Below are 512,500 nucleotides of genomic sequence, written 5' to 3' on the forward strand. Positions count from 1 at the left end.
TGTGGTTCAGAGATTTGATTTGATAGAGCATCTGTCCTCAAGTGTCCAAGAACATGATTGAAAGGTGAATGGTGTGTAATCGCAGTCCACACACTACTGTGAGATTTTTAAAAGGGTCTACAACAGCTTTAATGATCACTATTGTGCACTTTGTTTAAGAATGTCTGCACTAACACAAGATGAATCAATACAGAAAGTTAAGTTTTGTTCAGTTTTGATGTTCACATACGCATAACCACACAGAAAAGACTCATGCTCATGCTTCTTCCAAACATTACACAACATTTAGCTCGAGATCACTGACAACATTACAGTACTAATAATAAATGAAGTACATCTTACCTGTCTCTGCTCTTCATTTTTACCTTACTTCCCCATGGTGTCCTTTAGCCAAAAAAGTCCCACTAGGAACGAAACACCATTTTAAAGGTTCCAGCTGATGCAACCATGTACCAAACAATCTGCATTCTCGTGGGCATAAGGATCATATTTGGTGAGTATCTTTTTTTTTCTTTTTCGTTTAGTGCAAATATGGTTTAATGGTTTGCTGAAAAAAAAAAATAACTTTTTTTTCTTTTTAAATGAGGCTGTTTAATTCAAGTCTCCCAGCTATAGATGCATCAAGAATTTCAGACTTCCGGTCATTGCGCAATGCATACTGGGAAAGATTTTCTGAAAAAGTGAGCATCAAACCGCCATGTTTGTTTTCCCAATGGGATGCGTCTATTGACTTGCCTTTTCAAGTCTTTTGAACCATATCATATTGTTTCTGATTCTGATATTGTCATATTTTAGTTTTGGGATTCGGACATCGTAATTGTGTGGTTGCTGGATACGGGACCCCGTTTGTTAAGTGAGAAGTCAGAAGACAAACAGACTGAGCTCGCACTTTCTTGTTCTTGTCGTTTTACAGCAACATCACGTCTTGGTCACTTTGCAGTGGAAGGTGTTTTTTGGCGAACAGCTGGTGCCTTTTGCTTTGGCGTTGACTTTTCAAATTCGTAACCAAGGTTGAGCGAGGGATCGGGATTTTGCTTTGATGGTGCTCCACCTACAAAATGTTCGCTGCAAACTCGGGGTGATTTAAGCAGTCAAAGGTTTCCTTTTTGGTCCTTCCTGTGGATCAAACCCTGCCCTTCGCTTTTCACTGTTTTTCAATTCCGTTGGGAAGAGAAACAGTTTGTACAGAGGTTTGCAGTCACACAGATCTGATTACCTTTTGCATTTATGGAGTTCGCAAACAAATTTCTCAAGCTGCTTTCCGGTGTTAGGACATCCAACATCCACACAATTACGATGTCTGAAGCCCAAAACTAAAATATGTATCAGAACCAGAAACAAAAGCGATATGATTCAAAAGACTAGAAAAGACTCAATAGACCCATCCCACTGGGAAAACAAACATGGCGGTTTGATGCTCACTTTTTCGGAAAATCCTTCCCAGTATGTATTGCGCGATGACCGGAAGTCCGAAATTCTTGATGCATCTATTAACCCAATGAATCTGACCTATTCAAAGTTGGAAATGCAAGTGCGTTAGTCATTTTAAATGACCCTTTCTTTTTTTATTATACTATCAGTTATATTTAGTGCTCCCCGCATTGTCATTGAGGCATACAAGTGGAATATAAAGGTCACCATGTTAACGGCACATAAGGTTAACCTATGAAACAAATGAGCAATAACCAAAAGCATTCCTCTTCCCCATTATAGCATCTAATCTTCCATGTCTGGCTTTTATTTAGCTCAATTCAAAATCCACCTTCACAAAAGAGCAAAGTCAATTCAAATGCCAAATAAAAGGATGAAAATACCCACTGCTACATGCACCACCAGCTTAGAGAAACAAGGCGTCTTCTAACACAAAAGCTAGCATACAAGTCACTGATTTATTGTTGTTGCTTGGTAAAAGTGTGGCTGGCTCTCACTATGGGGATTACAATTCAAAGTGGTTTCCTTCTTTAATCCGGTCATTAGTCAAGGTTTGGCCTGGACTTTCAATGGTCTCCACTGCGCTGAATGTAAATACAAGCAGGGAATAGGAGCTCGTGATCAGCACTTTGGGACAAGGGGCTGTTTTTGATTCAGAGGAGATGGTGTTGGTTATGTACGCAGAACAAAGGGTGAAGAGCAGAATTGTTTAGTGGTTCTACTGTAGGAGCTCCGCAGTCCCACCCGCTTCCACAAGTAAGTTTTTCATTCAGTTTTCCCATAGACTTAAAAAAAAAAAATAAATCATATCAACAGTTCAAAAACATCACAGTTGTTTTAGTTTTTTTCTGGGAGGTTCGTCAAATTCTTTTCTCCATGTCCATGTTGTTGCTTTGTCTGGAATGTTTCACAGTATCGCAAACCTTTCTTTCTTCATGGAGACCAAACCAGACCAAGTTACAGGTCAGATCTGCGGAGAGGTGACCCCTCTCACAGCCAGAATGCTTTTTTTTTTTTTTAGGTATTTTTGAGAACAAAAACCATCTGTAACTGAATAAATGTAAGGTAGAAGCTGGTAAACTTTTCTTCTTCCCTCTCCTTTTTGAGCAAAATAATAATAATAATAATAGTACATTTTTGTTGTTATTTTCATTTCTATCATGATTTCACTTATGTTATATGTTCCATTGTATATGAATGTAAATCTTTACTTGCCCAAAATAAATGCATAAAATAAAATAAAAAATAATGCCATACTGTGGAACATTCCAGGCATGGCAATGACATCTCCATAGAAACAACCAGGTGATGGACCCCCAGTGGAAAACTTGCTCCTTTAAAGCCAAAAAGCACATTTAAAAATCATGATTCTGATGTTTAATGTTTAATAACTTTATGGTTGATAAAGTTTCAGAAACAGACATTATAAAGGTACATTGTGTAACTTTTCTGGTGGAGGATCTGCTGCCTGTTTTTCTCCATGGAGATGTTATTGCTTTCTGGAATGTTTCACAGTACGACATTAAACCTTTCTTTCATTATGGAGACCAATGTGCACCAAGTTGCAGGTCAGATCTGTGGAGAGGCAGTCCCGCTCACAGCCAAAATGCCAGTTTTTCTAGGTATTTTTGAGAAATAAAATCACCTGTAAATGAATAAATGTAAGGTAGAGCTATGTATTTAATGTCATAATGTGGAACATTCCTGGCCTAGCAAGGATATCGCCGTAGAAACGGTGACGGACCCCCAGAAGAAAAGTTAGTGCTTTAAGGCCAAAACACACATTTAAAAATCATGATTCTGCAAAATATTTTAATAACTTTATGGTTGATAAAGATAAAGATGTCATTGCTTTCTGGAATGTTTCATAGTACGACATTAAACCTTTTTTATCATTATGGAGACCAGTGTACACCAAGTTACAGGTCAGATCTGTGGAGAGGCAGCCCCGCTCACACTCAAAATGATTTTTAGGTATTTTTGAACAGTAAAACCACTTGTAATTAATGTCATACTGTGGAACATTCCAAACAGAGCAATTACATATCCATAGAAACAAGAACTGAAAAGTTACACCGTGCACCTTTAAATAAAATTATACATGCCTGAGCAAACTTTCAATATTCAACATTCGTCTTGCTCAAAGAGTCTTTTCTCTCATGGATTACATAGAATAACACAGATGTTTTCATGAAATAAAACTGTAACTTTCTGGAGGTGGCACATCTATAGGAGACAGGTGGACCCTTCTCCAGGCCAAATAAGAGTTAGGTTTATGGAGACGCGAGCCCGCTCACAGTAAGAATGCATGATTTTATTTGAGCCATTTTGCTAAAAAAGTTACACACTAATGCTCTAAATTGTTTGTTATTTTACTTTCTATGCACTGGTTACGTCTTTCTCATGAGCATTTTACCTTCACCTTGACATATTTTAATAGTATGTTAATAGTGTCTTGTTTTCTTTTTTTTTTTTTTACTTTTTTGTCCTTCTATCACTTTGTTCCATGCACTACTGTACTATTGTTATACTCAAAACAATATATATGTTTACAAACTCCCTCATGAATATATTGTGTACTATGCAACTTTCTTTTCCGTTCACCCCAAGTTCACCCCGAGTTCACCCCGGTCCCATCTCCGTGACAAACCATCAGCATCCCAGACTCTCTGTGGCAGCCATCGAGCCCCTCTGGGTCTGCTTCCTGTTTTCTTACTGTCTTCCCTCTTTCTTACTATTCTGCATTATTCTCTCCCCCACTTTGCAGTCGTCTGTGTATGTGTCTCTCTCTCTCTTTCTCTCTATGTCTCTCTCTATTTTAGTTTATCTCTCTCCGCCACTTCTTTCCCTCTTCTCCCTCACACCGGCCTGTGTCTCTCTTTTTCTCTCTCTCCTTCCTCTCTCCTCCGTCACACCAGCCTATGTCTCCCTCTCTCTGTCTCTCTCTCTCCTCTCTCACACTGGCCTTTGTCTCTCTCTCACTCTCTGTCTATCTCTCTCTCCTCTCTCTCTCCCTGCCTATCTCTCTCTCCTCCCTGTCTCACACTGCCCTATGTCTCTCTCTCTCTCTGTGTCTCTCTCTCACCCCACTCTCCTCCATCATACTGGCCTATGTATCTCTCTCGTACTCTCTGTCTACCTCTCTCTCCTTCCTCTCTCCTCCATCACACTGGTCTATGCCTCTCTCTCCTCCCTCTTTCCTCTGTCACACCAGCCCATGTCTCTCTCTCTCTGTCTATCTGTCTTTCTCCCCTCTCTCTTCTCTCTCACACTGTCCTATGTCTCTCTTTCGCTCTCTGTCCACCTCTCTCTCCTCCCTCACACCTGTCTATGTCTCTCTCTCTCTGTCTACCTCTCTCCTCCCTCTCTCACACCGGTCTATGTCTCTATCTCTCTTTTTGTCTGTCTCTCTCCTCCCGCTCTCACACTCGGTCTACTGTCTCTATCTCTCTCTCTTTGTCTATCTCTCTCCTTCCACTCTCCTCCATCACACTGGAATATGGCTCTCTTTCTGTCTCTCTGTCTATCTCTCTCTCCTCTCTCACAACAACCTATGTCTCTCTCTCTCTCTCCTACCTCTCTCCTCTCTCACACCGGCCTATGTCTCTCTCTCTGTCTGTCTCTCTTCCCTTCCACTTTCCTCCATCACACCGGTCTATCTCTCTCTCTCTGTCTGTCTCTCTTCCCTTCCACTTTCCTCCATTACACCGGTCTATCTCTCTCTCTCTCTGTCTGTCTCTCTCTCCTCCCTCTCTCCTCTCTCACACTAGCCTATGTCTCTCTTTCTGTCTCTCTGTCTATCTCTCTTTCCTCTCTCACAACACCCTACGTCTCTGTCTCTCTCTCCTCCGTCTCTCTTCTGTCACACCAGCCTATGTTTCTCTCTCTATTTCTCTGTCCAACTCTCTCTTCTCCCGTGCTCCTCCCTCGCACCAGCCTGCATCTCTCTCTCTTTGTCTCTCTCTCACACACACTGAGTAATGTGTGTAACCTCTTCCTCGCCCCTTCTCTCCCTCTTCTACTCCTCCCTCACACTAGCCCTTCTCACTCTCTCTCTCTCTCTCTCCTCCCCATCTCTCCCCCTCTTCTCCTCCCTCACACTAGTCTCTCCCCGCTCCCCCCTCACGTTCCCATTGGCCGATGTGTATGCACGGCCCGTTGTTTATAACGTGAATACGACTCCTGCACTTATTGATTCTGTCCGAGAGATGAGCCCTAGGGGTTTTTCTGATGTTTATGCAGGCCAATGGTGATGCTTGCTAAGTGGAAAAGAGACAATAAATCAATAGCAAAAAGGTGGAGAGAGAGCGAGGGGGAAGGGAGGAGAGATAGTCTTTTCATACTTTGGGAGTTTGTTTTGAAATTTGCTCTCGTTTTCATAGACCCTGAGATTGAATGACTCTAGCTGAATGCTCATTTTAACAACCCGATATAGAGCACTTTTAGTATGGCTGGCTTTGACTGGATTTGCATATAAAAAGTAAGTTCAGACTTACATTTCCATCGCTGCTCTTCTGAACTCTTAACAACTTTCCCTGTACTTTTCCTTAAAGGGACAGTCTGGAATTTTGGACATAGGACCTCATTTCCTAGTGAGCCAGAGTGTTGGAGACGTGTGGAGACACTTTTTAAAATATTCCATCCAGTCCAATACCAGTTGTATTTGCAGAGGTCGCTGGTGCTAGGCTAGTGCATGTCAATGGCCATAGTTAGCCTGCCACTTAAAAACAGTCTTACCCACTCCACAAAACACCTGAAGCAAAACAGTTATTACGCCAGACTGTCAATGTGAATGTGTATGAAATAAAACTAACCTTGCATCGCATGAATCCTCACATATTGAGGGACTATTTTCTCAGCAGCAACGGAATTTTACTTTGCCGGTAAGATAGGTGCTATGTGATATCAGTCCGCCGCTGCCAAGCTTTCTATCAGGAAGTAAAACTCGCTGCTGCTGCTCAGACATAAATCCTTCAAATGCAAGGTTGGTTTTACTTCTAAAATTATCCTATCCACACAGACAGTCACATCGATAGTCTGACGTACTAATAGATTTGCCTTGAGTGTTTTGTGGAGTGGGTAAGACTGTTTTTAGAGGCAGATTATCTATGGCCATTGACATGTACTAGTTTAGCACCAGCACTGACTTATATTGGAATATTGTGGCTCCTCTCTCTGTGGCTGCTGCTGTGAGCCTCGTCATTTTGGTTTTGAAGTGTTTGCATTAACTTACTCTACAGGATCCTATTTTGCTCTTTTGTCCATCAGAAAATCATATTCATAATACAGAGCCTGGCTTCTTGCTTAGTGCACTTTTTTATACCGGGATTATCATTATGTGCTCATTATGAGCTACTGTCCTGTCTGGTATCGTGTCAGTGTCTTGTGGGATTTCAGCGGATTTCGGGCTCTCCCCAGAACATGGCTAGTGTCGATCAGGTATGGGTGTATATCAGCTGCTGAGGTTTGAGCCATTTCTTCTTGTGGTTTGTGTGCTCGCTGCATTTGACACAAGTGGGCCGTTGTGACGTATCCCACTCACTAGTCTTGATTTGGCATCATGAACGTTTTTGGTGCTCTGACGGCAGCGCATTGCAGCTTCATTTTAACTGCACAGACAGCGGCGCTTTCTGCACTCAGGCTGCGCGCACATCCGTCTTTAACATAGATATCTACAGTCTATGGTCTATACAGTCTATGCTGACACATTAGTTCCAGTGCCATTACGCTAAGAAGACGAGAGGAGTCAGTAAAGAGCGATAGAAGCCTTTTGACATTCAGTCTCTTTGTAGTAGAGAGAGAGAAAAGGAAAACAAACAAGCACACAAATAAAAATTATTGCATCCAGAAAAGTTTATCAAGCTTGTTAAAAGTTATGGTATGATTAATTGATTTAATGATTATCATTCCAGGCCTACCCTTGCTTTTTAAATGTGCTTTCTGCCCCTCAAGAACTACATTAGGGATATTAGTGACCACGTAGCTGGTTGGCCTCTGCGATGCCTTTGAACTCTTAATAAATGTCTGTGGGAAAAATGAATGAGAAATGTACTTCCAGAGCCAGAGCAGGCGGTCACTGTTGAACTCCACTGGTGACACCTCATACTCATCGACGAGATACATAAATATTATTTTAATGCATTTTGTAATTCCAAGATGGCGGCACCTGAGGTAATACAGATTGAAGTCCATTGAAACACTCGATAATGACATCTATCAGATTCAGTCCAGACAGGTGTAATTGAAAAGGCGGTGGGCCACATAGGTGAATATCAATACAGCAATTTAATACGAGTCCCCTAAAGACGCCCTCAGATCAATAGCCCGTGTGTCATTGGAGTCCTGTGTGCTACACGGTCGACAAAATGGCCGACACTTTGTGGAAATTACACTCTGTAATTAACTTGAGAGCAGGAGACGGAGATGGATGATTATAATAATTAGAATCAATAACGTCATGTGTGGCCATACCTCGACTCTGTTTTGCCAGCACACACAGGTTTGAGTGTACACAGTGGATCAGGTGACAGCAGAGGGGGAAACCTGCCCACAGGCTCAGTAATGTGAGAGAGGACTGCACACACGCTATGGTTTTACTCAGTGTTCATCTTAATAAATGTTAGAAAGAAAAAAACAACAACAAAGAGTTCAAATGCAAAAACAACAACAGGTGAGGCTTATCATTTGCTTTCTAGTTGGTATATTGTTTTCTACAGCTAATGTAATCCTTCCAACAAAGCAATTTAAAGTGAAACAATACTTTTGGAGCCTTAGAAAAGTTGAACCTAATCTAATTTGGACTAATCTAATTACACCGATTTAACTGTTGAACGTAGGGCCCATATGTCCTGATCTATGTTATAATGTTGATTCCACAAACATACCTGAAGTTGTGTTTTGTTTTATTCACACGTTAAACACTTAAATTCTGCATATTTAGGCTGAGTTCTTTTCTGAAACTGGAAACACTTTGTTCCACCTTGTGATGTCATACAGGAAGAGCTCCACTGTGTTTTTAAACTCCATACATTATCACTAGAATCATTTGGATCATTTCAGCCCTGGATTTACCCATCTCTAGCCTGATTCATTAGCCGGTTTCACTTTGTGGAAACCGTCTGACCTTGCAGCATTAGGATTTATTCACTGTGCTTTTTTTTTATTTAACCAATCACTGCTATGAATGCTGTTTGTATGATGTTTGTATTTTTTTCTGTTAGGCTTTATTTTTTATTTTCCTTGCTTGCTTTCTGAACATGTGTCCTTGTGTACATGCATCCTTAGTCTGAGCTGGCTTGCTTCTCCACAAATCTAACTCTTACTTAAGCCTCCTGCTGCTCGTTTCCATGGAAATGTTGTTTCTTTGGCAGTAAAATTCCACCATATGTGATAAGACTTCTCTCCAATCTCCAATGTGTGACTTTAACTTTCTCCATGGAATCAAGGTGACGTGCCGCCTCCAGAAAGTTCCACGGTGTTGTTTTAAATAGTTAATATTTGAGTTTTGTTTACTCCTCTGAACGCGCTGTAAACATGGTGTCCCTGAAGCCTTGCTGTTGCACCAAATCCTGTAGGAAGAAGGGCAATAACGTCTTTCCCCTTGATAAAATTCACCAAACATTTTTTTTGTTCCGGTTTTAAATCCTCGATCTTGGGAATCGTTGCCAACACAGAATGTATGTCTTCATCTACATCCATGTTGACCGTTTTGTTTACTGTTGTGCTGTACCAGAAAAAGGGACCCAGACAGGTGTTTGAGTTTGACGTTATGGCTTTACAGCTCTTCGCTGATTGGCCGGTGTGCGGTCTACAACTTCCGGGGTTCTTGCAAACCATCTAGTGTATTCCGATTCCTGACCTAGTCACTGGAGAGAAATTAAACTGAGCGGAGGCTCTAGGTGGCGCCCATCTCTACAGGGGTAACTGAAAAGGTAATGGAACAGAACATTTTAAATTTACATTTTAAGCAGATGTAGGTAGCCAAAAAAAAAAAAAAAAAAGCTCACAATAGTCCATTTTGCGGAATGTACTACCTTGAATCAGTGCATTTGTTTTTTATTGCATAGATCAGATATAATGATAATTTGGGCTATGCAATGACACACTCAGTGCCACAAAATATTTATCATGCAATCTTCATCATTTCATCTGGGGACACTGTACAAAAGAACAACAACAAAAAAAATTGAATTATTTGGAGCCATTCATTGTCACTCCAACATTGAAGCACAAACACAAAGAACCCAGCAAACGCACTTATCCACTTTTTGGAGAGTCCACTGAATGACAATTAGGGATAAAAACATTTTGTCCAGTACATCTCCAGTAGATCTGATCACAGGCTGGCACACAAACTCTCCCGTTGCCATGGTGATGGAGGTGAAGGAGGTGAAGAGCTGGGACAGACAGAGGAGAGCAAATTGACATTCCTGTGGCACTGATGCGGAGTCCTCCTCGGAAACATAATGGAGGGGGCGCGGCTTCCTGTACGCTGCAGGGGGTCCAAACTCTCCCATCAGCCATCTCTTCTTCTGATTTATGAGGAAAAGAAACTTCAATGGTGCAGTCGAAAAACAAAGCATTTTATTTTTAGTGGATTTAAAACATTAGCCACTAAATATAACAAATAAGGAACAACTATTTAAAGGTTGTATAGAGGATTTTTCAAGTAAGGACAAAACCAGCAATTGTTTGTCCTTTTTCAAATGTTGCACATGCGTGAAATCACCCCGTTCCTCCACAGCTATCTAAGTAAAAACACTTCCTCCCGCCTCCTCCTTATGCTATAAATCATACTTGTTTACCACCAGTGCGCCTTCAGAATTGCTGTTGAAGTTACCTGTCCAGAAGTCATTTAGCGACCATCGTGTCAGTCTTTAGATCCTTCGTCCGTTTCAGTGCACGCCATCGCTGGAAGGAATCTCCAAGAATCACCTTAGTTTGACTTCGCACCTTTTCCCCTTCTCTTCTTCTTTCTGCGACCACAAAAACTGACTTTCTTTTGCTTCTATCTAGTTGTGGATTCTTGCCCGCCATTGCAACAAACTTTGAGCCAACTGTGAGGAAGCCACAGTTCGAAAAAAACGCTAAGAACCACTTCGTTGGTTGAGTAAACAGCGTCTTGCATCTGTGGAAACCGTGAGAGGCGAACGTACACCATGTAGTCCCAGTGCGCCAGCGAGTCAGTTACACTGCTTGATTGACAACCTAACAACCAATATGTGAAGAATCCCTCAGTTCGTCCAGGTAGAATCCATGGCGAGGAGAAAATTCAGTTTGTGGACTGGACAAAAGTTAGTTTGGTTGAAGACGTTCGCAGCTCATCCAAGCTGCTTCTTCAGTTCTGGTCAGATGCTGGTGGACACTTCCTTATATCTGCAGGGAGGAGCTAACTAACTGAAACTAACACACACACTTGTTTACAGTTTCTGTTTGTTAGTTGGGCCTATTGACCTGTACAGGTTGTGGGGTCTAATTAGCATAACAATTCAAGGCCATAATGGAGCTTCCACACAGCATTCTGACCAGAACTGAAGAAGCAGCTTGGATGAGCTGCGAAACGTCTTCAACCAAACTAACTTTTGTCCAGTCGACAAACTGAATTTTCTCCTTGCTTAACAACCAATAGGTAATAAGGTAGCCTTGTTATCTAATGGCTGATGTTTATCTGGCCCACAACGTCCACAGTTGATGGATTTTCATTCTTTTTTTTTTTTTTTTTTGGTAACAAACAAACAAAAAGTCCTCCATACAACCTTTAATGAGGTTACTTAAATCATTTTCTTAAAGGTGCAGACTATACCACTTCTTTGTTTGAGGCTCCACCCCTTCTTGTCTCCATGGAGATTTGACCACTTTTTCCAACAATGTTCCACATTATAACTAGGGGTGTGCAAAAATATTGAAATATCAATATATCGTATTGTTTAATGTGATGATACAGTATTGATATCGTGAGCTGCTGTGTCGATATATCGCCAAGAATATTTTTTGGTATATTTTACTAAATTATTTTGTTACAGTTACAGTTTTGTTGCTTGTTTAGAGGAAGGAAACTCATTTATGTAACACATTTGACATTTTCACAGTTTTGATGATTAAAATTTGTGTGTTTCATATTCACTTTGCACAACAAGTGGTTTAACAAAGACTTTTAGTTTCACAGCCACGATTTAGCCACGAAAGATCACTGTATCGAGATATGTATCGTATCGTGGACTATGAATCGAGGTATGTATCGTATGTATCACAACTTCTGAATGATACCCAGCCCTAAGTATGACATTAAACATATCTATCTTTTTAAAATTATTGTTCAATTTCAGTTGTTTATTGTGTAAAAATGCCTTGGGAAACACTGAAGTGTGGCATCACCTGCTTATCTCCATGGACATATAGTAGCTTGACAGTTCAGAATTTTGGACATAGGACCTCATTTTCTAGTGAGCTGGAGTGCTGTAGATGTGTGGAGACACTCTGAAATATTCCATCCAGTCCTTGTATTTGGAGAGGTTGTTGGTGCATGTCAATGGCCACTGTTAGCCTGCCACTAAAGTCTTACCCACTCCACAAAGAATAATTTTAGTAAAGTAAAACTAACCTTGTATCGCATGAATCGCTACACGTTGAGGGACTATTTTCTCAGCAGCAGTGGAATTTTACTCTGCTCTAATTAGTTGTGAACGTGGCTGTAACTGGAACAGGCTTCTTCCTGTGCTCTATGTGTCAGTATGGCAGCTGGAAGTAGAGGTGAGATCGGGCCTAAAAATCCAGCCCGACCCGACCCGGCCCGCGGGTATAAAACCCGACCCGGCCGACCAATTAACTTGATTTGCAGGCCGAGCCCGAAGCAAACCCGAAATGTCATATTTTATTTGTGAGGACTCGGGAGGAGGAGCAGTGCTCAGCGTCGAGGTGCCAGTCTTTTTGCTCTCGTATGAAAGCAAAGCGCCACATTGAGACATTCAGCGAAGCCAACGCAAGTTTCTGTAGCATTTTACAATCAATTTGAAGCTTTTCCACACCTCACTCTTACCGGTGCGTGTTTGTCTTTTCAGTTCTCCTGCTTTAGTTTAACTTCTTGCTCCTCCATATTGGGGACACCAGTCAAAATAGATGCAGACTTGCGAGGGGAAGATTATTAAATTAAGAGGGGGCGTTCACTGGCAGGGCTCTGGTTCTGCGGATCCTGTTTAGTAGTTAAATAGCAATTACATTACATTACTTCTCCTGTTTTATCCATATTATTTATTTTATAACAAGTCTTCCTTAGTTTAGTATCCACACATCGTTTAGCATACATTTTATAAACATATATTTATTTGAAGCCCGAGCCCGACCCGACCCGAAGTAATGATTGACATTTTAGGCCCGACCCGAAATTCGGGTCGGTCGGGCTTGGGCTCGGTCTTAAGATCTTACCTCTAGCTGGAAGTAAACAGACTATTACAGAGCCAATAGGTGCTAGGTGATATCAATCCGCCGCTGCCAAGCTTTCTATCAGGAAGTACAACTCACTGCTGCTACTCAGACATAAATCCTTCAAATGCAAGGCTGGTTTTACTTCTAAAATCATTCTATCAACACAGACATTTACATGGACAGTCTGGTGTAATAATATATTTGTATCGGGTGCTTTGTGGAGTGGGTAAAACTGTTTTTAGTGGCAGGCTAACTATGGCCATTGACTTGCGCTAGCCTAGCAACTTCCCCAAATACAAGGACTGGATGGATTATTTTAAAAAGTGTCTCCACATATCTACAGTCCTCTGGCTCACTAGGAAATGAGGCCCTATGTCCAAAATTCCAAACTGTCCCTTTAGTGCCATATTGTGGAACATTCCAAAGTAATAACATCTCCATGGATACAAGCAGGAAGCAGAAATCACTAGTAATGTTACTTAATGCACCTTTAAATATTTTCTTACATTTCTCATTTATAAAAAATAGTACGCATTTGCAGTAGATAGAAATAAGCTTGCACACATACAATAAAGCTAGTGTTCTATTAAAAATAAATAAATCAATAAATAATCGGAACATTAATTAGACATTTGACGCGTCTGCAGTCGTGTTTACAATTCCACCATTCGTAACAATCCGGCTATAATTCACGACTCGAGTAAACCATCAATATGAATGGAGCGCTGCACCTGACGGTCTATTGTTAGTGTGTAGCCGGTCTCAGCGTGCTAAATGAGTTTCAGGCTTGAGTGGGCGGTTTGACGGAGCAAGGTCAACACACAGAGGAACGACTGGAACAAATGAACAGATGCTTGTCAAAGGTCCACTCTCCCACCCAAACTATCAACGCGAACCGGGAATAACCTTGGGCCAGTCATCAGTAATGCCATTGTGTTGTATTGTGTTATCGGTCAGTAAGTGCAGTTAGCAGATTTATATTGTGGTGAGCTTTAGACGAGTGATTTGAGTTTTAGCTGTGCAGTTGTTACACTCCACTCTGGATGATTTTTTTTTTTTTTTTAAAGCTCTGTTTCTTGTAAATTTCCTTCCTTCTCTTTTTTAGTTTATTCCGAGCAGTTTCTCGATAACAGCACTCTGCCATAACAAGTGGATTTCCCAACAATAAGAAACATTAACCATCTTTTCCATTCATTTAGCTTTGATAAGAATGAATAAAATGTTGAAATTTACGTCGTGGCACTCAGGGAAGTAGACAGAGGGGGACAAAGGGATCTGTTGTAGGCCCAGAATTTGACTCTCTTCATATTAATTTATATCAGAGTGGAGCCCATGTGATGCTTTCCGCCCCAGGCCTCCAAATTTCTGTCGACGGGCCTGGTGGTACTAATGTTGACTATAGTGCTCTTATAGACATTTCCACTATCATTCTGGTAAATGTTTAAACAGTAACAATTACCAAATCCAGCTACAAAAAAAAAGCAATCAAAGCAAATTTTAGCTAGACCTCAAAGTCAAACCTATAACTGTAAAGACAACTTACTGTAAATTTATTTTTTAATCTCTTGCTTCTTCCAAACCCGACTTGTTTCCCTTTAAATGTTATTCCATTGACTATAATATTCCACAGTAAGCCTTCAAATGTGTCTATCTCCTTGGGGAATGTTCTGAAGTATGATTTTAATATCACACCCACAAATATACTGACATTTAAAGGTCCTGTATTATGCAAAACTGACTCTTGTGAGTTTTAAGTCATGTTGGAATGCTGTTACCTCATCAAAAACATACCTGGAGTTGTGTTTTGTTTCCTTCACACATGGTTGAGTAAACCTTTGTGATGTGTGTGTTTGTGATGACAAAAATAAATAAGTGAGTAAATTAGAAAATAACGTAATATGGGCCCGTCTGTTCAAATACAATGTAGAAACAAAATATTGCTGTATGCATATAAGAGTTGACTCTATAACTACGTTTACACAACGGGTATGTTGAGAAACAAATATTTCCCTCCCTCCATTTTCCAAAATAACATCGTGCACATAGCATTGTTTTCAAAAAGTTCTGGTGCATAAATACGCCATCAAGCGGCATCATACTACGCCAAGCCTATGGATGGCACCTGGATTGGATTCATATCTGTAGCATTTATTTCATTAAAGTTGTAAGTATTACTCAAAAATACCTGGAAAAATGTGCATTACTGAGCGGGTTCACCTCTCCACAGATCTGTTAAAGAAGTGGCAAAATTGCTGACCTCCGAGCCTCATTCATCTCTGGTCATTGTTATGATCCATCAGCTGTGTGTGCAAACGAAAAATACATGAAAAGTGTTTGCACCAGAAGAAATGTGACTGCTGCTCTGAATGCTTCCACGATCATCATCATAGCAAAAGGTAAACATCGGTCGCACTTTTGGCACATCAGCTCCTAAAACTCCATTTATCTCATTTTACACGCAAACTTCAAACCATAGTTTTCCAGAATCTCCACTCTAGCTGGAGTTTAAGAAAAAATCGTTTTCAGAGGCGAATTTGCCATTTGCATGTAAAAGATTAGTTAAAATGAAGGGAAATGTCTGTTTTTAAAAAATAAAATTAACAGGGCCTATTAAAGTGAAATAAATAAAATGTTATATCAAATGTTATAACAGTTTATGCTATGCTAAAATCCTGAGTAGATGCCAGTTTGAAAGATGTTAGGATTACAGAATTGACCTTTATCTTCATAGGCAGACATGTCCAAGGTTGAAAATGTCACAATCCACAAATGTCAATGTTGGACAGATTTGCACATTAATATAGCTTACCTCATAATACAGGTTATCTCTTTCATCCTGTACAAAGGAAATAAAAAATACATAAAATGATAGAGATTGTATAAAAAAAAAAAAAAATAGATACAAGGTGGAAATAAGCCCCCTTTATTCAATATTGATTTACATTTTATATAAAAATTACTTACATTTAATACATTTCTTCAAAATACAAGCAGCCAAACGACATACAAATCAAATACAAAATTATAAAATTTCTTATATTTATCATCTTCCTTCGCTGTAACAGATGTGTTTTCATATACTCTGGTAAATCCTCTCTTGGCGCGGTGGCTAAATCTCTTTCTCCACGTTATTTCCATCTGTTGACACGTAAGACCTAGAAAAATATGGTTTTCAGTATCTGTCCTCTCAATGTACAGTACGGGGTGGGGAATCTGATCGCAGAACATTCAAGGTGGGCTTTAATCTCTTCACCAAAAGATAAGTTGGTTGCTATATCACCGTCATAACAGGTTGCTATGAAGGACGGACATGGAAAAGACGGGGGACCTATATGGAGATACATAGAGTGTCTTCAGTGGAAATACAGTAGGTCGTACAAAACCAGAAGTGCTTATATGAGCTCTATTGTCGTTAATGTAAATGTGGGACTAACTAATGTTTATAGCCTTGAGGACAACCATTGATACACACATTTCTGTAAAATTATCCAGTATCCTAATCCCTTCTTCTTATTACCAACCAATACACAATACCGTTAATCAATGTAAGAACAAGTAATGGGCAGGTAGAGTACTGCATTTCAGAGTACTTTGTGGCTTATTGTAGTACTCCAATGTATAGTACTGTGCAAAAGTTCAAGACATGTATAAAAACGCTATAGACAAAAAAAAAAAAAAAGAAGTATGAGTGTATAAGCAGAACGAATACAGAAAATACAGAGACCTATGCCAAGGCGCTGGTCTCTTCTCGCAATGGTAAATGTGTGGTGACCAGACCTGAATGCATAGGCTAGTTCAAATGTCAGTCAGAGCCACAGAGCCCTTCTATCCACTACCATAGACAGAAAGTTTTACAGTAAAATAGTGTTGCAGCTTCATTGTAAAAATCTATAAACACGTGAACAACTGGAAAATATCGTATGTTTTTCCAGAACACTAAAAGCTAAAAGCAACGGCCTTTTATGTTAATTGAGACACTGGTTATGTTTACATGCACATCAAAATCTGATTTTTGTCTGTATTCTGGAGATGTTTTTTCAGCTCTGGTACCGATATTAGTACTTTGACTTTAAGTATGAACTGATACCGAATCGATAACTCATTACAAAATGGTTTCGATTGTGAATCCATTAAAATTCCTGAAGCTTTGAATGAATACAAGTAAAAAAAACTTACATCAGCCATCAGATATTCTTATTACATCAGACCTAAGCAGGATATCAGCTGAACCGATATTATGGGACAATATTCGATCCAAATGAAACAGAAAATGTACACCAACGTTTTTGTAGAGGTGCAAATGTAAGGAACAGTAAATAAAAGTGAAAAAATGCATAGCATACTCAGATGGCCGATGTCCAAAAGCTTTTTAAAAATTTTAAGTAACGTTTCGGTAAAAAAGCTTTCGTCAGATCGTTTTTCTTGCTTTGGACCACAGTATGACCACCGATATCCGATCTAGCAACATTTTCTGGATCGGCACTGATATCTGATTATTGAAATGCTTGATATAAGTGTTCTGATTTATTTCTGATGTGTTCAAACCTGGTTTTAACAAGGCAAATTATGCAAAAGATGGAAAAAGAATGTGGCAACAACAACAACAAAAAAAGTTTATTAAGAAAGACTTGGTTTTAAAATTACAATTTAACTTTATAAAACTAAAGATTAAGTGACATCAGATGTTTTTGATCAGATTTTGTGCATGTAAACACACACCAAAACTCTGTAATTAGGTAATCTGATTATCCCAGTTATCTGATTTTTGATACCATTACAAGATTACACAAATGACAGCTGCTAACATTTGACTGTAATTTTACAATAATCCAAATGCACACCAAAATTGCACATTTTCCTTGGCCTATTACTGACCTTTTTCGCAATTTCTCACAACTAAAATTAAAAATATAAATGAAATGCTCTGCCTGTAACTTTCGCACAGTACTGTCTTTGCAAACCAGCAGCTTACGTGGCAAAATGACTGACGAAAACATACAAAAAAGCAACAGTCAAAGTGAATTCTCCGCACACCAACCACATGAGACGATATGCTGATGCTAAGTTAAACCTAAAGAGCTTCGTAGAGAATAGAAAACTCTGCTTGTCCTCTTTACGTACACTATATACATTGTACACTGTGGTATAAAAGAAGTAGAAAGTGTAAAGTTAGGCTATGCGGCGGTTTCATGAATTGTCCCCTCGAGTTTCTTTGGGAGTAGCTCTCTCCTCTCGTCAATACTGATGACCGGCTTTCGACAGTTTTGCCCGTCCAGGTAAATCTTTGCATACACTGGATTGGAGTAGTTCATGGGCTGTGGACAAAGACAGAGAAGTGTAAATATACGGGTGAAAACGTCAATAGACTAGACTACTGTACAGATGCAGTTCAGTTCTAAGTGAAATGCATCTTTGTCAAGCATGAAACATGGTAAATGAGTCAAACATAAATTTACATAAACAGGGATGGTTTGAAATCTAGGGTGAGAAGAAAGCGATGGTGAGAGTTGTGTAAGGAAGGGCATCTGAAGTAAAATCTTAATGCAGTTTACAAGGGCAGAAATGTTTGCTGTAATAACCAACGCAGCATTTAGTGATTTCACGAAGTTCCACATTTAAAAGTGCACTATGAACTACATGCAGTGGTGGATGGTCTGCCACCTGCTCCATGGACATGTGGCTGTTTTACTGTACTATAAGTAATAAAAAATATATATGTATATATAATTGAGTAAATGCCATACTGTCCTGACAAAGCACTAACATTTCCATGGAGTTAAGCAAGTGGGGTACCCTCCACCAGAAAAGTTCCATAGTTTCCTTTTGTATGTACCAGATGGAATACTGTACACACATTTCACTTATCATTTTAGTTGCAGCATTATCTCACTGAGCATACACAATTTTACCAAAGCACCTAATCAAGCATTTACAACTTTTCATTTGACCTTTCCTTTTTCAGAGTCATCACCATAGTAACTAATCTGCGAGCCCTAGTGCCTTCATTTGCATAATTATCGTTTGAGTCTTAATGCCCTTCCTTAACAAATGTGATGGCCAATTACTGTATTAGTTTAACTTTTGAGTTGAACTTCTAAAGCAACACCACTTTTCCACAGTATCATAACTTATTTACATGCCTCTATCTATTTATATGTTGTTTTTAAGGCCGTGACAGACTTAAAGCTGCATTAAAGGATTTGTAATAGTCTCCGGGGACAGAACAGACCATTGGAGAGGAGCCATTTTGAACACCACAAACAGCAGCATCATTACGAGGCTTTTAGCTCTATTTTGGGTCCGTGTAAATGGAACATAAATATATCAGACCCACTGGAGGTCTGCGCTGTGGTGACGTCAGGCTAATAAGAGCTGTTAGGCCCAGTGGGGAACAGTGGAGAAATATCAGTCACTGTGACACAGGCATGTAAGTCTACATGCACACACCATATTCACTCTGTATTTGTAAGAAATACTCTAAGAACTACATCGGAGGTGGATAGACTACATTAACTGTATGTCAAATACTTTTTGCCCTTGAATGAGGAAATGTAAAAAGCTACCTTCCAGGAGAAGACTTACAGCCTTATTACCCAATTTTTAAACCGCCAAAGAACCAAATGTGTATTTAAATCTATCAAACTCTAGCACCTCACAAACCCTTTGGCACATCACGAGTATTCACCGAAATGAATCTTTGGGCACAGGGACAGGTTCAGAACAGCTTTTTACAACAACAAAGTGAAGTAGGGGTGGATCGCTATTCACACAGCCAATCCTCTCTCAGCATTAGGCACTTTCATCGAGGTTTCAATCGATAAAAACACTTTATAATTAGATGCAGACATTGCACATCAGATTTGGTCACAAAGTGCTACTTTTATAATACACTCTCTGGGTGGGGAGTACTCATTTACAAGAATAACACTGGCTACACCACCCAAATGATGAAATGGATATTTGCCACAGGTACAAATAACAAACTAAATTGAACCCAAAGTCAGTGGTATCACTCTTATTTTATGCTTAAATTTCTATATTATAATATTTTGGTTAATTGTAACACAATACTGCAGATGCCACATACTGTAAAAATATAATGTGGTAAACTCTGTCTACATATTTACAGTCTGTGCTTTATTTTTACTGTTTAATTTGTTTGTATTGCCCCAGCATTAAAAACATGCACTTAAATAAACAGTCATGAAGCATTAAGACATGCTATGAAAAGACTACACCAAAACACATGACAAAAACACAGAATGAAACTTTATAGATGAACACACACACATGCATTTACAATACAAATACATACTAGACATGTCCTAATATGTATTCTCCATCATTAAACTAAAATCTACTGTGACCTTATCCAAAGATTGTATATGGACATACACTTGTTACACTTGATGTTTTCCAGTGCTCTCTGACTTTGCGGATAAACGGGGAGAGAGTGTAAATCACCTGTCCAGGGATTACCTCCTTGGGCACATTGTTCATGCCCAAGGCTCGCGGGTCACTGGACTTTACACACCAGCCCTGCAGGAGACAAAAGCTGCAGTGTTAGCATGCACAGAGGAAAGAAGGGAAGAAAGAGAGAAAGAGATAGATTACGTGCTTGTTAATATTGTGAATCTGGTTTGTCTGTTGATTTTCTAACTTTCTGTTGGTTAAATCATCAGTTTTGTTGAAGGTTCCACATTATGCAAAGTTTACTCCTCTGAGCTTGAAGTTGTGTTGTTACCTCATCAAAAACATACCTGGAGTTGTGTTTTGTTTCATTCACACATGTTTGAGTATTCCTTCATTATTAGTCTGTCTTCATCTCCAAAGCTCAAAATGCTCTGTTCCACCTTATGATGTCATGAAGTGGCAGTTTTTCAGTCAACAGGTACCTTTTACCATTTGTTCAGGGGAAAATGGCAATTCCAGGGCTGAAATGATCCAAATGATTCTAGTAAAGGTGTAGGGAGTTTAAAATCACAGTGGAGCACTTCCTGTATTACCAAATGACATAGTAAGTTGGAACAGAGTGTTTTCAGTTTGAGAAAAGAACTCAGCCTAAATATGCCAGGTGTATGTTTGTGTGTTAAACATGTGTGAATGAAACAAAACACAACTCCAGATATGTTTTTGATGAGGAAATAACATAATGACATAGATCGTAAATTTGCTTAACATGGGCCCTGTTCTAATGCGAGTGCTGCTGTAATTGAGGCTACAAAAAATACACTGAAATGGAAATGGTATTGGGTTATAAAGTACATTGATAATAATGCACTATGGTATGAGTGAATTATAAAATGTATTTATAAAAATGTATGGACTATAGTAGGTTGGATAATCAAAACATCACACATTTTTAAATTACTTCAGTATTTCAAGCTGTACGATTTAAAGGGACAGTCCGGAATTTTGGACATAGGACCTCATTTCCTAGTTAGCCACAGTGTTGGCAGACGTGTGGAGACACTATTTTATATTTTCCATCCAGTCCTTGTATTTGAAGAGATCGCTGGTGCTAGGCTAGTGCATGTCAGTGGGCATAGTTATCCTTCCACTAAAAACAGTCTTACCCACTCCACAAAGCACACGAAGCAAATCTATTATTACACCAGACTGTTGATGTGAATGTCTGTGTTGATAAAATAATGTTTGAAATAAAACTAACCTTGCATTGCATGAATCGTCACGTGTTGAGGGACTATTTTCTCAGCAGCAGCGGTAAGATAGGTGCTAGGTGATATCACTCCGCCGCTGCCAAGCTTTCTATCAGGACGTACAACTCGCTGCTGCTGCTCAGACATAAATCCTTCAAATGTAAGGTTGGTTTTACTTCTAAAATTATTATAATGACACAGACATTCACATTGACAGTCTGGCGTAGTAACTGTTTTGCTTCGGGTGTTTTGTGGAGTGGGTAAGTCTGTTTTTAGTGTCAGGCTAACTATGGCCATTGACATGCACTAGCCTAGCACCAGCAACCTCTGCAAATAGAAGGACTGAATGGGATATTTTAAAAAGTGTCCCCATGCGTCCCCAACACTCTGGCTCACTAGGAAATGAGGTCCTATGTCCAAAATTCTGGTGCACTATGTAACTTTTCTAATAGTGCATTCATCACTTTTGCTATTGCTTTACCTGGAATGTTCCATAAAAATTCATGGAGACAATAGGTCAAGTTACAGGTGAGATCTCTAAATGAAGGCCATGCTAGCAAAAGGAATGCATTTGTTTCAAGAAATGTTACTGTGTAAATGCATGAATATAGATTTTAGGGCCATAAAGAACATTCCAGGTGAAGCCTCAGTTGGCATGGACTGAAGCTGTGAAAACTAAAGTAGTTTGAATGAAGCCAAAAGCAATTATATAGAAGGACCTCAATAGAAAACTGTGCACTGAAGACACCTTTAGCCCTGCTGTGAACAATTCTGCCTTAAAAAGATAGAAGGTATAGTACAGGCTCAAGTCTATGTGTTAGAAGCAGCTCAAATAGGCCCTTATCTGTAGAGTTCAGATTCTCTCAGAAGTGGCACTACTACTGATGCTAGGTTATAGAATTGAGAATAGAGGAGCCAGTGTGATTTGATCCAACAAAGGAGCAACTACCACATATACTTTTAAAACTTAATAAAAAAATGGTCAGAATCGCCACAAATCATGATGAACTAATGTATAATATGTACCATTATAGTGTTACCAGTATTATGCCTGATCTGTTACTATGTTTAAGTACAGTAGAAACAGAGAAAGAGTGGTGGTAAAAGGAGAGAGACAAGAGAGGCAGGAGAAAACAGCATCATGTTGACATTCAATCCGAGTCTCAGTGTTGAAACTGGAGCCAGATTGGAGCGAGAGGCAGATGTCAGTATTGGCAGGGCAGCAGCAGCAGCAGCAGCAGCAGCATTAGACTGGAGCAGAGCTAGGTGAAGGGAGTGGGGCCCTATCATTCATCTGGGAGCCTCAAATTAGAAAAGGACTCAGGGGTATAAATGAAATGTGTCAAAACTATTTTAAAAAGTTCTTAAGATGTATACTACAAAGTGTACTCAAGAAAAGAAAAGTACTGAGATAAACTTAAAAGGAGCTTGTTTCACAGCAACAAAGTAAAATGGAACAAAAGTGGTTCAGGTGATGCTCATCCTGTAATTGGAGGGTTGGTGGTTCAAATCCCACTCTAACCAGTTCACATTGTTGTTGTTTTCTTGGGCAAGGCACTGGACTTGCCTAGCCCTAGATGGTTAGAAACTCCAAAATTACGGATTGTCACCACGATTGTCATTATTCTTAATATAAACAAAGTACCGTATTTTTCAGACTAGAAGTCGCACCGGACTATAAGTCGCACTTTTTGAGGAAATATATTTTATAAAATCAGAGACCAGGAAATGACATTTCATCTTGAAAGGCAAGGTATAGTAATAGAATAGAGAACAACAGGCTGAATAGGCGTTAATCTGTTAATGTAACATATGAACAGTTATTCAGATAATTATAGCATAAACAACATAACATAAGTTTACCAAACTCACGATCTCACTCCAAATCACTAAATCCATTGAATTCTTCCTCGGTGTCACTTCTGCGCAACCTCCACAGATAAACCATATATCCATGATGTAAACATCAGTTCCAGTTAGAATTATTCTGGCCTTTCTGAATCCTGACAGAATGGTTTCTGTTGTCATTAAAGTTCAGGCTTCGTCGATCCTATGACTTCCAGGAAACTTGCATGGCGCACCCGCCCGGTTGCCGTGAAGCTGTGTTCTCTCCATTCCCGCTTTCTGGCCGTCCCTCACAAGTTTCTCGCTCACTCCAAACTTTGTTTCTGCTGCTTGATTACCGTTTTCAGCTGCATATTTCACTATTTGCAGCAGAACGGCGGCTTTTTCTACAGGAGGCATGCGCAGTAGAATGCAAAGTGACAGTGGTACAGGAGTAATAGATACTGACACACAAGCCTAGAGCGCCCTCTCGCGGCTGTCAGTCTGAAAATTTTAATATATAAGTCGCATCGGAGTATAAGTCGCAGGACCACCCAAACCATGAAAAAAATGCGAATTATAGTCCGAAAAATACGGTAGTATTGAGTAATTTATTCTGCCTTTCAGCACTACTACTATTTTTATTTCACTTTTAACGATAAGTACAATTTCTACAACTATGAATACATTTTTAAACTGTGTAATTTGTCATAATACAGTTGCTATACACCTTTCTCTGAATAGCAACCAAAAAATTTTATTCTGTCAACTAGAAGTGTGAAACACCCCTGAGCCATATTTAGCATAATCATTCAGGCCCCTAATGTACTACCACTCTAATATATATAAATATATACTGTATATTGATCAATTACCACTAGAACTAGACATTTCTGTTACTTTCATGTCTTATATTGCATTGCATTATATTCACATACATACTTTAGTTATATGTGTTTATTTCAAGCATCCAGATATATTCCTACAGTAAATTGAACAGAATCTGCGCCATTTATCATATTAATGTTGCCACGGTCGCTTTGCATCTAATACAAATTATTGTACAGTTATTTTGAAAGCAGTAACTATTTCCGTTTCCTAAATTAATTACATTTTTGCCAGAAGTTCTCCAAGTTTGTGGTAAACACTCGTGAATGCTTATGTAATGAATGAGGAAGAGCTGATTGTTGCCCTCGGCCCGGGTGTGATGGATGCATGTTGTTCTCACAGATAAGAGGTACACTTTGCAGCACCCCAGTTTCATAATTAGTAAGTGCCATAATGGTGAAGTTAATCAAGGCCAAATGAATCAAATGAATTAGAGGCACTCTGGCAGAACACTGGCCTATTTAAAGTACCAGAGCTGAGTTAGGAGAGACAGTCGACTCTACGCATATGCCTAATTGGAATAATAGTGACAAATCAAATAATGAAAATAAAAGCCACAGGAGTTAATTTATTTTTAGGTGTGAACACCATTTACTCTGAGATACAGTTTGTCCATGATAAAGATTATGGTATTTCCTGATCTATGTCATCACAAATGTACCTGCAGTTGTGGTTTGTTTCATTCACTCATAATTAACACACAATTCCTGCATATTTAGGCTCTCAAACAGAAAACAGTCTGCTCCACCTTGTAATGTCATGTGTTAATACAGGAGGTGCTCCACAGTGTTTTTACTCCATACACCTTAGATTGAATCATTTAGTTGATTTCAGCCCTAGAATTGCCAATCTCGACTGAACAAAAGTTAAAAAGCAGCTGTTCACTTGAAAACTACCACGACTTGACATCACAGGGTGGACCAGAGCATTTTGAGCTTTGAAAATGTTGACATTCTAATAATAAAGGAATACTCAAATATGTGTGAATGAAACTGATTCTGATTATTAAATTAATATTAAACATCTCAGGTACTTTGATTACGAACATGTGTACTGTGTTGTTAATCAAATTCCATTAAAACATGCAGTTTTCAATAAAGAATAAACAAAGTACAGTTGCAGTAATATTGTGTACTTAAATACACGTTAAACTTTTATATAGCACCTTCATATTTTAGCTCTGTAATCTTTGTAGCTTGTTTATTTCAGTGTCAGTATGTCGTCTGCATTGATTGTTGTGCACTTTGAGCTTCTTGCATGTTTTCCAAAGTGTTTTTTAATTACTCATGACAAATGAATTAACCTAACCTAACCTAGCAAAGACAGTGAATCTTTCAAAAGTAACATGCAATAACATCTTCTGTCACCTGACTATTAACTAAGTGGCTGCCTGGCATAGTAAGTTGACAATCGATTACAATTTTCAATTACATCACTGAAAAGAGCACTGACAAAACACAGGCTAACTGAGTCCTGTTGGTTTGTCTGTGTCTCTATGCGATGCTTTGGAAGAATATTCCCTTGAAATGATATGTCTACAGACAAGTGTTATTGAATAGAGTATTTAGCATTAATTACATATATATTTATGCATTTCTTTTCTGAATCTCAAGTTGTTTTTCTCTTTGAATCATACTGGCCCTACATGAATGATGGATGTACATTCATATGTGTTTTAATTGGTTTTGTACACACAGCATGGACACTTGACATGTCTCAAGGGTAAATATCATTCATGGCTTTTCAATCGTATGATGCAATACAAGTCTTTGAAATCTCCTGAAAGCCCATTGGCAGATACGAAGAGTGTGTAATTTTATACACTATAATGAGTGTCTCTAGGTGATATATTTAGAGTGAGTCAAGCTCTTCTGTCTGTGGCGTCCAATGCAATTTCTATGACCAGCTGGCTCTATGCTATTATGTACTACTAAGTACTATGATTAAAACATTTTTTTTAATTAAGAAATGGTCCCCCTCTTCTGTGCAAACACTGTCGAGTTAACAGATAAATATGAATGTCAAGGGCTTCAATTATGTTAAAGTTTACATTTGATGGTACCTAGTTCATTATAACTACACGTTAATAAGCATCAATAAAGTTTATACGATTCAGACTTAATATATACTTAATTAAGGAGTTAGGAGTTAAGAGGGTATTAATTAAGTTACTAAACCTGATAATTATTAATAAACTATTTGTTCATTATGAATTAAGCCGAGTTCCTGCTGTATTAAAACTATTTAAACGGTAGTTAATCATGTGTTACTCATTTGACACTAATTATGAACAGCATTATACGAATGAAGTCACAAAAATGCAAAAAAATAAATAGTAAATAAATATATTTGTAGTCACAGTTTCACCTGAGTACACCTTGTGAATACTTTTCCAGATTTTATTATAATTTTCTTGTTTCTTAGAATCAGTTTTTGATATTTTTTTCATGGTTTATATATTGAAATGCAAAGCATCTTTCTATAATTAAATGAAACAAAATGGGATTCTTCGTACTATTCCCACACATACTTCTTCATACAAAACTCTTGATACTGCCTCTTCCTTCCCCAGCTCTTGTCCTCTTAACCCCCCCTGCCCACCTTATGAGGGTCCAGTGTGAAGTTGGGCCGTAGCAGGCTCCCGGCGTCTGCGTGGTTGTCATGGTCCACCTCATACATGTTGTACGAGGGGTTTCCGATCTCCACGTTGATGCCTCCGTTGGTCATGGGCTGCCTCTGGACGCGTTTTCCCCTGGGAGGCACAGGCACATATCATTATCATACAAATGCACTATACGCATGGCTCCACACAGCATCACTCACAGCACAGAGGACCACTGATCTTTGAAAGCACCTAAAAGCACATCTGATTGCATGCTGTTGCTAACATCCCCGCAAAGAAGGTCACCTTTTTATGATGTCATAAATATGCAGCATATGGTTTATTTGATGTGAGATTGAAATGTGTGTAGAAAAAAAAAGAGAGAATCTGTGGATAGGATTGTCATGCTTTCAGCTTGATCAAAAATAACTTCAAATGGATTGACTAAGAAACCAACAAGAATGAAATATCTAATCTTTGCCTTAGAAATCACTTTATGTTGTTCTAGTTTCAAATAACGTGGTTCAGGCTGAATAGATCACTCAAGTTTTTCTTCAGTCCATAGACTGTATATATGACGTAGCAAAAAGGCCCCTCTCTTTGTAAGTGCTGCTGTGAGCCTCTTCATTTGATCTTAAAATGTTCGTATATTGTAAATTCCTCTTCCTAATTTGGAACTAACTATGGAACTTGGCTCCAAATCCGCTCTTGTAACTGCTAGCCTCACAAGCTTCACTGACTGGAGCTGAGCATGATGGGTGACATCACACTCCCTTAGTCCACTTCTTAATACAGTCTGTGTTCAATGGCAGATCCCACCAGAGCACACTGCCATTGTGCCCTTACGCAAGACATCTCCCATCATGCAATAGTGTATAGAACTGGAAGACTGAAAGTCTGTAAGTGGGAATAGGTATTTCCTTGATAGAAAGTGCTTTGAATGCCCATTGAGGGAGAAACATCACTGTGAGTTACTAGTGAGTAGTAGATTTAGTTGTAATAGTACAATTGTGTACATAATAAAATATTATTCTTTGAAAGCAAAAACAGAGGTGTGCATTTTACATTCAACACATTATTTGTTGCTCTTTTTGTTTTTAAACCAATACATTTTTAACATAGCACAAAGGTGCATGTTGCTCGGAGCACGTTTAAACAAGCATCATTTTGTTTTAAAGCACAAACACATCCATTTATCTTCAAAAGCTCGGAGGTATCAGATCTCCTTTGTTGACTCATATAAAGGATTTTTCAGACCATAAAAAAAAAAAAAAAAAGACTGAGTTACCTTTGCCTTCGCTTGCACACGTAGACACCAGCGACCACCATCACAATCAGGATGACCAGCAGAACCAGAGGCACGATGATAGCTATGCTCCCTGCAGCCGCCACACAGGGAGAGATGGTGCGCACAGATGAGGCAAGATTGAATTGAAAACAGCTCAGATGGACTCAGATAGGCCTATATTGTATTCAGCCAGTGGTGTAACAAAAGCTTCAAAGCAAAAACACTTTCAGATAGTACAGAAAATATACTGTTAACAGAAATAGCTGACGGCAAAGTAAGTTTACATATAACTGCTCAGTGCGTAGAGTCCATAGATTAGAGGGAAAGCGGTATTGAGAGTGATTCAGCTGGGGATAATTCATGGATGTAAAATAGCTGGAATTTTGGAGTATTCTCAGAGCTTCTGCATGCAAAAATAACTGACAATAATTATGCCAATTGTAGCAACATAATGATGTGATGTGGGGCCTGAGCGAGCAATATTAAAGGTGCATTATGGAACTTTTCTGGTGGAGGATAATGTCAAATGCTTGTCTTTACAGAGATGTTTTTACTTTGCTTGTGATGTTCCACAGCATGGCATTACATGTGTTTGAATCTATTATATTAGCTATTTTTATCGCTAGAAAACATACTTTCTGACTGTGAACGGGATTGCCTCTCCACAGATCTGATTGATAACTTTGTCTGGTGACTTGGCAAGTGCTTGTAAGGTTTGTTAATGTCATACTCTAGAGCAGGGGTGTCCAGACTTTTTTCATCAAGGGCCATATATCTAAACACAGATGAAGCACAGGGCTGATCGAGGACCACAGACTGGTGCTCAGTACAGTGATCATGCTAAGATCCTTAAAAACTTGCAGTAAAAAGTTCATTTGGGCCAATTCACCTAGAAGCCTGAGGGCCAAAAAAAAATTGTCTGTGGGCTGCATTTGGCCCACAGGCCATAGTTTGGACAAGCTTGCTCTAGAGCATTCTGGGCAAAGCTATGACATCTCCACCGAAACATGAAGGTAGTCCACCCTCCACCAGAAAAGTTCCATAGTGCCCCTTTCAATAGATGCTGTAAGTTGGACGACAGCATAATGTTTTAGCTTACAAATGATTGATTCTAAATAAATAAGCTCAAATAAGCATTGTGCTATGACTCTACTGTATTTCAAATGTCATTTTTATATGATTAAACTTTTGGGTTCTATGTTGAGGAGTTAAACTTGCAAGAGGCATTTTCAGTGGAAGCCTATAAAATATTTTACAAATATTGCATTTAATACATTTCAACTCAACTCAACGCAATTTGCCTTAATGGTCTTAAAAAAAATCTCACACTTGAAACTTCTGCTATGTCTACTTGGGACTTGAAATCTTAAAGTTATAAATTATGACTCAAATATAGCTTTTAAAACTGGGTACTTAAAAACTGGCAGGTTCAATTATGTATTATTCAAACTGCCATTCACCAAGCTTTTTATTATAGACCAACTTGTAAGAACGGCAGTCTAAAATAGGTCTTTGATGTGAAATAAAAACACAGTGAGAAGTCCATAGTGCTGATTAGGAATTATTTATATTCACAGTACATACCTCCACTGGTATTGTCTGATTTACTGCTTTTGGGGGCAGGCCTCTCACACTGGGTCCCGGCCCAATTGGCGGAGCATCTGAAGAGGTCAAGAGACAGGGTAAATAAAACATACACCAGTGAACAATACTGCAGTGGTTACCAAACTGTAGCCCGGGGTATTTGATGGTCTTTGGCTCACCAGAAGTAAGATTGGATTTATTTCTTGGGTTGGGGATTAAATTTGAAGTGTACCACAGCGATGTCCTGGTTTATCATTGGTTTGGACTTTGAGTAGTTTTAAATTTAACTCTGAGACTAAACCAATCTCAGTCCTAGATTACACTAAAATGAAAAAAATAAATTAATTAATAAATAAATGAATTTGTTTGAAGAAGCCAAATGAATAAAAATACGAGGGACACACTGATCCAATAATGGTATCAGGCATCGGCTTCCAAATATTGGTTCAGTCGATATTTTGGTTAAGTTTATTTACTTTACTTGTATTTACACAAACCTCTTCTGTAGTGATACATTTGGATCTCTTTTATCTGATTTTATTTTTGTTTAAAGGAAATAAATTCCATTTTCTCTGCACTGGTATTGGTTAACATTGGGTACCGGCAAATACTTAAAGTATAACAATCAGTATCGGAAATGAAAAAGTTGGATCGATGCATCCCTAAAAATGTAAAAACTATTAAACCATAATTATCTTTATCATAAGGAATGACACTGAGAAAATATTAAGGGAAACCAATGAAATTAAAATTGTAATTTAGAATGCATGTGATTTCATCTATATAACTTTTTGTAGTGTTTTGTAGTTATAAAAGATATGGGTTTAAACTTCAGTCTTGGTTATAGTGACGTTTAGGCCAAAATCTAATTATTAAATAGATATTTAAAGTCCAGTCCTGTTATTCAACTGGTTTACAAAAGTACTGGTTTAGTCAGAGTAAGTGACATGATTTTCACTGTGGTTCAGCCCTGCAGTACATCAGCTATTCTCAAATCACATAAAAATGTTAATTTGAAAACCAAATATTTTCTGGGTTGGAGTTTTGGTTTGCACAGTTTGAGAACCACTACTGTGTCAGAGCTAGCAAACATATTGTGAATACAGAATAAAAACTAATCACTATGAACAAGAACATGATGTGACATGTTACACATTATGGTCCACTGTCACTATGGAGAGCTTTGATCCAACACAAAATAAACAGCACCTGCATGGAGCAACATTACCACGTCCAAACAGGTGTTCTCACAAAACAGCCCGTTGAATATTCAGTGTTAGAAAATCGGCAAACACATTGAAATTTGAAAACATGGCTAAAGAAATATTTGGATTTTCGATGTGCGTAATGAATGACCCGAGTTAGAGAAGGTGGAATTGGATTTTACATGATTAATGCTTAGTAACACAAGAGCAATCTAGTTAAGTAGATATTAAAATGGAATGACAAGATTACATGCACCACCAAGCTATCGGGACTTATTAGATGTGTCCAGGAAGCAATGAGAATAAGAGAGATGGTACATTTCTTATTCTATATTTATTATCTGCAGTGTGTTTCCTTCAATATATCCAGTGTATTGTTTCTCTGATATGAAAGTGGGTTATTTGGATGAGCATGGTGCCTTGTGAGGTTACTGGCTGGAGTCAAGTTTAGTCCTGGTGTAGACTTAGGTTTATTTCTGGTCTAGTCCTGGTCTAGTTCTGGTCTAGTTCTGGTCTAGTCCTGGTCTAGTCCTTGCATTGTCCTCTTTTAGTCTTGGCCTAGTCCTGGCCTAGCCCTGCTTTAGTTCTGGTCAAGTCCTGGTCTGATCCTGGTTTAGTCCTGGCCTAGTCCTCGTTTAGTCCTGCCTTTGTCTTGGCTTTGTCCTGGTTTAGTCCTGTCCTTGTCCTGGTTTAGTCCTAGCCTAGTTCTGGCCTAGTCCTGCTTTAGTTTTGGTCAAGTCCTGGTCTAGTCCTGGTTTAGTTCTAGTATAATCCTTGTATAGTTATGGTTTAGTTCTGATAGAGTCCAGGTCTAATCTTGGTTTAGTCCTGGTCTACTTCAGATCTAGTCCTGGTTTAGTCCAGATTTAGTCCTGGTTTAATTCTGGTTTAGTCCTGGTTTAGGCCTGGTTTTGGCCTGGTTTAGGCCTGGTTTAGGCCTGGTCTTGGCCTCGTCTATTCCTGGTTTCGTCTTGTTTTAATCCTGGATTAGTCTTATTTTAGTCCTGGTCTAGTCTTGTTTTAGTCCTTGGTCTAGTTCTGGTCTAGTCTTGGTTTAGTCCTGGTCTAGTTGTGGTTTAAGGCCAGGTTTAGTCCCAATGTATTACCCATTGTGATCTGTTTTGCACAAATGTAAAGGCACAAACTTTAATAATCCATAGGAAAAATGACTTTGACATGGTAACTCAAAATATTAAAATAATTTGATTAACAAAGAGAATTGTAAGAGTAATAGACATTGAAAATTTGCATAACAAAGAGGAAAATCTGGACCAGCATTATGTACATTCAAATTGTAAATTTTTTTGCTATAAAATGGAAATATATTTCTCACTCTCATCTCTTCCAGGACACACCTCACAACTACCGTCCCGTACATAGGCAAAATGAATCACATCTTCAAATGTCAAGATGTCATGAATTTAAATGTGAGCCAGGAGACCAGTGAGGAGTACGATCCCATGGTAGTCATCCTTAACCATAAAAGCCCTTACGATCATTACCTGTGTCAGAGGCATTAAAGAAACATGGCTGGTCAATACGGAAGATATTGAACTCCCATCATGCACCTGGGTTTGATAGGCGGAGATTGATGACCACAGCACAGAAAGCAAGTCACGTTTTATTATGTCCCTGTGTGTTGAGATGGGCAGAGCGCGAGGCCGTGCAGTAACCCATAATGTAATAAGTGCCATGGCAGCTAATCCCTCATTAAAATGCCATCAAATACGTGATTCCATGCAGTTACAATGCCAGTACTGCAAATATTAGCACTAGCAGCGAGGCTCTTTCAAACAAGATTGTTATCTGGAGATGATAGAGAAAGTAGCAGAGGAAATTAGGCAGAATGAGACAGTGTAACGGAAGTGAGGTGAGTGCAATTACAAGGCTAAATGCAGAGAGCGGAAAAAGACACGGAGGTAAGCGCTAGGTGACTGGTAAATAGTTATTTCAAAGGGTCAATTTTACACTATTTTTTGATCTATGTTATAATATTATTTCCTCATCATGAACATACTGTACCTGGAGTTTTGTTTTGCGTCATTCACACATGTTTAACACGCAAACCCTGCATGTATAGGTTGTGTTCTTCTCTCAAACGAAAACACTATGTTCCACCTTGTGATACAGGAAGTGTTTTAAAACTCCATACACCTTCACTAGAATCGTTTGGATAATTTCAGCCCTGGAATTGCCAATCTCTACTGAACTAAAGGTAAAAGAGGTAGCTGTTCACTTGAAAACTACTGCTACATGACATCACAGGTTGGAATAGAGCATTTTGAGCTTTGGAGATGTAAACAGACTAATAATAAGGGTTACTCAAACATGTGTGAATGAAACAAAACACAACTCCAGGTATGTTTTTGATTAGGTAAATACAATATAACATGCCTAAAAGCTCACAAGCTCCATTTTGCATAATGAAGGACCTTTAAATGTTATATGAAATCTTGCACATACAAAAATAGTCTCAATAGACTAAATTAATGAATAGTTACAAAAGCATATTAAACGTAAATTATTATTACTATCAACATTATATGCCAAGGGCGAGGCATATAATGTGGACATTGAGAAAATATGCTACTTAGAGATGTCATGCAATAAGATAAACAATCAAGACCCTGTAAGTACATGCACTATGAGCTCAAAATCCATACTGTGATTTAGAAACAAAGTAAACTACAAACAGAAGAATCTACATCTACAGCTAATGATATGGCTGCCAAATTTCCTTTTTTTTTTTTTCTACCCATCAGTGGCATTCTGTTCATTCCATGGTAACAGCTTGTACCAATGTGTTGATATACAGGAGCTTTTTATAGCAAATCACTTTTTTGTTAGCATGAAAATAAGATACAATTTTAAGATACAATTTTCTATCATAGACTGTATACATAAATGGACATAGCTAACCCACTAGGCGCATTCCAAATAGGAAGTGAGCATGGGGGCACTCCCGGCTCCATCAACTCTGGTTGCAATTGACTTGAATTGAAAAAAATGTCACCCCTCTCTCTGTAACTGTCTTAAAATGTTCGTATTCACCTACTGTACATGATCCCGATGTTTTTATTTCACTATTTTGTCCATAAATAAATTCTGGTTCCTAATATGAAACTTGCTTGGACTTACTTACTTGAAGCTTCATTTGACTGGAGCTGAACACTATGGGTAACATCACACCCCCTTGGTCCAATTCTTTATACAGTCTATGTTCTCTATACAACATTAAAAAGTTGGGCAAAACCAGATTTGAAAATGACTCAAATTTGACATCAAAATTCAATATTACTAGGTTTGTTTACGTCTGTTATTTCAATGAAATCGAAACTTAGGTTATCTTAGATTTTTTAGAAGTATGTTAATTGGTTTACAATCTGAAACATCACCAAATCTAACCAGAATACATTTGAATTGAAACGTAAAAGGTAATCCAAACTATCACATTTTTTATACAAACATGTCCTTTCACTTCTAACTCTACTGTTTCTAGGCACTTATTACATGATAGGTCTCTACACGGCAACACTTTGCTGTGGCTGGGATGAGTTTGAGCGGAAGACGAAGAGGAAGAAGAGGAGGTGGTTGGAGGAAGAGTGGTGATCGGGCTCTGAACAGCTGAAAAGTGTCCAGGCCGAGGGACCTACTTGCAGCGAGGTTTGTTAAGAGCGGTTAATGTGCAAATTCCTTCGTTTTGACAGAAGTAATCGCAGGGGTTGGCCAGCTCGTCGCAACGCTGATTCTTGAACCCTGATGTGCAGCTGCAAAAACAGGTGTATTGGGAGTGATGAAAAAGCCCACAGAATAACGTTTAACCTTAAGGACGATTGGAGAACAGAGACTGGTAAATTATAACGCTGTTTAGAGTAAGCTGTCAGGATTTATTACTAGCAAATACTGTATATACTTCCTTAGGGGTTTTTAATGTTGGACAGTAATACAAGGCTGTAAATGAATTTTTACTGAATTGAAATTTTACTAGCACACTGTTATTTGAATATCTCAGTACTACAGTTCTCAGTATTGCTATGAGCGGGAACAAATAAATAAATAAAATGAATAAACACAATAAATTAAAGGGCCCATATTACACTGTTTTTTGGTCTATATTAATGTTGTTTTCACACAGTTTGATCTACTATGCGGTAACACAGGAAGTGCTGACTGTGTTACATTACTCAAACAAAACACTACTCCAGATATGTTTTTGGTGAGGTAACAAGAGTCAATAATTTTGTGTAATATAAGACCTTCAATGAGCTAACTGTAAAAGAGTCCAACAATATATGCATTTAAATTGAATTACCAAAATAAATATTATTTTTCAGTTTCTCTGGTCAATCAGCGCGTCTTAAATTACATTGAATTTAACAGCTTTTTTCTCTCGTTTCAAAATACGGCACATACATATCTTTCAGAACCAAAGATTTACTGTCAGTTGTCAGTTGAAAAGATTCTGGAAAGTTTTAAACACGCTCCTGACAGTTGACGAAAACTAAAATGTTGTGAATGCTACTTTTGACATCTTTTCAAATCTAAAAGTTGAACTGGTGGCACCATGGTGACAGGCAAGCAAGAGACTTTTCCTTCCTTGTACCCAAGAAGATACATCGCAACAATTAAATGAAACAATCACAAAAAAAAGAACAACACTGGTGAATACACGGCCACATAATTGCTTTGCAGTTTTTGACAACAAAGGCAGAAAATGGGCGGACTCAACTCTTTTCCAATCTGTAAAAAAGGGAAGAAAGTGTAGCTAAAATATCTTCAAATAGAACTTTTGTGTTTTGATGAAAAAGCAAAACATTAATGGTATATGGAGTGACTCAAAGCACATTCTGAAGTGTTTCCAATGTGAGAAAGATACATCTGTCAAAACAAAGATCTAATGCAGCACAGATGTCAGTAAGAATCACCATAAAGTCCAAAGACAAGAAGGAAATTAGACTTTTGTTTGTGCCAAGGAAAGCAAACCTAAATTACTTGTCAACATCCTTATCTTGCTATGATGTTTCTAGAAGATTATAATGAAAGAGTAAAAATGCCCTTGTATTGTTTAGCTTTGGGGGAACATTTAGTTTTTCTAGTGAAGCTTAATGCACTTTCTACATAAATATATATATTTTTTGGATATTCCCATGGTAAAAACTGTATGCTCAATTATATGGTCCAGTATTTTTCAGCCCAAATTATAATTTTTTTTTCTTCTATTACTATGTCTCTTCCTTTTCAGTATTTAGTGAGGGTCTGGCAAATTGCTGTTATTGCTTTGCCTGGAAAGTTCCACACTATGGCATTAAAGGGCCCATATTTTGCTATTTTCTGATCTATGTTATAATGTTGTTTCCTTATCAAAAACATACCTGGATAAGTTTGTTTCATTCACACAACATGCAAACCCTGAATATTTACTTTGAGTTCTTCTCTAAAACAGAAAAAGCTCCGTTCCACCTGGTGATGTCAAGCGGTAATACAGGAAGTGCTCTGCTGTGTTTTTAAATTCCTTCCTACACTTTCACTAGAATCATTTGAATAATTTCAGAGCTGGAATTTCCGATCTTAACTGAACTAAACGTAAAAGGTAGCTGTTACTTTGAAAACTACCACTACATGACATCACAAGGTGGAACAGAGGATTTTGAGATTTGGGGACGTGGACAGCGTAATAACAAAGAATTACTCAAACATGTGTGAATGAAACAAAAAACAACTTAAGGAATATTTTTGAGGAGGTAACAATATTATAACATGACTAAAAGCTCACAAGAGTCAATTTTGTGTAATATAGGACCTTTGAACAAATGCAAGACTGGTTGAAAACTATACTGTGTAACATTCCAGGATAAACAACAACATCCACATGAGCAAGTGGCATACTCCTCACCAGAAAAGTTAAACAGTACACAGTCATCACTACTATTGCATTACTTCTGCTCTGCCACTTTCTGCACTGATGAACCTGGAGAAAATATACATTTACTTTGTGGCATTGAAGGCGAACCTTATGATTCCTTCACACAGACATATCCATCATCCCTGATAATCTCTGGTCTTTGCCGCGAATAATAAAGCGCATTATCGGGATCTGTTAACCTCATCGAATAAGATTGGATCATTTGCATAGAAATTGATTCTATCCCTGGGAATTTGTGAGTGATGACTGCAAGTTTCAATTTAACTACAGTGGACAATGGGCAGTGCAGAAAAAGCCGCACGAGTTGGCTTTAGAAATGGATTTCCAATTTCCGCACTGAGGTAGATTTTGAACGGCGGCGCGTGTGATTGCGGTCTGAGATGGTATTAATCTGTGTCATTTGCTCTTTCACAATCGTATGCCCGTGTCTGCCAGTCAAGCTTTGTCTGCACCCCCCATTGACTTTCTGTTGGCCACATGTACCTCTGCGGCACAGGTGGGTTCTATTTACACTGTTACATGTACTTGAGTAGCTACTGCCAATAAATTACACCTATAAGAAGAGTGTAATGTATGACTGAGGGGTTGTAAATGAAACAACCTCAAGGGAAAAAAATCTAGTTTTAAGGAAAATTCAAATTTCTCACCAAGAGAGTGCCTAATGTTTAAGGCTTTTAATACTTTTTATTCTTGTAGTAAAAATAATTTTAAGTAAAGATCTACCCTGGAGATTCAATGTGATGCGATGTTTCAAAAACTTAAAAATGTGGATTAGAATAGATCATTTTTTAAAAGCATTTTATCGCTTGATTTTGAATTTTGTAGAAATACAGTGCTCAACAAAATATTATATTTAATAATTTAAATTGAAATGCAAATAAAAAATAAAGTAGGCCTAAATAGTAAAGCATTTCTTGTATATTTTTCAGTAACTTCAATAAATTGTTTGGATTTTACTACTTTTACTTCTAGAGTAATATTATTTTGAAATAACTTAAAGTATGGCTTGAGTACAAATATTGCCTGCTAAATCCATCTCAATTTGGCTTCTTTCCTTTAATCTTTTACAAAATCCTAGCGTGTCTTAACTGCGAGGAGGAACAGTATGAACTCTCTAAATGGCATGATTTGAAATGGGCCGTGAACCTTCTCTTTTTGTGATATCTGCCTAAAACCTTAAGCCACGCGGAGGTGTCACACAGCATAACATGGTGCAGTGCTCCTCAACCTCCTGCTGTGCCTTGGCCTCCTCATAGCGACTTCAAACCGATTTTGCAATGGGGATTTCTCTCTTGAGGAAGACGTCTACGTGCTAGTGTTGCGCTGGAAATGGTACCCCGTGTAGATTTGTGACTCTGCTTTCTGGGGGCACAGTACCAGCGATTTGATGGGTAGAGTGAATAATAGTAGCGTGAAGTTTTTCTTCTTATCCCTCCGTCCGCCCACTCGCTGGAGCCATTACGCGGTGACTTACTGACAGAAAGGCAGGTTGGTGTCGGGGTCCAGGTGACAGGTGCCGCCATTGTAGCAATATCCGTCACAGAGTTGACAGCTGGGCGCGATTCTGCCATTTGTGCAACTGCAAGGTGAAGAAATAATGGAGCTAGTGACAAGTGCAGACTTTAATACAAGGAGCAACAAAGGCTCAGTGCTGCTTTGGTCAAACATGGAGGATAATACATGAAGAGAAATCATTACGGAACTATAGGTGTGGACTACATTTTCTGGTTGGGTGTCTCCATGGAGATGTAATTGCTTTGCTTAGAATGGTACACAGTATGGAGGGCCCACATTACGCTATTTTCTGATCTATGATGTAGTGTTGTTTCCTGATCACAAACAAACCTGGAGTTGTGTTTTGTTTCATTCACACAATGTTTCATTTCCGCCTTCTGATGTCATGCGATAATATAGGGAGTGCTCTGTTGTGTTTTTAAACTCCATACACCTTCAGTAGAACCATTAGGATAATTTCAGGCCTGGAATTTCCTATCTCTGAAAATAAAAGGGGTTACTCATATGTGTGAATGAAACAAATCACAACTACAGGTATTTTTTGAGGAGGTAACAGCATTCTAACATGAGTTAATATTGGACCTTTAAACCTATCTATCCACAGGGAGACATGCAGGCCAAAGCTGTGGAGAGGTAAGCCCACTTGCACTCATATATCTGAATAAATTCACAGTGGATAAGTGTGATACCATACTGTCGAACATTCAGATCAAAGCAATAACATCTCCATAGAGACGTGAAACTTACTGTGTACCTTTCATATAAAAAATAAATAAAAATAATATAAATGTTGTAAGTCAGTTTGTTCCTTTAAGCAAATATTATGCTTATTACTTGCAATAAATAGAGACATTTTATACAAGGAGCAAATCTGTGATACTTATAATTATTACCATTTTAATTAAACAGTAAGAATTATAAGCATCACAAGTGCAGTGTTTTACAAAATCTTACTTGCTGTTTGAACTGAGTATCTGACACAAATTAGTACCTCATTCTGATGCACTGCTAAACGTCTGTACGTGTGCACTATAGCTGTAGTGTTGGAGAAAATAAGGTGCTTGGACTAAGTGGACACGCGGTCGGCTAAGTGCGAGGAGTTGGAGAGGAGTTAGCGCTCACTTGCAGACCACATCGCCGGTGTCTTCGTTAATGAGACATGGAGCTCCGTGACAGCGCAGGCACTTGTCCACCTCACACTTGGTCCCCTCAAAGCGGGCAGGGCACACACACTCCACATACCCACTGCTGGACAACGTGCACGCCTTGGAGTTCACGCAGTAGTGGTGGCAAATGTCTGCGAGAACAAATGACAGACAGGAGTGCATTAAAATAGATAGGTCTTATCAAATGTGAATAAAGAGCAGAATAGACACATGACAATTTTGGATTATATCAGGTCTAATTTAAATCTAAAATCAGGTCAGCTACACTAAGACTGAACAAAGCCTAAACAACAATTCACCAGGTCTAGAAAAACAAACAGGATTAATATAAACCTAGAAGCTGAATGACTTGGGAACAATATCTAATTGCAATTTTTCTGACAAGCATTGCAGTTGCGATTTGAGATTTATGTTTTGATTATAGAATTCTGTTAAAATATTTTGAACGCATCTAGAAGAATAGACAAAAAGACTGAAATTTGAACTGACTCTAATACAATAAACACAAACTACAGGATTAGCAGTTTCTATGCAGAATAAGACAAGATGTTTTGTTGTTAGTGATTTTGGTTTAAATGCGAATAATATTGCAGTCTAAATAGAGCTAGGCATGGGCCAAACATCATTTAACATGCACTAATGTGGACTGAAGAGTGACCACAATCTAACACCAGAAACCAGAAAAAACAGGATTAAATAAGGGCTATTCAAAATGTCCTAAAAATAATAAAAAATGAAATACAATGAAAACGCACAATTTGAACTTATCTAGAACCAACCCAGGATATTGTACCCATACCACAGTTTAAGAAACCCATCTAGGATCAGGGGTGACTAGTTAGTCTGGGCTGTACCGGATCTTAATTTGAGCTAATTATTCACACTAAAATAGCATGTTAGTAACTTTCAAGCCCCGGGCACTGCTCTGTTTGACACAGCTAATGATGAGTGCCATTTGAAAAGCGTTGCAAAGGAAAATATGTTATCGCTCCAGCACAGAAACACCTAGAGGTTGTTTGACAGTACATTTTGAGTTTATTTATCTGCAAATGGAGCCAAATAAACGTGGGGTTTGTTGAAAGGGAAATACTTCAAGGGATTGTTTTTGTTGAGCTGAAAGTGTCTATACTACAAATGAAGTGGCTGGCATAATAGAAATAAACTGAATGCAAATGATTGTCGTTTTCATCAGGCTTCAAGTGCCAGTCATTCTGAGGTCAAGAGCGTCTTATTGCGATAAAAAAAAAAAAAAAAAAAAAAAAAAAAAAAGAAGAATAAAAGCAAAAAGCATAACGCAAGCTGTTTTCTGTGCAGAGATGGGGATTGTATCTTTACTTAGGCTAATGTTAAAGCTACCATTTGCCATTTGGAAATAGGTTGGTCAATCTACCCCTGTTGTATTCTCACACTTGACTGACAGAAGAAGAAGAACAGAGAGCACAAGTGAGACTGAACAAAGGTCAGGTGAGGTGAGGCAGGTTTTATATCTGTCATCTACCGGTGAAAAAAACAGTCAAATAAACTTGCAGATGGTAGCTTTAAACTATGCAAAATACAAAATACTTAATTAAAAAATATTCTTGAATATTAATTTACCTGTAATAATCGGGCAGTTCATCAGGCAGTTCCACAGCTCTTTTGTTTACTTTGTTATATTGTTTTGTTGCTAACCCTAACACTAGCTACTGTGTGTGTGAATGGTCATGTATGTTAGGACTACAAAAGCAGGGCTGGCGCCACCTAGTGTCACTGCTCAATTTTTTTTCTCTTCAGCGACTAGGTCAGGAATTGAAATACACTAGACAGTTTGCAAGAAATCCCGGAAGTGCGAGTTTGGGCATCAGCCAATTAGCGAAGAGCCATACATTCTGTGTTGGCAATGATTCCCGAGATCAAGGATTTAAAGCCAGAACAAAGAGAATGTTTGGTGAATTTTATCAAGGGGAAAGACATTATTGCCCTTCTTCCTACATGATTTGGGAAAAGTTTAATATAACAGTTATCCCCGTTAGCGGTACATTACATACAGTACGTCACAACCAAATATCAGCGATTGGTTAAATTAAAAAGAGTACCCGCCTACCTTCGAGTGAATGAATCCTAATGTTGCGAGGTCAGACAGTTTCCACAAAGTGAAACCGGCTGATGAATCAGGCTAGGACTACACACCTTCACTTCACAGTTTCAAATGGGCAAAACAAACACAACGGCTTATGTGCGAGAAAGTTTTCCTATAGTGTTCCTATTGATCCTCTTGATATCTTGATCTTGGTTTAGTCCTGTTCAAGTGCTGATTTAGTGCTGGTCTAGTGCCACTTTTATCACTATTTATATGTGGTCTGTGTGCATGTGTGGAGTAAATTAAAAGCATTTGATTACATTTTGACAAAAATTCTACAGCGTCAGTTCATAAGCTTCCATACACACTTTTGTCTGATTGTATTCCAGGTATATGAAAACACTCACGGTAAAGACAGCGCTCCCCGGTGTACTCGGCCATACAGCGGCACACTGGCTGGTTGCCCTGGGTTACGTCACAGGTACCTCCGTTCAGGCAGTAGTTGTCACAGATTCTTCGCTCACAGAAAGGACCGGAGAAGCCAATGGGGCAGCGGCATGTGGGTTTACCTGGATCAACAAGAAACACAACAATGAATCACTTTTACTGGTCTTAGGGTGTAGAGATAGCAGAGATGGTTTTCTGGGAGTTCCTACAACAGTTTATATAATGCCAATAATAATCTTAAAGCAACACTGTGTAACATTTTGGTGACGGTACATCCCCTGCATAGAAATACAAAGCAACAATACACACAACAATAATTTGGAAGATTCTCTGTGGAAATAAATATGTTTAATGCCATACAGCAGAGCATTTTATCCATGTGTTTTAGTGCAATAAAATATTCACAATTGAAATATTCTTTTATTTGAGTAATTTCTTGGCTAAAAAATTACACAATAGGGCTTTGACATACAAATAAATAATACAAAAAACAATATGAAGTGATTTAAGCATTTTTAAATTCATGAAAATGTGACTCTGTGTCTTGATCTGATTAGTGTTTATTAGGTAACTATTGTGAGATTTGTTCAGCCCATAGATAGCAACAACCTTGTTTACAACTTGACATTTTGATTTAAATGCCAAGTGCTACATTTAATTATTCTTTCTTTCCCTTTCCCAGTTCTCATAAAAAAGGGAAAAAAATGTGACTTTTTAAAATATGAATTGATTTTCCAGTCACACATTTAGGCCTATGGAGTATTCTGGGGCAGTCCATCGCCCACGGAGACCTATAACTGACTATGGTGTAAGAAGAGGAATGGCTAAAACTACAAGCATCCATCTAATCATAAAAAAACACAGCAACTTTTAGATGCAAGGGCAAAGATCGATAAGTCCCAAACATTTGTCACTGAGAGAAACTCGCATCCAACCAAGTCTGGGTCAAGGAGACAGAGGAGCAGCTAAAGTGCCTTTCCATCCACCACTATACTTCACTGTTATTAGTCATACCAAAAAAAAAGAAAAAAAAAAAGGAAAACCATTACTGTATAAATTGTAATTTTAAGATTATGATATATATTTAGGTTTTCAGGACATGCTCCATTGTGTTTTTAAAATCCATACACAAGAATCATTTAGATAATTTCAGCCGTGTAATATATGACATAACAAGTAGACAAATTCATAATAATAATAGTAATGTGTGAATGTAACAAAGCACAACTCCAGGTATTTTTTTTATGAGGTCATTACATTCTAATGTGGCTTAAAGCTCACAAGAGTCAATTCTGTATAATATAAGACCTTTAATACGTTAACATTTTTTTGTATCTATAATATTGCCATTAACCTTTAAGATACTATTAAAATGAACAGTCTGAATTGACATGAATAAGCCTTGCTCTAGGTACTACTTTTATGCTAATATCCCTCGGACACCATTCTCAGGTCTCAAAGTGCTGGTTTGAGGAGCTGCTGGCCACATCGAGAATTTTTACTGCAACACAGGGCACAAGTTGTAACTCATTTCACACCAAACACAGACAGATCCATTAAAGGTTTTCTCAAATTATTGATGAAAGTACAACGTGCTCCCATTCTCTTCTCTGTTAACAGGAATACCCACATATTTTCTGCTTTTGTACAAATAGCTGAAAGGATAAGAGCAAATCTTTTCATAGAGTCATGATAGTTGCTGTCAGAACAATGTTGAAATCATTTCCACCGGTTGCAGTACTGAATTTTATATGTGGTCACAAGAGCAAATATATATAAATATTGCCTTTTTCTTCCCTTGAGTGTTTTTTATTGCTTTGCTTTTGCCACTTGAGAGAAGCCTGGATATAGATAGTCACTCAAACCTTGACTTCAAATTTGAGGACGAATGTTCACTTGCTGTATATATACAAGTATATGCAACTATTTTCAGGTGCTGGTGCTGTATTGTGTGTAAATGATTGCTGAAAACCTTTAGATATATATATTCTGTTCTTGTAAATATAACAGCTCAGATTATTATTTCTCATTTTCTACACTAAAAGCTTAAACTTCATTATTGTCAATATGTTGAATCTATGCTTTGTTGAACATCAGCAGCACAAGGATTAGGGGATTACAGAATGTGATGATGGGATAGTCTCAGAAGGGAGGAGCAAGAGTCAGTTTTCCCTATTGATTTTGTTGTACTTTCCTGTGAAATATCTTAAAGGTAAATTTACAAATGCTGAACCTGATCATTTCTATAAAAACTACACCCTATAACTCCCCTTCTGTATTAAAGGTTCTATATTATGCTAAACTGACTGATTGTTAGCTCTTTAAGCCATGTTAGAATGCTGTTACCTCCTCAAAAACATACCTTGAGTTGTGTTTTGTTTCATTCACACATGTTTGATTCATTCTTTATTAGATTGTCTACTCTCCAAAGCTCACCATGTCATGAAGTGGTAGTTTTCAGCTACCTTTTATCTTTAGTTCAGTTGAAATGGGCTATTCCAAGGCTGAAATCATCCACATGATTCTAGTGAAGGTGTATGACGTTTAAAAAACACAGTGGAGCACTTCCTGTATTCACTACAGGGTGGAAAAGAGGATTTTTGAGTGTTTCAGCCTGAAAGAACTAAATATGCAGGGTTTGTGTGTTAAACGTGTGTGAATGAAAACATAACTCAAACATAACTCCAACACAATATCGGTAGAGTAGTAGAGAGTAGAAAATGTTCCCTTGGTTTTTAATGCGTGGCCCATTGGAGGTGATGTTCTGAGCATATCATGATAGGCCCGGTTCCTAATGGACAGGCAGGTTTTTGTGCGTTCAATTGTCACATCGAGGGCTCCACGGATGATGATGATGATGATCACATACGAGGAAAGTACTGCAAGTTGCTATGGATACAGGCCTCTCATGTGGGTCATAATACATGGGTAATTTTCACACAGTCCATAAAGCCGTGGAGAGATTAATCTGCTCTGAAAAACATCAACACCCTTAATAGTTGGGTGGAGACTCGTCTGAATTATGAAACTTGATTGATAGTTGTTTTCATATATTTTTATGTAATTATTTAGTGGTTTGAAAGGAAAAAAAATATGTTTGGAGAACATTTTCAGAAACACATGTAGCAAATGGCATAAAAAAGGAATAATATGTAACTTTGTTTTTGGTTTAGAGTCCAACACACACATTATTGTTGTTTTGTATGTTCAACAGTGTGGCATAAACTTGTCTGTCTTTATGGAGTTAAGCAGGTGATGTAACTAGGATGTTACAGGTCCAATCTGAGGAAAGTTAGAATGTATATTTTTTCAACACCTGTACAATACAAAAACAATACTATAATAACTATAATACTGTACTATAATTACTATAACAGACATTTTATTTATAATAGCATTTTCAATATTTTTATGTATTTGTGTATTGAAAAAAATGAAGTGAATAGTGTTGTTTCTTTTGGATTTCAATAGAATTTACTCATTTAGTTGAGGATAGTATGGCAGAAATTCAATGTTAATGGATGCTTAGATATTACTTTGCATAAACAAAATTACACATCCACTTAGATACCATTAGTTTTCTTCTTGTTACATTTGAAGCTCTCCCACTTCACCAAACTTTTGAAAGGCTTAATACATCCGTCTCTTTAGAGAATATTTACTTTTAATATGTCATCTTCTAATGAGCAAAATGAGAAAAATATGTATTTGAAGTATGGGCCTACGGCTGCCAAGAGTTCCATTAGGGCCCTGATAAAGCGGTCAGACGGACAACAGCGCGCTCGGCTCTGACACCTTGTTATTTTATAGATAAAACTGGAAAATATCCAGTGTCTAATTGATGATGAGGTTCTGTTCCTCCTCCTTTAATCACTGCAGCTGGGACACGCAGATACCCATTTCAGAGTCATTTCTTTGCTGCTAATCTTCGGTCTGTAAATCTAGTGTTTCTTTTGCCTGGAAGACATATGGCTGGCTTACAGTTGTGATATGTACTTTGTAAAAGGGTGGTGTAGGTGGATTTGTCCATATGATGCATTACTCGGCCAAAAAATATTAGCTGACAAATTATTTTAGATTTGTATGGACCACAGCAGAAAGGAGAACGCTTGGAGTGAGGCCTGGAGTAAGTTAGCTGGAGTTTTGGGAGTGACTGGACAGTTTAATCTGCCTTTTCACTTATGAACATGCTCTTTACCAGTACTTCTCACTATACAAAGATGTTTTTGAGCGAGATCTTTGTCATTTTCTCAGCTTTTGCTAACTCCACAGCAAGTCCATTTTAGTCAACTAATTAATGCAACTGGCACAACCTAGAATTTGTTTAATCGACTACAATATTAAAGTCTGTGGCTGTGCCTTCTTATTGGACTGGTGGAGGGTACACCACCAACTTATTTCTGTGTTCCCCGGTATGGTAATAAAACTGTATATCTTTATGAGACATGAAGGTGGTACCAGCAGATCAAGATACAGGTCTAATCTGTGGAATGGCAACATTGCTCACAGTAAGAATGCATGTTTTTCTAAATATTCTTGAGTAATAAAACAACTGTAATGAAATAAATGCAAGATGGATACGTTTGATGGCATAGCGTGGACATTCCATACAAAGCAATGACACTTCCATGGAGACTACAGGTTACATAGTGAATATTTAAATGGCTTATATTACATAATTTCACTTCCACATCTTTGAGTAAAGCTGCATTATTAGGCTGTCTACATCTCCCACGCTCATAATGCTTCGTTCCATCTAATAATGTCATGAAATGGTAGTTTTCACGTTAACAGCTACCTTTTGCCATTTGATTATCAGAGACTGGCTAATCCCAGGCTAAAATTATGAAGTATTTTTATGAATGATTCTTGTGAAGCTATATGAAGAGTAAAACACAATTAAGCACCCTGTATTACCACATGACAGCATAAGGTGAAACTGAAAATATAACCTAAATATGCAGAGTTTGTGTGTTAAACTTGCATGACGGAAACAAAACTCACCCCAGGTATGTTTTTGATGAGGAAACAACATTATAACACAGATCAAAAAATAGCATAATATGGGCCCTTTAAGGACACCACTTGAGTGAGTTACTATATCTCACCTCTTGCCAGTTGCAGTATCATGTAAATTAGTCATACATAGTCTAATGCCTAATATGCGTAACTGGTGCATATCCCATAACTCCCCCAAATGTTCCGATATCTAGTAATGATAAAGTTATATTTTGCCCCTTTCGATGCCCGTTGCTGGAACCCACATATTTGAAAGTATTTTGTTGTTGCTAATCTCCGTTCCATATCCGCAGACACTTTTGTTGCCTGGAGGACATTTGCCTGATGCACTGAAGCTGTTGCTCACATAAAAATGCCAGGTATGACTAAGACAGAGCTGCAGGCCCACGGTTAAATCTCAGCTTGTCCTGATTTCACGTCTGCGTCTCATTTCCAGCTGTGGTGAGTATTACGCTTTTTATGATGTACTGAAACTACCTCCCAGTGCTCTCAATGGTTTCCTCAAGCACTGGTGATTACCTCTCTGGGTTTCACAAAAAAGATGTACTTACAAAAATGCATGTGTTTTGGGTTTTAAATGATTGTGCCAGATCTAAAGGTAAAAAGAAACTATATACTGAGTTTGTCTTTCGGTATGTCCTGATTTCATTGTCTAAAATGTGTACGAGAGAAAAAATGTTGGTAATTAAAACATCTTTCACAGAGAATTGTTGATTTTTGGCAAAGATAGGCATTAAGATAAAGGACAGCTTGAAAACATTCTGTTGCTTTTTGAAAAGTAGAACTCAAGGTTATTTGATTTTGTTCATTGTTTGTCTAATAAATATAATTAAAAACATTTTTTAATCAGATCTTGAATCCTCTTCCCACTCTCTTCCAACACCCCTTTTGAACAAGCACTGTCTAATGTAATTCTTTAACCTTGTTTTTTTAAGAACCTACATTCTTGAAGGTGAACTATGTAACTCGTCACGCAAAGTAGCTTCATAAATAACTACACCAGCTTTGTAGTAGATTGTCAAAAAGTTGAAAGTACTATACACCAATGGTACCAATACAGATCTGATAATCGTAGCTTGCATCTTTTATGATATCAAATGTCATTCAGGACACAGGACTGTACATTAAATCTAATTGACACATACCGTACGCTGGGCACATTGATATTCATAACATAATGCTATACAGCCATGATTGCCCTCCTTTGCAGCCAATAGGGATGGAGATACTGTAGGTGATTGTGGTGATGGAGGCATGATGAACAGGCTCGTAAATCAAAGATCTCCATTTTAATAGAGCGGTACATCCTCGTTCAATTTCCCCACTGACATCTGCACATATGCATATAGGATGTCTATGGTGGCTCTGTATGCGATTGTCTCTGGAAGGCGTGAAGCGTGAGAGAGCACCTTGACTCTGAGAGAGGTGAGGAGCGCATTTGAGGCTTGTTTGATACGAGCAGCCGTGACGAAACTGCTGGAGTGGCAGATGGCAAGAGGTATTATGGGTAAGAGGATGTGGACATGTGGGGAAGAAAATGGCCAACTGACAATGAGAAGTGATAATGGGGTAGGCTGTCAATGGACTTGGGAGTAATGGAAAATCAGAAGCAAAAACTATTCAAAACAAAGGATTCTATCTTGTGAAAAATCCTCAAAATGATGGCCATATCTGGAAACAAAGACCCATGAATACAAGTGCATGTCAGTGTATTTCTTTGTAAATTTCTTCATGAATTATTTATATATTCCAAAGTAGAGATTGACCTTTTTTTTTTTCATGGGTGAAGCCGATTGTTTAGAATCTAGACTACAGCAACCAATGGTCGATAAACTCTGCCGATATTTTTGGCCTGATATGGAGGGATGATTTTAATATTTTTTTCCAAATTACATACTTTAATTTTACAATGAAAGCATCCACAGCCCTTTTTTACCACAAGCCTTTAAGAGAGCTGTGTAGTCACGTTTTGTGCAATGCTGTTGTGTGTAATCTTTAGGCAGTAGGTCGGCCAAAAAAATAAAAATCGACCTGTGCTGGAGATTTAAGGCCAATAGCGACACTCTGCAGACAAAAAGTGCAGACAAATCAATTTATAATCCAAAGCAAGACAAAATCTGTGGCAACAACCGGGTGGTTAGGAAAGGGTATAGATAAGGAGTTATGATACTACTACTCATTACAATACTGCCATGGATAAACAAACAAATAAACAAAAACTTAAAGACACTATTGGCATTTCATATTTTGTGTTATGAATACAATACCATAATGATTTTATGAGATACTGATTTTTTCCCCCATAATATTTACCTCCAAACACCCAATATGATAAAATGCCACCACAAAAAAAAAAAAAAAAAAAAAAGAAGTACACTGGCTTGTAACTTGAATACTGTGAACTTCAATAAACTTAGGAAAATGCAAACAAACTGAATGCAACATAACTTGTTGCATAATAGTATATACTTGATACTGTACTATAGCATCCTGCTCAATGATCTCAGAATAAAACGTTTTTCTTCCCTTGGTTGATTTTTCAGGGTTATTGCACATTAATGAACATTTCTGGAGATTGTAAAAACATTTCTCATTACAAGTTCAGAATACAAAAAAGTGCTTTGTGCATGTGTTTTTTCATAAATTCAGATTTCGTTTTTTCAAGGTTCGGTGAGCAACATTCTGAGAAATCTAATTATACGGCTGGGGGAAGTTAACTGTTGTTGTTTGCACTATGCTTTCAGTTAGTAGCGACAGACGCTTAGCACATTTTTAATAATGTTTTGGGGCCTTTTTAGTTGTTATTAAAGAGCAGAAGAGCATACGGACTGGAATATTCAGGGGGTGAAAGCACGTTTTGATTAGCTGTGTGAAATCTTAAGTGTGATATTTGCTCTACCAAATTTAGCAAAATATAACATTACAGCAAATACAAAAAATAAACAGCTTTTTACTTCATGTATTTTAAGTTGCTGACACCTCACTTACTCCGACATTATACTTACTGAGATTGGCATACTGTGTGCATATACTGTATATCTAAGCATACATTTACAAATCATGAATAAAACTGCAATGGGCATGGTTAGCAAGATAGCAAATACCAAAGAAATAAGTTAGGAACGTGTGTGTATAACTTATATACATCATCAACTGTCACTTTTTTGACATTCTCAAGACAGTACATGTAGTAATGTCATTATTCAAGACTGTTACAAATCACAGTGTTTATTTTCTTCAGTATTTGTGACACTGACATTCTACCTCAAAAACAAAGAAACATACCTAATATTTCTGTGTAATCCCTCAGTCGTACAGGCAGGTTTCACCACAAAATAAAATTTAATTAAGATTTTAAAGGGTGAATTCACACTATTACAATCACCACATAAAAATTGGAACTCAACTGGGACTAAACCTGTACTAGACCAAATTAAATCTTCATTAGAACTCAATCTGGGCCCAAGCCAGAACCAAATCAGAAGTACAAATGCACCCTATGAATTTCAGCACTGATCCAAGAGGCTTCTTCAATTCTGACAGGGTTCTGAAAGTCACTGCCTTACTGTATATCTGTCTGAAGGGAGGAGCTAAATACATTGGAACTACAGCCCATATTTGTTTTCAGTTAGGAGCATCTGTTATTAGTGAAGTCCAAATGATATGAAAAGACCAGTGCATTGTATTTAAAGTGCACTTACCCAGTAGTGAGCCCGTGCAGGTGCCCCCGTTGAGGCAGTAGTCGGTGCAGTGGTTGACCTCACAGCGCTCCCCTGAAAAGTCTGGCCAGCAGTAGCACCTCCAGTCTCCCTTCTCATTGGCCAGACAGCGCCCTCCGTTCTCACAGGGGGGACGGCACAGTTCACCTTCACACCCGCAAAAAAGCAAAGCATTTACTGCACTGGACCATGTACGAGCCTCTAATATCAAACTGTGAGGTGAATGCACAAGAGGGTGGAGGGTTTTCGATGCATGTATGTGCTCAAAGGATACCTTCATTTAAAGGTGCACTATGTAACTTTTCCGTTACGTTACAGTTCTACTTGGAATGTTTCACACTGGGGCATTAAACTTCTATTTTTGCACCAGGTCAATTTATAGGTCAGGTCTGTGTAAAGGCAAGCCCATTCATCGTAAGAATTAAACCGCTCTGGTAGGTATTTTTGAACAATTAGAAAACACATGTAATTACACAAATGCAAGATAGATTTTTCAGTTCAGTATTGCAGAACATTTCAGGCACTCCAACGACATCTCCATGGAGACTAACAGGTGGTTGAAACTCCATTAGTGCTCCTTTAAAGTGAAGTGCAAGCAGTTCTGGTAGAACTAGTAATTTTATTTGTTTATGCATCAATCATGCTTTGGAACTATTTTTGACAGCTTAGCATTAGTATGAATATTTCACATTTCAAATGCTAAAATAGTGTCCATGTACATATAGAAAACAAGTAACACTAATTCAGCCTCATTTCTGATCATATAAAGCACCTGATGAGGGCACAAGTACAGTCTATTGCTTACTGGCACAAAATAACTGCTAACTTCAAAGTTAAGATGCCTTCCACCATCATGTCATTATGATTTGCTAGTCTAACACTGACCATATAGATATGACCTAAATAGACCCCTCCACACAGAATTTATTATGTTTCATTTTTTGTATTTTATTTGTAAAGTTAAAATAATATTCTACCTGAGATGTTGATGTCCGCACAGGTTCCATTGACCAGCACCTTTCCCTCTGGGCAGGTGCATCTGGCCCCGGTCGGGTTGAGCAGACACATGAAATCACAGGACATCCTCAGACAAGGATTTGATGCTGTAAAACAAAGAAAGATCCAAGAGAATAATCTGTCAGTTTGGCCCAAAATGAATAAACAACAACACATTTTGTCTTCAAACAGTGTTCCAAGGAATATTTATTTATAACATTAAGTGGTTTCATTTAAGCCTTTGAAGAGTGGAATTTGTTCATTGCCCGGAGCATAGAATAAAGAAAAATAAGACGTCAGAAAGGCAGCATCTCTGAATTGAATAAACAAGGTTGGTGAACTGTGTTAAGATTGGCTTTGTCTGATTGGAGTAGCTGTGAAGTACTCTCATCACATACTGTACAGTGATTGGCCCAAATATCACATGTAATAATTATGTTTAGGCTCTACAGATGTTGCAATCAGGAAATCAACAGTGCAGTCCAAATTTCTGCCATGGTTGGCTGATATGACAAGAAATGATCCCTAATTATAATTTTAGTGACAACAAGTTGAAAGGATGATGACATTGACAAAAAATATGAATTTCAGTAACAATAATCAGTTGATTTTTTGCTTCTTCAGAAATGCCATGGCTGAGTTTCAAATTTTGTAGAAAAAGTAAAAAAAAAATAAATAAATAAAGTAAAATTAAGCACACACAAATGCACAGAATATGTCTTCATAATTTCCCACTTTTACTATAAAAATATTTCATTAGTGTGTCTTTTTAAAACAACAGTATGTCCTCTTTTTATACAAATAATACTAATTCTGCTACCACTACTGCTACTACTGTTTACTATTACTGCTACTTCCTACTACTTAATACTACTACTACTGCTGCTGCTGCTGCTGCTACTACTACTACTACTACTACTACTACTACTGATGCTGCTACTACTACTACTACTACTACTACTGATGCTGCTACTACTACTACTACTACTACTAATGCTACTGATGCTGCTACTACTACTACTACTACTACTACTACTACTACTACTACTACTACTGCTACTACTACTACTGCTACTCCTACTACTACTACTGCTACTACTATTACTACTGATGCTGCTGCTACTACTACTACAAGCATCTACTACTACTATCCATTTGAAATAAACAAAGAGTTGCTATGAGACTACGTGTGACGCTGCCCAAATTTCTTGCATAAGAAGCAGCATGAATAAAATGTAAATGATTTGGAAGCCAGCTCTGAAGACATCAAACCTCTGTGTCATGGCATTTTGCAAGCCCTGCACATCCCTCTGCCCATAACCTCCACACACAACATGGCCAAGCCTAATGAGTCTCCGAGGACCAAAAACAGCTGCCCTTTAAGTGAAAAACTGACCACGAGCAGCCCAGACCCAAGCTCCGCGCAGCCATTAAAGCACCCATGTAACAAATAACTAAAGTTGGTTTACTGCATGTAGGAGGAAGGGGGAAGAGGAGGATGGGGGAGATGTGTGTGTGTGTGTGTGTGTGTGTGTGTGCATCGATCGGCCATGTCTAGGGAGGGAGAGAGATGGGCTTTTTACTCCACACATGTGCACCACTGTAATGTTTGGAGAGCTGCTTCAAACCTACTCAATGTTAATGGCTATGGACCATTACGTGTTTACAAGATATACAGTAATCTATACGGTGCTTTATAATACCAAAGAGAGTAAGGAGGGTGAAAAAAGTAGTTTTGCTCCACGCTTCAGGGTTAAGATATACATTCTGGTATAGCGGCTTCCTGTTGTATGCTTGTGTGCATGCTCTTTCTTTTGCTTTCAATTAAATCTTACTACTTGCAAAACATGTTTTTTCATTATGTAAAAGCCATACTAAAATCAGCACACACAACTGAACTTGTGAAGTGGCTCACCAAACCTATTATTATGTTTCAATATTTTAAAAACAGATAATGTACCACCCTGAGTGAAATGACATACGTAGAAGTCCCATCCAGTTTGGTTTATATTAAAGGGAGCTGAGTTGATGTAATTAGCTCCACTGGAGGTAATTACTAGTTTAAATAATCTCAGTTATTAAGTTATAGTTAAGTTCTATCTATCCTCTTTATCCACATAGCAAGAAATAATTCAATACTATATTATTTTATACACTTAAGAATTCCATATTAGAATTAGCGTTTTTTGGTGTCTTCATTTATGACTGATATCTGTATAATTACTTATCTGAACCACATGACATAAAAATGTCCACAGAAACTGCCCAAAGCCTTCTCTGTCAGAAAAAAATAACTAAGGTGTACCATTTTTATATCAGATTTCAAAATATACTATTAAAATGAATCTCTGAATATGACAAACCAGGTTGAAATCACACAGCCTTTTTGTGTTGATTCTGTTTTGCCCTGTGGAATAGCACTGGTTAGCTGGTGTTATAACAGTGTTTGGAAGACCTACCGTCTTGTTGCTTGAATCGATGGGAGATCAAAACATTTGTGGGTTTCTCAACACCCAAACTGAGAAACTCAACCGACTGTTTGCCAAATTTGTGGATTTTGAAAACCTCATGTTTCAGTCCAGTCCCATAGATGTAGTCCTCAAATAGGTCTATTCTGTACGGCTGGGAGATGCCTGTAAAAACATGAACAGCTTTTTCAAACATATCATCTGATCTCAGCTGTACATGTTAGTGAACAAAAATGTCTGTGTGCAAAAGTTAGGATGAAAATAATCAATAAACATGTGCATGTGTGAGGAATATTATCAATATTGCTCAAACCCCACCTTTTAGTACTTTGTTTTTTTTTGTAAAGTATCTCTTAGTATCCAAAAAGAACTCTTTAAGTTTGATTTTTGAAATGTACTTCAATGCAAAAACATCATTTGTTGATGTGAGATACAGTACAAGCTAATATTTTTCTCATAAACTCAAAATAATACATTCATTAAATCAATTCACAAAGAAATAGATTATGTGGCATTATCAAGAGCTTTCAAAATGTCAATACACACAGTTGAATAACATTGACACATATACAGAATAATAATTAGAATTATTTTTTGCTATTTAGGATACTGACTTTCTCTTATAAAGGTTAAGGTTAAGGGTTATATACTTATCTAAGAAACAGTACATTTTTGTCCTTATCATTTCAAAACAGACATGTAGAAGCCACTGGCAAAGAATATTTCAACACAATATGAAATTCCAATAGCAGCAAATACAATATCCAAAATACATGAGCAAAAATAAAATCCAATTCTTTGTGTCTTGGCCTTACCGTGTCTATCACTGATTGTGACTAGAGGATCGGATCCGTCAAACCTCATGCTCCCGATATGAGACAGCTCGGGATCAGCCCAGTACAGCCTCTGATTGAAGAAATCAATGGCCAGCCCTGCAGCACAATGGAGATTTACTACAAAATTACACTAAGATTTGCAAAAATCCCATCTCCAAAAGTGGTTACATTTCATTTGAGCAGGATGTAGTGCTTCCTCCCATTTCCTCTTGGCTATTTAGATTTAAATATATTCACCAGACAAGTCAAGGTTTCTCTTATTTGAAAATAACACAGATCTGCTATCTTGTGCTTGGAGATTTTGTGTTTAACCCCGCGCGAGTACAAGTTGAAACCTGGATATTTCCTCTCTCCCTAAAGCTTTGGTTATTGAGCACCTGGCCGCGGCGTTTAAATAAGTTTGCGTTTTTCTCGGATGATGAATAATTCCTGTAGCGAGCAACCGAGGCACAGCATTTGTCCCTTGAACTAAAGCAGGCCAACGCATCTCCTCAAAAGTAGATCAGCCATGAATGTCTCCCTGTAGACTTGGGCACATCATAACGACGCTGTAGTTAGGTATCGCTCCTCTCTCTCATTTACCACTAAGGTCACTTGGTGTAAAATAAATGCATTATGTAAAGGGAGAATACTTAGTGCTCCCAGGGCTGCTATAGTAGAGTATGTCCAAGCATATCGCCCCCTGCACAAAGATATACCTACTGTGCTTAAGGTAATTATTTAAAGGTGCACTGTGTAGTTTTTCTGGTTGTCTCCATAGAGCTGCTGTTCTACAGTGGCATTAAGGTTACATTATATTAAATAATTTATTAAATTACAGGTGTTAAATAAATTGCTTAAGAATACATTGTAAAAACATGTAAACCTATCCACAGATTTGACCAGTCCGAAAGTGGTCACCTGACTGTATCCATGGAAAAAGAAAAGTCCCCTAAACTTGGACCGGTTTTGTCCTTCATTACTTCAGAATAATAATAATAATTTTTAGTTTAGACTTGACTTGATGTGGTTATATTATAAGTCTTCAAGCACAGGTTTAGAACATAGATTTGGATAGTCCTAATATTCACTTTGTTCTGCTCCATTTTCATCCTGGTTTAGACCTCATTTGGTATGGTCTGGTCCTGGTTTAGTCCTGGTCTGGTCCAGGTTGTTCAAGAAATAAAAAAATAGTTTCTTCCCCAGTTCAGATATATTGTGAAGAAAGCACTTTCACATGGGTAAAAATGAGACCTCAGTGTGCTGTCTCCATCTAACTGCAAAGAGCTTTTCTCAGCCACAGAGCAGTAAGTAAGGCTTGTACACTGTTAGCATGCTAGTTGTTGCTGGGATTGCTGTGACCAGTCTGGTCTCTGAAAGCTGTGAAACGTGCTTATAAACTCATGCTAGGAATGTGTTAGGAAAATGAGAATACGTTTGGACAGCAGTTTTCCCACGTTTTTACGACAATAGATAACAGGTCCAGCACCTTCAAGCAGAAGTCACGCACCTGTTGGCCTTCGGAGGTTCTTCTCCAGCAGAACCCTGCGCAGAGATCCGTCCATGGCCGACTCCTCGATGTGAGAGTGATCGCCAATTACACTCCAGTACATCATCCTGAAACACAACAAACACACTTTATATGTCTGAGTCCATATAGGTTAATGCAGTTGCACATTTGATTATCAGATTATTAAAGATTCACTATGTGACTTCTCCTGGTAGAGGGTCAGCGACATGCTATTCTCCATGGAAATGCTACTGTTTTGCCTAGAATGTTTCACAATAGGTCATTAAATGTATTCAACTTCAAGGAAAAAAGAAGGTGACACCATTGGGCCGAAATCACCCTGACCCCGTTCACAACAAGAATGTTTCTGAGCAAAGAAAACAAGTGTAATTTCTGAATGTACTGTACATATGTTAAGCAAAGCAATGGCATCTCTATAGAGGCAAAGTTACATAGTGCACCTTTAGTAGTAATGGCACAGTGAGTTGCTACACTTTACTAGTAAAACCATGTAGCATCCAAGGTCAAAATTAAATTGCTATAGGATACATAATGAAAGAAACTGTACTGATTAATAGTTCTTTTCACACAATGGCGATAACCACCTGCTGAATTTTCAAAAAGTGAAATAGCGGCATTCATTGTGTAGATCATTTGTTACCAAGGTCACTATGACGACCATTAGAGGGCATTAGCTGGACTGCAAAATGTTAGTGAAAGGGAGCCATGTCAGTGAAATCTATGTACATAAAACACTGGATTTAAGCTAATAAGATAACAGTGTTTGACATGTGCCAGATTAAAAACACTAGATGTATCTTAGTTGCAATAACTTTTTGTCCATGACATTTACAGACAACATAAGTTTAACAGTAATGTATTATTTTACAGTCAATAGCAATGGCTTGTTACTGCAACTGCTTATTTTTGCTGATTAGTTTAGTGTAGTCAAGGAATTCTATTTCATAGAGAAATGTTGTTTTAACCATATAAGATCTTAACTAAGGAAGAGAGAGAATATTTACAAACAAAATGTATAATTAATTCAAACTGTAAATCGTTTATTATTTCATGACTTTTTGATCTAGTAACGCATTTGTTTTTGTTATAACATGTCTTAAGGCACATGTTTTGATCCTTATGGTCCAGATAACGACAATTATTAAAATAGTCAATGATTATTTTAATAACCAACTAGCCAAAATGATTCTGATTATTCTGATTGCTGAAGTTCTTCTCATCATCACATTCTAGTTTCCCCTATATAACAGAGCTGTGCATATTACAGCCATGGAGTACAAGATGCTTATGTCAAAAGGGAGCACACCATAACTTACCCTCTGGCTGGGTTAACCGCGATAGCGTAGGGCTCTCCTGCGATGTCAGTGATCAAGCGTGTGCAGTTGGGCCCCTTTAGTTGGCCCACATTTATAGAGTAGCGTAGCTTAGTCCAGTGGGCTGTGTAATAGCTGAACCAGTGCATCCTCGAGTGATCCGTCCAATAAATATTCCCTGTGACCCAGTCTGCTGAGATGTCTCTAGGTCGACGGAAGTCTGAACACTGCAAAAAAAAAAAAAAAGAGGCAAGTTGTCTTTATATTTTGTATGCTTAAAGAAGTAGTGTGTAACATTTCTGATGGTAGGCTTGTTTAATTCATTGACATGTTCTTGCTTAGTTCCACAGTATCTTCATTGAGACAAGCAGGTGACAGCACCAGGCAAGTTACTCATCAGATCTGTGGAAAAGCATTCCTGCTGAGTAAGAAGGTTAGTAAAAAGTTTAATGTCAAGGTGTAAACATTCGAGGCATAGCAATAACATCTCCCTGGAAACCACCTTTAAAAACAAGAAAATGCAATAATCTTTAATAAAGTTTTTTGTGCTTTATTCTTTCACTCCAAAGTCACATTCATCGATGTAAACTACTTAACAAACTACATCTGCCCTGGCACAGTCTCAAGTGTGATTGTCTTTCTGCACTGCATTGACAAAATTACACTAATGGGTAAGATCAGTGCCAAGCCTAAAAGCACAACAACAATATGGTCTTTGTTAGAGAATCTTAATTTCTGTGCTGTACTGAGCTGGCAGTGAGGGCCCGCTAAATAAAAATGTTCTAATGCCTGTAGGTTTGAACCAGCAACCATCTTTAGACAGCTAGCCGCCACGATCCAAATAGGAGGTTAGCATGTGTGCGCTTCTGGGTAGTTCTGAGCCTGGCTCCCATTGATTTTCGTCAGAATATTGTGGCCTCTCGCTCTATAAATGCTGCGATGAGCCTCATCATTTTAGTCTTAAAATGTTTGTATTAACCTGCTGTACATGGTTTTGGTTTTTTTTCTCGCTGTTTTGTCCTGTAACTGCTTTATAGCGTTTTATTATTTTATTCTATGGGTATACCTGAAATTGAATTAAATCAAATAAATAAAAATGTAGGAAAAAACAGGAACAGGTTACGGCTCTATATGTATCAGATTCCCGGAACCCACTTTATAAAACCACACAAAGCACTTGTCACACACAGATTATATTATTGTGCTATAAGTTTAAGTGGGGTTTGAAGGGTTCCATACAGAAAGCTGTCACCGATGGTCTGCAACGTGAAATATGTAATTGTGTATTGAATGGAAGGGAACATGAATATGGTTTGTAGCCTGTTGATAAAGAAAACAGCTGTATAATATAAGACACTCACAGTGACCTTGACTATTGTACACCAAAAGAAACATGGCTCAGGCTAACAAAACATCATTCAATAGACAATTCTTTTGTGATTTAACAATACTTACAATATTTCTGACATTGCTCTTTGCCTGGCTCCTGTCCTGAGATTCTTTATAGAAAATCCCACCGGGGTTGAACTGCGTGGCCCAGATAAACTTTTGTTGGTGAAATAAAACGTCCATGCCGATAATGCGAGCATTCTCCTCGATGCGGGTGAGCAGCTTGTGTCCTTGGCTTTGGTTAAAGGGGTAAACAAAACTCCTGATCTCTGTGTCATTAGAGATGTAGAGGACGCGCTCCTCTGGCCCTGCAAGATAAGTGAGATCAATGTAAGATAGTTGGCTCGTAATTCACAATTGCGCGTCTAGGTTTAAAGCCCATAGTTAATAATGTAATAGTAATAGTCTAAACCAGTCAAATTGATATTGTCTTGGATAATTTCTTTTTTTTAAAATAAAGACCCAATTTTGAACCATGAGTGAGGATGGCACAGCTTGCTAGCTCTGTTAGCTCTCACTTAATGATAAACCATGTCAGAAATCCAACAGGTCTTAGTAGAAGATGCTACTGCCTGGTTCCTGTCCACCATGTCAACTTAAGGTGGTTACTTTGTGGTAAAATGCCTAATAATAGACACATTTTTAAAATTTTACTCTTTAAATGACCAATTACTATGGCATCTGTGATAATTTTCCATCAAAGAAACCCATGGATTAAAAAGCATAGATGATATCATCTTCTTCATACAGCTGCACATTCCATTCTGGACTAGCATAAAGCTATAGCATCCGATCCATTCCCACAGGGAATGTGAAAAATGTACTGTACTGCATTCATGAACATACATAATAGCACGATACCTTTTGCAAGGCAGTTTCCATTGATGTCTTTGTAATTTCTGTCACACGTGCATTTAAAGGCTCCTTTTGTGTTTGTGCAGTAATGTGGACATGCATCAAACTGAAGGCATTCATTTGTTTCTGAAAAGAGGAAATAGAAAATCATTACAGTTAATATTACATGATGTGAATGTGCCATACTTATATATGGGTTTCTTGTATAAATGTGTAGTGGTGACTCATAAAGCCAATACAAATGAGAGTATAAGTAAATTATATTGCCCCAGACAGTAATAAGTGCCTGCATGGTGACATGGTCCAGTCCCAATAGTAATATTGTAATATATAATATATACACATGTAACACTGAAAGTTTGTTTGTTTTGGACAATTCTTTCTACATTTACTGTTTGTTAGCACAGCATCTAAGGACTAACTTTAGACGAACAAAGGTTTTTGTTCAGTTCTGTTCAAAATTGCAGTTAGAGTCATGCAATATATTGCCAACAAAATAGTAATTAAATTGATGTTTTGAAGATATGGAATATTAGAAGACAGAGTCAAAAGTCAAAAAATTAAATGCATTTTTTTTGGTTAGTTTGTTCTGAATACTTTTTAAGGGGAATTATTTCTGAGGAAAATATCAAGTCAGTTTATCAATTTCCTCCATCCTACATGGAAACAAGACCTTCATTAGTTAGTAAAGCATTAAAAACTATAGTATATTAATCATTTATATTTGAGTTATGGTCAAAATGTCCTTACAGTGCAAAATGTTTCACATAAATTTCACATGACTAATAAAAATATCTACCAATGGAACAAGACTTTTTGTACTTAAAATGTTACTCAAGAGATAAGAAAAATAACAACTCTTTGCACTGAAAATGGGAAACTAAATATTATTTCACTTGAATTGCGAGAGAGAGAGAGAGAGAGAGAGAGAGAGAGAAAAACACATTCCATTGGTAGATAATTTTACTGGTCACGTCAAATCTACTGAAATCAAGTTAAATGTTCTTAGAGTAATTTGAACTTATTTAGATATTACTTTTTGTAGTGTGCTTATATGCTTACAAAAAAACACAACTTACAGTATAACACTACTTAATTGCTTCATTTCAAAATGCACTACACAATTGCACCATTATTTATTTATTTTTTTATTACCTTCGCACTGTCCTGTCTTCTGATTCCTCTTGAAGCCTGGTTTACACTGGCAGATAGCATTAGCATTGGTCTGGTTGCATATGGCATCTTCTCCACATGGATTAGTTTTCTTCCCACAAACATCTCCACTGGAATCTACAAATACAGACATGGACTTTGATTAGGGACCTCTACACGCGATCTTACTGCTCACCTGCTGTGTTTGTGCTTTTGATGTGCCAAACTACGAGGGCATTATCCGCTTTCTATATACCACCGTGCACACCTCAAACACGAGCGTCCATACATTAGCATAAATAACAAAACATCATACATAAAATTAGATTACAAAGGCTAGCGCTGCCGGTGACAGTAGACACTTTTTATCTCTGCTTTGATGTAGTTTGTTCAAGTCAATGGGAGGTGGTGGTGCGTACAGGCTTTGCAGTCCTGCTCGTCTGACCCTCCGTCTCCACAGTCGTTGAAGAGGTCACACTGGAGCTGGATCGGGATACAGCGGCGGTTGCTGCAGGTGAATTCGGTTTTGCCACAAGGACGGGGACGACCGGCAACAACTTCTGTAACAAAAGGAAAGCAAAATATTTAGTGATTTTGATTCAAGATTCAAGTGTGCAGGTTTGTACAGGTTTGTTCATGGGTTTCAGCAGAGTAAACTCTACATAGTCAGGTCTGGAAGAACAGAAGTGATCAAGTAGCTCTAGTTGTCACGGTAATGTGTAAATGTCTGTAGCTATGAACATGCTAGGAAATGTTATATTTTTGACTGTTTTATGTTTCATTTTATGTTGTGAGTTCAGATAAGGCTAGTAGGTGACAAATTTGTTTTTCCAAGGTATTTCTGGGAATATGTTTTCCTCACCTTAACTCCTAATCCTAAATCCAAATCCTAAATTCAACTAAACCCTAAGTTAAAGGGTCCATATTATGCTATTTTCTGATCTTTTATAATGCTGTTTCCTCATTAAAACCATAGTTGGAGTTCTGTTTTGTTTCATTCACAAATATTTAACACATAACCACTGCATATTTAGGCTGAGTTCTTCTCTCAAACAGAAAACACCTTGTGATGTCATGTGGTAATACAATAAGTTTTCCAGTGTGCTTTTCCACTTCATAGACCTTCACTATACATGCTGGTAATTACCAATCTCTACTGAAAAAAGGTAAAAGGAGGCTGTTAACTTGAAAACTACCACTTCATGACCTCACAAGGTGGAACTCAAAGTATGTTTTTGATGAGGTAACATAATTCTAACATGGATTAAAGCTCACAAGAGTCAATTTGGCATAATATAGAGCCTTTGTGTACTCTTTAAAACTATCCATGGCTTTCAGAATGATGATGATGATGATGATCATTTTAATGGGAAAAAGTGCTCACAATGTTGCATATTACAAGAAGCTGACACCTATGGATACTACAACACAGAGCCATACTGGTGTTGAAAGCAATTTAAGGAAGGCAATACTTGACTCACTACAGATTTCTAAACCAACACATTGAAAACACTAACATTTGTGGTAGCGTGCTAAAAAAAAATCAATTTGTGGAGTCAACCCAAGTATAGGATTTCTATTGATCCCAGTATGAAATTATATAAAGACAAAAAAATGGACTTTGACATCCAGCTGTAGTCGAACTGAATGAAGCAATAATAGAGAGCAAATTAAGTGCAGGGAGGATGGCTGGAGAAGGCTGGGATTAAGGAGAGATTGAGAGGGAAGATTGAAGGAGGAGTGGGACAAAGGAGGGGGTAATGGAGTAAGGGAGAGATGGATGGATGTTTCAATAAAAAGACAGAGAGAGGAGAGAGGAAAAGATGAATGGTCTGTCTGTCACTATGGGATCTACACACTGGTACTGCTGAAACATGGCAATACACTAGCATACAAATACAAGGCTGACAGTCATTATGGTCTTATACAATAGAAATCTGTTTACCAATATGTCTGTGTCTTTTCGTACTAGTTGAAAGCTTTTATAGATACAAACTTCCATATCAATATATTTTCCTTCCTCTTAAAGCTAGACATATTATCGCAGTGTGTCAAAAAAAGATATTTCTTTACATAACAAAGCAACAAAATGTCAGTGGTGGTGAGAACAGTGGTTGATCAGCAATATGGCATCTTGAAAAAAAGTGATTAAAGTTTGCTCAGAAATGCACAAATCACTCAATAAACAACTCAGAGGCTAAATGAGAAGGGGAAGAACTATAAAAAAAAATGTGTGTACATTTTGTACATTTTTGTGGCCATACCGCATTGTCAAAGCCTGATCTCGTCAAATCTCGGAAGCTAAGCAAGGTTGGGCCTGGTTAGTACTTGGATGGGAGACTGTTGGGAAAATCAGGTGCCACAGGGGGGCGCCAGTTGTAAAAACTGTCGTTGTGTCCTTAGGCAAGGCACTTCACCCACATTGCCTAGTATGTGGTGTGTGCATGAGTGATGGTGGTGGTCGGAGGGGCTGATGGTCCAGATTGGCAGCCTTATTTCCGTCAGTCTGCCCCAGGGCAGGCATGGCTACAATAGTAGCTTACCATCACTGGGTATGGAGTGAATGAATGCTCTGTAAAGCATCTGTCCAAAAAAGCATTATTATTATTTTGTTTACATATGGTTAAAATGCACGTATTAGCTGCATAGAACATACATCTGACCTCTGCATGTGACCTGCATTAAGTTGGTCCTCATCAAACGCACACATACACAAAAACTATGTCAATTGTTTGTGCTTCGTTTGTGCCGTTTTATGCTACAAAAGGTTTTGTTTGTGTTGCTTTAGGTTTTGAGATATTAATGATCTCAGGCTGTGGAAAAGTATTTATCAGTCCTTAATAAGTTGCTTTTCATTCATATTTTATATAATAATACTGAGATAATTTATCTTCACTAGTTTTGCGGAGTTTGCCACCTTCAGGTGAACGGAAATTACATCATATAATTTCTACAAAAATAATAATAAATAATTTTTAATAATTAATCATTTTAGAAATATACTCGCACAAATGGAAATTGTCACAGCACGGAACTTTTGTATAATTTTCTGCCTTTTTTGAGGCTATTTAACATTTGGAGGGGCTGGATGACATCATTGGCCAAAAATCAAACTGCTTATATCTAGAACCATAATAGGACAAATGAAACTACTTGCAGCACAAAACAGCACAAACAAAGTACAAACTAATGGCACCATTTTGGACAGTTTTAGAACATTTTTAAGTTTCCTGGGGGGCTGGCTGACCCCAATTTGACCTATGAAAGAATTGTTAATATCTCAAAAACTAAAACAGCACAACCAAAACTTTGTGCAGCACAAAACTGGAACAAACGGAGCACAAATGACTGACATAGTTTTTGATAGGTGTGCGTTTGATGGGGGGCCAACTTCACGGAGGCCTGCATTTGGGATGACATAACAGGGGCCTCATTTATAAAGCTTGCTTACGCAAAAATCCGTGCGCGCGCGCTTCCTACGCCAACCACGGTATTTATAAAACTCGCCTAAGGCGTGGCTCTTTGCTTAACTCTACGCCAACTCGGGACCTCCTGTAAGTTCTACGCAAAGTCTGGAGACACGGGGAAAAAGCGACACTCGTGAGCAGAAGTGAACAGAATTTGAGGAAGTGTTTGATCAGAAAATCCACGTATATAGAAGAATTACCTTCTGATTTGCGCATTTAAGTGTTTGGTTCGCTAAAATACGGAGAAGGGCTGTTTATTCCACTCATTATACTCCACAATATTATACATTTGACACTGGTGCACGAGCGCGGCCACGTCCCCGGACTCGGTGTAGCGCAGAGTCCCACAGTCCACACCGCGACCATAGACTTCTATAGAACACAGTCTGTGACCAACACAGAGGACGAAATAATGACCCAACCTGAGAGAAAAACTCTTCCCTTGGACGCAGCAGGAGCCAGGCTTTGATTTAATGAACGCAACTTTAACACTTTTACTTTAGTCTTTACGCACCGAGCGCCAGAGTGACCCGAGTCTGCGGACAACACGAAGCCTACTGCCCGAACCTGACCCCAACCAAAATCTTCCCTACATTTTTGTGTAATGGGGAACTCTTGCACATGAGAGCTCATGTTTAGGGAAATCTCATTCACGAGTCACTTTACATGCTCCTTTTACGGTGAGGTGGAGGTGTGGAGAGGGCGTGACGTGACGTAGGTTTACGTGTGCAAATTGTAGTTGCAGGTGGGATTTATAAAGCAAAGATTGCGTGGTTTGGTGCGTGCGGTGGGTTTTCTAAATACGGAGTTTGCGTGGCGCACGCCTTGTCGTAGCTACTAGACGTACGCACTAACTTACGACAACTCCTGCGCAGTTTTTATAAATGAGGCCCCAGGAAGGGAGCAATGCAGGGAATTCTTCTCCTAATTTTGTTCCAAATTCTTGGTCAGACGTTGATGTGGTTTAATTTGTAAAGGAGAGTATTTCCTACAACTTTACAAATGCATCCTGTTCTTTTTTTTTTTCTTTTTTTTTGTTATAGACAAGATTGGGCATTTAATCTGAAGAAATCTTGTAGTGCTAGTCAGAGGTCAGCAGAAGGTCAAGATTTCTGTCTAAAGTTAGAAACGCACTTCAATAAACTAAAGGAGCCCCATGTGACACACATTATACACTGCTGCTGTAGAAGAGGGTTTGTTGTGTAGAGAAAATAATATGTTCGTGTTTCAATAATATTTTGGACTGATAAGAGTTTTTACATTCAAAAGAAACAACAGTTGAAGCTCTGCATGTCAAAGGAATCAGGCAAGTCTGCTTATCAAATAATTGAAGTCGACTGTTCTGTGTATAATAAAAGAAATATTTTTGACCATGTTATAGTCACTTTGAGTTATTCGTGCATGTTTTATTCATGCATGTTTGAGTAATCTTATTTCTTAATGTCCTGCATTTGAGGCACTATTTCTCATTTTCACCTGTCACTATACACAAACATTGCCTTGTTCTTACTGTGTTTATTCATTTACATTCACTACACATGTTAGATAACTGTAGCCCTCTAATTACTAATCTCTATTTAATAAAAGGTAAAACGTAGCAGTAGAAAAACTACCACTTTATGACATTACAAGGTGGAACAAACCATTTTGAGATGTAGACAGACTAATAATAAAGGAACTCAAAAATGTGTTTATGAAACAAAATACAAACTTATTCAACGAGTCAATTTTGCATAATATAGGATCTTTAAATACTCATCATTAAAACTAATCATGGGTTTCAGAATGGTGATGATCGCTTGAATAGGAAAAAGTGTTCACAATGTTGCATACAACAGGAAGGCACCAAGTCATTTGAGGCACAATTTTTTGTTTCATCTACCACTGTACACAGCCATTGCCTTGTTTGTACTGTGTTGATTCAGTTACTTATTTTTATTTTTCAAAAAAACATGACGCATGTAGGATTCAGCAGCATCATATTTTGACACATAAACAAATCCACTGCTCACTACCAGCCTGGTACTTTGTTGTGATGACAGTTTGTTGTGATGACGTCTATGGCGATGTACCAAGAGGCAGCAGGAAATCAGTGCTGCAGTTCTGAGCCGGGTTTGAACTGATCTTTGATCTGTCTTTTTGTTTTAGATCAATATTGTAATCATGTATGATGTATGTATAATGCAAAATAATAATCTACAAGTGATGGATTATATCAGGAAAAATCATAATACATCTTCTGTAATGACATGTTTGTGTATAAAGTGAGTTTGTGAATGTAAATATGTAAGAGTCTCTCACCACACTCCTCTTCGTCAGAGCTGTCTCCACAGTCATCCACTTTGTTGCAAACTTGATCTGAGCGCAGACAGACCTGATCGTTTCTGCAGCGAAACGGCCGTGTGGGAGGGCAGGGGAGTTTAGCTACAGATGAGAAGACAAGACAAACTAATAGATATGTCTTTCAAAACACATCACAAAGACAATGGAATACTCCCCACTAAGAGAAGAGGCACAGTGCCTTTTTAATTATGCATCAGCAGCCTTCAAAGCAAAGGCTCGGAGTGACAAACCCACCACACATGTCTAAGTCACTATGTTTACATACACAGAGAACTCAGAGTGCACTATACAACTGAATTCAGATTGTCTTTGCCCCAAAATCAGTGAGAATAGGAGTGAATGAGGGGCAACGAGATGTTCAGGGGCGTCTAGTAATTTAACATTGGCACTAAAACTTCACAGCTATAATTTCTAATAAAAACAACTAGCATACATATAACCATACTTTTGGAAGAAATAGCAAATAAGCAATATCTAACAGCAATAACCAATATCTTATTTATTTTAATAATTTGATTTTCAAACATGTTGGGAAATGCATTACTCACATTTTATTTGCTTTCCACTGCAGAAATAAGCACACTGAGGCTCTAGTAGGTTTCACTTTCACTTATAGCTGACCAAAGCAAAACAAAATGTGCTCATCTGTGGTGGAGGAACATTGTTGCTGGTCTAAAATGAGTCAGTAAACATCCAAACACGTCTAATATTTGCCTGGCTGTTTCTTATCCAGAACAGTGAACACCTCTTAGTCCAGGGGTGGGCAAACTACGGCCCAGGGGCCGTATACGGTCCTTTAAAACTTTTAATCCGGCCCGCCGAACTGGAATAAATTACAATAATAAACCTTGTTGTTTTATTTGTCATGCATTTCCAGCGTTTCCCAGTAGATGGCGCACTATATATACATTGAGGTGTGGCGTATTATGTTGGCCGCAATGCTTTATGGGAAAGTGTTCTTACAGGAGTTATTCGGACCATGAATGAAGTAGTTGGTGCTTAAGATATAAGACTGCACTGCTTTCATTTTGAGTTGGTAAAAATCAATCAAATAAAACTATGGACTCTGAGTTGTAATTATTAAGGTGTACAACATTATGGAGTCAGATTTTATCACACCCACAGACGTATATCTATGGTTGAATGGTGTGAGCTTTGTTTTTGAGCTGTTACCAGCCATATTTGAAAACAGTCAACACACGATATACATTCACTTGTGGTGTGCAGTGGAACAGGTCTCAACAGCTTTATGTGTTCTGAATGTTTCACAGCAGTGATGAAACGTGTAGTGCGCGTCTGAAGTCCTAGATAAATGTGAATAAGAATGTAATGAATCTGAGCTCTTAACACGTTATGTCCTGTCTTCTGTCCGGCCCTTCAGTCAAACTTTAGGACCCTATGTGGCCCGCGAGCCAGAAAGTTTGCCCACCCCTGTCTTAGTCTGTGCCTTATCTAAATCGGACTGGCGGTTACATGCATCTGAGTACGAAATGGCTTCTCCAGGTGTGCCATTGGAATCTCTGTGATTAACGACACCTCAGTCGTAGTTCCCAGGTTTACGTGCATTTTGATAAATGTGTTTAAACTGGACTAGGCCAGTTGCAGTATCTGTTTTTCCTGGCGTGTATGTAAGTGTCGTGAGTAGCGAACCCACCACACATGTCTGGGTCCTCATCAGAGTTGTCTCCACAGTGGTCTTTGCCATCACACACCCACGTGTGCAGTTTACACAGAGTATTGTTACAGATGAACTCATCGGCACGGCAGAAGAACGCACCTGCAATTACATACAGCTCAGCTCAACTAGCAGCTGCACACAACAATTCAGACAGAGATATAGGACTAAAGGCTATATAATGATGGACAATTTTATCTTTCGATGTAAGATTTGAATCATTTCAGCTCTAGAAAGTTTGAAATAATGGTCTCATCATTTTCTATAACACATATATTTTTGAAACATTTAACTGGTGCTGATTGTTGCTGTCATATGTAAGTGCTGCATTTTGAATCATTTTACCTGTTCATACTGAAGCCTACACATTTTTACTTATATAACAATAAGAAAAACAATAAAAACTCACCTTTCATTCACTTAAAATGTTTTAAGTCACAAGAATAGATTAACTTCATATATGTAGAATAACTGTGAACTTTTTTGATCACTGGCCAATATGGCTCTTGGCTCAAATAATTTTACTAACAAAAATGTAATTGTATATATTTTGTACACGTAAACTTTCATTACATGTGTCTTCATCATATTACGTGACTTTTTTCTTGCGCTTCTTTTTAAAAAAAAGAAAATACAGCAATGGTAGCAAAAAAACTTCAGCAAAAACACAAAAACTTGAATGGTTTTAATATCAAAGACAGTTAATTTCATACTAATTATTGCTCCAAAAATTGGTGCCACATATACCTTGACTGCAGTTCTCCTCGTCGCTGTGATCCATGCAGTCGAAAACATCATCACAGCGCCATCGCCGTGGGATACAGTGAGCACGATTCAGACACAGAAACTCATCTTCTCTGCACTCCTTCACACAGCCAATCTGTCAACAACAACAACAACAACCTCAAATCAACAAAGTGCCCTGTTTACTGGAAGCACTAGTAAAAAAAAAAAAAAAAACTCTGCAAGAACCGTGATTTGACCTGAGAGAATTATATGTAAAATTATTACTGCATTGAAAATAAATTCATACTGTGGAACATTTTAAGTAATAACATATCTATGGAGACAAATAAATTGTCATTTTGGGGCTCCAATAATCTAGTATTGGAAAACATTTGCAATTAAAAAGTGTCTAGTACTAAAAGTTTATGAATGCAACTTACAGTTTACACATAATAAAACAGATGCAAATGAATAGAACAGTAGATGGTTCTATCAAAATCCAATCAGCAAATAATGATTATATGCTATAAGCTTTGCATTGCCAGAAAAAGTTATACAAAAGATACTTAAAATTATAATTTATAATGCTATACTTCAACATTTAATGAGAGCAGACTGACAGGAAGAAGCCAGAAAACGTCAAACATAGGATTTTTTTTGTGTGTGCAAATTACAGGTTACCCATTAAACTTTCTCTGGAAATCATTTGCATATTCATAGTATTATTTGTCATGCATTTCTTCCATCAGAAGGATTAAGTGTGTGTACAGCATGCATTTAAATGAGATGAAACATGAGGGAGCCCTGACCTCATCGGATCCATCCAGACAGTTGTCGTGTCCGTCACATCTGAGGCTGGCTGACACGCACCCCCCACTCGCACACACATACTCGTTTACAGAGCACGAGGGGGCTGCTGGGAAAAAGACAGAGTCAGACTAATCTAGAAATGTGCACTATAGGTTACAACGAATGCACTGATATTACTTAAAGTGGCTGTACCTGATGTCTGTCAATGTATTTGAGTAAAATCTGTTTTGCCCTAATACAGATATAGTGTAAAAGCAGCTCATAAGGTCAATATGAAGCTGGTGTGTACTATTTGCATCTAATTATAAAGTGTTTTTTTAATTTTCTGAGAACCAGGAAGTGTGCTGTTTGCATTATTTGTTGTTAGCTTTATCTTGACTTACCGCTCTGGCCTCTGAAAGTTGCGAGAAGTGTTTATAAACTTATTACAGTGGATATTGGGATTCCAGACAAGCGTAAGGAATAACTTTGGACCGCTTCAAACCATTTAAAATTAATAGCTTTTTTATTTTTGTTTGCAAGACAGTAAAATCAGGTACAGTGCCTTTGAGGAATAAATGTGCCACTTTGTTTTACTATGAGGTAAAATGAAGAGAACTGAAATGACCAAACTAAGGCAACATCAAACTGTGTCATATGAAGTGCAGATAATCTCATATTTATTTTCTACTTGTAACTTTATTACTTCATTATTTTTCCGGTATTTTTAAACTTCAGTCCACTCACCAAAAGCCTGATCTCTCCATGCATCAACACAGAACAGCAATGTAAACCCTATAAGTTGACCATTATCTCCCTGGGGGTTAAAAATCGCAGCATGACAAACAAGCCTTTAGTCAGAAATAACTGCCAAATTTCAGCATTTTTATGTATCTACAAAATGAACTCTTCTGAAACTGAATGCTTTGTTGAAGACTGGCAATTTGCATGAAAGTGCGAAATAAGTGAACAGTTATGAAAATCTAAATCTGAAGCAGGTACTAGTTCCCATTGTCACGAACACAATAGTAGCGCATGGGGGCGAGTGGACAAAGGAGTAATAATGCCTTTATATCTTGACAATTGCACAGGTTTTTCCTTACAAGTCGATAACTGGACACAGGAAAGATGTGCGGAAAGCAATAAGGGCCTTTAGCACTGACCAGCACCCCATTTTGTGTGTTATCTTCTGGTAAAAGGTATTTGTTTTTACCTGTTCCTTGGCAGTTTTTCTCATCTTCGCCCATCTTGCAGTCTTCCTGTCCGTCGCACACCCACTTTAGAGAGATGCAAAGGTTGTTGTGGCATTGGAACTGGTCTTCTGCACAGTGCGCCTCACAGCCTTTCTGCAAATGTAATACACACATATAGTAACAATAACAATGGTCATTAAAGGTGCACCATGTAACTTTTCTGGTAGATCTCATCTATGTTGCATTTATTCAATTACAGGTGTTTTGCTGCTCAAAAATTCCTACAGTGAATGAGCTCGCCCCTCCAGAGATCTGACCTGTAACTTGGCCTGGAGGCATTGCAGGCTTGTCTCCAGGGAAAAAGACACGTTTTACTGTCATACTGATGGACAATCGGAATTAAGCAATAACAAGAGGAGCAGGTGCCGGACTCTCTACCAGAAAGCTACACACTGAAGCTTTATGAGTGGGTGGATTAATGAAGGCTTTTAAAGTTGCATGGTTTGAAGGTTCGCCAATACTAATTGAACCCTCTTAACCCTATATTAATAATAAAAAAAAATTACTATCCTAGTTATTGTATTTTTTATTGCGTTGTATAGGACTTTGGACTTTAATGCACTTATGGAAATCAGTTTGGTCCAGTTGCTGCTGTTGTAAAGTGTTATACGAATAAAGTTTGATTGATATCAGGGTGCATTTCAACATGTAGATACAGAGGTGAAATTAACTGTGTCTGTAAAGCTACTGCTGAAACAGTAGACTCAAGTACCCACAACAAAGAGCTAATGTGGAGAGTGACTATGGCTCTACTTCATAAGCATATGAGATGAAATACAATGTCCAACATTTAAATATATATTTTTAAAAAGTCATTTTATAGCCGGGAGTGCACTAATTGCTTGTCCCTATGGAGATATTCATTTTTAACTGAGAATGTTCCACAGTATATCATGAAACCTATCTATATCCATGGAGAAAGCAGGTGATGCCACCAGCCCAGATCTGTGGAAAGGTAATAGGTAAAGGTTAAAAACACTTACAATTGAATAAATGCAAGGCATGTTAGATTAATTTCATACTGTGGAACATTCTGGAAGAGGAAAAGTTATTTAATGCATCTTTAAACTTTAATATCCTGGGACTAGGGACATATTAAGGACCTACATTTACTTTGTTTTTACAAGCTAGACTTTACAATTGTGATTTATTTGAACATATATTGCAATACATAGCAACAAGTAAATATATCACAATTTCCTGGGACAAAACTATTATTTTATACAAAGTACTTGCTTCATGGAGAGAAGAATATTACCATTAGAATATAGTGTAATTGAATGGCAACAAGTTGTGACTGCTGTGACCCAGAAATGCCGCAGCGTGGGAGCCATAATACTGGGTTAATAATGGTCATGGTGAGAAATTACATATAAAATGTTGAATAGCACGCCATAAATTAACCAGGAATAATGAATCCTAATAACAAGCCTTTGCCCTTGAATTATGCATCACAGTGCATCATTACCACTGATGGGCTATTCTCCACGAAATCTCTTTACACCATAGAATGCTAAATAAGGCACCAATGCGTTCATTTCTGCGCATATTGTGTAAAATTGTAGTACAAATTAGCTATGGAAAGGAAAAATTAAGACATCTAGTCACATTTGGATTCAAAACCAACTGTTGTTGTTTCAGTAAATGCTAAAGTGGATTAAGAGTCCCCACAGTGAGTGAATATAGGGTATTTCATGCACTAATATACTTTAACTATAATATGTCAAACAATGGAAGTTTGTGCCGAGGTTTGTTTTGAAACCAGGAATGGGAGATGTGTATCACGCTAATAAATTATGCCTTTAATGGGATTATTTTCTGAGCCAAAGCAATTTCATTTTCTCCAATTGTGCACTGAAGCTGGGAGCTCAGTGGAGAGTTAATTTATATAAAATTCACCAACCATGTATTGCTATATTATAGAAATGAGGGCATTCAAAGAGAGTATGACGTAATTTATTGTTCTCCTAGACTGAACCTAGAGTGCATTATAATACATAGTCAAAGCTATATATTGGCAAACACAATTCACACTATAAATTATATCATACCTATGTGCATTAGATTACACTATAAAAATCACTTGTAAGGTATACGTAATGTCTTAAGTATAAGTATAAACCTTTCATGCAAAATACCACCTCACAACTTAGACTAAAAATGTGAAACATTGGCCCTTTGAGCATAACTAAAAACTAAATTTTTCCATAACATGATAATTCAGTTCTTTACTCAGCTCGATTATGTTGAGATAGTAGATATTGTTGATTTTAGCAACTATGTGGCTTAGTCCAATAAGGTTATTGGACTAATAATTCATTTGGTCTTCCAGTAATTTGTGTGATTAGATTCTTTTTTGAGACCAAGAGTTCATTTTCATACCTGACAGTTTCAACTGCTCACTAGCGGTCTTCCTCAGACTGGTCACATGATGATGTCTAATCAGCTGATTTATACAAGTACTGCAAGTGAGCAGTCGAAACTGTCAGGTATGAAAACAAACCCTTGGTCTGAAAAAATAGCTTAGTAACATAAACTACGTGGCTTGGTTGGGTTAAATACACAGAGAAGTAACCTTTCATTGACACAGCATTTCCCTATTAGTCTTTTAGAAAGAGGTACAAGAAGAAATACATTTGTTTGGTTAATTCATACAATATAATCAATTTACTTACATTAAAATTTTCCCTAATTTTGAAAATCTTGAAATACAACACATGCTTATCCTCACTGAAATAAATGTTGGCTAGAAACCACTTTAATTGCATCCCATTACAAACCTCATCTGAGTTGTCTAGGCAGTCGTAGTCCCCATCACACCGAAACCTGGAGGAGATGCAGTCTCCGTTGGCACAGGCGAAGTCCTTGTGGTTACAGGTGACTGGCTCTGCAATACAAAAACACAAAACAGCTTCAAATGACGACAATCTCATCATTTCTCTACAATTAGACAGCAGACAAAAGCGCGGACATCCCCAGACATAGTGACAGAGCCAAAATATTGTGTGTTTAGATTCACACGGTAATACCTTGGCAGTCCCCTCGTTCGGGTTAATTAGAAGCATTTTGTTTGAGGAGTGGAGAAGCTGGCAGAGCACACAGGTGCACACAGGTGAATTTCTGCTCTCACAATGGACTTGGCGCAAGGGGCACACATGGTAAAAGCCAAAAATGCCATACCTGTAGTTTAGTGCAGGGCTCTACCCAAACCAGAGCTGGGTTAAATCTATTGTAGGAACTTTTTTTTTAAGACAATTTTAAGTTTTCTGTCACTATGCAGTACTTTTACTTAAGTATTATATTCGTATTTTAATATTATACTTGGTTAAAAGTAAGAATATCTGGCTAAGTGATTATTCAGGTCACAATATAATTCTAAGAACTAATATATAATTTGTGACAACTTTAGAAGTAAAAATAAAACATTTCAATTCAAGGTACTTCTACAAACTACAGAAGTAAAAATACACAAAAAAGTGTGTTTAATTCAACTGTTTATATAAGATTAGCTTTTTTATTCTGATGGTTTGACTTCATAAAACTGGTCACATACTACAGTTACTTAGTGTGTAGTATTATTTAACTAACTGTATTGTACTCTAGCACCTCTGCTTAGAGAGTGAATCCTGTTCACAGTTTCCTTGTTATCAGTGGCAGTTAGCTGTTATCCGTTAGCCGTTTCAGACCTGTGTTATGAGTTGTGCTTACAGGCGAGAGTTCCCAGCAGGCATAGGGGCACAATAAGATTTGCTGCCTCTGCTGCTGTCTTTGGGTCCACCTGCATAATTCTATTGCATCCAACAGTTGACTGGCTTTTATTTGCATTTTAAGTGACATTAATGGTTATGTGGAATAAGCAGTGAATAAATCACTTGAGTGGTGCATGTTCAGCATAAACACACAATAGGTCCAGACGTACAGTGTTATCAGGCAGGTAAGAGGGCTGGAATACAAGGAATCAGGTTGAATTAGTGGAGTCTGGACTGAAAGTTTGTGAAGTGGGAGTGTGAATTTTGCCCTTAAGGTGACAAGCTTATTTTTTCCATTTAGTTAAGCAAAATTTGTTTTTCTTTATATATTGTAATAACAGTTCTTAGGGTCAAAATTAGACTGCTGTGTACAGTCAGATAATCAGGGAGTGCACTGTTAGCATTTAGTGTGATCCTGTGAATAATTAGGGTTCTCGAAATACATCTGGAAAGTGAGGAATAACTTTGAGTCTCTGCAAACCGTTTAAAATAAACTAGTTATGTGTTTCACATTTTTAAGAGAGTAAAAATACCAGCAATCAAACCAACAAAAACAAATATATAATAATACTACTGTGATACAAATAACTACAACAATGAGATGCAATCTAATGTACAGTGAAAGTATAAAAAATAAAGAAATACACTGTTACTAAATAGATAATAAACTATATGCTTATATCTATGTACTGAGATGAATGTTCCTCTGCATTTGTGAATTTGTGTAACAGAACATGCAAATTTGTTACCAGAAACTTTATCATTATGGAAATGTGAGACAAACAAAACACAAGCCAAGAGTGATGCCAACTCCAATCTCTTCATGTTTACCAGAGGGGGCTTGTTCAGAGCGCCCCCTGGCCCTGAGCTCAGGCGCTGCTGTCAGACCTGTGTTCGACAAAGGCCTTGATAGGGTACTCACTGCAGTTCTGTTCGTCTGAGTTGTCTCCGCAGTCATTCTGGCTGTCACACCTCCAGTGGTCCGGGATGCAGTTGTTATTCTCACAGCGAAACTCATGAGGTCCGCACGTCTTTTCATCTTTGTACATGAGGAGCACAAACAAAAGCACACATGAGAATGGAGTCAAACTGCAGGAATATTAATAGTCTGCTCTACATCCAATTTTCTTGGTGCAATCATCGTTTCCTCCGGGTTACCCCCACAAGCAAGTCTGACGCTGGATTCAGGAGATGAACTCAGGGGAGGAGGGAGAGGAGGAAGAAATACCTGCCTCAGTGCTCACTAATCAACCTCAAAAACAAAACTACATGACAGTATTTTGTAAAAGTGAAATTTCGAGGAGCAACAGGGGAATTATAAGCAAGAAAACAAGTTATAGATTTATTTAGCAATGCATTGGACAGCCCTGTACCTCATTTTTTCCATGTATTTGAACTGAATTTTGTCCCTCAGGCTTTAACTAAAGTGTTCACCTGTCAAAGAATCAGGAAGTGCCTGGTTTGCATGCTTGTTGTTGTTAGCATTGCCATGATGGCAAAACCCAGCATTATTGCTACTTTAAAGTCATTTCTATACATTGACTGTAATGTACTGGTCAGTGTTTTTTTCTTGACAACTGGAACACAAAAACTTGGAAAAAATTTATACTGCAAACCTTTTAAAATTAACTACTTCTGTTTTCCACTTTTTTTCAGTAAAAATCAGGTAAAATTAAAAACATACCTGGAGTTGTTTTGTTTGATTCACACTGTTTAACACACAAACCCTGCATATTGAGGCTGAATTCTTCTCTCATAAAGAAAACACTCCACCTTGTGATGTCATTTGGAGATACAGAAGTGCTTTATTAAATCACACTATTAATGTGTAAAGTGCAATGAATTATTAATGTTCATGTGTTACATGCATGCCTTATAACTGAAGATAAGACCAACACAAGCAGAGTTCATGAAAGTGAATTTTACAGTGATGTTATGTTGATCAGTTTTTTTTCTTGTTTCAGAAGGTAGTGACTTCTGGTCAATCCAGCTCTCACAGCTGTGGCAACACGATCGACAAGAGGAAGATGAAGTCTTCCTCTAAGAAGAAAACTAACGATCATGCCTGCACAAAGACATACATCGTGTCAGATGATAAAAGAAGCGTTTCATGGCTCCTCTAATGAGGAAGAGCCGGAAAACATTTGAGCTTCTGCATTCTTCTTATATGAAGCACATCCCTATGGCTCCGCCTGCCCCATGGTGGTCAAGCCTCTAGCGGAGCTCAATGTGGGGCATTTGGCTCAAGTGTGCCACAAGATGAAGTCTAAAGTCCTGCTTCCCCCTAAGAAGGCAGTTCTGTTTTATGACGAAGCCAACTCCCTCAAGGTACACTGCTCTTTCTCTTGTTCTCTTGATAGTTTGTGAAGTTGTGTCTATAAGAATAACAGTGTGGTGCCATTTTTTTAAGAAACCTGCCCAGGACACTTGCGCTTCATCTTCAAAGGTGAAGGAGAGTGTCCTGGAGAAACACGTCTCCGCATGTTTCAGGAGCACACCGAGGCCTCTCAGCTCCACAGGATCGCAGAGCTCATACCTCTAAGGTAAAAAAAAAAAAAAAATATATATATATATATTCACTCAATTTGCAATTTGAATTTCAATTCAACTTGCACATTGTTTGAACAAAACAATAACCATTGTTCTCATTCAACTCAGACCAGTGCAACGCTTCCTTCAGCCTCGGCTCGTAAGCGTGCATATCCCACCGAGGAGAGTCCTGTCTATACACAGCAGCGCATAGCCCATTCTGCTAAACTTAAAGTTGCATATAAATGCAGTATTTCTTCTGACATCGCCTGCTAAATGTCCCACTGCAACACCGTGCGCACTGGAGCCTGCAACCCTCCTGGTCTCACAGTGATGAACAAGAAGACAATGGGCTCATGGAGGGTCTAGGGCTCAGAGGCATCTTTTACCATTGGATGACCGGACGCCAATGGTCCACATAGACACTATTTACTTTTATTAACTGCTGTTTGCTTCTGCAAAACAGAACAAAACTCAAAAAAAGTGTAATGTATTAAACTTACCTGGCCTTCAAATTTTGCGTTTTCACTTTTTGACAACAGAAAATATATCTACATCATATCAGTCCTTACTTTAAATATAATCATCTGGCACAACACATACACAGAAGCATTAAACAGGAAATCTCTATGTTATAATATTATCTGAGAGCCTTTCAAATACATGCACTCAATTATACATCACTTATAGTAACTTTCACTTTCTCATTTGAACCCACTGATTGCAAAGAGGTCATAGACAGTTTGTACAGAGATGAATTGCATGTACATTTATTATTGTTTATGCTTTCCGTTTTGTTCGGCATTTTCACAGTAAATATATATATATGCCTCCAGTGAGCAGTGATATGTGTTCTGTTTACCAGAGTAAATTATTCTTCAGTACACAGCCATCCACCTTAGCAATAAAAGCAGCTATAGGTGAAAACGGCAAACAGACTTCTCTTAAGTTTAATTCAAATAATTGTCACTCACTCCTGTCTGGTATTTTCTAACCAACTAATTTATACAATTTCAAACTATAATGTCATGAACTAAAAATCCTCAGACAGCTGTCAGTGTCCCTCCAATCATTCAAATGTATAGTATCAAAATCAATTGATTTGCCAATGCCAAGAAAATGGCAAACATAATGATTTATGGGAAGAAATAGAGGAGGTATTTCTAGTGTGTTCTGCTTTGTACTCTTACCATGTGAGCAAATGAAAATATGAATTGAATCTAAAATAAATAACGGTTATTGGTGCTATTTGTTACGGCATACAGTACAATACAATTTCTTTTACGAATACTACCACTATTTTACATCCTATTGCATATATAAGCAACAAATAACCACACAAACAAAAATAAATACAAAATAGTTTCTGTTGTATGATCTGTCAAGGTGATGTCATTACCATTCACACATTCTAATTCAAATGAAAAACATAGATTAAAAAACAACACCCGTAAAACAAAAAACAAAAAAAATAGATTTACGTTATTTATGTAAATTATCTGTTTTGTGGACATCTGTTCTTGGATTTCAGAATGATCAGAATCTACAACGGTTGCCAAGTTTGAAAACAAAACATCTTTTGAATTGGACAAACTCTTGAAAATGTTGCAGACAACAGAAAGCTCAAAATATAAGCCTATAGCATACACGCTGACTTACTAAGTGCAGACAAAGCATTTAACACATAAGGCTTTCTGTTGTAGTGTCATTCAACATTCTCCATTTGTGCCTGGCAGAAAGAGCATGAGATGGTTTGATACTCGCACTAGGCTACTCTGTCAGATGGCTTTTCAAAGTCGGGCTAAAAGCTCTCTGTAAAAATACCAGCAGACATCATCAGGGATAATGGCCAAGGTAGAGAGTGAGGGGGGATAGTGCATTTGGCCTGGCTGTCTTTCCAATGTGACAACAGGAGGCGCCGATCAGGAGGGAAAGAGTGAGTAGCACGGTCGGGGACATGAAGAAGAGATTCATTAGGAAGTAGCTCAGTCACTTAGAGCGTATAAAAGATGTGACGCAGCAAAGATGGACCTACTCTTCTCCCCTGTTAAGTCAGACCTCATTACGGCGCTAACACACACACACACACAAAAAAAACTTCCTCAAGGCTCTGTAGTAATTCAAAGTGGGAATTTCTGCAGTGAAGCTCCAACACTGTGTAAGGGAGTGGTTAGAATAATGCGGAAACAAAGTGCCAATATATACCAAGGTTAATCAGAAAAACAGAACAGAATAACAAAACAATTCAAGGACAACAGTAGTGCCAAGAGGGATCTAAACCAGCACTTATGCAATAGTCTGATATAGTATTTTTCCAGACGCTCAAAGTTGCATTACAATTTACTTCAATTATAGCCACAACTGACCAGAGGCAGACTCACACTTCACATTCATACTAGGCAAGGTCAATGAAGTGTCTTGCCTAAGGACACAGTGGCAGCTGGCAGAAGAGTCACTGCTGCCTCAGTGTCGTGTTTGGAATTCCAAGTACTAATTCCAAGATCTAACAAAATCGGTCATTGACAAAGTGGTACGCTGCTTTGTAAAACATATTTTTAGTTCAGTGTTTATCCTGGTGTAGTCCTTTGTCCCTTCTTAAGATGTAGGTTATATTTCTTTACAAAAAAAACCCAAAACTATTTAGCTATTTAGTTAAGATATTGTTTAGTCTTGGTTTGCAGTAGTTTTATTATTAAGTTCCAGCCTAGTGTTGTAGTAGCTGATTTTATAGCGACTTCATCCCTCAGCTCATGATTAGCATAACCAAAGTACAAAGGGATTTTTTTTTTGGAAAGTGAAACATCAGGCATCAAAGCAGATACTGTCTTTTAATGCCACTTAAAAGGCTGTTATATGCAAGGCACAGACTAATAACATCGCCAACAACCGCTATTATCCTTCCAGTGTCACTCACAACACCTGGCAGACAGTACTCAGGGAGTAGAGAGAAGAAAGCGCTTTTCTGGGCATTAACATAAACATGTAAACTGCAATTTAAATTTATTTTTCAGAAAAGTCTAGCTTATTTAGCCATAGGGAGTTTTTTATATTCTGTCTATCCTTGAAAATTACTTTAGCTTCAAATAAAGAAGTATTTGAAAATGTATAGCCACAAAATGTTCAATCCATGGTTTGTATTTAATAACACTGGACTGTAAAATTACTTTTACTATTTACCATTACTCCCTTCCTACTACTTACATTTAGCAGAAGATACAAGCTAGAATTGTTACCACTACTCCAACATACATACTGCAAATGCTAATAATATTACCTCTATACGTCTACTATGACTATTTGGAATAATTTGCTTATTATCTTGTAGAGATAATGGTGGTAGAAGCCTTCACCCCTTTAGTTGTACTGTGAGTAGTTTAATTTAAAGGTTAGGCAATTATGCTATAAGACAAGTCGCAGTATATTTTGATGTACCCTTCTTGTTACTGTTGTCTTTTCCTTGCATTTGCTACACACCGACTATGAGTTTCAGGGTGATTAAAGGTCCTATATCGGGGTCTCCAACCTTTTTCCACCGGCGAGCTACCTTTACAAAAAGAAAATGCCTAAGAGCTACTAGTTTTAACAGTAGGGTGACCAGATTCTAAACTCAAAATGTGGACACACCCGGGTTCCGATGTTTGGTATAAATAAAATTGTGAAAAGAGCGTGAAACATCATAATCTGAGGGGCTTCTGACACTGCATTTATTGCTTTGTTGTCATTTTCAAACACAGTTTTCAGTATTTTGGCACAACAAATGACAATTTCCGCTCCTCTTTACTGTTGGCAGGGATCAGATTAGATTAGATCAGAAATTGTGATAGTCCTGTTTTAGTCCTGGTTTAGACCCAATGTAGTCCTGCTTTAGTCTTAGTTTAGTTCTGGTTTAGATCAAATTGCTCAAAAACAGGGACACCTGGGACATCTCTTGTATAAAATTGGGACAAATCACTGGTTTTGTATAAATCTGATGGGACAGGGGACACAGGGCTCAAAACTGGCACTGTCCCAGGTAAATAGGGACGTCTGGTCACTTTATTTAGCGGTCACAAGAAATTGAGCATAGGAAAGCCTTAGATGGGAAACAGTTAGATATTTATACAGTATAAACCTTTATGCATTTATTAGTGCACAAACTTAGTCATTGATTAGTTAGTTTAATTAGTTGATTCAGAAATCCCTTGGCGAGCTACTTGGAAGGGGGTGGAGAGCTACTGGTGGTTCCCGAGCTACAGGTTAGAGACCCATGTCCTATAGTATGCAAAATTTACTATTGTGAGCTTTTACTCATTTTAGAACTTTGATACCTTTTCAAAAACATACCTGGAGTAGTGTTTTGTTTCATTCACACATGTTTGAGTAAACTTTTATTATTAGTCTGTTTACATCTCCAAAGCTCAAAATGCTCTGCTGTACCTTGTCATGTCATGTCCTTGTAGTTTTCAAGTTAACAATGACCTGTTACCTTTTGTTCAGTAGAGATTCACAATTCCAGGGCTGAAATTATCCATATGATTCTAGTGAAAGTGTCTGGAGTTTAAAAAAACAACAACAGTGGAGCGCTTCCTTTACCACATGACATCACAAGTTGGAGTGTTTTCTGTTTGAGAGAAGAACTCAGCAACAAAACACAACTCCAGAGATGTTTGTGATGAGGAAACATTACAGCATAGATCAGATATAGTGTAATATGGGCTCTTTAATATTTGCTCTAGTTTTGTCTATTAATGCAGCTATATAGATAAAGTAAGTGAGTAAACAGTCTTTTACAAACTTGCTGCCTTTCTCTGTCCCTAGCTGACCAACAAAGAGCGTTAACAGATGGAGCATGCCACGCTTTGGTCCACAACACAGCCAACATACACACACACACACACATTACAATTATCTATTTATCCGCCTGTCTAGGTTAGGAACGGAATCACAAAATATCTATTCAGGCCCGACGGCAAATTAAAAATTGAAGGCGTGATGAAAGGCAGCCATTCTCAGAAGAGGAAAAGAGACAGCTCGGAACCAGCTCTTTGAATTCAGACATTTTATTTTTTTCATTTTATGTTGTGAGCGATTTAAAGACAAAAGAGGAACCGACGAAAGGAACAATGGAACAGAGCACGGACGACAAAGCGCCTGGCAGACTAGATCCACATTTGGAGACATATCTGATGGCTGATAATAAGAGCCTAAATCAGACTAAAAGGCTTCAGTTTGATATGATGACTGACCACTGCATTGCTCTGACAACACAGGGCTTTGTAGCAGCGATGGAGACCGATTTTCATACAAATACTAGTACATACAAATAACTAAACTGGGTCTAAATCCTGTCTTTTAAATTGGGCTTTTAGGAGAATGTGGCTAACACAGGACGTGCAATGGTTTCTAGACCCTTCTGATCAGATACTTGAGGAAAATTAATTTACTTATCATATTGTTGTTTTTTTTTTAAGTATATCGCACTTTGAAATCATGAATCATGTTTTAAAGTGTTTGTTTTTCAGCCCATATGCAAGACATGTAACCTCAGTGGCACTGAGGATATTAACAGCACAGTGGTTGCATGAGTTGTAATACCAGCTGTAGTAGTAGTAGTAGTAGTAACCATAGTAATAGTCGTAGTAATAGTAGTAGTAGAAGAAGCAGTATCTCTAACAAAGGTAGTACATAGTGGTCACAGTAAACACTTGTAGTAGCAGCAGGTTTTCTTTGATTAAACTTTAGAATAAATCATTTGTTTACGTTTACTCAAGAACTTCATAAAATAGTACACTAATTAAAATTATAGTTTGTTTTTAGATTGTTGGAAAATGACATTGCAGAAGCAGTAGTAGACACATGAGCAGTAGCATCAGTATAAAGCAATACATGTAGTTAAAGAAGAGGTATTTACTTCACATTTGCATATGAATCTGAAATATTTCCTGCAAGCAGTGACTGAAAGTTCTCACCATCCCCTTAAACTGGAAAAAAGTCTCCAAGGTTGTTTATTTGCTACGGTAATAGTGTCTTTGACCTAAACTCAATTTGTTTGTGTGAGTCTGTGAGGGTGGGAGGCGCTGTGAGTGGTGGTGTGAGGGTCTCAAGTGCCTTTTTGAAGATTGGACTGTCATCCTCCTAAAATGCCAGAAACCTGAGATAATAATGCTAAGCTGTCCTTCAAAATATTCTGTTCTCCTCCTCCAAACACAAGGAATAAACTCTGTACATTTAGATGCAATGGGCTGAGTCTGAGACAAGCCAAGTGGAAAATGGCTGCAGAATAAATTAGGCGTTTTGTGCTTAAATTGAAAAGAACAGTGATGTCTAAACTGGGCTAATTTATGATTAATTAAGTGGCACAACTCACCACAGTTAGCCTCGTCGGAGCCGTCAGCGCAGTCTGGGTCTTCGTCACAGACCCACAGTTTGGAGATACAGTGCATGGATGCCTTACACTGGAACTGGTCTGGAGAACAGGTGCTCTCAGCTGCAAATACACAGGGATATTGCTGGGTTTCAGACATCACAATATAGGCAAGTGATTTTAATACAGATGGAGGCAGGAGAAATTTATGTTCAAATGCAGATTTTTGTAGTAACACAATGAGTTCTGTGTAGTTACTAACAGCCAGCATCAAGTTCAATATTTGTGAATTTGCCTTTTGAATATTTATTTTGAAAATACCGTGATATCAATAGGTAAAAAAGGTGCTTGCCCCCAATCTGAGAGTAATTGGAGACAGGAGAACATTGGGCTGACCCCGTATTAGCCACCGAGGTAAACAGCAGTGGCTCGCATCTACTGGTCCTCATTTAGGAAAATACACATTGATATCGGATTGATGATTTGGTCTGAGTACTCGCTAATACAACACCTGATAAATGTGCGCTATCGGAGCTTTTACAGATACTAGCACCAGTATCGGAACAATCCTATTTAAGATGAAACCAACAATTATCAAATTAAAACTCTTCACTAATAATAAATAAATGACTTTCAGATTTATAACATACAGTGTCAAAAAACAACAGATAAAAGCTGTACTGATTAAAGCTTTTGTCCTATATAAAGCACTTAAGATGTCCTCATATCCCATTAAGGTTTCATTAGACCGAGCCTCTGTGTCTGCTCATTGTAAAACCGCATTTTAATTTCAATGGTGAGGCGTTCATCATAAAGACCATTGTAAACTGTGTCCAATCAAAACCAGAAGTATTATAATGGCAGTAATTAAGCTACTATTTAATTAAACCATTTTCAAACATTTCTTTTTAAGGCTTGTCTTTCTTCTACTTACTTCCTTTGCACCGTGCTCCCTCTCTCTCTCTCTCTCTCTCCCTCTCTCTCTCTCTCTTACTCTGAGCTATTCTGCAATCACATGCAAGACAAATGCAGCTATCTTCACTGCTTGAATGGGGTGTGATATTCTGATGAGTTACATCATGGTACTGAAATCTGTTCTTATCCTGGCACTGATTCAATATCTAATCCCCATCCGACAAGAACAGGCTCCAACAAGGACTGCGGCTGCAATAGAGAGTGGTGTCTGTGTGCTGCTAATGGGCCCATGGTCAAAAGATACAGGTGACCCAGTTAAAATGAGTTTAAAAGTTGGTAATGAGATTTTAGGAGAAGAAGAAGAAGAGGAATCAAGTATAATGCATATAGATATAGAGGGTTATACATATTTAAATTCAAACTAATTGACTAATGCATTTTGACTCAAGAGATTTTGATTTGAGCGACATATTATGCTAGATTAAGGGGACAGGGGACAGGGGACAGACTCCAATCGCTTTCATACATCACTCTTCCTTCTTTCTTTTTATGTTATTTTTATTATTTTTATTTTATATTGCCAGCCTTTATTAGACAAAACAGTAATAGCTTGAAATGGCAGAGAAGAGTGGGGATATACATTCAGCAAATTGTTTTACTGAGGCTCACTGTACATAAACATTACGTAAGTTTGCTGATAAAGGGTCCACCAAATGTTTGTCTATGGAAATGTTATTACTCTGCCTTTCATGTTCCACTGTATGGCATTCATACTGTAACACTTCATAAATATGACTTGTAACTTAGCCCGCAGTCTCTGGAGTCTGGAGATAGAAACATTTAATGACCTACTGTTCCAGGGGGGAAAAAAAAGCATCTCCATGGACACTAAGACCACTAAGAACATGTTACATAGTGTATGGTTAAGTAGTATAGTATAGTATAGTATCTAGCCATCATTTCTTTTCAATTCATCCATTTTTGTCTAACCAAATTTCCTCACATCCTGAACTTCTCCATTTCTTGACTAAAAAGTTCTTGCGTCCTCATAAACCCCAACAGAAAAACAGACGCTATTATCAGGAGTATTACTGTGTATCTTTAACATAATACAGGATGCAGTAACATTAGACTATGCAGACAGTGTGGGCAACCTGATCAAAAGACACCATTCACATTCATACACAGCTAAAAGCCTAAAAGCCTCGAGCGGTGATGGCAAGAAGATGACTTACGGCAGTCGGTCTCGTCTTCTCCGTCTCCGCAGTCGTCCTGGCCGTTACAGCGCAGGTTAAGTGGGATACATTTCTGTTTTCTGGTGCACTTGAACTGACCCGACAGGCAGATGTAAGTCTCTGTGAAAGAAAAGCAGGGACCAGATCAATAGTGTGAAAATAAAGGCGTGCTAACACGTGGAGCTGGCACTGGCAGATTACTGACACTTCCTGGGTGGGATTTTGTGTCCATGTGTCTGCGATGATCTTATTGTCATTTTATACACTGGAAAAAAAACATGAACCTGTTTTTCTCATGTATTTGAGCAGTACATATATATTGTATTATCAGCTCTTGAGGATGCTATCAGCATATGATTTTTTTGTGTGTTTTATTGTCTGACAATCAGGAAGTGTCTCATCAGCATGCTAGTTCTTGTTAGCACTACCAGATGCTAGAAATGCATTGCGTAAGTAGGGAATAACTTTGGATCATTGCAAGCCATTTTAAAATTAACTAGTTCACTAGCACATTTTAAGACAGGAAAAATCGAGGACAGTGCCTTTGAAATGGATATGAATCTTGATTTGAGCAGTCTTGAACTGCCTTATTTTATCTAGGTTGTATGGCTAGATTTTTAACATTTCAAAGTACATTTTACTGATTTCTGTGTTTTTTTTCTAATTTCAAGCAAAAAATATCTTTACATGGAGGAAGAAGTATTGTAGTCATATGGTCCACTCAGACTAGACCAAATAAAACATTGAAGCGACTTGGTCCACTGATGGATTCACTTTCTTACTGATGAAAATACACTGAAAGTCCAAAGATCATTCTAGAACTAGTCAAATGACTTGAAATAATTTGAATTAACTCAAGATACATTGTAATGAAGTGTCATGGCAGCAATCTTGAATATTATCATATGTTTCTGTATGTGTTTCCATTTCATAGGAATGTACACCACAGTAAGCCCATTTTAAAAGTATCCTTCAGCTTGGTAGGTCTGAACCATGGGTAATTCTACAGTGAAAATAGTGGATGTTGCTCCTTGTTTTATTCAATGCCTTGACAAAGACATATTGGGTTACTTTGCTTGAATCTCAAAGAGGAAGCTGGTTTGTTCCAGGCATACTTATGTGGTGCAACAAACAAGAGAATGTTTATACTTGATATATTATCCATATGTTTAACAACAATGATCACATTCATCACTTAGATTACCTAAATGTCTGCATATTGATCTCTTAAGAATATCCGTACTTATATTACTAATGTTACATAGCTATTAAAGGGTTTCAAACAACACCGCAGTCACCACTGATATAGCAGTTACACAACTGAAATCAAAAGATTAAACAGTATATTTTAACACAAAAAATGGTTTGGATAAATACTTCTTTCACCATTTAAGATTATGCTATGTTTTTGATAAGTTTCCAATTGACTGTCAACTGTACATAATAATGCTTTTATTTAGTTCATATTTATATAGGAGATAAACCAATGCAATATACAGCAATATCAGTTGTCCAATGTAGTAAAGACTAATTAATGATTGCACAGTAATTGTGCTTATCAGTAAAAGTAAAAGGCATGGTTCGTACCACAGTTAGCTTCGTCTGAGTTGTCACCACAGTCGTTCTCTCCATCACAGATAAAAGGAGGCAAAGCACAGAGCCCTGTGCCGCACTGGAAACGGCCCGGCTGACATTTGAATTCAGCTGTAAAAAAGACAATCAAAATCACCACAGGAGCAAAGAACAGCCTGAACTTAACCCTTTCAAGAAGTACAAGTTAGGAGCTATTCAAGGCCCCATGTTTTGTGCCGAATCTGAATAGATCTGTCAATTAAAACAGAAGATTCCTGCTGGCAGACATACCACCTGCATACTGACATGGAGACGGATATGTTTTTGCCCATTCTTTGGAACATTCCAGGCAAAGCAATAGCATCACTATGGAGACGGGCAAGAGCCATGCTTTCTACCAGACTATTTTTGAAGTCATACTAAACATTACCTTGTGTAAAGGTCATATTCACAACAACGCATCACTCGTGGTTGACAAAATTATTCTGATAATTTAGATTAATTTCATCAACCTAGTCACATACTTCAGGAATGGTACCAGATTTTGTTGTTTGGTCATGGTTAAAAAAAATTAGTAATTGTGATATTTCTTCTCATAATAAATGAACACTAAAATTCTATATTATGTCATCTTCCCTCACATCAAGAAAACTCAATCTCGTGTCTACTGGGAATTGTGCCTCATCTCACCCTTATTTCTGACAGCAACCTTCTAAAACATAGAGCTATTTTTGAAATCATATTAAATGTGTAGCCTTATGTTTGTAAAGGGCATATTCACAACATCATAACACTCACGGCAGTCAGCGGGCTCGTCTGATCCGTCCCCACAGTCGTCCACCGTGTCACATTTCCACCAGAACGGGATGCATTCGTCAGTCCCACAGCGAAACTATTACAGAGAGAAAAACACATTTGAAGTCAACATAAACACACAGATTTTCAACCTCCTTCAAAGTCGAAATCAATGCACGAGGTTTCTCACAACTCGCAACATATGTCAGAAGAGAAAGCACAGTGTTAAAGACCAAAGCAATTTGTCTTAAGGAGAGAAAATGACTGACCGCAGGCAAAAGAGGAGCTGTATGTTTGAACTACAGCCAGCAGGCATAGCATTTTAACCATGGGGTATGGGCGAAAAGGTTTTTATACTATGTATAAGCATTTTATACCATTTGCATGTAGATTTGTATGTAAAATATAGTGCATTAACATTTGGGTGCAAAATATTAGCCTAATAACGGCCTCTAATATTACACTTACTTACAGATGCAGTGTGTAACTTTCTGAAGGTCTCACCTGCATGATTCCATGGACATAAAAATTGAAATTATACTTTGGAACTTCTCAGTGGAGACAGATTGACTTTATATTTATTCCCCAGTATGGCATAAAACCTATGGAACAACTTCTCCATGGAAACAAGCAGGAGGAGGCCCTCCTCTAAGCCAAATAGGAGTCAGGTTTGTGGAGATGCAAGCCTGCTCACAGTAACGATACATGTTTTTCAATGCCATGAACACAACCAAAAAAATGAAAAAAGTGGCAAAAGTTACATACTGTCCTTTTAAATATTATCTGTATATCTTTAGAACCACAATTATTTAAGTATAAGTAAGTAAGGTGGGGAAAAATAATTACTTCCTAAGATCTTTTTTACTGATGGGGATGTATGTATGACTATATTCAAAATAGAGTTCATATTTGTTTAGGATAAATACTGAAAGATTTAAAACTGATAAATAAATGCTAAAAAGTTTGTAACACTTTAAAGATTACCTTAATCTCCTCCCTGATGGTTCTAGACTTCACAGTAAAGCGCTGTCCCACTTACCTGGCTGGAAGTGCAGTTGGAGAGGCAGGTTTTATTGTCAGCGGCCAAGTAAAAATTAGTTGGACAGGCACATTTGTGTTCTCCACCGGGGGACAGCAGACACAGGTGGCTGCATCCTCCATTTGCGATCTGACATTGGTGTTTGGGAACTGCGGAGTAGGACAAAAAAGGACAAGCGGTGCAGCTCAGTACGCATTACACAAATCATTTGCTTCTTAGCGGGGTAAAGAGTAGCCAGGGTAACAGGATACAGTGGGGTAGGAAGGCGTGGGTCTGTACTGTGCCAGATGGGTCTCGTACCTTCGGGCTGGCGCAGGGAGTGGTAGACCTTGATGGATTTGATGGCCTGCCAGGAGTTGAGGAGCTCCATTCCCTGAGCACCAGTGGTCTTGTGAGCACGGCGCAGAGATTTGGACTTGCCATCGGTCCAGTAAACAAAGTCCTCAAACAGGGTCAGAGCCATGACCCCCTGGATGTGATCGTAAGACACTGAGGAGGGGCAAGTTTAAGAAGAGTTAGTATGATTGTGATAAAAGATGTCCAATTGCTATTTAACTCTCTGGATTAAATGTGACCTTTTCAGTACTACTGATGTTCATTTGACAATATTTGTGACAACAGATTGATTGATTTTAAGTCCTTTTTAGATATTGGGTTATTGCTGGATTACAGATGACATCACTATATTCAACTGGCCAATAACAATTTAACAAAGATGGGGCAAGCAAACATTGTTAAAATGCTGTTTTATTTGTTGAAATATAGCAAAATGTATGTTCTAGTAATCACTAAAGGAATTTTCCTTTTTCTCAAATTACAATGCATTTTAGTGATTAGGAGCAACTAGCTCTTGCCCCCCATTTAGCTGTATGACATCTTTGTGAGAAAATCCCATATTCAAGTAGCAAAATTACACATGATTTTCAAAAACATACATTTCCATAAACCTGTAACAACCTGATAAAGGCTTTTAAAAATAAAAACCTTACCACTATGATCATTTATCAAGTGAAACCAATGGAAGTAATGATCAGCAACAGACAACTGTAAATGTAGTATCACAAAAACAGCCCCAAAACAAATAGTTTAATAAAATATCCATATGCACTAAATTGCAATGAAAAACAAATGAACTGGACTAAATGTTATTAAATAAATTATATCAACTTGCTCAAAATTCAAATAGGCAGTATGTTAATAACAAGATGATCCTCAATACAACTTGCAGTATATGTCCAGACATAATACAATAAAAGTTCAAATGTAAGGACCGCCACTAAGTCACCTTTGTGTCTTTGGGATCCGTCCATGTTGGAGAAGAGGATGTGGTTGTCATCGGCCCAGTACAGCCTCTTGTTGGTGTAATCAATGGTGAGGGCAGTGGGGCTCAGCAGCTCTGAGTCAATGATAACCGTCTGGCCCCTTCCATCCATGCCAATGCGCCCAATGTAAGCAGGCTCGCAGCAGTCCACCCAGAAGACAAAGCTAGCACAAGGAGAGAGGAGATAAAGGTGTATAAGCATGGCAAGAATTCAAATGAACGCTGGTAGAAAGGTAGAATCCCTAAAATGAAAGCTGGCTTTAGGAATTTGAGAAGACATCCATGTTAAGCATTTTAAAATGGTTACTCTAGCCTCAAGCAGTGGAATAGTTGTATGGATTATGTTTTCATGTTACACTTTTTGTGAACTTCAAATGATTGCTGTTCTCAAACCTGGTAACACACTCACCTCCAAGTATGAGCCAATCAGCAGCCCCTACCTACAGATGATTATCAAATTGCTATTCAATTCATCATGTATTCATTGTGTCAATTTAAGTAGCTAGAATACTTTAGAGTATTATGGCCTACTTAAAAGTGTATTTTGTAACTTTTCATGTGGAGAGTTTATCACCTGTTTGTCTCCATGGTGATGTTACTTGAGCTGGGACATTCCCTTGTATGCCAATAAACTTACCTCTGCACAGTAAGATGAATAAACTAGGGCAAGGTGTGTTTTAAAGGTCAGATCTCTGAATGATTTTTAGCAATTAAACACCCATAACTGAAAAATAGATGAGTGAATGCAGTACTGTGGAACATTTCGGCAAAGTAACAACATCTGGAGACAAGCAGACTTTCAATAAATGCATATAACTAATGCAAAAGGGATAACTGATGTGAACTAAAGCTAATATCGATGGTAAAATCAATCATAATAGTAAAACTTGAAACTTAAAATATTTTGGAGTATTATGCATTTTGTTACTGCGATATGAGTGAAGACTGAGTACCCAGTCTGAGGGTCCAGGGAGAGGTCTGTGGGGTTTTTGAGCCCAGAGCTGATGAGCACTGTGGGGTAGAGACCATTAGCTTTGGACACCTCCAGAGTTTTCCTCTCAGCATCACACCAGTAAAGATTTTTCCCAATCCAGTCCACAGCCAACGCACTGGGAACCGAGGTCCTGTGTACAATCTGGAAAAACAAGAGACAAGAAACTCAGAGTGAAAAGCAAGGCATTTCAATTTATTCACAGGATGAATTTTCTCATTATAGGTGCCATTTTCAAGACTTTTAAAATTTTAACAGGGAAAATATTGTTAATTTTTATCATCATATCATTTTTATCACCTTGAGTAGTCACCTGTCAGACTTGCTCATGGTCACAAACACAAGTACTTAATAGTACTGTAAAAAGTCCCAATTACAGTCAGAGAAGTCTGTAAAAGCTATTATAAAGGAATATTTGTAAATGTATGTATTTTTATCTTCACTGAGGATAAAGTTAATGGCAGACTCATTGTACTTGATAACTTTGAAACTGGAATTGATAATTCATAGCTTCCTGTTGTGACATTTTGAATATTCACCATTCAAAAAGAAATACAATATTATATAGTTTTAAATTATATAATTTTAAATTGTTGATTTATATAACACTGGTAAATCTGAACCAATATATACTCTAGATAATTTGTTCTTTTGGCCAGCTTGGCTTTAACTATTATATTTTCCCCTCGGAATAAATAAATGCAATTCTGATTATAAGGTTTAAAAACGAAAACAGTATTTTGAACCATTTTGACAGCAGCTTTTATGTAAATGTCATAGTAAGAAAGAACTGCAAGGCAAAATGAATTCAGTGACTGTTTTACCTCGGTTGAATGTTAAAGTAACTCTAGCAAGGAGAGAGCTTGTAGCGTTTCTGATTGAAGTTGAATGATTGAAAATTTTATTTTGAATATAAATGTAATTCTAAGGTGTTTTTTTCAGAATTATGTAAAAACATTACAAAACCCTGTATGAAGTCTTCCTAAAGTCTCCAAAATGGTTAATCTCCAAGAACATAACATGGCGTGCAAAAACAAAATCCTCCTCATCTATATTCCTCGATGCGCACTTATTATGCCAGCTGGCAGAATAAAGCCAATCCTCTAAAAACACAACAACTTTGTCTGTAGTCCCAGTAGAGTCGCAATCTGTCATTAAAAGACATGATGGACTTTGAAATCCTTTCTGTCATCATTTGCAAAAAGTATAGTCTTGGCAAAAAGACCAGAGCCTTCCCTTATAAGCAGTAATTGGACCCGTACTTAGCCTCAAACTGTCACTGTTGTGTCACTCATTGTGAAGTATTTTCATCAAAACTGCCTCCTCGGGCAATAAAGACGATACAGGCTGCATAAGGCCTGTCCCAGTCTCAGTATCCAATAACATCTCCCCTTTCAGTCCATTTATCAGTGTAGGGGGATATCCGAAGACCGGACACAATTTATGGATAGGGCTATCATGGACACAGATAAAGTTGTAGCTCAACTTTGTGCTACTTTTTTGACATTTGAGTGACTATTTTTGATGTTCACTTTATTCAACCTAAGCTTTATAACCTAAGCCAACAGTGGTTCTGTTCAAGATTCTCGCTCAAGATCTGGAGATGGGTCACCGGGTACATTGTAATCCAACTGCTCCTGACAGTCCACACTTGTCCCAGTGGCATTGAAAGAGTCAAATGAAGGACAAATCCGTATGATACAAAGAGTCTACAAATACAAAAACATATTTAATTTCAAGTGACACAATAAATGTCTTAGTGCTATCTAATACATTATATAAGATTAAAGGGTTAAATATTCATGTATTTTTGATGAATTTTGTTTTTTGTTGAAATTATCGACAGAAACTGATTCGATTTTGCCTCCTCTTGCGTCTGGTGAAGATGATTATTAATATTATTATATAAAAGGATACGATCTAACCTCTTCTTTTTATACTGTTGATAATTATACACAAAACCCACTTGAAGCAATAATCAGTGCTATACTGTTAAGCATTCAAACCAAGGAACAACAAAAGAAATCTATACCCTTTTCTAAAACAAAACAAGGAGCTCACAAATAGAAAGAATAGAAAGCAGCCATACATCTTCAGTATGACAATTGAACAACAGACAATAACATTTCCGGAGGCAGAGACTAGCACAGCGCCGTATCTCCTTGTGTCCCTGCCATTCCCTGTTAGCCGTGAGAAGTGGCCCGGGCTGCTCTCGTATCAGCAGATATCAGTGCCTCATCTAATTAACACAACGTGAGAATCCCAGTCTCGCACAGTTTGTCCTCTCGCTAAGCAGTGGCATCGGCTCCAACTGTGCGGGCGCTGGAAGCAATTGAGCTGAATAAACCTAATGCTCTAACACAGACAACACAGCACTGGTAATGAAATATAGGACTATTGTATGGGCCTGTAGCACGTTCTGAAGTATGATGCATTTACGTAAAAAAAAAATTGAGATAAACAATCAGTACTGAAGAACATTACTAGGGATACTGTGTAACCCAAAACAATTACACACAGTTAAGCCTTTTCTAAATGACCATAATCATATCTCTCAAACAGTGCTGTAATGCAGAGTGTTTCTCCCCTCTCTCTCCCCCTTATTTAAACTACAGCTGTCCTGTGCAATAAAAGCTTTTAGGCTAGGAAAAAAAAAAAAGAAATAAATGCGTAAATAAATAAAAAGTATGAATAAACACTACTTAATTCATTAAAAAGCCTGTTCTCATTAGTCAGTGCTGTGCTGTGTAATAAGGGTTCTGAGAGTCACTGCCTTATATTTGTCTCAATGGAGGAGAGAACTACTATGAAAATAACAGGCGCAATTTTCTTTTGCAATAGGTCGATATTAAATTGAAGTTAATTATCTGAACCTAGACACCTATAATAAGATAAGAAAAAGTGCCTCATTAGTGTAAATAAGACAGAAAAATAGTGAGCAATGTTCACACTCATCATGATTCGATTGCAGTTTAAACGTGATGTAGACAATGTTTAGTCCTAGTCTAGTCCTGGATTTTACTGTAATGTGAGTGTGAACACAGCTTTAGTCGATATGATTATTATTGTGACAGTTCTGCAAATGTCCCTTAACGGTCATCCATGAGTCGGCGCTCCTCTCCCCTGACCCAGAAAAAACCTCAGAGACTTGAGTGTGTCATTACCGCTGCAACATTTATCTAAGCTGCTGGTAATACGGCCATTATCCCGAACATGCGCTAAAGATGGAGACTGTCTTTACACCTATAAAAGGCTTGCATCATCAGTGAATGACCAGTCATAATAAACCACTTAAACTCTACTTTTCACAGGCCGATTATTCATCTCAAACACAAGGAGAAGAACTACACAGCGCAGCCATTAAGGTTTTCTACTTATATATGCATTTTAAAAAGAAATATTACCAAGAGTTTCTGAAGATATACGGCTAAGACGTCATTTGGTAGACGCAGGCAATCTTCAACTAACTCAAAGTTGAATTTTTTTGACAAGGCAAAAGAAATATCAGTGTGGAGGTATTTTAGTACTTGTAGTAGAGTTGTATTTGTAGTTGCAGTGGGTGAAGCAGTAACGGTAGTAGGAAAAGAAGTAATTTTAGTAACAGCAGAAGTAGCAGCAGAAGATTCAAGATCGTATTGTCATTGTCATAGAGAGCATAATTTCATTCAGAGCATCGGACATAGTTTTGATGTAAAACGCAATACAAACATGCAAGAGCCAAACCAATAACCTCTGAGTAAACATTAGCACAATAATGACTCAGTCCAGGCACACACATCATAAACAGTAACAGACGTAGCAGCAGCAGGGGCATACAGTCAGGTCAGATAAGTGGAGTGCTTATGTCATTATGCAACAAGTCATAGTAGTAGTAGTAGTAGTAGTAGTAGTAGTAGTAATATGGCAGAATAAGTGACAGTGTTACCTTGAGGTCGCTCCCATTGAGGCGCATCCTGTTGATTTTGCGCCCGCTCGGCCTGGTCGAGTCAACCCAGTAGATAAACTCCTTCTTGTAGTCAAAGTCAATGTGGATGATGTTATTGAGACCCTGAAAAAGACAGAAATATACTGTATATAAGATGGCTGTCCTCCACTACTCAGGAAGAATGACAAATGCGTAAACTTTTGTATTTTAAACAGTGGATTTACACAAAGACTGGTATGTATTCTTCTTGCAGTCCTGTATATGTGACATGAATTTGTTTATGCTCTGAAGAGGCCTGCTTCTGCTTCTTTTGTAAAGAGTATTGATTTTGGATTTTCTCATATTTAAGGCAGTGAGTCAATCCTGCAGTGTGTATATAGTCAAGTTTTTCTTTTTTTCTTTATCTAACATATGTTTAAAGGTTAACCAAAATGACAGCTACAGAAACAAATGTAAACAAACCTAGGGTCAAATAAGAAACTATTACAAAATACTTACAGAAAAGTACATGGCAAGACAAAATCTATACTCCACTATAGCCTAATATTTCTAGGTTTTTTCACAGGGATTTCATCACCTCAGGAAGGGTTAAGGATTGCACTATCTAGTCCTTTTTTCAGAGATAACTCTAGACAAAATCAAGATAGCATAGGATAGCATGCTTACATAACATTTTATTATGCCACATGCATATGACATAACAAAAAAAGGTACTTCTGAACAACAAACAAACAAACAAAAAACCCTCCCCTCCCCTATTCTGCGAATGCAATCTCCGTGTGAACTGTGAAGGTGTGGGATTAATCTGACAGGAGAAATGAGATGTGTTCATCAGATCATCAGCCTCTTTACAGACAGGTGCCAAAATGTCCCCCGGGAGTCCCCTTCTGCTGGTGCTGTGATTCTGATAGCAGTTGTACACATGAGAATCACAGCACAGCGCTTCTATCCATGCCTCTATATCTGCTACCACCCTGTCAATTTGTCCTCCTTTAACACTTTGTGAAAACTAACCAGCCAAAAATGAATCAGCACTAAGAGGACATGAAAGTTACATATTAAAGGTCCTATATTATGTTATTTTCTGATCTATGTTACAATGCTGTTTAATCATCAAAAATAGTCTGTTGTTTCATTCACGTCTAACACAAAAACCCAGCACATCCGAAAACACTCGTTCCACCTTGTGATCTCATGTGGTAATACAGGAAGTGCTCCACTGTGTTTTTAAAATCCATACACCTTCACTAGAATCAACAGTAAAATGCAGCTGTTATCTTGAAAACTACCACAACATGACATCACAAGTTGGAACAGGGCATTTTGAGCTTTGCAGATGTACACAAACACACATAAGGGTTACTCAAACATGTGTGAGTGATATAAAACACAACTACATACATGTTTTTGAGGAGATAACAACATTATTTCATGGCTCAAAGCTGATAAGAGTCAATTCTGTGTAATATAGGACCTTTAATTTGATGTCCATGGAGATACCACTATGCCAAGTTACAGGTCAGATCTGTGGAGAGGAAACCATGCTCACACTAAGACTGCATTACTGTCTAGGTATTTCTGATAAAAAAAAAGCACATTAAAAAGATAAGTTAAATGCTATACCAAGGAACATTCATGGCAAAGCAATCGCCATGAAAACAAGCCAGTGTCGGACCCGCCACCGTAAAAGTTGCATAGTGTAATTGGAATATAGTAGTAAGTGTGTGTTTTTGTAAGGTAAAAGGCTTGTATCATTAGCACATTCAGTAGAGCAGTGCATGACAGATCTATATTTCTGTCTTTGAACTTTCGTATATTTTCTCAGTTTGTTTTGAGTTCGTTCTTTTTGCGCTTTCAAAGGCTTTTTTATGAATAAATATTGATTTTTAGTCAAAACACTAGATATGCTGAAGATGACGCACACTGACAAAATGTCCATAACAGAGTGAATCTGGGAAGAAACATTAAACAAACATGTTACGCCTCTGTGAAAGGTTCAAGAACAGGACTGAATTTAAACACGCAACTGCATTTTCCCCCTTTTACATTCACACTTTCAAAGGCCTTGTATAGATAGATATAGATTTTTGCACCAACATATTTATTACTTGCTGTACATTTAGTCCATTTGCTATAGATTCATAAACTATAGCTATACTGCAAAATGGCCCAAAACGTTATGTGAAGAATACCCTACCAATGTGTAGTACAGAGTCATAAAGTGTATAAAGTGGACCAAGAGACTGTGAGGTCACCCATAGCATTCAGCTCCACTCAAATGAACCTCATGAGGCTAACAATTATAGTAGTGAATTTGGAGCCAAGTTCCATATTTGGAATAGAAACTTATTTACTGATATAAAAGCATCAGGATCATGTAGAGCAGGTAAATACGAACATTTTAAGACCAAAATGACGAGACTCACTGCAGCAGTTACAGAGAGAGTGGTGACATTTTTTTCTTTTTTTTTTTTTGTCGGTTGGAGCCAGAAGGGTCCCGATGCTCACTTCCTATTTGGAACATGGCAGCTAGGGGTTTAGCTATACCCTTTTATATATACAACCCATAGGAAGAGCAGTAGATCATAAAATTTGAGAAAGGTTAATGAAAAGATTGAGAAGATAATAAGATAATAGTAATAGGAAATTCATGGCATGATTTGCTACAGTGAATGAGTGAGTAGTGGTTATACAGAAGAATTGCTTGCAGGAACAATGAGGTCCAGATTGACTCAAATGACTGACAATAGGGAAATGGTTTAATTTTGATGACAGGAGTGACAATTTCTAACAGTTGGATGATAGAATTCAATATGAAATATTTATTGTTTCTGAGTGCTTTAGATCCATTAGTTCTGAACTACCAGGTGGTAATATATCAAGTAGGATCTGAATCAGGGCAGGCACAATACCTTTTATTTATTATAACGCCTACGCTCTGGAACTCCCTCCTACCAGACTTCTGCGATATAGACTCACTATCCGTGTTCAAAACTAGACTAAAAACTAGCCTCTTCTCTCTGATTTTATTTTTAATTTTATTTTATGTGTTACCACTTGTATTTGTTCATGTCTTTTAAGCCTTTGTAATGAGTCCTTGAATGTCAAGAAAGGAACTAATAAATACATTTAATTATTATTATTAAGATGTTTCCAGTGAGTCTAGCTTTGATTACAAGTTACAAGATTTATGAATAGGGTAGGGTGACCAGATTTTCAAATTAAAAAAAAAAACTGGGACATCCCTGGTTTAGGTTGGTTGGTATAAATAAAATTGGAAAAAGAGTGTTGTAATTAAGGGAAATAGTTCTGCACTTTACCAATGTGAGTCAGCATAGTCACATTTTCTTTGTGTTTTGGTCATTTTTAAGCAGCTTTTCTGTATTTTACCGAAGCAAGTGACAATTTATGCCTCTCTTTACTGTTGGCGGGGATCAGATTAGTCAAAAAGAAATCACTGGTTTTGGATAAATCTGATGGGACAGGGGACACAGGGCTCAAAACTGGGACTGTACCAGATAAATGTGGACATCTGGTCACCCTAGTATAGTGTATACATTTTTTTTTGACCATCCTAATATCCAGAGACTTGCATGCTACATGTATGAAACTATTTACATGCTAGCATAAACTGTTTAGTATATCCAAGAGACTTCTTGGATACTATAGAAATGCTCTAATGGAACAAAATTAGAGATAATTACCTTGATTGACATGTGCTTGCATTGTATAGTCTGTACAAAGTAGTCAAGCTTTCCCTAACTTCTTCAACTAACAACATCAGATCTGTGGACAGAGCTCCAATGTGGGTCAATTAGGAAGTGACAAAACTGTTTCTCACCTGCTTCAAGATGGTGTAGTTGGAGCCATCCACACTCAGTTTGCGGATCTCATGATGGTCAGCCATAATGAGAAAAGGCTCCTCAGCTGTAATATGAATCACACTTTGGTAAGAGGACCTGCACAATCTCAATAATGAATGCATTTGGGTGCTGTGCTGTGTAATCTAATGAGGCCGACCTGACACAGCCTTGCAGATATTGGGGTTGCGCTCCAGGGCCTCGTAGCCGTCCACGCACAGACACTTGAAGGAGCCGTAGGTGTTGATGCAGCGCTGGCTACAAGGCAAAGTGGTGGAGCATTCATCAATATCTACACAGGTTTTACCATCGTCTTTCAAGTGGAAGCCTGGCCAGCATTTGCACTGCGGAGGACACAGAGAAGACAGAATGAAAAACAGAACAAGTTTGGTTAGAGAATGTTGATGACATCAGCTGCAAATAATGAATATATTGAATACAATTGTATTAATGCACACTATAACTTGTGAGAACCAAAACATGGACTTGCTCTGTAACAACTTTTAAGAACAAAAAACCTGAACCCCTTCAATGGCTGCAGACACAATCACAAGTGACAGCCTAACTGATCATCACCTGCAACAAGATGTAGTTATGATACTTATTTAACCAGTCCCATGCGCCAAGTCTGTTAGCCAGACTAGCAACTGATCTCCGATATGACTGTGTATTCAAACTTGGCAAATTAACTATTATGAAATACTAAAAGCAATAATGAATTCTTTTTTTTTTTTTTTTACTTTGGTTAACTTGTATCGAGTAAAGGCATGATCCAAGGAAAAGGCAAGACCCAATCCTACAAAAATATTTAAATGAACAATCATATAATTCTTAAAGAGGTTAATAAATAAAATTTTAAAATTCATTTTTAGAAGAAAAATTATACTTTATATTTAAAGGTGAAACCCAACTGTGCTGTGCTCTGTCTCATGCAATAAAATGCCAGTGTAGAGCCTTGGATTTGGTGGCTTCAATATTTCATCACACTTCAGTGACCAGGTCCAACCAAAAATAACTCTGGAGCGCTAGAATCAGCGGCCATGAACCTTTTCAAATCCCTCTCTTATCCACAGTTATAACCCTGGGCCCTTTGTGATGCCCGGTGCCCAACACCACAAACAGATGACGCAAGAGACTGCAGTGATGTGGACCTGTCCGTCTCAGCTTACCGTCAGGTGAGAACACTGAAACATGTCACTTTTTTTCTATGGCTTTACTTTGATTTGTGATTGAAATGCAACTTTATTGTCCATATTTAATCAACAATGGAAGTGCAATAGTGTTTGGAAAGTACCGTCTTGTTTAAAAAGAAAGCCAGAATTAGCATTAGCATGAGTAAGCCATATTGGCACTTACGTAAGATACACTGCTAATAGACTAACTTCACGCTTGTTCTTTCCTAAGCCATTTTTCTGTTAATTTGCATAAGATAACTAATGTTTTATGGTTTGTTAATTCTTACCATCTGTAACTTTGTTTTTTTGAGTAGAGTTGTAAAAGAAGGGTGGCTAATTTTTGAGTGCACAAAAAAATTAATAAATAAATAAAAAATTGCCAGGCTTGTTACCACTCTCAGTTCCTTTTTTTATTGACACTTTTCCCGGAAACTCCCAAATGAACCACTAGTCCACTTTCCATACATCATATCTGTTTGAACACCTTGGTGGAAATGCTAAACAAGTGACCATTTCTTTGACTAACTTTGAAAAGATTTGATTCAAATTTAAATGGGAAACCAGCTAGTGCCAGGGACCTACTTTGAGCCCCTTTTTGACCACAGCTCATCTTCAACCCTCAAAGACAAGAAAGCGTGTGATAAAGTATAACAGCCTGTCCGCACTGATAGCCACACTGAGTCCTGCCAATATGGCCTTGACCCCAGAATGCACCTCTTCATGGCATGCCATCACTGCCAGGCATGGCAGCATCGCCCCTCTCAGCAGGGAGCCGAGCATTTGTTGGCATATTATTAAACTCCTTACTTTGTGTTCAAGGTTATTTAGAAGAAAAGGCATAACATTTCCACCCATCTGTTCAATTTTACAGGCTAAATTTTAATTATTCTTTATGAATATTTTATTAAGGATGCTTTCAACAAATCACATATAAGGTGTCAATGGGAAACGGAAAAAGTTACTGCACCTTTTAAACCATAATAATTCGTTATCACTATTACTCAAAAGAGATGCTTGAGTATAATGTAAGTATGGATTAAAGTTTAAGAGCAAAGGTTACAATTTTATGTGTAATATTATTTATATCAAGAACACCAGTGGATTTTTTAAGTTCATATGACAATCCCCACAGAGCAGGCTTTAAGCAGGCTTGGGGCCAGCACAAACACAACACTTGTGGTTAGTTGTCTTTAAATTTCCTATGTTATACAAAATTGATTATAATCTAATTTCAAACATTGTTACCTCCTCAAATCTGGAGTTGTCTTCTTCACATGTTTGAGTTACTGTTAATTATTTATTCCGTCTACATTTCCAAATCTCAAAATGCTCTGTTCCATCTTGTGATGTCATGAAGCGGTAGTTTTCAAGATAGCATCTACCTTTTACCTTTAGTTCAGTAGTGATTGACAATTCTAGGGCTGAAATTATCCAAATTATTTTAGTGAAGAACTCAACCTAAATATGCAGGGTTTGTGTGTTTAACATGTGTGTATGAAATAGAACACAACTCCATGTATTTGTTTGTGATGAGGAAACTACACTTAACACTTATCCTGATATGGTGACCCATTTTTTTCTCCTCTCTATTTGCTGGTCTTGTACAATCATATAACTCCCATACTGCTACTTTTCCATTATTCTCGGTAGGTCTGCCATGATATATTTATACACAGTCGACCAGCTTCTGGGCTGCTCCCAAATGAATGGTAAAAGTGCTGAAGTGTCCAATATTTTACCCTGCACATCTAAAACATATAGACACACTTTAGTTTAGCCTGACTTCTGCTTTCTCTGCTCTTCTTTAACACAGCTTGTCTAGATGAATTAGCCTCATGGATTATCTGTAGTCAGCAGTAGTGTTTCTAATGGGATGGTTGATGTCATGTCATTCTACATAGCCCATAGTTTAAAAAAGGGCACATTAGATTTCTATGGTAGAATTTGTAATTAAAATCGTTGTACCGGTTTATTTCCCTCTCCTGTACAGATATATATTGTTAAACAGTGGTGTGTGGTGAGGGTTACACCTGAAGAGGCAAAGTGCAGTAGGCCCAAAAATGTCAATTGGCACGATACTGCTTATATTTTCATTACAAGCACATAATAATCACCTTTACTAATAAAAGTATTAAGCTTTAATGATTATTTGGTTTATACCTGAAAGGGGAAAATAAAAAAAAATAATAAAAAAAAAAATAATAATAATAATAATAAAATCTGACCCGAGTCTTGAACCCCACTTATCTGCACGACCAAATTAACCAAACAAACTAAACTCCATTATACCATTGCGAAGCTGGTTAATAATATAGCCTTCCTACAAATAACTAACAGCCAGCCTCACCGCAGCTCTGGTCAAACGTCGTTTAGTGTCAGATTAACTCACTAAACCTGCTCCTTCGTGCACAAGATTATTTGTCTTGAAGATAAGAAGACATTGTACTTGAAAATGTAAATGAAGAAACAGTGAGGGAGCACTGAATGAACACGCCCTGTGTATGTGGCCACTTTTTTTTTTTTGTATTAATTTATTCTTATTGACACTGAGAAGTTTTTTTTTATCCCCAAATGACCCCCTGACCGCACGCCGCTGTTGCAAAATTAAAAAGTAGCTCATGAGGTCTGTCTGCAGCCTTTTATAAAGCATTGTATCCTCCATGAAGTAATCCTAAAGTGCTGTTAGCTTGTTAGCTGTTTTAAGCTTGTTAGCCGTTTTTAGCTTGTTAGCCTGTTTGTAGCATTACTGTGAGGGCACTCCTGCCTCTGAAAATTGTGAAACATGCTCCTAAACTCATTACAATGAATAATTAGGATGCTGCAGCATTGGGAAAGAGGATTATTTTTTGATGGCTGCCAATAATTTTAAATGAATGAATTAATTTGTGTTTTTCATATTCTTAAGACAATAGCAATTAGGTACAGACTTTTTAACATGGTGTATGGTTAATATTTTTGTAATTAGTGTGAGTTTTCTACATGTATCCTGTGTGATATCTTCTTTGTCAGCAAAATGAACTATAAAGTTTGGACACTGGTCAAACAACTATTGTCAAACAAAGTCAAAAATGCGAACTGAAGCCCTGACAAAAAGTTTCATCATACATTAATTATTCCTCTCTAAAACAGTGAAAGGCCCCATAGAGTTGCTATAGCACTAACCTTGTATCCCACGGGCAGGTCCTGACAGTCCTGGGTGCACCCGCTCACTCGGCGGTTGAGGCACTCATTGACATTACAGTTCCTCTCGTCAGAGCCGTCCCCACAGTCGTCTCGCCCATCGCACAGGCTGCCCTCCGATATACAGCGGCCGTTTGAGCACATAAAGAAAGAGCCATTGCACAAGCTCCCTGGATGGGTAACAACATATAATACAGGTTAGTGATTGGGCAATACCTCAGTCCTTGTTATCTGGTGTACGTCATCAGAGGTTGTAATATTCCCTACAATAGACTTAAAATTGCAATACCAACATTATGAGCTGAGGGGGTCCCATACTGATGGTAAATAAACATTAGACATCCAGAGTCTCTTGTCTCGTTTTACAACTCTCAAGCTGCTTCAATTTATTCTACAACAGGTACAATGGCTTTTGATAGTGTCTATGTTTGTAACAATGTGTTCGAATGGAAATGGGAATTACTGTATATTATTTATATCACGATTGTGTGTGGGCACATCAGTAAAGGAGGACTGAGCCTAAATGAAACCCTTAAACCCTAAATGAACTTGTTTAAGTAAATATGTGCATTTACTTGTACTGGAAACATTGAAATTTTGGGAATGAGACGTTGGGAGTGAGACGTAAATTTGAGTCTCCAAAGATTCTCAGATCGCTAAAAGTTTAAAATACAGACGACATGGGAATTGCTTTTATAAAGTATTATATAATGATTATTTTTCTATAATATTATCTTTATTAACTATAAAACAATTAAATTTTTACTAATTAAACAGTAGCCTCTAAAGTAGGAAAGTAAAGGTTGGGTCTCCAGCGTGTGCACTGTTAAACTAGAGGACCTTGAGAGAAAAATGTTGGGACCCATTAATGTATTTTTAGAGACTTCTATTTCTAAAGTAGCTCCTTTGTAAAAAAACAAAAAAAAACAAAAAAAAAAACAAGCCGGTATTCTATAAACTACATGTGTATTGGCTGAACTGCTAAATCGCTCTGTCTGTTGTGCATAATATTGTTTCATCATTATAATAGTCTATTTTGGCATCATTTCTGCTCACTTTCTGACAGACTTGGCCGAGACTTTGAGCTTCGTGGTGGAGTGACAGACTAATTCCTATCAGAAACACTCTCTTCTCTTTTCTCCTCAGCCCATATGTCCCAGTAGATTTCCCAGTGACAATGATGAAGAGTTTCCAGCTGGGAGCCAAGCAGCCATCTTACCTGCGGCCAGACATTTGAGGTTGAGAGGCAGTTCGTCAGAGTGGTCGGGGCAGTCGGCGTAACCGTCACACTCCCACTGAGCACTGAGCAGGCAGCGCCCATCCCCACAGCGAAACTCCTCTGATCGGCACGAGCGATATTCTGCACACAAAGACCAGGCTCGCACTCATTAACTCACAGCACTCAGACTGCTGCTAGATATCTCTGCACGAAAGTTATAAGCCTATATCTTCTGTTCTAAGATGAGATGGAACCCTGTGAATACAGTGTGCTGGGAGGAGGCTTTGCTAAATGATATAGCAGTGATCAGATCCTGTGACGCTTTGCCAATTTGCAGAGACATTGATTCTTTGATGATGTTTTTCTGTTTAAATATGCACTATGTAGCTTATGGTGGAGAGTCTGCCACTTACTTGCTTGTCTCATGGAGATGTTCCACTATGGCATTATATTTATCCTGCATCCATTCAAATAGGCATGGCCAAAAGAAAATCAGAACAACTATTATAAAATTTTGTATATTTGTTAAAGGAGTGGAACAATTGCACAGAAAAACTTGAACTGTGCACCACTCTCTTTTACTTTAAAAAGAAGTTTAATGGTTGAACTGTTCCTTTTCTTTATAAGTAAGAATTATGCTATGACAGAGGAATAAAGGGTAAGCCTAATAATCTTAAACTTCAGTCTCAATCTTTTCAGTTTTCCTACATGTTTAAGATATTCTAGAATAATGTCAGAATATACCGATGACTGAAATAAACAAATCAATCAATCAAACAATAGAACCTTGAAAACATTTATTCTTATTGTGATTGACTTGGAGATAGATACATTTAATGTCATACTGTGGAACATTTCCGGCAAAACATTTACAACTCCATAGACACAAGCAGGCACCGTAACCTCCATCAGAAAAGTTACATAGAGCACCTTTAACGCAGCTGAGAGTTCAAAAATGAATATGCTTCCAAATCCGTATCTGTGACTGACAGGTGATGTGTCCAGTCACAATGAAAGGTAGACTGCTTTAGTTGCCAGTTCAAATCATTACAATCCAAAAAAAATCCTGAAAAAATTCTTGACATTGGCATGAGAAATTTGTGATTTGCCATATTGAGACTATTAAGATTAAACCAAATTTACATACAGGTATTTTCTTTATGTTTATTGGCATCCACACTCAACAGATAACAGATCAGCTAAGAGAACAGTATAGAATTATAATTAGATCACTAATAAATGTGTCTTGTTTTGTCTTGATCATGTTAAAACACAAAACACAATTACAAAGTCTATGTAAGAGTTAGCTAGAATTTCCTGTTTCTAGGTTTTTTTCTAACGAATCATGATCATCATATTCCTGGGTAAATGAAAAGTATCGCTTTCACATGTAGCCATCATTTTCCATACCACATTCTACGGACTCGTCAGACCCATCTCCACAGTCGTCATCGTGGTCACACACAAATCTCTGAGGGATGCAGGCTTTGTTGTGGCAGCGAAACGAGGCGTCATCACATGTGTTATTGGGTGCTAAGGAAAAAGGTGACAAACAGTGATTATTTTTCACTCAAAACATGGCATACCATATGGCTGCAACAACACCAGATAAAGAACAAACATGCAGATCCACATACTGTACATGTACATACATTGCATCAAGTCTATGACATTGTTGCTCAAACTATTGCTATTACTATAAAACTTGGCTTACTATTTGGGATAAAATTAACAAACATGCAGGTGATTATTGTTTAACATTTTATCAGCTATGTGTATTTTTTCGTGTTTCATCAGAACTACCTCTACTACTACACAACAACTCATTCAGTCTTGTTTTGCATATTCTTTTACAGATACACAATATTATGTGCAATATTATGCATGTTTTTATCAGGGTAGCCACGGGGTCTTGAAAGTCTTAAAAAGGTCTTAAATTTCATGTTCTCAAATTAAGTGTTAAATTATGTTGTCCAAGTCTTATTTTTTCACAAAGGTCTTAAATTCCATTAGCCTATTTTTTTGTATACTCAACTGGGCTGCAGTGCAATGTGAAACAGAATAAAACAACAATGTGAAATCATGTAACGTGAATGAACGTCTAATTTGGAGTATCTGCAAAAAATACTTTTGGTTTCTGGCATGAGTAAACAATCAGTACAGTGGAGGAAGATGTTGGATGGATCACGGAGAAGTGTAGGTTTAATCCACAGTGGCTCTTAGATTCTAAATCTAGTAGTTGGTTGGTCATTATTAGAATTGGATCTGGTGTTTTTTGCCCGCATAATGGATGCGATGTTGGTCTTAATTTTCATGTAAGTGGTCTTTAAAAGGTCTTAAATTTTTTTTTAAATCTGGGGTAGTCAAACCTGGCGATACCCTGTTTATGCATAGTTTGTGTGATTTACTATAATAACCACACCTTAACTGGCTTCAATAGGCGGACTATGTAACTTTCAACTCCTAGTTTCTATGGATATGCCATCGTATGACATTAAACACCTGTACCTTAGATTTATTAAATTATTTGCGGTTTTATTGCTCAAAAATACCTACAAAAACAGGCACTCTGACTGTGAGTACCATGAAACATTTCAGACAAAGCAATAGCAAAGCAAACATATCCATGTAGAAAAGTATTTGACAGACCCTCCACCAGCAAAGTTACACAGTGCACCTTTAATAAACCATGAACAAACAAAACTAACAAATAGTTTATTATGAATGATTCAGGTAAATATGTAATTATGGGTTAGGGTTTGAAGTTACAGTGAAGGTATTAATTAAATATTTTACCAAACCTGAATCATTCTTAATGAACTATGTATACATAATCATGTGTGTATTATGTGGTTATTATAAAGTGTTCCCCATATTAAATCAACTGATAATAGAAGTGCACACTCCGGTCAGTAAACATATCCCAGTGTGTTGCTGTGTGAGGTCGTGTTTACCACATCCAGCAGCAGAGAGCTCGTCACTACCATCAGGACAGTCCCTCTCCCCGTCACAGAGCCAGCGTTTGGGCACACAGGCGTACGACCCAGGACAGCTGAACAGGCCGGGCGCACAAGTCACTGATCCTGAGAGGGGACACACACAACACAACAAGACCACAAGTGTTAGAGGTGAAATACACAACGCAGAGGTTAAAGAAATGTTTACCAAGATGTTTTTTTTAGTTCTGGGGACTTTTGCAGTTTTTTCCTGTGTGCTTTGTGAAAGGAAGAATTCTGCTCTGAACTAAACCAACTACTACTACTGTACTACTACAACAACAACAACAAAAACAACAACTACTACTACTACTATCACCACTACTACCTACTACTACTACTACTACTACTATTGTACTACAACTACAACCACTACTACTATTGTACTACAACAACTACAACTACAACTACAACTACAACTACTACTACTACTACTACTACTACTGTACTACAACAGCAACAACAATTACTACTACTACTACAAACAACAACTACAAACAAAAGCAGCAACAATAACAACTACTACTACTACTACAAACTACTGCAAACTACTACTGCTACTACTACTACTAAAAACTACTACTACCACCTACTACTACAACTACTACCACCTCCTACTACTACTACTACTACCTACTACCACCTACTACTACTACTACTACTACTACCACTACCACTACCACTACTACTAACTACAACTACTACTGTTACTACTATTATATTAGTAATTAGCAAATGCTCTAGTGATTAAACAACATATTTTTTGTGTTAAGGAAATGTTTGACCTAATACACCAAACCACTAAAGTTACTTATCTCATCCTATATTATTTTATTCTTTTAGTTTACAATCTCATCAAAATGAAAGGAAAATACTTTTCCTATTGTTACCAAAGAGAATGGTATAAAGCTTAGTGACAGAAAAGCTTGTTCAGCCCTTGTAATGTATGTAATGTCCAATCGCATTAGGGACAATAAAATAAAACTTGTGCTGAGACTGATGTCCCCTTATGAAGCCAAGTCACATTTTCATTGTGCATCAGCTCCTTTTCAGTAAATGCTACAAACTTATGACTTATGTGTTTTGTGTACAGGCCAGCATTTCCGAGCAAATGAGCTGAAATCACAAAAAACAAAGAAACAATCATATCTCTTGGACTTGTAGTATAAATTGAACGTGTGTGTTTTTGCAGCAGAAGATGTCATTATTACCTCTTTGCCATTTTATTATAAGACACAATAGGCATTCACAGGACTATGAGAAAGCCAGACTACCTATTGAAATGTCATTATTGTATCTATTTTCTACAATATTCATGTGTAGGCAAAGGGAGGATATTATTGATATATTTTTATAATAGGAAAATTGTACAGGGATGTCTAATGAATAGCACTTTGATGGAACCCTTCGTCAAATCATGTTGGTGGAGTGAAACAATATTGTATACATTTTCTAATTAACACTGTGTTAGCCTTGAATTTGAGTTAAAATAGCATCTGATTCAATGCTTAAACTTTAATAACTACTATGACTTCTTGATGTGAAATGGATTTATTTACAGTATATCGATTCTACTTTTTAGTACATTCATATCTACAACTAATTACAACCTGTTTTATTGTTCACGAATCAGGAAGTTTGCTGGTAGCAGGCTAGCTGTTTGCATTGCCTGCTGAATTTTTGTGTTTTTAGACAGTAAAACAGCAGGTCCAGCATCTTTAAGTCTGGTTGAAAATGTCTACTTCTCCCACATTATTAGAATGTTACATAAGCCTCCTCCACTCTGCACTAAAGGGCCACTCTGAGCTGTCAAACTTGACCCAGTGGACTTGGTCCTCTGCTCTCATTGCAGCCTCACCCCGATGTCTTTGCTACTCACCACAGATCTGCATGCTCTCGTCCAGCCCATCCTCACAGTCATTCTCTCCATCACATAGCCACTGTTTTGCGATGCATTTGTTTTTGGAGCAGGCAAACTGGTTCCAGAGGCAAGAGGAGTCTGCAAAAGAGTGGTTTACATAATGGTAATTTATTTCATGTTCTGTACTTGCCTACGGATGACACATTTTTGCTATAATTTGGCATACAAGTATTTTTGTTGCAAGTGGTCATGAATATGCACTTTCTAAACTAAAAAGTAACAGTTACCTAACGACACAAGCCCTAAAACTGGGCTTACACTGTGCCATTTTCGGGCCCATTTTCATGAATTTTAACCTCATGAGAATTTAAAAAAATCAGGGTGAATTTTGGATCCTCCATGCGTGTCATGCAGTTTAAACAGGGTTAAGAGCTGTGATCACCTGCTTGTGATGAATGAACGACAACTGAATATGTGGTCATATGGAGATCATACATGTTTGATATTTGTTGTGAATGGAAGGGTCGGAGCCCTGCTATAGCCAGGTGAGAGTAGTGTGTGCACAGTAAAATACAGCTGCACGCAAGGTAAACACATCTCCAGTGTCCTGGAGCGAGGAGGAGGTAAGCTGGGGCACTTCTTAAGCCAATTTTAACCAACAAAATAAATAACAAAAACAAGAATTGGACAATGTTTTGGCTGAGACTAAAATAGAACTAAGGGTGTGTTTAGTCCTGATGCAGACTTGGTTTGGGTTTTGGGACTGTTGTTGGGAATTAGTTAGTCCTGGTTTATTCCAGGTTTATTTTTGGGTTCAATCCAGACATGGTCCTAATTTTGATCTAGGGTGTGCAAACTTTCATATTCTTTCGTTCATATATCTCTGTACCAGAACTAATGAACCAAAAATGTGTCCAAAATCTGAATCATCAAGGACAAAACCGAGACTAAAGCAGCAAAACAAGGTTGGACACTATGTAACAAATGGCCAACCCAGGTCTAGTGTGGTAATTTAAACAGGATTAATATGCATAGATTTCAGAACAATTTAAAATATAAATTCTATGTAGATGTAATATCTTTTTATTGGGTGCTTCATTGATCCCAGAGCTCCTCTTTCTTCAGAATTGCTCCATTTTGCTGCTCAAACTAATTGCCCCTGGTGGGATTAATAACGTCGTCTGAATCTGAAAAACAAAATATTCTATCTTTTGAATGGTGAAAAGTCCGTGTTGCCTATTACTGGAAGCTGGAATCCATGAATAGGTTATAGGGAATTTACGTTTATTTATTTTTGCAACAGCATACAATTTAAACCAAAACCAAACTAGATCTAAACCAGCATTAAAAAAGACTAAACCAAAACTAAACCAAAAGTACAAATTACTTGAGTAGCACTAGGAAACATCTGCATCCCAGCATTAGTACCTGCACCACAGATTGAGACCCACTGCCATAAATCAAACAAAACAAACATGTGAAATGGCATTGCCTATAGGAGCGTTTTTAATCACAACTCAACAAGAGGCTGCCTACCATTTGGCCCTCAGCTCCTGTCTGCTCTACTATGCCCAGGACTGCGCATGGATATTTCAGCTTGTGTTTTTCACTGGATATATTTGATGGATAGTTGTGGTTAGGGCATAAGGGGGAATAAAAGAAATGCTACTGTCGCTATTGCTTTATGAATTTTACAACAGAGCTATACTTTATTTATAAATGCAGTCAATGTACATATAATCTGTTTTATGTGGCTTTGATATTGAGAAAAATAAAGCAATGGACAGAGGTCACGCTGCAAACACAGATACATAAATAACAATGATTTCTGTTTTCATGTTGAGAGCTAATATCACCATGAATTTATTTGTAAAGGTCTCATATTACGCTACTTTCTGATCTACTGTATGTTATAATGTTTCCTCATCAAAAACCATATCCGGAGTTGTGTTTTGTTTCATTCACACATGTTTAACACACAAACCCTGCATATTAAGAATGACTTCTCTCAACGAAAAAAACACTCTGTTCCTCCTTGTGATGCCAATCTCTACTGTACAAAAGGTAAAAGGTAGCTGTTAAAGCAACCACTTGATGACATCACAAGGTGGAACAGAGCATTTTGAGTTTGAGGGTTACTCAAAGATGTGTGGATGAAAGAAAATACAACTTTGAGTATGTTTTTGATGAGGTAAAAACATTGTGACATGGCTAAAATGTTACATTCTGATAATATAGGACCTTTAAGTGTCGCATGTATCAGTATATCAGTATATCACATAACAGTCATATTAATTATATTCATGATGAACTACCATTTTATTCCCATATTATAACTACTAGTACATTACAACTTCCCCCAACAAAATTGTTGCCACATTTAAACCTACTTTTTAAACTATTAACTGTTTTTAATTATTTTATATTTCCTTCAAAATGTAATAACATGTATACCAGGGCTGGGACATATGACAATTTTTGCTCATATTGACTGCCAACAATTCAAAAGTGAATTTAATTTTTTATTATTAAAAAAATATAATAATTTCATGATTATAAACAAGACACTCTTTTAATCAGTGAGTCGTTTAGTACAAACAATTGTGAAATGTATTCCTCCAGTGTCTGAACTCTCAACAATATCCTTGATGATCTGACACGATTGGATCTCAACTTGATTAAGATTAATTGCACAGCCCTAATGTATACATTTAATTATGTATCAAGAAATGATCAATTACTTCAATATAAATCTATATACATACAGCTATTTTCCACAATTATTCAAGAATAACACAAACAGATCACATAATAATATAAACAACTATTATGACTCTCACTCTGTGATTGGTCAAACATTTGGCCAAGAACTTGAACCTAATTAATGCTGCTTAGCCAAGCTTTACACGGCGATGAGACAAAGATGACAGCTAACGAGGCGTGTTGCTGATGGTTCAAACAGCATTGTGCAAACTACGGATGTGCGTTCATATAATCCTGGCTGGGTTTGTGTCACCCAGCCACCCACTCTCCCCAGGGTGCTCTCGTGCGGTCGCTTTCTCTCCATGTCAGGCCTGGCAAATCTGACAGCCTTTAATGAGACGTGGAGAGAGGGGAGGTGTGGTGAGGAGGTTAGGCTATAACACAGGGAATTAGGGCTCCAGTGCAGTGTGTTTGTGTGTGTGTGTGTGTGCACGTGTGTGTGTCATGTGAGGGTCTATTACACTATGCACTGCTCTGCTCCATGTCAGGCTTTGAACATTTCACGCTGATACCGTCATGTAAGATAAGGAGGAAGAACTTAAAATAACTAAATGAAGGTGTAGAGTAAATTCAACCATGAAGACTGTCACCTATGCCTCTTGTCTGAACCAGTCACAGTTAGAGATGGGCTATATTGACAAAAAATGTGTTTTTTACTTATACATCAGTGAGTAATATATTATTTTTGACTTGACTTGACTTGTATTGTACTCGACATGCTTTCCAGAGTGCTAAGTAAACCATTACACATTTCCCCATTTTTTTACGTGTAAGCAGTAATATTTGTTTTTGATGCAAACAGACCACACATCTCTCTGATTGGTTAGTCCTCCTGTCAATCACACCCTCTGAAGACAGGATATGGCTCCAGATCCACTTGTCTTTGTAAAGTTTGGTCCGAGTATGTGGTTTTAGCTGGCCAGGTAACTAATTTTCATCCAAACTATCCATTGCATTTGTCCATATCTGTCATGGTTGAAATGTAAGAACCATGATTGTTCAAAGTCTGTGTTCTTGATAGTGGATTTACACTTCAAATGGGCACAGCTGCTTCAAGTGTAGAACAAATATCAGGTCTGAAGCATATTAACTGTATCACACCGAGTCTTTCATGTCGGCTTTTCAATAGTGTTTCAGTCTCTCAGTGGCACAGCGTGTCAGGCATTGTGAAGTGACAAATGACTATTGCATCTAATCAGATGTAGAATTTCAAATCCAAAAACGTAATGACATTTCAGTAAAACCACTTTGCGCATGCCGCCAGATTATCAAGGGATGGAGCTTTTTATATGATAATTAACCCTGAGAAATGGGAATATTGTCTATTTGTCCTGGAAAGCTATTCTGAATTTTGAATAATTCCTATGGTTTCTACTGATAGAGCTGCAATTGAAGTCAAGGATTTGTCGTTTTACACAGAAATGACATTCACAGATAAAGAATTTCAATGGCGTTCTTATGTTGTGCATCATGCTAACAACATTCACAAACATGATACATTCAGATACATTGCAAACATGAAAAACTGATTACGCTGCTGATTTGATCTGGTTAGAGGAGAAATGTAAATCTACCATGTTTAAATTATGCAGTGGAAATTATGACATCTTCCCCCACAGTAGACACATAGGCTTGTTATGCTTCTCCAGCCACGACCTAAAGGAGCTCCAAGAAAACTGATTGTAAAATGAACAGTAAGTAATAGGAGCATTAAAGTTGCATTATGCAAAGTTTCTGGTAGAGGAAATGTTTCACAGTATGGCATTACATCTATCTATCATGCATTTATTCAGTTGCAGGTGTTTTAACTGTAAATAAACGCCTTACCTCTGATCTGATTTGTAACTTAGTAGTTGTTGATGAACCCTGCATCACAAAACTTAAACAGTGCATCTTTTACATTTGATTGAAGACTATGAAATGAACAAAACTACTAACATGCCTTACTGAACATGTATAGAAGTTTAAATGACATTAGCTTAAACAAAGAATCACAGCAATTATCTTGCTCTTGCGGTTCTGAAACATTTCTAGTTTCGAAGTATGTACTGCCAGTATAAGCAGTATACTATTTTAATATAAGGTGAATGTCCAATGATTTGAAATGGCCATACAATTGTGGATACTTTTTGTTATTGCATTGCTTTGTAAGTTATTTAAAAGTTGCTTAGATTATCAGTAAGAGTATATAATATGTCTACATTTAGTTTTAGCGATTTTGTCAAAGTTGTTTCAAACTTCAGCAAAGTCAGCTCCTCACATACATCTTGTCACATTCGGCAAATTATTGTTGACAGCAGAGCAGATAATGTTGACAGTCTGGGATCGCACAAGTGAAATATATGCAAAAAACAAGACTGATTGCCAGAGACGCATGTTGAATATATATGCATATATTAACCAATTCACACTGATGGAGAAGTAAAAATATGTATATCGTCAAGTAAACTTAAAGGTTATTCCAATTTAAACATAAATATAGCAAAGAGGCAACAGACATTATGGGGTCCAGAGAACAGGCCAGACAAGCTGACACTTTGGACATGTTCACGCTCTCATAGGCCACATCAAATTTGAGACTAAATTGGTGCTAAATAAATCCAGGACAATGCAGGACTAAACCAAGACTAAACCAAGACTAAACCAGGACTAAACTGGGGCTGAACGATCTATCGTTTTGGACCAAAAATCACAAACTCAGACGACACGATTTTGGGAGTGTCAAAACCATGTTTTTTTGCAGTGCTCCTAAAGCCCAGTTTTAAGGGTGAAGTATAGTTCTGCATTAACTCAACGCACACTGCTGCTGTTGCCTTGTCGCCGTCATTTTTGATTTATGGGTCTGCGTCGAGGTGTATGCGCCGCAAAGTAATTCACCACCACAACGCTAGGAGGCGAGGATTTAAACCTGGCTACGGTGTAAAGTTTAACATGAACCATCAATGCACAGAACAGACTCATCATCAGCAGCACATCCTCTGTCACAGGAAGAACACCCATATTTCAATCTTGAATCATGAATCGTGCCCTTTAGTCCAACAGAAGGAGCGAGCTTATACTTTATGCAAATGAGCCATGTGGTTTTAAGTTTTGTTTCTGTAAAACATAAACAAATGTGCACAAATGGTCCAGTGTCAAACCGTTCGATGCAGGGCTCTGGTATGATCAAAGTTTCTGTGATATTTGCAAATGTTCATGTAAAAACCCCAAAAATATATATGTATGAAATCGCAATATCTGCCAGAAAAATCACAATTCAATTTTTTCTTAAAATCGTTCAGCTCTAGACTAAACCAGTATCCACTTGCAGGCATAAAAGCAACCATTCGCCATATTGTAACCTTAAAAAGTCTTCAAGCATCAAACCCACAACCTTCCCGAGTAGTGGCGGTGCCTCTAACCACTCTGCCACTACGCATCCCATAGAGGACAATTAACATCAAGAGAAAATGCATCACAAAAACACCAACTTCAAAGCTCAGAGACCAAAAGGCTGAGCAAATCTCTAGAAAGACTTTGTTAGTTTACAAAGCTCAGGCCTATGTATCAGCACTACACTACTATATATATATTTTTTTTATATATTTAAATTAACATAGAAAATTTTAATTAACATAGAAAATGAAAAGTTTGATATTTTTAAATAGGGTCAACAGTTCACTTTTTCAGTGCAAGGGCTTATACAATTTATTCTAATGTTAAATCTACTTGTCAGTTCTCATTATGTATAGTACCACCAGAAAACTTAACTTCAGTCAACTGTCAAATATGGGCTCCATCAAAACTCATGCACGTCAACATAGTGCTACTTATTAGGCTCTGACCACCTCGACCCCCCTCTCCCTACCCCCCTCCTTTCTCTCTTTCTCTCTCTCCTTCTCTCTGCTTTGATGCCAGGAGCAATGACTTGAGAAGTGTTGGTTTTTCAGCGCAACTTCTATTAATCCATACCATGACTTAATTAGGGCCCTGCTAGTTAATTGGACAGATCTCGACTTTGTCATGGTGAACCGCAAATGCATTAGCACGCATCAAAGCACAAAACGCTCCCTGCCTCTTGTAAAAAGGGAAAAACGGCAGCAGAAGTGGCACTCGCAACCTTCCATTTTCTTTAAACTGAATATTCCTATCTGCTAGACCGCTACTTCCGTGACTGATGGCTAGCTCATTAATTAAATTGTTACACAGGAAAAGATACGATAATAATTCAAACAGAGCAAGGGGAAGCGCTGAGTGTCTTTTTAACAGGCGCGGCATGAATTTAGGGTCAAAATTAGACTTTTAAACAAGCAGTAACACCCACATGAGATCTCTCAGACAAACAGGAACAAAACAAAGTGAGGAAATACTGCCTTGTGGCGCCATAAACAATCACCTCGCCTCTCCATGTCGGCTCATTATATACTGTATGTATTATTTGTTGTAGCCCTGGATCTATTTAAATGACAAAAGCATTACGACAAATAGGGGCCTGTTAATGGAAAATAAATATCTCTCCGTTCAGCAGACAGTGCACCGACTGTACACCATCTATTCTCAGCCATTAGGGAACATTACATCACTGCTGACTGTGCCTGGAGTAGAAAGGGAGAGTGGCACTGTGGGGTTACTACTGTGTGCCTTTTATAATTGAAAATGCAGTATATGGATGGTTAAAGCCCCACTGTATAACTTTTCAACCAAAATATAGACTAAAATAATATTGTTTGTTTGTTTGTTTAACTTTTTATGGTTTTAATGCACTGAAAAACATGATGGAATGGGCTTGTATCTCCACAAACCTACTTCTTACTTGGCTTAGAGGAAGGTTTCGACCTGCTTATCTTCATGGAATGTTGTTGCTTTGGCTATAATGTTCTAGCCTAATTCATCAGCCGGTTTCACTTTGTGGAAACCGTCTGACCTCACAGCGTTAGGATTTGGCAGGCAAATACTTTTTTTATTTAACCAATCACTGCTATTTGTTCGTGATGTATGTAATGCACCGCTAACAGGGCTAACTGGTACATTAAGCTTTTCCCATATAGGAAGAAGGGCAATAACGTCTTTCCCCTAGATAAAATTCACCAAACATTCTCTTTGTTTCAGCTTTAAATCCTCGATCTCGGGAATCGTTGCCAACACAGAATGCATGGCTTCGTCTACATCCATCTCCACCGCTTTGTTTACTGTTGTGCTGTACCACAAAATGGGACCCAGTCATGGCTTCACAGCTCTTTGCTGATTGGCCGGTGTGCAGTCTATAACTTCCGGGGTCTAGTGTAATTTGATTCCTGAGTTACTGGAGAGAAATGAAATTGAGCGGAGGCACTAGGTGGTGCCAGCCTGGCTAATAATGTTCCACAGTATGGCAGAAATCTCACCCATCGCCATGAAGAAAGTTCCTAAGTATGGTTGTGGAATCATGCATCTGACGAGCCACCTCCAGAAACGTATTCATTATAACTTTAAGGTTAAGGCTTTGTGAACCATACAATAGGTTCGTTGTAATGCCTGTAAAGTGACCGAGGAAGTGGTCTCAAGGGGTAATTGACTAAATAAAATCTGCAGTAAGAATAATTAAAAAACAAATCGGAACCAACTATTTCTATCTGTTCTAACCAATAACCAAAATATGAAAAATACAATGAACTTTTAAGCAGTAAATTAACATAGAATATATCTGACTATCTAGCCCAACTATATCCAGATTGGGAAAAAAAACAAACTAGCACAACAATACATGACAAATTACCATAAATTTGCAACACTGGCATGGTTGAAAATCAGTTTAGTTTTTCTTACCGCACTGAAACTCGTCAGCTCCATCCTCACAGTCCTTTTGGCCATCACACAACCAAACGCTGGAGATGCAGTTCCCACTTGGACAAGCGAAGTGTCCCTCCTCACACTTCTGCCCATGAGAGACTAGAGCACAACAACATGGAGTCAGTGCACTGGGTAGAGTACATGAATGAGGTTAAAAGAGTCTAGGCTTAACTTTGGATTATATAGTGGAATTTTAATTATAAACGTTTGGATGTGGCATGTAACCTAGTCCTACTCTTTTGTCCTCTTACCCTAACCCTCCACAGTCTAGTACTTCACTAGACAAGTCAGTGTGGGTAGCGTACACTCTCTTGTACTATATTTTTTATGATAATATTCAAAATGATATCAAGGGTTGCCAATCTTGTCTTGTCAACTTATCTGTATCATTCTTTCAGTATTGATACTCACTCAAATTAATATCTACCAGTAGTTTTGTTACTAGTTTTAGTGTCAGTTAGTATCTGGATATCTTTTTAACTACTCCAGTCACTGGTGTATGGAGTTTATCACAGTAAGAAATTTGGAGTCAGTAATTCTATTAATGTGTTGAGAAAGTTTGACTTTTGCACTGTTGTTCTGCGCATACAGTATATTTTGTATTCAGTCAAGGCCTATTTTTTATTTACCTTATTTTAAATTCATGCCCTTATTTTGAGTTTATAATACCGTATATATTCTGACATAAAATTCCATGCAAAAAAAAAAAAAGCGTGTTCACGATCTCAGATAAACCAAATCATGAAAACATTGTTGAGAGAATTCAGCGGGGATCTAATCATCTAAGATCAAATTAAGGCTTGTTGGTGGTGAGCCTGAGTGATCAGACGAGGCAGTGCTGTGGCTGTGGCTCCGCTCACCCTGACAGTTGGTCTCATCGGCGTAGTCTCCACAGTCGTTGGCTCCATCACAGATCCAGGAGGGGTGGATGCACAAAGAGGTGGAGTTACAGCTCACAAACTCTCTCTCTTTCACCCCCAGCTTGTAAAAGTGGGAGCAGTCGGTGTGGTCTGCATACAAAGCAGAGGAGAGCGGAGTGTGTCACAGAGGCAGTGATGGTGTGGAAGGAGGAGGAGAGTAAGAGACAGAGGGAGGGAGAGGAGAGAGAGACAGAGAGAGAGACAGAGAGAGGGATAGAGAGAGAGAATACAAAACACAGGAGAGCAGAGTGTGTCTCAGAGGCAGTGATGGTGTGTAGGAAGAAGGAAGGAAAGAGACAGAGGGAGAGAGAGAAGGAGCGAGAAATACAGAGGCAGAGAGAGAGAGGGGGGCAAATGGAGAGAAAGAGGAAGAGAGAGACAGAGAAAGGGAGAGAGAGACAGAGAGAGAGATACAGAGGGAGAATGCAAAGCGGAGGAGAAAGGAGTGTGTAACAGAGGCAGTGATGGTATGAAGAGAGAGAGAGAGAGAGACAGAGAAAGAGAGAAAAAGAGAGACAGACAGAGAGGAAGGGATAGAAGGAGAGAGACAGACAGAGAGAGAAAGAGAGAGAGAGAGAGTACAAAGCATATTAGAGCAGAGAGAGCAACGTGTCACAGAGGCAGTGATGGTGTGAAGGGAGAGAAGGAGAGACAAATACAGAAGGAGAGAGGAGGGCAAATGGAGAGAAAGAGGAAGAGAGAGAGACAGAGAAAGGGAGAGAGAGACAGAGACGGATAGAGAGAGAATACAAAGCAGAGGAAAAAGGAGTGTATAACAGAGGTAGTGATGATGTGAAGAGAGAGAAAGAAAGAGGAAGGGAGCGAGGGAGAGAGAAAGACACACACAGAGAGAGAGAATACAAAGCAGAGGAGAAAGGAGTGTGTAACAGAGGCATTGGTGGTGTGAAAGAAGAGGTAGAGAGAGAGAGCCAGAGAGAAAGTGATGGAAAAAGAGAATTATAATTCAGAGGCAAGAGGAGTGTGCCACAGACGCAGTGATGGTGTGGAGAGAGAGAGACGAGGAAGGGAGAGAGGGAGAGAGAAAGACAGAGAGATAATACAAAGCAGAGGAGAGCAGAGAGAGCAGTGTGTCGCAGAGGCAGTGATGCTGTGGAGGGAGAGAGTGGATAGCGAGAGAGAGCAAAAAAGAGAAAGAGAGACAATACAAAGTAGAGGAGAGCGCTGTGTCACAGAGGAATTAATTTATGGTGTGGAGGGAAGAGGAGGGGGGTGAGTGTGAAAAAATAAAAAATGGAGAGAGATGGAGAGGGAGAGAGAGACAGATATAGAAATTGAAGAAAGAGAGAAGAGGGAGAAGCAGAGAAAGAGATAGGAGAAAGAGTTGGATCGACAAGGAAAAAAGAGACAGAAGAAGAAGTGGAGAGATAAAAAGATAGGGGGTGAGAGTGAGGGACTGTGAATGAAGAAAGATGGAGTGAGATTGAGAGGGAAAGAAAAAACATGGAGAGAGTGTGAGAAACAGAAAAGGGGGAGAGCGAGAGAGATGAGATGGAATATGAAAGGAGAGGGAGAAGAAAGGAGAAAAAGATACCGCGAGAAGAGTAAAAGATAATAATAAACGGAGATAGGAGAGCGAGAGAGAGAACGCACAAAGGGAAGAATAAAGAGAAAAGATTGTGAAAGAGAGAGAGAGAGAGTGAGAGAGAAAGGAGGGAGCAGCGTTCAGTCACATCAAGCCGACTAAGCCCCAGATCTGAGCCACAGGGTTAGTGGATCTGTTAGCGTGTGATGTGCTTGTTTACATTAACAGTATAAAGGCAACGGAAAACACATGCGTGGGGCTGCAGTGGCAGTAGCTCGAAGATAAACCGCTTTGCCCACTAACTGGAAGACTGCCGGTTCAAATGTTGTCATGCTCTTGGTCGATATACTGTAGTTAACCATTTTGTGGGATGCGAAGATGTAGCCAAAGAAAAATAAGGCAAAACTGAAAAAGCGTGAGTTCACATTTGCACAATTACCACATCAAAATTTGGACTAAACCTGAACTAGGCAAGGATTAAACCAGGACTGAATCAAATCTACATTAGGACTCAAACTTGGCCAAAACCAGGCTAAGTGTGAGTGCACCCTAAATGAAATATAAGATTGGTAAACAATAGGGATGTAACAATAACTGAAATATTGTGATATCATAGCATCGAAGTTTCGCAAAATAATATCATGGACCATCACAACATATCAAATTACAAGTCTCTTTGCTTAAATTAAGAGTTATGATGCAGCAATAACTAAAAAAAGACAGAGAGAACTACATAGACCATGATCCTTTGCTAGATTTCAGCATAGAGTACATGAAGAAATAACAGTTCTAAGCACTTTTAAGTCTTAGTTCTTTGAGTTAAGTCTTGTCAAGGCATTTTAAGGGGAAAAAGTAGCATAGTAACAATTTTGTTTGCCTCCACAAAATATCGCAATAAATATCATACCATGAGATGTATATCATGAAAATATCGTCCAAATATCTCGGTATGTTATATCACAATAAACATTGTACTGTGAGACTTGGATATCATTACACCCCCAGTAAACAACTACAAAACTATTAAAAGAGCAACATATACATCAGCTAATCTAAAGTGCATGATTAAATATACAATAATGAAGTATATAATGATTCCACATGTTCACTATAACAGGGACTTACTGCAGTTCTTCTCATCAGAGGCGTCGGCACAGTCTATGACCTGGTTACACCATGAGGAGCTCGGCACACAGCTCCCGTCTTTGCAGGATGTTTCTGATGAGCTGCATGTCACATCTGGGAGACAAGAATTAGCATTTCAAAAAGATAAGAGAGAGGAAACAGCACTGCAGACACTTACAGGTACAGTTCAAAACAATACTTAGAGCCCCTGTCTAGAGGGCTGGAATTAGCTCAGGGTTATGCTCAGTTTTAAAGCTCAAAAAGAAGTGTGCGTTGAACTGAAGTGACATTTCTGTATAAAAGTGCACATAATGTCAGTCAGGTCTAACCAGGATCTATCCAGGATTACATCATGGCTAAACCAGGTTTAACCAGGTCTAAACCAGGACCATACAAGGTCTATTCCAAGACTAAAAGAGGTCAATACCACATCTATACCAGCACTAAACCAGATCTAAACTAGTTCTTAAAGGTGCAGTGTGTAACTTTTCTGATAGATGATCCAGAACGTCCATAGCCTGATTCATCAGCCGGTTTCACTTCGTGGAAAGTATCTGACCTCACAGCATTAGGATTTGTTTGCTCGACAGTAGATGGGTAAGTTTTTTTATTTAACCAATCACTGCTATTTGGTAGTGATGTATGTATTGCACCAAATCCCATAGGAAGAAGGGCAATAAAGTCTTTCCCCTTGATAAAATTCACCAGACATTCTCTTTGAGTGTATGGCTTCATCTACATCCATCTCCACTGCTTTGTTTACAATTGTGCTGTACCACAAAATAGACACAGACAGGCGCTGGACAGCTTTTTGCTAATTGGCCGGTGCGCGGTCTACAACTTCCGTGGTTCTTGCAAACCATCTTGTGTATTCTGATTCCTGACCTAGTCAGTAGAGAGAAATGAAATTGAGCAGAGGCACTGGGTGGCGCCAGCCAGTCCAGAACCTCCTTGCACCCATGCATCTGTTATTGCTTAGCTTGGAATGTCCCACAGTATGACATTAAACTGTCAAGCTACAGCCAAATTCATGTTTGGGGATTTTTTTTACCAATAAAAAACCCACCAGAACAATACATGTAAATGCATTTAATGCCATTCTGTGAAAAATTCCACGCAATGCTATAACATTTCGTGGCAGAGCCTCCATCAGAAGAGCTACACTGCACCTTTAATTGATTCTCAAACAAAATTAAGCATCTAACCAAAGCCCCCCAAAATTAAATTGTGTATTTTAGTAGTAGCGGGATTAAACAGCATTTTAAACACACATATGATTCAAAACAAGTATGTAAAATTAGCTCACTATGAAGAAACCAAAATTACACCTTGTAATGTGGAGTTCATGTAATTTAAGTAACTACAAAATGTCATGGCCTTTTAGTGAAAGATTTTCAGCAAAGGTTATCATCATTTCACACATGTTAGCCGTGTTGCCTGAAAAACCTTAACTAAAGGTTAGATGGTGTGTGAGTAAGAGATGATGTCAGGTTAAAATGATGGTTATGAGGCGATGTATATGCCATTTTGAGGACTTCAGTGATCATTCAGCAGGTGGAATGTTTGGTTTTGGATTGATAATTGTAATGGCTAAAGAAGCAATTTTCCATCACTGTGAAAACCTAGGCTAGAGGACTAGAGCTTTAAAACTCCAGATGATTTACTACGGCAACCAGTAAAAGTGAATTAAAATTGTGAAAGATATGATGAGGAATTACTGTTTACATCCAATTAAAAATGAATCGGGGGATAAAATGACATAGAAGATAGGCTTTCTCCTTGTCCACTGAATAGAAAAGTTTTTCATTAATTAGGAAATAACACAAAGAAGCTAAGCTAGACTCACACAAGCTCTCCATGTGGGTTCAATCAGCTTGCAGCTCAGGCATAGTCTTTCTCCACAGACCAATTATAGCATGGAAATAAATGTACGGCATAGACTTTCTGTAACATTATCGCACCTTTAAGTTCATAACAATTCATCCAGGGCATAAGAAAGGACAAGGAAGGCTCAAAAAGTCATTTCAATAGGTTTAGGAGACTGAACTTTTGAAGATCTCTAGTCTCATTATACGGGCGAGGCTTAGCACAGCGTGAAGTGGCGTATTTAATCTAAAACTTGGAGCGGCCGTGAGAGGTAGACAGCATTGAAGCGGGGATCAAACAAGCCTGACTTACTGGAGCAGAAGGCTTCGTCAGAGTTGTCCCCACAGTGGTCCACCCCGTCACAGAAGAGACTGTTGGACACACAGTGCTGGTTGTAGCACGCTCGGAAGCCCCGGCGACAGCTGCGGTTTTCTGAACATGATAAAAACAAAAGGACAGTTCAGTCTTAAGGCTCAGTGGATACATATGGGATTAAGTGGCGTCAAGTTTGAGATAAATTCTATTTTGTCTGGAAAAGTATATGATAAAATAACAAAATGGTGAGACACAGATTAAAATATAAATATGAAAGACTATATATAGTTTCTTATAAGACATTGTAATTTTTATCAGTTTTATACGTATGATGTTTTTATTGTTTTTATGTTGTAGCACTATGGTCAACTTGTGCGGTTGTGTTGTAAAGTTGTAGTTGCACTTGCAGATTATAGCTAAAACTTTAATTCAGCCACTCACTGATTCTGAATTTGATGGCAGAAAAAAAAAAAATCTAAATCAAAATAGATAAACAGAGAGAAGAAAAAAAAAAAAAAAACACTGACATGATCATTACCAATATACCAAAACAATTAACATCCCAATATTAATTGCATCATGTTTTGTGTGTACTGTGACTTTACAGTGTTTCTATAACTATCTGCTTCTCCTGAGAGTTCACGCTTCTCTGTGATTTATTTACAGGGACAGTGCACAATTTTTACATTAACCTTAACAGAAGAGATGCATTGTACCAGGTAGCACCAGTGATAATATCCAACTGTAGTCCCTGGGCAGATTCATAGATTGATTGTATTTAACTGACCTTGACTATCAACTGTTCTTCATGGGGACCTATGTAGCATGTTTTTGGGTTTTTGATGGGGAAACTGGAGTGCCCGGAGGAAACCCATCCAGACACGGGGAGAAACATGTAAGCTCCACACAGAAATGCACGGGCAATCCGGGGAGGCATGACTACTAGCCACTCAGCCACCGTGCAGCCATGATTGGTTAAAGTCACCTGTCCCTCAGTCAGAGCATGATGAATAGGACTGAGTGGGTGCAATGTTTGAGCATACAGGCACATTAAAACAGAAACATCATTGAATCACAATATACGACTTTCTCACCAAAAAATCTTATTACCACAGGGATGGGATCACAATTCAATTTTGAAGGTAATCTCACCCAGCGTTATATAACACCCCCTTTTTTTTTTTCTTTCTTTTGGCTTTAAACTTAAAACATTGGCCATTCTATACAATAATATTTGGAATAAATGATACCTTTCTGTGCAATATTACCTTTGTTGATACATATTGTGATTTCGTGTTTGTTGTTTTAAAGCTACATTTTACACAATGTTGGTTTGGTATTTTATTGCTTTAATCTTTCACCTTATCCAAACCCATAGTACATCTCTTACCACAGTACTGCATCTTCTCGTCTGATTTATCCTTGCAGTGCGCCACTCCATCACAGGTGAGCTGGTAGTTGATGCACTCTCCATTGCCACATTCAAACTCGGTGTGAATGTTACAGGACGAGTTTTCAGCTGCAGAAGAGGATAAGGGAGGTCAGGAGAATCTACCAGTCCAGATGTTTACAGCAAAAGCACCTCCAAGTTCATTGTAATTAACATGGAAATCCACGGAAGCTGCTTAATTCTGTATCCTTCACAATGCAAGCTAATGACAAGGCTAATATAACAAGTTTTATAATGAGATAAGCTAATCCGTATGTGAAACAAAGAAGCATTATATACGTGGATGGAGCTTAAGTCAGACTGATTCTCAAATTGTCTGAATTTGAAGTAAATTTTACCTTTTCATAAACTTCCGATGCTATTATGATTAGATTTGCACATTAGCCTACACACATATGAATTAAATATAAGTAATATATTGAGCAGGAACAACTCGCTCCCAAGTAAAAATAAAATAAATATAAAAGCACAGAATTGCTAATGCTTGATAAAAAGAAAAAAAAATGTAGCTCTTCTTTAAAAGGACCAACAATTTTTTTCATGATTTCAACATTTTCAAGCATGGAAAAAAACAATACATAAGCACTCATTAAATACACAGACTATTGATTATTTTTGGTCGATCCGTTCAGGTTCATTTGACCATAGTGACCTACAGAGGGACAGGTTAATTGAAAAACAATATGCGTTTTCTATGGCCATCAATTCTGAACACAACTTCACAATTTTTCTTCTTATATAATATAGAGTTGTTTTTTTTAATGCATGCAGCTAATCTCTGTGATACTAAACAGTTGTATAAATAAAAATACTTCAAGTTGTTTCATATTTTATAACCCAATCAGCCCACACCATTGCACTCTTATCATAATCATAACTTGCTGAATGTAAACAGTCTCTGATCTTTAGATTTCAAAAGCAGATGCTCAATTAGGGAAAAACGCTACAGTTTTAGACCTATTTGATGTGACTTTATGAGATAGAAGATGTGGCAGATTTATCCTTTGGTTGTGAGCAAAAGTCAATTAACATTAGACAGGCAGAATTGACTTTGGGGATCATTATTTCTGCCTAATCAAACAGCAATCGCATCTAGCTATGAATGCGTTCCTGTTTATGTTTGGATACTCAAAGCAGGAATCAATATTGAAGCATCAAAGGTTTATGTAAACACTACAAATAGGGCCTTAAGAGCAAGTAGGACGCACTATGCATGAGAAACGTCGCCGATGACTTTGTTCAAAATAACCGATCCATAAAAAGTGGCAGCGAAATCAATAAAGTGTACCAAGGATGTTCCAAAGGTTAGCACTTGTGGCCTAAGCGTATTAAACAGGACTTACACACGCATCTGTTGTCATCTAGCAGGACGCGTTCCCCTCGGCAGGAACAGTTGACCCTGCCCTGTGGGGTCAAAAGGCAAAGGTCGCCGCACCCTCCGTTCATGTGTCGGCACGGAGACAGCTCACCTTCAACGAACACAATCAGCGTTAATGATTTGAACATCAGCGAGAGGCACAAGAACATCTCCCCAGGGACATGTTTTCTTGTCAAAAAATAGTCAAGTGATTTTGTGATCTTGTGAAGAAAAGGTTTTAAGTGAGACTTACTTACCCTTTTGCCATTCTTATCTAGTTTTAATTAATGATTTTTGCAAATAAAATCAAAATATTTCTAAAGGGCATACTCAAAATGAATCTTGAAAATATTCAAACAAGTCTAAGCTCTGGTGAAGAGGCTGAACCCAGTGACATTTGCCAATTAGCTCTCAATTAACAATGTCAAAAGGGGGTCACTGGAATTGTTAGTTTGTGCTAGCAGGCAGAAAGGTCACCGCAATGTGAAAGTCACCACTCACAGTAAAAGACTTTTTCTTTGTTACTAGCAATATCTTTGACTTGAAACAGATTTTTGCTTATGGAGGATTCCTTGTCTTGTAAAAATTCAAATTGAAAAAATAAAAACCAATCAAACAAACTGTGAATTAGTTTATTTTATGAACAAACAACATATAAATAAACGCGCTAAAACAAAATGTATCAAACATTAAAAGATATTCAGATTGGTTGGTTAATGGAAATTCACCCATGAGGTAAGAAAATCTTGCATGCCCAAGTTATCATGTTTCACTTTCCAGCTTATATATGCAATTTTAAGTACTTTTCACCAATCAAAAAAATAAATAAATAAATAAAATGTTTTAAATTGTTAATTGTGATGGCAATAATGCTTTTCATCACTCCTGAAACCTATAGCTAGTATAGTCTCCAAATCTTAAGTACTTTATCTCTCCTACGTTGGGCTAATTTATTGATAAGAGGCATGTATTTTACAATTACTCTAACTGAATGGGACATGTTTAACTGCTAAACCTTATTAGTGATCAGGCTGATGATAAATAAAGCCACCCACATGATGCTGGATATAGGACTCATTTGAGCTTGTCTTAATCTAACATGGAGGCTGACCCTGTCCTCTAGACTAATTGGAGCAATATTGTGGACATGCTAACGACACGACATTGTTACACCCAGCAATTATTCTTCAAGTATCATGTTCTCGGGTTTTAATAAAGCCAGCTAATACATGTCATCTGAACATGTAAAGAGGCAATTTACGCTTGTCAATGCAAAACACATGGACCATGACAGATCAGCATGGTTCTGTGTGACCCTTAAATTGTGTACGTAAAGGGCCCATATTGCGCTATTTTCTGATATCTGTTATAATGTTTCCTCATCAAAAACATACCAGAAAACTGAAAACTCTCTGTCCCACCTTGTGATGTCATTTGGTAATACAGTAAATGCCCCACTGTGTTTTTAAACTCAATACACCTTCCCTAGAATCATAAGATAATTTGTTCTCTTACATTTTAAATTTTAAATACTGCTGAATTTCTCACTTTGAATTTTTTAACTCTCAGAAAAGATGTTTGAATTATTTTTATTCTGAATTTTAAGTATACTTTTTCAATATGTTTTCAAATTCACTAAAATATTCACCTTTAAAATATTCAGCACAGATATTTTCAAGCCCTCAAATTCAACAGTCAAAATTGTAAGTGTAAAGTTCACAGTGAAAAATTTCACAGCAAAGATAAAAGATGCCAAGAGAGCAATCATGTGTGAGTGAGGACAGGGGCTGTTTCCTATTGGCTGTTCTCATCTGTAGGCGGGGTTTACACTTAAAAAATAAAAGAGATGAGGTTTGATGAGGCTAATCAAACGCCTTGGCAACTTGGATCTTTGCTTTGCAAGTTTTACAATCTGAATTTTCAATGCTGAATTTGAGTGCTTGAAAATATTTGTCCTGAATATTTAAAAGTTTTATTTTTTATATGTTTTTTAAAACATGTTTTTAAAGTTTTAAGATAAAAAGTTCAAAGTGAGAAATTCAGTGGCATTTAAAATTCAAAATCTGATAAAACAGATGATCTTCCATACCATTCTCTACTGAATCAATGGTAAATGGTTGCTGATAACTTGAAAACTACCGCTACATGACATCGCAAGGTGGTTCAGAGCATTTTGGGCTTTGGAGATGTAGACAGAATAATAATAAAGGGTAATTCAAACATGTGTGAATGAAACAAAACACAACTCCACATTCTAACTTGGCTTAAACTCACATCAATCAATGTTGTATAATATAGGACCTTTAAATTACAAGTCACACACTGAAAGTATTGCCTTGTTTAGATTATAATATGTAATATATGTATTATGTAATATATATTCAGTAAACATTTACATTTATATTCAGAGTACAGCGTGAACTATTTGCTTAAGCAGTGGAAGTTCACAATGCTTAAAGCTTTCATTATAATTGCAAAAAGTATGCAAATCACGTCTGTCAGTAAACAAAATAGAAAAACTATCCAAATTGCAGTATAATTTGAATGGAACTTTTCCAGTTTGATGGTACACTGTGTAACTTTTCTCCTGTGGGGTTTTGCCACTTGCTTTTCTCCATGGAGATAGTGTACCTTTGGAATATTCCACAGTACGACATTTTTGCTTCTTATTTAATTCCAGTAGCGCTAAAAACACCTTGAAAAATATGCTGTAGATATAAGTTTGATGGCATACTATGTAACTTTCTAGACATGAAACTTTCTAGACAGTGCAGTCACATCTAGCAACAAGCAGGTCACAGGCCCCCAACCAGAAAAATTACATAGTGTACCGTTAAGGTCTTATGTTACACAAAATAGACTCTTATGAGCTCTAAGCCATGTTATAATGCAGTTACCTCATCAAAAAACATACCTGGAGTTGTGTTTTGTTGCATTCACACACGTCTGAGTAACCCTTTTTTACTATTTTATATCCAAAGTTCCACCTTGTGATGTCATCTAGTGGTATAGTTTTCAACTTAACAGCTACCTTTTACCTTTAGTTCAGTAAAGACGGGCAGTTCCAGGGCTGAAAGTGTATGGAGTTTAAAAACACAGTGGAGCACTTCCTGTATTACCACATGACATCCATCACAAGGTGGAGTCTTTTCCGTTTGAGACATAGATTCTATAAACAAGCAGACTAAGACTGTCACCTATAGTATTCAGCTCCACTCAAATGAAGCTTGAGATGTTAACGGTTACAGGAGCAAAGGCTGAATAGGATTATTTTAATGGAAAAAAATAGCAGAAAAAAACAAGTTCAATATCATGTTCTCAGTTTTAACAAAGAAAGCTAATACATCCGGACATGTTAAGACACAATTTATGCTTGTCAATGCAAAACAGAGAGAAAACAGACCTCAGTACACCTAATACTTCCCTAGAATCATAAGCATCATGTCAGCCCTGGAATTGCCATTCTAATGGAACATAGTTTGTTCCATAAGATTTGAATTTTAAAAACCGCTGAATTTCTCATTTTTAATTTTATAACTCAAAAGATGTTTGAATTAGTTTTATTCTGAATTTTAGTCGCTGAAAATTTAATTGTATTTTTTCAATATGTATCAAATTCAAAATAAAAATTTAATCTATTAGCACATATTTTCAAATTCTCAAATTCAACAGTCAACATTCATTTGTTTGAAATTCAAATTTGTTGAGAACTAAATATGCAGGGTTTATGTATTAAACATCTGAATAAAACAAAACACAACTCAAGTCCAGGTATATCTGAGATGAGGAAACAACATTTTAACTTCAGAAAATATTGTAATATGGGTACTTTAAAAACACACATAAGTCATAGTAACACGTGTCCTGCTCCCTCCGCCTATACACCCACCATTTCTTTTCCCTTTAGCTTAAGCTACATGTATTCTCTGGAGCATAACTAAACCTTTTATATTATTATTTATAACTTGGATATTCTTGACAAGCCAAACACAATAAAACAAACCCGGCAATGATGGGGAATTGGGTAAAATGATTTTAAAGTGCCGTACTGCTGCTGCCTGACTGTAGACGCAGGTGTAGCAGTAGCTGGCTCAGGTCATAGATATGATTATGTCCCATGATGAGATAAATGAGTAACAGTGTAGCTCTCGGCGTCCGCAGTCCAACCGTTGGGACGCACTTAAGCCTACTTCACTGCGTCCTACTTGGAAAATTAAACTTTATATGACACTTTAGAGACTCCCACCTCAACACAGGCTTCGTTTTTATTAATTACCTCAGAAATGGAGTCTTCTAAGCATTCTAAATAGAATCACCTTCATTTATCATTCCAGCATTTTGAACGTCAGTATGAGAAGTTTAAATAAATTAGTGTGACTTGCTTGTTATGAACGTCGTATCTGACAAATATTGACAAAAGGAAAAATCTTTAGGGTATAATGACTAAAACATAACATAAGAAAGCAGGGCAGCCTTATTTGCATTATATATTGTGGCGCTAAAATAAACAGACCTCTGGTGAATAACACAGCTTGGAGATCAGTAAAGTTAATGAATTTCTTAGATAAAAAGTGCACAGAGTAACATATTTATTTTGGCCTTTTGCAACTTCATGACCGTAATGAAATATGGTTAGCAAGCAAAAATACATATAGCACAATGTGTGCAAAAGCCATTTAAGGCTATGGACTAACAGAAAGATAGTAAACATTAGAACAGCTCATAAGAAACATTTGCCAAGGTCCTATCTTGCAATATAAAGTATGCTGTGCCCAGCCTTGGACTCAGATTCATACACTTTTTATTTCAGGTGTAAATATTTCTCAATCAATGTCAATCTCTCCATTGACCAACAAGCCCCCATAGAACACAGGAATACACTAAAACCTATTAAATAATAAAGAGGTATTGCAAAATATGACAGTGACCAGTGAATCCACTTTTAAATAAATGGATGGCATATATTGACCTTGCTAATACTGTACTCACAGTTGTTGGTGTCCCTGGCAACAGCGATGATTCCCATTGGCTGATGAGGTATATCTGCCCGTAGTACTTTAGTATCGGCTCCTGTGTACTTGTTGGCGCGCAGTACTGCTCTGCGACCCCAGTCCGACCAGTAGATGAAATCGGCATAGATGGCCAGTCCATAGAAGTTTCCAGACCCAGATTTGATTATTACCTGAAATTACAGTGAAAGGAGAACATTAGAGAAGACCTGGAAAAAGCCTTTTAGAAATGTTTAGATTATGGCATGGTCACTGAGTGGCGAGCACTCTTGCATTACATCTGCCAGCTGAGGTAGTCCTGACTAAGACTAGCTCAAGATCTGGAGATGGTTTCAGCGCTTTATGATGGGTCAAATGCAGAGGACAATATTCTTAACCTTTCAGCTGCAAAATTTGTTGCAACTGAATCAATATCACAATTTAAATGGCCACAATTAATATATCAAAATACCATGACAGTTTGATTACAAAAACTGCAGCTTCCAAATATCATTTTTTACCATCTTTATTCCAGTATTAGAGAGATCAATTAAGCCAGAAATATTTTATTCATAAACAAACTTTTTGATCGTGTCCTCTGAAATTAAACTTTTAAATGTATTTAATTAAATCAGACAAGTACCTAGATCTTTCCTATCGCTGTTAATAATACAACACTGTCAACTTCCTCCACTTGTAAACAGCGTCAATATTTGCTCTGCTTTCCAAATGCAAATCAAGTCGTAGCCAGAGGAGGCACCGGCATCATTCTGAGACACAACCCTCACTGAGCCAAATCTGCTAAATAATGTTTCTCCTCATTAATCAACACATCACCCCCGCTGCCCACATGCCTGCCTAACCCAGATGTTACACTGAACAAATGACAGTTTTGTTGGGAAAAAAAAAAATCCAGAAATCCATCAGAATCCTCCTTTTGGGACCGTGCAGGATTGTACAGAAGCAGATCCAGGTTTTTAGTATCTGTGAGCAGTGCTAGAGCCATTAGCGGGACAGTGCCGTAAAGCTGCGCGCATTAGCCTCATGACATGTTAGGATTAATAGGACAGGTGTTGATTAAAGGGCCCGGTGTGTGAAAGAACAACTGGGCATCCAGAGAGAAGGAGGAGAGAGGAGGAGAAGAGGAGAGAGGGAGGAGAGGAAAGAGATGAGGTTAAGGGAGGAATGAGGGGAGGAGAGAGCAAAGAGTAGAGAGGGAGAGGAAAGAGAAGAGGAGAGAGAGAGAGAAGAGGAGAGGGGGAGGAGAAAGAGGAGAAGAGGAGAGAGGGAGGACAGAGAGACGAAGATGATGGGGGAGGAGAGAGAGGAGAAGAGGAGAGAGAGAAGAGAAATAGGAGACAAGGTTAAAGGGAGGAATGAGGGGAGGAGAGAGCAAAGAGTAGAGAGAGAGGAGAAGAGGAGAGGAGAGAGGGAGGACAGAGAGAAGATGATGAGAGGGGGAGGAGAGAGATGAGAAGAAGAGAGAAAGAGAAGAGGAGAGAAGGAAGAGAGAGAGAAGAGGATAGAGAAAAGAGAAATAGGAGACAAGGTTAAAAGGAGGAGTGAGGGGAGGAGAGAGGGAGGAAAGAGGAGAGAAGAGAGAGAGAACAGAAGAGGAGAGAGGGAGGAGAGAGAGAAAAGGAGATGAAGAAAGAGGATAGTTGGGTAGAGGAAAGATGGAGGTGAGGAGAGAGGGAAAAGATGAGAGAGGGGTATGGAAGCGGGAGGGGAGGAGAGAGGGATGAAAGAGAGAGGGATGAGAGTAGAGGAGAGAGAGAGAAAGAGAAATGTGGAACGGACGCGGCGCCAGATGGATTGGACTGAACATATTGACAGGAAATTAGATTTGGGACACATTTGGTTTACAGCACGTAATGCATTACTATAGTGTCAACATTGTTTACATGCTACAAATTAAGTCTTTTCCGTGGATTAAAATGTGTTGCCTGGTATTGTTGGCAGAGGAGAACAGCTGGGTTTCGGATGACATCACCACAGGACTGGGTTTTGTTTTGTTTTGTTTTTTAGAGAAAGAGAAAATCAATGTTGTTACTGAGCAGACTTTTGGTGTGAGCTAGGCTCTGCACACACCACAGCAAAATTCACCAAACAAGCACTAAAGCTGGAAATAAGCCTGGACCAGGATTCAAACAGGATTAGACCAGGATCAAACCAGGACTAAACTAAGACTAAGCCAGGACCAAACCAGGACTAGACCAGGACCAAATGAGGGCTGGACCAGGACCAAAATATTCGTAGAACAGGACCAAATCAGGATTAGAGCAGGACTAAACCAGAATGGGGCCAGGACCAAGCCAAGACCAAGCCAAGACCAAGCCAGAGCCAAGCCAGAGCCAAGCCAGGACCAGACAAAGACCAAAGCAGGACCAAACCAAGACCTAACCAGGATTAGAATAAACCAGGACCAAACCAACACTAGATGAGGACCAAAACAGGATCAAACCAAGACCAAACCTGGACCAAACCAGGACCAAACCAGGACAAAAACCAGCACCAAACCAGGAGCAGCCCAGGACTATACCAGGACTGGAGCAGGACAAGACCAGAACCAAAGCAAGTCTATATCAGGACTAAACTGGGCTGAAACACATCTATAGTTCAATGGATTGGATGGATTTATAGCACAATATAATGATTTTATTTCATCCTTTGTGGGTTTTCCTTTTGGATACTTCTCCTAAAAACCATCATCTAATCCATTTTAATACTGCCCCCTGCCTGCCAACAGAGAATGTGACATCACCCATTTCTATAATCTGAAAAGAACCAAGTCATGGGTTTCATGGATGGAGTTTCCTGATACAGGCACCATTTTGATGACAACTGTGCTAATTTCTCTTCACACAGGTATAAGAAATACCACTTTTCAGTTTCATCCCGGCATTTTTTTCCCCATTTTGACTTGTATTTACTCTTTTTAGCTACCAAATACATCAGCAAATATTCAGCTGATACTTATGGCTTATATCCATGGAGATTTACGACTTTCATACCATTCTGTGGATTTTTTTTAGGAAAAACAACATTCACAGCATGAGAAAAACTTACTAAAGTTGGACTCTGTAACTTTTCTGGTAGAGGGCCCATTAGTTACATGTCTCCATGGAGAATTGATTGCTTTAGCTCCAATACCCCAAAAGATGGCATTAAACTTTTCAGTCTCCACAGAAATAAGCAGGAAATGCCACCAGGGCAATTTACAGGGGAGCTCTATGAAGAGACAACCCAATTACAGTTAGAATGCATGTTTTTTAAAAGGTATTTTTAGTAATAAAAACACTCGAATCGAATAAATGCATCTTACATAAGTTTAATACTATACTGTGGAACATTACAGGTGAAGTAATAGGATCTCCATGGTAGCGGTGCACCTATTAATGCATGCATATAGAAGCCCTAATCATGCATGGCCATAGGCATAGGTCATAGCATCCATGTGGTCATGTAGAGTCCCCACAGCTTGTCTCCTCATTCATATTGTGACACTGGAGAGCAAATACGTCAATCTCTCATGAAAAGGACGCCGTGTATTGGCAAACGTCTCTATTTTGGGCCCCTCGTCATGATAAAAAGGTCATCTTCCCTCTGTCAAATACTGTGCCATCTTCCTCCCATCATGCACTTCACTGGCCTTTGTCGAGGCGAGCTTTCATCAACATCGCCCTCTCCAAATGGCACTGCGGAGCTCTGCCGCTGTACGGCCAGTGTCTGCATTGTCCAGCATGTAATAACACCAAATCCCTCTGGTAGAGTGATCCAAGTCTACAGCAGTTCAATTAATGTTAAACTGTGCGCCAATACTGTGGTTAAGGCAATTATATACTCAAGTACAAAAAGGTTAAAAAAAAAAATACTACAATAATAACACTTTTACTGCCTCTATTAATAGGGCTAAATATTAAATTCTATTCTCTGATCTGTTCTAATGTTGTTTCCTCATCACAAACTGGAGTTGTGTTTTGTTTCATTGATTGTTTTATCTCAAACAGAAAACACTCTGTTCCAACTTGTGATGTCATGTGGCAATACAGGAAGTGCTCCACTGTGTTTTTAAAGTCACTGGAATTGCTTGGATAATTTCAGCCCTGGATTTGCCAACCTCTACTGAACAAAATGTAAAAGGTAGCTGTTAACTTGCTTCATGACATGTGTGAATGTAACAAAACACACCTTGGGGTTTTTGAGGAGGTAACAGCATTTTTAAATGGCTTAAAGCTCACAAGAGTCAATTTTGTGTAATATAAGAACTAAATAAGCACCCATAATCCTAGCCCATTCTATTCTATTCTAACCAGTGTCCCAAATTGTACTAAAGAGAGCCCGGTTACTACTGCTACTATTAAAACTTGTGTTGGAAATACCACTGCTACTGCAACCATTTCTGCTGGTACTTCCATCAAATTCCATCTATTTTGGAGAGATTTTACTGTATCACCAGCTACAGCATTGTCCAGATTGTGATAATTCCATGAGCCCCTTAGGACACAGTGTCATTCGAGTCAACATTTGTTCCATTCAACTGGAGCCCAATAACGCGTTTCATTAAATCTATTCTACGATTTTGGATTACAAACCTGCAGGCTTCCACAATTATACACAATAGGTCAGTGCCAAATATAGAACAATGAATTAAATTAAGTAATCAGAAAGCTGCTGGCATTTCACAGAAACCGTGCCTTTTTCCCTTGGTTTAGTCCAGTCGGAAATAACAATCAGTTGAGTACACGTTCATCAAATCTTAAAGTGCAGGGCCAATGTGACCAAAGCGATCTCTGACCAGAAAGTAGCAGCACCAGCGAAGTCTATAAATAGTTACACTGAACTGAATCATTGCACCTCTTTTTGGACACTGCTTTTGTTCATTGTTTTCCTTCATCAACCCAAAACATGCACAAAAAGGGAAAATCCTCCAGCTCCTCCAGCTCAGGTCCAAGCCTTGCTCAAGATTGAGAGATTGTTCCCAGGCGCTGTAGTGTGGTGCCCTTGCTCAGCGGGTTTGAGGGACGGGTCTAATACATAAGACAAATTTTCTTACAGGACAGTGAAGTAGGCTATCTTAAGTTTACCACTTTTCATTTCATGTGAATAGCTCCATAATTACAGAGATATTGGCCATAGAATCAGGTAAACAAATCTGCAATATATGAGGAAAACTGTAGTGACACTGTATACCCCATGAATATAAGACAATAGTAATCCAATCATATTAAAACCACATGATCCAGCCTGTACCCTGTGGTTGAGTGGTTCTAATATTTCCGTAGTCTGAGTGAAGCGCTGGAGCCGACCATGTGCTTCCTGTTTAATTCACACATTTTAATTGGGGCGGAGGATGAGCACCCACAGGGCTTTACTGCACAGCTTTCATTAGCGAAGGCAGTCTGCAGTCGGGGTAGTGGGGCACCCAAAGGTGAAGTCTTCCACAGCCTCACGACCCCATTCAGCAAACATATGAGTAGCTAATTGAGATGGGCCAAGGTGCTGAGCGGCCAAGGTCGTGTCAAATAAAAAAAAAAGTGAAATCCTCAGCAAAAATAACACCTTGAACTGCGAGCACACTAGGGTCCAAAGATATATACACCTATCTGAGTCTCAATACATTATGCATGCGATGTTCAAAATGAGGTAACTTAAGTGTGAACTTCAGCGTGGACTTCAAGCAGTCTAATATAAACATGCAGTGCTTTCATAAGATGTTTAATATTAAAATGTTAAGTTCTGAGGGAGATTGGTAGATGTTGTCTTATCAGTAAGAAAGCTCCAGCACAAGGATCAGGGTATTCTACCACAACGACTAACACAAAGACTGCAATAACAACTGCAGTTATAAGCCTATTGACATATTGCATTCCAGTAGTTTTATATTTGCATGTGCTTGGTTTTATGCTCTTCCTTATAATTCTCAGTATGAATAATGAATAAGTATACCACTACTCACATATCTGTTGGAGCCATCAAAATCACATCTCTCAATCTTGCCCAGGGTCCCGTCTGAAAAGTAGATCTTCTCCGCTCGGTGGTCGATGGCGAGGCCGTTGGGAGTGAGGATGTCTGCGCTGACGATGACCTGCATGTTTTTACCCGACAGAGTGGACCTCATGATACTGGGACGCTGCTCATTCCAGTTGGTCCAAAACATCAGGCTGCAATGTGAGAGAAAAACACATACTAGTGTAATTAGAGTGTCAGTGGGAAGCCTTCTTCAGCTCTGCAGATGACAAAATGCTCCGCTTTAAGTGTACTAATGTGTGGATGTCACTGATAATTGGGACTCTTTCAAACAAGGATAAACAAACAGCTAAATGAAAATGTAAAGCTCTAAATTATATTAGCAAGAAGGGTGCCATCTATACATTTGGCAGTGTCTATCATTAAAATAAAAATGCAGAGGACAAATTTCCCTCGGGGAAAAAACTAACTATGGTGACCCCACATAGTATAAAACAAAATGAACAGCAGTTGGAAAAATAAATTAATTCATGTATGTTGTATTTTCATGAGCAGAATTTATGTTTAATCTTTAATTTGTGTGGACCATTAGAGGCAAAGAGTGACTTATTTATTCTCAAAATTGCATTAAATAAAATGATTGAAATGCAGATTTCTTGATCTGTTGTGACATTTGTCACTCTGATTAGGGAATTTGATTTCACTGCTAACTACTTCTGCCAATTCATGTAATTTACTGTAATAATTAAATCAGAGCATTTACAATAGAGTTTGCATGTATGGGAGATCCTTACTAATTTAACAAGACAAACTACACCATGTCAAATTTTTACTATAAAGAACTGAAAATATGAGCGCACAGACAATTTTTTTAAGTTAACCAATTACCCAAAATATTCGCCAATTAGGTGGCATATACTCTAAAGAGATATCAATGCCACCTAGAGCTGGGAGAATGTGCAAACTAGTTTCAGTGGCACAAGATTAACTGAGTTAACTGAGAACTTATTAAGTGGCCTTATATTTTACTAAACATTATCTGTGGAAGTTTATAGCCCCTATAACTTGTATTCTGCATAATGGCACATTCAGCTCCCAATCCGCTGTGTGAGGAGTAAAATTGCAAATTGTCCCTAAATTGTATTACAAACTTTTTTATGCTTCTGCTGGGCCCTTTTTTCACTCTTCCCTCCATAATGAAGTCCAGTCCAGCAGGATAATAAGCTTTTCGGTCAGAAGTCACAACCAGGGACTGCTAATTAATCACTGCAGTTTGAGTTCTAATTATGAGACAGTGTTAGGAAGTGGGATGGATGTGGTGCCAAATGGCCGAGCAATGATATAGTCCACTGCGGTCGAGAAATTAATTTAGCTACTACATGAGGAACAAGATATGAGCGCTTTTCAAATTCTCCGTAATGTACTGTGATCATGATTATGCAGGTGTTATGTGAGGGTGGTTTAACACGAATACTGATTTGGAGGTTCATCAAAAGAAGAGTAGCGTTTTCTCAAAGGGTTTTTAAAATTAAACCGAGCCTGTAGCGATGAAATTGATTGTTTGCTTTGACTGTAATCTGTTGTTAATAAGGCTTACCAAAACATGTGACTCATTTACATTTGTGATTTGTGTCTGCAGACTAAATCACGGCGACAGAAGCTACAAGGGGCAAAGATAAGAAAAGCATCTAATATTAACAGGTAAAAAAGTACTGCATGTATTAAAAACTTTATTAAAAGAAAATAGTCACAGCTACAACTAACGTGCACAATATGTACTACTAAATGCAGTCAATCATGTGCAAGGCCACTTTCTTCTTACCATTATTGTCATATTGTAAGGAATTAGATTTAAAATGATGTCATGTTTGCTGAAACTGATAAAAAGTATCATAGTCTTTGTAGTTCCTTTGTATTTTAGCTGCTGCTGAATTATTGATGGACTTCAATTTCCTGTTTAAGTACATTTTAAGGACTTTTGACTCATTGAAAGGTTTAATGTTTTGTCCAGCGTTGTTAATTTCTTGTTAATTGCCCAAAATGCGTGTCTCCTTGAAACCCAGAGATACAATAGCTTGCAAGTAGATAAGACTAGAATTGTATAATGTGTATATTATGAGACTTTTGATATTGCAGTATTAGATCAATATAACAACTCTACAGCTATAGCAACCATTTAGTGCAAATTGAGATTTCTTTTTTTATATTGGACATATATTTTATAATGTCCAAATAAGAGCATTCAGAACATTTCCATTGCCTTAATTTCTAACAAAACATGTGATTTATGAAGAGCCATTTTAACATTTCATCATAAGTCGTAAGTATAAAGTAATCAGTAAACATAGATACTAGTGATGGAATTTTCGGCTGCTTTATGAGATGCAAATGTTTTGGACTGTTCATTTATATGACAGAAGCCAATGTGAGAACTAATTTAACTACAAACTAATCACAGAGAGAAATGACCAAGGCTGAGAAATGGTTCAAACTGAGAATGGGAGTGTATACTCTTTGGAATTATGAAAAAAAAAAAAAACTCAAGCTCTCACTTGTACGGAGCCCGCCCGATGACATCGTACACTTGTGTTGGTAGGCCGGTCACCATAATTACTACTTCTACTTTTTAATATATGAACGCTAGAATATATTTTGGGGCTCAATAATTAATGTGTGCATATTTTTGTTGCAAAAGTGGGAAGATTTCTGCCATTTTTTTTATGTAATAAATTTGAGCTGTAGTGGTGTGGGAAATTAATTATTGGTTCTTTGTGCTATTTATTTGCTGTAGCCCATGCTTTTTAATGATACTGTATTTAAAAATGGTTCACTGGGATGACCCTGCTTTATTTTTATTGTGTCATAAAGTTGCATAAAGTTGTTTCAATATTATTGTTTATCAGATTCCTCTGGAGCAATACATCATACTTGAAAATGTATTATTGTGGCAGGCATATGTGATGGTTCAGCATTAATCAGTGTAAAAATGAAAAAAAAACTGGAAAGAAAAATATTTGATTCTTTTAAGAAATAAGATCAGATTCTCATAGTTCACATTAGAGATCCTACATTACACAAAATGGATTCTTGTGAGATGAAGCTCTCATCAAAAAACATACCTGAAGTTGTTTTTTGTTCATTCACACATGTTTGAGTAATTCTGGTTGATTTTTTCCACCTTGTGATGTCATGTAGCAGTTGTTTTCAAATGAGCAGCTACCTTTTACCTTTAATTACATAGAAACAAACAGTTCCAGGACTGAAATTATCCAAATAATTCTATTCAAAGTGTATGGTGTAAAAACACAGTGGACCACTTCCTGTATTACCACATGGCATCACAAGGTGTATTTTTGATTTGAGAGAAGAACAGAGTCTAAAAATATGGTGGTTGTGTGTTAAACATGTGTGAATGAAATAAAACACAGCTCCAGTTATGTTTTCGATTTGGAAACAACATTATAACATACAGTAGTAGTACAGAAAATAGCATAATATGGACCTCTTAGGGAACTTTCAAGAATCGATTCATGAACGTCACATCGCTGATACATACCTGTGGCATTCGTGCAGGGCGAGTGTGTGCGGGTGGTCCTCCTCAGACAGCAGTACCACAGCCTCTCTGTAGAAGCCGCTCACTCTGGTTTGGTCCACTGTGTGTCTGCTGATGGAGGAGGAGGTGGAGCTGGTCCAGTACAGAGTGTCCCAGCCGCGGTGGTACGCCAGGCCCTCCACAGAGCCCGCATCTGCAGAACACACAGAAAAAGACATGTGAGAGTGCAAAACAGATCCAAAATACTGAAAATCACACCAAATTGCTCTGCTGAAGGAAAGGAGGCACTTTGCTTTAGAAATTAGGGCTGCACACACGTCAATATTGTAATAAAGGCTAAGGCTCGATTTCATATGAAAATCTATATATTGCACCGACACAATATGACACAAGGTTACTGTTTTTTTTGTATCTAAATGTAAAAAAGGCAAATTTATGCAGTTTATTAAGTCCCACTTTTACATAGTTTAGTCTTAGTTTTTGTTGTGATTAAGGCTGGGTATCATTTAGAAGTTACCTCGATACATAGGCCACGATACGATACATATCTTGATACAGTGCACTTTCGGTTCGATACGATATATTTCAAATCGATTCAATACGGTTCAGTAAAAAGTAATGGCTAAATTATGGCTGTGATACTAAAAGTCTTTGTTAAATCACTTCTTGTGCAAAGTTTTTATGAAACACAAACATTTTAATCATCAAAACAGTGAAAATGTCAAAAGTGTCATATAATCGAGTTTCCTTCCTCTAAACAAACAACAAAACTATAGAGCTGTAACAAAATAATTTAGTAAAAGATACCAAAATATACTCTATATATCGATACAGGAGCCCATGATATTGATACTGTATCATCACATTAAACGATACAATATATTGATATTTCAATATTTTTGCACACCCCCTAGTTGTTTGAAGTTGTTTTCATTTTTTGTTCTAAAGGTGCATTGTGTAACCTTTCAGGTGGAGGGTACGTCAAATGCTTTTCATGGAGATGTTACTGCTTTGTTTGGAATGTTTGACAGTATGGTATTAAACCAGATCTGTGGAGAAGCGACCCTGCTCCCAGTCAGAATGCCTGTTTTTCTGGATATTGTTGAGCAATAAAAGCACCTGTAACTGAATAAATGTATGGTTGATCTGTTTAATGTCACATTGTGGAACATTCCAAGCAGAGCAATGACATATCCGTAGAAACAAGAAGGTGACAGACCAACCAAAAAGTTACATAGTCCACCTTAAACTTTAATTTTTGTTATTTTAGCTCACTGTGTCAAAAGGTATGTTAAAAATACAAAAGTAGCGACAGTATCAGTCAAAATATGATTTCTTGTACATAGCAAAATAAATATGTTTTTACTATTTTTGATTCTAATCACACTTGCTCACTATCTGCACTCATGAATTACTGGAGCAACAAGGTCATTTCTCCACTGTGAGCAAATTCTATGAAGTTCTCTTACGACAGGAGAAGAGCAAAACATCTTTTAAATTACAACAAATATCAGGGCCATTGAAACAACTATTTGCTGTTAGTTGGGGATGCATAATTTTCTCTGTCCAAAATAAACAAAATTTTACAGCAATTAATAGCTTTTTGGCAGAGTGAAAAAAGTTAGAATAGAGTTAGTTGAGTGGAGACAAGGTAAGGTCTCTATGAATGAATGCTATAAAAAGTCAACTGAGCTGCAGCATTTACTTCACAAAACATGTTATAAATGAACTGAATTACTGACTGCATCTCTCAACAATAAATACAAGACAATGTCCATAAACAAGGTCAAACAAAAATGACACAACAAGGCCACCAAACAAAAATAACAACAACAAAAATTAAGTCAAGAGATTTCATTTTCACCCCATCCATGTCAACACAAGTTGGGGACTATTGTAAATCGAATTGAAATTTTCTTTGTTTCAAACTTCATAAAGCCAGAGTCTGTGGAGCCACTGGGCCTTGAGAAGATAGACATGAGTTTATCAGGCGCTCAGAGAATTGCTTTTGTTTGCGCTGAGAGAGATTACCTGAATAAAACACAGCCTCGCATGTGCATCTGCTCAAGCAAAACCACCTTTTGTTGTTCTCATCATAAATAAGTAAATACATATTGAAGAAAGGCTTTCATTCAGAACACAGTTGTGGAGAGACATTGTCAGATCAATCAGAGAAACATGATAAATTACTACTGCAATTTGGGAACAAAAATAAGTGGATTTTCATACACACAAATGAGCCTGGCATGACATTTATAACTACTGATGCTGCTGTTGCTCCTGTTACTACTACTGCTACTAGTATTTCTAGTATTACAACTACTACTATTGCTACTACTACTTCCGCCACCACTAACAACAAACACCAGCACTACTACTATTTACTACTAACATCTGTTAAATATTTATCTATATACTATAACTTAAATTCTATCTACAGTTAACTCAATTACTAGAGATGTAACAGTAACCAAAATATCGTGATATTATATCATCAAAGTTCTCATAATAATATCGTGGATCATCACAATATATCGAATTACAATTAAGAGTTATGGTGCAGCAATAGCTAAAACAAAGACAGAGGGAACTACATAGACCATGATCCTTTGCTCCATTTCAGTGTAGACTATAAGAAGAAATAACAGTTCTAAACACTTTTATGTTTTAGTTCTTAGGATTAAGTCTTGTCAAGGGATTTTAAGAGGAAAAAGTAGCATATTAACAGTTTTCTTATCGCAATAAATATTGTACTGTGAGATGTATATCGTGAAAATATCGTACCGAGAGATTTGAATATTGTTACATCCCTAATCTAGTCTCCCCATCATAGCTTCCCCACAATATTGCAATAGATATCGTACCGTGAGGTTCATACCGTGACGATATCATATCGTGAGACTTGGATACCCCTCGCAATTACTATTACTAGTATATCTACTGATATTCCAACACATAAAGCTTGCCCCTCTACAAAGAAAAAAATTTAACTTTGTAGAGCTCTATTATTTTAACTGAAACTACCCACACAGTTGACTCAATTATTGCAATTACTGCTACGACAACTACTACTACAATTACTACTATTACCAAAAAATTATCTGTAAGGTGAATATGCTATTTTGTGTGTGTATTTATTATAACTTTATTTCCCTCAATTAGCTGAAATGACACGGTGTTTATCAGTCCCTTATTTATCTATGACATAAGAGTATGAAAGTCGTGACCCCATTGTGCAAATTATTCAATAAAAGTCTCATTTTACTCCTTCAAATAATGGATAAGATATTCACAGCAGCTTGTCAAAATTACCCAAACACATTTCATTCAGAGCGCATTCAGAGGGCACGCAATAAATTATTTCGGGCTTGGTAATGGGTGTCCGATCGATGAGAGCAACCGCATTAATTCATGAAAATGGCAAAAATACAGTTCCCATTATACAAATAACTTGGTGTCAACGGTTTGATAAGCATCTTGGCTCTGTTTTGTCCCTCCTCACATTTACATAATCAGAGTTTGTGAGTGTGGCCCGTAACTCTTGTATATACGACCGAGCACAGGGAATGTTGGCTGAGTTCCCTGTATCTCCAAGACTATAAAAAATACAAACATGTCCAGAATACACACATCTCCAATACTTTACGAGATGTGGGTCTGGTCACCGCTGTGTCTACCCGAGTTTAGATGGGCGTGACTGACAGGTGGATTAGCCAATCAGGGATATGTATGGTCTGTCCATATCAAAAAGTTGCTTGTGAGGAAAAGAGTGGAAAAAAATATCACAGAGAACTGAAAAACATTGTGGATTTCTGCGGAATTAATGAGCAAAGCACTAAATCCGGATAATCTGAGGTGAGACCAGGTGAGGCACTGGTCCAGCTTTTTCATTTCCGATACAGATTCTGCTAGCTTTGAGTACCTGCCAGTACCCCGGTAGAGACTGATAGCTGCCTTTATTTCCTTTAAACTAAAATAAAATAAGACAAAACTGATCTGAATGTGTTTTGTAGCTGTTATTTATCTCTCAAGTAACTGTAGAACAACAAGTACCTATGAGACTTTCAGGGCCCACTATGACCAGTAAATAATCAAGTTTTATCAATGTATATGTCCAACCAGGATATCAGCTGAATCCATATTTGGAAGCCACTATCTGATCCAGCAATTTTTTTTCAGTATTAGAGCTGATATCCAATACCATTATCGCATCATTGCATCCCTCGTGGAGACCAGACTGATATCCATCTGTAAAAAACAGAGATATCATTCCGGAGTCACCAGGCAAAACATTTAACCTACCTGAGTGAGCCCAGCGCAAATGAATAGTTTGCAATAAAATGTGTCTGTATCCTGGAGTGTTGAAGAGATCTTTTTAAAGCATTGCACTAATTAATGGATAACATGGGGTTTAATTATAGGGAAATATGGTGATTAGCAGGTTCACCTTTCGGAAATGGGAAACTAAAATTCTCTGTTGTGTAGAGTAATAATAATGAGGGCAGAAAATGAGGGCAGGCAAATTCTAGTTTTAATTAATATTTTGAGTTCATGCACTCATCATCTGTGTATTCCTGTTTTGGGTCAAGAAAAAAGTGGAAAAGTTAACTGAAAATATCATTTTTTTCCTGCCACTGCAATTTGATGTTTTTTTTTTTTATAAAATCATCAAGAACACACATTTTAGAGTTTAACTTTTAAGAGAAAGTTGTAGAAATGACTAAGATTAAGTGGGTTTTATAATATGATCCAAGACAAAATAATAATTTCCTAAATAATGGCAACCCTTCTGAATTAAAAGGTACATAATGTAAATTTTCTGGTGGAGGTTACATCAACTGCCTGTCTCCATGGAAATATTATTGCTTTGCCCAGAATGTTTCCCAGACTTGCATTAAACTTGGTTTAATGTGTAATGTATTTTGCAAAGTATTTTAATGTCACACTGTGGAACATACCAGGCAAAGCAATAACATCACTATGGAGACAAGCGGATGCCATACCCTTCATTCTGTAGAGAGTTAAACCCACAAGACTGTTGCCAACTTACAGATACAAATTCAAAGTTAAAGTACTGCTAAGCCATGCTAAAAATGTGTTTATGGTTACAAATATCTTGAATGTTGATATTTAATTTAAAATAGAGTTGATCAAATTCAGTGAATCACTTTAACAAAAATTGGATGTAATTACTTCATCAAAATTGTTAAAATATAAATGTATTACTGACATTGACATTAACAACACTAAATATCAGAAACTGGGTCAGATGCAAATAACATCTTGAAACTTTCTTAAGGCAAGTTATAATCAGTAGACCACCATAAATATCATAGGAAATCCCACACAGGGCTGTATACATGTCAAAATGTTAATAGCTCCCAGATTAATTCCTCCATCCATGCTGATTTAGCATTTAGCGCATGCTTTAAGTGTGAAGGACATTTGGGGAGTACACATCCCGACAGATGGTTCCCCACAACACGCGCTCATTTGGAGAAGTGATAAATAATGTGAGATGCTCCCAAAGCTGCACTGACTGACGTACAGGTGCAGAGAAGTGAAAAATGAACACAAGTCAAAAGAATGGGACTCTGCGAGAAATTATGGAACACTAAACTGTACTCAAGAAACTAAATATACTTTTCTGAAAGTCATGCATAGATTAGGTTTCAGCAGAGACAAATCATTTGACAATATAAATGAAATACAAGCAAACATACAAAAATTATAATCTAGCCACGTGTCTAGGCTGCTTTTTTTTTTTTTCTCTATCAAACGGACAACTGATATGAATTAGCTTGGTCACATTTACATAATTTTAACTTGGTAGAGAAGCCACAAACTGCATTCAATTAACAGGAAATTCTACTTGAAATAATTATAATCCTCAAGAGGAATTAAAAACATCTAAGTCACATATTCATAAAGGCTAAGTAGGTCACATTCACAAGTTCACACAGACACTATAGGGCAATTCGAGTTAGGTGTCTTGCTCAACGACGACAACAACTGAGCTACTGCTGCCCTTCTAAAGGAGAACAACTGCTGACCTTCAGGCTTGCCATGCATCTTAACCAACTCTCCATTAACATGTGAGCAGAATAAACCCATCAGTATTGTTGCGGGTATTCTATCTATCTCATCTTAAAGAGATTTCAAAAAAAAAAAAAAAAAAGTCTGATATAAAAACAAACAAGAGTTATTAGAGATGTGGACTAAAATAATAGATGAAGAAATGCTTTGAGTGTAATCTGAAATGTCTCGTGTGATTAAAAGCTGGTAAAGTTACACCGTCTGCATCGTTCAAAATAGTGACAGCGGCACATTTGTCAGCAAAAGAGAGGCTCCAATTACTGTTGTGAAGCAAACGCAATATGCACATGTAACCCAAATCCATTTATACAGCCCAGTTTATACAGGACAATGGACAGATTAGGCTCTTTATCAAAGTACTGCCAAATTACAACCGCGCAATGGCTAACATATCGAGCTTATTCGCAGAACCAAAACAGCAACAGAAACAATGCATTTAACAGGATATGGAAATGAACATATCAAGTTATAGCCTAATCTGCATGAAAAGAGAAGGGGGAGAGTCAGTGTAGGTAAAAGTAGTCTACTGGTACAATGGGAAAAAAAAGTGATTATTATTTAAATGTGATTTTCCTATACATCATTTCACTGTAAAAACATAGCATTTACCTCTGCCACTCCTGAAACTTTTCTACTTCTACAGCTGCTCTCTTGGTCTTACTACCACTACTACTATTAAATTGTGGTAATGGATTCTATGTCTAGCTCATATTTATACGAAACCAAGTATTACCTTTCTTCAAAGACAAGATAACCACCAAATTCATACTAAATAAGTATCTTGCCTAAGGACACAACAGCAGTTATGTTATGAGTAAAAATGTGAGTTCACACAGGAAAAGAAATACTGAACACAAGAGGAGCGCGAAAGCTAAGACATCAGCTTTAAATGCCAGAAAATCGACTTCATATATAAATTACTAGTCCACATATCTATATAGTACTTTTAATACACTACACTACTGTATATCGATGAATCTGTACTGTCACTTTAATGTCCATTAAAAACATAATTTAAAGGGCCCATATTATCCTAATTTTGGATCTATGTTATAATGTTTTCTCATCACAAACATACCTGGAGTTAAGTTTTGTTTCGTTAACACACGTTTAATTCACAAACACTGCTTTTTTATTTCAGCCCTGGAATTACCATTTGCTACTGAACTGAAGACACTTGTAGCTGTTAACTTGAAAACTACCACTATATGACATGGCGAGGTGGAACAAAGCAGTTTGAGATTTAGAAATGTAAACAGACTAATAACAAAGGATTACGCAAACATGTGTCAATTAAAATAAAACAACTCTAGGTATGTTTTTTGAGGAGGTAACAGCAGTATAACATGGCTAAAAGAGTCAGTTTTGTGTAATATAGGGCCTTTAATAATATAAATAATTTGACACAATTACTTCTTATATCTAAATAAATCCAATGACTTACTGTCCACCACCACAGTGCGCTCAGTCCAGTCGTCGTTGATCATCTGTATATTCCCATAGTGCAAGTCACTGAAGAAGATGCGGTTAGTCCCGGACATTTCCTGGCTGTAGTCGAAGGCCAGAGCGATGACGTTTTTGAGCAGAGCGGGGTTTTCAAATGGCTGCACAGGTGAGTTCAGGTCGTTCTCGTCTGACAGGTGAATACTCTTCAGTATGGTCCTCTCTGAGTAGAGCAGGTAGCCTTCATAACGCTCGCACGCAAATCCGTCCTCTGCCAGGCGACCATGGGCGCAGGAGCAGGTCCGACGCCCGCTGCCCAGGTGGAAACACAGCTGCTGGCATCCTCCGTTACTCCGGGCACACGGGTTAGTGCCTGATACAGTAAGTGGAGGAAAAATGGTGGATTACATTACACACATTACATATATACTCAACTGTGATATTATAGATTTAATATGTGAAGCTTGAATTATTAATATTAATGAAATAAATTATGAATATTATGTAGATTATGTTCTTATGAAAAATATATATAGCATAATAAATAATAATAAATACATAATTATAATTAAGGCCTACAGAAATTGAAACAAGACATGTATGTGCATATTTTTAGATTTAGAACTCCTGAAATAAATGTACAGTTTTATCATTTACATATTATAAGTGAAAATTTGAAAAGTTGCTATTGATTATGCATTTAATAAAAATTTGAGTTCAGTAGAGTTTCTACATCCAAATGATAAACTTTTATAGCAGTACTTTAAAATGATAATCAAAAGTAGTTGGTGTAAAAGACATATCATAGACTCGCCTTTCTCCCTGCCTCTGTTGAAAATGGTGACGTCCTTCAGATTGACCCCCAGCCCGCTCCTCACTGTCACAACGTCACTGGTGTCAGACTTCAGCCCACGTCTGATGGAGCCATTAGAGTGTGCCCTGGTCACAAGAGAGGGGTCAATAACACCATTTAAAGCAAACCTGTTATGCAAATTCACCTATTCAGAGCTTTAAAGTACGTTGTACTTGTTTCCTCTTCTCATTTACCCTCTCAAAGTTGTATTTGGAGTGAACCATGCATGTTTGAGCCATTTTGCCGATCAAGCCCCATTTTCACCACTCCTTGCATAAGCCCGCTGTTCTGTACTTACTTTGTTCTCAGATTTTCAGTGATATACGTAGGATTTGGCAGCATTGTGTAATCATTTCAGTCCAAATGAAAAAATGTGATATGCAGCGATAGATCGGAGTTGCCGACTCTTTGTCGTGATGACATTTACAGTAACGTTTGCTCCCATAGGGCACTGCATTTTTCTAGACATTTTAAATCAGTATTATGACTTAAAATGAGCTAATTTTAACATAATTATCCATGGCTGATTTTAAATTAGAACTATATAGTAGACTCAAGCACAATATGTATTCTTTAAGACATTCAAAAATATATGTTGTCACTCAGGGTGGTGTTAGATCTATTATGGCAATGCAATATGGTGATAAAAATTAATTGGGATCTGATATCACAATATCAAAGTAAATACTAGAAGTACAAAACTATTTTGACATATTGCCAATACCTACTCTCTTTTGAAATTCTCCAAATAACAAACAAATCAAATCATTTTATTGCCATAGGTCAGATATGGACTAAAATCTAGTACTGTAGAGTGGTTGAGGTTCAGATACTACACAAAAGAGAAGAGACTGGGCATAGATTCAAAACAACAATATCTGTAATATCTTGTAGACAATTTATCTCCCACCTCTAGATTATGTTTTGTTCACTGGGGAAGATATAAGACTGGGCACATGCTCACAGTTTCCTACCAAACCAAACACAAAAAAGGAAATAATGCATTTTTCATTCTGACTAAAATGACTGCAGTGCCACCATGGTTGAACACACACTGCTGTTTGTTTAGACATAAAACTAGTCATGAAAAGAGCTTAGGAGAGGATTGTGGTAAGATCTTAAATAACAGCTCTCTCTTTTCCATTTGTAAGAATGCAAACTGAGGCAAACTAAGCATAGTGGATTAGTGGTTATGGGTTTTTATTTAGAATTTTTAGAACCAATTCCAGCCCACTTCTATTCCATACTAGTAAATTATTATAGTTTTTGATATATATTCAATGATAATTAAAATGTCAAAGTATGAAATATGCCATTACAAACACATACTACAGATGTTGCCAGTAGATAGTCAGAACTGTAATTGTATTTATTCCCTAGGTTGGCATACTGCTGCTAAATATCCAACAAGTTTGGGGTAGTGGGATAACTGCACTGGTTGAGGGAACTATTGTTTTGTATTTGTGTATTTACAAATACATATTAAAAACAAGAAAATGTTAAATGTGTGTGGCTGTCCATTGGTTAACCTCACTACTGTTGAAGAAGCTTAGCACAGGTATAAAAGTTCACTAGCGTGCAAAAACTTGGATTCAAACTTAAGTAAAAATCATCTTAGTAATAGAAAATGTCATGAGATTTTCTGGGTAAAGCTGAGCTGACTCCAGGAGAGCTTGGACTGGGCCAAAGTCCATGTAATATTTTTAAAGAATCATCAGAATCCTTTACAGAAACGGACAGCAAGATTTACCCAAAATATACCACTTGTTAAATGGTTTGATTCCCCCTATGTAGCTAATTTACAGGGGGCACACTCTACCCCTTTTAAATCATACATGGACTGCTACCAGAATGCTCTGCTGACCCCGACTATTTGTACTCAGTGATCCTAATATCTCCAGCAGGCCTTACGGGGCAACTTTTAATACTGGGTTAAGAATGTATGCGTTGTGGTTCGATGGCTGTGTGTGTGCATTTAAAAAAATAACAAATTACCTGTCAGACCAGTAGATGTAGGGCCCAAAGACCGCCACGGAGAACAGGTCTACGTTAGCCGCTGACAAGACAATCTCACGACTCTCCCCCGTTTCAAGGTTGATCCTCTCTATCTTATCAGTGCGTGCATCACACCAGTATAATGTATTTTCCTGGAAGGTAATTTGAAAATGGATATCAGACACCCAAAAAGTCAGATGAGGTACTGTATGTGTGAGGGGGTTGGCGGGTAGGATTTTGAAGTGTTGTAAGGCTGTGAAAGTTGTACCTCGTAGTCTATGGAGATCCCATTAGGCCATGTGATCCCGGAGTTCACTAAGGTCACCTGATCTGAGCCGTCCAGTCGTGAGCGGCCGATGCAAGGGTTCTGGCCCCATTCAGTCCAGAAGAGGTACCTGCACAACACAGCACAGATTAGGATTTTATATTGTTTATATTTTCCATATAGTTTAGTTTGTTGTTTTGCACATTCAAGAAAAGAAAAGAGCTGCAAAAATGGTCAAAAACAAAGAACACATACATCTGTCTAATAGAGTGTTTCCCACAGGTTTATAATGAGACTTTGGTGGCATGAGCGTATTTTGGTGAATAAATGTCACTAATTACCACTACTCATTACAGAGTAAAAACAAAAAACACTGAGATTATATTCTTTTTACGGACAATCAGTTTGAGTCAGGATTAAAAGGACATTTATTAGTGCAGACTTGTGATGTGAGGAGGAGCCTGTGTGACTATATTGGCCGTATATATGTTACTGGACCTGCATTGATATGTAAATGAGCTGTGAATAGAGGTGTGTGTGATCGACATTTACACATACAATTAATTACTGCGGCACGCACAACATTACCGCTGAAGCCTAATAGCGGTAGTTTACTTTCTTTACTAGTAGCTAGAATGTCATGCAAAAATGTCATTAGGCCGACCTACTGTCTGTAAATATGACGTAAAGAGGTAGAATAACAATAAACGTTGCCAAAATAAACCCAATTTAAAATCCACTACAGCCAAACCAAAAGTTTTTTTTTTTTTAAACAATTCAAGATTTACAGCACATTTTTTACATCACTAAATATATCAGCAATTATATCAGCTACCGGCACCTCCAAGTCCCATTTTATCGGTATAATATTGGCTGCAACAAAATCCATATCGGTTGGGCCCTAGTTAAAATCACACTAAATAGCTCATAATCATTATGTATCTAACAGTGGCTTCACACTTACACATTAACTATTTCAAAATAAGGACTAAACCAGGACTAAAACCCCAAAAAGCTCTGTTGACCGTAGTAGAGAACCTGGTCGTGGGGACTTAGAGGGTGGGGAGGGAGGATTGTAGACGGATGAGACCTTGGAGATATGATGGTGCATTCACTGGATCTTGGAATCTTTCATATGCATAATACCAGGCACTTACTGCATATGGATATCTTTTATATTGCTTTGAATGAAAATGTCATTGCAAGATGACACAGAAGAGAAATATTAACAGTCCATTTCTGGTCGAGGGATGTGGAATATGAGAGGGTATGCATGTATAGGTGTAGAGTTCAAAAGAAAGCTTTCATGAACAGACAGCTGCATGGACATCAGACTAATATAAAGGCCTAAAACAGTGTATCTGATGATAGCAGTTGTCAGTATATTTGTATTATTAAGTTATTGCAAAAGATCAAATGTATTTAAAGGCCCATATTACACAATTTTATTTTATTTTTTTCTTTCTTTTCTATATTATAAAGTTGTTTCCTTATCAAAAACATACCTGAAGTTGTGCTTTATTTCATTCACACATGTTTAATACACAAACCCTGCATATTTAGTCTGTTTTCTCAAACAGAAAACACAATCATTTGGATCATTTCAGCCATGGAATTAGCAATCTGTACTGAACAAAAAATAAAAGATTGATGCATTTGTAAAAGCAAAGCAAACAACAGCAAGAAAGCAAGCCCCATATGTTTTTCTACACTTTTAAATGCTCAAATTTAGGTTTTTTTTTGTTGTTGTTTTTTTTTTTTTGTTTATAGTATGAATCTAATAAATAAATAAATAAATAATGTTGCCGAGTAATATATTATGCTGTTTTGGCATACACAGTTCTTGAATTCATATTTGACAAGCTATTTTTTATCATTTGGTATCATACATGCTACTGTATTTCCTCATTATACTGTATAACAGTGTAACACAGAAGAGCATTCACATAACATACCCCTTCTGTGGATGTACAGCAATGGCTCGAGGCTGGTCTAGCCCTTCTGAAATCACCACTGAACGATAGGCTCCATTCAAACGAGAAATCTCAATCAGGTTAAAGCCATGGTCGGTCCAGTAAAGGTTCCCTGAAAAGCAATTCAAGTTATTTATTTGAATGAGGACATGGTGTACTGTGAAATTCCTATCATTAAGAGCACTTTAGTTAATATGGTGCACAACGGTACTCACAATTTTCATTACTTATTCTTCGGTCATAGGGTTAAAGTATGAAGTAGTTATAATGTACTAACCAGCTATCCAGTCCACTGCGATGCCCTCTACTCTGCTGATGCCTGTGGTGATAATGTCTTCTCTCCAGGTTTGATCTCGTTTGGATCGGGAGATTCGGTTCAAGCCCATGTCTGTCCAGTAAACGGTGTCATTCCCTATAAAAGAAAAACAATGTGTGTATTTAAGAATAAGAGGTGATTAAATGCTAAATTATATATTCTCTTCAATATACAGAAATAAAAAATGTGTTATTGAGATGGCTGATAATATTATGATGAATAAAATACACAATGTACAAAGAAGGTGGATAACTGTCTGCTTCAGTGTTGAGAGGGATTTGAGCTTTGACAGTAAAAGCTATATATTGATACAAAAGAAAAACAATACTTCATAAACAAATAAAAATATGCATATAATATAATAAGAAGACTGGTCACATTGTTATAGAGCACTTTTCCACATTCAGGCCAATCAAAGAGCTTTACATCAAGAAACCACTCACCCATTCACACACACATTCATACACCAGTGTACACAGACACTGAGGGCGAGGTGGGTTAAGTGTCTTGCCCAAGGACACAAAGATAGCTTTCTTCTGTGGGAGCTGGAATCGCATTGCCAACCTGTGGGTCAGTGAATCTCACCGCTCTACCAATAATGTTTATGTCAAGAGCAGGATTCAACCAACCTTCATATCATTGGAAAAACAAGAAATATTTAGTTTTTTACCCTCACGACAGGATTGTTCTATAAAATCAGTACTTTACCACAAAACAGTGAAATTATTTTTTTATGGTACATTTTCTCTAAGCCAAACCAGTTTGTACTTTCTACATTGAATGTTGGTTCATTTGACCATAGAGTAGTTTTGTTGGTGTCATTTGCTCCGGAAAGCAACACTGCACATTTAAGTACGAGCGAAAACGCCATGATAAACTACACTGCCACAACATGGCCTGAAACAAAGCAGCCAGTGAAACCACATTTGACTATAGCATGGCCCATTTCACCAAATGTGTGCGCAGCTATAAAGTATGATGGTAAAAATACCCCAACCCTCCATCCACGGCTCTTTGTTGACACAGATTGCTGGAAGGGGAAGGCAAATGTCGGCCAAATTTTACAGGCCAGTATATTACTCGGTGCAAAACAAGATGTGAGTAAAACTATTATGAACCCTTTCTGTTTTTACAACCCCATTACGACGGCATATGAAACAGGCTCTGAATTATTTTCTCACGCCACACAAAGAGTAAATCTGAGCTCATATCAGTCAGGCCTGGTGAGATGGGGGAGGACGGTTGTATGCAAATGTGGCAATAATTCTACTCAGAGAGCCAATGCAATGGTTTCAACTGGATGTTTTTCTCTATATGGATTTCTGGACAATATAAACAGTCTCCGGTGCAGTAATACAACCATCTACCTAATATGCAGCCATTTACAATCTACAAAACACACTTTTGGCAGAAATGTTATGTTAGTTAAGTCTTAGTTATGCTATATGGCAAGATTTTTCTGTAATTATATTCAATTTCAAATTGTGTCTTATTAAAACAAATGAACATGGCATAAATGGGTCTTATATTATGTAAAATTGACTCTTAACTTTAGGTCATGATGTTGTTACCTCATCAAAAAAATACCTAGAGTTGTGTTTTGTTTCATTCACACATCTTTGAGTAATGCTGCATGTTAAGTCCGTCTACATCTCCAAAGCTCAAAATGCTCTGTTCCACCTTGTGATGTCTTGAAGTGGTAGTTTTCAAATTAACAGCTACCTTTTACCATTAGTTCAATAGAGATTAGCAATTCTGGAAGAATTCAGATGATTCTAGTGAAAGTGCATAGGGTTTGGAGCACTTCTGTTGTGTTTTCAGTTTGAGAGAATAAAACAAAACACAACTCCAGGTATGTTTGTGATTACAACATTAGATAACCTAGATCAGACAATAGATGGAGGCTGATCAGTGCTGACTATTTGATACTATTCAGCCTTGATTAGCTTGAAATTGTGTTAAGCAATTGCATACCAAAATACATACATATACCAAAATATGTATTTACACTAGATCCTTATTTACATATTAATATGACCTAAAGTGAATATATAAAGTTAAGTGTATTTTGAAGATGTGCTCAAATCCACACTACAAACAGGTGCTATGATGTACTGCTTATCTGCACCACTCACTCATTCATTAATCATATTCGTTGGTGTGAACAGTTTACCTACAAGATTTCACACGGGTGCGTTGCTAACACCACTGAGCTAGCATGTCAAGTCCAGTCTGTATGGTCTCATGTTTCTTAGCACTTTTCTTGTCGGCGGTGGCTTCACACACTGTTAGCACGCAGCATACATGTGACAGAAGTCAGCTGGGGGCCTTTCATCTGCTCCTCTCTTAGGCAGCCATTTTAAATCCATGTAAATGATATGCGTGATCCGGAAACTTCAGTAATACCATCACTCGCTCACCTGCTTAAAGTAATAAAGACAATATAATGAGCTTGGCTGTTTTGCGTCTTTGGATAAATTTAGCTCGACTTTGGCCTGATTTCTCTTGTTGAAAAAGCTGCCGTATCTAGATTAAAGGTGATTTAAGGAGTCGCTCATAGCAGGTTCTGTTGATAGTAGGATAACATACAGATTTTGTATAATCTCTTGTATAATGAGTGTATTAAACATGCACGTGTGATGCTGAACAGCGCTCGATGCATATGTAAGTAGTTCACGAGTTACACGCGTGTAGAATGCAAGGTGAGAGAGAAAATTTGAGCACAGATTACAGACAAGCTCAAACGAGGATCATAACATTACATTTTTACTTTGGTCAATTTAATACTGTAACATATTCCTGCTAAATAAGTAATTATGTTGTGCTTAAGTTTAGGTTTCACAGTCCATTGCAATGTACTTAGTGAGGTCTACATATAGTGTAGTCTAAAATAAAGTGTTATCTAAATAGCATAAATATCAACACACTTAAATTGATGTTTATTTTAAATTTTTTGATTTTTATTGATTTCTACATTCCATATGATTAATTTATATTTAACTGTACTTCAGTGCACTCAAGAAATTGGCTAATCTTTTCAGTCAATGTTCAGTCAATTTTAAATTTACACATTCCCCATTGTTTTGAAGTATATAAGATAGGGATGGGCATTCGATTAAATTTTCTTAATCAATCATCAGGAGAATTAACGATCGATTTTCGATTAATCTTTAACGTTTTTTTATATTAAAATGATCATCATTATTATTACTATTACTCATCTGCATAAATAAACTCAACTTTACAACATATAAACCATAACCACTATAAAGTCACATCAGCCCGTTTGAGATTATAATGTTTAATGCAGCTTTGCCCAAGTCTTACAGAAATGAAACTTAAAACCACATGGTTTATTTGCATAAACTAAGCAAAGAAAAAAACAGCTCTTGTGTGCTGATGTGGTCAGCTTCTGTCGGACTAAAGGACACGACTCAGTGGAATATAGGTGTTCCTTCTGTGACAGAGGGATGTTGCTGCTAATGGTGTGTCTGTTCTTTGTGTATGTCGTGTTGGAGATGGTTAATGTTTTTAGAGATCGTACATGTGCAGGGTTAGCTCTTTATTTTGCAGTAACCGGGGCACTGCGTATACATGCACCATGACGAAAACCAGGACACTGATGTGCATGTAAACACACTCACTGAGTGGCACAGTGATCTCCAAGGAGGTGACAGAGACAAAACGTGGGACTGCGAGGACGCAACTCCAGTGTTTGCGCTGTCAGGCGCAGCCTTGTCTCCTTTCGCTACACTACACACAGCAACCTAGATTTGGTTTATCGATTAATCGACTAATCATGCCCATCCCTAATATAAGATCATAGTAGCATTGTTTGAAGAAAGTCCTAGAACTTAATTTTTTTTTTTTTTTTCTGCTTTCCTTTATAGAAATCTTGTATTGTTTTTTTAGCATTAATTTATCTTTGAGCAAATGTGCATTAATCTATTTGGAATTATTGTCAAGTTTCAAGAAAATGTGGCCTCTTACGGGTTGAATATTCAAATCCCTCTCTACACTATTTATTTTTGAATTGTACTGTCTCTAAAGTACATTTTCATATGATTCTTAAATCCATATTTATATTCTACTGTTGATTGTTGTTGTAATTTGCACTGAAATCTCATCATTGTGAGACTAATATAGGTTCTCTAATCCATCTAATTTTATCTCTGTATGTAATCCAAATTTTACAAAGAGGGTATTGCATCTGGTTTTAGTTAGACATGTCTGATAAACCGTACTGTATAACTATTCTGTTATACAAATCATCAAACAATACCTTAAAAGGCTCAATAATCCACCTAATGCTACTATTTTACACAATATATGCTAGGCTACTATAGGTTTTATATCCTTATATCTTCAGAGCTAGATTTCTTTCTTAACCATTTTCATTATCATGCTTAGTCGGCACTATTATTTATACATGAGACAGTGCCACACTATAGACTATACTCGTAGCATTTGCCCTTGTTATAAATCTATCATTTTTATCACAGAAAGTGCAGCAAGTGAGAAGAGGGAGAATATCTACAATCAGGGGAGAGAAAGTGACAGCCAAAGCCACTGGGTACACACTTTTGTATTGGATGTTACATTGCTTTCATTTGATACAACAACCAGGGAATTGCTTTGTGTAAGGATGGTCGCAAGAGCTTGAGACAAATTTCTTTCTTTTAATGCTATTCCTGCAGTCTTTTTTGTAATGCAAACTTATTACTCTTTCATGTAGGCTGCACTCCACATGCCCACCAACCATTATTCAAAAGGTTAGAGCCCAGAAGAACAATCATTTTTCTTGTTCCTCTCTGTTTTAAAATACGAAGGAGTGCTGCGGGGAACAGAACCACGGAACAAAATCACACATGTCTAATAGTAGCCTGACTGGTGACTGAAATCGGATTTTAACCGCGTTATATATTAAGAGTTTCCAAATAGCATCCTCTCGACCCACATAAACGCAGCCAATCTATTTTATTGATAATTCCGCCGTTGTGTGAGTGTTTTGGCAGTCCAATGAAATGAGAAAGAGAATAACAGTATAAAAGGTGTTTGTTATTGAGGAAACTTTTCATCTGTTTTATATGAACTTTGGCCTCTTGTTTTTACTGAACGGGAAGCATTGATTTTGTCTGTCAATTTCCCACCAGTAGTAGAACCAACTATAAGAGAAAACATGTATTTTCTTAGATTGTAATTGTTTTGTACAAAATTAACGGGCAGAAGATGTGTGGTTGACAACAAAATCAGTACAGTACACAATAAATAGTACTGGTCTTGATATTTTCAGATATAACATACATGTTTTTTGGAATATTACAGTATTTAAATGCATGTATGTAACTTTTTCAATGGGAGATTAGCCTTTAGCTGCCTCCATGGAGATTTTACTGGTTTACAAAATGGTATTTAACTATTATTTTCGCATTCATTCAACTATAGGTGTTTTATTGCTCAAAGATGCCTTGAAAAAACTACTGAAAAAAAAAAAATATATATTATTATGAGCAGAATCAATACTATACATAGTGCACCTTAAAGTGGCTGTGTGATTAACTGGTGTAGGGTGACCAGACGTCCCTATTTACCCAGGACAATCCCAGTTTTGAGCCCTGTGTCCCCTGTCCCAGCAGATTTATCCAAAACCATTAATTTGTCCCAGTTTTATACAGACATGTCCCAAGTTTCCCGATATTTGACCAGTCTGATACTCACCAACAGTAAAGGGGCAATATACTATTATTATCATTTGTTTAGCTTAAACAAAAAAAACTAAACAAAAAAACAACAGAAGTCCATCAGAATATATATAATGACCAACAAGTGAGTCAAGAATGGACAATGTTGTGCGCTTTTTTTTACAGTTGTATTTATACCAACCATCCCATCCCAGGTATGTCCCAGTTTTGAAAAATCTGGTCACCCTAAATTGGGTATTGTCTATGGGTCTCACACTATCAGAAACACAACTACCAGTAATATCATACAAGGAATATGGCTGATTATTCAAATGGGAAAACTCCACATTAGCCGTCTCCTGTGTGTTCTTTGTACCTGCATGAAAGTCCACTCCCACAGCAAACAAAGTCCCTGTGATGGGCATGAGGGCCTCGCTGTGGTCGTCCGGGTCCAGAGCTATCCCTCTGATTCCCTCATGGATCGAATACATCAAAAAGGAATCCACACCTGCAGAAACCATTTTCAAACCATTTCAGTCTCAGATATTCAAATGGTGGCTCCGGCTGTTTATTAGCTGCAGGACCCCTACCTTCACAAGACATGCGGTCGCTGCGCAGGTTGTACCCCACAGTGCACGAGCAGCTTCGGCTGTTCTCTGAAGTGGGGAAGCATAGCTGTGAGCATCCACCATTGTTTACCTGGCATGGGTTCCTTCCTGAATTTTAAGAAGAGAAAAAATGGAAGATTGAGTATCGGTGGGCTTTCATCTGTATAAGCGTGATAGTTGGTAGGCAAATTTGCTTGTGAAGTTTATTCATCATACAAAAAGAATACTGAACACTCACAACTTCGTTTATGTTATTTATTTTGTATGATCACTTTTCAAGTCACTATAAGTTGCTTTACAACTGGGTACATTATTCATTCACCCCTGAGTCTTTGCTGCAATTCTTCACCCACAGCTTCCCTTTGCAAACACCATCAAACACATTCACACTTGTACTTCAAAGTGCCAGTGTGGATTAAGTGTCTTGCCCAAAAGCACAGCAGCAAATGTGATGCATATTTAATCAAGCTGAACAAATTGAATGCCATGCTGAGTTGTAAGCCCTCCAGAAAGTTGTATAAGGCAGTGTATAAGGCAATATCTTGTAAAGTGAATGTAGTTATTTACTGTATCCCAGGGCACACTTCACCAGTCTTGCCTATGTATGCATGTGAATGAGTTATTGGTGGTGGTCAGAGGGGCCCATGGCGTAGATTGAGTATTGGTGGGCTTTCCCACCGTCTAGCCCACAGTCTAGCCCAGGGCAGCTGTGGCTACAGAAGAAGTTTATCAGCAACAACTGTAGGGGGTAAATAAATAATGCACTCTTAATTGTCATTATCATTTTAATATACTGCGACACTTTGAGAACACATCAGATCTCAGTGTGAAGATATATATATATATATATATATATATATATATATATATATATATATATATATATATATATATATATATATAAGCTGGATGTCTATACAAATACGAAACAAAATGCCACCTCATTTAATGGAAATAACATTTATAGACACCTTGAAAATCAAAGTTAAATAATGATGTGGCAGGCTATATTGACAAAATTTAATTTCTGCCATTCAAAATACAATTTTGTGTGCCCCCATGTGCTTGTATGCATGTTTGACAATGGCATGCTCCTAATGAGACAACGGATGTTTGTCTTGGGGGATGTCCTTCCAGATCTGTTTAAGGGCATCTCCTGTAGATTCTCAGGAGGCAGCATTGCATTCTCCTTGTCTTCTCCAGACTCTTTTATGTCTATCACAGGTGCTCAGGGTGAACCCAAGGTGAAAGCACAGGGCACCAGTGGCAGACTTGCCAATTCTGGTGTAATTTAGCAAATGCCAATATCCATTGGCTGGGTAGTGAGCACAGGGCCCACTACAGGGTGTGGTGCTCTCAAGCCACGCTCATGAAGTCAAATTTGGGCACAGACATTCACACCAGCACCCTGCTGGAGGTCATTCTGTAGGGCATGGGCAGTGCTGTTTCTGTTCACACAAGGGAGCAGATATGGGTCCTGCTGACAGGTTGAGGGCCTTCTACGGCCCTGTCCAGCTCTCCCAGAGTAACAAACTGCCTGTCTCCTAAAATCTCCTCCATGTTCTGGAGATTGTGCTAGGAGACACATTAAATGTCCTGGCAACAGCATGTGCCATCCTGGAGAAGTTGGACAATCTGTGCAATTTCTGTAGGGTTAAGGAATGGCCTCATACTCCCAGTAGTGATATAATCACTTTAGCCAAAGCCTGCACTAGTCTAGTAGAAAATCAGCCAACAAAGACCAAAACTAGAGAGAAGAGAGAGAGAAGAGATCTGACATGTTTCCAATTTGCTCTTTTAATTTTTTTGAGCAATGTATATTAACCCATTGTATTGTTATATAATTGATTACTTTAAATCAAAATGCTGACAATAAAGTGCTTATTAACAGTACCACAGTAGACTACGTTAGCGCTGTTGCCATAGCAATTGAAATGAATAAAAGTTAAAGCGTGCTTATGAATATCCTCATTAAAGAGTACAACAGGTTAGACTACTTACTAATTTCACTAAAACTTAATTAACATTTTATTTATAGTTTTACAAAAAATCTTGCTTACTTAAAAAAAAAAAAAAAAAAAAAAAAAAAAAATATATATATATATATATATATATATATATATATATATATATATATATATATATTTTTTTTTTTTTTTTTTTTTGTAAACTCTAAACTGCACAATAGTTACGATTAGACTAATACAAATAAATAGCAATACTAAAAAATAATATTTAAACAGCCATAAAATGGCCTTCCTTAAATTGTCCCTGCTTTTTGGATGTAATGTTTGGTGTTGAGGATACTCAGCTACTTTCTACTCAACTATTTATTTATTTATGTATTTTTTTACAAACTGTCACTTGATAAATATTTACTTTCCCATGAAACCAAGTAAAAGGTAGCCGGATGCACTTACCCTTCTGTCCCTCGCGGTCGTACACTTTCATGTGCACCACTCCGCTGGTCTTGTTGCGGAGGACCACCGGGTTTCGTCCGTCCCTCTTGGTCACCGTTCCCAGTTGAGCTGATTCATCGTCGGCCCACCACAGTTTTCCTCCTGCAAAACAAACACGTATCACCAACACTGAGTCACATCGATTTTCTCATCCAAGAGATGCTCAGAGAGTGGAGCACTGTTTACAGAGCTATAGGCTGTGTACACGTGATGCCATAACTGCCTAATGCTGGGTCTCAGCTGGCATCACAACATTTTATAGGTCAATAATATTTAACCAAAGACCCAAAACCCTACCCACAATCACATCTCAGCTGCTGAACTGGATAGTACCTGGAGAACTAAAGAAAAGAGTGAGTGGAGAGGAGAGGCAGGGTCTGGACATGTGAGGAACAGTGCGAAATGTGTGTGAAATTGCAGTGGTCAAAAATGGAAGATTTCTGTTGTAATTCAGAGTCTTGTCAATAAAAGAAATGACCAGGTTCAACATTTATGAATTTACCTTTTGGATACTCCCTGGTAAAATACAATGAAATCAATAGTAAAAACTGGCTCTTGTTTCCTATTTGGCAGAATATCACCGTCACGTTTTATAATCTCCAATCACCAATAAAACTGAGCTGGAGAGGAGCTAAGAAATCTATGACAAGATTTACTATTTGTGTCCTGGCGATTGTTCAATATCTCCGTCTCTATCAAAGTTCAACATCTTCTCTGCCAACACTTATCAAACAGTCAGTCAACAATTATTTATTATCAACTCAAACAAATGTTTATGTTTGTCATATTTGAATTGGTCTATGCCATCCTACTATTGGCCTATACCTCTTACAATCCTCAAAATCTAGAACATGAAAACCTCTAGCGCAAATGGCTTTGTCCAGCTTTGTGAGTCATCATAGATTGAAGCTACTATTGGAAACTTTCGAAATAATTAAAGTTAGTGAGTGCTACTAAATTGAGATATTTTTTAATAGAAAACAAAACAGAAAACATTAGATTTTTTTGGAATTGATTTCAGCCTCACAAATAAGTTTTACACCTGACCACAAAATAAAAAGCAAAGTAATTTCCACTATTGATTTTAAACATTTTACTTCGACAAGTCCACCCTAGCCACTACACTTAATGCTGCCCTCATCTGGTCATTTTTCTTATGTAATGCACATACTATATCTACGCTGAAGCCAGACTTTGCACTTACCATTTATAGATAAAAGTGACCTTCTGTGAACCCATTACTGAATATAAAAGCACTTTTATAACTGGGGCGAAAGCTGTGACATCCTCTTTATCATACATTACTTTTAGAGGATATTAGAACATTAGGAACTTATTAATTCAAGTCTGGAAAGTTTGAAAAATAAAATGCATGATGCTAATATTACAATAAAACGTTAATTTGTTTGTCTAGCAGAAAACGCACAACTGTAGACTGAACCACCGTCAACCTTTTTCCTATTGGACCATAAATGTGAAGGCAAAATGAATCCCTTCATACTGATTTAAGATTATTGCTGCTATAAAAATCCTATTACTGAAACAATCATCACAAATATTATCTTTTCATTTCTTTTCACTTTACATTCGTAATGCCTCAATTATGGCTTCTTAAGACTATATTTAAGTTTTATCTCGTAAATGATAGCAGAGAGAGATAACATGCAAAATTTGGCAATATTAGTTGACCCACTTTAAAGACACTGGCCAGAAAGTAATAATCAAAAATCCAGGCTAAGATCTCCATAGTAGGACTCAAACTGTAAAATAATTCCCAAATAATGATTGTACCCCATTTTAGGTAACAGCACAAACTAAAGAAATATTGAGTCTTTCTTTTTTTTCCTTAGTTTAATTTTACTTTTCTCTCGTCAAACTACAAAAACAATGACTTTGAAACGTGTTTAGCTCAGTTTCTCAGTACCTTTTGTACAGAGCCTGAGTAGGAGAGTGGACTGACCCCGGCCCACACCTGTTTTCTCCAGCACAGTTTTGCCTGCAGGACCCTCTGTTTCACATTGTCTCCCTCATCTACATAATACACTAAGGAAACTTTTAAATATACAATGCCGCAAGTTATAACGCAATGAAATCAAGACAGACACTGCATAATACCTCAACCCCAACCAGCGACACTTATTTCCATGTCTTCTGGCCATAATACCTTAGCTTCCATTTATTGCCTGGAGACTGATCCTAACTTTAATCATAATTACTACTAGCCTAAGCATGACCTATTCTCCAACCTTAACCTAAATACTTTAATTTAATAATACATGACAGATTTAACACTGAAAGATTTAACTCTAGTACCTATAGTAGTCAATTTCCTTGTCATTGCCCATGAAATTAAACTGCACATAAAAGCATAACGGTATTGATACTTTGCAGCAGATCAACATTCCCCCGGGGTGTAATGCTAGCTATAGGCACTGCTCCGTCTGAGGCTTTGTTAAACTTTAATTTGAGTTTTGTTTTAACACAATTGGATTAGAAGCTAGTTGGAGCTAGAACAGGTGAGATGATTTGTGCTGTTAAACAAGTCTCTTACACATATAATTACAGTCACAAACAGCTAGCACAACAGTTTTGCAGTTAGTCACTCTCACCTTTTTGTTAAAAATCAAACACCTAAACAGAAACATGAAAGCTCAAATTAATCACAGGTTCCTGAAAACGTGTTTAAATCAGTTATTTATATATTTAATTAGTTTTCAGATTATCTAAAAACATTTTTGAGCAGTGTTTGCAAATGCGTGCATTGTGTAACTGATGAAGATTCGGCTGTACACATACATGTAGAACACCCCCAGCATGATGTCACCACAAAGTATCAAAATACCCCATCACCCATGGCCCAACATACATTCTTTCATACACATTAAAATATAAATATTGTACTTTCAGTATAATGTTAGTTAGGAATTAATTGCACTAAAAAGGATCATACCATTAGTACAATTTATGAATGCAGATTAGATTGAATAAGTGGTGGAAAAATGGGAAGTAATTACTTATGCCTAATGTCTTTTGAAAAATACAACAAATTGCCAACAGCTAATTGTGGAATTAGACAGGCTTAGTTTCAAAAGTCTGTATGTATCACTATTTACATCGTTAAATAGTGCAATATTTTAAGACTTTTTGTTTATTAATTCATTTTCTATGTGAGTAACAGTGTACCACTTAACATGTTTGGGGCAAGATTGAGGCTTCTCTTTTCGTATGGATGTGGTGCTTATTATATTGTTAGGAAAATAGCTTGGGCTAAGCAAAGCAAAAATGAACAGCTAAGGTAATTGAATTGTCTAAAGTAGAATAAGAATGAGTAGTTGGGCAAGCCATTTGCAGATAATAGAGCAAAATACAACTTTTTTTTATTTTTTTTTTATTTTGACTTATAAAACAACCTCTTATGCTGCAGAAAATCATCCTAAATTTCTTATCTGAGTTTGAAAGCATTTGAGCTAAAATATTCAATTAATGGCGCTATCGATTTGAGTCCAGGATCCTCGGGTCTGGCTCAGGCCAATATGTGGCCTTTTCATGTCATCAGTTCCATTTCCAAAGGTTGTTTTTGACTTATTCCCACATGCATGCTCCCAGACAGGACCAATTCCCACTTTCACGAATAGCCCCGAGCTCTCTATGTCACCCTTTAAGACAATGTAAAACTCATTTCCACAAAACCACAAGCATTCCCCAGAGTCAAAATGACAGCGGACGAACCGTTTACAAAGGTTTTGATACCCGGGGGCATGCTAACCTAGATTAGTTTAGCGCACGGTGTTAATTTGAAGCCTAAGGAGAGCGGGCTAGTGGTGTGATTTCTGGGCTAGTGCCACATCATATTCAATTTCCACTTGAACTGCTGCTTTGATTCAGCGCGAGTCAAGCCTGATGGATCACCCACACCTCCTAAATAGAAGCTTTCACCTTTTCCCAAAGCCAATCCAATTACTGCAACACCGCCGCAGGTCCCAAGTAGATCCAGCCATGTGTCCCCAACAGTGCCGTCATAATTAGAGCGTTTTTTCTCAAGACTGCATGACGACAATTCAAACGCCGCAACAAAGAGGAGGAAAAAAAGGATAAAAGTGGACAAATTGTTTCTTTTTAACACAATGCGCCGTGTTCATCAAAGAACATGCCATCTCAATCGATTTCAATCATTTCACTTTCCAAAACTGACAGTCAATTGTGGAGGATTTTTGATGAACATTTAGAGCTGTGCACTGTTGAGAGCAATTTTATGAACACAGTCTTGTGAAAGCTACATAGAGGTTCAATTAAATCTAAGCTTGAATGCCTCTTTTACTACTTTTCTCCTCAAGGTCAAAGAAGAAAATACACAAAATGTCCACCTAGATACAACCCATTCATTTGGACAAGTACATTTTTTTGATACAGTTTTTTATCTTCAAATCTAAATCAGAACTAGAGTATATGAGGTATTTTAAAGGAGGAATCGATATTATATGTGTCTGCTTTTATTACACTTTACAGCACACCAATAGCAGTAACTATAATAATATATTTGCACCCTTGTACATCATGTCTACCTACTTCTTACTACATTAAGTAGGATTAATAATAATATCATGAAATAAATTAGACCGACAGATAAATATGTCTTTTTTCTATTATTAAATGGACTGTCAGTTACTATAAAAATTCCATATTTTACCATATAATTACTGTTATGTAAAATACAGTTTTTATTTGGTAAGAATGCAGTGCTACGGCAAAATACACATTTTTGCCCCACACATCTCATATCTGCTAACATCCATCCATCCATTTTATGTCACTTGATCGTCTGCATCTATTTGTGTCTCCCTAACTAAAATTAAGGTAATTTCCTTGCAGGTACGTTGCTTTTGTATACATGTGTTTACTATGCATTTATTACAGATTTGTGAATATTATATTCAACAAACAAGAGATGGACAGTAATCTTTGTGATTTTAAGTAGACACTGATAAAATAGCATTAAGGTGAAATGATATCCTTGGTTTGCAACTGTTGCAACAGTATCACCAAGAACAACTAGCATGGTAACAGCATACTTCCTGATTCTTTGACAGTTAAATGCTTTATATTCTGATGCACTGACAAACTGTACAGTGGTCTTATTTTTACCCAATGAGCTGCTTTAAATATATTTGCAGTGGGCCAGGAAAATGCGTGCTCAGCAAAAAACATTGGTGCAGCCACTTACTATAAAAAAAAATAAAATGAAAAATGAAATATTTTTACAGTTTAAATAACAGTAATGACAATAGTGGTCGCGTTTTCTGCAGCGAGCACACACTTAATATCCTGTAACGCTCTTCTCAGCTGTTTTGAGCATTAGTCGGGCTTACTTCTCTGAGTATAGGCCTGGACCCCTGCTGTGAAGCATCTACACGTCCTGATGAAACTGAGACGAGCCTGGTTTGTACCTAATCCCACTTTTCCTCTAACCTTCATCACTTCAAACACACCAACAAATCGATCCAACTATCAGCGCAGCACAAGACACTACATTGTTAGACAAATGCTCGCTCAGGCAGACTGCTTCAAACTGCACATAAAAGCCTAGACGCATTCTCCACTTTACCAACAAACTCCATATACCGCTATGAGGACACAAAGCTCTCAGGTGAATACAGTAGTTTGAAAGAAAGGGTATTTCAATGAAAGGTTGTCGGCACGTTTCACCATGGAAACCATACAGTTGTGAAATACAGGCTTATAATGGTTCACTCAACAAAAGAGATCAGTTATATTGGAATAATCACTTTCAAATTTGTGTGAAATGGAATTCATTTATTTTATTATTTGGCACTTAGAATTGATTAACCATATTCCCAAAGTAGCAATAGTGATAGTAGTAATGTAATTATCATGGTAAATCAGAAAACAGTAGACAGGGATTTTGCAGACTGTTTCATGATAACAAGACTATATTTCAAATTCCCATGCAATTAATATGATACTTAGACTTGGAAATAAACTTGTAGTTCAGGGGTAAATGCTCTTCACAAAAATATAGAAAAAAAAAGCAAAAACAAAAACCAAAAATGTATAATAGATGTTTTGATCCCATTAGTGAAATTCAGATGTGTTCACACAGGTCACTATACAACACACCAAAACTGTGACTAAATCCCAAATTAAACCAACATTGAACCAGGTCAACCAAGTCTCCATCAGGACTAAACTGGGCTCAAACCAGGATCAAACTAGGACAAGTGTGAGCGCACCCCTGATGACACAAGTCTACACTCCCAACTCCTTTTTACCTCAGAAAAACTTGATAAATGGTGTAGACAGAATGAAACTTTTAATGGTCTGAAACTTTGGTTATTACTATGACTTTATCTTGGTCACAAACTTGCTGTATAGACATTGAACATTGAAATCTTGTTAAGGACCAGAGCTGCCTTTAGTCTCATATTGGAGAGATTAAACGTGTCCTCGATGCTCTGTGTTCCTCAGTTCCTCTCAGTTTTAAATCACTGATCTGAGTCCAAAGTAACTAAATTTCAATTAAAGTAACACTTTCAATGTATTCCTAGCAACATTTTTACATTAAGATTGTCACAGTCTAGAAAAATACTGTGATTTTAATGTTTAATGGCAAAGATTGAAAGCCACATGCCCTACCAAGTCACCCTTACCCAAACTTTAGACTTGCAAGCAGCTGATATTAAAAAGTATACGACACATTTAATGATAGACACACAGACATATTTCACTGTTATAGGTAATACACAAATCTTCTCTTGTACCCAGCAACATCAGCTGGAATTGTGTATTTACAGATACTTCTATGAACAAGTATTATATATTTTGATCATCTCTTATAACAGCCATATCCTACTTTCCTACTATTACTTTTAGTCCTACTTGTCCACTCGTCTCTGCACTTTCAGACTGCAAACACGCCATATAAAAGCAACAGTAAATATTTCCGATCTTACCATATAGTGCATAGAGCTGCTCATTTCATCATTCAACAATTTCCTGCATATAACCAAATGTCATTAATTGTGATGGATGGTATTGCGCAGGAATCATTTCACTGTTTTGCTGTACGTGCTACTACTCGGAAAGGAGATCATTATTCTGCGTCACTTCGGGTTCCATCTCTCATTTTCTGAAACATAATAATAAAGTCTCTATCTCTGGGAAGAACAAAGAAAATCACCTATAGTCAAATCTGCATAGCGTGGCATGTTTAAAATATGAACACAAACGCATGGGTTTTAGAAGTGGCTGCCTGCTAAAGAAACACTTACAGGAGTGTCTGTCAAATGCTTTTCTCCATGGAGATGTTAATGCTTTGTCTGGAATGTTTCACAGTATCGTATTCAACCTTTCTCTCATCATGGAGACCAAACCAGACCAAGTTATAGGTTGATCTGTGGAAAGGTGACCCACTCACAATCAGAATGCATTTTTTTCTGTGTATTTTTGAGCTATAAAACCACCTGTAATTGAATAAATTCCAGGTAGAGCTGTTTAATATCACACTGTGAAAAATTCCAGGTTGAGCATTGCCTTATCCATAGAAACAAGCAGGTGATGGACCCCCAACCAAAAAGTTGTATAGTTCAAAGTATAAAAAGTATTGTGCCAACTAATTACAAATGTGTTAAAAGTAAAAAATAAAAATATTTTTAATAATAAGGGTACTTGTTCTGCTTCAAAACAAACAAAACTACTCATTGAATCCACAATGGCTTTTCAAAAAGAAGAGTTCTACAAAAACAGGTTTGTAGTTTAACTTTGGAGAGTAGATAAATACTCATCAAGAGGGGGTATTTTACTTCCATGGGGTATCAAATGCTAACACATAATATACCATGTTACCTTTTACTGTTTTGAAAATGCTACATGCACTGAAAACAACATAGTTAATAATTAACACATAACATGTATTAACATTTTAATAAGTTTCATTTCAATTTTGATGGTGAGTCTCCCTTTCCTTAGCTCTCCATGCTAAGTTACTTCCCCTTCAGAGTGAAATCACATTACAATCTGCATACACCTCGCTAAAGTAAATGCTGTGTACAATTTTGTATCATGTTTTTTTTTTTTTTAATATATGGAAAATACAAAATATTTATATAAAAGTAAAGCATGCTAAGCTAAGTATGAAGGTTCAAAAGTAAGTGAGAAGAGTTCAATTAGGGTTTGAGAGAGATTGCTAAATTACTGAAACACGCATTGGCTGACATCTAAAACCTCTTAAGGCATATTTTTGATAAGGGAACATTATAACATGGTACAAAGCTTAAAAAAAAATCTTTTTTGCTCAATACCCCCTTTAAATAAGCACGATTTAGGCAAAAAACCCAAATAATGTAATTGTAATATGAACAAAATACTATATGAGCTATTTGAACATATCTTTCTTTTAATCAAGTAACCCTACAGCACTTTTGCATTCTAACAATGTAATTAAACCTCTCCACATTTTCTCTCAAAACAAAAGCCTTGAACTGATTAATGACATGCTCCAGCAGCCTAAAGTATCACCCTGACAAACAATTTCAATTTTAATTTCTTTTCTGTATAAAATCAAAATTACACTTTAGTTGAAACACACACATACACCAACAGCCTGAGCCAAAGCCCCATGTTCATTATGTGTGGAGGTTTCTCATTAGCGCTTTTGGCTGAGACACAATGCCATTTCCATAGCTCTCTGGGAAGTGTCCCAATTGTCAGGACCAAAACAGTGTGGAATGAGACAATTGATCATTTCAGATCTGTAAAGAATTGAATTTATTTATTTTTTTGTCTGGGTACGTTGGTATCTTTAAAAGTCAAATAAGGTTAAAGGATTTACCAAAACAACACTACAAAACCTATTTCTAATGAATATGTTGGATTGCCTTTATGTACAACTATTAAACAATTAATAGCCAACTTCACCATATTTCAAATACTGAACAGGCCAAGTTGAGGACATTAATTTAAAGGTGCACTGTGTAACTTTTCCGACATAGGGTCTGCCACCTGCTTGTCTCCGTTAATGTTTTGCCAGGACTAAAACACAATCTGCTTTTCTCAACTATCAGAGGCCAGAGCTGAGGTTTGCAATCATGGTGAAGCTAACAATAACTAGCATGCAAACCGGGCATGCTTTATAATTTCATGAAGATTGCACACAGGAGACTTATTTTGACCTCAAGAGCTATCTATATACTGGGACAAGACAAATTTTGCTCAGATTCATGAAAAAAATCAACTACAGCCCTTTAAAGCACAACTCTGTAATAGTTTAATGCTACAAATTCTCATTTAGCTTTGATCATGAATAAATGAAATCCACCATTTAGGCCAGTGTTAGTGTGACCGCTGTAATCTTCAACACAGAAGCACAATCGAGCAGATTTCTCTGCTTCAGTAAAACCTCCTTCAAAATGAAATCTTAAATTGCTCCCCTGCTTTTGAGGCTTTGTGATTTCCCGGCCCTTTCTGATGAGTTATTGACAGTGCTGCTTTTCATCATAATAAAATATCTTGTACTGGTCTACACTAAGGATAAACATTAGCATCATGCTCAACTAGCTTCAGTTCTATGTACAGTATAAAATTTATATCAAGCATTTTATGTAACAAAGGCTAATTTCATTGGCCCTCGCCAGTAACGAAGTTAATGGGGTGTGTGCAAAAAGATTAAAGTCCCCGGGGTTTGGTCCAAATGAGCTCAGATTTGACATGTCACATCTACAGACATAAGTATAATATTTATCAGCAGGTTTTGAGATATTCCTTACAGTTTGCCTGTAGCACGCCGGCGAAAAACACCTTAATTTCCTGTTTATTTGGTGGCCTGTCACGGCCACAGGCATTAGCCTAGAGAGCTCAAATTCAAATCACAATTGTGTGATCCAGGCCTGAATGTAATGAAATATGAAATCTAATAAAAGTGAACACTATAGCGCCACCTAGCATAGACATGAAATGTCAACATTATCAGATCTGTACCAAATTTGGGGATTCAATTTTATGCTTAATTACAAGCAAAAAAAGTCTATTAAGGACATGGGGTATTTTCCACTATTGGTCAGCGGGGGGCGCAAAGACTTCCCTGAAAAATAGTTTAAAAATGATTACATACACAGGCTTAGTCTGATTGTGCTGAAATTTGAATCACTAATGCATGATTTTGCTCTGATTATAATACAATATAAAGTATATGAAAAGTGTACACTATAGCGCCCCCTACCATAGACATTAATGTCAACATTATCAGACTTCTACCAAATTCAGGGATTAAATTCTATGCATGATTGTGAGCAAAAAGTAGATTACGGATATTGAGACTCCTCGGAAACATTTAATGGTGCATTATGTAATTTTTGTAGTGGACGAACTGTCGTTCCGGGCGGCTGTCAGGAAGAGAGAGTGGGGAGGCAGGGCGGTTGTAAGTCCCCAGTGGTTGCGTTGGAGGGGCATGCGCACCGGAGCGAGGGCTGTCATCGCCGCGAGCAGCTTTAATTTAAGTTAGTTTTTTTTTTTTTCCAATTAGGAGAGACTCAAATATACATTGAGTAATAATGTTTAATGGAGCTTTGTGCACATTTGTTTATGTTTAACAGAAACAAAACTTAAAGCCACATAGCTAATTTGCATAAACTATAAGCACTGAAAAAACAGCTCGCTCCTTGTGTGCTGACGCGGTTCAGCTTCTGTCAGACTAACTCTGTAAGGCTCCTGACTACCGTTGCCGTAATGCTCCGACAATCCATCAAGCGGTGAGAAGCTTACCAAAATCATACTAAAATATTTCAGATCGAAGTCAGTAAGCAGAACCAGGATTAATAAGACACACCATCAATTTTTGAAAAAATTTAAGGATTTTCAGTGCACCTTATTGTCCGAAAAATATGGTATAAAGAGTTAAGGGCTGGAGAGTATTGGCAAAAAATACAATTCTCTCAAACCATGAGCTAAAACATCTATTTTTGGAGATTCACGATTGTTTATTTTTGTTCTATTTTAAAATTTAAAATTTCCTTTTTTTTTTTTTTTTTTTTTTTTTTTTTTTTTTTACAGTTTTCCTATTGAGCAAATAATATGGGAGAAATAAACATGTTTCACGTAATAATAACAACAACCTAAACGTTGTTGAGGGTTCAAGACCTGTTTAATATGATATACTGAATGTCTCTCACAGCTCTCTAACTGAACTGTAAAAAAAAACTCCCTATAGCAGAACATAAATATAAGAATACACAAAACAGAAATAATTGTAGCTACAAAATTGAGCAAGAAAGTTACTGGCATATTATAGAACAATAGAAATTCCAGAAACTGTGAATGTTGGTTATCCTGCTTGCAGTGACTGTTACATTGTTTGATTTTCTAACTTTTAATGGTTTAAACAACAATTTTGTGAAACCCTGTGAGCCGCTGCTGTTACAACTTCGGGCTCTACAAAGTGAATTGATTTGGACACTGTACCTTTAACTACTGACCACAACAACCACCGCTACTGTACACAGGAAAGTGAAACTGAACCTTGTGTCTTGTTCAGATTTCTTGGTGGCCCTAAGTGACCCTATAGGCAATGATGGATGGTGTGACATACCAGATCCAGCAGTGATAGAGAAAAAATAAACACTTAATGAACATCCTCCACTCCTTCCATTACAAACGTGCGGCAAAAATCAATCATCAATCACCCCTGCCCTGTGTTTTAATTATCCGAGGCCCCTGCGAGCACTTCACACAACACATTCTATTTTTTTTTCAAGGACTAAATATGGCTTCATTCTCCAGGCCACTCAACTGGTTAAACACATAATCCTGGTACACTTGTGGGCTAATCCGCAGAGGCAATCAGATGTACTTGTGACAAGCCTCTGCTCTCCATCAGCACTCAGCCATCATGGACACAACACGGCCATGCCAATAAATTATACTGTTCAGAATAGGGGTGGGAATAGGGCTCAAAAATTCTATCTACATAAGTTAAATGACTTGTTTACTTGTTGTGAGAGCTTTCCTTGCATATTTGTTTAGTTAGAAGGTCAAGAAGATTTTGTGACTGATATCTATTTTGCATGATATAGGTCCAGGCAAACGTTACAGGCCCATTATACTAATTCAGGCTGTTTAATCTTTCATCTTTTTGATATATAGCGCATCACTTACGCTACTTCTACCACTTGGTAAATTACAAGGTCTAAAAAAAAATACAGGTGTGGGTTGTGTTGAAAAGTTGCGATTGGTGCCATGGCAATTGAACATGCAAAAGAAAATACTGATTTAAATATGTTTTAAAAGTCTTACAAATGGTGCCAATAAAGGACTGGCACATCTCTAAATAATACATAGTGATACAGCGTTTAATGAAGTTGTTTCATAGTTCTTATTACTTAAGTGTATATGAGTCTCACAATGTTTTTCACACTTTCAAACAACATGGCAGCCAAATACTGAATTAATTATGTTAAGCCTTGAACTTTTTAAAATTAAACTTAAACACGCAGGCTATAGATACTTTGCAGTGGCATCATGCTTGGGGTGTTCTACATGTATCTCCACTGATGGAATGTTCATCATTTACTTTGGAGACTCAATGCACATATTAGGAAACACAGGCAAAAAGTTTTTAAGATGGTCTGAAAACTCAAGAAAAAATTTAAAATGTATTTGAACAGCACATTCAGGAGCCTGTGATCAATACGAGCATTAATGGACCTGTTTAGAGGTTTGATTTTCAACAAAAATGAGAAAGTGACTAACCAAAACTGAAAAGCCAAACTAACCAAACTAACTAACCAAAACTAATGCTCGCTAGCTTGTGAATGTAATTTTAAGTGTGAGAGGCTTGTTTAACAGCACAAATCATCTTACCTGTTCTAGTTCCAATCAAGCCAGCCCTTTATGGTCAGATTGTGTTAAATTAAAACTCAGATTAAGGCTATGTCCACAACGCTCCTGGACTTTTTCTTTTACAGGCTGAAAAAAAAAATTTGTCCCTACATGTGTCGGATCAACCAATATTCACATCCAAACGACAACGGAGCACGCATTGAAAACGATGTAATACATGTGCCACACCTGTATGTGGCACTGTTAACAATGATAATAATATTTAATAATAATGCATATCTCATCACAGTTTTTTTATTACTTTAAGGTAATTTAGCCTATTTTAGATGTATCCCAGAAATATAGCCCTTTTGTTTTGTTCGTTTGTAGCCATAAGATTTGGATGAGAATTATTAGAATAACTTGGTCTCAAAATCCAACAGTTTAATTACTCGTGTGCAATCTTTGTTATTGATACGTGTGCGTATTCTGTTGTTAGCATTAGCGCTAGCAGCGTGTCTCAGTTGCTGGACAACAGGAGTGGCTCTGTTGGCTACACCTGTCCCATTTTGGCAATGCTCTTGCAGTCTGTGGAGGCTAGTTCAAGGGCGGCGGGTTCACAGCATATGGAGAACCCTGGCGATGACAAGGTTGCGACGTCATCGTTCCAAAAGCTGTGGTTTGCTTGTCCACATGACAACACAACGCCGGCATTCTTAGATTTCTCCACTCTGGAACCCGTTCTCAAAAAACTCAGTTTTCACCCACCCAAAACGTCAGCTCTGTGTGGACAAATGACCAAAACAAATACAAACTTCACCGTTTCAACCAAAAAATTTTGTCATGTGGACAGGCCCTAAGTCTAACTTGAGTAACAAAGCTTCTAACAGAGCAGTGCTTCCCATTAGCTTCACTCCCCTAAGGAATGTTGATGACATCAGCTGCAAAGTATAGTACAGTTACAAACAGCAAAATGTGACAAAAATCCAATAAACTCCAATAAAACTAAAACAAAAGTACAGGTCAGACAAAGCACTACATAGAGCTCCATTCTCCAGGCCACTTCACAAGCTAATTTTCCAACACTTGTGCGCTAATTCTCGACAGCATTCAGAACAAGCCCTTCTGACCAGCCCGTCCCCCTCCTCCCTCCACCTCTCCTCCACCTCTCCTCCACTTCTCATCCACCTCTCATCCCTCACTCACCCATCACGGCCAGAGCGCTGCCACGAGCTAACTCCCTCTTCATGGACTCGAGCACTTCAAGGCCGCCTCCGTCCAGATTGCACCTGTTGATAGTGCCGTTGGCCGAGCTGATCCAGTACAGCTTGTTGGCAGCAAAGTCAATGGACAGACCTGAGAGGAGCAGAGCAAAGGAGAGCAGATAGAGTGAGACACAGGACTCAATTTTAGTTTGGATTGATTTGGGCTGAGGGGTAAACATTGGACGCATTATCAACCATCAACTTGAAAAAAAAAAAAAAAGTTAAAGGTATTGACATATTGCTTAACTTTGTTTCTCCTCTGCACATCATCTCCACAAGTTTATTTTTATTTTTTATTTACTCATTTTAAACTGTTTGCACTGGTCCAAACACAATCCTCACTTTTTAAAAATACATTCCTTGCATCCTAATTATTCACTGGCAATAAGTTTATAGCTGCATTTCACATTTCAGAGGTCACACAGGAGTTCGGGCATCACACCGCTGCCGCAACAACTAGCATGCTAACAGTGCACCAGTGTAAATTCCTGGTTTGGAGACAATAAAAATGCAAAGTTTCATATTTTGTTGCATGTTTTGTCTCATTAATAAAGCTTGAATAAAAAGGATGCATTAGCAAATTAGTTGTGCTATTGTAGACGCCTTGAAAATGGTTTCAAATTGTCGTCATATAAATAAAAAAAAACTGTCAAGAGTGCATCAGTGAGTGTGATCTACAGGCGCTCTACATGGATGTGGCCAGTAAGATCATTAAAAACAGATAGGTGGACTTGTTAACGTTATCAAAACAATGTCCTTTATTACAGCATGGATAGATAGTCAGATAGTCATCATATTCATTTGTTCTTTCACGTTCATCTTTTGGATAATGAAGCTCTCTTACAAAAATATTTCCAAAATATTGTTCTCCATTCATGACAAGAATCAAAGCTGCCAAGATCAGTCAACAGAAAATATTAGGCAAAGAAAAAAAGCTGAAACTAAATTAAACTAAATGCTGACAAATGCCATCAACAGCATTAAGTGACTCCCTACACTTAAAGCTGACACGTAAAGCTCTCACAGTCTGAATATAAATGTAAACACATCTCTCGTCACTTTAATGCCTTATTGATGAAATGCATAAAAAAGCATCCAAACACTGTCATTTACCACTGTGTAACTGCTGACAACATATGTTTGCTTATTTATTTGTCTACATGTATATTTAAGAGCCACATCTTTAGAGAACTCCAGCTGGAACAGAACCGGAATAAATGTCCTATCCCATGCCATGCTGACAAGACCTGCTTTTCAAAGATGTTTTTCCTTCTATTTTTAGTCAGCGTAAAAAAGTATTTCCTTGTCTACAACGCTATCAGCAAAAACACAAGCCACAAAATAAATCTCTCAAATAAGAACTAAATAAGTCAGAACCAAATTGGGACAGAACAAGTGTAACCCAGTTCTAAACCAAACTAAGAGGACTAAGAGGGTACTCTGTATTGTTAAGGCTTCATAATTTAAAGGTGCAATTTTTCTTTGCTTCTCTCATCGGTATTTTATTGTTTTGCCCAGAATGCTCACCACTATGATATGAAAGTTATTAATTTTTTCATTGCTAAAATAAATGCTTGACCTGGTTGTCTCCATGGGAATAAATCAATTACATCTCCATGGAGACAAGAAGAAAATTTACACAGAACCTAAAGCCAAATTTGAACTTGAACTCGAACTTCAAATTTATTTATGTTTCCTTTGTCATCGATATGTTGATGTCTTAACTGTATATTTTGTCATTCATTGTGATTTTTATTCACTATTTTCACTTTGGTGAAAGTTTACCAATTGATGTTGATTAATGGGCAAAAAATAAAGAAAGAAAATGAATACCTGTTATTGATTATAGTTCAAAAATTTAGCAATAATGAATCACAAAGTCCAAACTATATTTTTAATGGTGGACTTTTGGATGGCCCATGATCTGTTCGCATGTGCAGGATTTATGCCTGGCAGATTCACAGTCGAAGCGCGTCGTTAATTTAGTCTTGTCCCCAGGTCTAACCCATAATCATAAATGAAGCTTTTGAATTATGGCCATGCTACGCTACGCTATCTGAATCGCTGACAGTGGGTCTAGGAAGAAAGGAAAGAAAGGAAAGGGGAGTACAATAATGGCTCTGTTTGTGTGAGTGTGACCTTGGGCATGTGTGAAAATGACAGCTGAAGCAAAATGTGCATTGGTTTCACTAAATCAGATGCAATGGCTCAATTAGGAGGGATTATTATTATGATGGGGATGTCAGTGTCACTGGCAATCACACAAATGTTCGTCATTTGAACACGCAGAATATGGTCAATGCATGTGCACGGAATAGGAAGTCAAATAAAACAGTATTAGAAAATTGATGTTTCCGAGTCTTTGAACTGTATTGTAAACTGAGGATTAATTATAGAAGTAGAAGTAGTAGTAGTAGTAGTAGTAGTAGTATGCTAAACTGTATTCATATTTGTCAGATGATAGTTCCATACAATAATCTTCTGTCTTTAAATGCTTTTTACTAACAACAGTTAAATAATACCATCACTATTAAAAGTAATTTCACCTCAGTTTATGTCTAATGACAGAGAGGAAATGGAACTTTAGGCCAATTTTTGTTTCATTTGTTTCCTTTAGATATTAAAAATCTAAATTCTATTGATGGGCATTCAATTAAATTTTCATAATTGATCATCAGGAAAATTAACAATCAATATTAAATTAATCTTTTTTTTTTTTATTAAAAATATAATCATTATTATTACTATTACTAATCTGCATAAATAAACTCAACTTTACAACATATAAACCATAACCACTATAGAGCCACATCAGCCCATTTGAAATTACAATGTGTTTAATCCAGCTTTGCCACATTTGTTTACGTTTTACAGAAAGAAACTTAAAACCATATGGCTCATTTGCATAAACAGTAAGCCTCTTTCCTTGAGCGCTGATGCGGTCATCTTTTGTTGGACTAAGGGACACAACTCAGTGGAATATGTGTGTTGTTTCTGTCACAGAGGGACCTTGATGGTGCTGATAGTGAGTCGGTTCATGTTTTGAAAAATCATATGTGTGCAAGTTTAGTGCAGCTCTTTATGTTGCTGTAACCGGGATACTGCGTATACATGCACCATGACGAAACCGGGATACTGATGGGACTGTGAGGCCGCTGTCAGACGCAGCCTCGTCTCCTTACAGCAATCTATATTCAGTGTGTCAATTTAAAATGAGCATAATGGACGAAATTCTTAATGATAAATTATTGATTAGTCAACTAATCATGCCCATCCCTACTGTGTAATCCCTAAATCACCCAATTAAGATCCATAGCAAAAGAAAAAATCAATTCTAACAAACAGACAGAAAGTGTAAACAAGGAGGTGTGTTAGTTTCAGTGTAATTAGCATCTCCCTTCAGGCAGGTATAGGGCAGTGTCCACAAGCAATCTGATCAGAACTGATGAAGCTGCTTGGATAAGCTCCAAAAAGTTTTCACTGAAATAAATTTGGTCCAGTTGACAGAATTATTTTTTTTTTACCTCCTAATCACACTAAGCCCTATTTTACATATTTTCTCCTATGAAGTTTATTTCTGTATCTGATAAAAGAGCTGTTAAGATACAGTGTCCCTTATATAGTGATTTCTAACAAATACCAAAAGCAATGAAAATGTATATTCACTCTCTTTCTTTGTCCCTCACAAATAGAGATTGCACTGAATGTTGTCTGACTCTGTTAGCTTCAAAAATAGCTTCTCAGAATATACCATCGCACACAATCGCAGCACATGCATATATGTGACCATGTCGTCCTTGTCTATTGTGTTGTGTGATAATCCAGCAGTGACAAAGGGAGAGATGATTGAGGGTTGGAGCGAGGCTGTGCAGTTGTCGAGTTGTTCAAATGTGCCAATCAAGTGTTGTGGAGTGGACGCAGCCTGCAGCCTGGAGCAGATGGAGGTGGGAGACGCAGCGTGCACACAGCCCACACTACGGCCATGAGGATCAAACTGAGATTTCTCCACAAAACCCTTCCAGACTAGGGTTGCAGCGAAGTCAGTATCAAAGGGCTTCATAGTATATGGCAGTAGGTACCTTTACTGACATGACAAATCTGATAACAATATTTAGACAATAATATGAACTGATTTTTGGTGTTTTGTTTTTTACATGCACAAAAAGAAGAGGCAAAGTACAGTGAATTTAAAAATAACTGTTCTGATCCTTAACATTTTCTTTTTCATTTTTATCTCAGCCACATTAGTTTGTCCATTTTAGCATTGTTTCTGTTGTCAAAACCTGCACCGGTATGAAAATTTTGAAAAAAAAACAAAAACATCTAATTATTCACTGAACAGAACTGGTACAATACTTACAATACTCAGAAATGTGATAATCACATCTTTGGCGTGCATGGAAAAACGTTGGATTTTCAATATAAATGTTATAATACCTTTTAATTTTTAGTCTTATGAATGAGAAAAGTATGTAGGTAACTGGGGATGGTCAGTAGCACAGATTGTCATCCCTGAATTTGTCTGTCTGCCCCAGGGAAGTGGAATAATTGCTTGAAATGAATGTTCAATAAATTCAGGGTTTATTCAAGATTTAAGCCTGATTATTTGATGCAATAAAGATGTTAAAACCATTCTTTCTGAGGTATTGTACTAGTCTAAATTAAAGCACACACAATGATTATTTTTTTCCCCAGCTTTTGAAACTAGGCCGATGTATTAAAGCGCTTTCTTGAGTTGTGACATTGCTTTTAAAATAATAATAGCTACAATAATTTAGTATATACAAAACAAATATTATCTTTATTTATGGTGGGCTATTATCCACATTAGCCGGTCCGTATTTCCTAAAGCACTGGAGCAGCTTTGCATGATTTATACTTTGAAATCTTCTTATTTATCATTTGCATTTGGCTCGGACCATTTTTAGAAGCAGCCTCTTAGCGAATGAAGAATCTGCTTTGATTGGCCAGTTTAGAGACGACCGCTTTAATCCTGGGTTTAGAATGAGGAAAGTTTTCAGTTTAGACCTGGTTTAATCCTGGTTTTGTGACAGTTTAGAGTTAATTAAATGTTAGTTAAATGTTTGTCTTTTTTCCTTCAACCCAGTTTTATTTTGGGTTCAGTTCTAGTTTAGACCAATTAATCCCTGTTATGTTAGTTTGTTCTTATTTTAGTTTTCTTCTTGGTTTAACCTGGTTTAATCCTAGACTGAATTTAATTTAATCATAATTTAATCCTGGTTTAGTCCTTATTTTAGTCATGTACATGTTTTTGGTCAAACTTCATCTTCACCCTGGCTCAGTCCTGGTTTATTTTTGGTTCAGTCCTTGATTTAATTCTAGTTTAGTCCCAGTTCACTTCCAGTTTAGCCCCTCAGCTCTTGATGAATCCTTTGTTTTGATTGGTCGGTTTACAGAAGCTTTGCCAGACCCCAGTGCAGAGCCGCTGTGAGCACATGGTTAGTGCTGGCCTGCTTTCATGGCTGTTTATGCCTCAGAAAACCAAGCAGGCGCAGAACTATTTCACCTTTGGTCACTCACTGTCCTCAAATGCAGCTTAAGTCTACCTCATTTATCATTCAGTTTGGTAAAGTGCTTGAGGTACTGTTGGCAAGCCTCTTCCGCTGGTGCTCATTGTGCAATTAACACAGCGTAGCCTTAGTTTTGTCCTGATTTAGTTGGTTTAAAAGCTTGTCTCATCTCAGTTTGTTCCTAGATCAGTCTTTACACTTGATTTATTCCCAGTTTAACCAAGATTTATTCCTGGATCAGTCTTAGTTTTCACCTGAAATATTCCAAGGCTGAATCCCAGATTTGTTATGGTTAAAATCACACTTACGAGGAGATTTCTTACAGTTTAATCTGGCATATTACTTGATTTTGAATGCATGTGTTTCTGATGAAATTAAAAAAGTAATTGTATGTAAATGCATTCTATGGCCAAATGACTAAGATCGTTTTTGGGGTGTGGAATCTTATTTCTGTTATAGCAGGTGATCCATTGGAGACACAAAGCTCATTTTGGTCTTATTTTGAAGCTGACAAATTGGGGAAGTTTTCTATTTACATATGAAACTGCAGTTCCATGCTGATGTGTCACAGTCAGTTACTTTGTAGAACGAATTTGTCCTTGAGAAAGCAATTTTCTGATATTTATTTCTATAAATGGTGTAATAACTGTAAACAGAAATGCATAAAACCCTGTAAGATTATATTGTTGTATTCCTCATCATGTCAGCATTCTTTGTTCCAAATATCTCTGGGACACTGTATGTGACTATAGAAGCACTTTTAACAGACTCGTATCATTTCACATTGCGGTGGAGGTTTCTGGCTCCTGAACTGTAATACTATTACCATGAAGTCTAAACTTTTGAGGAAAGGTCAATATCAAATGATATCCTATTAATGTGTATTTTATGTGATAGTATTTGAAATAAGTATCTATTTTGATACCAATTTTCATTATCCGTTATCTGGATACCATTTTTGACAGCTCTAACCCGTTCTTAGTGCAGATTAAGTTGTGACATAAATGTAATCTGAGTTGGTTCTCCTGGAGTGAAAAGTCTAGTTAGGCCTAGCCACAATTCTGTCAATCATTTTTCTGAGAGAGAAAGAGGGTGATGTAGAATGGTAACATAACGCGTTGATACTGACCTACTGGCTCCCTCTGGTTCTGGTGGAGGACCTTGCTGTTGCTCCCATCCATGTTGGCCATGTTAATTGTGTTGCCATCTGTCCAATAGATTTTCCTGTAGGGAGAGGTGTGAGGGTAATGGTTAATGAACTAGCCACAACAAGACCACATTTTTACTCCAACAACACACTGTTTAGAGGACCACACATTGTGAATTACTGAGGCCAATCTAGTCTAGTCTAGTCCAGAAATATTGGCTCATTATGATGAAATTGTAATACACGTGTAATATGTGTTGCAATGTGTGTGTCTGTGTGACTTCAGTTGACCAATAACATTGTGTTTGCCTTTTATGGACTCATAAATGATGACTGATGATTGTAATTTGGGGCTAAACAGAAATAAATGTAACTGAAGCTCTACAAATAAATATATTTGTATAGTCGTATATAATGCAAAATGTACTCATGTGAGATATATACCATATTATAATGTTGTTAACATCTGTGGAGTTATTTTACTCATGTTGAGCAATCCTTTATTATTAGTCGGTCTACATATACAAATCTCACAATCTTCTTCACCTTATGATGTCATGAAGTCTTCAAGTTAACAGCTACCTTTTACCTTTTGTTCAGTAGAGACTGACAATTTCAGGGCTTAAATTATCCTAGTGTCTCTAGTGAAGGTGTATAGAGTTTAAAAATATAATGGAGCACTTCCTGTATTTCCACATGACATCACAAGGTGGAACAGAGTGTTTTCTGCATGAGAGAAGCAGCCTAAATATGTGGGATTTGTGTGGTAAACGTGTGAATGAAACAAAACATAACTCTGAGCATGTTTTTAATCATGAGGAAACAACATTATAACATAGATGAAGATGGAGTAATATGGGCTCTTACCCATTATATATTATACGGTCTTCACATGCATTAGAAAATCTTGTTGCCCTTTATAACCCATGTGGTTGTTATATGAAGACTTTTTGTCTATGGAAATAAACCTTTTAACAGCTTTGATTGAATTAGCTTTGATAATCAGCAGTAGGCTCCAATTCAGATGCTAGATGGTTAGGTATTATTTCTGGCTTTGAATATCTATATCATTACTTTAAAACTCCTTCACAATTCTGCACTGGGAACAGTCAGCCAATACACCTAACTGAATCACTCTATCACTGTTGCCCATCTAAATCTTGAACATTAATTTGTTGTGGTTAAATTGTGGACAATCCATGCATTTCACACTGATTTTCCCCAACATGAGTCTATAATAGATAAATGCGTAGTCTTCTGTGTGTTTGTGTTATGCTACAGTTTGCTCTGGAGGTGAGGGGGTCTAATCTACTTACCCCTTGGCCGGGTGCACCACCAGGCACCTTGGCTTATCAATGCCGTGGATGATGGAGGTCTTCAGGGAGCCATCAAAGCGAGCCACATTGATTTGCGACTCGTCATTTTCGGAGCTGAGCCAGTATAAGTTCCTGGAAAGCCAGTCTAAAGCCAGGCCGCGGCAGTTCACAATGTCTGTAATGGAGGAAATCGGTAAACAATTACACTGTTGTCTCTTGTCTGAAGCAAACCAGAACAGGGGAAATGTATTTTATAGATAAAATGGTTGAAAATTGTAACTAAATATACTGATACTTTGCAGAAACATCATGCTGGGGGTATTCTACATCAGTTACTATGGTGACAGATCAGCATTGAACACAGACAAAAATATTTTAAGATTGTCTGAAAACTCATGAAAAAAGTACAAAATAGATGTCTGTGTAATCCCTCAGTCATTCAGGTAGGATCCATAGCAAAAGAAAGAACTTCTAACACAGCAGTGCCTACAGTTATAAAAAGTATCAACAGAGACATTTTAGACTTGAAACAAGGCTGCAAGTGACTGTGCCCAGGCAGTTTTATTCATGGGTTTAAGGTGATGAATTAGGATTGCTAGTGCTGCAGTTGACAATTCAAAACAAAGTATTCTGTCTTTTCTATGGTCAAACATCCTAAAAATGGCTGTCATAATGGCAAAAAAGGCAGGGGCACTGAAATGCATGAATTTTATAATGTTGTTGATGGGTCCTTGTGCAAGAAACAGCACTCATTCTACCAGTAGGAATTAATTAACATTTAAAGCAATATTTTAGCATCACTGCAATGTTGGTAAATGAGTGAGCATTACTGACAAAAAAGTTTTCCAATGATAATTAGAGAGCATTTTGAGAACCAAACTGAAATGTGCCAAAACATGTTTAAATATAGTTAAGGTTTTGTATATGTAAAACTGAAAATTCAAATATTACATCTTCAAAAGAACATTCACAACATTATTCATATATTAAAGGGCCCATCTCATGCAAAATAACTCTTTTCACATTGTATCTTACGCACATATACAAGCAAAATTTGGGTTTTGGAACATCAATTACACTATAGTTATGGAATCTTACTGATTTCTTGGAGGCAGTCACAGACCAGGAACTGTGAATGAATGACTATTGCTCACCCTCCCACTTGTCCTGAGAAAGCACAGGCTCCGCCCTCCAAATTGACGTAGGCTCTGAGTGAGCCGCCCTTCCTCCACCCATCTCAGGGAGGGAGGGGGAGACAGGCGTGCTCCCTGATAGCGGTAGGAATAAACTGTTTTTCATCATGGCGATATAGCTCGTTCAGCCACATGTGTTGGACCTGGAATCAGACGAGGACTTGGAGGTGCACGAAGCTCAAGCATCGCGTTGGCATCAGCTGAACATTACTGATTGGTAAAGTATTAATAAACACTAGTATATAAACTTAGTATATATCGTGTACAATGCAGTGTAGAACAATGAGCTTATGCTGTCGCTTTTGTTTAGGTGTTCATGTGGGAATTGTCAGGGTGGAGGCGGGGTGGAGGCGAAGCGTCTTCTGCTATGTCAAACGCGATATAGGTGTAGCTGGCTGCGTCATCATTGTAGCAGCTTTAGTTCATTGTCACGTGGGAGGGTGGCAGAAACACGCTGCAATTTGTTAAAAAAAAACACAGAATCAATCTAAAACCCACTTCGGCTACATTTTCAAGGAACACACATCTCTCTTAGAAGGTAGAAAGCTCTGAAAAGTTGATTTTGCATGAGATGGACCCTTTAACTTACTGCCTACTTCCTTTTGGAAGTTACAAAAGAAATGTGTGTACTCTCTTAAAATAGAAATACAGCACAAACAAAAAATAAAATAAAAGTAAGGGGCACTGAAGTAAAACTGAGATAAATATTGGCACAGTAATCACATTGTAACCAGGGAGATATAGATAACTGCATTGTTTGTGAATGTTCTGTCACCAAAAATACAACAGCTCTTATTGGCACATTGTCCTGCACAGATGGGCTCTCCTACCTGCAGAAATGATGGTCTCTAGCTGAGTCCCGTTAATAAAAGCGCGTTTGATCGTTTGGGTTTTGATGTCCGCCCAGTAAATCCTCTCCTCTAGGGCGTCATAATCGACCACAGCCACATCGTCAATGTCCGGCACAGTTAGTGCAGTCATTACGTTCATGTACGGGTTTTCAATGTCTACTCCCCGAATCTCTGAGCGCCGCACATACAGGAGGAACCTTTTCAGTGCTGATGGAGATACAAAACAGAGAGAAAAGTCTTTGACCTTTTTGTCCCAAGCATCTGCGATCTTATCATGCAAATGCACATGTCAATCATAAGCAGGAAAATGATGTGTGCAAAAGAAAAACCAAAAGGCCAAGAGCTATTTTTATCACAAATGGTCTCGCTTTGTGCAGTTGGGAAAAGGTAGTTTATGCAGGGGCTGGAGGAATACAGAAAAGTTGGATTTACACAGCATGAAATGTAATCGACAAATTAAAGGAGCTGAAAATAGTTCATAAGAGATTAGTAACAAAGGTTCAAGAAACACATTTTCAAAGATAAATCTTTCATCTTTAGGTGAGAAAAAACATTAACATATGCTGCAAGTCATTAAATTAAGAGGCCCGTACAATTAGTAAGTGCTTATGGTGGTATGTAATTACAATGAAGAACAGATAAAAAACAAGTCAAGTCTATCAATCCTTCATGAAAAACAGCAGTATTTGTCAAAGTACTCTATGTGCCAGTGGAAGTAGTAATGGTAGTAGTAACAGTAGTAACAGTAGTAGTAGTAGTAGTAGTAGTAGCAGCAGTAGTAGTAGTAGTAGTAGTAGTAGTAGTAGTAGTAGTAGTAGTCATTGTAGTAGTTGTTGTTGTAGTAGCAGTAGTAGCAGGGGCAGTAGTATTAGTAGTAGTGGTGGTGGTGGTGGTTGTAGTGTTGCAGAGTTTCTTGACATCACAGAAGTGGTAAAAGTAGTTCACACTGATTTTTATCATTACTGAATGATCATTTTCACTGATATTTCCCAAAAGTAATGACAGTACCGAATGTATTTGTAACTGGTAACTTTCCTGAGTCAAACAGAGTGATATGAGATTAAGATACATGAGTCTGAGCTCACCGAAGCAGGACTGTTTGTTGGGCGAGAGCTTCATAAGGTGTGGACAGGTGCACGACGCGCTGCGGTTGTAACTGATGAGACACAGATGTGAGCAGGGTCCGCGTCCATCATTCTCCCCGCACGGGTTAGAGGCTGAGAGAGGGAGGGATAGAGAGAGAAAGAGAAAGGAGGCGAGAGAGAGGGGTGGGTGAGATGAGAGAGAGTGGAACAGAAAACGGAATGGGGTGAGGAAGAGAGAGAGGTCCATCAAGAGAACAGTAAGGTGGGGGGAGAGGGAGAAGGAGAGAGATCGAGATGAAAGAGAAAGGTGTTGGAGAGAGAGGAAGACAGAGATGAAGAGTGAACGAGGGAGGAAAAAGTGATATGGAGTAGGAAGGGAGAGAGACAGAGAGGGGATGAGCAGACAATTTAGAACAAACAGGAAACAATTACAGCAAGTGTAACAAGGACATCTGAACAAAATGACAGTGCTATAGAAATATTGTATTAAGGTGGAATGAATCAGGATGTTTGGAAATCTGCCTGGGCTTTTCAATAATACATTTAATAACAATATAGAAGTCACAACACTGTACTTAAAGCCAGTTGAAGAAATCAGACTTGATAAGGCTTTGGCCCTGGTACACAAAATACAATCCACTTCCAAAAGTCATACGCATCTTTCAGTACAATTTTAAGCCAACAAAATGAAGTGTGAAATCAGCTCTATCTTTATTTAGGCTTTTGACTTACAGTATAACATACTTATACGTATAAAAATGCACATATTCCTCCTTGAGCATATAGAAAATGAGCATATTAATCATGCATATGCTGTTGCTTCATATTAAACAATATTCAACCATTTTACAACCAATACCATTAAAAGAACCACTCCGAGACTCAGCTGGGTGCTATAAAGGCTTATACATCACACCATTTTCCATCTGAAATAAGACGCGTTTACAATGCGCTCCGACTCCCCTCCCATCCCGCCCTGTAAGCCGCGGAAATGAACTTTGAATTGAGGTGTGCGTGGAGGGGATCATTGGGAATTCATGTCGGAATCAAGGGGTTTGATACAGGAGATGGGATCAGGGCTTTGCGGTCAGTAATTGAGATGTGGGTGCCAGACGGAGCGGGAATAATCCGGAATAATACAACACAGGGACATAAAAAACAACTTGTTCAAATGCATAGCGCTTATGAGGGCTCTGTTTGGTCATGTCCGTAAAATGTGATTTGCTTTCTTGCGCTTTCTTGTGGCTATAGGGGCAGAAGCTAGATCAAAATATATTGGCTTGACATAGTTGAGCTGCGAATATGAAAACATATTTACCATACCGTACTTGTTTACAACTTCAAATATGTACTTTGCATTGTGGCCTTTGTAAAACTCCTATTGATACATTGCAGCTGATGTCATCAACATTCCCTGGGGGTGTGATGCTAACTGTAGGCACTGTTCTGTCTGAAGCTCTGTTACTCAAGTTAGACTTTAATCTGAGCTTTATTTGAACACAGTCTGACCATAAAGAGTTAACCTAGCTGGATCTACTACAGGTGAGCTGATTTGTACTGTTTTCAATTCCTTCTCACATAAAATTACAGTCACAAGCTCGTTAGCATTAGTTAACAGTTTTTCATTTAGTCACTCTCACAATTTTTTTTGAAAATTAAACACCTAAATAGGACCACACACATTCCTGAAAATTTGTTGCTTAAATTCATTTTGTGTTTTTCTTTGAGTTTTCAGACTACCTTAAAGGAACAGTCTAGAATTTTGGACGTAGGTCCTCACTTCCTAGTTAACCAGAGTGTTGGAGACATGTGGAGACACGTTTTTAAATATTCCATCCAGTCCTTGTACTTGCAGAGGTCGCTGGTGCTAGGCTAGTGCATGTCAATGGCCATAGTTAGCCTGCCACTAAAAACAGTCTTACCCATTCCACAAAGCACCCGAAGCAAATCTGTTATTACTCTAGACTGTCGCTGTGACTGTCTGTGTTGATAAAATAATTTTAGAAGTAAAACCAACCTTACATTTGAAGGATTTATATCTGAGCAGCAGCAGCGAGTTGAACTTCCTTATACAAAGCTTGGCAGTAGTGGACTGATATCACCTGTCTTAATGGCAAAGAAAGATTCTGCTGCTGCTCAAAAAATAGTCCCTCAACATGCGACGATTCATGCGATGCAAGGTTAGTTTTAGTTTAAACATTATTCTATTAACACAGACATTTACATCGACAGTCTGGTGTAATAATAGATTTGCTTTGGGTGCTTTGTGGAGTGGGTAAGGCTGTTTTTAGTGGCAGGCTAACTATGGCCATTGACATGCGCTAGCCTAAGCTAACTAGGAAATGAGGCCCTATGTTAAAAATTCTGGAATGTCCCTTTAAAATTTTTTGTCTTGTTTGTTTGCTAATGTGTGTATTGTGTTACCATGGAAACTCCTTTACATTCCACCATCAGAAATACATGTAGAGAACCACCAATGTGATGTTATGCAACATTTGTGTCACATTAACATTTTAGTTGTGTTACAAGATCTGATAACTTAATGTAATAGTTGTATGCTATATGTTCTACATTGGGAGTCTAATTTATTATTTTAATCAAATGGTATTATCTAATGCTTATCTAATATCTAATGCGTATTCAGTTACTCAGTTTTATCCTTTTATTTTCAACCACTGAAATAATATCATTGAGTTAAGAATTTACAGAATTTGCTCATGTTATTCAATCTTTTGGAAGAGTCCTCAAAATGGCGGCCATAACAGGAAACTGAAACCTATGAATGAGGCTTGGAAATAGCACCCAGCTGAGTCAGTGTGCCAACAGAGAGATGTCTGAGTGGATACAGACGAGCTTAATGCCAAATCTCTCCCCTCTCTCTCTCCTTTTCTCTTGTTCCCTTCCCCTCTTCCTCTCTCTCTCCCTCTCTCACCCTCTCTCAGTCTTTCCCTCTCTCTCTCCTGAGGGATGATTGGCAGCCAAAAAAGCTACACCTCCCTCCACTACAGGGAAAAAGACTGAGTCAAGGCCAGGCTGCTGTTGATGAATAGGTGCAAATGGGTTTCTGCTTAAAAATAAAGCAGCACTTGAATATTTATTCTGAAAGCAATATGACTTGTACATGGTGAAATCGACACAGATGTCACCATTCAAAACCATGATAGGCCCTCGCTCTTCTGTCTGAGTTTGTATGACGCAGCAAACAGGAAGTCATAATTAGCAAAGTTGTTAATGTAGTAAATGGGACTGTATTAACACATTGATGGTAAGTCTGATAGTCTACTCTTTTTATGCATGTATAATCCAGACATATTTCAGTATTAGGGCTTGGAATCACAGGGTTCCTCATGATTCGATACAATACTATGTGATATATTGCTATAGAACCAAACACATTTTATTGGTGACGTCAGCTGTGTGTCTTCACTGAGACTAACCGATGGACCTTCAATTACAGAATTTTCTACTTGATAAATGGCAAGTCTAATGAATTGCAATACTTCCCATTGTGGAATTAATTTATTGTTTGGAACACACCTATTTTATTTTTAATTACTCAAATGTTCCTTTTCAACCACAGCAGTAATTGTGACTCAAAATTCTGTATTGTTCAGATTTTCTTTTTCAATCACCATAATTTAGAAGTAAACTGATTATGAATTTAATTACGGCTGCATGGTGGAATCATCGCTAACTATCTCCTCAGTTTTTCTCAGGTGAGCCTCACGACGTTGTAACCTTGGGACTGCACCAATCTGCTGCTAATGTGCAAATGCTTGTAATGTGATTCTTATGATGAACAGTGACTGGTCTCTGTAATGACACATAATGTATTTACAGATGTTTGTGTGTCCCGCGGAGCTGCAGTCAGACACCTGCTGAGAGCCCACTGAGAGCAGCTGTATCTGTGCTCACGGCTCCTCTCCTACACCCATGTTCACTAACTCTGATCTAGTTTGGCTTCATTATTTTGTTCATAAACATACCACTTCATACATACCCAGTTCTATTTTAAGTCTTACTAGAATTGCAGTGCCTGGTACAACTGAACTGCAAAAAGTATTTTCATTTTTGACGAATTAAGTCCATAATTTTTAATACAAACTTTTAGACTTTACTTTATTCCCGTAAATCATATTCTTGTCACAAATTAGTGGAGGAAGTTAGACACTCTTATTGTAGTTGACATATTATTAATACAGTACATGATCATCAAGTACTTTTTTTTTTCTCTGAACTTTAACATTTAAGGACTTGTGTCTAATTTAAGAGGCTTTTATACAAGGCTATATTTGCAGTAACAATATCAAGTTTACTCAAGGAACTTTGAAATGAGTAGAAGTATTTCAGTATGTTGTAAATTGTTAGATTTATCTTGCAATTATAGTGGACATAGCAATGGTAGAAATTGTTGTAATGGTAACATTATGACTTGAGTTACGATTAGGTTGACAGTTTTACACTTTGCATTCAATATTTTTATCTCTAGAAATATTTCAATTACTTCAATTTGCAGTATATTAGTTTCTGTCACATAGTAGCATTAGTGACACTAATAACAGTAATACTCGTGAAATATAGTTGTACTACAAGTTGCAGTGGCAATTACAGCAATTGATATAAATGATATTGCAGTGAGACTACTTGTACTTCCCCAGCTGCGTCTCCAGTCCAGATGTGCAAAGGCAAATATTGTGCACAGAGGCAGCCCCTATAGAGCTCTGGTTGTGGCTGGAGTGGATAATGGCCCAGAGCCCCCCGCTGAGCTCTCCCAAACAGGATTAGACGCGGGTTCTGTCGTCTTTGGGGAAAATCAGGCCTTCTGCAGCGCATTTATCTATAGTGAACAGTGACGCTAACGCAGATACCGGAAGGAAACAAGCAAATTAACTTGACAGTGAAGAAGCGCTGGAATCACTAAATAGATGTAAAACCGATTAGCATCATAATAATGCCCCTTTTATAAGATGGGGGCTTACATGCCATGGGGGCTTAGCTGGGTACATTTGCAACTTGGCAGAACTGGAAAAGACCGGGCAAGTGGTAAGGAGGTGCTGTCTGGGACCAAAGAATTAAGACATTTAATTTGGTGGAATTGGCGAACGGCTCAATTAGGAATGAGGACGAATAGGCAATATAAACAAACCTGATGCATCTCTGAGCTACACTGGTCCTCCATTTGTAGGGTTGAAATAGTATTTAGCATTTAGCAATGTTATCTTAATGGCAACTAGGATGTTGTCTAATTTGATACTGTCAAATAACTAGTATCTGTATGTAGGGCTGGGTATCATTAAGACGTTGCCAATATGATACAGATCTCTATTCAGTGCACTATCGGTTCGATATGATATATTTCAAATCGATTCGATACAGCTCAATAAAAAACAAAGGCTAAATCATGGCTGTGATACTAAAAGTCTTTGTTAAACCACTTCTTGTGCAAAGTTAATATGAAACACAAACATTTTAATCATCAAAACAGTGAAAATGTCAATTGTGTTGCATAAACGAGTGTCCTTCCACTAAACAAACAACAAAACTGTAGCACTGTAACAAAATAATTCGGCGATATATATCTATACAGCAGCCCACGATATCGATACTGTATCATCACATTAAACGATACGATATATTGATATTTCAATATTTTTGCACATCCCTATCTGTAAGTTTATTTATTTATTTTTCACCACTAGGGTAAACGTGTCCCCAGACAGCAATAATGAAGATTACATCTAGTGGTGATATATGAGAATACCACAGGGCTGGGTCAGTCAATCTAATTACAGATGGTAGCTTTAATATTTGCAGGCCCACATAAAAAATGACCATTTCTACTAAAAAAATTGCATTACAATAATGCCCCTTTTATAAGATGAGGGCTTACACACCATATCCGCTTAGCTGGGTACATTTGCAACTTGGCAGAACTGGAAAAGATCATGCAATAGGTAAGGAGGTGCTATCTGGGAAGAATTAAGACATTTAATTTGGTGGAATTGGCGAATGGCTCAATTAGAAATAAGGACAAATAGGCAATATAAACAAACCTGATGCACTTCTTAACTGCACTGGTCCTCCACTTTTAGGATTGAAATAGTATTTAGCATTTAGCAACGTTAACTTAATGGCAACTAGGATATTGCCTAATTTGATGATGTCAAATCACTAGTATGGCACACCATCAGACACCAATAATGTAGAGAGCATCAAGTGGTGATATAAGAGAATGCTACAGGGCTGGGCAGTCAGTCTGATTACAGATAGTAGCTTTAATGTTTGCAGGCCCACATACAAAGTGGATACTTCTACAATTAATTTTCTCAAGCTTATTAAAAAAATAAAACATAAAAAATACTCAATAAGTTATAAACAAAACCAACCAATGATCTAATGCTTACGTAACAGATTACATATTTGGTCCAATAATTTCAAGATTACCAGTCTTATTTTTATGTACTAGATACAACGTAACTTACCATTCTGACATTGCTACATTGTTCATTTTGTATTGTAATATAATAGTTTTTAGGGTATGAATAATAACACATGTGCTTTAAACACACAATCTGGTGGTGCCATTAACTCGCACAAGCTTATTCTCTGCATGACTGCGTCCTCACACATAATATGTGTCAAAATGATTGACGGGCTAAATGAAGGCAGACGTCAAAGCTGGCAGTAATTACATTTTTTTTTTCTTTTACTTAGTTATATTAGTGGTAATTGTGGTTTAAATCAGGCCCATATCCTTTTATGCAATATGAGAGTTACTTTGTTAATTCCTTTTTTTAGTACATCATAGAACAAAGTAATAGTAAGTAACACTCCAGAAGCTTTAGAAATTTGCCTTAAATGTGCAAAATTGGAAAGGAGTTTTATTTCGAGGCTAACACTTTTTACAATAAGAATGTAACAATAACCAAGATATTACAGGATCAAAACGCTGTAAAAGCCTCACAGTTTCATCGACAGAGATATCACAGTACAAGCTCTTATGCCTAAATACGGAAAAAAAGGAAACAGGACTATTGGTCTTTTAATCAATGCTTCTCACAGGATGGAAATATATCATAGCACAATGAGCTTTCTGTAAATAATTACCATTTCTAAACCCTCACACTATTATATTACATTTGTAAGATAATTTACCCTTCATTATTTCTTAGTTTAAAATTGCCTCAGGAGCCATGTTTACACTACACAGATTTACCCTTGGCCTAACATTGTCAGAAGTGTGGTACAATGCTGTCTAACTGGAGCGCCACTGGCCTCCATAAGCTCACTACATTTGCATTTGAACCTAAATAATATACCAATTCCAAACCTTCCAAGTCTAAGTACTATAACCTACCTATCAAAGTATACAGAAGTAAGTGAGGGAAAAACTATAAACCAGGAGTCAACCAAGACTAAGGTACAAGAATGCACCAGGACTCACTCAAATTACCTAAGTTAAGACAAAACTGAGTATCTGATTAAACAAGGTCTAAACTTTAAAACATTAACCCCTGAATTTATACAGATGTATATAAAAATGTTTTGTGTGTGTTTTTATCTTTAAGTAGATGGTAAATTAAGTTGAGATTATTAATTTGACTATAGCAAAAAAAAAAATGAATAGAAATTTGGGTAGGTTGCAAATTTGCGACAACCAGAAACAAGTGCTTGCCAAAAGTTCCTAGGATGGTACTGCATATGCACGAACCGGCACTGGGGAAAGCAGTCGCTATCTCGGCTTATATCTTGATCCAAACAGTTTTTCGCATATTTATGACAGTCGGTGTTAAGGGGCTAATGCAAAAATACCTTTTAGTATTGCAAGAAGGAGCGTACATACCACATGTATTACCACACAGTTTGAAAAGCACTCCAATAGTCCACTGGACACTCACCTTGTGGCTGTCTGCTGGGGTGAAAAATCTGCAAATCAAAAGGCTGAGCACTGGTCTTTTGGATGACAGTGACATTTTGGCCTGTCCACTTGTTGGCTCTGGCCAAAGTGTTGGTCCTCCAGTCGGTCCAGTACACATTACCCCCAAAAAGAGACACCGCGAAAGGGTGAGAGAGGTACTCGTGCCCTCTCAGGATCTCTATCACCCCACTGCCATCGTAGAGTGCAGAGAAAATGGCATCAGATCTGTGGGAAAGACAAGAAGATACATTGTTCAAAGGCATGTTTTGAAATATTTTTGATTATTATATATTTGAATGTGCTTTTCTGATACCTGACAATGGAATTTATTAATTACCACCCACTTTGAGATTCAATTTATATTTCCCACAAAATAAAAAAAAAAAAAAAAAACAGTTAATATTAAAATTTTGAAACTTTGTTTGGTGCTAATCAGCTATGTGGTATCTAACAACCACCTATAATATTATTTCCATTTCCGCTAAATGATTTAAACATTTAGCAGTGTTTCTGGACTGAAAACAACAGTGTTTAGTGTTTAGGCTGCCTTTGTGCTCTTACGATTTGAATTTTTTTGAAAAGTCTTAGAAAAATAAATGGAAAATGTCCAGAACCTCTGTGGGTTTTGAAGTGGGTGGGAGTGTTGAGCTCTATGTTGATGTGAAATTGTTCATGGGGAGGGAAATATTGACAAAAATAATATCTTAATACTTTTGGGACATGAGTGGACAGTAAAATTGCCTTGTTGGTAAGATTACACAGCCTTTTTTCTTTTCTGATTCTGTTAAATGTTAATGTTATCCTGAAGAATGTACATATTTCTGTATCTATATATGCCCCGCTTTCAACCAAATATGGCCATTGTAGTGAGATCTTTAAATATTATATGCCACCCATTATTTAAGTGTTAGAGACAGGATGAAAATTCAAGTTTAATTTCTGCTCATAAATCCTTATCTCCATTATGCATAATCAGAGCATAAAAGTACAAAAGGTGTTAAAAAGGCACAGTGCATTATGGGAAATAAAATAGGCTTGTTGTACCGTGCGTCTGTCCACACGATCCGCTTCTCCAGATGGTCCAGGGTGAGTCCATTAGGCCAAGCTCCAATTTCCATGTCTTTAAAAACAATGTGCCTGCCCCCTCCGCTCATCGATGCTGCCTCGATGCGGGGAAATGTGGCATCCCAGTCTGTCCAAAACAGGATCCTTGAAGAGAAAGAACAATTTAAAAGAAGGATAAGATGGGAATAAAATCATTTTCCTCTGCAAAATAATAGTACTATTTTGCACTGTAATGACGGTAGAAAGATTTGATCTTTATTTTACTTCAAGAACTGAGTCATACTGTATTGTGATCAACTTTCAAAGCATAACACTGTTTTATCAAGAAGCATTTAGCCAAATAATCACCATTCCTAAAATATATATGAAGTTAAAGGTGCAATACTGGATTTTTTTGTCTTAAACACAGAAAAACAAAGTTCATTTAAAACGTTGGTAACAGCGGTTCAGTTATTCCTTACTTTCTCAACATATTCCTAGCATCCTAATTATACAGTGCAACTAGTTTGTACAGGATTTTCACAAGATTTTCAGAGGCAAGAAAGGAGTTTTGTTGTCACACCACTGACAATAACAACTAGCATGCTAACATACATATTTGTTCGAGGAAGATAACACTATAATTGGATACACAAAGCACACAGTTGTCTCATTTTGGCCCTAAGCCTTTGGCCTTCACAATATAATGTTTGGGCAAAAGATTTTTTTCTTTATTACATAAAAATAAAACATACATACATACACACACACAAAAACTTACTTAAGTCTACTAAAAATGTATTCTACTAAATACTATCTACGCTTGTTGGTTAGATCCTTCCACAGCAAAGTTGTACAATGACTAGTAGTACAAAATTTCATAATCCTGTTACAAATTTGTATTTAAATCTGAATTATGACCAGAGCAAGTCCAAAATATATTCATTTGGAGAGCCATCTTGATTTTATTGATTTTAAAATAAATAAGAATCAACTGATAATCACATATATGCATTTCCAAATAAGTACATGTCACAGATTTCAGTTATAGTGAGTGCCACAGTAACAGACACTGGAGTATTATTGGATGTACAGACAGACAGAGAGTCCAAAAGCAGCAGCAGTGATCCAGCACAGCCCTCTGCCTCTGTGACACGCCTGGAGATGGGAAGCCATCTGTTTTATTATGACTTTTCACAGCTCAATGAGGCCTGAAAATGAACACCACCATTGATTCCAACATCCACGCAGTGTCCTGGGTCCTACAGCGAGGAAAAAGAAAAACATGGAAAACTCTACACTTGTTCTGACCTGCCCCTTTTTGCAATGTCAACTTGAACGAAAAGACAAAATGGATGCCAAAGCCTGAATCACAGCCTTTCTTATCTTTTGTTTTCAATTGTTATCTATTTTTGTATTATGAATCATTGTTTTCTGTTGTCATTGTTGCAACATACAAAAACATTCAGACCGTGCATAATAGTGAGCATCAAGCACAAATAGACAACGTCATGGAAAAACAGTTAACTTCATAAAATAAAGAGGTAAGAAAGGTGTGGTTGTATGGTTGTAAGAACTAATATGCTTTTTGTGTTGTTGTTGTTTTTTTAAATTACAATAAGAATAATTAAATGTGAAAAAAATCATAATAATTTGACCAACACCAATCTGTCAAAAAACGAGGAGACAAGCAGTACTTTTGTATGTTTTTTTCCTGATCTCAGTACCAATATTTATGTACAGTATGATGCTGGTTAATTCACAATTTTGACGTAGTCATTTAAGGATGGGTCAAACGTAGAGGACAAATTTCTCTACAGGGAAGTGTGCATTAAGTGTATGTTTTTTTTGTTTTGTTTTTTTGGATTGAATGCACTTTGACACTAATCCAAGTATACTCCGGGTCAAAAGTTTTTAAGAACACCCTAATTTTTACAGTTATTTATTGCAATTCAAGTTGTGCAAGTCCAAAGAAGAGATTAAAATGGTATAAATGTAAGTACTGAACACCTAGAGGTTTAAAAAAAAAAAAACAAAAAGAGAAAGATCACAAAAAATAAGTCCAAGCTCTGCCAAAACTATCTCAGGTAAAAAAGAACAAGATGATGAGCTTGAAAACACGGAGTGTCCAGCACAGTCTCCAGACTTAAACCCCATCGAGCTGGTTTAGGTTGAACTTGACAGAAAAGTGAAAACCAAGCAACCTACAAGTGCCACACATTTACGGAAACTTCTGCAACAGACTTGGGAAGAACTTTCTGAAGAATATTTGATTTCTATTGTAAAAGAATGCCACGAGTGTGTTCAGCTGTTATATCTGCCAAAGGTGGACACTTTCATGAATCAAAACTTTAGAATACGTTTTGGTCAACTGTAAACACTAAACAGTAAAAAACAGGAAAAAGTGTGGTGTTCTAAAACTTTTGACCAGTAGTGTAGCTTCTTTCGTTCTGATACAGTTCTGGCAAATGGCCTTAAATATCTGAAGGAGGGAGCCTGCAAATACACTTATTACACTTGTAAGTTAGTATATATAGTATTTTAAAATATACTATATTAAAAATAAAATAAACAAAGCAAAACAAAAAATAAATAGCACATCACACTCTACTCTTGTTCTGTCCTGCCCCATTTGCAAAGTCAACTCAAACCAACAGAGAAAATGGACTCTGCAGCTTAAATCACAGGCTGACGACAACAGCCCGGCGTGAGGAAGAAATATCCCTGTCTAGATCAATATCTTTGTTCACTTGATAAGGGCCTTCTGATCAATTACCCTCCTCCTTCAGTGGATTCAAGTAATTAGATTAGAATTATTGCCTTGGGATGGAGAATGGACCCTCGGGCAACAAACATACCCATTAATCCTACTTGGTCTGGACTTGAAATGCAGTCATCCTACTGAAAAAAAAAAAAAAAAAAAAAAAAAAACGTATAAGAAAAGATCACAGACGAGCCTCAAAGCTGATTACTCATTTCTTAAGAGTGTTAAATTGATTTTCAAAGTGAGTGGGTTTTGGCTAAAGAACTACAGTGTAAAATCACTGGCTACACGGCTTTAATGCATCTATCCAAAGTAAGCAGCTAATATGAGATGCTAGCCACACACAGCGCATACAGCAACACTTAGCCTCCGTGTAATGCGAAGTGTCGTTATTCATGTAAAATATACTACTTATATGTGGGCCGTCAGCAGTGTCCAGACAAACACTACTTTATGAATTACCCATTTAAAGGCTTGTGTTTGTAGCATGCTGTGGATTAATGGGGGCATTAAGAGTGTTTATTTTCGATGTAAACGATATCGGTGTCAAAGTTAAACTGTCCCACTAAGAAAGAACAATAAGAGCGGATATGATTAAGTATTTTGTTTTTGTACTATGTATGCCTTGGTGAATCTTACCCTTAATTATATAAATGTTATCTAAAATAAATTAATCTAGCCTGCAACTCACTTTCACCAGCACCATAGTATACCACTGAATATACACAGTGTCTGAACTGTGAATCTCAACTCAAATTATAAAATTTGCACTGGTTTTCTATTGGCCCCATCGCCTTCTGTATTAGTTGTTTTGTTTTGTTTTTTGACTTACGTATTTTTATTTTATTTATTCATTTATTTATGTAAAAAAATTTAATTAAATGAAATAAAAAAAATTAATAATAAATTTAAAAAAATTTACTTGGACTAGTCAGGCAGAAGGTACAGAGTCCCAAACTGTAACTGAACAGATTCAAATATTCTTTTGTGCCATTAGTCGTTAATCTGCTTAACTCAGATAATGCAGATAAAAAATACAAGTAAAAGGCTTAGGGAATATGCGATCTAAACTGCACATAGGTCAGGGGAATGTGCAATCAAAACCGCACATAGGTTGGGGGAATGTGCAATTAAAACTGCATATAGTCTTATGAAATGTGCAATTATTAACAGAATACAAGATTGGGAAGGACTTGCCTGTAAAGAGTAACTTAAAGGTCTTGTTGGTGTATCACTCGTGGTCATAATTGGTCTCTTATTTATTTATGTTCTATGGTGGTGTTTGTACATTGTTTTTGTAGTTGTGGTGTCCTGTCTTTGTGATAAAGCATGTGATCCTCTGTCCCAAGCCAAATTTCTCCCATGGGAGACAATAAAGGATTATCTTATCTTATCTTACAAACCAGACTTAACCAGGATACGGTTTTGTCCTTTTTTTACAGAATGAGCACCAAAACCATCCCATCTCAAACAATATGTGCTGGCATTGGTAATACAATCACCAAGTTAATTCCATTTTAATAGGGAACAATGTAGCTTTCTGATCTCTCTATGGAAACGTCTTTATGGAGATGTTCTGGCTTCAGCAGGAATGTTCTACAGCATGACTTTAAACTTATCTCCATTGCATTCATTCAATTACAGGTCTGTTTATTGCTCAAAAATACCTTGAAAATGCATTATTACTGAGTGTGGTCACCTCACTACAATTCTGATTAATAATGTGGTCTCACCTTAATTTCTCAAGATCAAGATAGATACCTTTAATTTAAGGATTCAAGTGAAGCAATAACATCGCCATGGAGACAAGCAGATGCCAGAACCTCTACCAGAAGCGCTGCAAAGTGTGTTTATATAGTGTTTATAATGTCTCGAGGTGTTAACACACACATTTAACCAACATTTTATATCTTTATGAAGACGAACCAACCACTCAACAAGCTTCTATTTTTGGCACACTGTCTGTTCATTTAATACATATGACATTAACGTATGAATCTGCAGTGTCACCGCTCCAAGTCATTTGTATCTCATATGTTTTCCTCATTACTTTATGTCATTGCACCATCAATTCTCTCTCCTCTACAGCAGCCAACAACATAAAACACAGGAAAAATATTTGAGTCAATAAACAGTTTTAAAGGCATAATAAAATGATCAGATAGCCAGGCCCGGTACAGTGCAAGTAATATCCCTTTAACCTTCACCTGAAATGAAATATTAAGGTTCGTATGTGCACTGAATAATTTATACTTTATTACACCCAGGGACTTTCACGTAACTCAATTTCATATAGTAAATACTGGCAGTAATATCAAGTTTGTTTTAGTTTAATATGTACACAAATAGATGGTTCTAATGGTAAGTGGGGGCATGCTAATCCAATCCACCCACAGTGAATATAGCACGAGCTAGCAGTATTTTGACGAGTACAGGGAAGCTTGAAACTAATAAATGAAAGCCGGTTCCCACTTCTCGATCTCTGCAGGTTAAGAAAGTCAAACTATTCCTTTTATGTTTGCTATGCTAAGAGCCCCTTGCTTGTAAATGTTTGATGTTATGTAATGTAATGAAATGAGAGTTTATATGAAGAAATTTGGGTTAAATGGAAATGAGATTATTTATTATTATTATTATTATTATTATTATTATTATTATTACTCGCCCAGCCCTATAGCAACAGTTGGATAAAGTGGCCTAATAGCAAGGGGCTCCAGTTTCTGTGAAAAAGGAACATTGTGCAAAGATTTTATTAACATGCATGGTTGGTAGATGATAATGACAATTTTAAGCAGAATACAAAGTACTATAAAGGATATTTAAAAACAGATAGTGACTGTCCTTTAGTACACTATGGGCAAGAATCTTAAAAAAAAAAAATCACTTCTTGAAATGTTCAAAGTAATGTGGCATTTCTGTTTTTGCTCCAACCTTTCACAGATGTAATTTTAATATTTTCTAAATTAAAAGTTTGGAAGGTCAAGTACGCCACCAGCAGCTATCCAGAAAGATAATTACTTTTTAAAACACATTTTCTTTTGATTATTTCCTATGACTTCTTGTTTATGGTCTTCCTCCGGGTCTCCTCCTGGCACCTCAAACTTCATTTACAAAACAACTTCTCTTCACATTGTAACCTTCCATTTTTACTAACCACATTTTATGACTTATCACATCTCAGCCTGTTCTTTGTGGACTTATGCTCCTTTGAACAGAACTAGTTCACTTTAAACTGTTAATAACTCCCAGAAACCAGTGTAGACTAGCATACTAATATGTACTTCCTGATTACCACACAACAACACAACAATTCGTTCTAATAAGATGCCGATAGCACACAGCTGACTTATTTTTACCTCAGGAGCTGCTTATACAATTTATCTGTACTGGGGGAAGCCACATTTTGCTCCAATACTGAGTACACCACCTTTAATGTACCAAAACCTAATCACAACAACAATCTTTTACATGTCTTATATTATTGCTCTTTTTCTGTGTAAAACATAGCTGTGAAACGAGGCACACTGGCGCATATAGAGCGCATGGATGAGAGGGCATTGGCTGCATCACTTGTCATTACAGGAACACAGAGCCCTGATGCTGTTATTGATGTCTCCCATATCTTCTGCTTTAATGGACCTTAGCACAGCGGACATCTTCATACATCAGGCCGCGCACACAAGTGAGAAATACAACACGGTGGGACTTTTCTGAGAGCTTGATGGATAGCAGAAGCATATATGGTGCAGTATTAAGTCCGGAAATATCATACAAATGTACATGCAAAGATCATTTTTACTTTGTTAATTGATGTGTTTCGCTTAGGATTACTGTTAATAGTTTAAGGCAATGGTGTCTGCATCGTTTTATCCCACAGTTTTGGCACAGATTTCAGTGCTGTAAATTAACATTAGGGTTGCACTTTACAGCACAGTAATAGAATGGGAATAGCAACTAAGATCACAATAGGATAATCCACTTTATTTCTATATATTTCCAAGAAATTACTAACCGCGTTTCTTGGTAATGTACAGTCTTTATAATTGAGGTAAGATTCATTTTATTACCATGAAATAAAGCTGAATAAGAGATGGTCCTTGGTTTTCACAGACCATGTACTATAATTTCACATTTATCTATTGTGTTGTAATATAATGCTTGATAATATGGCTTCTGTCATCATTATAAATTAAAAAAAGAGAGATTTAGTTTAATCTATAGTTTGGCCACTTCAGAATGTACCGCCGTCAATAAGTCCTTACTTTGTTTTTGGGCACAACTGGAATAAATGTCATTTTAAAGGCTCTACCAGATTAAAAATGTGAAAAACAAAACTATAAATTTTAAATGGTTTGCAGCAGTCCAGAAGTATTCCTCACTTTCTTTAAGACATTACTAGCATCCTAATTTTCACTGTGATAAGTTTAGAAATGCTTTTCACAACTTTCAGAAACCAGAGTCTGCTGTACAACAATAACTAGTATGCTAACAGGGCATTTCCTGATTTTCTGACAATGAAACGCTTAGATGCAGACAGCACAAAATGGTCTCATTTCAGTGCTCAACTACATGGAAAAGTTTCTTTGAACGTTCATTGTGGTGTTGTTGTGGACCTACCCTTGTCCGGGGTCTAGAGCGATGGCCCTTGGGTGTTCCATGCCTCCAGCAATGAGGGTGGTACGCATCTCTCCATTCAGCAGAGCCACTTCGATCTGGTCTAAGTTACTGTCAATCCAGTAGAGCTTCCCTGTGATCCAGTCTACTGCCAGGCCCTCAGGAGTGGCCAAACCGTGCTGCACCACCACCTCAATCCCAGTCACACCTGGAAACACAAGATCGTGTTAAAGAGGTATTTAAAGTCCATACAGTTTTAAAGGTACTGCTAAAGAGCATACACAATATAATTTTATCTACCATGATAATTGAATAAATACATATTTAGTGTGCTTACTGATAAATACTAACTTAAAAATAAAATCACTTCTACTACTGCTTCTATATAAGTGCTATTACTGCTAAAGGTAGTAAAAGCAAAAGGTACAACTGCTACTGCTATTACAACCTCAATGGATTGCACTAGAAATACTACTAATAAAACTACTACTTTTACGACTTACTGCCCCTGGGGGCAGTATACTACAACTTTACCATCAAGGTCATGGGTTGTGGGAAATAAAATCTTACTTGCCTATTTGACTAAAAAAGTACAGTTCCAAGTAAATTGCTTTCTACCATCTGTGAACCACATTCAAAGCACTGCCATAAGAGCTATACAGTGCTGTGGCCCAGAAGAAAACCTTAGCAAGAAGCCACTTCCATATAAAACTTCTTTGTGCTAGGGGATCTATTAGATATGGTAAAATGCTCTCCCAGCTTTATGTACGATCCTGCTGTTTACAATAATTCTCAGATGCTGTTTCTTTTGTGTGGGCCTTACAAAAGAGTGAAATAGTGCAGCCGCTCAAAAGGCTGTTTCTACAGACCCACGGAGCAAAATAAAAGAGCCTGGACCACAGTGAAAGCGCTGCCACCTGCGGAAAAATACTCTGCACTGGAGCTTTAGTTTACAGAGTTTTTGATAATGCACAACAGAAACTGAAGACTTCTGTGCCAGGTGAATTTAACTCAGCTGTATGTATTTTTTTAAAGAAAGAAATATCAGTGGGCTGAATAAGGATTGTGCATAGACAGTGGAGTAAAAGTCTTCCAATAACAAGATGATGGGGATTGATTCAGGTGATACATTGCAAAGTTTTATTGTGTGAGATTGTACAGATGTAAGCAGCGTTTCCTAGAGGTTTTTATGAGACTATAGAGGCGCAGGGAATCCTTATTGAATCATTTGATTGAATACAATTTTTGGAGTAAATGTCATTTATCATTTCTCTCCTAAGCAAAAAATAAACGATAAAAGATTAAATCAAGTCTTCTTCTAAGACTATGGGCCAAAAATTAGACTGTGGGGGCCACCATACTGTGTTCTATTAATAGGAAACAAACAACTAAACCAATTCTGAAATTACACAACATAATACCTTAGTTAGGACAGTGGTTCCCAAACGTTTCACACTGTATGAAAATATATGGACTTCTGAGTACCAGCAGCTCCAAACCAAATCAGAAACAGGACCATTCCAGTCTAAAAACACTTGGTATACGAGTTCTAAACAATGACTAACCCAAAGGAGGATCATAATATGGATTAAACTGACTTTAAATTAAGTAAATATTTGAACTGAAGAAACAAGGACCAAAAACAGTTCTTAAAACAATAAAAATGTCCATTTCAGTTCAAGTGGTACTTGACCTACACTGTTCAAGAGACAATATTAACCATCAGCATTGTCATTTCATTGACTTTAAAGCAACATATAATGCAAATGAATGGGCACAGTTAAAACATCCATATGGCCATAACAAGTACATAGAGCCAAAACAGCATTGCAGATACCATAACAGCAATTACATACAGATAATTTACTGCAATTTATAAACCACAACAAAAAATTCTAGCTTCATAGACGGAAGAGTAGTATTATCACATGCTACTACTACACTACTCGCCTATGTCCCTTGCTTTAATTCTCCCTATACATCACTGCAGATACAAAGCTTGCATAGCAGAAAAATATATAGTGCAGTATTAAGTCCGGAAATATCATACAAATGTACATGCAAAGATCATTTTTACTTTGTTAATTGATGTGCTTCGGTTGGGATTACTGTTAATAGTTTAAGGCAATGGTGTATGCATCATTTTTATCCCACACTTTTGGCACAGATCTCAGTGCTATAAATTAACATTAGGGTTGCACTTTACAGCACAGTAATAGAATGCGAATAGCAACTAAGATCACAATAGGATAATGCACTTTGTTTCTATTTATTCCCAAGAAATGATTAACCATGTTTCTTGGTAATGTACAGTCTTTATAATTGGATTAGGATTCATTTTATTACCATGAAATAAAGCCGAATGAGAGATGGGCCCTTGTTCCCTTGATCATGTACTTACTATAATTTCACATTTATGGTTCCTTAAGAAAATCTAAACCAGGACTACACAAGACTACCATGTTTGAAAAAAATCTAGCTTCATAGACAGTAGAAGAGCATTATCACAGCTAACACTACTCGCCTACGCCCCTTGCTTTAGTTCTCCCTATACATCACTTCAGATACAAAGCTTGCATTATCTTATACACGGCCGATTGTACATTACTGTGCACAGTACCTCCAGACTCGGATAGGCGTCCTCTGTAGATCTTATCCTCCACCACATCTGTCCAGTAAAGCAGGCTGCGGTTAAAGTGGAAGTCCAGGGCTATGGTGTTTCTAAGGCCAGGCACCAGCAGGCTGTAGTCGCGCTTGTGAAGGTCTATTCTTCTTATCTCGTGGCGGATGGAGAAAATGATAAACGCCTCAAAGGGGTCTGGGAAAAAAGGAAGACAGAAAAACACATTATTTTCTATCCTGTCAGTCAGTCACAGCTAAGGGGGGGTTTGAAGTAAATGGCATTGTAGGAAATAGGTTACAGTTGCTAAAGGGCTACTTGGTGTTGATATTGGACCACTTTGTCTACGTGGTCACTATGGTAGGTTATGGCTACAATAAAAAATACCTTAATAATACTAATATAGTGATAGTTTTAAGAGGCCATATTACACTTTTTTGTGATCTGTCTTATTATATTGGTGTTTTCTTATCAAATACATACCTGGAGGATTGTTTTGTTTCATTCACACATGTTTAACACACATATCTTGCATACTTAGGATGAGGTCTTCTCCCAGACAGAACTGTTACACCTATCATGCGGTAATACAAGTGCTCCACAGTGTTTTTAAACTCATTTGAATGATTTCCAATTTCCAGACTCTACTGAACTAAAGGTAAAAAGGTGGCTGTTAACCTAAAAAGTACTGCTTCATGACATTACAAGGTGGAACAGAGCATTTTGAGGTTTGGAGATAGCAGCATAACACGTCTTAAATCTCACAAAAGTCAATTATACATAAGATCTTTAAATAAATACCATATGATATAAAACATAAACACATTTGTTGTACATTTTAAAGCAGATGTAGTATTGTAGATTTTAAATGAGCCTTAAGTGTGGGAAGTTGGTTAGACAGCTTTGTTCACTTGTTTATGTGTGCGTAAATGGGCAGGGATTAAATGCAGTATTAAAGATAAGTACTTGGCTCTATATGGTATATCTTAAACTTGTACTCTGTAAATCTAAGTTTTATGGTACACTAAAGTAGAAAGTAATTAGATCTTTTAGCAGTGGTTATATAGTGGCCTTGCAAAACAGCTGAATTTGTAGTAATATATTGGTAGGCTTTTGTTAATTAAAAAAAAAAATATCTATGAAAATAATGTTATATTATGGTTTGGTGTGTTCAAGAAGCTTTTCAAAAAGAATTCAAGTTTTAATGATTGTTTGAAAATGTTGCTAATAGGCCAAAAACACAAGGTTGAAAATAAAAAATCTTGTCTGAAATCACTGTTGTAGAACATAATATTTGAACAAAATCCAACTATTACTTTACACCATTGCAGGGTTGTTCATCATCTGGTATAACTAGCCGAATTGGGTTGTACTTCAAATCGACTATAGTACTTGTAATTGCCAGTGAAATTGTTTATTATCAACAGTAATAGTTTAAGATGTTTTGCCAAAAGATAGAAAACATTTCATAATTATTTGAACAATGCAAGAGGTAAAGAATGTGATTATTTGTCTGAAAGCATTTATAGAAAAACTGAAAAACTGGCCTTGACTGAGTTGCATTTAATTTTCAGAGGATATGCATTTTGTTTTAAAAAAATAAAAATCTTGATCACCCATGCCTAAAACTGCAAATCAAACTTAACTTATCAAACTAATTATTTCTTGAAGTAAAGGATTATAGTACTTGGAAACACCACAGTACTGCACAAACGTATGCAACTCTCTAAATTGTAGCTTAGCTTATCTTCCTCACGCTAACATAGCAGCTTAGTAATAATACAGAAGGGAATAAATGTAATTAAAATGTTGTCCTTGCTGCAATGACATGACTGTGGAACCGTGCATGTTTGTTGTTGCAGATTTTCTATTATTATTTCTATTGAGAGAGAAGTTAAGGAAGCTGTGAGCAAGATCCAATATTTCCTGACTAAATTGGGATGTGTTTGTGTGAAAATTTTGATTTATGACAAAGCTGAGAAATTGTGATGTGTTCTAAGGGAAAATAACTGTGTAACTCTTTCCTTGCTTAATGTAAGATTAGAGCTGCAACTGCTATCAATCTGGGAGCGAAAGAGAGGAGCCCGTAATGAAAAGGAAGTTCATAAATCTGATTGTGACAGCAGCATGTGTGTGAGTTATATAGAGATGGTGGCGCAGTCTCATCAAATACATTTTTAGTGGAGAGAGCAGATCTTTCAAACTGCAGTACGAGGATTGGTATTTTAAAAATTATTCAATTAGAAGTGAAAAATAGTTGTCCGTATAATTATATGTGAACTCAAAATGAAATGTAATCAAAAGGGCAAAAGAAACTCCCACATACTATGTATTTAAAGGGAAAAAAAGAAAATCTATCTTATGTTATAGCATGGTTGTAACAAACAAGACATAGACATACTGTATTTACATATGCACTGTATTTTTTAGACTATAAGTCGCGCATTTTTTCATGGTTTGGATGTTTCCTGCAACTTGTACTCCGGTGCGACTTATATATTAAAATTTTCACACACTGACAGCCACGAGAGGGCACTCTAGGCTTGTGTGTCATTATCTATTACTCCTGTACCACTGTCACTTCGCATTCTACTGTGCATGCGTCCTGTAGAAAAAGCCGTTGTTCTGCTGCAAGTAGCGAAATATGCAGCCGAAAATGGTAATCAAGCAGCAGAAAGAAAGTTTGGAGTGAGCGAGAAACTTGTGAGGGACGGCCAGAAAGCGGGAATGGAGAGAACACAGCCTCATGGCAACCGGGTGGGTGCGCCATGCAACTTTCCTGGAAGTCACTGGATGAATCAATGAAGTCTGAACTTCAATGACAACCGAAACCATCCTGTCGGGATTCAGAAAGGCCAGAATAATTCTAACTGAAACTGATGCTAAGTCTGATGACAGCAACACAGAAGAGGAAGCGGCGCTCCATTATGGATCTTCGGTTTATCTCCGGAGGTTGCGCAGAAGTGACAGTGAGGAAGAATTCAATGGATTTAGTGATTTGGAGTGAGATCGTGAGTTTGGTAAACTTATGTTGTTTATGGTATAATTATCTGAATAACTGTGAATATGTTACGTTATTACTATAACTTGCCTTTCAAGATGAAATGTCGGTTCCTGGTCTCTGATTTTATAAAATACATTTCCCCAAAAAGTGCGACTTATAGTCCGGTGCGACTTATATATGTTTTTTTTCTTCTTCACTGGGCATTTTTTGGCTGTTGCGACTTATACTCTGGAGCGACTTATAGTCCGGAAAAAAAGTATATAAAATTTCACAAAATAATGTCATATTCATAAAAGTAGGGGCAACAACATCTCAGTTGGTAGACTGTCCATTGATCTGAAGGCTGACGGTTTAAATCCTGCTCTTGACATAAAAATCATTGGCAGAGTGGTCAGATCCACTGATATACAGGTTGATGGTGCAATTCCAGCAGATTCCACCTTGCCCTCAGTGACTACATACTTTAGTGTGTGAATGTATGTGAATGTGTGAGTGGCTAAATGATCTAAAAGCCTTGAAAGTTGAAAAGCATAATATAAAGATGTGACCAGCATGACTATTTAAAACAGAAATGAGAAAAAGTCAGTCTTTTAAAAGCAGTACATAGAAAGTTTATATACGGTTAGAGATGACTAACAATGAACTCAAGTTTCTTCTTGTTTCTTCCTGTACAGAAATGCAATATTATCTTAAACATAAAAAATATTATTTGCTTTTTCTGATTTATATGCTTCCATATCAAGTCCTTGCCTTGATAAGTTTGACTAGTAACTTCAGGCATGTACATTTTTATACAGTAAAAAATGTATATTAAAGTGTTGTAAAAATATAGACATCACAGTTCTTAACAGCCATCCTGCACACTGCAATAAAAAAGTAAGAATTTGTCAAGTAAATCTTGCCAAGTACAGCCACACAACTCATTAAAACCCCACCTTGTTTGTTGCCTTATCAAAATAGTGGAAATGCTTTGAGACATTTATGCCAGCTGAGCAAAAGACTGGTGAAAGATAAAAAGTGGTGAGTTGGAAAGCTTCACTCAGACTGAGCTCAAACCCAAAGCGACAGCCGTCATGGCCAGCAGCCGCTCTGATGTGAGTCTGATCGGATCTGACCTGGCAACGCCCCAAATCACCATTTATTACTATTCCACAGACTAACCCTGCACTTTTCAGGCCTCCCCAGACACTTACAAAATCCTCCTTTTGGACTTCAGTTTGTTTGCTCCCTGCTCACTGCATTAATAACCCACACTTGAAGGTTATGCTTTTTGATGCGGCATAAACAGGAGAAGAATTACGGCAATTTGCAAAGTACGTGCAGGAGAGCTACAGTAGTGTGTGGGCTGTCAAGGATACTAGCAAAATTATGTTTTAATTATGTTAAGTTTTATTACCATGTGCATTACTGTACAGTTGTACTTTTTTTTTTTTTTTTTACTTGTTTGAATCTAAATTAACTTCAAAAGAAAAGGAGCAACTGTAAGCCTATAGTAGTTAGATATAATTACATTGTTAAAGATATACACTGTTTATTAAACCCCATTACCTGTGTTACGTTTTATAGTAAGACCTTTTCAAAGATACAATTTCTAATTTGTACGTTGATATGATTAGTTTTAGCTTTTTTTTCTAACAGAAGTATTTATTGAATATGTTACACTGAACAATGAATACCAAATGAATCTAATATTATGATTGTTTAATTGTTTAATTAGTAGTTTCAATATGGTATATTTTCCTTGTTTTTGATATATGTCATGTTTGGATTTGCTTTCAAGAATTTTTCTGGTGAAAGGTGCATTATGTAACTTTTGCTGGAATGTTCCACTGTAAGACATTACATAGCTCCAGTTTACACTGATTAAATTACAAGTGGATTTATAGCTTAAAAATTAGTGCTGTCATGCGATTAAAAAAATTGAGAGATTAATTAATTATGATCTGTAATTAATTAATCTAATTAATCTCATTTTAATCTCACCTAAAAATTGCTGAGAAAAGCCTTCAATTTGAGGTATTTTCATTTAAATTCATTATTACATTATTGTGGCAGATCAAAAGACTGATATAGAACAAAAAAAAAGTGACTTTATAAAGTCATTTATTGTTTAACAAATCTCTCCAATTTGGCTGTTGAGCCCAAGTCTCCATGAATAAGAAACTGTTTGCTGTAAAGTAGCAAAGACTAGGAAATCTGAACATAATAACTTTTGTTTACTTAAAGACAATAAAAAGTCCAGTCTTTCCTTAACCATATTAAAAATATTGTTGATAGAGAAATGCTTTATATATGAGATCACTGGTTTTAGTCCTTGTTTTAGTCCTGGTTTAGACCTGGTTTAGACCTGCTTTAGTCCTACTTTAGTCCTAGTTTAGTCCTGGAATGGGTTAATCCTGGTTTTAGTCCTGGTGTTAGTTCTGGTTTAGTCCTGGTTTAGTCCTGGTTTAGACCTGGTTTAGACCTGGTTTTAGTTCTGGTTTTAGTTCTGGTTTAGACCTGGTTTAGTCCTGGACTGGATTAGTCCTGGTTTTAGTCTTGGTGTTAGTTCTGGTTTAGAGGCGCACAGGAGGAAGCGCGGTTTACGCAGCGTACGCGAGAAAACACGATCCACACGCGGCTCACGGGAGCACGTCGGTGTCCGCACAGTGTCTACGAAAGGAAACATGGTCCGCGCGTTCTCAGGTTAATGACGATGATGAAGGTGTGTGTTTGTTTGTGTGTGTTTGTGTGTGTTTGTGTGCGTGTCCCCTCATGTGGCAGGTCACTATAGGACAGTAGTGCAGACATCATGAGCCTATGCACGTTGTTTTCACCAGTGACATTTAAGTTGTAGGCGATATTATATTTGTTATTTTCTTTTATATTTCACATCGGGAGAATAATTTCCAAGACACGAATGCGTTTTTACCTGTGCACTGCTGCCTCTGTTCTACTGGCTGTTCAACCTCGTCCATTGTGCAACTGACGCCGCCAACATAACGTTTACATCGCTCTTACTGCGCGCGTTTTGTGTGGGTTTCCGACAATGAGTGGAATTACCGAAATAAAAAAATGTATAAATGTGTTTTGTGTGTGTGTGTGTGTGTGTGTGTGCTGTTGTCCCAACAACACATAAAAACTGGTTTAATAATAAAGCAACTCGCATACAGAAACAGTAAAGTTAGCGATTAAAAAACATAACGCGCTAAATATGACTGTAATTAATTAATCGCAATTAACGCGATAATTTGACACCCCTATTAAAAATATTTAGAAAACACATTCTGACTGAGAGTGAGATCACCTCTTGACAGATCTGACCAGTAACTTTCTCGGGTTTGGTCTCCATGAAGATAGAAAGGTTTAATGCCATAACACTGAAATATTCCAGACAAAGCAACAACATCATGGAGAATAATATTTAATGGAGCCTTCACCATCAAAATTACAGAATGCAAACAAAGATTATATCAATATGAATAATCTTTTTGTTTTTGTCTGCTGTAATTTTGTATTTATATTATGACTGCAGTATGTTCTTATAATTACACAAAATGAACAAAGTGAACCCAATATGTAAAAAAAAAATTAAAAAATAGTCAGACTTGCTAAAACCCAGATGCCCTGCCGTTACCGTTGCTGTGACAGGTGTCTCCGTCGGCGTCCAGGGTCCAGCCGGGGTAGCAGGAGCACTTGACACTGGTCTTGTACTGCTGGCACACCTGACTGCACTTGAGGTGTCTGCTGCAGTAGTCCACCAGCTCACACGTCCTGTTCGAGGAGTCCAGGTGAAGCCCAGGGGGACAAGAACACACCACGCCTTTCCCAGGGGCCACGGTGCACTGGTGACTGCAGCCTCCCCGAGCTACCAGGCACAGGTCTGAACAGAGAAAGAAAAGGAGCGAAAATTGGTTAGAGAGGGACTTTTGGTGTTCTAAGATATCTAACAAGGTGATACTGTGGATATATATAGTTGGCTCTGGAGTGTTAAAGGCCCTATATTAGCCGAAATTGACTCTAGTGAGATTTAAATCATGTTATAATGTTTTTACCTCATCAAAAACATACCCGGACTTGCGTGTTGTTTCCTTCACACATGTTTGAGTAAAAGAGGTTTATTTGTTTGTCTACATCTCAAAGCTCAAAATGCTCTGTTGTAACTTGTGATGTCACGTAGTAGTGGTGGTTGGTTCAGTAGAGATGAGAAATTCCAGAGTTGAAATTATGATTCCAAATAATTCCAGTGAAGTTGTATAGCATTTAAAAAACAGTGGAGCACTTCTGTTTTCTGTATGAGAGACAAACTCAGCCTAAATATGCAGGATTTGTGGGTTTGTTAACTAAAAATGGCAAATAAATAAAGTTGTTTTCTGTTTTGCTTTTTTTAAAGTGAATTCTACTTTTGCATCCCATCCACTGTTGCCCTCCAGTGTTTTAGTTATATTTACAAATGTCTTTTCAATGATATGTATTATGATGTCGTTGAAACTATTTGTTTGATGCTCTGAATTACATTTCGCTTAGAATAATCTTAAAGAAAACACACACAAGGTTGGCGGTTCGATTCCCGCTCTCGAGATAAACATCATTGGTTGACCCACAGGTTGGCTGGTGTGATTCCAGTTTCCACAGATGAATGCTATCGTTGTGACCTTGGGCAACCTACCTCACTACTTAACTTAACTACTACTTAACCTACCGGTGCCTGTGTACAGTGGTGTATGAATGTGTGTGTGAATGGGTGAGTGGTGCCTTGAAGGTGGAAAAGCATGATAGAAAAATGTGACCATTTACCATGTGAAGGTCACATTTAACATTTCTGCTATTTTAATGCTTTTACCTCAAGAATTTCAGAATTGCTTAGTTTGTCAGTTTGTGGAATTGGCTTTAATCACTGTTTTGAAAACCACATTATTTTTCCTAATTAAAAGAAGCAAGCCAACATTCACAGATTTAAAAAGAACCACTTTACTGTGAACAAAACAACACTTAAGAACTCACAAATTGCTGCATTCAATTATACAAGGTTTGGTCAAAAGTCACATGAATTACAGCAGAACTCAGGGCCAGCCATTGTAAAGTACCGTGATCCTTGTGTTTGCATAAAATGAGAATTAATGACTAAAGAGTAAGAGCCTTCGTGCACAAGGTTGTCAAAGAGTGTACCTGAACAAAACAAATGACTTTTATTTACAGCTAAATGCAATAATTTTAAAGTCTGCTGTGCGTGAGACAGGCATTAAATTGTGATAGCGATTGTGATAAGTTGAGGAAAATGTTTTAGAAAGAGGGTATTTCATTCATAGCTAGGAATAAATGGAAATTGATTACAGCATTGCAGCACATATAGTAGGTATGTTAACATTAGGTATTTTCACCTATAAGGTTAGTGCCAATAAGTATACATGCATCAATATAAAAAGTCAAATGACTCAAGAAACTAAAATATGTTTTCAATACACTTTTTTCTTTTTTTTTCTATAGGCCCAAAGTTATTCTCAAATTTAACCCACATTAATATTACTTTTGGTTTATGCCTTGCATACTGGAAGTGTTCCACATTAATCAGCATAATTTATTCCCAAGATCAAATAGCATATAGGCAAGGTGGGTGCAGTGTCTTGCAAAAGGACTAGGGCTGGGTATCATTCAGAAGTTTCCAATACGATACATATCTTGATACATAGCCCACGATATAGTGTACTTTTGATTCTATAAGATATATTTCAAATTGATTCGATACGGTTCAGTAAAAAATAAAAGCTAAATCATGGCTGTGATAATAAAAGTCTTTATTATCACAGCCATGTTTATTATTCACTTTGCACCACTTCTTGTGCAAAGTGAATATGAAACACAAACATTTTAATAATCGAAACAGTGAATATGTCAAATGTGTCGCATAAACGAGTTTCCTTCCTCTGAACAAGCAACAAAACTGTAGCACTGTAACAAAGTAATTTAGTAAAATACACCAAAAAATACTCTTGGCGATATATTGATACCACAGCCCCCAATACCAACCACTGCACTGCCACACTTACTAAATGTGCAATATGTATCTTTTTTTATTTAGGGTCCTTCACCTGCTATTGAAGTGTTATAGCTTAGCCTGAAATGTTCCAGAGTATATTAAACTTATTTCCATGGTGACATACTAATTACACTACCAGGACAAAGTAGAGGCCTCTGTGGGGAGGCCACTCACAGTGCAGGAATTCAAGTTTTTCATTGTATTTATTAAAGGGCCCATACTACACTCTTTTCTGATCTATGTTATAATGTTTCTTCATCACAAACATACTTGTGTTCTCTTTCATTTACACATGTTTAAAATAAAACCTGCATATTTAGGCGAGTGCTCCACTCTGTTTTAAAACTTCACTAGAATAATTTGCATATTTTCAGTCCTGGTATTGCCAATCTCTGAACAATCTACTGAACAAAAGGTAAGCGGAAGCTGTTAACTTGAAAACTACCGCAACCACTATCACAAAGTGGAACAGAGCACAGAACAGAGCTTTGGAGATGTAGACAATGATAAAGCTCAAATGTGTGAATGAAACAACAGGTGTGTTTTTGAGGAGGTAACATTAATATAATAAAGTTCACAGGAATCAGTTTTGCATAATATAGGACCTTTAACACTAAAACACCACAAAGAATCATCCAATTGGTAAATCACAATTTGACAGACTGCTATACTGTAAATGTGAAAATGTTTTTGGCAATTTTGACCTTGTATCTTCATCTTATATTACAAAATGCCATTAGTGCCTTTGATTATCATCTCATCTCCAAACCGCAATATACTTTAAAAGCATTTATCACCGCACACCTAAATTCTGCCCACTTTTTATCTTGATTAAAACCGATCCCTTCTTCCTCCTTCCTCGCGCGGTTCCTCTCTGAAGCCGCTATCAAAGTTATCCCAGTGAAAATAACACTCGTCTGGCTCTTTCTTATCTTACAGTGTTGCAGGTTTCTCTTTCAAGGTGGTCAGGAAAAGCTCTGCCCTCTCACACCGGGAGGGAAGTGGAGTCTGCGGTTTTTAAAGTAGTGGGTGTGGACCGCTCCGGGACCAATCATTCAGATGGTCTTTCATGTTCACTTCACAGACTGGGACAACTGACTAGACAACATTCTCAAACACACTACAATACATGCAATTTAGGTAATGGCACTGTACTTTAAAAACAAGAGAAACAGAACTAATTCATTTTAAGTTACAGCAGTCCAAACTTATTCTGCATTTGTAGCAGCAAATTCTTCATCGCAATGACTTTAGAAGCACTTTTCACAACTTTCAGAGGCCAGAGAGGTAACGCAAACAGCAACTAACAAGCCAAGTCAAGTTTAAGTTTGCTATATAATTAGATGCAGGCACAACACAGTGTTCACATTTGGCCTTAACAGCTATTTTGACGTTATTTGTATGGGGACGAGACAAATTTTACTTTCATTACATTATTTTTCTTTAAGTAGATCGAGCATGATTAAACACATGGTCTAACTCAGTAATAATATGTGTATTATTTTAGGCTTAGACCATTATCACATTTCAGAGAAGCTCTTGGTGTAGGCATAAAAAAGACAAAAAGTTATGCCAGGCTTTTCATGCTTGTCGTATCCCTTCAATTGTTTTAGATCTTGTTACAAAATATTTTCAGGAGCCTGTGATCAATACGAGTTCACCTGTTGCAGTTCAAATTACCGTATTTGTCAAACTATAAGTCGCACTTTTTTTCATGGTTTGGGTGTTTCCTGCAACTTATACTCCGGTGCGACTTATATATTAAAAATTTCAGACTGACAGCCGCAAGAGGGCGCTCTAGACTTGTGTGCTAGTAGCTAGTACTACTACTACTCCTGTACCACTGTCACGTCGCACTCTACAGCGTATGCCTCCTGTAAAAAAAGCCGCTGTCTTGCTGCAAATAGTAAAATATGCAGACGAAAACGGTAATTGAGCAGGAGAAAGAAAGTTTGGAGTGAGCGAGAAACTTGAGAGGGACTGGAGGAAAACGGGGATGGAGAACACAGCTTCACAGCAACCGGGAAGGTACACCATGCAACTTTCCTGGAAGTCACTGGATCAATCGACAAAGCCTGAACTTCAATGACAATCGAAAACATCCTGATTCAGAAAGGCCAGAATAATTCTAACTGGAAATGATGCTGAGTTTGACGGCAGCTACACAGAAGAGGAAGCGGTGTTCCGTTTACATCATGGATCTATGGTTTATCTCGGAGGTCGCACAGAAGTGACACTGAGGATGAAGAATTCAATGGATTTAGTGATTTGGAGTGAAATCATGAGTTTGTTATGTTGTTTATGCTATAATTATCTGAATAACTGTTCATATGTTACGTTAATATATTAATGCCTATTCAGCCTGTTGTTCTCTATTCTATTGTTATTACTACAACTTGCCTTTCAAGATGAAATGTCGGTTCCTGGTCTCTGATTTTGTAAAATACATTTCCCCAAAAAGTGTGACTTATAGTCCGGTGCAACTTATATGTTTTTTTTCTTCTTCTTTGCGCATTTTTTGGCTGGTGCGACTTCGCGACTTATAGTCCGAAAAATACAGAAATTTAATTTTTTCCTGAGTTTTTTTTGTGTGTGTGTGTGCTGTCTTGAAATAAAGCTCACATTAAAGTCTAACAGAGCTTCAGACAGAGCATGCTTACACTTAGCATCACACCGCCAGGGAATGTTGATGACATGAGTTGCAAAGTGCGTGTAGTAGACGACTAGTAGGTTATAATAAAATGTCACCAAATTTTTCAAAACGTCCCAGATTATCCAAATTTCACCCCACTTCACGCTACTAGATCAAAAGCTTGCATAGCACTTCTCTGCCTGGATAACCCTCGCACACAGGAGTCCTATAGTGTCCCCTGGAGAATGGGTCAGAGGCGCAGGAGAAAATGAACCTCCATGTTTACACTGCCTCACTTTCGGAGATTAGATGTCCGGATATAGTCACATGAGAAGCTTTAGCTGTGCCTCTGTGGGCCACTGGACAAATACACTCATGTTTACCTTAATCACAGACCATTTCTTTATGCTCCCATCTGTCCCCTCTGCCTCTGAGAAAACACAGCACTGGCTCCATGCTGCTGAATGTGAATGAAAGCTTAAAACAAAGACCCCCTGGGGAGAGGTTATATCATCGCCGGGTTTCAAGATAAAAACATGAAAAATCCGCTCAAACTTATACTTGCCCTTCTGCTCTGTAGGGGGAGTTGGAAGTTTGCAGTAATTTGCGTTGCCAACACTAATAAAAGACACATCAGACCGTGTTTTATTATTATATTAAAGCGTATGCATGCCTTTCCTTTTGGTCTTTGCCAGGTTGCCACGGTAACCTATCTCCCGGTGTGCAATGGTATTGATTTGGACTTCCTGAACCATTTCTTCATTAATTTATCCAGACTATGGAGTGGCAAAAACAATATTAAACTGATACAAACAAAAATTTGATCCAGAAGACATAGTTCCCACTGCAAGTAAATTATTAGTTGTAGTATCTTGTTTATTTTATCTTTACTAGTTTATGACATCTAAAGTCATCTAAGCCTGCCAAAGGAATGCAAACCTGTGAAACTTAAAATAAGGAGAAAAACTTGGACTAAAAATAAGAATTCTACTGCTCAAATTAAGAAAAAAAAACCCTGAATAACCTAGAACCTTAACCTACAACTTAGAACTTGAACTTTTTGCAGTTTTATAAAAAATAACTGCTGTACACTTGGGAAATGCCATGTCTGAATAGTGTGTGTATAATATGTATAATTATTATACACACAGCCTATTCACTGCTGTTCAGTATTCATCTGTGCCTTATATGTATGGAGGGAAAACACATTATAATGAAATGTCATGTAATTATTTATCATTGTACGCATGGAATCTGATTGCTCTGTGATGAAGGACAATCACATGTAATTTAAGTAATTAGGCGTCATTAGGGATGGTTAGAACATGCTGTACTGTATACTGTTAATGTCATTTACATCCACTGTGGCGTGACACACTTATGCTGCATTTTGAGCTTCACCCCAAGAGCTCATTACATATTGTTCAATTAACTGTCAGGACATAGTCACAGTTATCAGGGCAATATAATTATTTGTATAATTATATCAAAATCTTTAGGCAAAAACATAGTATTCACTTATTTTGCAAACATTAGACATTTGTTAAGGATTGTTGGCATGCTGTTTGTTGTTTCTGTTCCCCTTACCCCTGGGCCTGAACATTAGATGCATCTACTCTCCCAAATAAGGAGAAGAAAAAGCATTCAAAATTGATAAGAAGTCTGGTTAGTTTAGACGCTTTAGCAGATAGTTTAGTAAACAATATGACTTCATAACTACAAAGGTATAATTTGTGAGGAATTTTTCCACTTAAGGATGCACATACTGCATTGTCACACTTAATGTTGATCATCTAGAATACTCCATTATGCAATGTTTGTAAACGATTAAAGCCAAAACCATACTTGTAATTGAAACGTGATTAATTGCACAGCACAGTCTAGTTTCCAGTTTGAACTTTTGTTTCTTCTTAAAGTAAAGTGAGCCTTGGCTGTCCGTCCCCTTGGAAATCAGCCAAACTCAGACTCAGTCAGAGCTTTGCCGAGGCCCAAACAGTCCATGGATCTCATTATTTTTGACAAGTTTTTCTTTTCCGTTCTACTTTAAAGTGCTTCTTCACCCAAAAATATATCTTTGGAGAATCAAACACTCAACCCCCCGTAGGTTTGAGGTGGCTATAAAAAGTTTGTACTCAGAAGAGCGTCTATGGTCAACTTGAATGTTGTTAGTAGCAATAAATTCCCATGTTGACACGTTTTTGCATGATGCACTATCAAAGAAAATCAAGTCAACTTCTCCAAGTTGTCAAAACCTGTTTTATCCGAGCTTCTTAGACCGGAGCACTACTGACAGAGGGATTATATTTAGATCAATATTAGCAAATAATGTTGTTTGGTACATAAGGCACGACAGATGTTCTGTTGTGACAAGGTTGACATTGTGCAGAAACTTCACAAAATCACAGTGGGAAGAGCTTGTAATTGGCTATACATAGCTCTGGCTTATGACCCCATTAGAAATTTAAACAAACAAGCTGTCGATATCATTTGGCACTCAAAATCATAGTTTATATTAGAACTTTTTGGCTGCCTCGGACCACAAACTTTATTTTAAATTTTTCTTCCAATGACCTTCTTAAAACTTTGGGAAATTATAAGAGCATGTATTTTATCATGTTAATAAGCAGTAATAAAGACTTTAATAATAGGAAAGTTTTAGTAATTGTCAAATTAGCAGCAGAAAATGGTTATGCAGAATAAGACATTAACTGGGGTCAAATAAATACTTTGAAAACATTGAATTAACCACTTAAATTCACGCAAATAAGAATCTTGTTAGAAATTAATGAGTGTACCCTAATAGAGTGTTACAAACACTTTGAAATCTGATATAATTAATAACAGTTACTGTCTATGATCATACTGAATGAAAGACTAAAAATTACACTTCAAATTGATATGACAACAAATAATCTTGACTGAAATGTCATTGTACAATCATAAAAATGACAAACAAGACAAATGAGTTTTTAAATCTTTTTTTTTTTTCTGTCTTCTGTATTTATATATGTGTTGTGTATTTTAACTTTATCTTTGGTTAGTTTGTAATTTGTCACTCCACAGTATTGGCCACCCGTTAAAATCTTTATTACTCCCATTATTATTCACGGACTGATCAACTGTATGCCAATGACAATAACTTTTCAAAACTGAAGAATTACATGTCTAAGTGTATAATCTTACCACATATAGGTCCCTCGTCTGAGCGGTCAGGGCAGTCCACTTTGCCGTTGCAGATCTTGTCCGGGGTGAGGCAGATGGCGGTGTCGTTGGCACAGGGGTATTTGGGTGGTTTGCACACGGCCGACTCACATGACTCCTCATCAGAGCGGTCCTCACAATCTATGTCTCCATCACACACCCAGCTCTTTGTGATGCATTTACCTGTCAACATACACACAGAGAAACAGTAAGAGGCTGGACTTACATTGAATTCATTTTGTCCCAGCACAGATATATATTTTAACAGCAGCTTGTATGTTCAAGTAAAACAGATATCTGCTGTCTGCATCTAATTATTAAGTGTTTATCCTCTGCCAATAAGGAAATGTGCTGTTATCATGCTAGTTGTCTTGCACTTATAAACTCATTCAGATGAATAATTAGTTAGGAAATTGAGGAACAACTGTGAACTTAAAAATCAGGTCCAGAACTTTTGAGTTAAGGTTAAGGCTAATGGATAATTACATTATTTGAGTCTATGGGACACTAAATTGGAATACAATGTAACAAAACACAATATCAAATGAAAAATGCTCTTTCTATTGGGAATATGAACAAATACTGTAGCATTAATAATAAATGTACTTTGTCCAAGTCCCATTGTCCTTTAAACAAGAGGAACTGGTTTTAATTGCAGTTAAGAGTCGCTCAATGATACACCATCCTTACTATAAGAGGCACTTAAGTTGTACAAGCTATCCTAAAACATCTTATCACAAGTACTCCAGAGTTTTTGTTAGATTATTCTATTCAAACAGAAAATCAATACAGTGAAACTAGGCTGAAAGTTATAAAGTTAAGTAAATAACCTATCAAAATAATTATACAAAAAATTACTTTAAAAGAAAATGTATTAGCATAGAGGAGCAGCAATGTTTTTTCTTCATTTTGGGAAGTAAACAAGACAAGGCTTCGGCGATAATGATTTGCTAAAATATAGATCAACAGGAAAAAAGACCAATGAGAAGCAGTGTTAGTCGGGTATAAAGAGTTCAGTTTCATTGGTTTCGCACTGACACAGTTTTGTACAAGCAAATATGTGCAGATTACAATAGTGGATTATTTGGGTATAAATGCATAGGCCTGTATAATTTTTGGCTACTCACTGTAATTGGATTCAAAGCTGACGACAGCAATGGAAGTGTCGTGAAGACTACGCCGCAAAAAAAAAAAGTCTGCCGGATGATTTACAGCAGTGCATTCTTCTCCATACAAGTGAACAAGAGCAGTGACTGAGCGTGTTTGATATGTTCTCATTTGAGTGTGTTTGGTCAATGGGTCTTTCTGGTTTATCTATGTTGTTGTTGTGCATTTGCTGATTTTAGGCCCTGTGTGTGAAAGCACCCTTAATGTAGTAATTATCCTTTTAGTACAAAACTGACAAACTACAGTCAAAACTCAGTCCTAAGAACTCCACATGGGAGTATCCAAAATTAATAATTTTACAGATATTTCATTTCCCATATAAATGACTTTTCTTTTTTGCAAAGTCATTATCAACAACAAACTCTTTGGTAGCTGTGATGATGCTTGTCCACAGATGATCAATATTCACTCAAATCATCTTGTAAGACAAACTGTTGTTTTTCAAAAGATTTAAAAGGTGTTTTACAGTTGTTCAGTGTTTCAATCAAAGGTCATATAGTGCTGGTTGTTTATGTTCATAGTGTCAATATGTTAAATATAAAGGACATTGGATTGCACAGAGCATGGGCCGTGAGTGAAACAAAGCAATGCAAATTATTACACCATGGTCAGTGAGAATTCTAAAGCTGTGTGATGTTTTGGGTTGATTTTGACACAAATTTCAGTTGCACAACAATGTCTATGATGCTTTGGGAGGTTAAAAGTCGTGGTCATGGTTGGCTGCTGTTGTGGCCTACTGCTTACACATTTTTTTTCGTAGTTTTTAAACTTTTAAACTTTTAAATTAGACTTAACATTTAACACAATGGGATATGAGGGCTTTATTGGTTTTAAAACAGTGCATCTATTTTGAAAGTAAAAGTAGTGTTTTGACAAGGGGTTCAAGTTAAAATATGTAACAATATAACACTCACCAATCACACAGAACTGTCACCAAACCTCCAACATACTGCTACATATAAAAACACACAAAAAACACCATTTGGGGGAAATATGCAAAATTACTGACATAATACCCAAGCTAAGACAATATCATGATATTTAACAGACAGATGAGTACAAAATGCTTAAGTGCTAGTTGGCTGACACTAACTGTTCCTCATGTGTGGTTAGACTATATTGTATTTTGGGTTCAGTATTGTCTCAGCCTGTCAGACTCAGGGCTTTAAAACATGTCTGCACACTAGATGTTTTATTTTATTTCTGTCTCGAATCAAAATCCTCACCATTTGTCATTTTCGGGTGCCTCTTCTATATATATTTTCATTCTCACTTTGATTTTATGGTGGAAATTTTGAGTAATTTAGGAAACTTTTCTTGATGTTTGTCTGCAAAACAAATAATCAATGCAAAACTTGAGCTGATTTTGGTTCATAATTTGGTTTTACAACAATATATAGTCCTCTATTAAAGATGTAGGTGTAAATGGGATGTCATAAAGTTGTTGTCAAAAAGACTCAACAGGCATGCTTTATTGTGATGACATTTGCATTAAAGGCACTGGACCTGATTTTACTGCCTTAAAACAATCAGAATTAGTTCATTTTAGTGCAGTGTAGTGGTCCAAAGTTATTAATTTATTCTATGCAGTGTGAGCATTCTAATTATTCATGATGAGTTTATGAGCACTTTTCACAACTTTCAGAAGCCAGAGCTGAGTTTTGCCATCACTGTAAGCTAAAAACCATTAACAAGCTAATGCACACTTCCTGATTACAACTGAGTGCAATAAAATGCATTATAATTATATCCAGGCAGTACACAGTGGAGTTTTGACCTCAAGATCTGATCCATTAGAATGTTACAAAAAACATAATGATAATTTTCTTCTTTCTTTTTCAATGATGACTTGACAGTTGCAAGCATCGCAAGTCATGCAATATGGCAGACATTTTAAAAAGGAAGACATGCTTAGTAGTCAGAAATGTTAGGAGCGCCAAAGGTAACGCAAGGTCAAACCAGTGTGCGGTAAGATATGTGCAAAACACTATGAAATCTTAACAACTTGCTGTTCTGGCTGTTTTTAAATGGCCTTTTAATAGACCTTCCAAAGCATAACTCACTAAACTATGAAAATGCATCAAATAGGCCCTCTTACTGGGGCACGGCACTGGCTTCCTTGTTTCTAAGCATTGATTTTGGACTTCTTTTACCTCATAAAGCTTTAAACAACCTTGCCCCTTTCCACATTTGGGACTATCTTCTCTTTTATGTTGCCGTGGGAGCGCTGAGGTCCTCCTCGAATTTTCTTTTAAAACTTCAATAAAAAAAACACAGTCTGTTCCTTGTTTTTATGAACCCAAAGAACTAAATATGCTTGATATCTGAACGTCTGCTAAAGCTATTTGAATAGAATCACAGGCATAATCTTAGTTACAGGTCAATTATTTTAAAAAAAATAAAAAATCATATGTTTGAGCAAAATTTGTCTTGCCCAAGTGCAGATACATTGTATAAGCAGCTCTTGAAGTCAAAAGATGTCACCTGAATGTTCTCTGCTTCTAATTATGAAGTGTTTTATTGTCCCAGAATCAGGAAGTCCAAGTTAGCATGCTAGTTCTTGTTAGCCTTACCATGACAGCAAAACTCTGCTCTGGTCTGAAGTTGTGAAAAGTGCTTATAAACTCATCACTGTGATTAATTAAGATGCTCTGAATGCAAAAGGTAATTGAGGAATAACATGGACCTCTGCAAATAGTTGTATTTTTTCACATTTTTAAGACCGTACAGTTTTGAGTGGTTACCCCAGGACTAAACGGCTTCCAGTTTGACTATGCTACATCCTTTCCTTTGTAATATTTACACTGATAATTTGTTATTTTTGCTTTATGTACAGTAATAGTTTACAGTTATAGTACTGATTGACAATGTTATAGTAGACATTATTCTGTGTTCATGTTAACATTTTTAAGAGACTGATAAAACTGCTGACATAATTTAATTTTGCACATCATAATCACAAATGGTTGCTTTATTGTATTGGAGATTTGCACTAATAATAGTTTGCATTATAATGTGTTGGACTGTCTTTATCTTCTTTGTCCTTGTGAGAAAAGACAGTACAGCCTTGAGCCAGATTAACAGCTTGACCACTCGTCACTGCAGTTGAGTGCTTCTGCATTTTTCACGTATGTGATTTGCTAATTACAGCAGCGTAACACAAACAAAGACCAAACTAACTCCAAGTCTATTTGTGCAACTGCGGTCTGCTGGGGACACTTAATCTTCTCCAGTTCAGGAAACATCCCAAAACCAGCCAATCGTGTTTGAGAACCAGAACGCCTGAGCCGATTATAAAGTTGCATTAGTCACTTGTTTTTTAAGTAGTCTTTCAAAATGTATTCTGCTTTTAAATGCATTGCAAGGCCACACAGAACGCACAGGGTAAAAGACTGATTAAAAAGTGCATTCTTTTGAAATCTGAAGAACTAAGGTTATTTTTGGTGGTTTTAATGTTGTGTGCAAAGTTGTTTTTCTTTTTTTTTTTTTTTTCTTTTTTTTTTTTTATTTATTATTGTGAATGTGTTTTAAAATACACAGAATTCTATTTTTACTATGCAAGCTATCAAACTATTGAAATGTCATGTAACTGTTAAATCTGATGCGAGTAATCTGATTTCATGTTTGATTGACAAGGGAATGTGTGCAAAAAGGTCAAACAAATGTGACAAAGACAACAATGAAATGTTAAAGACTGAGCTACTTTAAAATTGTCTTCTAAGGGCACTTTCACACCACTGGTTCGTTTAGTTGGTCCGCACCAGGCAATAAAAGTGTTATTATGTAGCATATAGACTCCAGTGTGGTCCGCTTTCACACCTGCAAACAAACCAAAATTGGTCAGATTGACGTATATCCAAGGCTCCTGCACACAGCGGGTTTGACTGCACGTGGCTCAGGGACGCTCTCCCCACGTCAGACCTTTCGGAAGCGAGGCCAACACACACCGTCTCACGCAGTGGCTTTCCCACAGCGCTCACATCCCCCCCAAGCGGAGGCCGGCCTCCGGCAGACACGGTTTCTCCCTGGCCCGGGGAGCGTGGACTCGCAAACCTACGAACCACCAGCCGCGGGGCACGCGCCCGGACCCAAACTCAGCCCCCCATCACAGCCAGCCCCGCACACATAGGGGTTGATCCTGCCAGTAGCATATGCTTGTCTCAAAGATTAAACCATGCAAGTCTAAATACACACGCCCGGTACAGTGAAACTGCAAATAGCTCATTAAATCAGTTATGGTTCTTTTGATTGCTCTACCGTTATGGTTCGAGGTTCGCCCAATGTCTTTTTCTCTCACCACAAACAGGAAATTAAATAATTAATATCTCCTCCCCAGATGCATTTCAAATAGTTTAGAACTACTGTCCATGGTTTGGACCCAAGTTCGAGTTCACATCAGAAGGACCGCAGTAGAGTTTGGTGTTTGGTGGGGAGTCAAGTGGACTGAGACCACCTCTTTTATGAGGTCTCACTCCACTTGATTTAGTGCAGATCTGAGTGTGATTGATGCTTTCATACCAACGGAAACGAACCGAACTAAGAGCTTCTGTTTCTAAGGGAACGTTTGGTGTGCACCAACTGCTGTCGGTGTGAAAGCACCCTAAATACAAGTGTTGCCCTAGTTACCTTAAAAAATCCTCTACTTAACTGACACATCACTGAGCACATCAGAAATCTTATATAATTATTGGGTTATCTGATTATTTTAGTTATCTGACTTTTTACTGTCCATTTTTGGCTGTTCCATTTGGTTGCTAAGTTGCTCATTGATTTGAAGTCTAGCCACATTGCATCTTGTTGTTGTGTTGTTGTATCTTTGTGCAATACAGTCATACACCCAAAATCTATACATGTGAAAACACAGTTTGCGTAAATACATGAAAAAAGTCAGGTACAGGTTCTTTAAAAGGGAGAAAAAACTATTTGTTGATGTAAGGACAAAGCACATCAGGTTACGCTGACCTAAAAGCCCCACATCTTGACTGAAACCATGCAGTACTTTTCACACAGTTTTTGCCTCTTAGGTAAAACCTGCTCTGACAGTTGCCTTAACGTGGGTAACAAAAATCACTCTTTCAGGGCGAGCTCTTTATTTACAATTCCCATCGTTGTTTTGTTTTATCTCTCAGTTGATCCAAATCTCGTCCATGTCCAACTGCGCAATGCTCGAGTTTGCCTGAGGATATAATGGCAACAACAGCTCAACAATATTCCCATAGTACTACAAAGTGGGTGGAGGTCTACAATGTGTTACTTTAAAACAGAGAGAACAGAGGGCTTTTTGTAACTTTGAAATCGTTTATAATGTTCTTCTGACAGATCCTAAATTTCTACAGGAGAGAATGTTCTGTTCTTTGAAGCAGGGCAGAACAAGTCGCTCCAGAGCCCACGGATGTGACATGGAGGAATTACTTTGAATAATAATTGTACTGACCAGGCGACCCCAACTACAGCCATGTCTGTTCTCAGTAGCAGTTAGCCATTGGACTTACAGAGAGAAGCTTTGACCCCATCACATCCACTGTGGTCAGAGCACATATGCCACTCAAACAGAAAAAAAAGGAAACGTGGATGTAGTTAGCTGGACAAGTATACTATGCCGGACTTTGAGAGGTTATGGTAGACTTTATTCCTGTAGGGAAATTTCACCTCTGCATTTGAGCCATCCTTTAAAGTGCCTATATTACACTAGTTTCTAGTCTACATTGTTTCCTCATCAAAAACATACCTGAAGTTTTGTTTTGTCTCATTAACACATGATTTTCTCTCAAACTGAAGACACCCCGTTCCACCTTGTGATGTCAAATGGTAATACAGTGTTCTAATGTGTTTTTAAGCTTTATAAAGCGTCACTAGAATCATTTGGAGACCTGGAATCTCTACTGAACTAAAGGTAAAAGGTAGCTGTTAACTTGAAAAGTACCACTACATGACATCACAAGTTGGAACAAAGCATTTTGAGCTTTGTAGATGTAGACAGACTAATAAAAAAGGAATAAAGGATTACTCAACCATGTGTGTATAAAACAAAACTGAACTCCAGGTATGTTTTTAATGAGGTAACATTATAACATGGCTAAAAGTTCATGAGAATCCATTTTGTTGTAATATAGGACCTTTAATGCTACTGAGGCAATTTGTCAAGAGCTGTGGGCGGCACCCAGGGACCCACCTCCAAATCTTCAGTTAGGCTTGTGAGTATTGTTTAGCTGGAGGACTTTGACCTGTTGTGTATGGTTTGGGTTAATCGGGGAAACAGATATGAGGAGAAACACAAACTCTTCACAGATATCTTGCTTTCTATTAGACGAAATCCCCATGTGTCAGCAAACCACATTCTCTATAAATATTCCTTTTGATTTATATTACTAAGCTACACCCACTCTTATGTCCATAAAGCATTTATCAAGGTTTGTGCATAACATGGTCACAGATCATGGTTCTGAATCATACTGATGAAAGGGAAGTAACATGAGTGGGTGCATATGGCACAATAAACAAGTAAACAATAATAGATACATAAAAACTAAAGAGTGTCCTTTGTAAAACATTAATAATAACTTTCTGAAGTGGTGATTCCATAGAGTCAGGTTTATGGAGATGCAAGCCTGCACGGAGTAAGGATGCAGTGCAATTAACACAACCAAATAAAGATAACTTTTCATTTATGTTTTAGGCTAAAAAGTTACAGACTGTGGCTTTAAGTAAATGAGTTCCTAAGTACAGTAACACCACACTGTGCCTCTCAAATTCCAATCTTCAATACTTGTAAGTGGATGGAGAGGTAGTCGTCTGGACTGAACACAGACATTTGGCAGTGAAACGTGAGGCATCAAACATTACAAATCGACTGAGCGACTCTCTAAAGATCAGCACAACAGACGGATGAAATCATCTTTCATTTGTTCCTGGAAGAGTTCACTTTCACTTTGGCTTTGACTGTGAATAATAATGACACAAACTGCTAAAGTCGTTTTCAAAAAGAGGAAGTTTGTCATTTGGTGCTGACAGAAAATGTACAGTATGAGCCATCTGATGTGAGGGAGAATGCAAACAGAAACTTAATCCGTTTATAAACAAGCCTGTATGTCACAAATCTATATTGCTTAATGGATTTAAGCAACAAATTTTCAGCAGCCTGTGATAAATATCAGTGTTCATGGTCCTGTTTAGGTGTTTGATTTTCAACAAAAAGGTGAGAGTGACTTACTGAAACTGTAGACCAATGCTAAGATAGCCTGTGACTGTAATATAAATGCAAAGAGACTAGTTTAAAGCGCGCAAATCAGTTCACCTGTTACAGTTCCAACAAAAGATTGAAGTTATAACAAAGCTGAGATTAAAGTCTCACTTGAGTGACAGACAGAGCAGTGCCTATAGTTAGCATCACCCTCCTGAGAATGTTGATAACATCAGCTGCAAAGAATCAATTGGCAGTTACTCTAAAAGTCACATTCAAATTCACTTCACTTCAGTTGCCATGGCGTCTGATGGTTGGATGTTTTTGCAACAATCGAACTAAAAATGCATAATTTAAACATCTGTCCGGGGAGTACAAATGAATAACAGCCCGCAGGCCAACTCCGACGCTTCCACAGAATGTTTATTAATGTGCAATGTCCCTGACAAATAAACCATAAATTAAATTAAATTGGGCTCACTATTCTTTTATTGCCGTCTTGTTGTTTTTGCGCTCTGGCATGAGGGAAAACTACTACATATTTGTACATTATTTTGTTCAAATTTTGCAGGAAAGCAGTAAGCTCAGACATTCTAGACAGGAGGCAATGTTTTTTATGTTGAGACACAAAACTCTTCCATCCATCTATATTTTCTCTACTGGGTTAAGAATATTTAAATGTGGTAACACAGAGCTATTAATTAATTAGTATCTTCAGGCCATACTTAGATAATCTTTCAAATCAGTTTGATGGAGTTGTGATCCAAAATATGTCGGGTAAACAAATTATTTCTGAACTTTTAATTTTGTCGTTAAATTAACAGTTCAGAGTGATGAAGCAAGGACAGAGAAGCAGTGATCTATTTCGAAATATTAAAATCCAGACATTTTTATCTAATTAAATATGCAAATGTTGTTGCTCAGGCTCATGCTGATATACACTGTAAAAAGAGTCTCAGGCAAATGATGCAAGACTTACAGTGAAATAAGCACAACACATTTCATAACTTTGTCTTTTACTTTTTACAGAAGTTGACTCAGTAATTATGTATTCTATCTTATCTTTATGAGTATGTACTGATACTGTGCACTGACAATTCAAGAAAAAATACTGTAGAAAATGGATTTAAACAGCACATTTTCAGGAGCCTGTGATCAGTTTAAGAGTGCATGGTCCTGTTTAACTGAATGGTACTGTGAAAACTGAAAAACAGTTGGCTAATCCTAGCTAATATTACAGTGACTGTCATGTTATTTGAGAGGAACTTGTTGAACAGCACATATCAGCTGACCTGTTGTAGTTTCAATTAGGTCAGTTGTTTTTGGTCAGACTGTGTTAAAACAAATCTCATATTAAGTCTTACTAGCATAAGAGAGCTTCAGACAGATCAGCACTTCCAGTTAGCTTTAGACCCTCAGGGTAGAGCCCTGACCCTAACCAGACCTAAACCAGAACTAAACCAGAACTAAACCAGGTCTAAAACAGGACTAAACTCAGGACTAAAACCAGGACCAAAACAGGACTAAAACATCATTTAGCCAGGACTTAACCATGCTGCAGCCTCACTGTTTGGGACAATTTCTTTCTGCTTCTCCATGTTTGATAGAGCTTAAGAAAGTGAACCCCCCAACTTGCGGAAATATTCGCAGATGCGAGCGGGATTGAAAATTACAATTCCTTGTGGAAGCGGGACTGAAAATTCTGTCCCATGCAGAACTTTAGCTCAGGAAACGTTAGTGATATCAGCTGCAAAGTATCATTATCCTATAGATAAGCGTACAACTATAGGTGACAGCCACGTACTGTCATATGCCTGTACTATAAGCAATACAGCGTTACAAATATCAGCTTTGGAGAATTCATAGCAAGGATACTCAAGATACCACCATACAATATCTTTGCTGAATCTAAAGAAATATAACATAACGCTGAAGGCACTGTACTGGGAACCAACCACTCTGCCAACATATGCCATATTAAGTCAATATATTAATACTATATCCATCTATATAGCTTTTTAAAGTGCTCCAGGGTGCCAAAGCGCTTACTTAAATGTGGCTACCATTCTTCTCACCACCAATCAACAATTCCTCTTACACTTACACAGGCATAGAGGATGCAGTGTCTTGCCAAAGGACATAAAGGACAATGACAACAGTGGATTTCAACCATCAGCTTTCACTTTAAAGGAAAACCAAGTAGAATGCATTTTTCTTCTCATATCTTGACCATTGTACTGCATTTCTTACCTGTGTCTTTGCAGGTGAACTTGGCTTTGGGGTCACACATCCTCTTCGTCCCCTCGCAGTCCTTCTCGTCCCCTCCGTCCTCACAGTCCTTGTCCCCGTCACACCTCCAGCGCTCCGGGATACACGTCCCATCAGTAACACAGAAGAACTCCTCCTCACTGCACTCGATCAAAGATGGCAGCACTGGAAAACAACACATGAGTTAGACATTTCATAGGTTTTAACTTCCTGTTTAAAGGTGACATTTTGAGGACATTTCACTATTCAAAAGATAGATTTTCTATTTAAAATATTAATGCTATGGAAAAGGTGCTTATTTTTCATTACTCTGAAACCCATGGATTACCACTCCAAATAATGTATAATTGTAGTTAATTTTGCAGTGCAGGTAATAGAGAGCAGGTAGCCTAATAGCTTTTTCTTGATCCAACTATTATTGTTCTCTCTTTAACCAATGGTGGCATGAATATTTTTAAACAAGTTCAGATAGTTTGCTTCTTAATAAACCCATTACATCTGCAGTATTTAAAGGTGCAGTGTGTATCTTTTCTGGTGGAGGGTCTGTCACCTGCTTGTTTCATTGGATATGTCATTGCTCTGCCTAGAATGTTCCAAAGTAGAACATTAAACAGCTCTACCTTACGTTTATTCAATTACAGGTGGTTTTACTGCTCAAAAATACCTCGACAGATCTGATATGTAACTTGGTCTGGTGTGGTTTTCATGAAGGAAGGTTTAATGCCATACTGTGAAACATTCCAGACAAAGCAATAACATCTCCATGGAGAAAAGCATTTGATGGACCCTCCACCAGAAAAAGTGTTAGAAGCTCATATATTAAATTTGCAGTAGTGGGATGCCATTGGTTCATTTGAGAGAAATGGTATTGTTTTATAATCTCTCATCTCTACCTTTGTATGTTTCCTGACTTTTCAGTCTCATAAGTCGCTAACTAATGCACCATTACCAGATGTTTTACCTTATGTGTTATATGTAAATTATTCATCATTCAATTCAAATTAAGCTCTCACCCATGTCCTTATTAACACTCCATACACAATTTTGTGAGCCTTTTCTACACCTATGATATCATTCAGATTTATTAAACCTCAGAGATGGGTAGAATACTGTTACTTACAAATAATATTGCTCAAGTAGAAGTACAAAGCAGTTGTCCAAATTTACTCAAGCAAAATTAAAAGCAGTTGGTGAAACTAACAAGTAATTGTACAGAAATAAAGTTTGATTGATTATTTTAAGTTAATCTAGTCTAAACATAAAAAAAAACCAAAAAACACTAAAAAACATTAAATAATAGGGATGTAACAAGAACCAAAACATTGTGATACTGTATCATCAAAAGTCTCACAATGATACTGTGGGTCGTCACAATATAATGAATTACAAGTCTCTTTGCTTAAATGCATTTTTTTATAGTTGCAATAGCTAATAAACATCAGGAACTACATATCCCATGATTCATCTCAGCGCAGACAACATGAAGAAATACATTTTTACTTGAATTCTTGGGATTATGACAGTAATAATTCACACCAAAATCTTGTCAGGGTATTTTAAAAGCAAAAAAAGCATCCTATTTACATTTATACCAGCCTCTCCAAAATATCGCAATAAATATCGTAATGTGAGATGCATATTGTGATAATGTCGTAATGAGAGATTTGGATATCGTTACATCCCTATTAAACAATATACACATTTTGGTAATTTTCAAAGATTAGGCAACAAAAAAAACCAAACAAACAAACTCTAAACCAGTACAAAAAACAAATCAATTAATTCTGTCAATATAAAGCTTGTGTGACCTGGAAACTTACTACTAGTATTAAGTGTAACCAAAACTAGTACTGTTACATTGTAAAATATAAGTAGGAGTAGTAAAAGTATAATGTCTGAGCAGTACAATATTATAAACTCAAGTAAATGTACCCAAGCACTGCACATCTCTAACTGCAATGTAAAAATATGGTAACAGCTGAGCCCCTTCTTAGAGCCATGATCCCCTGAGGAGTGGGAAGAGGCAGCGGACACAGGGGAGAGGGAGGTCCTGGAGTTTCTATTGGGTCTCTGTTTGATGAATAGTCCAGTCGTCTCAGTGACAGGCCAGTCAGCTGTAAGGTTCCTTTAAAGCTAGCGTGAGCGTTCTACAGTAATTAGATTAAGTGATTTGTGCTAAAATCTACCCACTACTGCGCCCAGATAAGATTAGTTACACCTGACTGTGAAAAGTTATTTGACTCAAGCTGATTAATTATTAAACCCAGTAATTACAGGGCCAAAATGTGTTCCCTAATTTCACTTGCAAATTAATTAATTACAACCTAATGAAAAATAATGTTAAGATGCAATGTTTAAATAAGTAATAATATTTAAAGAAAACTCCCATTGAAGGTGTAATAAATGTACTGCAGATGGCTTTATGTCCGACATGACAAACAGCCCGGAGTGCACTATACCAAAGGGACAGTGTACTTCATTAGTATTTGATTTCAGCTGCGGTTCTAAAACTGTGGCACTGGTCCCAAAAGTGGCACATATGCTGTTAAAGTGTTACAAGAAATCTCTGTGATATATGAGTTGAGAAAATACATTTAGCAATTTTAGCAATATTTTCTTGACAATAATGTATTAACATTTTTGCATTCCCTGTTTTTTATTTTATTTAATGTTTTTTTTTTTTTTTTGCAGGATTTTTATTATTATTTCTTTCTTTATTTATGTATATATTTGTTTATTTATTTAAATCAATGTAATATCCAATTTTGTTCTCAAAACTAGTAACTCACTTGCTTCAGGGAAATGCTTTTTGCTCCATACTGTGTCCAAGTAAATGAGTGAGGAGTGTTGCAAAACATTTTCTTCCCTCCTCTGTAGGGTGGGTGATATGCCAGAAAATGTATAACGATTTTCTTGAATCATGATAAAATCATTTTGCACTACAGCTCCATGCAAAAGTTGGTATCTTTACAGTGCCCTAAAGATGTAACTAAAGTCCGTTTCATTTGAAAGCATTGCCATTGGTTAAATCCACCTGTGACTCACACAGAGCATTGCTTAGGCTCACCAATCTGAGGTGTGCTTGGTAAAAAGTGTCTCTGAGCATAGGGTTGCATTTACAAGAAAATTTGTGACTTACGATACGTCATTTTCATAAAAATACATAGAGATTTGATTTTTATCACCATATTGCCCTGCCCACATCATTGTTCATTGTTTGGGTACGGGCGCTTTAATCCCAGAGTTTAAACCGTATTTGAGACAGAGTTTGGTTGTAGAAGTAAAGATATGTCCTTACGTGCAGATCCCCCTCTGCAGGCGGCCCCCTCGTCGCTGAAGTCCCCACAGTCGTTGTCCCCATCACAGGCCCAGTGGTCCGGGATGCAGCGCCCACTGTTGCACTGGAACTGGTTATTGGAGCAGGACTGGACACATCCGGCCTCATCACTGTTATCTCCACAGTCATTCTCTGGAGTAACACACACATTTAAGAAATATAAGCTACAGTAACAATTAAATAAGTATTGGGAATTTGAGTATTCAAAAAGTGCTCACCAGCATCACAGTGCCATTGGATATTGATGCAGCGTCCATTAGAACAGCTGAACTGAGTGAGAGGATCACACGTGGGATAGGCTAGAAAACAAAGTTGTGTGTTATTATTACATTGGTAACTGATACATATCTGTATTTATTCAGTTCTCTTTTTTATCTTTTAGACCATTATTTACAAAACATTTCATATTGTGAATTTACATTGAACTTTGTAAGGTGAAACAAGTTGAATGATTCAATTTAAGCTTTGCCAGAACAGTGAAGACTGAAGCTTCAAGTTAAGTGCAAGTTAAAACCACTTTCATAAATTTATCTCATTCATAAACCAAAAATATGAGAGATTATATTGTCATTGGTTAAAATTTTGTAGTTTTAGAACATATTTGTATTTCTCATAAGTTCTCTATTGATGTGCTTTTGTTAGAGGCATTTTGAGCACTTTTCATTATTTTAAATTGATAATTGCTATGGCAGCGGTCCTGATTTTTCATACAATCACAATGTCACTTTTAGTTTGAAACATTTTTGGAAAGCACCTAGAAACGGAACTGAATTATAGCTAATATTCAAAATATATTTCTGTAGCATCATGTCAACATTGTTAAAGAAATCATAAGCAACAAAAATAAAATAAAATAATTCAGCAAAGGTCAGAAAGAAGAAACATCTCTAGTCTTTCATGCCTATGCCTTGCTACTTTCTCTCACCTCTGAACACATTTCTTATTCATTACAAACAGTACTGGTGCTTCTACTTTCTAGTCTGTTGTCAGAGTTGGGTCAGAAAGTGCACTGACACTATACAGTCAATTCAATTCGACATAGCCACATTATTTGGGGCTATATACTGTACTGTATTTAAACTTGACAATGGCGACAAAGGAAAACAAATTACCACCTGCGCAGTCAGCCAATATCTGATGCAGCCAATAACGCTTCAGTCAGGCCGACTTCATGAGCTAAACTGGTCTATTTTAAAGCATCAATATTCCCTATCAGAGTCACTGTCAGAGACGAATACAGATGGTTTCAGCCGATACTGTGTCAAGATCGTGTGCTGACGGATATCACTCTCATTTCAGGTTATATATAAAGTGCTACATGTGGAAGTTTTATTGAAGAGCATGTAACCTCGCAATATTGGTGATAATTATGTACAATCATGCTGTATGCAGAACTTTACTTTTGCCACAGCTATAGGAAAAAAAAAAATAAAATCAAAAATCATTTTTTAACTTTCAAGATTTTACAAGCTATATATTTTTTTTATGTTTTTATTTTAATGTGCAATATGTGACTGTTCAAGTGGAGGGTCCGTCTACTACTTGACCATCTAGCATTTATATCACTACTGCTGTGTTAATTGCTCAAAAGCAAATAGAAAAACATTCACTGTATTGTACTGTGAGAGTGAGTATACAGTAATAGTCTAGGAGGATTAATACAATACTGTAAAACATTGTTCAAGCTCCACTGCAACAGCAAAGTTAATGCATTTTAAATACAAAAACAATACCTAAAATGCTAATCCTAAAGAAAAAAAAATCATTAAAACAAGCAATGTGTGTGTTTTTAGCATCACTAGTACTAGTACTGTTACTCAGGCTTTCACTTTGTTCAGGTTTAGAACTGGCTCATGTCCACCGTCTTGTAAATCACAGCCTGCATTCACACTTGTCCTGGTCTGGTCCTGGTCTAGTTCCATGTTTAGTTCCATGTTTAGTTCCAGACCAGATCACTTATGTGACTGGATTATAACCTACCACAATAATGCTCAACCAATGGGTGCAGTGTGGTGTTTCGTGGTGAGTGGAGCTGCTCATGTGCGTGTGTCCCGGCCGCTTCCGTACAAACAGGCAGAGGAGTGTAAGCACTGATTAAAGTTCATGCTCGGCTTCATTCAATCATAATCACGTCGCACAGCAGAAACACAGCCTCCTCTGGCTCTGTCCTGTCGTGTGCACCTCCTCACATGACTCCTAATACATACAACAGTTTCAGTGACCTGAAGGACAGATGTTTTCAGTTTTAGCTTGGATTTGTGCAGTTTTATTTAGTTAGTTGGACATGTTGTTGGAACTTACTTTGGGGGAGATTTTTCATCTTTTATTTTAAATCAAAATAATTTGCCTGTACACCAAGAATTGGTGAATTGACATATTAGCTGATTCAAAGGTCTGCCGTGTAAATCTGCTGGTGGTGGGTACACCATCTGCTTGTTTCCATTAAAATTTTATTGCTTTGCCTGTAATGTTCCACAGAAGCCTATTAAACTTATTTTCATGGAGGCAAGCAGGAGGTGACATCAGGCCAAGTTACAGGCCAGATCTGTGGAGAGGCCATCCTACTCACTGCAAGAATGCATGTTTTTCATTGCACTTTCATGCAATAAAAAACACACATTAGGAAATAGATACACAATTAAAGTGTAAAAAAAATCTGATTTTATTAACTTTAAACAGAGGGTATTAATTTTTGCCATCCCCTGTGTGACTGTGGCACTTCACTTAGCCTTCTGTGGAGCTACTGTGGGTTTTCTAACACCTGAGGCTCTGTGGTGGTCGTCTCAGAGACTGATGCTAATTTGAATTTTGTTTGTCAGTAGTTTAGCAGTTGTTCAGACTCCTCACTCTGAGCTGTGATTATTTATGGATGCCTGTGTTTCATTTATAGCCGGGTCTACTGTTTACTTGAAACCGTCATTATTTATGCATGTTACTCCTTCATATTTAATGGACGTTAAACTTCCCGTCCTGGCTTCGCTCTGACAGCTCCACGTAACATTTTGAGGGAAATATGGCGGCTACATTTACAATACGTCTTTCCTGACACAGCCACAGGTATTCCAGGCAGCAGATGCCCAACAAATCAATTTAGATGTAGACTTGCATTTCATGGTGTAGTCAATAAATCTTCAGGCAGCTCCAGGAACGGATTTTGAAAATATATAAAGAGCTCCAAATCGGAAATGAGAAAGATATCAGTCAGATGTCACCCATGACATTGTATCAGCTCTAAGTATCTGCTATATATACCTACTGTAGCTGTTATGGATCGAAGTACAGCAATGGGTAGACCAAAGCAGCACTCTCATAAATATGGAGTACTTTTTAAAAAAATAATGTAAAAATCACTTTCTCTGTGAGTAGGGTCTCCTCTCCATAGACCATTCTAGATAATCTCCCCTGCTTGTCTTCATGGAGATTGAGAAGTTTAAGCATATTGTGGAACATTTTGAGACAAGCAGGCAGAAAACCCAGAAAAGTTACATAGTGTGACCTGTTTCCCCAAAGTATTTTTAAAGACCTGAACACATAAGACAAGAGAGTTTACTGTACTGCACTGATTTAATGCAATTAGTGACTAAGGAAACTTTCCAAACACTTCTTCTTCTTTTTTTTTTTTGTGTACTATAATACTCCCAAACATATAAACGCCTCCAAAATGCTCCTTTCCCTTCAATAAAAATGCTAAACACAACTTCAAAGGCTGTAGCCATCACAGCAGGCCATATATTTTTCTCATTTATGTTTTCCAAGACTAATCCTCAAAACTGACAATGCCTTTCTCTCACAGAAGCTGACACATTGTATAATACCACTGGGGCCAGAGCAGGAAAGAGCCAGTCTGCAGTTTATTTGGCAGCACTCCTCTGCGCGTCATACCACCGCCATTAAAAGCATGTCTAGTTTCTGACCCAAAGAACACAACATCAATCATTCATACCCTAAGCCTGGTTTAGTGCAATCAAGTAAAACATGCAAAAAGACTTCAATATGAGTGGACTAGACAGGCTGCTAGAGAAGTGAGTTATTATTGGATGTTTTCAGTTAAAATGTAATGGGGCAAGTGAATTGGCTCAACTGAGATTCTCAATAATTTGATAGTCTCAAATACCATCCCGGGGTGGGTGATATTGACAAAAATGAATGATATTGTTATGTGTTTGGACTATCTCAATTATAACACTCAGATAATATTATGGCAATCTATCAGAAATCTGCTAAAATGTGCCTAAAAAGTGTCTTGGTTCAGGTTCAAATTAGAGCGTATTTTGGGTCTTTTTTTTATTATAGACCATATTCATTTTTTTTTTCTCCCTACACTATTCATCTTTCAGTATATCTACCAACTTAAGTACCGTCTCATAAAATGTTGGCTTGACAAAACAGTAAAATCGAAATACAAAAATGACTCGCCAAAATTGCAAAATGCGTCGTCATTCCAAAGGGAAAACTAGAACAATTTACCATATGCTAATGTTTCTACTGCCCATTGCCTGATTATAACAGAAAAAAATAAACAAACAAAAAAAGAAAAATAGCAAGACTCTACTCACATAGGAGTCATGCCAAAACAATCTTGCTCTTATATAATGTTAACTTCCTGATGTTTAACGCTACTGCAATGAAAATAAATAGTTGCATCTATTGTCGCCATGGTTTTTAGCCAGATCAATTATGTCATTATAATGTAATTGATAAGTCAAATTTTTTATCTTCAAAACAGTATAATCAAATATAAATGTAGAGTCATTGTCTAAGAAAGGTTAGCACATTTTTAACAATCTTCAGTGTTTCTTTTTCAAGCCAGTGGAGTTGTAGTTGTGTGAATCATTTTAATATTCATTTGATACTTGACAAGAATAGGAAATTAGGCGATGTTCTTGCTGCAGTCTGTTGGTGGTACAGCTCGGTGCAAACTTCCCAAACACAAGTCCAAACTGTAGAACCGCAGGGGGCGATGTAAAGACGAAACTTCTACTGGCATTTTAATTCATGCACAACAAGGATTTACCAATTAGTAGTGATATCTAGCCAGGCTGTGGAACTGCATTAGCTAGTTGCCAGATGGGGGACTGTCAAGAAATACTAAATTGGACATCTCAGGACTAAAGACAGTTTCGCTGAGGTCTTTATTTTCTCAAAATATTAGAAATTCTTTACTTTTGTTTTGGGGGGTCTTCGTAGCAAATAGTTGGCAAGCATCTAACTCTCAAAGCAACTCGCTGTATGTTTTGTTTTTTCTTTTAGGCCTCCGGTTTCCTGGCAGCTCTAATTTCAGCATCTTTGCATCCATATATTTATAATCCTGTCCAACCATGTCAATCTGGTCTCTGACTTTATCTACAAAATATCTAACATCTGCTACCACTGCATGGATTTTTTCATAATCACAGATAACTTTTGAGTTGTTTTTTAGTTTAAAACAGAAATAATGGCTAGATTTTCAGTTCACACCTTGGGGTAGTTCAACTGATTTAATAACAGATACTCCTTCCTGTAAAGTACTAGTGTGTGTTTCAATGTAGTTATCTCCTCCCTTGAGAGAGATATTTAAAGTGATGAATTTTAGAAACCCATAAGAAATGAAACAGCTACTTAAATGAGTGGCAAAATGTATTCACTCTTAAAACCTACAGAGCCACTTGACAACAGTACAGCACAACAGACCTAATTTCTGTCAAAAAGAAATATAATCTGTTTATAATCTATAATATTATTTGCAGCTTTGATATCTGTTGATTATTTACGTCACACTATGAAATGGTTCTAAAACTGTTTACACTTGGCCCACGAGCCTTTGACGCGTGAATGACAAGCAGAGAAAAACATTGATAGATGACTCACCACATGCTAGCTCGTCTGACGTATCTCCACAGTCATCCTCGCGGTCACAGCTCCAGGCCCGGGGTATGCATCGGCCATTTTGGCATGAGAACTGGTCGGCTTGACAGGGCTGAGCTGAATGAAAGGAAAAACAACCAAGGAGGCCACTTAATTCAATCACGCGCATGTAAGTCAATGCTGGATGTGCACAACAAGCCTAATGATCTCTACATCACTGAAATGTCAATGTCGGCCCGGCAAAAACTATCACTCAACCGGAGTACAGCAGGGTCTAAGGGGGCCAAGGGAGCGCATGGTAAACGGGCGAGAAATTATGTGGCTTTTACAAGCTACAAATAACACCAGAGTGAGATGAAACAGTTTGTGTAAATGTATGGGCACTGGCATGAATTTAAATGAAAAGACTGTAGCTTTCTGGGGTGTAAAGTCAACTGCATGATTCCACGAAAACAAAAAGTTAGAACCATACTGGGGAAGATTCTCCATGGACAGCTGGATGGATATATGCATCTTATGCCATAGTGTGGATTATTATAGCTGAAGGAACGGCACAGGAGTGTACCTTCTTCCAGGCCAAATAAGAGTCAGGTTTGTGGAGATGCAAGCCCACTCAGAACAAGGATGCATTTTTTCAGTTGTTAAATTGTTTTTCTAGTCAAAAAGTTACATAATATAGCTTTAAACAAATAGGTATGGCTACACAGTGAATACTCTTTATGCCCTGCAGGCTGAAGGAATTTAAACTGTTAAAAAAAAAAAAAAAACTTAAATAAATAAAACTAAATTAAATTGTTTTTTTTTTTTTTTTGTTTTTTTTTTGTTTTAATGTCCATATCACACTTAAACATGTAATGTTTTTATACCACAATTAGTTAGTTAGTTTTTCTACGTAAAATCTTGTTAAAATCTACTCAAATGACGCACTTTGAAAATAGACTAATACAATAACTTAAAGCAGGTGTGTCAAACTCATTTTGGTCCGGGGGCCGTATCCAACCTACTTTGATCCCAAAGGGGCCGGATCAGAAAACTCATGGCATATAAACCCCAAAAATAACAATAACTTCAAATATTTGTGCAGAGAAACGCAAATCTATTACAGAAATCTTTTTTAATTGATGAACTCTTTCTTATTATAATATTATAATATTATGAACAATCTGAAACTTTAAGAAAAATTCAATTTCAACACAATGTTTTAACATGAACGTGTATGCAAATATGAATAAGTCAATTTTTTGGAAAATCCTGCACTCGGCTCCACTTTTCTCATTTTGGACATTTTGTTGATGAGGGTGTCACAGTCAACAGTCAAAACGATCGTCCTTTAAGAGCGTTTGGAAAGAGACAAGTCTTAATTTGTGCTGCTCTGGTGGGAGGAGCCACGTACAGAGACGCTGGAGACGCTGCTATGCTAAGCACCGCAGAAAATTACCAATATTTTAATAGAAAATATAATTAAAATATTTTAGTAGAAAATCACCCTAGGGCCACATTAAAGGTCTTGGGGGGCCGGATCTGGCCCCCGGGCCTTATGTTTGACACCTGTGACTTAAAGTGTTCCATTACCGAACAAAACCAGTTCTTTAAATACTTCTACTAATTCATTCCTTATCTTGGACTACACTTGAGCACTATTTTTCATTTTAACAAAGCCAGCATTTAACGGAATTATACAAGGTTGTATCATCAGGCTAAATTTTTACACATACTCTGAAATACTAATTAATGGCAATAAAACTATATTGTGTTACAGTCTAATTTGAAAGTTAATTGTGAGAAGCACAGTTTGGTAACAGATTTTGTGGCAGCATTGCAGCAATTAAGTAGTTACATTTTAATATTCACTGGCTGTGCTCCTCTACAGAAAACATACTCCTAAACTTAAACAAAGGAACATAGATACATACGGTAGATCATAAGTGGTAGTGACGTGTGCATAACCCGTACTCACACTGAAACGCTTTGATAGTGAAATCCGCTCACACACGCCGAGACTGACTGAAGAGAGGCATCACACCCATTCATGTCTTCAGACGGATATAGCCTCAAGTCAAATGTATGAAAGACGACTTAACATGTGGAGATGGCAGTGTGGTCGCATACTAAACATGCATTAGGGCTGCTAGATTAATGCAAAAAACATCATCACAGTCGTAAAGGTTATCACCATGAAAACGACTGCTTCTAGTGTTAAAATGAAGTATAATACAATGTGGGCTTAATATTTTGAATTAGTAATGTTTTGTGAGGCTTTTGTTTAAAAAGATGTAGATAAAAAATAGATTAGGAGGTTTTGAGGGGCAGAATGAGAGTATCCTTAATTGTATTTTCCAACAATATTTTTGTAATTGAATAGAGTAGTACTTGAAATTGCAATGACAAATTTGATTAATTGCAGAGCCATGACATGCATCCAATGATTTCTCATGACAGCTATATCAATCAATAATGGGGTATTGATTATTAACAAACAATGTGTTATGCAGAGGTGATTGAATGTCTTATATACTCTATTGTAAAAACTGATTTTGAATGTGGTTTATTTCATAGTCAACCATATAGAGCAATGCTGTGTGTTGACACACTGCTTGTTATAAATCTAGGTAAAATTTGCAATCCTGCTGTCCAAAATCAAATTACAACTTTATATTAAAAAAGAGGGTTTGCAATTCATTCTACTCAAACTATCTTAATGACATGATGATGTGTATTCACTGATGTAACCAGTGTTTGTTTTTGTGATAGGTAATGCTTTTTGTCTACTTAAGTTGCACATATGCATTCAATCTATCCACTTCCGAACGTTGTCAGGTAACAAATAAATAATCAGATAAGTTGAGATAAGGTGTGATGTTAATGTGAATAAGCTCCAAGCATCTATTTTCTGGCACCACAATAGCCTTTTACACAATCTTGCCTCTTTTCTGTTGTGCTGTTTATCTAGCAGGTTTAAGTTGAGGCTATCTATCCCACTATTGAAGGGTGCAGCTCTGCCTTGTAGCTGCAGACCGATAGCACTTACCTGAGCATGTACTATTGGCTTCATCTTCACCGTTGGCACAATCGTTCATCCCATCGCACAGCCATCTTTTGGGAATGCACCGGTTGTTGCTGCATTTGAACTGATCTGTGGGGCAGGTGTGGTTGGCTGCGAGCACAAAGCACAAAAATGTAGTAAATAATAAAAGTGTACACTATAGAATGTGTTTAAAAGTCATCACTACATCATTTATAGTATATACATATATATAGATCAGTTTTGATATAACTGTAAAATTTAGAAGTCTGACAGAGCACTCAATATGACTCTCCAAGCAGTTTGAGAACAGAGATCCCAGTTGTACGACACTGTCAAATTTGAAGTGAGTTAAACAAACATGTCATTTGAATATGAGTATGAAGAGAAGTGTATTTTATGCAACATTTCGAGAATGTAAAATCAATATATAGGGTCAGAGGCCCATCTCCAAATCTTCTCTAGGCTTGGTCAGGACCAGCTTAACTGGAGGATTATACCTGTGGTGTATGTTTTTGGGTTGATGAGAAAACCAGAGTGCCCAGATACAGAAAGAACATGCAAACTCCACACAGAAAGGCCCGGGTGACCTGAAAATCGAGCCTGGAACCTTGTTTGGCCTGGAGGAGGGCCTTCTGCTTTTTTACAACAAAATGTTGCTGTTTTGGCTATACTCAGCTGGGAAAATCAGGTTGTTGTGTTCTTAGGCAAGGCACTTGACCGACATTGCCTAATATGAAAGTGGTGTGCGTGTGAGTGTTGGTGGTGGTTGGAGGGGCTGATGGCACAGGTTGGCAGCCTGGCTTCTGTCAGTCTGCCCTAGGGCAGATGTGGCTACATTTGTAGATTACCACTATGGGTATGAAGTGAATGATGCTCTGTAAGGCATCTTTGAGTGTCCAGAAAAGTGCTATATAAAACTGATCTATTGCTTCTGATTAACATTGCTATGCCCTTTCAAGACTAACAAATAAAAAGTTGCAATCCAACTACTTTAAGAGTCAAGACACTGAAAAAGCAACAGTTACTCAGATGAATTTAAATGGTCACTCCTCAACACTGATCAACTTTTACTTACAAAACTTTCCTTTAGAAACATTTAGTGACATTTGTCCAAAGCAGGAGATTTTTTTGGAAGTCATTTTTATATCACTTTAGCCGGAGATTACTTCAATATCACGCTGGCTTTTCAGAGGAACACAGCATCAAAGCAGCAGCGGAGTGTCTCACACAAGTGTTGTTTATTGTAGCAATTTGTTAAATTGCAAGTTTTACACAAGTAACAGAGACAGCCAGTGAGGAGGAGGAGCACTTTTCACCCTGCTTTAGCGTTGACATTTCCAACACATGGGCTGACTGGGGGAAGAGTAAGCCTTTTAGAGCATACTATCTCGCACTGTGCATGACTCTGAATCTAAGTACATCGTCACTACTTCATTTTTTATACTGCAACGTGTCGCAAGAACTCTTTTAAGAGGTTCCTTACAGCATATTTGTTCATTCTAACCAGGCTGTATCCTCTGTTGATACAATAGGGTTTGATGTGTGAATCCAGGTGAAGTGTATGTCACTTTTTTGTCTCCATGGTTAAAGCTGTGATTGGTATGTTCCAACTTATCTATCTTGCATTAATTCTTACTGCTAACTGTTGCTTCTGACCTGCAAAGTGGCCTGATGAGGCAACAATACCTATCTATCTCCATGGAGAAAGATGGGTTTAATGCCAAACTGTGGAACATTCCAAGCAAAACAATAACAACATCAAGGAGACAAGCAGGTGACATGCCCTATACCAAAAAAAGTTACATAATGCACCTTTAATGCCAATGGTAACACTAAAATTATGTTGTGTTCTTATCAGGACGTTCAGCTAGGAGATAGCTTACAGACTCAAAGATTTTGTGCAAAAGTAATTGTGGCCTAAGTGATGACTATCACAATCTGGGGATGGCAAAGCCAAAGGCCAGATCAAAGCCAAAATCTTTCACAAATAGAATATACATATATCTTGTATCTAGAAAGTACTATGGTTACTACTATAATAGTTAAACAATTATATTTTCATATTAAGGTAAATTAAAAAGCACAATGTTCCACAGTATCTCTGTATAGGCTATTTTTCCATGTGGGCAATTTAGTTTCTTATAAAGCAAGATTTAAGTGGATCTTACAGCAAATGTGGTTTTCCTCGTCACTCCCATCCAGGCAGTCATCGTCACCATCACACTTCCACAGGGCTCGAATACAGCGCTGATTCAGACACTGGAACTCATCACTTTTACAGCGGTGCACCTCCAAAACATCACTGGAGTCGTCTGGGGACAGGGAAAAAAAGGGAAAGTTATTGGACAAAGCCGAGAGAGCACACAAAAGCTGGTTCATAATTGGCTCATTTTAAGCTCCCTTTTCTTAGAATGAATATGTGGCACCAGCAGAGTGTGAGTCTGTGTGTTTCCAGCCAAGGTGTCTTTTAGTATTATGTCAAGTCAGGCAAACTGGTGTTCTTAGTGAATGGTTTATAAAACAGGGATGTCCAAACTATGGCACGGGGACCAAATGAAGCCCAATTTTCATTGGCCCTGATTTGGCTTCCTACAGAATTAGCTCCAACAATTGTAGGCAATGCTTCTGATTGGAAATAGTAGTGTTTCTACAACTGTAACCTTAATAACATCACATTGTATGACTACAGGTCTAAAATTAGTGTTCCAAGTCTTTGGCTCTGTACACACTATGTAAAATGCTTACATCTCAAAGAATAGCAGTTTAGACCACCTGCCTTCAGCTCTCCATTGTGCATATGTTTCCTCAGTAAGAAAGGTTTGGACATCCCTGATTTAGAAAATCATACTGTATGCTAAACTACCATATGTTAAATGATGTAGGCTTGTAGGGCAATAATTCATGATAAAATAAACAAATTAACAGAAAATGATTAGAGTTTAAAGTGTAGTTTTATTTGTTAATATAGAACTTTGCCTCTAGTGCAAAATGGCTACCAAATAATGGCTAGTGATATTGCCACTACTGGTAAATACATCTATCACAATATAATGGCAGTATACTTTGGAATGACAACTATCTTTAGCATTTAGCATCTTAAAATTTTCATTGGTATAACATTAAGCCAACTGGAAACTCAAAAATGTGTATTTTTGTATGAAGACTCCCAGGTTTTATACTATAGCCTACATTAGCGACATTAGCAACTAACAAGCATAGTTGGTTATATAGTGTAGTTAGCAAATTAGCTTGTTGTTATCTAGCAACTTTTTGTAGTGTTGAGCACATGTTCATATTAGGTCATGTTATATTCCCAGAAAGACAGAAATACCCATTAAAATACACTAGAAAGGGCTCTGCTATCACATTACCATTACAGCTAGCAAGAGCACGATTCCCCCTGAGAATGCATGTGTTACCAGGAGCATGTAGCTAGATCAACTTTATTATATGATCTCATTCCCAGAGGGGGCAGAGGGCTGGATTACTGTATACGTGTAAAAGATGATCTGGTGTGTATCAGATGCATGTGTCCTCCTACCTGCGCAGGTGACATTGTTCTTCTCCAGGACCTGGTTGTCAGCACATGCGCACACTCGGCCTCCAGGGATGGCCAGGCAGAGGGTACTGCAGCCTCCATAATTCACACTGCATGCATTGTCACCTGCGGAGAGAGATGATTCAAATAAGGCGTCTGGCTCATCTAAAAGTGCATTTCTGTAAGTGAATGTTTAGTGTCTGAGAGCTGCCCAAACTGCTGGTCGAATGAACAGATAGACTTCTCAACAGGGCTGTCTTCTAGGCCTGGTTGCTGCAGGCCAAATTTGTTCTTACTGTTTTGTCTGGCAAAATAAAGGCTGAATAAATACAAACAGGAACGACTTACAATTAGCTAATCTAAAGTGAAACGCACAGACTGTATAAAAAAGTTGACTGTGGGGGGATTGGGGTCAGGAATTTATTTACGGACAAAATTGTGAAATAAAAACATCAGGATCATCTAAAACGGGTTAATACAAACATTTTAAGATCAAAATGACAAGGCTCAATGCCGCACTTATAGAAAGAGGAGTGACAATCTTTAAATATAAATTCAACTCGATGTCGATTCAATGGTCACTTCTTATGTGGAGTAAAGTATTGCATTATCTAAATACAGGTACTCAACTGAAGAAATATGAAAAACACAGTGTATAATGTATATATGTATGGTGTTATAAACAATGAATTATAAGATATTAATCTGGGCTGTTTTTGATATAAAAAGAAAAAAAAACATGACATAAAATTAGAAATAGATGGGATACAGATTAAAAGAGTAAACGAAACAAAATTTCAGTCATGATTGATGAAGGTCTAAACTGGAGGTTTCATATAAATTACACTAAAGGCAAAATTTCCAAAGCAACTGCTGTGCTGCATAAAGTAAAGTTCTCACTAAATAGGGCAGCAATATTAACCTTGTGTAACTGTATAATTGCCCCAGTATCTGATGTACTGTATGGAAATTTGGGGGTCAACATGTAAAACTTACTTACAGTCATTATTTATTTTACAGAAAAGGGCCTTGAGAATGATCACCAACAGTCATAATAGAGAGCCAGCAATCCCAATATTTGTTCAACTTAAGGTGTATTGTGAAATGTGTTACCTATAAATATTCAAAGACTATCTGAGATAGGGGTGTCAAACATACGGCCCACCAAGACCTTTAATCTGGCCCTCGGCTGATTTTCTACTAAAATGTTTTAATTATATTTTCTATTAAAATATTGGTAATTTTATGCGCCGCTTAGCATAGCAGCGTCTCCAGCACCTCTGTGTGGCCGCCTCCCACCAGAGCGGGAGCAAATGAAGACTTGCCTCTTTCCAAACATCCTTAAAGGACAATCGTTTTGACTGTTGACTGTGACAGCCTCATCAGCAAAATGTCAAAAATTTGATAAGTGGACGCTGAGTGCAGTATTTTGCAAGAAAAACTGACTTATTCCTATTTGCATACAAGTTAACGTTAAAACTTTGTATTGAAATTGCATTTTTCTTAAAGTTTCAGGATGTTCATAATATTATAATATTTTGTAAAAGAAAAAGTTAATTAATTTAAAAAGATTTCTGTAATAGATTTGCGTTTCTCTGCACAAATATTTGAACTTATTGCTGTTTTTGGGGTATATATGCCATGAGTTTTCTGATCCGGCCCCTTTGGGATCAAAGTAGGTTGGATATGGCCCCTGGACCAAAATGAGATTGACACCCCTGGTCTGAAATGAGAAGCCACTACAATTTTAAATTAACCTACATGTTTAAAAAACCCAGATTCAGAAGGTTATGGAGCAAAGCATTGCCGTGAAAGGAGTTAATTTATGGAATAGTCTTGACAAAGATATAAAATAATTAAATACAACGATGGCATTTAAAAAACACATAAAATCAAATGTGATGTGTATGTATGAAAAAGGGAACTAAGTTGTTGTGCATAATTGTGAAGATTTTTGTTTGCTGATTTTTATTTTTTTTTTGATTAATAATCTTGACTGAACTGCAATGTACTGATTTGAAATATTTTAAAGTAACTATCGGTGTTCATGTATTGTCTAGAAAAGGGGAAAGGGGGCAAATAACATAAGATGACTCTTCTTTCTGCTCCTTTTCATTCATTTCTTGCATGTTTGATGTCTTTTTATACTTTATAAATGAAATAAATCAACAACAAAAAAATGTTTTGGATCAACCAATTAGGTCTAATAGCAGACAGAGGTTTTAAAGTTTTAAAGAGCCATCCACTACTGTAGATTGGGTTTTTAGTTGGGGACTTTTTGTCTCTCATTCAATGTAATAATACAGGAAAGCAAAGGTCACTATTAATTGGAGATGAACAAACTACAGTGCATGTTTGAGCTAGGAAGCATCCCTCTTATTGCATTATTAAAAGTTCAGTTCAGCCTTACTTGTGCAATGGCATATCAAGTGCAGATGCAAATAAAAAACTTTTACATTTTTATCCTTTACGACTGCATAAATAGTCTTTCTGTACAAACTCGAATACTGTCACATAAGTTAGGCATAAGACACCTTTGTCACTTTCATTAAACACAAGCTCCAAAGCAGCAGCTGAGCCAATGAGATAAAGCGTTGGTTTTGTACAGGCCAATCACTAATACTCAAAGGAGCGGACAGCCAATTAATCTATTCAGTGACATGAACAATGGAGGGATGTCCGGGAGAAATCCTCAGCAGGGTGTGATCTGTAGGCTGTGGACACTATAGCAGACATTATAGCATTGAATATTCAGCGCTGGTCTCTCCTACTCAAAATCTGGAACGTCTAATACCTTTGAAAGCAGCACGGAGAGAACTTAAGTGTAAAATATACTGTGTTAGAACAATAACATACAGGCTGGGTGTAGGTGGTTCAACATCACTTTCTTCTATTGTACATTGTGTTAATATTATAACAACTGAAATGAGTCTTAAGTTAAAAGACTTCACTTGCTTGTTATGTCCAGGTTTCTCTTAAGGCTTTGGACAATTGCAAAAATATAGGAGACCATTTGTGACAATTTAAGCCCACTGAGTAGCAAAATACAACAATAAGAGAAAGTTCACACAAAAGTCTGAGGCAGGGTCATCAGATCCACTGTTAGGTCAGTTTGAGGAGAAGAACATCTCTCAGCACAAACGTGTCTCTCCTATGTCCGGCAGCTGAAGCTGAACTCTACTGAAATGAAAAGAAATGCTTACTCAACTGAGCTAAGTCCTTACTGGTTTCAGAAACAATGAATATTGTGATCAATAGTAGGGCCCGACCGATATGGATTTTGTTGCGGCTGATATGATACAAATAAAATGGGAGTTGGAGCTGCTGATAGCCGAGAAAATCGCCGATATATTAAGTGATGTAAAAATTCACTGTAAATCTTGAATTGTTTAACAAACTTAGGTCTGGCTCTAGTGGATTTTAAATTGGGTTTATTTAGGCAACATTTATTGTTATTTTGCCCCTTTATGTCAGACAGTAGGTTGGCCTAATGGTCTTTTTGCATCACATTCTAGCAGCCAGTAAAGAAAGTAAACTACTGCTATTAGCCTTTAGCCGTAAATGTATGCGCGCTGCAATAATTAATTATATGCATAAATGTCGATCATTCACACTTCTATTCACAGCTCATTTACATACCAATGCAGGTCCAGTAATATATATATATATATCGCCAATATAGTCATTTTACAGTAGGTCAATAGAACAGAAAACAGGCTGTTTATGTGCGGAAGCTACAGAAGCTAATCACTAACCAATGAGAAATAACCAAAACTAGCTTCAAAACAGACACACTTCCAACACTCACCGCTCACACAGGCTCCTCTCAGATCACAAGTCTTCACTAATAAATATCCTTTTAATCCAGACTCAAACCAATGGTCCATAAAAAGAATATAATCTCAGTGTTTGGATCTATGGCTGCATGTATAAACAAGCGCAGGTGAGTGACGTGACTCTGGCGGTCTGTTCAGGGACAGTACGGCCACAGACACAGACAAATTACTCTGCAGATAAATACTGATGCAGACCCACATATTAGGACATTTATCTGTCTGTAAATTGGATTAAATGAGCATAATGTAGAGAGTCTAAGATTTATAACAAGATATAGCATGCCCATGTGAAATATCGACCCATATCGGCAAGTTTTAGGCCCATAGCCGATATGTTTACAACTGCCGATATCGGCTGATAATATCAGCCAGCCGATATATCGTCAGGCCCTAATCAATAGCTTAGGTTCGGGTTCTGACTGTCAAACTGAAATTGGTATTATACGATGAAAATCGTAGTAGTATTTTAACCCTATCTTGCAATTGTTAACAAACATTAAAATGTATCTTCATTAGCATTGCATTTGAATCCATATCAAATCTTTTAAAAGGACCATAGGCTAGGAGTTAAGTTTCCTCTTCCTGTGTGCATATTAAACAAACAATCTTGCTAGCAAAATCTTACAAAATACAAATTGAACTCGAATTGTATCTATTCACTATAGCTACAAGCTGCAAGCTGAGACAAAATGAAAAATCTTAGTATCTATTCAACCTTAAGTTCTGTCTATTAATAAAAGGACAAAAGCTACAGCTGTCAGAGCACAGAGCAAAGAGCCGTTTCTCCCTTTCAGCCCAAACGCAGTGAGCTTGTCCACCATGGTGCTCTGCTATGGGAGTCACGCTCCAGTGGCACTAGAGGGGCAGTATTGAAAAGCAGAGCAGCCAAACCTTGCTGGCTGTGAGCGTCGTAAACTCGCAGGCCGAATAGAGGTGGTCTCTCGCTCCGGAGCAGAGTCACGTCTCCACTGTTTAAATCCAGCTGGAACACCGAGGCGTTCATGTACTCCGTCCAAAAGATGAAATTCCGATAGTGAGAAATTCCAAAAGGGTGGTTCAGCTCTTTGCCATTGTATACAACCTGCAAAAAAGTAAGAGTAGATTCAGATGTTTGGTTAAAACTTTAAAATATATTTATGATTGTGTTTTCAGGACATGCATTTAAAACTAATGTGTCCTAAATTTGCAGTTTTGGGTGACTAGAGAGGGGTATCGAATCGGATTTAAATATACTCTTTGACAACAAGAGACTTTAAAATGACAGCACATATTTAACAAGAGTTTGTTAAAATAAACGTAACTCTTTTTTGGTAGTTTTGGTAACTGTTGGCAAATAAAAACAGTGACATGGAAGATAGAACAAAACAGAAACTCAACACTGACACAAAATGAATAAAAGCGTTTCATAGGGTTTTATTGACTATGGAAAGAATCAGAGAGAATTCTATCAGCCTAAAGCGGGATGGAGCTGTTTGGATATGGGCTGTGAAATGATTTGATAACAGTATATGATGAATGCGATTCAATTTTCCTCTGCACAAACCTATTCACACTGTGCTGACTGCCTCTAATAATGTTTGCTGGAATCTTGGCATTGATTAAATAGAATTTGCAAATAATTCATTAGCGTAATCTGCCAGCGAGCGAGTGCGTCCGACAGGAACGGTTAGGGATGGAGGGACGTCTTGTTGGCTTTTGTTTTGGAGGAGGAGCACTCTATCACTGCAAGGCACAGACCTGGCACTGAACACCACACACAAATGTTATCTGCATAGAAATATCAAGTGGGGAACATCTGCAGGTGCTTGATAAAATGTGTATCAGTGTTCGGAATGGATTTTTTGGAAACAAACTAAACAAAATAAACTAAATTAGACTTGTGAGGTTGTTAGCTTTGTCGGAGTGCTGTGCATCTTTCATGTTTGCTTATTTTGGCTAAATTGACAAATTCAGAAGATCAGGATTCACAGTGGGTCCTTAGAACCCCTGAGCTAAACTAAAATTCTAATGGATAACATGTTGAAGTGCTATTATCTCTAATTTAGTATCGATTACCATTTTATAACCTCTTAAAAATCATTCTCTTATTTTTTAAATGTATTTTTACCATTTATATGTTTATCCTTTGTTATTATAACATATTGTGATGTGTGAGCTGCTGAGTCCAAATGATTTCCCTTGTGGATCAATAGTCTAAATCTAAAACAACTTTTCCAATGTGCCCACTGGTAAAATAGATCTTTTCTAACCACAAAAACAATGCAATAAAATGCTGTGATAAAAAGTCATATTAAAACTAAAATGTAACAAATAATGACCTATATTTGGTACATATATACAATGAATGTATGTGTTCTTTAGACAATTTACATTTTAAGACCTTTACTTTTACCTGCAGAGTTGTTTAAAATAGAGTTTACATTAAAAAAAACATTACTTAAGTTTATTAGCTTATATATGTCACCAAAACCAGTTCTGCAACATAGACCTTCAATTGTATAACAAAAATTAGCTTTATTGAATTTAACATTCATGTGCCAAGTTATTTTTGATAAATCATATAATATCATTCATGCAGTTGGTCTTTCAGTTAATGCGTGTTGAGTATCAAATGTGTGGGTGGATAAACTGTAACCTTAAACGAGGCCAGTCACAAATGATGGAATTAGAGTAGTAGCAGTTATTATCTCACCAGGCAACACAAACATTATTTAGTACTGAGATGTTCAAACTGTGGTCTGGACATTTATGGAGGTTCGCTATTATTTTGATCAAGTTAGGTGTTAAGAAAAATGGAAATTAGTAATCATAATCATTACAATAATCACATACAAAGTTTTATGTGCACAAACGTAGTTCAATATGCACAGACACCATAACTCATGTTTTATCATAATAAGAATATATATATTACATAATTATTGCTTTACACCCTTTAAACAATTGTTTAATACTAAAATTAACTCAATTGTGATACCAATGAAAATTTCAACACTTGTTGCATATAATATTGATTAGTATCTGGATTAGATTTTTTTTTTTGACACCCCTAATCCATTTTTCCGTACTCAAATAAAAAATCTATGTATTTATGTATTTGAACTCACCATCCTTCCTGAGCCGTTGAGGTGGATCTTCTCGATGTGGTCGTAGTAGGCATCACACCAGTACATGGTGCTGGTCCCATGGTCCAGGGTGAGTCCATTGGGCCAGAGCATATTTGAAGTCACAAATATTCTTCTGTTTGAACCATCCATCCAGGCTTTCTCTATCCTCCCAATACTGTCATTCACCTCATCCTCCTCCCAGTCTGTCCAGTACATCCAGCTAGAACAGAGGCAAGTCAGAAATACATTAGATTCATTATATAAGTAATACTTTTCGTTACTTAATCATATACTATGGTTTGGTTGCCTTTACTACAACTACAATGATAATAACAAACGTAATAATTAAAAAAGCAATTTTAGAGACAATAATTTAATTTTTCACTCAAATAGTTGGTTTTAATATGGTATATGATACGGATTCATATCTTTTTTTTTTTTTTTTTTTTTTACATAACTACTTCTCCTTATGAGCAAACTATTTTCTTTTGAGCAAATTTAACGGCCTTAGATACACTAAGAGGTTTGGGCCCTTTATAAAGAGACATCTTATGAGAAGCAGAAATACTACTAGTATTTTTTATTTGATTGTAACTATTTTAAAGATCATTTTTACTGGAATGTTGAAGTGCTGTGGCCAAGTAGGATCACTTTCTGGATCCAAAAATATAAAATCATCCCAACTATGTAATGCCAGTGAGTAAAAGCATAGCAGCTACCAAGATACCTGCTGCAACAAGGATTCAATGACTTCTTAAGAGTGTCCTCATGCTTTCAATAAAACTAGCAAGAACATTACATGGGCAGAGTTAAATGAAAGTCGACTAAAGGAATGAATTCAACATTTTGAAGAAGTATTATGATTATGTTTTTCAATAGTGTATTTTCCCTGCTGTATGCTGCTGTGCCTTGCTCCTACCATCTCTGTGCTGTTTAATAGTGTCTCCAGCTCCTCCTGAGTGCGGATAGCTTATCAATCAATACACGTCTGACAGGCTGCCCGGCTGTTGTCTTTCACAATGATGAATCTTATATTGTGGTGATGTGTGTTATCTCGTCCGTTGCCAACACCCTCGTGGAGCCATGGCTACGCTGGTTACAACAGGGATACCAGGCTCTGTGCTGTGCTAAGGCAGAACATACAGTCAAACCTCTGCATAGAAATGTGGTCTCATGCTAGGATAGGTTTGTGCCTGAAATAAAAATGAACTAAAGTACATGTGACGGATGCTGCACTGAATGCTTATCTCCGAGCACAAAAAACGCTACGAATATGAAATTCATGAACTTCATGAACTAGCCTAAAGATGCACAAATTTGTTCCAGAATTCACCACCTGATTGTGTCCAGACTTTAAAGGTGCACACCACAACTTGTCTGGTGTAGGGTCGTACCTTCTTGTCTCCATGGAGATGCTAGTGCTTAGCCTAGAACAGGGGTGTCAAACTCATTTTGGTCCGGGGGCCGTATCCAACCTACTTTGATCCCAAAGGGGCCGGATCAGAAAACTCATGGCATATAAACCCCAAAAATAACAATAACTTCAAATATTTGTGCAGAGAAACGCAAATCTATTATAGAAATCTTTTTTAATTGATGAACTCTTTCTTATTATAATATTATAATATTATGAACAATCTGAAACTTTAAGAAAAATTCTATTTCAACACAATGTTTTAACATGAACGTGTATGCAAATAGGAATAAGTCAGTTTTTCTTGTAAAATCCTGCACTCGGCTCCACTTTTCTCATTTTGGGCATTTTGTTGATGAGGGTGTCACAGTCAACAGTCAAAACGATCGTCCTTTAAGAGCGTTTGGAAAGAGACAAATCTTCATTTGTGCTGCTCTGGTGGGAGGGGCCACGTACAGAGGCACTGGAGACGCTGCTATGCTAAGCACCGCAGAAAATTACCAATATTTTAATAGAAAATATAATTAAAATATTTTAGTAGAAAATCACCCAAGGGCCACATTAAAGGTCTTGGGGGGCCGGATCTGGCCCCCGGGCCTTATGTTTGACACCTGTGGCCTAGAATATTCCATGATGTGACATTAAACATACAGTATCTGTCTAGTATTTAGTCATTACAAGTGTTTCTAATGCTCAAAAATACAATTATTCCTTCTGTGAATAGGGGAGACTCTCCACATATATGACTTGTAATGTAATCTGTTCTACTTCCGTATGCTAGATAGGTTTAATCTAGACTGTGGAATAGGTATGCACTGATTTTCCAGTTCAGATACGATTTTGATGTTATACCTTTAAGTATTTGCAGATTACCGATGTCAACTTATACCAGTGCAAAGACATAACAACAATCATTTTCTTTATTCAAAAATAAAATAAGTGACTGATCTAAATGTGTTATGGAGCTGTTTTTGTTTTGTTTTGTTTATCTCTCTGGGCCGACTATGACCAGCAAATAATCTTATTACCATTATTATTTACAATTATTATTACAATGTATATGCCAAGATAGGATATCGACTGAACCGATATTTGGAAGTCGACATCTGATCCAGGAAATTAGATGAAGATAAGTGGACTCTCACATATCTGCTTTTTATTTTATTGGTCAACAGAAAAGCACTGACATCCTTAGACATGCTTCCATAGTGCACTTTTAAGTTTATAGTAATAGCACAAAAATATGTAGTATATTATAACTGCATTTAGTTACATAATTTAGAAAGGCCAACTTTTTAATTTAAAAAAATCTCAAACCAGGATCTTTAAAATTAGAATGAACTGATCAGGGACAAACTCACCATGATAAATGAAGCCTATGTCCAATACTGTTAATCATGTCTATTCTTATAAGGTACTGGCTGTCAAAGAAAATTGCTTTGTTAAAATACATGATTTTTAGATCCAATACAGAAGCAAACATGTTATGACACACACAGCTTCCTCTAGTGAGCAGCGACTAGAATTTTATCTGAAAAACACATTCTTAACAAGCACCCAATAGGACTCGGAAATGACCTTTTGGTTATTGCACAAAATGGCCTTCCTCCTTATTCACTGATGAAATTACTGAAAAAAAGGACCTGTTCCTGTCATTTACTCATTATTTTGAATGGAAGAAAAAAGTAAAGACTCCATTAAACCAAGAGGGACTGCAACATAGAATATTCATGTGAAAAACTCAAACTCCGTAGTTGACAACAATACCACAATGTCCTCCGAATTATTTATTTATTCCATCAGATTTGATCAAAAGAATCCATATCACAGTCACACAAACTTGTCTGGGCATTACAAGATAAACTGTCACTTTGCTGCGCATCAAGGCAAAGTTACAATCCCATAGACTTGAAATCAGAAACTTTTCAGTCCTGCGCGAATACAACAGGACTGCATCTCTCAGCGGGGTTGTCCCTATATTTCTGCCGCGTGATTGGGTCGGCGATTTGACGGCAGTAACCCAGCCCAGGGGATTTGCTACGTTAGAATGTTTCTGACTAAGTCGCCTGGCCCCCTGTTCCTCATCAATGATAGAGGGGAGGCTAAAGGGAAGATGAAACAGAATGGGATATGCAGGTGAATGAAGACTCCCCATGTGTCCAACTCATCTTTACAACCCTATGAATAATTCAGAGGATCTAGCTAACACTTACATGCATAGTCTAAGGAAGACATAGGCAGAGACAACAGGAGAGGAGAGAGGCAGATGGGCTCGGTAGACAGGCGTATAGCAGGGCTGCAGACTGGGAATAAGGCACAGCCAACACGGAATGCCAAAGTCAAGGGAGTCGGTGGTCAATATGTGCGGAGAGATTGGATTTTAGCAAACACAGAAGTTGGGCAGAGCGATGCCAGCAACAAGGATTCCATTTCAACTATCTGGCAACGTTATATTGTTGTACACTGCGTGCTTAGCTGTAAACCAATTGTATAGAGAAAAAAAAAAAAAAAGTTTTAAATTTAATCAGTTAACAACTACCTGTTACCTTTAGTTCAGTATAAATTGACATTTCCAGGACTAAAATAATCCAAATGATTCTAGTGAAGGTGTATGGAGTTTGAAAATACATTGGAGCCCTTTTTGTACAGAGGGATTGGATTTTAGCAGACACAGAAGTTGGGCAGAGGGATGCCAGCAACAAGCATTCCATTTCAACTATTTGGCAACATTATACTGTTGTAACAGCGTGCTTAGCTGTAAACTGATTGATAGTATGGGGGAAAAAACACATTTGGGAATAAAACAGCACTCTAATTAAGGATGTTTTTAAACTATTTTGGCAAAATAAATACCTTACTTTTCTGACTATAAGTCACCCTTTTTTTCACGGTTTGGGTGGTCCTGTGACTTATACTCTGGTGCGACTTATATATTAAAATTTTCACACTGACAGTCATGAGAGGGCGCTCTATGCTTGTGTGCCAGTATCTGCTACTCCTATTACTCCTGTACCACTGTCACTTGGCTGTACTGTGCATGTCCCCTGCATGTATCCTGCTACAAGCAGTGAAATATGCAGCCGAAAACAATAATCGAGCAGCAGAAAGAAAGCTTGGAGTGAGTGAGAAACTTGTGAGGGACCGGTGAAAGGCGGGGATGAAGAACACAGCATCACGGTAACCAGGAGGGTGCGCCATGCAACTTTCCTGGAAGTCATTGGATGTATTGACAAAGCATGGACTTCAATGACAACCGAAACCATCCTATCAGGATTCAGAAAGGCTGTAATTATGCTAACTGGAACTGATGCCGAGTCTGATGACAGCTACGCAGAACAGGAAGTGGTGCTTCGTTTACCTCCGGAAGTCGTGGAGTTGCTCAGAAGTGACACCGAGGATGAAGAATTCAATAGATTTAGTGATTAGGAGTGAGATGGAGAGTTTCGTTAACCTGTTCTACTCTCTTGTTTATTCTATAGTTATATGAATAACTGTTCATATGTTATGTTAACAGCTTGTTGTTCTCTATTCTGTTGTTATTACTGTAACTTGCCTTTCAAGATGAAATGTCGGGTCCTGGTCTCTGATTTTATAAAATAAATTTTCACCCAAAAGTGAGACTTATAGTCCATTGCGAGTTCTATATGTTTTTTTCTTCTTCATTACGCATTTTTTGGCTGGTGCAACTTGTACTCCGGAGTGACTTATAGTCCGAAAAATACGGTAGGTAGGTGCAGCTTGCGGTGTGTTCAGAATTCATTGCAATTTAGATTCACATAGGAGTATTTGAGGGAATCTAACCCTAGTATTGGGATTAATAGTGATAGAAAATGAATTTGTCGGGGTTAGTGAATAAAGAGACATGCTGTGGGACTCACTAAAGGAACACAAACACTGGAGTCAGAAAAGGCAATACTAGAAAGCCTCAGGAGTTTGCCCACCCGGTGTGCAAAATTGCAGAGTGTAGTGCAGAGTGTCTCTCCAAAAATGTAAACAGACAGCAGATAGCCAAATACTGTGCAATGTAAAAGAGTTAGAGGGTGGCTACAACACAAAAGACATCCGTGTAACTGGTAACCCCAAAAAGACATATGCTGAAAGACCATAGTTTTTCATAGAGCTTCCTAATATTTAAATGTGTATGAATGAATGAATACATTTCAATTCAGGTTTTTCAGTTAAAGGGCCACTACTATCTTTTTTTCCAATAAAAATTTGGCCAAACAGACATAGTGTAAAAACTGCTAATATAGTCAGAATGAGACAAATGTGTGGTGTCTATATCCAATTATAGAATGTTTTTATCTTCCACAAACCAGAAAGTAGCACTGGTTGGTTACTGTTAGCATGCTAGTTTTTGTTAGAATTAACCTGACTGTAAAACTCACTGTGAATAATTAGGACGGTAGGAATCACTTGCAGAGGTGAACATTATTTTTGGACCATTGAAAACAAGGATCTGTATTGCATTATTTTCTAATCTATGATGTAATGTTGTTTTGTCATTGTGATGGAAATTTATATTGTGGAAAGACTTCTCTCAATCTGTCTTTGTGTAAATGAATTGATTTCTACATAAGACCCAGGCCAGTTATTAGCATGTGTAAAGGCTCAGCAGACACAAGTGTCCCCAATCAGGAAGCCCTTTGTTGTATTATTACCTGTCCTCAAATGTATGTTAAGTTGATCAGCACCAGCCTCTGAAATAAGTGTCACTCTGCTTTGATTTGTATGTAACTTGTATTTCTGTATAAAGAGCTCAAATGCTCTGGGGCAAATGTGGTAGAAACATACTGCTGGTGAGGAAAGGCTGTTGGTCCATATCGCTGTAATGGTGGAACAGAGCATTTTGAGCTGACATGTAGACATATTAACAAACCTGGATTATGCAAACATGTGTGAATGAAAGAAAATACCACTCCAAGTATGTTTTATGAGGTAACAGCATTATAACATGGCATAAAGCTCATAAATGTCAACTGTGTGTAATATAGGACCTTTAACTAAACAGTATTCTTACATGCAGACTTATCATAGTGCATCAAAATGTCCTATATGTAAACAGTGGTAAAGATAATAGATAATGTATTGCCTGCATTGTTTTAGCACTTATGTCATATTGAGAGCACTCGAGGCAGGTTACACACAGATCTCTCTTCACACTGTCTCCTGTTTTCACACACCTACATCAGACAGCGGAGAGATTTCAGCGTTTACCATCAAGTGTTGAAAAACGTGTTTGAATGCCGACATGGTGCACAAGAATATTCAATTGTCTTCTAAAACTGTGTATTCTACAGAGTGAAGCGCACTTTTTGGTCTATTTGTCAGAGAGCGTATAGCTGAGACACTGGGTTGGTAGAGAATAGCTCTGTAGATGTATGGTTAGAGGGGATGTTGATGTTAGATACTACAGCTGTCAAGGAGGAGGCCAAGAGGAAAACTACAGGAGATTGGTGGATGTAATGAAAGATGGCATTTAGATGGTGTCAAATAAGAGAGGATAGTGCAAAATGATTTAAATAATTTGATGAGGTGACATTTAAAGCTTAACAGAAATGATATGCCTTAACATTATCAGATCCCATAGTTAAAACTGTTTGTATTGGTCCAGTGTTATTCCTCACTTTCCTAATGCATTTCTCTCATCCTAATCACAATACACAATGAGTTTCTAAGTGTTTTTCAACCCTTTTCTATCATGGGAATACTAACAAACAGCTAGCATGCTAACAGCACATTTCCTGCTTCTCAGAGGATAAAACACGTTATAATCAGATGCAGACAGGACATGGTTTAGTTTAGAAGTTTCTTTTCTACTCTAAGAGATGTGTTGACAATATATTTGTACAAACACATTTTGCTCAACTACATTGACAAAAGCCTGGTAGAGCCACTTCAATTAACATAATTTAAGCTGAAGTAGATGTTGAATGGGACCACACAACCATGAAACATGCAGTTTTGGAGATGCATAGACCAATTTAGCTATCACATTTGGGCTTTGTCCATTGCACTCAAATCCATACATTTGTGACCATTTCCTTAGCTTATTCTAGCTTGACAAAAATGTTCTCTTCTTGTATATCCCACTTACAGCTGAAGTACCCAATTTGTTTTCTCATAAATTACGCTTTTCCCCAGAAGGTATATATTGTAAAAGCAGAAAATTGTGCTAAAATCAGACCACAGCATATTTCATCTAATTAGAAAATATTGTATCCATTGTATGTGCAAGAAAGCAAAGGCTATTCTAAAGTTGAGCTCGTGGTCAGAATTTGCATGCATGTGAATACTAGTGATGTGCCAAAGGGTTTGTGAGAGCTTAGAGCAAGTTAGATTGAAATATACTTTTGAAAATCAGATACTCCAGCTTTAAAGGGCCCATATTACCCTATTTTCTGATCTATTTTGCAAAGTTCTTACCCCCTCGCAAACATACCTGGAGTTGTGTTTTGATTCATTCACACATAACACACAAACCCTGCATATTTAGGCTGTGAAAACACACAAAATCCACCTTGTGATCTCATGAGGCAATACAGGAAGTGCTCCACTGTGTTTTTAAACTCTATACACCATCACTATAATCATTTGGATGGAATTGCCAATCTCTAATGAACAAAAAGGTAAAAAGGTGGTTGTTAACTTGAAAAACACCACTTCATGACATCACAAGCTGGAACAGAGCATGAATGAATGAAACAAAACACAACTTCAGGTATACTGATGAGGTATTGGCATTCTAACATGGCTCAAAGCTCACAAGAGTCCATTTTGTAGAATATAGGACCTTTAAAAAGACAGGTGGAAAAATAACAAAGTACATTTTCACTGTATGTTATCCCTTATTAGTGTATGCATATAACACTGAATCCAGAAATAAATAAATAAATAAATAAATGCACGATGAAAACCAAATGCTCTGATAATAGGTTTTGAACAATCCCTCCTACACTGCCCAACTAACTTCACTTTCAAGTTTGCACTTCTGAGCCAAGCCTGCATCAAAGTGGGATGCGGGGTGTCTATAGATGATATGGAAATGCATGTATGAGCCTTCTAATTCGCCACAGATAGACCTGTATGGCGGTATTAAGTTGACACTAGTGGTCCTTATCGTGTCAACACAGACGGCGATGACAAGCCGGGCAGAAAATAAGGTCGCAAAAGGATGCAGGAGGAATCAGTGGGGGAGTTGAGTCCATTTCACCCGAGGAGACCTCTCCAGCAGCGCAGATACACATCAAAGAGTGTCTGCAGCTCTAGGCTTTCTTCAGGACTCCGACCGAAAAACCAAAACGAGATTTTCTAATCATTTGTGCTGTCAGAGGGAGGGTGCAAGTTAAAAGTTATTAATCCCGGGATGAGAAAAACACACTGACAGCTTGTATCTGTTCAAGTTGTGTGTCTTAATGAAAAATCTGTGGCACCTTGCTATTTGATGTAAAGGAGCAAGGGTGTGAACTTTGAAGGGTTTGACTGGAGAATGTTGGTTCCTTTTCTGGTGGAGGGTCCGTCATGGAGATGTTATTGCTTTGCCTGGAATGTTCCATAGTATGATATTAAACTCATCTATCTAGCATTTATTCATTGGGGGTGTTTCTATCGCTCGAATATACCGTATTTTTTAGACTATAAGTCGCACTTTTTTTCATGGTTTGGGTGGTCCTGCGATTTATACTCCGGTGAGACTTATATATTAAAATTCTCACACTGACAGCCGTGAGAGGGCGCTCTAGGCTCGTGTGTCAGTATCTTGTACTACTATTACTCCTGTACCACTGTCACTTCGCACTCTACTGCGCATGCCTCCAGTAGAAATAGCCACTGTCTTGCTGCAAATAGTGAAATATTCAGATGAAAACAGTAATCTTATGATTGACTGGCAGAAAGCGGGGATGGAGAGTACAGCTTCACAGCAACTGGGCGGGAGCACCATGTAACTGAATTGACAAAGCCTGAACTTCAATGACAATCGAAACCATCCTGTCGGGATTCTGAAAGGCCGGAATATTTCCAACTGGAACTGATGCTGAATCTGACGACAGCTACGCAGAAGAGGAAGCAGCACACTGTTTACCTCATGAATCTATGGTTTATCTCCGGAGGTTGTGCAGAAGTGACACCGAGGATGAAGAATTCAATGGATTTAGTGATTTGGAGTGAGATTGTGAGTTTGGTAAACTTATGTTATGTTGTTTATACTGTAATTATCTGAATAACTGTTAATATGTTACGTTAACATATTAACGCCTATTCAGCCTGTTGTTCTCTATTCTGTTATCACTATAACTTGCCTTTCAAGATGAAATGTCGGTTCCTGGTCTCTGATTTTTCAAAATACATTTCCCCAAAAAGTGCAATTTATAGTCTGGTGCGACTTATATATGTTTTTTTTCTTCTTCATTGTGCATTTTTTGGCTGGTGCGACTTATACTCCAGAGCAACTTATAGTCTGAAAAATATGGTACATGAATTAGTCTATAGTTGTCTCCCTTGAGATAGATAAATTTAATCTCTACTGTGGAACATTCTAGACAAAGCAATAACATCTCCATGCAAACAATCAGGTGACCGACCCTCCACCAGAAAAGTTGCGCAATAGAGCTTTAAACAGAATCTATAGAAAAAAAGATTTCTCAAAATATAAAACAAATATAGAATCTAAACTTATAAATAAAGTAAAAATCACCCATAATCCAAAGCACCTATTGACCTAATGTAATTTTGTATTTCAATGATGCATGCTATTTCCCTTGATCTACAAAATCTTACACTACTATAACTGAAATTGGCAAGAATCCAGTAAAACTTATAATCTGTAAATACAAAAATAATTATGAGCTAAATTTTTGTTAGACCAAGCAGTAACTTCGAAATATGAAACTGTTAATATTTCATGAGAGTACAAACAAGATCAGGCGGTTGTGCGCTATTAAATTTACAATTAGTTGACATTACAGCAACCTTTACTAGCAAGTCTGGCCTATGGAGACGAGGACTCTTATCTGCATGTTTTTATTTGCAAGACTAAAACCGTTAAAGCCCTAAGTGTTAATCCTTGAGATGCTGTGAGCACTCATTGGATTTACATGCTAAAGCCAGTTACATGGTAATTAATGTCACTGCAGGGCACCATATACTCTCTATGTATGGGTGCACGTTGGAAGAAATGTAAAGGTTAACAATTGCCAGAATCAAATTATTAGCATAGCATTAGCTTTTAGCCCAGCAGAGTAGCAATGCAGGCGGAATGATATTCTTCAGAACAAGTATTCAAATTTGCAAAGAGATTAAAAGTCCAAATTATCAAATCTGTATTTTTATTTTTATTAATAACGAAAACTAAAAACTGAACACAATTCTGTTATGTGTCCCAAAGTTAATCCACATTTTCCTTCAAGTGCTTTTCACAACTTTCAGAGACTAAAGCAGAGTGTCACGTTAATGCTATCAATAACTATCATGCTAAACGTGCACTTCCTGATTCAGATAGCTTATTCTGACCTCAAAATCAGTTTATACAATATATCTAATCTGAGAAAAGACATTTTTTGCTCAATTACAAGGAAAAAAATGGGAACAAGCCCATTAACAATATTCTGAAAATAATAGAAATAGAAAGCACAAGGATTAAAGTTAAAATAATAGTTATAATAGCATTTACCTGTTTAGTGGGTCGACCACAATGGCCCTGGGATGAGACATGTTGCCTTCCAGCAAAGTCTTCCTGGTCTGGGAAGCCTTTTCCAACCTGGCAACACTGATGGTCTTCCTGTAGCCATCATTGGTCCAATACAGATTTCTGCCAATCCAGTCCACAGAGATTCCCTCCACATTGTCCAGCTCTGAATAGAACACATTGCAATAGTAAGAAATGATGTAAAAGACCCAACATGCAGTTATGTTCTGGTTAAGTAGTTAATTGAGTTAAGTGGGGTGTAATTACACAACAATGGGTCTTTATTTAGATACAGACAACATAATCAAGACATTCTCCATAGCTATACTTTACAATAGGCAATATTCATCAATCAATCCTATTATTCATACAAAAATAACAATAGGATAGCTCTAACTATATCAGAAGTACCAATATAAACCAATAAGTACGCACAGTATATTGTCTACAGATAAATAATAAATAAAGTTGTTTTAAAAATATGAATAAAAAATCGGATACAACTATCGTTATAAGAAAAATATCTTCCAAAAAAATTATGCTATTAATTTCGTCAACATTGCCTCTGGATATAACAATAGTAAAATTTCAATTTCAATTTCTTTACACAACAATTTGGTTAAATTGCAGCATCTTCTTGGGCCATTATGTTACGAGACCTGAGACTTCTAAACAATCATTCAAACTTGCATCACTTCACAATGGAACGGGAAACAATTAAAACTAATCAATTCATATACTGCATATACACAGTATCAGATAATTAAAACATACAAAGTACAGGAGGTGAAACCAACAAGGATACTATACATTAAAGGTGCACTATGTAACTTTTCGCTTGGGGGTCTGTCAGATATCATTGCTCTGCTTTGAATGCTCCACAGTATGACATTAAAACAGGTCTACCTTACATTTATTCAATTATAGGTGGTTTTATAGCTCAAAAATACCTTAAAAAAAAAAAAAAGGTATTGTGAATGTGAACAGGGTTGCCTCTCCACAGACCTGACCTGTAACTAGCCCTGGTTTTGGTCTCCATGATGATTTAATTTTGATAAACTTTAATGCTATATTGTAAAACATTTCATACAAAGCAATAACTCCATGAATCTCCATGAAGAAAAGCAGATGACAGACCCTTTACTAGAAAAGTTACACAATGCACTTTGTAGATACTATGAGTCACCAACATGAGAGCTAAAATTACAACCTCTTTTCATAAAGTAGTAAATATACACTCACCATCTTTCAATATTGTCTCCCTATTACTCCCATCTATCTTCTGTCTCCCAATGAGAAAACTGGTTGTATCCGCAAAGTAGATGTATCCGAGCTCAGCATGGTAGTCTATTGCTCTTGGATTTACTAGGTCCTCAATCGGTACCATGTGTTCATCCGTAGATTTCACGTTCATGTCCAATCCTCGAATAACTCCCGGTCTTCCCTTTCCATAAAACAGGAACAAATCCGACTTGGGTTCTGCAAGGAGAGAAAGAACAGGGCAGTTTTAGCGTTATTGTCAATTAATAGGTCTAATTCATCAATGTTACACCCAGGTATTAAACCCTCTTACGGGGTGCATTGTTCTTATATGTGAGCAAAACCACTGCTATCCATTCACCTTAATAGACCCAGTAATCAGTGCCAATGACGATACTCCAGCCATTCAATCACGGCGAGGTGCTACAGAGAAAGGATGCTACAGAGACCCAGTGACAACACAAGAACAGGGAAAGCGCATGAGTGGACAGACAATGGAAGACTTACCTCAGCAGTTAACTTAAAGAGGGGGTTTCAAACTGGAGTAGGGGGACAGCATGGTAAATATGAGATTCGCTTTTTATGGTTTGACAAAGGTTGTGTTCATTAGATCTTGTTTAGTCCCTGTTTTCTTTGATGGTGATGTAGATTCTGGTTTCATCCGGCTTTAGATATTTTTTGGTTCTTGATATTGTCTGTGTTCAGTTCTGATTGAAACAAAAACTTATTCTTGTTTTTTTTCTAGCTCCTTAGGTTTACTGGGTTCTGGGTTAAGGACGTGCCCTCTCCAGGTGGGTGGGGTGTCCCTGCCTCAAGTGGAGGAGTTCAAGTATCTTGGGGTCTTGTTTACGAGTGAGGGGAGGATGGAGCATGAGATTGACAGGTGGATCAGTGCAGCGTCTACAGTGATGCGGTCGCCGTATCGGACTGTTGTGGTGAGGAGGGAGCTGAGCTGAAAGGCAAAACTTTTGATTACTGGTCAATCTCCGTTCCTACCCTCACCTAGGGTAGGACAAAATCACGGGTACAAGTGGTCGAAATGAGTTTCCTCCTCAAGATGGCTGGGCACTCCCTTAGAGATGCTTCCTGGGCGTCTCCCTAGGGAGGTGCTCCGGGCTCTGTGCTCCGGGCTCTGTGCTCCGGACACCAGAAGACCCAGGACACGCAGGAGGGACTATGTGTCTCAGTTGGTGTGGGAATGCCTTGGAAGTCTGCCCGAAGGAGCTGGAGGAAGTGTCCAGGGTGAAGGAAGTCTGGGAGTCCCTGCCCTCGTGAAAATGGATGAATGGGTTAAGGATTCGTTTGTCTCTAGTTTATTCCTAGGTGATTCTGAATGTATTTTGGTTCCGCTGTGCTCGCTTTCCTGGAGTTTGACCTTCTACACTTTAGATAATACAATTCTGTTTAGTCTTTTGTTAGGGCCCTGGTTTAGTCCTGGTTAAAACTATTAGTTTTGGTGTAGAACTAGATTAGTTAGATCCTTGGGTGGTTCTGATTTAGTCCTAATTTAGAAACCTTGGGGCTTAAGACATTTTCCCTAAAAACATGAACTAAAATAAAAATATATCTGCACCCAAAGTATCCAAGAAGATTTGAGGCATCATCCCCCCAAAACCATTACTGAAATAGAAATAAATCTGGACTCAAATTTAGCCAAGAACCAATACAATAGAAGAAGATTACCATTGAAACCTACTGGTCTAAAATATCTTTGCTTCTGGTGAGACAAGACAAACAGTATGGAGACCTGGAAAGCTGAGGCAGCTCCTTAGCCACCGCCTGCTTTCTCCCTCCCTGCGTGGGTGCTCTGGGGGCTGTGTGCTCTGCGTAACCCTTTGGGACCCCCGCAGAGGGATGGCGGAGGAACAGAGAGGGGCCTCCACAGAGAAGCACAGACCCTAGCCCCTCCCCTAGAGACCAGAACACTGGGGGTGAGGACCACACATCCGTGCTTCAATTTATCATGTTTTTGTGAGAGACTACCCAAGAGACAATTAGACCCAGATATCAAGGCCCGCTATGACGGCTGCATGAAGGAGCGCTACCATTTAGTACCAAATCTCATTATGCCAAGAGAGAGGAGAGCAGTGGGATGGAGAAAGAGAGAGAGAAGGGTGGAGATAGCTAGTGTCATCAGAACATCTACGGGAGGAGTATAAATCACAAATGTCACAGCGAACCTCCCTGTCGCTCCGTTACCCCGATCGAAACGTGAAATGTAGCGTTGGTGAGACCCCCCCTGGATTGTGTCATCAATTTGATCCTTTTGCTTTTATTGTCAAGTCCGCAATGTCCAGCGATTGATCAGGGAGACGTACAAATGCGGACCAACTTAAAAGCTCATTATGGCGATAATCAATCAGAAGGAAGGGCGGGATCGATGTGAGGAGCGTCACGGTTAAAATGGCTTAGTGTCCGGCTGCGCTCGTCTTTACGAGTGTCAGGAGCGTGCTGGGAGAGAGAGAGAGAGGGATGGTAGAATGATATGACACATGACCTTTAGACGCACGTGCCGATATATAAAAACGTGCCCAAGCAGAACGGTTAAGTCCCCACTGTACACTGTCATTTCATGTGGCAGGGGTTTTGTTCATTAGGAGCAGTTGGAAAAGGGTATTATTGAGGGATATAGAAAATATATTCATGGAGTAGTGTTGTAACTATGATTTCAAACTGATTTTTGATACTAAATATGACAATTTTGATACCCCAGTGATGAATATTAGACAATAGAATGCAATTTTCTACACAGATCAATACTTGTGGTCTTGTATACACTAGATTAAGACCATTCTCAAGCTCCTCAAAACCTCTTCAGTCATATTTATGTCAGAGTTTTTACTATTGATACTTAGCCCAAGAAGTATATTGGTTCAATACATGAAAATCTTTCCTTTCACCAAAACAATTATATGTATGTTATAATGTGAGATAGTCCAGACAGTGATTCTTCCAGTTGTCCTCGAAACATGACCAGAAATATGAAACTTAGCAAGCTAATTTAAAACCAAATTGACCTGGCCATGTCCATTTTCATTTGTTAATAATAGTAATACATTTTATTCATATAGTGCCTTTCTTGGCTGACATTCCAGATTGCACCAGACGATAACCTCATCTATCCTGGATTTTAAAAAAAAAAATGTGAAGGGCAAAATGCTTCCATAATCTACAACAGAAAGCAGCTAATTTGGTAACATTTCCACAATCTGAAACAAATTGTAGCGTTATGTAATTTGTGCACCAGTAACTTGCTTCTAAAGCTGTGGAATAGTGATAAATGACAAACTCTATACAATTACATGCATCATAGAGAAGCTAATCGCAGGTCAGCCACTGTTTATAGGATCCATCTTTTAAATTACTCATGATATACTGTTTACTGTTTAAATCAATTTAAGGCCACGAAATTACAGAGTTTCAACACACTTTTGCATATATTCAAATGCATGAAATGTAATGTATACCCAGTAGCATTGTCAGGTTCAAATGGCATTTCGTTTAATCTGAAAAGAGGGAAAGTAACATTATAATACTTTTTAAAAATGCGCAGACATTTTAGCGGTATAGGCCATGGACAATCACATACCTGTAATCATGGATACAAATGGTAATTTTAGTGTTAATTAGTACTTTTGTATATACATAAACTGCTCCATCATCAACAAAGCTATTTTAGAATCTGAAAACTACCAACAGGTTCCTACAAAACTAACAAACAAACAAAAAAACTTTCCTCAATCTACCTGTTAAGTTATAATTGAAAGAGCTTTGAGGATGGCAATACTGTACTAACAACTGTCATCTCATTCCACCAAACTCTATCACTATAAAGCAAATACACGGATAACAATTTATACTGACTTTTACAGGACTGGCCGTCTGATCCCAGGATGTAGCCCGTACGACAGCGACAGCTCCGAGACTTGTAGCTCCCGCTGAGAAGGCAGAGATGGGAGCAGCCACCCGGTCGCCCATAAGAATCCACCTCACATGAATGACTCCTCACTGACAACAACACAGAAAAAAAAGATGCACCTTTAAATGCCAATGCACCAGTCCCTAGAGACCAAACACTACAGATATACCCCTCTGAAGTTATGATAAAACTGACATTATAGTCTTGCTCCACACATAACCCTCATATGGTATGTTGTTTACCTTTTGGCTGAGTGAGCTTGTGGTAAACGCGCAGAGCTGGACTGTTCCCCAGGCTGGTGAGGACGCGGGGAGATGCTGTGATGTTAAAGCGATGGATCTGCAGAAGCTCCACACTGGCAGCGGTTTGGGAGGGGTCAGTGTGGGTGGCGTACAGGAAGTCCTCAAACACGGATAATGCAACAATGTGGGAGACCTGGGAAGGACACAAAAACATGTTTGTGAATATATTAATAATAGCAGAAGTCTTAAGGGTTGAAGAAAGCAAAAAAAGGTGCACATAAAATTACATAATATTCTTGATGAAGGGTCCATCGCCTAGCCTGATTCATCAGCCGGTTTCACTTCATGGAAACCGTCTGACCTCGCAGCATTAGGATTTGTTCGCTCGACGGTAGGCAGGTACTTTTTTTATTTAACAAGTCGCTGCTATTTGGTCGTGTCATATGTAACTGCTAACAGGGCTAACTGGTATATTAAGCTTTTCCCAAATCCCGTAGGAAGAAGTGCAACAATGTCTTTCTCCCTGATAAAATTCACCACACATTGTATTTGATCTGGCTTTAAATCCTCGATCTCGTGAATCGTTGGCAACACAGAATGTATGGCTCTTCACTGATTGGCTGGTGCCCGGACTCACACTTCTGGGGTTCTTGCAAACGGTCTAGTGTATTCTGATTCCTGACCTAGTCGCTGGAGAGAAATGAAATTGAGTGGAGACACTAGGTGCCACCAGCCTCGCTATCCATCGCCCTCATCTCCATGTAAATGTTGTAAAGTTAAAAAAAGAAATAATAATAATAATAGAACAGATTACCTAAAAATATTATTTATGGATTATTTGATCCATGACTATTGTATATTAACTTGCACAGTTGGTCAGGGAAAGTTCCACAATATGGCATAGAAATGTATCCATCTCAAGCAGGTGTTGTCACCAAGCATGTAGATAGTTAAATAAATACAAGATAGATCAATATAGAACATTCCAGACCATGCAATAACATCAGAGCAAGAGATTTCCCTAGAAAAGTTATACAGTGCATCTTTAAATTCAAATTTAATAAACAAAAACAAAACTAGTACATTATTTTGCCGTTTTTACTGTTATATTGTTATTATAATTATGATTGTGAATATATTATTACAATCATAATCATATCATCATATCAACTAACAAATTAACCTTGACATCCAAACCAAACAATAACACACACAAATATCTATAGCAAACGTGGCCGAAGTGAGTGTTAAGTTTGTAGCAGTGGTCGTATGGGGTCAGGGCTCTGGTGGAGGCTCTATGCTACATTTAGCAGACTGACATGCACAGGCTGTACGGCTGGCTGAGCTGTGTTCACTGCACCGAGGCTCACCGGACTGTGGCATTACATCAGGGCACCCGGAAACATGGGTCCACAAAATAAAAAACAAAGCATTCAGGCGTAGCTCTCTCAGGAAATGGCATAATAAGCAGTCCAGGTTTTGCATTAGAAGTTTCAATGCATCTCTATTTTATATGAAATTACAACGATGGATAGATCTTCAGTGATTAATTAAGATGGGGCTGTCTATTTTGTCTATTGCTAATATGCAGATGCTTTGTTGTGGCTGGATAAACATAGTTGAAAAATGATCACAGTGTAATGTCTATTATTTTGATTTCACTTGTACACATATAAATGGCTAAATTTGGTATTTAAAAACAGAATGATCTTAAAGAAGTACAGCAAAGATTTTATTACAGTTCCTTTATTGATCAAAAATACCTTGGAAAAACACGCTTTATTTCTGTGACTGGGGTCAATACAAGCATTCATGTTTCTGTTAAGGTGTTTGATTTCAACAAAAAGGCGAGAGTGACTGAAAAACTGTTGGTTAATGCTACTAGCTTGTGACTGTAAAGTTATTTGAGCTCACTTGTTGCTCTTTATGGTTAGAGTGTGTTAAAATAAAGCTCAGATTAAAGTCAAACTTGAGTAAAAGAGCTTCAGACAGAGTAGTACCTCTAATTGTCTTCAGACCGCAATTTCAAAGTATGAATTGCTGCTCACAAAAATAACACTTTGAAAACACATCCGATCTAAATATCTGTTAAATTTTGGACAGGGTAGTGTCTTAGGAACAAAAAGGATGCCACCTCTTTTAATGGAAAGGAACATCAGGTGTCCTAAGGTGGGAACAATGAGACAACTAGTTTTGCATGTGGAGGCCATTTCCAGTTTCTCTCTTGTGGTCTTTTTTTGGCTAGTTTTCCACTAGTGCTGGCTTTAGCTAAAATTATATCACTACTGGGAGTAAGAGGCCATTTCTTAACCATACAGAAGTTTCACAGACTGTCCAGCTTCTCCAGAATGGCATATCCAGACGTGCCATTGCAAGAAGATTTAATGTGTGTCCCTGCACAATCTCCAGAACATGGAGGAAATTTCAAGAGACGGGTAGTTACTCTAGGAGAGCTGTAATAGACATCTGGAGAAAACAAGGAAAACACTATCCATGCAACATCGTTCAGCATGAGCAGTTTGATGGTGGGTCAGTGATGGTCTGTGGTGGCATATCAATGGAAGGACACACAGACCTCTACTGGCTAGAAAACGGTAGGTTGGCTGCTGTTAGGTATCAGGATGAAACCCTTGAACCTATTGTCACACCCCAGTAGGTCCTGGGTTCCTTCTGTTGGATGACAACGCCTGGGCTCATGTGGCAAGGGCAGGCAGTATCTGGAAGATGAAGGGATTGATACAACTGAATCTGGGACATTATGTTTGGGTTCATTAGAAGCCTCCACGTTGCTCCTCAGACTTTACAGGAGCTAAGAGATGCCCTTACAAAGATTTGGGAGAACATCCCACGAGACACCATCCATGGTCTCATTAGGAGCAAGTCACGACTTTGTCAAACATGCATAGAAGCACATGGTGACCACACAAGATAGTGAGAAGCATTTTAGCTTGACAGATTGATTTTCAGGGTGTTTATACAATTAAGTCCTCTCTAGGCTGAATTTCCATTAAAAACTGTGTCATTATTTTGTTCCTAAGACATTGCCCTGTCCATATTTGTATTCATATCCCGCATACACATTTGATATTGAGATCTGATGTGCTTTCAAAGTGTTCCTTTTTTCGGGCAGTATATTTCTAATGTGTTACTATATAGACAGTGTAATCCCTGGTTCAATAACAGTAACAGTGGAACTACATAATCAATACAAGAATACCTGCTCTTGATCTCACTTGCGAGCCTAACTTTTGAGAATGTGAAAACAGCCCATAAAGCCCAGAATTTATACAGCGCCTTAAATTTAAATGGCAAAGCGCTTGGTTGAATTTGTAATGTAGATGTGTTAAGTAGTTTAATGAGGCCACAGGCTTATCAAGGCTAGCATTATGCAAAGAACACCTGCGCTCACAATAAGGTGCTTGAGATGAACATGTTCCTTCTCCCATAAAGAGTGGGTACCTTTTGTGCATAAAAGCAGATTTTAATGAATAGTCTTAATCTGTGATGAAAAGCTAGAGAGGTGCGAGAGGGGAGGGAGAGCCAGATACGTTTCTACTGTGAAAGACAAATGTACCAAATGTGTCCTCAAGACTTTGAAGTTTGTGTAAAAAATGAGTACATCACGACATGAATATACCACCTGTCTCTTGGCGATAAAGCTCTAAAATAGACACCCAGAAACGTCCTGTTATGTGGAAATGTAGAGGCTTTAAATTATAGTCAGGAAGAGAAGATAAGAGGAGCTGTTCTTGTTAACTTCACACGCCAATGATGTGAAAGTGTTCCCGAAAGACAAAAAAGATGCAAAAAACAAAAACAAAAAAAGACTTCAAACTATATAATTAATACCGTAACTAACTTTTGTGTGTGTGTGTGTGTGTGTTGAAAAACTTAATCTAATAACACACAATAATGTATAATTTTGGCCAAGTTTAAATGTAATGAGCCTATAATGTAATAAGAGTAACTATGGTGTTCTAATTGCATAATATCATCTTGCCAATAATTACTACCTTATCAGCTGCTGCTATTAAATTATCTGAGAAAATTTTCCTTGTCAGGCCAAAAATAACCAGCCAGTAATGTAATAACTTGTGATGTGTTACAGTTTTTGTCAGTTTGCCTAAATTTGAGTTCTTTTTATCTGCTTTTCAGTTCTTCTTTCGATCATTTCTTGTTTAGAACTACAAAGGCAATGATGTAATCCACTTTTAGACGTGCTTTAGCCCTAGATTAGCACTCCACAACACATTATTGGCCAGTTATTACATTTAAACATTTAAAAATGATTACATTATTGGGCATTATTACATCTCCATTGAGAATGTTCTATATTATGTTTGTAAATTTCTATTTCCACACAATCATGGCCACCCTGAGAAATGTACATATTGTATCTTATGTAAGTGGTTATTAAGCCTTAAGTCTTAACTTCTAACCCTGATCCCTAATTCCATTAATTCTGAATCATGCTTAAAAATCACTATATCGACTTTTCTGAAAGCTGGAACAATATCATTTTGGCAATATGATCAATTTTAAGCTGTTTGTGTTTGTAGAACCATGCTGCCGAACTGGTTGGGACTGAGCACAGACTAAAGCTTCACTCTTGAGCATGTGCATCAGACCTCAGGGCGACTGAAGCTGGACCAGACCAGAGCAGTGCTCATTTGCTTTCTGATGTTTCAAGACCATGAATTTATGCCTTATGCCGCAAGGCAAGACAATGGCCTCCATCAGGAAAGCAAGCTGGTGTTTGTCCTGCATCTGTCAGCTGAGACCATGCGGAAAAGCAACAGAAGAAGTTACAGGTTAGTTGTCTGACCTGCCAGAACCGCACACTTTGAGGAAACTTTACAAAGACAGGTGGATCTGGAGTTGTATCATGTCCTGATTTCAGAGGGTGTGATTGACAGGTGGATTAACCAATCAGACGCAAGCCCTGTTTGTGTCAAAAATAATAATCCATTTGGCTGCTTACACATGAAAAAAGAGAAAACTTTTGACTGACTTAATGGACTGAGAGACAGTGCAGATTTTTACTGAATCAACAATTAAAGCACTAAACTATTACTTACTTCAGGTAAAAGAAGTTCTATATTTTGTTCTGAATGATATGACAATTTTTGAATTGAATTGAGGTTTTTCACACTCTAAGGTCTGGCTCCAGTCCCCAGAATGTAGAAGGGACTGGCTGGTCAGGCAAACAGGTTAGGATTTAGGGGTTAGGGTTATATACCTCATTTGTATTTTCTTTCTTTCTTCCGTTCTTTAGTTGACAGGGACATTGAAAAATAAATGTGCTGCACAGACCAGATTTAGCAACAAGCTCATTTTCATCTGTTGTCAATGGGCAGGGGCAAAGTGACAGCAGGTAACAGTGAGCAGGTACTTTATAAAAAGTTCCATGCAATATTTGATGCACAGTTAAAACAAAAAAACAAATGCCAATAGCCATTCACCAATAGAGGGAGCAGCTCATCATTTCTCCAAATATAAATTTACAAATATTTACACATATATACATTATTTGTACAAACAGATGATCACTACTGGCTACAGCCCTGACTCTCTTTAAGCCACTTCTTCTAACATTGCATTTAAAATGTCCCAGAACACTGCACTCTGGGACATTTAGTAGTAGTTTTTATTGTTGGTTAGATGACATTTTTGAACCCTACAGGTATGACTTGGAGTCACTTAAGTCTCAAATACAAGACAAGACATGATTACTCAAACCTGCATGAATCAAGTGTGTGTCTATATATATATATATATATATATATATATATATATATATATATATATATATATATATATATATATATATATATACAGTTTTCTTCTGAAAAGTTTACAAGCTCATGAAGTTGATTTGACAGATTTTGTCCTCATACAATTGACAAAATACAGTTAGACTTAGACAAAACTCTATTGATCCAAACTTTATTAAATAAAATAGAAAAATAAGTGTGTGTGTGTGCATGTGTGTGTGCATGCGTGCATGTGTGTGCGTGTGCGACCAGATGTGAAACCTGAATGACACCACTGTCATTCCTGTTCCACGCCCAAGGACACACGTTTATAAGCAAGCAAAAACAAATATAAGGCAAAGAGTGAATGCTATGACGATGGTACAAAACATCTTAAATTTCTCCCTGTACCACATTTTCAGCTTTTCCTGTTTGTCCTTGAAATACCAGCTGATCCAGGAGCAAGGTGAGGCGAAAAAACTGTGGCTGAGGCAGGGGCATGCAAAACTACCCGTGTCCTCATGGCAGTGCTGGGGCTGGTTACTCTTAAATATTCTTTACAAACTGCTAAAAAGGAAGTACCATGCAGTTACTTCCATGATGTTTCTGTATTCCAAATATCCATGAGTTTCAGTATGGTGAAAAGCTACAACCGTTCAACAGCAAAATAAACAATTCAAAAACATATTATATCTTTTGTGTTTAAAATGGCACCATATAACAGGAAGTTGAAACCCATGAATGCATATTGTTACAGTAGACACATGCAGTAAAAACCTGTGCTGTCAAAGTGAAGCCATTTGCCCAACTTGTTCAGATCAAAGCTAAGACTGGTGATATTAAGTGCAGTATAATATGATAAGTTATGACTTCAGTAATTCATATTTCATAAGGCAAACTTTTGCCAAACTGACTGGAGGACTTCTTCTGTCAAAAACTTAACTATGTTTGGGAATGAGGTATCTCTGATAGTGTCCCTCCACTATTTAGTTTGCATTTAGTTTAGTGAGAGGTTTATGAAATGTGGTACAAATTATGGGTAAGATAATAAAACAGCATTCTTGAGTGTAGACTCAGTCTGTCTGTTTGATTATAATCACTATGTCATATGTGATCAGAAAACATCTCCAATTATTTATCTTCAGGTTAAGACCACATTGACTTCTGCATTTTAAACGGAACATTTGCTTTGAAGGAAAATACTTCACATGCTTCAAGTCAGAGTTGAAGTCCCCCCTGGTTGATTATTAGAAAAGTATTGTTGTTTAATTGTTGTGGCTATTGGTGTAGTTATTATGGAAGCCGAGAGGGGTCACAACAAACACAAACGCTGCAACAAATACAAATGTGACAAAACAACAAAAAGTCACAACACACCGGAAAAAGTCACAACGGAAATGACCATGGGACTCTATTTGAATGCAAACACTACAAATACAAATACAAACACTACAACACAAACGGAAACGCAGCAACACAATAAAAAGCCACAACACATTAAAAAGCCACAACGGAAGTGACCGCGGGACTCTATTTTTCAACGGACTGAGCAAGCAGCAAGTGAAGAAGAAGAACTACAACGTGAAAAGTAAAGGAACGGAGAAGTTGGAAACGGAAGTAAAAGTAATTTATTGTTTTATCATTATTCATTTCACGTTGTAGTTCTTCTTCACTTGCCGCTTGATCGGTCCGTAGAATCCCGCGGTCACTTCCGTTCTGGCTTTTTGATGTGTTATGGCTTTTTTATGTGTTACGGCATTTGCGTTTGTGTTGTGGCGTTTTTATTTGTTGCAGCGTTTGCATTAAAATAGAGTCCCGCGGTCATTTCCGTTGTGGCTTCTTTTGGTGTGTTGTGGCTTTTTTCTGGTTTGTTGTGGCTTTTTGTTGTGTTGTCGCATTTGTATTAGTTGCGGCGTTTGCGTTTGTTGTGACTGCTCTCGACTTCCGTAAGTTATAATAAAGTGTACAGAAAAAGGGCAAGCTAAACCCTGAAATGTCAAACTCACTTGACTCCCGTGGATAATGGTCTGCCTGTTCTTGCCGTTGTAATCCACCACCTCGATGTAGTCCAGGTAGGCATCAGCCCAGTACACCAGCTTCTTGAGCAGGTCCAGAGTGAGGGCGGTGGGCTGCTCCATCCTGTGGTCCACCAGGCGAGTGCGGTTTGAGCCATCCATGTTACAGCGTTCCAGCTTGGCGATGTTCCCATAATCAGTGAAGAAGAGCATCCTGGGAAAACAGAGAGTAAAAAGAACAAGTTTGTTTAGTGAAGAGAAATTACTGGGAAGTAGGGCTGTAGTCCTTTAGTCATTGAGTTAATTAATAGATTAAGAGTGTCTTAGTCAACCATTTTTTTTAGTCAACTAATCATCTTTCATAGATTATAAGGATTTATATGGGACAACAACAGAAATGAGAAGCTAGTGAGTCAGTTAAGAGGTATTTATTTGTATGTAAAAATGCAGATTTTTTTTCATTTGTGCATTGTTGTGTACATATACTGTGTGACGGAAAGTAACTGTTCACTGACTAAAATCCTCTCAGTTCCAAAACACAATAAACGTTGCATTTTCTATAGCTGTGTTGTCATTTGTAGCATGTTGTTTTTACATGTCATTATTAAATTATTACTACAAGTTAACAGAACTTGAGGAGTCATACTTAAGGGTTATAAGTTAGTAGAACTTGCAAAATCATAGTAATTAATGTTGAATATAATAAGGTAACAGAACTTGCCAAGTCACTGTAAATAGGGTCAAATATTATGTGCTAGTAGAACTTTCCAAATCCTAGCAATTTGTGTTAAATTTCAAAAGGTTAAACGACAAAGTAAAACCCATTTAGTGTAAAGTGGCTACAGGAAGTACACTATACTTGGAGTTTAGCTGATTGAGGCAAGTAAAGTACTTACTAGATTTACTTGAGTGCTGTGGATGTGCATTTTGTTTCCTAAGTAAACCTTAGTTGCCAGTGTTTACAGTGTACATGTTTTTAGATGAGTACTGCTATACTATGTAGGGTAGACAATTTTGTGTATATAAGGTATATGTTTTAAATGGTAAAACATGCTTAGAAGGATAGGTGGCCTTTTCAACAAGCAAGCAATCATTTTCAGTCTCATGTAAGATGCATGTTTGTACTGACAAAATTAGTTTAGTGTTGTAATGAAAGAGAAACAAATTGCAATGTTCCTCTTAACAGCAGTTTCATTAATTGTTTTGTGTTTTGTGTCATCCCCTCATCGACCATCAGCCAATCTGAAAAAGAAAAGGTCCATATAACAGGAAGCTGAAGCTGAAACATGAAACTCATGAACAGTAATAAAAGCATTACTTATCCGAATAATTTACACATCATATGCATTTTACGAAATATTATCCATTAAAATGACATCACATGATTTTTAAGTATCAGGAGTCTATTTACCATAAATGTAAAGACTTAACTGGACCTGTGATTTCAAAGTAGCACGTGTTAATTAACCAATCAGCAATAAAAGATATTACTTGCAGACACCAGTGGTTTTATAAGCTATAAATATGAGTATAGTTAGGCCACTTGCTCGGTCTGCAATTACTGAAATGTTTAATAGCTTGAATCCTTTTTCAAAGCAGACACAGGAACAAGAAGGGGAAGTTTTCATTTTTAAATAACAAGAAGCCTTCAAAGAAATCTAACAATGTTTAATTAATTCTGAGTTTATTATAAAATCAGAACTTAAAAGTGTAATTTTTTCTTTCGGGTCTGACTTCTTCTATTTGAGGGAAACTTTCAAAGGCCTTGTTCAAAACCTATTGTGCATTTTCCACTATGATGCAGCAGCAGTGTCTTCTCCTGGAGGCAAGAGTAATAAAAGCAGCACTTTCTATTTCCTTTGTGGTAATTCTGGGGACATTTAGAGGCACGGCGCGGAGAACCCGGGGGTACGTAAGTTAAAATAAATAAAAGACAACGTGAGATACGCACAGGAGCCAAACCATTTAATGTCTAAAAACAGTCAGGATGGCTTAAAGTCAATTCTTGGCGAAGCAGGAGGTCCATGTAACTCCGGGGAGCAGGTGCTGTAATGTCTGCCAGTTCATTTGTTTCTCAAAATAGGTGCAATGTTTCATGGTGTGATCACATGACGGGCCTGTCACTTTAAGCGTTTTGAATAGGGAGGAATCTGTCACTTGGGAGGAGGGAATGCGATTTTGACTGTCGGGCTGCAACTATATTTACAAATAACGGACAATAATATAGAAAGAAGACATGCTTTTGTCTGCTACACCAGTCAAAAGTTTGAACACACCCACTCATTCCATGATTTTATCTTTATGTTTACTGCTTTCAACATTTTGTATACACACAGAAGGCAACAAATATATGAATCAAGATATATGTAACTGCATAGTAGAGAAAGTTAAGTAAGTCAACAAAATATGTGTATTTTGTATTCAAATTTTCAAAGCAGACACCCTTTGCTTTGCCGACAGTGCTGCATACTCTGGGCCTTTTTGATAAAGTCTCCTCAAATGGTTTTCACTTCACAGCTATGCCATGTCAGGGTCAAGAAATACCAAACGCACAAATCAGTGTTCAAAGCAGAGTGCCTATATATTTAAAATGTTTAAATCTAAAATAAGTTTTGAGTTATTTTGAGTTTATTTTTTGCTTGCTACTTTTCATGTGTGTTGATTAATAGTTTTGATGACTTCGGTGCGAGTCCATAATGTAAATCAGCAGTGTCAAGCTCAAATTCACAGAAGGCCAAAATTAAAAACTGGGACTAAGTCATGGGCCAAACTAAATATTTATTGAAAAATTTTAACAACATCTGCATGTTTTCTCTTCTTTTGAGATATGTAATGTTAAACCTTTTCTTATTAAAATAAATGTTTAATAATAGCTTTGTTTAAACACTGAATCCAGAACAAGCATAACATAAAATAATAACCAAATTTGAAATAAGGACTAGCCAGCTCTAATACATATTTGATATGATCTCGCGGGCCAAATATAAATATTTCGTGGGCCAAATTTGCCCCACTGGGCCTTGTTTGACATGTCTGATGTAAATCATGGAAATAAAGAAGAAACATAAATGCAAAACATAAAGCAATGTTGAAAAAATAAATAAATAAATAAATAAATCTAATAAAATCAAATTCAAATCTGCAATCTTACTTTATTTTATGCTGCAGAGATAGGCAGAAAACTGTGATGCCTCGATATTAGAAGTATAAAATGCCAGTGTACTCCCAAAAGCTTTGTTGTGGCTGAATAAGCATAGCTGAAAAATTATCATAATGTCTATGTGTTATTTAAATTTCACTTGTACACATATAAATGACTAAAGTGGCATCCTAAAGACGCACTATGTAACTTTCCTAGTGGAAGGTCTGCCACTTCCATGTCTCCACATCTTTTGCCTGGAAGATTTCACAGTACATTATTAAAGGGACAGTCAGGAATTTTGGACATAGGACCTCATTTCCTATATAGCCAGAGTGTTGAAGACGTGTGGAGACACTTCACATCGACAGTCTGGCGTTATAATTGTTTTGCATCGAGTGCTTTGTGGATTGGGTAAGACTGTTTTTAATGGCAGGCTAACTATGGCCATTGACATACACTAGCCTAGCACCAGCGACCTCTGCAAATACAAGGACTGGATGGAATATTTTAAGAACTGTTTCCACACGTCTCCAACACTCTTGCTAAATAGGAAATGAGGTCCTATGTCCAAAATTCCAGACTGTCCCTTTAAAGTTGTACAGCACCAATTCTATTACAGTTCCTTTATTGCTCTAAAATACCCTGAAAAGCATGTATTCTTTCTGAGTGGGATTGGCTCTCCACAGACCTGACCTATAATTTGGCCTGCTGGAACCACCTGCTTGTGTTGAGAGAGATAGACAAGATTAATACTGTGCTGTTCCATGTAAAGCAATAACTTAATGATAGAGTATTTTGAAGAGGAGGAGATGGAGAGAGTGACTGTTTGTATTGTACAGTATGAAAGTGGTCTTCAATCAGTTTATAAAAGCTAATAAAATGAAATTCAAATCTGCAATCTTGATAGAAACACAGAACACCAGTGTACTCCCAAAACAGTGTTCTACTATTAAAGCTAATATGCTCAGAACATTTAAATCTCCTTATCAACCATCAAGCCATCTTTTTATTTTAAACTGCGCCCCACTGCTCGTCTCCCGTCTGCACTAATTAACATGCAAACCTCGTCTCCGCCTCTTCCCCCGTGTCCTGCAGCGGCCGCGCGAGGACAGAGCCCCCGCAGCCTTCAATGATAACAAGCAGCAGTGAGCCGACTTAATCTGCACCAGTCAAGTCTACGGAGAGATGTGATGACCTCTGACCTCTGGAGGGGGAAAAAAAGAGCGACGTCAGCAATGATCGTAGAAGCAGTCTCCCCAAACAGGTGCACCTTTACGTAGCATACCGATGATAGCTTCTCAGGATTAGGATGGTGCTGATTCTGTACTTGTGTATTCTGGGGCTATATAGAAAGATTGGTTTGAGATTTGTGAAATGAGCACCCATGATACTATCCATAACATAGAGGTGCAGTCTCCAATAGCTAATAAGGACAAAGACTGAAGATTCTGCTCTATAAGGTGAAAATCATTTGTGCTATATTGAGCTTGATGCTTTTAGACATAAAATATAAAATGAGAAAATATTACAGTGTGGAAAGATCTAAAATGAATGTGGGTAAGCCAAAAACGATTGTTAAAGAGGCTGTGCCCGATTTTATTTTCAGATAATAAAATAAAATCTTTTTATGCTCCAGTACAGATATATTATAAAAGCTGCTCTTACAGAGAAAATGAAACCAATGTCTGCTGTATGGATCTAATTATAGAGAGTTTTATTCTCTGCAAAACAGTAAGTGCACCATTAGCATGCTAATGTTTGTTAGCTTTACCGTTATGTGTTTATAAAGTAATTACTATTCACACTTACGTCACAAACCAGGAAGAAAAATTAGAAAATGGCCCAGTTTTCTTCATTTACTGTGTTTTTTGGACTATAAATTGCACTTTTTCATGGTTTGGTTAGTCCTGTGACTTATACTCCGGTGCGACTTATATATTAAAATGTTCACGCTGACAGCCACGAGATAGCACTCTAGGCTTGTGCGCCAGTGTCTGCTACTTCTAATACTCCTGTACCACTGTCACTTGGTGCTCTGCAAATGTTTCCTGCAGAAAGAGCCGCTGTCCTGTTGCATGTGGTGAAATATGCAGCTGACAATGGTAATCCAGCAAGAAAGAAAGTTTAGTACAGTGAGCAACTTGCTCACTGTTTAGTACAGTGAGCAAGTTGCAACTTTCCTGGAAGTCATTGGATGGATCGACAAAGCCTGAACTTCAGTAACAACTCAAACCATCCTATCAGGATTCAAAAAGGCTGGAATAATTCTAACTGGAACCAATGCTGAGTCTGACGAGAGCTGCGCAGAAGAGGAAGTGGCGCTCCGTTTAACTCTGGAGGTCACAGAGGATGAATAATTCAATGGAGTTAATTATTTGAAGTGAGATAGAGAGTTTGGTAATCTTGTTGTGCTGTTTGTGCTATAGTTATCTGAATAACTCTTAATATGTTACATTAACAGCCAGTTGTGATCTATTCTATTGTGATTACTATAACATGTTTTTCAAGATGAAATGTTAGTTCCTGGGCTCTGATTTTATAAAATAAATGTCCCCCAAAAGGTTTTTTTCTTCTTCATTATGCATTTTTTGGCTGGTGCAACTTATACTCCAGAGTGACTCATAGTTCCATTATGTTCGGCTAATCAACAATTATAACCATACCTCAGTTTTCATCATTTCCCCACTGATACACAACTCTGAGCACACTGGGTACATGCAATTAGAAGAGATGAGGATGATTCCAAACAGCACAAATGTATGCAGCCTTCATTTTACCAGTAGTGACATTTAATTCAATGGGTTTTTTATCACAGTCGATCGGCGAGCCCAGTATCGATAACTAACTACACCAGAAGTTGTCATCGTATATGTTTTGAAACGTCTTCCAGGTTTGTGACATAAGCGTGAATAGAGCCTATTGCAGTGATTAATTTGGGATGCTCATAATGTATTAGATAGGTGAGCAGGCCTTTACAACTTACAAAAAAAGGCTTTTATTATAGAAACATAGTATTAGATTTTGAAAAATGAAATGAAACGGCAGTATAGAATAACATCATTAATACAAATGTATTGTCACATTACCAGAAATTCATTAGCATACTTAGTTCAAGAAAGCCAACGTTTTTAGTAGACCAGACGAAAGCAATTCAGTGATTTTAAATATTTTGTGTAGACTAGATTTGAATAACAGTCGCTGCCAAGCTGTTGTCACTGTTGAGCTGCTGTATAATGCTAATGCCAATGGTAATGCTAATGATACAGAGCTCAGCCAAGCCACTGTTTTGACTGGAAGAAAAACGGTGTCAAGATGTCAACTTTACATAACTCATACACATCCAGGATTCTCACAATAAACTGTAGAGAAAGAGAGAAGCTTGGTAAGAATGCCTACGTTTCATTAAGTCAGATAATAAGCAGTGTGAATCTATTGATACTTTGCAGCTGATGTCATCAACAATCTTGTGGGGGTGATACTAACTGTAGGCACTGCTCTGTCTGAGGCTTTGCTAGACTCTGCTTTATTTTAACACAATCTGACCATAAAGAATTGACTTAGCTGGAACTACAAATGATCTGATTTGTGCTGTTAAACAAGACTCCCACACATAAAATTACAGTCACAAACTAACTAGCATTAGTACTTTTAACAGTTTTTCACTTAATCACACTCCACACCATTTTTGTTGAAAAAACACCTAAAAAGGACCATGATTGGCTAACATTGATCACAGGCTCCTCAAAATGTGCTGTTTAAATCCATTTAGTTTTTTGTTTTGTTTTTTGGGCAGTGTTCGTTAATGTGTCCATTGTATCATCACCGTATCTCCAAAACTTTCCACCACAGACACCAATGCACAACACCCCCAGCTTCATATGACAGGAAAGTATCAATATGAATCTTTAAACATTTTAAATCCTGCAGTATAAGCAAAATAACAGAAGCATCCTCCAGTTATTGTTGTGTTAGCCATTACAGGAAAAACATAATAATAAAAATGTATTTGTTGGCTCATTTAAAGGACCATTATGGAACTTTTCAGGAGTTATTGCTTGGCCCAGAATGTTCCACTTGCACCATTTCAGTTACAGGCGTTTTAATTTCTTTAAAAAACTGAAAAAAAAAACTTTAATTTCTCCAGAGATCGGACCTAATACCTGGCCTGGGGACGTTACCTTTATGTCTCCATGACCTGTACTCAATTTTTCTAGCACAATTTGTCTTGCCCCAGTCCCTGTCAGCATCTAATTATAAAGCGTTTTATTTTCTCAGAATCAGGAAGTTATCATGCTTGTTGTTTTAGCTTCAATCTGGCCTCTAAAAGAGTGAAAAGCATGTACAAACTCATCATGGTGAATAATTACGATGCTCCAAATGCATAAGCGAAGTTACTGCAAACTGTTTAAAATTAACTACTTCTGTTTTTCACATTTTAAGACATTTTAAATCAGGTAAGGCACGTTTAACGCTATACGTCTCTGTAGTCTTATCTTCAAGGGCACAAATAGTTGGCTGAACCTTCACCAGAAAAGCTACATAGTTCTCCTTTGAGAAAAGATTGTCAATGCTATAACACTTGTTTTGCCTGAAAACGTATAGACCAAAACTCAAGTGGACTCAAATTGGACCTCCACAGTTTCAGAGCATATTGTACAAACATAGGCCCCAGACTGCGTTGCTCCTCTTATTTTCACTCCACTGCTCCGGGCTGACAGACCTCTCTCAGCTTGTTCCTCCACAAACACATGTACTAGCGTTTGACCAATTAGACCTCAGAAACTCCTCTATAGTCAATCGAGCAGACTCCCTAAGCTGGTCCCACTACTGCATCTATAACATCATCCACTATGCGCACAGTATGGAAGCTGCACTGTACAATGTAATGGTGTGGCGTTACAACATGACAGAAACAAATGCTCAAAGAAGCTCTAAACTTAATAATTTAGGCACAAAGGCACAAAGCAACACAATCATTACAAATTCTATCTTTTGTTTTATATGCATCAATTTATTTATAAATCAAAATGTCTTATGGTTTAGTTCTGGCTAAGATCAGAAATGGAAACTACAGTGCAATTAAAAATGCTCAAGTTAGTGTAATTTTGTAGATTTTGGTGTAATTGTAATTGTAAGTAGATTTCTGAACAAGTGATGTGGCATAATTCTGTCAAATACTTACATTTACAATTGTAGGAGTTACTGAGTCCCAAAAACTTCTGCTGAATATATTCCTTTCTGTAGTTACAGCCCCACATGAGCAGACTGCATCACCTACTCTCATTGCCCTGTTTCAGTGAAAACGCTGATTCTAGTTTAAAACAACTCACTTCAGTGTTAAACCCGTAGCTGAATCAAGTTTTGAATAAAGGACAAATTTAATGATAGTAGCAATTCATAGCTTTTCCCCTTGGTTTGGGGCAGAGTATATAAATAAACGTACAGTACATGAGACAATGTACACAGTGGAGTAGTGGGGATTTTTTAAGTGGGGATACGTGATTTTATCAATGTGGTCACTATAGGACAGTACTGCAGATATCATGAGCCTATGCAGGTTGTTTTCACCATTGCCAATAGCTCCGGTTTGACATTTAAGCTGTAGGCAATATATTATATATATATATATATTTTTTTTTTTTATATATATATCTCATGTCGGGAGAAGTGGGTGGACGGTGTACCCCCACGTACCACGCTCACTACATCCCTAAATCTAGATACAACTACACCTATTTCTGACTGTCATAGATTTTAGCAACTTTCTCTAATTTTCACTATTTCCACTTTATGTTTTTCTTTTTCCCTTTTTGTATATATACCTTAGGAGTCAAAAGTGTCTCATTCAATATTGTTCCTCTTATTTTTACTACTTTCTACAATCAGATACATACGGAAGACATCAAATATATGAAGTAATGTATATGACTATGTAGCAAAAGAAAAAAGGTAATAACTTATTCATATACTTAAAGTAGCCACCCTTCGCTTTGCCTTTGCTTTATTTAGTAGTGTAGAACTTTTTTTTCATTACTACATAATTCCATATATATTGCTTCATGTCTTTTGTACATACAGTATCTCGAGTGTAAAACTAATAAAAATAAGGGGAAAAAACATTGAATGAGATGGTGTGTCCAAACGTTTGACTAGTAGCATACATTCAAAGCTTATTAACACTAAAATACCCAAAAACTTGTAATACAATATTATGCAAACATTACAAGTAGCATTCAGTACAGATAATTGCATCTCACATCATATCTGTATTTCTAACCGGCACCAAACACATCAAAAACGGTTCCAGTCTCATTAAAAACAAAGCAGTTAGTTATTTTTAATTAGACTCAGTGGCATAGAAGTGGCAACCAAAGCAAAATAAAGTCATTTCACAACAATAAAGGCATCTTAAAGCCATGTGTTTCAAACAATATTAGCTTTTCTACTGGGAGGTTAATCACAACACTCAGTGTAATTGTTGCTCATATTTGGATCACTTAAACCATAACAAGGGAATTATGGATTTTCATTTTGTATTGGGCAATTATAGCATTATACAATAGTTTATGAAGCCACTCGCCCAATGACAGCCATTCAAACATGCCACACGATAATGCAACAATATAGATTTGTGTTCATTAAAAAAAACATTTACTTATGGGAACACTTAAGCTGCAGTGTTTATTGTCATTAAAGATATACAAGATCATTCAATTTACATCAGTTCTTGTTGGAAATGGTAGCCTTTTAGACTTTATTGATCCAGAACAGGAATTATTTGGACACCGTAGCTCACACATCATAATATAATACAATAACAAAGAGCGAAAATATAAATGCTACTAATAAATTCAGAATATGTAGCAAAAATAGCAAGAGACTGGTGTCAAATAAGGCGTAAGTATACAAATGTATGTGTGCAAGTAAAAATAAAATATAGAAATATAATAATACAAATATATCTCAGCCATATACAGGAGGAGGCTAAGGAGAAACAGTGCAAAGATGAAATAATGATTGACAGTACACAGGGTTATCTGTTACATTAGGGTGAGTTGTTGTATGGAGTATGGTATGAATGTAGGCCTGTATCTCTCACTGTTTGAGCAAGCTGTAGGAGGTTGTTGGAGAATGAGCTCCTCTGTTCCTCTATAGACTGGTGCAGTGGTTTTATAAGAGTTGTAGATTATTTCAGCCTTACAAACATCTACAAAATACAGTTATTTTATTAATACTTTTTAAATGTAATCCTTTTTGACTGCAATAATGGGACTAAATGCTCATCAAAAGAGAAGTGAGAAGACCTTTCAACCTTCAAAAAATCCTCCAATAAAGTATTCCTGACCAAGTCTACTTCAGGATCTGAAAATAGTTCCCCAGGTGCTCCAGCGGCAGTAAAGGATGGGTCAAATGCAGAGGACAAATTTCCCTATGGGGACAATAAACGCTAACCTTAACTTTAATCCGACCTTAAAATTAAAAACTGCAGTTATTTTTTTATTAATATGTTTTAAATTAGAGAGGAGAAAAAGCGACCTTTCTATTTTACTGTTGCCTCTCCATAAAATATAAAAAAATAAGATGATATAGATTAAGAATTGCTACATTCAGGTAAAGGCCAGTGTGCAGTGGATATGTTGGAAAGGCACACAGAGATTTGCTTCATGTTGGATCAATGTGACTAATTTGCTCCAATTCAGCAGATTTCCATGATTCGGTTTCTACTGTCATTATATCAATACAGCCACTATAGGGTCAAGCATTGATTATTGCTGACTATATATGTTGCAAAACAGGGAAAATAACAAATGAATCAATAGATATCCAACGTGTGGACCTATTGCAATTAAAACCACACACAGAAATGAATCTAACAGCTGAAATAGATGAAACTTGGAATGCAATGGTTTGTTAGAACTTATTGCCCTATTAGGAATATCAGTATTTATTTATTTACCTTTTTTTAATATTCAGATTTTGTTGCCTTATATTATCCAATTAAAGGTTGTATGGAGGATTTTTTTTTGTTTCAAATTGTCAATGATAGCATTATAGAGGTGCAGTAGCCTTGTAATTATGATGACCAAAAAAAAGAGAATAAAAATTCATCAACTCTGGACGTGGTGGGGCTAAACATTTGCCAATAGATAACGACACTGCCTCATTATCTGTTAGCTGACAGGCTGTCAATCAATCTCCCTACGTTTCTAGCGTAACTGACTTGCCTGCGCGCTGCCGGTACGTGGTTTACGTACGCCTGTCACGCAGTCCACAGACGCAAGACGCACAGACGCTGTTTACTCCACCAACGCAACAGTTCTTAGCGGCTTTTTTTTTACCTATATCTTCCTCGCAGTTAGCACAAAGTTTGTTGCAATGGCGACAAGAATCCAGGAGCAGTTAGCCGCAAAAGAAAGTCCGTTTTTGAGGTCACTGAAAGAAGAAGACAAGGGGAAAAGCAGCGAAGCCAAACTAAGGTGATTCTTGAAGATTCATTCCAGCGATGGCGCGACTGAAGCAGACGCAGGGTCTAAAGACTGACGCATTGGTCGCCAAATTACTCCTGGACAGGTAACTTCTGCTTATTATGAAAACGTACTTTATTTCCAAGAGCTAGTCAAACGTTTTTCAGGACACGAAAGCGATATCCTATGTCTGAAAATGTAATTTTCAAGGCAAAGAAAGAGTCCGCTTGCTGCTGCATGTTGTAGCTAGTTCATTCGCACGGAATCTCCGCGCAACCTTCTCTGCACCCCTTTCCTGCTCCTGTCCCCGCTGCCCGTTCCGCTCTTCCCCCTGCTCCTCACTTCTCCGGGCACGGAATCTCCGCGCACCGCTCCCCTCTCCTCTCTCCCCACTCCGCTCTTCTCCCTGCTCCTCACTTCTCGTCCGCGCACGAAATGTCCGCACACCCGCTCCCCCCGCTCCTCACTTCTCCGCCTTGCCTAACCAACACTGTAGTTAGTTGTTTACAAGTCATGTGCAGCGCACCGGCTGTAAACAAACCTGTTTCTGGCGTAAGGAGGAGGCGGGAGGAGGCGTTTCTACGTAGGGAGCTGTAGGGGAGGGGGGGTGGTTTCACGCATGCGCAACATTTGAAAAAGGACAAACAGTCGCTGGATTTCTCCTTCCTTGGAAAATCCTCTATACAACCTTTAATGTAGTATGACTTTCAGTGCAGAGTAATATAATGTATGTATTTGTGTTTGTGATTGAAAAATAAGTGTGCTACCAAGCTTTATCACAATGGCTAAAAGATAACATTGGAAAATATGTAACTGACATTACAAACCAGTGGTCATATCTAACCTTTTTACTTCCTGAACATCAAATATGGTCACACATTTTATGTAACCAATTTTCCAAAGTTCAGTCCCACACAATGGCATTTCCTGGATGTGACATAATGTTCCTCAGCCCACTTTTGTCTATCTATAGTCCCCACTGTGATTCAGCATTGAGTGAGCATAGACTTACTATAGCAGCACGAGCCATGAAGACGACTTCTTTTTTCCATAATAAGTTACACGAGACAGAGTGACAGTGTGGGCACATTTCTCCTCTGCGGTTGCTCAGATTTTGTGATCTCCAAAATCCTCTAATGCAACAGTCCTGCCGAGATTTTTAGAGGGATGTGGAGAGAAATCAGAATACAAATGAATGTCTAGACAGTGGAAGCTGTCAGCGGCACCACCGCATATCCACCAAATTACTGCTCTCAAAGAGAAAGGGGCCCAAGCAAAGGACTCACAATTTAAAGGCTTTTATTGAAGCGCCAAATCTTTTGGATGAGTCTATTATTATGCATAACAAAATCTAGCTTTGTTCTCTTTATTATTTCCTTCGAGCTAAAATAAGTTACAATCTAATACTAAAATAACCACACTACTACAGTACTACCATCAGGAAATGCACAAATGCAATCTAGCCATTGAATTAAAATTTAAAGGTATACTGCATCACCTTTCTCTTGGGGCATCTGCCACTATCTCCTTGATGTTATTATTATCACAGTATGACATTAAGCTTTTCTATGTTGCATTTAATCAAACAGAGTCTCTATGAATAAAAAATGCATTTTTAATTCGCAAGCATCTTTAAAGCTACCAAAAACTTCTGTAGTTTAGCTATGGGCAATTAAAATCAGCCATATTCCACTGTCTGCTGTTCAGTTTACAAAGTACTGAGTAGAGTTTTGCCACTAAAATTATTCTTTCACAATTCAATAACTCATTTTTTTCCAGCAATTTTTACACAACAACAAATCTTGAAACATCTTTTCCATTTCTGTATTAAATACAAGAGGTTGAATGAGCAGTGCTTTCAAAGAGGCTACAGGACACTTACCCCATGAGAGGGTCCACTGCGATCCCCTTCGGATTAAGCAGGTCCAGCTGTACTATGGTCACACAGGTCTCTCCTCTCCGGTCACACACGAATATTTTATCATTCACTCGGTCGGCAAAGTAAAAGTTTCCTGTCAACCAGTCGATGGCCATTTGTTCCACATCTACAAAGAAAAAAGTAAACACATAAATAAATAGTACTATAATACTGAAAGTGCTAGCAATGGAGTGAAAAATGATTTGAATGCCAAAATCAATACTGAAGATCTTAACCCCTGTTGTTCTACATTTCATATTTATGGTTTTGAGGCTTTACATCAGGTTCCAACAGTAACCTTGTCAATGTATTCTGGTGTGGGAGTTAATGTTAGTTTGGTTTACCATATGTGCATCAGTGGTTAAACACTAAAACTATAATATTCTCGAAAAACACATGCACACAGCCAAAACAAATGAAGAATTGTATTGCTCAAAATGAACTGTCAAGAGCAGAACTACCAACTACTGGATAAGATTACTAGTAAACAGAACTACTAGTTTCAAAATGCAATTATTCCAAACTAAAATTGACATCTGCTATTAGACGTTCAAAAGATGCTGGAGCTTTTTCACAAAAAACTGTATCATGTAACCTTTAAGACTTTTGAAACCTTGAAGTCTTTAGGTAACACACTTTAGGTAGTTTTTGGGATACAGTTATTTCAAGTTCAAACTCAAAAATCAATGTATATCAATGCTATGACCCAAATGTGTCAAATGTAACTACAGCAGGACCTTTATTGCCTATAGACTGTGTGATTTAGTCCACAATAGCAGCAGGTCTGACACTCTGCCCGCCGATCTTGGCACCGAGCTAATGGACTGGTAGCTTTTGGCACCTCGTAGCACTTCTTTTGTCCACATTTTATAGAAACCCTCTGTGTGCATTATCCACTGCTGTACCAATTATAGTATTCAATCTGCTAATGCACTCTCCTCACAATGTCTAACAAGATAAAGGCCAGCACATAAAGGCCTACGTAGTAAAACTGAATAAGGAAAGATGTAGTTCCAAAGCTGCTTACAATATAGCTTTATGAGTCATACATTATTTAAAACATATATAAGGGCGAGCAGTTATTGATGTGTGATATTCTTATTTACTTTTGGCTTGTTTTAATACTTTTGGTACAGTGGCCTCTTTGTATACCAGCATATAATATAGGTTTATGCCCTTCCTGTTGTAACTTGCATAAACCTAGACCTGAGACAGTGCGAAGAGTATATTGGCTTGAGGTGCACCATTATAACACTGTCAGGCTTGTTGTTTACGCATTTGAAGTATCCGTCCATTTCCTGCCACCCACTCTCATCTGATCAAAATTGAATCCCTTTTTCATTGTGAGGCCATCCTTTATTTCGATTGTTTTCTCACTTTTTTCTCAGTCAAAGACACATCATAGTTAAGCAAGGGTTTTATGTTGTACCCTATCCCCATAGCAAGTTCTTAGTAGCTCATCAGGGGATTACAAAATTCAAACTAACATTTGATGAATTGCAATTGTAAATATATTATTTTGATGCCTAACTTGGATAATGGATAATGGTTTATGATTTGTAAGCATCTAACTACACCCCATCTAAGGTTTGTTGTTTCTATCTCAACTCTCAACTCAAGTTTCTTGCAACCGCTATAGCTCTCAGGCATTTTTGTTTTGTAAAGGTAGCTCACTGGAAAAAAAAAAATGTTGGAGACCCCTCTTGTACACTGACAAATGCAATATATACTGTATATTAGGAATGGGACAAGATCTCGCATGACAAGATCTCGTGAGACAAAATCGCCACAAGATTGTGAACACATGAGGAAAAATATCTAGTGAGATTTGTTTCCTAGTTTGAACAGAAAAGGGGTTAAGTGTTGCTGAGTTACATCTATTATAGTTCCAAAAAGCAATAGTTAAATAGCAACAAAACATAAATTCTTAAAACTAAATTTGGAACTCGCAATCACAAAATGTATATAGTAATAGGATTTATGTTCAAATATTGCTTTGTCTCGTTCTTGAAGACCAAATCTCACATCTGGTCTCATGCTATATATATATATATATATATATATATATATATATATATATATATATATATATATATATATATATATTATATTATTTTTTTTTTTTTTTTCCTGATACTGGGTCCTAATTCTAATTCATAGAGGGATTAAACAAAACATTTATGCATTGTGTTTTATATTTAATAGCTATTGTAGTAGCTCACTTGAATCAACTTGTTATACTTTAAGCTGGCATGGAATAAAACTAATATATATGATAGCTTATATATATTCAATATGTTACCCCATAAATATAATAAATAATGTAAAACCTATGGACATATGCCAGCATGCCCTGCACTACCTGACCTGGTTTTTCCTCTTTCTCTGCAGGAGATTCAGTGGGTTGCCATGACAGCGGTAGGTAACCTTGTTCAGAATAAACTCTCTTTTTAGCCATTTATTGTTGTTGAATGTTTGTTGTAAGCACAGGTCAAAAAAGCCGGAGACAAACTGAGAGAAAAAAATAAAAAGAAAGTGTCTTTAAGGTAAGAAAGAAAAGAGGGAGCAGATTTGAAGGACAGCTGAGGGGCAGAGGTGAAACTGCAGAGGTCAGACTGTCATTAACCACACATCCAGTGAAGACAACAGGGGAGCTTCTGGAGAAAAAATAAATAAATAAAACAGTACTAGAGAGTGTGCATAAGATAAGTAACTCAGATTTGCGTAAGAAGCTTTTTGCCTCACAGCTAAAAGGATTTGAGTAAAAATAACCAACAGTTACTACAAGGCCAGTATGCTATAGTTCAGGTGAGACTTAGAGCCTGTCCATTAAGCCTGAGGTTGGTGTTTCAATGGTAACATATGTAAATGCACAATGCTGTTGTGTGCTCGGGCAAGATATTTCAAGCTCATTCTCATTCCAGTGTGCTGAATGTGTTTCTATCAATGAATGTAGCTAAGAGGTGAATGAATAATGTAGCAAACTGTAATGAAGAAAAAGCATAATTGGTTTAATTATATACACTACTGGTCAAAGGTTTTAGAACATCACACTTTTTCGAGTTTTTTACTGTTTATTGTGTCCTTGCACTCTGAAATGAAAGCATAGAATAAATAAGCAATTTGAGTTGCAAAAAGAAATCATGGAATCAATTTATAGACCAAAATATATTCTAAACATATGACTCAAAGTGTTCTCCTTTGGCAGATATAACAGCTGAACACTCTCGTGGCATTCTTTCTAAAACAGAAATCAAATATTCTTCAGAAAGTTCTTCCCAAGTCTGTTCCAGAAGTTCCCATAAATGTGTGGCACTTGTACGTTCTTTGGTTTCTGTCCAGTTCATCCCAAAACCAGCTCGATGGGGTTTAAGTCTGGAGACTGTGCTGGACACTCCATGTTTTCAAGTTTACCATCTTGTTCTTTTTTCCTGAGGTAGTTCTGCAGAGCTTGGACTTGTGTTTTGTATCTTTTATCTTTTTCTCTAATCTCTGGCTGTTCAGTACTTTCCTTTACCTGCGCGACTTGAATTGCAATAAATAACTGGAAGAATTAGGGTGTTCTAAAACTTTTGACCAGTAGTGTTTTTATAATAACAATTACTATTTGCAAACCATGCCCAAAATTCTAAAACTACATACCTGGAAGGATGGTAGGAAAAAAATCAAAGGTAGTCTAGAAAATGTTCTTGAAATTGAGATGTCTCAGTATGAAAGTACTGGGGTGAAGAGTATTTATACCCTATGACTTTTGCGTAGTTCTGCTGTTCTCTGCCAACCTCACCTTCACTACTCTAAACCCAATTGACTGGCTTTGTTTTGACGAAGGTTTGAGGAGGCTATTATACACAAAGGCAGGCTGTAAAAACTCTGTTCAAAGAAAAACAAACCTCCTCTTCTTTCTGCATACAGTCTGCACAACACTGTCTTTAAACAAATGAATAATCAAGCACAGGCCTTCAAGAAAACAAAGCTACAAAAGACTGAGGTTTGAGAAACAGCACAACCAGTAACTAAATAACTAAACTCTTACTAGTATGTACAGTACATGCCGGAAAAATAAGGTGTATATTTAGTTATGATTTCAAGAATATCTGAGAGGAGATGTCTTCTGCATTTGGAAGATACATGCAAAAAATTAGAAGCTGTGATTAAATCAGTTGGTTCTAGAGCCTTCTGCATAGAACATAAAAGGAGCTAGGACTGGCTGGTTATGCAAATAAAACCATGCACCTGCCTAATGAATAAATAAAATCCCAGCAGTAGTTAAAAGTACATACGCTGTAAGCTCCTCTGCGTCCTGATCTCCCTCTCCCTAGTGAAGCCGCGCAGGTTTCTAGTTTCAGCGCAGCGCAGGGTCCCAGAGCTCTCGGTGGACAAGAGCCAGCACACCGTTTCCTGGCTCTGCTGGAAGTCCAACCACACAGAGGCGTTAGCACCCAGAGAGCGGAGGGGCTGCAGGCCAGTGCCGTTCAGACTGGTCAGGACGATCCGACTGGGGCCCCCGAGCAGGAGCACCGGTCTGCTGTCTCCAGGGTCTGAGGGGACAGAGAAACAGGAGGGTATGGGTTATTCAAGATGTAGAAGGTCTCGTGAAATTATTAGTACAGGTTTAAGACAGTGATGCTTTGAGAAAGAAGTAAACTTTTCTGGTGGAGGATCTGTCAAATCCCTTTCTCTGTGGAAATGTTATTGCTTTGTTGGAATATTTCACAGTACAGTATTAAACCTTGCTATGTTCATGGAGACCAAATCAGACCAAGTTACAGGTCAGGTTTGTGGAGAGGCGACCCTGCTCACAGTCAGAATGCCAGTTTTTCTAGACATTTCTGAGTTATAAAACCACCTGTAATTGAATAAATGTAAGGTAGAGCTGTTTAATGTTATATTGTGGAACATTCCAGTCAGAGCAGTGACATAGTACACCTTTATAAACATTTTAAATATCAAATAAAAGTAATAATAATACAAGGTGAAGTAAACTGAAGGTCTGTTGTCAGATTTATGGAGACAAATCTGCACATGATGGACTGAGAAGAACAGGAAAATGGAGGAAACTGTTTCTGCGATTAGATGGGCAAACTGTATTATTTCCTCCTAGTGCCACACAATTTTCACCACAAGATCTTTATTTGAAAATAATATACACATTTTAGTTTTTAACAGTTTTGTTCAGAGGAATTGTCTCAACAAGCTTACAATTTGCTTTGAAAACAAAAACTTTACAAAATACATAAAGTTACTTGATTGTTTGTAAGTTACACTAAAGGCTATAGGATAATACAATCTTGCTGGAAAAAATCTTGCTACAGAAAAGTAGTTTATTCTCCTAGTTACATCAGTCCCTGAATTTATAGCGATCCCAAACCACTGGTCCCAAACCTGCCTTTTAAAAGTTGCATCAATAGAATCTTCCAGAGAAATAAGTTTTCTAAAATCAATGTGCTGATTATTGAATACTATGACAAAGCCAGAAGCGAAAGCCACAAGGCAAAATGTGATTAGCTTCAGGGGATAAAACACATTTAAGTCGTAACTGACAAGAATTTAGCATATTCTGATTTTGTGCGAGGCTAAGCATTGTGGATTATTCATGCAAACTAAATCCAAGGCAAAGAAACATTAGCACTTTTTTTCCAGACAACCTCCATGTTCTTCTAAGTTGTTTAAAAGTTTAAACAAAGAGCTGCAATTGTAATAAAAGCAATAAATCAGGAAACCAGCAGCACTTTTCTTCTCTGTCTGAATGATTAAAGAGTTGGACATTTGTGAATTTGCTTTTCAAACTTGGTTTCCATCAAAAATAAAAACAAGGTAAATAAACTTTCTGAAATGGAATGTATAGGCCTTAATGGTGCACTAGGACACATCTCTGTTGGTAGGTCTGTCTCCATGGAAATGTATCATATTTTTCGGACTGTAAGTCACAGTTTTTCTCATGGTTTGAGTTCTTCGACGTATACTCTGGTGAGACTTATGTATTAAAATTTTCACACTGACAAATGTAAGAGGGCGCTCTAGGTTTGTGTGTCTGTATCTGCTACTCCTATTACTCCTGTACCACTGTCACTTCACTCTACTGCGCATGTCTCCTGCAGAAAGAGCTGCTGTCCTGCTGCATGTAGTGAAATATGCAGGCGAAAACAGTAATCGAGCAGTTTGGAGTGAGCGAAAAACTTGTGAGGGTCTGGTGGAAAGTGGGGATGGAGAAGACAGCCTCACGGTAAAAGTGGGGATGGAGAAGACAGCCTCACGGTAACCGGGAGGGTGCTCCATGGAACTTTCCCCGAAGTCATTGAATAGATCGACAAAGCCTGGACTTCAGTGACAACCGAAACCATCCTGTCGGGATTCAGAAAGGCCGATAATTTTCACTGGAACTGATGCTGAGTCTGACGACAGCTACACAGAAGAGGAAGCAGTGCTCCGTTTACCTCCAGAGGTCACGGAGTTGCTCAGAAGTGACACAGAGGCTGTAGAATTCAATGGATTTAGTGATTTGAAGTGAGATGGAGTGTGTTAAACTTGTAATGTTGTTTATGCTATAGTTATCTGAATAACTGTTCAATTGTGACATTAACAGCCTGTTGTTCTCTGTTCTATTGTTATTACTGTAACTTACCTTTCAAGATGAAATGTTGGTTCCTGGTCTGTGATTTTATAAAAAAAAAAAATTTTATTCCACCAAAAAGTCCGACTCATAGTCTGGTGCGAATTATTTGTTTTTTTCTTCTTCATAACACATTTTTTAGCTGGTGCGACTTACACTCCGGAGCGACTTATAGTCCAAAAAATATGGTAATTACTTTACTTTATATCTCTTACTATTAAATTATAGGTGTTTTATTTTATCATTTTCCATTCCATTACCTTCAAAAACATGCATTCTTACATATCTGGCCTGTAATTTGGCCTAGTGGTATCAACAGCTTGTCTCCATGGACATAAGTTTAATGTCATACTGTGAAACATTAAAAGCAAAGCAATAAAATAATGGAAACAACCAGGTGGAGGACCTTCCATTGAAAAAGTTACACAGTGTTCCCTTTTTTATACAATACACATTAATATAACCAAATGCTGAATTTCTTTTGGCTTCCATAATACTAAACTCTTAGCTGGATGACAGCCCAATTATAAGCACTGAATTAATTAGGCCCAAACCTATTTTCACATAATTTGGCAAGGAGAGAAGGAACAAGGAAAGGAAAAGGGCATAGAAGAAAGTATACTACATAATCATCCAATCCAGTTAAAAATATCTTTTAACAATTTAAAGTCTCGCACGTTACCTCAAAAAACTTTAAGAAACCAATATTCATCTACAATTAACAGTAACAAAGTAGTTTTAGTGTAACAATTTTGATCTTATTTTCCCACATTACTTGCTATATTCCCTTGCCTGATTTGTGTTGACACTCACGCCACGGGGTTGCTGCTCAGATTCATGTAAATAACAACAAATAGCATGAATAAATATTTCTGTTCCCATTTAGTAAGAGCAAATTGCACAAACACACAACCCATAACTGCGTAAATGTAACTTCAAACTCCTGTGCATTTCATACAAGCCCCCTCGTCATACTTTGGCCTTTTGAGACATTTAAATTCATTGCTTTTACAACTAACGCTAACCCCGTGTACGTGCTAAATGAATATTGATGCATGTGAGCGTTGGGTTGAGTTAAGTTTATGGGTAATCATATTCACTTTATTCCTCGTAGGGCTGCAGTCATATTGATTAAATACACAGTCGCTGTAGTTGTCCCCAGCTAGGTCTAATGTGCCTCTAGCCATTTTCAACCCATATACGCCAAACATTCAAAAACGCATCTACTACTCCACTTTGTAAGGAAAGATATAAAGGTGCATTGTCTAACTTTTCTGGTACAAATACTGCCTATGTTAGTCTACAGTATGAAAGTAATAAGCCTGGTCATTACAATGGTCAGATCTATGGAGAAGCAAGCCGACACATGGAAAGAATTCACGTATTTTTGAGCTATAAAACACCTGTAAGTAAACAAAAACAAGGGAGATACGTTTAATGCCCTACTGTAGAACATTCCAGGCAACAGAAATCACATCTCCATGGAGACAAGCAAGTAGCAGACTCTCCACCTTATGAGTTACACGTACACCTTTAAGCTAGGGTAGGCTAAAGGCTAAGGCTAAAGGGTACTATGTAACCTTTTAGTTGGGGGTCACTTTCTTGTTTCTAGAGATATGCCATTGCTCTGCTTTGAATATTCCACGATGACGTTAAACACATCTACTTTACATTTTAGGAGGTTATACTGCACAAAAATTCCAAGAAAAACAGGCATTCTTGTATAAAAGTATATATATATATATATATATATATAAAGAAAGATGTAATTTAACAAAGGCTCAAGTTAGGTAAATCACTAATAAAAATCCGGGCCCAACTGGGGTAACTTAATTCAAACTGAACAGAACAAAACTAACCCAACCAAACAAAGGAACAGGTGCATTTAAATATACGAGGGCCAACGAAAACTGAACAATAGAGGGAGGGAATTACACAAAATAATTAACCAAAACTACTAACTTACTCAAAGTGACAAGAAGGCAACTAAGTATAATACAGAAAATAATAAGTGATAATAAAGTGACCTTAAACAAACTAGACAAATTAACTTAAAAAACTAACTAAATAGTGCACCCCCTTTGTTTGGCATGTATGGTGTCTGCCAAGGGTCCTTGTCTGGCCACTCATAAAAAGAAGAAGAAGAAGAAAAAAAAGTGTAAATAAAAATGCACTCATATTAACAAAAATGTGTGCACAAAATTAGAATACAAGTCTAAATAAAGGAATTAAATTATGTGTACTGTAATTAACTTAATGTAAATGAAATGAGATAATACTAACACTGGTGGAGTGATGGCAGAAGTATCCACAACACATGTAACTTGGCCTGGTTTGGTCTCCATGATGATTAAAAAAAAAAGTTTTGAAGCCATACTGTAAAACATTCCCGACAAAGCAATAGCATATCCATAAAGACAAGCAGGTAGCGGACCCTCCACCGGAAAAGTTAGGCAGTGCACCTTTAAGCTTGTTTACTTGTAATTGCGGGACCACCTGAACGTAATGACCGCTTTTTGTAAGTAGGCTATTTCGCGCAGTGGAACAGATTTGTTACAAGAATCAGGCATTAGCATAAATCAAGAGTGACGCTGGCTATTGTCCGCGAAACAAAATGCTCCCACTTAAAATCTCACGCTCATTAATTTTATCATTATGCGGTCTGACCATGTCTACCTGCACCCAAGTGGTGATAGATGTGGTCACTATATGCAAGCATTAATCTTAGTCTATAGAATGTAGGCTGTGTGTACGGTGCGTATGAGCAGAGCGGTTTCTTCAATGGAGCTATATAATGTAAAGTAAGTCATGATTATGTTAGCATTATTACTTTGTTATTATTTGGTTTGTGTCCAAAAACTTTTAAACATTACTTTTCAGATAACTGGAATAGTAGCAGTTTGGAGTAGTAGTTTATTTGACAAGCAAAACTATATGAATGTTACTTTGAGCACTGTTTTACATGTAGTTTACAATTTACATACAGTTAGTGCAAAAATGTAAAATGTATAAAAAAATAAAAATCTCCAGATGTTAAGGTAGTGACTTACAGAACCTTTTCAGAACCGAAGAATAGGGAGCCTGCCTGATGACGTCCATGAAAATAGATACTAACTCATGGCCTTTTGTTCCCACAATATGTAATTTGTTCCCGCGCTTTATCTAAATCGTTCCCACGCTTTAGCTAATACGCTCCACACATTAGCCAAATTCGCTAATGACACACCGTAGGTTCAGTCCTGGTTCAGTTCTGGCAATCGGTTCTGCAGTTGTGGCGTGTATATATTTATAATCCGCTAATGACACGGCATAGGTTCAGTCCTGGTTCAGTCTTGGTCCAGAATCCGTGTATCATTCGTTTTTTCGTTTTTCAATATAAAACCAAAAATAAGTTATGAGAGAATTCTAATACTCCCAAGTTCTTATTTGCTTCTAGTGTATTTAATTTTTAAAACGTGGGACCGATTTAGGGAAAACACGAGGGAACGAATTAGCCAAAACGTGGGAAGGATTTAGCTAAAACGTGGGAACGAATTACATTTTGTGGGAACTAAATAGTAATTTGAGGCCATGATTTAGTATCTTTTTGTTTGTCCAGTTAACAGAATAAAATGTTTTTTTTGTTTTTTGTTTTTTTTTTTTGGGGGGGGGGGGTTGAGACTAAGAGTCTAAAGAAGAGTATAATCTATTCAAAACATTGAAAAAAAGATGTCCCCTAAATCTAATCTAATTTCACTGACTGAACCTTATTAATAAGATAATACAATACACGACATACTACTATTACTATTACTACATACTGCATACTACTATTATTATCTAATATAGAAGACTGACACTGACAATCTGCATTTCTGTGAGTGGTTCAGCTAATGAAAGTTATGACAACACATCTAGTTGCATCAGGTAAAATTTTTGCATCACTAGCGTAAATAAGGGTCGCAAACTAAACCACATTACTTCATGAGAATAATACATGAAACAATTCTGAAAAACACACAACCTACTCTTTATACATGCTACGTGTGTGAACGCGTATACCCGTGTTTCCCTGTCATTTACATTAATCTTACTTGATAGATTGTGCAAATGATCCGTGCAGTGGTAGCGTAGTTGAACAGAGCTGTTTATTATTAGCGGTGAAGATCCAGCGTATGCAGATGAAGTTGTTTGGCGAGGCGGGTTTTGTGCTCACCTTGCTTGGCTCTGCATGATCTCCCGTCAGGCTGTAGCGCGTATCCTTCGGCGCAGCTGCATCGGTATGACCCGTAGGTGTTAGAACAGGTCTGGCTACACGCGCCGTACATCGCACATTCATCATGATCTTATGGAGAGAGGGGGAAAAAAAACAGAAAAGAAAGTCATTTGTAATGAATTAGGTGTGTTCAAACATGACCCAAATACATAAAGTATATTTAATGTGGTCTTACTCTGCCACCTCAGGCATAATTACTTTTATAAGCAAAGAGAGCGCTGCCTTCTCTCATGCACGGATCAAACTCACATAGTACTCTGTTACAGCTAGTCAAAAGGCGCATTTATGCAGTTTTATGTTGTTAGTGGAAATATCTGGGGCTAAAAAACTGCCATATTTCAGCCTCAAAGCTCATGTTCCCTCAATCCCAATGCGCAGCCTTTAGTCAATGGCCCATCTAATGCTGCTGTGATAGAGGCCTACATTATGCTCATTGGGTTTGCATAAGATTAGGCTGTTATTGCGGCTCAGTTGGTATTGAGTTTGAAGGTTTACAAAACTGAAGGATGCACTGGTAGAATACTTGTTTTGACTAATATTAGACTGATAGTACTGCAGAAATATATGCATACAGATTCAACATCCATTTTTTCACAAATAAAAAGAAAAGCGTATGCAAAAATATTCAAGGGAAAACATATGTATTATAGTATGTTTTTCTTCTCTTCTGTTTGTGCATTGTATATTGCATAATGACCAAGCATTCAGTTTATGGGTTTCAGCTATATGTAACATTTTTACAACTTTTGTTCATTCAAAAGATATTATATATAGTTTTAAAGGGCCCACATCATCCTATTTTCTGATCTATGTTATAATATCGTTGTGTTATGTTTCATTCAGACATGTTTAACACACAAACCCTGCATATTTAGACTGTTCCACCTTGTGATGTCATGTGGTAATACAGTAAGTGCTCCATATACTTTCACTAGAATCATTTGGAATTGTCAATTTTGATCTTTGGAGATGTAGACAGACTAATAATAAAAGATTACTCAGATATGTGTGAATAAAACAAAACACAACTCCAGGTCTGTTTTTGAAGAGGTAACAACATTCTTAAAGCTCACAGGAGTTGATTTTGCGAAATATAGCATCTTTTAAAGCAGGGGTCATCAAACTAAGGCCCTATGAGGCAGTCCTCAAAAGTTGTCATGTTTTTTTTTTTTTTTTTTTTATTACTTTTTGGCAAATAGTAACATGTCTGGGTCCTGTACTTTGTTGATTTTTTTCAATTAAAAATATATATTTATTTGAAGTATTTATATTTAAATAATGAGATGAAATATTTACATTTACTGCTGAATTTTCATCACCTGACTAGTTCGAGATCAAACAGTGACAGTCAATGCACACACAGACTACTGTAGTGCATTTAAGGACAGCAAAATGGCGAGTGTTAAAGTACGAAAAGTTAACAGAGAGTGCTGAGTTTTCAAAGAACAGTGCACTACCGATTATTTTTTTGTTCAGTATAAGGGCCGTGCAGTTTGTTTGATATGTAAAGAAAGTGTGGCAGTTTCAAAGAATATAATCTGCATCGTCACTATGAAACCCGCCATAAAGAGTATACTAGCTTGCGAGGGCAAACGAGAGAAAATAGGATTCAGCGGATGAAAGGCTGACTGGTTGCTCAACAGCATGTATTCCTTCATTGGCCTACCCAACCCCGGGCCCCCCATCACAGTCAGGGCTGATAATGTGGCCTCCAGAGAAAAAAGTTTGGTGACCCCTGTTTTAAAGTGTCAATTGCTATGGCAACAGTCCTAATTTTCATCACTCTGAAAGCCATGGATAACAAGCAAAGGGAAGTGAATTGAAAGGAAATAATTACCTTTACTTGGAACACTTTTTGGTTGGCTATTTACATTCGTGTGAAACTGGGCCACTGGTTAAACTTTGCCATTTTAAATATTGAAGCACAGACTTAAATGGGAGATTGAGACTGTTGAATTATGAACAGCACAGAGCATACATGATGTGCCAGAGCATATATGTGTGTCTTATATGAAGCCCTGCTGCAGACAGATGGTTGAATGCACTGAGCTTCCTGCTTATCCATATGAAGGAAGTGTGGCCCACGGAGCACCATAAAGGGTGTTCAGGGAGAAAAGTAGAAGGATGTGCCAGTCAATACACTCATTTTTACAAGACTGTATAGTCACAGCTGAATTATACTTTGTTTACATTAAATAAAAATGGCAAAAGGTTTTATTACATAATTATATAGTATAGATAAATGTTTCCTGCTAGTCAGAATTAAGATCGAAATTAATAACTTCCTGATAAAAAATACCATAAACCAGCAAGTGACAATATTGAATTAGGACAGACCTGGGCATTGTCCAGCTACAGCCACATACAGCCCTTTGGTTGACTCTGACCAGCCCTTTTAAGCTAATTTGGAATTACAAAATAAACATATTTTCAAATTTTACTTCATGCATGGACTAAAGCTGCATTGCTTTTATTTTAGGTGTTTTTTTTGTTTGTTTTTTTTTATTACATTTTTTGTAAGGCAACCTCACTTTTTCACTTAGTAATGGCATAAACTCTTACCATCATCTTGTCCAAACAATGCTATTTACTCCTTTTTATAAAGAAATACAATTAATATTACGCAGAATTGAGTTTAGCATTTTGGCCTTACCTTCCACAATATTTTCTGTTTTTCATGTGGCCCCATGGAAAAAAATAATTGCCCACTCCTGTCTTATAGGATCTCTAAACAGCAATCATCGGAAAGATCCAAAAGTAAAATATGCAAATCTTTAAGGATGCATGATATATAGGTTACAGTATCGGCATCGGAGTGTATCGATACACATTCTTTGATATCTGTACCAGCTAATATTGATATTCAGTCCTGATATTTTTTCTCATTGCCCCATTGTTGTAATTGTTACTTTAACTTTGTGAATCTCGGTATGAATTTTAAAAGCAAAATATCGGTTATAGGCCACAGCAGCAGGCAAAATGACAGATATCGGTATCAGCTCAGAAATCCATATCGGCCCCTTTACTACTAATACTGTCCCTGATACATTATCACACATTTTACATACCACTAAATCTTCACATTTGCCATTGTAATTTTACCTGCCCCATTTTAATTATACAGGCCTAATGTAATGATGTCATCTGAACCCTGGCATTAAACACATGTACATCTATCATTTCTTAATTGTCTATGTATGTGGATTTGTGCAGTTTATTTAAAGTGTCTATTTTCCTAGTCTGAAACTCTGAGCTGACAAGAGGAAAAAGAGTGCGGGAAAGATTAGATAAAAAAGGAGAAGAAAGAGAATATAAAGGAGAAGAGAAGACAAGCTGTACACAAACAGAACTTTCTAGCCCGTTTAGTAGCGTAAGTAAACCCACCTTGACAGCTCGTGCCATCGTCCCCGACCTCGAAGCCGTCGGCACAGAAGCAGAAGGTGCCGTTCCTGGTCATGATGCAGCCGTATCTGCAGCGGAGCTCATGGCACGCCGACAGCAGCTCTGCACAAAGACAGGGGGTATATATGGTAGAAGGTCATGGAGGAGAGGAAAGCTGGAGAAAGAGTTTAAGGAACAGGAATGTCACGATAACAAATTTTGAAGCACGATATGTTGCTGAAGAAAATGTAGAGGATGGACGATAATACTGACACTAATTCATACCACTGACGCAGTAACTCTAAAGCAGATTTATGCCACAAAAACTATTCTAAATCTACAATATTGTAAAATCTTTAATGAGACCTTGTAATGAGTCTACATCTCAGATCTTATAATATAGCCAGAAAATAACCACAAATGTCCCAGTAGTGCAAGAAAATGTACATACAATAAATACTGACCCCAAAAATATACTGTTCCAGCTTTCATATACTGAATGATAAGTCGATACAGAAATGAACATGATAGGCCTTCTTTATTTTCATGACTATTTATATTGTAGATTCTCATTATAGGTATCAAAACTACAGAAAAATGCATATGGAATGTAGTAAATAAAAGCAAACCCAAAATAATTCAAAACTTGTTTCTGATTTTGCTTTTGATTAACATTCATTGACCCTGACATGGCACACCCCAGTACCCCAAAACCATTTCAGGTGACTTCATCATAAAGATCACTAACACTGAGAGAAGGGTTTGTGGTGCTGTCAAGAAGGCAAAGGGTGGCTGCTTTGAGGAATTTGAATCTGAAAAAAAAAAAAAAAGTGGAAGGATGTCACTTTGTTGTCTTTGCTACAACTTGTTTTGTACATTTGACATCATCCATATGGATCTAAAATGTAAAAAGTAAAGAAAAACAACACTGACTAAGAAAGTATGTCTAAACTTTTCTCTGAATGTATACATGAGAAAGGTCATGGAGGAAAGAAGAGGTGAACTAGGAGAAGAGGTTTTGATTTTTGGGGAAATTGCATTCGGGTCCTCTCTCATTGCGCTCTTTTCATAGACTTCCTTATCAGTGAGAGCAGGGAGGGACATTTCAGCTGACCGCTGGACTTTTCAATGGAAAGGCAAATTAACAGAAAGTGCAGGGGATTAAATAGTGAAAAATACCAATAAAAGTACACTGCATTCCTTTGTCCGCACTGAGACTATTGCTACCGAAAAGACATTGCAATCATACTTCCCAGATTTCTAGAAAAAATACACCCAAGAAAAATAAGTGCATGTGTAACTTTTCAGGTGGATGGTCGGTCATCTGCCTGTCTTCATGGTGTTATTACTTTGCCTGGAATTCTGCACAGTATGGCATTTATTTATTGCAATGCCCAAAATACCTTGACAAAAATGCATTATTTCTATGAGCAGGGTCGTCTCTCCAAAGATCTGACCTGTAACTTGGCCCTGTGTGGCGACACCTGCTTGTGTTCATGTACAAATTCAATGCCAAACCATGGAGCAATCTGGACAAAGCATCTCCATGGATACAAGCAGATGTTGGACAAACCTTCTCCCCAGAAAAGTTACACAATGCACCTTTAACTTAATCGTGCACAGCTATATGGATTCTTGTGATATTTGTGAGCTCAGAATCCATCTTGGCATGGGAGGGGGAGGTCAACCAAGTTGTGGACAACCAATCACAGAGCACCACTGAAGTCCGTGTGGACCAAACAGAGTCATGATGCTCCACGTTCTCCTTGGTGCTTTGTGTTGAACTCAGATTTAGATTCAAAGAGCTACACATATCAGTCTGGCATGACTTATAGCTCAAGTATTTCCACCTCTCTGCATTTACCCAGCCGGATTTATCAGCCGGTTTCACTTTGTAGAAACTGTCTGACCTCGCAGTGTTAGAATTTGTTCACTCGATGGTAGGTGGGTACTTTTCATCATTTAATCAATCGCTGCTATTTGGTCATGACATATGTAATGTGCCGCTAACGGGGCTAACTGGTATATTAATCTTTTCCCAAATCCCGTTGGAAGAAGGGCAGTAACGTCACCAAACATTCTCTTTGTTCCGGCTTTAAATCCTTAATCTGGGGAATCTTTGCCAACACTGAATATATGGCTCTTCGCTGATTGGCTGGTACCTGAACTTGCACTTCTGGGGTTTTTGCGAACCATCTAGTGTATTTTGATTCCTGACCTAGTTGCTGGAGAGAAATGAAATTGAGCGTAGGCAGTAGGTGGCGCCAGCCTGGCTAACATTTACCATGATGACGACTGTAGAAAAAGGGACTTTACCATGCTTTGGCAACATATTAATCCTATTTTATGGAACAAACTCAAATGAAGACAAGCACTCAAACCAGCAACGAGCCCTTAAGACATCTGAGGTACCTTGTCTGTAATTTTCAACGAAACTAGCCACCAAATTATGTGGTTTTACATTTGACAAAACATGAGTGGAAATAACTATACATTCTAATTGTGTAAATGTTATATTGAATAGGACATGATTAAGCCACACTTACATCATATGTGAAATAAACATGCCTTGATTTAAACACATAAAAAGCATGAAACACTCAGTACAGACATAGTCCCTTTTATAACCCGTCACCACACCCCCAGTCAACTCCCCCATAACTTGGTGACGATCTAAATTATACATGCACTGTGCCGACGAGAGCCGCTCTGTAGTAATAGCAGACTATGCGCTCCTGTTACTCTTGACACGCTGATTGACTGTCGCTCCCAGGAAGAGTAAGAATACCCATTTCACCAGTATTTTTAGTCGCTGATAAAACTTTAGTAAAAGGAACAAAGACTGAACAATTATAGTGCTAAAAAATACAAAATGAATGGTTGAAACTAACACTCGTATATCAAAGACTTAGCTGCGATGATACAACTTTGCTAGTACTTTAATTTGAATTGATTCGAGACAGAAATGCGAGTTTTATGGTTGCTTGTGCTGCCGCTTAAAATCATTACTAACTAAGGATGATGAGAATACAACATTGTCAGTCTCTTGATTTATAAAGTTGAAAGTTTAATCCATCAATGCAATATCTGTGTCTAAATGAAATGGCATACATGATGGAGTTTGGAGGGGTCTCTGAAATATAAATTGAGCATCGTAGAAACTGTCAGTGATAATCAGTATTCGCAATGAAATAATGTTGTGAAGAAAAATATGACATTCAACAACTACTGATGGAACTATTTCATTATAATTCAAAGTTCTCTGGGATTTTTGCCAGGACTTTGTCTAGCGACCATCTGTTTGCAGTGATGTATGGGTAGCACAGAGAGTCATATTGAAATGCTACGCTCATTGTCCAAAACCCAAAAGTAAGTTTGTTCGCTACACTGACAGACACTCAGGAAATAACTTATATACAGTAGTGTCTTGCTCATGTCTCACTGGTCCACATGTAAAAAAATGATATGATGCAAAGGCCTATCAGAGTCATCAGTAGTATAAATATACACAGTGCGGGGAATTAACTGAACATATACTGAGAATACAAGTTTTGAGTACCTGTTTTTAAGTACAGAACTCTTTAATTGTACAGTATTCAGAATACAGTTACTGTCCTAAAATCAACAGAATACATTGTGGTACTCGAACACACAATTCAGGCTTTAAACTGCACATAACTAATGAGAAAAAATATGAAACATCATTCATGTGGTGAGTGGATGTTTGAGTTTTCCTTCTCCGGTGATAGGAAATGCATAACAGACAATGAAACAAATATAAAACTGTTTTAAATCCTACATTGCTATGCTTTACTCTATAATTTATGTGCAACTCTACGTGAAAGTATTCTAAGTATTCAGAAGACAGTACTCTAATAGGACCATGTATATGTTACAAAATACATTTTAATTCAGGTATTCTGTATTCTGTAACTAAACACATTTTCAAAGTATTCTTCCCATAACTGCATATACACCAAAAATCTGACCATTATCTGATTTGGAGTTATCAGACTATTGAAATGCCTTGTAAACTGTTAGATCTGATATAAGTAATCTGATTTCTTTTGCGATTGTTCAGACCGGTGCAAGTTTTGGCAAGGAAAATGATACGAAAAAGACAAACTAATGTGGCAAAGACAACAATTAAAGAGAAAATGTTGAAGGAGTTGTTTTAAAAATAATTGTATGTTGCCTTCCAACAGTTACTCGAAAAATCCTTTGTTAGAAGTCACCAATTGTTTTTGATGATCAGATTTCTCTTGACAAACACACCTATAATCAGATCTAATTATCGAGATATCTGATTACATTAGTTATCGGATTTGTTTCTGGCCATATAGATATACCCATTCACACAACTGATAAAAAAGTGCAATTACTTTTTTTACTTTTTTACCATGATATTTGTCCTTGGTAGTCGAAAGGTCCAGATCGACCAAAATCCATGAACCACATGCCAAGTCTCCCAAAGTTTCTTGCTAAAGTTTGAATGACAGGATGCCTCATTTTGGGGCAGGACTAAAGGTGAAGAAGATCGAGCAAACAAAGATTTATTAAAATGATAAACGGCCAATAGCCTTTGGTCTTCAATTACCAGGGGGAGGCAGGTTTATGATTCAGTGCTCTCAGGTCAACAGCAGGTATAAGGCTGGAGAAGCGGGGGATTGTAGGTAGATCTTTTAAGTTTCTTTGAAGTAGAGATTATCCAACTGACGGGTCAAATGCAAAAGGACAAATTTCAATAAAGTATATAACCTGAATTCTATGTATAAAGTCATGAACAAAATATGTATGTTAGTGGGTGGTACAGTCCCTGACAAAAGTCTTGTTGCTTATCCATTTTGTAGAACAAAAGCTTATAACCTGACTTTAAATTAATCGATTGGTTTTAGAAATGTCTCATATGAAAGCTAAAACCCTCCCAAATTATGCTCAATATACTAAAATAAATTTGCTTCACTGAAGAAAGATTGATCATTTAATGAACACAGAAAGGTCAGATTTTGGAAAGACAAAAGTCTTGTCGTCTTGTCATATGATGCACCCAATCCTAGATTACAGCCTCACCTGTGATCAGTTACTGATCAATCAATTAGTGGGTGTGTATAAAAAGAACCCCAGCTCACCAGACCTTCACATCAACTGCAACTTGACCTCTGACAACATGCCTAAGATCCACCCTGAGACCAAAGCGTTAATTATCAAGAGGCTGAAGACCAGATCCACTGCTGAGGTGGCTGACACCTTCAATGTGTCTCAGCGTCAAGTACAAAGAATAAGAAAAAGATCTGAAATGACTGGAGATGTTTTTGACAAGCCCAGGTCCGGCAGACCCCGCAAGACAACTGCTCAGGAGGACCGTTTGTTGATTCGAAAATCCAAGGCCAGCCCCTTTTCCACTGCAGCAGAGCTCCACCAGGCCTGGTCACCTCAAGTCCCTGTGTCAACCACAACAGTTTGTAGAATTCTGTCTCGAAATGGCCTCCATGGTCGAATCAGTGCACAGAAACCAGCACTAAACAAAAGGCAATTAAAAAAGCCGTGTGGCATTTGCCAAGGCCCACAGCCTGCTAAAAGGATGGACACTGGAAAAATGGCAGAAGGTGGATTTCTCAGATGAATCCTCAGTTAAATTACCTCACAGCCGCCGCAAATATTGCAGGAGACCTACTGGAGCCCACATGGATCCAAGATTCACCCAGAAAACAGTTAAGTTTGGTGGCGGAAAAATCATGGTCTGGGGTTCCATCCAGTATGGGAGTGTGCGAGACATTTGCAGGGTGGAAGGCAATATCAATAACCTAAAATATCAAGAAGTATTAGCTCCTCTTACATTCCCAACCATAAAAGGGGTCAAATTTTGCAGCAGGATGGTGCTCCATCGCATACTTCTATCTCTACATCAAGAGTTTCTCAAGGCGAAGAAGATCAAGGTGCTCCAGGACTGGCCAGTCCAGTCACCAGACATGAACATCATTGAGCATGTCTGGGGTAGAATGAAAGAGGAAGCATGGAAGGCAAAACCAAAGAATCTTGATGAACTCTGGGAGGCATGTAAGACGCTTTCTTTGCTATTCCTGATGACTTCATCAACAAATTGTATGAATCATTGTCGAACCGCATGGATGCGTCCTTCAAGCTCATGGAAGTCATACAAGATATTAAATATGGATCTCACAGCACCACTACTTAATTCACTGACGTTATGCAACATATTTTTGTATTTGAAGTAAATTATTTGTTCAGTTTTCTGTAGGCGACAAAACTTTTGTCTTGCCAAAATCTGACCTTTCTGTGTTCATTAAATGATCAATCTTTCTTCAGTGAAGCAAATTTATTTTAGTATATTGAGCATAATTTGGGAGGGTTTTAGCTTTCATATGAGACATTTCTAAAACCAATCGATTAATTTAAAGTCAGGTTATAAGCTTTTGTTTCTACAAAATGGATAAGCGACAGGACTTTTGTCAGGGACTGTAGAAAGCCAGAATACCCACCAACCAAAAAAATAGACTTTACTGTACATTTCGGCATTATTTGAAGGTCCTACATTATACAGAATGGATTCTTGTGCTCTTTAAGCCATGTTGCAATGCTGTTACCTTCTCAAAACCATACCTGGAGTTGTGTTTTGTTTCATTCACACATGAGTAATCCTTTATTATTAGTTCGTCTACATCTTAAAAGCTCAAAACATTCTGTTCCACCTTGTCAGTCATGTAGTGGTTTTCAAGTTAACAGCTCCTTTTACCTTTCGCTCTGTAGAGATTGGAAATTCCAGGGCTGAAATCATTCAAATGATTCTAGTGAAAGTGTATGGAGTTTAAAAACACAATGGAGCACTTTCTGTATCACCACATGACATCACAAGGTGGAACAGAACATTTTCTGTTTGAGAGAACTCTAAAAGTGTAAATATGCAGTTAAACATGTGTGCATGAAACAAAACAATAAAGCTTCAATGCTAATATCATCTCCAAATAACCATTCTTTTTGCCAGACCAGTGTGTTGAAGTAACAGATATTGGCAGCACAGATCTTTAATATGCATCAGCTATGTTTGCATATGCAGGATGAAGATGTGTCAAATACAGTGATATCTATTGTATAGTATAGTTTGCCCATATGGTACACAATCATAGACAGTGTTTGGCCTTGGGGCTCCAGCTGACTGCCGTATCTGAGGTGAATGTGGAATCATGAATAAATGTGATTATTTATACATTATGCACACATTACAACAGCACAGCTTTCATTTCTAATTCATATCTGTGTATGCGCATAAGCATCTTCATTCTAATGTTTGCTAATTGATATTCCCACTTGAGGTTTGTGAGCAAGTAGCAGTTTGGTCGCCCATGTATCACAAATAGAATGAAAATAACACATATTTTTGTCCAGAAAGAATTTAGTGAGAGGATATCCTAAGCTTTCAAGACACAGAAACATTTTGTTTCTATGTCTGTTCAATCCAAAACTGGCATAGGATATCAGAGCTGATACTGAAAAATTAGCTTCAGCTTTGGTTCAGCTGTATTTTATTTATTTCTAAGTCATTCTATAGATAAATAACAGCGACATGACACAATTGGATGAGTTTTGTCTTATTTTATTTTTGGTTTTTTTGTCAGTTTCTGCTTTGGTATCAGTTGGTATCGGATAGCAGATACTTAAAGCCAGAAGTATTGAAATGATTATCGGAATTTAAAATTCTGGATCAGATCATCCCTAATAAATATGTGGTTGTTTGCTATGCATTATTACATTATCTAATACCTTGGTGAAAGTCAGTGCTTTCATAGTTATTCTATTTCTTTTAACATTGGACCATTAACAACAGATGTGATGTTGAAAACATGCTGAAATAACTGTTTTCTGTCTTACTGTCTTGCTAGCATTAATATAGCTGGTTGCTTTTAAATGGCAGGCTGACAACTATAAATGTCTTCGATGGCATGATACATTATACATTCTGAGAGATAGCCCGGTAAACACCACAGCGGAGGCTATATACTGCTTCCTGATGAGCTCTGAAACTGAAAAGTGCCCACCAGCGCCCGGCCTACAGAGAATTTCACAAAGTCTGTTTTTATCTGCACCACCCTGACCTCAGCTTACCTCCTGGAGACAAAACTATTTCCAAAGCACCAAACAAGTCCCAAAGGTCAGTGAGGTTCTCAGCAATTCAAAATGTCACTGTAAATGAAATGAGAAACCAGGCTCACTTTATCAGTCAATACAATGGAGATGAGGAGAGGATCAGCTGACATAGTTTCAATTATTTGGGTTATTCTTTCCCATTCTATTCTTCTAGGGTTGTCAAAAGTATTAAAAATCAGATACTAATCAATGCTAAGAGTGCAATGCTAAGTGTCAATTCACAGGACATAAATGAACCTTTCCTGAATGGCTTTATAATGATCTTAAGCTGTATTAGAACAAGTACAAGAGCACATAAACTAGTATAGGCCCATGGACCACTATGGAACCTATGTGTCTGACTAAAGGATTACACATATATATGGCCACATGGTGATATAAAAGAAAGTACTATTTTTTTAACATTGAAAAAGACATAGTGTTTAAATACATTATTATTATTATTATTATTATTAATTTTATCATTATTATTATTATTATATCTGTTTGAAAAAAAAAATATTGTGCAACACTACTTGTGCGCTGTGTAACTTTTCTGGTGGAGGGTCTGTCTTCTGATTTTCTTCATAGAGAAATGCTTAGAATGTCCCACAGTATGGCATTACACTTATTTATCTCTACGGAGACAACAGGTGACACCAGAGGGCCAAGTTACATGTCAGATCTGTGGAGAGGCAAGCCCACTCATAGTAAGCAAGGTGCTAGGGTGCAAGGCATTTACTCAATAACAACCCATGTTACTGAGTAAATGCAAGATGGATATATTTAATGCCACACTGGGACATTCCAGATGAAAGAACAACATCTTCATGTAGACAAGCAGGTGGCAGACCCTCCACCAGAAAAGTTACACAGTGCACCTTTAAGAGCAAGGTCACATCTTCAGTCTTCCATTGCTTTTATTAAAGAGGTAACATAAAAGTCTAAGAAGAATAGTGACAAATATTTTTAATTTGGATTAAAAAGGAGAGAACACATTTTTTTACACCTTTACTTTCCAACACAAACCAAGTACACTTTAAAAGAAATTAAACTTTAATTCAACAACAACACTTATTTTCACAAGCAAAAGCATGACTGTTTAAGACACAGTTGCTGTTAAATTGCCACCTCATAGGAATTGAATTACTATCTCCAATACAGACTAGCACACTGATATGGGGCTCAATATTGTGTATTTTTCTTTATACATACCCAATATTAGTAATTAATTCCTAGATGGACTTATGTACTTAAAGGTGCACTGCATAACATTACTAGTGGAGGATCTGTCATCTGCTTGTCTCCCATGGAAATGTTATTGCTTTGTCTAGTTAGAATAGCACTACGCTACATTACAATTCACATCTGTGGAGATTCGTCCCTATTCACAGAAGGAATTATTGTATTTATGAGCAATAAAAACTATTGGATGGATATGTTTAATTTCTACCAAAGAACATTCCAAGGAAAGCACTAAAATCTCCATGGAGACAAGCAGCTAGCGGACCCTAAACCAGGAAAGCTGTACAGTGCACCTTTAAACCCCAATATCACATTTGCTATTTAGTTATAGAACAAAAAAGAAATATAATCAAAGACGAATACTAGTATAACATTTAGTCAGAGTGTATAATTACTGTTTTCCTATAATTGTGTACATTCTCTAAAGACAGCTCTATGATTTGCGGAAAAATGTCACAAAATTGTTTGCCACATAACAAGAAGGCTTCAGATTTCAGCTTGAATTTTAACTTGTATAACGACATTTGCAATTACAAAACATCCAAAAAAAAACAAAAACACACACACAAAAAAAACCCTTTCTTTTATTTTATGCGGGTTTAAATTTTACAAGTCTCACGTTGAGTACAAAAAAAGCATAATTTTTCCATGACTTGACATTTTAAATACAATTTTTGTGTATTTCCAAGTCATATAATTAGCACATGTTTTGAATGTGAATGAAAGTGAGTGGCAGGATTAGTCTGACGTTTGGATGTTGAAATAATCTTTAGCCTCTGTGCAGGTGAAGTTAGTCTGGCTGGGTGGGCACATTGTCACAGTGCTTCCTCATTCTACCACATTACCATATGAATATCTCAGCATAAACACACATATGCACCTTTTGGACCACTGCTTCTTGTCTGTCAATCAAAACCTACCACAAAACAATAGCAAAACCTTATATGATGTATTCCATTTTCATATTTATTCAACACACAAACATAACATTTAAATCAATATTCGGAGATAATACGTAGTGAACGGAATGGTAAATAGCCACAGTGTGTCAGACTGCAAGCTAGCGTTTGACGGGGGGGTCAAAAACAGAACGCATCCCCGACCAATTTTGTTTACTCACCCGCGCCGTTTGCCTGTGGACCCGGAGTGCCCCCAGCATTATTATTCCTAGCGTGGCGCGGTAACTAGCATCTCGTTCCCCCCGTCGTGAAGCGCTATGCAAAATGACTGCACGCTGCGTTAGAGATATTCACCGCTAATCCTCATATCGGCTCAAAGACACCAGATGATCAGCGCTCCCTCTTGGCAAACAGTGGGTATGCTGGAGGGATTGTACATCTGCCATGGATCCAGCACTCATATATATCTCCAGCCACACAGCCAAACCACAGAACATGAGTCAATATTATCTTAAGTTCACATGGCAACGCGTGTTTTGCACTCGGCAATTATACTACATGTGATACAGGCATATGTGGACAGTGGCTGGTGAGATAGTATTTTGTTTAAATTTAGCAATTCTTTCAGTCAGGCAGGAAAGTTTGTTTACCTGCTTTAGATGTTTCAGCTATTTCCTGTAGATTTCCTCAGAAGCGTGGCAACCCTGGCATGACCCTGGCTCTCCATTTAATGAACTGAAACAATGGGTCATTCACGCTGAAAGCAACAAATACCCATGCTAGATCAGAGAGGCTGTCGAAATCCACAAACCAGATCCAAGAAGCATAAATCGTGACGAGGGAGCATACACCTTATCACACACACGAGGAAGGCTTCACTATAGGCTGTGTTATTAATTTAATTCCAGTCAATCAAACTTCCATTACAACTTCTGCTTCTGTAGCACAGCAAATTATTAAATTAAGTTGCAATCTCTAGATACAATTCAGTACACATTGGAAGTTTTATATTGCATATGCATTGACCAACACTAAGTACACAAGCAGTTTGGGAGTTTTTAAACGACTTGAATGTCTATATTTTACTGAAAAAAAGTGATGCAACTTCATATTAGTTTGATTTAACCATGTCTTAAAATGAGGAATGGCTGTGGTAGCATTTGGGCAGAAAATTATGAACCGTCAAAGAGATGGAGACACATCTGTTTTTGTGTCTGCACATTTTGGGGAAGAATACAAATTTGAGATGGCTGCAGTGATTGGTGAATTAGATATTAGTATGTCATGAAGCGATGCAATGGCAAAAAACAATTGCAGGGGGATTGGATGTTTATATCAGATACACGTTCTGTCACAGCGAGATACACTGGACTGTCTAGATTTGAACAGACTACTCTTGATTGATTAATCGATCCTAATAAGAGGCACTGCTCTGTCTGTGGCTTTGTTAGACTTAAATCTGAGCTTTGTTTGAGCACAATCTGATCAGAAATAACTGATTTAGCTGTAACTACAACAGGTAAGATGATTTGTGCTGTTAAACATGTGCCTGTCAAATAACATTACAGTCACAGGCCAACTAGCATTAGCCGACAGTTTTTTTTATTTAGACACTCTCACCTTTTTGTTAAAAATGTAACTCCTAAATAGGACCATGAATGCTCGTGATTCTCTCTTTTCTTTTTTTTATGTGTGCATTGTGTCACCATGGTAACTCCTGAAGATTCTGCTATGTACCCTCCAGAAGCCACTGCAAAGTATCAATAGTGAAAGGGTGCATGCCTACCCACAGTGCACTGGTGCCCTAGATCACCAAGTCATGATAAACACCTGTAATTGGACAGCGTCAATAAGAAAAGTGTAATGTCATACTGTGGAACATTCCAGGAAAAGCAAAAAAATCTCCATGGAGACAAGCAGGCAATGAACCTACGAGTTATAATTTTAAGGTTATGTTTACACTGAAACGAATTACTGTATCACTGCATCAGAAACAATCTGTGTCCAGACATGTCGTTTCTGTGTCCACAATCAAAGCCTTCTGTAACGCGAAACTGCCTGAAACGCTAGTCACATGACTAGGATGGCGTCACGTTGTCACGATGTCACAATGTCACGATATCACAATGTCACGATGTCACGTGACGTACAGGAAGGGGAGCACCGTGTCTGAAGTTGCAGCAGCTGATTTTGAGCCAAAGAAGATGGCAAACGTGAAAGTAGTAAATAGCTCTAGCGACGTTCTTTCCTGTTTGTCTATGGTTTATTTAAACAGTTCTGCACATCACATGACTGATGTCACGAACCCAGTGAATCAGGAAGGCGCAGTTACGTGGTCCAATAAGGACAGCAACTAGAGCTCCTCCGTCGTCCACATAGTGCCAGATCAGATCCGTGCTCAGCTGAATTCGTGGGAGCTGGCAGCACAAGATCGTTCCATCTTTATAGCTGCAACAAAAACAACTCGAATACATGCTAGTGTGGATGGGGCCTAAGTTACTCCAAACTTTTTTTTTCATAAAGTACATAATTGTATTTATTGTTTCCTCATGTTAAAAATCAACTACAATATTGTTTCGAACTAGACACAATCATTTTCTAAGGTTAATTTAAAATAATCAAACAGCCATGAACAATGTCATCAACGAGAAGAAATCTGTATTTTTCCCAGTTTCTGACAAGTGCTGTTCAGCTTGATATCACAGCAGCAGCCCTGTGTAATTTCCACTATAGCACGGCTTAATTTACCATAATCAAATGAATCAACACCATGATTCCAGCAATCGCACAAAATTAATTCCATCTGTTTTCACATTACTGGAGTGAGACAAAAAAAGGTAGGGTGAAATGCAAAATTAAAACCCGTACGAGACAGCTGATTATCTGCTATCAAATAAGAGGGAAAGTACTGAGGGGCTTCTTCTTTTTCAGTAAGTGATTGGAAAATTGTGACGTCGATGCACAGCTGGTGGAGCAGAGCAAGAATACAGTCGTTTCAGCAGGCTTTTGTATTCTACAGTACAAATGAAAATCATGCAGCTATTTTCAGAATTAATTGGAGTATGTTAGATGTAAGAAACAGAATTGATGAATCAGATTGATTTAAAGGACCCATATTACACTATTTTCTGATCTTAAAATGTCATTTCCTCATCAAAAACATAGAGTTATTTTTTGTTTCATTTACACATGTTTAATACACAAATCCTGCATATTTAGTTCTCCCAAACAGAAAACACCACTATTTTTTAATCACTGGGATAAATTCAACCCTAGAACTTCTAATCTCCATGGAACAAAAAGGTAAAAGGCAGCTGTTAACGTGAAAACTAAAACTTGGAACAGAGCATTTTGAGCTTTGGAGATGTAGACAGACTAAGGCCCCATCCACACTAGTATGCATTTGAGTCATTTTCGTTGTCATGTTCGTCCACACTAATGCGATGGAAAACAGCTCCCGAGATGGAACGATCTGGCCGCCAGCTCCCACGAATTCATCTGAGTACGGATCTGACCGAGCACTGTGTGGATGCCTGAAAACAGTAATATGCTGACGTAGGAGCTCTAGTTGCCGTCCTTATTGGACCACGTCACTGTGACTTGCGCCTTCCTGATCCGCTGGGTTCGTGTCATTGGTCATACACACTCTCAGTCGCCATATTTATCTTAAAATCTAATGTTCAAAAACAACTGAACCTTGTTGTCGGTCCATGAAAAGACTGTTTTCATGCTTGTCATCTTCCTCGGCTCAAAATTGGCTTCTGCAACTTCAGACACGGTGCTCCACTTCCATGTTTTTACCTCCCATGTGACGTGGTGAGGTGACGCCAGCCTAGTCATGTGACTAGCGTTCCAGGCGGTTTTGCGTTACTGTGTGGATAGGGAAGGCTTTGATTGTGGACACAGAAATGACGTGTCGAGATGCAAATCTTTTCTGATACGGTGATACGGGGATTCATTTTTTAGGATTAGTCAGACATGTTTGAATGAAACAATATACCACTACAAGCATGTTTTTGAGGAGGTAACAACATTTGAAAATGGCTTAAATCTCGCATTTAAAGGTGCTACGATCAATTCAAATATTAAGTCAAATATTCAATAAGAAAAAAGTAAACTACAACGCAAATACAGTCGGCAAACAAATTTACAGACTTGAAAAATAATTGTGACAATATATCAACAGGTATTATAAAGATGAAAAATTAGGACTGCTGCCGTAACAATTCAATTCACAATTCAAAATTACACTTTATTTCTGAATGGTCAAATGTACTCAAATTGGCGCCCACAACAAATACCAGATTATCTCACATAACGGTTAGTATAGCTAATTTGACATACTGCAGGAGTCTAATGTTGTATTGTCCTAAAGCACAATTTGTGGATCAGTAGAAATGATAGTGCGAGCCTCCTCCCTCACAGATGGTTCATGGTGATGGCACGCTCTGCACTGTACCCCTCCAGTGCAAACATGCATCACCGCGGGCACAGGGAAGACTAATCCAAGGCTAACAGTCAGATTGCCCCATCTGGCCTCATTACCAAGTCTTCCCATTGGAGACAGCATTGGACCTTTGAGTCTATAGGGCCTGCCTTCTCCCTTACCTCTGTTTGCAGTCAAGCCCTTTAATTAATGTGGGACCAAATTAAGATGCGCACCCGACTCGCAAGGTGCACCCATGGGTTCCCACTCACACACCCTATAATGACGGGATATATTAGCAGCTTAACCCATTCGTCAGCGCTTTGAATGTGGTTGGTCTCCTATGGGTGGCAAGAGTGACAAGATTGATTCCAGCATGCAAAATGTAGGGCACAAAATCTCCAAGGTTTTCGAGTTATCTGGAGGTACACTCGTGGAAGAAATATTTGTACAAGATGGTGTAACACTCCCAGAGCATGGTCTATTGACAAGGCTTTAGAAAGTTATCAAAAGCAGCTTAAGTATGTCAGCTATGATGTGGCATGGAAATGTCCAAAGCATACATTTGAGGAGGAAATTGAGAGATACAGGAAAACCTACATGCATTTTTCAGTGAAATTGTAATCCCTTCTGCTGAGATGAGGGCTCAAATGTGACAGTAAATGTTGTTAATCCCTCAAAGCACAATTTGTGGAGGGATTTGCGAGAGCTGGGGCCCTGCCAAGCTTTTCTGACACGCACTTAGACATTGCAAAAAGAAACATGGTGCGCGTGGGTGTCAAAAATCTTCCAGCAAACAATAAAATTTTAATTCAGAGCCACTCCTGAGGAAGAAAATCTGCGATAATAGGATTTGATGACACCAGATTGTTTCCCCGTATTAGGGAGCGTAATGACATGAGTGACAATATCTCGGCAGACTGTGGAACAACAAAGTAAGATGCATGAAATATTGATTAGCCAGTGTCTGCTGTTGTTTATCTGATGCACACTCCAAGCTCGTGCTCAACCTTAGACACTGCGCTTCCAGGATAACAAGCCTAAAGGAAGTTCTCAGGCAAAACAATGCACCTCAAACTTCACAAGTTCGAGTACTTTGTGGAATGTACATAGAAAACACAAATGCAAATGACTGTACTATTGATTGACAGTGTTTTGTTCAATTCAGCATAAAAGAAGAGAGAGACTTAAAACTTTTTATATTGTCCAGGGGTGACAGTACATTGTTTGTCAACTGACCCACAGGTTGGTGGTGCAATTCCAGCTCCTACAGATGAATGACTGTTGTTGTGCACTGTTGGGCAAGTTACTTCAAAACTCTAATGCCTTTTTTTTTTAAATTATTATTATTATTATTACTTGTTACTGACATTTCAAAGTAATTTGTTACATTACAGTATTACTGTATTTAAAATGTAAGACTACTCTACTATTGCAGTACTTTTAAGTTACTCTCACCAAAATAACTGTCGCTGATTGTCAAATAACAATCAGAAGATAACAGTGAAGATACCAAAATTTTGTGCTGTATATGGACTAAACCAGTTCTAAACCAGGACTAAATCAGGACTAAACCAGGTCTGTTGTCACTGTTGCTGTGTCCCTGGGCAAGACACTAAACCCATATATATATATATATATATATATATATATATATATATATATATATATATATATATATATATATATATATATATATATATATATATATATATATATATATATATACATATATAGCTATATATGAGCTGGCTTGCATCTTCACAAAACCTATGTTGGCCTGAAGGAGGGCCACCTGCTTGTTTCTATGGAAATCTCTAACAATAACTAACAACAACAATGGCTAACAATATTTAATGCATTTAATGACAAGGGTGGCAGTGGCTCAGTGGTTATCCTTGTGTCCTTGGGCAAGACCACCCACCTTGTCTATGTAACCAATGATTGAGGTGATTGGAGGAGCCGACGTTGAAGATAAGCAACACTAGAGATAGAGCAATATATCAGCTGGCTGACATATCAGAGTAATATGTGCCCTTTTTAGTGTATCACTATTGGCCATAAATCTCCAAGGCCAATATTTTGTTTGGCCCAACCACCAGTCAAAATATGCAAGGAAAATATTTACATTACTGGTCAAAAACTTTAGAACACCCTAATTTTTCCAGTTATTTATTTCAATTCAAGTCATGCAAGTCCAATGAATAACATGAAAGTGAAGTACTGAACAGTCGAAATAAGATGAAAGATAACAAAACACAAGTCCAAGCTCTGCCAAAACTACCTCAGGAAAAAAGAACAAGATGGTGAGTTTGAAAACATGACGTGTCCAGCACAGTCTATAGATTTAAGCCCCATCAAGCTGGTTTGGGATGAACTGGGCAGAAGAGTGAAAGTCAAGCAACCTACAAGTGCCACACATTTATGGGAATTTCTGCAACAGACTTGGGTAAGAACTTTCTCAAGAATATTTCTATTTCTTTTGTAAAAACCAATGCAAAAGAAAGAGTGTGTTCAGCCAAAAGTGGACACTTTCATGAATAAAAAGTTTAGAATATGTTTTGGTCAACAATAAATAAAAAATGGGAAAGTGTGGTTTTCTAAAACTTTGGACCGGTATATATGTGTAAAGCTTTGTTTGGACTCTCCAAAGTGGGTACAGCAAAATGTGACAACACTGGACTTTACACAGTTTGTGATTAAAAAATGTAGATGAGTTTGTACTAAATTTAAATCTGATAAATTGGGAAAAAATCTCAATTTACCTTAAGATATTAAACATTTTGCCATAGAAATATCCATACTAGCTTCTTTTATTGTGTTCTATTCTATGTGGAAAGTTAGATTTGCAAATTATCTTGTGCCGCTTTAAATTACAACCCAACACTCGAGTTAGAGCCCTTTTTGACTTGGCATTGCACTTATGTCTGCCAGTGACCTTGTTCGAATACAAAAACATACAAAACACCATTAAAATACAGGCTTTATTTTCTCTGGTACACTGAATTTCGCAAGCCACAAATGCAGGACTAAAATGCACTGTGTTATGCCAGAAAAAGGGAAGAGCGATCACTTTGCCCACTTACTGCAAATGTTCCATCCATTAGAGGCAAAAATTTAATAAATATGCTAATACACTCCAGTCTGCAGGCCCACTCAGTCAGCAGCGACGTTTGCATCCTACTGTGAAAGGCTAAAAATACTACGGAGCAGGGTTGGGGCGGCTCCCATCGCAAAGGAGAGCTTCACTTATCACGCTCTCCCTCACCTCGGAGAAAAATGCTGTGTTTGTTTGCCGTTGTAATGAAAAGTTAATCATGTGAGATAATTGACTGTTGTCCGGGGCGACCAGCGGGGAGGGGAGGTGCGTGTTTGACAATGAACATTTTTCAGGCGGTGTTCACATGTTGTAAGAGAAAACACATATAGATAGATAGATAGATAGATAGATAATGCATTTCAGTGAGATTTTTGAAACCTGAGGAATTATACATTACATTTTATTATTCATTCAGTACAGCCAAATTAAAAACCCAATGAAATAATGTGAAAAATATCCACCCTGTAACTTTTTGTGCTTGTGTGGCGGATACCTCTGCTACAGCTCCTCAGTGTTAGTATTATTTATTCATTTCATTTACATTAAGTTAATTACAGCACACATAATTTAATTCAATCCCTTTATTTAGACTTGTATTCTAATTTGGGTGCACACATTTTAGTTAATATAAGTCTACATTATCATTTACACTTTTTTTTTTTTTGTTCGTTTGTGTGGCCAGACGGAAAACCCTTGGCAGAGACCATCCAGGCCAAACAAATACTATACTATACTTATTTATCTTAATTAATTAGTAGTTTTAGTTAATTATTTAGTGTAATTCTCCCCTCTTGTGTTCAGTTTTAGTTGGACCTCATGTATTTAAACACCCCTATTCTTTGTCTGGTTGGGATAGTTTTGTTCTGTTCAGTTTTATTTAAGTTATCCCAGTTGGACGGAGCTTTTTTATTGACGATTTACCTAATTTGAGCCTTTGTTAAATTACATCTTTCTTGACTTTATTAAATTTAAACTTATTTTTATACCTTGTCTTTGTCTTTCTGTTTGGCCCACTACAGCTTTTCATCATGGGAATGTTCTTGCTTTGACAGACATGTTCCACACTATGGCATTAAACTTCAGAAGAGGCAGGACATGACGCCGTGACGCTAATTTACTGATCCCATTTAGATCTGAGGCTGGAGTTGTAAATAGGAGACGGATGATGTCTGAGGCCTCCGTTTCTAAGATGTTGGGAAAGTGACATTTCAGTAAACGCAGTCTCAAACGTAATTCATTTCATGTTGTATTTGATCAAATGTATCGATACTGTGAATGCTCAAAAGGAAGTATTCTTAAAACTAGGTATTCTTAAACAAGTATCTATTTAATCTAAACAGTAAATAAATAATAGCCTAATATAAAACATGTTATATACTAGAAATAAGCACATTTGTATCTATTTTAAGCAATAATTACTTAAATCAAGGTGAAAAATAAGGTGAAAAATCTTGCCATGAATACTTGAAACTAGTGTTTTCTGCTTAAAACAAGATTTGTGTTTTGTCTTGTTTTAAGAAAACTTGGTAAGTGAAAATTTCTTACTGCAGTGGAAGATAATTTCACTGAAAATACAACATTTTTTATCTGAAAATAAGTACTTTTTTATGTTTTAATAGGCCTTTTTTGCAGTGCAGATCAGCTCGGTGGAGAGGCTACCTCACTCAGTCAGAGTAAACACATTTTTCAAGGTATTTTTGCTGAAATGAAAAACACCTATCATTGAAAAGAGACATACTGTGGAAAATTCCAGGCCCAATAATAAAAAAAACAGACAAGCAAATGGCTGACCCTCCAGTATAAAAGTTCCATCGTGCACCTTAAAGTGAGCTCCTATAGTTTTATATTTTAAAAAGAACCTAAAGGTAGTAAACAGCAGTTTGCAACTTTATCTCCCAATTAAGATTAAAAGACCAATAAAAACCTGGTATTCATATCCTACAATACCAGTCAAACAGAGCTTTGTCACGTCCACATCAGTAATGGCATTTCCTCTTCACTACACTTCAAACAATGTGCTCCAGTGGAAAATATAATTCACATGTGCACATATCTCCAATCGCTGCCTTTTTAAAATAGGACAAAATCATTCGGGCTTTGATAAGTTATGCTACGACAAGAAATCACTGCAGCATAAATGTCCATATTAGCCTAAGGTGGCAAAACTGGCTCCACATATTTTAGATTCAAATATTGGAGATTGCCTGTCAAAGCAAAGTGCTGGCAGAGGCACCTCATCTCCTCTACATTCAATACCACTCTAAGGATTATTTCAGCAGACAATTTCCCCCTCGGAGAATCTGGGATGGTCTCGGAAACTGCAATCAAAAATGAAGTCAGGAGAGTCGAGATTAGAAAACGCGACAGAATTTTGACTAATAATTAATTTGTGGGAATTTCACAATATCAGAAGTAAAGATGTGATGGCAATTTGAATATCTAATTTGGAGTAGGTGTGAATAAATGTAAGTGATGAGATTAAAGCTGTTATTTGTGAAGACATAGGAGTCAGAGTCGATTTGAGCTTGCGGGGTGAGATAGGAGTGGTGCAGTATTATTGCAGTATATTATTAGGATGAACAGTTTCTATTACCATGTGTCACTTTTGTCTAATTTTCTATAAAACATGCTCGATTTACAAATGAGTAAATCCCTCAGTATTGGAAGTTATACTGTTACTTGGAATAATCTTTTACGGATTTTAGAAGTTGGTATTCAAAGGCTTCAAAACTTTTGATCTCATATACATACAAATACATCTCCAAAATGCTCTGTTCCACCTTGTGATGTCGTGAAGTGGTAGTTTCCAGGTTAACAGCTGCCTTTTAGTTAACTTAAGTTCAGTAAAGATTAGCAAATCCAGGGCTGAAATTATCCAAATGATTGAAGTGGAAGTGTACGAAGTTTTAAAACACAGTGGATCATTCGTTCATTTGTTTTTCAAAATAAAACCAAAAATAAGAAAACGAAAAAACAACTATTTTCTTCATTATTTGTCTCCAAAACCAAAATGAAAAAAAAAAAAAAACAGATGACAATTTTTTTTTTTCTTTCCAGTTTTCAATTTTGTGTTTAAATGAATAATGGAAAAAAGAGATAACGGTCGTTTCCCTTTTCCGTGACTTAAACTGCGATGCTGGACTTTTGTGTTGCATGCGGACTAGACTGAACCAAGTCTAAACCAGGTCTAAACCAAGACTAAACCAGGATTAAAACAGGACTAAACCAGTCTCAGTCCTGGTCTGGTTCCTGTCTCAATCCCAGTTTGGTCCCGGTCTCAGTTTTGGTTTCAGTGCTGTCTGGTCCTTGTCTCAATCCTGGTCTCAGTCTCTATCTAGTCCATGTCTCAGTCCTGATCTTGTCTCATCTGGTCCCGGTCTCAGTCCCGGTCTCAGTCCCGGTCTCAGTCCTGGTCTCAGTCAAGGTCTGGTCCCAGTCTCGGTCCTAAACCAGGACTAAACCAGGACTGAACCAGGAATCGTTACCCGTTTTTTTCATTTTGGTTCTGGAGACAAATAATGAAGAAAATGTTTTGTTTTGTTTTTTTTTCCCCGTTTTCTTATTTTTGGTTTTATTTTGAAAAACGAATGAACGAATGATGCACAGATTTTCCTGTATTACCACATGACATCACAAGATTGTGGAGCGTTTTCAGTCTGAGAGAAAAAACTCAGTCTAAATATGCAGCATTTGCGCATTAATCATGTGTGAATAAAACAAAACACAACCCCAGACATATTTTTGATGAGGAAACAACATTATAACATAGAACAGAAAATAAAGCAATATAAGACCTTTAACTCATATTGCTGTAAAGCGTTATATTGACTCAAGTAATTGTTCTTTGTGTACAACATCTTAGGTCTGTAGTTGAATAAATGTATATAAGACGTCTTTCATATGATTGTGTATTTTTATTCCTTATTCATTAGCAGTGGTTTCAAAGACAGGACACGAGAACAAAATGAAGCTATAGAAATCAATCAATATATTATAACAGTGTCAATGTTGTGATTAGTATGTGAAACAGAAAAATCATTTGGCAGCAGGGCAAAGCAGTTTTACAATAGAACACATTTAGAGCATTTCAGTAAAGAGTATTTACGCAGGAGCAATTGGAAACTATTTGATTAGACCTGGCACCACCGCGGGTTTAATTTACATTCTGGAGAAAGTATTTAGAGAAATAATTTAGAGGTTTACCCAAACAGACAAATCCTATCAATCCATTTTCTAATTGGCACCAAGCTCCCCTTTATCCCTGGAAAATAACTGTGTGCTACTTTTTCACAAGCAACCGAATTACTAACAATGAAAGCTCTGTGTAGAATTGCCAATGTTTTTGTTACTGCAGTATGAGCTGATATTACAGACAAATGTAAGAAACTGAATATAACAAATGATTTGGACATTAAAGCTGCCACTTGTAAGTTTATGTGATTTCTTTCAGGAGTTGGAGGATGTGAAGAAGACTGCCCCCTCCCCTCACCTGGCCTTTGTTCAGTCTCACCTGAGCTCTTCTTCTGTCAGAACAAAGCTGCTGCACAGATGTCAGACAGCAGAAATGTGGACAGCATTTAGTGGTGATATGTGAGAATACATGTCAGTCCATCTAATTGCATATGTTAAACTTAATAAGTAGTTTTATAAGGGACGGAAAAAGAGGATTATATTCTATGGCTTAAAAAGACCCAATAGGCTCTTTGTATAGACATGAACCGTGGATCTTGCATTGACTACTGCCTTGGTAGCCGTCTTGGTACAGGGATACTGCTGCTTTAAATGAATGAACATCAATCAGGCAATATCATTGTTTCCCACAGGCCAAGTAGTACTGTGTTTAGACCTGGTTTAGACCTGGTTTAGTCCTCCTGGTTCAGTCCTGGTTCAGTCCTGGATCAGTTCTGGTTTAGACCTGGTTTAGTTCTGGTTTAGTCCTGTTTTAGTCCTAGTTTAGACCTGGTTTAGTCCTTCTGATTCAGTTCTGTGTTCAATCCTGTTTAAGTCCTGTTTTAGTCCTGGTTCAGTCCTGATTCAGTCCTGGTTCAGTCCTGCTTTAGTCCTAGTATAGTCCTGGTTCAAACCTGTTTTAGTCCTGGTTCAATCCTGTTTTAGTCCTGGTTCAGTCCTGGTTTAGTCCTGGTTCAGTCCTGTTTTAGTCTTGGTGTAGTCCTGGTTCAGTCCTGTTTTAGTCCTAGTTTAGTCCTGGTTTAGTCCTATTTTAGTCCTGGTTTAGTCCTGGTTCAGTCCTTGTTCAGTCCTCCTGGTTCCATCCTGTTTTAATCCTGGTTCAGTTCTGTTTTAGTCCTGGTTTAGTTCTGTTTTAGTTCTGGTTCAGTCCTGGTTTAGTCCTGGTTCAGTCCTTGTTCAGTCCTCCTGGTTCAATTCCTGTTTTAGTCCTGGTTCAGTCCTTGTTCAGTCCTCCTGGTTCAATTCCTGTTTTAGTCCTGGTTCAGTCCTGGTTTAGTCCTGGTTCTGTCCTGTTTTAGTCCTGGTTCAGTTCTGGTTCTGTCCTAGTTTAGTCCTGGTTCAGTCCTCTTTTAGTCCTGGTTCAGTTCTGTTTTAGTCCTGGTTCAGTCCTGGTTTAGTCCTGGTTCTGTCCTGTTTTAGTCCTGGTTCAGTCCTGGTTTAGTCCTGGTTCCGTCCTGTTTTAGTCCTGGTTCAGTTCTGGTTCTGTCCTGGTTCTGTCCTGGTTCAGTCCTGGTTTAGTCCTGTTTTAGTCCTGTTTTAGTCCATGTTCAGTCCTGGTTCAGTCTATATGCGGCACAAAAGTCCTGCGTCTTCGCTCGCTGGTACAGTGAAAGAACGCGGTCAAGTGACGTTCAGTGACACTTTAGACTATGAAAGTCCTATACCAAGATGGCTGCAATATTAACGCATGCCAAGAAGTTGAACGGGAGATCTACCGTTTATATTTATGAACTCTTTGCACAGCAGCACACTAACTAGCTCACTTTTTCTCAAAGCTAACAGTCACTTTAATTAAAATCGTAAAATATAACATAAACAACCTATTAAAATGTATTAAAACAAAGACTACCCAATTATTTTAAATGTAGGCAATTTTGTTTTGTGAGGTTTTAATATTTATTATGTCTAGTATTATAATTAGGACTGAGACACAAACATCTACCTTTCTAAACAAACTGTCCTCCGGTGAAATATTCATTTTATTTTTGTAGTATTTAATGTTCTATCATTGACAGCAACTTGCTGTCCAATGGGTAAAAATGCGTAAAAAATTGTAAAAAAGTATTGTGTTAAAGCCATTTTATGTCTTTATTTATAATAATAAATAAATAAAACTGAATTGAATATTGTGATTGATCAAAATGAGAAACAATATTGCCCAGCCGTCTGTGTGTTTAAGTAAAATATTGGAAAGTAACAATATGTAAGATTTATACTTTAAACTATACCACAATCATAAAATACCTTCACAGTGTCAGGTCCAAGCGAACATAAGCAAGAGAGAGAGAGAACAGGGAGGTGGGACAAGCGAAGAGGAAGTGAAAAGTTCAACCAAAACTGAGAGACCGGAGAACACCAAAAGGAGAGGTCATCTAAGCCGTAAAAGACTCTAAAGTACTCTGACTTTATCCACCCTCTCCTCAATGACAAGCCTTTATAACAGTTCAACATTGAAAGACTTTGGTTCAGGCACACTTTTTACAGTGTACAGGCCCACACGGACAGACCCAGCTCACGGGAGGCGCGCGAATCGAGGTCATCTTAGACAAGTTTTCACGCAACCAGCTGGATCCTTAAAACTTCTCCTCTGCTGCTACTGCTTATGAATATACATGGCACTTAACTCCCGGGAGGCCTTGGATACGGAGGTGCCCAGATGGAAAAAAAAGCACCACCAAACTCCATTTCACCTTCACAAAATTTAGCTCTTTACTAAATCTAAGGCGGGTGGCAGCGCAGTGGGATCTTTGTATTCCTGCCTGCACCTGCCAAGACAAATGTCAGGCTTAAATAAACAGGGAGCAGCGTCAGACTTCATACATTATGGCAAAGAAAGGCCCAGAAAGTTCACAGTGAATACACGGTTTCGCATCTGTTTAGAGATTTCAAAGCAGAGGTGAGGAAACTTTGTGCCCATGTTGATGGAAGAAAAAATATGTTTGCAGAAAAACGTATTACACCAATATATGATTCTATGTATATGACTTTCCACTAATCTATCAAACTGTGGTTGTACAAGGCTTAACATTGGTTTATACGGCGCTTTTCTCTGCTTGATTCTGTGCAGTATACATAAGGTGAGTATAATTGAACTTTTAGTCTTAGTTGATGGCCTAGATAGAATATTTCACATTAAACCTATTTATCCAGGTGAAATACTGGACACTAGAGCTGGGCGATATGGAGCAAAAAATATAACTCAATATATTTTAGATATATCTCGATATACAATATATATCTCGATGTACAGGAAAAATAAACCCCCAAAAACTACTGAAAAAAGAAATTTGCCACAAAAAAAAAAGTGCAAAGTGTTAGGCAGTTCATGTAGAAAGAAAGTGCTTCTGCAACATAAAAATAATAATAATAATAATAATAATAATAATAATAAAATCCTTTATACAAAATAATAATTTAAGAATTTAAGAAATAATATATTTTGCCTTCTTTTCATTCAGAAATAAAACTCAACTCAAGCGCATCTTAGCAGTGACCAGAACCATGAGCTCCTTTAGCAGAGGAAGCTTGGGATGTTCCTTATTTTAATAGATCCATGTTCTGCATAAGGAGCTATGAGTTATCCCACAATCCAGTGCAGATCAAATCCAGTGTTTCCAAATACTATTGTACAAGTTACACTGCACCAGATTATTTAGATTATGTTCTGCATAAATAAACTTTACATAAATCATAAAGACTATAAAGCCAAATCAGCCTGTTTGAGATTAAAATGTGTTTTAAGCAATTTTGTGCACATTTGTTTTCATTTTACAGAAATGAAACTTAAAACCACATGACTCATTTGCATAAACTTAAGCGCCGAAAAAAACAGCTTGCTCGCTGTGCCGGAGGAACGGGAGCACAGAATCCATTTCGTGTTTAAAAAATATCTTGATATATTTTAAATATCGAGATATTGCCCACCCCTACTAAACACTGATGGAGTCTACCATCAACTTATTTCAGCCTGGAGAGACTCAAACAGACACTAAAAAAATATTAGTAGTTCAGACCCCAGCAGAAGTTCTTCCAGGCTGAATTTACACTAGCTCCATTTCCATTATGACAGGTTTCAGAGGTAGCTATATATGGAGAAGGATTTAAGTTTTGTTTTGCTTCCAGTTCTGTATCTATCGACTTGTTTACTCCAGACTACATAGTTTTGCTAGTGTTAGGTGTAGGTGAACAAAACTGTTCCCTTAGTGCAGAGTGTAGGGAATGTACAGGGAGTACATTTAGAACTGAAAAATATTGCTGGGCGAGGGATAAATGAGGGATTACGTCAAAATTCTAGAACAATACAAATTACTTGGAACAGCTAAATATTCTGAGATTTTGTTTTATGTGTAATGATTGTAATAATGATTTTACAGTAAAGGCTCATGTTTTTGAAAAAGTACCTTGTATTTTTGCAATTTTATAAGTGCATTTTAGATTTACCTTTGTATGTGCGGTGATTTCTGATTGTTAAGTACACTGATGTATGAATAACACTGTTGGGCAAGTTACTTTAAAACTGTAATGTGTTATTTATGACTTGTTACTGTCATTTCAAAGTAATTCGTTACATTACAATATTACTGTATTTAAAATGTAAAACATTACACGACTATTGCAGTACTTTTAAGTTACTCTTACCAAAATAACTGTGAAGATGCTGAACTTTTGTGCCGTATATGGACTGAACCAGGACTAAACCAAGACTGAACCAGGACTGAACCAGGACTAAAGCAGAACTGAACCAGGACTAAACAGGACAAACAGAACTGAACCAGGATTAATCCAGGACTAAACCAGGACTGAACCAGGACTGAACCAGGATTAAACCAGGACTAAAGCAGGACTAAAACAGATCTGAACCAGGACTAAACCAGGTCTAAACCAGGACTAAACCAGAGCTGAACCAGGACTGAACTAGATCTAAACCAGGACTGAACTGAGGACTAAACCAGGACTAAACAAGGACTAAACCAGAGCTGAACCAGGACTGAACTGAGGACTAAACCAGGACTAAACTAGGTCTAAATCAGGCCTAACCAGGACTAAACTAGGACTAAACCAGTAGCTGAACCAGGACTGAACCAGGTTTAAACCAGAACTGAACCAGGACTAAACCAGGTCTAAACCAAAACTAATCCAGGTCTAAACCAGGACTAATCTTGGGACTAGATCTTGGAAACTTGCTATAGGGTGTCAGCTGCAGTTAGCCCTGTGGAGTTCTGTGCCAGTCCTTTCGCCCGCGGTTACTTGATGGTCTATGCGCACGTCTCTGGCATTTCACTGCTGCTGATATCGTGGTGATTTTAACGAATTTGTATGACGAAAAACCCACCACTTCAATCCAGGTTAAAAAAGCATTGTAACGTGTGTTACTCACATTTGTACAGAGTAAAATATTACCATTATTTCCCCTGCAATACCTTACTTTACTGCGGTACAGCAAAAAGCAATGCATTACAGTAATTTGTTACTTTTATAACGCATTACTCCCAACACTGATGAATAAGAAAATGGATGGAAGTAAGCCCTGGACACCATTTTGTATAGGGGGCAAAAGTATTTCATCTGGAAGGTCTTCTACCACATTTGCTGACACATTTTGGTATAAAAAGCCTGTAGCATCTCAAAGGTCCATAGGTAGTTCCAGAGCTAGCCTTTTGCACGGTCTCCATGGATACTGGAAAAAAGTTCATTCAGTTCAACCAATCCAACAGTCCTGTACTTGTGTGCTTTGAACTGCACGCGCTGCACTTCTTAGTTGCTGAAAATCTCATGATACAATCTTAAAAACTTAACCCAAAAAACAAAAAGTCGCTGCTCAGTGTGTGTAAGCCAGGTACCCATAAAACCACGTATGTATGCACTGTCCTCACCAAATAAACAAACAAACAATAACAGTATCACAGAAATGTCAAACAGCTTTACTCTGAATGTATTTGCAGTCAATATTTGTGCTCCTTGAAAGTGCCCCATGTTCCAGTTGATTCAGACCTGCTGTTTTGCCCTCTGTCTCATTCCCCCTCTCAGCTGCCCCAGTCCATCCTCTGCTCATCCTCTGCTCTGGCTCTACTCTTGTTGAAGGTTGGTGGTGCCTTTAGGAGCTTATGTCTACTCTGTTCAAACCTGGCTCTGCTCCCAGCACCTGTCCCAAACGCAGCGGGCCATGGAAAGGTAATACACTGGCTCAACATGTCATAGTTTTCTCTGCTTTTTGTTCGGTCTCTGGCCAAACAGAAACTGGGGCACAATAAGAAATACTGAAGATACACAGGTCAAGATGGTTTGTACAGAGGGTGGAATATATGGGTAGGTATGGCAGAAACGCCATAATAGGATGAGTGAAAATTCATGAATCTAGTGTGAGTTAAGTTAAAATGTTTCAGATGAGTCACCATTGCCACCCAGTAAGTAAGATGAGCAAGCATTGACATAAAAAGTGTATATAGACATTCTTCTTTTGAGATCAAGAGTCCTGTGTGGTCATTTATTGCAGCAGTAGTATTCAGATTTCTGTTCTCATAGTGACCAGCAAACATAGCATTTCTGTCAGGGCCTGGGGAATAGAGTGAGTATAATGTGGCATAAAATGGATACAATCTCTAACCCTGGTCCATGAAACTATTTTGTTACAGATTTTTTAGTAGAACCAAGCAGTTACCTCGCAAGGCTTAACAAAAATTGTTGATTTAACCAAAAAGAAAGTTAAAAAAATGAAAAAACACAAGCAGATTAAACAGCATTCAACAGATGAACCAATTTTCATGCATGTTGGCTCTATTCTCTCATTACAATTGTTTTTACGTTTTCTCTTTCCCAAAGGCTTCATTAGACAGGACGGCTGAAGAGTGAAATGGGGGAGAGAGAAGGTCAAATGGTCATGACCAGGAGATGAACCCACAATGCTGAAGTAGTACCAATAACACATATGTAACACCTTAAAATTCAAATGAATTATAAATTTTTATCTGTGATCCAGTAACTGAGGCCCACGACCCGGTTCTGGGCCCTAGACCAGTGGTTGGGAACCTCTGATCTGTTGTGAGTCCACCTCCCCCTATGGATTCTTTTGGCAGATCTAGTCTCTGGTCCATATGCCTGTAGTGGCCTGGCCTCCTGCTTGGCTCTGAGCCTGTTCACATGTCTGTACACAGGACTGTCCCACCTGAGGCTGTCCACTCCATCAGGGCCCTGGGGCACGCGCCATATGCCCCGGGCCTGCTGTTCAGAGGCACACTACACTGGCACTGTGTCCGTCAAACTGGCATTTCCATCTCAAGTCTGAGAGGCTATATTTATCCGACTGTCTTCTTCCTCTCACACAGCCCAGTGAAAAGTGAGTACATTCAGTCAAATATTAGTCAGTATTAAAGGAGACTTGTTATGCAGTCACATTGGTAGTGACAAACTACCAAAGCTGCCTAATCCAATGAGGTTCATTTGATCCTCCGCTAATTTATGTTATTAGATTCTTTTTTCATACCAAGAGTTTGTTTTCATACCTGACAGTTTCGACTGCTCACTATCGGTCTTCCTCAGAGTGGTCACGTGATGTTGCTGTGACGTGTCCGGTCAGCTGAGTTATATCAGGTTTTGGCACTGTGATCCTGCCTCCACTGGTAGGAAAACTACTCTGAGGAAGATTGCTAGTGAGCAGTTGAATCTGTCAGGTATGAAAACAAACTCTTGGTCTGAAAAAAGAATCTAATAACATATACCACAGCTGCCCTCAGGGTCACTGGCACTGGAAAAGTGGCTGCACGTCTACAACAATTTCGGCTCCATCCACCACTTAAACACTGCATTGGATGTGAAAGTGTCTTGCCCAAGAAAAACTGGCTATTTGTAGAATTCAATACAAATTGTTTAGACTTAAAGATGCATTGCTTTACTTTTGCTTTATTTTGTAAGTTTTTACCTTTTTATTCACTGGTATTTTTACTCCTCTTTGATTTGATTTGACAAGGACTAGTGGAGTGAAACAGAGCTTTATTTTGTATTCCTATTGCATTTTAAAAAATCTGTACTCTGCAGCACTTTGTTAAAGAAATGTGGTCTATAAATAGTGGATTGGATTTATTTTTCTAGTGGAGTGCCATTTGATTTCTGCAGAGATGAATCATTTTAATGCCATACTATGTAAAATTATAGGCAACCCAATGGCATTTCTATGTTGTGCACTCTCCAGAAAAGTGCCCCTTTGATTTAATCTTTTTGTTTTTTTATTGTTCTTGTTTAGTCATTATTTATGTCTATGTTGAAAGCAGATCAGGTTTTCTGTTTGTTATTCTAATACCATAAAGCCCTACCTGTAAACACCAATTTTCTGCAATTTCAATAGCTCTTATGGTTGCCCCATTATTCGATTATTTACTATTGACCAGTGCAGTGTTACGATCTGCTTATGGTCGAGTTTTATGCCTTGACCTCGTTTCCAATTCATTAATTCCTCCATCCTTGTTTGACCAGCTTTATGTTGATTGTGGTCATGATTGCACATTCAAATTTATATTGCTGACAATTTCTACATGAAGTGCATTTCCGATGGTCGAGACGGGGCTTATGTTGTTAAATCAATATTGTGTTTAAGGGAAATTTATTGCCAAATGGGTTATTCGTTGTGCCAGCTACTGTGGTGGTCATCCATTACAATGCACTACACAATATACACGGTGATTAACCTGGCTGCAGGCCTGTTTGTCCACATCAATACAATCTGCAGTGTACTGGACGTAATTAAACAGTGAAGTTATGTTAACGTACTAACAATATACTGCACAGGGGACAGGGTGGCACAGTGGTTAGTCCTTCTAATCGAAAGGGAATCCAACATCTTCTCAGTGTTCGTAAATATAAAATGCACATGGTCAGTGAATTTAACCATGATGTCTTTCATCATTTGCTTACTCTAAGTTGTATTTTTGATTGTGATTTATGCATGTTTGAGTACCTTATTTTTCAAATCACACATATTTTCATGGTTTGGGCAATCTTGCGACTTACACTGGTGCGACTTATTTATTAAAATTTTCACATTGACAGCTGCGAGAGGGCGCTCTAGGCTTGTGTGCCAGTATCTGCTACTCCTATTACTCCTGTACCACTCTCACTTCGCACTCTACTGCCCATGTCTCCAGCAGAAAGAGCCACTGTCCTGCTGCAAGTAGTGAAATATTCAGGTGACTGGCAGAAAGCAGGGATGAAGAACACAGCTTCAAGGTAACCAAGAGGGTGCACCATGCAACTTTCCTGGAAGTTATTGGATGGATCGACAAAGCATGGACTTCAGTGACAACCGAAACCATCCTGTTGGCATTCAGAAATGTCGGAATAATTCTAACTGGAACTGGCGCTGAGTCTGACGACAGCTACACAGAAGAGGAAGTGGCGCACCTTTTACCTCCGGAGGTTGCAGGGTTGCTGAGAAGTGACACTGAGGATGAAAAATTTAATGAATTGTGATTCGAAGTGAGATCGTGAGTTTGGTAAACTTATGTCATGTTGTTTATGCTATAGTTATCTGACTAACTGTTAATATGTTACCTTAATATATTAACGCCTATTTGCTGTTCTATTGTTATTACTGTAACTTGCCATTCAAGATGAAATGTTGGTTCCCGGTTCCCCAAAAAAGTGCGACTATGTGTTTTTTCTTCTCCATTATGCATTTTTTGGCTGTGCGACTTAGACTCCGAAACTACTTATAGTCTGAAAAATACGAAAAAATAATCCTGTATTGTCCTGAATTCAAGGCTTGAGAAAATTTCTAGTTTCACCTACGACCTGTCCCTGTCCACAGCTCGGTATTTACTTATGATTACTCAAAGAAATCAGATGCCAGGTTGTACAAGTAAAAATAAGTCAATAAAAATCTGCTTTTTTCAATTGAAGGCTGAAATGAATACACTGGTGTACTCAGCTTTTGAATAGTAAGTCTACTGACCACTAGTAACCATTCTTTCTTTGTGAACAGTGCTGCAAACCCTTGGCCTTCTCTCAGTAATCTTCATGATGATGTTACCTGAAATAGCTTTCACTTCACAAGTGTGCCTTGTCTGGGTCAAAACATGCCAATTGTCAAAAACAGTAATAAAAACAAAGTGTGGCTGTTTTCAAAAATCTAAAATCAATTCATAGTTTTGATGCTTTCATTGAAAATCTACCATATAAATAGTAATGAAAACAAAGAAGAAACAAGGGAAAAAGTCTATCCAAACTTGACTGGTAGTTTATATTATAGTCTAATACTACATAATCCTTTACCTAATACCTGGAAAGCACAGAATGTCTTTTTATCAGAAAAAACTAGTCTTAAAATTGTACTGGAACAATTTGATCTCTCCCGTTTTTCATCGTCTTTGTGAAACATATTTATCTAATTTAACCTGAGATTTTGAGTGCCCTTGTTCTGCCTCTTCTTCCCGAAAAGAACAACAAAACTAGTGCCTACAGAACGCACAATTACACAACACCCACCTCTTGTTCAAATCTTCTGAAACTCCACACACTTTCTTAGCGTGGGAAGCAGTGGCACAACGTCTCATTTGCTCTCCCAGCACATATTAAGTCTTATTACTGTGTATTAAAATTGCATGCAGCGGGGTATGAGTACTGGCTCTAATCTGTTTTCCCTTTACTGATGGAGAGCAGTTAGCAAACGTGCTGCCATTTGAGCGGATTACCATAATGTCTAATTAGCCACTTGAAAAGTACAGGTCATATACTAGAGAGGGGGCTCCACCAGATGTACTGCGTTATGAGTAATGTTCAGATGCAGTACCTTTCGATATTCAGTATACATATATTTTATTTCAACAGTAGAATGTAATTTTCAGCATTAAATTGTAACACTTTCCTTTATGTTTCCTTTAGACATTCTGGGAAGTTCCATAGTGGTCCATAGGGGTATACTAGTCCATTGTTTTGCCAACGATGGGGTCGCAAGAGATTTTTTTTTTTTTTTGGGTCACCTTGTCATGATCTGCATGTTGGTCTGCAATATACCACCCCCCTGCTCCTCACTTTTTTGGCAGCAGGGCCTCGCCTAACCAGTTTTTTGTGGGAAACACCGATTACTGTTTTTCTTTGTTTTGTTTACAACTTGAGCACCGTATTTTTCAGACTATAAAGTGCACTTAAAATCCCTTAATTGTGCCTTAAAATCCGATCCGCTTTATGGATTAATTCTGGTTGTGCTTCCTGACCTTGAACTGATTTTCACATATCTTCCACTATACTAGTCATATCCTTTAGTCCAACAGAAGATTTTCAGTATGTTCATTAAATTTTGATGCCTTTAGTGAGACTCTACACTGTAAATACTGTAATTATGGAAATAAATAAAAAAAACACAATGAAAACTGTGCCAAAACATCTAACTGGTAGTGTATTTTGATTATAGCTGATTATTCTTCAGTACAGTGGTATAAAAATGTAAGCTTGACTGTTTGTTCACATGAGTTAGAAACAGATGCTAGTTTGGTCCTGGTTTGAGGCCAGTTTAGTCCTGATGTTGTCCTATTCTCGTCCCGGTCTAGTAGCCAGGCTGGCACCACCAAGTGCCTCCGCTCAGTTTAATTTCTCTCCAATGACTAGGTCAGGAATCGGAACACACTAGACTATTTGCAAGAACCCCAGAAGCTGTAGACTGAGCACCGGCCAATCAGTGAAGAGCTGTGAAGCCATGATGTCAAACTCAACAGCACAACAGTAGATGTAGACGAAGTGGATGTAGACGAAGCCATACATTCTGTGTTGGCAACAATTCCCGAGATTGAGGAGTTAAAACCAGAACAAAGAGAATGTTTGGTGAATTTTACCAAGGGGAAAGATGTTATTGTCCTTCTTCCTACGGGATTTGAAGCATTATATATGTCACGATGAAATAGCAGCGATTGGTTAAATGAAAAAAGTATGCGCCTACCGTCAAGTGAATGAATCCTAATACTGTGAGGTCAGACGGTTTCCACAATCTAGTCCACTTTAGCCTCAATGTTAATATGTTGTGTGTGCAAATGTAACTGCACGTTATCATAAAAAAGATGTACATAGATACACATAGCTTAATGTTGCATGTTTTTGAGACTGATAAACAATCGTATTCATTTCATAACATATGTTGAAATCAAAACTGGAAAGACAGTTTTTTTTCTTAGTTTTTCCATCAACATTTTAGCAATTTGCAGAATACGTTAGCAACTGGGGACATGTTTCAATTTATGTGATTAATTCTGCAGCCTTATGGTTAGCACATCTGCTTCTGCTAAAGATGATGCAATGTTTAAATCCTGTTTTGTCTTTTCTGAAAACTTTGAAACCACCTTATAAAATCGTAATGTTGAGATGTTATATTTTTAGTACTCATTCCCACTTTTGCACTTCTGTTGGAGTGGAGGATCAGTCAATCAATTATCTCTTCAAAGTTTGTTTTTTTACTGGCCAAGATCTAATCAAACATAACACCACAGCACTGCACTGTCAGATAATATCACATTATTAGTATTGAACAGTCACTCTTATCTTGTTTCCACACTTGAGTCAATAATGATTTCACTTTAAAGCCTTGTTTATAGTCCAAACATTATTCTACTTTTAAAAAGATGATAATTTCAGTCAATTACCCAAATCAAACTTTTTATTTATGACTGTGTTTGAAATTTTAAACATAAGTCACGCACAACTCAACCCAATCAAATCATATTATTTCTATTGACCGCACAGAGCCCACTGTTACCATGTCTCCCAGTTTGGATCGATAGTGATTTAATTCTTATACTTTTCTCATGCATTTATATTTCACTGTGTAAGAGCAAAAAACCCACCGCTTTGCCCAGAAAAGTCAGTCTTACAGTAATAATTCAGAAAGTAGATTTTCTTGGCTCTCACAAACCATTGTCAGTGGGGTTTTAACTGTCTCAGAGTTCACTCGGGGTCAAGCTGTGTGTCTGCCAGTGACTGTTGTGCAAAAACCACCAGCAATCACGTCTTATCACTGCAGCCAGGTGTCCATAACAGCTTGGTGGAGTTGCTAAGATTGTCCAAAGCAAAAAAAATAAAAATGATGTCCACACAATCACACAGCGCTCCTGTCCCACTGAGTGACTTGTCTCTGGTCTGACAGGGGAAGAGAGACAGAGAGGGAGGCCTTGGATTCTGCTTTATACTGAAAACAAGCCGAGTGGACGCTGAAATGCTGGTCAAGGTTAAAGCTTCGCACGGGTGGACAGTTGAGTGGCTGAATTATTGATACTGTGCAGGAGAAAATAAATAAATACCCGGAAAAGAAAAATGTCAATAAATTTCCTGCAGCAAGTTCATTCTGAAAGGCAAGACACTGCAGGTGATTAGGGGAAAAAAATCTTTGGAGATCTGGAAATATACGTAGAAGTTTGGACCCACCTTTTCATATATATTTTTTCTTTAATTTTGTTTTCTACATTTTATATACAGACAGAAGACATCAAATATGTTATGCAAGATATATGGAATTATGTAGCAAAGAAAAAAATACTACTGCTAAACACTAAATATGTGTTATATTTATATTCAAATCCACCCTTTGTTGTCAGAGCTGCAAACCCTTGGCCTTCTCTCCGTGAGCTTCTTGATGAATTCACATGAAATGGTTTTCACTTCACATGTGTGCCACGTCAGGGTCAAGACATGTCAAAAATACAAAGCAGTGATCAAAGCAAAGCATGGCTATTTTGAAAAATTTTAAAATCTAAAGATGTTTTGATTTATTTTGAGTTAGTTTTTTGTCTATTACTTTCACAGTTTTGAAGCCTTCCGTGAGAATCTACAATGCAAATAAATGTGTGTGTCCAAACTTTTGACCGATTGTGTAAATTTGAAACTTCTGTAGTTTATAAATCGACATAATAAAACATCTTTAGGTGCAAATTCGAAAATTAGTTGAGAAAAAAACAAGTTTGCGTGTAGTGTCTCACCTTAAAACGTATTTAAAAATACCAAATGTGCTCAAGCAAAACATAAACACTGATGCATGAAGCTAATTTGTTCCATCAGATTTTGAATTTTAAATACGGCTGAATTTCTCACTTTGAATTTTTTAACTCTCAAAAGTGATGTCTGAATTAATTTTAGCTGCTGAAATTTTATGTATACTTTTTCAATATATTTCAAATTCAAAATAAAAATTTCATCTTTTAAATATTCAGCACTAATATTTTCAAGACCTCAAATTCAAAAGAGTGTAAAAATCACGGTGAAAAATTTCCCAACAAAGCTCCAAGATGCCAAGACAGAAGCAATCATTCATAAGTAATTCAAGAGGGCAGAGGCTATTTCCTATTGGCCGTTCTCATCTCTGGGCGGGGTCTGACGTTTTGATGAGGCTAATTCTGACCAATCAGATCGGTGCAGATTCACTGCACCATTACCTGTTTGTTCCTAAATTAGCTCGGATAACTTTGGATCGATTGCTTTGGCCTTGGCACCTTGGCTCTTTCCTGCAAATTATTTTCACTGCAAATTTTACACCCTGAACTTTGACTGTTGAATTTGAATTTAGAGTTAAAACTTTCAAAGTGAGAAATTCAACGGTTTTTAAAATTTAAAATCTGATGAAACAAATTATCTTCCATATCTAAACCTATCCACGTTAGGGATGGATAGGATAGTGGATAGGTTTAGAAGATAGTAATAATGTAGTAATTTGCAGTCTCTCTAATAGAATCAAATTCCACCATGTTCAAGCAAATTATAAAAAAACAAAAAAACAAACAAAAATAGAAATAGAGCCCTGTACAAAAATAAACATTGGTCAGTTTCCATCTATGACTATCACATATGGGATTATGGGCAGCTGCCAATTAGTCATATTATAAGTCTGTATGGACCACAGCTTGCTAAATAACAAACACACTCGACTGCACACAACATTTCTTTCTTTCTTTTTACCAGCATTTTACCAGTATTGACTCTATCAGCAATTGGAGCAATTTGAGATGTACCACAGAGTTTCCTCAGGGCACAAAACGTCAACATATTTGGAACACCGTGTTCTCTCCACTCAGACAAAAGTTGTCAAATTGCACAAATACCTTCACATGCAAATTTCCTTTGTTCTATCAACTTTTGAGGACATTGTTAGCCCCGAGATACAACCCACTAACTCGGTATGCTGCAAATAGAGATATCTAGGTAAGTTAAAACGACTTACATTAAGAACATTTGGCTTTATTTCAGTAGATTTAAATTTACAAGTGAAATGATCTACCAATGGAACAAGTGTGTTTTTCTTTATTCAAGTAACATTAGAATTTGTTTCTCATTTAAACTGTAAAGCCTTGTTTTTCTTCTTATCTTACAGGTACATAGTGTAACTTTTCAAATGCTTTTCTCCATGGAGATGTTATTGCTTTGTCTGGAATGTTTCACAGTATGACATTAAACCTTTCTATCTTCATGGAGACCAAACCAGACCAAGTTACAGGTCTGATCGGTGGAGAGGCGACCCCTTTCACACTCAGAATACCTGTTTTTCTAGGTATTTTTGAGCAGTAAAACCACCTGTAATTGAATAAATGTAAAGTAGAGCTGTTTAATGTCATACTGTGGAATATTCCAGGCCAAAAAACGACATATCCATAGAAACAAGCAGATGATGGACCCCCAACCGAAAAGTTACATAGTAGCACAATATATTTTCATATTTTAAGCGCAAAAAGTCTTGTTCCATTGGTAGATATTTTTACTTGTCAAGTGAATTTTACTCAAATCATGATAAAACTTTCTTAATTCACATAATCTTAACTTGGCTAGATTTTGTTTTTTGTTGTTGTTTTTTTTGCAGTGAGTGTACTGGTGAGAAAGAGAGTAAAATCCATATCAACATTTCCTTCCAATGCAGTTTCTATTATACCAATCTTACAAAATCTTAATAAAACTACTTTGTAAACAGTTATCTAATTAGCAAAATGCATTCCAATTTACTGCTTAGAAAATCATTTGCACATTTTGATAATTCAAGCAGCAGAAGCGTGCCGTGATTACCATATCAGTCGGCATTACTCATTCACTCCTATTTTCTCAACGCAAACTGGGACATTGAGAGTCGGTGGCTTTAGATTACCGCCTCTTACCTCGACAGTGCACACCCTCGTCGTAACCATCGTCACAGTCTTTCGCCCCGTTGCAGAGTTTGTTGAAATGAATGCACTTTTTGGTCCCTGTGCATTGTATGTGGTTCAAGGGACATCGGATCACCACCTCCTGGGCACCTAAAACAGAGGAACAGGCTTGTCAGACAATCTAAAAGCATAAATAATTCATAGCACTATAAAGAAAAGATCATGAAATTACCATGTGTGTTCTGAATCCGTGTATCATTCGTTCATTTGTTTTTCAAAATAAAACCAAAAATAAGAAAACAAAAAAACAACTATTTTCTTCGCTATTTGTCTCCAAAAGCAAAATGAAAAAACAGATAGTGATTTGTTTTTTCAGTTTTCGATTTTGTGTTTAAATGATTATTGGAAAAATTGATAATGGCCATTTCCGTAACTTAAACTGCGATGCTGGACTTTTGCGCTGCATATGGACTGAACCAGGACTAAACCAGGACTAAATCGCTCTCTGTCCCGGTCTCAGTCCCGGTCTCAGTCCTGATCACCTGACAGTCTAGGCGGGCACCGTTCCAACACTCAGTCCTGGTTCAGTCCTGGTTTAGTCCTGGTTTAGTCCTGGTTCAGTCCTGGTTCAGTCCTGGTTCAGTCCTGGTTTAGTCCTTGTTCAGTACATATGCAATGCAAAAGTCCGGCATTGCAGAAAAAGGGAAACGACCATTATCCATTTTTTCCATTATTCATTTAAACACAAAATCAAAAACTGAAAAAAATAATCGCTATCCATGTTTTTCATTTTGGTTTTGGAGACAAATAATGAAGAAAATTGTTGTTTTTTTCGTTTTCTTATTTTTGGTTTTATTTTGAACAATGAACGAACGAATGACACACGGATATGGCATATAAGATAGCATCAGTGCGTGGAAGTGAAATTAGGACAACCATATGCTCAATGCATTTACTTTAATGCCAGTGGGATATATTTTCAGATACAATGTAAGTGAAGCAATGTCCGGTAATTCATTCAAACAAACAGGGTTGGTTAAAGTGTTTGACAGATTGTTATGATTCTTTAATTTTGACTTAATTTGGTGGGATCTGTAAATATAAATTATTGTTTTGCATGAACCAAGAACCAATTTTCGAAGAAAAGTTGAAAAATATGTTGAAAATTACAGGAAGTAAAGCTCTCAAATAAACTGATGACAACATACTAGGGAGAATTATATCTAAAAGTTCAGCACAGTTTATATGTAAGAAACTTTAAACATGATTTAAATAACATAAAGGAGTTTTCTTACATTTGTATCTGTCATATCATAATTTTTCCGTATATTAGAGGAGTTTTTCTGGGTAACAATGTGATATAATGATTTCCAACCTAAAAAATTGCCAATGTTTTGCACACATCTTAAATATAAAAATCTTAATTGTGCTTTAGTAAAATGAATAGTTGTATAACCTGTCGTAGGCACTTTAAATGTCTTGCCCAAGGACACAGCAAATGGGAATCAAACTCAGTCTTCAAGTTAGCGTTGCTCTGCTGAATGAGGCTCGACTCGACTAATTATTAAAGCATTTCCACTTTACTTTATATATTTTCCTACCGAGATTAATCAAGCAATCAAAAACCACATTGTTATGGAAAATTATATGTTTGTGTCTAGTAAATAATAATTGAAATGCGAGCTGCAATTTCATATGTATAATTAATGTACACATAATTATTATTTTCCAACGCATAGTTGTACATTCCTGTTTTTAAGAGCGCCTCCTCAAAGTGCTGATACTTCAGGACCTCTTGTATAGGGGGAAGCAGAACCTATGCATATGCAAATGTATTTATACTTCACACCATTGTGTTTTTTTCCTACACATAACAGATGCTCGGCACACTGCTCTGCACCCGCTGTGGTGATGCCTCATAACAAAGTGCCCCAGTCTCCAATCTCTCCCCCATCGCCTCCCTTTCCTCTCTTTCCTGTCTCTCCTCCCTCTTCTCCCTCTCCTATCTCTCCTTCCTTTCCTTCCTCTCTGGTCTCTCCTCCTTTTCCTCCCTTTGCTCCCTCACCTCCCTCTCCTCTTTCTCCTCCCTTTCCTGTCTCTCCTCCCTCTTCTCCCTCTCCTATTTCTCCTTCCTTTCCTCCCTCTCTGGTCTCTCTTCCTTTTCCTCCCTTTCCTCCCTCTTCTCCCTCTCCTCTTTCTCCTCCCTTTCCTCCCTCTCCTATCTCTCCTTCCTTTCCTCCCTCTCTGGTCTCTCCTCCTTTTCCTCCCTTTACTCCCTCACTTCCCTCTCCTCTTTTTCCTCCCTTGCCTCCCACTCCCGTTTCTCCTCCCTCTCCTCTCTCTCCTGTCTCTCCTCCCTCCTCTTTCTCCTCCCTTTCCTCCCTCTCCGGGCTCTCCTCCTTTTCCTCCCTTTCCTCCCTCACCTCCCTCGTCTCTCTCTCTCCTCCTTTTCCTCTCTCTCCTCCCTTTCCTCCCTCTCCTCCCCAGCCCGGAGCAGCTGTTTAAGGATTCATGAGGCCCGTAGGTGACCCTCATTCCAGCGAAACATAAAACATGTCTGACCAGTGCACCGACTACTAGAAAAAAACAAAACAAGAAAATCAGCTATATAGTAAACCGATATCACTGACACTTCGAACATAACTGCTCAACTGAAACTTTGCCGCTGATGATAACAACATTCCATGAAAAAGTGAGCCTAACTGAAGGCACTACCCTGTCACAAGATCTATTAGATTTATATCTCATCTTTATTTTAATGAAAACACTGACTGCAATACGGCTGTACAAAGGCAAAAGACCTTAACTCGCCAGAGTGTGAAACCGAGAAAAATGACTCCAAAAGTATTTATATGCGAAAAATATTGAGCTCAAAATTGACCTTCGACCCTTATTTGGCAGTTCTAGTGCTCTGCCTTTGTATCCAAAAATAAGGAGTCGTGCAAAGGCAACAGGAAGTACTGACATGATCATTATTTGCTTGAGTTTCACCAAACTTCTGGTGTTTGAAATGATATACAAAAGCTTTGGATTTCTTGTTTAACACTTACATGGTTAAACAGTTTGACACACATTTTAATTTGCAGTATAGTCTGTACAGTATGAATAACCATACAAAGGAATATTTGTTTAATTTGTAAAGACCCTGTGCCAAGGCCGCAACCAAAAGAAGAAGGTGAGAGGTTGGATTTTAAAATAAAATATATTTATTAACTAAATCACATCATACACTGTTACTGCCGTTTGCCTTTATATGACTCCTTATTTTTCGGCACATGATACAAAGACAGAGAATTGAAACTGTCAATTAAGGGTGAAAGGTCAATTATGAGCTAAATATTTTTCACGATATTTATTCACATGATAAAGAAGGTCTCAAATCAAAATGACATGAACTAATTTTTGACTAAACATGATATTCTGCCTTTGTAGGGCAGAATAGCTGACATGATTTGTGCTTGTTTTTTTGTTTTTTTTGCCATGGGTCCTTCCTCGACAACTGATGGATTACACAGTCTTTTGATGAGGAAATACATTATCACACAAATCAGAAAATGGTGTAATATAGGCCCTTTAAGTAAATCTGTTGATATTTTTGCTCACATCTAACATTTAAAGATAGCTTTTTAGGATATTACCGCTTATTTTCAAAACTATAATTTCCATGTACATTAACAGAATTTCTTAGCCTTTACAACTTCGAATGTTTTAGTGGATAATTTTTATTTCCAACCCTGAAAACAACCTAGCACAGAACCAGCTTAGCAGATGTTGACAGATATCAGTTCTAATGCCTAAAGTAAGTAGCATTTATAATAATTGGAACATATGTATTTCCTGCTACCGAAGACACTGCACATGTCCAAAACGGGCTGAATTGATTGAACATTTAAAATTCAAATAGCATGTAGAATATGATTTGCAAATGCATGTCAGCCTCTTGAGCACACACAACACATCTGCCCACCTCCCCTCCCGAAGCAAAAACCTGCTCCACCTTAACCACATAGACACCAATTACCGCAGTGTCCACTTAAGGCGGAAATTTATGCCCCATCACAAAACTGGAAGAAGCACATCTCAAAAGACCCAAACCATCTTGACCAAACAATTACTTATAACCCCTATTTCCTCCTTGGAGTAAAAGCTATTGCAATTACTGTGACTTTTACAAAAGAGCACTTTCAACTGCACAAGATTTACTATGGGGATTTGTGTGGCAGTGGTATTGACATAATAATAGTCCGCATTACTTTCTCTCCAAGGATTTTATTGCGGTGCAGGAGAACAGATTTTCTCTTTAATGAATATTTCTTGGCTTTGACTTGGAGCCCCAGCGATTCACAGTATTTTTATGCCATATTTAGGTAAGTCAAATCTAAGTGACCTTGTCTGAGAGAGTTCATATTTCATACATGAGCAAACTGGCAGCAGCCTCATCTTCCGGGCTCCAAATGTGTTTTAAGCAGCTCTCAGTTCATTCTGCCCTGACAGATTTTCAATTGACTTTGTGAAATGTGTTTTTACCTCTGGTTCTTCGAAAGCCCACTTTAGAATAGGTGACTTTGAGAAAATATTTAGCCTCACAAAACTGCAGGTACCATTTAATTTAAAATCATATTGAAAAAGATGATTTAATTGGCTGCATTTTCAATTGGTGATTGTGTTAATATAGAAACTAATATGCGATTTGCAGTTGTGTATTGCAGTGCTCAAGGTTAAGCATTGGCTATCCATACAATGCATAAAATATTCTAGATTCATGCATGGGCTTTATCAATTTGGTAATCTCATGTAAATGTCAACAGGATTCCAAATACAGTATAGACTGTGTAGACGGACAGAGCTAATTCTCTAGCCGTTGCGTTCCAAATAGAAAGTGAGCATGGGGCACGTCCAACACGTCATTCCTCTCTCTGTAACTGTTGCCAGGGTCGTCATTTTGGTCTTAAAATGTTCATATTTACCCTCTATGTGATGCACCGTAAACCACAATAAGTTACCAGAACTTAAAATAATTGTGGCAGTCGATGGCCTCAATTATTTTAAGTTAATGAACTTAAAAGTCACATATTTGAGTTTTCTGTTAAGGCAGCTCAGTTATTTTCATTTACATTTAGTCCCATGTGCATTTCAGACCGCTTTCCTCGATCAGATTATTGTGTTATGTGATTGCACTTTATTTGTAATGATCGATTTTAGTACTTATTTGGTGAAGCACTTTGAAATTGTATTGTATTTTAGCATGCACTATATAAATTAAGTTTATTTTTAAATCATCCCTCTTTGAAACAGTAGAAAGAACATGACTTTATAATTCCCCGCATTTAATTACTTACTTCTACTAAGTTGTACCTCATCATCTATGTTTTTGAGTTATGCTCACTTATACCCACAATAGTTCCCTTTAATTAAAAATAAAATGTTGAAATTACTCAAAAAAGAAGAACATGTTACAGGAACTTGACATAATTAAGTTAGTAAGACTCCTTTTAAAATTCTACTAAGTTCTACATCATCTATGTTTTGATTTATGCTTACTTATACCCACAATAGTTCCATTTAATTAAAAATAAAATGCTGAAATTACTCAAAAAAGGAGAACATGTTACAGCAACTTGTCATGATTAAGTTAGTAGGACTATTTCTAAATTTCCTCTAAGTTATACCTCATCTGTGTTTCTGAGTTATGTTCACTTATACAAACAATAGTTCCCTTTAACAAAAAAAAAAATAAAATAAAAAAATTGAAATTACTCAAAAAGAAGAACATGTTACAGCAACTTGAAATAATTAAATTAGAATGACTATTTCTAAAACTTTGAGTATACACAAACTTAATCTATTTAAATACTTTGAATGTCCGGGTTTACAGAGTGGTGATGTTTTTCTTTCGCCTTTTGTCCGTAAATCAATTCCTATTCCTAACATGGAACTCTGCTTCAAAGCCTCGATGAGTTTCATTTGACTGGAACTGAATGCTGAATCTATCTATCTATCTATCTATCTATCTATCTATCTATCTATCTATCTATCTATCTCTATCTAACTCTCATCCACATCATGTGCCTCTGCCTCTCATCCCAATGGCAAAACATGCTCCTTAGCGCACCTCTGTAAGGCTCTGTGACAGTATACAGTGCTGTCATCCCCTGCCTTTGCCTGCTCACCACATGGGCCTAACCTAACGCGATAAGAGGAGGGCTGCCCATGAATATTCAGGGAGCCATGGCGACGCAGATGGGCTCTCTACGGCTCAGGTGCTTACGATTCCTGTCAATTCCCAAACTCCGGTAGAGTGCTGTAAAAGGAGCTAGGACCATATCTCAAAGTCACACTGTACGCCGCACTGTCTTGTCATTTTTCTTGTGATAGTCGCGCGTCTTGGTCCTTGCTCCCAAATGCGTCTGAAAAGGTGGCAGGGGGTGAGAGATTTAGCCAATAGGATGTGAGGGCAGATACGGTAGACTTCTTGTGCTTTTGATATCATGACAAAAGGATCTTCACGCAGGACATGCACAGAGGAGGGAAAGGGAATATATTAGGAGATGGATGATATGGTATATGAAATGCCAGACACAAGGCGCAGAGCAAAGTCAAAATAAAAAAACTACTGAGAGAAATGTTAAAGGTCCTTTATTATGCAAAAATGACTATGTTCAGAGTGCAGGGCTAAATGCTCAATTTGGATTTTTTGTTTTTTCTTTTTTTTTTTGTGTGAGGTCATTCACATTTCCAATTAAATGTACTTACATGTGATCTCCAGTGTGAACATTAAATGCCCCAAAAGTGTCCCGCATGCACATTGGAGGACACGACGACGTCACATGCAGAGAGTGTGCTCAGTGTATACAGATGTAGCCTAAACATGGACGCTAGAATTGAGCACCTGGCAGTTTTAAAGTTGCTGCCGTACCAGAGCCAGAACATGTACAGCTTATACAACCATTAAACAACCATGCTGAATATCCAGTGTGCCTTATATTTTTTTCTGTAGAATGACTATACTGTTTGGATAAAAGAATGGCATATTGGGTGATGTCAAAACTTGGGGAAATAGTTGATTGCCAATGAAGTAAAGATGAAAATATTGGAAAAAAGTGGAGAAAAAAAAAAAAGCCTTATTTTTTTTTGTATTAAATTGAGCCAAAATCATGTAGAAATTTGTTTTAAGAATTATTTTTTCTTTGCATCTGGAATGCATTTGTAGACAGCTTACACAACACACTGAGGATTTGAGGAAATGTTTCATTTTTCAAAATTTTCTATCACAAAATGAAGGTTACCTACACTAAAATGGCCAAAAAATTTTTTCGCAATAGTTCCGGAAGAGCAGACCCTCCAATTATTGGTCCTTACGGTTACAGTTAACAAAAAAAAACACAAATAAAAAGTATAGCAGACGATGTCAGGTTCAACCCATTTTTCAGACTTTGGCTTATTTGAGATTGAGAAGTAGAAGGATGAGGTTTTTGGCCTTGGCGTTTTATGCGGCAGTGGCAGCATCGTCCGTGTGAATGCGGAGTCACAAGCAAGAGTGGTGGGATTGATATGTGCTTCGCTGCTTCATTGACACAGAGTTCGCACACAATTTTTGTATGACAAGAAGAACGTTTGTGTACATTTGTGAGTGTCTAGTTTTTGCCTACTTCAGCGCAGAATAGTGATGTTTGCCGCTTGTTGATGACCTGTAGGTGGGATAAATGCCACCTGGCCTTTAAGACTGAAGTCACCTGTCAAAAGATCGGAAACGTATCTCTTTTAGGACCACATATCCAAGTGGCCTGGGTTGCATTTGAAAAAAACAGATCTGTGTCGTTCAGACTATCATTAAAAAATCTGATACAGGTCACATTTTGGTCACTTCAGCCTGCAGTCTGAACGTAGCCTAAGACGTGTTATAATATCGTTACCTCCTCAAAAACAACAGTTGAGTAACTCTTTATTATTGCGCTGTCTGCTTCTCCAAAGCTCAAAACGCTCTGTTCTAACTTGTGATATCATGAAGTAGTAGTGTTCCAGTTAGCAGCTACCTTTTACCTTTTGTTCAGTAGAGAGTGAGTACAGCACTTCATGTATACTATACCACATGACATCTCAGGGTGGAAAAGAGTGTCTTCTGTTTGAGAGAAGAACAAAACAAAACTCTAGGTATGTTTTTGACGACGAAACATTATAACACAGATCAGAAAATGGTGCAATATGGGCCCTTCAAAGCTGGTACATCTGATAATTGAAAAGTTACAATGACTGCTATGGTTGCAAGATCAATTATGAGCGTAACTTGAATGAACGCAATTAGCAAATCTCAAAAGCTGCAATTAACCATGCCATAGTACCATAATTTCAACAAAATGGTCTGTTCTATTCGGCATAAAAAACGCCTAACCCTGTAGTTTAGATCTGTATGTTCTGAAATGTGACTCTTATATTAGTGTCAATCTTTTTGTCAATTCTCCTGGACACAAAATATCAACTTTGAACAAAATCCTATTATTAAAACATAAATCGCAAATGTAATCACAATGCAATCTCTGCACAATGCCAGGGAAACACAATTAGATTTTTTGTTTTGTTTTTGTTTTTTCCCAAACCGTGCAGCTCTTGATTACAGTGTACGTAAAAGCAGCACAAAATTAGACCAGTGCGTACTGTCTGTATAACTGGAAAACATTTTGATTTTGATTGCTAACCAAGAATAGCTTGATATGTTGCTGAAATACTTTTTTGAATAAGAACATACTTGCTGTACAATGGTGCTTCTATCATGGTTCTAAAAAAACAGTATACTCTAGCTTTAACCTAGTCTGATTCAACAGCCAGTTTCACTTTGTAGAAATCATGTCATGGTTCATGTTTTGTAGTGGTTGTAGTTTGTGTTTTATTTTGATATTTGTTTTGTCTGCTTGTAGTTCTGAGTTTTACTTCCTGATTGTTTGTTGTTGATTGTTTGCCCCGCCCTAATGTGTCTCACCTGTGTCTCATTCATGTGTGTGCATTTCTACCCTGTGTTCTCATCTGCCCTTTGTTGGTCCATTGTCTCTGTGTCTCTTGTCATGGCAATTTAGTCTTGAGTTTTGGATTTTTTTGATTTGTCATTAAATATTTTTGAAGCAGTCCTGCGTTTTGGGTCCTCCCTCTGTTTCCACGTGACAGAATGAACCAACCAGATCTGACCCAAGCAGACGGCTCTACTTTTTAATTTTTTTATGTGTGGGGAAGTGGATTGTCTCCTGCAGGCCCAGGACTATGCCTGCCTGAGTTTGCCACCTCCAGAAGTGTCACCAGGAGACATGGGGCTTGCAGGAGGCAGCTCAGCCCTGCTTATTCAGCCCTCCTTCCTACACCTCAGCTCCCACCTGTTTCACAAGAGCCACTGGAGCCCAGTGCCAGTTCAGACTGCTCACCATCCCTGGATCCTATTCCATTAAAGCCTTTTTGGAGCTTCCCGACCTCAACCTGCCCGTTTCTGTTCCTGAGCCACTGCTGGACACTTCTCTCCGTCTGGGGTGGTGGTTTCCCTGTGTCCCTGCTGCAGCTTCGCTGGACACTGTTCTCCGTCCAGGGAGCTTGCCTCCAGATCCCAGTCCTGCTCCTCCAAGTTTGGCTCCAAACGATGCTTCTTGTCTAGGTCTCTGCCTTCGCCATTGGTGACATTGTTAAAGCTCCTAGGACCTGGTGCACTGCCTCTAAAGCCATTGAACTTCCCTGGGCCACCTCCATGGCCACCCTTCAAGCTGCCTTTGCCTCTGCCTTTGGGACCACAGACCGTTCTGTGTTTTTTCAGATCTCTCTTTTTTGATTTAACCAATCACTGCTATTTGGTCGTGACGTACGTAATGCGTCACTAACAGGGCATAACTGTTATATTAAAGGGATAGTTTGGATTTTTTGACATGAATCTGTATGGCATCCCCGTGAGCAGTGTCATGCATCCATACTGACTTACCCCCGAAAGGGTGCGGTGAGCCGAGATACTGGCAGTTTTCGGTGCTGACGAAAGTAGTCCGGCAAGTTGGCTGGGGACATTAAAATAAAGCCTTTTTCTTCTCAAAACAATATGTGTTCAAAAGAGTGATATGTTTGCATGACAAAACCATCGTTGAATAAAAGTTCAGACCTCATAATTGCTTGGCACTATTTTCTCTCCGTTTGTATCACTGCGCGCTGCACATATTGTTTTGAGAAGAAAAACTCTTTATTTTAATGTCCCCAGCCAACTTGCCGGACTCCTTTCGTCAGCACCGAAAACTGCCAGTATCTCGGCTCACCGGACGCGTTCGGGGGTAAGTCAGTGTGGATGCACGACACTGCTCAGGGGGATGCCATACAGATTCATGTCAAAAAATCCGAACTATCCCTTTAGGCTTCTCCCAAATCCTGTAGGAAGCAGGGCAATAACAACTTTCCCTTTGATAAAATTCACCAAACGTTCTCTTTGTTACGGCTTTAAATCCTCAATCTCGGGAATCGTTGCCAACACAGAATGTTTGGCTCTTCGCTGATTAGCTGGTGCCTGAACTTGCACTTCTAGGGTTTTTCCAAATCATGTATTCCGATTCTAGTGTATTCCGATTCCTGACCAAGTCGCTGGAGAGAATTGTCAGTAATGTTAACAAATGAAAGAATATATCACACCATCATTTCCAAAGGAGTATCCATAAAACACCATGACATAATTATAATTAGTTAGTATTTGGTGCACTCATGTCAACTTGTTTTGAATAAATGAGCCATTTGAGAGAAGCCACACCATTGGGACCTGTACTAGTTAGCAATCAACTCCAGAAATTGTCAATAAGTATTGGAATCTTTGTTGTATAATTGGGGACTAATTAACCTTTGCATAAAACCTCATACTGTGCATTGATTAGAAAATATTGTATTGTAAAGTTGGCTTCAGCTGTTTGTTATTTTTGTTGCATAATTTTCCAGCTTTTTCTCATTTAAATTTTCTCACGATAACTAATCTGACCACCAAGAGTGAAGTTACTTTGAGGAATATTATAGCAAAATAATTAGTTTTGCTTTAAATTATCATTAAAACGAAGAAATTAAAAGCAATGTGTGTTTAACTTTGCTGTATGCCAAGCTCCAGACAGCAGGCAACACAAAAGTCCCTGGCAATCCCCTCACAGCTATTTTGGTCAAAAGAGCATTGTGTATCTTGTACTTTTATGTTATTATTTTTATTATTATATTATTTTTATCTTCACAGAGAGATTTAAGAGAACACGTGCCCTTGATCAGTACACGGTGACAGAAAATGCGTAGATAGTACACATTAGTTACACCCCCTATGGTTCCGACATGACAAATAAAGGATCAATGAAGTAGTATGTTATAGTAGTATTTTTGCTCAGATCTACTTCAAAAGCTAGTATCAGACTGTTGGTTGTGAGAATGCCTTAACAACTCTCTTTCTCTCTCTTTAATTCCTCTTTCTCTTAGAAGTATGTTCACTTCTTGTTAATATTTTTAGTTCAGTTTTCTGGGACACACTTCCAATGTGGATGCTAAAACAATACAACTCTCTTACAATATTATTTCTAATTTTGGCAGCGTGTTAAAAAATACACAAGCCTAGATACATTTACTGTTACTATCAAAAAGGAATAACTATACTATAACTATAACTGGTCACAAAACTAAAAACTGGACTTCAGTACTCAGGAATACACTTGATTCTGATACCATAACGACAATAACTCTAACTAATAACTAAATGCATGTTGTTTTGGCATGCCATTTTTAAACCAGACACCCTCCCTTGAATCTTCTCCATTTAGAAATAATAATTCAGAGGAGAACTATTGTTTCCTGGGGTCAACTGTACAGGAAATGTCTTGAAATTGTGGACCCCAGCTCTAAAAAAGGCAACATATGATCCTATATTAAACAAAATGGATTCTTGTGAGATGTAAACCATGTTTAAACCTCATCAAAAACATATCTGGAGTTGTGTTTTTTTGATTAACCCTGCATTATTAGTCTGTCTACATCTCCAAAGCTCAAAATGTTTTCAAGATAACAGCTATCCTTAACCTTCTGTTCAATAGAGATTGGCAATTCCAGGGCTGAAATGATCCACATGATTCAAGTGAAAAAGTATGGAGTTTAAAACACAGTGGAGCACTACCTGTATTACAACATGACAAGGTGGAACTGTGTTGTGTGAATGAAAAAAAAAAACACAACTTCAGGTATGTTTTTGCTGAGGAAACACCATTATAACAGAGATTAAATAGCGAAATATCTGCCCTTGATTCAAAAATGCGGGGTGATTTCTAAGCAGTGATTAATTTTATTTCTTCACATGCAGAGATCTGATACAAAATGTCTATTGTCTATTTTTGTATTATAATTTTTACATCTGAAAACCTTCACAGCTTTCTGCCCACACGATGTCATCCTCTTGTTGATCAGAATAACTGAGTGTTTAAAAAAAACAAAAAAACATTGTCAAATCAAATACAAAAGAATATTCTCAACAACACGCAGCAGAGTGAGGCAGAGTTCAGATCAAATTGAATTGATAAATATGAATGAATACAGGATATTAGTGAGTTGATGATTTGTGATAGAAAAGATGAACCATGTGTATTCCTAACTTAATAAAAAGTAAAATTTAAAAATATCACATTAAAAATAGTATTTACTTAATCCAGAATTGCTACTTTTACCATCAGAATGAATTTGTTGCTTTCCCGAAAAGAACATCTAGAGCAGACATGTCAGACTCAGGCCCAGGGGCCAAATTTGGCCCGCGATATAATTATATTTGTCCCGTGAGATCATATCAAATATGTATTAGAGCTGGCCCACCGGCTACAGATAGGCTATATAGTTTTTTTTTCTATTATTTAATTATTATTTTTTTTTCTATTATGCTTGTTCTGGATTCAGTGTTTAAGCAAAAGTTTTATTAAACATTTACTTAAGAATAAGACAAGGTTTAACATATCTAGAAAGAAGAGAAAACATGCAGATGTTATTGAAATTTTTCAGTAAATATTTAGTTTAGCCCACGACTTAGTCCCAGTTTTTAGTTCTGGCCTTCTGTGAATTTGAGTTTGACACCCCTAATCTATAGTTCAGGGTTCATTCTGTGATCCGATAAAAAGCCGCAGTGATTAGTTGTCATCAATAGGCATCGGTCTAAACTTGGCATCTGATTGGTCAACTCCCGTGACCCCTGCCTCCCTCATTAGACCGAGCAAATCAGTACACCATATTAAACAGGAGGCAGCTGAAGCTAAGCTAAAATTTGCTTAAATCACAAAAGCAGCAATGTGCTAACAAGCAAACAATACTTTTGCAATGTTTACCAAATATGAAATCCCACATGGCTTTGTACTGCCGAGCTTTTAACAAAATATGCGACTTTGCTGAGACAAAAGGAAAGAGTATGTGTAAGTATTTGCATTGCAGATGAAATGTACACAAACTTATATTATGTCTTTCAAATAAACTATATGTTACGCTGGATTGAAAGCAAAATGTGTATTGTTTAAAGTCTTCATTTTACTTCACAGATTTAATTAAAACACAACTGAAAAGCAAATATTGTTTTTGGGGAAATTCGAGCATGCACAGTTGCTCATTTCAATTTTGGAGTTTATTTAGTTATTACTCCTTCTGATGGATGGATTCAATTTGAACAACTTGGAACAGCATTTTGAAATTTCTGAAATGTATTACAAACTGTGCGGTCAAATGAATAAATATGACTTCACAAATATGAGAGACTTATATTATTAGACTTAGACAAACTTTACTGATCCACAAGGGAAAATATTTGGACACAGTAGCTCACACATCACAATATATTATAATAACAAAGAGCAAACATATAAATGGTAATAATAAATTCACTGGTGTCAAATAAGGCATAATTATGTAAATTTATGTATGTATGTACAAGTAAAAATAAAAAAATATATATATATATAAGTAGAGTAATGCAAATACAAGAGGTCATAAAGAGAAACAATGCGAAGATAAAGTAGCGACTGACATGACACGGGGTTATCTAGTACATAAAGAGTGTTGTTGTACAGTTTTATGTAGCATGAATGATATTATAATGAAATTGAGCCTGCCGCACATCTATGCATTTGAAGACGGTAGCCTGTGATATTAGCATGTACTTATGAGACAGCTGGAGTGAAATAATGAATTCCTAATAGAAAATAACTGAAGGGGCTGTCAGCGGGGGCACCTCCTTGAACCTCATTGTTTGGGGAATCGCCAGGCCCCTCAGAAATCAAGTATGGACCGTTTAATTTTCTTAATTTATGGTCAAGATGCTGATCAAAGTGGTCCCATGCTGTGTGTGCTGGTTATGAGGCAACACTCTGCAGACTCCACGTAGCCATCAGTAATATTAGGATGCTCTTTGGTTTAGTGCTTTCTAAGGATCATTCATAAAGGAACACGACATGAGCCAGTCCACTTCATCTCAGAGCTGTACTGAATCTGACAGTAGAAAAGAGTAAGTGATGGGTGTATGCTATGGTTTATAATAAGTCAGCTATAAAAAACGAACAAAATAGTGTTTGCCTACTTATAATCAGGGATGTAGTGGGCGTGGGGATGTAAGGGTACGCTGTCCACCCACTTCTCCCAATGTGAGATATAAAAAAAAACAAAAACAAATATGAAATAGCCTGCAACTTAAATGTCAAACCGGAGCTATTGTATTGCTATAGTTCTCCTGGTTCAGTCCTGGTTTAGTCCTGGTTTAGTCCTCCTGGTTTAGATCTAGTTCAGACCTGATTCAGTCCTGGTTTAGATCTGGTTTAGTCCTGGTTTAGACCTGGTTCAGTCCTGATTTAGCCCTCCTGATTCAGTCCTGGTTCAGTCCTGATTCAGTCCTGATTCAGTCCTGGTTCAGTCCTGGTTTAGTCCTGGTTTAGTCCTGGTTTAAACCTGTTTCAAACCTGTTTCAGTCCTGTTTCTGTCCTGGTTTAGTCCTGTTTCAGTCCTGGTTTAGACCTGGTTCAGTCCTGATTTAGCCCTCCTGGTTCAGTCCTGGTTCAGTCTTGATTCAGTCCTGGTTTAGGCCTCCTGGTTCAGTCCTGGTTTAGTCCTAGTTTAGACCTGTTTCAGTCCTGTTTCTGTCCTGGTTTAGTCCTGGTTCAGTCCCAGGCACAAGTGTTGTAGCTTCTGGTTTATATTTTGTAGCTGATAATGAATGGTGTTAATGTTGATAACATCGACGACATCATGAATTTCACACCCCACTTAAAAAATTCCCACTACACCACTGCTTATAATGGCCTGTAAATACCATAAATATTAGAAAACAATTATAGTAATGTACTTGTATATGTAAAAAATGGTTGTAGCACTCAGGGAGATAATTATGTAACCCATCAAAATCCTTAAAAACTTTCATTTGATATATTTACAGACATAAGTTAAGTTGCACTGTGTAACCTTTCTGGTGGAGGGCCTATCAAATGCTTGTCTCCATGGAGATGTTACTGCTGTGCTTTGAATATTCCACAGTGTGACATTTAACATAATGGGTCACTCTACCGGGTGAAGTTACAATTCAGATCTCTGGAGACAACCCTGCCCAAAATAAGCAAGCATGTTCTTCAAGGTGTTTTAGCAATAACAAAAGAAGACATTTTAGACATTATATATAGACAATATACAAAGAAATAATGCAGGTCCAGATCTTTAGAGTGGAGAACTGGAGAACGAGCCTAATGTTTGAGTTGGTTGCTCAGTGACACTATATCGTTTGGCACTTTAACTAAGAGCTATTGAGTATTTTTAGACCCAGACACAGTGAGAGCATGCAAACTCCACACAGAAAGGCCCTCCCCAATCTAACCTGTATTTTTGTTCTGCTAGTCACTCAAAAACCATGCCTTAAAATCTCTTATGTCAAGTAAACAGGCAAACGATAACACAAGAAGACAAAAGAGAAAGTAAACAGTTAATTGGTGTAGTCTCAATTTTAGAAGCGTTCATTACAAATACAATAAAAAGTAGTCGCTGGGTGGGTACACTGCAGGCACAGACATATTGTTAGTGACTTTCTCGCCTCGCTATATGACTGAAGATCCCATAATGCATTGCTCCCCTCCCCCATCCCTGCAGCCCATATGTCATATCATTAACTTTATGGTCCCCTTATGGTTATTGCCTCTTCCTCTGCCTGTGAAGTAACCACTCCAATACTACTACTACTACTGCATGAATATAAAATACAATAAAAAGGAGTAGCGCTTACATTCAGGTCCAGGCACTTATAATGTCATGTCCTATCCTGTATCATTAGCACTGATATGCCTGCATTCATTTCAATATGTGGTACTTTTTTCATTTAGGGTAAACTTCAATGGGGTTATGTTGACAGCAGTGCATTGTTAACATTATTAGCTCCAGGGAACATATATGCTGGAACCTGAAAAAACCAAAAAAAACAACAACAAACAAACAAACATATGGGACACTCAAGAGGGAAGCTATAACATACCAATAAAAGGACTAGAATAGAAAGAGAGACATTGTCATGGTTCATGTTTTGTAGTGGTTGTAGTTTGTGTTTTATTTTGACATTTGTCCTGTCACCTTGTATTTTTGAATTTTACTTCCTGTCTTGATTGTTTGCCCCGCCCTAATGTGTTTCACCTGTGTCTATGTGTGTGCATTTATACCTTGTGTTCTCCTCTGCCCTTGGTTGGTCCATTGTCTCTGTCCGAGTGTCTCTGTGTCTCTTGTCATGGCAATTTAGTCTTGAGTTTTGGATTTTTTGATTTGTCATTAAATATTTTTGAAGCAGTCCTGCGTTTTGGGTCCTCCCTCTGTTTCCACGTGACAGACATATTTCAAATCACAAATACATGCCACTCTCAGCTGTGCCGTACTTAATATGGGTATGCAAAAATATAAATACATTTTGATAATAAAGGGACAGTCTGAAATTTTGAACATAAGACCTCATTTCCTAGTGAGCCAGAGTGTTGGAGATATTTGGAGACACTTTTTTAAATATTCCATCCAGTCCCTGTATTTGCAGAGGTCACTGGTGCTAGGCTAGTGCATGTCAATGGCCATAGTTAGCCTGCCACTAGAAACAGTCTTACTCTATTATTACGCCAGACTGTCAATGTGAATGTCTGTGTCAAAAAAAAAAATTTCATAAGTAAAACCAACCTTGCATATGAAGGATTTATGTCTGAGCAGCAGCAGCGAGTTGTAGTTCCTGATAGAAAGCTTGGCAGCGGTGGACTGATATATGAGAAAATAGTCCCTCAACATGCGAAAGTTAGTTTTATTTCAAACATTATTCTATCAGCACAGACATTTACATTGTTGTAACTGTTGTTGTAAATTATTGTGCATTGTATCAAATCATGAGGGACTCTGTGATTCCAAGCCCTACTTTGGAACATTTCAGGCAAAAGCAATAACATTTTCATGGTGTCCAGCAGGGCAAAAATAACTAGTAAGGTCTGTGGAGAGGAAAGCATCAAGCACATTTGTCCAGGTATTTTAGAGGACATTATTCTCCAGAGAGGTACGATGGATTGATATGATGAAAAAATATAAAAGCTTCTTATATGCAATTGCGTCAATTCTGGAACATTTATGCTTAAAAGTGCACTGTGTAACTTTTCTGGTGAAGGGTCCATGCTCCGCAGTATTGTATTAACTATCTATCTATCTCCATGTAGACAAAAAAACAACAAACCCAAGTTATTCATCAGATCTGTGGAGAGGTGACCCTGCTCATGTTATTTAAGCTATAAAAACACCTACATATAATGAATAAATATGGATATGTTTAAAGCTACTGTGGATCATTTCAAGCAAAGCAATAACATCTCCATGGGGAAAAAAAATCAGATGACAGACCCACCAGAAAAACTTACATAAACATGGTTGATGTACTCCATGTCAACATAACGGAGCTGGACATTTTGCTGATACCATTCTGACAGTATTATTAAAGTCAGTCCACTCCCTCCTGTGTACGCCCTCACATAAGAAACTATAGACAGTGACTGACAGCTCCCCCATGTGAGCTCAGGGCACATGTATTAAGTGGCTCACCCCGCAGAGTAAAAGTGCACATACAGCGTTTAGTGTTACTCTGAGGGGCTGGGATGTCTCACTGTCTTCACACCTCAACTCTGTTTCATCAGCACTAAGTCTACTGCCAAAGGAACACATGCACCACACTGGGACAATGCCAACATCACACACGCAATAACAACTATCAGGCTATTTTGAAGTACTTCACTATTACCAAAAATACCATCATTTAGACCATTATAAGCTATATGTCCATGTTTTTCTATGCTTGAGTGTGGGCGAAATTTTGCAGTGGCACATATATATCAGATACTAAATTTGATTTGAAATACAGGATGTAACTATTTAAAGTACACTTTCTATCTAAGTAAAATTTTTGTTGGTGGTAAACCCAACAGCAGTACAACACAAGTAACAGTAGTAGTAGAAGAAGTAGTAGTAGTAGCAGCAGCAGCAGCAGCAGTGGTAGTGGTATGAGTAGTATGAGTAGTAGTAGTAGAAGTAGTGGTTGTAGTAATAACAGTAATAACAGTAGTTGTAGGAGTAGTAGTAACAGTAGTAGCAGTATGAGTAGTAGTGGTAGTAGTGGTTGTAGTAGTAGCAGCAGCAGCAGTAGTAGTAGTAGTAGTAGTAGTAGCAGTAGTAGTAGTAGTAGCAGCAGTAGTAGTAGCAGAAGTAGTAGTAGTAGTAGTAGTAGCAGTATGAGTAGTAGTAGTAGCAGTATAAGTAGTAGCAGTATGAGTAGTAGTAGTAGTAGTACTAGTAGCAGTAGTAGCAATGGCTGTAGCAGGTAGTAGTAGAAATAATAGTGGTAGTAGTGGTAGTAGTAATAGCAGTAGTTGTAGCAGTAGTAGTAGTAGTAGCAGCAGTAGTAGTAGCAGAAGTAGTAGTAGTAGTAGTAGTAGTAGCAGTATGAGTAGTAGTAGTAGCAGTATAAGTAGTAGCAGTATGAGTAGTAGTAGTAGTAGTACTAGTAGCAGTAGTAGCAATGGCAGTAGCAGGTAGTAGTAGCAATAATAGTGGTGCTAGTAGTAGATATTACTACTAGTAAATTAACTAACAAATGAAAGAGATTATTAAACTCTAAAAATCTAAAATCTCCACAGAAAAAGCTTCTAATGAGCTGCCTGCTGAAAATGTACAAAGTAAAGGTTAAAAAAGTACTCAACATGTGTTCTAAGAATGTGTTGCCCACCAGAGTTCCTGAAAGTAATGATCTGTTCCAGGAGAAAAATGAGTGTTTTAGAGATGAGTCTAAAAGCACAGCGCCTTTTTAGAAACATTTTCAATCTGCTCCTGTTGCCACCCTTTCTCTAAGACATCAACAAATGCCCACTCATGCACACATCACATTCACTAGTGGAAAGTGTTTCGCCCAAAGACACAACAATAGGATGCACATGATACTCTCATACATACCAATACACCAAAAACAGAAATATGAGATGCCCTCTGGTACATACTCAAAGCAGCTGTGTCACTGCAGTTGGGTTGACTCCAGGTTAACGCCACGTTTTAACCCTGTGTTCACGGCTCGTTGTTCAAATCCATAATCAATAACAATAGAGAGTAAAGGGGGCAGAAAGTGAGGCTTGAAAATGAAAAATACAAAAAGAAGCATTTGCATTATTTGCAAATCAGCCACATAATTAGTCAGTGGAGACAGGTTTGTGACCAACTCTATGCAAATATCCTATCTAATTGTTCTGGGGCCACTTTCCAATGAATAAAACATTTTGTTTATTGTAGTTAGTGTGTAAGCGATACTCACCGCGTGATCTCATTAAGGCTATTATACGCCTGTGTTTAGTGCACAGCGTTCACTGACATGGAGTCATACACAGACAGAGAAATGTGTATTCTAATGGGCTTAAACACTGGGGGATAAAAGCCATGACATTAAACTGTATATATTATTGAATTGTTTTACATCCTTCTTTTCTGAGTTTGTTTTGGTCTATATGTTGGCTCATACAGATGAGGTGTTTTATTTGTGTCAGCTTGGACTGCATCTACAAAATACCCCGAAAACATTAGATACACAAGATAATATGTAAATAAGAAAGAAGAGCTAGCACAGATCAGATTCAGCAAAGCAGTGTTAGTAATCAGATTTTTTTATTAGTTCATTGCTAGTAATTAAAGCAGGGATGTCAAACTCAAATTCACAGAGGATCAAAATTAAAAACTGGAACTAAGTTGTGGGCCAAAAAATTTCAACAACATTTGCATGCTTTCTCTTCTTTTAAGATACGTAATGTTAAACCTGTTCTTATTAAAATAAATGTTTAATAATAGTTTAGCTTAAACATTGAATCCAAAACAATAATGTCTCTATAGCCTATCTGTAGCTGGTGAACCTGTTCTGATGCAAATTTGATATGATCTCGAGGAGCCAAATATAATTATATTGTGGACCAAAGTCTGACATGTCTGAATTAAAGGCATAATACTTTTTTTTGTGAGTATAAAAAGCTCAATGTCAAGTATATGTATAAAGCACACTATGTCATAATAAAAACATGTTAAAATGAGTCATGTGGTGTTTACTTGAGGATACTTAATCGTTATAGATAGATAGCATATGCCAATAACTGCTTTTAAATTGTTCCTGCCCGGTGCCCCATTGTCCATTTACAGACAGTAAAGCAAAACGAGATCCTTTTTGAAAGACTTCCAGCGGTCACTCAGCGCCTAATCCTTCGACAGCAAGTTCAGCCAATTCTGCTTGTGTTTACTATGAGAGCTGAGCTAGCATGTGCTAACTGTAATGTACTTAGCGCAACCTATCCTCTTCTGTTAAAATCCCCTCTTTTCTCTCCACCATCCTCTTGGGCATCCTGTTTTTTATAACTACTACGTACATTTCAGTAACAGCAGTAATTTCAGTGGCAGAGGGGTAGTAGTAGTAGTTACAGTGACCAGGTAGTAGTAGTAGTAGTATTAGTATTAGTAGTAGCGGCGGTAGTGATATCTTATGCATTTTGAGCGTCCTAATTATTTACTGCAATTAGTTTACGAGTGCTTTTCACAACTTTCATAAACTAAAGCGGAGTTTTGCTGTCACGGTAAACGCTAACAACTACCATGCTAATTTGCACTTCCTGATTATGTGATTACTTGATTATCGCTTTATAATTAGATGCAGACAAGACACAGTGGACTAAGTTTGACAACCAGAGCTGTTTAAACACTATCTGTACTTCAGCAAGGCACATTTTGCTCAAATACATGGAAAATAATTGACCCTCAACTTGGACAACCGAGGGATTACATGGATACTCATTGGTCAAATTGCACACTCTTTTGGTTCATAGCTCCTGTATATCTCCGCGTATACCCGCTCTGGTACATGATTATAAGTGGACACTCAAGGTTCAAACCATCTGTGAATATAGCACTTTTTGTACTTTATACTGTATTGATTTGTACCGTGCTGGAGGCCAAAGTGGTTTTGCAGATCCACAGAGAAGAGCCAGGAGCTGTCCCAAATACTCAATAATAGCCTTTATAGTGACTGCATAGAAATTGGACATAATACCTCAAATATGTAAGGCTGCACACTACAAATGACTGCCAAGAGCCGTGCAGTCTATTTCAACAGGCTATAATGAAACGGCATTACTCACATTGTAGCCTAAATGTAATTTGTGACCCAGATAAGAACGGCGTGGGCCCTGCATGTACGCAATTCTATAGAATGCAGTGGTACTTAAATACAATACGAATCAATTTAAAACATTAAGTACGAGTAATGAAAGGGCAATGTGCATGCAGTACTTGTGCTACTTAACTTTTAGCCAACCAACTAAGCATATCACGATAACAAAATCTGAAGTGCGATATATTGCTGAAGACGATAATAAAACAATAATGCTCAAATTTTGCCACTGAAAAACTAACCCAAGCGGAGATTCATACCACAAAATCTACTCTAAAAAATCAGCTACAGTAAATAAACAGCAGATTGAAACACTTTAGAATAGTTTGCATCTGTACAAAGTCATAGAAGTGATTAATTCAACTTTTTATAAATCTTATCATATAGGCAAAAATTACAAACTTCCCAGTAGTACAAACAAAAAGTACCCACGATAAATATTAACCCAAAAAATATTATTCCAGCATTTATATATTGAACGATAAGTAAATATAGTAATTATTGTGACAGACCTACTAACTGGGATACACAGATCCAGCTCTTTCTGATCCAATATTGATACGTTGGCTTTAAGTAAATGCCGATACCCGATATCAACCGATACTAGGGAAGAGACTGAAAATATCATTCATTTCCTTTAAACACAAACAACGTATGGTAAAAAAATTATCCAAATGTGTTTTGTAACTGTTATAACAGCTTTGTAAAAATACAACTTTAACATTATGAGAATTTTTGGAGCAACACTGGCCAGTAAATCTTCTTACACCAAAACTGGCCAGTAAATCGTCTTACACCAATTTATAGACAGAAATTGGAAATCTTGGAACACATATCAATCCACCTAAATTTTCAGTGTCCCTACTACTAACTAATACAACTATAATGACCAAAACAATATGTACTTCTCTTACCAATACATCAGGTCATATAGAAACCGTAAAATATGGAAATCAATCCATATGAATCAATATGAATCAAATAACACTTTCTCAACACTTAGACATTGTAGTTACAGCTGGAGACTTACAGTAGATGTGGTTCAAACTGACTTTAGATCATAGACTGTATATAAATGAGGAAAACTAACCTGCTAGCCACCACATTCCAAGTGAACCTGATCATTTTGGTCTTAAAACGTTGCTATTAAACCACCCTACATGATGATTTATTGTATTTATTTTTTTCCTATTTTGTCTCTAGATTTGACCCTATAACTCCTAGCCTGTGAGATTCATTTGATTGGAGCTGAACACTATAGGTGATGTCACTTCTCTTCTTTATAGTCAGTGGGCTATTTCAGACTATTTCTTTGTGTTAAATGACCTTGATCAAAAGTCCACCATATATATGATGATGAAATTAATATCGAAACCAACTTTTTTTTAGTAATTCAAGAGAAAGAAACTTGAGATTGGTCAATACAAGAAAAAATACTGTACTACTAGTGATTATTGGGGTACAATTATACTATTTCAACATTTCAAACGTAAAATCTTTTTTTTTTTACATTTTTACTTAAGGATATTTTTTCAACGCACTCCCACATTAATTATTCATACAAAGTAGTCAAAAATATGTGAAAGGATAAATAGATTCATGATCAAACCAGCAGAAAACAAGCTTGAATACCAAAACAAAGGCAGAACAAATAGTTACTCCTAAAACCCTATAAACACTAAGCACAGAATTATATAAACATTGCCCGGCATACACATTAACGTAGAGCAATATTTAACGGTGCATTGTATCGGTAAAGTAATACGAACAAGAGGGTCAAGCTGTGAAAATCTCTCCCGACATGACTGGAGGCCACAGCAGAAATGAGCCTCTAAACTGTATGTGGGCACAGATATTGCAGCCTTCCTTCTTGTTATTCATTGCGTTTCCAGTCTATAATCCCTGCACCATATTTGTTGTGAAAGGCAAACAAATACTCAAACAGCACATTATGGTGAAATATTTGTGCAAGTGATTTAGGAGACTGAGTCAAAACAACAGAATGCCGACAGATCCTTTAAATTATTACCTCCTGCTCAGGAAGTAGTTGACTAGATAGATTTGGTACTATGGGACTTAAGTTACTTGACAACAGTGATAAAAAAAAAAAAAAATTGGTAAAGCGAGATCTTCCTCTTAGATGCAACAACAACATGAGTAAGAGTTATGGACTGAGTAGTAGTAGTAGTAGTAGCAGTAGTAGTAGCAGTAGTAGTAGTAGCAGTAGTAGTAGTAGCAGTAGTAGTAGCAGTAGTAGTAGTCAAAGAAGCAGTAGTAGTTGTAAAAGTAGTAGCAGAAATAGTAATAGCAGTAGGAGCAGTAGCAGCAGCAGCAATAGCAGCAGTAGTAGTAGTAGTAGTAGTAGTAGTAGCAGCAGTACTAGCAGCAGCAGTAGCAGCAGCAGCAACAGCAGTAGTAGTAGTAGTAGTAGTAGTAGTAGTAATAGTAGTAGTAGAAGCAGTAGTAGTAGTATCAGCAATAGTAGTAGCAGTAGCAGTAGTATCAGGAGTATCTGTAATAGTAGTAGCAGTAGTAGTAGTATCAGCAGTAGTAGTAATAGTAGTAACAGCAGTAGTAGTAATTTAATAGTAGTAGTAGTAGTAGTAGTAGTAATAGTAGCAGCAGCAGCAGTAGCATTAGTAGGACTAACGGTAGTGGTAGTAGTAGTAGTAGTAGTAGTAGTAGTAGTCGTAGTAGCTGCTGTTGTTGTTCTAAAATCCCCAAACCCTCTCTGTCATTGTCAAGGTTTTTAAAGGTGCAGTATGTAACTTTCTGGAGGTGGCACATCAACTGCATGAGTCCATGGAAATAGAAAGTTAAAACCATACAGTTGTCATCATCGCAGCAGTAGTAGTAGAAGTAGTAGTAGCAGTAATAGTTTTAGTAGTTATAGTACTAGTACACAGATAATAGAACATGTAATTTGTAAGTCATATTTTCAGCATCAGGCGCAGGGACTAAACTTTTAAATGTCGCTAGCTCATAATATGAAAAGGCCAAAAGTGTGATTTTTAAATGAGCATGACAAAACACTATCATTATCTAATAAACAAGTCTGTGGCCCTGTTTGAACTCTTAAAACGATACCACATTTTGCAAAGAAGATAGAACTTTGACTTTGTTTGTATTTTGCTCCACATAATGAGACACTAAACTGGTGCAACAGTAGTTAAATCAAATCGATCATTAGCAGCTAAATACCGATGGTGCCTTTATTGGTTACGCAGGTGGAAGAGGAGTAATGTACAACTGCGTATATTTCAGTGTAAGTACTGGACTGTAGCCACTGTTTATAGAGTGCTTTCAGGAGGTAGCATTATCTCATTCTTTCACTGTCTATTAGGGGCGCCATTATTCAGGCTAAATAAATAAATAAAGCCAATGTCAGTGATGTATGCCTATAGACTACGATCGAGTTCATTGCACAAGAGCAGAGATGAGCCGCTGTGGTAAAGGTCCACTGTGTAACTTTTCTGGTGCGATTCCGTATAAGACGCATGTGTTTCCGTGGATTACAGAATATAGGAACCAAACAACATACAAGATACAAGACAAACATAAAGATCAAAGATTACATATGCTTAAGGACAAAAGTGACAGAGTCTGGCGACAGTGTGAACGTTATGAGTGTGTGTGTGCAAGCAAAAATGTAAATAGCTGCAATAAATGAATGGTTACTGTGTATGATTTGTTCAGCTGTGGGAGGATAGACTAGACTAGGTCAGGAATCAAAATACAATAGACGGTTCGCAAAGACCCCGGAACTACAAGTTCGGGCACCAGCCAATCAACAAAGAGCAATATATTCAGTGTTGTCAATGATTCCCGAGATCGAGGATTTAAAGCTGGAACAAACAAAATGTTTGGTGAATTTCATCAAGGGGAAAAACTTTATTGTCCTTCTTCCTATGGGATTTGGGACGAGCTTAATATACCAGTTAGCCCCGTTAGTGGCGCATTACATACGTGACTACCAAATAGCTGCGATTGGTTAAATGATAAAATGTACCTGCCTACTGTAGAGCGAACGAAATCTAAGGCTGCGAGGTCAGACGGTTTGTATGAAGTGAAACAAAGTAAAACCGGCTGATGAATCAGGCTAGGGATAGACAGGCTATTTGGATAATTTACTGCTGACCTGTATTATTACTAGTTAATTTGGGTATTGAAAGTAAGTTAAGTATTAATGAAGCTTTGCCTCAGATCCCCACTCAACTATGAAGCAGGCCAAGCAACACCCACGTCCACCCTAGGGCCCTGCATATGACTGCCCGCCAACCAGGCCAGACAACCCCTCGACAAATCACCTCCTGATCCGAACGCTCGACCCTAATCTCTGATATATATGTACTTATGCATACATTCACACGTACACATGCATGCACGCACCTGCCTGCACAGGAACGTACAAGCACACATTCAGGCACACATTCACATACATGAACCCACACTCATCCATGGTTGACTTGTGGTGCATTAAAAAGTTGGGTGTGATGCATTAAAAGTATCAGGGAGGTAAGGAGCTTGGTGGTAGTCCAGGGAGTAAAGCTAGAACAGAGGAGAGGCCCTCCGTCAGACCAAGTTAAGTCAGGGCTGTAGAAAGGCAAGCCTGCTCACTGTAAGAACGGTTTTCATGGTAATTGTAATTGACTAAATGCAAGTTAGATGAGTTTAATGCCACACTATGGAACTTGCCTGGCAAAGTAGTAGCATCTCCATGGAAACAAGCAGGTCGTAAACCATTAAGATGCAAAGTACATCTTTAAGGAGAGACTTTTATATGAGTTTGAGTCAGTTTGCAACAATTTGAAGTTTTTACCTGCAACAAAGAAATAGCCCGGTCTACACGTATATTGTATTATTTCACCACATAAACCTTAAATTGAGTATTTCATTTGTCTTATTTTCAGTGCATCACCGCAATGTTTACTTTTTTCAAGATAACATTTTCAATTTCCACTTTTCTTTCACTCTCATTTTTAGACTAAAAAAGCAGTCGTCACTGTTGATTTGCACGGTTCCTGAAAACTGATGTAAAGCTTTGTTTCAAATATAAATTGAATTATGGCGCTTTTAATAAATATAAATACAAAAAAAAGAACACTATTTGCAAGTTTTACTTTGAAAATGACTTCTTATAGTTCTGCCTGATCTTCTTGCAAGTATATATACAAAAATCCAAGATCAGGTTCCAACATTTGTAGAAGATGAGAGGGTCAACAGAACCGTGCACATCTTGTACTATTTTGGACTTAGGTTTTATCCATTCACTTGTTCTCCAAAATCTTCCTCTTTTTGACCCTAAATGAACAAGACATCTGGTGTGAGAGATAAAGCTTCACACATCAAGAGAAACATTTGGCAGAGTAATCTTGCCATGGAAGATTTAAGCCACAAGCAAAGTCAGGCAATCTGTAATGTTAAGTCAAGTATTTTATTATTGTGTACTTGTCAATAGGAATGGCATCTGATTTATTTAGAGAATTCAGTAAATAGTGGAGTCTAGAATACCTGTATATTATGTCGTAGTGTTTTATACATCTGTTTATTCATTTAAGGATTACACAAAACTGACTCTTGTGAGCTTTAAGCCATGTTATAATTTTGTTATCTTCGCAAAAACATACCTGGAGTTGTGTTTTGTTTCATCCACACATGACATGACATGACATGCTTTACTAATAGTCTACATCTCAAAGGCTCCAAATAGTCTGTTCCACTTTGTGATGTCATGAAAGCGGTAGTTTTCATGTTGACAGCTCCTTGTACCTTTAGTTCAGTACAGGTTGGAAATTCAAGGGCTGAAATCATCCAAAGTATAGTGAAGGTGTATGGAGTTTAAAAACACAGTGGAGCAATTAATGTATTACCACGTCACATGACAAGGTGGAACAGTGGGTTTTCTGTTTGAGTGAAGAACTCAGCTTAAATATGGAGAGTGAATGAAACAAAACACAACTCGAGGTATGTTTGTTATGAGGAAACAACATTATAACTATCAGAAAATAGTTAAATATTGGTCATTTAAAGGTGCACTATGTAACTTTTTCTGATAGAGGGTCTGTCACTTGTTTTCTTCCTTTCAGTATTGTTATAATGTTCTTCATTATGACAATAATCTAAGATGAGTCAATCACAAATGCATGAAATAGACTGCCTTGAAAGCTTCATAGTATGCCAAAGCAATAAAATCTCCATGGTGACAAGCAGGTGGCAGAAAATTTACATAATGCAACTTTATTAGAGGCGATTTAGATGCACCAGTTTATCCAGCATCTATATAATCTTTGTTTAGGGAGAACAAGAAATTAGCCATAGACAAAAATGTACATAGTAAAATACAAATGTAGTATATACATGTGTTTTTAAGGCCAATCTTCTTCATTGCATCCCAAAACACTATTCTGAAAAACAGTCTTGATTTCAAGTCTTAAGTATCCCGCTGGTCTGAAGACAGCAGCTTTATTGAAAATGCTCTTTCTTCACATTTGCAGGTGGCATGTGCTGTCCTTTACATCCTCACTGGGAATACAAAAGAGCAAAGAAGCATGTCAGAAAGAGAGAGGGAGACAAGAAGAACTAGAGAGAGAGAAGGTGAGGAGAGAGAGGTGGAGGAGGGGGAGTGTAGTGAAAGAAGGAGAGAGGGAGGAGGATTAGGTAAGATAAAGGGAGAGAGGGGAAGAATAAGAGAAACATGGCGAGATAGCGAAGGAGGAAGTGAGAGAGAGGAGGAGGAAGGGTGGTAATGTTAGAGTCAGGTTAAAACTTTCCTCTTTCATGAGTTTTACTTGTGACACATGAAGAAGACATGATGTGTAGGCTGCAGTCACCAGGCAACTGCTCTTCAATAGAACAGGAATGCTTTTATATGAATCAGGAATTTCAGTGTATTGGCCATTATAAGTCTCATATAAAGCCCATATAAGGGGAGTCATCGGGAAATGCACGGAATGACAGCTCATTAACTTTACTAGAACGACATTCTATGACATCAAAACACTGTTCAAACATCAGTGTTAGGAATAAAGGGTTGGTGGTTTTCATGTAGTTCTCATCACTTCATAGCTCATACTGATGTTGTGCTTTTGGGCAATACGATTTCAGCTCACAATCCACCAGTCTGTTGTAAACGACTGAAATCATATACAAAATATTCACCAAAGTTGCCTTACAATTTGGTTCATGGTTAAATCACCCATTCATAGGGAAATGTTTTCATCAATACCTGGTAAATAGTAAGAATTTCAACAAGCACTGCGATCTCTTTTTTAATGATTGTTTATGTTTTGATTTGTTTCCATATTGATCCTGAAGCTCCTGGATTATAGCCTGATTCATTAACCGGTTTCACTTCATGGAAATCATCTGACCTCGCAGCATTAGGAATCGTTTGCTTGACGGTAGGCGAGTACTTTTTTTATTTAACCAGTTGCCGTTATTTGTTCGTGACGTATCTAGTGTGCCGCTAACAGGGCTAACTGGTATATTATGCTTTTCCTAAATCCCGTAGGAAGAAGGGCAATAATGTCTTTCCCCTTGATAAAATTCACCAAACATTCTCTTTGTTCCGGCTTTAAATTCTCGATCTCGGGAATCGTTGCCAACACAGAATGTATGGCTTCATCTACATCCATCTCGACTGCTTTGTTTACTGTTGTGCAGTACCACAAAAGGGACCCAGACAGGCGCTTGAGTTTGACGTCATGGCTTCACAGCTCTTCGCCGATGCAAACCGAACCATCTAGTGTATTCTGATTCCTGACCTAGTCGCTGGAGAGAAATGACTACCAGGATTAGCAGTTATATGCAGAATAAACAGAATGTTGTTGTTAAAGGAGGAACTAACACTTAAAGATGTTCTCTGTAACTTTTCTTTTGGAGGGTCAGTCACCTGCTTTTCGCCATGGATGTGTTATTGGTCAGATCTGTGGAGAGGCAATCCCGCTCACAGTCAGAATGCCTGTTATTTTTTAGATATTTTTGAGCTATAAAGCCACCTTTAATTGGATAAATGTCATATTGTGGAACATTCGAAGCAGAGAAATGGCATCTTCATAGAAACAAAAAGGTGACGGAGCTCCCAACCCAAATTGACATAATGCACCTTTAAAAAAAAACTGCTGCATTTGCGATTTGCTAAATATGTCCATTCAAATTTGCGCTGCGATTAATTCTGCAGCCTGTTTATCCACACATTATACTGACAAAGTGCTTCCCATTGCAACTGTATTACCACTATTCCCTCAAGGCTAGCCTACCCTCAGAAGCCTATATTTCCCATTGCCTCTAGTCAAATAGAGGAAAGGCTCATTAGTGATAGTTAAAAGCCTGTGTTGCTTTCAGTGGAACAACATGTCTGTCTGCCACCTACAGCCGCTCCTGGAAAAACAGATGGTGAGGGCCCGCTGGGGAGAAGAGTGCTCCTATGAAGAGCCAAAAGAGCAAAAACATTATATTAAGAATCGTATTTCAAAGACTGGAGCGTGCACTCAACAGCTGAATAAAACAGGGTGTACTGGTGACAGGTTAAATGGGATAAAAATAGCAGCAGAGGACGGCTTGTTGGTGCCGATAGCAACGCAGTGCCAGACGAAGAGGAAAGGGAAGTCATAAAAAGGAATATTAATTAGCTAAAGCGATTTGAATATTTAGTAATGTGAAATACTGTAAATGGCACAGTCAGGCTGGCTGGGATTCGTTTACTCGATGGTATACAGGTACTTTTTTATTTAACCAATCACTGCTATTTGGTCATGATGTATGTGATGTGCCAAATCCTGTAGGAAGAAGGGCGATAACGTCTTTCCCCTTGATAAAATTCATCAAATATTCTCTTTGTTCTGGCTTTAAATCCTTGATCTTGGGAATCGTTGCCAACAGAGAATGTATGGCTTCGTCTACATCCATCTCAACCGCTTTGTTTACTGTTGTGCTGTACCACAAAAGGGACCCAGACAGGCGCTTGAGTTTGACGTCATGGCTTCACAGCTCTTCGCTGATTGGCCGGTGCGTGATCTACAACTTCCGGGGTTCTTGCAAACGGCCAGCCTGGCTACAGTCAAGCAGGACCACTGGGGTAACTGATGGACTACTAAAGGAAATCATTAGAACTATTCACTGGCTAATTCTTTTTTTGAGATACAAGTAAAATTAAAAGTTGTACAAGTAAATAATAATGCTTTAGTAATTTAGTCTATAACCTACAGTATGTGTATTATAAATCTGCAGATACAAGAGATATGAGCTAGAAGCAGTAGTCATGGTAAGTAGGAATGCACCAGTCCGATTCTGGTGGCAGATATTAATCCTAAAATATCTGCTGGGATATCAGATTCCAAATATCAATTCAGCCAATATACTGGTTGGACATATACACTGACTGGTCATAGTTGACCCAGAAAGCTCTTCTGAAGTTCCTTGAGAGATAAATAACAACTATATAACACATTTGGATCAGTTTTGCCTTATTTAATTTTCATTTAAAAGAAAATAAATGATGTTTTCAGTCTCTGCACTGGTATTGGTTGATATCAGGTATCGGCAGACACTATCGGAATCAGTATTGGAAAAAGCTATATTATTGCATCCCTAGTGGAAAGCTGTGGTTGCAGTTCGAATTTTTTTATTTTTTATTACCATTCTGCAACTTCAGTTAAGAACATATCTTGTTTTGAGAAGGTTTGACTTAAACTAAAATGATAGATGCTATTTCATTCTAATTCCAGCAGTGTGATTATTTATGCTGTTTCATTGCAAACTGTGTGTTTTTAAGAGGAATAATACCATGGTTTATTAAATGTTAAGAACAAACACTTTTATACCATCCCAAGACAAACTATTTTTAATTCTACAAACATATACATAACTTTATGCATGATGAGTTGTATTGCATTTGTTGTAGAAGAGCAGTTTTCAGCCATTTCCTGACACCTCCCTGCACGCTCACACTGTACAGTAGCAGCTGCAGTCAGACTGGGAAAAGGGAAAATAAACGTTACATAATGCAAAACTCCCGTCCTTCAGCTCAATAACAAGGTGCTACGCTACATTAGCCCCTAAACCTCGCAGCGCTGCCTCTCCGGGGATCCTCTCTCTTCCCCCTCTCCCTCACTCCTGCCCTCCCTCCTTCACTCACTCACATATATGTTTATTTCAATCGGAGCCCGGCCTCATATCAGTGCCCCGGGACAGTGACGGACCCAGTCAAAACAGAGCATGTACTTCACATTAAAATACAGACAAGTCCAGTGAGGATCAAAGAGACGCTTTCAGATGTGTCTGATGCAATGTGGGTTTAGCTGGAACAAAGAGTGTCCTTTACGAGAGATACAGAACATAGTCACTAATACTAGAGTACAAAGATGACAGTTCAAATGCAATGAAGCTAATTCAATGTATAGTCTGAATAATTATAACGGGATATTTACTGATACTTTCAACTCCTGTCACCCCTACCACTCCTGCTACTGCTACTACTGCTACTGCTACCACTACTACTACTACTACTGCTACTGCTGCTGCTACTGCTACTACTGCTACTACTGCTACTACTGCTGCTACTACTACTACTACTACTACTACTACTGCTACTACTGCTACTGCTACTGCTACTACTACTACTACTGCTGCTACTGCTACTGCTACTACTACTACTACTACTACTACTGCCACCGGTACCTCTACTGCTACTGCGCTACTGCTACTGCTGCTACTACTTACTGCTACTGCTGCTACTGCTACTACTACTACTACTACTACTACTACTACTACTACTACTACTACTGCTTCTACTGCTGCTACTACTACTACTACTGCTTCTATTGCTGCTACTACTACTACTGCTTCTACTGCTGCTACTACTACTACTACTACTACTACTGCTACTGCTACTACTACTACTGCTACTGCTGCTACTACTACTACTACTACTACTACTACTGCTTCTACTGCTGCTGCTACTACTACTACTACTACTACTACTACTACTGCTTCTACTGCTACTGCTACTACTACTACTACTTCTACTGCTGCTGCTACTACTACTACTACTACTACTGCTGCTGCTACTGCTACTACTACTACTACTACTACTACTACTACTACTACTGCTACTACTACTACTACTACTACTACTACTACTACTACTACTACTACTACTACTGCTGCTACTACTGCAATTACTGCTTCTACTACTACTGCTGCTACTGCAACTTGTACCACTACTACTACTACTATTGCTACTGCTGCAACTACTGCTACTGCTACTGCTACTACTACTACTACTACTACTACTACTACTACTACTACTACTACTACTACAACTACTACTACCATCACTACCACTCCCACTACTACCACTGCTACTACTATCACCACCACTAATACTAATACTACTACAACTATTACCACTTCTACTACAAACACTGCTACTACTACTATCACTACCACTACTACCACAACACTTCTAGTAAAAGTTGTACTACAGTAACTTCCTGCCTCATTAATGTATTAGTATCTGCTTACTGTAATTTACTCCCATAGGCTCCATTCATTTGCAGTGACAAGGCTGCATATGTTGATTGTGATGTTTAAAGTAGCACCATATGGGTTCTGCCTCATTAGCTCCATCTAAACATATAAACTATTGCTCTGTATTGTTCTGTTGTTTGGTACTTCCTGTAGCACTAGAGCCTGTTTTCAGCAGCAGTCTGTTGACCTTTTGATTTGGTTGGGTTTATTGATTTTGTGTCACCGTTATGGCTAACCAAGCAACTTTTTGTGTAACTATTAAGTGTTCATTTTCTGGTATCTTTTGCTTAGCCGCTGGCCAAAATGATACCATCTAGAGCACAGTCTATCACAAGATTAAAAACTGGATATCAATAATGTAAAACAACCCAGAGTGAACAATATGCAGCATTATGAGGAGTCAAATATTCATGAATTAACACAAAAAGTGAATATATGAATACATTATATATGGGTACATTATGCAGAAAGCCTACAGACTTGACCGTTGACTTACTGGTAAATGGCCCTCAAAGCACTTTACACTTAGGGGCCACTCACCCATTCACACACACAGACACTGAGGGCAATGTGGGTAAAGTGTCTTGCCCAAGGACACAACAACAGCATTCATCTGTGAACAACTGTGTGAGAGTTATAATTGTGGATCTGACCACTCTACCAATTATGTCAAGAGCAGGATTCGAACTGCCAACCTTTGGATTAGAGGACAAACACGCTATCAACTGAGGCTACATTTACACATAGCCGGGTATGTTGAGAAATTTCCCTAGCTCCATTTTCCAAAATAATATTGTGCACATATTGTTTTCAAAAAAGTTTTCATTTACATTATCCTGCATAAATACACCAGCGAGCGACATCATAACTACACTAAGCCTATTGGTGGCACTTGGAGTAGATTCAAACCTGTAGCATTTATTTGAATACAGTTGTAAGCATTACTCAAAAATACTTCGAAAAATGTGCATTAGTCCGCAGGCTCGCCTCTTCACAGATATGTTAAAGAAGTGTCAAAATTGCTGACCTCTGAACCTCATTTGTCTCTGGTCCTGAATATGATACATCACCTGTGTGTGCAAATGCAAACACATAAAAAGTGTTTGCACCAGAAGAAATGTGATTGCTGCTCTGAATGCTTCCACGATCATCATCATAGCAAAAAGTAAACACAGGTTGCACTTTTGGGGCATCAGCTCCTAAAACTCTGTTTATCTCACTTTACACGCAAACGCCAAACCGTAGTTTTCCAGAATCTCCACTCTAGCTGGAGTTTTTAGAAAGATTTGTTTTCAGAGGCGAATTCACCATTTGCATGTAAACATGGGTACAAACAAAGGGAAATGGCTCAGTTTTTAAAAATACCCATGTACATGTAAACGGGGCCTGAGCTACTATCACCTCGCTGAGTACTCAATGCTGAACCTAAATGCTAATGCTATACAAAATATGTAGTAATCATTAATAGAAGCGTTAATCAGTAGCTCTCAAACTTTTCATTTAAGCACCACTTTAATAAATATTTTGCTTCGCAAGTGTCACTCAGTCTAAATTCTTACTCAAAGCAAGGCTAAACCAGAACTAAACCTGGACTAAAGAATGCCTAACATGAGATTAATTCAGATCTAAACATTATGAGGTGTTGATCACATTCATCTGCCTTGCCTGCATACAATTTGCTTTAAGGACAGGACAAAAATCAGAACCAAAAAAGTGTAAAAACCAAACAAAAAACAAACCAAAGTAGTCTACACTTTAACCATCACCATTAAACTGTCATGTTACTTCCAAACCATCTCTTCTGTCTCGGTGCTGCAGTTCGTATTCAGCCTCTCAGTCGGACTCTGATAAGCTCTGCAGACGAACAGAGGACATTAGAGCAGTGCAAGATGGGATGCGTGCCCCCCTCCCGCTGCAGAGGGGAACCAGAGCTTGCCCCCCCTGAGAGCGCTGTCTTTGAACACTTCCCCTCCCTCGCCCTGGGACCCGCAGATCAACATCAGCTGTGATTGGGTCAGGTCGAGTTATAGTCATGAAACACAAGGCTCATGGAACAGGTTTCTGAAGTTGCGCACTGACCCTTCTCAATGAGAGTCCCCAGGAGGTACAATTCAATCAGAGGATCCACTGGCCTCTGTGTGTGTGTGTGTGCGTGTGTGTGTGTCCAGTAGATGCACAAAGCTCTCCTCATGGCAGCTCTACACACAAGCCAAAAGTCCATCCAAGCCTTCCTCGAGGATTCACACAGGGTTTAAGGCCTGAGACACTTCAAGCTGCATTGGTTTAGCAAGAGGGACTTTGAACAGACAGTACAGAACAGAAGGCTCTCATTGTATGTAATAGCTTTGAAGCCTTGTTTTATTCTATAACCTACTTGTACAAGATTCTGTTTCATTCTAGTATCATTATTTTTACAGATACATTGTAGTGTTCTGGTGTAAGGAAATATGACAAATTTCTTCTGGTTGTGTTTGGTTGTGTATAATCTGAACACAAGAGGTGCTGTGGGCCGTAACCCACCCCAAAACAAGCCCAAAACAATAGCAGTCTCAATTCAGCAGAGCCAGTCTCTCAACTGACCTGTCACTCAAATGAACCTGGATGTCAGCTTGTCGTCATAGCAACCATTTCTCACATACAAAAGCAAGACAACAAACAACAACACACATAAACAGATACAGAAACAACACAAGGTCTCAACCCTGAACTTAACATAAAATATCAGTTCATTATTCTATACATCCCTCACTTTATCCTCAATTATATTCAAGACTGTTGTGATATTCTTCTTGGATTTACAGATGCACTATGTAACTTTTTTTTGGAGAGAGATGGTATTGCTTTGCCTATGTTCCAGATTATGGCATTAGACTTTTTATTTCTATGAACACACCAGGCCAAGTTACAGGTCTGTAGAGAGCCAAGCCTGCTCACAAGACAATAGCATTTTTTGTTTTTTGTTTTGGTTTTATTTTTAAATTATACTAAAATAGTAGCCTGATTCGTCAACCGGTTTTACTTCGTTTCACTTCGTATAAATCGTCTGACCTTAGATTTAGTTCGCTCGACGGTAGGCAGGTACTTTTTATCATTTAACCAATCGCTGGTATTTGGTCGTGACGTATGTAATGCACCACTAACGGGGCAAACTGGTATATTAAGCTTGCTCTTCCGGGGGTTTTGCGAAACGTTTCTTGTATTTTGATTCCTGACCTAGTTGCTGGAGAGAAATTAAATTGAACGGAGGCACTAGGTGGCACCAGCCTGATTACTAAAGTATCCCCATTTAGGACAAAAAAGTGTTCTAATCTTAACAATATTCTGTTGAATTTGAGAGAAATTTAAGAGAACTTGGTATAAGTGTAAGTATTAACCATTATATAGAATATCAAAATGTATTTTCATATTTTCATTTTCAGACAAAAATCAGCAAATCATCCAAATAAACACTATTCAAAAATGTTGCATTGTTTGAAGCACAGCAATGAAGCAGTTTTGTAGCACAAGTGTTAATGGACTGGGGAGGAGAGCCGAGTTCACCTCTGATATACAAATAAAATAGACAACAACTACACAGTATTTAGAAAGTTTATTTCATCCTCGCATAACCCCTATAATTCAAGCAGCACTGAGCATAAACTAATGTCATTATCTGTATTAAGAGCAGTCTCTCAGCATCACACCTCACGAGTTTGCCTTTTCTATTATTTACACAAGCAGAATTACACTTGCTACACACTGGTCCTTGGCTAAGATATGGTTTATAGTGTGGTAAAGCCAAGTTATTGATCAGGATTGTATAAATGCATAGAGAAGACATAATCATTTGGCATTTGTAGGAAAGGAGAGATCAATATAACAGTAAATCTAATACAACCGATGTCAAAGGGCAAAACAGCTGCCAATAAAACTTACAATGTACTCATTTTATTTATAAAGTCTGACATGAATGTTGCTGGATATTTATGCTGAAATTCTAACTTAAAGTCCTATATTACGCAAAAAGACTCTTGTGAGATTTAAGCTATTTTAAAATGCAGCTACCGTTTATCTTTTGTTAAGTAGAGATTGGGAAACTGAAGGGTGAAAATTATCCAAATGATTATAGTGAAGGAGTGTTTTTCCATTTGAGGGAAGAACTCAGCCTAAATATGCAAGGTTTGCATGTTAAACATGTGTGAATGAAATAAAATAAAACACAACTCTGGGTCTGTTTGTGATCAGAAAATAACATAATATGGGCCCTTTAAGATTTCAATATGTATTCATAATTTGGTAGAAGGAATATAAATTATTTGCTGTAACATATGAACCGTACTGAATAATGTAGGCTATGCAGAGACAGAAGTGCATTAAAATTCTCTGTCTCCATGGTTACAAGCAAGAGATGCTACCAGGCCATGTTACAGGTCAGATCGGCTCACAAGTAACAACAGGTTTTGCCAAAGTTTTCACAAAATATTTTTGAGCATGAAAAAAACTGTCACTGAATAAATTTAAAAAACTGTTAATTGTTCATTGCCAGTGCCATACTGTGTGACATTCCAGGAAAAGAAAGAATTAATGCTTTGCAGTGACATCATGCTGGGGGTGTTTTACATGTACAAACTTTCATGGTCCTATTTAAGAGTTTGATTTTCAACAAAAATGTGACAGTCTGATCTGAAAAAACTCTTGGCTCATATAATGACTGTAATGTTATTTAAGAGGGATTTGTTTAGCACTATCAGCCTGGCTCTAATTCCAATTTAACAAGCTCTTTCGGGTCAGACTGTGTTAAAGTAAAGCTCAGATTAAACTCTAACAAGCCTCAGATGGAGCAGTGCCTACAGTTAGCATCACATCCTCAGGGAACGTTGAAGACATCAGCTGCAAAGTATCAATATTCCCAAAAAACTAAAATGTGGTAGTGGATTTCCAATGAGAAAAGTCAGTGCACTTTTATAAATCACTATAGCACATAGTCAAATATATCACTGTAAACCTGAACATTCAAAGTAATTAAATAGATTGTGTATACTCAAAGTTTAGAAATAGTCCTAATAACTTAATTATGTGAAGTTGCTGTAACATGTTGTTCTTTTTGAGTAATTTTAACTAATATTTTTTGATTAAAAGGGAACTATTGTGGTTATAAGTGAGCGTAACTTAAAAACATAGATGAGGAACAACTTAGTAGTAGTTTAAAAATAATATGTAATGTGTGTATAATGTATTATGAGTATGCAATCATGTATAATGTATGTATGCATTATTAAACTATATACAGATTATATAATATTAATTAGACTAGTAAAACCCCCGACTTTCACATGGGAGACCTGGGTTCAAATGCCCCTTCTACAGTGTGTATGTGTGTATACTATGATGTGTCTATATGTATACTATAATGTGTGTAGATACAGCTGGATATACTGGATTATGTGAACATGAATTACATATAAAACTAAAAATTAAATACATGATTCCAGTGGTTTGAAAACTCTAACTGCAAATATCTGAGTTGAGCAAAATGAGCACTTTTAATTCAGCCGTTATCAAAAGGTACAAGCCATCCAACCTTTTAAGTTCTGGTAGATTGTGACTTTTAAGTTCATCAACTTAAAATAAATGAGGTGATCGATTGCCTCAATTATTTTAAGTTCTGGTAAGTTATTTGGGTTTGCAGTGTAGTATGTGTATAGCTTTCCAGTCATTTTCTCACTGCACAAATGTTACAAAGCTATCCATGGTTACTTTTACTTTTTCATGACCAGATCACCCCTGTCCTGTACTCCTTGCACTGGCTCCCTGTCCAGTTCAGAATTCATTTTAAAATGTTGATGTTTGTTTTTAATGCAGTCAATGGGCTTCCTACTTATGTGAGATTTTGACCCCTCACCAACCCAGCAGAGCTCTACGATCTGCTGGGCAACATCTGCTGGAGGTCCTCCGGTCCCGGTGCAAACAGTGGGGTGATCGTTCTTTTGCAGTGGCCGGTCCAAAACTCTGTAACTCTTAGCCCAGTGAGTTACGGTCCATCTCTGACCTGCCTTTGTTCAAAGCCAAACTTAAAACCTACTTATTTAGAATGGCTTTTAACACTTAGTGGCCCTGTGACACTTTCTTTATTTTAATGGTGTAATGCGCTTTGTTGACCTATTTGTATGATGTTTATTGTTTTTTTTTTAAAATCTTGTTTTAATGTTGTACAGCACTTTGGTCGGCTTGGGTTGTTGGAAGGTGCTATAGAAAAAAGTTTGATTGATTGATTGATTTTACACCAATTAACTTTCCATTCTTCACTGTGCTAATAATGTCAATGTTAAAACATAGACCGGACAATAAAGAAATACACTAAACACTGACAGTTAGCATTACACCCAAACAAGCTGAAATTCTCACTGATACTTGACCACACCAGCGCACTCACTCACTTCATTGACATAACATCCACACATTCCACAACCCCAGGCGGACCCGAGGAACCCCAGTGTATTTAGCAGTACCGGAGCCTACACAGTGCTCGTCCACCAGCTCACAGTTGGAGCAGAGCCACATAGTTGTAGAGTACTTTTCCTAAAGGCACTGTGCTGTTCCCTGTTCCCTGAATAGCCCTCGTCAGCTGTCCTCTCCCTGGAGATCTGCGCGGGCGGATAGACCCAGGGCTCCACACTCTCCAGGTATCACAAAGCGAGGCCACTACTCTCCTCTGTACTAGTCGCCATTTCTGTCTCTCTCTGCGTCTTCCTTTCGTCTTCTTTGTCTGCTCCTCGTCTTCTCCCTCACTTTTTTAGCAACATGCTCCTCTTTCTCTTTCCTTCTGTCTATCTATGCATCTATCTATCTTCAGCATTTCTAGTGGAGGATCAATAACCTGTTTGTCTTTATGCAAAATGTCCCATAAGTGATCTCCATGACAACAAGAAGCTGACACCACTGAGTCTAAGGCTACGTTCAGACTGCAGGGCTTAATGCTTAATTCGGATTTTTGTTTTTGTGAAATTCGATGTTTTTGTGAGGTCGTTCACATTTCTAGTTAAATGCGACTTGTATGTGAACTACAGTGTGAACATTAAACGGCCCGAAAGTGTCCCGCATGCGCACTGGAGGACACGATGACGTCAGCTGCAGTGAGCGTGCTCTTGTTTACGGAAGTTAGTAGTTCCAAACATGGACGCGAGCATTGAGCACCTGGAGATTTTAAAGTTCCTCTCGTACCGGAGCCAGAACATGTACAATTTACTTGAGGATGATTGAGAAGGAGAAGGACTAGGTTTTTGGCCTTGGCGTTTTGTGGGGCAGTGGCAGCAACGTCCATTGAAAGGAACGTGTGGATGTGGAGACGTAGCCAGGAGTGGTGAGTGGCGATGTGCTTCACTTCAGTGACATGGAGTTCATTAACAATTTTCGCCTACTTCAGCGCAGAATAGTGACGTTTGTGGCTTGTCGATAACGTGCAGGTTGGATGAATGCGCTTTGGCTGTTCAGACTGAAGTCGCATGTCAAAAGATCAGATATTGGTATCAAATTTCAGGAAAACATATCGAAGTGGCCTAGGTCGCATTTGAAAAAAATTTGATCATTAAAAGATCAGATACAGGTCACATAGGGGCCAAAACATCAGATTTGGGTCACTTCAGGCTGCAGTGTGAACGTAGCTTAAGATCACAATAATAGTGCATTTGATTAAAACACTTGTAGTGCCTTTAGCATACATATTTACATACATAATTCACCACTAACTGGAGACATATTAATTACATCTTTACCTATGTTCAGTGTTTAGTTTTTAGGTTTGTGCTCTATATGCAGTATAGTCGCGATCCCTTTAAGACCAGTTGACGTTTGAGGCACGCTGTTCTGTTTACCATTATTAGCCATTTCTTGAGAGTTGTGAGTGCAGTTAATAAAGCGACACACGATTTTTTGTGTTTAAAATGTGAGAAGTTGTCGGCTCCTTTTACGACGCATAACTTCCACACTGGTGACCCCGACGTTTGTTTGCACACTCTTAATATAATAAAGGCAGATCAAATGTCACACTGTGGAATATTCCAGGCAATGATACCCCTGATAGCAGCAGAAAGTTATATAGTGCACCTTTAAACAGATCATCTTGAAATCCAAATGATTCACCTTGAGTGCCTTGAAGGTGGAAAAGCGCTCTGTAAAAATGTGACCATAGCTATGACCCTCATATTTTAATTCTACTCCCAAATGATGCACAAAAATCCCATCGTTTCTCAGTTACGGCCACACTTTTTATTGTCTATACCCATCAGTATTCTTCAGTCCAGTATTTACAGATCTAATTCCTCTTCATAACAATACATAATCCACTGTAATGAGGTGTCATCTATCCCTCAGGTAGATATACATGGTTTTCTGTCTGCAGGCAAAGTAAATAAAAATGAGGCTCACGTTAATAAAAAAAAAAAAAATTGCCTTCTGTAGATCAGTCGACATGTGGAGGCCATAAGGAAGGTTATATACAGTAGTATGTGTTTCATTATAGAAAATGTATCACAAAAGGAATAGTGAGAGTTCATGAATGACAAGGAACGCAATTAAGCTTCTATCTGAACTGAGTAGCCCACAGTGTGAGCAGTCGTGACAGTTTAACATGCATATTTCAGAAAGTGATGAGATGTGGCCTTCCCATCAGCAGTAGTATATGGATAGTGGCAGAGTGGTTAGCAGTACTATGTCGAAGCAACAAGGGTCATACAAAATCATAACTACTAGGGACGTAACAATAACTGAAATATTGAGATATCGTAAGTTCCCACACTAATAATACCGTGGACCATCACAATATATCGAATTACAAGCCTCTTTGCTTAAATTAAGAGTTATGGTGCAGCAATAGTTAAAAAAGACAGAGGGAACTACATAGACCATGATCCTTTGCTCCATTTCGGTGCAGACTAAAAGAAGAAATAACAGTTCTAAGTTCTTAGTTCTTTGGATGAAGTCTTGTCAAGGCAATTTAAGAGGAAAAAGTAGTACATCAACAGTTTTCTCAGCCTACAAAAAATATCGCAATAAATATCGTACAGTGAGAAGTGAATCGTGAAAATATCATACTGAGAGATTTGGATATTGTTACATCCCTAATCACCATATCGTGAGCTCTCCCACAATATTCGTACCATGAGTTTCATACCTTGACGATATTGTATCGGAGACTTCGATATCGTTACACTCCTATATAACTACTGCTATTCATGGGTTTCTGTTTCCTGTTTATTACTATATTTCTGGCAGTTTTTTTGGTATATCTGCTGCTTGTTAGTGTGATCTGCAGCTAGGTATCGAAGGTGCCGACAACTTCACAGCTCTTTGTTGTGATGGCGTTTACTTCTATTGGGCACCACACTGTTCTAAAGCAGAAGCAGCAGATGTTTTCCTTTAATCAAGACGTTTTAGATGAAAATTTTAGTTTAAAATACACAAATTATAACATTATGATCAACAGGCATTATAGATTATAACAATGGCACAACAGGTCTTCTTTAGCAGTTATTTGTTGATGTATAATTTTCCTTCTGTTTAAAATGGTGATTGAAAAGATGTTTTACAAAAAATGTACACAAACTGACCATATATTTAGTTGCCTTTGAATTCCATTGCTGCACTGTAATGTCCTTGAATAGTATAGAATGGGGCCGCAGTAGCCTTCGCAGTGTGGTCTGTAATAGGTCATTATGGAGAGCCTGTGTGTGCTGCTGTTGTTGTTCTTGTCACATACACTGGGCCCTGCATTGATCGGCCCCTCATGGACTCACACATATTTCTCTGCAGCGATGGCAACAGTTATAAGGGACCAAGAAACATGCCAGCAGCTACAAAATGTGTTTTATGTTAAATGTGGCACCAACCTTTTCTCAGACTATCTATTCAAGGGGGTTAGATTCCTGTTATATGCAACATTTTGAAGACTTCTTACAACTTAGACGATATAGTTTTGTCTTTATTCGAAGAGACAATGTGCAATAGCATTAAGCTCATAAAAACTGAGATGTTCTGCTAGTTTCCATGTGCATTCCTTGATTTACATAAAAATATATGTACACAATTACAATTACATTCAGTCAACAATTTGGGTATATCATATTTTCCATGAAGAATATCCAACAGGAAAATACGCAACAGATCAAAATGACCATTTGTATTATTATTAGGACAGGGGTACAACTCTTATTCCGACATACCGCCACTCCGACACCCCAACATTCCATCATTCCATCATTCCGACAACCCTCCATTCTGATACTTTTTGATGCCAACACATTCCAACACATTTTATGTCGTCATTTTGACAGCCTACTCAAAGTTTGGAGTGTCACCTTTTTTGCCTTGTATACGCTGTGTCTATACGACCGTGTTTTTTCGCACATGTCTCTAAACCAGAACTAAAACCAGGACTAAAGCAGGACTAAAGCAGGACTAAAGCAGGACTAAAACCAGATCTAAACCAGGTCTAAACCAGGACTAAAACCAGGTCTAAACCAGGACTAAAGCAGGACTAAAGCAGGACTAAAGCAGGACTAAAACCAGATTTAAACCAGGTGTAAACCAGGACTAAAACCAGGTCTAAACCAGGACTAAAGCAGGACTAAAGCAGGACTAAACCAGGACTAAAACCAGGTATAAACGAGGACTAAAGCAGGACTAAAATCAAGACTAAAACCAGGTCTAAACCAGGACTAAAACCAGATATAAAGCAGGACAAAAGCAGGACTAAAATCAAGACTAAAATCAGGTCTAAACCAGGACTAAAACCAGGTATAAACCAGGAGTAAAGTAGGACTAAAGCAGGACTAAAGCAGGACTAAAATCAAGACTAAAACCATGTCTAAATCAGGATTTAACCAGAATTACACCGCCAGTCCATGAGAATATTGTCCAGGAAATAGCACTGCTGCAGCTTAATAATTACCTTGTGTGTGTCGGAAAGGCAGAATGCTGAAAAAAAAGCTAAAGTGCTGGCGCCACTCCAACCAAGGCCAAAAAAAAAAGGTCAGAGTGGAGTGAGGTTTGATAAAAAATGGAAATGCTGTCACTCCGACACAGACATCTAATTGTCGGAGTGGCAGCATTTCCATTTTTATCAAACGTCTATCAGAAAGGCAGCGTGTAACCATTAGGACCATAACAAACTGTTTTATCCTGGTTGTCTCCATTGCACAATATATACTAGTACTATAGAATGCTGTGAAGTTACATGTGAGCAGCATTATCAAGAATACACCATTAATCGTACTTTAATTTAATTTAATTTAATGCACTATTTCTCTTTTAAACCCATCACCTTTTTATTTAATCTTGCACATACACAAATTTGTATAGCTGTGCCTTCTCTGACAAGTCTTTTGCTATTTTTGCTACTTATTTTGAATTCAGTACTAAGTAATTTATATTTTCTGCTCTTGGTTTTAAGATATAATATTGTAATCCGTGAGCTGTTGTGTCCAAGTAATTTCCCTTGTGGATCAATGAAGTTTGCCCAAGTCTAATTAAATCGCATGAGCTATGATGTAGCAAATAACGTATTCCCCTCATATCGCTTTTACATCAACATCATTACAAAGGATACCATATTTCCATATTAGTCACTTCCTGTCACTATGGCATCTGTACAAACATGCACATCTGGATCCACGGTCCCAGTAAAGCTTCATACAAACACGACTTTGCCAACAGCCAGCACAAGTGAAGTCTTCAAAGTGCTTTTGTGAGCGCTGTCGACATGTGTCTGTGAGCTGTTTTTCCTGTGTTAGCACTGTGGGAACCCCCTTTAACAAGCCATCACTGTTTAGCATACATACATTAGCAGCTGTGAACACGCGGCCAGCTGGTGACTCTAATTATTTCATTTTCACATATGCAACCAGGACGACATCTTTTTCTACTTTTTTTTTTTTTTTTTTACACGTAAAGGTGCATTGTGGAACTTTTCTGCTTGTCTCTGTGGAGATGTGCACTCCTTAAGAATCTCCAAAGTAAAAGCCGATGAAAGGAAATGATGGTGAAAATAATATTAGTTAAGTAAAGTGACTAAAACTGTTTATTAAAAATAGGGTTAAAAAATATCAATATCAATATAAATATCAATATAAGGGGACCCAGCAGTGTGTTTATGCTGCACTACCACATTTGTTTTATTTAAGTAAATTTGTGTCTGTGTGTATGTTTTATAGATTTGTCTTTTGTTTGTTTTTATGTTGATTATTCTATTTTAGGTAGCACTTTACATTAGGGACCACATATTAATAGCTAGTTAATAGTAAAATGCATAATAACTGCTTAATTACATCTTTGTTAGTATTTATAAAGTACTGTCAGTGCATTTTTTGTCTATTTTGCGAGTATCAACCCATTAACTATTTTCTGCCCATTAAAGTAGTAGGGATTGCAATAGATGTTTTGTGCATACATTGAAATCTTAATAAGCATGAATAAGTGTTTGATTAATACCAACTAATAGCTAAGTAACAGCTAATTAGCAATTACTATTAATATGTGGTCCCTAAACTAAAGTGTTACTGTATTTTGTTAAATGTTATATTCTGTTGTCTTTAATAAAAAAAAATTAAAAAAAAAATCTCCATGGAGACTTGCAAGACAAATTACAGGTTCGATTTGTGAAAAGGAAACCCCACTCACAGTAAGAATTCATGTTTTTAAAGATGATTTTGAGCAATAAATAACACTTGTAGTTGAATCAATGCAAGGCAAATTTAATACCATATTGTGGAATATTTAAACCAAATCTTTAAAATCTCCAAGGAGACAAACAGGATGTAGACCCTCTCCAGAGAAGTTACATAATGCACCTTTAAAAATCATTTGCATGTTTTGTGTAACTATAAATTCATTAATGCTTGAGCGTTAAAAAAATGTTTCTCTAGCTTTAGCCAATGGCACAAACATGGAATTACTAAAAGCCTTTTTGTGAATTGCTGAGCTCGGCCTTATGACTAAAATGAATAAATCATCTACAATTTAGATGTTATTTATTAAGAAAAGATTTGTTATGTTTGGGTGACGTCAGTTGCTCGTGTAAGAGGCCTCTGCCCCTGGGCTTGGAGTTGTGCTTATCATGGAAATGCACATCACATCACCATTCAAAATAACAGGACCAAAGTGATCCAAAGAGGTACCAGAGTCAAAGCATGTCTTATGGAACTTTCCTGCCTGTCTCCATGGAGGTGTTATTGCTTTGCCTGGAATATTCTGCAGTATGGCTTTAAATATATGTGACATTTATTAAACTACAGGAATAATCATGCATTCTTACTGTGAGCAGGGCTGCTTCACCACATACAGTTAATGTCATACTGTGGAACATTCCAGGCAAAGCAATTACATATTCATGGATACAAGCAGGTGGCATATCCCCACCTTAACTATCTTTTCATATCTTTCATCTCTTAACATTTGTTTTTGTCTTCCTCTTCTCTAACAAGCATCCCCTTCTCATCATGCCCCTCCTGATATATGACCTTTTGCATGCGAAGACGTTAATAAATATTGCACAGTGTGGTCAATTTATGCACAGATGCCACTGCCAAAACCATAAAGACCCAATTACGGCCAATAACTCACGCTGATGAGGAACCTGCGCTGAATTTTAATATCTCTGTTTGATGGAGCCATTTTTGGAGGTGACGGATTGTGGCAACAGTGACAAGTCCAATGTGATTTACATTAGGGGCTAATTTACACTTAGTCAGATTGATAAAATGTTAACAATCTCTCATGGTGTTATCATCTGTTAATAATACACTGAAAGGATGCTATTAGGCCCACTTGAATGGCATGTTTTTGTGTACTATTTTGTGACATGTACTGACACTACGTATAGGAACACATGATTATCTTTAGTGGTTCCTACTATAGATTCTCACATTTAAAGAACACATTTGTGCTTGAGCCTGATATATAGTTACAATCTACAACACCCATGGATCATTATGTAATACTTTGCACATTTTAAATCACAATATTCATCTAAAATTGCAATATTCGTCTTTATACAAGAAACAAGACCCCTGATTTTTGTGTTAGAAAACTGAGGTACCTTCTATGGATAGCTGCGGATCACACTGGCGAGTAGCAGATTAAAAAAAGACTACACAGCACTGTCAAAACGAAGTAAGCAGTCTTGAAAATTAGTCATTTAAATTTGCTCATACATGAACAAATCAGTTCAAAAAATAACTTTGAGAGAGTAAATGAGAAGAGGAAACAACTGTAACATGACTCTGAAAAGTATAATACAAAATACTACTTTAAAAACAATTATAACCACATGAAAATCATTCAAATATTTCTCAGAACTACTGCACTATGGAGTTCACAATATCAAATGTTGATGTTACGGTTATCATAAGAAGAAGCGATTATGATTTTACAATTATTCACAATTACTGAAATCCTTTACTTTTGTATAGATAGATTATAGACACGCTTTATTTAGGCCTACTTTTTAATTTTAATATTCTGAAATGTATCTTTTTTTTTTTTTTTTTTATATTGTGACCTCTATAGTCACGATTTTCAATTCAAATAATCTTAACATCCCTATTCCCCAGTTTACCCTTGAATGTATATGTAACGTAGCACAAAGCATTATACAGATGTACCAATAACAGCATACTGTGGCTCTGACAGACAGCTCCCGGGTGTGTGCTGACGTGATTTGTTGAGCTCGTCCTTGTGGGAGAAAGAAGGATGAGTCACTATTCAAAGTCTCTAAAAGTTACAACACAGAGATCAGGACATGAAAGATTGATGCACGCGGAGCAGGCCACGTTCAATTGGCTCCAACTTTCTGAGGATGTCCAAACAATTACTGGCTACACATTAAATGTATACTAAATTCTCTTGTCATGTTTTATCTAAGGTTGTAAACTCAATGGCTTTCTCTGTAAACAATACCTGACAGCAAACTTGACAGTGCTGCTTTTTCCCTTAGCATCTCTAAAAATATTGGGGTGTGTTACTGTTTCAATTGACAATATGCACCATATGTTCTAGCTAAAACTAGTATCAGTGCTAGATACTCTTTAAAGTAGGTGTAGATACTGAAACTATTAGACTTTTTTATGATCACTATGGGATTGACACCAGTACTGAGTATTTTAAAGGGCACTCTATATTCTGACCCATGTTATAATGTTGTTTCCTCATCAAAAACACAACTGGAGATGTGTTTTCTTCTTTCTTCAACACACAAACCCTGCAGATTTAGACTGAGTTCTTCCCTCAAACAGAAAACACACACTGTTCAACCTTGTGATGTCATGAGGTAATACAGGTATGTTTTTAAAAGCCACATACCATCACTAGAATAATTTGGATGATTTCAGCCAATCTCTACTAAAGAGATCGCTCGGAATTTTGAACATAGGGCCTCATTTCCTAGTTAGCCAGAATGTTGAAGATGTGTGGAGACACTTTTTTTAAAGAAATTCCATCCAGTCCTTGTATTTGCAGAGATTGCTGGTGCTAGGCTAGTGCATGTCAATGGCCATAGTTAGCCTGCCACTTACCCACTCCAACAAAGCACGCGACGCAAATCCATTATTACGCCAGATTGTTGATGTGAATGTCTATGTCGATAGAATAATGCTTGAAATTAAACTAACCTTGCATCTCATGAATCGTCGCATGTTGAGGGACTATTTTCTCATATATCACTCCGCCGCTGCCAAGCTTTCTATCAAGTACAAATCGCTGCTGCTGCTCAGACATAAATCCTTCAAATGCAATGTTGGTTTTACTTCTAAAATTATTCTATTGACACAGACATTCACATCAACAGTCTGGCGTTATAATTGTTTTGCTTAGGGTGCTTTGTGGAGTGGGTAAGACTGTTTTTAGTGGCAGGATAACTATGGCCATTGACATGCACTAGCCTAGCACCAGCGACCTCTGCAAATATAAGGACTGAATGGAATATTTTAAAAAGTGTCTCCACATGTCTCCAACATTCTGGCTGACTAGGAAATGAGGTCCTATGTCCAAAATTCAAGACTGTCCCTTTAATAAGCAAAAGGTAAGTGGTAGCTGTTAGCATGGAAACTACTGCTTCATGATATCATAAAGTGGAACAGTGCATTTTTAGCTTTGGAGATGTAGACAGACTAATAATAAATGGTCATCTGTCTTTCTGTTTCATATATATTTTCAGTGTTTCAGTCAGTGCAGATTGCCCACTGTCACTTATTTTATTTACTCTATAGTCTCTATAGTAGCGCTGCGGGACAGTTAATTTCTCTCAGTGGATCTGGCAACGTAAACACAGAATAGCGGTGCTCTTCATTTATTGATCAATAGTTTTCAGCACCACTGTCTCCCTGGACCATAACACATAAACATAAAGAACACACAGCCATACAGTACATTCTATTTCAGCGTTGTTGTCTGCTTTGAAGACTCAGTAGGGCCTAAGTCTCTCAAGTATCTGATAGAACTGCCAACAATGGGGGGAAAAAAATGATTTTATGCAATAGCACTACACCTTGGACTTGTAACAATGAAGGTTCTACTGTATAACAACCAGCTGGTAGTGCTAGTTTTTTGAAACGAAAGAATACACATTACAGTCCTGTTTTGTTACCACAGTGGAAAAAAGCAAGCAAACATTTTAGACAATAAATACAGCATAATAGTAGTTTCTTACCATGTGGTCTTATTCTAGTTCTGGCAAAGATTAAGACGATAATAAAACTATTCAGATCAAAGTATATCCAACCTATATGCTTTCCTGTCTCAATTTTTCAACAACCCTAAAGCTTGGTTTAGATTTTAGATTGTACTCTCCAGATAGGAAATCATGTACGTTCTTTGCGTTTGACCCATCCTCCAATACTAGCGTCAAGGGCAGAGGAAAACTTAATCTTGTCTTGCAATAAGGGGCAGGTTTTTGATCGTGAGTGGAGTTTTCAAGCTTATAACCGCTAGCCTCATGAGCTTTATTTGACTGGAGCTGAACAGTATGGGTGACATCAGACTCCCTTACCCCCAAGCTCAGAAAATGCTCATCCCCTTATACATAGATAGCTACTTCTGCCGTTGGTTTGAGAAAAACTGGCCAAGCTTTCTGAAACATTTTTACTAGCTTTTTACTAACATCACTTCTGCTGCTACTTTTTATTACTTGTAGTTTCACTGTGACCTGAGACCTTGATTTGTGATGCAAAAAGTTGTTTGCAATGCAGGTTTATAGATTGTACAGCCTTGATATAAAATAGACAGCCATTAAATGCACAGTGCGTATGAGTATTTTGGTGCATGTATGGTAAATGGATGGCCGACTTACATGTTTGTTGAGATTCGTCGGACGAGTCTGGACAGTCCGGCTCTCCGTCACAGAGCCACTCCTCTGGGACACAGCGAGCTTTGTCCAAGCACTCAAACTCGCCCACGTCACACAAGATGGAGTCTGGATGGAGAGAGGTGAGAGAAAGGAGGGCGGAGGTGAGAATGGATGGCATGATTCTATAGAAAAACATGAGATTTTATGAGTGAATTCAATTTGAAAGTGCTCATGGTATAGTTTTCAAATGGGAAACTATTGGAAGAAGTTGAATTTAGAAAAAATACTTTCATTGTATATATTTTGTATCACTGCTGCTACTACTACTGCTACTATTACTACTACTACTTCTACTGCTACTACAACTACTACCGCTGCTGCTGCTGCTACTACAACTTCTACTACTACAACTACTTTGACTGCTGCTGCTACTACGACTACTACTGCTACGACAACTACGCCGACTATTACTATGACTACGACTACAACAGCTACTGCTGCTGCTACTGCTACTGCTACTACGACTACTATGACTATTACTACTACTACTGCTAATCCTGCTGCTTCTACTGCTACTACCATTACTGTTGCTACTACGACTACAACTACTACTACTGCTACTACTACGATTATGACTGCGACGACTACGACTGGGACGACTACTACAACTACTGCCAATGCTGCTGCTACTATGACTATTACAACTACTACGACAACTACTACGACAACTACTACTACTACTGCTACCACCTTTATAACTACATGTTACTTCATGTTACTTCAAAAGCTATCACTGCTGCTAAAATCATTCCATCCCACTGAGACAATAAAAAAGAAAAATATCAGAATCAAATAAAAAACACAAAAGCATGTGTTTGTTTGTTTTCCCAGCTTCAGTGAGCTCTTTAAATATCCATGGGAGGGAGATGCATGGATGTTAACATATTGACTCATGTTGAGAGTGGATGAATGGCGCTGGTGTAAAAGCATGCGTGTCAGAGGCGATGTTAATGTGTTGGCTGACAATCAATAGAGTCTGTCCTTTTGTTTCTCACATATCTTTAGCAAACCGCGAATCTTCATCACAAGTACAGACCACTCATTTGCACTGCCGAGACCACCTCCCACAGAGAAGCAGTGGCCGCGCTTTGTGAACCTGACAGCCCATCTCCTGCTGAACAAAGACAAGCACTCCTTCCTTTCTCTCTAAACTATTACAAACCACTTCTGATCGGCTCCCTGCTTTGGCGTTGTACTTTTTGATTGTGGGATGTGGGGGCAGTTCAGTGAAAACCCAGTCAACTAAAAAGTCATCATAGCCTTTGGAAAAGCTAGCATCTGTCATAGTGTTGACATGTTTCCTGCCGGTAGCTGTCAGCCTCTCTGCTCCATCATTCTGCCAAATGACACAAGCTTTAGCTCAAAATTTGGCAACAACACGACCTGCTGCTGCTTCTGCTGCATGAACAATGCTGGGCGAACGTTACTGACTAAAAAGTAAATTATTTTATAAGTTTGATTGGCAGACCTGGTCCTGTTGTATTCTCAGATACCACCTCCATTCTACTGTCTATGTTACTGCTGTCTGGTAGTTTTGACCTGAACAAAGGCTAGGTGAGGGGAGGGGGAACAGGTTTCACATCTGACATCTACTGGAAACAAAAATCAAAGAAACATACAGATGGTAGCTTTAAATCAGGTACAATAAGTGCAAATAAGAATGGGTTCATACACCAGTCTGGTTGGAGTTGTCTTACAATGAAGGTTATGTTATGTCCACTCACTAATATCTCACCAACTGTTTACATAAGTTCAAAAGAAATAAAAGCCAGCAAATGCCATTTTTTAAAGGGTACTAAGATAACTTTTCTGGTTAGGGTCTACCATTATCATTATGCAGATATCATTTCTGGAATGTTATAATAAAATACCTAGAAAAACAGCATCACTTTTCCACAGATCCAACCAATTTGACCCGATGGCTTCACCTGCTTCTCTCCATGGAAACAGTTAAAGGGACAGGCCAGAATTTTGGACATAGGACCTCATTTTCTAGTGAGCCAGAGTGTTGGAGATTTGTGGAAACATTTTTTTTCCATCCAGTCCTTGTATTTGCAGAGGTCGTTGGTGCTAGGCTAGCACATGTCAATAGCCATAGTTAGCCTGCCACTAAAAACAGTCTTACCCACTCCACAAAGCACTCGAGGCAAAACAATTATAACTCCAGACTATTGATGTAAATGTCTGTGTTGACAGAATAATGTTTGAAATAAAGATAAACTTGCATTCGCATGAATCATCACATGTTGAGGGACTATTTTCTCAGCAGCAGCGGACTTTTACTTTGCCAGTAAGATAGGTGCTAGGTGGTATCAGTCCGCCACTGCCAAACTTTCAAACAGGAAGTACAACTCAGACATAAATCATTCAAATGAAAGGTTGGTTTTACTTCTAAAATTATTTTATCCACAAAGACATTTACATCGACAGTCTGGCGTAATAATTGTTTTGCGCCGGGTGCTTTGTGGAGTGGATAAGACAGTTTTTAGTGGCAGGATAACTATGGCCATTGACATGCACTAGCCTAGCACCAGCGACCTCTGCAAAAACAAAGACTGAATGGAATATTTAAAAAAGTGTCTCCACACATCTTCAACACTCTGGCTCACTAGGAAATGAAGTCCTATGTCCAAAATTCCAGACTGTTCCTTTAATGCTTTACAATAGAACATTCGAGGTACCAAAAAAATATAGTGCGCTTTTTAAATAATGACCAAATACAGTAATAAACCCTCTGCTTAGAACTTCTCACAATAAAATCGCTTGTTAAAAAATAAAACAATCTGAAAATAATGAGTTGCTCTTTGGTCCAAAATATTTCCCATAACACTTGTGGATTTGAATGAGGTTTCGAATCTACACTGCAATTATTCATTTTGCCATTGGCTCAATTTCACTGACCTTTTCATAATACTGTATGGCCAAAAGAACAAAAATCTTATTCTTTATTAAAACACTCCTAGTTAGCCTAATTTTACACATCTCGGTATAAGCTTTGTACAGTGCTTATGTCTTATTATGCTTTCACTGTATTTCTGGCCCATTAATAGTGAGAGTGGAGTTAGTGGGAGACCAGGTTTAACAGTGGGAGTGATCATTTCAACACTGTTCACTGCCTCCTGCCTTCGTGCCCTGCAGCAAAGCACACTACCCAGGGACGGCTCTGCAAAGGTCAAATATCTCATTCATTTTGCCTCCACTATTCCCACTGATGCAACGGATTTGAAATCTCACTATTTAAATCGAGGTTTCTTTTCAAAATAAAAATTCCAAATTCTAAAGCAGCGTTCTAAGACAATAATTTTTAAAAGTACAGAAAATAGTACTTTGTATTCAAGTCGTTCTAAAGGAAAAGGGGGAGTAGTCTCATGCATAAAAATGGTCAAATTATCATATGTTTTCTCTAGTCGCACAACAAAATCACACTCTGCCAAATGGAGCTGTACTAAAACGCCAAGTCCTACTATTGAAGAGACATTTTGCAGTGTTGGAGCCATCAAGCTGACAAATACACATTATTTGGGGTTCTAGATTAGGCATAAAGCATGTTTATGATGTAATTCAGTGCAGCTGCTGGCTTTTATGCCAGATGCCCTTCCAAATGCAATGGGATAGAAAGCTCTTTTACAGAACTGAGGTGTACAATAGTATAGGTATAAAGGTAGGTATATACGTAGATAAAATTATATAATTTCCTATTAGTAGCAAAAAGCACAAATGACCAAAAATGCAATAATGTATTATCTGTTGTTTTAAAATCTAAGAAATTTGCCATATAACATGTTGGTCAAAAATCACATTACAATATACATAAAATTATATTAAAGGTGCACTATGTAACTTTTCTGGGAAAGAGGTCCACTACCTACTTGTCTCCATGGCGATGACGTGTCAAACTCATATTCACAGAGGGAAATTAAAAACTGGGACTAAGTCTTGGGCCAAACTAAATATTTATTGAAAAATGTCAACAACATCTGCATCTGCAACACTGGTTTTCTCTTCTTTCGAGATATGTAATGTTAAACTTTTTCTTAATAAAATAAATGTTTAATATTAGTTTTGCTTAATCACTGAATTCAGGACAAACATAATATACAATAATAACAACATTTTAAATAAATAATGTATCTATAGCCTGTCTGTAGCCGGGGGGCCAGCTGTAATACATATTTGAGACAATCTTGTGGGCCAAATATAATTATAGTGCGAGCCAAATTTGGCCCCCCGGGACATGTTTGTTCCATGGTATGACCGTAAACATAAACATGTAGCATTCCTTCACGAGAGGTGTTTCTGTTGCTCAAAAATACAATAATTCCTTCAGATCTGAATTGTAATGGAGCATAGTGCCGCAATGTGATAGATAGGTTTAAAATTCTAAACAATGCAGTAACATCTCAGATTTTTGACCAACATGTGTATATATAAAGGGTTGTAAACAAAAAAGTATTACATATCCATAGAGGTTAGATTCCATTAGCAAAATCTATAATTGTCTAAATCACTGGGACATGCTTATACTTTGCGGATACTGAAAAAATCCACTTATGTCAAATTACAAAACTAAGAAAAATATCATGTTTTAGACTTTAGATTTGCATCATTTTCCATAAAAATCCTTCACACTAGTGGAGTTTTCTTTGCACCAAAAATCCTCCGTTCCACCTTGCTGGAGCTTGTGGGTGTCCCGAGCTAACTGTGCCTGCTCTGCTGAATTGATTACCATTGAAATGCATGGGGCTGCTGACGGATAGCCCATTTCCTCTGCTCGTGATGGAAGCCATGAAAAGAAGTGCCCTCTGGACCTTCACAGGCACGCGCTCACCTATTGATGTTCAAGCCTTCTTTCATGGCTCTTCACCTTGAAAAGCTAAGGGCCAAATATGAGTCAACCAAACGACCTCTTATGTCAAATCATCTCCCCTCCAGCTCCTTGGAAAGCCCTCTTCAGGATCTAAGACTGCAGTCGTGGTAGGCTAAGTCACTATGGTCTGCTAGCTCTCTTTCTTTTATATACAGTGTACAGTAAGTAGCAGTCTCTTTTAAAGAAAGTAGTATTTTGAATGTAGATTTTTGCATTTTGGACTTTGCTAGACATTTGACATTTAGCTTCCTGTTATATGCAACACATAACATTCAAAAGATATGATATTCTGATTTAAATTGTTAATAATTTTTAGCCACTCTGAGACAGTCAGATAGGGTCCAGGCATTTCCATATATTGTACAGGAGGTAATAGTTTAAATGTAGATTTTTGTATTTGGACAATGTGCAAGAAATTTGGAGAAGGACTAAAGTAATTGGAACTACTAGACCAGGGGTGTCAAACTCAAATTCACAGAGGGCCAAAATTAAAAACTGAGGTTAAGTCATGGACTAAACTAAATATTTATTGAAAAATTTCAACAACAACTGCATGTTTTCTCTTCTTTTGAGATATGTAATGTTAAACTTTTTCTTATTCAAATAAATCTTTAATAATAGTTTTGCTTAACCACTGAACCCAGAACAAGCATATTATAAAAATAATAACAAAATTTTAAATAAATAATGTCTATAGCGCAGGCATGTCCAAACTATTGCCTGTGGGAAAATGCGGCCCTCAGACAAATTTTTCTTGGCCCTCAGGCATCCAGGTGAATTGGCTCAAATTACATTGCATAAATTAAAAATTGACTTTTTACTGCAAGTCTTTTTTGAAAATCTACCTTGATAAAGCTAATATTTAATATTTAGTGTGTGGTTTTAAGGCTCTGAGCATAAATAAAGACTGATGCGTCATTCTAAGGTGTTAAACATGCACATATTTCAATGATTCACTGTACTGAGCACTAGTCTACGGCCCTTGATCAGCCCTCTGCTTCGTCTGTCTTTAGATATATTGCCCTTGATGAAAAAAGCTTGGACACCCCTGCTATAGCCTATCTGTAGCCGGTGGGCCAGTTCTGATACATATTTAATATTATCTTGCGGGCCAAATATAATTATACAGCGGGCCAAATTTGGCCCCCAGGCCTGAGTCTTACATGTCTGTACTAGACCAAGACTAAAACAGCACTACATCAGGACTGGGCTTAAACCTGACTCGTAGTAGCCATTTCTCTGTACCATATATTATACAGTCAGTAATAGTTTTAAATGTAGATTTTTGCTTTTTGGCTTGGATATTCAACATTTAGCTTCCTGTTATATAGAACAATTTGTGCACTGACATTATATCGCTATGGCAACAGGTGTAATTTTCCATCGTTCTGAAACCAGGGTTAGGGTGCATGCATTTACACTTGCCCACACATCCAGTCTAATCGCTGGGACTAAATTAATTGGTACTATGACAGGACAAAACAGGACCAAACCAAGTCTACATTAGGACTTAACTGGTCTCAAATTAGGACCAAACCAATGGCAAAAAAAAAAAAAGCATAACAGATTGATTGTTATAATTACATTGTAGGAAGTATTCATAGTAGAAGAGAGAATACAGCAAAAATGACACAATCCATTGCTGAGACTACTAGTGAGTCTCTGGTTAGGCGCCTGGACAAATTGCCTGAGGAAGTGTGGTGTCTCTATGAAAGAGAAAGAGGAAATTCAAAACAATGTATTGCTTAATTTAAGACGGACAGGCTTGGTGTGAGATTGTATGTTCAAATTTGTAACGATAGATAATTAAAAAGAAGACCATGCTGGAATGGAACAAATGAAATGTTATCCGAAAAACACAGATAGAAGTATGACCTTATTTTTGTTTGCATAGTATTCTGAGTTATCTTATATCCAACTCACTTTTTGACCTATACACTGAGAAGTAGACTACATGAAGGTGTCCAACGCTGCATATTTTGAAGATAATTTTACCGAGCTACAAAGGCAGGCTGTGGCAGGTTGAACATCCACAAAGAGGAAAAGAAAAGGCCGTCACACCTTGAGCGAGAGAAGAAAAATAAAGCTGTATTTATTTCCATAACAGTGAAACACAGGCTCGGTCAGACACATCAGCTCTGGCACCTCACCGCACCTCATTACACCACCACACCTCTCCAATGTGCCACAAATACAGGAACAAAGGGATATTTTGGTAACAAACACAAATGGTACCCATGAGACTGTTGAAGCTAAAGCCACACTCCTCTACTGTAGAATAATCAACTTTTTGAAAAAACGGACAGTTACTGATACAAGACTGCAAATGTTTCAAAGAAGGGATATCCCATGCAACAATGTGTGAAGAAAACGCAATAATGTGGAATATTATTTTCTATAATTAGCTGCAGGTTTTGTGTGTTGAACATACAGCATGTGAATGAAACAAAGCACAACTCCAGGTATGTTTTTGATGAGGAAATAACACTGTAACACAAATCAGAAAATTGTGTAATAGGCCATTTAATTGCACTGGATTACATAAGAGCTTAAGTCCCTGTTTATCTTTACAAACACCGTTATGAGCTATGCAGTGTTCCAATCCACCTAAGTTACATCACACTCACAGTTCACAAAGCGGTACACTGGATAAGTCTTAAGCCGTGTACTCGTATTCAAACAAAACCTTTGTTAAGACAGAATACTTGCTCTGCTCCCCTCTGCTAGCAGGATCACAGGGTATAAGCGTCGCGGGGCTATCTCACTGTTGCAGGTTGAGGAGAGAGCCTGGCTGTTTAAAATAGCTATTTGCGGCTCATCCAAAGCGCAGAGGCTCTATATGTAAAAGTAAAAGTGGTGTGGTCTCGGCAGGCTAGTGATAGTCCATTAGAGCAGAGGCACTCCGGCTGGACAAGGTCAAGCCCAAAGCTGAGAGAGAAAACAGAAATGGAGCGCCTAGGTAAATCTCCGAAGGACAACAGTATGGGAGGCCATACAAACTGGACCTATATGTGTGGTGGTAGGAAGGAGTGCAGAGGAGAGGGTGAACGGGCGCTACGCAGTAATATTTGATTCTAAAAAAAATCATTCTCAAGGATCATTTTCAAGATCTTGGTCAAGGTAGCTGCTGGTTTTATATATTTTGCGTGCTGGAGAAAAGAAAGTCAAACATCACAGAGGAAATCCATTCAAACACAGGCAGAACATGCATGCAGCCTTCATGCTGATTAACAAATTGTGCCTATTATGACAAAAATAAAATATTGCTTCCTACTTAACCAAGTCTTTGTATCCAGATATTAAATAGTTGAATTCTATTTTGGACATACTTATATACACTATCATGTATTTTGAAGAAAATTCCCTAAAGTATCCTTAAAGTCAAGTTCAACAACAAAACCATCATGTTACCTGAAACACTATTTTGGAACATTCTCCATAAAGATACCATATTGTGGAAGATTATTAGCCAGGCTGACACCACCTAGTGCCTCTGCTCAATTTCATTTCTCTCCAGCGACTAGGTCAAGAATCGAAATGCACTAGACGGTTTGCAAGAATCACGGAAAAGCGAGTTCGGGCACCAGCCAGTCAGCGAGAAGCCATACATTTTCTGTTGGTAACGATTTCTGATATTGAGGATTTAAAGCCGGAACAAAGAGAATGTTTGGTGAATTTTATCAAGGGGAAAGACGTTATTGCCCTTCTTCCTACGGCATTTGGGAAAAGCTTAATATACCATGTCACGACCAAATGGCAGCAATTGGTTAAATAAAAAAAAGTATCCACCTACCGTCGAGTGAACGGATTCTAATGCTGCGAGGTCAGACAGTTTCCATGGTTTGCTAGAAGATTATAGCCAAAGAAGCACAATTTCAGTGGACTCCAGTATTTTAAAGAAGAGCTACTGTGCTTGTATCTGTTATCTATGACACCCGTGGACCCCGTGGATCATTATGTAATAATTTGCACATTCATCTAAAATGCATCACCTTGCAATATTCATCTAAAATTACTTAATAAAACAAACAAATGCGCTGACTACCAGGTTAGAAAATGTAGTGCCCAATGGGAGCAGACGTCGGCATAAACATCACAACAAAGAGTCTGCATCTCTAAAGGATAGCTGACAAAAGATTTTTTTTTCATTTGTACTAAAGTCACTAGACAACACTGCCAAACCTTATGCATATCAAAGATTAAAAGTAATGTAATAGTAAAAAGTATTAGAGAGCAGTGGGTGTATGCCGGTGAAAACGTGGACTGATCAGCAATATGGCATCTTGCAAATAATCAATTAAAGATTGCTCAAACATGCACAAATCACTCCAACTTCAGGTCAGTAAATGGTGAGGGGAAACAACTAAAACATGGCTAAAACCTCAAAAAAAACAAAAACAAAACAAAACAAAAAAACTATTTAGCATAAGAGACCTGCTTCAAGCCATTGTCAAGAGCAAGAGTCAAGTTTGTGGAAATGCAAGCCCTCTCACAGAAAGCATGCAGGTTTTTCTTTGTGCAATAAAAACAAGTTAAGTGGTTGAGCTTTAGAAGGAAGATTGTTAAAGCTGCAGAATTGTCAATGCAAATCTAAAATCCAAGTTGTTACATATAGATTCAGCTTGTGTTGTTAAAATGCTGACATGCAAAGTGTAACTGCAGAGCATATTGGACGAGGTAGTATCGCAAACATGCACAAATCTGATAAAAAAGTGTGAACATGGCAGCGGTGGCTCTTATTCACTTCGGGCCTCTCGCGTTTATAAGTGATTGTCTTAGCGTTGCGTTTGTGCATTCATCACTGGCCACATCCCCCAGCAGCAGATGCACCGAAGCAATTTCAATACATCTTCTTCAGGCCGATGATATACGAAAGGCAGAACACACAAGGGTGGAGACATCCCGCCCAGTGATACATGGATCCTGTCACATAAATCACATCTACGATTTAAAATGCATCAGACACAAGTAGCGCGCAACTTCTCGAGGACGTCAGCCAAAGATCGGACCATTTAAAGTTGTAACTTTTCTGGTGGAGGGTCCGTCCGTGGAGATGTTATTGCTTTATCTGGAATGTTTCACAGGTTGGTATTAAACCTTTCTATCTTCAGACAGAACAAACTAGATCAAGTTACAGGTCAGATCTGTGGAGAGGCAACCCCACTCACAGTCAGAATGCATGTTTTTCTGAGTATTTTAAAGCTATAAAACCACCTGTAATTGAATAAACGTTAGGTAGAGCTGTATAATTTCATACTGGGGAACATTCCAAGCAGAGCAATGACATATCCACAGAAACAAGGTGACCGACCAACAACCAAAAAGTTCCACAGTGCCCATTTAAAGTTTGTTTTCTTCTGGTGGTTTTACACTTTGACACCAGGAGAGCAGAGTCACTGTCCAGGGCAGCTGTGGGTCAGATGTATTATGGATGAGAGCAGGGACAGGAGCCAAACTAAGCAGGAGATTATGAAGTATAGGAACAGTAGAGTAAGCTTTATCTCCATATATTTAATCTGCCACCAGATCTTAATGACTGTATAATGAGTCTTTGTTACACAGTACTGAGGAATCTAGAATCCAAATCAGCTATGTTAATGACGCAGCTATGTAATGAAATCCAGATCTCTCAGCGGGATATTTCCACATTAGTAAAGGTGCACTAGGGAACTTTTCTGGTGGGGGGTCAGCTTTCTTCTGGTTTCCATGGAGATGTGACGGTTTTGCCTGAAATATTCCACGGTATGCCGATCTGATCTATTTTGCATTTAATCAATTACAGGCGTTTTGATTGCTGATATAAAAAAAAAAGGAAGTGGGGTCACCTCTACGCAGATCTGACCAGTAAATTGGCCAGACGATGTCACTTGCTTCTCTCCATGGTGATAGATATGTTTAATGCCATACTGTGGGACATTTCAGAGATTCACTAACATCTCCATAGAGACAAACAGGTGGTTGAAAAAGTTGAAAAGTGCAGCTTTAACTTCATGGCAGGGTAAGGATATGGGAAGTTATTCTAGAGCAAATGTCTTCCTCAGCATCATAGAGTGTATATATCAATGGACAAGCTAACTTGCTAGCTGCGTTCCAAATACGAAGTGAGTATGGGCACGCTTCTGGCCCCATCAGCTGTGGCTCCAATTCACTTTCTACTGAAAAACTATCGCTCCTATTTCCCTCACTGCTGCTGTCAGGATTGTCTTTTTTTGGTTTTAAAATGTTTTAACCCACTCTACATGATCCTTGGGTTTTTATCTTTTCTTTTCACTATCTTCTCACTATTTTGTCCATAAATCAATAACAACAATGAATATTAATAACAGCCTAATGCGTTTAGAGTTCCTTGAAGGTTCTGTATAAAATTATGACTGTTTTACCTTTTACTAATCAGACGCCTTCTTCCTCCGAGGTCATTCCTGCTAGCGTTAGCAACAGCTTTGATTAACATGCTAACATGCTAAGCACACGCTCTGTGCTAAAGCAGCAGTACAAGTGGGAAGGGTTGTTACCTCCAACAGCCTTGCTCCAGATTGGTTGCTATGAAGCTCATGGTCGGGATTTATATTAGACCTTTTTCACAACGACCAGAAGTGCCCCGCTGTAGGTCAATGGTTTTCTATGTGAAAATATCCTGTTTACTCTACAACAGCTTCATAAATCTGCCTGCCCCATCACCAAATCTTCAACCAACAAGGTCCACAAATTATAAACCTTCTCCCATTAAGAATTTATCCACAACTATCAAGGTAAGAAAGTCGAAAGCTTAAAGTCTGACAATGACTAGAGTTAGTGAACTACTGAGCAAAACTAACATTATGGTAATGACATGAGTAACTTATTAACTTAGATGGATTCTACAGACTGATCAGACTGATTCTACAAGTAAAATTAAAAATCGATTTCATGATGTAGATATTAGCAAAGATACATACATTTGTACAGTTTGAATGCTAGACATCTCTAGGATACCGTAACATTAGTTTTGCTCAGTAGTTGACTAATGCTAGTCACTGCCAGACTTTAAGCTTTGGTCTTTCTTACCTTGATAATTGTAGATAAATTATTCATGGAAGAATCTTTATCATTTGTGGAATGTGTTGGCTGAAGATTTGGAGATGGGACAGAAGCTGGGGGAGAATAAATGAGACATTTCCATAGAAAACCATTAACTTGAAGTTCAGCAAACCCTCCAGCGGGGCACTTCTGGCTGTTGTGAAAAAGGTCTATATGAACCTAGGCTCCAAAATCGCCCCTGACTGCAGGCTTCAATGAGCTTCATTTGATTGGAGCACAACGCTATGGGTGATGTCACATTCCCTTACTGCAATACTTTATACATTCAACATGCCCATCGATACAATAGAGTTCCAAAGGATTAACATTTTAAAACGTTTAAAAAGTCCAGCCAATTGTGTATCAGGTCAACACAGGGACTTTTGTTGTTACTATTACAATATATCACAATTCTACACCTGAATTTTTTCATAAACCAAAAACAAATAAATATTTATACATATTTAAATATGTATTTGGGCACAGAGTACTCAGAGTATCACCAGTACCAGCCCTAACCTCCTCCAAGCAAATAAACCGGAGAGTATAAGATGGTTAATCTCAATATCTTGAATCTTTGAACCTCACACATCTGCACATGGAAGTATATAATAATAAGTCTTTATCAGCAGGTATGTGCGGCAGTGACGGCGACGTGTGGTATTTGGGTTTAAATGCCAGCGGCGTCGGCTCACATCACAACACGGAGAGAGAAGCGTGACTGTGAGCGTGCACGAGAGAACCATTACTGAATGTCACATTTCATTTGGACACGTGCATGCTGAAGGAAAGTGAAGTTCTAAACACTTCTTATTATAATTATCTTTCACTGGATGCCAACATCGAATATTACAGTTAATTTGCCTTATGGGTTGAGTTAAATTATACTCAACTCATCAATTCTTGTGCTTTTTGGTGTAGAGTTTGCATGCTTTCTGATGTTGTAAACTTTTTATTGTATTATTAATAATTTAACTGAATATTACTGTTATTATGTCTTATCGATTTGACTTTCACTTTGTATTTATCTGTTAAATTGTATTTAGCTAATCAATTGTTGGCTGCCTCTCTGCAGTTTGTGTGCTCTTTAACTTCATTGATCGGCGAAACGGTAGCTTACAAATTACAATATAAAAATAGTTTCTATAATTACAAACAGCAAATAGATTGGACTCTAATTAAAGAAAAGTTAAGTAATTGTCTCTAAAAATGGCAAATTTTCAGATTTGTACATGTCAAATATAAATAATATATCCAGTCAGCAACACAAGACACAAGAAAATACAGTAGTTTCATCTGCTTATTTATTAAAAAAGGGCGTGTAGGTCATGACCTTAAAATATTCACAGTCTAATCTTCCATTTTGTTAATACTAAACATGAACCTATTGCTTCCGACCTGGAGATAGTAACATTATAACATGGTTTAAAGCTCACAGGAATCCATTTTGTGTAATACAGGACCTTCAAAGGATGATTCAAAAGCAAAAGACGATGCAGGAAAATAGACCGTAGTCGTGCCTGTCCGACCTTATCTTGCTAACGTCTAAGAAAAACTTATAATTTCATTCTTGATCCATTACTGACTTCACAAAGCCCAAAACATGCAACTCCATCTACAAATATAGTACACTTTCAAAATGCTAAACAGAACCGAGGTTTCGCAGATGGGGTCAAATTAGTAAAACTCACTCAGGGCCGACTCTTTTCACTACTATACAACTCGCTCGCCATTCGTGTGAGGAATCAATGCAGGAAGACTTTGGGGCTTTCATTAGATGCAACCTGACCAGCGCACACAGAGAGGTCAGATTACTGTTATATTCTCTACAACAGAGTGGCCATGTCAACAAATGATTAAAAGATAGAGGCGAAAGAATCTAGAGGAGACACTGCTCCGAGGCAAGAATCCCCCCAACCGACAGACCCACCAGTAAACAATGAATCATTCATAAGAAACACGCAGCTCACTGGCCTCTCCCTGCCACAGCGTAAACTCATTTATTAGGATTAATCTGTAAGTATTAGTCAGTGTGTAGTATTTAAAAGGGCCCATATGACACAAAATTGACTCCTGTGAGCTTTAAGCCACATTATAATGCTGTTGCCTCATCAAAAACATACCTGTTGTGTTTGGTTGCATTCACACATGTTTGAGTAATCCTGGATTATTAGGCTGTTGACATCTCCAAAGCTCAAAATGCTTTATATTATATTAAAAAATGGGTAATATCGCAGTTGTTCTTCTGGATGCAAAATTAGAATATTGAGTATGCTGCCTATAATTAAAACTATAACAAAAATGACAGCAAGAAGAGTATTTAGTATTAGTATTTCTACATGTTTGTGGTTATTGTTATGGTCCATTCACATTTTCATGCATTACTTGAACCTGAACATGTTGGTAATTTCTGATGCATTGAATTTGAAATAGAAACAACAACAACAACAACAATAAAAACATCAAATGTCAATATTACTCATTCCTATATGAAAACACAAATTCAGAACTAGTATATCAATTTGAGGTTTCTTTCCTGATCAGCCAGAACTATATCCTATTACAAAACTTTAGAACAAGGGTCACCAAACTTTTTTCTCTGGGTTCCACGTTATCGCTTCTGACTGTGATGGGGGGCCGGGGTCAGGTAGACCGTAAAACAGAATTGTACGACGCAGATTATATTCTCTGAAAACCGTCACACTTTCTTTACAAATCAGACAAACTGCATGGTCCTTATACTGAACAAAAAAATTATCAGTCGTCCACTGTTCTTTGAATCTCTGAAAACTTTTCTGACAGCTTTTCATACTTTAACACTACCCATGTTGCTGGCTTTAACGGCATTACAGAACTCTACGCGTGCGTTGACTGTCACCATTTGATTTCAAGCTTGTCAGGTGACGAATAATTAAATTCGGCATATAATTATTTAAATATAAATATAAATACTTCAAAAAATCATCAAAATACAAGTTGCAGATGTCTTATTATTTGCCAAAAAGAAAAAAAAAAGGCCATGTGAGGATTGCCTCATAGGTCCAGTTCAAGTGGTGGAGGGCAGAGGGGCTGGGGTGCCAATCAAAGGGGCGTGGGCTTAGTTTGATGACCCCTGCTTTACAAAGATGAGCTCTGGATCTGGAGCTGTATCATGTCTCCCTATTTCAGAAGGCGTGATCGACAGGCGGATAAACCAATCAGAGAGACGCATGGCCCGTGTCAAAAACAAACATGACAGCTTACATGTAAAAAAGAGAAAGGACTGAGGTTTTTTGCAGAATCGACAAACAAAACAAAAAAGATAAATAATAGTTTGGTGCTTTCATATTTTTTTAATTTTCTGAATGCTATGCTGAATGCTTCCACATTTGAGAGGTACGTGCTAGAAATCAGCAGCTGTGGTTGGATTGTCTCAAGTTTGGAAAGAGAACTTTCACACTCTATTGTCCGGTTCAGTCCCTTTGGAATTCAAACAGATTGTAGAAAGAACTGTCTGGGCAGGCAAGGTTGTACTGTATCTTTTCTCTGATGATGGAAGTAAAAGAGCTATCCACAAAGAAATGCCAACAAGGACTGAGCTGGAGCTGCCCTTGGTACAGTAGTGCAGTCCAGATAGATCTTTGTTCATCGTCCCTACAATAGAACCATGGTCAGACCTGTATGGCCAACTCTTCATTGTATTGAGTGTTCATGTTTCCAAGTACAGTACAGTAAAAGAACATCAAACTTATATAGTGTTTTTTTTTTTTTTGATGCTCAAAGACGCTATACAAGCAAATAGGAAAACACAGCGAAAACATTTATTAACATTAACATGGATTTAGAGTATGGAACGAATGAACCAGATTTTGTGAGTGAATCATGAGTCTAATCTGCCTTTTTTACAAACAATTTCCAAGAACTTTTTTTCTGCTTAAATTGTTGTTTTTATCCAAACTCCTGTGCAGTTGGAGTCTTCTGAGTGCAGTTTGCCTCAGGTGCACAGATACTGAAACGTTTTGAGAGGTTTTGCCATATCCCTTTTAGTCAACAAATCACTCAGCAGGACATGGCTTTAGTCGACCAAGAATTCTTTAGTCAACTACACTGCTGTTAACTACACTATTTATAATAAAGCCTGTTAATGAATAGTTTATTGATGCAGGCTTAACCACTCCATAAACACGGATTAGCAGTTAGCGTTATTAAATAGGAACCTTAATCATTTGAATAAACAATCTACTGTACTGTCTTGTTCATGCTTTCTGAGGCTGATTAAGATTTAGTTACTTTACTAAAGTGTTACCAAAATGTCTTAAAGTTGCTATATTGCACTTTTAACCACGTTAGAATGCTTTGCACCATCAAACATACCTAGAGTTGTGTTTTTTTTAATCCTGGATAATTAGTCTGTGTGCATGTCCAAAGCTCAGAATGCTGTGTTCCACCTTATGATGTCATGAAATGGTAGCTTTCAAGCTTAACAGCTACCTTTTACCTTTAGTTCAGTAGAGGGGGCAGTTCCAGGGCTGAAATTATCCAAATGATTCTAGTGGATGTGTATGGAGTTTAAAAAATGCAGTGGAGCACTTCCTGCATTTCCACATAACATCACAGGGTGGAAGGGTAAGGCTGTGCAATTAACTGAATTTTGATCGCGATTTTGATTTGTGTGTCAAACTATATCCAAATATAATCAAGTTGAAATGATTTAAAGCTTAAGCAAATTTTATTTTGGGATATTTTTATGTAAATAAGTATATTCATTTTAATTTTTTAAATACAGAGATTGTAGAACAGATGGATATATAGTTCATTTTGGATACATTTATGTTTTTCTACCTTATTTCATGTTCAAAATATGTTTTATTTATTTGATGTTTTAAACATCACAAAACAGCTCTAAGGTACATATTTGTAGCCGATATTAATGTTGTGTTTTGTTGGGGTTTTTTTTAGGGAGAGAGAATTGCTGAATAAATGCTTTGTGTAACTAAAAAATAATCGTTTGAATAATCATGATTTCAATATTGACTAAAATAATTGTGATAATGATTTTTTCCATAATCGAGCAGCCCTAGAACAGGGTGTTTCCTGTTTGGGAGAAGAACTCAGTAAATATGTAGCGTCTGTGTGTGAATGAAACAAAACACAACTCCAGGTGTGTTTGTGATGAGGAAGCAACAGTATAATATAGATTAAAAATAGCGTAATGTGGGCCCTTTAAAGCACATGAGCACAAAAGTACAAACATAGACACATACTTCACAATGCGTCCAGGTGAACTCGACGTCAGCAATGCAATAATGCAATATTTTCCATTGGATAAAAGCGTCTTTGGGAGATTTCTAAATGACTATAGGGGGACATTCGGATACAAACACAGTGTGACTATCGGACAAATGCCGAGGCTGTGCCAGTACAATTCATTCACTCATTCATTCAATCTGCAGCTATAGTGTTCTGTATATGGGTCAGTCTCATAAGGAGCTCTGTCAAGGTCAAACGTTCAGCATTTAATTGTAATTTTAATGAATAAAATATATGAGAACATTTGTAAAAGATAAAGAAATATTATAATCTGAAACTATCATAATGTATAATAAAGCTTTCATTAAGACCGTGGTGTTGTTTTCAAAAATAGCAGTAATTTAAAATGGCTGACAGGGCACACTGCAGACTCTTCAGACTTAGATAAACTTTATTAATCCACAAAGGAAATTACACTGTCACAGAAGCTCATTTGAAACACTGCAAGAAAGAAAGTATTGTTTTTAAGTTTGAAAAAAAGAACCGCTGATTACCCGCACTTACAGCCAATAGATAAAGAGGGAGCCTTGTTATCTATTGGCTGATGTTTATCTGGCCTCACTACGTCCACAGTTGATAGATTTTCATTCTTTTTTTTTTTAGGTCATCATAATTACAAGGCTGCTGTAATGGTATTTTAAACTTTCAATGACAATTTGAAACAAAAAAAAAAATCCTCTATACAGCCTTTAATATTTAGTGTGTTGGTTTTGAGGATCTTAACATGAATAAAGGACTGATTGCTCATTGTAACATGTTAAACATGCACTTATTTCAATTATTCACTGTAATGAGCACCAGTCTATGACATCTGTGTTTAGCTATGTGGCCCTTGATGAAAAAAAGTTTGGACACCCCTGCTTTAGCTAGAATGATCCACAATATGAACTTAAACTTATCCATCCATAGAGACTCAGATCTATTGAAAGTATGAGCCCACTCACAGTAAGAATGGATTTTTTAAATAGAAAATTGCATCTTATTGCAACACCTACAAATGAAAAGATATGTTTAATGCCATTGTGGGACATTCTAAAAAAATCTTTGACTGAGCTCTAAGCCGGCGGGCATCTGGTGTGAAAAGCACCGTTTTCATATTACAAGATATAGATAAATGCCATCTGTAATTGGATGAAACAACGGCACTGGAGAATGGAAAAACTAAAGAGAGAAGAATCCAAAAAATCAACTTCCATGAAATAAATCTTGAATCTTACCAAAGATAACATGTGGTCCGCCTTTATTTGATACTCACTCTGTATTGCCCCAAACCCTCTTGTTTACCCTTCTGGCTGTGACTGAATGCTGTTGTTTTGAAGAAGAGTGTGTTTGTCTGCACCATATGTAGCCCCCAAACTCATAAAATCACTTGGCACTGGAAAACATTTCACTTGATGAAACTGCCAAAAAATCGATACCCTCAAGACTGCATTCCACCAGACAGTACAGTGCCTCTGCCATATGAGTTTGAATATCATAAGCACGGGGACTTCATAATGAAAATAATAGTTGGACAATTACCACATTTCAAACAAGCTGTATGTGTATGTATAAATGAGTTTTGTCAAAGAACTTGCAAAAAGGAAGAGCCAACTTTTATTAAACGTGCACTCTGTAACTTTCCAGGTGGACTGTTTGCCACCTGTTTCTCTCGATGGATATGTTTTTTTTTTTTTTTTTCATGGAATGTTCCACTGTATGGCATTAAGCATCTCTTGGCATTAAGTGTCTAAGAATGATCAATCTCTGCTGAACTCAAAGTAAAAGGTAAGTTATATCCAGGAAACTATTGCTTCAAGACATTTTGAACTTTGGAGATGTAAACAGATTAATAATAAGGATTACTCTGACATGTGTGAATGAAACAAAATACAACTCCAGATATGTTTTTGATGAGGCGACAACATTATAACATGGCTCAAAGCTCACAAGAGTCAATTTTGTATAATGGTTCCTTTAAATCCTTGTTTTCAGGTGGGTCTCAAAAGATTTTTTTGGGGTCACCTTGTCACGAGCTGCATGTGCCGTATGTTTTGGACTATAAGGCACACTTAAAATTCTTTAATTTTCTCAAAAATCGACAGCGTGCCGTATAATCCGGTGCGCCTTATGTATTAATTCTGGTTCTGCTTACAGACCTCAAACCGATTTTATGGTACACATAAAATCGTCTGCAATACACAGTTCTGTCACATGTTGAAATGTTAAGACATGTTTTGTATAATTTCTCATAGTTTTGTAATTATTTTATTGACTATTTTTGTTCCAATATTGTTGGTTCAATTGAATGTTGAAAAGAAAAGAAATGGGCTACATTTAATGTTCAAATAGATGACTTACAGATTGCTTTTATTGCTGGTTCAATTTCTGTTTTTCATTGTTTAAAACTTGAGTAATACTACTAAACACGATCACTCAGTCAACAATAAAATATCCTCATTAATGTTCAATAATGGTCAAATCCACCTTTATTTTGTGATTTACGAATAATGTCTATTGAGTTGGGTCCCGAAGGTTTGTGACTTAAAATATGGGTCCCCAGAAAAAAAAAAAAAAACAAAAAAGGTTGGGAAACACTGCTTTAAATAGTTTATATGTATTTACAAGCTCTCTCTTTAATTCTTTAGCCTTAGTTTTATTGTAATTCTGTTTTGGACATGATTCGGCTCTCATCTCGATTCCTCTCTCTTAACTCTGAGTATCAGAAGTCCAAAAGTCTACTGTGGTGTTTGAATCATCTCCACTCACACTCTTCACTTTTACTACTCCACACTGAGAACCTTGACTGGCACTTCACCTCGGCAGTGATGACAGAAAGCTCCGTGTGTTTAAGCCGCCATTACTCCAGCTGATTGGTAATCACGACAGCGGCCGGCCATAAATCCGTCAGCCCGGTCGGGATAGGGGTCTGAGGAGGAACACGGTGATTATGTGACCTTGGACGGGGCGCGGGGAGAGGAGGCTAAACCCGAGAACCGCCGGTGAGGAAGGGGAGGGGGCGGGGGGCAAGGGGGAGGGTGGGTGTCCTCTATTATTGGCAGTATAATGACATATTCTCATGCAAATGTATTCACACGGTACCACGTCCACAGTCGGGACAGCTCAAGGCGACGGAAAAAAGATGACTTCTAAAAGGGAATATCACATTTGGTATTAATGGTATTTATCAGAAGGTGAGGGCAGGATTATGAAGAGGTTGGGAAGGTATTAAGATTAGACCTGTCACGATAAATACTATATAGACTTCAATATACAGTGTGATTGATGGAACTATAATTTTTTGAGTACTTTTTTCTTTTACTAGTTGGAATTTTTGGTTATTTTTTCTGAATTATGGTACAATTTGAGGTGTAAATGGATGAATTATGACCTAAAATTACTTATTACTTACTGCAGCTTGTGTTTTTTAACAATAATGTACATTTAAAATACTTTTTGTGGATAATTCTGCTTTATAGTTTCATTTATGGTCTCTATTTACTTCAGCAATACATCACACTTCAAAGTTTGATATCATGACAGGCCTTATTATACAAATAACAATAAAACAGATAATATAAGAAGATTTAAAATTTCAGATTTATGTCATTTTTGATCATATTTAAAACCTGCTGTATCTGATTTTTACTGGCTAAAAAAATGCATACTGTATTTTTTAGACTATAAGTCGCACTTATTTCATGGTTTGGGTGGTTCTGCGACTTATACTCCGGTGTGATTTATGTATTACAATTTTCACACTGACAGCCACTGCAATAGCTACTCCTATTACTCCTGTACCACTGTCACATGGCGCCCTACTGAGCATGTCTCCTGCAGAAAAAGCCTTTGCTCTGTTGCAAGTAGTGAAATATGCAGAAAATGGTAATCAAGCAAAAGAAAAAGTTTGGAGTGAGCAAGAAACTTGTGAGGCACTGGCAGAAAGCGGGGATGACAAACTAACACTTTACAGTTAGATGCAGACAAAACACAGCTGTCTTATTTTCATCTTGTTTATACAATTGGGGAAAGACATTTTTGCTGAAAAAATAAAATAAAAAAATCTGCTAGTTGTATTGTCCTCATTAGTACACATTGTTCTTAAAAGTTTTCTGGGTCAGACGCATCAGTGCAAAAACAATTAAAACCAAACTAGGGACTAAATCACTATTTGCACAACCTTTGGCTTTGCATGATTATTTGCAAATGTGCTCATCTGAAGTTAAGCAAAATAAAAAGTTTCACCTGCAAAATTGGTTCACTGAGCAGACTCCAGGGTCCCAAGTGAAGGATGCAGTTTAAAGTAACAAAGAGAGTGGTAGAAGAATGGAGGATCATTTGTTTTATATGTAGAGCTTTTTCTAATTACTCCTGCTCTTTGCCATCACATCTGGGAGCACGGGATAAAAACAGAACAAAATCTGGTATGCAGTATTTAGTATATTTAGTCTATACAGTTTCAAAGTTACTTTCCAGACAAGTAAAACATTATGTTATTGTTTCCTCTTAGCTATTTAGTAGTTTAAAATTTGTATTAATCAGCTAATCATTTAGATTATAAGGATTTAAAGGAGCGGAAAGGAGAAGTTAGTGAGTGAGTTGAAAATGTGGTATTTTTTGGAAGAGCGTAAAAAGGATTAAACTCATGGTTCAAGTTTAATCTGTCTGTAACAAAACATATTGTTTCCTTGTACTTTCTGCATAAATAGTTGTTCAAGGAAAAACAACCACTTATGCAGATACAAGAGTAGTTGTGCGAGCAGTTTGGGTCAGATACAGAGATACATAAAAGTTTTGAAAGCTTTTGCCATGTCCCCTTTTGACGAATCAATTGAACTTTGAGTGATACTATGCTCCATGAAAGCATTGTTCAAAGATTGCTTTAACCCAATGTGAACTAAAAATAACAAAAAGATAAAAAACAAAAAACAAAAAAAAAAAACATAAAAGGTGCACTATGTAACTTTTCAGTTTCAGTTGGGGTCCATTAACCTGATTCATCAGCCGGTTTTACTTCGTTTCACTTTGTACAAACCGTCTGACCTCGCAGCTTTAGAATTCGTTCACTCGATGGATAGGCGGGTACTTTTTATCATTTAACCAGTTGCTGCTATTTGGTCGTGACGTATGTAATGCGCCGCTAAGGGGACTAACGGGTATATTAAGCTTTTCCCAAATCCCATAGGAAGAAGGGCAATAACATCTTTCCCCTTGATAAAATTCACCAAACATTCTCTTTATTCCGGCTTTAAATGATCAATCTCGGGAATCATTGCCAACACAGAATATATGGCTCTTCGCTGATTGGCTGGTGCCCGAACTTGCACTTCCGGGGTTTTTGTGAACCGTCTATTGTATTTTAATTTCTGACCTAGTCACTGGAGAGAAATGAAATTGAGCGGAGAGGTCCATCACCTGCTTCTTTCTATGGATACGTCATTGACTCTGACAGTGAGTGGGTTGCCTCTCCACAGATCTGACCTATAAATTGGTCTGGTTTGGTTTCCAAGAAGGTCTCCCTGTGTCTTTTATTTATTTATTTTAGTTATTTATTTATTGTTTTTATCTATTTTTTAGTACTGCTTTTACATATAGATTTTATTATTTTTGTTCATTGATTTAATTATTATTATTTTACTTTATTTATTCTATTAGTTTCCTCTTGGTTGAAATATATATATATATATATATATATATATATATATATATATATATATATATATATATATATATATATATATATATATATATATTTTTTTTTTATAAACATTTTTTACATTGCTATGTGAAGCACTTTGTAAACTGTCTTGTTTATAAAATGTGCTATAGAAATAAAGTTGGGTTGGATTGGATTAGAAAGGTTTAATACCATACCATTTAATGGACAGTCCACCAAGAAAAATTACACAATGCACCTTTATTTATTTGTTTTTTAATTGAGTAAACAGGCCAAAGCCAGGACTTAAGCTGGGCCAAAACTGGGCTAAACCTGGACTCGACTGAGACTCATCCAAGACTACACAAGAAATTAAATTACACCGAGAATGAGCCTTTCTTTATGAACTCCAGTAAACTGCAGTTGTACGCATTCCACAGCTTGGGAAACACTAATTTATGGAACTATTAGCAACCCAATTAAAAGTTACATATTGACTTCCCCACAGCACAGACAACAAAACATCCCAGCACTCATTAGAGCCTCTCAGTTCAAATATATGTCCCGCTGCATCCACTTAAATGTAAAACCTAAAGACTTCCTATATTAGGGTGCACATAGGGAGAGGCTAATTGTAGCGCTATCATTCAAAGTCTCATTGGAGGAATGGGAGTACATTAGTGCGAGATCTATCACAAACTCCACATGGCTAAACCCACAAGTTAGCTACATTTAGCCACATCCCGTGCTAATTAGCGGTGCAGCCAATTTGAATCACAAGGCTATAACTGCTGACTTAAGCGCGCTGTAGCTGTGTTGTACATTAGAAGTGGACAGCGCCTCACTGCCCACAGGCCTGCTTCATTGTGTCTAATCAACATTCGCAAAAGAGCTGACAACATTCAGATCAATTATTTACAAAGAAATACTGGCCAATGACTCACTGTATATATGTGATGCAGGCATATATACAGTCCTGTGCAGTACAGTTGTTGGCCATAGGGATGCACAGATCTAGTTTTTTCAGTTCCAATTCCAATACCACAGACTGAAAACAGCAATTATTTCCTATAAAATGAGACAAGAACTCATCCAAATGTGTTATGTAGCTGTTATTTCTCTCTCAAGTACCTACAGAACAAATTTATCCAAATAAAAGTTCAAAGATTATGAGATCAAATTCAACCAGGACATCATCTGAACAGACACTTAGAAGCCCATATCCAATCCAGCAACATTTTTAGTATCAGCACCGATATCTAGCCAGGCTGGCGTCACCTAGTGCGTCCGCTCAGTTTCATTTCTCTCCAGCGACTAGGTCAGGAATCGGAATACACTAGACGGTTTGGCAAGAACCCCGGAAGTTGTAGACTGCGCACCGGCCAATCAGCGGAGAGCTGTGAAGCCATGACTGGGTCCCTTTTTGTTGTACAGCACAAAAGAAAACAAAGAGGTCAAGCTGGATGTAGACAATGCCATACGTTTTTTATTGCCAACGATTTCTGAGGATTTAAGCCGGAACAAAGAGAATGTTTGGTGAATTTTATCAAGGGGAAAGACGTTATTGCCCTTCTTCTTACGGGATTTGGGAAAAGCTTAATATATCAGTTAGCCCTCGTTAGCGGTGCATTACATAAGTCACAAACAAAGAGCAGCGACTGGTTAAATTAAAAAAGTAAGCGCCTCTTGTTGGTCGAACGAATCCTAATGCAGGTCAGTCGGTTTCCACGAAGTGAAACTGGCTGATGAATCAGACTACCCGATATCTGATACCAGTATCAAATCTGCGCATCCCTAGTCAGCCAAGGTGTCCAGATGGGAATGACTGGGGAATTATATAAGTGTAAGTTATATAAAGTTAACAAAATGGCCCTTTTGAGAAAAAAAAAAAAAAACAATGACCAAATAATTAGGAGCACTGATTCAGGTTAAGCCAAGCCCAGTTATAGGCATTTCACTTTTGTTTGAAATCCAACTAATCAATTATATATTAAAGATGTTCAATGGTGTTCTGGTGTTGGGTATGCCACCTGCTCATCTCCATAGACAAATACAATGTTGCTTAGCCTTACAATTGTGTCACAGTTTGGAATTGCACATTTCTATCAAACATGTATTACATATTACAGATGTTCTTACTGCTCAAAAATCCACTGAACCTGCAATCTCCACAGTTCTGACCTGGTCGTATTCACCTGCTTAATAAACAGCTTAATCCCATATTGTGGAACACTTTAGATAAAGCAATTATATCTCCAAGGTTTTGGAGGACCTGCCACAATTGTTAGATAGGGAACATTAAGTGGCATTGATGTATGTGTGACTTTTCATCCGATTAAATATGTTAATAATGTTTTTTGAAGACAAGATTCTTTTTAAAATATTCAGTGTGATGTGTTAGCCATATACCTATTTTTTATAGCTGCAAATTAAATCTTCCACAAATGTGAATTAGCAGCCTGTTATTTTGCAATGTGCAGCCTTATCTACAAGCACTACTTCTTGTCTGTACCATCAGTTTGATTAATGCTAGAATCCAATTATGGCCCTTTATCATCTGACACCTTGGGTAAACAATGCAAGAACATATACTACTGAAAAGCAGCTTATAAAATACACAACACTCTAACGGGCTTTTGATACTATAAACAACAGTGTGCTGGACCAGTGATTCTAAATCTGGGGGTTGTGAGAAAATGTCAGGGTGTTGCCAGATCAGAAAGAGAAATACTCAAAAATGACACAAAAATGTTTAAACCAGTTTTGATACCCAGAAGTGTTAAATGTAGATACTAGGGGTGTAACAATAACTGAAATAAAAACCGTAATATTGTTTGGTCAAAGTTCTCACAATAATATCGTGGACCATCACAATATATTGAATTACAAGTCTCTTTGCTTAAATTAAGAGTTATGGTGTAGCAATAGCTAAAAAAACAGAAGGAACTACATAGACCATGATCCTTTGCTTCCTTTCAGTGTAGACTACATGAAGAAATAACAGTTCTAAGCACTTTTGAGTCTTAGTTCTTTGGATTAAGTCTTGCCAAGGCATTTTGAGAGGAAAAAATAGCATAGTAACAGTTTGTCAGCCTCCAGAAAATATTGCAATAAATATTGTACCGTTAGGCTCATACCGTTGACAATATTGTATTGCGATTTGGATATCATTACACCCTAGTAGATACCGTATTTTCTGCACCATAGGACGCGCTCTTAAGCCACCAACCCCATCAAAAAACGACTGCGCGCCCTGCAACCCAGAGTGCCCTATACACGAATCCACTCGGGTGTCCCAGCACGACTTCAGTAAACTACAAAGCCGCACCACCCGCAGCGCACACAACTGAACAACTGAGTCACTGCGAAGACACCAACAATCCAGCGGTCCCAGACAGCACCCTCCCTACATGCCACAATTGAACAAAGCCGAGTGTCACAGTGAACGCACCAAACAAAAGCCGACTGAGCCATCTGACTGTTGTGTTTTGTTTAAAGTACAGTACGGTTTATTTGTGAAAAAAGTTTGAAAATAGACCATTTAATGACAGTGCGCCTTATAATCCAGAGCACTTAATAGTGTGGAAAATACGGTACCTATCTATTGGCCAGTAACATGTGAAAAGCCATCTCTTGGTACTTATTTAGAATTTATTGTGATTCATATTTTTGCTCTTTTTTATAATAATACATTGTGATATGTGAACTTCTGTGTCCAAATAATGTCCATCGTGGATCAATGACGTTTGTCTAAGCCTAAGCATATGTTAATACCGGATGTTAATTTATAGCAAGCTACTTTATCATTTCATGAATAGCACATTTTAATGCTGATGAATTTCTAACAGATATTATAGCGTTATTATAGAGATTGTAACTGAAAAACTGATCTGTGCATAGTCAGTATATTGTTCGCAGATCAGATTACATCAGATTAGGCGGAAACCTCCTCATGTTTAACCCGTGTGACCATAACATGAGCCCGGTCTCGTTAGCCGCTGTAGCCCAGTTAAAGAATGAGGTGAAGCACAAACTGGGAAATGTCACCAGAGCCATTTCTCCGTTAATGTGACATGTGTAATAGACTGTTTTACAAGACGCTACAGACTGCAGCCATCTGGACACGTTTGGAGGATGTTAGCGGTAGCAGTTCAGATTCAGTGCTTAGTTTATATACCATAAAACAAGAATGCTAACAAGATGAACAAATGTGTGTGTCAATAATTTGCCAGTAAGTGTAGTAGAAGTAATAATACTCCATATGGTACTAGCGTAAAAGCATAAAGGGCAAATATTACACCAAACTGACTTGTGAGCTTCAGGCCATGTTAGAATGTTGTTACTTGAGCAAAAATAAACCTGGGGATGTGTTGTCTACACACCTTCAAAATTCAAAATACTCTGTTCCACGTTGTGATGTAATTCAGTAGTAGTTGTCAAGATAAAGAGCTACCTTTTGTTCAGTAGCGATGAGCAATTTCAAGGCTGAAATCATTCAAATGATTCTAACAAAGGTGTATGGAGTTTAAAAACACAGCGGAGAACTTAAGTATTACCACATGACATCACAAGGTGGATCAGAGTGTTTTCTGATTGAGAGATGAATTCAAAATCAATATGCAGGATTTGTGTGTTAAACATGTGAGAATAAAACACAATTTCAGGTATGTTTTTGATGATGAAACGACATTATAACATAGATCAGCAAATGCAGTGAAAAGGGCCCTTTAAGAAAAGCATGGATATAAAGAATTTAAAAATGCACTTGGAATTTGTTTAGACGCGGTGTGGTCCTGTGATAGACTGGGTTGGTCCATTTCTCATACTGGCGCCACCTAGTGCCTCTGCTCAATTTCATTTCCCTCCAGCGACTAGGTCAGGAATCAGAATACAGTAGATGGTTCGCAAAAATCCCAGAAGAGCAAGTTCAGGCACCAGCCAATCAGCAAACAGCCCTATATTCAGTGTTGTCAACGATTCCCGAGATTGAGGATTTAAAGCCGGAATAAAGAGAATGTTTGGTGAATTTTATCACGGGGAAAGACGTTATTGCCCTTCTTCCTAGCGGTGCATTACGTACGTCACGACCAAATAGCTGCGATTGGTTAAAGGTTGTATAGAGAATTTTCCAAGGAATGAGAAATCCAGCGACTGTTTGTCCTTTTTCAAATGTTGCGCATGCGTGAAACCACCCCCCCTCCCCTACAGCTCCCTACGTAGAAACGCCTCCTCCCGCCTCCTCCTTACGCCAGAAACAGGTTTGTTTACAGCCGGTGCGCTGCACATGACTTGTAAACAACTAACTACAGTGTTGGTTAGGCAAGACGGAGAAGTGAGGAGGGGGGGGCGCGGACATTTCGTGCGCGGACGAGAAGTGAGGAGTAGGGAGAAGAGCGGAGCAGGGAGAGGAGAGAGGAGAGAGGAGAGGGGAGCGGTGCGCGGAGATTCCGTGCCCGGAGAAGTGAGGAGCAGGGGGAAGAGCGGAACGGGCAACGGGGACAGGAGCAGGAAAGGGGAGCAGAGAAGGGTGCGCGGAGATTCAGTGCGAATGAACTAGCTACAACACGCAGCGGCAAGCGGACTCTTTCTTTGCCTTGAAAATTACGTTTTCAGACATAGGATATCGCTTTCGTGTCCTGAAAAACGTTTGTCTAGCTCTTGGAAATAAAGTACGTTTTCATAATAAGCAGAAGTGACCTGTCCAGGAGTAATTTGGCGACCAATGCGTCAGTCTTTAGACCCTGCGTCTGCTTCAGTCGCGCCATCGCTGGAATGAATCTACAAGAATCACCTTAGTTTGGCTTCGCTGCTTTTCCCCTTGTCTTCTTCTTTCAGCGACCTCAAAAACGGACTTTCTTTTTTGGGCTAACTGCTCCTGGATTCTTGTCTGCCATTGCAACAAACTTTGTGCTAACTGCGAGGAAGATATAGGTAAAAAAAAGCCGCTAAGAACTGTTGCGTTGGTGGAGTAAACAGCGTCTGTGCGTCTTGTGTCTGTGGACTGCGTGACAGGCGTACGTAAACCACGTAATGGCAGCGCAGGCAAGTCTGTTACGCTAGAAACGTAGGGAGTTTGATTGACAGCCTGTCAGCTAACAGATAACGAGGCAGTGTCGTTATCTATTGGCAAATGTTTAGCCCCACCACGTCCAGAGTTGATGAATTTTTATTCTCTTTTTTTTGGTCATCATAATTACAAGGCTACTGCACCTTTATAATGCTATCATTGACAATTTGAAACAAAAAAAAATCCTCCATACAACCTTTAAATGAAAAAAAGTACCCACCTACCATTGAGCAAATGAATTCTAAAACTGCGAGGCCAGACAGTTTCTATGAAGTGAAACCGTCTGATGAATCAGGCTAGTTCTGAGTTTCTGGGAAATAAGATTCTAAACACAACATTAAAGAGTGCAAAAATTATATGAACAAATATTCAAACTATTTATTTTGTAGGAGATGCAAAATACCTGCTTTACATATTTGCCTCAAAGTACAACTTTCATAGAAAACCAAATCACAAATATGAAACCTGTAAAACCAACATCTCATTGTTTCTAGCTTTGAAATACAATTTATTCAACCAATATTATGAAAAACAACTGCAAATGTGCTAATTCATTGCAATTACATTCAAACACACAACTCACGCGTGTGGATGTGAGCCTCCGGTCTTGGGCTAATGCAAGAAAGGATAAGAAACATGTATTGGTTGTTTAACAAAGCTTAGAACAGGGTGCGTAACAGTGCGTCTACGCCTGGAGCTAGGACTCATTTAAATGCATTAATATGAGCTAAAACAGATCTACATTCTTCTGTTGTGCTGTGGGATAGACGATCAGCCGGGCCCTGAGATATATATGTGATTTGTATAATAGGCTTAAGCAGAGCACAGGCGGAATCCTAAATTAGCCAAGAAACACTGTGTTTTTGAAAGTGACCCCAAATGTCAAGTTATTATAGTTTTAAATGCACTATGTCTATTCTTTACACAAAGCCAATTTATAGTAATGTATCAAATAAAATGTATTTGGGGTTAGGGCATATTGAAGTGAAGCCCACACAAGTTTTATAATGACACATAGTAATACTAATATGATATATGTGAGAGTTAAGAAGTTTTCTCAATACATTTTAAATATTTTAGAGGATAAATTAATGTAAAATGTAAAATAAAACATACTGTATTTCTTATTATTAAGTATATTTTGAGTAATCCTTTTTCCATTCTTGAAAAAACACCCCATCTACTGCATGAACTTGTGGTAATCTTCCAAGTGAAGTAGTCAAAAGTATCGGAAATCAGATAATAATACTAAAATAAGCATTGATACTTATTAGAGCAAGTATTGATACTGCAAAAAATGACATTAACAGCACAAAACTGGAGCTTTCTTGAATAATTTTGAATAATTTTGAGCTTTATCAGAATGAATATAAGACCTCATGACCTCAAAGAAAGTACTAATATTTAAAAATAAAATTGTGGTATCATAATCAGTATTGAGGATTGAGTGAATTCCTTGGTTTCGAAATAGACTTTGATATTTGAAAATTTGACATAAACTAAAGGTTCAAAATGATACAATAAGCACTTCAAGATGCTCTCGATGTAATATTATTACAACATCAATGGTCCATGAAAAAAATCTAGACTCAAATAAGTGAAACTAAAGGAGGTCTACATAAAACAGGTCTAATTTGAATAAAGGACCAAATAAAGGGGAGGGCCTGGAGGGACCTGTGCCCTTTCACTTTGCATAAAGGTCACATTTAGAAAGTGAAATTATTTTTTACAGAACTCCAGCGAACACATCACAGCTGCAGGGGACAGAGCAACTCACTCAGCACCAAACTCTGACCTACTTTAAAGATTTTACTTTATATGTGAACTATATGTCAGGAATCTAAGGACCCTGGCTATATACACATGGTAATTGTCAATGCGATTCACATGAGGCAGACTATCTTAAATCTAAACCAAAAATCACTGGATGAAAACAATACAAGTTCTGCTGAAGACTAAGAGGATAGAGTCTTACCTGTTTATGCAATTTATCTATCAGTTTTACTCAGAGCTCTAAATAACAAAACACTAGAAAATTAATACATGTGTAGTTGCATAATTGCAATAAATAAAGTGTTAAATATATCCTGAATTTAAAGGGTCCATATTACGCTAGTTTCTGATCTATGTTATAATATTTCCTCATCAAAAACATACCTGGAGTTTTGTTTTGTTACCACTCAAACCATGCATTTAGGCCAAGTTATTCCCTCAGTTGGAAATCACTCTGTTCCAGCAAGCAAAGGAAGGAAGCGCTCCACTTTGGTGTTTTTAAAATCCATACAGCTTAACTAGAATAAATCAGATAACTTCAGTCTTGGAATTGACATATGGAACACTGGACCAGCTCTATACTCTCCATCGGGCGCTCGAGGGTTCATGGGAGTTTGCCCAACCAGTCCACATGTGCTTCATGGATCTGGAGAAGGCATTCAACCGTGTCCCTCGTAGTGTCCTGTCCGGTCCCTGTATGACCGGAGTAGGAGCTGTGTTCGCATTGCCGGCAGTAAGTCAAACCTGTTCCTGGTGCATGTTGGACTCCGGCAGGGCTGCCCTTTGTCACCGGCTTTGTTCATTTTATTTATGGACAGAATATCAAGGTGCAGGATCTCATCTCTGCTCTCCTATTGGCTCCATTAAACCAGGACCTGCAACATGCACTGACATCACAAAGTGGGACATTTTGACGTTCTGGAGATGTAGACAGAATAATAAAGAATTACTCAAACCATGTGTGAATGAAACTAAACACAACTCTGGGTATGTTTTAGATGAGGTGACATCATTCTAACATTTCTTAAAGCTCACAAGAGTCAATTTTGCATCATATAAGACCTTAAATAGTTACAATTTTATGCAAAGTCACCAAGGTCAACTCTAGAGTATGTTCACACTAGCGCACAGATTGCATCAAAACTGGGACTAAACCAGGACTAGACCAGGACTAAACCAGGTCTAAGCCATTATAACTACATCTAAACTAAACTGTTCAAATCAGAACTGAACAAAATCAAGTATGAACTCCCCCTATAGGCTACCATCGGTTAAACACTATCTTCCATTGCATTGTGAAAAAAAACCAAACAATTTTCACCCTTTACAGCAAAAGTCAATGTTATTTTCTGTTAGACGCGTATTATATCAGCTCATTCGGACTATAGTTTACTCCCACAACACAGAGCCCAAAATCATTTCCTCCTTTCCACAGTTCACGGAGACAGGATTTACAGGATCAATGTATTAAATATAAAAGTGTTCAGAACCTCAATAGGGCATCAGTGGTCCCGTGCCGCGTCTAAAATGAAATGGATGGCTGTGTTGAGTGGAGGCATAGGCAGTTATGAGTGAGATCCATCAGAGGGGTCGATACTGGGGGCTCTTCAGGGCTCCAGAGTGAGTCCACACAGGATCACGTCTGCTTTATGCTCTGATTAAAATCAATTTGCTCTGGCCAAAAGGTACAGAGTGGGATGGAGAGGAAGAGAGGGAGATAGAGAAAGACAGAGACAGAGAGAGAGCAAGTAAGTCAAAGGTACTCAGTGCTAATTTTCTGGTAGTGGTTACGGCTTTGCACTTGCATCTGAATTATACATGTTTTTATTGCTCAAAACTACCTGGGAAAAAAACATGTATTCTTACTGTGAGCGGGGTCACCTCTCTACAGATTTGACTCGTACAACATAGTTGCTAGGTAACAGTTATGGAATTCCCTTGTGTAATGTCATAATTTCCAAACCGGACGTTTGACTTAAAACCTAAAAAAACAGTTAAACTCAAATCAAGAATTACTTTAAAATCTTAAATGTGCTTTAGTAAAATGAGTGGTCCAACCTGTCATACTCCACATTTACATTATGTTTTAATTCAGATTTAATTATTCCGAATTAATTAATCTGGAATTAAATTATTCTCCTTCGAGTTTACATGGAAATAATAATTCCGAATAAAAGTTTACATGGAAAACACGTTAAATTGGCTTTAGTCAATTCTGCCCAATGTCTGGTTGTGGGGAAGGGTTCTGATTGGACGAGCACACAAACGTATTTATGCCGACTGGAAGAAAACACACACTTCAACTGCTACCCGCTTTTTGTCATCTCGATTTGTCATTAAATGTGGGGATGTGGACTGCTGTTCCCCCGCCCATACAAACTGGGGCACAGCGGTCCAAACCCAGTCTTCTGAACCAGATGAGTTGGCGCAAAGAGGGAATGATGTTAGGTGCCTCGTCTTGAGAAGCACTAGAATTAAGAGCACGGAGGACGGACTGCTCAGAACAATATATCACCAAACAAACGGGATTCGACCTTCTGTCTGGATGTTTTGCATCACCTCGGTACCAGCCGCAGCCCTGGAGCACGGAGGACAGGAGCAGCCATAGCGCATTCTCACTTTCACCGCACGGATTCAATGCGCGTGGTATTGGTCGTCCCTGTCTGGAACCAGCACATGGGGGACGGAGCCTAATGATCTATCTGACCAACCTGCTCAGAGACGGACTGTGCGCTACAGTGAGTTCCCCCACATCTTTACTGCTGTTATGCGATGTCAGCGCTTATGCTCCGGGCTGATGTGGTGAGTTGTGTACAAAGTTCTACATGCTGCTGTTTTATGAGTTCATGATGATAAAAAGGTACTGAGGTTCCCCATTAACTTGGGATGAGCCGTCCTCAATACCTTTTGCAGTAACATAGGCACCAGGAAATGGAGAGGTACGGGAACACAAACATGATACAAACTTTTTTCACCATATTGCAGTGCGTCATCGCGTCAGAAGGGTGATCCATGCGCCGAACGACTGGAATTATTTTTAAGCAGAAAAAACGTTTACATGATTGTCGAATAAATTAATTCCGCTTTAAAATCAGAATAAACCACCCACTTTGGATTTGCATTTAAGTTTAATTCTGAATAACTTTAATTCCAAATAATCTTTAGGAATTAAGTGTTGTTTTAAAAATGTTAAATGTTAAAAATGTTCTTTTTAAAGCGGAATTAAGTTTTATTCCGAATTAAATTACTTTTAATAGGAATTAAAGCTCTCATGTAAACGGGGCAATAGGCACTTTAACCGTACAAAGAGGGCCAATCGCTATGGAAACTCTGTGACAATGATTAATATAACGTGCGGATTAGAGAAATACATCAAAAAGGTCATTGCATGTGTGTGTCCATCCAAAACAGACACATTTGACAAAGTGATTAGAACATCGATACAAGAGAGGCAAGCCATCACCACTGCTATGAAAATGAATGGCCTCGTATATTGGATCCAGTGTGAACTATTAAATTCACTTAACACAAGTCAATCTGCCTACATAATACTCCCCACAATTAACACATTCCCTGCACACAATCTTCGAAAGCTTGAAATACTTAATAAATTCTCCTGAAAGCAGCGATTTTTCACACAGCGCAGAGTAATTAAGTGTGAAAATAACATTTGTGGCATTATGGCTTTAAATTATCCAAGAACAATGAGGAGTTGGAGCAGGATCTTGCTTCATTAAGTGGTATATGACCTTTATCTTGATAATTAACAACAAGTCAACAAGTTCAGAGGGGTTTAGATGCACGATTTAAGGTGGAAAACAAAATGGTATTAAGGTGAATTAAGGTAGTAAACAACTCCTATGACCTTTAAGTGGTCTCGTTACAAATCTGTGATCACAACAGAGATGATTTAAACCAGTGTTTCCCAAACTTTTCTGGGGACTCATACTTTAAAAGTCACCTTCACGACCCAAGTCAATAGACATTATTCGTAAATCACAAAATAAAGGTGGATTTGACCATTATTGAGCATTAATGAGGAAATTTTATTGTTGACTGAGTGATTGTGTTTCTCTGAACAATAAGTATTATTCAAGTTTTAAACAATGATAAACAGTAACTGAACCAGCAATAAAAGGATCCATAAGTCGTCTATTTGGACATTAAATGTAGCCCATTTCTTTTTCTTTTCAACATTCAATTGAACCAGCAATATTGGAACAAAATAGTCAAATTAGAAAATAATCACAAAAAGATTTGAAATTATACAGAACGTGTCTTAACATTTCAGCATTTCTAATGAGATAGGCGGGCCTGTCTGCGTTTTTTCTCTCTCTCTCAAGTGTCACACCTACATGCGGATTGTGACAAAAAATTAAATCTCTTGAAGGTGGGTCGGTCCAGTCTTTGGGAAACAATGCTTTAAACCAACATCTGCTTGTTTTCTCTTCTTAAATAAATCTTTTTAGATAGTTTTGCTTAAACATTGAATCCAGAACAAGCATAATATAAAATAATAACAAAATTTTAAATAAATAATGTCTCTATGGCTTATCTGTAGCCGGCGGGGCAACTCTAATACATATTTGATATGATCTCACGGGCCAAATATAATTACATTGCGAGCAAAATTTGGCCCCCAGATCCGAGTTTGACATGTCTGCTTTAAAAACCATAACAAAGCATTGTCCAGTTTTATTTCTGAATAAGAAGATAGCGTAAATGCAGATAAATTAATAAGGTATTTAAAAAGGGGTGGACTAAGGGAGTAAAATAAAACGCCAGCAGTTAAAGGAACGAATTTAGCGTTCCATATTAGGAATAGGAATTTATTCACGGACAAAATAGTGAAACAAAAACACCAGGATCATGTAGAGAAGTTTATGAAGGCATGAACAGTATGGTGCCATGCAATGAGATGGTGCTAAGCTAAGAAATAGTGTTATCTTGTCGCCTGGCCAGCCACAACTCCTTTCATATTCTGTTCAGTAAATCTGAATTCTCATGCCAGGTTCAGATGGATGAGGTTGAAATGTGCATTAATCAATTCGAGAAAAGCATTGTTCAGTAAAATAAAGGACTAAGAATTCCACAAAAGTGTGAGAAACAGGTGATATAACACAAATCAGCTCTCCGTCATTGCCACCGCAACAGAACAGAACCCAGAAAAATTAAATAAATGAAGGAATGGGAAAAAATGCATTATGGTTATCTCAATGATAACAAGTCAATAGAAAAGGTTGCGTTAGCGAAGTGCAATTTGTGGAAAAAGTACAAAACAACATATATGACCTTTTATGCGCCTTGTTATATATCACTTTCAACAATGGTGCCCTTCTGAACCGTAGCATAGTGTTGAGCAGAGAAGCCTGTAACACTGTCTCTATGATGCCTTCAACGTGTGAGAAAATGAGAGAATAGACAGATCTTGTTAGCACTCTCCGCAGAAAGGAACTAAATGTGCACCGCTACTTCTGTTCTTCTAAATGAATGAAAACTTACAGTCAAATCAATGATGGAAAACGCCAGGATTTAACACACAAGATTTCAATTGTAAATAAAAATAAAACAGTTAATAAAATATCTATACTGTTTTGAGAAGTTTTAAGGTTTAATGTAATGATCTGGGAATTTCTTTTTCCTTTTTTATTTACGTATAACACAGGAAACTTAATTAGAACAAAGAATAATGGTCCATGGAAGATTACTTTAATTTAAATGAGGAAAAATAATGATCTGTTGGCTATGTAATTAAAGAGGGGTATTGTGAGCATGTTATGGTATAAGGAGACTCAGAGCATCAAAAACAAAGATGAAACTTATAAAACATGTTGTTTCCGGCGAATATAGCATTTTCAGAGCAATTAAAGGTAACGTGGTGATCTAAATATGTAACATGTTAGTGGTAAATATCCTACAAAAGTAAAATAATCCATCTTTAATCAAAATTTTAACATGATTGCAATAATTGCTGTAACAAATTACAAAAAGTTCAAATTGAAAAAAGAAAAATAAATCAGTTGTGGATGATTCTACCCAATAAAAAATACCCGAAAAATGATGATTTGAATAATCTCATGTGACATTTTTACAGTATATCAGAATCTACTGTGACTGGGCTTGAATCCAACAGTGGACCATGCAGCGACCGTGGGATTTTTCACCTATCAGTAATGAGTTGTCATGGCAACGGGGAGCAAAGATTTGTGGGAGCAGCAGTCTGTTAAATCTGTGTGGGTCCGTCCAAAGAAGAGGATCATCTGTCAACACCTGGATAGAGGATGGAGGCATGAGCTGAACCGCGCCGCGAGCACAAATCTATAAAGACACACAGAGCAGTCCCAGAGGTGTGAGCCAGTGATGGACAGGACACATACCATAAATCCTTTTTCAATTATAAATACATCGAGCTATTTTAGGCAGTTTTTATTTAATGTACAAATCAAGGGCATAGGTTTGCATGGGACGGTGGGGAGATATCACAACCAATATTTGGGGAAGACAAAATAGCCCCAACTAGTATTTGCTATTTCAATAAATATAAATATACATTTATTCCGATATTTTTCCAAACTCAGTCATATAAAATTGACATGTTTTAGTTCACATTTTGTTTATTAGATGTTCTGAGATGTATTCAGTGATATGATGACAGGCTTACCCCTGCCACTATTTCATTGGCTGCAATAAAGTGGTGTCATTAGTGTTGCCATTAGTGGTCCCGTGAGTAAACTGGGGACCAAACTTTGAAAAACTTTTCAAAGGAACTTTCTTGGCTTCATCAATTAAACTTGCCTTATATAATGTGTCGCTGCGGAAAAAAGGGCGACTATCACCACAAGTGCACCTCCCAAACGGAGCCCTACTCGTGCGCTGTTAGCAGCCGGACTCTACTGACAATATTCCATGGAAAAATATTTGGACATTACCACACAAATATCTCATCTCCAACAAGCAAAGGGAAATCGGCTACAAACTTCTACATCGCTGGAAACAAATAATCTTAGAAGGGAAATGTTTTTGCTGTTCAATGCACAAGATCCAAATAATGCAGTGGTTGTATTATTTATTTTGAGATCGAGAATTTTATAGGCATTGTTATTTGTTATCTGGATTTTTCTGTGGTACAAGAGCCTAAAATATTCTTAAAATTTGAAAAAAGTAAAAAGTAAAGTGATGACGTATTCAACATAGTGTGGCGGGGAGGGTTAGGTGAGAGGGTTCCCACCCAAGCTGAGACAAAACCTACTCTATTGTGCAAGTTCAGTTTTTTTTTTTTTCTCTTCATCTAAAGTGCCTGCTTTTGCATTCATGGATTTCAGTTACATGATATCTTCATGACATGAAGGCCACTTTGAGGACTTTGCAAAGACTGAGTTCTGAGACTGAGAATCGCTCCTTGATATGTCAACCAATCTAATATGTGATCATTCCCAAAACTCTTTTCCAGATGCTCGGAGTCACTTTATAGTTTTGTGCTTTATTCATTCACTCCATGCCTGGTGGAGATTAGCTGCCATTTTAGCCAGAGCTGCCCTGGGTCAGACAGACGGAAGCGAGGCTGCCAATCTGTTTCATGGGCCCCTCCGACACCACTTTCAAACTAGGCAATGTGGGTGAACAACAGTTTTTATCACTGTGGTACCTGATTTTCCCAGCAGTCTCCCACCCAAGTACTAACTGATCTGACGAGGTTAGGCTTTGTCAAGGAGATTTGGCCACACAATAAGGCTGTAATTGTTTAAATAATCACATAATATGCATTTAATTTGTGGTGACGAATACATCAAAGTCATCAATTCTTATGCTGTTTAACTTTTGTATCTTGGAACTTTTTTATTATACTCAAAAGTCACTTATCCTTGAAGCATAAGGTGGAGGCCTGTGTCTTTTCCAACTGTTCCCATGCCAACTGCATATTCTAATACATATGCAATAATACAAATGCTGGAGATGTACATGGCCTAAAAAAATGAATACAAATTGGATAGGCCTATAGAAATGCATCCAACCTATTGTGGAAAGTTTATAGTGAAGTTCCTCAAGGTCACATGACCCAGCATCATTGTGCGGAGGCTGGGATAAGTTATAGTCAATCCATAAGGAACATAAAGTCCACACATACCATATGCTTTCTTATACATTCATCATGCAGTATTTCTACAACTCTTTCAACAGTACTGCTAAAACAACTTCTACAAGATAAAGAAGTGGACAATAATAACAACTACTATTACTACTATCACTACTATTATTACTATTACTATTAGTTTATTATTAGTAGTACTACTAAACCACAGAGAAGTGACTGCTACTACTACTGCTACTGCTACTACTACTACTCCTACTACCACTACCACTATTACTACTACTACTACTACTACCACCACCACTACTACTACCACTACTACTACTACTACTACTACTACTACTATTACTACTACTACTACTACTACCACCACCACTAGTACTACTGCTACCACTATCACTACCACTATTACCACCATTACTATTACTACCACTACCACTACTACCACTACCACTACCACCACTACTACTACCACTACTACTACTACTACTACTACTACTACCACTATCACTACCACTATTACCACCATTACTATTACTACCACTACTACTACTACTACTATCACTACCACTACTACCACTACCACCACTACTACTACTACTTCTGCTACTACTGCTACTACTACTACTACTACTGCGGCCACTACTAGTACTACTACTGCTGCTACTGCTACTGCTACTACTGCAGATAAATAATTGCTGTCTTTATGGTAATGGGATGAAAAGGACAAAGAATCCATTAACATAACACTGCTAACCGCTCTGTCCCTCTTAGCACTCCCTAACAACATAATCATGTTTATTTCAAGTTTATTAAATAACAACATTTGTCCAGGATTGTAATTCATTATCAAAGTTACTTGTGCTGTAAAATTCAGCATTTTAGTCATCATTTCTCTGCTAAAATTCATTTGGGTAGTATTTATTTGTTTGGATATTTTTGACAGCATTGATCGTACAATATCTTTATTTCCATCCAGAGCGCTTTCAGCTTTTAATAACACATCAACAGCCTATCACAATAATAACTAAACATTGCAAGATCTGATGCAACGCTGTGACATTGAGCTAAGAACACCGTGCATGCATAAATGAGAAATATGCACGTTTTCATTTTAACTATGATGTTGAGACTGTCTGCTTTACTGTTCAATCCAAGCTGGTTTTATATTTAGAATTTATGATATAGTATGAGTGGATAACATGTTCCCAGGAAAAGGTCATGGGAAAATACAGATGTTGATTCAGACTACTTTATGTAAGTCTGTTCCATGTACAAGATTCAAACTACATGTGTAATTTTCATGCTGTGGAGAGATTTCTGTGAATTTCTTTTGAAAAAAAAAAAAAAAAAAAAACTTTGAAGGAGTTTTATGCTTGCAAAGGTTTAATTAAGACATCAAAGAAAAGTGCAAAAACCTTGAAACAAAAACATCAAGACTAACAACGAACCTTTTATGAGTAGCTGGCCAGACTAGTATTGTGGTATTGAAATTGAGTAGCAAACCTTTTCATCAAATTTGAAATTTGAGCATCGTCATGACAACACTAGCATGAAGTCAAGTGCCCTTTTGTACTGGAAATCTATACACACAAACACAAAGTTCACAAATGGTAGCACATATGCATACAAGGGATGGGCATTCGATTACATTTTCTTAAATAATCATTGGGAGAATTAACAATCGATTTTCGATCAGTAATGTTTTTATATTAAAATTGTCATCATCATTATTACTATTACTACTATGAATAAATAAACTCAACGTTGCAACATATAAACCATAACCACTATAGAGCCACATCACATTATAATGTGTTTAATGCAGCTTTGCGCACATTTGTTTACGTCTTACAGAAACTTAAAACCACATGACTAATTTGCATAAACTGTAAGTACTGAAAAAAACTGCTTTCCTGTGCGCTGATGTGGTTCAGCTTCTGTCGGACTAAATGACATGACTCAATGGAATATGTGTGCTTTTTCTGTGACAGTTGGATATTGATGATGCTGATGGTGAGTCTGTTCTGTGCGTATATTGTGTTGGAAATGGTTCATGTTTTCAGAAACCATACATGTGCAGGTTTAGTGCAGCTCTTTATTTAACACTCATTTCACTCACTTGAAAAAACTGAAAAGTGTTTGTCTTTTGGATGTATAACGATTTTATGTTGTAGTAATTTGGATACTGCGTACACATGCACTATGACGAAATCGGAATACTCAAAAACCCGATCATGACCGAGATACTGATGTGCATGTAAATGCACTCACTCTGATCTCCAAGGAGGTGCCAGAGCCAAAATGTGGAACTGTGAGGCCGCAACTCCAGTGTTTGCACTGTCAGACGCAGCCTCGTCTCCTGACGCTACACACAGCAACCTACATTTGGTTTGTTGATTAAAAATGAACATGATTGACAAAATTGTTAATGGTCAGTTATTGATTAGTCAACTAATCATGCCAATCCCCAATGCATACAGTGTGTTAGTACTGTTAAAAGATGGAAAAGTAAACAAAAAACAACATATTTTGCTAGACCTATTTGATAATGGCTAGTCTGAGTGGAAAACTTGGTGAAATTTGCATGTTCTCCTCATGTCTGGGTGGGTTTCCTCTGGCCAATCTGGTTTCCCCCATCAATCTAAAACATGCACAAAATAAAAAAATAAAACACCCAAAATAAAATCCTCTCTCCAGCTAAGGTAGTCCTGACTAAGTCTAGCTCAAGATCTGAAATGGCCCCCTGACTTCTTCTAACAGGTTGCCTCAGTGCCAAACCTGTGTGAGTGAAACAAAACACAACTCCAGGTATGTCTGTGATGAGGAAACAACATTATAACAAAGATCAGAAACTAGCCTTGAACTAGATTTTCTAACCACTACCACTGTGTATCCAAAACAAACGCAATCATAAATGCAACTCCTCATCACTTCGTCCCCCTTGAATATGCTCACTTGCCACTGAAACATATGCCAAATCAGCCGCAGCATTTTAAATAGCTATGGATTGCTGAGTCCAAATCACCTGTAGCCTCACTTCACACAGTATGAGGAGTTATGAATGAGTGCACATCATGAAGTAAACATGCCTAATTGCCAAGGACTGGGGGGCTCTGAAGTAGTGAAAGCCCTAGATTTCAAACTGCCTGTTTATTGAAATCCAATTAAAAATATCAGACATGCTCCAGTGACTGTCTGAGGAAATGAGCGCATAGAGCAGCACATATGCCAGGCGGACGTCAAGTTTACACACGCAGAGATGGTGCACATTACTGTATGAAGATGCAGTCAGCTGTGCATGAGATGATCACAGCACTTAAAAGGTACACTACAAGATGTTTTTTCAACCAACTGACAACCACACACACACCTTTTATATAATACGGCTGTACATGAGCAAAACTAGGCATGGGGAGTTCATTTATAGAGCACAATTTGTAGTCAATAACAAGCTTACTTGAAAGATGGGGTTTTTAATTCTAGGGAGTATTAACTGCTAATACATAACATATTTAGAGCACCATGATACAGTTTAATGTTTTAAAAATGCTATATCCACCAGAAACAAGGCATTAACATGTTTTCAAAGTTTCATTTTTGTTTTTTGATGCTCCCTTTGTTCCCCGCGCAAAATTGTGTGCAGTTTTTGTATATTTATTTACTTATTTATTTATTGATGATAGAAAGCTACAAAAAAATATTGGGCATATTTTATCTGTTTTGTTAGTCCTGTTCTAGTCCAAGTGTATTAATTATATAACATTTATTTTTTATCCATTTATTTATTTGTTTTTGCTTGTCTTGTGTAACTGTTGCTTAGCCTGTAAACGTATATGTCTTTCTATGGAAACAAGAGGTGATGCCACCAGACCAAGTTACAGGTCAGATGTGTGGACAGTTTTAGCCGATTTTGTGGCAATTAAAAAACACGCAATCGGCTCTGTGCACAGCAGCACACTAGCCTGCTCACTGTGCCTCAAATCTATCAGTCACTTTTATTAAAATTGGAAAAACTAAAATAAATCTATTAAAATTCAAACTGGTTAAACTAAAGACTATCCAATTATTTTTATATGTTGATAATTTAATTTTGTTTATTATGCCTCAACATTAGCATTAACGTTAAGATGACATACACATAAACTTGGACAGGAAGTAGTGATGCTAACAGTGAGGTTGTTGGACGCTGTTGAGCACAGAGCCCATTGAATACATTTAAGTTTAATGCCATAATGTGGAATATTCCATGCAGAGCAATGCAATATTCAAGTAGGTGCCAGACCCATCAACAAAAGTCATGCAGTGCATCTTGAAATAATTTAATAAATAAAACAATGAAAGTGGCAAAAATAATTTACAGCCTATAAAATGTGCTTATAACAGATAACATGCATTTGTAAAAGTTTTGCAACGCAAGGCCAAACTGAAATACAAAAGTGAGTCATTTTGCCATTCAGGTGCCATTTTCAGCTGGATAAATTATAGCAATCCGAGCACTGAAAGAAAGGCTAAGAGAGCACTCCACAAGACAAATGAGAAGCAATTGTCGCTGTTGAAAAAAAATGAGGAAAGCTTTCAAACCATCACAAGTGACAGGTAAGAACGGATTTTGTACATTCAATGAGTCCTCAACCTATCCGGTGAGTGGCAAGAGTGTGAATATACGGCAACAGGAGTTTGGTGTGCAGAAAAGCTGTGACAAGATGCAATTTGAGTCCATTTTCAATCTTATGAATAAAATGGTTCTCCTCCAGTCTGTAGTTTGATAGATAAGAATAGGGAGCTCTTTTAAAGACATCTAAATATTCAAGTGTGCATCCCTCATTAGGTTAGGGCAACAGCAAAAACATTTTAGCCTTTCTGAATTATTCAGACGCGTCAGCATGTCCGATTGTAGCTCTTAGGTTGTAAATATAAGGGATTCATTTGTGATGGGGGGACAGTTCAGACATGGAGTGCTCATGCATTTTTGAAATTGTGAAAGTAAAAGACAAGGTCAAGTTTCTCTCTTCTGTAAAAATAAGACTCAAACTTTGTCCTCAAACTTTTCAAACCAAGTGAGGTTGATAATACTTGGCTCTTACAAATTCTAGCAGGTCAAAAAAGTTCTATAACAAAGAAGCACTTTCTTCAACTTACTCATAACAACTCAAAAGGCCTATCCTTTAATTTCATCAAGGCGATTATCAGAAAGCAGCTCCTCACTTTGGGTTGCCAGATGCTACAACAAAATCAATTCATTGCAATAAAAAGACGATAAAGTTTACACGGTATATAACTTTCAGTTGTGATCACATTGTGTATTTTAAACAAGCTGGGGTACATTTTGCAGCTGCTACCACAAGATGTCCGCTCCCAACAACTTTCAGAAATATATGTAACCCCTGACTCGAGAATAGTATAATAAAGTAATCTAGTAGTTTGGTCCAGGCACTAGGTTCTCAAGGACTACAATAGGAATAATAGTGCGAGAGTAAATGAGATGGCTGGAGACAGAGATTGAGCAAGCTTGATTTGTATTGGATAGAAAATTTAAATAAAAATAAAAATTATAAAATTTGTTACAAATGAACAGCCGGCAATCTATGTTTACATTCAGTTGTGCACCATAATTCACCCTTAGTCCTACTGAGCTCAGTATATTCAGTCAGTATAGTCAAAGTCAATGTTCCAACAGGATCCTCGCTGTGGTGAGTTCGATGAGATGGTTCTCAGTTCTGGGACAGTTCGTTCTAGAAGAATCCAGATCCAGTGTCTTTGTCTTCTTAATCGTAAGAAACTACGGCTAGAAGTAGCTATAGCTTTGTTTTTGTACTCATCTTCATATTCATGTATTCTCATTTGTTTTTCATGTAATAACAATAAAATGAATTGTTCTTTTAATCTTTTTGAACATATTAACCATGAACCTTATTTAAGCTTTTATAAATGAAATCATTATCGCACTGAATCTGTAAACCCTTGCTGGTTTAACATTGAATTACTTTCTTTTACATCACCAAATTAGTGTTACACTTCACCATAAAACTTTGTTGTCATCTGAAATATCACTTTAGATTACAATAAAACAAGTACAGATTGGTTTTACATTGATTTCAAGTAGTAGTTTACCACTCGCGATTAGCATTAGCATCGCAGCATCGCGCTAGCATATTTTTACCATATTAGATCACAGACTAGATGATGTGTTAGCATGAACATGGGACAGACACCGTCACAGCCCTTCAGGTTCACACATGGATTCAACTTAAAATAGCATATAAACATTTCCCTGTTAGCATTTAAATCTCGTACCATATTTACATCAAATTCTATTTACATACACTCACCGAAATAATCATTTAGCTTAGCAAAAACAAAAGTGGTCATCACACACAGCCTCTCGCATCTGCGTCCAGAGCGTAAAAGAACGAAGAACTAACTTAACTCTGAGATCGCGTCTTGAGAAGGCGGGTCTTAATTATTCTCAACAAATAAGAAGGTCATTATCACCCAACGTGACTGACAAACAGGAAGTCAAGAGAGAGAGCTAGAGGATCACACTTCCTCTTACCAAAATAAACGTTTTTCAAAATAAAATGAGTGTATCTAAATAAAATATGTCACATTTACTCTACTGGGTTACACCCTCCCCCGTTAAATATCATGCACGTCTCGCTGCATGTTTAACCAATACTGTCCATTTTGAGTATTGAGAGAGTCTGAGAAAGCAGTACTCAGACCTTGAAACAAGGACTTCACAACAGTCATTAGGGGGTTTCCTAAATTAGGGTAGTCTAATCTCATTGGTGGTTGTCTGTGTCTCTCTGATCGTCTCAATGGTTGAGTAGTTATAGGATCATTATTGTCCATTTCCTCAGGTAAGTCATTTCCTTGTTCCTCAACTGAATCCTCAGAAGTACTTTCAGGTAAGTTCATCGCTTCACTTTCCTCAAATCTGTCAGGAATTTGGGGTGGATTTCCACCCTCGACTCCAGTATTTTCCACATCTGGTAAGTTTTCCAGTGATTCATCCTCATTTGAATTTTCCTCCTTGGCATCTTCCTCATTGGCATTTTCTTCCATATCCAGGTCTGCATCGGCATCGGTTTCAGGTAAGTCACAATCAGGTAAGTTCCAATCCAGTGGTTTTGTCACATTCAGTGTTTTTGTCACATTCAGTGGTTTCGTCATATCCGGGAGGTTTGTCATGTTCGGCGGTTTTGAATATTCATGTACAGTGGTAAATCTGGTTATCTCTTGGCACGGGGAATCCTCAACCCATGAGATTAAAAGATCATTTTCAAGTTCAACAGATTCGTCGGGATCAGTGATTTCAGTGGCAGCAGTTTGTCGAGTCTTAGGGCGACTAACAAGTACTGGCTCAGGTATGTCTACCGTGGCAACAGGAAGAAAGCTGCAGGGAAGCAAAAGGTCTCTATGTAGGGTTCGCGAAGGACCTTGCTTTGATTCAGGTTTTACAGTGTAAACTGGCAACTGACCTGCACGCTTTTCAACAACATGGATATCTGTTTCCCACTTATCAGCAAGTTTATTTTTGCCACGCAGTCGTACATTTCTGACTAAAACCCTATCCCCAGGTTTAAGTTCAGAGACTGTGATTTTACGATCAAACCTGGCTTTATTTTTGTCTGCCACTTTTTGTGCATTTCTAGAAGCTAATCTATAGCTTTCCTCCAAACGAGTTTTAAGACTTTGAACATATTGTGAATGGGACATTTTCTGATTTTTGTTTAAGGGAAGTCCAAATGCAAGATCGACTGGCAATCTGGGCTTTCTGCCAAACATTAATTCATAAGGGCTAAACCCTGTCACATCACTGCGCGTGCAATTGTATGCATGAACTAATGGCATGACATACTCTTTCCAATGGGACTTTTGTTTAGTTTCAAGCGTCCCTAACATACTGAGTAACGTTCTGTTAAATCTTTCTACGGGATTACCCCTTGGGTGGTACGGGGTAGTACGTATTTTCTTTATTCCAGAGATCTCACACAAGTCTTTGATCAGTTTTGCTTCAAAATCAGGACCCTGATCACTATGCAAACGTTCAGGTATCCCATAGTGGACGATGAACTGATCCCACAGGCACCTGGCGACTGTTTTGGACTTTTGATTTGGCGTTGGCACAGCAAGAGCAAATTTGGTGAAATGATCAGTCATTACTAGGATATTACTAGTATTACTGCTGTCCGGCTCTAAACTAAGGAAGTCCATGCAGACTAGCTCTAACGGTCGTGAGGTGGAAATGTTGACCAAACTAGCTGCTTTTTCTGGGGGACTCTTTCTACGGATACAGCGATCACATGTTTTGACTTTTTGCTCAACATCTGTTGCCATACGCGGCCAATAAAAACGGGTTCTGACCAAATCAAGGGTTCTGTCAATACCCAAGTGGCCCATATCATTGTGCAAACTTTGGAGAACCGAGGGTCTGAGCTCCTCAGGAAGAACAAGCTGATGGGTCACTTGGTCTCCATCTTGCCTTTTTCTGTACAAGATCTCATTGTGCATTTCCAATCGATTGAGTTCTCTGAGTAAAAGAGAGAGATCTGGAAGTTCTTTTCTCAAAGTTGGTGGAGGTGTTTGACCAAGTTCAATTTGAGCTATCACGTGGCTGATGGTTGAGTCGGCTCTTTGTTTGTCTTTTAGCTCGGAGTTGGACATAGCAGAGATTGTTGGTAAGCCATGCTGCTCTTCGGAAAGGTAAGTGTCTGGAATGGCATTGGCTGAGAGAGAAAGTGACTCTACTAGTGTAACACCACTGTCATTATCGTCATTTCTGATTTTAACAAGATGGTTCTGACAGATGGCTTGGACAACATCACTATCTACAAGCTGTCTGATGTCACTATCAGCTAGGTGACATTCTACAAATTTGGTCACTCGCTCCTGCTCTTTCCTGGACTGTACATCATTAACTAGTTCACCATGAGGGCGTCTAGAAAGGCCATCAGCGTCTAAATTCTGCTTACCCGCTCTGTACTGCAGTTTAAAGTTGTAGTTAGACAAAGCTGCAAGCCACCTGTACCCTGTGGCGTCTAACTTGGCAGAAGTCAATATATACGTGAGCGGGTTACTGTCTGTTACAACAGTAAACTGACCACCATACAAGTAATCGTGAAACTTTTCCGTAACTGACCATTTAAGCGCTAAAAACTCTAATTTATGAGCTGGATAGCGTGCTTCACTTCTGGATAATCCACGACTGGCAAAAGCTATGGCCCTAAGCTGACCCTCCTGCTCTTGGTAGAGTGCTGCACCTAAGCCGGTAGTACTGGCGTCGGTATGGAGTAAGTAAGGTAGCTTCGGGTCTGCGAAACCTAAAACAGGCGCTGTTGTAAGCTTTTCAATGATAGAATCAAAAGCTTTCTGGCAGTCAGTGGTCCATCGACTTTCAAATGGCAGTTTTGGATCATGGTAGGTCTGATCTGGTTCTTTTGACTTGGACTTTTTGCGGAGTGGCGGGTAACCACGGGTCAAGTCATTGAGTGGGCGCACTATAGACGAGTAACCTTTAATGAAGCGCCTATAGTAACCTGAGAACCCTAAAAACGATCTCAGTTCTTTAAGGTTCGTGGGCCTTGGCCATGTCTTAAGGGCCTGAATCTTTTCGGGATCTGTCTCTACGCCATTTTCTGATATGATGTGACCTAGATAGCGGACTGTGGTTTGACAGAATTTACATTTTTCTGGCGATAATTTCAGCCCATATTCTCTGAGACGATTGAGTACTCGCATGAGACGTTTCTCGTGTTCCTCAAGACTGCTTGAGAAGATTATCAGATCATCTAAAAAGACGAGCACTTCTTTTAGATTCATATCACCAACACAACGTTCCATTAATCTTTGAAAAGTGCTCGGGGCATTAGTTATGCCTTGAGGCATGCGGTTGAATTCCCAGAATCCAAGTGGTGTTACAAACGCGGTCTTTTCTTTGTCTGCTTCCTCGACCTCAATCTGGTAATATCCAGATTTAAGATCGAGGACAGTAAACCACTTGGATCCTGAGAGCGCAGAGAATGTGTCTTCTAAATTCGGAAGGGCATACGAGTCCTTAACGGTCTGCAAGTTAAGTTTTCTAAAGTCTATACAAAGGCGGACATCATTGTTTCGCTTTCTCACTACAACAATCGGGGACGAGTAAGGCGATTGGGACTCTCTTATAACACCTGCTGCGAGCAGCTCTTGGAGGTGTTTACGCACTGCCTCCAGGTCTTGGGGATGGATAGGGCGTGCACGGTGCTTAAAGGGAGTCAGATCATGAAGTTTGATGGAGTGCTTCACTTTGTTCGTACACCCGAAATCAAGGTCGTGATGAGCGAATACCTCTGGCATGTCATTGAGTTGTTTGGTTATCCTCTCCTTCCATTCTTGTGATATCGGAGAGTCTCCAAAATTGAAGTTCAGGTTTGTCTCTTTGGTTGGGTTAGACTCGTTCGTGTTCGTGACATTGTGCTGGGAGACAACACAATGGAAAGCTCCAAGCTCTGCAATAACACAGGTGGACGGAATTGTAACCTCTTGTTCCGTTTCATTTGTGATCACTACAGGGATTTTGTGCGGAGCTCGGGAGGGAAGAGTTATCAGGCAACTCTTTACACAAAGACCACCGGGCAAGGAAGACTGACTGGGATGTTCAACTAGGGCGCAGGTATCAGTTGAAGTGTAATGTACGTTAACATACCCCTCTAAAACTACAGTGTGGCCCGCTGGAACAACCGCTGCTGTCTTACCCGCTAAGGTAACTAAACCAATGTTTCCGTCTTTGTTTTGAGAGTGTCTGACCTCGAGAGTTTTCAAGAGTGCTCTAAACCCATAGGGACCAGGTAAGTGCTCATGTGTTTTGATGTCTAAATACTTCTCATAAAGAACATCAAGAGTATTTGTCCCCACTAACACTGGTGTTTGGTTGTTAGGGTGAGCATCTGGCACTACAAGAGCTAAGGTTGGTATGTCAATCTCTGTATCTAGGAAGTCTTTTGGAAAGGTAACACACAACTCTATATAACCTAAATAAGGGACAGGCTGTCCTGCAGCACCTTCTACCTCTAAAAGGTTATACAGTGGGTTAAGGTCTTGATCAGGAAAGTTCTGTTTGTAGAATGACTCTGTGACTGTAGTCACTTGTGACCCTGAGTCAAGAAGACAGTTAACATTAATACCACAAATGCTAATTACAGCTGTACATTTAGAACCAACTAACCCTTTTGGCAAGCTAAAGTTTTGCTGCTTTCTAAGAGACTGTTTCAAGTTAGCTTTTTGCTTCACTTTAGTGGGACATGCTTGACTGGGTACAGTCCCTATTTGCCCCGTAATAGAGACTGTTTCTAGTTTAACTGTTCACTAACGTCTGTGGGGTGTTCAGCTTCCCACTTCTTTTGTTTGTCTTTAAACAGTTTTCGCTTTTCAGTAACTAAAGCTGCATTTGGCTCGTTTTCACAGTTCGGCTTTATGTGGCCATCTTCTCCACAATGGAAACAGTACCATGGTTTGGGTGGCGTACGCAGAGTTTTATCCTGTTCTGTGGGTTCCTTGGTTTCTTTGTCTGGCTTTCGTTTCTGTTTTGATCTTGCACTGGGTGCATTTTTTGAGTTTTGGATTCTCGGTTTTGGTGGTTTAGTATTTAGTTTTACTAGCTGACTTTGGATTGCTGCAACTTGTTTAGAGAGTTCTTTAGTGATTGTGCTCAGTGTGGCAATATTGTTGTCTTCCTCTGGGACACATTTGGCTAATTGTACGTGAGCTGTTACTTTTGGTTTTGTATTGCTCAAATGTTGTTTCTTTCGCATTGTTTTGGCAGCATGTTGATCTTCTTCAGTGCGCAACAATAATAGCAAGTCAGGAAAGGTTGGGGGACTTGTTCGTTTCTGTCTTAACTGGAGCTCAGTTATCAAGGAATCGTCCCAACAACCTCGACAAAACTGTGTAAGTAGCAGTTTGTCAAAGTCACGGCTTGCGGCACCATTTCGTTTTACAGTAAGAGTTAAAGCTGCTTGGAGACGTTGCAAATATGATGACGGTTTCTCACCTGTATTTTGGAAGGTGTCAAGAAACTTTGCAAACAGCTCTCCGCCATCCTGAACAGTTCCGTAAGCGGAATCCAACAACTGAAGATATTCTGCAGGTGAGCTGTTGGGGTTCAAGTGCCTTACAACATCTGCTGCGGGAGGTAGAAGACTCTCAATGATTTTTCGTGATTGTTGCAGTTGTGACATGGATGTATCAGTCATGACTAGTTCTACACTGGAGCGCCAAGCATCATAATCAGGTTCGTAAGCAGGGCGAGGTTCTTTTCCTGAAAAAGCTCTGAGCTTTTGTGAAAATGGCTGCCCTGAGTATTCATCTCTCTTTACAATGTGCTCAACTACCACTCGCTGCACTTCTGGGGGAGTTAAATCGTGTGCAGAAATGGTAGGGATACTTTGGGCTGGGCTACTTACAGTGCTAGATGTCTGATTGGTCAAGATTTGTTGTGCACCCTTCAAACTGGGTTCAACTACAGAGGGCTGCGGTTCAACCAAAGGAGATGCAGGTGGGTTGTCTGGTAAGTCGCTTTGTTCGGATGATTCTGTTATGAATTCTTTGATCGAGTCACTAATCTGTGCCATCATGTCTTTCAGGACATCTGCATAGTCTCTACCACTCATCTTAGCTAGGTTTTGAATATTACTGAGGTACGATTTTGTTGTGTCATTCCCAACACTCTGTGTGTAAACACTAGCAAGAGATTGTATCTTAAAGCTAACCCCACTGTCAGATACATGAACAAATGGCAAAGGATCAATACCATCTACAGCAGCTCCTGAGTTGTACTCAACAATAACACTTTGATGAAACTTGGAAGTATTGTCATCTACTTTTATCACTCTTGAGATTGACCCATAATGTTTTAAGAACTCCACCACCTGATCAGATTGCTCATCTCCAGCAATTCCACTTACTATCACTGCATTAGGGATTTTCACCGATTGCTGATCAATAACATCCATTTTGAATATGTTTAGGCTTGAGTAAACAAGAAAAACTCCTGGCTGGCTCGCCAAAACTCTACTGTAACCCCTGACTCGAGAATAGTATAATAAAGTAATCTAGTAGTTTGGTCCAGGCACTAGGTTCTCAAGGACTACAATAGGAATAATAGTGCGAGAGTAAATGAGATGGCTGGAGACAGAGATTGAGCAAGCTTGATTTGTATTGGATAGAAAATTTAAATAAAAATAAAAATTATAAAATTTGTTACAAATGAACAGCCGGCAATCTATGTTTACATTCAGTTGTGCACCATAATTCACCCTTAGTCCTACTGAGCTCAGTATATTCAGTCAGTATAGTCACAGTCAATGTTCCAACAGGATCCTCGCTGTGGTAGTTTGAGTGGTTACCACGTGATGAGTTCGATAAGAAGAGCAGAGAAGAAGGTTGCTCTCAGTTCTCAGTTCTGGGTTCTGGAACAGGCTCGCCGTTTCCTCCAAAGAAGAATCCAGATCCAGTCTTGTCTTTGTCTTCTTAATCGTCACACACACAAAAACCTAGCCAAGATGATGTGTTAGCATGAACATGGGACAGACACCGTCACAGCCCTTCAGGTTCACACATGGATTCAACGAAATAATCATTTAGCTTAGCAAAAACAAAAGTGGTCATCACACACAGCCTCTCGCATCTGCGTCCAGAGCGTAAAAGAACGAAGAACTAACTTAACTCTGAGATCGCGTCTTGAGAAGGCGGGTCTTAATTATTCTCAACAAATAAGAAGGTCATTATCACCCAACGTGACTGACAAACAGGAAGTCAAGAGAGAGCTAGAGGATCACACTTCCTCTTACCAAAATAAACGTTTTTCAAAATAAAATGAGTGTATCTAAATAAAATATGTCACATTTACTCTACTGGGTTACATAATATTCAAATACATTGTTAGGTTTAAGGACGTCTGAAGGACACAGTCTCCTGAGCAGAGTTGTTAGACACTTTTTAAATATTCCATCAGTACTTATTGAAGTCGCGGTGCTACTAGTGATGTCAATGCCTATTAGCCTGCTACTAAACAGTCTTACGCTATCCACAAAGCACTGAAGCAAATCTATTATTACGCCAGACTGTTGATGTAAATGTCTGTCTCAAGAGAATAATTTTAGAAGTAAAACCCCCCTTGCATTTGAAGGATTTATGTCTGAGCAGCAGCAGCGAGTTGTATTTCCTGATAAAAAAGCTCGGCAGCGGCGGACTGATATCACCTAGCACCTATCTTACCAGCAAAGTAAAATTCCTGCTGAGAAAATAGTCCCTCAAAATGTGACGATTCATTCATTCATAGTTTTATTTCAAACATAATTCTGTCAACACAGACATTTACATGGACAGTCTGGCGTAATAATAGATTTGCTTCAAGTGCTTTGTGGATAGCGTAAGACTGTTTTTAGTGGCAGAATTAACTATGGCCATTGACATGCACTAGCCTAGCACCAGCGACCTCTGCAAATACAAGGACTGGATGGAATATTTTTAAAAAGTGTCTCCACAAGTCTCCAACACTCTGGCTCACTAGGAAATGAGGTCCTATGTCCAAAATTCCAGACTGTCCCTTTAAAGGTCCTATATTGTAGTATGTAGTTTGTAATGTAGCTATATTTCTAAAAGTTGTTGGGAGCGGACTTCTTGTGGTAGCAGCTGCAAAATGTACCCTAGCTTGTTTAAAATACACAATGTGATCACAACTGAAAGTTATATACCGTGTAAACTGTCTCCACACGTCNTGCACGGTGCTTAAAGGGAGTCAGATCATGAAGTTTGATGGAGTGCTTCACTTTGTTCGTACACCCGAAATCAAGGTCGTGATGAGCGAATACCTCTGGCATGTCATTGAGTTGTTTGGTTATCCTCTCCTTCCATTCTTGTGATATCGGAGAGTCTCCAAAATTGAAGTTCAGGTTTGTCTCTTTGGTTGGGTTAGACTCGTTCGTGTTCGTGACATTGTGCTGGGAGACAACACAATGGAAAGCTCCAAGCTCTGCAATAACACAGGTGGACGGAATTGTAACCTCTTGTTCCGTTTCATTTGTGATCACTACAGGGATTTTGTGCGGAGCTCGGGAGGGAAGAGTTATCAGGCAACTCTTTACACAAAGACCACCGGGCAAGGAAGACTGACTGGGATGTTCAACTAGGGCGCAGGTATCAGTTGAAGTGTAATGTACGTTAACATACCCCTCTAAAACTACAGTGTGGCCCGCTGGAACAACCGCTGCTGTCTTACCCGCTAAGGTAACTAAACCAATGTTTCCGTCTTTGTTTTGAGAGTGTCTGACCTCGAGAGTTTTCAAGAGTGCTCTAAACCCATAGGGACCAGGTAAGTGCTCATGTGTTTTGATGTCTAAATACTTCTCATAAAGAACATCAAGAGTATTTGTCCCCACTAACACTGGTGTTTGGTTGTTAGGGTGAGCATCTGGCACTACAAGAGCTAAGGTTGGTATGTCAATCTCTGTATCTAGGAAGTCTTTTGGAAAGGTAACACACAACTCTATATAACCTAAATAAGGGACAGGCTGTCCTGCAGCACCTTCTACCTCTAAAAGGTTATACAGTGGGTTAAGGTCTTGATCAGGAAAGTTCTGTTTGTAGAATGACTCTGTGACTGTAGTCACTTGTGACCCTGAGTCAAGAAGACAGTTAACATTAATACCACAAATGCTAATTACAGCTGTACATTTAGAACCAACTAACCCTTTTGGCAAGCTAAAGTTTTGCTGCTTTCTAAGAGACTGTTTCAAGTTAGCTTTTTGCTTCACTTTAGTGGGACATGCTTGACTGGGTACAGTCCCTATTTGCCCCGTAATAGAGACTGTTTCTAGTTTAACTGTTCACTAACGTCTGTGGGGTGTTCAGCTTCCCACTTCTTTTGTTTGTCTTTAAACAGTTTTCGCTTTTCAGTAACTAAAGCTGCATTTGGCTCGTTTTCACAGTTCGGCTTTATGTGGCCATCTTCTCCACAATGGAAACAGTACCATGGTTTGGGTGGCGTACGCAGAGTTTTATCCTGTTCTGTGGGTTCCTTGGTTTCTTTGTCTGGCTTTCGTTTCTGTTTTGATCTTGCACTGGGTGCATTTTTTGAGTTTTGGATTCTCGGTTTTGGTGGTTTAGTATTTAGTTTTACTAGCTGACTTTGGATTGCTGCAACTTGTTTAGAGAGTTCTTTAGTGATTGTGCTCAGTGTGGCAATATTGTTGTCTTCCTCTGGGACACATTTGGCTAATTGTACGTGAGCTGTTACTTTTGGTTTTGTATTGCTCAAATGTTGTTTCTTTCGCATTGTTTTGGCAGCATGTTGATCTTCTTCAGTGCGCAACAATAATAGCAAGTCAGGAAAGGTTGGGGGACTTGTTCGTTTCTGTCTTAACTGGAGCTCAGTTATCAAGGAATCGTCCCAACAACCTCGACAAAACTGTGTAAGTAGCAGTTTGTCAAAGTCACGGCTTGCGGCACCATTTCGTTTTACAGTAAGAGTTAAAGCTGCTTGGAGACGTTGCAAATATGATGACGGTTTCTCACCTGTATTTTGGAAGGTGTCAAGAAACTTTGCAAACAGCTCTCCGCCATCCTGAACAGTTCCGTAAGCGGAATCCAACAACTGAAGATATTCTGCAGGTGAGCTGTTGGGGTTCAAGTGCCTTACAACATCTGCTGCGGGAGGTAGAAGACTCTCAATGATTTTTCGTGATTGTTGCAGTTGTGACATGGATGTATCAGTCATGACTAGTTCTACACTGGAGCGCCAAGCATCATAATCAGGTTCGTAAGCAGGGCGAGGTTCTTTTCCTGAAAAAGCTCTGAGCTTTTGTGAAAATGGCTGCCCTGAGTATTCATCTCTCTTTACAATGTGCTCAACTACCACTCGCTGCACTTCTGGGGGAGTTAAATCGTGTGCAGAAATGGTAGGGATACTTTGGGCTGGGCTACTTACAGTGCTAGATGTCTGATTGGTCAAGATTTGTTGTGCACCCTTCAAACTGGGTTCAACTACAGAGGGCTGCGGTTCAACCAAAGGAGATGCAGGTGGGTTGTCTGGTAAGTCGCTTTGTTCGGATGATTCTGTTATGAATTCTTTGATCGAGTCACTAATCTGTGCCATCATGTCTTTCAGGACATCTGCATAGTCTCTACCACTCATCTTAGCTAGGTTTTGAATATTACTGAGGTACGATTTTGTTGTGTCATTCCCAACACTCTGTGTGTAAACACTAGCAAGAGATTGTATCTTAAAGCTAACCCCACTGTCAGATACATGAACAAATGGCAAAGGATCAATACCATCTACAGCAGCTCCTGAGTTGTACTCAACAATAACACTTTGATGAAACTTGGAAGTATTGTCATCTACTTTTATCACTCTTGAGATTGACCCATAATGTTTTAAGAACTCCACCACCTGATCAGATTGCTCATCTCCAGCAATTCCACTTACTATCACTGCATTAGGGATTTTCACCGATTGCTGATCAATAACATCCATTTTGAATATGTTTAGGCTTGAGTAAACAAGAAAAACTCCTGGCTGGCTCGCCAAAACTCTACTGTAACCCCTGACTCGAGAATAGTATAATAAAGTAATCTAGTAGTTTGGTCCAGGCACTAGGTTCTCAAGGACTACAATAGGAATAATAGTGCGAGAGTAAATGAGATGGCTGGAGACAGAGATTGAGCAAGCTTGATTTGTATTGGATAGAAAATTTAAATAAAAATAAAAATTATAAAATTTGTTACAAATGAACAGCCGGCAATCTATGTTTACATTCAGTTGTGCACCATAATTCACCCTTAGTCCTACTGAGCTCAGTATATTCAGTCAGTATAGTCACAGTCAATGTTCCAACAGGATCCTCGCTGTGGTAGTTTGAGTGGTTACCACGTGATGAGTTCGATAAGAAGAGCAGAGAAGAAGGTTGCTCTCAGTTCTCAGTTCTGGGTTCTGGGACAGGCTCGCCGTTTCCTCCAAAGAAGAATCCAGATCCAGTCTTGTCTTTGTCTTCTTAATCGTCACACACACAAAAAACCTAGCCAAGATGATGTGTTAGCATGAACATGGGACAGACACCGTCACAGCCCTTCAGGTTCACACATGGATTCAACGAAATAATCATTTAGCTTAGCAAAAACAAAAGTGGTCATCACACACAGCCTCTCGCATCTGCGTCCAGAGCGTAAAAGAACGAAGAACTAACTTAACTCTGAGATCGCGTCTTGAGAAGGCGGGTCTTAATTATTCTCAACAAATAAGAAGGTCATTATCACCCAACGTGACTGACAAACAGGAAGTCAAGAGAGAGCGAGAGGATCACACTTCCTCTTACCAAAATAAACGTTTTTCAAAATAAAATGAGTGTATTTAAATAAAATATGTCACATTTACTCTACTGGGTTACATATAGCTACATTACAAACTACATACTACAATATAGGACCTTTAAAGGGACAGTCTGGAATTTTGGACACAGGACCTCATTTCCTAGTGAGCCAGAGTGTTGGAGACGTGTGGAGACACTTTTTAAAAATATTCCATTCAGTCCTTGTATTTGCAGAGGTCGCTGGTGCTAGGCTAGTGAATGTCAATGGCCATAGTTAGCCTGCTACTAAAAACAGTGTTACGCTATCCACAAAGCACTTGAAGCAAATCTATTATTACGCCAGACTGTTGATGTAAATGTCTGTCTCAAGAGAATAATTTTAGAAGTAAAACCCCCCTTGCATTTGAAGGATTTATGTCTGAGCAGCAGCAGCGAGTTGTATTTCCTGATAAAAAGCTTGGCAGCGGCGGACTGATATCACCTAGCACCTATCTTACCAGCAAAGTAAAATTCCTGCTGAGAAAATAGTCCCTCAACATGTGACGATTCATTCATTCATAGTTTTATTTCAAACATAATTCTGTCAACACAGACATTTACATGGACAGTCTGGCGTAATAATAGATTTGCTTCAAGTGCTTTGTGGATAGCGTAAGACTGTTTTTAGTGGCAGATTAACTATGGCCATTGACATGCACTAGCCTAGCACCAACGACCTCTGCAAATACAAGGACTGGATGGAATATTTTTTAAAAGTGTCTCCACAAGTCTCCAACACTCTGGCTCACTAGGAAATGAGGTCCTATGTCCAAAATTCCAGACTGTCCTTTTAAAGGTCCTATATTGTAGTATGTAGTTTGTAATGTAGCTATATTTCTAAAAGTTGTTGGGAGCGGACTTCTTGTGGTAGCAGCTGCAAAATGTACCCTAGCTTGTTTAAAATACACAATGTGATCACAACTGAAAGTGTAAACTGTCTCCACACGTCTCCAGCATTCTGGCTCACTAGGAAATGCGGTCCTATGTCCAAAATTCACTTTAAAGGTCCGATATTAGGCAAAATTGACTTTGTGAGCGTCAAGTCAGTTTAGAATGTTGTTACATTATCCAAAACTATACTGGAGTTTTGCGTTGTTTTATTCACATGCTGCATGTTTGAGTAATCCTTAATTATTAGTCTGTCTACATCGTCAAAGCTCAAAGTGCTCTGTTCTACCTTGTGATGTCATGAAGTGGTAGTTTTCAAGTTAACAGCTACCTTTTAGCTTTAGTTCAGTCGAGTTTGCAGGACTAAAATGGTCCAAATAATTCTACTGAAGTTGTACAGAGTTTAAAATTACAGTGGGGCACTTCATGTATTGCCACATGACATTACAAGGTGGTGTTGAGAGCAAGACCACAGCCTAAATATGCAGTGTGTGTGTGTTAAACGTGTGATTGATGAGAAAACAACATTATGACATAGATCAGAAAACAGGGTAATATTAGCCTTTTTATGGGTAGGTCTTGTATATTTATCCCATCCTTTAGGCGAACAGAATGACTAAACCTGAAACCTGGCCTTGCGTGATTGGCCGCTGTAGAAAGCCCTCCGTTCAGCTTGTGAACAGGCCTTTGATAAAAAGCTCATTAGGTACAAGATGTTAAGTCTCTGTTCTGCTCACGCTCCAACACTCTGAAGGATTTTGGCACTGTCTCATTTAAGTGGTGTATAAGACCCACAGGTAGAGCGTGCCCTCCCCTCTGCACTACTCTACATGAGTCACTCAGGAAACAGGCGTGGTGCTGCTAGACTAAACACATGACTTCATTATATGGATTTTCCACATTAGAGGAAAATTGAAGTGTGCAAACTCTAAAGCAGGGGTTTTCAACGTTCTGCAGGGTTGTCCAATATCGAAAACCACAAATCAAAACTGAAACTAGTATAGAAATTAGATATGTATTGAGCAGGTATCAATACAAAAAAAGTCACATTCACAGGACAGAAATTAAGCTTTCCTGAGCAGCTTCTGAATGATCTTGAGCTGTATCAGAACAAGTACCATATGGACCAGAATACGCCCATGGACCACTATGGAACATACTTGGACAACTGAGGGATTATGCAGATAAAACACCACCAGAATCGGTATTGAGTTTCGAGTCTATTGCTTGAAATTTTAGTATCATGACAACACGACTTTTTACACAAGTTTCAATTTCATTTGTCTCCAGCGACTAGGTCAGGAATCGGAATACACTAGACAGTTTGCAAGAACCCCGGAAGTTGTAGATCGCACACCGGCCAATGAGTGAAGAGCTGTGAAGCCATGATGTCAAACTCAAGCGCCTGTCTGGGTCCCTTTTGTGGTACAGCAGAACAGTAAACAAAGCGGTCGAGATGGATGTCGACGAAGCCATACATTCTGTGTTGGCAACAATTCGAGGATTTAAAGTCAGAACAAAGAGAATGTTTGGTGAATTTTATCAAGGAGAAAGACGTTATTGCCCTTATTCCTATGGGATTTGGCACATCACATATGTCACGACCAAATAGCAGCGGTTGGTTAAATTAAAAAAGTACTCACCTAGTGTCGAGCGAACGAACGCTAATGCTGCGAGGTAAAACAGTTTCCACTAAGTGACACCGTCTGATGACTCAGGCTAGGTCATGATATCAATATGATTTGGATAGTTCGGGTCAACTAAAATATTTTATTCTGCAATTATTATGATTATGATTATGATTATATAATATAGATTAAAACCAGGGTTACAGTTCCAAATCAGGACTAAATGAGATCATAAAGGTAGGAGACTAAAATAGGACTAAAATTTATGCCAGGCCCAAATGCTCCACAGTAATTTAAACCTGCGTAACCAACTTGATTCTCGTAAATTGGTAAACATACTGTATGCATAGAGAATATTGTAATGACGAAACAAGCTCTAGGAGTGACTGTGCTTTGGCAGTTTCACTTTGCAGTTTGAAAGCTGTTTGAAAGCCACGCATATGAATATTAACAGAGTGCCAAAGGGTTTGTGAGAGCTGGCAAGATTTAAGAACCTACTTCCTCTGTTTGTAGTTAGAAAATCAGGAAATGCTGTTTTAAGCATATTTAGTCAGGTTTAGCGAGTTCAAATATCTTCTCAAAAACGTACACGTTAAACTAGAAAACAATTTATGGTCTTAGCAGTGACCTATTGATACTTTGCCCTGACATCATGCTTACAATTGTATAGTCTGAAAACTCCATGTACAAAATGGATTTAAAAAACACATTTTCAAGAGACTGTGATCAATATAAATCCTAATCGTCCTACTTGGTTGTATGAAAAAACTGAAAAACTTGGCTAATCCTTGGCAGCTTGTGACTGTAATGTTATGTGAAATGGATTTATTTAACAGCACAATTCAGCTCTTTCATTATAGTTCCAAGTAAGTCAGCTCTTTCCGGTCTGATTGTGCTAAAACAAGCCTAGATTAAAGTCTAACTTGAGCAACAGATATGGAAGTATAGATGTGCCAGAAGTTTTGAATTAGAATATTTCATGATGAATAAAATAACTTGAATAAAAAACAGTTGAAATGGAAATAATGATGATTGACGATATGATTTTGCATTACTTTTCAGCATCTTTAATTTAGACTGACAAAATTCAAGTTGAGAAATTCAGATTAAAACAAAAAATCAAGTTAAGAAATTCAAGTGGTGAACTTTGACCTCAATTTTTTTAATTACTCATTTTGAAGTATTTTTTTAATCTGAATTTCTCAACTTGAATTTATCAGTCTGAATTAAAGATGCTAAAAAGTAATCACACCCACCTATCGCATGTTAATGCTTTTTTTGTTTTCTTTTTTTCTTTTTTTGTCTATTACCGTATTTTCTGCACTATATGGCGCTCTGGATTATAAGGTGCACTGTCATTAAATGGTCTATTTTCAAACTTTTTTCACAAATAAACTGCACCGGACTTTAAATGAAACACAACAGTTAGATGGGTCACTTGGACTTTGTTTGGCGCATTCACGGTGACTCTCTGCTTTGTTCAGTTGCGGAGCGTAGAGAGGGTGCTGTCTGGGACCGCTGGATTGTTGGCGTGTTTGCAGTGACTCCGTAGTTCAGTTGTGTCACATTGCACCTGTTTTTTCAGTTCGTTCCTCCGTTCCATTCCTCGTCCGTGCAGAGTGATGAGTGTGGCTGAGGGTGTTTTCGCTATGCGGTCTCTGTCTGCTCCGTGCGTGTTTGATTGCGCTGCGGGTGGTGCGGCTTTGTAGTTTACTGAAGTCGTGCTTCGACACCCGAGTGGATTCATGTATAGGGCGCTCTGGATTGTGGGGCGTGCGGTTGTTTTTTGATCGGGTTGAAGGCTTATGAGCACTCCCTATGGTAAAATACAGTATTTCCATTTCAACTATTTTTCAATCAAGTTATTTCATTCATCATGAAATTGTCAAATTCAAAACTTCTGGCACGTCTATATTTCCATAAACAGAACTTCGGATGGGGCAGTGCCTACAGTTAGCATCACACCCCAGCTGCAAAGTATCAGTACTTTCAAACCAAAGCAAATCTAAAATGGTGTAAATGACTCCTATATGTACCACTTAAAGTACCACTCCACATTTTGAGAACATTAAGTATAACATACAATTATGAATATTAAACATGGCATCAATTACTGATATGACCATATGCAAACAGGGCCGACTAAATGGTAGATTTTTAATACTCTGCTCCAGTGTCAAGAGTCTGATTGCTCCACTGTTCATTATACAACAGGCTTCTAACGTTATAATTTACTAAAGTAGTTTGAAATATTTTTTTTTCTAATTTTGCATTGATAGGTTTCCACATAATAGGGGGATAATTGGAAAAAAGCCTTTAGATAAGGTTTTGTTTATCTAATTTAAGTATGAAGGCCTGTCAGAACTTCTACAAAAGAGTTAGAGAGTTGATTTTGATTAGTAGTTAGACCAAAAAGACCAAAAGAACGTATTTATCTTGATGTCTTTACTCTTTGGAAAGTAGAGATAACAACATTGTAAGATCTGGTTGTTGCACTTGATCGCAGTATTTTAAAGCAAAAACTGAAAATAAAAAGTTTAAAAAAAGGCAGCGGCGGTCAAAGCGTTGTGATCAAAGTTTGGTCAGTTGTAAAGTGTACTCCTCCTCTGTGGCTAATACTCTCTCTGTTAGCGTGACTAGCTTAGCACAACAAATCAATACAGTGTCTTTAAAGCGGCCCCAGTGCTGTTCTTTATTATGCTTTCCTTCTGTCAGAAATCCATACACGTTGTACATCTTGACAGGTTTTGTAAGCATAAAGTTGAATCTTGACCCGTGTCGGCAATAGTTTTGAAAATAACGCAAGGAAAAGACATGAACTTGGTGATGCAATTTTTGTTACATATAATAGTAGATTTATGGCTTGAAATTTCTGAATTATTTTAGCGTTGCACACCAAAACAAAACAAAATCTTAAAGGTGCATTGTGTAACTTTTCCTCTTCTCTGTTATTGTTTTGTCTGGAATTTTTCACAGTGTGGTATTAAACCTTTCTATCGTCATGTAAACCAAACCAGGCCAAGTCACAAGTCAGATCTGTGGAGTGGCAATCCTGCTCACATCAGAATGCCTGTTTTTCTAGATATTTTTGAGCAATAAAACAACCTGTAATTGAACAAATGTAACATAGATGTGTTTAATATCATACTGTGGAACATTCAAAGCAGAGCACTGACGTTTCCATGGTAACAAGAAGGTGACAGACGCACAACCGAAAAGTTACACAGTGCACCTTTAGATGATAACATTGCTTGAAATCAGACTTTTATCTTTAGTTAAAGCCGCTGTTTCTGTTCTTGTTTGCAGTGGTCCAAAGTTAACCTTATGTTATTTGCCATCACGGTAAAAACTAACAACATCTAGCATGCTAAACTTGCACTTCCTGATTCTTGGACAATAAAAACAGTACGCAGCATATTTATTTTGACCTCAAATGCTGCTTATATAATGTATCTGTACTGGTGCAAGACATATGACATATTTATTAGGGATGTAACAATAACAGAAATATTGTGATATCGTATCATCAAAAGTCTCACAATAATATCGTGGAGTATCACAATATATATCGAATTACACGTTTCTTTGCTTAAAATAAGAGTTATCGTAAAGCAGTAGCTAAAAAAAAAAAAGACAGAAGAACTATATAGACCATGATCCTTTGCTCTATTTCAGTGTAGACTACATGAAGAAATAACAGTTCTAAACACTTTTAAGTCTTAGTTCTTTGAATTAAGTCTTGTCAAGGCATTTTACGAGGAAAAAGTAGCATATTCACAGTTTTGCGTACCTCGATAAAATATCGTAATAACTATACCGTGAGATGTGTATCGTAAAAATATCTTACTGAGAGAAATATTGTACCCTAACCGTGAGCCTCCTCTCCATATTGTGAGCTTTCCCACAATATCGCAATAAATATTGTTCATGAGGTTCATACCGTGACAATATCATATCGTGAGACTTGGATATTGTTACACCCCTAATATTTATACTTAAAAAGAATCGTGTACAGGCCTTTTCATAGAGTTATTCAGGCAAAAGTTATGCATATATTTATATTTGTTTCGTTTTTTTCTCTGTCTAGGTTTAAGTAATCTTTAGTCCAAAGGCGTTGTTCTTGTCTTGCACCAAGGCAGTCTGTAATTATAGTAAACTCAACACGATTTGCTCTTACGCTTAAATGTACCCAATAAATGTTAAGTGTGACAGGAAAACTACCACCCCCGTTGCTATAGATGACGTTAAGTGTGCTGATGGTTAGATTAGCCTGTCCAAATCTGGAATTAAACTTCGCAGATAAAATACTTGAGGTCCAAAGATTAGCGATTCGACACCGTGCTGTAAAAACTGACAATAATATAGTATAAACTGTGTGTGTACGGCGAGCCCTTTATGTCAACATGTTTTCTTTGCTTTTCTGACCTATGGTATCAAACATATTGTGTGTTGAATTATTAAACAGTAACAGGTGAAGGTTGTGCTGAGAGACATGCAGCCGATCAGACGATACAGGTGACCACAGCATGCCATGTAGAAAACGAAAAGATCAACTCTATAGTTCTAATACAATTGTCTGGTTTGTGTGTATTCCCAATTTAGGGCTTTAGTAAATAATTTGTTTTCGCTTTCCTAATTGGGTTTACATTACTTTTTCAGCATAAGGTAAAGAGTAAGATTTGTTGCCAGTTCAATTCTACCAAATTATAGGTGCACATTTTTTATCTTAATTTGGTAAGTAAAGATCCCATAGTGGCAGATACAAAATTTGCTAATTCATTTCTAATTCTGTAGCCCTATTGAAAACACAAAATTGGTAGCCTGTTCTATTCATCATAATCATAACTGTAACTTGGACAAAAATGAAAAAGTACAAATTAAAGGGCCCATATTGCGCTATTTTCTGATTTATGTTATATTATGTTATTTCTATAGTCATGCCGAGTTCTTCTCTCAAACAGAAAACACTCTGTTCCAACTTGTGATGTCATGTGGCAATACAGGAAGTGCTCTACCCTTTATAATAATAAAGGGTTATTTATGCCTGTGTGAATGAAAGAAAACACAGCTCTAGTTATTGAACAGGTAACAACATTATAACATGGCGTAAAGCTCTCAACTAGGGGTGTGCAAATATATCAAAATATCGATATATCATATAATTGAATGTGATGATACAGTATCGATATCGTGGGCTGCTGTATCGATATATCGCCGAGAGTATTTTTTGGTCTATTTTACTAAATTATTTTGTTACAGTGCTACAGTTTTGTTGCTTGTTTAGTATAAGGAAACTCATTTATGCGACACATTTGACATTTTCACAGTTTTTATTATTAAAATGGGTGTTTGATATTCACCTCACACAATAAGTGATTTAACAAAGACTTTTTTACCCAGCCCTTATTTTTTTATTAGGGCTGAGTATCATTAAGACGTTGCCGATATGATACATACCTCGATACATAGGCAACGATACGATACAGTGCACTTTCGATTCAGTATGATTTGATATGATGTATTTCAAAGCGATTCGATACGGTTCAGTAAAAAGCAAAGGCTAAATCGTGGCTGTGGTACTAAAAGTCTTTATTAAACCACTAAGTTCATATGAAAAACACCCATTTCACTCAAAACAGTTAAAATGTCAAGTTGATCGCATAAACAAGTGAACTTTCTCCAAACACACAACACAACTGTAGCTCTTTCACAAAATAATTTAGTAAAATAAACAACCAGAAAGATACTATTGGCAATATATCGATACAGCAGCACATGATATAGATAGGTATCACCAAATTAAATTATATGATATATTGATATTTCAGTCTAGACCAGCCTAACAGTAAATTTTTCGTAATGTAGGGCCTTTAATGTAACCATTTAAAAAAGCAAGTCTAAGAAAAAATATTGATTATACTTTTTATAGGTTTACATAAATAAACAAGAAACATAGACCACTCAGAAAAAAAAAAAAAAAAAAAAAGCCTTATTTTTACAGTGTATGTCCAATTTGCTGAATGTGAAGAAAACACCACCACTAAGCACTTTGAAATGGTCTCTTGAAGTCGTATAAATTAAAAAGTGTCAAAAACATTAGACCCCCGTTGGTTGGGACAGCAAATCCGTGGGCCCTTACATAACACAGAGCACAGAATATGCAGCGCTCAGACTGGGCAACACAACATTAACAAGGCTGCTAATGGCTGTTTGGGGAATACTGGTGATTTAAGGTTTCCATTACGCTGGTGCAACCCCAAAATAATGTAATGGCAACAATTAGCCCGTGGTCAGGACAAGTGCAGTTCTGTTACAGCTAGCACAACACGGCGGTTTCAAAGGGGAGGGTCTCAAATTGCGGTGAGCGTACAGTACATCAGGCGGCGTAATATCGTAATGTGGAATTCAAGGTCAGATTGAGGGGAGTTTTGAGACAGAGTGATTACAGTTTTAGTGCACGTTCAAAGACAAGTTTTGAAGTCCTGGTTTGAGTCAAGTTTTCGTCATGGTTACGGCCTAATTTAGACCAGTTTGAGCTCTGGATTAAAGGTGCACTTAGTAACTTTTTCACGTGTATGCTACTGTCAATGCTTACAGTTGTTTTTATCTCTAGAAAATCCCTTGAAAAATTTCTTTAGCAATCTTTTTGTGAGTATGGTCGCCTCTCCACAGACCTGTCCTAACTTTGTCTGGTGGTGTTAACTGCTTGTTTCCATGGAGACAGGAAAGTTACCATACTGTGAATCATTACAGACAAAACAGTAACTGCACTAGAACTGTAAGATAGTTGATTTAATTTGGATTTCTCATACTTAAGAATGACTTTGTTTTTAGGTCTTGTTTTTGTTCATTTTAAGCCCATAATTGTTTTGACCTAATAAATTAACCTCTTTAACTCTTCTTTCTTCTTCTTTCTTCCTGGTTCAATCAGAATTTATACTCTTAAGTTATATACCTGTGTGTCCTGGATTACACTTGTTAAAAACCTGGGCAAGTCTTATATTCTTCTTCTTATTCCATAAACTGTATATAAATGGATGTAGCTAACCTGCCAGAAAAGAAAGTGAGCAAACATTACATTGAAAAATTTTAACTGATGTTGTAAGCCTCAGCATTTTAGTCTTAAAATGTTCATATTAACCCTAAACATGATCCTGATAGCTCTTTTGTCAGTAAATACATTCCTTTTCATAATATGTTGCCCTACAAAAGCAGAACACCGTAACATCGTGTTTGGCCAAAAAAGAAAGACCTCTTTTATCATGTGAATAAATATCATGAAAAATATTGAGCTCATAAATTGACCTTTGACCCTTCTTTGGCAGTTACTGTACTCTGCCTTTTGTATCATGTGCCAAAAATAAGGAGTCATGTAAAGGCAAAAGGCAGAAACTGTATAATGTGATTTAGTTAATAAATATATTTTATTTTAAAATCCAACCTCTCGCCTCCTCCTTTTTGTTGCGGCCTTGGCACAGGCTCTTAACACATTAGATAAATATGCCTTTGTATTCAATTATACTTCAATTATCTTTAATGTGAAAGTATTTTGTGACTTGTCTGTCAAACTGTCTAACTGTGAAAGTGTTGCAGCACTATCCTGATCAGCACTAAACAGGGAATCCAAAGCTCTTTTATATAATTTCAAACAAACACCATAATGACTAGAGCTTGGTGAGGTGTTCTTATAATGGATGGAAGTATAGTGGAAATCAAGCAAATAATGAGTCAGTTACTTCCTTTTGTCTTTGCATATCTCCTTATTTTTGGCTCATAATACAAAGGCAGAGTACAGTAACTGCCAAATAAGGGTCAAAGGTCAATTTTGAGCTAAATTTTTTTCACATGCAAATATTTCTTCATTATAGCAATTAGTTGTAAAATTTTGGGAGCCCTACCTATTATACTTTAGTCTGAACAAAACAGAAATTTGACATTTTTCTCAGTTTCACAGTTAAGGTCTTTTGCCTTTGTAGTGCAGTACTAAACTCAGCTCCAAATTTGCCCCTATAACTGCTAGCCTCGTGAGCTTCATTTGACTGGAGCCAAGTGCTGTGGGTGAGGTCACACTCCCTCAGTCCACTTCTTTATACAGTCTATGGTTTAGACCTGGTCCTGGTCCAAAATCAGCCCCTCTTGTCCCTATTGTCATGTAGTCATATATTTCACAGCGGTGCTTCCTGTTAGTAAAACGTTCACATCCACCTTGCTCTGCGCAGTATTGAACGCTGGCTGAAGGTAAGGTTACATTCCCAAAGGACTTTACACCTCGCCTCTGCTCTTTTACCTCTCTGCCCGATAAGACCAGTTTCACGGAGGTCTCAGAAGGGCCTGTCCCAAAGCCTCAGGGGGGTAGACAATCCCCCAAGGGCCAGAGCCGAAGAGAAGGGCCGGGGAGCAGAGTGAAATGAGGGCTGGACCGGTGATCTTTTTGGGAACGTTTCCGAAAATAGTGCGAAGATATTGGGGCCTTGGTCTTGGCTCATGTTGCTATGACGACCTCGGAATGAATGAAGCAGTTTGCAGAAGGAGTGGATGGGTAATTAACTTTCCATTTAATATTCATTTACTATTTCCGGTTGATTGTACACACATTTAGAGAGCAAAACGCAGCAGATAAACCAGTTAAACCAAGCCCTGTATAAATGGATTACACTTGAATTTTACCCTTTGGTTAAGTTCAATTTCAGACCTTTTCTTCAGACAGTTTCAGCCTGGTATTACCCTAGGTTTGTTTTAAACTTTGGTTTATTCCCTTTTATACAATATATCCTCTCAATATAAGCCTGATTTAGATATTAGGTTCGTTTTTAGATGTAGTTTTCATCTTGCAAAAATAGAATTGATATGGTTGAAGTGTAGAGGATCAGGGATTTTGTGTATATTTTATTTTATTTTTTAGTTATGATACAAATACATACAAATTACTGTAAAAATTTTAGTAAATAGTCCACATTTGCAAAGGTATTCATTTCCATCTGTTGGCTTCCTATTTGCAGGTAAAAAAAAAGTACAAAACTAGTTAAAAACCCGAAGGAAAGAATAACATGTTTGTATTGGCTACTTTGCCTCTTGACCTTTGCTGTACCCTGCAGTCTGTACTGTTGTGGCTGTCAGCGTGGCGAACGTGTGGGTTAGATTTCCACTTGAGCAACACCCTTTGACCAAACATGACCCATTTAGCTGTGGCTGGGCGCCCTGACTTCACATGATGAATGCTCTTCTCCACAGAAACACAGGGCCCGCTGTTATTGATGTCCTCAATTAATAAAGCCACACTCTGCCAATGCAGCCAGCCAGTGCAGAGAGCCGCTCTGACACTGAGGCATTGTGGGAAATCTCACAGAGTAAATGGTTTCTCTTGTATCAAAACAGAAATGTGGCGGTCGATACAAAACAACATGAATGTGTGAATCAAAGGTGGGAGAGGGAGGAAAAATGTACATGTATAGTAGTTTTCACTGGTGGGCAAGTTACTTCAAATTTGTAATGTTATTACTTGTTACTGTCATTTCAAGGTAATTTGTTACATTACAATATTGCTGTATTTAAAATGTAAGGTATTACTCTACTATTGCAGTACTTTTAAAGTACTCTCACCAAAATACTGAACCAAGACTAAACCAGGACTAAACCAAGACTAAACCAGGTCTAAACCAGGTCTAAACCAGGTCTAAACCAGGACTAATCTTGAACTAGGACTTGGAAACTAGGACCACCCCTGAGAGAACCCCGAACCCGTGGAGCAGGGCGTCCGTAAAGCACGATTAGGCGTCAGCTGCAACTAACTCTGTGCAGCATGGAGCTCTGCACTGGTTCTTTCTCCCGCAGTCACCCAGCGGTCTAAGCGGGTGCACCTCCGGCCCGTCCTGACATTCGGAACAGTAACAATGGCTGCTGATATTGCGGTGATGTTAGTGAATTTGTATGAAGAAACACAAAAAACCTGCCACTTCAATCCAGGTTAAAAATGCACTGTAACATGTGTTACTGACATTTGTACCGGGCAAAATATTTCAGTATAATAATGCCTTACATTACTACATAACAGCAAAAAGCAATGCATTACAGTAATTTGTTACTTTAATAACACGTTATTAAACAACACTGGTAATTTTTGATAATGTTTGGAAAGTTTAAATAATCATGAACAGCATATGACTACAGAGACTTACTTTAAACTTTGTAATATAAACCTTTTGTATTGAATAAGTAACATTATTCACAATACCAAATTATAAAAATAGAATATATGTTGCAAGTAAAAAAAAAACAAAAACAAAACAAAAACGCACTATATTACTATATTATTATACTATCTATATTACTACACACCATACTGCATTTATTGGCCATTACAATGCAAATATGATAATTATTTAAACAAAATCCAAAGTGTTAAATTGTGATATCTACCCTTCATACAGTGTTGATATGGAAATTGCAGCTATATTTGCCTAAACTGCTGTAAGAAATAAAAGTGATTCACAGTTTGCCAAGTGGTCTTTATGTAATCTCTGTTTAGTGCACATGAACTGATTACATAGGCCTGGTTCATTTGATGCCTGTTCTTAATTTATTATTTGTGTACAGTTTTCTTTCTTTCTGATATTTAGTTCTTACTATCAGTTAAACGATGCTGCCATTCTTCACCAAAATGCTCCTTCCTAAACGGTGTCTTTCCCCTTGATTTTCTATTGTTTTGTCCCCTGAGTTTCCGGCTGACTGCGCTCGGTGATGCACTTCTTCAGAAAGCCCTGTTATGTGGTTTGTGGTTGTCACTAAAAGAGTGACCCTGCCTGTGAGCCATCCCTCCTGTGTGCCTGCGAGGGGAGGAGGAAGAGGAGGAGGAAGAGGTGAAGAAGGGGGAGGGCGACGTGTGGTTTTAAGAGGCCAGTCGGGAGCACATGTCCTGGGCCGAGGTGCAGGGACCAGAGTCACCTTGCCTGGAGCTCGCAGCTGCTTTAAGTGGACAGAGAGGAGGTGTACCGGAGGATAGGGGACCACGGGAGCCCCGCTCTCACCCCAGGACGTCCAGTGCCCTGCCCCCCCCCGGAGAGGCCGAGAACTGCGGTGTGGGGCAGGTGGGCCAGTTCTGCAGCCAGCCGGGACGCTCTGGTTGACACGAGTCTTTAATCAACACACAAATCTTAGAAGGAAAGGTGCAGCGGAGAGGGGAGCATTAGGCAAACTGGGCTTTAATCACTGCTGGTGCTTGGAGCTATAAGGCTTTGGTGTAATAACATTTTTTAATAGAGTAGAAACATGAGCACGGGTTGTTAAAGGTCCATGTATTTATAAAATAAAAGGGCGGTGAATGTGTGGGGTATTCATTATTCACAAATTACATATTTAGATCACCATGTTGCCTTTTATTGTTTTGAAAAAGCTATATTTGTGAAAAACAATGTATTAATATAAGTTTCAGTAATCAGCATGCATCTCGCTAATGAAACTACCGCACATCACATCAGGTTTGTGAAGTTGTAGTACAATATTTTGCATCTTGCTTTAGTATGTTTATGAGCAATACTGTGTGGGACCATTGGTTAGGTTGGCATGTGGGCGGATCCTTGTACAAGAGGTGTGGTCTTAAAATGCGTAAACTGTAAGAAGGGCTTGAATAGGGCCTGGGACAGATCACTAAATTATGCAAACATGCATGGATAACATATAAAACAAATTATAACATGACCTTTATGGGTTTTTTTGTAGCCAATTGTTTAGAATAAAGACAAACCAGTATGGCCAGTAAGCTCTGCCGATATATTTGGGTCGATATGTAAGGCTGATTTTGACTATTTTCCTGAAATGATGAAATAAAAATGTACAAACTCACAGCCTTTTTTACAACAAGCCTATAAGGGAGCTGTGTAGTCACGTTCATGCAGTGTCATCTTCGTAGTAATGGCTTGAAATAAAGCACCATGTGTATTCTGTACACAACACAATATCGAGATTTAAGGCCAATAGCGGATGCCTCAAAAAGTACAAATATCAGATTGATCGGTGGACAGATATACTGGTGTATCTTTATTTTGAATGTTTTCTCATCTTATAACCTGTAAACCAGTCCTTCTCAAATAGTGGGGGAATGTGGTGCGTGTTGCGATTGCACATCCACTACAGTAGTTGGCAGTGACACTCTCATTGTCAGAGTGTGTGCAGGGACTATTAGCGCTATAGTGTTGTTTTTTTGTTTTGTTTTTTTGCACCGAGCACTCGCACACGCAGCACAGAGCGGGAGATATGAAGTGCAGTGTATGTAAACCGTACGTAGAGCTCGGCTTCACTGTGACTACATCGGGGAACGAGAAAAGACTGTTTACTGTGTCTAAAAATGTTGGCAGCGGACTACGTGAAGCCACATAAATTAAGCGTTGCTTAAAGAAACTACACCTCAATCACTCTGATAAGCTGCTCGAGTTCTTTCAGTGAAATCAACCAACGCTTTGTGAATGCTACTTCAGTAAACCAGCGATCACTGTTAGCGTCATATAAGGCGGCGTACCAAATAGCAGAGGAGCTGATACTGCCGAACTATGACATGGACATCATGTTTAAAGACGACGGAGAGTAGCGGACCGCCTCATGACGCAAGAGAGTCCCGGGAGTCGCTTTGGACACGTCACTAAAACGTTTGCTCTCGTATGGAGGCTACAGAAGGTGAGGGTGCGATTTGTCCATGTTTAGGAGTGGTTCTGTGGTAGTCAGGCTGGCACCACCTAGCGCCTGAATTGCATTTCTCTCCAGCGACTAGGTCAAGAATCAGAATGCACTAGACGGTTCACAATAACCCCGGAAGTGTAAGTTCAGGCACCAGCCAATCAGCAAAGAGTCATACATTCAGTGTTGGCAACAATTCTTGAGATCGAGGATTTAAAGCTGAAACAAAGAGAATGTTTGGTGAATTTTATCAAGGGGAAAGACATTATTGCCCTTCTTCCAACGGGATTTGGAAAAAGCTTAATCTTAATTGTCACAAAGTGAAACTGGCTGATGAATCGTCCTAGTTCTGTGGGGTGGGGGTGTGTGAAATATTTTCTTCTTCCTAGGGGTGGTGTGACAGAAAATAATTGAGAAGCACTCCTGTAAACTAAGTTGCACTAACACTGACTTAATTACATGTATCAAAATTATCTATCTATTTATGTCACAAAACCGAGATCCTCCTCTTCATCAGACACAGCTAGACTTTCTTATAGTTAAACCCAGCTGATTATGAAGCCAAACTCCGTTAACGCACTATCACACTGCGGAGAGCATGTCTGAGAATTTCGCTTTGAATTAGGCTTTGGATTTGACTCTTGACAAACAGCATAATCATGTGTCCAGCAGCTAAAACACAGAGCAGTCCAAACATAATCTAATATCAGATCTGTCTGCAGTTATTACGTCCTTTTCTACAGCAGTAAGCTCTGCCTTGTGGACATTCCGCCCTCTGTCTCCACGGCTTTACGAAGTATAAACCACTCCGCCAATGACAAAACCATTTCTACATTGAGGTCATATGTAGTCCGACAGCCAGTTTTGTAGACACTAGTTATGTGTTGGAGAGATGCAGTGACCTCTTCTGCTTCTTGTATTTTTGTATTTCTTATGTGAACTGAATGCGTGTCCTTACTCGGGTCAGTTATCAAATGGTTTTACATAGAGATGAAAGGAGCATCTTGAAGTCCAGTAATGTTGTCTTTTGGTTTTCAGCTTCCTTTGATACAAAACACTGAACAGTTCCAAAAAATGTTATACAAGGACACAGTGCGCCAAAAGACTTGTATTTAAAATGTGGTCTCTTGAATGGATAAAATAACTAAATAAATCCAGAAAACATTTCAAACTTGCATTTCAATACTAAGGAATGGATTCGTAGATACTCAACAGTGATTCCGATACCACGATGATGGTATTTTTAATCTACTTAAACAATAAAATAGCTTGAGGTCAACATTTCCACACTTTGACTATTCCAAAAGTTGGTATTGCTTTTTTCATTATTGCTACACTAATCAAAACTACTTGTTAAATGCTTCTGCGCTTTGATTAGCTATTGTCCACTTAACTATATCTTAAATTAGCAAAATTAATTACAAAATCCTACTGTGAAGAAACTGTTATTTTTTGTCAAATTGTCTTTTTATTTGGAGTAATCATTTTGACTTTTTATGACAAACTAATTAAGAAATCCAAAGCTTGATCACAGAAAGACAAAACTCTTAAAGTAACAAAATATTTGCAAAAAAACACAAACTGAACACGACAATGCAGTGCTTCAGGGAGGGAATTCGCTCTTTAAAGGACCCATATTATTAAAAAAATGTATTCTTGTGAGCTTTACGCCATTTGCTTCATTCACATGTTTGAGTAACCTTTTATTAATAGTCTGTCTACATCTCCAAAGTTCAAAATGCTCTGTTCTACTTGTCACAAAGCGGGAGTTTTCAAGTTAACAGCTACATTTTACCTTTAGTTTAGTTTAATTGGCAGGGCTGAAATCATCCAAATGATTCTAGTGAAGGTTTAGGAGGTTAAAAACACAGTGGAGCATTGCCTGCATTATCACATGACATCACAAGGTGGAACAGTGTTTTCCATTTAAGGCTACATTTATATGGTGACGGTTTGAACAGAAGACGCAAAAGTGGCGGCGCGTCTTCACTTTTATTCCGTGTTTAGATGAGCGTTTTCGGGAGGAAATCTGCGTGCATACGGTGACGCAAAAGTGTGTGGAATTCGATTGGGTATGCTTGTACTTAAAGCAACAAGGGCATCTTTGGACATACGGTAATATTTCACGCCACGCATTTTCATCAGTTAGCCAATGTTGTTCCACCATCGACTCTCTCAGATCTCGTCCATAGCTGTCTGGCTCGCCTGTGATGAACTGGTGCATCCAGAATTTGACAGTAATTGCAGATCCTTCGCTGTGTACTAATAGTATCTCTGCATATTCTGTACATTTGTTGGGACATTTGTGTCAGTGTAATGTATGTATGTGACGTAAAAGTGTACGCGACGTGAGCAGATCTGACCAGAGTTTTGCGTCTTGGGCAGTTTAGACGGAAAGGCTACGGTGGAGTATATTCAACTTTTCTACGCTGGAGAGTGGTTTCAGATTTTTGCATTTTTAAGCCCCAAAAACTAAACGAAAGGCACTTCTGATCAAATATTTTGTCATTTTTATCCACATCTGCTCTCGTGTAAATAGGCCCTAAGAGAAGAACTCCTAAAGCCTAAATATGCAGCTTGTGTGCGCATGTGTAAATGAAACAAAACAAAACTCCAGGTATAATTTTGATGAGGAAACATTACAACATTATAACATAGAACAGAAAATAGTGTGATATAGGTCCTTTTAACCCACCGGTCGAGTAGCTCTGGCCTCACCAGATGTTAGCAGCAAGCCAAAGAAAGCAGTCAGTCAGTGCTGGATAGAAAATATTGCTTCTCTCAGTAAGAATGACAGCGGATCGGATTCCCTTTTTGTACAAAGCCCCATTTGGCCTTTCGGGGCACATGCATCAGGCACGCTCTAAATGTGCAACAGAGGCAAGGCGCAGATGAAAGCAAAGCCCTCCAGTGCTAACAAGGAAAATGTAGCTTCAAGGGCACATTAGCTTGAAGCATTCTCAGAGGGCGGATGGCGATGAAATGATAGAGGTCTCCAATTAATATATTCTGCATGTTTTAGTTAATCGCACACTACGCAATAGTCCTGGGAGATGACTGCAAGTAGAAGTGATGGTTTACTGTGAAAAATCAGGGACAAAACTATCATTTGAAGCAAGGGTTGGAACCAGGACTAATCCAGGAACTGAACCAAGCTACATTTTTTAACTAAACCTCAATTAAACTGAGTTGTGAACCTGGGCTAAACCAGATTCAAACCAGGATTAAATGAAGGATAAATAAGAGATACACTGCAATCTTACCAGAACTAAACCAGGTTACAAAGAAGGAAAAAAGCAGGACAAAAACAGGACTTGAACCTGAACTAAACAAAAATCTTAACAAAAGCTAAACAAGAGCTAAACTGAGCTGTAAATCAGGATATCTGAACCATGACTAAACCAGGTTCCAAACAAGGACTAAACCAGGATTTGAACAGCGCTTAATCAGATTCAACTAGGATCTAACCAGAGCCAAAGGAGGAATAAACAAGGACATGGGCAATGACAAAAAGCACGACTAAAGCACAATCTGAACAAGCAATAAATTGGGATTACACCTAGATTTTAAAGGGACAGTGCTGAATTTTGGACATAGGACCTCATTTCCTAGTAAGTCAGAGTGTTAGAGACATGTAGAGACACTTTTTAAAATATTCCATCCAGTCCTTGTATTTGCAGAGGTCGCTGGTGCTAGGCTAGCGCATGTCAATGGCCATAGTTATCATAGACTTATTCACTCCACAAAGCACCCGAAGCAAATCTATTATTACACCAGACTGTCGATGTAAATGTCTGTGTCGATAGAATAATGTTTCACATAAAACTAATCTTGCATTGCATGAATTGTCACATGTTGAGGGACTATTTTCTCAGCAGCAGCGGAATTTTACTTTGGCAGTAAGGTAGGTGCTTGGTGATGTCAGTCCGCCACTGCCAAGCTTTCTAACAGGAAGTACAACTCACTGCTGCTCAGACATAAATCCTTCAAATGCAAGGTTGGTTTTACTTCTAAAATTATTCTAGCAACACAGACATTTACATCGACAGTCTGGAGTTATAATTGTTTTGCCTCAGGTGTTTTTTGGAGTGGGTAAGACTGTTTTTAATGGCAGGCTAACTATGGCCATTGACATGCACTAGCCTAGCACCAGCGACCTCTGCAAATATAAGGACTGGATGGAATATTTTAAAAAGTGTCTCCACACGTCTCCAGCTCTCTGGCTCACTAGGAAATGAGGCCCTATGTCCAAAATTCCAAACTGTCCCTTTAAACAGAATTGAAAAAAAAAAACAAAAAAACAAGGCCACACACTGATTAAACCTAAAGACTGAAAACAAAGGTGCACTATGTAATATTTCTGTTACATAACAACAGTTTTATCACTTTGCCTTGAGTGTTCTCCAGTATGGCGATAAGATAAGATTTTGCTTTTACAAGTGTTTTTGTTACTCAACAGAAAACATGCATTCTTCCTGTGAGTGAGCCCACCTCTCCACAGATCTGACCTGCAACCTGGCCCGGCGAAACCTGCTTATCTCCATGCAGCTAAAAATGTTTAATGCCATACTGTGGAACATTCCAGACAAAGAAATAAATCAATCACATGCAGAAAAAGCGACATAATTCCCCTTTAACCAGATCTAACTGCATTAAACACAGTACATTAACTAACGCGCACAAATGCTGATGTTGATCTGCTGTTAAATGACTGACTGGAGTAGTTTTGGGCCGTGTGAGTGATGGGTCTGGTGGAAGCACTGTGTCAAATGTAAAAGATGAAACTCAAGTGTTGAAATAAAAAAGCCCAGTTTAATAAGCGCTCGGTCCACTCAGAGCAGATGTGATGAATGGCTCTAATCAAGAGATGTCCCTTTAGTGCAGCGGGCTCACACACAGCTCACCTCATAACACACGGACACACAATAACACATACACGCACATTTAGAGCACACGCAACACTGCCCTGTTTGGCTTCTACGATGTTGTAATATAATGTAATGTTTTTAGAAATATGTTAAATAGTGAAGTAAATCCTTGTGCTCCTCTAGGGAAGCTTGTTTCAAAGATGAAGACGAAGAATAGTTCTAAATGTTTTTGAGACCACTTCTGATGAAAGTTACTACTCCAAGCTCATTTTTAACTAACCAGAATTAGTTGTGATTAACCTTGGAGCAAAATTAAAACAAAAATTCTAAAAAAAAACAAAAAAAAAAACGAAAGTAGACTTCTAAAAACATTTATTATTCAAACAAAAAAAAAGCTACAAATTAAAATCTAGTTATTTAGTGCTGTCCGTTTACTAATTTGCATATTTTTTTTTATTTTGGAGACATGAAATGAAAAGAAATTAAATAGTTCTCAGAATAATAACAGCAATATTAATATGAACTCACTTCTTTTCAGTTAGTTTTGAGAAAAAACATGGTTTGAAGACATGACAAATAACACACTTCAGATTACAAAATATCAGCAAACACAACATTGAATTAAAGTATCCATTTTTTTTTCCTTCATGTATTTTTGATTTGTCATACAGATATTTTGCACGAGCAGCTCTTGGGGTCACAATATGTGTGTGATTAGCATGCTAGTTGTTGTGAGCATTACCCCCGATGATCTCTGAAAGTTGCGTGAAAAAGAGTCCGCTGTGTACTGTCCGCATCTCATTTTGAAGCGTTTCAGTGTCTGGTAATCAGGAAGTGTGTGGTTAGCATGCTAGTTGTTGCATCTCTGACAGTTGTGTGAGAAGCACTTATAAACTCATTAGGGTGAATAATTAGAATGCTCTGGAATGTGTAGAATGTATAAGGTATTTCAGATTTTAGGAGAGGAAACATGAGGTACAGCATCTTTAAAGCGTGTGAGAAAAAAAATTGAAAGTGCCCCCTGTACGTGGATAATGCACTGATTTGAACACGTCACCAGTCGTACATGCCTGGGCCCTCCTGACGAGAGGCCCATCTGTCGTCTCACATCTGGAGCAGCTGTGCATGTCATTACACCGGGACACACTCCAATACAGAAGCTGGACCGGATTTCACCACTTGGACAAAACAACACCAAACAAACCCATTTAGGAAGATGAATGCACACATCAACTTCTATACAAGTTTCGTTCAAGTTCACATCGGGCTGAAGGATTTTGTAATGATTCAATTGTACTTTCTGTGGAATATATTGGTATCATAGTTTTAGAAGTCATGTCTTTTTTTGAGACAATATAAAACTAATATTTTATACCATGAGGACAAAACACTTTCTAATTAAAGTAAACAGTACACTGCAGTATCATTTTGTCCCCAAGATATCTTGCGAGCAACTGGAGCAAAACTAATTTTAACTTGACTGTATGAAGGGTGCAGCCCTGTTAACATAACAACAAGAGGTGTAATGGTACATGTATTCATGCCGAACCCTTTTGGTACGGGATGTTCGGTGCAGGGCATTGCTCAAGTGAATTTGCGTGTTTACGGGTGTGTTTACGTTCTGTCATGTGCAGCTACATGGAAGGCTCAGCTCTTTAATATCCCCCCCTCCAATACCTGCGACCTCTGTCCCTAGTGAAAGTGTATTTTCAACCACATTAAAGGGACATTATAACTGCAGCAGATCTGCACTTACTGCACACAATGTGGACAAGTTGGTTTTTCTGGCTAAAAATATGAAGATTGAGTAAAACTTCATCCTGAAAAGGATAGTGCGGCGCTTTACTTTTTGAAAAGTATTGTTTACTGTTTACAAGGATATTTTTCTTTTTTTCTTTTTTTAAAATAATATTTGACTTCATTCATTACATTTGTTATTTAATTGAAAATATTTTATTTAACTTTAGTTTGGTATTAGTATTACCAAGCAGCACTTTTCATTTATTTTATTTTCCCATTTGTTTAATGTTAAAACAAATTGCTGGTTTAATAAAAACACAAATAAACAACAAGCAAATGGTTAATTTTGTTTCCATACTGTACCAAAAATGAACTGAACTGTGACCTCAAACTGAAGTACTTACTGAAACATGATTTTTGTGTACTGTTACACCCCTAATAACTACCGCGAGGGTTTGCAAATCAATAGATTGAGGGTTTTCTGCTTTTCTATATTGATATAGTATTTTAAGTTGTTGTTTTGTGGTGAAGGGTCTGCCACACTTGCTTTATTCACCTTTACCTGTAATACTCCACAGTAAGAATTAAATTTACCTATTCTATTAGTTATTTATTCCTATTAGAGGTAGGGGAAAAAAAAGTTTTTTTTAGATGCATCATTGATTGTAATAAAAGGACACGCCAATAATCTGCCCGTTTATTTTCCCCGTGATTTACTCAAAACATGTCTGGTCTGGGATATCAGGCCTGTCACAATATCAAATTTTGAAGCACGATATACTGTTACAGAGAATTATTGAGATAAATCATAACAGCAAAGCAGGAAAATCCCAGTAAAACCAATTTTTAAAGATACAGTGTCATTAAAAGACGTGAGATGCAATAAATAAACACCAGAATTAACAAATATTTAGCCATAGAAATTATTTATTGTACCCTCGACAGCTCAAATCATATTGTACTGCATAAAAATAACTAAAATCTAAAGAATATGTACTCATTATAAATACTGATCTCCAAAATATATCATCCCGGGACAATATAGTAAAATAATAATGACTGTGACAGGCCTGCTGATATCACCTGCGTGTCAACTTGAATATATAAGTTGAAGAAAAGTTCCAGTGCAGCTATAACTTTAACACAAACTTCAAAGTCACATTTACATGATTGGCACACACACACGCACACACTCCCATACTGTACAATGGCTTTCCTCATTCGTGACATTTCTCTGCTGTTCCTCTTCACCAGCACCCATCTGCTAAATCCCCTCCATCTGGGCACTTTGCAAACTTAGCAAAACCGGCGCTGTCCTCCGCTTTAAATATGATGTAATGCTAAATGCAGAGACAGGACAAGTCAAGCACATTATTTGAATGAGTCCAACTGTGTCCAATGTTCTTTGCAACTCAATGGAAAAGAATGAAGAAATGGTTCCACTTTGCTGCGCTAAAATATTACTAAAATAACTCCTCTTATCAATTGGCGCATGCAGGGAAAATAGCTTTAAAAGGCATTGTCTTAAAAACTTGAAAAACAGAACTAGATCATGTTAAAGTACGCAGTGATCCAAAGTTATTTCTTGCTTACCTTCTGTATTTTGAGCTCTATAATTAGATGCAGACAGTACACAGCTGACTTATATCCTAAAAGCAGCTCCTGAGGTCAAAATATCTGTGCCGGGATAAGACAAATTTTGCTTTAACAATGACCCAGAAGTACGCATTGACTTTATCTATGAATAAAGTAAATGAAGGAATACTAAAATCCACTATTATGAAAAGACTATAATGCAATATGGATATTTTTTGCAAATTTATAGAGGAGAGCAAGCATTGAAAAAACAAAAACAACACAAAAAACAGATTTGATTCTCTTCACTGAATAGAATCATGACTCATAATGACGCAGCTATTTCCTTTGATAACAGACTCCATTTAATACCACTCACAGAAAACCCATGAAGAGAGTTAACTGAAGATTTGGGAGTGAATCATGAGTGGAATCTGCCTTTGTATATATAAATACACTAGTACTTTAGTAGTACTTTGCAGTTTAAATGGTTTTGCATGTATTTATGTGCAGATGTAGCCTTCTGAGTGCAGTTTTGGTCAGATATATTGATATGTAATAGTTTTGAGAACTTTTGCAGCAGTGTTTTTAGCCAACTAAGCGATTATTACTACTGCCCTTAATATTACTACTACCACTACTACTACTGTCCTAATTATTACTACTACCACTGCTACTACTGCCCTAATTATTACTACTACCACTGCTACTACTGCCCTAATTATTACTACTACCACTGCTACTACTGCCACTGCTACTACTGCCCTAATTATTACTACTACCACTACTACTACTACCCTAATTATTACTACTACCACTACTACTACTACCTAATTATTACTACTACCACTACTACTACTGTCCTAATTATTACTACTACCACTACTACTACTACCCTAATTATTACTACTACTACTACTGCCCTAATTATTACTACTACCACTACTACTACTGCCCTAATTATTACTACTACCACTACTACTACTACCCTAATTATTACTACTACCACTACTACTACTGCCCTAATTATTACTACTACCTACTACTACTACTACTACCTAATTATTACTACTACTACTACTACTACTACCCTAATTATTACTACTTACTACTACTGCCCTAATTATTACTACTACTAATGCCCTATGTATTACTACTACTGCCCTAATTATTCCTACTACTACTACTACTACTACTGCTACTGCTACTACTACTACTACTACTACTACTACTACTACTACTACTACTACTACTACTGCTACTACTGCTACTACTACTTCTACTACTACTGCTACTACTACTACTACTACTTTCTATCTCTGAAATTTGGTCATAACCAGTTTTGCATTAGATTTGTGTCATTGGCTACCACACTCTTATAATGTCATACTATAGGTAATTAAAAAAAGAATATATATATTTTCAACTCTTAATCTAGTAATTATGTAATTATGTCAAAAACTATACTGAAACACTGAATTAATATTGTTACTGCAACACAAAAAAGGCCTGTCTCTATAATTACTTTATAGACTTATCTTTCACTATATGAAAGCTGGAACAATAGGATCAGTAATTATTGTCTACGCATATTCTTTGCACTAATAGGGAGATTTTTGTTATTTCATTTGTATAATACGGTAAGATGTGAGCAGTAGAGGGTTGAATAAGTCAGTTCTATGGCTAATTATCAGTTCATTCTGCTACTATTAATGAGACTGTCTACTTAAAAGTCGTTTACTGGGATTATCCTGCTTTATTATTATTAGTGTCAGTGGTATAAAGAAGTTTCAGTAATATTGTTGATCATAATACACTACCAGTCAAAAGTTTGGATTCTATTCTTTATTGGATTGTTTCTCTTTTCTCACTACTTTCTAAATTTTAGATACATACAGAAGACATGACATTTGTGAAGCAAGATATTAGTAAAGGGGAAAAAAATGAAATAAGTCTACAAACTATTTTTTTCCAGAAAGCAAAAGTTGGGTAATTTCTGGATTTGGTCAGCATTAGGATTCGGGTACTTAACAAACTCATCACTGCTATTTGGTTGTGATGTAAGTAATGCGCCAAATCTCTTATAAAGAAGAGCAATAACATCTTTCCCCTTGACAAAATTCACCAAACACTCTCTTTATTACGGGATCGTTGCCAACACAGAATGTATAGCTTCGTCTACATCCATCTTGACCGCTTTGTTTACTGTACCACAAAAGAGACCCAGACAGGTGCTTGAGTTTGACGTCATGGCTTCACAGCTCTTTGCTGATTGGTCGGTGTGCAGTCTACAACTTCTGGGGTTCTTGCAAACTGTCTAGTGCAGGGGTGTCCAAACTTTTTTCATCAAGGGCTACATATCTAAACACAGACGAAGCAGAGGGCCGATTGAGGGCTGTAGACTGATGCTCAGTACAGGGAATAATTGAAATATGTGCATGTTTAACACGTTAGAATGAATCATCAGTCTTTATTCATGCTAAAATCCTTAAAACCACACACTAAATATGAAATATTAGCTTTATCAAGGTAGATTTTCAAAAAAACTTGCAGTAAAAAAAAAAAAAAATTCAATTGATGCAATGTAATTTGGGCCAATTCACCTGGAAGTCTGAGGGCCAAGAAAAACTTGTCTGAGGGCTGCATTTGACCTAGTCGCTGGAGAGAAATGAAATTGAATGGAGGCACTAGGTGGCTCCAGTCTGGCTACCCGTCACCTGCTTGTCTCCATGGAGATGTGCCTAGAATATTCCACAATATGACTATAAACTTATGATTTAAATGCAATACAGATTAGTTTAATACAGTACTGTGGACAATTTAAACCAAAGATTTAACATTTCTGTGGATTTTTCTACACAAGTCCATAAAAGTTACTTCATATATTTAATGTTTTCTGTATGTACAGTATATAACAGTAGAAAGTAGTAAACATATAGAAAAAATTAATGAGAGGGTGAGTCCAAACTTTTGACTGCTAGTGTGTCTGTAGCAATATTGTACTTCAAAATGTGTTATGAGGACAGGCCTACACAAAACATGATCAAATATCAGATCTTTTTCATATGGTGCAGCTCCACTGGCCCGCTCTAACTCTTCATGTCCTGAACACTAAGTTTGAACCCTGATAATTACCCATGCTGCCTGTGTGTGTGCGAAGCTGCAAACACAGCTACAAACACTGCTTTAATTACTGTTATCTTAGTCATTACAAGTCGCTACTGCTGTGAAATGATTAATGTTTGAATTGTGCTATAGAAAGAAATCACATTGTTTACTCAGGTAGGCCAATAATTAGCTACGCTTGATTAGAATAACCTGAAGGTCAGTTAACTTGGAGAGAGCAGAGAGAGAGAAAATATAAAAGGCATTTATAAAATACTTTTGTCCTTTTTGCCAGGCTGCTTCAAACACGCTCTTGAGTAACTGTATTTTCTCTTTGTAATGACGGCTTTAATGGATGTAACTGATTTACTGTATTTATATAAGGGTACGATTAAGAATGAGATGATCTGATATAAAGGGTCACACAAACAAACTAGAAAAATTAGTAAATTAAAAAATTTGTAAAAGTAAGAATCTTAAGTGGATATGATGGTCCAGTTATTTATATTGTGTTAAATCTAAATAAAGCAAGGTAGTATTTATAATCCAGAACTAAAACAGGTGAACAGACATACTTACTGCACACACATACACAAATACATGGATACTAAATATTAAAATATATAAAATAAAATGCTATAATTCTCATGTTTTCATGTACAGCATTGCAACTAGGCCTGTCATTACAATTATTATATCGACTTATTGTTCAATAAATTCAATGTGAAACGTTTTTTCTGGGTACAGTATTTATCCTTGGTACTCTTTCTTTGAAGAAGTAGAGCACTTTTTGTTGTTTTTTTGTTCTTTGTTCATCTCTCTACAGCTCAAATCTCATCAAACATATTTTTAACTCATTATAGACTCATTATTATCATTATATAAAGAGTTTCATTCTGCTATTTTATTGTAGGTCATCTTTTTTAACAATATTATACATTTAGATTTTATGTTTATTGTCAGTGGCATAATTTAGTTTCAATATTATCATTTATTGTCTATATCAGATATGTCAAACTCAGGCCCGGGGGCTAAATTTGGTCTGCGATATAATTATATTTGGCCCGCAAGATCATATCAAATATGTATTAGAGCTGACCCGCCAGCTACAGAGAGGCTATAGAGACATTATTTATTTAAAATTTTGTTATTATTTAATATTTAGCTTGTTCCGAATTCAGTGTTTAAGGACAAATTTTATTAAACGTTTATTTTAATAAGAAAAGGTTTAACATTACATATCTCGAAAGAAGAGAAAACATGCAGATGTTGTTGAAATTTTTCAATAAATATTTAGTTTGGCCCATGACTTAGTCCCAGTTTTTAATTCTGGCCCTCTGTGAATTTGAGTTTGACACCCCTGGGTTATGTAATACAAAAATGTTGAATAAAATCCTTGCTATTACTTTACATTCTAAACTATGGCTAGGGCTTTCCTTAATAATTAAAAAAATGCAATAATATTTTCATGAACAGACACTACTTTTAATCATAACATAATGGTCATATTTGCTCAATTTCAATTAGCATGTGATTAACTCCACAGTCCTATTATAAAAAATATTAATTTAAAACGATATGTATCATGTACCAGTCTAAACGCACTGGATTCACATGGGCAGAATACAGGTCAGTTCTCAGTATGCTCCTCTTCCCCGGTGTGAATGACTTTCTCTCTCTCTCTTATCTGATACGCCTTTTGAACACACCCAGCTCTGTACGGCCATTTTAATGAACCCCAGTGTCATTTTTCTCGCTAAATCACATCAGATCACAACACTTAATACTGCTTTTGTCACTTTTATTTCCTCGCGTTTCTATAATTGGTGCTAAAATTGTAGAATTGACAAAATGAGTGTCCTTTACCATCACTATCAAGTTGTTAAGTACTCTTGTTATGGCCGAAGAAATGGCATAAAAAGTTTTGCCTGCTGAAAACCATCAAAACAAAAAAACTTTAACACAATTCTTCTGTGCTATCAGCAAATATCGTAACCCATTTAGTAAATCACTTAATGAGCCATACCTAATAAAGAGAATTGTCACCGAAAGCCACAAAACGAAAGCATTTTTTTCAATCGCTCGAGTAATGCGCTGGTAATTTGGGTTCAATTCTCCCTGAGGATCGGGTTGACACATTAAAAATGCATTTCACGTCAGAAGGCATTTGCACAGCCCAGCAGGTCTGTAGGAATGAGAGGAGCACCAATCAATCGCTGCCACAGGCTCTCTGCTGTGGAGATACCCAGAGACATGCTCCGAGATGGGCTCTGAAACAGGCCTCCCTCTGGAATGGCTTTCCACAACCAAATGGACAAAGCACAATGAATGAATTTTAAGCAGGGATGGATAGTGGCAGAGTGGTTAGTGCCAAAAGAACTCTAGATTTTTATTGTTACGGAGCACCAATAGAGTGACTTAACATGGTGATGGGCCAGTTGCAGACCATGCCTTTCACACATAGGCCTTCAGTTGTGCTCCGTCAACCAACAATCCACTCCTCGATAACTATTTTACGGTTATAAAAGCCATCTTATTATTCAGAAATACAGTATAAAGAGCAGTTGCATCGCAGATAGATAAATCCTGTAGCCACATGAATAATCATAATACATAGTAATAATAATTTCAATTCGAGTAGCTGCTTTGGCTGGTTCGCTCTCTGACTGTCCAACCAACCGGTCTGAATCCGGTGACGTTGCCGTAGCCTGCTAGAAGGTCCTGGTCACACCAACTCAATATCTGATTGGTTGAAGCAACAGTTTCATGGACATTTATTTTGTGTTCGAGGGCCTGCAGAAGGGATTGTGAAGGCCTCAGGGACACTTCTTTGACTTTGACTCAAAAATGACAGCTGACATGTGATTGGTCAAAAGCTTTAATATGAAAATACATCTCTGGAAGCAGCACAACCATAGGAAAAGCTATAAAAGGAAGCGCACAGACGATTTGCATTAACTAACATCAGATTAGTCATCATTCAGATATTTTTTTTTTAGGCCAGCAGAGAAGAAAAGGAGAGAAAAAAGATAAAACAAAGACTAAGTTCTCTAAGACTAAAATTTGTGTAGAGTTTGCATGTTCTCCCTGTGTCTGGGCTCTCCCATCCCCCATCAACCCATAAACATGCATGCAAAGGGGGTCAAATCCTCCAGCAAAGGTAGCCCTGACCAAGCCTAGCACAAGATCTGGAGATGATCTGGACATGAGATTTCCCTATGGGGACAAAAAAGTCTAACCTTAAACTCACAGCTCTGGAGATGGGTTATAGGCACTTCACAGCACACTGCTCCCGACAGTCGCCCCAACAGCATTGAGAGACGCCTCAAGAGACACTGAGAAATGGCTTAAACGCATCAATAGTATCAATAAAGAAAACAAAACATAAATTGGATAAAATTGAACATACCATCGAAATTTGTATTAAGTATGAGGTTGTAATTTCAGTTTGTGACCACACTATTGCCCAAATAAAACAATATGAAGCTAATATTACTTAAAAGGGTCAAGTATCAGCCATTTGATGCAGTTAGTATAAAAAATAAGAGTACACATTGTGACAAATCTGCACTTTGCGATCAATTTCCCCTCACATCAATACGGTAATGCTGGAGAATAGGTAGTTGAGACTGCTACATGCTTCTAATGGCCTCTACAAATGCACTGGGTTTTGACGTTTGCTTTGATTAATGTCGGATAAAAAGTGGCCATTGGAAAACGTAGCCTTTCCATTACGGGATTGGATCTATATCGAACACTAATAGGGTAGAGAGAGTCGCACCTTGGTAAGAATAAAGTTGTCATGGATCCCTTGGGTGCATTGAAGGAGCAGAGCGGTAGTGGCTGTAGGGTGGGGTGTGACCGGTAGAGCTGGGGCTGTCCTCTGAGGGTGCTCCAGGCTTTTACTGTTTTATCTGCCGTCCCAAAAGAGAGTCAGAGCTAATCACTGACACTAAAGGACAAATAAGGAGCTGCAGTGGTCCCTTATCAAGTATTTAGCGCATTCAGCAGGGAATTTCAACAGATTTTTGAACACAGTATCTTAAGGTTAAAGGTGCGCGATGTCATTTTTCTGATGGAGGGTCACACCTTAGACTGTATAAAGAAGTGGACTAAGGGAGTGTCACATCATCCATAGCATTCGGATCCAGTCAAATGAAGCTCATGAAGGTGGCAGGGAGTGAATTTGGAGTAGATTTACAGGTAACACTTTATAATAACTACACCCTTTTTAGCCTTAATAAAGCATGAACAAAGACTTAGTTAATAATGATTCACGCTTAGTAACTACTTAATTACTACCTGAATTAGCACTTAACTTGCACTTAATTCGCCTGTGCTGTAAATAGTTACTCATAAGTAAGTTAATTACTCATGAACTAACCATTTATGTGTGCATTTGTAAATGTATATTTAAGGACAAATTTGAGCATTTATTAATGATTAGTAAGCCATGAGAGAATGATTTACTAGTAATGCATTATTGTTTCTCTGGAATTTGACCAACCTTAACAAATGCTTCATAAAGCATAATTAGCCTTCCCTTTAGAAAAACTCTCAGAAAGACTTAACTAACAGATAACAGCTGCCTGAATTATCAGTGCATTGTATTGTTAGTAAATCATTCTCTCATAGCTTACTAATCATTAATAAATGCTCAAATGTGTACTTAAATATGCATTTGTAAACATGCAAATGGTTAGTTCATGAGTAATTAAGAAGTATTGAGTTACTATTTACAGCACAAGGCGAATTAAGTGCAAGTTAAGTGCTAATTCAGGTTGTAATTAAGTAGTTACTAAGCGTGAATCATTATTAATTAAGTCTTTGTTCATGCTTTATTAAGGCTAAATAAGGTGTAGTTATTATAAAGTGTTACTGATTTACATATTAGGAAATGGAATTTATTTACGGACAAAAAACTGAAATAAAAACACCAGGATCATGTAGAGCGGCTCAATATGAACATTTTAAGACCAAAATGAGCAGCAGTTATAGAAATGTTCAACAGTACATACATTAAACATATGTCTCTACATGCGACATCCAAGTTACAAGTCAGATCTGTGGAGACGCGTCACCTCTCACAGTAAGAATGCATGTTTTCCAAAGTATCTTTTTAGCAACAAAATGCATGTAATTTAATAACTACAAGTTTAATGCCATACTGTGGAACATTCTAGACAAAGTAATGACATTTAAATAGAGACAAGTAGACAAATAGCAAGCACTGATTTAAAAAAATAAATAAAAAAGGTTACATAATGTACCTTTAAAGAGGCAAAGTGAGTAGCTGCGGCAAACCTTCAGACTGTCAAAGTAAAATGTCATACAGCGACCCTCAGTGTATACTTTTATGGGTAGAAAATACACTGCTATAAAAATGTTGTTTTTATGCTGTTGTCTTCAAAACCTTCAAGAATTACTGCTTGTGAACAGTAGAAGTTATTTGAGTTAGAAAGTTTTCAAATCTGAAACTGCCTAGACCAACAATGACAAATAATGGATTGTTCTAAGATGTTCATTGCAACAGTGAGATTAGAATTTTTAGATAAGAAGCCATTTAAAGGGGTCATATTATATTATGAGTTATCAGGCTTCTCAGGGTTCTCTTTACTGATAAAATTTCAAAACTTTTCCATGATTTTTTCATGACCTAAAGCAAATTTTCCAAAACTTTATGGCACCTACATGTGTAGAATTGATCAGACTTTTAGGGCTAAATATGAAATGTTAACCATTTCCACTCACCTTATGGTTTGGTATTATAGTGTTTTAACATTCAAAATACTGTCAGTGCATTTATTGTAAAAGCAAATACGTTTGGAAATAATCGTAATAGCCTAACGCAGGGGAGTCAAACTCAAATTCACAGAGGGCCAAAATTAAAAACTGGGACAAAGTCATGGGCCAAACAAACCCTGCATATTTAGACTGAGTTCTTCTCTCAGACTAAAAACACCTTGTTGATGTCAATACAGGAAATGGATCATTTCGGACCTTTGTGCATTTCTACAAACTAAAGATCAAAGGTAGGTGTTAACTTGATAACTGCTGCTTCATGACATCACAAGAAGGAACAGAGCATTTTGAGCTTTGGAGATGTAGACTGACTAATAATAAAGGGTTAATCAAACACATACCACTGAAGCAAAACACAACTCCAGGTATGGTTTTGAGGAGGTAGCAACATTCTAAAATGGTATAAAGCTCACAAGAGTAAATTTTCCACATTTTACAGGAAAAGTTAGGTATGCATGTTCTCCATATCTTGAACATAATCACATTCTTCATACTGAGTGGTGACCTTGATAGAGACAGTGAATAAGTAGTGAATAACAAGAAGCTTGTTTAAAAGTAAACATGACAGAGAAAGCCTACAGAAGAGTTGAAGGTCTGCCCCTCACAAACAGAAGAAGCCTGAGTCCCCAGGTGCTGAGTGTGCCACAGATGGTGTTTCAAATGACAGCTGTGACTGCAATGTCAAGGGAGAGCACATTTACATGTCAAAACGTTGTTCTCTGCGCCTTTCTCTCGTGTTTGTGTTGAGAAATGTTATTCAAAATGTAGAAGACAGTTCAGATGTAATCATGATTTCTAGAAAGACAGTTCAAATGTCTAAAGTTTGAGTTGCCACATTTTTGTTAAGTTACTTTGCTTTGCTCAAGGACCTGATGTTTCAGCACCACGGACAGCGCTTTGAGAAGAACACAGCACATTGTTTTGGGAAAACTAAGTCGAGATTGTGTTTGACAAGGTTATTCGAAAAATAAAACCTCTGCTTGGATTTTAATCACCTTAGCGAGTGAAGAACTTTTAAACAAATGCTTATTATTTGTCACTTTTTTATCAGGAGAAGTGTTTCTGGGGGCATTCTATTGTACTCCTGTAAAATTATCTGTCATATTTTTAGGACTTGTTCCCATTTAAAAGACAGAATGTTTTGTTTGTTTGTTTGTTCAACAAATCGTTACATCAATCAGCCTCCTTACAAAATGCAGATACTTTTTCATTATGTCTTTGTGTGTATAAATCTGCTGGCTCTGTAGTTTACACCTTAACCAACATGTATAATATTGTAATAGTTAAACAGTTAACATTGTGACCCAAAATCATTCATACATGCATTCACAGGTTTTATGTACATATGTAAAACATTTAATATAAGAAGGAAGATAGTATATGGAATTATTTAGTAAAGAAAAAAAAAAGTTATTTATATATATTTTTCGACAAAGCAAATGGTGGCCAATTTGAGGATTTGGTTATAAAATATTTTTTTAAAACTCTCCCCTTTAGTTCTCCAGGTATTGCCCAGTTTATCAGCATTAATTGACCCTTTAAATTTGTAACCTCAGACTGGAAAAAAGGTGAATCATCATTGTTTGGTTCAGGGAGGCCATCGAGATCTGAAACGTGCTCACAAAACTGTCAATTGGGATGAGGGGATGTACTGACTTTCTCACACCTGGGATACAGTTCTGAAGCTGCTTTCATGTGTGAACTTTAACAGAAAAGTCTAAATGAATGTTTTTTTTTTCTTTTCTGTTTTTTAAAATGGGCTTTGTGGAGTTTTCTGTGGACAGCTGATAGAACAGGTGCACAAAGAAAACCTCATTACGAGTTTTTGTTCTGTGCTTAAAACTTTCGGTAAAAACAGAACATTTGCTGGAAATTGAATGTGATGTTGCTTAGACGACAATTTCATATAGACTTTCATATCGTGTTTGTTTGTTCTCAGGTGTACAATTCTCACCAAAACAATTATTTACAGAATTCTGTAGTACACTTCATATACTTAGAGATGGTATAGGAAAAGGAAAGGATAGAGAATATATGTGACCAGCACTATGAAAACAAACTAACAGAGGTAGGGACTCGCAAGTCATGACTTGACTCGAGACTTGACTGACTAAGACTTGGACTCGGGACCTTGTGACTTGAGAAGACTTGAGAAGCACTTTTAAATCTGAATTCTTTCTATTCTGACCATAATGATTCACACTAAGATCTTGTCAAGACATTTAAAAAGGAAAAATGTGCATTTCTACAAGTCTTATATACTCTATAAATACTCATATATAAATATACCATGACTTTTTAAGTACAATTTAGTTTAAAATTCATGTAAATTGTAAAAATCTAAGCTATATATGGTACTTTGGTTTAAAGACTTGAAATGACTTGAAGCTCAAAGCAGAAAACTTGGACTTGATTTGAACTTATAAGCCAGTGACTCGAGACTCGACTTGGACTTGCTTATATTTGACTTGGGACTTGACTCAGACTTAAGGTCAAAGACTTGAGACTTACTTGACACATGCAAAACGACGACTTGGTCCCACCTCTGTAAACTAATTTCTGCGTTAAAAAGTATTACATTGTGACACAAAGAGATAGATCTTTCCCTAATTCATATGCTTTCAAAAGATCATAAATTATGCGGAAAGTGGATCTTGTGAGCTTTAAGCCATGTTACAGTGTTGTTCCCTCATCAAAAACATACCTGGATTTGTGTTTTGGTCCACTCACATGTTTGAGTAATCCTTTATTGCTCAAACATGAGTAAAAATCATTGATTTTTATTAGTCTACTTACAACTCCAAATGCTCAAAATGCTCTGCTTCACCTCACGTTAACAGCTACTTTTAACCTTTTGTACAGTAGAGATTGGCAGTTGAGATTGATTTTAACAAAGGTGTATGGAGTTGCCACGACATCACAAGGTGGAACAGATTGTTTTCCGTTTGAAAGAAGAACTCAGCCTAAGCAGGATTTGTGTGTTAAACATGCGAATGACACAAGACAACTCCAGCTATGTTTGTGATGAAGAAACAACATTATAAGATAGATCAGAAAATAGTATAATATGAACCCTTTAAGTGTAAATAGTTTTGCTTCTAAATAGATTCATCTTGACGTCTTTGGAATGTGGAATGCAAAGCAAGTCTAATATAGTCTGATTCAAAGAAATGCAATTTTTACACGCAAAGCCGTCCAAGGTGAGGAAGGACACAATTACAGAAAGCGTATTGTCTATTCAATCCGGTGCAATAACGCTAGACATAATTAACAACATGAAAAACAATTGGACCATGAATGAAGCTTTTATATGCATTTCCAGCTCCTTCCAACTTGCACAATTGCTTTGGCATGGGTCGCCAGAGGTTAGGGACACAAATACCACGTTATGTGAAAGCAATTACAGCGGTGTACCTAAAGAAAAACTAACTTACACCTCAGCATCAAAAACATATAAAGACGACTGGAAGAAAGCGACAATGAGGTCAAATCATGTCCTGTTTATTGTTAAAGGGTCATATTGGGACTACGGAAAGAGAGAAAGACGAAGGGAAGGGTCGACCAGGGGATAAATGGGTTGTATTTGGTGTTGGTGGACATAGGTGAAGCGGTGGTGGTAAGGAGTGTATTGAATGTCAAATATAATCAGCATCTTATGTCATAGCAGCTTCTAATACACAATCAATTCAAACAGTAAAACATGAGTATGCAAGAAAATAAACAAAGGACTTTATCAACAAGGAATGATATTATTTTGAAATTAAATGTGTTACTTTATTTCATGTCCATACCTTTTAACATATTTAAATACAAGAGTCTGCTGAATCTAAATTTAAAGGTGCACTGAGTAGCTTTTACCATCTTGTACAATCAGGCTCGTACCATTTCGCACTCTGAGGACCTCAAGGCAGAGTCCTGCACCGGGTCGAGTACGGGCAAATAGTTGCTGAAACGGGCGGGTTTTAACATTCTGGAATTTTACAGGCAGGTATGTGGGTGGGTATTGATTACACATGGGCAGGTCAGGACTAAATCAGGACTAAACTTGGACTTAAGAGACAGAACCAGCACGCGGAGCAGAGTGTCCGCAAAGCAACAGCCGCGCAGCTCTACACCTGGCATTTCTCCTGAGGTCACCTCTGAGCCCATCCTGACAGTGAGACCTGGTGCAGTTCTGGTTTAGTCCTGGTTTACTCCTGTTTTAGTCTTGTTTTAGTCTTGTTTTAGTCTGTTTAGTCCTGGTTTAGTCCTGGTTTAGTCCTGGTTTAGTCTTGGTTCAGTCCTGGTTTAGTCCTGGTTTAGTCCTGGTTTACTCTTGGTTCAGTCCCGTTTTAGTCCTGCTTTAGTCTTGTTTTAGTCTTGTTTTAGTCCTGTTTTAGTGCTGGTTTAGTCCTGGTTTAGTCTTGGTTCAGTCCTGGTTTAGTCCTGGTTTAGTCTTGGTTTAATCTTGGTTCAGTCCTGGTTTAGTCCTGGTTTAGTCCTCCTCTTTAGTCCTGGAATCAGTCCTAGGTTAGTCCTGGGTTAGTCCTTGTTTAGTCTTGGTTTAGTCTTGGTTCAGTCCGTGGTGTATGTGGCACAAAAGTTTGATACAATCTCGGATTAACGGGCGGGTACGGTGCTGTACTGCATGGGTGCGGGTCTCCATAAAATGGACCTGTCAAAATTTCAGATTCATGCAGCTAAAACCTGGAACAGTCCTCCTGAACATGTGAGACAGACCTCTACTATGATGCTGTTTAAATCCAGGCCTAAAACTGTTCTGTTTAGCTGTGCATATGACTGAAAGGTTTTCATTTTTCATTCCACAGGCTTCTCTCTAATTTAATGTCTCTCCTTCTTTTTCATTTTATGATGATTATTTAGGTTTTGATCTGTCTCATTGCGATTTTAATGTAATTCTTATTCTGCAAAGCACTTTGAATTACTTTGTGTACGAATTGTGCTATACAAATAAACTTGTCTGACCTTGCATTTTCTGAAGAAGGTTCTCAAACAATTGATCATTTTCTGTATTACCACGTGACATCACAAGGTGGAATAGAGCTTTTTCTGTTTGAGAGATGAACTCATGAAGAACACGTGAACACACTTAAGACTCAAGAGCATGTGTGAATGAAACAAAACACCACTCCAGGTATGTTTGTGATGAGGAAACAACATTACAACATAGATCTGAAAATAGCGTAAAATATTCCCGTTAATGAAGATTGCTTGAGTGATTTTAATGCCATACTGTGGAGCATTCTTGGAAAAGTAAGTTGAGGGACCCTCCTCCTTAAAAGTTACATCGTGCACCTTGAAGTAGACAAAAAACGCAATTTCAAATAATGCTGGATGTAGCAAAAGTCAAGCGCTAAGATAACACAGGGAAAGATAAAGTCGACCCGAGCTTATAAACCAAAGAAAACTTGTCCTGCTCATTGCAAGGAGGGCGCCTATATTAAGACTACGCAGAGTGAGGGAGCTGCCGGTCAGCCAGAGGGTAAATGGGAAGTCTCAGAGGCGGGATAGGGCGGAGGGGCAGAGGGGCGGAGGCAGGGGGGTCTCAACAGGAGGGCGGACCCCCACTGTTTAGCTGCGTGACCTCGGTATCGTATCAGCGCTCCACTCCACAAGACCTCTGCAGCACGTCACACCTTCTCCCAAGAAATCACACGGGCAGCCAATTAAAAAGTCATGCATAATTTAGCATGTCATTTGGTCCGCGCAATCAAATTCAATATGATCTCGCTGGTTAATTCTCTGGAATATATTTCGACCTGGAGCAAGGGCACTGGGGGGAGAATATATAGGTAACAGCATAGCCTGCTTTTAAAGACATACTGGAGTCATTTTTTAGTGTTGAGATTCTTGGGTTCGTTCGTTTTGTTTTTTTTTTCTCATAGGTTTTTACGATAAAATAAAGCATGTGTGTTTTAACAAATTTCTCACAGTAATTATTTTTTTATGCATTTTCTCTACTACTGCACTACATTTAATGAGGTAGTCCTTACAGAAATACATAACGGTGAACTTTACGGCCAAGGGTCTATCACCTGCTTCTTTCTATGGAGATGTCATTGCTCTGCCTGGAATGTTCCACAGTATGACATTAAACAGCTGTACCTTATTTTTATTCAATTACAGGTGGTTTTATTTCTCAAAAATGCAGTTGTCCCTCACTATAACGTGGTGCACCTTTTGCAGCCTCGCTCTTTCTTGGATTTTTTTGTGCAATTTTGCATGCAATTTTGTAAGAATGCACATTGTGTTCCTGCCCCTGTGTCCTGATTGGCTAAGGGAATGCAGACCATTGTCAATCAGTCTCCTCTGTGCCGTGTCTCCTGTACAGTACAGAATGCGTTCAGTTTCCCAAATTTACAGAAATGTTCGATCTCTAGCAGTGTGATTCTGAAGTGCTGTTTGTTTGCAAGTTTTCTCCCCGACAAAACCCACAATGTCAACGAAACGTTCTTGATTGACAAAGGCTCCTGCGGTCGCATCCAAAAGGCAGAGGAAGATGCAAACCATCGCACAAAAAGTTGGACTTCTGGACATGCTGAAGGAAGGTAGAAGCAGGACGTCATTACGGAATAAATTAATCTTCGTTTTTTTACATAAAGAAGAAGGAAAATAACATAAGGATGACAGCACCTATAAGTTTAAGAAGGATGCAAAAAGGGTTGTAACTGTCTGAGAAACATGTACAACATGTGTGGTGAGGGGTTTTACAGCCTTAAAAAGTATATAATAATTTGCCTCTCCACAGATCTGACCTGTAACTTGGTCTGGTTTGGTCTCTATGAAGATAGACAGGTTTAATGCCATACTGTGAAACATTCCAAATTAAGTAAGAACATCCCCATGGAAAAGAAAAGTGTTTGACGGACCCTCCACACTGAGGATTTAAGATGACATTTGTCTCAGCTATATATGTAAAATGTTTTGAAACTGAAAATATTTTAAAAAGTAAAAAAGTACATATATTTTGAGTTTAAAAGACTTACAAGTAGAGGAAGACCTTGTTCATTTTCTAGCTGTGTACCAAGAGATGTCTGAAGAATATTGGGTTCATCTCAAAACTTTTTTTGCTGAGGCATTGACTCAAGTGTGCTCTTGAGAAAACCATTAAAAAAGGTTAATACAAGAACCGAATGTGAAAATAAAATCACATATATTTTATTCTGTCTGAGGGAAAGTGAAATCACTGGCCAAAAGATCAATAAAGATGGTGGGTACTTTTTTATTTATTTTAATTATTATTATTATTATTTTTTGCAATATGATAAGATTTATAGTTATGAAGGTTGAATTATGAACTAAAATGATAAACTAATTACTTGCAGTGTTGCAGTCTGCTATTATTTATTGCAGCTCCCCAATATTTAACAATATTCTACATTTAAAGGTGCATTGTGTAACTTTTCTCGTGGAGGGCTGTTGTTTCTCTGGAAATGCCATTGCTCTGCCTGTAATGTTCTAGCCTGATTCATCAGCCGGTTTCACTTCGTAGAAACTGTCTGACCTCGCAGTGTTAGAATTTGTGCACTTGACGGTAGGTGGGTACTTTTTTCATTTAACCAATCGCTGCTATTTGTTCGTGACGTATGTAATGCACCACTAACGGGGCTAACTGGTATATTAAGCTTTTCCCAAATCCCGTAGGAAGAAGGACAATAACGTCTTTCCCCTTGATAAAATTCAACAAACATTCTCTTGATTCCAGCTTTAAACCCTCAATCTTGGGAATCGTTGCCAACACAGACTATATGGCTCTTCCCTGATTGGCTGGTGCCCGAAATTTGCACTTCTGGGGTTTTTGCGAACCATCTAGTGTATTTTGATTGCTGACCTAGTTGCTGGAGAGAAATGAAATTGAGCGGAGGCACCTGGTGGCATCAGCCTGGCTAGGAATGTTCCACAGTATGAGATAAAAACAGCTCTACTTTACAATTATTCAAGTGGTTTTATTGCTCAAAAATACCTAGCAAAACAGGCATTCTGACTGGGGTTGGGGTCGCCTCTCCACAGATCTGACCTGTAACTTGGGTTTGGTTTGGTCTCCATGAAGATAGAAAGGTTTAATGCCATACTGTGAAACATTCCAGACACAGCAATAACATCTTCATGAAGAAATGCATCTTGGACCCTCCACTAGAAAATGTACACAATGCACCTTAAAGTACTTTTTTGGGAGGATAATTCTGCTTTATGGCTTAGTTTCAGTATTATATTTACTCCAGCGATATATCGCACGTAAAAATGTATTATCGCGACAGACCTATCGCCGAGTAAAAGACAAGATCTGAGCCTATAAAACGTGTTTTTGAGCTGACATTCACTTTGAGAACTTCCATACTGGGTTAGACTCATGATTAATGCACCCCTCTAGAAATATGATGGCAACTTTTAAATACATGAGCGCTAATGACAACGCAGAAAAAGCTCACAGCCTTATAAATGCAAGACTAGCACAAAAGCTCGGTATCACGCTAGCTAAATGAAAGCGTGTAACCTCGACTGGCGCGCAATCCCTGACTATTAAAATTGTGGCCTAAGGGTGAAACCGCATTACAGAAAGCGGGCGTGAGACTCACTTTCTATCCCATCCTCTATTCTTAGCGAGCTGTAGGCTACAAGCAGGTAAAACTTCATTCTAGGTGTTCAATGGCTCGCTAGCCTCGCCAATTAAAAGATAGCAGGACTGTGATAGGCAATACAAGATCAGGTGGATGGGAGGAAGAGGTTGAGGTCATAAAGAGAGCCTGGAGGGATGGGGAGAAAGAGGAAAAAGAAGAAAAGAGGAGATGAGGAGGACATTAGCGGACAGCTGCACATCCAAATCTTGTTCGCTCGTTTTTGTGCTTAACGGTGGAGGCTTAATTGTCTGTAAATCTGTCAATCACTTCTTCTTGTCCTTGGAGTGGAGATAAACCAGACACCTCAAAGTCTAATTACTCCAGGAGGGACACGCGTTCACGACACCGGCCCTGTCGATGGTACTGCTTCTGGGGTAGGATGGGGTCACTTGTAGTTGTAGTAGGGGTTCTTATACTGGATATCCTATAATTGGGAAAAAAGGTTACATAGTGTTTATACCAGTACATTTTTTTATTTAATGTATTTATTTTGCATATATATAACATCAAAAAATAAATAAATAAATAAGCTAGATAAAAAAGTAAGTGTTGGAAGAGGCAAAAACCCCCAAATGGCTTTCAAAAAATTACATTTGCACACCTTGGATTAAATTCATTTCATTCAAACATTAAAATACAATGAAACGACACGATATAACAATAGTTTGATCGTTTTGCACACCCCTAGCTGTGAGTGGGGTTGCCTCTCCACAGATCTATAACTAAGGCCTGATCCACACTAGTACATATTCGAGTCGTTTTCGTTGCAGATGCAGTGTTCGTCCACACTAATCCGATGGAAAACAGCTCCCACGAATTCATCTGAGTATGGATCTGATCCAGTGTCGTATAGGATTTTGACTCCGCAGTGAGGTGACACCGGGGTCAACATACCATATAGTATTTTGACCCCGGGGTCAGAATCCTATTTATGGTATGTTGACCTCCCCTATAGAATATTGACCCCATTATGAAAATCTATGTTTTATTAATAAAGAACTTGAATTCTATAGAAAAACTATGAATATTAATACTATATCTGCAAATTAAAACATATTGACATTTAAAAGTGCTTTTTCAATTATAACTGTGAATGTTAAAAATGACTTAGTTGTTTAAACATATTTTACTGAAAATGAGATAAGTAGTTATTAATTAGTTAGGTAATCAAAGTGATGTATAATGATAAAATAGACGGGGTGAACAAATGAGTAGTTAACTAGGGGATATGAGAAAATTTAATAACACAACATTACTAAATTCAAGGTCATTATCCTTACAAACCATTTCCTAAACTTGACATTATGATTAAGGATTATCTCAACATAGCAAAACTAAAAACCATAACAATGTAAAATACAATATAAAAAGTGACAAGATTGCTATGTATACGCAATTTTACCAATATGTTACATTTACACAAAATACCAAGTCATAATCCATCAAAACATTCCTTAAAAGATCGTGAATATGTAGCAATATATAATAAAAGTAAATTACATGAGAAATAATGATCAGATAAGCAACTACTAAAGAAAAAAGTAAGGGGAGTCAAAATCTTATGGGGGGTCACTTTACTATAGTGGTATGTTGACCCCGGGGTCAATATACTATGGGGGTCAAAATACTATCTCACAGCGGCACTGTGTGGACGCTTGAAAAAGTTGATACGCTGTACAAAATACAGCATAGCCTTCACCGGTAAAGTTACACAGTGCACCTTTAAATAACTATTGTTGAATAACAGAATGTGAAGCGGAACCACAGAAGGAAAAAAATCCCTTTGTATTACTATAGGAAAGTATTACAAATTGTACCATGTTATCCTTAAGAAATCTTTGACACTGCTGCTAATTATCACTGCATAATAAAAATGTGAATACTGTTATAGTTTCCAGATGAACCACTGAAACCTTGTCTACATTTTAGTTTATGGAAAACGTGAATTGCTTTGCTTGAAATGTTCAAAAGTATGGCATTAAATCTCACATTTATTCTATTACAGGTGTTTTAATGGCTCAAAAATATCTTGAAAATCATGCATAGCTGTGAGTAGTATCATCAAGAAGTCGCCGAAATGATACACAGCTCGATACACAGGCCATGATACGATACATACCTCGATACACAGGCCACGATACGATACATACCTCGATACACCACGAGGCCACGATACGATACATACATACACCATCGATATAGTACGATACACTTTCAATTCGATTCAATATATTTCAAATCGATTTGATACGGTTCAATAAAAAATAAAGGCTAAATTATGTCTGTGATACTAAAAGTCTTTTTTAAACTACTTATTGTGCAAAGTTAACCTATTTTAATCCTCAAAAGAGTGAAAATGTCAAATGTGTTGCATAAACAAGTTTATTTCCTCTAAACAAGCAACAAAACTGTAGTGGTCTAACAAAATAATTTAGTACAATATACCAAAAAATACTCTTGGCAATAGATCGATACAGCAGCCCACGATATTGATACTGTATCATCACATTAAACGATACGATATATCGATATTTAGAGTGGGGTTGCCTCTCCACAGATCTGTAACTTAGCCTAGTGATAACTTGAGAGTTTAATGAAATACAGTTGAACATTCTACTGGATAAGCAAGCGGCGAAACTCCCATTAGAAAAGTTACATAGTGCATCTTTCTAGACATTTGGACATTTCCCGGATTTGCATAGTGAAGTCTCCTCTTGGATTCCTCTTAATTAGAATCTAACATCAGATCTAACAATAATTAGTTTTAAATCTCCGTGCAGTATCTGAATAAAGACATATTATTCTTCAAGGACTTTTTAAACCATATGCAAGAGGAATCCAGGTAGCCGTCTCCCGCTTTAGGCCAATTTCTTCACATTAAAAGCAGTGATTGAATTGTCAGAGAAAATGATTTAAGGGAACGTTGTCCGCCCCACTTTATTATCCATCGCGCGAAATCCTGGTTGAAAACTTTGGTCGTTTGAAAGAGACACATAATTATGACCACTTTCTCATTTTCAATTATGGACCTTAAATGAAAATTACAACTCAAGAGAAATTTCATCAAACTCCTAAATTCGGCCACTTGTTTCAGGAAAGTCATTTCATTTTATCACTCATTTATTACTCGTTCATGGGTGAGTCCAATTCCAAGCCGCTACCACTGATCTCAAGTGATCTTTATCAAAGTGCCTTCATTGTAATAGAAGTGATTCTGAAGCTGTGAAGATACAAATTGTTAGCTTCAACGGTTATCTTCAATAAGCAGGCCAAAATTGAAAAATGCGATGAAAAAGTATTACGAAGTGCCTGTAGTTGAATATTCAAAGCACAGCAAATTAGACTTTGACAAACTTTAGTGATCCACAAGGGAAATAATTTGGACACAGTGGATCACGGATCACAATAAATATACTGACAAAGAGCAAAATTATAAATGCTAATAATAAATTCAAAAATACCTCACAAAAATAATTAGAGACGGGGTCAGATATGGCACAATTATATAAATATACTGTACATGTATGAGTAAAAAACCTTTATACTCTTTATTTGACACCAGTCTCTTCTTGTTTTTGCTACTTATTTCAGATTTATTACCATTTATTTGTTTGCGCTTTGTTACTACCATAAAATACCAAATAATAGTCGGGGCTTTTATTTGTTTCAATCACTTAACAGACCAGGCATTTATTTGAGATCAGGTGGCAATTTGGGGCAGGCGATTAATTCCGTCCTCACAAAAATCTTTCTCAGCAAAACTGGGAAAATATGGTACTCAAATTCTTTTAACCAGTATGACTATAATTTACAGTTGTTATACGATGGCCTGGTGTCTACTTTGCGTACCTTGTTGGCACGTCCTGCTTCCTCGTCCCCTGCCTTTCCTCGCCCCATTGCCACAACTTTCCTCTTACGCCACAGCAGCTACTTTGACACTGCTGCTTCCTCCGAGTTGCCAAACTGAACTAATATTACCAAAACTCCTAAAAACTGCTTCCATTTCCTGCCCGCTACGTTGCGCCATCTTTCTTTTTGACATTGTTATTTCGAAATAGGGATTTTACATCAACGTCATCTGTTGACCGTCACCGTCACTTTTTCAGTGAAGGTGAGGGTACACAGCGCAGAGAATAGAGCTTATCCATTCCATGTCACACAACCAGTCTGTTAAAGGCAGGACTGAACTGAAGTCAAACTGCAGGCTGTAAACATCATGCTCTCTGTGGTGTCGCTGCACTAATCATGATATCTTGGTTAAATAAAGCACAAAAAAATGGGGAAATGGGAGTTTGAGCAGTCTCCTCGGCAGCAGCCAGAATGACTGTATGGTGTCGGCATAGGCTACTTTCTGTACAGACTCTGCTTTTATTTGGAACTGCATTGCTTACAGATTGTTGTAAAACAACACCGTTAATAAAGATGGGCTTACACAAATCTATTGACTGTCTACTTTCCGTTGCTCCTATGATATTATTCCACTCCATCTCTCTCCCTCTTGTACACTGTAGCCTCTTACATTGTGTACTCTTTGTAGTGGACCAAACCCACAGAACCCAAACACACACCTCTCCGTGCCCTAAAGGAAGCCTCTGATTGGCCCTGTGCCCGCTCCAGTGGTCAGGCCACATAACCAAACTAAAGCGCAGTGGTTTTATATGGGCGACTGTGTAGATTTAACAAGAGAGGAGAGGGAATCTGCACGGCGTGTCCAGCGCTTTAATCTAACCTCCACCGGTATTGGAAAATATGAACACTGCCTCTCAAACATGACGCTACACTGTGAATGATAATGCGCTTAAAGATATAGGGCTATAACATTAAAGTTTCACTGTGTAACTTTACTGACTGGAGGTACGTCACCTGCACTATGACACTGAGGTCCTATATTACGCAAAATTGATTCTTGTGAGGTTTAAGGCAAGTTATAACATTGTTACCTCATCAAAAACAACCCCAGAGTTGTGTTTTGTTGCACACATCTTTGAGTAATCCTTTATTATTAGTCTCTGTATCTCCAAAAATCTAAATAATCTGTTCCATCTTGTGAGGTCTGTAAGAGAATTTAAGTAATGTATCTTCCACGTACATCTCAGTTTAACATTGACTCACAAAAGCTGTATTTGCACCATGATCTTCCCTTGGCATATCATTGGCATACCACTATCTAAATTGTAGCATATTGCTGTCTAACCGGTGTCTACTGGCCTTCACAGTCTCACCACACTTGCAGTATAAACCTCCTCCCTTTGGAAGCACGGGGAAGGGACTTGAACACTCATCATACTATGTTCACGTCTGAAATAATATTATGTTGACTTTTCAAGTTTCCCCGGGTCTGTATTATTGATGGTAATTAAATTTCTCCTGCTTAAGACATCCAGTTGGTCTCCAGCCTTTTACTTTAACCTTTCTTGGACAAGCTTGAAACCTTTTACAACAGGGGTCTCCAAACCTATTTTCTCCAGTGAGTTACCTTAACGAAACAAAAATGTCAGAGAGCTGCAAATTTCAGCAGCCACAAAGAAACTTAGTAAATATAAGAGCCATGGCAAGGCTTAGATGGGGAACAGTTAGATGTCTATAAAACATAAGCTATCGTTCATTTATCGGTGCACCAAGTTAGGCATCAAAATGAAACATTTACAATGGCAATTAATCAAATTTTACTTATTATCCACAATACATAGAATTTGGAAATCCATTGTAGCCCAAGCTACAGGTTCTACAACAATGTCATGTAATGGTAGTTTTCAAGTTGGGCTGAAATGATCGAAAAATGATTCTAGTGAAGATGTATGGAGGTTAAAAACACACTGGAGCACTTACTGTATTAGCTACCACATGACATCACAAGGTGGAACAGTCTCAGCCTAAATCTGCAGGATTTGTGTGTTAAACATGTTTGAATGAAACAAAACACAGCTCCAGGTGGATTTGTGATGAAGAAACAACATTATAACAAATCAAAAACCAGGGTAATATGGAACCTTTAAACATATCCATCTTGCTTTGATCTAATTACAGGTGTTTTATTGTTAAAAGAAGAACGCATGCATCCATAATGTGAGTGGACTCCACAGATCTGACCTGTAATTTGGCCCATTACTGCCTCCTGTTTGTCGGCATGGAGACAGACAAGTCAGCTTCTATTTTTCTATCAGTAATAATGAGCAAATGCAACAAATTATTCTCTCCACATTTTCGAGTTCTAAAATGAAATACCTTTAACCACCACCTAAAATGCCAGCCTTAGGTCTAACTTTTTAATTCACAATATAGCTTTCCTCAGTGGGCTTTGTTTTTGGAACTTTTTCTCATTGAAATTCACAGAGCGACCTACTGTGCCATATGGCTTCAAGGTCTACTGAGCGTGCATATTCTCCGGATAATTTGAGTTTTAGTTTAAGGGCAGTTTTGAACAAGGCGACCACAACAGTTCAGAATATGCTTAAACTAACAGCTGAAGCGCCGTTCAAATGGCTTGTGTGACAGGCTGCATTCACGGACTAGATTTTGATGCTATCATTTCAGATCCAAGGCAGGGGCTGATATAACTCTATGGGGGATTATCTATTGAAAGAAGTATCCACACTTCAACATTTGTGGATCAGATTATTTGAAATTGACCAACTTGCCTTATTAATCTTATGATTTAAAGTCCTTTCAGCTGACAACAATTACATACTCGGGATTTTGTTTGTTTATTCTGGCATAGAAGACACGTAACTCTGTGCCACTTTCTGTTTCATGTGGATAAGCACAGTAATTACAGAGATATTAACCACAAACCAACTCAACAAACGTGCCATCTGACAGTTACACAGCAGATTCCACCATAGAATTCTGACCTCTCCTTAACCTATAGCGATTAAAAGATAATGCTGAACTTTCATAAGAAATCAGAAAACGTCGAATTTAGGCTTTTCAGTATTCATACATCTTTCAAATGATTATATAGTCTAGTGTTAGTAGACTCTGGGGATGGGAATGATTAGTCGACTAATTGATAATTGATTGTTGAGAATTTTGTCAATTATGTTCATTTTTTATCGACAAACCGAACGTAGGTTGCTGTGTAAAGAGACGAGGCTGCGTCTGACAATGCAAACACTGGAGTTGCGACCTCACAGTCCCACGTTTCGGCTGTGGCACACCTCCTCGGAGATCACTATATCGCTCAATGAGTATCCCAGGTATGATCGTTGTTTTGGAGTATCCCGGTTTCGTCAGGTGCATGTGTACGCAGTATCTTGGTTACTGCAACATAAAGTTGAGTGTGTATGCGTCCAAAAGACAAACGCTTTTCAGTCTTTTCATCCCAACAGTAGCCAACATAAATAAAGTGAGCGACATGACTGTTAATTAAAGAGCTAAGAGCAGTGCGAATAGTTTATGCAAATGAGTTCATGTAGTTTTAAGTTTCGTTTCTGTAAGACGTAAACAAATGTGCACAAAGCTACAGTAAACAAATTATAATCTCAACCGGGCTGATGTGGCTCTATAGTGGTTATGGTTTATATGTTGTAAAGTTCAGTTTATTTATGCAGCTTAGTAATAGTAATAATAATGATGATTACTTTAACGATTGATCGAAAATTGATTGTTAATTCTCCCGACAATCAATTAAGAAAATGTAATCGAATGCCCATCCCTAGTAGACTCTGCCTGTCACGATTACTACAATCTCAATACACGATAGATGAAACTATTATTTTTAAGGGTCAATATTTATCATGGGTACTTTTTTTTTTGTATTTGTGATGAACTTTTTTGTTATTATTAATTTTATACAGTTATTTTGTCAGTGACATAATGGAATTCAATATTGCCATTTATTGCCTATATTTTCTCCAGCAATATATTGTAGAATTGTGTAAGAATGTGTTACCATGACAGTCCTTTTCAAAGGTTTAATGATAATGTCAGGGTATGTGCTCAGAATTGTCAAAGTCCTATGATCTATAACCTCTTACTAAATGATGGGGGTGGCAGAGTGGTTAGCCCTGCCCCCTCTCAGCCCAGAGGTCGAGAGGGTTCTGATGTAAAGGCAAAAGGCTGGATGTGTTACAAGTATTTTCCATGGTCAAGGGCAAAACCATTGTTATTGGATAGACTCCAACCAGCAATGACTCATAAAAGAATATATTATCATAAACCAGACTTAACGTTCTCCTAATCCTAGTTAAGTCCTGGTTTAGATCTAGTTTTGTCCTGATTTAAACGTAGATTAGTCCTGGTTTATCTGGTTTTGTCCTGATTTAAATGTAGATTAGTCCTGGTTTAGATCTGGTTTAGATCAAATTGATCAAAATAGGGACACTTGGTTTAGTCTCGGGTGGTTTAGACCTGGTTTAGACCTGATATATTCCTGGTTTAGTCCTAGTTTAGTCTTGGTTTAGACCTAGTTTAGTCCTGGTTTAGACTTGGTTTAAACCTGGCTTAGATAAAATTTGTCAAAAATAGGGAGACGTAGGTTTAGTCCTGGTTTAGTCCTGGTTTAGACCTGGTTTAAACTGCTTGCACTATTAGTAAAGTATGGACCTTTTTGTTGAAAATATATTACTTTTATCATATTTCCCTGTTTAATCCATTTTAGTCTTGGCTTAGTCCTGGTTTAGACTTGGTTTAGACCTAATATAGTCTTGGTTTAGTCTTAGTTTAGTCTTGGTTTAGATCTAGTTTTGTCCTGATTTAGACCTGGTTTAAACTGCTCACACTATTAGTAAAGCATGGACCTTTTTGTTGAAAATATATTACTTTCATCATATTTTTTAATAATAAATTGCTACTTTAACCAGAAAAGAATCCCAATTACTTAATCTCTAGCAGTTATGAACATAGAAAGTACCTATATATCACTATTTAGAGGTATAAAGTATCCAGTGATAGTAGTTTTTAGACAAGAAAACTTATCAAGTAAACTAGTAGTACTAGTACTAGTACTAGTACTTTTTTACTTTTTCTAAATAGATTTGGCTTTGATCTAGAAGTACTACTATTTTGTATTTTGTAAATTTTTTAGTTTTGGTATCAAATCTTAGAAATGTTTGTATCACGATAACAAAGTAGTATTTTTAGCAGATATTTCATTACTTTGAAATACAGAGCTGGTGGCTGTTCTCTCCAGTTTAAGCCATGACCAAAGAAATCAATAGTTCACATCTGGTTAGACAAACGAGCCACGGTCTGCCAGTGTGTTCAAAACAAGAGCTCAGAATTAGAAAATAAATAAATCCACTAAAATTACTGAAAATGATCCAAATGTTGCGAGTTATGCATAATATTAAGTTTGTGCCTGTACCTCCAGCAGAGCAGAGTGAGCCCAGCTGTGGGACTGCTGAGAACAGAGGGAACAGGTTCACGTCTAATTCTGATCATTTTCTTTGCACAGTAGGAAGAAGGCTGCACTAAAACAGCACTCCACGTGTTTATTAAAAGCATGTCAAATCGACTTTTGTCCATTAAAACTTGTTTGTGTTGTGGTTTGGTTGATTACAAAGTTTTAAAAGTAAAAATTGAAGAAAGGCCAAATCTGTTTAATCCAGTAGAACGTCCTCTTAAAAATAACCAAGTATAATTTTCATGAGGTTGTAATATTAAATGTGCTAATATACTAGTAAAACTTTGAAACATGTGAAAAGCATGGGATTCTTATAGTTAGTTCTCAGTAACCTTCACCAGACCAAGTTTCAAATCAGGTCTGTGGAGATGCAAGTCAGCTCACAGTAAGAATGCAATAAAAACACCTACATTGTAATGCATTAGGGGTGTAACAATATCCAAGTCTCACGATACGATATTATCACAGTATGAAGGTCACGGTACGATATTTATTGCGATATCATGGGAAAGCTCACGATATGGTGGGGAGGAATTAGGGCTGGGCGGTATGGATCAAAAAATATATCTCGATATATTTTGCTATATCTCGATATACAATATATATCTCGATATATGTTCAAGAAAAAATAACCCCCTAAAACTGAAAACTGCAAAAACAAATCTGCCAATTCCACAAGGTCTTTTTTTTTTAATTGAAGTGTAAGAGGTCGGCAGTTCATACAGGAACATTTAAGATTACAAAAAAACTAATTACATAAATAATTTAACTGTAAAATAAAAGAAATAATACATATTTCCTTCTTTTCATTCATAAATAAAAAAACTCAAGACAAGCTCATCTTTGCATTAACTCTGTTATCCAGACCATAATCAGAACTATGAGCTCCTTTAGCAGAAGAAGCTCAGGATGTTCCTTATTTTAATAGATCCAGGTTTCTAACCAGCGTCAGGAGCTCTGACAATCCACTGCAGATCAAACCCAACGTTTCCAAACACTATTGTACAAGTGACACTGCAACAGATTATTCATTCAAATCTTCTGCATAAACACAACAGAAACGAAACTTAAGCGCATGGCTCATTTGCATAAACAGCGCACTTCTCACGCAGCTCAGCTCGTTTAGCTTCTTTCGGGCTAAAGGACGCGACTCGGTGGAATATGAGGATGTGCTGCTGATGGTTTTGTCTGTAAATGGTGGAAAAGGTTCGTGGTGCTTGAAGCTTTTCACTGGCACCAACTTTCCGCGTTCATGGCGATAGTGACGAGTGAAGGAGACACGAGTGAACAAAATCAGGGAGGCGGAGGCGACGAGAGAGAAGATAAACAAGCGAAGCGGCGAAATCAAAATTGAATATAAGCATTATATCGATATGTACGATATGTCAGAATTCATGGTGGGCAATATCTCGATATATTTAAAATATCGAGATATTGCCCACCCCTAGGAGGAATGTAACAATATGCAAATCTCTTGGTACGATATACATCTCACGGTACAATATTTATTGCGATATTTTGTGGAGGTTAACAAAACTGTTAATATGCTTCTTTTTCCTCTTAAAATGCCTTGACAAGACTTAACCCAAAGAACTAAGACTTAAAAGTGCTTACTGTATTTTCCGGGCTATTAGGCGCTCTGGATTATAAATTAAATGGTCTATTTTCGAACTTTATTCACAAATAAGCCGCACTGGACTTTAAACGAAACACAACAGTTCGATGGGTCAGTGGGATTTAGTTTGGCGCGTTCACAGTGACTCTGGGCTTTGTTCAGTTGTGGCGTGTAGGGAGGGTGCTGTCTGGGATCAACGGATTGTTGGATGTTCGCAGTGACTCAGTTGTTCAGTTGTGGCTCAGAAAGGCACATTGCACTCGTTTTGTCGGTTCGTTCCTCTGTTACATTCCTCATCCGCGTGGAGTGATGAGTGTGACTGCGTGTGTTTCGCTGCGTGGTCGCTGTCTGCTCCGTGCCTGTTGGCGTGCGCTGCGGGTGGTGTAGCGGCTGGTTTGTAGTTTACTGAAGTCGTGCTGGGACACCCGAGTGGGTTTGTGTATATGGTGCTCTGGACTGCGGGGCGTGCGGTTGTTTTTTGATAAGGTGAGAGGCTTAAGAGCGCATCTAATAGCCCAGAAAATATGATATTTCTTCTTGTAGTCTGCACTGAAATGGAGCAAAGGATCATGGTCTATGTAGTTCCCTCTGTCTATTTTTTAGCTAATGCTTCACCATAACTCTTAATTTAAGCAAAGAGACTTGTAATTTGATATATTGTGATGGTCCACGATATGATTGTGCGAAGTCTGACGATACAATATCACGTTATTTTGGTTATTGTTACATCCCTATAATACATGTTTTTATTTTAGTCCATTTTGTGACTGAAATGTTACGCAGTGGTATCCTTACAGAGCAACATGGATATCTGTGGATTCACAAACTCAAGAGAAACAGAAGAGAACTGAGTGGACTAATCACATTGCAGCACTAAGGTCTGTGCACAAGCCGAAGACAAAACGCCCAAACAAATCATTTCAAACATGGCGACGCCAACAGATGTACTTCGGTGTATTTTAGCAAAAAGATGGGCTGTTTGTTTGTGAAAACTGTACAGAAGGTAAGTGCTTTCTGCATTGGTGGACAGATGTCTGTGCTTTTCTCTCAACTGAACGTTACAGGTTTGATTTTTCGGCTTGTTGTGACGCTTTGACCAATAAGATTCAAATATTAGTCTTGACCTTAGGCTTTTTCTCGATCACTTTCGGCAAGAGCCGTTCCCGATTGATAAATGTGTAGAACTCAATTCAGAGTGACACACATATCAATCTGACATGAGCCAGGCTAACGCACTGGAACTTTATTAATAGAACTTGTCAAAAACACATTTTTTTCTCCAAATAATTTAGCCCAAGTAGCTATAAACTTGTACCATTTTTGACATACGGCTATTGACTGTCTTTTGACTCTTTGACATTCTAAAAGCCCTTGTTCGCATCCGGATGGACAGAATGTGCTCCATTCTGCTGGATCCTGTGCTCTTTCTGTTAAACCTCAGATCAGCACTTGTTTAAGGTGGGGCACTTTGGTTTCCTGATTTGGTCGACTCAGCAGAAGACACGGGCCGGGCCTTTGTGAAGCTCCTTTTAACTTTTAATGTCTTTTGTTCAGATAAGCACTCCTCATGCACATTCAAAATCCTCATTTTCTCCCAGCACAAAAGCAGCTGAATAAATACATTTTTGTGGTGATATGCACATATGCAGGATATTGTGTATTTATTTTACATAAAAAAAGAGAGCAGTCTGGGAAAAAAAAATAATTTACTGACAAGCTTTGCAGTATTTTAATTGCATTTTGGAGCACATTTTGGTAGAACTTTATATACTGACTAGACCATAGACAAGCATAAAAAGTACTTTTTTAAGAATGAGTCAGGCTTAGCAACTTCAAGTTAAGTTTGGGTTGAGATATTAATTAAGCAGTGACTAAACCTGAATCATTCTTTATACAGTACTTTATGAATTAATTATGATTTGAAGGCTATTCCAATTGTATTTATTATATAGTTTTAAATGACAGTATTTTTACTCTTCCTTGTATTTGCACCTCTACAAGAACCTTGGTTTCCTGCTTTATTTGCTTTTATTTTATTATATAGTTTTAAACACATCTCAGAACGTTCATATTTGAGAAAACATTGAGTTCTGCTAAACTAATACAAGTATAATGTTAATAGGTCTGAACTACAGGATCAGCAGGTTCATACGCACAAAGACAGACATTTACACAAAATTAAAATTACAGCCTTTACGATTTGCTATTTGCAACCATTCAAATTCCAATTTCAATAGCATTTAATCTCCTACCCACTTTCTGTTATTAAAACCACAAAAGCTGAAGTGAACTACAGATTGCGCATTGTGCATTTACCGAGTCTATTCCTCAACCCCACCACCAGGACAAAGGAAAATAGCCAATGCAATGTTAATGTCAGAGGCAGCCAAATCTATCTCATTCACAGCAGTGCTAATGATCCCTGACAGTGACAAGGCTCCCTCTTTACGCATTTCTCATAGAAAGGTCCGGAGGAAAACGCCAGCAGATCGATCAGAGCGGCTCCAAATAGAAGCAGCTGATGCATATTTTATTAGTTTGTACAAAACAAAACACGTGCGCCACACTCTCATTTCCTCCTACTTACTCTGTGGTCAATTAAACAACGCTGGACGAGCGGAGAGGACGGCCAAGATTCTGACAGAGAAGAATGAAAAGAAACTGACCAATAAAACGCAGCAATTTGTATAATCTCAGACATGACAAATAAACTGTCTGAGAAAAATGCAAAAAAGAACAATGAAAATGACCTATTATATGACAAGGCTAACATTTTTAGTTTTCTCCTCATGCAATGCAATGTTTTTCTTTTTTTTAAATAACTATAATTATCGAGTACATGCTTGCACCAAATTGCCAAAGCAAATTAGTTTCTAATTTCCAAGTTTCATTTTATTTATATCTACACCAATTTATTTTAATTCTTTTATTTACTAATATTATACTCTGAAACATTCCAGACAAAGCAATAACATCTCCAGAGAAAATCAAATTTGACGGGCCGTCCATCAGAAAAGTTACACTATGCACTTTTAATTTATTTGTATTTATTTATTTATTTATTTATCATATTTTTCAAATTATAAGTCACTCCGGAGTATAAATTGCACCACCCAAAAAATGCGTAATGAAGAAGAAAAAAGCAGTCGCACCGAACTATAAGTTTCACTTTTGGGGGGAAATTTATTTTATAAAATCATAGACCAGGAACCGACTTTTCATCTTTAAAGGCAAGTTATAGTAATAATAACAAAACAGAGAACAACAGGCTGTTAACGTCACATAGGAACAGTTATTCAGATAAGTATAGCATAAACAACAGAAGTTTACCAAACTCTCCATCTCACTCCAAGTCACTAAATCCATTGAATTCTTCATCTTTGGTGTCACTTCTGAGCAACTCCGCAACCCTCCAGAAGTAAACAGAGCGCTGCTTCCTCAGCATCAGTTCCAGTTAGAATTATTCTGGCCTTTCTCAATCCCGACAGGATGGTGTTGGTTGTCAGTGAAGTCACTTAAATTTTAAATTTTCATCAGTGGTACAGAAATAATGGTGCGATCACCTGACATGATTCCAGACAGGACATTGGCTCTTACTGCGGGAGGCATGTCCAGTAAAGTGAAGTGACAGTGGTACAGGAGTAATAGAAGCAGCAGATACTGACACACAAGACTAGAGCGCTCCTCTCAACTGTCAGTGTGAAAATTTTAATATATAAGTCGCACCAGAGTATAAGTCACAGCACCACCCAAACCATGAAAAAAGTGTGACAAATAGATAAATGTATTTATTTATCTGTTCATTTATTTATTGATTTTTATATGTCTTATGTCCTGATTTAGTTTTCCTATTGTTATAGCTGCAGACATTTTTCAAAACCACTATTTCAAGTCAACAAAAACACTAACAAAGGATGGCGATTTAACACCATTTTAATCAATTTTGGCAAGTACCTTTTTTTCTCTCTCCCCCAAAAACACACCAAAGTGTTGCAATGTCAATTATTCTGATAATTATACCAAATCAGAAAAAAAGAGCCTCAAATCTCTCTCTGTAGCCCTGGCATAATAAGACAGAACACCGGGAGGGCACCAGGCACATTTCCCTGGTGCAAAGAGATGAGTCTGGAGCTGTAAATACGTCCGAGTGGTCTCTGGACACCTCTGGACCAGTGCAAAGTCAGGTGAAGGTGAGACCAGTGAGAATAGGATCCACACCTATTGACTTTGTTCATTATTAATTCAGTTTTGAGCTCACAGCAGCGTCGGCGTCATTCCACAAGCACACGCGAGAAATTGGAACAGCTGGAGGTGTAATTCTGTGCTCTTACTTTCCCTTTCTCCCTCCCTCCTTCCCTCGCTCCCCCTCGGCCCTTCTCTGCCCCCCCTCCTCTCTTCCCCTCTTTGTCTTTTCAGCTCCCTCCCATTCTCTATTTACAGCCCTCTCTCCCTCTCTAACATCTTTCTATCGCTCTCAATCTATCTCAATCTCCCTCTTTCTCTTTACTGTCCTCACTCTCTCACCCCTCTTTGTGTCTTTTCATCTCTCTCTCCCTCTCTATTTACACCTCTCTCTCTCTCTCTTCTTTTTTCTGCATTTCAGTCTCTCTCTTTTCACTCCCATCTCTCTTGCGACCCGTCTCCCCTCTTTCCCTCTGTCTACAGCTCTATCTCCCTTTCCGCCATCTCTCTTTTTTTTCTGTATCTTAATCTCTCTCTCTCTCTTTCACCCCTCTCTCTTTTGTAACCCTTCTCCCGTCTTTCCCTCTATCTACAGCTCTCTCTCCCTTTGTGTCTTTTTGTCTCTATTCCATCTCTATTTAAAGCTCCCTCTCCCTTTCCACCCTCTTTCTCTTTTTTTTTCTGTATCTTAATCTCTCCCTCTTCAACCCCTCTCTCTTTTGCAACCCTTCTCCCCTCTTTCCCTCTACAGCTCTCTCTCCCTTTGTGTCTTTTCATCTCTCTCTCCCTCTCTATTTACAGCTCTCTCTCCCTTTCCACCCTACCTCTCTTCTTTTTTCTGTATCTCAGTCTGTCTCCTCTCTTCACCTCCCATCTCTCTTGCAATCCTTCTCCTCTCTCTGCCTCCATCTACAGCTCTCTCTCCCTTTTCAACCTCTCTCTTCTTTTTTCTGTATCTTAATCTCTCTCTCTTTGACCCCTCTCTCTTTTCCAACCCTTCTCCCCTCTCTTCCTCCATCTACTGCTCTCTCCCTTTCCACCCTCTCTTCTTTCTTCTGGATCTCAGTCTCTCTCTCTCTCCCTTTGTGTCTTTTCTTCTCTCACTGCCTCTCTATTTACAGCTCTCTATCCCTTTCCACCCTCTCTCTCTTTTTTCTGTATCTTAATCTCTCTCTCTCTCCATCCCCTATCTTTCTTGCGACCTTCTCCTCTCTCTCCCTCTATCTACAGTTCTCTCTCTCCCTTTCCACGCTCTCTCTCTTCTTTTTTCTGTGTCTCAATCTCTCTTCATCCCCCCTTTCTCTTGCAACCCTCCTCCCCTCTCTCCCTCTGTCTACAGCTCTCTTTCCCTCTCCGCCATTCCTCTCTTCTGTTTTTTGTATCTCAGTCTGTCTCTCTCTTCACCTCCCATCTCTCTTGCAACCCTTCTCATCTCTCTCCTTCTATCTATAGCTCTATCTCTCTCCCTTTCCACCCTCTCTTCTTTTTTGTGTGCCTCAATCTCGCTCTTTCTCTCTCTTCACCCCTTATCTCTCTTGCAACCCTTCTCTCTTCTTTCCCACTATCTACAGCTCTTTCTCCCTTTCCACCATTTCTCTCTTCATTTTTCTGTACTGTATCTCAATCTCTCTCTCTCTCTTCACCCCCATCTCTCGTACGACACTTCTCTCCTCTCTCCTCCCTTTCCACCCTTCCTCTCTTCTTTTTTCTATATCTCAACCTCTCTCTCTCTTCACCCCTTATCTCTTTTGCCACCCTTCTCCCACTCTCTTTTTATATCACTCTTTGTATCTTAATCTCCCTCTCTCTCTTGCAACCCCCTCCCCTCTTTCCCTCTCTTTTTCATCTTTCTCTCCCCGACTATTAACAGCTCTCTCTTCCTCTCCTTTTTCTCTATCGCTCTCCATCTCAATCTCTCTCTCTCTCTCTTCACCCTCTCACTCTCTTGTAACCATCACTCTCTCCCTCTCTTTTTTCATCTCTCTCCCATCTCTCATCTCGACCATATCTTCATCCAATCTCTCTCTTGGAACTCCCCTTCCCCTCTCTCCCTCTTTTCTTTTTCATCTGTCTCTCCCACTCTATTTATAGATCCCAATCTCTCTTTCCCTCTCCACGCTTTCTTTCTCCGTCTCTCTGCATTTCAATTACCACTTCTCTCTCTCTACGCATCCCAACTCTCTTGCTCTCTTCCAAGGAATCCCACCCCTCTCTCTCTCTCCATCTCTCTTCCCCCCTAACTCCCTCTCCGCCCTGTCTGTCTATGTATCTGAATCTCTCTCTTTCTCCACCCACTCTCTCTTTGTCACCCTCTCCCTCTCGCATGCCCCCACCCCCTCTCTCTTGTTCTCTCCATCCGTCTCTCTCTTTTTCTTTCTTTCTCTCTCTTAGCCTGTCAATACCCCCCCCGAACCAGCAGCCCACATGTTGGGTCCAGACAGACTGCAGTGGGAATTTCAGTTTGGACTCTTTCTGGGAGCCCTGTCTGAAAGTGGAAGCACAATTTAAGGCTGCAACAGACAAGAAAAACACGCTGTAATGTTTTTGGGATTTATGTTTTGCAATATTTTCAGAGCAAGTGTTTTATTGGGTGATAACTTTTTTGATCTTGGGTTCAAACACTCACAGCAA

The 512,500-nt window shown here is 37.7% G+C and overlaps 1 protein-coding gene and 1 pseudogene across 1 annotated transcript; one reads left to right on the plus strand and one right to left on the minus strand.

Moving 5' to 3' along the window:
• Nucleotides 1–18,026: 18,026 nt before the first annotated feature.
• Nucleotides 18,027–396,792, minus strand: lrp1bb (low density lipoprotein receptor-related protein 1Bb). The gene is made up of 91 exons (XM_055149901.1): nt 396,618–396,792; nt 346,069–346,206; nt 307,966–308,085; nt 304,522–304,650; nt 297,997–298,254; nt 293,681–293,843; nt 280,183–280,405; nt 272,424–272,616; nt 272,127–272,270; nt 268,245–268,481; nt 266,988–267,168; nt 255,904–256,123; nt 253,688–253,877; nt 248,964–249,086; nt 247,591–247,734; nt 245,426–245,551; nt 242,401–242,514; nt 236,772–236,852; nt 236,515–236,685; nt 233,199–233,381; nt 222,584–222,784; nt 214,369–214,614; nt 207,749–207,946; nt 205,132–205,336; nt 197,751–197,915; nt 196,687–196,931; nt 188,789–188,920; nt 187,683–187,910; nt 185,660–185,834; nt 184,326–184,420; nt 177,607–177,756; nt 163,537–163,677; nt 161,099–161,224; nt 160,885–161,016; nt 154,789–154,923; nt 154,494–154,623; nt 152,542–152,668; nt 152,274–152,425; nt 150,240–150,364; nt 149,427–149,798; nt 141,890–142,079; nt 138,323–138,527; nt 132,365–132,557; nt 127,362–127,487; nt 125,959–126,087; nt 124,566–124,685; nt 122,388–122,501; nt 119,660–119,809; nt 118,776–118,898; nt 110,247–110,366; nt 108,326–108,454; nt 106,782–106,904; nt 105,372–105,512; nt 104,135–104,322; nt 99,958–100,141; nt 99,779–99,864; nt 95,938–96,060; nt 91,975–92,156; nt 90,986–91,185; nt 90,001–90,189; nt 89,701–89,849; nt 88,665–88,758; nt 87,882–87,998; nt 86,295–86,414; nt 84,148–84,267; nt 76,195–76,311; nt 74,304–74,410; nt 71,484–71,616; nt 70,291–70,397; nt 69,503–69,635; nt 68,735–68,857; nt 67,039–67,161; nt 61,690–61,830; nt 61,274–61,408; nt 60,125–60,244; nt 59,330–59,571; nt 57,878–58,101; nt 56,541–56,647; nt 55,031–55,147; nt 54,207–54,380; nt 51,729–51,854; nt 50,734–50,898; nt 41,974–42,135; nt 39,464–39,638; nt 38,301–38,405; nt 34,557–34,670; nt 29,699–29,775; nt 28,115–28,205; nt 26,826–26,976; nt 20,317–20,391; nt 18,027–18,167 (listed from the first exon to the last, which is right to left on the minus strand). The coding sequence occupies exons 1-91, from the start codon at nt 396,790–396,792 to the stop codon at nt 18,027–18,029; spliced, it is 13,893 nt and encodes a 4,630-aa protein (XP_055005876.1).
• On the plus strand, nt 63,521–63,638 carry LOC129409018 (5S ribosomal RNA; annotated as a pseudogene).
• Nucleotides 396,793–512,500: the final 115,708 nt, after the last annotated feature.

The sequence above is a fragment of the Boleophthalmus pectinirostris genome, unplaced genomic scaffold, assembly GCF_026225935.1.
Source record: "Boleophthalmus pectinirostris isolate CB_2022bp ecotype Guang Dong unplaced genomic scaffold, ASM2622593v1 HiC_scaffold_1, whole genome shotgun sequence".
Lineage (NCBI taxonomy): Eukaryota > Metazoa > Chordata > Actinopteri > Gobiiformes > Gobiidae > Boleophthalmus > Boleophthalmus pectinirostris.

What these genes read in the sequence shown, in the direction of transcription:
- lrp1bb (XM_055149901.1), bottom strand. Translation starts at nt 396,792, where the DNA reads ATGCCATCCATTCTCACCTCCGCCCTCCTTTCTCTCACCTCTCTCCAT. An exon ending in GAAGACAGGACAGTGCGAAG is followed by an intron (nt 60,245 to 61,273) that starts GTAATAAAAAAA and finishes TCCTCTTTTCAG; the next exon opens with AAACAAATGAATGCCTTCAG. An exon ending in CTGCACGGGCTCACTACTGG is followed by an intron (nt 42,136 to 50,733) that starts GTAAGTGCACTT and finishes TTGTTGATCCAG; the next exon opens with GTAAACCCACATGCCGCTGC.